Raw genomic sequence first — 576,716 nt, 5'->3', positions numbered from 1 at the left:
TATTTATATTGGTATTTATGTTTATGTTTTGTTCGCCGGCGGTCGTCCGTGAGGGGCCGCCGGCTGTTATTATTTATATTAAAAGTTGTTTAATGTTTTCCGGTTCCCGACTCCTTCCTTCCATTTTATTGAGATGTGTTACAATGTGTTTATATGTATTTTTATAGGAGTCCTCAAATAAACACATATCTATAATAAAATGCACGGGAAATGATCCAAAAACAGACACATAAGCGTTATGTCATGCTGCAGAGATGCATATATTGTAAATAAAAAAATAATAAAACACCTAAGCACTTAGGAGCCCGATAAGCTGGCTTGTCGGTTGTGAACTTTAAGTTCATAAAAGCCCTCCCTTCTTTTCCAATACATACAAAGACACCATGTCTAAATTGAAGTAGGCATGGTCCATTCTACTATATCACGAATGCGCATGGGCGCCGCTGCAAATGGCCCTGGAGCTCAGGAGGACTCCCGCAAGGGTTAGGTTTCCTTTATGGGTTTTTAATTGTGTTTGTGGATGATCAGCCTGATCAACAATCTATCCAGAGAGAGGTTTTAATAGCAAATTAACATGTTTTTAACATGTAAAAGCTATTTATTTACGTGACGGCATCATCACTGTTACTTAGTTACACAGGCAAATGTTTCATGCAAGACGAATCGCGGAAGACCGTTTAAATACAGGTTGATGGTTTAATCCACGATTTGTTGATCTGTGTTTTAAAGTAAGTAGTGCAACACAATTCTAGTTAAAATAAAACTAGGTACAACAAACTTTAGATGCGTGCGTGTTTGTGCGTGTGTGTATAAAGAACATTTTAATATTTATGAAATTGGACTTCTGCGAAAAGTTGTTTAAGATGTAGCGCTCAATTGACACAGGAAAGATGCCAAATTGTTGATCTAAACTTCTTGCGTTATCAAATTAGTGCGTGTTTAGAGTGTAGATTTAATACGGGACGGTCACAAGAAAGTTGAGTTAAAATTTAGGATACAACACGTCATGATGCATCGTTATATTGAATCAAAATGAACGATTCACGATTGACGATTCACACCTCTATGGGACACGTGGAGAGTTTTGCACAGAACAGTTCCAAAATGCCAACCCTGTTGTTAATGATGGCTATTGTTAATAAATCTTTGACAGACAGGGTCCTTACAGAAATGGACATATTCTAATGCCCAAAACTCATTTGCATATCATTACAAGCACTAAATCAGCTTTATTAACCGTGTTATTTGTCACATACAGTACAGTATGCAAAGAGGTCAGAAATACCAACAGAGGTCATTTATTTAATGTGTACTGTAAATATCTTAAAGGAGCAGTATCCTGTAGAGAATCAGTTTATTAAAATACAATCAATTAAAATGTGTGTTGTGCAATAATCCTTGACTAACAGTAGCCAGGTTTCAATTCAAAATTGTGAATTAAGTTTATGTGCAAAATTCGAATATCGCATAAAACATTTGGTAGAAAGCAACGTTTTGCATTTCCATCCAATTAGTCACCCGTCATCAGCAAATAAACAGGCACTAAATATCAGTAGGAGAAGCCACTGAATATAATAATTTTCGCTTTTGTAAGCGGTCTTCGGGTGAAACAATGAAACGTTATAAAACTGTGGATTGTTTGGCCTTTAAAACATTTTCACTTACCAAACACTGTCCTTTATAAACATTGCCGGATAGTCAAGGACACACCACAACCCAATTATCTCTCTACATGTCCTAGATCAGATTTGACAGATATTAATATTTTTAGGTGGGGTTTTGTGACACTGCAGGGGTACACGCTCTTCCTTCAACCTTCAAATTAGGGGTTGCTATGCCAACCTACTGACACGTGGGGAAATAAATCACTGTCAGTGTGTTTTAAGGTGACAAAACACACCTGCCACAAAGTCAGCACTAAATGACCAAAGGCATTGTCGATCCCTACATGACCCGGATGTCACGGACCGGCCAATTCACAATTGTTTTTTTCTAAATGGACCTCAGCATTAACCTCAAGAGAGGGATAAAACCATTGATCTGAAGATCTTCTAATCCCATTATGCACTTGTTATGTCGTAGACAATCCTGTCTAAGAGCTGGATGGGTACTGTAAGTAGACTTAATCCATGAAAAGGTGTTTTTATCCTGAAGTGCACTTTGACGTGGACACAGCGTCATGACCACTCATTCTCAAAACCAATGAATGAACTGTAGCTGTGCCCATGCAGATAGGTGTCAACACACACACACATACCACAATAATGGAAATAGCAAAAAAATGTTAAGACCAAGTAAAAATTTTATACTTAATTTTATATGAATCGTCCAACTTGACGAAATGTGATTAATGGTATAACACATACGAACAACACAAAGTTATACATTTTGAGAAATGTCATAGGGAGCCAATGTTATATGTTTATCGACAATTTAGAAAAAAATATTTTGTGTTTTGGAAAAAAAGTAACACAGAACATGATGGTAAATTAAGGAAATGATGCATTAATTTCATTTGAACATAATCATGAATAGTTGGCTGAATGGTTGCAGGAACGTGTAACAGAATTTTTTTTTCAGATGTACTTTAAAGAGCATAAATAATGTTAGGGATGTATCCAACCTTTCTGTGGTTGATAAATATTAGTAAAGATGTTTTACAACGTGATCCAGTGGTTATGCAGATTGAAAATGAATCATCAGAGTCTCAATGTGTGTAGTAATCCACAGTCTTTACCATTACACAATATACTGATTTATTTGGCCAATAGCTTTAGCTGGATCTTTTTTATTCCAGCTAAGATAGCACAGGTGCCCGTAAGATTTCTGCTAAAGATCTAGAAATCTGGAAAACATCTGCTGTGTAAAAACATCAGATAAACATTTGAAGAACTCTGAAAGCACACACACATTGATTTGATATGTGCACCTGAAATATGTCTCCAAGACGTTTTCCGTCAGATCTCATACAGACAACATAAAAAAATGTATGATTTGGAATTGATGTAAAACAGCTTTTTCTATGACGTTTACCAGACGTTTTTACACAGAAGATGTTATCCAGATCTCCGGATCTTTAACAGCCATTTTACAGATTATATCTTACAAGCATCTTCTAGATGTCTACATGACAACCGACGTCTCAGAGACGTATTGCAGATGAGCAAACAATTAAAAATATGTCTTGCACATGTCAGGGAGTAGTTGCTTTAGACTATACTGACATCTTTCAGTGTTGATGCATGAGGTTCCTAAAGGTGTTGTTTCTTTTTTGTTGTTCAGTGTTTTTCTTCATCTCATGAACACTCATTCGTTGTGTGCCACGGGTTTTGTAGACGATTCAGCAGATTTTACAGTACCAAATATAAACAGTTATACAGCAGCTGGGCCCATGTTCATAGTCTTACATAGTGTCCCCAAAACCCACTGACCACTGATAAAAAAGATAACATACGGTGAGCTGCATCTAACGGGAAAACCCAACATTTCCCTTAGATGACCTCCAGTTGTCTAGTCAAGCTAAGTGTTTTTCATTTCCATTCATCTCAATAACAGTTGGTCACCTGGAGGATACAGCCTGGATGCTGCCATCTGTGCACTCCGGTCCGGAAACGTATTCCCGCATGAGGCGTAAACACCATGTGACTAATGGATCTGAAGTTTCGGACAAATGAGGTCCTGACACGGTCCAAAGCCCTTCATTAGTGACTGTCCTATCAGTTCATGAGCTAGTGACTCAAGAGAACTACACCGCAAAATGATGAATAAAATCTAAGAAACCAAGTTAAGTTCATTCATTTATATAGCAGATATTTAACTAAAGTGTATTTTTAACTAGATGTCTAGGTCAGATTCTTACCTTGCTCTTCCCTTCATAATGTGTACTTCACATTTACATTTCTGTTCATTTTAAGGTGTAACACTTGAGCAATCTCTTCCCAGATTATTTCCAGGCTCTCTATACTAACAGTAGGCAAAATGGATTGTAACCCAACCAAAAAGTATGGTTTAAGAGATATCAAATGTTACAGCTGTTCAGTCTTTCGACCCCTTTACTGAGTCATTTACACCAACTACGCTTCTCCTTTTTATTACAGTTCAATTAAAATCTCATTTCACTACACACCCTTGCAACGTGGGACATTTTAGAGGAAAGTGGCTGATTTCTTGGTCTCCATCATCTTCAATATGACACATCCATTCGCGCAAAAGTGAAATTCATTAACCAAATGGTTGTACCTCTCATAGACTTCATGTCATTCAGAATAAAAGCCTTTGTTTATTTGACCCTGTTTACAGCCAACCCAGCCAAATGTGAGGGACAAAAGCAGAGCAAATGCTTTATCTGACATCGGATGCCATGATTCATAAATGCAGAGGTTGCTTACTGATTCAATATTTCCATTTAAAGCCATATTAAAATTGAACAGCAGAGCTCTCATTGACCTTGAGACCACTTTGATATCACGTGGCTCTTACCTCATTCTGTAAATAAGCAGATGATCAGATGTAACGTTCAACGTTCGATCATTTCATTTAAATTTAGATCATAATTGGTATTCAGCAAACAGCTGACAACTTTATGCTGAATGTGAGAAGAATTCTAAAATCGATCTACATCCCGTGTATCCGGTTCAACGAGAGCGATGATGATATCCAATGTGTTCAAAGGTGAAATTGAGTGCCTCTCTGCCACCTCTAAAATAAAAAATCATCTACATTCTGTAAATCCAATCCAGTTTATATGTGAATCCAGTTGATCTCGCAACTCACCCAAACCCTAAAACCCCCATGTGCTATTAGAATGACTGATTAAACAGAACATGTTGCACATAAATGCTGTCACAATCCACTGTCTGCCCTCTTTCACCACCGGACTAGACCCCATAATCCTTTGCACCCGTCTCACCTGATCCCCATCATTTGGACATTATTAGTTAATCCCCATCAAATTCTATTCTTAGTTTGGTTCCTTGTCTGGTACGGTATAAATAAATGTTTATGTATGTGGTGATGTGCTTATGCCTGTATTTTTGTTCCCCTTGTATGATATTGAACTCTTTTGGATTATCTGCATTGAGTGTTCCCTAAACGTACCATTACAAACGCCTCTTCAATATTACATAATTACAATTGGGACTTCTGAGCTCATTTTAATGGTTGAGTTAGTGAGCTTTGAACATGGCCAAGAAGAAAACTGTTCCAGGGACATTTTGTCTATTAACATGTCACTTAACATACTCAACATATGATTTCAGATGTGGGAAGCAGGTTTTTTGGTTCAAATGTTGTAAAGACACTAAAATTGACTGATTATTCAGCATGGGGAGATCCGTTCCTCCAGATGCATGTTAGAAACGCTTCCACCACCTGGTTGCACTGTTTCCCTGTATATTTGACCACTTGAAAAGACATTAATACACTCACTAAATGTACATTCAATCTTTCCTTGGGTTAAATTCAACATTGATTTATGTTTCTTTATCAGATTCCAAATCGTTGATTACCTCATATAAAAAGTACATTTTCTTTCATGTTTTCTTTTTTCAAGTCAGACAGACCTAATCTGTTCTTTGATGATATGACCATAATAACTAATAACTAACCTTAAGCGTGTTTTATGTGTTTTATGCTTAATAACGCAAACCAGGAAAGCTAGCAAATATAGATTCACTAAAGAAACTATTCAGATAAACTAATAAATCATCAGTGACCTATCAGTCTAAAATCAGGCTTTAGAGGTCGCTCTGTGATCTTTTATGGTAGACAGATATTTGTAATTATCTGCTAAATCAACAGCTTGACCGTTGATTTCAGTGTTTACAGGAGCAGGTGACTGTCCTTTCTCACACTCAATTGTAAAAATATTAAAAATTAATTTATAACAGCACCAGGACGTTTAATTTCTACTCAATAGACTTACTAGCATAGAATTTTCTGCAGCACTTTTCAGTGTAAAGAATAAATAGGAGGGGCGAGAGGACACGCCCCTGCGGAATACCTGTGAAAACTATAGAAATGTCACCACCGACAAACAATTACTCTAAGCCTTTGGGTCCCATTAGTGAGAAAATCCAGTACTAACCTACAAATGTGAATCTATGCACAAATTGCCTACAAACCAAGTTCTCTTGCACTTAAAGGGTTAATCCACTCCTATAGTAAAGTGTAGTGTATATCCTGTCTCTCATGTCGTTAGGACTCTCATTGGCTTTTTAGTTTTTAATCCTAAACAGAACATTTACAACTGAATTTAAATGTTAAATTATATTTAAGATTTAATTATGTATCAAAGATGAAAAAATAAAATGAATGAAACTGAAAGTGCCTCTGGACCAGTATTTACATCGTGTTAAGTGGTCTATGCTTTTACACCAAGCCTAAAAGGTTCACCCAAAAATACGAAGTCATCATTATTCACTTTTATTATTGTCATTCAAAACCTGTATTTGACTCTTCTGTGGAACACAAAAGAAGATATTTTGATAAATGTTTTAGTGGTTTTGTGGCCATACATTGGTTGTCAAGGGAGGTCATTGTCGTTTTGTTACCAATGTTTTTAAAAAAATATTTTTTGAGTTTTGAAGAAGAACAACAAGTCATAAAGTGTTTAAAAATGACAAATACACAGTCAAAATCATTTGCATCAATATTTCACAAACTGCATGCTTAATTATGGTTATGCCCGACCTACTCCAGTTTTATCTTGGAAAGGTTTATATGGTGGAAAAGAGAAATGATACCAGCGGGGGTTTAGTCTGTTTCGGTTCCATTTTTATTGGCGAGTGTGACCACAGACATAAAGAGGGCAAGATTTGCACAAAACAGTCCCCTACCAAAACCAAGACATTTAAAGTGGACTACTTCCTTATCCAAGCTCTCTATCTCACCACCACCACCCTAAAGTCTGGACACAGATGTACCCTCTTTCACCTGGAACGCCCGTATGAATGACCTTTCACTCCCATCTCACATCTATCACACTGTCAGTCCATCTGTATCTACTGAGATCAGATCAAACATATGAGAAATCTACATTTCAGATTGCAGTTGCTGTTTGCTCTATAGATCAAAGGCCAGCGACTGTTGCTCTGCGGTTCGAGAATGCTTTAAAGACGGATCAGAGGCTTTAGGTGTTGGCAAGGCGTGGATTTTCTCTACTTAACTCGATCAGCAGGCTGGGGGAAGTTTTCCGAAGCTGATGTATAAAGTAAAAACCTTCTCGTTACAATAAAACTATCCACTTACTGCGTAAAAATATCCAATCGTGAAATGATAATTCATTATTACACCAGAGGACTAGCGTTTTCAGACTTCCCCGGGGTTGTAATTTCAAAATCACAAAACTCTGAGAAACTTTTCTTAATTGTTGCCGCGATAGGAGATGAAGCCGGAGATTAAAAAGCTTCCAGCCTCGACTACACATTCTTAGCAGATTGTCTGTGAAAAACAATAAAAATTCATTATTTGCGCTGCCTTAGGTGGGGGTGACGAATGTCCCGAATATCATAGTAATATTCCCAAAAGGGATACAACACACCTCAAAATGCAATTTCACCGTAAATACCACTGGAGAACTATGACTATGCGGTACTGCGAGTACATTATTCAGGAGAGTTGTTTGTGTCTCATTTGCATGCATTACATGTTTACTAAGCAAAGTATTTCAACCAATTGGGTGTCATGTGAAACTAGAAAATCATTTTACATACAGCAAGTGTTTGAACTGCAAGCCTTTTGAGTTTAGCTGTGAATATAACAGCATGTTTTTGTATCGCTCACAGCGGAACATGTAATACTGCTGTGCACCTGTTTCTCAAGACAGCCTGAAACATTTTGTTCGAGCCGTTTTAAACGAATGAATGAGCATCATTTGTTCAGAGTTAACAATGACTGATCGACTTCTCTAGCTTTCAAATCTACAAAGACCTAGTCGTGTGTCTGAGAGGAGGTGGAGAGGAAAGACAAGAGTGTTGAAAGCTATTCGCTCATACCTGTAGGATGAAAAGTCCAATGCACCATTCAGTAGAGCTTCATCATATATCACTGATGGTTATTATCCGGCGAAAAATCTGTTATATTGATATTTGCGGGATAAAAGTGCGGATGTGAAACAAACCAGTCAGCGCTGCACTAAAAGCACGAGCCAATTATCTCAATATTTCATAAATGGACACACAAAGGGAACTTTGTAAATGAGAGCCATTTCCTTTTCATATACTATGTGAAGTTTACTTAGCGGCTTATGTATTGGTCATCGCCTACTCTAGATATCACAAACATTCAACACAGATATCACACATCAGCTTTCTACATGTACTGTACTGTATATGCAGCAATATGCATTAAACTGATGCTGATATACGGACAGCTGAGTGGACAATGACCGAATGGATGACATCACAACACACATGGGCTCTGAATGGAAGGCTATGGAAAAGAGCCAAGGGCTACTTCATTTAAGCATTTGGCAGTCACTTTTATCCAAAGCTACTTACATTAAATTATACTATACATTTGTATCTAAATATGTGCCTGGGATCAAACCCATGACCATGGCGTTGCTAACGTCATGCTTTTTCCTCTGAGCTACAGGTAAGAGGAAAGATCGATTACTGGCAGCCGGACATCACTTGGTCATCTTGAAAGTGCCATGTAGTCCACTATTCACATTATAGCCTGTTACACTGAACCTTATTATGATAGCTTGTTAGTTGCTTGTTTTTTTAACATGTTCGAAATGTTGATAAAAAATGTTGTGAAAAGACTATTTTTCCATTTAACACTTATGTAAGTTTCACGAAAAGTCTTGACAAAAATCAAAGCAATGGATGTTGGCATTTTTACATATATCGCAGCCACCCCACTTGCCACTATTTTGAATCAAAGAAGATGTTGTTTTCCAATCATTAATGGAAAGGGAAACCCCTCATTCTTGGAAGTGGCCACGCATGAGGTTTTTCTGGGAGGTTGAATATTGATTATCGTACACCATGTGATCTGTAAATGCAAAATTGCTGATGTGACAATACGTTCTGAATTTGAATGAGTACCTACCTATCGAAACAGTCCTATAAAAACAGTACGTTTTATATAGTATGGGAGTAGTATGAATACCTTTCGGACATACTCCATCCGCCATGTTTTATTGTCATGTGACCCGTATGTTCATGGACCCATGACGTAATAACAACAACCTGTAAAATAGCGTTGATAAAAACATAATTTAGTTAAAAAGAAACTATCTCTATTTGAAAACGAACATCGGCCAATTTTACGTGTCGAATACATGCATGGGCAACCTATAACACACCAATGACACAGAAAACACGTATTCGCGCCATATGACCCCTTTAAAATTGATGTGTTTGAGCCTACTTTCAATTCATAGTTTATATTTTTGCGATTGAATGGGTGTTGGAAATACAGCCAATGACAGACATATTCCAGACCTGTTGTACATGTATGTCTGAGAAATATTTTGGCTGATAGCGGATCATGCTTTCAGACTGCATGTGATACACTAAACTCGGTACAACAAAATGTGCAACACATTTAACTGTGTTGAAATCCATTCTTTTTGCCATAAAATCTTCAGTGATAATCCCAAATGAGTCATTATATTGTGCCAGTGGATGAGAGAGACTCTGTTTCTATCTCATTGATTGAGTTCAGTGTCACTCAGTTCCTCCCATGTTTTGATGTGAACTTTCCTTCGGCTGTCACTGAACGGTTCAATAAGACCTGAGATGGTGTTTCGAGTGAGAAGGATTCATCATAAGTCATGCTGATTTATGGATTCTGCTCCACAAATGAAATGAGCGTGACTCTGGCCTCTGAAACTGATGTCTGTTAATGAGGGTCATCTCAGACGGGGCCGCACTGACTGACTGTCTGCTAGTGATCACACTGACTGTCTGACACCACACCTCTCACATACGAGGGGTGGTATTGCAAACACTCACACACAGAGATAAGAAAACATGAGCTGGACGCTTACATAGTGGTAGAAAGGCAAAACTATCACTCACTTTTTGATGAAATCTTACCTGCAGAGAGAATTAGGCTTCAGTCTGATGATGATTGAGGTCTTGTTGGTCTAAACAAGTAATAATTCCATCAAAGGTATAATGTACAAATTGAGTTTTATTCACACCTATTGTGTTATGAGCTTTACTGTAGCGCAGTGGTTAGAGCATGGTGCTAGCAACGCCAAGGTCATGGGAGTTCGATCCCAGGGATGCACATACTTAGAAATAAATGTATAGTGCAATGTAAGTCGCTTTAGATAAAAGCATCTGCCAAATGCATAATTGTAAATGTTATGTGTTTGACGTCTGGGAAACCGTTTCTACTTCTTGTTATTTAAAAGCGTTAAAATGTTCCCTTTGGGATGACACTTCTCTTCAAAAATTCATAGGAGATAGGGAAGGGTACATAGTGACCAAGTGTGTAGTACACAGTGTTAGTTGTTACTAGTTTTCTAAGTAATTAGTCACTGTTATTTAATAAGTAAAGTAAGGGATTATTCTTATTTTTTCTGTAATTTAATTACAGTTATACTGATGTAATTAAACTAAATACTTTGTGTAATAAATGTGTGTGCAACGGTGGACTTGACATCAAAATTTGAATTCTAACTTTAAAATCTGTGCTTTAATGTATAATTCTCACATTTGTATACTTTGGTCTGTTAATAATACTACTTTATGTAGTTTGATATTATTTATTCGAAAGAATTAAAAGAGCCGTTTCACGTGTTTCCTTGAATCACTGAACTAATCAAGGTTGATGAAGGATATATAATTAATTAGTAATAAGTAATTAAATACTTTTAGGAGAGAGTCATTTGTACAGTAATTTAATTACATTGTTGACTATGTAATTAGTAACTAATTATGCCATATTATGTGCATATTATGTCATTTGGGGCACAACTCTTTTTTTCATCAGAGAATGTAGAAACAAGTGGCCGCATTACCACCTCGGGGTATACATTAACTTTCAAATAATTGAACGTCCCGTGTCAATTATTCCGCTTATACCACGGATATCACACAGGCGTATTTGCGGTAATGTGACAGAAAAGCCGGTGATAATAAATTATCTATTCCTCGTATTGTTTCTACCAGCATCAGTAACAAAAAATCACGCAAACTTTTGAAAGAGAAGGTCTATCAAATTATATTTGTTATCAGGGCTGCGTTCAGCCCCAACTAAACATTTTTTAAACGGAAACAGTGTTGCGGTTGACGCAAGAGTAAAACTATGGCAGCTGAGAAGGCCATTCTTTGTGTTATATTTGAAGAATTTTCTTAGACTAATGAAATCTGTTGAAAATTATTTTCTAGAATGTTATTGTATGCTGTATTCTACTTTAGAAGAGGGTCTCAGCATATTTTGGCAATGTAGTGTAAAATGTCTTTAAAATCTGAGAATCCTTTTTTTTCTGCTATAAAAATGACTTTCCGAAGGGCAAATGGAGCTTGAATATTGTATCGTGCCAACAATAGGAATGAATATGAACGCATCAAGCAGCAGAATAGCAAAATCATCAGATAGTATGGCAAACATTTGTTGACATGTTTTCTTCATGAGTGATTTTCCCCCCATGCCTGTGTGCAAACATAAGTATATCACTCAATAAAATTATATTTTCCTAGTAAGCTCTTGACTACAGTGTCTGACAGCAGACAGACAGTTACAATGTCATTATGATTATATTAGGCACATTATTTTGCAATGTTGAAGTTGCCTACATCACAGCAAAAAGTAAAAAAAACAAAAAACTTGTCAATATCAATCTGCAGCTAAGCTCATATTTGGTCTCTTTTGAGGCGTTTTGAGTAAAACATGTGATGAGACCTGTTTTCTGGTTTCTGCATGTGTCATGGAACTGACAGGAAACAGAAACCAAGTGCAGACAGCTCTCAACAAAGACATTTTTTTACATGGACAAAACATTACTCAAAATCCCTCGATAGGGAAACCAAGAACAATATACGGTGACAAACTTAACCTTGACTAAAAACGACAGACCAGGGGCAAAAGGACAAGACGGGGATGAAGACAAACAAACCAGCACAAGACAGCAAACACAAATGTGACCCTGGATCACAGAACCTAAAAGTCTTAAGTAGCACCAGATCATTTTTAGCAAAAGACAAAAATACATTTTATGGGTTTAAAAATTAAATTTCTTTTATGCCAAAAATCATTATGATATTAAGTAAAGATCATGATCCATGAAGATATTTTGTAAATGTCCTACCTTAAATATATCAAAACTTTATTTTTGTGAGTGGATGGCCTAATACATTGCTTGTGATTAACAACTTCAAAGGTCAAAGGCAATTTTCTCAATATTTAGATTTTTGCACTCTCAGATTCCTGAGTGTTGAACACTTGTATCTCAGCCAGATATTGTCCTATTCTTACAACTCATATATCAGTAGAAAGCTTATTTATTCCAATTTCAGATCCTAAAAAAACCCCATAAGATTGTTGTCCAGGGTCACAAACAGGAGAGGAATAAAAGGGGCAACAGTTGAGGGGCATGAACTGATGATTAGGTAATAAATAAGGAAACAAGGGGCGGGGCTAAGACACAAGACAGGAGAGCACAATGCACAATCAATGGCCATGTGCTCTCCAAAACAAACACAAGAAATTATGCTGTCATGATTCTGTCGGTCAGAACAAGAGATGCAGTTTGCTATGAAGGCGGGATCATGACAGAATGTGAAGTTCAGCATAAAGCACATTGCAATCAAGAATTGTTTCTACTCACTGAAAATCATAGAAATGAAATAAAACTTGTATTATTTATTACATAGATTTCTTATGTATAATGACCATTTTCATTTGTGGGTTGATATTGACAAAAAGGTTTTGAATGTTCTTCCTAACAAGCTTCTTTCTAACATTATGTAAAAAACATATTTTTTACTTTTGTTCTAGCTGGACTTGATGACATCTACCTTTATGTAAACAAGCACACATTATTAAGAATGTTTAGTTGTCACAAAGGATTATCTTACACTCATAGAGTGTGACTACAGTAGCTGTCAGGAGACAGGTCACGTGAGTTCTTCTGTCATCACAACCCATTGGTAATTTCTTAAAGTTTTCTCAGTCTTTTCCACTCAGTTGGCATGCCCACATACTGTCACCAGTGTCACCAGTGCTGTGCAGCTCCTAAGAGTGTCAGTTTATAGCTCCAAAGAAATCTTAACCAGCTGATCAATCCCTGTGTCTGAAAGCGCTCACACCTTCGATTACATTCTGAATAGCATGTGAGTGAATGGGGAAGTGAATAAAAATGAGCGATTTCAGACACTGATGTATGACGGCGGAGATTTTCATCATAATCATCATAACACTTGTGTTGTTTTGTGGATTGCATCATGACACAGTGAAATGGAGAGAAACTTCTCGGTTTACTTGGCTGTAACCCTGTTCCCTGAAAAAGCGGGAACGAGATGCTGCGTTTCAAACGCTATGGGAGAACAGTCTTTGTTCGACGGGTTGTGAAGCACGTGTGTCAAACACGCCAAAAATTATTTTGGCTTTAAATAACCTCGGCAGGTGACGTGGCTAATTACACCCACACCTGCCGGTTTTAAATACGCGTGAATGCGGACGCGTCATCAGGTTCCAACTTTGTCTGAAAGGACGTCCGGGCACGCCTACAGTGCGGCATTGAGGCGCAGCATCTCGTTCCCGCTTTTTCAGGGAACAGGGTTACAGCCAAGTAACCCGAGAAGTTCCCTATCAAAAGCTACACTCGATGCTGCGTTTCAAACGCTATGGGAACGAGAATACCAACGCCGCCGCACTGGAAGTGTCTGGACCCCCCAAGGTTGTGTGACGTGTGTGCACAATCCGAGAGGAGGACTCAGGCACGACTCTGGGATGTAGACTCCAGGACACGTGAGCCGGGAGTGGCATGGACATCCAGACTATAAAATCTAACAAATGTGTGCGGAGAGGACCAGCCCGCCGCATCACACACTCGCTGCAAGGGGACTCCTCTTGCTAAGGCAATAGAAGAAGAAAGCCCCCTTGTGGAATGAGCTCTGACTCCTAGAGGTGAAGCTTGACCGCGCGCCTCATAGGCCAGAGCAATAGCATCCCTCACCCAATGTGACATTGTTTGCTTGGTAGCAGCCGCCCCTTTGTTGCGGCCCCCATAGCATATAAAAAGTTGCTCTGATTTACGCCACTGGCTTGTGCGGTGGACGTAAGTCTGAAGAGCACGTACTGGACACAGTAGGTGTAATCTTTCCTGCTCCGACGTCGTGAACGGAGGAGGGCAAAAGGCCTCAAGAATAACCGGATGCACGGTGGAGAACGGAACTTTAGGAAGATAACTCGGGTGAGGATGCAGAATAGCTTTGACCATCCCAGGGGCAAAATTTAAACAGGACGGCGAGGTCGAGAGCGCCTGCAAACCTGACAGGCGCTGATTCCATAGGTTCGAAGGGGGCGCTAACTAGACCCTCGAGCACTGTCGCTAAGTCCCATGGAGGGACTGTCCTTCTAGAAGGAGGCATCAGTCGCCTCGCTCCTCGAATAAAGCGGACAAGTAAAGGGTGCTTTCCCACAGTAACCCCTTCAATCAGGGTGTGGCAGGCCGAAATGGCGGCCACGTAAACCCTGAGAGTACCAGGGCTTATCCCTGAGGACAGTTTCTCTTGCAGAAATTCCAACACTGAAACTATCTGACAGTGAATTGGGTCTGCATGGTGCGCAAGGCACCATCTCTCAAAAACGCTCCATCTAAGGGCGTAGCACCTTCTAGTGGAGGGAGCCCTAGCACTTAGAATAGTCTCCACTACATCAGGCGGGAGCCCAGTGCCTCTCAGCTGGTGCCCTTCAGGGGCCAGACATGGAGGTTCCAGAGCTCGGGACGAGGATGAAACACTGTCCCCTGTGCCTGAGATAAAAGATCTCTCCTGACTGGGATCGCCCAAGGAGAGCCGTCTAGGAGGGATACTAGGTCCGAGAACCAGATTCTGGTTGGCCAATGGGGAGCTATCAATAAGAGGCGAGACCCCTGTTGACGGACCTTCGCCAGGACTCCTGGGAGCAGAGCTGTCGGAGGAAATGCATAAAGACGCAGTCTGGGCCACGTATGGGCCATCGCGTCCAGACCCAGGGGAGCTGGATGAGTCAGAGAGAAGTAGAGGGGACATTGTGCTGTCTCCTGTGTAGCAAAGAGGTCCACTTCTGCTTCGTAAAATCTTTCCCAGATTTGTTTGACTACTTCGGGGTGGAGTTTCCATTCCCCGTTTGTCAGAGCTTGTCTGGACAGCAAGTCTGCTCCCACATTCATATGCCCCGGGATGTGAATTGCTCTGAGGGACAGAAATTTGCCCTCTGCCCAGGGCAGAATCTGCTGGTCCAATTTGTTCAGGTGGTGTGACCGCAGTCCGCCCTGGTGATTTATGTACGAGACTACTGAAGTGTTGTCCACCCGCACTAGGACATGGTAGCCTCGCAACTGCCGGAGGAAGTATTTCAGGGCCTGAAATACAGCCATCATTTCGAGGCAATTGATGTGCCAATCGAGAAGATGACCTCTCCAGATCCCTTGGGCTGGACGGCCATTTAAGACCGCACCCCAACCCGTGAGGGATGCGTCTGTCGTTAGCATCTTGCGACGACAACACGGACCGAGAGTGGGACCTAAAGTCAGAAACCGAGGTCTGAACCACATAGAAAGGGTGCGAAGCCCCTGGCGCGTCACCCTTATATGCCTCTGGGGGTTGGCCCTTGGATGAAACCCCCTGGCTCTGAGCCACAACTGAAACGGTCTCATATGCAGGAGCCCCAGAGGTATCACTGTGGAAGCCGCCGCCATGAGACCTAGAACTCTCTGAAAGTACTGATTTGTCACTTTCTGGCCTAACCTGATGCTCCTCAGGGTGTTTTGTACGGACTCGACACGTGCCTGCATTTCGATCGAGACCCAGATGACCCCGAGATACGTTGTATTTTGCGTAGGGGACAGAACGCTCTTTTTGACGTTGAGTCTCAACCCTAGAGCTTTGAGATGAGCTAGGATGACATCCCGATGTCGAAGCGCAAGCTCTCGAGACTGTGCTAAAATCAGCCAGTCGTCTATGTAATTCAAAATGCGGATGCCCTGGAGTCGCAGAGGAGCCAGAGCTGCATCCATGCATTTTGTGTACGTGCGGGGTGACAAGGCTAGGCCGAATGGAAGAACCCGATACTGGTAAGCTTCGCCCCCGAAAGCGAACCTCAGGAATCTTCTGTTTTGTGGCAAGATCTCTATGTGAAAGTATGCGTCTTTGAGATCGATCGTCACGAACCAGTCGTGACATTGAATTTGAGACACAATCATCTTGATTGTCAACATTTTGAACTTGAGTGTCTTCAAGTAGCGGTTCAGTCCGCGAAGATCTAGAATTGGACGCAACCCCCCATCCTTCTTGGGGACTAGGAAATACCGGCTGTAATAGCCTGACTCTCTGTCTAATAGGGGAACATGTTCTATGGCCCCTTTGTCCAGCAGAGCTTGTAATTCTTGTGTCAACAGATGCACTCGCTCCGGTTGCACGGAAGTGGAGACCACGCCGTTGAAACGCGGAGGGCGACGTGCAAATTGAATTCTGTAGCCTTTGGTTACAGTCCTTTCTACCCATGGAGAGATACCTGGCAGTAGTTTCCACGCTGCCAGATTCTCTGAAAGGGGTATCAATGTCAACACTTCGTCCTGTTGGGGGGATGTCAGACATCCGGTGCCCTGCAGTATGGCAGGAGAAAACCGAGTATCTAGCATTTTTGAGCCCGCTAATCCCCGAAAGGTTTGTGGCTGCGGGGATTGCAAAGCGGCCCTGTGAGGGTACCGAAGAGGAGCCTCTAGTTTCTCTTTGAATTGTGGGCACCCCTCCCCGGGGGGGCACACCCCCACAGTCCCGGCCACACATGTCTCAGGGTTTCTTCTTCTTGGAAGAAATAAAACGCCTCAGGTCCGGACCTCCCGATGCGGCCTGAGGGGCACGGTGGGCCGCCCCCCTGCCTCTGCGAGGGGGGGCGCGACTCGCCACACTTTCCCTGAGGACCTCACGTCTCAGGTAGACCGGACCCACCCGAGACTGTGTGCCTGGCCGGGACTGGGGAACTGATCCGGAGTGGGTGGCCGACACTCCAGATGCTTGTGCACGCCGGGGTAGGTATTTGACGAATGCCTCCTCATGTCGTCTCGCCTCCCGGAACCTGCTGACAACGGTATTAACCGAATCCCCAAAGAGTCCAGAAGGCGAGATCGTGGCATCAAGGAGGAAGGCTCTGTCCCTGTCCTTGATGCCCGTGAGGTTCAACCACAGGTGCCTCTCCGCAGTAACCAAAGCAGCCATGGAACGGCCGATGGCACGGGCCGTCTGCTTGGTTGCACGGAGAGACAAATCTGTGGCGCAGCGTAGGTCTGAAAACGCTGCTTCGTCAATAACCCCGCCGGTGCTGACATCATCCAGCAAGTCAGCCTGGTACGCCTGCAGAACCGCCATGGTGTGCAGAGCAGCACCAGCCTGACCTGCTGCCTGAAAAGCCTTTCCCACCAGCGCAGATGTGACTCTGCAAGGCTTGGTGGGAAGAGAGGGCTTTTTCAAGGATGACGATGTCGTAGGGGAGAGATAGCCAGCCAGCGTCTCTTCCACCCTTGGCATCGCCATGTATCCCCGTGTCTTTGCACCAACGATGGTCGAATAAATCGACGTCGATGGCACAAAAACACGGGAGGAGTGAGCGAGATAGCTCGCTGTGGAGATCCTCAAAGAAAGGGAGAGCCCTACTCTGGGGCTCCTCCCTCCGGCCACCTGACAGATATCTGTCGTCCAGCTTTGAACCCTTGGGGGCCTCTTGTTCCTGCGGCCAGTCGAGGTGGAGCCTGTCGACTGCCTTGGTTACCGCCCCGATTAGATCCTCAATCGCTTTAGAATCGCGAGAGGAACGATCGGAGGCGGTGCTATCTAACCCCGCAGAAACAAGGGAAGCCTCGTCCTCCGCCGGCTCAGAAGAAGTGCCGAGGCACGCTCCAGAAGCGGACGCGAGGACGTCGCGGTTTGGCGAATGCACGGGAGAAGCGGACGGATCCGTCTCTCGTGCCTCAGCAAGCTCAAACCGCGTGCCCCAGGATGAGGAAGAGGTGGCTCGGTCTCGCTTAAAAAACGCGAGCCGAGCACGCAGAACTCTGAATTCAAAAACATCACAGAGTTCACTCTCCCTCAAGTCCCTGGGCGGCATGGTCAGCCCCCAAGCATTCAAAGCAAAACTCATGCTTATCGAAATCGGAGAGGATCCTCTCACAGGGAGGAACACATCTCCGATCCGAGTCAGTCATGGTTTGTTTTATATTTCTTTATTTTTAAACTAGGCTAAGAAACTCAGAGAGTGCTTGGTCACTAGTCTAAGAATGTAGGAAATATCTTGTTAATTTATTTGTTTGCGTTCGTTCACAACAAAGAAGGAGACTTCTCCCTCACACACACGCACACACAAAGCGGTCCTTGAAGACAAAAGAACCTGATGACGCGTCCGCATTCACGCGTATTTATAACCGGCAGGTGCGGGTGTAATTAGCCACGTCACCTGCCGAGGTTATTTAAAGCCAAAATAATTTTTGGCGTGTTTGACACACGTGCTTCACAACCGGTCGAACAAAGACTGTTCTCCCATAGCGTTTGAAACGCAGCATCGAGTGTAGCTTTTGATAGGGAACAGATAAAACAGTCTCTTTAATAAAGAGGTCAAACAACTGCTCGTCATATTTATTTCCATGTCAGCAAGATGGCTAGATTGTAAAACAACGCTTCTGCAATTGTTTCTGGATGCGTTCACACTACTGCACATGGTCTCTTGATAAAGTCAATTTTTGCGACAAGAAATAAAATGAGTTTGATCCAAACACGAATACAGCAACACACCTATATGACGGACTAGCATCCAATGCCACAGTTTGATAAAGCAATCTTTACAACATTTATCTGCCTCCTCATTCATTCAGCTTTAGATGTTCTCAGGGGGATTTAACATTAATAGAAGGGGAAACAGGAGGCGGCTGTAACGTGTTGGTCGTAAACTTGTTTTTTTCCGTGACTGGTGTGCTTTAGTCGTAATGCCGTAATAGCATTAGAAGGTAAGGCTGACAGGCGAATGGGAATGGAAGGAATTCTGCCAAGCGTCAGGGAAACTCGGGACACCCGACATGGGATGATGGCGGCGAGGTTACCATGACAACCAAAGCTTCGACACGCACACCACATGCATTTTAGAAAAGGGTTTGAGCCTAGGCTTTAAGGCATCATGACTGTTTGATGGTAACAGGTGCACTAAAGCGACTTTTTAAAACCAGTCTTAGGGCTGGATGATAAATAATATTCAACCTGATCCCACTTGAATTCGTAACTATTTTACAAGGTGTCTCATTTGTAGGAATTCGTATGTAGTGAATCGTACAGAAACATACAATTACAGAATCTGAAGCCCCATCCCTAAACCTAACGTCACTGGCGCAAAAACATTCCATTCCATTCCATTTTCTACCGCTTATCCGAACTACCTCGGGTCACGGGGAGCCTGCGCCTATCTCAGGAGTCATCGGGCATCAAGGCAGGATACACCCTGGATGGAGTGCCAACCCATCGCAGGGCACACACACTCACTCATTCACTCACGCACTCACACCCTACGGACAATTTTTTCCAGAGATGCCAATCGACCTACCATGCATGTCTTTGGACCAGGGGAGGAAACCGGAGTACCCGGAGGAAACCCCCGAGGCACGGGGAGAACATGCAAACTCCACACACACAAGTCGGAAGCGGGAATCGAACCCCCAATCCTGGAGGTGTGAGGCGAACGTGCTAACCACTAAGCCACCGTGCCCCCCGCGCAAAAACATATCATACAAAAATGTACGAGTGAGATGGTTTGAATTCATACAAATTATTATCAAATAGTTACGAGAACAACGATTCCTCAACCACTTATCGATGTATGGGTAACATAGAGACGACTTTAAATCTAATCGGACATGTTTGCAGGTTCACATAAGAAATGTCTAGTACATGAACGAATACTACGAATGCATGACTTGTCAGAAATTTAGCTTTTTCTACACTGTCAAAAAGTCTATAGAAATTACAGTATAACTGGCAGCAGTTTACCAGTAACTTATGGTGGATGTACATTTATATTATTTACTGGCAACAGTTTGTAACGATAAATGATAATGATAAATGATCATTAAACATTAACAACTCTTTATTCTTACAGAAAAAATATAAAAAACAGCCTCATGCAAAGCATTCTGGGAACCAAAATTAGAATAACACCTGAAAATGATCAAAAAACAGCCTCATGCAAAGCATTCTGGGAACAAGAAATCCAAGTTTACATTTAGTCATTTAAGCGTCGATTTCTGGTTCCCAGAATACTTTGCATGAGGCTGTTATTTGATCATTTTTTCTGTAAAGATAAAGATTTGTTAATGTTTAAGATTAATTAATCTTTTAACAAACGGTTGCCAATAAATTAGATCAATATAAATCTACAGTAACTTACTGGCAACTAGCTGCATAACTACAACAAAAACAATTAAGGTATAACTATAATGTGTTTTAGCAATATGCAGAATGCTCCTGATGGATGATAGGCAGCAGTGTGTGTTTTATTAGTGTGTGTGTGTGTTGTCTGTTTATGTTTGAGTGTGAAGAGCCTTATGTTAGTGATTAGCTCCAGTATGCTTGACAGATGTTTTGTGAGTACTACACCGATCCCAGCAGACATACCAACAGCTTTCTTTCTCTCCTCCATTAACACACAGCACCATGTCCTGAAAGTGCAGTATACCTGGTCTAAACACACCACAAAATAAAAGGTAATTCCAACATAAGTAATTTAAAGTTGTACCTGTAGTCAGAATATCTGTGCGCCCACATAGAGAATATAGAGACTTTTGATAAAGTTTCTGTGTCTCAGATACTTTACTAAACTCACAAATGTCTCTATCCGAGTTTCAGAAGAGATCTCATGTTTTCAATAATCAAATCTCCTGGACTATACAAGAGCAAGATCTGAGCAATAACAGTTATGTTATTAAGTACTGTTATAACAGAAAAAAATGCTGACGTGGTGACGCATTATGGTAATTACAGCTTAGTGATTAAAAACAGGGTGATTATTTAAAAACAATACATGTCCTAAAAGAAAATAATTTTAAAAGAAACATGTTACATTTCTATTTTACGGTGATAGTAGACCTAGACAAATGTTTGTTAAAGGCATAAGTGAAAAGAAAAATCACAAATAAGATTCATTTTTGCCACATCGATACGATTAAATGGAGAGCAAATGGAAATGTCTCCAGTCCCCTGGCGTCTGAGAAGAAAATTCACAAACTGAGTTAAGATTTGTCAGGTCTGTATTTTAAAGTCAATATTATTAAAGATCTCTAAATAAAGTCACACATTTCTCAACAAATGTACCCAAATCCAGATTATTTTACCTCTAAAGTCATTTATTTTACACATCCACATCTCTCACATATGTTTCTGTTGTTATGTCTTCTCAACTATTTCATGAGAAACATCGGAGACTAATTTGATACTTTAAAGGGGTCATTTGACACTGCTAAAACGAATATTATGGTTTGTTTTTAGATGTAATGAAATGTGTATAATGTTTGTATCTCCTCTGTGCTCCACCTCTCTAAAACATGCAGATTTATAACAAAGCTCATGGCTCTGAAAAGCGAGGTGTGCTATGATTGGCCAGTTAACCAGTGTGTAGTGATTGGTGGAATACTGCAAGCGTGTGACAGAGATGTAACACCTCTTACCATATTTGGAACATCAGGTTCAAGAGCATTTGTACTGACAGGTACACCCATTTGGGCGGTCTTAGTCAAGTCATACCACGAACTGATGTAGATTTGTGGGGGTGTGGTTACACGAGGTGTTTCAGGCAGGTCTGGGTGACCATTCACTTTTAGATAGAATGCATCTTTTGTTCCAATAGTTTCATTTTTGCAATTTTACGTGACTAATACATGCATGGGCAACTTATAACACACCAAAGACACAGAAAAACATGTATTCGCGCCAAATAAAAAAATATAAGAGAATTCCATCAGACCTCCTCCATGATAGAGAAACCTCAGAGCAGGTCCTCTGGGCAGGTACTGGTCAGCTTCTCTGAATCTTAGTAGCTTTGTGGCACTTCTGCAAGGCATGCTGTTAGCTGTGGCCTTATGACATGATGACCAGTGATATAATAGATTATTCAGTGTGTTTATTTAGTGTGTGGGTGGCCTTTATCAGTGGACAGCTCTTTGTATGACAAACTGCCTGTGAGTGTATATATTGCTGTCAATTACTGAGTCATGTTAAAAACCTCTTGGACACCAAATCCATACAGCTACAGTGACCTGGCTTTTATGCTTTCACATGAACATGTAGTCTGTGGACCACTTCATGTGAAAAGACACTGTCATCCTTTCAATCTGCATGGATCTCATTCTCTCTGTGTAGCTGGTTGGTGGCGTTTAGCCCTCTAACTCTGTCCCCAGAAGGAGAGATGAATCATCGGCCACCTCACTCTCAGTCAGCCTTGCTACAAAATCAGCCACAAAAGCTGACAAATTATCCACTGACACCTACAGCCAGCCGGCCGATTACTCACTCTGCCTACATTTATTTATTAAAGAGAAGAGATGCCAGGGCAACTGTTGTGATTAGAGCTGAAGAACATCACACAATATAACAAAACAATATCATCAATATGTATCTTAATATTATATTATATTACATTATGACCAAAAACAGAAAATTTGACCTTCCGCACCACCTTTCAAACATATTATGAGATATGTAATAAAAATGCTGTGCATTTTGTGCAGTTGGGCCTCCAGTGTGAACCGGATCTCAGATCTGAAAAGAATAAAAAAAGACTTGGTATAAGAAGCATATACAACTATTGTATATTGCAAAGCAATTCAATGTATGCCTGTAAAATTTCTGTCGTTATATTGTGATATTAGAATAAAACCCATGCCTTAATGCTATACATAACAGTTTGCCTTTTTTGCCAAATGAAAGTTGTTTTCTTCATTTACCACACATATCCTATTTTGATGAATGAATTGAACCTGAGGTGGTATTTAAAAGAAAACTTTGAAGAAAATATTCTCCAGCTCCCGTTACTACAGTCCACTATACTGTATGTATAAGATTTATTTGATTGTTTTGGAATAGCTCGAAAGTTTGTTAAGATGTTGGTTTGTATTTCAAAAAGATGTTTGTTTGAATACACTGTTAAAGAACCCTGTCAGAATGTTATATTTTGTGACAGCTGTAGACGGCAGTAAAGTACTGTAAAATAAATGAAATTGTGCAAAATGACTTTTTCATATTAAATGACAGGTTTTTCTTGAAAATTCACAGTTTTTCCCCCATTTAAAAAATAATAATAAATAATCTGTAAAATTCTAAAAGTACAGCTTTTTACAGTGTACATTTTCCTAAAACACTTAAAAATCTGTCTTGTAGGCTGTTTACTGCCACCCGTTCATCATACGGGACACCTAAGTTTGCGGCAATATTGTGCATGTAATTTCTAATCGAATCATGACAAATTGTCATCACAACACATTGTCTCAGTTCCCCTGTTATCAGTTAGATCCAGTGCACTAGATCTCCCAGCATTCCCTACTGCTCATCACCTGCATCAGATTTGTAATCAGCAAACCTGACAGCCATCACCTCCACGATATATACTGTATAGCCTGCTCTGTTAGTTATCTTGTCTGTGATGTGTTCATGTAAAGCAGTGTTATTGGTTCTCCCGTGCTTCTGGTTCTCCCGTGCTTCTGGTTCTCCCATGCGTCTGGTTCTCCCGTGCGTCTGGTTCTCCCGTGCTTCTGGTTCTCCCGTGCGTCTGGTTCTCCCGTGCTTCTGGTTCTCCCGTGCTTCTGGTTCTCCCGTGCTTCTGGTTCTCCCATGCGTCTGGTTCTCCCGTGCTTCTGGTTCTCCCGTGCGTCTGGTTCTCCCGTGCTTCTGGTTCTCCCGTGCTTCTGGTTCTCCCGTGCTTCTGGTTTTCCCGTGCTTCTGGTTCTCCCGTGCTTCTGGTTCTCCCGTGCTTCTGGTTCTCCTGTGCTTCTGGTTCTCCCGTGCTTGTATTACATGTTGGATTATTAAAAGTCTCTGTTGGATAACTCCTTGTTCTCCGGTGCATTCTTTGCACGTACGTTCTGTGACACACATGTCCACATGTGTACATTCATAATTCATTTGCTATCATAATGTCATGTTGCTTTAGTCATTCATAGGGAAACCTAATGATGCTTCTACACGTGTCAACATCCCACAAAAACACAGCTGTCTGAGTGATTGTCCAGTTATAATGTAACAGTCTGGTTTTCAGAACACTTCTGAATATAAGAGGATTCAAACAGAGAACTCCAGCAGTGATGTGGCTGGTCTGAAATGAAATGACCACATACTGCCTGTAAGGCATGTTACCAGATGAATATATCATGAACGAGAACAAGCTGTTCATAAATATTATTGAAACTGAACCAGGTTTGACCTCAGTTTAGTGCACATCAATGAATTATTCAGTCTGAAAAAGAACTGGTGGGCAACAAATTCAAGAACTTTAGAAAAAATGTCAGCTACTGAATATTTATTTAGAAAAATTCAAGAGTATTACATTGAAATGTATGACTGAAGAGGAATTGAATGTTGTTAACAGGTAAATAGTGCGAGTGTCTAACTTTGCAAACTTTTTTTCTTGAAAATCCATAATAAATGATGTTCTCCTGGCTGACAATGATATTAAAAAGAAATCAAATCGAGATTTTTGCTCTAGCTTGTGCTTCTCAGGCATTTCTCCTGAGAAACAGACGGTCTGCAGAAGATATCTAAACAATGTGTACATTTGATGTCTAAACTTACATCACAAAGACATTGCAGGAGCCATTTAAATGCGCTGAGCAATAACATTTTATTGCTATGTAATGCACTTTTGAAACATCATTAGGGTAAAATTATGAAGTTTCATTTTTCTCAATCATATTGCTTCAAGGATGGAATATAAATGACTCCCATTTGAATACAAGTCACAACAAAAACAAAAACAAAATTCACCCAGGGTTTGCTTCAACTGCTTGATTCTCTTTGCCACAAAGCTCATTCTAATAAATGTAATCATTTATTTTAACAAAATGTGTGTCAACTTTTGCCGAAAGTTGCCCACAGGGCAATTCTGTGAAAATGTCAACCTTACCACGAAAAATGTAGTTTTTACCAGCGGTTTTTACTATGGTAACAGCATAGAATTTAACTTTTGGTGGTTCAAATACCCATGTGAGAGATCTCTTCAAATTTGCAAAGCATTTATTTTATTTTTAGTGCATGAGTCAGGTTTCATAGTCAGGTTAGTGCCATTTTCAGTATTGTCACATCCATAACGCTTCATATTCCTCATAAATGGACACATGAAAATGAATATAAAGTAACTATTTGATGTTCTATAAAGAGGCATCCCTTCTCCATTCATTGGGTATTATTGCTTCAGGCTTGTGCGTTTTATTTTACAGAAATCCTACAAAGTTTATTGTTTCCCAAAAACTGCATCTTTTTTTTGTAACATCCATACCCGTATGTTTATTTTCCTTTTTTTAAATAGATATTTTTTCATAGACTGACAGTTTTTGATGTTTAGACTCTCACACCGATGACAGAAGAAGCAGCCATGACATGTGTTTTTTACAAAAGACTTTTAGCCAAATTGCCTAAAAGTTGAAAAAAGGCTGAATAAATAATGGCATAGATTTCCTTTTTGAGTGAACTATTCCCTTTAAAACATTTGCATACATATTTAATGAATGAGAAACTCACACACCAATGCACCAGACTCATATGGACTCACTCATCCATCAAGATCTTCGTCCACTAATGGTTGGTTTCAAACCCTCAGCGTTCACAAAGAAAATAATGTAACATATCGATTTCAGAGAGGAAATACAGTACTGAAAGAGAATGAGTGGAAGTGAACATTCATTACTAATGGGTGCCTTTCAATAATTCATCTATAGGATGTATTTTTGCGTGTCATGGCGAATGTGCGGTCTTACCTAAATGCGGAGGTAAAACTGGCTTCATGACTTCACTTCTGTGCGGATGGATGTGGGAGGATCTTTTCATTACACGCTCTCTTGGCGTTTCTCTGAAAAAGGTCAAACTCTTCGTCTTCAAACAGGCACCTGGGGAGTGCGATTTTCAGCTGGTGCACCACAAAATGAGATTTTTCTCCCACTTAGTTTTATTAATATTAAAAGAGAGCGCTCTGAAACAAAGCAAATCCATGAAAATGCAGACAAATTGCAGATAAATGGGGGAGTGTAGCAGCTAACCTGTGAAAGTGTTTTCCGAGATTGCAAACTGTTAAACAAGTTGGTTCAATTTGCAATGTAATAAAAGAATACGACCCATTTGTCTAAGTATACACAATTATCTTATTCCAATAAAACCTTGCTCATAAAAAATTACCCTGACATTTGAAAGCCAAGCAAGTGAGGATTTGGGTATATGTTTCGATGTAAGGAAATGATCCACCCTTTAAAAAAGTTTGTAAATGAGTTAGTGATGTGCACCATGACGAGTGTTCTTAGTTTAAAACCGGTATATGAATCTTTCTTCTGTAAAACACAAAAAGAAGATATTTTGAGAAATGTCTCAGTGGTTTTCTAGGCATACAATAGAAGTCAATGGGGTCTAGTGTTGTTTGCTTAACGTTCTTCAAAATTCTTCTTTTTTGTTCTGCAGAAGAAATAAAGTCATACAGGTTTGGAATGAAGATGATTAAATAATTGTTTTGCTCATTTGCATAAACCCAAACTCTCTTCTGAAATACAAAACCCATTTAAATTGAATAACTTTGGGTAGTTTTATTGCTGCAAATTCACTGTCCGTTTGAATGTCCCGTGTTTAAAAACGCCTGAACCCACAGCAATGTTACTATAGTGAAGCATGTGTAAGCAGCAGCAGTCTTCAGTGATGTACTGTAAGGGTGTGAGCACTAATGAGTGCTGCATTTCAACAAGCCTTTGGGATCTTTTGGAGATTTATTTTGGTGTTATCTTCCATTCTGCTACAATCCTTAATGCAACTTTAATGATGTTTTATGGTTAGTATGGGGCTGGGTAGAAACAGTCCAAAATTTCCAATTTTACAGGAAGCCATTAATCTTAAACATGGAACAGCTGATTTCACACCTTTGGTAAATCAACTCCAAAAGTTGCAGCATCGTTTGCTGTGGCATTTATGTTTTTTGTAGTACAGTGTACCACGCTAGTTAAAATACAGGAATCATTAGGCCGTTTACACAAGATCGTTTTGAACTAAAACCAGAAAACTTTGTATGTGTTTTGGCTGTTCATTTGCATGAAAATGGCTTTTCGTGTAACTGAAAACGCAAACTTTTGCAGACGGGTCTCAAAGTGCAAGTTTTTGCAAATGCCGCCGTTTTCCAAAAACGATGACGTCATTCGTATTACGCGTTCAGTCTGTAGGCATCCGTGAGTATTCCCCGAACGATAATGGCGAAATTCGTGGATGTGCGAAAGCATGTTGGGTTTCCTTACAGCGCAACAGAGCCATCCACTGGCCTGGCATGCATAATACATCGTATTGATTAGTTTTCCTGGATCCATGCGAATGCAGATCATTTTGATAACGCTGTCGTGTGTACGTGAAACTTTTCAAATATGCAAAGGAAAATTTCTCCATTTTCTGTCGTGTAAAGGTACTCTAAGTTTCGTTTGCCATTTGATACCATCATTGAATCATATACTGTGGGGGTAAGAGTTCAGATAATTCACTGGCTTTTACGTCCAAATCCTCAGACTCAACGGTTTCCTCCCATATGGGAATGAGCTTAGATATGATACGCTGAAGCTCAATATTGTTCTGATGTTTCTTAAATCCCTGCCTTTCACGGTCCTTATTATTTCGTGAGAACAGCTTTTTAAATGAAAGACCACAATTATTGAAAACTTTGACGTGGTCCCAAAGAGACATTTCAATCAGCACAGTGTTTATTTTGGAGAGAATCTGAAAAGTGATTCTCCACTGTGTGTTTCTCAGGGGAGATCTTGTGCTTTTCTGTCTGTATATGGAGGTGCTTGGCATTTTCAACTCAGTGCTTATTAAAGCTGGGAAGAGTAATGATATTTACTGCTTCAAAACAAGCTTTAATATATCACATCTGTGTGTGCTCTTACAGGCAGGAAAGGTCCTCCATTTTTATGCAAGTTAACAAACGGTCAGAGGTCGCTAGCACATGCCAAACGGAGTGATAGTTGTTTTATCTTCAGGATTGGTTAGTCTCTTCGTTTGCTCTGTATCAATGTGTTTGTAAGCTTTGATTAATAAAGGATTAAGAGATGACAAGAGATGTGAGAGTATGACCTGTGAAACTAGGTTTCAGTATCATCCGTATGAAGATCTTAACTGACAGTGACATCTCATGTTTCCTGTTAAAAGAACAGACTTAGAAATTCTAAACATCAGTAAAAAAGTACTGTTAAAGTTATTTAATGATGTTTCAACAGTATTTTTATAGGACCTTAGTGAGTGCAATGCCATAGTCTAACACACGATGCAAGACACAATAAATTTATTCATTTTGTCATTCTGTCCTAATGATGTTCTATTGCAGAACAATAACTCCGGCATTCTCTGAAATCATCTCTCAATGGGAATTTAGTTGAGGTACTAAAGCGTAAGTTTTATATTTTATGTCTTTTTTACAGCTGCGATCCGTAACACTTGCCTCTCTTTTACCTGTTTGAAATGTAAAGTAGCTAGTTATTTTAATGTATTTACTTATCTTTAAATGAGTCAAATAAATATTTGTGCTCTTTTTAACTCTTTCCCCGCCAGCCTTTATTTTTTGAGTTTCAGCCAGCACCAGCGCTTTTTTTTAAACATGTTCACATTTTCATCCAATGAAAGAACGGAGTCTCTGCTTTTAAACAAAATAATCGATATTCTTCTAACTTCATTTGTTCTTTTTTTATCACACCTTAGATGTGAGAAGGTTTCTTCAAAAATGCGTCACTTTAATTAAACAGCTTAGATAATTAAATTTTTTTGTCAAAGACTCCGCCCAGATTACACTCAGAACAATCATTAAAAATCAATAAGACATATACGTTCTAGGTTCCGAGATTCTGCACTTTTTCCAAAAGGTGTGTAACAGCAGCACCTGCTGTTCAACAGTATAAACACAGATTGCCGTAATAACTCGTCTTTGGCAGGGAATGGATGATTTTTAAATGATGAGTTTACTCGTCAATGGCGGGGAAAGAGTTAAGCAAATGTTAAACCAAAGTGACCTAGTGATGTTAGTTCTGAGCAGTTGTTGTCAGGAGTTTTCAATGTCATGACTGGATATTTTCCCTCTTTTCATCACTTCATCCTCTAAAGAGTTTTAGGGTTTTAGGTTGTGTGAGCTTTGAACGTCATGCATACACTTAACCAGAAAAACTTCAGCAAGTTGAAGTCGTCATCTAAATGGTGAAACTGAGATTCATTGTTGTTAACTTTTGACTAAGGAATGCACACTGGTCTGCTGCTGTTGGAACATTTCCACTCCCCTAAATATGATGTGGCACAAAACGAAATGTGATTGGTTGCTTTACCTGTCAGTCACATGACCTCTTGGGAGGTCAGTATTTAAATATTAAAGCAGACATACGTCGCGAATATCTGTTTTTCTCTGTCTTCTGTTGCCCCTGCATGTGTTAGACACATAAAATTGCAAAAATGAAAGTGTGGGAACAAAAGATGGATTCTATCTAAAAGCTAAAGCTAACCCAGACCTGCCTGAAACACCTCGTCTAACCACACCTCCACAAATCTACATCAGTTCATGGTATGAAAACACGGCCCAAATGTATACTCAAGTAAGGTGGTGTACCTGTCAGTACAATTGCTCTGGAACCTGATGTTCCAAAAATGGTACATTTCCGTCACACGCTTGCAGTATTCAACCAATCACTACACACTGGTTAACTGGCCAATCATAGCACACCTCGCTTTTCAGAGCCATGAGCTTTGTTAATAATCTCTGCGTTTCAGAGAGGCGAAGCAAAGACGAGATACAAACATGCACAGTTTTATGGAAATTACAGCGTTTTTGAACCCTAGATCGTGTTTACACACTACATTACATCTAAAACAAACCATAATATTCGTTATAGCAGTGTCACATGACCCCTTAAAATGTTTTGTTAACTGCATGTTTGACATCCAGTCATACAACAGTTCAACCAACTTAAATACTACCAACAGAACCACCACAACTTCACTGTATTTCATGTCTAATTTGAATAATCAACTTAGACAAATATCAATTTGAGACCATAATACTGTATAAACAATCATGTGTAGACATGATTCATTTCTCGAAACTACGAACAATTGTTGTTGCTATAAGAGCTGCCATTGATTTTTTTCACTTCAATATTGCAAAACACTTATAAAATCTATATTGTTTTCCATTCCACATGGTGGTATATTGCATCTGTGTGAGGGAGCTTGTTGCTTTCACCAGGTTAGAACATCAATACATTTGAAGAAACATCTTTTAGCCACGTAATGGTTAGCATTTAAGCATTTGTAGATTCATATATTTGTTTGCAGTGAACATCATAGTTTATGAGTTATTTTCATGGTGTTTATTTTCATGAGTTGAAAGGAAAGTTCAATCTTGGCCACCAGTGTTTTGTATGCTGGTCCCCACTAGGCTGTTAACCTACATTTTCCCCCTTTAGGTCATCCTGCAGCTTAACCAAAAAAGGAATTGGCTCATCATTACTAACCATCATGGTGTTTGTTTGGTAAACAACAAACAGTACATCACTTCTAGCCTTAAGTCAAAAACTCGACAAAACCAAAATGATACCACCTAGAACTGAACACCTAGACCTGAACAGAAACCGGAATATAAATTAACAGGGTTAGATGACGTAGCTAAACCAGACACAGGCAGGGACGGATTATGACTTTCAAAGGTCCCGGGGTCAGCTACCTCCAAGGGCGCCTCTCCCACAGCTTTTCCGTTCTTTCCCTGAGCTGCATCACAGTAATAGAAAGTGAAAGTTAAGTTGATAATGAATAATAAAACCATACTTGCTCTAGCTCTGCGTCAAATGCCTGCGCTACGCTAAAATAATCTCTACAGGATTTATAGAAGTCTAATATAAGATACACAGCGGAAAATCAAGAATGGACCAAATTAAGGCGTATGAAACACATTTCTTTCATTTACTTTCAAACATTAACCTATATAATGCATCACATTAATAAAAACATATTTTTCACCATAAAATGCCCTTGTGACACCTGTTTGTAAACATCTTTTACATTTTACATGAAAACATTTTTTAATAAGTTATATGTAATTTAATAAATTAAAGTAAACATAAAAACATATGTTGCCATGATTTGTTAATCATTCCATAGTGGCCTTGTATAGGCTATGGGACCCATATATTAAATAAAGATAAACATTTGTTTTCATTGTTGTTGGGTGCTCTGTACCAAATTGAATGGCGCAATCTTGAAGCTCAGGGCTCCCTCAGGTTTATGGTAGTCAAGGGCCCCTGGGCACCGGCCCCATTGGCCCGCTCATCCATCCCTGGACACAGGTGATACTAATCAGGCACTATAAACAAAACAAATAGACAGCGCTTTGAACATTGTGGTGTCCTTTATTTTAGTTATTTTCTGGTTTCGTTCTGTAGTCACACGCATCTGGACTCTATTTTTATCCCCTGCCGTCAGTAATCTCTACCTCGTTCTTAACACTAATGCCAGATGGAGGTTGCAGGGCTAGTCATTGCTTACACTAAACTCCAGTAATTCAGAGTTGATAAAAAATATGTGTCACAAAAACATTGCAAAACAAGCCAAAATGTAATTACAACTCCAGTGCTACAGCAACACTCATTAAGTTTAGTAAGTTTTATAATATTTTGCTTCCACACATGCCTATCCTGGAGGAGTAATCGGGGAGATTATTATTCGTATTTATTTAGTTATTAAAGTCTCTTGCATATTCATCCCTAATTACTTTTGACAGTAGGCTGTGTTATTTTATATTATATTATAAAGGTTACCAGACGCTGCTGGCCAATGGAGGTTACACAAGCTAAAGGTCACAGAAAGCATGTGACTCTTAACTCTGGATTAGAAATCTGCCCCAAAGGTGACATGAGGATAAAGTCTGGCATGACATTAGACAGGATGAGATTACAGAATATGTTGCCTTTGACACTCTAGGGATTATTCAATACAGCTAAAGCAGGAGTACAGTCACGTGGTGATGTCAACCGTGATCATTCACCTCTTTGTGTCAACGATAGACTGTTATTGATATTAGATATTACCATCCACTCATTCATGTTGATAATGTGTCCTTGTTGGCGTGAAACAGAACTGAGATGACGTGTAGATGAAGAGTGTTAAGACTTGACCTGATGCAATACAAAAAAATAAGTGATGTGTGGTTTGTTGGACTGAGGGAGCGAGGGGGGTACACAGGCTCTTTCCAGATCTGATGTAAATCTAAGATTAACAAAAGATTGAAGTCATTTTCTTCCACTGCCCAGGAACAAAAACAACTGTGGCTGAATGGTAAATCCATTCCAAAAAGAAAGTTTTTATATATTCACGGTAGGAAATTTGGAAAATATCTTCATGGAACATGATGTTTACTTAACATCCTAATGATTTTTGGCATAAAAGAAAAATCAATCATTTTGACCCATACAATGTTTTTTTGGCTATCACTACAAATGTTCTCGTGCTACTGAAAGGTCCAATGTGTAATTGTTTGGAGGATCTTTTGACAGAAATGTAATAGGATATACATAACTGTCTTCAGAGGTGAATAAAGAGCTAACATAATGAAGCGTTATGTTTTTATTGCCTTAGAATGAGCTATTTCTATCCACTTACACCGTGGGTCCCCTTACATTTGCCATGTTCTGTCAGCCGTCGTAGTGTTTCGAACGGGAGGGATGGAGTGAGCGTTTGGTTGGCAACCTTTGCCGTTAGATTTTCCTGACTGGACCTTTAAGACTGGTTTTGTGATCCAGGGTCAGAAATAGAATATCTACACTCAACATTAAGCCCTACAGTAAATTCAGACCGGTCAAACATGATCTGCTGGGAAATCAGTATGTTGGTTTCCAAATTACTCTCAAGCACCACAAAGCTTTTTTATGTGATCTTGTGCTACTACATCTGTGAAAGAAGGTTGTTTTGGTTTCAGTGTTTAGGATGTGTTTTAAATGTGTTAATGTAATTGCTTGTTTAATTACCAACTGTTTATTGTATAATGTTTGCTCATGTCTCAAGCTTGTGTTATGCATCACACAAATGTTTTCGTATACAGCAGTTCCAACTTTGCCAAGGGGTAGAGGACAAGCTGTACAGTCACGTAGGGTCATCAAAGACACTGGAAATACATTGAGACTATAAGCCGAGATCCAGGCCATACCCAGGATAAAGCAATGTTTATGTTATCTGGAGAGTTCTCAAGATCAAGAATCAAGCTCAGAAGGCCATTTTCCAGAGGGATGTCTACACAAAGCAAGATTTCACAAACTGGTGGACCGGACAAGGTTAAAGAAATCCAATGATGCGAGTACTAAAAATGATCTTCTCTGTGTACCTCACTTGAAACAACCTAAAGGTCCAATTTTTTAGAGGATCTATTTACAGAAATGCAATATAATATGCGTAACTATGTCTTCAGAGGTGAAAAAAGACCGCCCTGTTCAAAAAAACAGTATATGCTGGTTATGTAGGTTTTGAAGCATGATAGCTGGTTTGTGCTGGTTTAAGATGGTCATTTGCTAGTTAAAGCTGGTCCTAAAATGGTCCTGAGCCGGTTAAGGACCATCTTAAACCAGCAAATGACCACCTTAGACCAGCACAAACCAGCTATCATGCTTCAAAACCTACATAACCAGCATATGCTGTTTTTTTCAACAGGGCTTCAACAGAGCGTTATGTTTTTATTATCTTCGAATTTCTAGCTATATACAAAACGGGCCGCCTTACATGTAATTGTTCATGTTGTTTAGCCCTAGACATACAAACAGCTTTAAAGACAACGTTGACGATTACACAATGGTCCTTTGAGACAGAAGAGTAGAGAAAACATGATCATGCCTGATAGTGCTAATATATGCATGGAAATGTCCGAGGATTGGTCAGCACCGAAAGAGTGTTTTGTGGATATACTGGAAATGGAGTCATGTGACTTCAACGGTACCCTCTGAAATAGTTTTAAGAATATTTACAGTTAGCAGTATTTAGATATTTATCTTTAAAGCTGACACGATACCGGCAATAAGCAATGTAATATAATTTTGCAAAATGTTGCCATAGTCACATTTGTTTTCACCAGAATGGTTGCATAAGCGTAAAACTGTTGTACTTTGACAGCTGTACCTCATTTTACTTGATTTGTCTTTATGTTCCTTATCACTAACATAAACATATGTGAGCTATGACATTTCATGTTTTAAAAAATACGGTTTGAACAATTTTTTCTTTTTTTTGTTGCTCATGCTCAAATTCTTCACCGATGAAAAGTGGAGCAGAGTCCTGCAGTACATCACGTTTTGTTCAGGATGTGAATCAGGGGAACAGCCTTGAAAATGAAATCTGTAAAACATTTCAGAGATAAATAAGGACGAGGGTTCAAAACATCTAAATGTTTGGACAGCTCAGTTAGCGCCGTTTGTTCAATTTTCACGGAATCGCATCAGACCACCTTGACACGGTTTATAAAACATCATGATTCTTTAAGAATCCACACAGGCAAACAATCACTCTGAAGGAGCTACAGGTACACTGTATACCATTCAGACATATCAGGAACACTATATGGGGCTGTGGAGGAGGGAGACACAAAAGAAGTCATAACTCAAAATGAATCCTGTGGAGCGGTAGCTGCTGGTGGAGAAACACACATACAGATCACTTCTCAATGGCAAAATCACAGCTATTTTTATCTATTGCAGTGTTGCTCCTGAAATCTGCTTCTCGTTTTAGAACAGTTTTGGGATGAAATGTTGTAACATTTTGAGTTCATACAGAGATGTTAAAAAAAATCACTTATTATATATTACACTCTTAAAAATAAAGGTGCTTAAAAGGTTGTTTGCAGCGATGCCATAGAGAAAACGTTTTTGTTTACACAAAGAACCTTTCAGTCAAAGGTTCCTTAAAGAACCAAATCTTTCTTACATTTTTATAATCTGAAGAACCTTTTTCATCTTCAGATGAGGTCAACAAGTAAATCTACAAAACAAAAGTCAGTTTTTGAAAGAACATCTAGGAAAAAACGTCTGGATCATGGAAGAGGAAAAACTTGAATTAAAATCGGTTCATCTTTTTCACGACGGAGACAGCTCCGGCAGCAGCTGAAAGATGATACCATGACCATGGTTGCTCTCTTTCTTTTGAACTGGTGCTTTGAGAACATTTTTATGGATTTAGTTTGTAATTCGTTACGTGGATTAACGATATACATTCATGTATTTGGAAGAGGCGTGTCTTTGAATGGCAAATAGCATAGAGGGTGGGATTATAATTTCAGTGCTAGCAGGCTAAAGTTAGCATCTTTCCAAATCAACCACCCCACCTTTGGAGAGTTGTATTGTGGGATATGATATTTCACAAGTGACATTAGTAATGTTCACAGGATCGGGGCTGCGATAAAAATGATTTTTAAATATGTTATCTCATTCGGGGAAAGAAGCAAAACGTGTTGACATCTTAATCCTGTGTCACCCATCGTAATGCTTCGAAAGGGAAGGGGGGAGAGGTAAATGAGTTTTAAAAATTGATTTTTCACAGCCTTCAGTCCTATAAACATTGATCTTTGCACCATTACAATCACTGGTATCAGACAAATCACGGCTTCAATGGGACCCGATGGGCCATGTGTCAGTGGAATCCTATGAATAAATCTATGTAGATTAAAAGCAAATCACATTAATTGAATAACCTGCACTTTTGTGCTATGAGACACTTTATAGCTGCAATCCATAACTTATTTTTATGTGTCTTGAGGTCAAACGACACAAAACTGACATATTCCAACATTTTCCATTTCAGCAAAATTGTCCGCAGCTCAAGGTATAAATCATTGAAAGTTTGGAATGACCAATCTTAGTATACAGACGATATACGTGTGCATATGAAATGCATATATTGTGTACTGTTTGTACATTAGGTAGCATTTTCGGTGCAATCTTGCAAACATTGTTGTGAAACGACATTTGTAGATTGCCGTAAAGCATTGTGATGTGGGTAAAGATGGTTTTGGTCAGTTTAGAAGTACTAAACTAATAGTGCTCTAACCTTCAAAAACCTCATTCTCGCAGTCTGTATGCTTGCAGCAGCATCAAGATCTGGAAGTCTACTTCAATGACAAACAGATTTACTTTAAAACACGTAGTGAAATAAAGATTTAAGATGTGGATGACTGAAAACTGGGAGGGAATTGATCTCATAAAGCGATCAATGATGCCACACACAGCAGCAGATAAACAGTGAGACTCCTTAAATGACACAGTTTAAGGCCTGATCTTAAATGTTCACTTATATAAAACGAACTAAAGAATTCATTTGGTGTGTTACTGCTTGACGATGAAACTTATTTGATTTTGAAAGTCAATGTAGTTTTGATATGTATCATATCTCACCCAGCTATGCCACTTCCGCTGTCATGTTCAGTACATTCATATACAGGATTGAAATTGTGTTACTCTCAGACATATACAGATTATATAAACATATATATATATATATATATATATATATATATATAAATATATACTGTATGTATAAAAAAATATATTAAAAAAACATAGGTAATGGCAGATAGAGTGCAAACCAATGAAATATAACACAGTCCAGATGTGAGGTAGTGCAAAGAGCTCTCCATTCTGTTTAAAGTGACAAAGAGAACAGGCTTTGTTAAACCTCTCAGAAGAGGTAAAAGAGGTCATGCAAGTAGGCAAATAAAAAACCGTCAAGTCTGAAAATGTTAAAAAACACTGTGTTTGTGGTTGGCATATAAACAAGAATATCCAAAACTTTATGCAATCCAGTAGCTCCACAGCTGAGGTCATAGGGCTTGGCTCTCTGGGAACACATAAACAGACCCTATAAGTTTGCTTGGAGGCACTGTATAAGTCAAGTCTCAAAAAGTGTCTGCCAAATGAATGCATTTATATTCAAAAACACTTAACAGTGGACAAACTCTATTTGAAGCCATTGTTAAATGCTGATACACCTGTGCCTGCGTATTTATTAATGAAGTAAGTTGTCAAGTTTCTTGGCAGCAGTAAACCGCCTGCAGGTACAGTAGAGCTAATGAACTGCACTGCTTGGCAGATGAATTGTTTATTCCAATTATTAGTAGTAATAAATGTAGCCCGTCTATCCAGGGTGTACCTTGCCTGTGGCCCAAAATGCTGGGATAGGCTCCAGTCCCCCGCAGTCCTCCAGAGAACATATCCGGAAAATAGATGAATGGATACATTTAGCTAAATAAATAAAAATGTGGTGTCCTTTATCATATGATTGTTGCCATGCTTCAAATTGTGTCTTAGAATAGCACTTCATGTCTTATTGTTTTAAGATACATATATTAAAAAACGAATTGTTCAGCTGTATAGAATATTACCTAACCAAACACATGTTACCATGTTGCACTATTGTCACCGGCTTGGTTCTTCTCTGATCTGAATGCGGACGGCACTGCTGTGCTCTTATATCTCCCAAGCAGGGATTTAGCCCTGAACTTCTCCACAGCCAGAGATACTGTGGTGAATACAAGAGATGATTGATCTCTGAAGTGACAGTGAGAAGTGTTCACTAGCCAAAGAAAAGGCCAAGGGAGAGATTTGGGTAAATCCAGGTAACGGTCTGCGTCTGCATTTTACTCTTCGTAGATGCTTGCAGAGGTGGATTTCTTAACACACTGAGTTAAACAGACTTTTTTGGACTCGATTTGATTTTGTTGTTGTTTGTCGAGCATTGACAATCCTCCAAGGTCAATTGGAACAAAGCAAGCACAGGGGTGAGCGACACAGAATGTTCATGATGAATTAATTCAGCTTTCCTTCCCTTATTCCTTTATTCTGGAATAAAGCCTACGAAGGTTGCTTAAGCTTTAGTAGAATGCTACCTGACCCAAACCCAACTGGATCTGATTAGTACGCAGAACATGCTGTAACCTCACGCTCCAATCTCATTGGCCAGCATTACGAAGAACCACATTGGATTTTTTTTATCTGACTGCCATGTTTGGGTCCCACAGGGCATGATTCACTGCAGTATTGGTTATTCCAATAGAAGAGTTTTCTTTGTAAACTTTAATCAAAATGTAGTAACCACCTCTGAAACTTCTTCTTGTTACTCCTCCCCTCCAAGCACCTTGCTCTATTCTGGTATGTGGAGCACTCGTCGCTTGGGATCTAATTTACTCCCAGTGGATCCAATCTTGACCTCCATTTTTTCTAGTTTAATATCCTCTTTCACCCAGAAATATGTAACATTGCCCAAGTAAGACGAGTTGCAAGTTGGAATTCACCCTGACTGTGACCCGTCCAAATTAGGAAGATTTGCAGTGTGACTTTATATCCTTCCTTTCCCAAACGAGGGAAAAACAACAAATGAATACTTGATCTTTCTTCACCTGACTTGAGAAACTGGTGCAGATGGCTTGAGTTTTGATATCTGTGAACGTTCTGTGAAGTTCTTCAATGGTACTTTCATTGAGTTCTAATGTAATCCTTGGCCAGCTCAGCGTTAACGGATACACCCCGCTCACATCAATCCACATATTAGGGCTTAAGTAGCTGTGACATAATTCATCTTTCATAGTCCTGTACTGGAACATCTTTATCTGCTGTAATTAAACTCTATAATTAATAAGGCATTTCATTCCAACAAACAGCATTAATCAGGAACAATAGCTTTTGAAGAGAGTATGCCAGCTGAATGCTAATATAAGCATTTTCCATTCTAGTCATTCCTGCAGTTTTTTCATTTGCTCATTCTTTTTATCTTCAACCTGGAGTTACACCGAAGAAACCCCAATGAGTGCATTGATGTACATTTTTTCCGAACTTGTGACCTTTGTGCTGACACAAACACTGTAGGCGCGCCCCAAATGGTATACGTAAGCACTATTCTACGCCATTTTGTGGAATAAAATAAAATTGACAATTCTCAAAAAGAAGTGCACTTTAAGTACCTGGATGATGCACTCATTCAACCGAAAATATTTAGTGTGGAACTTTGGACACTTCATGCACTCAACGATTGTGATTTCGCTTACATAGCAGAAAGGAAGGTGGGGCTATCAGATGTTGCTCGAGCAAAACCCTCCTGCGGAATGACAACCCTTCAATCTGATGGAGACTAAAGTCACACTCGACAAAACAAATCAAAATGACATTAAATACAATGTAGGCTACACATAGATTTTATTGACACGCATTGTGTTGTGCCACTTAAGTAATTTGCCCTTGTCTGGGAAACCGTATGTGCTTCCGGTTAGTATTAAACCGCCAAGTATTCCATTTGGGACGATATTGCCCTTCTTACATTCATATACTAGTTGGAAGAGTGCATAGCATAGTATAAGTTCACAGTGTTTAGTATGTCATTGGGGACACAGCCCGATATTTGTTCACACGGCGACCAATTCAAAACTTTCATTGACTATACACACAAAAACATCTGGTCTGATAAACTGGAAATGACGGAAATGTGACAACAAATTTCATCTCAACTTTGGCCAAACAGAAATGAGGGTTGAATTGTAATAATCTGATAAAAAAAACATTTGCTTTCTCTCTTAACAAAGCGGTTGCCTGCCATTTTAAGTAGACCAGTTCAGTAGTATGAGTCAGGCATTTAATGTCAAGACTATACTCATCTGTTTCTATTGGCTGACCTCGGGTCACCCCGAGCCGTGTCTTTCACGCTTCATTAAGGCAGTTAATTGCACGTCGATTACAGAAGCGACACCCTCACGCTCTGTCCGTTTCGCTAAGCGATCATACGCTACTTGTGAAGTGTCTCTTCTGCAGTCAATTTGCACTTAAATAGATCACTGCCACCAATCGCTTAGTGACAATCAGAAAACAAATGACTTCATCTGAATGTGCTACGATAGGGCTTTCCCTGATAGTGCACACACGTCAATAATACATTTTAATGGATGTTACAACCATATCCCCCAGGTTGGTTAACTAATTGGTCTACCAGTCTGACCCAGTAGACTGGTGTCCAAGATCTCAGAAAACCACCACAACAAACCAGTTTAACCAGCTAGCAGGAGGTTTTTACCACTGCACTATGAATCTACATTTCCCATCAAAAGACAAATAAAATACAGGCAAACAATTTATTACATACCCAATGCGCAATCCTTTGCTCTTTCTTTCGTTGCAAAAGCACAGAAGGTGTAAAAAATGATTGATTTCCAACCAAAATAAGCACATCACATCATTTTGAGACTTCCAAAGTCATAGGTATAAACTTCCCAGCAGAACTGGAAAGCAGTAATAGTATCTACAAAACACGCTGTACCGCAACTTTTCAGTAGCCTGAAAATATCCCGCCTCTATTCAGATGATGCCCAGGCGCAGACTACACCTCATGGACTTTTCAATCGCCAACTGCTATTAAGTCCATGGAATTTGAAAGATTGAAAAACACAGAGAAGAATGAGGGCAGGAGGGAATGTGTGTGTGTGTGTGTGTGTGTGTTTTCCTCATTAGTCTTTTCTCCACCAGGAGAAGCGTCACTATTCTTGTTGATGCAGCGTTGCCCTGCAGCACGCTGGCGGAGATGCACATTGTGATGTTCCTTTCTGCTGCTGTACAGGGAGTGTGACAGTGTGTCAATGTTAATGCATTCTTCCTCTACAGCTACACTATAATGAGGTCCACGTGTGTGACACTTCTCAGCTATTTTTGAAATGCGGTATAGCGTCTCAGGTCAGCTTCCACACAGGTAAAAGCGCAACAAACTTTCACCTCCAAGTTTCGCCCCTTTCTGTGCTGCCGATGGTTTGTTCATTTTATTAAAGAAATTGAAAGTTCATACCCAAAATTCTGACCGAATGAAACAAAGTTTTATTATAGGTGACAAACAATAAAATGCAGATAAATGCAAACCCGTTGCTTAGCAACTGTAAACGGCCCACTTGGTGAAAATAGCTGTATGACTGGAAATTTACTCTTTGACCTGTTGTCAATTAGCATTGAAAACATCAACTCAATTCTCAGCTTGTAGACAAGAAAAGTGGGTTCATAGTAATGCACTTTTCTTGTTTCTTTTCTAGTCGAGGGATTAATTTTACTGCTGTTTTACGGTACTTGTATTGTTAAAAACACCATCATTATAAAACTGTCCCATTCATTTATGCACTTCTCGTGTCTCCAAAGGGAACTGTGACCTTTCCTCACATGAATAAACACTAGTATACTATAGTATTTAACATAGTACACTGGAAGAACTGCAAGATCTTGGTGTTTTCAAACCACATTGCAACCATATTACTACATAATACTACAATTTACTGAAGTTTACTGTAAATACTAGATAGTATACTACAGCGTTTTTAAGCTGGGCCCAATAAACCAAAATCATATGGTTTTGGGCTGCAGTTACTGGAACAGAACTACTTACTAACATTGTTTGTTATGTGTACGTATTGTTATGTTTTAATCTTTAATGTTATATTTAAAATCATATTTAATTGTTATTTTCATTCAGATTAAATTATATATTAAACCTGTATTGTCATATATAATCTTTCAACTCTTTTCTATCCTTCAAAGCTCACTGCACCAATAAAATTTATATTGTGAAAGTTTAAGTAAATTCATCTGATTTGCAATAATTGTTCAACATCAAATGTTCAAATTAGTTATTGAATGTCAATAATGATAATTGAGTATTAAAGAGGACCTTTTATTCACAATTCATTTTTATTTTGTGTGAACAACCATATTGGTAAAATTTTACTCATTCCCATGAATCAATCTCTTCTAGTGAGCGGTTTCAAAATCTCCCCTATGATGACATCATCGTATGAAGATGCTCCGCCCACAAACAGTGACGATCTGAGCTATTAGCATTGACACAGCCCTGCATTGAAGCACATAGTCCACCATTTCTCAATCCTCGGTGTAACAGCTGGAGTTTTACCATGTATGCGCCAAAGAGGCAGTACTGATGTTGTGTTTTAGGATGTGCCAATGAACATAAACGCCCAAACGTGACCATTTTGCTGCAGAGGGGGAGACAGCAGCTCATTTGCATCTAAAATTGAAATTATGCTTTTTCTCACAATCCAAAACGGACATTTAGAGCAGGACAGGCTATAATAAATGATCTGTGGTGTACTTTGAGCTGAAACTTCATAGTCTTTTAAAAAGGGGTATAATAGGTCCCTTTAAGCCCTACAAACTTCCAAGTGCACTCCTGTATGTACTGTATGTCCTCACAATTATAAAATGTCATAACTTGCATTTAGCACAAAACGTGTGTTTCGTACCTGGGACATCTGGGAACAGGTGAGATTGCTGCTATGTGTCTTAAAGCTCAGGAGAAAATTAAGAGTCGGTGGGTTAATCAAGCAGGTTTCTCTTCTTACCCCAGTGAGTCAGTATCGATTACTAACACATCTACCCCGGATCTAATGATCCGCTCAGGAATAAAAGATGTGAGGCAGAGGAGAGCCCCAGGTGAGAAACTCTTGACAGGAAACTCTGCTTTGTGTTTCTTAATGACTCTATCAGTCTGGCCTTCTACGCTGTACCGTGAGCACTTTAAGAGTACGTTAACACGATAAGAAACGTAAAAGTTTTTCCGTCGGGTTTTTGAAAAGTTTCAAGTACACACGACAGTATAGTTGGGGGGTTACACAAGGTACCATGTCTGTTGCATTCGCCGTGTGTGCATTTGCTTTTAGAATATGTCCGTCAGAGCGGCCAAAGCTTCCGTTCCGGTCCCATACGATGACGGCCCAGAGGGAATACGCCCGGTACGCCAGATGGCCAGTCCGCTCCTGTTAGTGACAATCGTTGCTTTACCTCATAATAATTCACATTACAGACCAAACTGTGGCATTGGAGGTAGAACTCTTCAAAATGAGTTTTTTAATGAAGCATTTAGATGTCTGGGGTATTTGGGTAGCACCTAGCTAAATGTATAAAAATCACAGTCCGAACACTGCAGTGGGTAATTTCTGCATCATTTACCATTTTGGCAGACAGTTTTATTGGAAGCAACTCTGAATGCACATAGTTTCTGGATATCAAACCCACTTTGCACTACCAGCAGACCGAAAGGAACTGTATCTATCTTTTATTTGCTCATTGACAATTTGTAAGGCATTTAGCTTTGTAAAGCTGCCTGGAACAAAATGAAAATAAAATATGAATTGTGAAAAGTGTTATATATTAAATAATAAATAACACTGAATTGATTTCAACAAACAGTTATAGATTTAACTTTTCCCTGTTCAGATAAATAAGAGATTGCCTGAAAGAAAATAAGTGCCCTGAGGTGTTGCCAGAATGCCTGAAAGTGGTTTTGATGGCAGCACCCGTTTACTATAAAAACAAAGGTAAACTTCACGAGTTCAGATGCCTATTCAGTCAAAAGAACATAATAATAGTAGACGAATTTGGACTTGACAAAAATCATATAAATCCCACCATTCAAATTTTCTATGAGGAAGTTTTCTACGTCTTCCTCCATTTTCAGCAGCCCAGGAGATGAGAGGATCTATGACGTACTTCAACTTTTTAACCAGACAGAATCATCTCCACTTGCTGTGATATCGACCGCTTCCTGTAATAAGATCTTTACCTCTTCTGGACCCTTATCAGAAGAAGACGTTTGTTGCTATTTTCTGCCCAACTAGGTCATAGGTCAGACAAGTCATTGCATTTCTTTATTTTTGCTCAAAGATCAAACGCGGATGGAATACAGTCAAATCTACAGACATAATGTCTGATAGTTAAGGAGATTCCAGGAAATGTTGTGTTGATGATGCTGGGAATGTGGAGATGTTGTTGGCATGTTTCATGTAGATAGCTATTGCATCAAAGCTTAGAGAGTCATAAATCTACTCTCATAGCAATGAGCGATGACTTGTATTTTCCCCTCTTTTATGCATATTAAAAATCATACAGCCAGAGCCCATAAGCCTCTTGGCATTTGCCCATCGCTCATGGATTATGGTACAAACTGTTAGCCGTTAGCAGATGGATTACTTTTGAATATGAGAGAATAGTCCTCTGACTGCAGAAACATGCCAGTTGTTTTCTGAATCACTCGTTTACCATGTATTGCTGAGTCAAAGAAAACATTTTCTCTGATGGTTCATGTAAACGCTTTTGCGTTGACTGGAAAAATTGTGAAATTGTTTTGATGTTCGTAAAGACTCATGATGGTAGACACAGTTTACTTCTCTCACTGCAGTGGTCTTAAAATGAATAGCGCATCACATTTCTTGTGCATTCCCTTGAAACATTGATTACTTTAATTACACAAAACATGTTGCTCTAGAGACACGGAGGGGATTCACAGAGAAAAATACAGCATCCACTGAAAGCATCCCGTATTTGCACACACTGTTTGTGTTGTTTAAGCATTCGCTTATTAAAAAAATATGCAAATTAAGTAGCAGAACAAAATGGCCACAATTCTTGCATAGTAGTAATTTGCATGCCGCAGTTAACAATTTTGCAGGCTGATTATGGGGACTTTCAACTTAAGTTTTCACAATAAAGCAGTTACATGCATAACAACAACAACAATAATTGTAATTATAATAACAATAACAATAACAATGTTATTTTTTAATAAATATTATTAATGTACAAAATATATATGTAAACACAACATTTATTGAAATTACTATTATAGTTTTATATTTTAAATAAACATTAATTTAAATCACATTTACACAATGCCTCCGATATTTCCATTGGTCATACAAATATTCGGGTTTGATTTTCTGCGTATGTGCAAAATCTTAAGTGTACATTATTGTTTCCATATTCGTTCAAAGTAATGTTCATTTTTTTGCGTGAAAACCCCTTTAATGAGAATCAAATGACTAAACCCACCATTAAATACAAGCTTTAATGATGACAGAATTTGAACAAATGAAGTTCTTCTGAGAGTTACAAAGGCCTGTGTTTTCAGCCCTCTGTAGATTAATCTGACCGGATTTAGCTTTCCTGCAGTCATTTATCAACCTGGAAAGAGTCCCTTTTCCCAGGGCGATAAATTCAACAACGTTCCACATTCTAAACATTGTCTTTATCCCGATTACTGTTTGGTTTCACTCAATCGGTTCATCTTTCTCAGCCTGCATTGAGTATCATGGAAATGAATGTCATTTGTCTTAAACAATCACATCCACTCAGCCAACATCGCCCCTGATGCAGCCATCTTTTTTTCTTTAGCTGTCCTGTGGGACACGGTCATGCTGACTGTATATTTTTGAAGGTAGTTTTGAGTCCCAGGAGGTCATCTACAGCACACTAATGTAGGACAAACTGCGTGGCAAGCAGTCGGATTAATTGTATGAAGGAACTTTGAATGTTAAATGCTGCATTTGTGTATGTCTTTAATGATGAAAACACAGGACTGAAAGAAAATACCCTCGGTAATAAAGAACAGAGACAAGAGGAATTGTGATGTGTGCATTATCCAGACTGTAAATAAATTTCTGCTATTATTCTGGGCATGATGAACTATTGAAAAAATCTGCGTGTGCCCTTGCCCGATCTGAATGTGGAGCAGGATCGTTGGCATATGGCCCAGAGCATGGGAAAGTGGTGTAAAATCTGTGTAGAAGCCTCCCTGTGGTGTTAGCGTATGCCTCACCTAAATATATTTGCATCACCATGAAGCAGGCCTGGGCTGATAAATACATATACCTGTAAAACGATGACTGCCACAACACTGGGAATTCACTGAGATTGAATTGTGACCGCTTATACTGTTGTTTATTTGCACACTGTCTGTATTGTTTTAGCACCCGATACACTAAAGGAATTATGAAGAAATGCAATTTGCACTGTACAATTCCCCATCTCGCAAGTGGCTGAGAGTGATTTTGAGGTTTTGGACAGTGTAGCAGATTATCGCTCTGGCATACGTGCTGATGTACACTGACACTTTACAGCATCAGTGGTCTTTAAAAAAATATACATATATATTTCTCAAAAAAGAAAACAACTATATATATATAAGAAACAAATAATACATTATAAGTTCATTCGACCCTTTAAAAGATAAATGATTTGTTTAATAGTTTAAGCATAAATTAGTTTTTGTTACTATTCAACCATATTTGTGTACCATTACCATATTTTTATACTGAGCAATGTTCCCTCCACAAATACACATTAAAATATATTGTGTTAATGTGTGCATTCACCCATACACATATTGAATATCATTTTATTGTTAAAGAAATTAATCAAACAAAAAAAAGTTTAATAAAATTCAATACGGTGCTTGATTTCGTTAATGCCTAAAATACGTATTTTAAATGTATTTAGTAGCTAGTTTGTTGGTAATTACTGAATATGCAAAGTAAAGTTCTTGCAAAAGTGATGCAACTGCTTAGTAAGTTTGCCTCTCGGTGTCAAACCTCAGTAACCAAAGCAACAATAAACTGATTTATATAATAAAAACCAAAGCAAAACCAACAGAAACAGAGTGCTAGTGAGTTTAACAAATCACAATAACCAGCAAATGGATGTTGAGTTGAATCATTGGTCTATTTAATGTTGCATTTCATAGCATTTTTCAACTCATAGTATGTAAGATTTGTGGTCCAAATATATAAACCTGCAGGATTAGATCTTTCATATGTAATCAAAATAGCACATTTTGTCAATCATTTTCTTAAATGTCATTTGGGGTGTGCCTCTGTAAAAGAGCAAAACGAAAGCATGTGCGTGTGCGAAAGCAAATGGTTTAAATTACACCATTAGAAAGTCTTAAAGTAGAAAATGTAATTGCATATACAAATGACTAAGGCAGGTGTTAATATTGTTTGTCAAATGGGTTTAATCATGGTTAAGAGATACTGTCTCATTTAATCAAGTTTTACAGCAGATATCCATTCAATTGTTTTTTTATGCATTTTACAATTTTCCTTATTACTGTATGAACCTGAAAAAGTACAATTTTGTCCTCTCAGCTTCCGTAACATGCCTCTGGGATGTATAAAGTCAATTTATTCGGTATCATCACCAGCAGAGTTATTATATCCTTCAAAGATCTACGTGACCAGCCCTGTACAGTATATATAGTGCCACATGAACAGAGATCTCAGATCTGCACTGCTCCAGCATCACTCATCCTCACATCTCCAGCCAATAGAAAGCTTCCTGATCTCATAAGAAGCTGACCTACATCTGCAGGATCTTTCATGGGAACCTGAGCTACAGTGTATGCATCACATGACTGGGAAATTCCAGGAGTGGAAGCTGAGAATACTTAACTCTTTCTAAGCTCTTTCTTAATCATAGGAAGGCTGCGACAAGTTAAGAGTTTGGGCGAAGGGCTTCGAAAGGCATACGGTGAATTATTTACAACCCAATGATAAGATTGGACCAATAGTTGCCGATTGCATGTAATTGGTTTAGCCTTGTCAGGGCCAAGGGTCATGGTACTCATCCCTCGCCGAGCGTTGCGATAATCTGAGAAAGGATTATAAAATAATGCATTCAGTGCTGCAAAGACTGTCTGCTGTATATAAACAGCATTGTGTATCACTTTGTATAAAAGCATTTGTCATGTTAGTGCTCTCGTGTGAAGATCGCCTACTTGCTCTTGGAACAGAGCTCAAACGCGAGACAAGCACCACAGTTCACCCCTGGAAAGCAAAGGTCTGAGCGTGTCAGCGGTATATGAGAGGTAATGGGATTTCTATCGAGTGTCTACTTTGCCTTGTTAAACTGAAGAGTTGCTCCCTGTTGGGACTTCTCCTGGGGGAACTTGGTCCTCTGTATACTCTGCGAGCCTGGAGTGGAGCATCTAGTGCTGCCATGATGGCATGCATCAGAAACAAATTTCCCCTGTTGGAGTGAAATCAATTATTCATCGAGTTTGCATGGAGCATGGGTAATGAGATCAGCACTGGAGGACGCTCGAGAGGAAAGGAAAGAGTTTTATAGATTGTGTCGATTCTGTGTTGTCTCGTGTACCAAGACTGATTCCTGACTCAGTGAGAAGCACTTGATCAATTAAGCACGTTTACTAATATTTATATGGAAGTAAATGAGCTTAAAATGATTGACATGAGATGAACATATTCTAATAGAAGCATAATTTTGGAAAACTTTTAAATGATTCGATGTGATATTAAAGCTATGACTAGGGTCGATCCACTGGATTTGAACAATGAAATGACTTGAATGACGTTCAACTTTGGGTTTGGGTCACAGTTCAGAATAAACTGTTGTAAAGGACCACCCAAAGGCCCAACGACGGAATCCAATGATATGGTTTAAGGGATCTTGTGTTCTGCTTCTGCTCAGCGATTTCTACATGAAGTTATTCAAGAACTGTTACAATTTAGTTCAATTTAAATGACTCTGTGGTAAAGACCGATCTGACTCCAATTTCAATATAATATAAAATAACTTGTATGTCATTTCAAATGTATCTGTTGATAGGCGTTAATTTATCTATAAATCTTCATATTTTAATAATTAATATTAGAGTTATTCTTTCGATTGGGACCTGCAGTCGCTCAGAGTCTCACGCCGGCCGGGCTCATGGATCTCACGGACACAAAACGGTCAGTTCCGATCTCTAGTCAGAGGTTGCCGGGTAAACTAATATCATTAAGTTTGGCCGCGATATGCTTGCTCAGAAACATAACAATAGTTATTTTAGTCACGATCATGCAACTTGCTAGGCCAGATGATAGGTGGAAATCATGTGAGCTTTAGCAATGCTCCTTTAAAAAATCTAGTATAAACTAGCCCTACCTATCCTGACACATCGATTTTGCGGTAACAGAACAGGTTCCTTTCAATCTACTTGTAATAACAGACTTTGAAGAATTGAGATAATATCAACAATAACAATTTATTAAACCAGGCAGGCACAACATTAATTAAAATCATAAAATGTGTATACAAAGAAATTCCTAATGTACTAAGCAAAGATTATTAACTTAGTATAAGAATAAAATAAAACCACAAAGTTTATCATACCTGGTAAAATTGAGACACACATTTGCAGTGTGGGAAGTTCTGTTTACAGATGCTTCCAAATCAAGACACACAGCTGCAATGTGGGAAGTTCTGGTTACAGAAGCCTTCCCGAGTCTTTTGCCAATTCACCTTATATACCCAGATGTAACAAAGCCAATGGTCAGCGAGAAACTTGATTTGTTTGTTTTCTCGTCACTGAAGAGAACATCAAATGAGATCTCAATCTACATGTAAACAGACTTCTCTGAGAAAGTCACACCTCTTTGAGGAGTGCAGGTGATGGATTAGAGTTAAGCAGTTTTAATATACTATCTGTTAGACTTTAAAAAACTAGACCTTTTTACCCATCGCACCATGACCTTTAAAACAATACAAACATGAATCATCAAAACTTCATACTATTACAATAAATGATAGACACAGAATAAAGCGTAAGCATTTTCCTAGTGATCAGGCCCTGATGAGATGAAGGGGAGAGGTGTGATAAGAAGAGGGGGTTCAATTCTTGGGCATCAACAACCCCTTAGGGGAGGGCAGGATATCATTCCTCAGAATCTAGCAACAAATGGGGTTTGATTCTCTTGTATCCTAGCATCAAAAACAACCTTAATTCTTAGAACATTTCCAGCTGCCTTACAGTTCCTCCCCTGACCCCTTGGGGCAATCTCAGAGCAGTCCCAAAGGGGACATTTTAAGGCATTTTTTGGTCATTGTGTATCAATTATTACCGCAGAAGTCTCTGTAGAGCCGGCACTGTGCAGAGCGGGTGGATCTTTGGTGTTCTTTGACCAGCTTTGTTTCCACCTAGGTCTGATACTCTGCAATATAATTTGTTGTACCAAGTCCATCGTTTCAGTCAGAGCCCATGTGCTCTGTTTGTAGAAGGTGTCTTCCCACCAAAGAAAAACATCTGTGTGTAGTAGTATCCTCCCCAGGATATTTATCTGACCCATTTATCCTAAGTTACCTCTTGGTAGAAGGTATGGCTTGCAGGACAGCTCCATAGGTGAAGGAATTCATCTCACTAATAACACACCATTGTGTATGAGACACCTGAACGACATCGGCATAAGCATACAACAATTGAACACTGATGAGCTTAGTAACATTGGGAGAAGATGGGTTACAACAACAAATGAGATAACTAGATCTTTCATGGTACCTGGTGCGAGTGGTAAATAAGGTCTCAATTTCATCCATAGCCATTTCTAATATCACATAAGGTGATCCCATTTGATTACCTGATTCTTCACTACTAAAGTGGAATTTAGAAACTCTGAGTATTTTAAAGGGAGAGTGTCAAAAGTAAATTTAACTGGCATATTCTCCAGTGTTATACATCATTTCATCATACAATACTAGTGTATAATATACCTTTCAAATATATTGCATATAAAATACAAATGTACAGAATGCATATAAATGTATTTACATGTGAATATAAAATCCAGATAATGTTACGCATAATATGGTATGGTTATATAACCTATTTTAATAATCATAATAGTTATTCAGAATACTCAAATACAAGTTAACTTTGCAGATCTATCATTACAAAGAAGTAGGTAAGAACATATTCTGAATCTCTAATTTAGCTATTGTCAACAAATTCTGTGCGGTTGATGTGTACAGTACGCTACGTCATGTTCAATGTTAAAACTCTGAGTGGGAATTGCGAGGCCGATTGCAGAAGCGCCAGCACTTCAGATCTAACCACTCTTAAAAACTTTCATTAGACATATGTTAAAAACCAGTGTGCTATCTGGTTTTGAACAATGCCAATGATTTAAATTGAAAATTGCACAAAATTTCAATTTCACATCTCTTCATCAGAAATTAAACATTTAACTATACATAAAACTGTAACCATGCAGATATCATATGTACATTGCAATGTTCCACATAAATCAACAGAATTTTAACAACAGGTTTTATCTTATATATAAATACACATCATGGGTTTGTCCTATGTGTGAGATGCTATATAGTTGTGTGTATGCATGACAGGCTCTATATCCTTATGTATCACAATTGAAATCTTGACCAGTCATTAGAGATGATTGGTAGTGTTTTGAGCCTGGATAACTTTTAAGGTTATGCCAGATATTCATTTTATGAGATTATAGTGGTGAAAGTGTGTGCACAATGATATATGTTCATGTCTTGGAGATGGGTTTAAACAACAATCTGTGTTGCACAATTTGGATCCGGTGCTACACCGGGAGACCGTGTAACTACTTTTGTGATGTAGCTGTGAAGTGTGAATGACCCCTAAAAATATAATATCACCCATCTCCTCCATTTCAGTTTCTAAATCACCTCTCTGGTATCTGGACTCTATAACGAGTCATAGTGATCAACCTGAGGAGAAAGACTTTAGGATAACAGAGATAAACATTTCATTTAGCTTTTGGGCAGTTTGCATCAAGACATTTGGTGTCATCTTCTATTTCCACTGATAGTCACAAACACACAACTCTCAAAGACCGCATTCTAACAGGTTTAATGACATCCGGGTGTGAATTCTTTCTGTTAAACAGATTTGCACATAATGCAAATTTAGTGTTATAGGCCATATTCTTTTGTTCTAGGTCATATTTGACTAACTACTGTTGTCTCATTGTACTCTGAGTGTGTAGCTCCTTAAGCAATTAAACATTCACAGTCTGCTGTGTTGTGAGTAATATAAACCCAGTTATGCTGGGGAAATTTCTGAATTAATTGATGACTTGATGTCATAATTCTAATCCTAATCCTACATGTAAAATTGAATAGATTTAAATAAATTTGCTCTCAATTCAGTCAAATCTGTGGTTTAATCAATCCACATGTTGTTGTGTTGTCTGCTTAGTAATTCACATTTTATGGCACTACTCACACCTGACCATTTGAGATCTTTGAGGCCTGTAAGGACTAGGGAATGTATGTGTGATATTTAACAGATGGTTCACTATCACTTGTGCCATGGTATAATGCTAAACTATACCCCCCTTTTTGGCACTGGGTAGTGGACCAATGAAATATAAATAGAAGAATTTTACGAGTCTTTACGTGGGTTTGACCCATTAAAGTTAGAAATGCATGTGATGCTTCACTTTTCACCATATGAGGCCTGTCTGGCCGTTATAATATAATCTATATCATAATGTGATTATAATATTTATTACACTATATTAAAAATAATATAAATTAAAATAATAATTTCATTGCTGGTCTCAAGGTCTTCCAAAAGGATATTTATAAATTAGCAAAACTGAAAACACATTCCTGTGATTTTAATGCTGCATTATGTCTATTTTGTTTTAAACAACAGCACTCCGGTGCTGTAAAGATGCGAAAAAAACTACAAATACATACATGACTGGGAGCAGGGCTTAAATCTGCTCAATTTGAGGTTTTTGCAATAGTAAGGAATTAAACACAGATATCTCATGTTTTTTTTTTTTTGGCTGAGTGTTCTAATGTTAATCTATTTACATATGAAAAGAAATGAATTTGGCAGATTGGTGCAGAGCACAGATGTTCTTTTAGGATTTAAAAGCCTAAATTTTCTGTCAATGTTAACACATCCAAAAGTGCAAAAATACTTTTTGTAGCTCTCACTGAATTACTGTAAACAGGAATTCTACATTCCTACATTGATTTCAGGACTTTACTATCGGCTCTTTTTATTGCTTTCAACAATCTCTAGACAACTGGACCAATTTGCCTCTTTGACAATTACCACAGTCTCATAAAGAAAGGACAGAGCCTAGAACTCAAAGACAGTACTTACTACACTATACTGTATGTCAAGATTTAACCTGGCTTTCAATAGGAGCTTTAACTGATTCACAGGAAAAATAATATTTTATTAATTACAATTTGGCTAAACTTCTCACTTGAAACAAGTATAGATAGTACATGTTTTCTGCGTGGGGGTTAAACCCTTTGCTCTCAGTGTTTTGTCTCCCTCAGTGAGATAAGGCCAAACACACTCTATTGAACCATGTAACAATAGTTTTATCATTAACTTTGTATTCATCAGTTTTAGTTTTGCCCTCTTTAGTCAAATTTCAGCAATTGGGAATTCTGCATTTATTTTTAAGAGTTGTAATAACACTGCCTGGTTTCATTCTACTTCTAGGTCTATCTTATTCCATGAATCCATTTGTTAATCCTGAGTTTTCTCTTTAAGATATCCACAGGCACTCTGCATGTACTTTAAATACCTTTTTCCCTACTTGCTGAATATCCAAACTTCTGTTCTACTTCACGTGTGTTGGTCATTTTAACTCCAACAGGGCCAACTTAAACCATTCATACACTTCCCTTTTTCCATCATTCTCCTTTTGATTACAATGCAGATCTTACTTAAACAATCATTATTAATACTGATGCTTTCAGCATTTAATTATCACAATTGCTTTATCTGTGTTTTTGATACATCTTTTCTCATATGCACTCATTGTCTTGCAATTTACATACTTTTCCAAAAGGACTTTTTCAATTTTTACATCTTGTTCAGAAGAGGCTTGTTTGCCTTAAGGGTTGCAAATTTCTGGCAACAACATAAACAATTGTAACATGAAGTTGAATTATGGATTTCATTTTAACCTTTGTTAAGAACCAGAATAAAATTTGGATGAAATTACTCCATTTCAAAAAGACTCTTTGTTGTATTGACAAACAAAGGATCTCTGATTTGCAGAGGTAGTATTTATCTCTCATCTACACTGCTGCTATCATCTTCCTGATAATGTGGTTTTCTGTAATTATCAAGCCATACCGGATTTCTACGATTTCCGGTTTAATAGTGGGTATTCCGACCCATTCTATAAATGTGTCTACATTGGGTGCGTCTTAGCTTTCCCTCAACATTTCTAAAAGGCAAAGAAAATTTACTCACCACAACAACTGAAGAGAGAGGGAAGAATGAAGTCCAAACTTCTTATTCAGTGCAATTCAGAATATTGCACCATTAAGACATAACTAGCATGTACAAAATCATCACGTCGGGCTCACCAACTGTAAAGGACCACCCAAAGGCCCAACGACGGAATCCAATGGTATGGTTTAAGGGATCTCGTGTTCTGCTTCTGCTCAGCGATTTCTACATGAAGTTATTCAAGAACTGTTACAATTTAGTTCAATTTAAATGACTCTGTGGTAAAGACCGATCTGACTCCAATTTCAATATAATATAAAATAACTTGTATGTCATTTCAAATGTATCTGTTGATAGGCGTTAATTTATCTATAAATCTTCATATTTTAATAATTAATATTAGAGTTATTCTTTCGATTGGGACCTGCAGTCGCTCAGAGTCTCACGCCGGCCGGGCTCATGGATCTCACGGACACAAAACGGTCAGTTCCGATCTCTAGTCAGAGGTTGCCGGGTAAACTAATATCATTAAGTTTGGCCGCGATATGCTTGCTCAGAAACATAACAATAGTTATTTTAGTCACGATCATGCAACTTGCTAGGCCAGATGATAGGTGGAAATCATGTGAGCTTTAGCAATGCTCCTTTAAAAAATCTAGTATAAACTAGCCCTACCTATCCTGACACATCGATTTTGCGGTAACAGAACAGGTTCCTTTCAATCTACTTGTAATAACAGACTTTGAAGAATTGAGATAATATCAACAATAACAATTTATTAAACCAGGCAGGCACAACATTAATTAAAATCATAAAATGTGTATACAAAGAAATTCCTAATGTACTAAGCAAAGATTATTAACTTAGTATAAGAATAAAATAAAACCACAAAGTTTATCATACCTGGTAAAATTGAGACACACATTTGCAGTGTGGGAAGTTCTGTTTACAGATGCTTCCAAATCAAGACACACAGCTGCAATGTGGGAAGTTCTGGTTACAGAAGCCTTCCCGAGTCTTTTGCCAATTCACCTTATATACCCAGATGTAACAAAGCCAATGGTCAGCGAGAAACTTGATTTGTTTGTTTTCTCGTCACTGAAGAGAACATCAAATGAGATCTCAATCTACATGTAAACAGACTTCTCTGAGAAAGTCACACCTCTTTGAGGAGTGCAGGTGATGGATTAGAGTTAAGCAGTTTTAATATACTATCTGTTAGACTTTAAAAAACTAGACCTTTTTACCCATCGCACCATGACCTTTAAAACAATACAAACATGAATCATCAAAACTTCATACTATGACAATAAATGATAGACACAGAATAAAGCGTAAGCATTTTCCTAGTGATCAGGCCCTGATGAGATGAAGGGGAGAGGTGTGATAAGAAGAGGGGGTTCAATTCTTGGGCATCAACAACCCCTTAGGGGAGGGCAGGATATCATTCCTCAGAATCTAGCAACAAATGGGGTTTGATTCTCTTGTATCCTAGCATCAAAAACAACCTTAATTCTTAGAACATTTCCAGCTGCCTTACACTGTCATCTTAGTTGACTTTAAAATGAACTGTTTGTTTGAGAGGGTTCTTTTAAAAAAGCCAATGCATTTAACACGCATTGATGTAATTGCTCTGTGTTTCAAATCCAGATTCATATTTACAGTACATTTGTGATATTTTTTGTTCAACATCCACATACAGTTGAAAGAAAAAGTATGTGAACCCTTTGGCTTTACTTGGATTTCTTCATAAATTGGTCACAAAATGTGTTCTGATCTTCATCTAAGTCACAACAATAGAGAAACACAGTCTGCTTAAACTAATACCGCACAAACATTATACGTTTTCATGTTTTTATTGAACACAACATGTAAACATTCATAGTGCAGGGTGGAAAAAGTATGTGAACCTTTGGGTTTAATAACTGGTTGACCCTCCTTTGGCAGCAATAACCTCAACCAAACGTTTCCTATAGTTGCAGAACAGACCTGCACAACGGTCAGGAGAAATTTTGGACCATTCCTCTTTACAAAAGTGTTTCAGTTCAGCAATATTCTTGGGATGTCTGGTGTGAATCGCTCTCTTGAGGTCAAGCCACAGCATCTCAATCGGGTTGAGGTCAGGACTCTGACTGGGCCACTCCAGAAGGCGTATTTTCTTCTGTTGAAGCCATTCTGTTGTTGATTTACTTCTATGCTTTGGGTCGTTGTCCTGCTGCATCATCCGTCCTCTGTTAAGCTTCAGTTGGCGGACAGATGGTCTTAAGTTTTCCTGCAAAATGTCTTGATAAACTTTGGAATTAATTTTTCCATCGATGACAGTAATCCGTCCAGGGCCTGTGGCAGCAAAGCAGCCCCAAACCATGATGCCCCCTCCACCTTATTTCACAGTTGGGATGAGGTTTTCATGTTGGTGTGCTGTGCCTTTTGTTCTCCTCACATAGCGTTGTGTGTTCTTTCCAAACAACTCAATTTTGGATTCATCGGTCCACAGAATGTTTTGCCAGTAGTGCTCTGGAACATCCAGGTGCTCTTTTGCAAACTTCAAACGTGCTGCAATGTTTTTTTGGACAGTAGTGGCTTCCTCCGTGGTGTCCTCCCATGAAGTCCATTCTTGTTTAATGTTTTCCTTATTGTAGATTTGTCAACAAAAATGTTAGCATGTGCCAGAGATTTCTGTAAGTGTTTAGCTGACACTCTAGGATTCTTCTTCACCTCATTGAACATTCTGCGCTGTGCTCTTGCAGTCATCTTTACAGGACGACCACGCCTAGGGAGTGTAGCAACAGTGCTGAACTTTCTCCATTTGTAGACAATCTGGCAATCAAGGCTTTTAGATATACTTTTGTAGCCCTTTCCAGCTTTATGTAAATCAACAATTCTTGATCGTAGGTCTTCTGAGAGCTCTTTTGTGCGAGGCATGGTTCACATCAGACAACGCTTCTTCAGAACAGCAAACTCAAAACTGGTGTGTGTTTTTTATTGGACAGGCCAGCTTTAATCAACACATCCAATCTCATCACATTGATTGGACCCCAGGTTGGCTGACTCCTGGCTCCAATTAGCTCTTGGAGAAGTCATTAGCCTAGGGTTTCACATACTTTTTCCACCCTGCACTATGAATGTTTACATGTTGTGTTCAATAAAAACATGAAAACGTATAATGTTTGTGCGGTATTAGTTTAAGCAGACTGTGTTTCTCTATTGTTGTGACTTAGATGAAGATCAGAACACATTTTATGACCAATTTATGAAGAAATCCAAGTAAGCTCAAAGGGTTCACATACTTTTTCTTTCAACTGTATGGTGACAGAACCATCATCAATGCTATGGAGGACACATACAGTCGGGCCAAAATTGGTTGTTCATTGGTTAATTCTTAAATCATTTAATTGAAATGTTAATAAAACTATAAAACTAGCACTATATGCTAATCATATTCCGCTTGTCATCTTCACTTTAGACTTCATGAGGGAAAACCCCAGTAAACCCCTGAACATGTGATGTGCTTCAGTCAACAACAAACGCTCTTTCATCTCATGAACAAACACCATCATTCAAAGAACAGTGTCAGGAAGCCAGAATCTGATTTCTAACAGTGCACCCCGGTTTTATTGATAAAGAGCCATTTCATCTGAACTGATTCACAGGCATTCCATGGAATAACCTTTCTAATATTCCTCTGGGAAATCCACAGCGTCCGTTCACTGTAAAAAATCCAACATGCAAAATGTTCTCCCCACAAAGATAAATAAGTAACTTGAACATAGAATTTTTAGATAAAGGAGACAAATGATTGTTTTGCTTATACTGAACAAAATGAGCCTAAATATGTTTTAAAAAAAAATTGGTTGACTGGACTTTTTGCCTAAAATGCCCAACTAACAAAACAGTTCATTCTGAACAAGCAATATTGCAAGAGTTTGGAAGTCCCTAAGATGCATTGCAGCATGCTCAATTCTGTGTTTCTTATTTGTTTTTCTTTTAAAGATTAGTGTTTTAGTTCTCGCTGGCTTAATTTATGCTTTAATATCATTGTTGCTGTTTGTTATATGTTGAGTTTACAGTTCTTTTAATGAATGAGTGTTTTTGATTGGTACCATGGTTGAGATTTGTGTGTTCAATGTTGAGGTGTAAGTGCATGACACAATAGAAAATAGGTATATAAACACTCAACACAAACTCTTTATACTATTATTCGATCAAAGTTTCGGTCTGTTTGAGGCAGAACACATTTACAATTGTAGTAAAAGAAAAATACATTTGTTTATTTTTATCTTTATCAGCTGTAGAAAGGTTCAATAAAAGGAAGGAAGGATGCGGGAACAGGCAGACATTTAAATAAAGTTTTAATCAAAATAATAAACTACAAAGACAGCCGGCAGCCCCTCACGGCGACTGCCGGTGACTAAAACAAACTATAACAAAAACACTAAAGTAAAATGTCAAACAGAACATACATACAAACGTAAAACATGTTCGGGCCCGGTCCTCTCTCATCGACGGTCCGGTCACTCGTTCTCTTATGCTCCCAAACTCCTCCATGACACGAGACCGGTGCGCACACAGCTGACACTCATAAACACTCACTCACCGGCCTCGAATCACGGTCTCGCCCAACCTACTCCATAGCAATTTCATTTTTTCCTAATTAACATTTTTCATCCACACAACAGAAATATATAAATTGCCTGAACAACAGTAATTGGTGTGACAATAAGATGTTTATTAGAAAGAAAAGGTAGTCAGCATTACATAAACAAACACATTTAAGTTGGCTAAACGAAGAATCATTACTATGAAGAATTCAATAATATACGTTGAGTCAACACAAATGTCTTACTTCATTAGGTTGCCTCATTTTTTACGTTGGCAAATTTTTACAGTGTAGGGTGTTCTTACTTCTGATTTGATTCATCAATGAGCAGCTTCATCAACAAGCAGATTTGGCTTTATAATGTGCAGAGTATAGCCAAATTGTTGGGTCTTTATAAAAATCTGGAATTATATTTTGTTAATTTGCTACGATCATAAAGATGCAAATTAGCTGTTGAGTGGACAAAGAACCACTCCCCTGATCAACATTCATTGGCCGATCCAAACTCAGGTGAGAATGTGCCCTCTCATTAAGTTAAATATCATCTGTGCTCTAAAACCTTGCACTTCCCTCTCTGAAAAACATCTAGTAGGACCTTTCCATGGGTGGGGGGGTCCTTGGAGATGGACTTGCTCTCCAAAGCTCCTTCTCCATCTGCCCCCACCTGGACTCACGAGGCCTCCAGGCCTGAAAGCCTCTACTTCAGCAGGACAAGCTTTCTGAACATCATCGGAACTTTCTTCCCACACCGATCTGGACGGTTACTTTGCACACAGACAAAATACAAGATATTCTGGTCTGTTTTCATTTTATCTGGTTTTCGGTTAAGCCCGTTTTGAAATAGTGATGCGCGTTCATTTTGAACAAATCTTTAACCTGAATTGGGAACAACGAGTTATCTCAGGGAATGATTTGTTCATTCCGCAACATCCTAAGTGTTACACAACGGATACAGAATTGATTAGTTCACCTCTGGAGTCGTTGGGTCCGAGTGGTTCGTTCATCATGTGACAGCCCCATATGCTAAACCAATGCAGTACGTACCGGTTACAGAAGAGTTTAATAATAGAGATTGTCTGTGTAACCTACACCTTCTAAAATAGCAATGCTCTGGACATTATACGTTGTCTTTTGTTTGTTTTCTTGCCAGCAAATGGGATAAAAATTCAAGAGTTAATAGACAAATAAATAAAAATTAAAGTACTAAGCACTAATCTGGCATAACCACAACAAGCTGGGCTTTCCAAATAAATCAAATCTAAATAAACAAGCTTGAATCACACAGTTGTTATATGTTGTCATATTTTGGGCTGGCTTTAAGACATGTTTGCATTTAGAAACACAAACTCCCGGACTGTTGGTAGACAAAGCCTTGCTTTTTCAATCTTGGGTCCAAGCTAGTGGCATCAGAAAGCTTCTCAAAGTGCTTCAGTCTGCCAAACCCAATCAGGGTGTTCACAAATTTTTCTACAGGTTCAAACCTGGAGGGATATCTTTGATACTGGGCATCACTTCTCTGGAGGCCTCTTGTCATCATAATTCATTTTGAGGCAGTGAAAACCCTACAAAGATTAACAAATGTTTATATACAATTAATTATAACCATGTCAAAATCAATATAGATGCACCCCTTTAAAATGTGCTTTAAATGTTGAACTACTTACTTTTCTGCACTCACTTCATTGGTGACCTCTTCAAATGGTTTTATAATATCCTCAAATTCTCTGGCAATGTCCACTTCCTCGGGTAACAGGGTTTGCCAGTAATGCATTAGTTAGTGCCAGCATGGAGCTTATCAGATCCTTGATTTCACTGAATCTTTTCAACATGTAAAATGTTGAATTCCACCTTGTGGCCACATCCTGTTTTAAACACAACTGTTCCCATCTGTTTTCAGTGGCCTTAATCTTGCCTGAAGCATCTGTGCTTCTGTTGAAGTATTCAACCATTGCCTTTACTTTTTGCAGTATTTCTTCGCAATAAGTGCAGCTCTGACAATAAGGTTTAGCATATGGGGAAAACAAGGTATGTGGTCCCAGTGGAGGGCTGAAACAATGTTGCTGGCACTATCTGTGACACAAGCTACAACATTGTCACCACACCCCATTTATCTGTAACCTTGGAAAGCTCGCTTGCCAGGTGAGCAGCAGTGTGTCTTTCGGTCAGGACAAAGCAGTCTAGGAGATAGGAGGTCACCTGGAAATCCTCTATAATATAACACTTCTCAGCCAAGTTATTCGGGAAGTCATGTAGGTCCCGCAGTCTGTTGTAAGACATGCACCAGAGGCACTCCTGATTTTGTCCGTTATGTCTGCTCTTAACTTGTCATACAGCCTAGGCATTACAGTTTTAGATAGTGTTTGTCTGGGAGACAGACTGTACGATGGGTCCAGAAGATGTGAATAATCCTTAAAGCCCTTGTCTACTATTATTGAAAATGTCTGAAAGTCACGAGCAATCATTTTGACTAGAGCCTCATCCAGTTTGCTTTGCCTTGATGGATCCATTGGTCTTGTCACAAAGCTGATCGTTGAGGTTTGCTTGGTCTCCTTGGTCTGCTTCATGGCTGGTGGTGGGTGCTGGTGGCGTGTCAAATGCTGCAGATATGGTCTGTGTACCTGCCAAAGCAGACTGATTATCTGAAGAGGTGCTTGTGATGGAGCTTATGCAGAGCCACCATCTTCACTCTCTGTTGTAATTTATGCTAACAGCACAGTTGGATATGAAGATTTAAGTTGTCTCCTCAAATTCGAAGTGCTTCCTGCTTTGGTAGAAAATATTTGCTTCAGTGGCTGAAGTTGCCACAAAATGAGTCCAAATATCTGTTATTTTTCTAGTGCTCTTTCACTGTTCCCTTAGTGACAGCCAATGAAGGTTGCACAGCATCTGAACCCTTGGCTAAACGCATGCTTGACCCCAGCCTTATACATTTGTAGATGGGCAATACCATTTGAACTCTTCTGTTTTATTTAAATTTGGGTTACAACTGTTAACAGATGTTTATGTTTTTGCATTACCATAATAATTTAAACTGATAATAATTTATTTGTTTATTTAGTTAATTGCTTTTATGTCATGACTCTTCTTCATTCAAGAACAGGAGATATACGTACGAGTCGACATTGTTATTTCTTCTGCTTATCTACTACAAAATGTGTATACATTTAAATTAGTTTAACAACAGTGAAAATCCCAACAAATGCATGGACTCATCTTCACTTGACTTACAGTATAAAAAATATAGATATCCCACATGTTTGCACTCTTTCCTTTCAATGACTGAAATATCATCTGTCCTCTTCGTTATGGCTTCTGACCCTGAAAGGTCATCTGTGTGGTGGGTCTATATGAATCAGTCTCAATGTCAGCAAAGATCTTCAATTTGCCTCCCCCACTTGAGTGACCCACTTTGAAATGCTGTTGTTTACTTACACAGGTCATGCATTTTTCATGGGTCACCATTGGGAGAGAAGCCGGGGATAGGGCGGTCATTAGGAATTCCAATCAGGTGGTGTGGAGGCCGAGAAAGTAGAGTCTTGTATGGAAATGTACATCCCATCACAGTGTGACCGGCCTTTGCCCATCCGCATGGGCTTCTGGCTCATGCGAAAATGGGCATCTGCGTTAATGCTTTTCTGGGTCGGTTTTATTTATATGCAAGATGGAACGTCCATAGACTTTCATCCTGAAATTGGCTTGCATGGAGTTGGATAAACTTTTGCACCATGTGCTTTAACAAACAGCTGTTGATCTGGCAAGCAGGCATGGAGGTGATTTGGGATTCAAGCCAGGTAGCTGCATGACTGTGTGTCGGGACTTGCGGTTTGGCTCAAAGATTGTGGCGTATGCAAATGAATGTGTGCTGTATATCTGAAAACTGTATACCTTCTGTTCAGCACACCAGCATCCAGACATATTACCATCAGCAAGAATATGAAAGAGAGAGAGACTGTAAGATGTAAGGGAAAGTGTATGCTCTTTTTCAAAACCTGTTAAGATGCCTTACTGCCAGTCACCTAAATAGAGAGGATTCGAAATCTCACTGATTCGGGACTTTAAAAACAACATGAATTAAATGAACCAGAACTAAACCTAAAACATTTACATTTACATTTAGTCATTTAGCAGACGCTTTTATCCAAAGCGATTTACAAGTGGGGTAGGTAATGGACGCAATTGGGACAGCACAAGTACAACAAAAGCATAAGTGCAATCAAAAAGAAGACTGGTCTCATATAGCCTAACACAGTATACAGAATCATTCATACCTTTTTTTTTTTTATAATGGGTAGAGAAGAAAAGAGCAGAGAAGAAAATAGAGTCAGAACAGATCAGTAAGATGTTGGCGGAAGAGATGTGTTTTCAGGTGTTTCTTAAAGATGGCTACAGAATCTGTAGATCTTGTAGCAGTGGGCAGATCATTCCACATAGGTGGAACAGATCCGGAGAAGGTGCGCGAGAGAGATTTTTTACCTTTATGGGATGGCACCACACATGGCACCACACCATAAAATCCAAATATAAACATTTTATAAAGGAAACCTTTGGTTGAAAGAAACAGTTAATGTAAATCAGATCCAGATAATCCGGAAATGTGTTTTCTGCTAAAGCCCATACAATATCACTAAACAGCAGTAGAGCTCCGCATGTCTGTCTTAATGGATACATGCGTTACTGTTAAAAATCTGTAAATTGTATGGAACGAACTCTGGTCGTACTGTCTAACAGTGAAAAACATGTAAATCCAGAAAAACTAGTCAAGGGAAAGTCAAGTGTGACCGCGGATTTATACATAAATACATTTATTGATTCTCTTATTTGGGTTTACACTCCATTATCAAACATCCAACATTTTACTTGTGAATTTCACTTAAACATACCTTTTATTTGCATGTTTTGGTATTATTAAAAAGTGTTCTGGTATATTGTAATTTTAAGTTTGAAAAGTGATAATATTTGAAATAATACTTACAGTTTCTAACAATCCAGCAATCAGTCCATTGTTTCTCTTATAATGTATGTAAAGCTGCTTTGCAACAATGATTGAACAAAATCTCATCAGTAACGAGAGAGTTTTGCCTTGAAAGAAATTGATTTATTGTTGGTATAATTTCTCTCATCTTGACTGCCATCTTGTTATTTTTCTATCCCGTTTGGGATGTTTCTCTGCAAAGTCAAAGTTTAAAGTGATTAATTACAATATTGTTGGGTTATGAATATAAAAGTTTGTAGCAAATGTAAAAAGGAAACTCCCGTTATTGACATCACAAAGTTTATGTATTTTGATTTTGTTGTGGGAATCTCAGCAGTAAGAAACTGAATGCTTTTGCTCTTGTGAAAAAAAAACGTTGACATTTTATGACCATTGACCAGGATTACTGTGTGAAAACAGCTTATAACTGTTTAAAACTGTCTAGGTCGCTGTCGGAAACAGATCCTGTAAAGGTACAATGTTTGTTCCTAGGCATCAAAAACTGTACCTTTAAAGGGCTACACAATAGATCCTTTGGGTACAATTACATGTCCCAAAAAAGGTGTAACATTTTATGTTTTGTACCGGTAACCCTCCCCGGTGACAGCTATGGTACCTGTGCTAAGTACGGTCTCGTACTTTTTCTAGTCTACAGCGTCTCTCAAATAATGTTCAAGACCTAAGCGAACAGCATACTTTTTCAGGTTGGACATGCCATTTTCCACCCGTGGATCAGTTCACTGCATTGATTTCAGCACATGTGGGTGGTGTTTTATTGGGAGATGCAAATGGCTGTACTGATTTGGTCTGAGGTCAGCTCAAGCTGAAGAGATATCACTTTTACACAATATACTTGGAAGACCTCTGGGGGTGTGTGCGTGTGCGGTGTTTTGGGTTTATATTACAGTATAATGTGAAGGAAAGCCAATATGTCCGATACAGAGTCATGTAACAGCTGTAGTATTTATAGCAGTAAAGCTATAAATGGAAAAATGTATTAATATGTGTTCTGGAATACAGCCTGACACATTGTGGAAATAAAAGGAAGTGTCCTTTTTTCTCTATCTCTGGGTCTCTAGGATCATCTTTTACATGTATAGGGTCGGGACAAAGGTCTTGCTGGTTGGCACTACCCAGCAGTAATAACCAGCATGAATTTCCAGCATAAATGTAGATCCAGACTGGATTATGGCTGAAGGTGACCAACAATACATGGTCAAGTGATTCACCAGCAACAAATCCTGGTTCGTTTCCCGAACAACAACATAACTCGCTTGGTTGACCACCATAGTACGATGGATCATTGGGGAAATCAACAATGTACATACGACTGTTTCCCGAAACCATAGTTACTCTGTCGGAGATCAATCGTTTGAACCAATTTGGTTCAGCATTCTAGTTGATGACGCCATACAGGTGGAGGAGTAATGACGTCTACTAGTAAATAAGTTCAGATCGAACTAATGTCAAATTCTTGCTGTAAATAACATTTATTGCATTAAACAGCAACTTTAATTATCCCATTTTGTTATCTGTTGTTTTATTTCACTATATTTCATTCATTCATACGTTTCCTCCTACGTCACTCTGCACAGGGATTCCCCAGGGTCCTAGTGCACATACTTTCAAACTCAGAATTATGGATATAAATTCACTGTATGTTGCTTGCTCAATTTGCTCAAAGGCATGATGCATGTAAGTCTTCATGCAGGCGTGCAGATGGCACTGGGTGGGACATGACCCCCTCTTGTGATAATAAAAAGGAATATTGCTTCTAACCTAAGCTGTAGTTCCAATGGTTTCTGGAAACACTTTAATCGTTAAACTGTGCTGGAACGACGGAACTTTTGACCATCGTTGGCAAACGATTCTTTTGGGAAACACACCCCTGGATGTTTCTCTGATGAAGCTTGTTCTAACATGAGTTAACAGAACAGGATTTTAATATAATATTTTATTTTTACACAAAATAGTCCTATGGGTTGTTACCCATATTGGCATGTGTGGGTTACATTTGTGTTATTTTTTCATTATTTCTTGTGTTTATATTTGTTAAGCATGCATATGGGTTGCAAGTGGGTGCGAGTATGTTTTCATTAACAGTCAACAACTTATATTTCTATAGACAATGCCCTGGTCTTTTTTTGCATACATACTGTTCACTAGGAAGAAATCACTATTCAATGCAATGGTGTAAGCGTGACACCTTAGCAAAGAGTTAAATATTTATAAATCGCCTTAAGAAATAAGAACTGTGCATGTAACACCTACTAGGAGCAAAAAAATTGAACTTCTGCTTACATAAGCGATATTGACTCAACGTGTCTCTTACATATTTAATGTGTGGGTTTCCATTAAAAACTGCAAGCAAGCAGCAAGCAGTTTCATATTATCAAAGGGGCATCAAATTCAGATACTTTGAAAGATGGGTGTTTTCATAAAGTTACAGATTCCTGAACTTCAAACAAGCGCGGCACATCAAATATAAATTGAAGTGTAATGTCATAGTTTAGGATTACAGATCATATGATGCTCATTGCACACAAACCCCATGTACATTTCACATGCTCCAATCAGATTGCTCAACAGCAGTGAAACAGGTGAGATTCGGGGAAAGTGTTGCTGCTGGTTTGCTTGATTGTGAGGAGAACTGGAACCTATCTTGGAAGCATATTTTGGGTGGTGGCAGGGCTTGGTGAGTTTTTTTAATATAATGGTCAATTTATGTAAGTGCATGTTATTATTAAGACGTGTTCAGTTTGTTTTTGGCACTGGGGGCCAAGTGCCACCTTTTTCCCCAACCGATATTTTACTAACCTTGTAAAACTGAATTTGATAGACCAACCTGATGTCAATGGAAAACAACTATTGTACAAGGTGGTTTACTGTAACAGTAATGTACCTCTACAGAAAATATATGTAGGTGAAGGGGAACAATATGTAAATTTGGGTTATAAGGGGTAAGAGTAGGGACATTTTTAAAACTGTTTATGAGGGAACTGCATGCCATATAAACTTCCAAATCAAGACACTCTCAATACTTGATTATAGATAATAATCTTAAAGTAAAAAAAAGTCACTGCTTAGTTTTAAAACACTTACAACATAAATATTTGTTGAATGTCCTGACTTCTTTATTCCCCAAACATTGCATATTGTTCCCCTTAACCTACAGGTATGTAGCTACTGTAGATTTACATTACTGTTACAATTAGTTAGGCTGTAAAATCTGGTTAATTATGCGGTACATTGCGGAACGTAATCTAAAGCGTTACCGTAAATGTAAATTCATAATGAATGGCATTCTTATATTATCTGAAACGATGCAAGTATGAAGCCCCACCCCTAAACCTAACCATCCCTGCTGATGTACTTCATACAAATTTGCCACCTCATAAAATAGTTAAAAATAAGATTGTGTTGGACAGCCAGTAATCATTATACATTTTCACTGTACATTAATGTAAAAAGTCTACTTGTTTGAAAGTGTGAACAGATGAAGACAGAAAGCACGCCTTGATTGAATTTACACATGTGGATGTGCCATTTCTGATCACAGGGATTTTTGTGCAGTCACAAAAGACTGCAGTGCCATATTTTAATGAGCCTATTTGTATTTTGGTTATTTAAAGAAATGCCTGCCTTAAACACCAGACAAAAACACAATCACTGTATTCATATGTTTGCCTTCTGTCAAATTGGAACGAGTAAATTGTGAATTGGAGGAGACGTGCTGGGTTTTATGCAAAGCTGCTGGTAAGCCAACATTGTCTCTGAATTAGTGTAATTGTACTCCGAGCACTTTCTGCAAAGCATTCTTCTGATCGTGAGAAAAGAATCATTAAAAGGCATTCTCACACTCGCTCTTTTTGATATAACAACTTTTATTACAAAAATTAGACCTTTTTTCATCTTTCAGTGCTGCCATGCTTTTAGCATATAACAATACAGTATAAAATCTCAACCCAAAATGAGCTAATAAAAGCAGATTTTCATTGATGCTGTTGCAGCATTTCGATGGTCATGCTGTTTTCTGTACACATAACATTCCTTGAACAATACAAACACCTGCCGAACACGCCATGACTTGAAAATAACAATAACTCATCTCACCGGCCAGCTGAATTGTTACGAGGTGTAATCAACATAACGTTCAAATCGGTAGTTACACAAGGAAAGAAATAGATAAATAGAAGCACACAGCAGAAAATGACAAATGTGTCGAATTTTGATCTTTTTCAACAGCCCAAGGCACCCAGGCTTGAAATATGTTGGCAATTATTACGTTTTTTTTTACAAACGCGCACACACACTCACAAACGCACACACGCCAACCAACGAAAATGCTTCAAGCAGGAGGTGAAACGACAGAATCAAACCACAAGAAAAAGCAAAAGAAGAACAAAAACAGAAGAACATCATTTTGTACTCGTCTTTGCTCGTTTTACATTCTACATCCGTAGTTCACAGTGAGTTTCCCAGGCAGTGGGTAGATCTATCTAATAATCCTGATGGGGAAGAAGAAACTTAAGTGGTTTCGGACATCGAATATATGGCTTCCTGCGTGAAGGGAGGGAGAAGGGTCAAATGATCCAGGTTCGCCGAGATGTATGTGCCGTATCACGTTAAGTCGTTTTCCGGTAAGGCGTTGATTGCCCGAAAAAGGACCGGAGGAGAGCAAAAACATGCCGTCTTCGAACTAAGACGCCGAAAAATAAGCAACTCAAGCTTTTGCCTTCAAGATCCAAAAATGAAGAGAGAAAAACAGAGAAATGTTAAGAGACGAGAATTGTTGAAACACCTAGAAAATCCCCCACGATACCGATGTCCATGATTGTACTTGTTTTACAATGTTCTCTGAAAGTGAATGATTGGACAACAAAGACCTGGTAACTCGTATCTCTCACTGGCTTCGAGATTTCTGTGCTTTTTTTCAGTTCAGCTGGCGACAGGCCTCGAATGTCCATTTCGATGTCCCTCCATAGATCTCAATGTTGGTTTCCAACCAGGAGAAGACGTTCCCCACTTGTGCTTTGCTGCTGCAGGTGGCCAAGTTATAAATCTCTCCCACGGAAAGCTTTCGATCCCAAATGTTGAAATTCGCCATGTCGCCGACAAACGCTTGAGTGGCATCGAAGCCTCCGCCAAGAGTGTCCTGCGGGGATCATAGATTCATTTCAGATGCTGATCAAATAAATGCATTTTGACTTCAAAGCCGGTTAACCTTTGAAGCTAATTTCACCATAAATAATCCATGTTTGCTTTTCATCCCTACAGTCTTAAATTGTTTCATCTAAAATCTGGTCTGTCGGTTTTGCAATTGTTTATATTGGAGGGTTTCACGTGATTTAATTATTATCAGCTTCGTTTCAAAACCTGGTGAGATACAGTTAGCACGTTACTAGTCAATAGTCGAACAAGCAGACAAATGTGTTGTGGGAATAAACTAGAAATGCAAGGGATAGCTTTACAGTATAATGCTGTCATCTTTTTACACTGGGACCCCACAATGAATTCTGGGATTGCTCCGTCAATGAAGGATGTGTGCAATGATGCCATTAAATTTACATGTAGGATATTTTAGCCACAGCACTTTGCATCAGTTTCTATTTTCTGCCTGCATAGCTTTTGAAAGAGAGCCATGTTCTTGGTTTGACATGAAATCAGCTTCATGTTAATGTCACATTTTGTCACTGTTTGATGAGTGGAGTGTGGACAGAAGCTCTGTACCTGTTCTTGTCCCAGAATAAGGACCCCCTGTGGTTTGATTGGATGATACGGAGCCAGACTGTCCCCGTTTCCCCGCATTACACCATCCTGGTAAGCTTCCCACACTCCATCTCGGGTGGTCCAAGTGACACAGATGTGATGCCATTTACCATCATTGATGAGGAAAGGCAGCTTGGCAACCTACAAATAAATGGAAAATGTAAAAAAGATGAAATATTTGAAGCAACTGTCCTTAACAGCAAATGAATTGCTATTTTATAATAATGAATACAAATATTTCCTTATAATCATCTTGGTAAATATCTAACTTATCTATCTATGTGCCTTGAAATGACACATTACAATGTTCTATTGTCAAATAAAATTGTCTCAAAAATCACTAGTATTTATTTTGTTCAAAAGCACCTTATCATTGATGAGCAGTTCCATTGGGTTGTTTCCCCACTCGATGAGCACCAGCTCATTGGCCTGACCAGGCACTGCATAAGAGAAAGGCGTCCCCACTCCTGGAGAGGCGTTGGATTTGATCCACAAGCACAATGTGAAGGCGTACATCTCCGGCAGGCTCTTCTTCACTTTAGCATACATGTAGTTGGTCCTCAGTGGGAACGTCAGCTGAAATTTGTCCAGAGGTCTATTTTCCTGTTTACCTGTCATTACAAAAAGCATTTTAATCATTAAACCAAATTTCAAATTAGATTACGGTTTTCAATTGCTGCTTATACATTTATTCGTTCTTGTAAACGAGTGATCTTAAAAAATGACTTAAAATGTAAAACATATCCATATGGTCACTCAGTTCATATTACTAAATGATCTTTATTCCATCCTTTGTTTCTCTGAAAAGACCACCAGTGATGTCATTGCACCCACTGTTCGATGCGTGATGCATTCTGGACAAATAATCGTGTTATTTGTCATCCTTCAGTCCTCCTCGTGACATTTCAAACCCGTGTGGCTCTCTTTCTTGCGTAGCACACAAAAGATGATACGGAGGAGACCAGCGCATACAATGAAAGAGCAGCATCAATCCTAATAATCCATGTAATTTATGTGCAAAATCCCAACTCTTCTAAAACCAAACAAAGGCTGTATATCGAACCAATTTCATTTGTGGGTCATCCGTATTTCATTTTACGAAATGAAACGTACATCTTATTTAGCTAATAAGCACATTCAAACAAGATGTGCCGAATACTTTCGCCACCACAAAGTGCTTTGAAAGCTGCTGTTATAGCTTCTATATCTGCCACATAGCATAAATCATATGAAACTGTTTTATTGGAGCCGTAAAGATGTTGAAGTGACTTGCCCTATGGCACACCATTCAGTCTAATGTTTAAATGATATGTGATTTTAAAAAGTTCTTATTATGATTCAACATTTATTTATATTTCTCACATGTATTCATTTGGCAGAAGCTTTTATCATTTGTAATTCTCCATCAAATTTAACTTCAAGGGAAAAATTTCCCTTCAACCCTTAAATTCAACATATAAAAATGTTGTTGGGATCGATTAAAATGTCTAATTTTGACGTCACAACCTTTTTCTAGTGTTTTAAATAACTGCATGCCAGCTTTAAAGTTAAGATGCTGCAAAGGGTTTTGCGTCACGGGTACATTTAACGACTGGCAAAAACGTGATTCGCATGAATAAAAACGCAAAAAACGCATGAGCTTGCAAAAACTCCCCGGTTCCGACTTCCATATCCGTAAATCACGCCGTAAAAGTGGTTTGGTGGAATTGGATATGCAAAGCAATGCAGCTCTTTAAACCCCCTCCCACTTTTCTTCTGCGACACGCCAAAAAAACTACAAAGGCTCTTTTTCCACGCTTTCTTGTTCAAGACATGTGTTCTCGTAGACGGAAAATTAAGGAATACCCGTATGCGCACAACCTTTATCTGAAAGCTGGGGCAGAAATGTGCAAGGTTACCTTTCTCTAGATCTGTGATTCTCTGCTGCAGTGAGGTGAGAGTCGAGTCGACGCGCCCGCGCTGCTCGCTCTCGTTGCGCAACCCGGGCTTTCCCTCATCCAGTCCGTTCACTCGGGACAGGACCTGCTTCTCCAGGTCGTCAATTTTGTTCTGCAGAAGATCCTTTAGACTGTTTGCCTGGACTGAGTTGTTATTCCGACTGAATTGCTATAAAAACAAGGGTGAATAAGAAAATGGTCTTGCGTTAAAACGTTGATTTAGGAACGGTACAGAATGACTTTAATGCCATACTACAGCCACACTGTGATACTATGGTGTGAAGGAGTACATTATAGTTGTATTGTGTCCTGTAAACGTAAATCGTGAAGACGTAAATATCGTTAAAAATGAAATAAACAGACTGTACAACATAATATTTGTGTGCACTACTGTGGTTATGGATTCATACAGTAGGCTACTGTACGTTATTGAAAGTCCAAAAAGAAAATTGACAATAACAATTGTTTTTTTAACCTATTGAAAATAAATTAAGTAATTTAGAAAGTCTGCGCTAAAAGTGAATAAGAATGGTCACTTTTACAGTATTTTTGTGCAATGGAGTGAAAGATTTACATTATAGCGTGAATCTGTTCATCTTGTCTCTGAACTTTCGTCCTTAAGAGCTTAAGTAAATATATATTTTTAAATAGACGTACTCGTTTTAAATAAAAAATAGCACTGTCGTATTTAAGTTGAGTGTTAAAACAGAATACATTTCAGAGGACCTATTTGGCAAATAAACCCATCTTTCCACGACGTGTCCTCAACAAATCACTTTTTCCAGCAGAACATACCTCCAGGTTCTCCAGCCTCTGCTTGAGGGACTGTAAAGTCTGCGAAAGTTGAGCCAGTGTGTCGGTCGGACCCCTCGACACATCTCCCATCGTGTTCTTAGTGCCCGTTTCTTTCCGCCGTCCCCCGACCCTGGCGTCTCCGGGCTCGGACGCACTCTGACTCTCGCATCGCGTCAACTTTGAAGTCAGTTCCCTGATCGTTTCCTTTTGGTTCATGATCGTTTCTTTCTGTTGCAACACCGTCTCTCTCAGCTGCATGACCGTGCTCTTCAGATCCTCGCCGGGTACGCTGTTCTGCAGTGTGGCGGCGCATATGTCCATATCCTTGGGCACGGACGTGCAAATGAACTGTGTCTGTCCAAAGTCCTGGCTCATTCCGTTCGCCAAGAGACAGGAAAGTATCAAAAGTTTCCAGTGCATTCGTCTTGCTCCGGCCTCCATGCTGTGTGTTTCGTGCTGTAGAAGTATAACGGGAGTATTTCAGCACCTCTCTCTCTCTGGACAGCTCCTGCTTGTTGTAATCCGCTTGTGGTGCGCTCGTGGCTTTATATAGCGAGCGCGCTCTGCGGTGCTGAGATCATTAACTCCCGCCCCTGGATACTACGGTAGAAAAAAAATAATCGTTTCGGTAAATGAAACTGGTCATGCCCCCTAGTTTGCCCCTTAGAATTTCAGTTTTCCAAAGCTTAATGTGTCGTGTCACTGGCAGATCTTCAGCTTCGCGTAGGATAGATATTAGGAAAAGAGAGAGAGACTTTCAAATGATATGAGGATTCTCATGTCACTTCAAAACCATACTGTAGCTTTCATTGAAGAACATCCTGTCCACTCTTTTCTGTATAATAATATACAGTCTAGATGAACGACTACTATGCTTATCAGAACAAGCATTTTCTTTTTAGATTTTCTTAAAATAAGCATTTTTATAAATCAATTTGACAATTTTTTTAACACAGTGTAACTCTTAGCAAATACCATGATCCTATTCAACAATATATCTGTCTGTAAAATGTTATTGTATTGATTTTTTAACCTAGCTGTTATAAATAATTGAGGGCAGATTTTATTTCTGCGCCTGTCGTTTCCTGTCAGCTATGTCCACTTCACTAAACGGGTGTCTGAAAACAATCACGAAGGGAACAACTTCATTAGTGATGAAAGCATCATTGCAGTATCAGAATAATTATAGACCCTGTGCTCCCCTGAGACACACCCACATTGTCACTGACTGTAACATCAATTCCAGTGATTGTGTTATTGAGTCGTTGGAGGATGTGTTACTGCGGATTACACATCCCATTGGTGCTGCACTCACGGTTCTGTCAATGACCAGCCTTGTGAAATATTGTGTGGGTCTGTCTTTAAGTGTTGCAATGCGAGCTTAAAGTGCATTACGCTGACCATATGTGATGCACCAATGAGCCGTAATCATTACAGTTCTACATTTGACCCCAAATATTCTGCTTTGTGATAGCAACTTCAATAATATAGCTGTAAACGTTTTTGCTGTAGTTATACAGCTAGTTGCCAGTAACTTACTGTAGATTTATATTTATTTAATTTATTGGCAACCGTTTGTTAAAAGATAAATGAATATAAAACATTAACAAGTCTTTATCTTTACAGAACAAATGATTAACTAATTGCATCATGCAAAGCATTGTGGGAACCAGAAACCGAACATTTACATTGTTACATTTAGTCATTTAGCAGACAATTTCTACATACAATTTTTACAGTGTAGTAAAGTATAATATCACATACAAGCTGCACAACCATCACTTCCTGGAGCATTAGCTGAAACATTTATAATGCATAGTGTTACCCACACAAAGGCAAAACCCAAGGGGAACTCACATGACTTGAAATATAACAACATTATAAAACACTGTAAATGTATTTCAGCAAGATACAGGTCAGAGTGAAGTTGAATATCGGGCGTGAACTGTCTGTGGCATTTTTAATAACTGTATGGTGGATAAAGAGTAAAATATTACTACAGCTTAGTTTGTAGCCAGCATTTGCTTATCTCAGTTATAAAAGAAGCTGTGCATGTGAATCAGGGAACGGCAAGCATCAGATTAAACATGAAACAGCAGGTTTTGCGCTTATACGGCAAGCTCTTATTGACCGTCATTCTCCCAGCATGCCTAGTTAAGGGCTTTTCTAGAACATGTTAAACAGGAGATTTAATTGACTTGTTGAAATTAAGATAGACCGGAGCTGTGGGTGATGAGCTTTGTATTACACATGCCCACTTGGCCAATAGTACAGTACTTAAACAGATATTGTTTTGTGTATCCTCCCTAATGAAATAAAGCTTTCGAAAGCATCCAGGATGTATTAGATATTGTTTAAATGATGTAACTATCTCCATGTTGTGTAATAGCTGTGTTGAGAAGGGCATTGTGGATGATCCCTCACCATCGGTCTAACGATTATTTTCTTGCACATTGTGACAGTTGACAGTTACACTTTCTTTTTGAAAAACCAATGCCAATTTATGTTTATTTGCAATTTTTTAAGGTCCTTTCACAGATTTGTCCTTCAATATTCATGTAGTGCTAATGCTCAAGGAGATCTTCAAATATGCTCCCTGGTACAGCCCAGCAATGACATGACCAGAAGTTAACAAAGTACAAAGTGAATTCATAAATCTGCTTCCTACCCAGAACACAGCTCATGAAACTAACACCATCCACCCATTCATTCTTTCTCCAAACCTGCTTGCCCTCAGCACTTCTGTTGGAGGGCCGAGGCCCAACTTTTACCATTCATTGTCACATTTTGACTCTACCAAGTCTACATTTTGGCAATGCCACAATGCTGGCTAATGCAACAGATCCCAATAATGGGCCTGTCCTGGGTCCTTCGCCAGCTTGTGGATCTAGAGAAACAATAACATGTTTAGTCAAAAGTTCACACCCCACTCTAATGTGTTAAGTTATGCCCTCACGCCTCTGGTATGTGTGCAAGATTTCATCTTTTTTTTTTAACATGCCAAGTGCCACAGCAACATCCTACGCACACATGCGTTCAACAGAGAGCTACAGAGCCACTAACTCAGGCCTAAAGTCTCACTATGCGATGTCAAATCCCATGTTATGTGAAGCATACCAAGTGCCCAAACAACTTGAACAACAAAAAAACTATTATTAATATTTGATACGTTGTCATGGCAACACTTTTTTTGATGTCAGGAATCCCTTCACGGTTTAACATCAGCAGTGTCTTTAGTAGCATCATTCTATCCAAATGTGAAGTGATTGGGATATGATATAAGAGCATGCCCATAATAACTACGACCAGACATCACACAATGCACAGAGAGGATATGTGAAACTTCCTGTTTGCATTTTTTTTCTTGTAATATATTTCTTAGCTCTGGCAACAGTGTTTAGTGTATCATAACTCTGTTTTCAATCTATCAACTTTGGTCGGTTGAAATAATGTGCACCAAATATGATGAATCATCATCAGGGAGAGGTTTCGGAACTTCATGTGGCTCTAATCAACGCACGCTCTCTGGTAAATAAGATAATATTTTTTTGTTACGGTTATACGCCCTGGATATTTGGTTCATCACTGAATCTTGGATTAAATCTGGAGACCTAAATCCATTTACTGGTGCTGGAAAAGACACATACCTCTGTCGCTGTCTGTAAACCGGGACTTGGAGGAGTTTTGAAGTTCAGTGGTTTCAACTTTCTTTGGGAAATCCATTCGTCTTTGGTGTCCTATATCAACCACCGAACGCAAACAAAGACTTCCTAAATGAATTTGTCATTTCTGAATCTGAATTTATGAGTGAAATTGTCACTAGTTACAATAGAATTTTAATAATGGGGGGCTTTAACATTCACGTGTACTGTGACTCTAAACCGCTTTAAAAAGATTTTCTCAACAATGGGTCAGTGGAGCTTCTCATGCACAGGGACATACTTTGGACCTGATTTTATCTAGTGGACTGTAAATATCGGACATTATAATTGTGAATGCTGGCATCTCTGAGCATCTGCTCATACTTTTCTCTGTAACATTTGACAAAAATACTTCTAGTGAACCATTATGACCATTTAGGACTTGTATATTCACGGATAGCTCAATTGAAGAATTTTCTTCTAGTTATGAACAATTAGGTCCCGCTCAGGCTCCTAATGGTTCCACCTGTTACTTAGATGCTGATGAAGACCTACGTTTTTTCCATAACAATTGTTTCAATATCCTAATATCAATCCCACCACTAAAAGTGAAACAACACAAACATAACTTGGCATAATGACACCACTAGAAAGGCTCAACGAAAATGAAAGATAGATAGAATACAGTTCTCATATGAAATCTTACGGGACTCTCTATCTGCCTTTCAATGGGCTGCTGACGCTGCAATGGGCTCTGAGCTAATCTTACAAAATTGCCATAAACCAAATCAATTTTTTTCTACAATTGAGTCTTCATCTAAATGTTAATATTTTTCCAGGGGCATCTGTTAGTCTCTGTGAAAATGTTGCAAACTATATTAATGACAAGATTTCTCAAATTATGTCTACTATGGAAGTGTCATCATATAATTTGATTGATGTTCAGTACTCTGCTTCCAATTGGTCTGTCTTCGAGCCTGTAAACTTAAACACTATGTTCGTCACTATGTTTGCCTGAAACTCACAATATGTCCCCATGTTATTCCATCACTTTTCCTTGGGCAAGTTCTAGATACCGTTGGCCCTGATTTATTGTCTGTTGTAAACAAATGTCTCCAAACTGGTTCAGTTCCTCATGATCTCAAACTGGCCACAGTTTATTGCTTTGGTTTTGTAAGACCTTAGTTCTGCCTTTGATCTGGTCAACCATGATATTCTTCTATCACTTCTTCAAGCATGTATTGGTCTAAGGGACTTAGTATTACAGTGGTTCAGGTGATATCTTTCTGATTGTAGGTTTGTTGTCAATATCGGGCAACACTCTTCGTCTGATGTACTCTTAAGGTTTGGTGTACCTCAGGGCTCCATTCTTGTTCTGGAACTGTTCTCCCTTTATTTGATTCCCTTAGGATTTATTTTTAACAAAAATGGGGTCTCTTTTGATCTTTTTGCCGATTACACCCAAATCTATATCCCTCTAATCATGATAATAAGCATGCCTTTAAGCCTATATTGGACTGTCTGGGAGAACTACACCTTTGGCTTGGAGGGAATTTATGCCTCAATGACAATACAATTTTTATTTTAAGTTTATTGTGTTTGGCCCGAATGAAAATGTGTATACGATTTCTAAACTACATCTCTGACACAGTACCGCACCACTTATGTCAGGAACTTGGGTGTTTGGTTTGATTATAACCTTAAATTTGATAAGAAGATAAGTACTTTCTTTAAGTCCTGTATTTATCACATTCGTCTTCTTTCAAAAGTACAGTCTTTTCTATCTTTAAAGAAGCTTGAAATAGCCACGCATGCATTTGTATCATCTCAATTAGACTACTGCAATTCTTTGTATGAAGGTGTTCCTCAAACTTGTATTTCTCGTTTGCAGATCAAAACGCAACGGCTCAGCTTTTAACTGGACAACTCAAATACGAGAGTAGCACACCGGTTTTGATCTCACTTCACTGGCTGCCAGATAAATATAGAATTGATTTTAAAATTGTAATGTTTGTCTTCAAGAGTCTTCACAATCAGCCCTCACAGTATTTCACAGATCTGTTGCAGCCTTACACCTTGTCAAGGTCCCTCAGATCTACAAATTCTGGTGTGATGCGAGTTCCAAGGACAAGACTACAAAAAGATGTGAACATGCTTTTCTGTCGCTGGCCCCAAACTATGGTATAGCCTCCTGCTATATTTTAGAAGTGTCCTATTTTCAATTCCACTCTAAAGACTTTTTTTTCCCTGGCATTTAATATTCCCTGATTTACTGTTTGAGGATTTTACTTTTGAGGAAACCTTCGCCTATGTACAGCATGTGTTTTATTAAGTATTATCGTGTTTTTATAAATTGAAATGTTTGTGTTGCGTGCTTTAAAACTTTGATCAGCTTTCTGTGAAGCACTTGGTTCACCCTCGGATGTTACAATAAAATACAATATTATATCTTGAAGAACATTTAAAATGTTGTCTTCATGTTGGGCAGGGTTAGGAGGTGTACATTTGAAAGGGCTTATAATTATACAAATAATAGGAAATTCTAAATAAAAACAAAACTAAATCACATTAATCATAATGATATTGATTTATCATTAATATATCGTCATTTTTATTATTATCATTATTATTATTATTAGTCAAATATTATTTTTTATCTTCCTGGGGCATGATTGGATGTTAGCAATTTCCTCACAATACATATCAAGATGCAATACGTTTCACTATAATAACTGAATTGCGTTAGAAAGTGTAACTCTATATGAAGGACACAGCGTGTCTGTGAAATAAAATAAAATCTGTTCTCTGATTGTATCAGGTTTAATATCTCCCCTGTCTCCCTGAAAAGGCTTTGGGAGTTTCTCTGGTTTCGAAACGGACCAATCACAGCTGTTTTGATCTGCGTAGGCACTATGCGTAGGCACATTTTTAAAGAGCTGCACGTCAGGATATGGATGCTCAGACCTGCACAGAAGTGATTTTGCTGTTCCAAGCACACATGATCTCATCATGCACAGTGTCAATGAAGTGGATGGTTAACAGTGTAAATGTGACCTGTGAGAATAGATGTGTCAGGTTCATTTGTCCCACATTACAAAGTAAAATCCTTTCTGTGGGGTGCAGCACTAAATGAAAGACAGCCCTTTTTATCAGTGCTATTAGATACCAGTTTGCAGAGCGCGCTGTAGTGTACCAGTGCTAATGTGGCCTGGTGTGATCAGACCCATTCAGAAACCCCAGACACTGTCTTACTGGAAAAGCAAATGTAATGTACAATTCACTGCACCCAAGACGAGTTATCCAAACTCCCTCTCTCATTAAGGTGTGCGGCAGAGAAACTGTTCTCTCACGCACACACGTACTGTAAACACTCCAGAGTTTCGTTACAAAACAGACTTACACCTGTTGTGTTCTGACACTAAATAATGCATCCCCTTTAACAGCAGAAACACAGCGAGTAATGACAGAGATCTATGAGTGTAATTTCACATGGTGAGTCTCACCTTCCCTCACATTAGGAAAAGAGCCACGGCAGTATCTTTTAAAGTTGTGTTATGGCACTTTGTCTAACAGCAGTTTTTCAGCTAAAGGCTTCAACAGCTCTGACGGTTATGAGAGGTTAGAGCCCGGCCGCTGCTAATAAATGGCAGATGTGTAATTCTTGGCTGGCACAGCGGATGGTTGTGAGGTCCTTATAAGTTCGATTTTACTCTAGGTCTACTGGCCATGTTTATTATTTATCGCTTTGTGTTGAGTCCCACTACAGCCATGAAGGAACACTTCACCCAGGAAAAATAATTATGCTTTTGTTTATTATTGTTTACTTTTCTAAACAATGACGGTTAATAAAATAAAGGGAAGCATCGGCTTCTTTGAAAATAGTCAAATGTTGTCAATAAACATCCTCGGTTGTCTTTCCTGTCATAAACATGCATGATGTGCCATATTGAATCTTAACAGTTGCTTAAAGGTCCAGTGTGTGAAATTTAGTGGCATCTAGCGGTGAGGTTGTGAATTGCAACCAATGGCTCATTCCACCACTCGTTCAACACCCTTTGGTGGCTGATACAGAACTAAGGCCATGAACACACTTGACATCTTTTTTGACAAGAAACAGTTGACAAAGCGCGTTTGGTTACAAATAGCAGCCGAATGCCATGACTTCAGAGGCTGCGTCTGTGCAAAAAGGCAGCCCAGAGAAACAGATAGGCAGCGTAAATTTGAATTATAAACAGAGAGCGTATTTGCAATAACTTATCATACATTTAAAAACTATAATACTAATTTCTCTCTGGAAATACTCAAAAGTTATTGAAAGTGAAAGTTCAACTAACATTTAAACAAAACTATGCTCCAACTGGCATTTGACCAATCACCTCCCTCGCATGCTGTTAGGGAAACGACACACTATTCGCTTGTTATTGGTTAGCTGTGAAAAGGAGCTTGAAGGAGGGCGTTTTTCAGAAAAGTTAAACTTTTCACAACTTAAAAGATGTTCAAAACATGGTTTACTACATAGGATTATAATGTAAAACACACGCTAGTAGCTTCAAAAAAGAAGTCAAGTCTGAACACAGCCTAAGATGTCATCACGTTTTTACTACCTTGCCGAAGCACATTTACGAAACACATGTTTGTTCGAATTAGGGCTACTTTAGAAACAGTGGCGTATGTAGATAGAAATAGCTCATTCCATGGTATTAAAAACAGTACGTTTTGTCTTTATACCTCTGAATACAGAGTTAAGTGTATTATATTTTATTGCATTTCTATCGATAGATCCTCCAAAAAATGACACATAGCACCATTAAGAAGTTAAATTTTTGGCACATTTCATCAGAAAACTTGCACTATATTGCATGGTTCTATTTCAACTGTTTTGGTGTTTTTTATGGTCGTTTTATAACGTTGAAAGACATGGTTTCTATGAATTGTTATTGCATATATTTTGCAATATTTTGAAGAGTCTTAAGTGCATTTTCCTTGTATGTTCCACTGGAAACATTCATATGTTTACCATTAAATCCCACTCATGACCCGCCTCTTGAATTTCCCCTTCTGAAATATTTTTGGCTAATCTGATGATGCCTTTCAGCCTCTGATACGAGTGTAACGCTCTCAGCACTATTTAACACAAATTTAATACCATATTTACCTTCATTTCACTGAATTGCATAACGCTATGCAGAGAACGAGCGTAAATAATGCGAAACCAATCTGCAGTCTGTCTGAGCCTGGTTAATTCTCTACATGGCTAATGACACCGGGTGGATTAAGTTATCTGCTCTCTTCCGGCTAGGCTGTGTCTCTCCAAGCAGTCGTGGTTAGCAATATAATTTATGAAAGTTGATCCTTTCATTCCCAGTTTTCACAAAGCACTCATACAACCATAAACCATCAAATAACCTCCGTGTGCTACATTATAATGTGCGGTTATTTGTTCATGTTAGTGCCTTCTTGGGAAATAAGTACTTCCGATGTTTTAAATGGGCTTATTTTTTGCACTAAATGGTTTCTGCCTCTGTGGTAACATGCAGGATTTTAAATACTCTATGTGAGAATTTACACCCAAAGAAAAAAAAATAGACAAAACAACACGATTCTATTATATCAGCTGTCTGCAAATTTATGACATTGGGTGTGAACATTTTTGTTCAAACCTTTTGTTCATTTCCCCCCAGAAATAGTCTTTTCACCTGATATGTCATAGCTGAAAGCATTTGCGATGACAGTTTTTCATACCAAAAATGTTAATATCAATGATATTTTCAACTCCCCACCTACACCATTAACGCCATGCATTTCTTGCTCTTTCAGAACATAATGAAGCCATAGAAAACATCCCTGCGCTGTCACATCGTCCCCTACACTCACAGTAATGAATTTTATTACTGCATCATGGAGAAAAAAGCCAATTAAAGCTGCGCTCATGGGCCCGTGTGCCGAGATCATCCCGCAGGATAGATGTGCTCAGTCAGAGGTCGCCACGCTGACTGGAGACTCTCAACATAGGAGAGTTTCAAATACCAGCTCACTATATCTACCCCACAATGAGGAATATCCCCGAGTACAGCTAATTAAGAGCAGACTTAATCGCTCACGGTCACACGGCATCAGCGCGCTCCACTTCTTCATTACATTTCCCTTTACGCTTTACGGAGAAATGTGTTTTTAGCTTTCCACTGAATGTTTTAGCATAGGTTCAAATTGGATTATTTTCTTCTAAGTCCTCCTAAATAGATATCATATATCATCAGAGTGGAGTTAAACTCATTCGGTTCTTCCATTATTTTGTTTTTCTTCTCTCTCAGATGCACTTTGTCTGCAGCTATACTGATGGGGGAGAACTCTTCACTGCATTTCAATTAGTAACACACGCCTCATAAATAGTCTTATACGACTGTGCAGTAAGCACAGTTGTAGAAATGCAGTTGGAATTAAACATCTCTGATTTTAGCTGTTAGAGCGCCGTTAAGCAGTCTTTTCCATTTTAATCTCACAATTTAGTCAGATCTTTGACTTCGGGCACTAAGTCAACAAGAACCACTTTGTTTTACACCGGAAGAGACCTTCTGTCTGACATGTCAGACAGTCAAATTGTTAATTTTATTTGAACAGTTCCCAGTTGATTCCTGGCAAAACCTGATTTGCTTTTACTCAGGACATTGTGGAAAGCCAATCAATCAATCAAAATAAAGCTTCCCAGATTGATAAAGCTTCCCAGCTGGACTCGACCGTGGTCCTTACCACTTTCCTAGGACTTAAAAAGGAATCGAGTGTTACTTAATACTGAAATGTTGCACAGTTTTGCCTTTTTGCTGAGTGTTTTACCACCCACGGGGGCACACTCCCACCTGCTCACATGAAGTTCAAGTGGTAAAGTTACGACACGTCCATATACCCCAAAACCAAGATGGAGGACAAAGCGAGTGTTAAGGAACAGCACATATACAAAATCCTTTTATTCAGTTGTAAACCCAAAAGATGGCTGTCAACACATTAAAGACAAAACAGGGATAAACAAAAGGTTGTGATAAGAGTAATGGCACCACATGGGTTTTTGGTAGAAATCAAATCATATCCTTGTTTAAAGGGATAGTTCACCCAAAAATGAAAATTCTCTCCTCATTTACTCACCTTCAAGTTGTTCCAAATCTGTAGAAATGTCTTTAATCTGATGAACACAAAAGAAGATCATTTGAAGAATTTATTGGAAAGCAAACAGTTCTGGGCCACTTTTAACTGCCATTGTCACTTTTCCTACAATGGTAGTCAATGGGGTCCAAGAACTGTTTGGTTATCAATATTCTTCTAAATAGCTTTCTCTCGTTTAAAAGAACAAAGAAATGTATACAGGTTTGTAACAACTAGAGAGTGAGTCATTCATGACAGACTTTTCATTTTTGGGTGAACTATCCCTATAACCGTTTGCTTTTAGACAGGTTATTTTTACCTTAATGTGTTTTTAACAACACTTTCAAAAGGAAAAGTGAAACTCATCATACTAAAATACTAAAATACTCATCATACTCATACTGTGTTGGCAGTATGTAATACAGAATACTCTCGCAACTTCCGCTCTGATACAGATGGGGACCAACTTAAAAAACAAGACAATTCATCTCTGGTAATTATGTTTGCTCTTAATGACTGCTGTAATGGTATTTACATACGGTATGAGCTCGATGACTTGAATTATGACATCTGTTAAAAGTTTAATATTCCCAGAATCACAGCTCTTGAAATATGACGTTCTTTAAAAGGCGTGGACAACCTGCTCCTGAACAATGACTGCATGCATGTCTTTATCCTGACAGATCACTTATGAAGCAACGTTTATATGAAATATTAATCGAATAATCACATCGTAGTATATTGTGTGGTTTTAATGTTTTATTCATAGTGTAGTACAAAATGCAGTGTTATACTTATGCAAATGCTCATGAGTCAAGTAATGAGTTTTAAAATTGCATCACTCCGGTAAATAAATAGTTTATGTGTCTTCGAAAATGTAATTCTAAATGATGAAATGCCAATTACTTTGGCTCGACTAAGCTCATTGCACAACTTTTTTTAACTTTTAATTATTCAAGAACTCCTGCAATCCTTTTTTAACTGCACTCCAATGCGGTCTGTAAAACTGAATATCACCACATCACTTGACAATAATAACATCTGATCAGTTTCTAAAGATATCTCCATTGCATCTCCATTTTTGCATTATTATGAAGCCAAGATACCATTCCATACAACAACTGTGTTGCAGTAGAAAGAGAGGACCGTAAACATCTCCCTCTGCTCATGTCTATCATCATATCTTGCTGTGGGGCTTAACTTATTATGTGCATAAAAGATGTGACTGCAGCGTTTCACGCAGCCATGCAATACTGAATGCAAAACCCCTGACTTATCCACTCTCTCACTATTCACAACACTGTGAACGTGATATTTCTCACATATTTTCCTATATTAGAAACGTGTGAGTGAAAATGAGAGTTTACACACACCTCCAGACAATATTGTGCCCTTTGTATGATGTTACACACGTGCAATGTCACGAATGAAGAAGGGACTGCTTTAAATCTAATTTGACTGTTGAATCTGAGACACCTTCCCCAAAATTTTGATTTTCATCTATCATCCACGCAGCACCCTAGCAACCGCCTGGCAACAACCGAGTGATAACAGATGCCTACGTCGCTTCACGATTCAAATCTCCCTTTACTGTGTAACCTTCAGACGTCAAACTCTTCAACTATTGCAACTTTCAGATAAAGGTTTGTCAAACCAATATTCACAGTTTGTCCTGACAGACAAACTTCTCTTCACACAAGAAATACTGTAGATAATATTAAAATGAAAACACTGTTCATTTTAAATGATTAAATACTGTGCTGTCAACGTTGACAAGCAGTTTTAATACATTTTGTTGGTTAGATATTTGCAAAACATAGTCACAAACATAAAGGGTGACCAATATTAAAGATTTACGGCAAAAATAAAAATCACGAAATAAGGAGATACAAGGTTTCAATAGGACAGCAGAGATTTAGTAAGCTGTAGAAATCATACTAGATATAATATTGTTTTAGAAACTTAAAATGCAGTAAATATTAAAATACACCACAGTATTTACAACTGTTAATATCAAATAATGCTATAGTATAGTAGTTGTTTTTGACCCATAGTTGGGTGTTACATGGACAATTGTTGGGTTATAAATAAACTCATCAATATTTTAGTCAACCGTAATGCTATAGGATACAACTGGACATCATTTCAAAAACTTTTCTGGAGATTTTCTGGCTTCATTGCATGTTGGCATATCGATTGTGTTGATGATTGAAGTGTTAATCACTTGTTTGTTCCATGTGACATGTTTATGTAACGTTTGATTCATGTGCAAACGGTTGTTCAGGATCAGCCTGCTGTCCGTAATGAAGGCGTTTAGTGCATGAGACTCGGGTGCTCCCTTCAGGCATAGTTATACAGAGTGGGGACTGTTAGGGTGGTGGAAGTATGCTGAAATAACTGTGAGGTAAGCACTTCTGTACCCTCTATAATCACAGACATGAGTCAGGAGAGCAATCCAGGTGTCCGTGTAGTCGGGGCGGTTCTCAATAACGCAAAATAAGCAACATAAAAAAAGCATTTCTCGGCCTGTGAAGAACTCCTTCCTCCACCTGTCATGTGGCTCCACTACAGCTCATTTACTCAATTGTTAAGACTAAATCAATTAGGCAGAAAAAATATTTACATGAAAGTTCTGATGATGGGATTCTCGCATAAATTTGGATTTGAGAAACGTTTGAATGTTTAGACATACTACTTGTTAGTTTTGACATGTGTTGTGTTCCTAAATGCGCTGTAAAACCTTGCTGTAGTTTTGCAGCAGGTTTACCAGTAACTTACTGTAGATTTAATTACTGGCTTCATTTTATACCGGACATCCGGGGGCGGAGACCGGCATGCAAATTTCATTCGACAAATTTCATTGGCCTTTTCTATAGTAGTCAGATTTGATTGGTTCTCAAGGGTGAACCCCATTTGTTGTTCTCGACACAACGTCGAGAGACCGACAGAAAGCAAACTGAGGTAACCAAGAAGTTTCCTATTAGTACTGATTTCAATTACTTTGATCAAAATTAAAACACTTTTACTTTTGAGATAATGAGCAAGAAGAGACTAGCATTAGCACAGCAACACTGTAAAAATATATCTATATATTCTTCCTATACGTTTTTGTCTTGTTTTCTAGTAAAAAAATACTTAAAACTTTTTATATTATGATACATTTACATTACAAGAAAAGTGACCTAAGATATTTAGTCTTGTTTTATGAGGGATACTAGGTATGTTTATGCTTAAAACCTACATAAATAAAATCTACTGCAAGTTACTGGCAAACCTGCTGCGAAATTACAGAAAACTATTACAGTGTGGTATTTGGGGCATGTGGCATTAAATGGAGAGTGTGGTCATTGCAAATGGATTCAATAAAATGTACTTTTGTCCTTACAGGAGTAGTGTATTGTGTGTCTTATCATGCTTCAAAGGGATCTAAATAACATGACACACTATTCATTTCAAGTCTTTACCTCTGCATTAGAATTACTTTTGAAAGAATAACTGTAGTTCACCTAAAATTATACTTATTAGTAGTATTTTTTGAATTTTTTGAACTACAAGCCGGGAGTCCAACTCAGGTCGCCAACAACACACTTTTTTGAATGTTGGATATATTTAATTACCCTCATGCTATCCTATGACATTGTTTCTTCAGCCGGAAACAATTTTAACAATGTTGAAAGGTGTCCTGGCTCTTCCCAGCATGGCAATGGCATTGGAGAGTGCCCCAGTACCCATGCCACCATTCAGAGTTTAACTTGACCTATCTTGGCTAATACCCTCAAAATAAATGTGTGAACTATTCTTATAATGAAGCTTTAAATAATGAGTAAATAATGACCACATTATTTATGGTAGAATGTCATATGCAAGTCTCCCAGCTGTCATTACAGCAGATAGCGGGCTAAAGGTACATGCAGTATGGATAAAATTCTGTCTGTGTGACAAGACAAGAAACATTTTGACTTGGGTAAATGTGAACTTGATGAACTTGTGCTCTTTGAATAAACTTTCAACTCTGTAAAGAAACTTTCGCAGCAATGATCTGAATTGAAACCAAGCAGAGGAACAAGCTCGGAATGTGATCTCACTGCCCCCAAAACTGTCAAAACAAACTCAAGTGTCTCATTAATTGCAAGAAGACATTTTTTATTACATAGCGGATATTCAAATATTTTTTACATGGTCAAAAAAGGTTTTCTTCGCCATGTTAATTCAACTTTTGTGTTCTTTACCTTTTTAAGGTTAAAAAACTGTGTCAAAATAAGCAAATCAATGGGGGGAATTTTGAGTCAATGTCTTGTCTGTCTAGTTGGTGAAAATAAAACAAAACTGCCCATTTTATCTTACCTTTTTATCAGTTGGAATATCATAAAAACACTTAACTCTAAAGAAATTAATTACATTATATAAATAAATAAATTGAATATAATCATCAGTAGACCGTAAAATCAATGTATGTACCAACAGAGAGAGAGAGAAAAGCGACCCCTGTCCTGTGTCCAGTATGTTCCATCTACTTTGAAGGATTTCCCTGTTTAATGATTTTGGTAAAGTGTACAACTGAAAACTAACACATTTTTGGTTAACATTCCATGACAGGTGAGCCTAACTGACAGGGCCTTGGGTGCTCTTTAATGTGGGCGTAACACAGTCCCTTATAGGAAAGTTCTAAGAAAAATTGTTACGAAATTAATATGTTAGAAAACAAAACCTGTACAATCGCGTGGGGAGTGTATCGAGCACAGAAATACTACGTAATACTCCCAACACGTTTTTTGACAAGTTGTCCATGTTAAGCATGAGAAGACAGCACGTTTAACAGTGTAAAGAAGTCAGAATGCATGACACATCGTCGCAGCATCCCTTTAATATCGTCATCTTGAGATGATCAAGAAGGTTTATGTTACCTCACAAGGATCAACAACTCACTGAACCATTCAGAAAAGAGGATTGGACCAGGACTTAGAATCAAGGTCTTTGGTCAAAATGACTGTTTGTTGAGTTACACATCAGAAGAAAGTGAATAAGTCACTCAACGCGAGACCAACTATGATGTGGCACTGTGAAACAGACCCACACTTGGCAAGCCGTTACTCGTTCACAACCCCTCAAGGCCATTTTCTCCAACACAATACAGTCTGGCCTTGGATGCGGTACCTACACAACGCTCACCATTCTTCTGTCTGAATGTGAGATACTGAGTCACACAATCCCACTTACTCACGCTCAACACACGCTGCCAAGACACGTTATTGACCCTGTCAGGCGCTTTTAAACACGTTTCCAAAAGTCAGTCGTGGATGAGGCTTGTAAAACCATTTGTTTTCTCTGCTGTCTTACTAGAGGGCTGATGGAGTTTTGGATGGATGGGTGGTTTTGTGGTATTAATCATTTGATAAGTGGCTGCAGTGATGTTTTTTTTTTGCTTAGCTGGGAAAGCCATGTAAGGATGATAATAAATGAAGTAATAAGGATGAAAAGAAATGGGTGAACATCTGCTGCCCACAGCTACAGCGGGGTTTCCTGATTATATATGGATTTCCTGGGTTCTCTGGTTGCACTTTCGCTCAGAATCCAAGTGACTACTATATGCTAAGGTATTATTATACAAACACAATATTTACAGAACATTTATGCATTTGGCAGGGGCTTTTATCTAAAGATACTATCCGTATTTCTGCATTGTTGGGCTCTGTGTTGCGTCCTTGCATAATATATAAAAAGTATGATTGTTAAAACGTGAATAAACCACATCTGACAACCAAACTGTGACAGACTAATCTATTTACTTATGTGCATTCCTGGCTCATGATGGTGCCTGTCCAAGGACAAGATTAACAGAAATGTCCAAATGAATTTGTTTTAGTATTATATATGCGCAAGAGTTTCCTTGTCTGCATAGTTGTAGAGTGGTCGTTTATTCACTCTTGGACAAAGTTAGAGTTATCGCTTGTTTGCATTGGATCTAATGCGCTAAATAAATATTTATACACTGTTATGTAAAGGATGTACCTGTGGGACTCATTTTCATGATCTCGCGTAGGACTCCTAAAATGATCTCGCCACAGGCTGGCTCTACAAACATGAATATTGTATTATTCTGTATAATTACAACACGTGTGGTATTACAACCATTATTCAATGCACTGATACTGCGGACCGGGGAGCTTTATGATTTTATGATGGAAATAAATTCTTTATTGACCCTGTTTACTCTCCCAAAACTTCTTGGTACACACACTCTCAAAGATGATGGTTCTTTCAACCCACGTGTACAATATGGACGGGTCGTTGGTTTAAATGACCTTTTTTGACCATAAGTAGGATCAACCCAGTCAACCGTTGGGTTTCAGCCAACCATACTGTAGGTTTAGAGTGCATGTCATGTCGTCTCCCCTCAAGGCTTTCTTATCCAGCTGACTTCATGAATACTTCCTTACTCCCCTCAAGACTCCATTATGGTAAATAACACTATAAGTCAAACTACGCATTTTTTTACTTCTCAGTGGGATGTTGTTCTCTGAAATGCCATTTAATGCAGAACAGTGGGTTTCGTGTTGACTTTGTAAGAGCCTGATCTTTGATGTGACAGCAGTTAATGTTTCGACGGTGACCATGTGTATTCTCTCTATTCTGCTCTTTTTTTCTCTTCCTTCTTGACTGCTAACTGAGGTGCCATCTTCTGTATTACAGCAATGCCTCTCTTTCTTTCTCTCTGCAGGACTCACCACCTCTCAAAGCTGAGAAAAAGCCCCACTCACGCTCCCATCAATAATTTAACCGAATCCCCACCCAACCAACACCAATCTATAAATAGATTATTTTCTCTGCTTAATATTTAATACCTATTTCTCTGTCTTTCTCCCCGTGTCTCTTTCTGTTGGGGTGAGATTTACTAAGCAGTCAATTAGAGTTAACGCAAATAAAGTTACACACACACACTCTCTTTCTATGAAGCGCAGTGTGACATTTCTGTCTGTACGGCGCATGGTGTATGTTGACCCAATGGAGTAATTGGACGAAACCTGTCGAGAATATGTAAAGGTCGTACTATATTTTACCTGAAAAAAAATGCCATTTGCTTAATTTCAAGGAGAAAATACTTAATGTTTTATTACCATAAAAAATAAAAATAAAAACTCATAATTGCCCTAAAACAACATTCCTGGAAATAAACTGAGGTGAAATATAACCTGGCTGGTTGTAAAGACTTTGCAGCTGAACCAGGTGGTTGTTGTTTTTTCAACATTTTGGGTATTTATGTTCTGTCTACCCAAGAGCCGTTGTTATGGTAACAGCGGTCACAGGTAATGTATTATGCACCGTACATACCATTGAAATTCAATGACAATGCATTTTTGAGATAAATGCTGTTTATTCTCAAGTCATCATGGGAAAAAGCGTTCTTTATGGAGGCGATATTACAAACGGGCTGGCACGCAAAGAATTGTGGGAGATATTTCATTAGCTTTTCTTCTGTTTTTGCAACATCTCATTTGGCCTTTGGTAAATAAGAAAATGCATCTATAGCACAGGGGAATGGTCTCTAATTATTCTCACCGTAAGCAAGATATACCGGGCTCCTTCTCCTGCGTCACACAGACCATTATCTGCCGCTCAGTCCAATCTTTACTCCTGGGGCATTAAGAGATATTTTGAATGTTTTGGCGATGAGAATATATTCAGCGTGCCCCCGTCTCCCTCTAACAAACACACAGATGCTCAGATAATCCAATGAATGGCTGCACATGCTTTTATCTTTATATAACATCTCTACGGTGTGCATGCTGGTGAACTGAGCTGGAAAACTCGGGTAGCTGTTGCACGTACCACAGTACTGTCCTCATTTGTCTTTACATATCTTATGAAACAGTAAGCCTATTTCCGTTGGCTCTTCTACTGTACAGAATCTAATCTAATATACTACATAACGTTCAGATGCCTTGTGCTCTGGACTGAAGCTTGTCACTCTTTCAAGTGTAAGAAGTATCAAATACTTTATGGACCAGTGGTCTGGTACAGTAATGTAGAGTAACAAAATGTTTTAAAAGGTTTTATAAATCTTTTTACTCAATTTACTCATCCTCATGTCATTCCAAACCTGACTTTCTTTATTCTGAGGAACACAATAGAAGATATTTTAAAAATGTTGGTAACCAAACAACATTGAACCCCATTGATTTCCGTTGTGGACACAAAAGACATTTCTCAAAATACTATTTTTTTGCGTTCCACCGAAGAAAAGGTCATATGCAGGTTTAGAACAACATGAGGGTTATTAATTGATGTCAGAATTTTTATTTACAGGTGAACTATTCTTGAAATAGGGCTTCAGATCTTTTTTATTTTATTTTAACACCAAAGCAAACCAAAAGTACAATAAAAGTGGTCCATTTACCATATATTACTCTACACATTATTTATACTGTGGTATATTGGTTGTAAAACATGTGATGTACTGTACTGTGTACATTTGTCAAAAATGTACAGTTTGTACAATGTGTTTTGCCTTTAATTTTGAATTGTGTGTAGTATCTTGGTTCACTTCCTGTTGAAGTCTTTTCAACTTTTGTTGTAGTTTTGTCACTGTTGCCCCGCCCTTATTCTGTCCAGGTGTTCATTGTGCCCATGTTTAGTTTGTATAAAAATACCATAAGTCTTTTTATACTTATAAGTGGGTTATAAGTAGTTTACATTTGTTGTTTGTATATGTATTGGACCTGATTTGAAAGCAGTTGATTTGCACATAGATCCTGCCCCTTTCCACACACACACATTCACACAGGTTTTATTGACATTGACTTATTGATTTATTTTTTATCATTGGCTTTAGTGTCACTGGAAATATCAATTTCAGATTTCCAAGTCATAAAGAATTACGTTTAAGTGAAAAGAAAAACAACAACCTGCAACAGATGGTTTGGCCCTAAAAGAGGTCTGAAATAAACGTCACTCTTAATAAAAGAGTTGTGTAAGAAATGCAAGCGGTCACATTGTGTCCAAACAGAATGAAGCTGTATATTGCACTAATCTAATTTAACCACCAACAATTCCTCTTTTTCCTTGTCTTTTTCGTGGTGTTATGGAGGAGGCTCTACATTCATTTATGTGTTCTTTGTTGCAGAATCAATTTCAAATTGCACAAGAACTGCAGAGTAAACAAAACATTTTATGTGCGACCATGAGTCTGATTTATAGAGCTGATTGTAGCTTCTGAATGACTATAATTGTGAACTGTGGTGAAAACTTAGTGAAAAAGACAAGCTAATAAAACACATTTGGGGTTTTTTTCGCAGAGAGACTAATTCTATTACTCATGAAAGTAAATTTGTTATATTTATATTTTATTATTACATAATATATATCATTTTATATAATATGTATTAATATACAGTATCTGTATAATATTTATGTTTATTTGGTAGACATTTCAATACAAAGAAACATGTGAACTTTTGTTTGATACAGCTATCCCCATTCCTGCGGTACTGAAACCAAAAGTTCATCTTGATTTCTTTTCTCAGGCTCTCTGTAGTTTGACAGTATGATGAAGCATCTGGCTTGCCTCAGATCATCGTTGCCCAGGTCGTTCTGTCACTGGCCCCTGTCCAAGCGAGTGGCCAAATGATGTGATAATGTAAAACTGTTGGCAGCAGCGAATGAGGTTCACCTGATTCTTATTGTGCCTTGTCATTGCCAGAGTCGGATCACGATTCCCTGGAAATCGTGCAATGTATGTCCTGTACTGTATGCTCGGGGGACCGAGGGTCCAAGTGATCTCGCACAGCATCTACCAAGCGCTTCAAAGGTTAATTCAGTTTGGACTGCATGTGCCTTGTGGTCTGGTATTTAACTTTGTTTATGTTGATCCTTGACTTAAGGCCTGTCCAGACCTGCTTGATAATAATAATAATGAAGTTATTTGCGTTCATACCCAAACGATTTCTACTGCCAATGAGCCGCGTGAACGCGTTAATTCACTCCACCACATAGATGGTGCTTTATGAAAAACAGAAATACTCCGGTAAACTAGGTGGCGCTGCGCAACTTTATGCTTCTGACACTCGCTTGTCATGTGCTCGGCAGTGCTTTGTGCTTGAGCGCCACCAAGTCATGTTTTACTGTAACTTTAGCAGCTCCAGGCAAGTGAACAAATCGCCAATCTCATTGGTCGGCCAGTTTTTGAACGCGGCTCGTCAAACCAAAAAAATGAGCCAGAGGCGTTTTAAGCGTCGGTGTGCACAGTCACATATGCGCTCTTTGTTTAGTTACGATGCATTAAAGGTCGACAATAAATGGGCATGATCCTCAGGGACGCCAATACTTTCATAATTCTAACATCGGCATGTCTTGTATGGCATGAGCTCTTCCGTTAAATTTCCTAACACCTTTCCTTGTTTTATCTGTTGTCTTATTTAACATTCACAGAAGAGCATTTGTTTGCCAGAAGTGTCGACATTTGCAATGACCTTTAGCAAGAAGAAAGACTTCCAAACATTTAATGAAATTCCCCATCGCTCCGTATTATTGAATTCCTTGAAAAGGCAGACCAACACCAGTTGACAGCTTAACTCATCCTACTGATGAAGAGGCAGAGACGGCTGGACAACATTGACCTCAGAGGTGGAGGAAACATTGAAGATTGATTTCAGCCAACCATGTTAATAGTCTTAATGAGCGAACAGGAGCACTGATCACTGAATATTGATCTCCAGAGAACGAAGATGTCATGGACGCCAGCAGTTAATGTTTCACTTATCTAGAAGACCTTGTGAATTGGATAATGATTGTAAAGTGCCAATAAATGCAGACCTCTCACTGAGTTTACACTAACACATCAAGAATGATACATGCTTTAAAACCATAAACTTAATGTTAACAACTTATAATGAATAACATTTACCAATTTAAAGCTGCAATCCATCATTTTTTGGGATGGAGTAGTTTTAAAAAAAATAACAAATTCAGCAAGTACATACCTGCTTTTTAACTGTTTTTAAGAGTTTTTAACTGTGAGAGACTACAAACATGAGGAGAAAATAATCCTAGATTTAATCATTTTGCTCCTATAATGTGTGGTGCGCCATAATGTGACAAAGACACACCAACAGATTTTCAAATAGAGTCTTGACTGTGAACACAGGAAATCTCACAAATTCTCTTGAGATTTCAGAATACTTTTGTTATTATTTCACTATAGGCTATGTTTATAGTAGATAAGATAATCTTTAGAGGCGTTTAAGATCATCGGGACTTTACCTACACCGTAAACCTTTGCTGTAGTTTGGCAGCAGGTTTGTCAGTAGCTTACTGTATAATTACTTTCCTATTAATACTGTTTTCAATTTGAATTAAACTTGAATTCACCACAATTGAAACACTTTACATTTTGAGATTCAAAGTAAGCAAGAAGAGACTGACATTAGCACAGCGACACAGCAAATAACGGCATTCTTCCTAAGCATTTTTGTCTTGTTTTTTAGTAAACATATTTGAAATCTTAAATTACGATACATTTACATAACAAGACGATATTTATTCTTGTTTCGTGAAAATAAATATTTAAAAAATAGGTAAGTGTATGTTTAAAACAAAATTGTAAATTAAAACTACAGCAAAGTTTTACAGTGTAGGATTGTTGGAAGGGGAGAAATCGGCCCGATTATCTTGTGGTGAGGCCCCAGCATTACACTACCTTGATACACACTGATTTATGATTTCAGCTTCTGTATATTTTGCATGAAATTTCAGTTTGACGTATAGTAAAAGAGTAAGTAACGTATGATTTTAACTGTCCTACTTTGGTTTATGGAGTGTCCAAATACAATATCTGGGTAATTTATAACGGCTTAGAACTCTTCTCAGCCAATCAGAATCAAGGACCAGAACTGACCATTTTATAAACACTATTATGTCGCAATAAAAGGCAGTTATTCTTACCATACTTCTTGACTGACTCGCCAAAGATTTGTTCCTCAATTCATCCTTCTAATCCGTTAGCCTAGTGTCATGTGATTGGTCAAACGTGTTCAGCATGTATTGCAAATGGAACGCCTATCATCATTACTAGGGTTAAGGCTTACAGGTGGTTATATACAGTGTATAGAAAGAGATAGTGGGGATTTTACCTTACCAGTTTGAGCCCGAGTCTCACGAAGAAACATCCGAAGATGAAAGTAGATACTAGATAGACGATAGAAGAATGAACACTTAAATTAGCCGAGTTCATAGCTAGATAACAAACTGTAATTCCCCAGAAATAATGGTACATGTTAACCTCAGCGTTAAATGCGTTAGCTAAACACAGACATAAGGTACACAAATATTTTCTTGTTAAAATGATTCAGAGCGACTTCCTTTTTAACAAGCCAATAAATTTGTTATTCCTTCACCTTCGGATTTAAAACTTGGCAGACTGCTTACTTTCATACACAGCAACATAACAGACTGCATGAAATGTAATTTTTATGACATGATGTAACCTACTCTTTAAATACATAAAATAATCTACAATTCTATTCTTATACAGAGATGGTGATAGATGGGCAGAGTATAGGACTGCAGATGTAACTATTATGCATTACTTTACTATTTATTAAACATTGCTGACATTCATATTAGTATAAATATTATTACTATTTTAAAGCAGTAAGCCACTTCGGAGCTGATGGCCTTTTGGAGAGTGCTTCAACTAAACTATTCTGGTAATCCGAGTTCTGGCTTGATGTCCTTTGGCCATCCCATTCTCCTCTCTCTACCCGGTACTTTCCTGTTCTTTTCATAAAAACTTTCGATGTAACAAAAGGCACAGAAACGGCCAAAATCATTACTTTAATAAACAGTATGCCACTCAATGATATGTGTAACAATGATTTTACCATGGCTACAAGGAAGTTACTCAGTTCAAGCAAGCTGGGCCAGTTGTTTTTTCTCACTTTTTGCTAACAATGCCATTTCTCGGTGGAATCATATGTGATCGTGTTATGTTGTTTGGTAAGATTATTTGTAATAAAGTTTCCAAATCCCCCCTAGTTTTCCATCACATGATTAGATTTTCAATTCTCAAATACTGTCTAAATTATTTGCTCCAGTTTTGCTTTGGAGACGTGCTGTAAATGTTGGATAGGGCATTTGCAATAAACTCTAATCTTGTTGTTTCATAGCTGATGTTTGCTTCAGAGGCCCCAGAACCAGATTGCTTGATTCTGCCCGCAGGTATCTTCAGCTCTGCCTTTGTCAATTGATCACAGAAAGTGCTGCCCAGGTTTCAAAGCAACTGAGTATTGCACATTTCTGCAAAGTCAAAGCGAGTTGCCCGCTCATGACTGAAGGTTATATGCACCATGATGCTGAGCTGGCAGAGGCTGATGCTGTGAACGATACAGGAGAGATGGCGAGGATAGCAGCACACAGTTCTGCCACAACATTGATGAATGAATCCATTCTTGCGGTCTACTATATACATTGGTAGCTTTGTTTCTGAGGAAGCATCCTAACGTAAGTGATTGATACGGTCTACACCTAAGGAGTAGATATGAATTTGTGTCCAAAATGAGATAATTCCGTTTTTCTGTAGTCATTCTCAAAGTCAATATAATTGAAAAACATTATCTTTACAGTACATTTCCAACCTCTCCTGGGAGAAATGTGTCATGGATGGGCATGACAGGTATAACTCAGCCGACAATAATAAATAGAGAGACAAAGTTCATTTAGAGATTTTGTAAAGTATTGTTTTTCATGACTTGTAATAATAGCCTGTCTAAAACATGGAAGAAGTGTCTGTGACAGTGTCTATAGGTTTCTGAGGTGCATTTTTTAGCCCAAAGGGGACGAAGCCGGCCGTCGCCATCTTTGCAGCGCATCACAGTGGGTCACTCCTGGATAACCAAAAAATGAGCAACGAGGCGGGACGTGGGTGCAGCTGAGGTACCGGGTTTCTGAAACCATGCCCACCTAGCTTACTTTGATTAAGTTCAGGCCAAGGAGCAATCATGCAGAACTTAAATGCTTAATACAATTTAAACAGATGAGTCATACGAAAACCCTCCCCACAGAACATTTGCAATATAGACCAAAACCACTTATTGTGCTGGGCTTTAAGCATATTCTTTCTGCTTTAAAGCTGGGATGTTTAACATGGGGGTCTTAGGTGTTGACTTGGAGCAGGCTTTTTATAAATTGCAGTTTAAGTCACTTCCATGCTGGGTTCAAGACCGAGACCGTAAAGGTTGTCATTCAAATTTAACAGAGGTAGTGTTTCAATGATGTTTATTGTAAAATCTATACTTTTAACTGTGGGAGCCCTTTTTGAGCCTACACATGAAAACGCATGTTGGAAATAAAATGGCGGTAACTCATAAATTCTTTGGAAAACATACTTACGGGTGGTCTCGTTTGAATAAAGAAAAGTAGCTGATTATTACAAAAACAATCAAAAAATAAAAAGATATGTTGTATGGTTTCTTGTAAAATTAAATAAAAAAAGTTTATGTTTTTCTTTGATTAAAAAATACATTAAAAAAATATGGGCCGCAAAAGGATAACAATAAATCTGAGCACACGCTTCATAAAAAAGAATCTATTACTCTCCCTACATAAATTATAAAAAAAAAACACCCAAAAAATCTGTATTCTAGAGTCTTAGACCTTTCCAATGATATATAGTTTGTCATCATTCGATTAAATTACATGCACAATATTGACGCAAAATTAGGTGTCCAATATACGGAACGGGTGACAGTTAACAGAAGGTCCCATCCCCCAAATGACAATAAAAGACAGAATCTCTAATTATGCACATTAATTGTGTAGCACACCAAGTTTGACTTCTGGGGGATTTGAATCTTATGACATGTAGTGTTCATGAACAATGCCTGACATCCCTGAACTGAATGTAATTACGGCACATATTAATGCAAATTAGCGCTACACTTCATTAACCGTCAACATGAGAATAGACAACTTTTTCTTGTTAAAATAAAAACAATGGTCCTTGAATGTCTAAGTCTAAGCACGATCTCATTGCAAGATCCCATTGCTTAACCTGTGTCCCTGAGTCAGAAATGTAACAGGACTACAAGCACTATACATTTCTTAATGCACACACTGTCGACAGACTCTAATTGCGTTTACAAATGATTGTGAACTTTCACATTGGCACTCGGAGCAAGCGGGGTGGAAAATGAGCATAATACTCCGGACGTGACCTCTAATCTGTTTAATTGGATTGTTGCGACAAACATCTAAATGTTCCTCCACTCATTGTATCTATTTCTGTATTGTATTCCCTTTAATTGGATGGTGGCTTACAAGCAGCCTTGTTTTAGCAGTGAACTGTGTTTCACAGACGGATTTAGATTCACAGGTGTATGGGGGTGCCAGACAATGCATGTCTCTGTCTTTTGAGGTCTGGTTTTGCTTTTAGGTGTTCAGAAAGTGTCCAGGCTTGTGTTATTAACTGCGCTTTCTGAATATTGTACAGCAATCTGCTGTTTTATATTGGAAATTATTGTTGAGTTTGAATGCAGCAGAATCTGGTGAGTAGGAGAAGAAATCTAAGCCACAGATCAAGGCCAGCAGAAGAACAATACTGTGTCAATCAAAAGTTAATGCTACTTTGTTCAAAGCAACATTCCAACATGGCTATGAAGTGACTGTTTCTTTGAAATCCTTCAAAAGAATTTTGATTGAAAGTTGGAGAGAAACAGGACTTAACAATGGCGCAGGATGGATTTCACATCTCTCATCTCAAGTGTTCATTGACAGATCTGATTTCAACTCATTGACTATTTATCTTACAGATACACACAGTAGGCTACATATACCGTATTGTGTAACATATATTCATTTAATATACTGGATTCACAATACAACAGTATCAAGATATTTTGAACAACATTTAAAAAAAAAAGCAGTCAAATGTAAACAAATGAAATTGACTTTTATTTCAAAAATCTTAAAACTTTTTAATAACAGTTTGATTGTACAGGCAACTTCTTATAGAACAGGTTTTTTTTGTCATGTCTGCATTTTTATTACTTTTATTTTACATTAATATTCAATCAACTATCACAGATATGCATCATTTGAAAACAAACACTTGACATTTATGTTCGTAACTTGGTTCAGATGTTGGCAGCTCCACCAATAGGATTAAACAAGCATCATACTGTATTGTAACAAAAATCAGCATAGCTTTACAATACAAATCATATTCCTTATATCACAATATATTATACGATATGTAAAAAATAAAATGGCAACACATTATCGTTGTCTTTTTCATCAGGCTGATGCGGGTATTTAACCTATAAGCCTGTATACTGTATATGTGGGACTTCTGTAGAGCGGCCATATTAAATGTTATCTTTCCACATGGTGACAGAAATAGATTATTTAATTAATTCATATAAAAATAAACAACTGCATAAATAAATCTTATTAACCGACCAAAGTATACAAATGTGAGAGGGATACATTAAAGCACACATTTTAAAGTTTTGATGTCATTTCCACTATTAAATATATTACGTATATTAAGTATTTAGTTCAATTACAGCAGAAGTAACTACAAAAATATAAGAGTAATCCCTTACTTTACATTTCAAGGGGAAAATAATTAAATTACATTAACTAATTACTTAGTAACTATTTAAACCCAGCATTGGGTTTTTTATGAGCATCTTACACTTGTATTCAACTGCACTACTACAACAGTCATTTCTTGGTCTCTTTATCTGTAAAAGAAACAAGATTTCTCCGTCTTCCCTGAGCTTCACACAGTATGTGTGGTGAACTAAACTCTAGTCGGTCCCCTCACACCCACCCGCCACTATCTGCTGCTTTCCTCTGAGGCTGCCAAACTGAATTTCTCAAACTATCTCGAGAGAAACAACATTTTCCTGTAGAAGACCTGGGCTTTGGGGAATTATCTCTTTTCTGTCAGCGTGGCTCTTTTTGGAAGGAATAAAGTCCAACTCCCTCCTGGCTCAACCTTTATTCTTGTATTTCACTGGTGTCAACTCCGCACAGCTGTACACACTGATGTTTATTCAGGCTATGTGAAGAGAAGAGAGGGTTTTGGTATTTTAAGTATGACGTTTGTCAAGAGCCATCACTGGTTAAAGGTGCAGTGAGCAATTTCTGTGTAACACGGTTTATTTTAAAACAAAAGCTCTTGGATGATGTGTGGTACAATGATTTTATCATGGGTAGGGAATGTTATTGTACATTAAAGGCGGTAACAAAGGGTATAGTAAAGGCGGTAACAAAGGGTAACATGGATATGAGGTCATTGACTGGCAAATGCACAGCCCCGTGTCACTGTTTAGAATGACAATTTTCACACAAATTTACAAGTAGTTTGTGATCTTGAGATCCTGTGAGGACTCATTATATAGGAAATATATAAAACTGGCCTCGTGGTTTTTGGATATTTTACTGCAAAATTGTTACAAACTGCACCTTTAAGAAGCCTTGCGATAAAATATGTTATTTTGTGAATGAATTAAATTAAATTCTTAAAGAAACATCTTTCTATGTGTTCTATGTTTACTTTTGCGTTTTGTTGTATGCTTAAATTTTGCACAGCACTTTGGCCAACAGCTGTTATTTTTAAATGTGCTCTTTAAATAAATATGACTGACTGACTGACTAAATTATTTCTCATATATAAATCATAATAGTCTAACAAAATTTAAAAATAAAACTTAAAAGTCTAAATGTCTAAATGGTATTGCGATCCGAAGATCAATTGTGGAAAATCAAATACATTTATATTCTGGATGAGATTGTTCAGAAGGTGCTCAAGTTTTTTTACTCTGTCATGTTAAGATATGAAAACATTAATTTAACAAACTACAATTCTTTTTCGGGCAGGCCTACTTTTATATATTAAACTGCAAAGTTAAATCCATGTCAGTTAAACAGCCTTTTTCAGAACAACCATATCTTTAAACTAGGGATGTAACAATATAGGGATGAACAAAGGTAAAATTATTATATTATTATTTGAACATTTTCGACATTAGCCCCGGAAGACCTATTGTTTCATACATTCACTTGACCACGATAATATTGAGACAGTTTTGCCTTTCCATTTATTTTTACTTTGTTTAATCTGTATCCAGGTGGATATATATAAAGGCAGCACTGAACTCTGAACTGTACTTAGATTTGTGTCTACTCACTCATTCATAAATGCGTTACTCTGATATCCACTTATGAATAAATGTAGCCCATCACAATCACATTTTCTATGACCTTTTGGATTAAACCCAACGGCATTTTCATCCTGTGAGTAACATGTGATGCCTAACCCACGTGCGAGAGCCTGCGTGTGTGTCCGTGTGTGTTATCAGCATTTCAATCTAAACCAGTATGTGGGCGCAGGTTGAGGGTGTCTCCTTCGGCTAAACATATGAAACTACCCACTTCTTCTGTGCACTGCAGTCGACCTGAACAATTGGAAAGCAGAGCGCTCAGCTGCAAGGAAAAAGAAATGCGCAGCTCTAGACACAAAAAATAGCGTGTGTCTCTTGACAATGAAACGCTTGCTTCTTTTTCTTAGCTGGTTCAAATCCCCTTTGAATGAAATGCAGAGCCCATCTTTTTACCGGCACAGATGTGACATGTTCCTACTGAGAAAAGGAATCAGGTTTGATCTATTGGCTGGAGATTGCGTGGAACAGGTAGAAGATACCACAGAACTGGATGATTTTATGGTATTGTATATGAATTAGAATTTGATTGCATTCGTGTGCATATTGATTTTTACAGTTGACGTGTGTGGGTCTCAGTTCTGTCTCCAGCTGTTATCTCACGTGACCGTCTGCAGGAATAATCAATAACCCCCAGTGATATTTCACACTAAGATGAGGGCTTAAACAAATATGGCAGCTATTAAACTGGCTGCCTATTGCTATCCAACCTTTACACTTCAATGTGCTGCCTATGGGAAAACTGGAGGAGAAAACAGATACAGTATCCGTGTTTTGTGCAGCTCCACACCTGAGGCATTCTCCTCTCTTTACTGAACTTTATTTACCTTCAGAAGTTCAAATTCCTAATGGGCTGCTCGTACTTGCAACTATAAGGTTAATGAAATTGTATTTTTTTAAACACTCATATTTCAAGATATAATATATTGGCATTCAGGAGGTTAATGATAAACAATATAAAAATATTTTTTATTTTTTAGAGCTTGTCTGTACGAAAGTCATAATGCCTGATGCTCAGATGTTGTAGTTTGCCGTCAGACAAAAATAAGTATCATCAGCTTTTAGACAACACAACGAAATGAAGCAACCAAACAATGAAATTAAGCCACAAAACAAAACAAAATTAAAAGAATTAAAGAAATAAAGAAAACAATCAAATGACAAGCCTCACAACACAAGCCTCAAACAACATAATTTAAAACAAAGCCACAAAAGCAACAAAACACAATTCAATTAAGATAGAAAATTGAAACAGTGCATGTCTAAACCAGACGCATCACCATGCTATGTGCCACATAAGAATCCACTATCATTTTTACTTTTGTCCACACTGGATGCGGCGCGAAGCGTCACGATAAACTCATTGAGAACAAGCCACTGTTGTGTCGAGTCGCGCAGGCGCTTCCGATGAAGACATGGTGTCCAAGCTGCCAAGCAATTGAATTTGGTAAAGAAAAATAAGTAAATGATACAATTAATGGCTGGAATACACAACAAGACTTTTAAAATCTTATCAGATTTTTTTAAACTGTAGACATCATACACTTGCAGACTTTTTTCAGATAGAAACACACTAACCGATCAAATCTGCAGACTGGCACAGACTTTCTGAAACAATTTAAGACTGAAAATAGGGGCAAAATCTGACCAAAAGTAGTGTACAGTATTTAAGCCTTAAAATGCAAAACAACTCAATTAGGAAAATACAATGAAATTAAGCCACAACTTCACAAAGTTAAGTAAACACAATGAAATAAAGCAACAACACATCATAGTAAGAGAAACACAATGAAATTAAACAAAAACACATCAGAGTTATAGAAACACAATGGAATTAAGCAATAACACAACACACCAAAGTTAAGGAAACACAATTAAATTAAACCACAACATAACAAAGTTAAGGAAACAGTATCAAATTGAGCAACAACACAACACAGTTTAGGAAACACAATGACATCAAACCACCCCTGTTGAAAATACAGCATATACCTGGGTTAAGTATGTTTTGATGCTGATTTGTGCCGGTTTAAACTGGTCATGTGCTGGTTCTTCACCAGCTTAAACCAGCTCTGGACCAGCATAAACCAGCACAAACCGGTAAACCAGCATCAAAACATATCTAACCCAGCATATGCTGTTTTTTCAACATGACAAAGTTAAGGAAACACAATGAAATCAAACCACAACAAAGTTAAAAAAACAGAACAAAATGAAAAAGTTGTGCGCTTAACTTATGAGTTAAGACATTTCCACAGATGACTGTGTAAAACCTTGTAAATTAATTTCTCTGTTGGTAATTGTATGCTAATGCCAAAACAAATGTTCATTTTGCACAGCCTCATTTATCCTCTACACAAAATGTGCCAGGAAATGTCTTTTTTGACAATCTGCTAATGGTCGCTTGCTGATTTGTTTATACACATGTCATCTTCCCACTTCCCAGCATCAGGCAATCGAATGCTTTTAAGGCCGGAAGTCTGGGAAAATCTGACTTTGGAAAGAACGCAGCATCCGAGCTAAGAGAGAGTGAGTGAGTCACGGCGTCTTCTGGAAAATTGATGAATGGGTATTATCACTGGGCGGTGACGAGACGTCATTACGGCTGTGAAGGACCTCTGAGAGCTTTTGGCCCGAGCTCAAAGTGTCTGTGCTGAACTGAAGTGGGCCGATCAGAAGTGGTTACGTCCTGCGACAGATGGAAACAGTCACGGCGAGCCAGCGCAGCTCAATAAGACATTACAACACATCAGTCCATCATTTGCGCTCGAAGGCGCAGCAGCCCTGTCACCTGATGTGACTTGTACCGAGATGTGCTTCTCTCCGACCGCCGTGACATATGGCTCTTCCATTATCCTTCCACCGGTGGTCATGCAAATGGGCCAATGATTATGTATTTCCACTTTCTTTCTTACCGGTCCATACTTTTCATTAAATTCACGTTCTCCTTTAAATCATCAGGTATCATTTGCATATGCAGTATTTCTACCTTATCCGGAGCTCGGAAGACAATGATATATTTTTCAGCCAGGCACAGAGGGTGAGCTGGAGTCAGCAGTTTTTAATGAAGCAATTAAAGAAACTCTCGGCTTTCCTCGGGCCCTCGGCGGACCCATCAGCGCTAATTGCCAAAAGGAGCTTGCTCTAGTAGTGACGTTATTATGACGTAGCGAGCGGAGGCAGAAATCCTGAACAAAATGGAGGACAAAGATGCGAATTCGCGTTTGTTGTGAACTCGAAATGTTCAAGCGTCCAACCATGCGCGAAAAGCTCGATTTATATATGGGAATGCTCTATTAGGTCATCCAGATTGGAACATCTTTGGTGTGACAACAATAATTCACTCCAGACGACAGTTTCTTTCAAATGAATGAATCCTAGTGCAACTGAAGCTTATTTAATGCACCCGCTCAACTAAAATTACGAGAAGCATTTTGTGAAAACATGACATTTGTGGTGGGATTTAGATTATTAAGCATATTTGGAAATGACAAAGAACTGAATCATTCAGGCCTTCTACACTGATGTATCTGATGCATTTAGTCATGAAATAAGAGACCTTTCCACTCAACGAAACACAAGTAGTCACAGGAGACACATGGAAATGGAAATCTGTCTCAACTGAACCATTCTGATCGGATCAGACAAGATAGATGTTGTTCCTAATAGTCAACAGAGCTGTGGATGCAATGAAATGTACAGCGAAAATGACACAAGGTGTTTTACACAATGTGTAAAAAAGGTTCTAAAGAAGATATTCCTTACGTTCTTAATCCTAGTTATCACCTACCCGGACCATATTTATGCATCATATCTTCATTCCCGATGCAAAACCTCATCTCAAGTGTAGGCGGCGAAATCATGTCACCTTTTAACATACCTCAGTTAAGTCATGCTTACGATATCATGGAGACTGATCTTGCCAGAAGAAACTCGGATGGACGTGACACAATAACTGGGACTTCAATCAGGTTTGGTAGTGTATGTGCAGGTCTGTGAAATCGAGAACACATCCTGGTACTTTTATGCATTCGCTGTTTTCTTGAGTATTGGAACGTGACTTTGACCCTTGTTGATGACGTAGAGCGAGGACGCAAGGTTGCTGAGAAACGAGAATGGAGAAACAGCCTAATTCTGAAACAAACTGATTTCAGAAGTACAATTCCTATACATGAACATTGTGTGGTAGTTTAGTACTCATTAAAGTTACATCTTGAGGGACACTGCCAGTCAAACATTTTGACAATCTTGACTGATCTTTTTCTGATGAACTTATCTTTATTTGTTTACTTTTTGTTTCATTTCAGACGATTTGATTTGATAGTGAGGGAAACAAGACAATTTGTCTCCTAAAATGAGAAAAACCCAAATCTAAGATGTGCAATAGGGTTAAAATGTAGTATTTATAACTCAATGTGTATGGTGCAGGGTACCTGAATAGATGTGTAGGGTAGTTTATACCATAATATAATATATCAAATAGCATAAGAGAGATTACTAATTTTTCTTCAATATATGCAAATGTCTTTGTTCTGATGAACACAAAGAAAGATATCTGGAAGAATGCTTATAACCAGACAGATCTTGCCCCCCATTGACTCCCATAGTACGAAATATTACATTATATTTTTTTCTTGTTCTGTTGAACACAAAAGAAAACATTTTGAAGAATGTAGGACAGCAAACATATTTTTTCTTCAATGGGAGTCAATGGGGGGCAAGATATGTTTGGTTTCAACCATTCTTGCAAATATCTTTCTCTGTGTTGATCAGAACAAAGACACTTCTACAGAATTAGAAGTAAATGATGATAGAATTTTCCTTTTTGAGTGAACGATCACTTTAAGAGCTGGCACTTTCTGTTCTGGGGACAAAAAAGTAAAGTACTTTTTAATGAGCAAATAATGCAAAAGCATCCATTAAAGGTTGTGATGACACATAATTAATCACTTTGTGGTAGGAATAATATGTAGCTGGTTACTTTAAAGACTAAGCATCCCCAGTGTATGTGCGTGCGTGTGGCACTTTTAGTTGCTGTCAAACACACAACTCAATCAACACACTGCTGATAAAATATTTCTTTCTTTATTCGAGACTTTTTCTCCTCCGTTGGTGAGACACTTTATAAATCAAGACAGGAGTTAAGAGTAAGGGCTGTAAGAACAGAGTGACATTCAGACACTCACGGGAGAGTTAGGACTGAAAAGAGACTTTATCTGCAGGGCCATGAGCGATTAGAGAGAGAGAGAGAGAGAGAGAGAGAATGTGCTGGCTCTACAAAATGCCACTGCGCAACCGTCCGTCTTTCTGCAATAAGGTTGCACCGATAGGTGATGTAGAGCATTGGGGTTTTATGAGGAGTGGTGGCAGAAATGTCCGACTTTAGCAGCAGAACTCATATTGAGATGATATTGTGATTATTAAATCATGAATGGAAAAGACAGAGAGTTTTGCTCACGAGAAAATTACTGTACAAGGATTTAAATATATATATACAGTGTATATAAGCGTGTCCTCAAAGTAAAAACAATTCAAAGGTTGTTTTTGCATGTAGCTTATACGGTTCACGTTTTCAATTTAAGCGCAAGATTTTTATGAAAACGACCCCGTGTCATTTTGTGCAGATAAAGACTTATTTATTTTTGCATTTGTAAAAGTATAAATGGTTTAATAGATGTTAATGGACCAAAGATATTTTAAGGGGCAGATTTGAATATCGGGAAGCCGGAAAACAGCAGTTGATGATTGCTTTCAGATCTGTTCCTCATATAAATCGATCATTTGACCTCGGTGCACTTCGAAGATTTGTAGCCTACTTTTAAAACATTTGAACTGTTTGGATCTGTATCATTTGTTTTTTGCTATTTAATGAATACATGCATTACGTTACTTGCTCAAAGAAACAAGGAATGTAGAGGGGAGAGGCACTAATTTAGTAAATGCTTGTGTTTGCCGTATTTGAGGAAGGGACAAATGATATCATGCGTATATGTCGTATGGGTCGGAGGGTATGTTGATATATATGCCTGTTGGTGTTTATCAAACGCAGTGATCAACGGTGATCAATTGATGGAGAAGAGCATCACATCTGCACACATGGAGGGAAAATAAAATCAATAAATTGCATCCACCATAAGCTACTGTACATCACTGTCATGCAAGCTAACAAATGGCCTTGTACAAATTGTGATTAGTGTACGAATGTGTGGGTGTGTTTTTACATCTTAACATTATTTTAGCAATATTTTGAGCAGGGTATCAATTTTGAATGTTACAATTCAGATCAGCCAATCCTCCATATGACCGTAGGTGCAATTCCACGCAAATGTCAAAATAAGAGATACAAATGTGAGGTTTCTCTCTTTTTTCCTTTTATCGTGATTGTCCATGGTAAGAGAATTGTAACATCCATGGTTCATATTCCTCATAAATATGAAAAATAAAATAAACATGTAGGGGTTTAGTAAAACATATATATGATTTTATATACTGATAATAACAACATTTTCTGAGAAATTATTATAATTTAATGGCGTTTAATATGCTGACTAAAAATGTTTACTCAAGTAACTGGGCAATATGTTCATTTGGTTGCAAAATATGATAACTCCGTTTTTAAAGAACTGATCAGATGAGCACTTTCAACAAGTTGATATGATTTTTAAGGGTCTTTATGAAATGTCTGGAACATATTTAGCTTAAAAACACTCAATGGCTGTGTAAACAAAACCCTTTGTGGTGCATGTCTCTTTAAATCATAATGAGTTACAATTAACGCATCCCACATCCCTTCCGTCCGGCGTGTCGACACAACACACGTGTAGTACTGCCATGGCAAGGATTAAGCTAAAAGATGTTTCCTGAACTCCACTGCAGTTAGTTTTGTTTTAAACTTCTCAAACCGTTCGTGTGGAGACTAAATAATCTGTCGGAGCGAACAGTGCATATTAATGCTCACGTTATGTGTGTGTGTTTGCCTGCAGATCTCAGGAATGACTTGGATTTTAGTCCAAACTAACAGCAGTGTTCGCCCTTATTCATTAGCAAAACAAACAGCTTGCCGCTGCTAAACATATTAATGCATTAAAATGTAATAACATTCATACAGCTAAACTCCAAGTGCCAATTTGCCAAATCACATTAATATAGAGTAAGTTTAACACTGCTTTGATGTTCTATTTAGCCCGTGACTGACTTTCTTCGCTATCGTATGCTAACGTTATCCTCCTATATATACGGTACATGTACGTCAATTCAGACTGTTGATAAATATTACTCAAATCAGCCGTTTTTTCTCGTTCAGTCTGTCTTGATCCCTCTTTAGGAACAACTTTGAAGCTAATCCTGCTTGTACTGTCCGAGGTTGATAAAGCACTCCGGCTTGAAGTGATGTGTGAACAAGCAGGTTTTTACATATGGCTTCTATGGGATTTCCACTAAAAATAAAATAAATCCACTCCTGTCTCTTCCAAGGTTAGGACTCTGTGTCGCGACGACATTGCATGTTGTCCACGAACTTAAACCATGGCGTCACGTACACTAGTGAAACAACAATCGCGGCAGCACCGTTGCTGGAATTGTGTAGATCAAGGGGCGGTAATATTATAATAAGATCCTGCTTTAACATCACAACAGGACGAAATCTGAACGGCATGATTTCTCACATGCTTGCAGGGAAAGGCTCATCAAAACAAACTTACTGGGATCTTGTTTTTCACATTTTCTGGGTCACTAGATACACCTGGGTCCCGATTATAGCATTTAACCAAAGAAAAATATGGATTTTCATCCGATGACTCCTCTAAGAAAAATTCAAAAATTTGTTTTTTATTATGTTATCATGTTTTAATTGTGTTTTATTGTGTCATGTAGCTTGTTTTTTGAGTTATTATAGTTTAAATCAAAAAAGAGCAACTGCAGTTTGATTAATATTAATTAAACACAAATTAAAAAACATTATGAATATGTTTAAAAACGAAGTTATCTCATTTTGGAACCAAACTCTTCATATATTGATACATATGTTTAATACTGTAACACTATACTCACCCAAGGTGGACAAGTCCTCATCGACCACATTCTCTGTGTCATTCTCTGTGACTGTGTATGTCTGGTTTTGCTTCTTCTGAGTGTCCATGCGTAGGTTGTACTAAAGTGTTTTTATAACTATTGGAGTAAAATCCTCTGGCTCACAGCAGCAGGGCTTCTTTGAGCGGTTTTAAATATAAAAGAAGTCTTTGCAGATAAATTGTTAAGAGTTACTGCAGCACTGGTGGGTATAAAGACGCTGCTGTTCAGGAGCATGGCAGGCGCAGCGGGATGTTTATAATGGAGAAAGCAGTTAAATTTGTTTCCCTCTGTTGTATTCACTAAACGTTAGCCAGCCGTGTGTTAACACATGTGTGTTTGTGTATGGTCAAATGCATTAATCCTTGTGCAAGGTAGGCAAGGTACTGCAGTGTTGGGGTTGTCTACTGTATATTTACCTGGTCCTGTTCTCAGAGACATTAAAAGAGAGGTCAGCGCTGGTCAGATCATCCAGTGACAGGCATTATAGCATGATGGAGTGAAGCTGGTCCAGAACGTATCGAACGATTTGAGCTCAGACGCTTATTTTCAGCCACTCAGCCATTTCTGAGGACTAAATTGATGTTTTTGGAGCACGGTCATTCAACGGCTGTTCTCAGACCACGGTTATATCAGCAAGGTTCATATCTGGAAAAGTTATGCGGTGGTTTGTGAATGTCAGAAAGTCTTCATGGGCAAAGGTTGAATAAGCAGGGACTTTATCGACATGAAACGCTCACACAAAACAGAACTGACTAACAGCACACATGCCTCAGTGCACTTTGTGTGTGTGTTATTTATCTGATGACACACTGTATATTGTGGGCCCTTGCTTGTTCCATAAAGAGAGAAAATATTGTGGTAATTGGCACAAGATGTCAGTAAGAGGTATAGTGTTTGTTGTGATGTTTCTGAAGGGAATAGCTCACACCATTTCAAAATGTACTATTCTCGTTTTTTCACACGTTTTTTTCATTTCAATAGCAAAAAATATTGCAACTTTTAATGATGACCACATTATATAGACTAAACATCACTATAATTACTTTATTTTATGAAACCTTGCAAGATATATGGATTAACTGTTTTATAAGAGCAATAAGCCCTGCGAAGCAGTGGGTTACAGTGCATTCTCTAACATCTACAGGGACTTTAAGCATTCCACTTTGCGTCTTGCCACAATAAAAATTCGTGAATCAAAATGCATTTTCTCGATGAGTAAAACGTCCCAAAAAAACAGTCTTGTTTTCAGAACCAAAGTATGAGATTTCAGTGAATTTGTACTTGAAACAAGCCAAAAAATCTGCCAATGGGGTAAGAAAAATAATCTTGAATTGAGTGACTAAGAAAAAGGTAAACCTTAATTCAAGATTATTTTTACTAAAAACAAGACTTATTTTCTTAGGTCAGTTTACTCATCAAAAAAATGCATCTTGATTTAAGAATGTTTAGACATTTTCACTGGAAAACAAGAAAAAACGTCTAAGTAAGAAAGTCATTTTTTGCAGTGTACACAGTCAATAATGTGATCATACATTATAAAGTACATATAGTTTGTCATATAGTATGGAGAACAGTAAAAATACTATCATACATTTTCAATTCTTAAAGTATATCCATTTCTGTCAATTTAACAAAATGCTATTTCTAAATAATCCAAAGCAAATATAGTAATATTTAATGATGTGAATTAAACGCTGGATCCAGAAGAAACTGCAGCACATTCTCCTGACTTCAAAATGCTTCACCAGCCCTCAGACATCACGCCTTCACCAGCCGGCATTGTTCGCCTCTCATTAGAGTATTGAGCATTGCTCAAGTTTTGACGCCATCCTCTCTTGCTCTGCACACTGCTGTCAATCCCACAATACCCCACACGGGCCTGTTGCTCAGCTCCTGTAAAGAATGGATTTGAAACGGCTGTTCAGTTCTTCTCACTCTGTGCTGGTGGACACGTATGCAGTAAATCTGTGTGTCATGTTTTGGCTGTTCTTGTCCACAAATGTTCTGAAAATAGCATACCTGACCTAAAAATGCCAAAGGTGTCTGAGAGATAGGGGGAGCAACCGTGGTGGGATTAGAGGTGGGAGTTTGGGAAGATGGTTTGAGTCAAGGGTGGGTAGGCACTACAATGTGTGTGCGTGCGTGCGTGCATGTGTATGTTTTGTATATTGCTCTCTTGTGTGTGTCTCTCTGCTGGCATCTCAACACACTCAAGCAGCAGATGGTCTGAACTAGAATCACGACGGCATCAGACCCCTCGACTTGTGTGGATCACACACGCATTCATGCACAATAGCAAACATACACACAAAGCACACACATTTTTAGCAGGTAAGTATGCAGTTTCACTGTTGACTCTACATGTGTAAGCACGTCTGGGGTGTTCATTTGTTAAAACAGAACATCTAGTTCTTAAATATAATCCAGTGCCTAGATATTGATCAGATCCTCCTTCAATCTAACAAGTTTCTATGAGAACATATAGGCCGTTTCATCGGACGTGCACATTCGCCTGACCCCCAGTTAACTTCTGGTTTGTGTTTGGCTAGTGTATAGTAATAAAACTATGTAGGCTATATTTTATTTCATTTAGGTTAATATTAATTTGTATTATTATTTTACTGTATAATAATTGTACTATATAAACGAGTAGTTGAAATGTATTGTACGCTCATTTCATTAAATAAACAATTTGTTGAATGGGTCCTGAAGGTTTTACGCATTTAAAGAAACCGTATAGTAGACTGACATCTAGTGGTGGTTCTTGGTATCGCAGTCAAAATTCAAAATATTGGAGAGACAATTTTAGGCAAGTAGCGGCTTCTCGGTTATCAGAAATAATCTACAGACACTCTATTGTTTGTGAATGTGTACCGGAATTTAAGTTGTTGTCATAAAAGTGTGCATGTGCATTAACAGTTGTTTATGTTTTTAAGATGGAAACAGTCTGTAAGTCATGTATAACCGTCTATGACAGAAATTGTGTCAGGTGTGATCATGATTACATAAACACAGTTAAAATAGTTAAAAAAAGAGTTAAAAATATACCAAAATAAAAGAATGATGCTTTTCGTATTGCACACTTCATCTTTCCATGATTTTACTATAACTCATGTAATGTTTCAGAAATGTGTGTTGATTATAGGGAATATATTTTTGCTTTCCAGAGACCACCAGACAGTGTTTTGGTGAGCTGAGCTTTAACCCAGTATGTGGCTCTAAGAGTTTGGGCTATTGGGCATTTATCTCTGAGCTCAAGGGCTTTGTGTACATACAGTATTTAACCTTTGAGAACAGGACAGAGAGAGAGACATCTGAGCTAAAGCTGTTCTGTACTCCCAAACCGATTAACTCTTGAGTAATTAACAAGACCCACAAGACATGTGACTCATGTGGACTAACTACCTCTTATATCCACATCGGATGACAAACTGCATATCTAAACAAACACACAAAGGCCTACATGTACAAACTCAACACTCATTAGTACTTGTTTATTTAGCGGCAAAATTATCATTTTTAGATAAACTTAACTTGGGTCAAACCTTTACTAAACCCCACTTTTAAAACGTAAATGACCAAACGTACTTCATTAATACTTTAATTGTAATTGTACAACAGTTAGTTGAAAAAAAATTAAGAAAAGTTCAGTTTTTATGAATGAGTGTTGTTGATAAATAAATGTTTAAATGTGTCATTGGCATAAGAGAGATTTATCTTCAGTTTTATGAATATTAATAATATAAAATAATGTATTATTAAGAGTTTGTTTTCAAAAATTTTGCTATGGTACACAATAGCACACACGTATGGTATTCGTCAGATACTAATATTTTTGTATTTATGCACAATTATTATTTTTGTTTTATTCTGTAAACTACTAGTTTACATTAGTTTTTAAACACAACACTTCTATTTTTAAGATGTACTTAAGATAGGCCTGTTTTTGCTATTGGGTGGCATTGTCACTCCTGCTGTTCTCATTCCTACATTAATCAGGACATGAAATAAACTGTAAGTAAGCAGTTACATGCAAATGTCAAATTTTAGATGAAAAGGTTTTCACCATACTGATAGGTCAGAAGTGAACATTTGGTTGATTGGCCATGTGAAGTCTATGTGCCTTTAAAGTGACATATTTTTAAAGCATAATTTTCTATAGTAAGGGAAAAAAACATAGTTAACTAATTTTACAGTAGCCAGTAAAATACAGTAAAATAAAAGTTTTGTCTTGTAAAATGATTTCTTGTGTAATTGATCTGTTTTAACCGAATTTTTAAAGTATGTTAAAAATCTGAAATTATTAACAGTAAAATCTGTAAAATTCTGTAAAATTACAATAGTCACATCTATAATGGTCATCATAAATAGACACAAGAAAATCCAATTCAACTTTTTTGTGGTGTATAAAGAGTCATCCCTTTTCCATTTGTTGGGTATTATTGCTTCTGGTTTGTGCATTTTAATTCACAGAAATCTTTTATACATGTATGTCTCTTTTGTCACACCTTTAATACGTACATGTTTTTTCCCTTTTTCATATATAAAACTGCATATATTTCTGATGTCTGGACTCTTTTCTCATGTTTTAGTAAAATATCAACAGATATAATTGTTATACTGTAAATATATTCTCTAAAAGTTTTCAAGTTTTGACTGAAATGTGCGTTTGATCAATTAGCTTTATTTCAAATGCCTACACAGTGAAAATAAAAAGTAAATGTTTGCTTGGCAAGGATGTAAATAAATCAGTTGATATCGAAGGCGTTTCTTTTTTTAACTTAGAACAGCTTAACGAAACATGGCGACAGAAGGCTGGTTCCTCCAAATTCATGGGTGGGATTGGCATTCTTGCGTGGGTGTGTGTTTGCTTGCGAACAACCGCATTTTCATGAGTCATACACAGGTCACGGCATTACGTTTGTCAAGGACAGACCACACAATCTCATATATTGCTGTTTATCTGAAAACAGACATCTAAATCTGTCTTAACTTCTATAAACAGCAGAAGGTGGGTGTGATGGGGATGTGAGTTGTTTTTACTATGGTTTAGTCACCTTGGCCTGGCCTGGCTGTCTAAAGCTGCTATAATCCTGTTGCTGGTGACAAACGTCCATGGAACAGATGAAGAAATCCAGGAGCAGCATGAAATTCAATCTGTTTTGGGTTTGTTGTAAGCACTTAAATCACTTAAAACATTTGCTGATATCTTTTAATTCTTTGGCCGGGACCGGATAGTGCACAGGGCCCTTAAGTCATTGTAAAGATTGCATTTTTATTTTGTGGTCGCTAGATTTCTCGCCTCGTCAGAATGGTCATATAACTTTATGATCACCAGAAAATGAATGTTCCACTGTGACTGTGGGAAACATTACAGCGATCAATCCACTTTAGCTCTTCAATAAGGTGTTTAAATGAAGAAATGAAATCATTTCCTCTCCTCTTATGAAGAGGCAAGACATCTTCCTCTCTCTCTCTGTGTGTGTTCTCTGCTGCATTCTGCTTGAACACTCTCATTAGTCCCGCATGAGGAGACGGGTGTGGTCGGAGAGGACATCCGCTGCGAGATGCAGCCAATCCAAAAGTCCTGGCGGGAGGCAGGAAGTGAGGTAATGGTGGAACAGTCCTGTGCCATGCAGGTGTCGGATTTATCTTCTCACACATACACACAAGTGTTGTGTACCGAGACGGAATTGAGAAAAATCAGTTTCTTCATTGCACAGAAAAAACAGCCATAAATTGTGTGCTAAAAAGTTTGTATAATTGCTTCACATCGATGCCATAAAAGAAACATGTTTGCTTCCACAAAAAGGTTTTTTAAAGAAAAATCTTTTGCTTACCTTTTTATAATCTGAAGAACTTTTTTACGCCACAAATAGGAAGCTGAACTCCCTCCCGTCCTTGCCCCCCCTCCCCTTTTTAAGCCCAAGCAACACTGAACTCTGACACTACGATCCCCCCCCCCTTTACAACTGTGACCCGCACCAGTCACTTTGTGCGTCACTGCAGCAATGATCTCTACCTCATCCAGCATTGTCTGAAATCTACCTCTTCTGACAGTCTGATAAAAAGACTGTTCTTTTTTACTTGCACTACTCTCATCAGCACAGTATTATTTTTATTCAACTGGTTTGCACTTTATCTGCCATGTGCCAATTGTCACTTTATCTCTCTTTATTTTTATTTTTTTATTGTTCTACATTGTCCTCATTTGTATATCCATATAGTTTATATGTACGTATCGTTAAATCGTATTTATCTTTATTTCAACGTCTACTGTCAGTGTTTAATGTTATTTGTATGCACCAAGGGTCTGAGAGTAACGCAATTTCGATTCTCTGTATGTATGTGGAAGAATTGACAATAAAGCACACTTGAACTTGAACTTGAAATAACCTTAAGTGAAACAGAAAGGTTCTTCGGATGCTAAAGGTTCTCTATGGTTATACGGAGAACCTTTTGAACCATTTTTATTTTTAAGAGCGTATGAACACACTTAAAGTTTCAGGACTCAAGACTGCACCAAAAGGAGTAAATTATATTGAAACTAAGCAGCAAAAATGATTCATTCTGGCCTTTTGACATCAATAGCACATAACCTGCAACATGTCACATAAAAAAAAACATTTGCAGACATTTCCAGAGCAAACAACTCCAGACACGATTGTATTCACACAGTATGAAATACAAGCAATTGTACTTCATACACTCACATGTATCTAAGATGCACTTTGGTTTGGGTCACAGTCCCTCAAAATGTGTATGTGGGCTCTGCTTGAAATGGACAATGTGAGTTTACAGTCAAAGGGAAGAAATGATGATAAATACTGTAGGTTGAACACTATTCAAAAACTCTGGTGCGTGTAAAAGATGGTTAGGATGATGTCTGCGCAGCACCTGCATCTCTGTAGTGCTTATCCTGCAGAACAATCCAAACATCACTTAATAGAAGCTGAGATGTTTTGTTTTATGAATATATCACCAGTTCAAAGCAATGCGAACTTTGCAATTGAAAGATGGAACAGTAAGCTTTTAATGTGGGGCAAAATGGTTTTATGTACAGTACTATGTTTTTAAAAAATCTCCTACTTTGCACCATCTGAGCAAATGCCTTTCAGATAAATGACACAGTAGCTCGCACGGGCTATTAAGACAGGCCAAAAATGGTCATGAAATCTGTTTACCTGTTTTGGCTAGAAGAAAACAGTCTAACATCTTAAGTAAAATGCTAAAGAAAATGTATGATATGACCCCTTTAAAGCACCGAGTGGGAGTGTGTTTTGCATAGATGTCTTTATTACGGGACGATTGTGAGTTATGACTCCTGCCTTTAATTCTCCATGAATCAAACCCCGATGTGTAGACACTGCAGTACTTTTCTCCTCTTGGATTTCAGTGAGATGTATGAAATGCTGCCCAGAATGTGTTCAGAAAGAGAGAGAGAGTATAGCTGCAGTATATTACTGCCAGGCCGGGTAAAAAATTAGTGTGAGTCGTGATTTACAGTCACCATTAATGTGCTCAGCAGCCTGTATTCACACATTATTACAACACTTTTAATTGAATGTGACTAGACACACACACTGCGTACACACACACACACACACAGGGTGAAAGAGAGGATTATGTAAGCCCTCTTTGCTTTTACACATCCTTCATTACAAAGGATAACATGAAAACATGCCCACTGTTCTGACCCTTGTGTGTTTGTATAATACTTCATGTGCAGCAGACCTGAGGCCATTGTTACAGTACGTTGCAACCCATCAGAACATTTCTTTTTTTTTCATTATTCACAGACTTATACAAATGTTTTATTTTAGTATAATAAACATTGTCAATATCAATAGTACAAATAACTCATGATAATAAATTTGTGCTCAAATTGAGGGGGGTATGGGTTATCCGGAACCCCCATAAGGCATTAGGGACGCTTAAAAGACATTTGTGCAGATAAGTTATTGCGAATAATGTTTTACAATAATGTACAAAATTGCTCTTGGTGAGGACCCCCCAAAAGGACATGATTCTATTCAAGCACTGAAGTCACACCAAGAATGAACTACAGTAAGTACAAATCACATGTTTATGTGTAGTCTGATCTTGTACACTGCGGTTTCACATTTTTATTGTGTTGGAAGAATGATTGGATAGCAATGTTATATCATTCATTGGATGGAAACAACGCTTCGAAAGTGATCCTAAGAACATAGTGATTGAGTACTGTTACTGATATAGTTTTGTTTGGACTCAACTATTGTCTAATATTAAAATTGTATCTTTATGGTTACAGTCATCATCTTTGATATGAACTGGTCTTTAAAAGCCATGAGATGTGTGGGGTTATAGCATTAGTATTTATGCTAATCTATACTGCAGCAAATAATGAAATCATCTTCGTTAAATATTTATAAGATTTTATCTTTCAATTCAATCCTACATCTTTTATAACACAACTAAGTGTCCCTAATCGCAAACTGTCCTGCAGCTACCACTTAAAGTGCCAAGAACCTAGAGATTTAATAGATAAGTTGAAATCTACAGATATTGAGACTCTCATAGAGAGAGGAAGAAAAATACTTGCCGTCGTGAACGTCTTTCTTTTGTGCCTCAGAATCACATTTTCGGTGAATATTTCACAAGGTGCTTTTTTCCCGGGCAGACGGAGAACGTTACTGAGCCTGTGCTGTATAACTCTTTTCACTTTCATTATGCCTAACGTCTCCTTTTGTGTTCCGGGGAATAAAGAAAGTCATAAGGGTTTGAAAGGAAGTGAGGACGGGGAAACACATTTTATTTTTCAATGAAACATTCTGTTTAGTATTGATGAGGGATTTCATTAATTTCACTTCCTTCAACACCAGCAGCATATTCATTTTCTACTGAAACAAGCAGGCTGTTCCTTTGACCTCTATAGGGATATCCCACAATCCCATTCACACAAAAGTCATTTCCTCTGTGTGTGCTCTCACAGGTCGCTTTCTCTTGAATCGCCCACCCATCTGTCCTCTGTCTGACCTCCGCCCGTGATCACACTATACACACATCTGCGCTACAAGAGTTATAATTCCCCGACAGGCTTTTTATCTGTGTAATGACAGTTACATCAGACATGTAGTTCATTTGTTCATCAGCACCTCCGTTAAACACGACAAATTAGCATACGAGGGAAACACAGATGAAAACATAGCGTTGATTTGGACTTCAAACCAAACTTTGAATAAATGTATTTTAAAGGAACATTATTGGCAAAATACTGCACAGCCTAGAAGATATTTGGACAGTTTTGTTGGCTTGCGACCGTATTGATTTTAGCAGAAAGTAATTTCAAAGTATCCCTTAGTCTCTGAAGAAAAATAAATAAATAGAGAAAAACATGACTCAGTAATACATTTTTGATGAAAAAACACAGGAATACATTTACAATATCCCCTGCAAAAACACTGACTTGATGCTGGTCTAGCGGGTCAATGAATGGCCTGCTGGTTGAGCAAACATTTACACTTAGTAATTTAGTAGAAAAGAAAGAGTAGAAAAGAAATAGAAGTTGGTACTATTCGATCAGGTTGACGGAAGAGATGTGTTTTCAGACGATTCTTAAAGATGGCCACATTAGGTCTTGTACCAGCGAGCAGATCATTGCACAGATGTGGAACAGATCCAGAGAAGGTACGTGAGAGTGATTTTTTCCATTTTTGGGATGGCACTACAAGACGTCATTCGTTTGCAGAACGTAAGGATCTGGCGGGTATATGAGTCTGTATTAAGCATTAGTTATAGTCGTGCGTAGGACCTACGGCGTAGATTACGTGTCGGTTTTCATTTTCACTTCTGCGTCGTTTTCCACGTCGACAGGCAATGACCACTTGGCGTCAGTGTCCACACGCATGTTACTTGTGTAACCAAGACAAGAGCCGAAGAAGAAGCAGCTGGTTTGAGAAGCATTAGCAGTGACAGCGGCAAGCAAACAGTCACTGTTGTTGTAGTTTGAGATGTCATATACGGAAGAACAAAATAATTTACTTAGATAATTCTTTCAGAAATGAGTAAACGTGATGCTATCCCTGAGTATTTTGACCTGAGGGAGAGGTTCAAACAGACCAATCTGAGTGCTTGTGGTTCGTTGAGTTGACGCGTTGTTACATTTTTGGAGAGGTGCGCGTCAGGCTACGGCATAGAGTACGCGGCTCTGCGTAAGCTACGCAATAGGTTACAGCATAGGTCCTACGCACGACTATAACTTGCGCTTTATGGGTGAGGATATGGGGTGCCGAACCAGTGGTGGTCTTGTAGGCCAAGAGCAGAGCTTTGAATTTGATACGGGCAACTATTGCAAGCCAATGTAACTTAATGAAGAGAGGAAATATTGCTGCTTTTTTATCGGTGACTGGCAATGGTGAGAAAAAAAACATATTTTACAAAGAATGGGTTTTGTATAAATTCATTCAATGTGAAAAAAATGTATGATTACAAGAAAAATATTCATGAATGAAGCCCTACACCTAACCTGAGTGGGGTTATAGCAGTACTTGTAATGAATGGCAAGCGAGTAAATGGCAGTAAAGATTTAATTGAACAAACAAGCCAAAGTACAAAGTAATGAAAGAACAAAAAAACAAGGAACTAAAATAATCCAAAGCAAACACAGGGAACAAGACTACACGTTTTACAACTCACACCAGAAAAAGAACGCACTGGGGTTTAATGCTGCCTTCACTTGCTCTTGGAAATATCGATAATTCCCACTTTAAGCCTGAAAATAATTTATGGAACGGTGCTCTTTTATTGTTAGCAGATACTTGTCATGTTTTAATGCTACTAAATCATTAGTAACAATAACGTTTTTATGCTATACTAAATACTTGTAATGTTACTATATCAAACGTTACTTCATGGTTGAAGTGGGAATTATCGAATTTCGTATAGCATGTGAAGGCAGCATATATACACTGAGAACTAAAAAGATAACAAGAACCAGTGAACAAAATAAATACAAAAGACTACCAAAGAAAAAGGAAATTCAATATAGACTTAAAATCCAAACTAACAGGGGAAACTCAAACTAAATTGTGGCAGCCCAGATAGCAAATGTACATCTGTGAGATGTCTGCTAAAGATCTGGAGATCTGGAAATCATCTGCTGTGTAAAAACATCTAAACATTTTAGAGAGTGCTGTTGTTCATCCCTTCTAAATCATACACATCTGACAGACATCTTCTAGAGGTCCATATGACATCTGACAGCAGACGTCTCAGAGATGTAGGGTAGGTGAGAAAACAGCATCTGCCAGATGTCTTGCTGATGAAAATGCAGATGTACGTGTGCTAGTACGAAAGAATACAAATGAGTTTGTATAAATTCATATTAATTAGCGCATCATAAAAATACTTTGGATTTGCAGTGAGATTGCATTTTACCAGGGTCTCAACTTAACAACACACATCTTTATGTGATTTTACAGTGATCAAATCAATAACTAACCTTGCTGGTGCATGGTTTTATCCAATATTGTTCATGTTCTTAATTTAAGTCTACATAATAAACCAAAATCAAAACAGATCTACATGAAAACATTTAGTTTTTACTACTGTAAACTGCAATAAATTACCATTTTATCACACTTATTTAATGTATACAACAATGTTCTGTAGTATTAACCAGAGCCGTTGAGATAGAGAGTCGCGTCAACTCATCGACATCGATGGAATACGCATGCGTATTTTTCAAAAAACACCGCTTAAAGGTTCTGTGTGTAAGTTTCAGAGGCCACTATTGCCGAATTGGAAATTGCAACCTAAAGCTCCGCCACCCCCCTCTCCCTCCCATTGGAGAAGCTACGGTTGCCGTCAAAGGACAAAAGGGTTCCGTAAATGTTAGCGGCCATTATCGGTGGTGTTGATAATTGCAATCTACGTCTCACAGGCGAACAATAAACTGAAGTTACGACTTTTGTCTCGACTTCGCCTTGCTGCATCGTATTTTCTCTTTTTTGACGAAACAGATTGACGCTCTCTCTTGTGGTCCGCCATTAGCGCAAATTTCACTTCTAACCCCAACAAAAGAACCGTTTCTATTTCTAATAAAAAACATGCTGAGTGAATTTTGTTATTGTTCTTCCTCTTCTTCTGCTAATCTGCATCCTTCGTTTTACGAAACGCGCTCAGTTTGTCCGTTTAGTGCTACTATAGAAACATGCCTGTGCAATTTGATATATTAAATGTAACGGTGTGCCCGCGGTGTATATACATAAAATGGCTCATTGTAAGATAATATAAACATTTCGCTTCATTTTGTAAGGTATTTATTCACCCCTCACAACATAATTTTGTATTATGTATTACATTTTGGTGAATAAATCCTTCAAATTCCTACACACTGTACCTTTAAATTTTCTTGACAAATAAAATGATGTATAGTTGAATTTGTATATATTTAGAATGATGGATATAGAATGAACTGCGTGTTGCTTGCTTGCTTTGTTCAAAAGCATGATGCATATTAGGCCCGATTCATATTTCTCCTTTAAAACCGCTCGGGAAACGTGAGCTGCACTGCGTTCTCCGTTTTTACAAAGCGTCTGGAGTTTGCGCTCTCCTGGCGTCGGTCGTCGCTAAGCAACTATAGGCCACAATAGGCGTTGAGACGAGGAGGTAAAAACAAAGGATATATGGATTATATGGACTTGAAAATACGTTGCAATAACCCTGTCACTACATTTAGTTTTGCTGTGATCATCTGTGTCTAAATTTTCATTGAGCTTGTCTATATAGGCTCGTTGGTTCTTGCCAATGACCTGCGGTGCGCTAGCGCCTTTCTGAAAAGTTGCAAGGCAGCCGCAGGTCTACATTTAAAATAACAAATATGCAACCGGAAAAGACTCGAAATGTGAATCATTAAGTCTGGATATTATAATAATGAAGGAACTATGTTTCTAAGCGCAGCTCTAGACATGAAGTTCCAACCACGTAACTTTTGTGATGCTGCTTGTGATTGATCGTTGGAACTATGCTGAAACGACGGAAATTGCGATCATGGTTGCATTAACAATGCTTTTGGGAAACGCACCCCAGAGTTATAGAGGTAAACTTTGAACACATTTAAAGAACATTTCATGAATACAAAATTTAAGTGTAGGCAAATATTGTAGTGTAGGCCTACTGTAATATTTACTAAGTACATTTTTTAAAAGTTTTCTATAGAAAATACTAAAGTACATTAGAACATTTTTCATGGGATCTAATTCAAATGTGTGACATACTGTATTTCATCAATGCGGCAATGTTTGAAAAAGTTAAACATTCGGCTTGTTTTTAAATGTGAATAAAATGGCCTTGACCTTTGAGTGAGGTGAAACTCATAAACTGAAGCTTATCCATTTATATAAGTAGTTCATTAAATCATTTAGACAGCTTTAAAGTTCAATTTTTGAATTTGTTTTAGTTTCAGTACTAAATAGTTTTTCATGGAGCATTAAGTGATAGCTCACCCCAAAATACAAATTCTGTCATCACGTGTTCCCCCTTTTCAAATTTCAAAGCTATACGGCTTCCTTTCTTCTGCAGAGCACATATGAAGATATTTTGAAGAATATTGAGAACTGAACAACCTCGGTACACATTGACTTGCACTGGTTTTGTGTCCATAAAATAGAAGTGAATGGCATTCTTCAAAATATCTTCTTCTGTGTTTTTCAAAATAAAGGTTTGAAATGACAAGTATGTAATGAATTTCCTTTGGGGGTGAACTATCTTCTTAATTATTCAATTACCTATTAGCTGACATCACAGATTTCACCTATACTTTTCAAACACACACTTTGCCCCATTAAATTAACCCCTAATGAACCACCTCCTATATCTTTTTTATCCAAAATATATAAAATTATGGAAGTGTAACAGTTCATGTTGATTTTGTTTTCAGCTGAAGCTAGCCAAAGATATTCCTTTAGGTCTATTTGACTGATTTCTTGTATAAACTTCTCTCCCTCTGGGCCATTATCAGACTCGCAGTGACGTGACCACTGGATTCTTTCATCTATATTACAGCAGAGATTTGATATAAAAATATTCAGAGATTGAGGTTTTATTTAATACCTCAAATCCACCTAGCAGGAAGTCTGTGTCATCCTCCTGTGGTCAGATAAATGAGAGGTCAGTGCCCTTTGCTTATGTTAAACGTCGAGAGGACAAGAACAGACTTCCCTCATACTAAACCTGATGATTATTTTATTTCGACACACACATCACGTTCAGGGTTCGGCCGTAAAGAGCCCTGAGCCCTGTGATGCAGCTGATTTCAGACAAACAACTACAGAGAGCTATGAATGAGTCTATTCAGTGGGGTGGATAAAGGTACACTTACATCATTATGCAGCTCATCCCCGGTCTTATACCGGGGAGCAGTTAAAATGTCATGCATTAAGAGTTATGAAAAGGTGTGCATTGGACAAAAAGGGAACGTTAAAAGTGCATGCGTCACTAGCTCCATTGAAATATGACGGACAAAAGGAAGACATTTTCTTCAATGCAAAGTTTTCCATCTCAGGGGTGGATTCGGATTAAAACCTATTTATTGATTTTTGTTGTCTTGTTGTGGTACGAAAGTCACATCTGTCTTTTTTTGTTCATCTGCATTTAAGGTTTTATTAAAGACTTAATCCTAAACATGATGAAAATCCCAAAAAAGCAAAAAATATGGTTCTTTATTAAAAATAAAATTAAAGAGGGAATTTGTATTGGTATGCTCACAAATTTAGTGATGCAATTTCCATCAAAACCATCAATGTTGCCCAACATAAAGATTTAACAGTAATGTACTCTGTAACACGTTGAAAAAACAAAATTGTATGGATTTTTTATTTATTTATATCATTTATATTTATATCAAAAGTGTGCAAAAAATATAATACAAAACTTAGCTATAACTTAAGTGTTCACATTGGAATATATTAGCCTGACAGACATTTTATTATTAAACAAAAATGTAACTTCCATCAATTCCAGCGCAGGATTTTATCCGGTTGTTTACTCAATGCAAAACTGAGACATATTTAACAATATTTATTTGTTCAGGAAAATGTTGGGTAACACTTTCCTTGAAGCATGTATTAATAATGCATTATAAAGAGTTATTAAGGGGTTTAATGCATGAAAATTCTTCATCATGTGTGTTGTAACGAATTACATGTAGCTGTAAAGAAGTATAACCAATTTAAAACAATGAATTGCTAAGTGTTATTATGCATTAACTGTAATAACAAATATTTATAAGACATTACAATACATTAAAAGGTGCATTACTATGCTTTAAAGTTACTTTTACAATGCATTATACATACATGTTTCAAGGAAAGTGTTACGAATGTTGATTAAGATTAATTCTTCTGTGATTCATCATTGGACATATTTAGGAGACATATTTAGGAGACATATTTAACAGACGGGAGTGCTGGTAGTTGAGGAAAAACCCTAGAGTATCAGCATGAGATGTACTCTAGTCACGTCAGTAAAGAGCATAAACAGGTGTGACTGTCGTCACAATACGTTGACAACGCAATACTGCGGATGTGCTATTAAAATCTCTGGCTGATGATCAAAGCGAAGTTCCCGTGCCCCTGTGGCGTGACCTCTCAGTTAGGACAGGTCATTGGCGGAGAGCAGCGTGTGAATCACAGAAGCTGCTTCAGCTCTCTCTCAGGGGACGGACAGTAGCAGAACTTTGCCATCTCAGCACGGACTGAGCCATCCTAACCTCAGATGATACGCCAGCTTCCAAAAACAAAGCAGAAACAAGCAACTAAATACCTATGTAGCCAAAACACCACAGAGTAACGGGACGGGATGTGTTGTACCTATAAGTCAAAGCTGTACTGTCCTCAGTATTGTGCTGTTTTGAAAAGGTATTATTTAACAAAACCTTAACATTTTAAATGAAATGAATGTCAAACTCTAGAAATTCACTTTAGCAGTTGTGTTATGATGAGATACCCAACTCGCCTGATATACAAACTCTAGAAAAAACTCAGATAACCCATGCATCATATGTGGGAGTGAGATCAAACGGGTGTGTGGATCTATGTCTGTGTCTGTGTGTGTCAGTTTAAAGATACCCAGAGAAGTTCATTCACCTGCAGTAGCTGAATGCTCCGTCAGTCCCACCGACATGGGTTATTGGGTTCAGCGTGGGCCAGCGTATCACTCCTGTCAGTCTGTACAGCACCATTTTTTATGTTAATGCGCATTATAATTAACTGTTGTGTCAGGAACATACTGAAGTCTATGGAAAAGAATGTTATATTCAGTGATAATGTAATTTCTGCACAGCACTTTGGCCAACCTTGGGTTGTTTAAATGTGGTCTTTAAAAAGTGAATGAATTATATTATCAATAATAATTGATTTATAGTAATATGTTATAGTAGTATAATAGTTTCAACAATTCTGTATAAGGGTAATTCCAGCATTTTGAGTTATGGATGTGATATATAACAATAATTCTAAGAGAACCACCTGTTTATATTTTATAAACCTGAAACGTCTAAACAAAAATATCCATTTGCACAAGTTTTCTATTTAAAAAAGTGAAATAAACATTTGTTAGGGATGTGACAAGAAAGGACACATGTTTGAGAGACTGCATTTGTAGAATTTTTGTGAATTTAAATGTACAAACCACAAGCAACAAAACCCAACAAATGAAAAAGGGATGGCACTTCATAGAACATAAAATATTTACTTTATTTTTATTTTCCATTCATGAGGAATGTGGACCGGATGTGACAATCCTGAAAATGACACATACCTGGAAAATCATGCACTGAAAATAAAAGATGCTTTCAAATGTTTGCGACCTCACATTGGTTTTTGAACAACCAAATGTGGACATCTGTGTTATCACTAGATTCATGGACATTTGCATGGAATTATGCATACAAATTTGTCTAAAATATCAACATTCACATATGAGTATATACAATATTCATGAATATCGATAGTCTTTATAAGAGTTGCAATCTTATGTGAGTAAAACATACTTTTGTAATATGCGTCACTATTGCTTTGTTAGAGATCTCTTGATGTGCCCTGAGCACTATTCGCAGGAGATTAGTATTACCTGGGGACCTCTAGTCATTTGTAATAATTGCAGAGGTTGTCTGTGATCTTAAGCCTGTGCAAATCGGGATCTCTGTGTTGGGCTAATAGTTCATTTTTCAAGGTTTTATCCACCATTTGCACATAAAGAAAGTTGTTTAACATTTCTGCACATTCCACCATATTTTAATGACATAAAGGAAGTCCTTCTTCTGTTCACTTATATTTCTGCATATTCCAGCATTTTTGTTAAATCCTTCTTTCGAATAGATGTAAATAAAAGACAGCAATAAAGTAATTAAAATGAAAGTCTCTCCTGACTGTATTCCAAATTATTAAAATTTACGTCTTTAACAGTAAAGCGCAGAGAGGAGTAAAAATGAGTTTACCAAAACAGAAAATACTGTTGCATGCCACATTTAGGCTGTTAGTCCAGTCTCGTTTCTTCGACAATATAGCCAGCCACAAGCTTCTTCAGTTCAGCGGGAAGCTGACTGCTTCAGACATACTTTAGACTTTAGTTTAATGTTGTTTTCCTTTGCAATTTAATGTCTAATTTTAGTCTTTTCTGTTAATAATAAAGTTTTGTTTTAAGCCTGATACATGGTTTGCGTGCATCCCTTGAGCCATGGGTCATAACAACAGAGAGATTCGATAAGATAAATGGTAAATGGTCCGTTCCATATGTTTAGTTCACTGTACCAGTTTAAAATTAAGATTTATTATAATAACCGTTTATTCGCTGGCGAATCTCTGTTAACCGTTTACAGGAAAGAAAAGTACGCATGAGCAGAGGGCCAAGGCACAAACGTCACGGTTCGCTACTGACCTCACCAGACTTACATTACAACAAGATACAGAAACCACTGAGCAACATCGTACACACAAATCTACTTGACTGACATCCAATGTTTGCTTATAAATGTGAGCGGAGTGACTGCTGTCAGTAGCCCATCACATTGACAGTCACTGCTTCTGGAAACATCTGTCACAGCTGTCACCTTCACCTTATTTACAGCTGTGTCTCTGGCTTCAGTCTCTGCGCGAAGAGGTTTCTGCTGGTGTCCTCATTAGGCTTTCACACTCAAGCATGGCTACGTCAGTCCACCAGCCCAACCAGTTCTAACCAGTATAAACCAGTCCGAACCAGCCAGTGAAACCCATGTCATTTTTCACATCAACTTCAAAAGAGGAACGATTATATTTTGCTTTAACAACACTTCAGTAATGAGATGTTTTGAAATGAGACTGTGCAATGTGTTTAATCATCATAAGAATGATGTCACAACTGTAAATTATGAGGTATTTTCACTAGGGTACAGCTGTCAGTGCTGGAGTACAGTATCTGAGCATCTGTGGGTCACTGATGGTGCAGTCAGCGCTGGTGAAGAATTGGAATGAGGGATTATGAAGAACCCTTAGTGCTCTTTCATCCATTCACTCCCCCGGGACACGTGCATTTGAAAGACCTGAGCAAACAGAATTAGACAGAAAGTCTCTCCCTGCCTCTCTTAACCCCGAATCCCATCCAGCTTTACAAGAGTAGGATGTGCGGATTAGGACAAGACAGAGAGAGGTCTGGAAAATCAAGGGATGGTTTGCACACAAATATAACCTTTGAATGGGTCCGGTACCTGCAGTTTTCAGCTCGGTCTGTGGCTGGAGAGGGTCAGACATCCTGCTGATGAGGGGCTGGGGGAAATTTCAAAGTTGGAATTGGATGTCATTTAAAAACAGATATCTCGTAAGGTGTTTCTTTGAAGTCTGCTTCATGATGTTTTGAATTCGAGCACAATTATATGTCAATGTAAAACTATTTGAATAGGTGTTAAATTCATATTTGTATGCTTTTTTAGGTCTAAAGGTGGAGAGTTAAGGCCAGTGCATATTGACTCATGCAGAAATTTCCGCACGTTAAAATATAAATACGACCTCACGTTGTGTCAATCACATTCAGTGATGGGTAAGTTACTCTGAAAAAGTAAAAAATTTCTTGTTACTCATTACATATTCAATAGGTAGATTACTGTACAAAGGACTCTCTCCAAAAAGTATTTAATAACTTATTACTAATTACTTTCTATATCCTACATCAACCTTGATTAGAATTGATTCAAGGAGCGATGTGAAACGGCTCTTTTAATTCATTCAAATAAATCATATAAAACTACATAAAGTGGTATTATTAACTGACCAAAGTAGTGGGAATTATACTTTAAAGCACGGAATTTAAAGTTAGACTTTGAATTTTGATATCAGTTCCACTATTGCACATACATCTTACACTAAGTATTTAGTTTAATTACATCAGAAGTAACTGTAATTAAACTACAGAAAAAATAGTAAGTAAATTACTTTACTTGTTCCATGGAAAAGTAATCAAATTACAGTAACTTATTACTTAGTAACTAGTTTCTTCCACATTGCCTCCGATATTTTCGTCCATCATAAAAAATTCGGACAATTCATTTTGATTTGTCAGTTCAGAGACATTGAATAAACAAGCGCTAAAATACGAAAACCGCATACCAAAATTTCAAACTGTATGTGCAAAGACCTTTAGGGGTGGAGCTTTATTCTTGTATTTTTTATTATTTGTGAAGTTTTACTGACACACACTGAAAAACAATTTGTTCATTTCTACCATCGTCCCCAAAAGAAAATAATATAAATATAATTGCTATTAAATATGCATTTATATTTTTCTTTTTCAATAAATGAAATTTCTATTTTAAAGGCATTTTCAAAATTCTTCATTTAAATCAGATGTTTCAAGATATAACCAATATATTGTCTAAAACATATGAATTCATATTGAATGCACACTTACACCAACTGTATTCAAATACGTGTCAACAGTTTGCCACCTCAATCTAAATCAGGAATTTAATATGAAAGTTATTCTTAATTCAACACACGGCTGATATCATGAAAACATGTTTGAAAATAAATAAATGAGTGCGGCATTACGCAGTGATGCCCGACAAGACATCAGGGTCTTAAAGTCCTAGTTTATAACGCACAATGCTGAGTGTGTGTGTGGAATGTCCTCTGCTCAAGAATGGTTGTATCAGCGTGTAAGCCTGTGATGTAACATCGTACGTATTAGAAAACAAAGTGTTATGCCAAAGCTTCAAATATTCCAACAGGACTCATGCACGCGCGCGTGTGTGTGTGTAATGCAGTTTGAGTGGTGGCCTCAGCATATTCACAATACTCTCCAATCAGCTTTCACACACACACACTCCCACAAACACACAGCTTCAGGGCAAACAGAGCGTGGCATGCAGGCATTAGATTAAGACCTGAGATTTGTGCCCTTCAAATCCTTCACTGTCAAAACATGAGTAGGAAAGATCAGACGAGAGCGGTTACATAACACACCGAACATACAGCAGACACCAGCTCTGTTCCACAAGCTACCGTGCTGTCAACCGTCCAAACGGGCAGCCAACAATCTGTGTGTTATAGTGTGAGGTAAAGCCTAAAATACACAGCACATGAAAATATTGATTTGATCTGTTTTCTATTGTCACCAAATGTATTTCACCAAAATGTATTCTGGGATTGTTTTCTGTTTGTGAATGTATTGTAACGTGTCTAAAATAAGGTTTCTCAGAAGGGAGCATAATGTTGCTGCCTATATGAAACAGCTGTGATGCATATGATTCCAAACAGAAAAAGCAAAAGAGACAAATATAGAAAGTCTGTTTATTTTCTTCTGTTTATACACAATATAAACGTACTGCATGTTGTGCACCCCATTTACAAAAAAATCATAATTTAAATTATAGTGTAAAAATAAAGGCAGGGATCTTTATTACCTTAATCTGTTACCGTTATTAAGTATAAAACACCTTCAGAAAAACAGCTTGAATACAGCTACTCCCCCTACAGGTGTGTATGTGAAACTGCATCAATCACTTCACATTGGCTGTTTGGGATGGCAAAGCATTCTAGCCACATCAAGTTACAATAATTACTACATAAATCTGGATTAAAATTATGATTTTATTTTCAAGATTTTTTAGTCTTGAAAAGGTCATGAGAGAACAATGTAGCGTAATATTGTTTGAAACTTTTACCCTTTCATAGTGTTTCACATCTCAAACAAAATGAATGAGCATCTTTGTTGCACAGTATTCAACTTGTACACTAGTACTACAAAAATGTCATTGTTTATTCTTTCTGACTACGCATGACAGACTTCAACCACGTAATGTTATATTGTTTCAATATCAGGACAAAAACAGTAATAGGAAGTCTAATGGACGACCTTGACTATGAGACTGTTTTCCAAGACACTAAATACTTTTGAGTAGAACAATTCCAGCAGAATGTAAAACAGCCTCAATCCCAACCGTACATTTGCATCTCATTACAAACCTTTTATTGTGCTTCACTCCGAGAACAACCCATATTGGACAACAACTTTACAGACTGTTAAGGTAATATACATCAACTTATTTTGATGAAACATGGAATTGTTTAGCCAGCATGCCTATTATACAATGACTTTAGGAGATCTAGAACAAATAATGGCCATGTTCCAAACGCAAGTGAGCATCCCTATTCCCTACTCCCTTCGAAGGGCTGAGCCCTTGAAGTTAACTCTGTGAAGGATGTAGAGCATTACTGTCTCTCATGTGGGTGGGTTTGGATCTCCCTTCACAAAGGGAATGACTGGCCAAATGTTAGCTTGACAATGCCGCACCTGCACTCTGAACACAGCACCCGTTTGTTTAATTTTTAATACTTCTTATTAAATATTGTGTAATTATGTCTTATTTCACTTCACTCCGCTCGGTTTTATATGATAAAGGAAACCTATAAACAAGTAGCTATTTTTAAACATATTTAACATACTTTCCTATAAACTAAATTATCTTTTTACTATATTCTAACTATGTGAAATAATATGTATCACGGACAATTTATTTTATAAATCAAATACAAACTAAATGACTGCACTTACATTTGTAGGTAACTTCCAAATTCATCATATTTGCTTCAAAATGCGTTGCCAGAACTCAAATTGTAATCAAAATGTAATCAAAGATCACATGATCACAAACAAAATTCTCTTCCTTTAAGGGACCATGTCATGTGCGCTTTGCTAACAGACGTCTGAAAGGGCCTTCAAGGGCGTATAAATGCCGTTTGTGAATTGCCCAATGTGTTAAAGTCCCCGTGAACCCAATAGGGGCTGGCTGCAGCCGATGGTGCGGGTGGGTGCTCACTCAAAAACGGCAATATGTCACCTCGACTCGAAGCCCGAGTGGATATACGTCACCTTTTAAAGTCAATAAATACTTATAATGTTTTAATGCTACAAAATTATTGTTTAAATGTTATCAAATACCTTTAATCCTTTAAATTACTAAATCCAGACATTGCTTACAGGTTTGTATTTAGAAAGTAAACATTATAATAGTAAGCAGTAAATGAAATATCAAATGGATTTATTTTTATAAAAATGAAAAACGTGAACACAAATAACTTAGGAATTTTATATTTAAAGCAAAATAACATGCAAAACAACCACAGTAAAATGTTGAATAATTTCCACAAATTAAGATTAAGAAAGTAAATTAAAACCACAAACTATATTGACAAAACACATCAACTTCAAAGTAACAGAAAATAACGATCAACGAACGTCCTTCTTCTTCGTTTTTAATGGCAGGTCGCAATTAAACATGTTTAGGTGTATATCGCCACCTACAGTACCTGGGTATCAGGGTTTTCAGTATTTCGGTAGATTACATTAAAAAAATCTAATTTTCTAAACCTGTATGTTAAAGAAATTCACGCAATATCAGTTTAACAGCGGCAAGACATCAATATTGATCGTCAAAAATATATAAATCCATCGTGTTAATTCATCCGTTTTATGCGTAATTTCACGGAACCCATATGCGTTGTGCTTGCATTGCACGTCAAGGCAGCGTCAGTCTGCAAGTAGTGTAGGGATACTGAGATAAAATGACTTCAGAGAGCTCAGCGACGTCATTTTGCCCCTTCTTTATTATAGAAGAGGAGTTGACGTATTTCCTGTTTGAAAGTGGAGCTCCACTCGCCCCATCAGCTGCAGCTAGACCCCATCTATGAACTGGAAGTTGCGATCGCTTTTACTTGTGTATTTTGACGCATTTCCGAGTGAAATTACATTTCTAATATGATTTTTGGCCTACTCATCCGTCCCAGATCGACAACCCATGAGCACCACCCCACTCACAAAGGCCTATGGTGGTATGCCTTTATACAGTATGTCATCAATGGCAATCTGAAAAATTTATTGCAAGCAAGATTTCAATAGCCGATGACAGCTGGGGGGACTTGCTGGTTTTGTTAATCACTGTCTAAACCAGTCAGTTAAGAGTTAAGAGATTTAGCCTAAGATCCCTAAACCACAGTTTTATGACCATTTATGCAGTTTTATCAAGCACCCATTGCACTTATAGATTGCGAGCAGTTTCTCTTGACTGACTTTCATAAGGCTGGCCAGGAGTTCTCATCTCTTATCAATAAATGATAGTTGTGAATCTAAAATGGTGGAGTTATACTTCATTGCAGAAAGCTGATTGGTTGAGAGAGAACCGTGACTTACAACGGAATGAAAACACAAAAGGCATCAGATTTAATGTTCAACGTGTTTTGCTAACATTTGATGGCCCAATGGTCTGTACAAATAATTTTGGTCTTCACTTTGAACAATGCATGACTTGTCAAAAGAGTCCATTGAAAATACAGGTCAACTGATTTTTTGTTGTGTCCTTCATTATTCCAGAGTTTAGAGAATGGATGTTGATTTCCACATCAGAAATATGTGTGTTTTTACTTCTGTCACGTGTGTGTTTCAGTCACATTTCCACCTGTGTCAGTAATCCTGATCCCTCACATTCACTACAGTTCAGACTGTCTGTGCTCAATCCAGCCAATCACCTGCTGAAACCCACTGGCCCACAAATCTCTCCATCAGTCACTTGTTTTATTGCGTTTAGTCCACATAAAGGTGATCTGATAATGTAAAAGGAATAGGAATGCTCGAGTACCTTTAATATTGGGATTTGTATATATTACACTGTACCTTTCACAAGTTTGTAGCCTCACGTGAAGTAGCCTTCTCACTCTTAATTTATACTCCTTTTTCACATTTTATAATAATAATACACTTTTCAAAAATGAAATAACACAAATGGAACTATGGCAATTATATTATGACTAAATCTAAATAAATCATGTCGTATTTTAATATGTTTAGTGTAGTCAAAATTTGACATTTTGTCTTTTTATCAACCTGAGATGCATTATTATTGCCTAAAAAGATTTTATCATATAGATATATAAAAAAATGTATAAATCAATATGTGGCACAAGCACATTTTGTACACATTTTGTACTCTAATTTCGAACATTCAGACAAATGATTTGAAAAACAAAAAGGTTTGCAAAACATTTCAAGTGACCCAAAGCTTTTAAATGGTGTTTAATGGTGACAAATTAAAGCGAATAAAGTTCACCCCAAAATAAAAAAATCATCATTTATTCACCCACAAATTATTACAAAACTGTATGGCTTACTTACTTCTGCAGAACACAAAAGATATTAAAGAATATAATATTGACCCCCCAGTTGAATTCCACTGTATGGACACAAAACCAAAAACATTTTTCAAAACATCTTCTGTCGTGTTTGCAGAAGAAAGAGTCAGGGATTTGAACAATTTTTATTTTGGAGTTTATTTTGAAATATTATTTATATATATTTTTTATTTTTTTCAACTTAAACTGTCTTTGTGATGCTTGGGTCACCACATGTCACCAGAACAGCATCCAGTGACCCCTCATGCCCTACGGATGGGGGCTTTGTCACACTGGAAGAAGCTTCTCCAAAGTTTCACATGGGTGATCACTCACAACAACTTTCCAGTGACTTTCTTTTAAAGTGACAAGTGGACCCAAACTGTGCTGCTAAAAAGCCTCTCACAGTGTAACATAACTTAGCATTTTACTTTCATTTGTAACCCGACAGCTCAGTGGCCACCAATATCTAATCATGAACCTGAAAGGTCAGTTAGTGAGGATGACTTTAATGAGTGTTTCTGATTGGATTTTTTATCACAAAGTACATTCATGGGAGCAAAGCTGAGAAATGAAGCTGACCAAGTTAACTCAACTTCAAACATGGTCTGATGTGATATTTGCCAGCACAACTGGCACCTGTTACATTGCAAAGTCAATACAATAAACAAACAATAAATTACTTAATATGTTCAATGTTTAAGTTATTAAGATAAATATGTAATGCCCAAGGGCCTGTGTTCTTGTTTTGAATAGATAAGCAGAGCATCTGGACTGTGTGGGGACGCCCTGTTAAAGGTTTTTCTCTCTTTTAAGTCTGTATATATTTACCTTGAATTTAAACTTCATTTTGACAGTCGGCCCACAAGTCGATCTGTCTCCCGGCCCTCATGACCAGTCCATCCCTTTTCAAGTTTATCCTCGGCCCCTCTGAGAGAGTAAATATATCACTCACTGTCAGACGGCTTAAGAATTCAGTGAACACGTCTCCTGTTTAACCGAAGTTCACAACACAGCAAAGCTCCCCTCCAAAAAAGCCCCAAAATCAATGTTTAAGTAACTGAAGTAGCTTTGAGATTTGGTCTTTTAAGAGAGCCAGCAGCTGACTTCTGATTCTCATTCATACACAACAGCCTTGTCTTATTCATTATGCCCACATAAACACACCCAGCTGACCAGCTGAAACTCTATCACATCTGTTGTGTGCTGATTCATAATGATATTAACATTTCATATATTCATATTCGGTTGTGCTATTCGTCTTCCACAATTACATTTATTGGAAAGGCTTTTAGTTGAATCCAGGCTTCAGATGCTTTGATCAGAAGTCACGTAAATCCGTTTGGCTTGATAATTAATCTGTTGAATGTCTAGCCTGGTATTAAGAACAATTAGGCTACAACATTTTTTATACTGGAATTTAGAACGATTTGTATTTAGAGCAATTTTGTTATAATTTGTTTATGTTAGTGAAGGATCTTGTGTTGGTAGACACCTGATCCATATTCCGTTCACGTGGGTAAAGGATTTTGCGGACCTAGAAACCTCCCAATTCTGCTTCTGCACCATAAACTCGGCCACCCATATTTCCCCAGAAATACATATTTATAACATATTTCTCATTTCTGTTGGAGAGACCCAAACCTCTGTTGAGATGCAATCTGGACTTGGTTAAAAGTTTACATTATTTAGCATCTTTTTTTGGCATATTGTCTGCTGAACGTTGACAAACTGGACCGGAGACGAAGGCCAGTACCTGGAGATAGCCCGCTGGCAGCAGATGGTAAACAGTGGACCCACACCTACATCAAATACCCTACGCAATTACAGGAACACAATCATTTCTGGCTGTGCAACCTTCAATGTATGCATTTTTTATGTATCAGAGAGCAATTCTGTATTTAAGGGTTTGAAGCCCACAACAGCATCATGCACTTTAAATGTGTGCCTTACATTTTTTTTATATTTGCATGCTTGTGTATGCTTCTGAACTCACTGACCCTTTTTCATGTAGATAATGTTGAATTATTTGAGTTTGTTACATGTGTATAGCCGCTGGATGAATTCTGCCAAAGTTGTGACTATACATGTATTGAAAGGTGGCAGCTGTGCTGCAGGCTACTGAAGTGAGTTTCTCTTCTTGCTCATGTGTTTGTCTACTGATGTACATGCTGAGAATATCAAGTATTGTTCTGGAATACATTCAGGGAATATAAATAAATGCTTTCACATGTGAGAGAGTACATCATACAAGTTTTCATTAACTCTTTAAACATTAACACATAAAGTTTTGGCTCTGACAAGCCCCATTGAAATCAAAATGAACGTTCTTTTCCTTTAATTAAAAATAAGCTTTAAGGAAAATGATCAACTGATATGCTCCCAAGGTCCTGACAAAATTCCCATGTAGAAGATAAAACCATTGACTACTGACAGTCTGCTCAAACAAATCTAGAAATTCCATGACATCACGCTACACTCCAGCCTCTTGTCAAAGTTCTTGTCCAATCGAATCCGCTTTAGAATCCAAAGAGTCCCTCCCCCTTCACTAGCAGAGCTGCTAAAGCGGCGCCTCATATCAGCCACTTGTTCGCACATTTATAATGTCCTACATGGTAAATGACACAATGTACAAGATGGGAGATGATGACGCTGTTAAAAACAGCTTTGCCAAACGGACTGTGCCATTAACAAAACGCTATTGGTTATTTTAAAAGGAGGCGGGGCCACACGATGTCTTTCGCGCTCTCTTTTTCATTAAAAATCAAATGATGATGCGCGTTCCAAGGCATTGCTGTGGGACTTTGAGTAAGTGAATTAAAATAATCATTCTTAGGCAAAAAAAGTTCCATTATTTTTCTTTCCATACTTCTTTTATTCTCTTCTTCCTACTATTTACATTATAAAAACTGTATTAAACAGTAGCTATATCATATAGGTTTTACTCATTCATTTTAAACAATGGGAAATAATAAATACAAATTAATACAAATAGATTAATTTAATGATTGAGTCGTTGTCTTATCTTTGTTTTTTCATGCTTCATTTTCCCTCATTATATTAAAATTCAAAGAGTCTACGATGTGTGACACAGAGTAGAGTCCAACTCGTGTCATTTCTTAATCTTGTTCGTCTCATCGTCATCTTCATTAAGATCCCCCGTCAATAATAGGGATAAAAGTCCTAAATAAACAAAGTGAAGATTGAAGATATTAGTTGTTTGTTGTTGTTGATTATTTATTCAGATTAAACGGCTCGTAAAATGTGTGAGTCTCCCATAATGCAGAAAAGGTCAGATAAAGAGTTAAAGGAAAAAAAGTTATTTAATAAAAAGATGAGGTGATTATTGCAATTAGCATCACATTTCAATCTAAAACCATTTAGGACACTCACACACACGCACACATATTAGCAGGCACATTAAATGCATATTAAACATTTTGTATAACTCTACAAAGGACAATAATAAATAATGCAACCAGCTTTCATTGAGCGCATGTGTCTAAAACAGATCTTTGCCAAAGGCAGCACGAGCTAGTCTTTACAAATCTAATATTGCGAAAAGGTGCCTTTATCTACAGAGATGTTCGCTCCTCACATAACCTCGCAAAACTTTCTCTAAAGTTTTCAGCAGAAGCCGCACACAGAGGCGGAGCTATATTTTGACAGCGAGGCAATCCCTTACATTTCCCTCGGAGGGTTGTAGAGGTGACTGCACACAGAATTGGGCTTGTTTGTTTATTTTGTTTTGACTTGGGGGTTTGAGATGATTGGAGAAGGAGAAGCAGAGATGAATAAAAGATTATGTGTCTGGCTGCACAAGAGAATGCTGGGAAACGGCAGAGTTATCAAAGACAGAGAATTTCCAAAATTCTTTCGAAAGTGCTGCCGGTTGAGCAAAATAACTCACGCCGAGATCTAACAAAATGCAGGGAACAAACGGATGCATATCAGATGTTTATCCAAGTATCAAAGCAAGCTAAATGACTTATGAAAATTTTAGAAGGCGATGAAAAGAAGACTGTCAAAACCATAAAGATTTAACTTGACAGCCGTAACGTTTACGCTAAGCAATGTTTTGTTGTTGTTGGTGCACAGGCCGTACTACTTTACACATCCGTTTGCAAATTGTTATATTTAAAAAACGTCCTTGGGGCTGGACTAAATTGCTAACTGCTCCAAAAGAGAAAGTAAATAGAAAGATGTCTGGTGCTCCTTTAGTGGATATTAAGCATCCAGGAAAGGGTCTCTGGAAATTATATTCTGTAACAGTCAATTTCATTTCATCTGAGCACACTGTGCTGGATTTCTATATTTTACTGACCGTTTGACAAGCCTCTGCTTTATGGCTCCAACTACGCAGTTTAGTTCATCCTGTGGTCATGTTTAATGCAAATCCACCAGCGCCTCGAGAGAATGTATGAAAGGTTGTTGTGCAGTCATCCACTGATGTAGGGTGGGTGTCTGTGGTATTATTGCAAGTAAACAACAATTTAAAGCGTTTTTTGGGTTTTGAATGTACAATTCATCTTTTTCTTCGTTATAAAGCTCCATCATTTCTTCAGTTCATTAATTATGCATTAAGTGTTCTGGCTGATTCTCTCACATATGGCTTCGTTAGATTTGGACTATAGCTTATTTGGACTTATATTACCATTTACGGTCTCTTTTATTGTATGGAAGAGTCCAGACTATTTTACTTCTACATTTGGTGTTCAACAGGAATAAAGTTAAAGTGGCCCTGCAACGATGTGTCCTGCATTCTGACCTCTTAACACTGTTAAACGTGCTGTCTTCTTATGCTGAACATGGTCAACTTGTCAAAAAACGAGTTGGTCATATTACGTAGTATTTCTGTGCTCAATACACTCCCCCGATGATCTTACAGGTTTCGGAAAGTTTTTTTTGAAACATAAAACTGTTTTGTAACAACTTTTCTTAGTCCCTTATTGGGCAATTCTCCCGGAAAAAGCACGCGGAAGAGCCACATGGCAGCAAGGAGAGCAGGAGAAGGAGCATGTGCAGACGTCACTTTCCCTTGTAAGCAGGAGAAAGAGAGAGAGAGAGAGCATACGTTCACAAAGTTCAGGTGTTTGTTTTTTCACTGCATTTGGGTGATGAATGTTATATAAACGGTGGATATAACGCTGGATTTGGAGATGGTTTGAAACTGATATATGGAGCTGTCCCAGCACTGAAAGATGCCGGAAAAGAACCACATGCGGTGAGTGAAACTGATGTCTGTGATTTGTTGACAATGCGCTTTAGTTCGGCCTCCCCCTCCCCCCTGCACAAGCTGTTTGCTTTCGGAAATAATTGTAGAGCTGTCTATCTTTTATAAATGTGATCAAACTAAATACACTTTAAAGATATGACGTATGCAATACTACACTATAGGTACTCAAGATTCATATGAGATTAGCAGAAACCCTGTGTGTTACGCCCGCTTTAAGGGTTTTCGTCCAAGGTTAGTAAATAAAAACGGAAGCCATTTCGTTTGGGGGCTTTTTAATAACACTATTTTATTCATTTTAAAAAGCACATTTTTGCATTTTGCAGATGCTTTTATCAAAAGCAACTCACATTGCAGTCAAGGTAAACTTTTTTATTAGTTTGTGTGTTCCCTGGGGGCCGAATCACCAACCCTTGTGTTCCTTTTGCTCATTTTCACTTCTGCTAGCATTTGCAATTCCAGTTTTCTATGTTTAAGATGTTCTCCTCTGAAAGGGGTGCATCTATCATGACAAAAAATCAAGATAGTTACATAAAAGTTAATAGTTATATAATAGTTTTGTTGGAACACTTGTTAAATTTACACTTTAACCGAAAGCTGCATCTTCTTTTCAGGGCCTCAGCAGCACCCACAGTCGATCGCTATGAAGGACATTTTACTGGTATCTCCACACCCACACTCTTTACAGGACTGAGCATGTATGCCAGCAGTCGGCTCCCACACCCGATGCATCTCTTGGGCTGTGAGGGTGCTGAAGCCTGATGCTGCCCACCTTCCTCAGCATCCCGGACCCTTAACCTCCAGCCAACCACAAGCAGTGAATCACTAAAGACTCCCAATAAATACAAACCTCCACACTTCATTATTTATAGCGCCATTGATCAATGTTACAATTAATTGAACCGTGACTCGAAAGAGAAATCAACCATATAAACTAACTGAGAGATTTTTTAACTGCACATTTGGGTCCGTAAAGTGATCTTTTTACTTTTACATTTTATCACCAATTTCCTAGATTTTTTTAATGGATTCTTGAAAATAATTCCAGGCAGACAATAGTTGTGTATGGGAACACAGGCTTGATAAGAAACATTGAAATTACAAATAAATTCAGGTAGTTTTCTAAATGACATATGATATTGTTTTCTTAATGACATATAGATTTCACACAGGACATTCGACATTTCAAGTAATAATTTGTATGAAATTTGGACCATTGTAGATTATGTTGGGGTTTCACAGAGGTGCAACAAGATGAAATGGGAAAAGCAGATGTATTGATGATATTCAGCAACAAATGAGAAGAATCATTGTTTAAAACCACACAAACAGTACAGAACATATCAAAAACAGAAGCAGAAATTTACCGTAAATCAGAAAGCACAAAAATACACACAAACAAAGACAGCAAGAATATGAGGGCTATAAATGCACAAATAACTGATCAAAAAATGAAACAGCTGGATTCAATTGAAGATCAAGGACCCAGAAAAAATCTTTGAAAATAAATGCCAAATAAAATCAGAAAGCTCCAGATACGAACACAAGACAACAAAAATGATCGACTGCATCCTCAGCAAAGCAATACACACAATACTCACTTGAGTACAAACCAGATATCATGTAAGGAAGGGCTATTCAATTAGTTTGTCATAGGGGGCAGTTCATGAAAAGGATCCCAATGAGGGGACGAGAGATAGTACTTGCAATATGAGGGATGACACAACAACGATAAGAAATCTGTTTTAATTTTTTCCCAAATTTTTTTATATATATTTAATACATTTTCGCAAGCATACTACCTTATTCACTGATAAACTATATTAAAAAACCTACGTTGATACGCTGAACTATACATGTAAAAATAAAAAAAGAAATAAAATATTATTTTACTTAAATGCAAGTCATATTTTTTATAATAAGTTTTAATTTTTTATAATGTCACATTTACGTAAGATTAATTATGTAAATAATATACTCATGCAGTGAAAATCAAGAGGAATGCTGTGGTAAAATGTGGATTGTATTAACTTGTTAAAGTTAACCAGACTTTTGTTTTATCGGGTCCCCGCAAAGGTTGTTTGACAGTTGCTTTTCTCATATGAAAGAGAAACAGTTTATGTGCACGCGTTCTTTGAAAGCTCCACGAGCACATGCATAACAATTGCAGATTACATTCAGTATTTAAAGACCATCTGAATATTTCAAAAATTATTCATGCACAGAATAATTTAAGAAATAATACATCTGCCAGATTCTGTGCCATTCCGCGTTATACAGCAAAATCAGTTTTATGCCTGGATTATGCGATTCAATAATAGGGCCCTAAATAATACGTATGTTGTATTTTTGCCCCCAACGTTTTCCTACATTTAAATGCTGATGTTTTATTTTAAACTGCACAACAACAATATCGGTGCATTGTAAGGCCCGATTTACATTTTGTATGAGCGGAAATCGCGAGCCGGGCGACTTTCTGTCTTCAAATGACCCGCTGTGCGCATTCACCAATCCAAAAAGTTGAACTTTTTCCATCTCGATCCCGCAAAAAATATGCGTGACTTGACCGGCCCCTATCTGGCGTTCATCTACATTTAAAATAACAAATATTCATGCGGAAACGACGTGAAATGTGAAAAAGGTCTAACCCCTCATTTACACTGCATGCGTGTGCGGCACTTTACGGCTCAGGCAAGGTTTTGTTCTGTCCTTAATGTGATGCCAATATACACCAGTGAAAGTGAAAGATTAGTCAGATATGGTGACCCATACCCGAAATGTGACCTCTGCTTTAAACCCATCCAGAGTAGTGAACATACACACAGCAAGTCGTGACTCCTGCTCAGTGCTGCATGGAGCCGATGCGCGTCACTTCATAACTGTAGGGTCCGTTCCCGTACAACCGTTTCTGATGTGAAGCCAAAGCAATTTAAAAGCATTAACAGAGCAATGCCTTAAAAAAAGCAACAGAAAGATTCCGACCAAATGTGACCATACACCCTATTTCCATATTATTGATAACAATGCTAATGATAGTATAGATGAAGCTTTTAGTCTCTATGATGCTTTACAAAGACTCCCAAAGCTTTGTCATGGGCCTGCAAAAGGACATGATCCAAGCCGCTCTCTCATTTGTTCAATTAGCAGTTTGGTTTTGAGCCTGTCCTCCCCCACTGAGGTCTGCGGTGTGTTTTACCACATTCCTAGTCTCCTGTTACACAGAAATCAGCCTCACTTATCACTTAAAAAGAGAAAAGCTTTCATTTTCGTTCGGTAACAAAACCACCCATTGCTCTCTTTCATGTCCTCTTTGGTCTTTCTCGCCTGAAAGTCTGTGATTTTTGTTATTCAAAAAACATTCCCTAATACTAAATCTCCCTGGACATTCTCTACGGACTGTCAAATATCTCATAGTTAATACACCCCACAACCACCATTCTTCACATTTTCAAAGCACGCTTGGGAGAAGAGTTACATGCTGTGTCGAGTGGAGCTTACTGTAAGGAGATGCGGATGGAGATTTACCCGGTCCGCTGGAGGCGGTCTATGTGAAAGCCATGACCGCTCAGTTAATGAGTATGGAGTCTGACCTTACTGTACATACCAGACAGCTCATTCCATCTCAACTGTAACATTTTGAATCTGTAATCTAATATGAACACTGCTTTTATGTGAAGAGAAAATCTTGGAATATACCACATATGTCATAAAAATGTATCTTGATAGCAGAGACATATGTGTATTCCATCACTGTAAACCTGCCTGTCAATGATCCTGTCACAGTTTACACTCATACATACACATTCTGCTTTTTATTTCCACTATTCCTCATTCATTATTTATCATTTCATTTCACCATGCAATGCAGACTACCATATTGAAAAGACAGAAAGCAGCTGTGAGCCGTTGAAGATCTGCCGATCGAGGGTTTCTAGAAGATCTATTAATGCTTTTATATCAGCAAGTCTAACTTACCTCTTTTGAATATTTTCCTTTTTTTCCATTTTATAACACTCAACAAAGTAAAAAAAGTCTTTCAGTAAAGTTTTCACTCAGTAAATGAAAATAAAGTGTTATATATTTATTAGCCTTCATTTCTATAAGCAATTAACTCTCTTTAATCTCGGCGAATTGGGTTTTTCAGTCTGGAAAGCAGAATTTGTGCCTAATGCAAATAAACAAAAGCAAAGTAATCACATTGCATGTTAATGATGCTGCGTCATCAGATATCATCCATTCTTTAGAGACAAGAGACAGGGCACTATTCGAAGGCTTATTGGTTCATATGAAAGTGAGCTCCTGAAGGCTGTGAGTAAATTTACTGTAGATAATGTGTGCATTAATGTTTCCACAATATTTACCTGAAGATACTGAGGTCATATTAAAATAAATCGCACATTTTATGTAATTGTGCTTTTCACAATTCGTTACTGAAATGTAATCATATCATAGTAATATACATACAAAAATACCATTTCAAATAGATTTTCAGGTTTTCTGAGTTTACTGTTTATAGGTATTTGTTTGGGTAAAAAGTTTCATTCTGTGATCTTCTAACAATATTTCTCCCAAATTTCAAATAAAATATTGTTTTTATTTAAGCAAATGAAAACTAGAGAATTAGGTGAAAATAGCAGAAAAGATGCTCTGTTTCCACTTTAGACCTCAAACACTGCAAAGTAAGGTCATATTCATCTCTAAACAACACACCAGTAGTATTTCTACATGTATTTACACTGTGAAAAAAGAAAAGTTGACTTAACTTAAAATTTCAATGCAACTCGCTGCACCGCTTTTTTTGGGATTACACATCTTTTGACAAAGTAGTTTACCTAACTCAATTAACTAAGTAATAACACATGACACTCAACTGAAAAAAAAATAGTTGAACCAACTAAGAGCACTATGGACTTGTTTGACCCAATTGAAGAGATTACGTTTATATATAACTTGAATATTTTATTGTTAATTTATTAATTACACTATATAATAATATAATATAAACACTTTACTTAAGCGAGACCAAAACTTGTCCAAGTAACTGGTCAAACAGTTTGTATGTAAGCTAACATAAGAATGATATTACTTCGTCATTCACTTCAGGCCTCAACACTGAGCGCATGAACCTCATCATGGTAACAATGATCAAACATAAACAACATAAAGGAAAAAAGGAACTCTAAAAACTTCAGGTCATTTACAATTACAAAAATATATACTGTATATAGCCAGTAAACACTAAAACAGCAATTCTTTAAATAAGTTAAACATGCAAACTGAAAATACCACAAAGTTTATCAAACACAAGTATTATTTTTTGAGATTACACAATTCGGCGCGTTGGTCAAACTTCTACTAAAAAATCTTGGTTTAGGTTACTACTTTTGTTGGGAGAACAATTTGAAATTGTATTTTTTACAGTGATAGGAAAAATTCAAAAAATATTCTCATGAAATCCTCTGGATTGTATCACAGTTTTAATGTGTCTTGTCATGCTGTCAGTGACTTTATGTCACTCCTGAGATTTGATTTAGTTGAAATTCAACAGACACTGGACTGGAATGACCACAATACATCTAGAAATGCTGATCAAATGAACATTTGGAATGTTCTCTTCATTTTTTCCATGGCTGTATAAAGATACATGCTATAATTGTCCCTTTAAAGTGACCTGCTCGGCCTAAATCAAAATTTGACGCTTACATTTGAATCATAACAAAAACCTTTCTTTCTGCATGTTTTTATGAGAGCCTTGTCTAAAATATTTCACATGAATTTCATGTACCTGTCTGTTGGCAAAATCAAAAGAGAATGATGGATGAATAAACTCTGATCCCGCGTGTGATATTTAATAATGAAGAAATGAGGTCAGCCAGAGGAAAAATTCTGTCCAGCCCCAGATCGTCTGTCAGTGACATCACATCAGTGATGTTCTCAGCTGTGAGAGAGAAGCCTGCAGGTATCACTGGCCACCATTCATAGAGCAACATCTGTACTTGCAATTTAGAAATTAATCCCTGGCCTGTCAAATACATCTGTGCTTTAACCTGATGCCTGCATGACAGGACGGCAGGGGAGACACAGATGACATAGAAAGGTTTGCTCTCTCACATGCCTGTGATTAAATTCTGTCACACACACCTCCACCTCACCTGACCCACTGAGAATCACAGCTGTCTATATCACCACCACAGCCTGCAAATGTAATTAAAATTCATACTGAATAAATGAGAAAACAGTATCAAAGCATGATCTATGTTGTACATTCACAATGACATGACATTAACACGTGAATCATTTTGTATAGTGTGACTGCCAGTAGTCAGCTTATAATGTACCTTATCTACACTGTTAACTTAGCTGTAGTTTTGCAGCAGGTTTGGCAGTAACTTACCGTAGATTTGATAACTACTTAATATTTTCCTATTAGTACTGTTTTTTAATTTGAGTTGAACTTGACTGTAATCAAAATTAAAACACTTTGACTTTTGAGATTCAAAATGAGCAAGAAGAGACATGATGTTAATTCTGGCAATAACTGCAAAAAAAATTAAAACGTCTTAAACTGACGACACATTAACATATGAAGAAAAGTGACCTAAGATTTTAAGTCTTGTTTTACGAAAGAAAATATAAGAACAAGGTAAGTTTTTGTTTAAAATAAAATTGTAAATGAAATCAACAGTAAGTTACTGTCAAACCTGCTCCAAAACTACAGCAAAGTTTTACAGTGTGCAGCTGTCTTCCACGGTTTGTTTCTTACAAGTTAGCGGCTAGAGAACCTTTGGCGCACTTTAACCCAAAGCAAATTACATTGCATTATACTACACATTTGATTCTAAGTATGTGCAATCCCTGGGATCAAACCCATGACTCTAACCACTGAGCCACAGTAAAGCTTTGTACCAGATGGATCAGGTCTTTAGGTTTAACTGCAACATTAAACCACAGAGGAGTTTGCTGTGGTGAACAAATGCATGTGGCAGCCCATATGATCCGGTAAGAGATGACCTCATTGTGGAGGAGGAGAAACACAAACGGCTCTATGATCCTTAGCAATCTTTCTAATATGATTCAATAAACAAAGGACGTAGTGTGGGATGTCGTAGATTTGGGTGTCAGTGCAGATGGTGAGTGATGATTCGTCTTTCATCAAAAGAAAGCACTAAAAGTTGAAACACATCATTGCTCATCATTGTGGTTGTAGTCGTATTACTTTATTTTGTGTTTCACAGTGAAGTAAATCTTCATTATGCTCTTTGTGCACATGCGGCATGAAACAGTTGCAGGGTAGTAATCTTGCAGAAAGGGAATCTGATAAGTAATGATTTTTACCACTAAATATCGACAGCAATACGTGCAAACCCGTAAAACACGGGAGTCTTGAAGCACAATAGATTTCAGCAAAATGTTCCAATAGCATGATGCTGAGGCAACAACACAACACTCTTATTCAGAAGCTCTTAACTCCCATCACTGGGACACACAGCACTGCACGTGTTCTACTGTACATCTCCCGCACCTGATTCACTCGAACGTAAAGCTCTCTGATGATTTAAATCGGGTGTGTTATATATGAGAGTAATAGAAAATGAGCAGCGCTGTGGTTCTACACGACAGCTCTTAAATGCTGCCTCCCTATTTGATTACTTACAGTATATGCACTGAAAGTATCCAGTGTTTTTTATGGAAAAGTATACACATTTTAATTCTTAACAATATGAAGGCACTGGGACATACTGACGCAAATGGAAGTGACGGCTGTTGCCTGGACGTCATTGTGATGGTTAAGTCACGAACACTAAAATACAGCTTTTCTTTGCATTAAAGTATTTACTCATTCATTATTTCGTAAGTTATGTCTACTGTGTTCTTTCCTTTCATATATTCAATGAAGGGTCTTTTATTTAATTTTATCAAAACAGAGAAGCATCACTATACTTTCCCCTTTCACAGGGCGTTGTAATATCAGCCGTTTGAATGTCCATGGATCTACACTTCCAATTTTCAGCAACAATCGACCATCCAGGTACATTGAGAAAACTCATTTTAGCATACCAAGATTTGGGACGTATTAATTCTGTTTTCGAATACCATTTAGGGTGAATATGCAAATTGGCACACCCCGATAGTTTAGCAATGTTTTTCAGAATTGAATTTAAAGAAATTTAGAATCAACTTGTATCTTACTTTGTCCTTCTTACAAAGGGTCAACCCAATGCATTGTCACGAAATCAGTCAATAAATCACTTACTGAGTGGCATAACGTGCCAGTATTTCATTTTTTAATGAATGCAGCTCAGAAGGTGCCAATGTAGGTGTTTGGGATTCTTTGTAGTAATTGTTTGTCTTTACAATAGGGTCTGATCCATGAGCCAACGTTAACATGGATTTCAGTAATCTAATTATTTGCCTTTCTAAACGAATATTACGATTAAGGTGTTCACATGAGTTGCATTAAGAATATACCTTTCATGTTCCCGTTTTACAGGTTACACTACATAGTTGGATTAATGGCATACGTCATTACGTCCCTAAGCGATGCCGTTCGACGTTCCCTCCATAATTTCACATTTCTACAATTAGTTCGTCTTCGCCATGGTACCACATACAGTTTTTGGTGTTTCATTTATTTTCTTGAATCTTTTTTGTTTACTGCCGTGCGTGTGTATAACCTGTCGCAAAGTGCGGCGAAAGTTCCTACGATAATAGTGCGATCAAGTCCGATTGCACTTTCATAATGCGACTAAAATACTTCACCCATCTTCATTTGATTTGTGTTTACTACGATTATGAGTTTAGACGGATTAAGCTAATCAAAAAACTCTGCTAACATGGTCCATTCGTAATCAGAGTATTGTCTTAATCGTGTAAATATCGGATTATTGTTGTCAATGAGCCTTTTTATAGGATTTGTTATTCATCGTTTATGTCAATTAATGGAAATTTGAGTCAATTCATTGTGCACTAGTTGACATTAACCACGTTTGAATGTTAAAAAGTGTTTAGAATAAATTGAAATTAACATTGACTAAGATTAATAAATGTTGTTGTATTGTTCATATTAACAAAATATTTAACTCACTAACTGAATCTGATTGTTACAGAACAGTTTTTTTTATAAATATGAAAAAATCCTAGAAAAGTTTTTTGTTTCCTGGTTAGTCACACCACCTACCCAGACGCCTAAGGAAAGAAGTTTATTCCTGGCCAACAGTCACTTCTCCTCCACCACACAGATTTATTTTTTTTTTCTCACTCATCTTATCCTAAAGCTTGTAGGTACTGCAATTGTTCAATTCTAGACTTTCTGAATAAAGTGCGTAGCTGTAACTGAGTACTTTGCCTTGTAGTCATAGAGGACGCAGTGATGAATAACTGTTGGCGTTCACATTGTGAGAAATACTGCAATATTGCTGAGAAACTACACGATTTTCATCCGATGAGCGTGGCATGAGTATGATTAAAGATGTCTGTGAAAACTGTGACGCTTGTCACTTTAATAAATGATGCTCACCAGCGGTGCTGGACGACATTTTTTATGAAGTTGAAAGAGAAAGTAACGTTGAATAAACGCAGTGCAAAGTATTTGTGGATAAGCAATTCTTCTATTGTGAAGCACATGTTTACTTTCAGCTGAGGTGTCAATTAGGAAATGATTGTATTGATTGTATAGACTAAATAGACATATTTTTCATTTATGCATTTGGAATACACATTAATCATAAAGGACTGTGTATTCCAGCTGTACATTATAATCAGTATTTGTGTTCCCTGCGGACCCGTGACCTTTGCACTGCTAAACACAATGCACCACAAACTGAAAAGTACTGTTGGATGTTAAAGTAAATATCAAACAGCTTTCAAAAGCTCGGGTTATTAGAGAAAACTGTCTGCACCTCCAAATGCTGCATAGGAAAAGATGGAACAGAGATTTAACCTACAAACATCTTGTGGTGTCCAAACAGATCCGGCTCCCACCGATGAGTTCCTGAATGTGTCGTCTGCTCCTGTGAGTACAATCTGTAGCTGAGACAGACTCTTCAAATATTTAGCAGTCCATTTGGGCTTTTTCAAAATGCCTTTTGCTCTATGTATTTCACCCGGCAATTTTCTGAGACTAATGGGTTGTATTTTTTTATCTTCCTTTGAACATCACATTCAAAAGCTAGAACTGGTCCTTGAAGTGCTGAATAAAAAGCATTCAAGTTGCCTTATGTTGTTTTTAGTAACTACCCACGTATGTCAGTGCCACAGCGGAAACGCTTACTCTAACTAACTATTTGAAACATAAAAAATGTTAGGTGGGACCGAGAGGATGAATTATTTATGATTAACAAAAAAGCATAATCAAATTATATCCAAAATGTTTATTAAATAAACATGCAAAATATGAGTACGTCATTACTAACAAAGCTGCGGCAGCATTAAATTTCATGTTTGCTAATTAAAAATGTATAATGTTTGGCAATAAGTGAAATGTTTTTTGGCTATTGCTCACCTTCTGCCCATGAGAATAACAAACATAAGAGGCCGTATACAAGAGACCGTTTTTAACTAAAAATGGAAAACTTTTGGGGACTTAAAACGCTCTCATAGTGCAAGTTTTTGAAAATGCCACTGTTTCATTTCCATGTAAACTGCAAGCCGGAACTTTCTGAAAACGATGACGTTCCGCACATGCATATTACGCACTCAGTCCCGCGAGTATAACCAAAACAAAATGGCATCTTTCCTTTACTATGAGCTCTCGCTATGTATTAACATTTCCCCATCATAATGTGGATTTGCTGCACAAATAAGACCAGCGGAGACACAATATTTACATTCGCCAGACTTTAAACACATATATACGTCGACATACGGTATTAAAAGGCACTTTTGACTTATAACTGCGCATGTGTATGTTCCAACGCACGTCCTGTTTCTTCACACATAAACATCACCATCCACTGGCCTGGATTGCAGAGTACAGCATTCTTATCCGTTTTCCTCGATCCGTGTATATGCAGACCATTTTGATAACGCTGTCATGTGTACGTTAATGTTTCATAAATAATGGATAATAAATTTGAGGTATCTCAACGCATGTTACAGTATGATAATGCAAAAAGTATAAAAAAATATTAGCATGAATGCTGACGTTTAACCTTAAACCAGTTATTGTAGTTAGCAACAGTTATATATTTAATGCAATCTCCATCGATCAAACTCATTCATTAAGAACCTCAGTCTTGTACTTTACAATGTGAACAGTTGTATTGCTTTGACTAGCACAGTGGGCTACACAGTATTACTGTAAGCTTTCAAAACTCATCCGGTCATCTTTGGGGAAATGTTTTTTTCTTGCTTTGTGATTGGTTTGACAAGGGTTGCACATTCTGTCAGACAGGCCATCAAAGCCAACAATACTCAGTTGACTTCTTATGAATAAAGCTCATGTTGAAGCTGCAGTCTCCTGCTCCAAAGCCTCCGGCTCTCACAACCTAATTACTGTTTTCAGTTGTTTTCTCTTCCATTTCCTACACTCGAGAGCCGTATTGTTTCATTTGATCTCTCCGGAAATGAGTGTCACACTCCCTCACAATTATGCAATTGTAGGACAAAGATATAGAACAATGCAGATTTTCATGAATTTATTTAATCAGAGGCACGATGAAAAAAGAAAGACTGGGAGCGTGCAAGAGGTTTCAGAAATGATAGTGAGGTAATGGAAAATTGTATTCCCCTTTGGGATCTGGATGTTAAATCCACCATAATCCATTTTTAATAGTGTGCTTAATTCACAAGTTCATCAGATCATATTTTATAAGGTTTTTTATTAGTAGTACTTTTAAAATTACCAAACACCTAGCAAAGCCATAACAACTAGAACAGAAGATCAATGCCAAAACAACTGCCTGGAACACCCACAAAATGCCAAGCAACAAACTGGCCATCAATACCCTAACGATTAACACCATAGCAAACAACTTGACATCAATGCCCTAAAAAAAAACTGGCCATCAATGACACAACAATAAACACAATAGTGTAAGAACCTACCATGGGATCACTACTTAACTACGGGCCAACAGGGGGTGATCCTCTCCGGATTCAATCTCAACGTCGCTCTAATCAAGCTTGATGTGCTACACCTGAGTTTTAACCCTATTTAAAGAAACTCACGATTATGAATCATTGTTCAGTCTTGAGCCGATGCCATCTGTTTATTGCTGAAGGTAATATTGTGGCAGTCTATTTGGTTTTTGGATTGTAGTTAACCTTTTTGGAATACTGTTTCCTTCGTTGTTACCTCCGTTTTTGAGTTTAACACTACCTGTTGCAGGAATACTCTTGACTCCTTGTTTTTGCTGCCTTGGCTCTTGGATTCGTTAAAGCCTACTACTAACTAGCTCAGTTGGTAAAACCGGTGGCTATACAAGTGGGAGAACTGGGTTCGATACCTACCTGGAGCAGTCTACTTACACATAGCAACCAACTGTACACCAATGCCCTAACAATAAACACCTTAGCAACCAACTGGACATCAATGCCCTAACAATAAACACCGTAGCAACCAACTGGACATCAATGCCCTAACAATAAATACCATAGCAACCAACTCGACATCAATGCCCTAACAATAAATACCATAGCAACCAACTCGACATCAATGCCCTAACAATAAACACCATAGCAACCAACTGGACATCAATGCCCTAACAATAAATACCATAGCAACCAACTCGACATCAATGCCCTAACAATAAATACCATAGCAACCAACTCGACATCAATGCCCTAACAATAAATACCGTAGCAACTAACTGGACATCAATGCCCTAACAATAAACACCGTAGCAACCAACTGGACATCAATGCCCTAACAATAAATACCATAGCAACCAACTCGACATCAATGCCCTAACAATAAATACCATAGCAACCAACTCGACATCAATGCCCTAACAATAAACACCATAGCAACCAACTGGACATCAATGCCCTAACAATAAATACCATAGCAACCAACTCGACATCAATGCCCTAACAATAAACACCATAGCAACCAACTGGACACCAATGCCCTAACAATAAACACCGTAGCAACCAACTGGACATCAATGCCCTAACAATAAATACCATAGCAACCAACTGGACATCAATCCCCTAACAATAAACACCATAGCAACCAACTGGACATCAATGCCCTAACAATAAATACCGTACACCACTATCACCCATTTGCTTTAAGTATCCACCTAGCAACACTCTAGGAATCAGTCAGAAGGGCCAAGCAACCACTTTCAACAACCTTGCAACCGCCTAGAAAGAAAAACTTAGTGAGAGGATTTTGTGAAAATGAAAAGGAAGTGATTTTCACACATCTCTGCAATATTAATGGCGCGAGTGTTATGAAACGGTTAGACTAACGTGGCTATTAAAGTTGTGAACATGTTTGACTTGCATAATAGCGTATAATCAAACAAACCCGCTGCAGGAGCCTCTGAACACCAATGGGAATCTTATGAAGCACAATGGCTTGATAACAGTTCATTCAATGTGATGTGCTATTATGAATAATGTATCTTAATTATTCGTAGCCCTCCTTGTGCTGCCTCCCAGGTGATAACACACACTCATGCATGCATTCTTATTTATAGAGCCATTAAAGCAGGCATGCCAGACTTACATTTGCATGCATCAGTATTCAAGGAGCTCTATAAATATGACGTCTTTTGTCAGCAAACGTATCTGCGTCCAATTTAGGTAGCGTGTGCTGGAATGAAGCTGCGATTTTATCAATCAAGCAGTTTTGTGTTGCTTTATCAATTAGACTAATGTCAGCACAGTGACATATTAGAACATGCTTTTGCGTGTGAGTAAGAGACTGGAATCAGCTGGTTCTTCACAGCTTTAGAGACCGTCCTGTCCTCAGCTGTCTGCTCTGTCACCTTGAATTTACATTATTGAAACGCTATATCACTTAGAGTGCAGGGCTGACAGCTGTGTCAGGAGATAATATTTATTTTACTGAACTGTCTCTCTTTCTCTTTCAGCTATATTTCACGTGTATACATCCTCATATCTCCCCATAAAAAAATGACAATATCTTATATATCTATTCGATTAGATGGAGATCTATCTTTCTGTCTGTCCGTCCGTCCATTAATCCATCCATGTCAACCAAATAGCAGCACCCTAGCAACCACCCGGAACACCCTGGATACCAGCCGTAACACTCAAGCAGCGCTCTAATAACTCCTTACACCTCAAATCTCTATCCTACTGCTCAAGTATTCAAATTACACAAGGCTTATAACCTTTACACTTCAAATCTCTGTTCAAACCGCCAATGTTTTCAATCTACAAAGGACTTTTATAACCTTCAAACTTTGAAACTTTCAGACTGTCTATATGAACTTCCTTACTTCAGCTTCATCAGTTTTGTTCACTTACGCATGTTCACTTTTTCTTCATGGTGTTTCCAGCACTATGCCCCCTTCCTGTATCTTCTTAACAGACCACATCCTTGATCTAATTGTAGATCAGCAAATTCTTTTGAACATGTTTTCTATTGATCGCTGCAGTAATTAGACACTGAATCCTCTGTCTGGTTTAAGCTGTGTTATCAGCAACATGATGCTTAGTGCGGTCAAGAACATGTGGGGGTCATAAAAGCAATGAGAAGATATATTTACCTGAAGACTATGGAGGCTATTTCTAGGGCCATTAGGACCTGCACGTGTTCAGCTACTCTGGAAACTTGATACACCGAATCATGGATTCCATCAATTGTACAGCAGCAATTGTAGAATGTCAGTGAGTGTTCTTGATGATCACACATCTGTCTGTCAGTTGCTTTGCATATGACAAGTTCGACATCCCAAACCAGAATTAACACATACAATGGGGATCCAAAATCAAGTCTAGAGGTTCATGTCATGTAAAATCGATCCGTTTAAAGTGATTTCTTTGGTATATATCTGAGTGATGAGTGTAGCAAGAGGTCAAAGTGAGACTGTCCTCTAAAACCAGAAGTGATAGGAAAAATGAAGAAGCCTTTAAATAAAAATAAGCATACAATACTCACGTTCCTTGTCAACTTATTTATAACCTAAATGTAATTTTATGTAGTTACTCGAGGTGTGGGAGATAAAACGGACCACCAACCTTTGGTTGAAATGGGTCACTTTGCATATTTCGTGGCTTCCATTAAAGCACACAGAAAAAAATGTTCTCATTATAGCTCACTTAAAGGAGTAGTTACTTTCAAAATAAAAGTTCATGATAAATTACTCACCCCTATGTCATCCAAGATGTTTTTTTTTCTTTCTTATAATACGTACATTTGTTGAAAACTTGCACGTTCAACTTGTAAACACTGACTCGGTACTTCCGCCTACGTCAAGCGCGACCTTTTCAACGTAATTACGTATTTTGTGAAGTTATGAACGCGCATCACAGAACAGAGCAAGGCGAGCATTTCTGTTTATAAAGCAAATACATTTTTATTTTCTTTTAAAAATGTCTGATCGTTTTGCTAGATAAGACCTTTATTCATCGTCTGGTATCGTTTGATGCTGCACTGAAATTGAAATATTGACTTTTAACTGTTTGGAGTCCATTGAAGTCCACTATATGGAGGCAAAGCCTGGAATGTTTTCATCAAAAACCTTCATTTCTTTTTGACTAAAGAAACATATAGATAAACATCTTGGATGACATGGGGGTTAGTAAATGATCATGAAAATTTATTTTGAAAGTGAACTACTCCTTTAAGCTCATTAAAACAAAAGGGCTAACCAGAGACAATAAAATGTAGATTTTTTATGTAATATCATATTAAGGGAATATTAATAATATAGCTTGTAATAGTAAATTGTATGAATAAATAATTTTTAATTCGGATCCCAATGTACGTGTTGAATTCATTTATTCAGACAGTCTCCAGCATCCAGTGAGCTCGTGGTCAGTGGAAGTAAAACTGGAAAGCAATTAGAGCAGATTAGTGTGCTGCCGCTCTCGGGAGCGAAACCCAATTATTGGACGTGTTCTTCGTCCTTGCTGCTAAATTCTCCTTGATACATCCCTCACTTCAGGCTTACAGTCTGAGCAAGGAAAATCCCTGGGGAATCACCCCTTAAAATTGACATTTTGCAAGACAGTTAAATTAATCAAATTACATCTAACTGAAAAGAGGTGCAATTATATCATCGCCTATATCATTTTACTGGGATTAAAGGAACAGTTCACCCAAAAATAAAAAGTATGTCATTCTGAAAATCATTCACTCACCTTTATATGTTGTTCAATTCTGTATGACTTTCTATATCTGATCTCACACTTCGAGTTTGATTTTACACTAGCGTGAATGAAATGGACTGGGGTGGCAATCCCATGAATAACGTCTTTATTTCCTGTCTGTTGCCTGAAAAATAAAATTCAGCACACTTGGGTTATGGTGCATGAGTCTTACATACTTTTTTGATAATTCTTGTAAGGTGCTTTTTGGAGCCTGACAGAATAATCACCATCCACAGTCATAGCAGAACAGACATTCAATCTAACATTTGATTTTGTGTTGAGAGGTAGAAATAAGCACACAGGATCGGACCGACATGGGAGTTTGCACTATCTGCCTGGCCGGGGGGGCTGCTTTAGAATTCATACTTGTATTAAATGTGTCTCATGTACAGCTGCTTTGTAACAATGAAATTGTAAAAAGCGCTATATAAAGTTGAGTTGAGTTGAGTGAGGAAATGATACAAAAAATTGACTGATGTATACATAGTATTAATTTCCCTTTCTGTCGGTCTCTCGACGTTGTGTCGAGAACGACAGATGGGGTTCGCCCTTGAGAACCAATCAACTCTGACTACTATAGAAAAGGCCAATGAAATTTGGCGAATGCAATTTGCATGCCGGGCTCCGCCCCCGGAAATCCGGTATAAAAGGAGGCCGGCGTGCAGCATTCACTTACCTTTTGTTCTTCAGAGCCATCGCTCATGAGTACAACTCAGGATTCAATCCTCTACAACTACACGCTGGTGCTACGACGTGTTACAGCGGATCGTCCCTTCCTGCAGCGACCTTCCCCTGGGCGTCTCGGCGGTTCCGGAGGTGTTAGAGATTTTTTCTAAAAGTCCTTTTCAGGACTGACTGAGCATTCTCCAGCGCGGCATGTCCCGCTGTTCTCTTGGGTGCGGCACCCTCATCGAGGAGGGGGATGGACACGATCGCTGCATTAGGTGTCTGGGCGTCCAGCACACTGAAGCAGCGTTCGTTGACACATCTGCCTGCACTGCGGGCAGATTGTCATTCAGAAGTTGCGGTCACGGGTGGCTGTCTTCCTACGGGAACCAGCCACCATTTCGTCTGCTACCCGGGCTGTGACATCTGTGGCTACGGCCCTGATGACCACCCACGTTAGCAGCGTTAGTGATACGGGGAACTCTGCGAACGTAAACCCGCCAGCCAAGTGCTCACGGGCCGATCGCACCCCGATTCGCTCTTCTGAACGTTCCCCAACCGGCGGTGGCATACCGTCCTGATCCTCACGCACACACTCGGAAACGATGTGTGACGTAGATGAGATGTCGCTCGCAGCATCGGAGGGAGACTGGCATCCGACTCTGCCGAATCCAAACTCCACCCCCAGCGGTCGAGTTCAGGAGGAAGCAGAAGTGATGTCATCCGTGCTAACCCGGGGATACGTGGTTCCCGAGGTCGGTGCGCGGTGCAAACCGCGCCCACCCCGGGTGCCATGTTTTTCCCGGAGGTGCATGAGGAGCTGTGTAAAACTTGGAACGCTCCACTCACGGACCGTTCCAGTGAAACCAGCTCCGGCTCCCTTACTTCCCTCGATGGTGAGGCAGCCAAGGACTGCGTCGAGATCCCCCGGGTGGAACGTCCGCCTGCGGTGCACCTGTGCCGCGGACGGCTACCACCTGGGGGGGGATCGACCACTCCTACCGTCCAAAGCACGTAAGACTTCGGCATCACTGGTGTCGAAAGCTTGCGATGTTGCGGGCCAGGCTGCCTCCTCTCTCTATGCCTTGGCCATCCTGCAGGTCCGCCAGGCCAGGGCGTTGAGAGGGCTCCACGAGGGTAAGGCCGACCCGGGTAGAATGCAGGATCTCCGTGCCACCGCTGACAGCGCTCTACGGGCGACTAAGGCGGCGGCACGGGCCCTGGGTCGGACGATGTCCACGGTAGTGGTCCAGGAGAGACACCCCCGGCTATACCTTGTGCAGAAGAGTGACAGCAAGGAAGTCCGCTTTCTTGATGCACTCATCTCGCAGGGTGGGTTGTTGGTAACACCGTCGAGGACTGCGCTCAGCAGTTTTTTGACGGCGAAGCAGACAGTGGCAATTAACCACATTTTTTTCACGCCGCGACTCGGCCGCCTACAGGCCTCCGAGATCTCACGTGACGTCTGCTTCCCTGCAACCCAGGACCCTTTCGACATCGGCTCCGGTTCCTGTGCCCCCACAGGCGGCACCCCGGAAGCAGAGGTCGAGGGGGAAACCTCCACCCCGTCAGCAACCTCCTCGCAAGAAAGGACACTGACGGGAAGACCCCAGGGAGAACAACATCGGGCCCGAACCTTCACAGCCACGGCTCTGATCGGTCGGTACGGGACGACTCCTGCCTCGTCACCAAAGCCGGGCCCTTGTTAGGGCTTGGCGCCCACTTACTCACTGAGTTTTCTGTTCTCCCCGGGTTTACTTGCAGCCGATCGCACACTCCACTGGACTGTGCTCGGCGAACCGACCTCACACCCTGGCGAGGCGTGAGGTCGTACACATACGACAGCCGTCACCACTCTCAAACCGACAGTGCGTGCCGTTGTCCCGCCAGGCAGGTAAGCAGGTGGAGCAAAAACCTTCCCTCCGGGGACTCCCCGCGACATGGTTAGCTCCGCCAGCCGACGAACCACCCCCCGTGGGAATGATGAAGCAGACCGTCCCCTTGGTCACCCTGTCACAGTCCCTGGGAGCTCGAGAGCTGCCCACACTGTCTCGCTGGCTAATGAGGGCGGTCCGTCTTGGTTACTCGATCCAGTTCGCCAGAGACTCACCCAAGTTTCGGGGCATCATCTCTCCCTCTGTCAGAGGCAGGGACGCCTCCGTACTTCGGGTAGAGGTCACCACCCTTCTGGCAAAACAGGCATCGAGTTCGTCCCTCAAAACCAAGATGTTCAGTGGGTCACCACCCGCACTTCATCGTTCCCAAGAAAGACGGCGGGTTGCCCCCAAAGGCTGCGTACCCTGAACAGAGCACCTTCACAAGCTGCCATTCAGGGTGCTCACACAGAGGCGCGTCCTGACATCTATGAGGTGTCAGGATTGGTTCGTGGCAATCGACCTGAAGGACGCTTACTTTCATGTCTCGATCCTCCTCGACACCGGCCGTTCCCACGGTTCGCGTGCGAGAGGCGGGCATATCAGTACAGAGTCCTCCCTTTCGGTCTGTCCCTGACCGCCCTTTCTCCCTGAGAGGAGGAAGGCGAGCGGGTACTAAACTATCTCAGCGACTGGCCTATCTTGGCACACTCGCGAGATCTGTTATGTACACAAAGGGACCTGGTGCTCCGGCACCTAGGTCGATTGGGACTCCAGGTCAACCAAGAGAGGGGCAAGCTCTCCCCAGTGCAGAGCATCCTCTTTCTCGGTATGGAACTCAGCTCTGTCACCATGTCGGCACACCTGTCCGCAGTTGTGCCCAACCAGTGTTGAACTGTCTGAAATGAACATTTTAGGCAGACAGCGGTCCCCCTGAAACAATTCAGAGGCTCCTGGGACACATGGCGTCCTCGCGGGTTAATACCCCTCGAGTTGATGCACATGACACCGCTCCAACACTGGTTTCAGAGTCGAGTTCCGAGGAGAGCGTGGCACACCGGCAGCAGGCGCATGGTGATGCCGCCCTGCTGCCGACGCACCATAACCCCTAGTCTTTATGACTTTTTCGACGGACTCAGGTCCCTTTGAGCAGGTTATGAGGCAGGTCGTGGTGACGACTGAAGTCTCCCTGCAGGGGTGCGGTGTAGTGTGCAACGGGCACGCAGGTGGGGTGTTGGACGAACCCCCGCCTGCGCTGGCATATCAATTGCCAAGAGTTGTGGGCTATGCTACTTGCACTGAGCAGGCTACGGCCTCTCGTGCGAGACATGCACGTGCTGTTCCGAGGACAGCACTATAGCTGTAGCGAATACAGATCGTCAGGGTGGCGTTCGCACACAGCAGCTAAACACAACTTGCTCGACGCCTCCTCCGGTGGAGTCAACAGGTGACTCGTTCCCTGCAGGCCACACACCCCGGGCAAACTGAACTAGACAGCCGACGTGCTTTCTCGCCAGTTTATGCCTCGTGGAGAGTGGCGACTCCACCCCCGTGCAGTCCAGCTCATTTGGAGGCTGTTCGGGTAGGCCCAGGTAAAACCTGTTCACCTCCCGTAACACCACCATTTGCCCGCTTGATAGTCCCTGCCCTCGGCACGGATATCCTTGCGCACAGCTGGCCGCGGGATGGGCGGAAGCACACCTTCCCCCCCCCAGGAGCCTTCTTGTACAGACTCTGTGCAAGGTCAGGGAGCAGGAGTACCAAGTGTTATTGGTTACACCACACCGGTCTAACCGCACTTGGCCTCAGAGCCGATGCTCTGGACAGCGACTCCCCCTGAACCATTCCCCTGACAGAGGACCTGCTCTCTCAGGGGAAGGACACGTTCTGGCATCCCAGATCAGACCTCTGGAACACCCATGTCTGGTCTCTAGACGGGACGAGAAGATCCTAAGATGGCTACTCCCCCTATACGGCTGAGACCATCACCCAGGCTAGGGCCCCATCTACTAGGCGGTTACACGCCTCTAGACGGTGCCTCTTCTCGTCCTGGTGTCTTTCTCAACGAGAAAGACCCACTGAGGTGCTTGATCAGGATTGTGTTCCCCTCCTCACGAGACTGGAGAATAACATCTCCCTTCCACACTGAAAGTGTATGTAGTCGCTATTGCCACTCATCACGACTCAGTCGGTGGAAAGTTTCTAGGGCAACACGACCTGGTCACCAGGTTCCTAAGCAGCGAGAGGGCGGAATCCGCCTCATCTCCGCTCCATACCCTCTTGGGACCCTAAGTGGTCCTGGGGAGCCTCAGGGCCCCCCAAAGAGCCCCTCGGAGGTTCCGATCTTCCTCATAGAGTAAGACGGCCCTCCTGACGGCGCTCACTTCCTTCAAGAGGGTAGGGGACCACCGAGCATCCTCCGTGTCCCTGGATTGCCTTAAACTCGGCCCTGGAAACTCTCACGTTATCTTGAGACCCAGGCCCGGATGCGTGCCCAAGAAGTTCCCATTACTCCCTCCGGGGCCAAGTGGTGAACTTGCAGGCGCTCCCCATAGGGGAGGAAGACCCAACCCGATTAGTGTTGTGTCCAGTACGTACTGGACCGCACGCAGAGCTCTGAAGCTCTGACCAGCTCCGTGTCTGTTGGAGGACAGCAGAAGGGGAAGGCTGTCTCCAAACAGAGGCTGGCGCACTGGGTCGTGGACACCGTTACGACGGCATTCCGATCTCAGAATCTCCCATGCCCATTGGCAGTGAGGGCTCACTCCACACGGAGTTTAGCCACCTCCTGGACACTGGCAGAAGCCCCTCTCTAGCAGACATCTGTAGAGCTGCGGGTTGGGCTATGCCCAAACACCTTCGCAAGGGTTAACAACCTTCGCGTAAACCTGGTGTCAGCCCACGTCCTGCGTGGCGACATGTAGGACTGGCATCCGGGGGGGCGTATGCCTGCGAAAGCACCTTTCCACCCTCTAACAGGTTGGGTCAGTGTGCTATTTACCTTTTCTTCTTACCCGAACACATCGCTAAGAAACTGGTACCTCACCAGCCTCCCTTCTTACCCAGACACTGGTTAAGAATAGGCATTCCATCCATCACCAAACAAGCACCCCCTGGGGGCTGGCTGGGCAGAGCAGCCTTCCCCCTTAGGCCGGGATACCATGTGAGCTATCACAGATAGCTCTAACCGGACCTAGTGCTACCGGACGTCTGTAACACCCCCTCCGTGGGCTGTTCCGTCTGATGTATCCTCATGAGAATGGTTCCCACTCCTGGTAACCCATGAGCTTCCCCAGGTGGGCCTCCACCTCGCGGTTAACTACTCAGTCCGCACGTTCCATGCGTTCTCCTCCAAGGACGAGACCATACCTATATCCACCATATTCCTCCCCACGGGTAGGAGGTGGCCTCTGTAGCGCTTCTCTGATTAAGAGTCGCGCTTACCCGGTGTAAACTGATCTGGACGGCCTCTCGCCTATAGAGAGCTAAGGCCCCGTCCGTGAAAGTTACCGGTCAGGGCTGTACCCATCTTTCTCCAAGAAAGCTCTGGAACCCCCCGACCACCACACTGGAAGGTTACAGTCTCACGAAAGCTTCGAGATGACACGCCCAGGCTTGTTACCGTCGCTTCGCTAGAGATTGTGACGCGATACACCGTTGTGGCGTTTTCCATAGGCAACCCCATCTGTCGTTCTCGACACAACGTCGAGAGACCGACAGAAAGGGAACGTCTTGGTTACGTATGTAACCTCAGTTCCCTGATGGAGGGAACGAGACGTTGTGTCCCTTATGCCACGAACACGTATCGTATTCTGCTGCAGTTTGAGAGGTCTCAGGCTCTTCAGAACAAAGGTAAGTGAATGCTGCACGCCGGCCTCCTTTTATACCGGATTTCCGGGGGCGGAGCCCGGCATGCAAATTGCATTCGCCAAATTTCATTGGCCTTTTCTATAGTAGTCAGAGTTGATTGGTTCTCAAGGGCGAACCCCATCTGTCGTTCTCGACACAACGTCTCGTTCCCTCCATCAGGGAACTGAGGTTACATACGTAACCAAGACGATTTCATTGTAAACTATTATGCTTCTGATTCATGATAGGCGTACATTGATTGTGAGTGACGTACATCTTCTGTAGGCCGTTCTTTGATGTGTGTGCTGTGACTTTCACTTTACACAGCAGCAGCATTGTGGGAAAATATTCTTTCTTTCATCTCTTTCCTTACATTTCTTCCGGAGTGGACTTGCCCACTTGGATATGTGGACACATGCATGAATATGTGATCAGATTGTGTATTTATGTCTCCCTTATAGCTGCATTCTCCTTCTTTTTCATCTCCACAGTGCTGCAGGTAATAAAGCAGCTCTCTGATAGGCCGGCACTGCGGTGGTCACATCATCATCATCAGTGAGCTCAGGCTGTTATGAGCCACTGCACCATAACGCCTGCGTGTTTTATAAGAGCTCTTGTACTGCACGCAGCCCCACGAGACCAGCCTCCGTGAATACACCAATGGCTCAATGACATGACGTCCTTTTCCATTTTTTATACAAAAATAAATTCGACAAACGACGACTGGAATACACATGTTTTGTGAATTTTTATGTTTTCATGGTGGTGTGACTATTCTGATTTTTACGATTTCTGAAACAAAAGTTTTACAGTTTAATTGGAAAGATTTGTTTTCATTTTAGCCATGGAAATATGAACAATTTGAACAATATGCAGTTTCTATTTCAATGTTATATACTGTCTTTATTTTATTTTTCATATCTTTATTCATGTAGTGTATATTATTCATATTATATACTGTGTGACATCGTGTTTACAACGAAACAATAATGGGTTCTAATGCGTTTCTAATGTCTTTTATCGTGTCGTGTCGCACCTGTCACGTCCAGTGTAGTTGTAATGTTTACACCACTTGACATTTTTAAGTAATTAAAACAAACATGGAAAAATGTGCTAAATACATTTATAGGAGATGTTTGTCAACATCTGTCATCTCAGACATACATTTTAGGCATTAACCCAAACACACAATTTTGTGTGCACATTGCACACTATTCCCACTCATAGTAATGGCTTTGAGCAGCTGAATTAATTATTTGTAACACATGCTGTTGATGAGGTGTATGTATATTTAGATAAAGTGTGGATCATGATGTGTGTTTCAGTAGCGAACTGTGAGATTTGACCCGGCCCGGATCCCCCATCAACCCCCCAACACACACTTAGTAAAGTACAGTAAGGAATTTTACCTTACTTCAATTGATCATTCATCTGATCAAATGTCACTGTTAAGCAGAATAACAGCAAATATGAACAATATGTTAAATTTAAGACTGACCACAGTTAAAATCACTCGTCTCAGATAAAGCTAAGCAACATAAATAACTGTGCACATCAGCAACCAGAATAAATTAGGGCACGGTGGCCTATATTATAAATTTACAATTTGATGATCAATTTACTCAACTACAAAGTCTTCCTCCTGTTGTTTGGATAGAATGTTTATCATCTTTTCTTTTTTTTCCCGACACTTGATAACAAAGTTCATCAACATGCTGTTGTGAACGACATTTTTCGCAATTCTTTTTTCAAAGTTTAATGGCGGTTTGCAAACCAACTTGTGGTACTTCTTCCGCCTTACGAGACTGCTGGTACACGAACCCCAAGATGGCTGAAAGTTAGCAAAAAACAAAGCACGCCCAGTTAGAAAGATGATGCTATTGGTCAGTCTTACTGTCACTCAAAATGAATCTCTCTGATTGCTTTACACAACAGTACTGTGAGCAGTAGCTTCATTGAAGGCCCCCGACGTTGGCATGCGTTCGACTTCTTCAGACATCGTATGACATCACAGAACTGCTCCGTGATCTAAAATTACTCTGACGTTGATAGCGTCCGCATCAATCCAGGAAGTCAAATATACATATCTAATAGAAAAAATCGTCTGACTTTTATTAAAAAATATTTTAAAGCTTTAAAATATTTTTTTACAATAGTTTATGTCATCGCAGAGACCTAGTGAGCCCTGAGGGTTCGCTACTGATGTGTTCATGTTAAACTTTAACGCGTGGAGCTGTGTAGATGCCGTCGTGCGTACTTCCAGACGTCATTTCATTCCCTAGTTAATATTTCAATGGCTGAGCACTAATGACAGGAGTCAACTACAGCATACAGTGTATAGCAGCACAAGAACAGCCATTAAAACATAGTGATTTATAAATCATAAGCTTCTGTCCAGATCTACTGTACAGAGAGTTTCTCTGTTCTTCAGACGCAAAAGTCTTTCCTTCTGATCTTATTAGTGGGGAATGTGTGTTGAGCCCTTTTTCAGGAAATATTTAAGGGAAAAAAAATATGTATATGTATACTTCATATCATGTTCTTTTGATATATTCATTTATATCTAAATAGTTTATTATTAAAATATTTTGTGATTTCTTGTTTTACATCAGTGGTAAATCCCACGGACCCAAACAGCATCTTAATAATGTGGCACATGAGGACACAGGTACTTAAAATCTCTTTTAGTTAAGTTGGTAATGTATGCATTTGAGTCACGTAACACAATAACACAGGGATAAAATGAATAGAGCTGTGCAGAGATTATAACATTTACCTGTTGCTCAAATAGATTGTCCACATTCAAAAAAGTTCTGATGCATTTTCAGTTTTAAAATATTCAATGCATGCATAATGGTTGATCAAAGTTTACATAGACATTTTCTAATTATTGGGGGTTTTGGCTGGTAATTCTCTGTAAAGCTTCTTGTTTTTGTCAGAATTGCTTGTTTGTGCTGATGGCTGTGAATCGTGATTTTAAAGTGAGATCAGATTGTGGGTGTACGGGTCGTGTAAACCATTGCTATGAACAGGGTACAAATATTGCATTTGCTGTGCTCTTACACTCTTGAGGGTGAAATCCACATTTATTTCAATAATTGAATTTGTTGTATATAATATACATGTTGAATATTTTAGTACATAGAGCAATTGTTGTTAAGTTCCCACTTTTGTCAATTTTTATTTTATTTTGTAATGCAAACATACTATATTAAAACACAATTTTACAGTAAAAGACTGCAAATTGTAACTATACAAGAATCTTTTTTATTTTTACGATATATTCTTGGTGCCCCTGCTAACAGGAGTTTTTAGTTTTTTGCTAGATTGTTTTTGCCTATTTTTGAAATACGATCAAAAACCATCAAATTACAGACAAAAAACGTGTAATTTTATCGAATATTTCTGGATACCCAGCTGCCAGAAAATGTCTTTTTTACAGGATTTTCTTATTTATTCTTTCTTATTTTTAATTATATAAAAAATAAATATTTAATATTGATTTTACTTTTAAGGTCCCTTTACCTTGGCAATTGTTTGTACTAGAATAATTATAAGTAATTGTAAATACACTTTAAAAAACTGAATTTAATGTAAAAAAATGTAATTTTATGTAAAAAACTGTAAAACAACTTGCTTGTGCCCTATTGCTCTGTTTCACTAACATTACTATCTGGATAGAGCCAAAAATTTGTTATAGTTCTCATAAAACCTCTTAACTAGGGCTACTTCAATTATGCAAGATGGGGCCATTTTTTAAATGGCTGCTGATGAGGCGCAGTGAATGAAAGACTTTGGATATCACTGCTCTAAACTTACATCTGAATAATAAACTTCATGAAACTCCATTAGTGTTTGGATAAAAATCATCAAATATTGACAAGTGGAAATCTCACCGGCACACTTGAACCTTTTCACAAATGTATCACTTTGGCACATGGTGTTAAGAGCAGGCCCCTGAGATATAAATTGATATCAAGGATATTGATGACATTATACCACTCTCACAACTGGAAACCAACCATCTGTCTGGACTCTTTGTGCAGTGCGGTTCAGAAATCACAAACATAGGGGTTTGATCCTAGGGAACAAAAAGCGTCTGCCAAATGCATGACTGTAAATCTGATGTAAATCTGATTAGATGTAAGTGTGAGCTCCTGAAACGCTCTCTAGCTGTCATAAAAATGCAACAGGTCCGTGTTGTGTGGCGTCCTTGCTACAAATCAAATTACAGTTTTGTTTATACAGTACATAGTGTGAAGTCACTTGATAGTCTGCTTTTATATTTGTGTATTTGGCAAAAAGGTTCTGTGACATGGCCTGTTGGGGGGCTGATTTAGGAAATGCTTCTATTGGTCGTATTTGAGGGAAGCAACGAACTTCAGAAATAAAAACCTGACATAACAGACGAAACATTACCTCTCTTTTTTCATGTATTAATAGACAAACTGGGTGATGTTGAGACTGGATCTCTGTGTGGAGCACCAGGTGTTGTAATAAGTCATAAAAAGTCATTAAAGTCATTTTTGGGGTGTAAATATGAACATGCCCAAGACTGTAAGAAATGTGGAAATAAACAGAACCACATATGTTGTTAATTTACCAATCACATGTTAAATCAGATTGTAATCAATCAAAGAAGAGCCTGAATTCTTCCATTCTGAGGGTTTACCAGACAGACTGTACCAGACAGCATTATGAGTATTTTATGAGCTGTGGATACAATCTCAGCCAGAACCTTTTTATCATAACAATAAAGCCACATGTTTCACTCATCTTTGCTGATAATCTCCATAGTCAATATCTTTCCCCCAGGAAGGAAGATTTAAAGGCAAATCAAATGCATTCTGAAAATCCCAGTGACGTATCATCCTGACGCATTTGCATGATTATGAGGCAGACAGAGGCTGTAAAGTGACATTGGTGTGTTTAGGACGAGCTGGCAGCAATATGGGCCGTGTATCTCGACACAGAACATGGAGTAACCCGTAAGGGTTTTTAAATGATCTGATCTAAATCTGTGAGTCACGTATTTGTGGGAGCAAACATCTTAGATGGATACCCGCAGGCTTGTGATCCTAAAGAAAATAGTAAAACATGCATGCACACACACGTGTGTTTTTATGCACCTACTCTCATTTTTGTTTGACAGCAGTGTCATGGAGTTCATGAATGATTAAAACATATTTGTGAATGTAGCATTCTAGCTTTTCTACCCTTCTTTTGGATAAATAGTTGGGAATCAATGACTAATTTTCATAAAATTATACCTAAATCGTTAAACAATCCCTGGTGACAATTCTTTCATATCTCTATTATTTCACACAAATGAGAGCAAATGGAAACGTTTTGCTTGAGTTTTTTGTGTCTCCAATATTTCTCCTGAAAAAAAGAACCAGAAATATAAAGTTTCGTAAGAGATCTCAACAATATCATATTTGAAATCTAAACTCAGATGTGCCAATTCAACATTATTGAAGATTGCAACTCTCATTTAAAAAGCTCTCATTTAATTTTAAAACTTGATTGAAAACATAACTGAAAAATCGCCTGATAGAGCAACATCTGAGAAATAATATTTTCTCAGGGCGGCTCATGTCCGGAGAGTCAATCACTTGGCGGAGATCCACTGGAAATGCCCGTTCTTTCTCACCCATCTCCTCTCCGTCTGGCTGTAGGATCAGGGTACCGCCCAGCATGTACTGCATGGAATGATGGGATTGGGATTAACCTGCTTTCGACTCCCAGCTCGTGTTCATCTTCATTCAGACAGCAGGTTTAATCCCGATCTCGCCGCTCTCCACCACTTGTCCCGTAATCCCATCGACCACCGCAAATGTCTCGTGAGCTGTGAGAAAGTCTACGTGATTTCCATTCACCTCCTGGTCTGCAACCGTTCCCACAGTACCATCATCATCATCATCAATAGATCATCAGTCGATCTGTTTCCAGGAAGAGCAGCGTACCGCCGACAGTAAACAGAACATCAGCACTTTACACAAAGTGCTGGTCCATCAGGGCTCAGCCGTGCTAAAAGTTTCATGAGCGGTGAACTTTTGCTATAATGCAAAAACAAAACGACGTTCAGAGCATTGCAGCATTCTGTTACATTACAGCGTTATGTGAGTATGCGACAGCACCTATAAATCTGGTAGTGCTGCAGTATCTGTTTTCTACTTTCCCCAGCCATGCAAAGAGATTTGGTGTTTCGCAGGCCGTGCTGTACAGTAGTGAGGTGCCATGAAACTGTAGATTCAGCTGTATACTACACATATTTTAGCATTATTAAGATACAGCCAAACTATTTCTTTAGAAAGAATGCTACTGTTTTAAAGAAGTACATTAAAGGCAAAATGTGTGATTTTCTCAGATTGTCATACAGTGAAATAAAACACAACTACTGTATGATTTGTTACGGTAGACAGTGACGGGCGTCCTTCTTCACACAGTGATGTATGTAACACTAGTTTAAACTGCAAATAAACACTGTTCTGTGTGTGTTCAAAATAAACTTTTCATTGGCAACAGTATTTGGCACATTTTCGTTAGAGGCAAACAATGATTTGTTTTGCGTATAATAACACAGAAAATTTAAAATTATGTTTGGTGTTAATTGAAATTCTCCTGAACAAAAGATGCGTATTTTAGATTACTATGTGAAGGCCACATTCAACATTTCTGTTGAACAAAAAAACTGTCGTCAACAAAAACTGTCAACAACAAAAGTTGGCAAAGATGAGAATCAATGACTGATCTCAAAACTCTTCACGCATCATGTCGCCCCGACTCTCTTATTTCCTCAATTCTTTATTATTTTATAACAGTCCAATAAAAATCTTTATTATTTATCATTTTTAATGGTGCAATACAAACAGATAAGTTCAGACAATTGAATCTTGGACGAATCGGATAGAAAAATATAGATATTTCTGCACACGTTGGCAAAGTTTCAGAAGAAACTTCTAAGGAGAAACATTTGCAAAGCACAACATTTACGAAGATTTTACCCCCGAAAAATGGTTACCATTACATCTCATTGCTGTCGCAGAGAAACATTTGAAACAAAGAGATTCGACGTACCTACTCTCCTTTTCCACCCCATCTCCTATCTTCACTGTCTCCATCATTAAATATATCTCCAGGAAAAAACAATAATACCATGTTAAGATGTTAATAAAAGTTTTAAAGGTAGCCTTCGTGAAAGTGTGGCACCATAAGCACTCAGAATGGAGGCAGAAGGTTGAAGCCTTGTTGAGGGAGAACCTGAATTCAGCAGAGGACATGGACCTGTATAAAATGTCACAGCCTTCATTTGTAAGCAGTATGTCTGCACGTAAGTGGCTCTCCTGTGAGCAGCAGGGCTGATTACAGCTGGTGAGAACAGCTTCATGAAGTGCTGTTGAGTAGAGAAGAGTCGAGAGCTCTCCTACACTCAGAGGTCAGCTTAACCTAGCACATACACGCTCTTCATTGTGTCTGTTTCTCACCCTCCATTGATAAGCCCGAGCTTCCACGGCTCTTAATGCCCACTTCAGTGGAGAAACCTCTCACCCACAGAAGGTTCGTATCCATTACCTGCGTCACACCAATTTCCCAAATCAGTCTATTTGTCAGAGCTTTCTGAAGGTCAGAACTGACGCAATTGCTGATTAATACAAGGTCATATTTCTGAAGTGAGCAGAAACGGTTCAAGTTGATGCGTGTCAACGTTAGCCTTCAAAATAAAGCTAAAAAAATAATTGTTTTTTCAAACAGGTTGCACCACAACTGTGCCAAAACTTCTGGTACGCCTTTGGTTGGGCTAACAGTTCCTTCCCGAAACTCGTGACATTGGATAATGTTGCAGTGTCAATTTACCACCTGTATTGTTATTATATATCAAGTTGGGACTGTAGAACATAGTTTGTTACAATGTGGTAAGTTTTATTTACATCTCTTGAGCATTATTATCAAACACAAATGTCTCCTTTCATTGATAAATTGAAATAACAACAACAAAATTCATCATATGTATGATGTTAACACAACATCATACATGGGCTTTAAAATATAATTTTGTTTGTTAGTGTGTGCTGTTTGCATACCCTTCCAAAATAGTTTGGTTAAATCTATGTAACAGACCTCATAAATAAAAAAATTCAGCTATACTAAAACTCCTAGAGAGATTCTGGTTTTTGCTTTTGGTCAAGAGAGAATGGAATGGTAAAATATGATATACTGTAGTGAGTGACAGCAGTGATCTAACCTTATCTTTTAGCAGAGGGAAGTCATTCAATAAATCCACTTAATAAAATAATGTTGTAATGAAACTCCAGCTATAAAACCGGTTTAACAAACATAATTGTGTTATATGTCAATTTTGAGCCAGAGTGTTAAAAATGCCTGTGTGAATCCTTAGGGACATTCTGTCATGATCCCACCTTCCTAGCAGCTGTATCTCTTGTTCTGGCTGACGGGATCATGACAGCACCGTTCCTTGGGTTTGTTTTGAAAGCACATGGCCTATGATTGTGCATTGTGCTCTCCTGTTATCCGCCTAAGCCACGCCCCCTCGATTCCTTATTCATTATCCTGTCATTAGTTTACGCCCTTAATCCGTAACCCTCGTCACCTCCCTTTAGTTTCTTCCCGTTTTAGAGCCGGTGTGTTTTCTCTCTTGGAATGGACCGTTTTGTTATAATTCTGCCACGTTTTGTCTGCGCTGTAAGTAATTTAGTTAAAAGTTGAGTTTTGTTTTTTATCCTATTATGTTTTTGTCCTGTTTTTCCCCCTCGAGGGAGATTTCTGTTCATGTTTTGTTAATAAAGGTTTTTGTTTAAAGAGCTGTCTGCTATAGGGGTCATTCTATAATTAGGGGTACATTTCAAGTCCATTGGTTGTATTTGTAATTTTTACTGAATATTCACTTCAAGCAATGATCACTTTTATATTTGGGAACATTCCTCTTTATTTCATGCATAAAAGTCAACCAGTTCCGAGAGTTAATTAGGAGAAAATGAATATGCTGTACTGGAAATAACAGTTTTTGTGCTGTCCAATTTGCTAAAAGTCAAGTTTTGCCTTTCAAATTGACAATACAATACATGTTTTTGTATATTATTTTCATCATTATTTGTTAAAAATAATCATTAAAACAAGGCAAATGTATTTTAAAAACTAATTCACTTGTTTATATCTATTAAATTATTAACTTTGTGTGTGTCCGTGAAATCTTTGTCAACTGTGTTACCCATTGACAAAACCCCTATAAATCATCAATGGTTTGTTCCAAAGTTACATGTCCAACATCATGTGATGTCACGACCTTCAGTGGCAGGAATTTTAAATACAGTGTGGTAAATTTCTACTCCTCCTGTTCAATTTTTAATCATTATTATTGTCTACACATAGAGTAGATGAATTGCTCATCAACTGTGTTATCAACATGGTCTTGTGTACTTACTTTAGATATTATATTTACAAAAATGTAGATAAAATATATAAAAACACTTAGTTGATCAAGGTAATGTGGGGACATGTTCAAGGTCTGCAGTTAGCACAAGGCCCTAAAATTGAAGAAATGTCAACTGTGTTACTTGTCAACTGTGTTACCCATCAAGTGTAACACAGTTGACAGGGATTAACACGGTTGACAATGTTGGCTGGGTTTCTTGTCATAGTTTATGCCTATATTGAGTATTGTTGATTAAAACATACATTAACTATTGTTATAACACAGGAATGACATGGTAAAATATGAAAAAGGTTTTATTTTAAAGAAAGGTTTCTCTTTTTCTCCTAATGCATCCTGTCAACCGTGTTACTTTATCTGTCAATTGTGTTACGTGTGATTTTTTTTTAATTGAAGGCTAAAATTTTATAAAAATGATAAAAAGGACATCTCTTGAGTGAACAGTATTACATAAATGCTGTGTAATGGAGATGTATGTTGAAAAAATATCCATTGATGATAGTATACCAAAGAATATCCGTTATTCAGTTTAAAATTCATATTTTTTAAATCAGTTACACATACAACCTCAAACCCCCTGGTGAATAGACTCAATAACTTTCAAACAAATGTTTTATCATATGTGAAGTACTTCATTTATTTCTTCTATGACACCACTTTTGTCTGTAACACAGTTGACAAAACAATTAATCAAATATTTATTTTCATTTAAATATTTAAAAAGTAATTTGAGCTTAAGCTTTGCAACTAATGAATTTAGAACAATATGGTGGTATATTATGGAAACAACTAGATTATTTTGTAGAAAAGCACACTGATTTCTTCACTTTTTTGTTGACCTGAAATGTACCCCTAATTATAGAATGACCCCTAGGCCCTTTTAACATGATGGCATGCATCTTCTATTCGGCCGCAAAGCAGTGTAGAGTTACTTCTGCTTGTGCCTCAGAATGGACTTTACCAAATCTCTGGCACAGTTTCCACAAATACGTCTAGATGATGTACAACATCTTGCAGACAAATGTTCGCTTACGACAAGATCAAAGCTAGATAAAGCATACAAATTCTTCGTTGAACAGTACCTGTTTGATTATGAAGCTAAGTGTTTTCTTTTCTTTTTGTGTTAGCCAAGGTGCTAGAATCAGTACTTGAATAAAAAATGTTTACACTGTTGTTAAATTCCACCGCAATGGCAAAACGGAAGTTCTTCTTTTATACTCTCCTTGTTTGTTGCAAGACGAATGTTATGATACACTGCTTTGCGAAAAGGCGGAAGTTAAGTTTACGTCATCGGAAAAGGGCGTATCGTAGTACTCGCAATTCATGAAACTACCAGACTTATTGTATAAACTTTCAAGTAAACTAGAAAAAATTGTTAACACACCATTAGATGTGTTCATCTTATAGTAGGTCGTAGGTTGTATTTAATAACATTAGTAAGTGCATTAAGTTTCATGAAATAACAACGAGGAGTATGTTTTGTCAGCATTCCTTAATGTTAGTTAATGTCAGTGTTCATGTTAGTTCACGGTGAATTAACTAATGTTAACAACTTTTGATTAAAAAAATGAATTAATAAATGCAAAAATTAACATGAACTAAGATTTTAAAATGATGAAAAAGTATTGCTAATGCAATAACCATTTTAAACAAAGACAACCCTAATTGAAAGTGTTTACGGAAAATGATTTTGTTGTAAGATACTGAATCCGTGTAAATTTACCATAAAATGTTCTTCCCTTTCCTCTTCATAAATTCACTTGCATCACTAAAAATAGGTTTCAAGATACCAGTGCAGTGAAATGCCTTGCCTGGAAAGTGACAAGGCATCGATTGAGGTCAGCATATTACATCACACCACACCACAGGACATGTCATCTTCCAAAAAGTGCTTCATGTCTACTCATTTGTCTCTAAATCTCTTGTCAAGTATTTCAGCACCAGCCCACAGATCAAAGCGTCTTTAAGATCACAAGACAAATTCAGTCAAGCGTGTCCCAACTTCTGTTTATATGTCCTTTAAGTCCCTGAGAAATGATCAAATGACAGTTAATGCTTTTATTATTCAACAAAAAAAGTGACTATGGCATCTCCAGTAACAGCTCAGCCGTAGGCATGATTTCTGAAACAACAGACCCTGGTGTGGCCTCACGCCCGGCTTTAGAGGTTCTGTATGGGTTCTGTAGGGGTTCTGCAGACTTTGAAGTAAGACTCGGCGTGACAGTGCCACCCGCACACTCTGTAGACACATGAATTGGCGGATTCATCAGCTGTGAATTCATGAATAAATAACACCACTGGAGGGCTTAACAAATGAGGGCTGATCACACAAGCTTCTTGTCAGCCCAGCGATAGGGTGGGTGAGGAAGAAGAGATGTGGAGAAAGACAGACCACGCCAAAGACGACTCTTTAACAGAAGTTGGAAGAGGACATTGTGATTGAAAAGTTTAATGAGTGGCAAATTTGACATAAAAATGGTATCTGTTGAATAATTGAACGATTAAATTGAATTTTTTAGTTTTGTTTTCGAAAACTGTTGTTGTAATTGAAGTCTTGTGCTGGTTGGCGGTAAAATTTCTGAAGTGTGTAATAATAAGTGAAAACTAATGATCCATTAGCTGTTATATGTATGAGTAAACATCATCCATCACAACCCCAGAAGTCATTGTGCTAATCATGTGTTCATCAATGAGCCGTCGACACATGATGAGTGAACAAAGGTCATTAGCTTTTTAATGTAAAAAAATACTTTCATATAAAATGTAGAGTCTGAGTATGTCTCTTCAGTTCACTGGGGTCGTTCTTTCTCTCCACTCTCTTCTTGAGTTTTGCTTTTCTTTTTGTTCGGGTTCTGTCCGTGCCACCTCTAGAAGGGTAGATGGGCAAGACATGCAAGTATCAAACTAAGTCTTATTATTGGATGCATAGAGCATCATTAATCCTTTTAACAAAAGTGCTTTACAAGAAGAAACTGATGTTTTGATCCGGCTTTTGATCTTCTGAAAATCAAATACTGCCATAAATCCTGTGTTCCTGTCTCTGCTTCAACTTCAACCTTTCTAATGCTAAACTGTTTCTGTGTGTATGTTTCTAGTCTAGGTAATAAAGTCCTGTTTTATTTCACACTCATAATCCTGAGATCCTAAACATGCAGATTCTCGCTACCTGCTCGAAAAGTGATTTCCCCAAATCATGAACTTTGATCCAGATAAGTATAATTGATCATAATACATTAAATTCAGCCCATATTTGATTTACTTACAAAGGGCGGAGGAGAATATATTACTTATAACTGTGATCAAAGCTCATAATAATTCTTACATATTTCATGAAGAGTAAATAATTTAAGAACTCTTTAGTTTTTCTACAGTAAGCTACACATTTTATTCATATATGCATTTCCTAGGATGTGAACCAATGACTGGCAGGAACAAACAAGTATCTTTTGCTTTTTAACCCCTCCAACCAACTGCCTCCATTCAGAAAGTACTATGACATTGACCTTTCAGCATCCATTTAATTTCAGATCGATATACATTTAGTACATTAGATTATACAAGTAAATGGCATGTGGAATTTTACTGTATCTTTAAATCCTTGATACACTATTTAAAAAAGAGATTCTGGCTTTGGCAAATCTCTGGGGTGGCACACCTTGACTGAAATCCTTATATCACCCCGATGTAATGACGCCATACACCTTCAGACACTAGGGGCATTGACTTGAAATACTGAGCGAGGCCGCCTTCCATTGGAGATGCTCTTTGTTGTTTTTCTGCTCCTCTAGGCAGTTTCCTTCCTACTTTTGCTCAGTTCCTGCTTCTTGTTGTTCTATTATCAAAGACAGAGGCGCTCAGCATTTGCTTTATATATTATCACAACAGGAAGCAAATATCATAAAGAGACATCAGCAAACTGAGGCTGATTGCTACAGACACGCTGCATCACGCTGGGACTAAACACTTGATGCTGGAATTGTGGGTAACAGAAACACCCACAGGTAAATTTAATAATATTGGGTGAGACATGTCCAGGTTACAAAATCAAAAGGAAAAATAAGAAATGATATTTTGATTGATGGAAATAACGCTTGTTGGGAGCATATTCTGCATTATTTGCACATTTTCTCATTAATGGAATTTAACATTACAAAAAAATCAGTTGTTTACTTATATGAAGGTTTTCCTTGTTCAATAAAAATAAACGTGTCCCAAAGTTTACGTTTTTTGTTGTAAACACACGTGATAGGCCTAAACCTACTCAAAGAAAACATGGCAAGTTAGTATTTTTCTAGTCTTGCTTCTTGAACTTATCACCACTTTCTTTGGCCAAGGCCCGCTTAAGAAGCCATATGACTGACAGTAAAGCAACCAATCACGTTTCGTTTTGTGCCACGTCATGTTTAGAGATGTTGCAATGTCCCTCAGTAAAAGACCGGTGTAAATTCACAAGCGTGACAAAAGTTAACGGCAACCATATGATTATAAGTTTGTGCCCTGATCCTTACTTTTAGGAATTAAGCGTTAAGTCGATCGTGATGACTTCTTATAGCAACCATTGTAAACACGACAGTTTACTTCTTAGATCAGACGGCTTTGTGTTGTTTCCAAGCGGACCGTTAAAGAACAGAACACGCACGTCTCCCGGAAATCCTGTGAAATTCAACCAAACAGATGATGACTTCAAACATGCTGAAGTGTTTCCAGAAAAGTGTGTCTTATGCATTAGACATTTAGCCAACAATCGGCGGTCTGAGGCTGAGACTAGTATTTTTATAACATTTAAAAAATGTTTCGTTTTAGATTGGCTGAAGGCATCAAAAGAGCATGCACAGTCCCAAGCTCATATCAGCAGCGACAACCCTGTCAGTTTATCTGTAAGATAAATAATTTTGGTTTTGTATCGGTCCGCCATTTGATCTCCAACGTGAAATGCGGGTCCACTGAGAATCATCAGGCTACAACCCGCCTCCTACACAAGCATACTTGTTCAACGCTGCTCAGTTCCCCACTCACCCTATCAGCTTGTTTATTCTGCCGTCTCGCTTTTTATTTGTGCGGCATTGAACAATGTCTGCCGCCATCCCGTTTAGCCCTCGATCTGATGTTATTGATGTTTTTACTTCTGGTAGCGCTCCCACCATCTGATTTGGCTGCTGCATTATGCATGAGAAAGAGAGAGAGCCAGAGAAAGAAACAGCATGAAGCAGCCCGCAGCTGCAGCCGAGAGGTCATTGCGTCGTTCATAAGGCTGTTTTCTAGCGTGCTGCAATGCTGGGCTGGGGGTCAATAACTCAAGCCTGTGGCCCAGCACTGCATTAGGACCATAGCGTATTACCTCCCTATTACTCCCCCACTTGCAATTACCATTAATGACATTGTGCTGCTGAAGAGCGATCATTCAATCCTACTGCAGTCTGCTGCATCGAGCAATGGAAACTGGTTCAGGTTCTGCATCTTACTGGAAACAGACTGGAGCTAACAATACATCTGATGCTCGAAGACTGGAGTGTCCTCTTTGTCTGTATTGGCCAAATGTTACCTGTGCCTGTTCCTATTTGGCAAACAAAAAAAATCTGTTTAAAATCCGTGCGAAACATGAAAATGTATTTTAATATATTGTTTACTTTATCTTTATTGGTCACACTTTATTTTAAGCTCCAATTCTCTGTATTAAAAACAATGAACTATGACTTTTGCACCAGTAAACTACTAATTTGTTGCTTGTTTATAGCTAGTAAGGTAGTTATTAGGTTTATGTTTTAGGTAGGATTAGGGATGTATTATATGGTCATGTTGAATATGTGCTTTATAAGTACTAATAAATATCTAATAAGCAACTAGTTAAAAGTGATAATTGGTCCCTAGACTAAAGTGTTACCCCCTTATTAATAATTTGTGCACTTTTTATGATATAAGATACTCATCAAAACTATGGATTGACACAACCTGATTTGTTGTAACCATATGAATCCATAATAAATCAGAAATATATTACATTTAATGTAGTTATCCTTTACTCAGAATTTGTGAAAGAGAAATGTAATTTCATAAGCTTCTTGAGGTCTCCTCCTGAGAAGATTTTAAAACAATATTGATGGGTTCTGTTTTCTTTTCATTGTGCATGTTTTTTAAAACCATTTTTGAAGAAACAATAAACATTTAAACATTTTAGTTTTGTATTCAATATGAATGTGAGAATGTAGGAATATTTTGTCCTTAAAAATGACATTAGATTAAAACGTTTGTAGGATTTTGAGAAACATTCTAACATAAGGGATTCTGGACTTGTGAATACAGCAGTATACAGTATGATTAAAATAAATATATTTTCCAAATTAAAAATATCTAGAACTTATTACAAAATGTACTTTAGTATAGAAAAATGCCCCCCTACATTACTTCTACAGGGGTTACAGATTGCACACTATATGGTGAATTTCCCTAAAGTGGGACACTGCATAATGTGGGACACTTAAGGTGTAATGTTTGCAGCTCCCCCCTAAATAAATGAATGGCAGTCAAACTATTGGTAAGTCAAAGCTGTGGTGTCTTGTGGTCAAAATCACATGACCTCTCAGATATTTGAGGACGGAGCACTCAACAAACAAAAAGCACATGGTGTGAAGACCACCCAAAAGTCAGTGACATACCAAACTTGATATTAAGGAATATAAATTATTTTTAAACAATGCAGTCCTGGTACTTTTTGGTCTAATAATCTTAGGAAATGTTTGTCCATCAAAATGTAGTATAACTTTGTATGTATAAACTTTATATTTTATTTTTGTATCAAATTTCCTAGTGTCCCACTTTAGAACATGTGGTTTCAAAAAGTGGGACAGTAAGATTATCCTTATGTAGGACAGTACTTCAGTCAGTCAAAAATGTGTGGTATGGCATGGTTTGTGGGTTAATATATTTTTTGCAATATTAGAATGCTATTACTGGAGATGTTTAAAGGAGTAGTTCACAATCAAAATGAAAATTCTGTCATTATTTACTCACTGTCTTGTCTTTTCCAACCTGTACAACTTTCTTTCTTCTGCAGAACACAAAAGTAGATATTTTGAAGAATGTTGTTAACAACCCTATGCATGCTATGCATGTTGTTGTTGTAGCCTATGTGTTTGTTAAGTAAAGTGAAAAAATTAAGAGATCAGTAAAGAAATTGTGAATGGTCATTTTCTGTGCAACTTATTTCTAAAATAACAACATAGGCCTATCATAATAGTTGCATAATGTCTTTATAATAAATGCATCATATTATTTGTCAGATGATGTTTCATTTTACACGTTTCAACAATCCATAACAAAGAGCGTTCTACTATTAAATCAAGGAGAGATTGGCCTTTTACCACATTAGGAAACTTCTCATTTTCTGAGATGATTGGAGCACTAATATGTCTATAATTTATTTCATGAATGTGTTGTCTGAAATGTCTTTTTTTATTTGATTAGGACACATCCTGGGTATTTTAAAATGGTATTGGTTGTGTATGTTATGTTTTTGTTACACATCTCAAGATTTCACAAAATCTGAAATTTGCAAAAATGTCCCACTTTAGGATAATCTAAAGGACATTTTAAATAGGACAAGGTTACGCAAGGAAAAGGTCTGTGGTGACATACTACACACATTCAGTATACAGTAGGGTGCAGTATGCAGTACTGTTTCACTCAAAACAGTTGACTGAATTATATTTTGTGCATCTCATGTTTGTGTCACAGTAACAAAACCCAAACTCTTCGGTCCTGCTTTCAAGAAGTCATGAATCCCAAATAAAATTTCTCCAGTAGTTTTAACATAAAATCTGAATGTGAGTATAAACACCGCGCAGTGCACACCGGAGACAATCCGGCGTTCTGTGGGAGGCTTTATATAACGAATGCACTCATTCAAGATATGTCCGTCACTGGGGAGTTTGTTATTGCTTTTAACCCTTTTAAGGTAAGAGAGGAAACCAGACTTATGTAACCGCTGAACATTAGCATGGGACAGTCCCACAGGACAAGAGACGTGCAACCGAGCGAAAGTGGGAATCTCCTCTGATCCTCTCACGCCTCAACAGTCTTCACTCCATCGCAGATTTCTATTTGGTTTCTCTGCACAAGCCTTGAAACTGTAAGTCGATATACAGTAGGTGAATATATTAGTGAATTTGACTTTGTACTAAGTAGTTTTATAGATAATTGTTCTATTACAATAAATAAATAAAAGCAGACCATGAGATTTATGCGCTCTTGTCGTCTGAAGTCTACTGCTTTAGTCTTTAGTTCTTTTACTCACGGGACATCAGAAGACTTGGAACATGAACAGTTATAAAAGAGTGATTAAGTGATGTTTCTTTACGAGGCCGTGTTAGATTTACAGAAGTTTACGTTATTATACAATGGGTCCCTTTTGAAACACCAATAGGACCCTTAATCACCAGAACACAGTGTCCACTGTGATAAGATACTCTGCAATTGGATAAAAGTAATTGATTGTTAAGTCCCGCCCCCTGAGATTCTGTCCCAAACTCCGACAAACTCACAAAGTTTGCTAATGTCTTAAGATGAGAGCAAACAGTTTGAAAGCCTTTTTTCACACATTTTGCACACACTCTCATTGGGGAGCATTCTAGTGGGACTTACACATATCATGGAGGGATATTTTACAATAAATATGTTAGATAACAAGACTCATTTGGAAGCAAGGGTTTACAGATCACAAGATTTTCATCATCGCAAATGACAACACTGTTCATGTAGCGCAGGGTAAGATTCAATGAATTTACATTTAACCAGTTTAATATGGACACTGACATGTAGACCTTCGTTTATGTGTTTTTAAACTGCAATGAACATGCAATGTTCAGGTTTGTATGTTAGTATGAACTTTTCTGTTTGTAGCCAGTGATATCTTGCTGAAGCACATGATGACATAACGTTTTGCTTGAGCACATGAAAATTGAAAGATAATGAGAGTATGAAAACTGTTTTCTTGGCTCATCTGCATTTGAGTGGGGGGCTCAGCGATAGGTCAATTGGGACTTCACAATCGAAAGCTGCTGATGGTAAGAAATGAGAAAATATGTATATGAATACAGATGCTTCTGAAATTGATAAAGCAGCAAATGCCATGATGCTGTTTTGAAGAAGAAACAGAACAGAAAAAAACATTATAATGTTTAAGCGATTTTAAATATTTTAGCTGCACATATCAACAGGTCTGGGATTAGAAACTAAAGTGAATAAAGTTGTCCGAAGCTTAAAGGGATAGTTCATCCAAATCTGTGTAAATGTTTCTGTTCTGTTGAACACAATGAAAGATATTTGGAAGAATGTCAGTAACCAAACAGATCATCAACCATTTACTGCCATGGTATGGAAAATAAATACTATGGGAGTCAATGGGAGAGGAGTTATGTCTAGTTAATGACATACTATCTTAGCTGATGTTGAGGGGTCTGCTGGGGAGGTTGTTGTCTTTGCTGTAGTGGAAAAAATAGTTTAGTCATATTAAAAATATAATTCTGTTCTAACCCACTTCTGCATTTTTTTAATGATAATGATAATAAAAGCAGCTTTAATAAGTATAATTCGGAGAATGAGAAAATCAGAATAAGGCCGTGTTCAGACTTGATTTCTTTTTGATTGCTGTGTGTAGAAGTAACATTAAAAGTTCAGAGCAGGCTACACACACACAACACCCATGCATGCTCTCTTCACAGCGTTCTTGTGAAATACTACTACTTATAATAGTAATAAATACCATTAGTAAACAAGCACACCGCTCCCATGAAAACAACACTTACCCGGCTGCTGCGAATAGTATGTAGGCTATCCTGGAAATGCGCTAATCTACTGACGGTGTCTGAACGTGAGGTCATTTATTTCGGGTTAAATTATTATTCATTTATTTTATTAATAGTTTGATTGAGCAGGCATTCACAAAATGATTAATTACAACAACAAAAAATGTGCCTTGGCAAAAGGGCACTTTCGGTATTAAGGGCCAAAGAGGCAGAAGATCAAGCACCCTCCGCCCCTGCAAGTGCGTGTCTCAGACAAACCCTGCAGCTGTGCCTCTAGAAACACCATTGCCCACAAAGTCAAATATGTGTCCAACATGTAACAACTGAAGCCACGAATTTCTTCATAGTGGGAAATGAGACCATCAAATTGAATAAAAAGAACAGGTCATCCAAAATTCTGCTTTTCAAATATTCTTTGCAATTGTCTTTAACTTCAAGTTTGCTGGTTTGCTTCTTCCCCACAATCTTGTGCATTTTAGCATGGCACACATATACAGTAGTTCATCCAAACATGAAAATTCTGTCATTCCTGTCATTTTTATTCAGCTTCTTGACAATCCATAGATCTGTAGGCTATTATTTTTCCTTTTGAAATACAAAAGAATAAATCAGACAGAGAAGCTCATCTCCATATGACATTGAGTGAAAGTCATTGGAAAAAACGGTGAGGTGTGGTCCTGTTTTGTTTTCTATAACATGGGGACATCTGTCTCTACATTGGACGAGCCTTTAGTGCCATAAGGATGAAGAAAAGGCTGAGTGCATTCCATATTAATAGACATTCTAAGAACTGTTGGGTTATTTTCAACGCTTGTATGGATAAAAAATGGACAAGCCCAAGCCTTGGTTTGTTAAAAAACCCATGCCGGGTTGTTTCAGCTCAACCATGAAACAATCCAGAATAGGTCAACTGGCAACCTTTGACTCAAACGTGTTTAAGACAACCATGGTTTTAGATTGTATTTGTCCTTACTGAAAACAAAAGAAAAAATAAACACATCGTGAAAATTGAGACCAATTGTGTACATTTTATACTGGTAAAGATTTCAAAAGAATCATAAGAAGAGAGATGACGCAGAGAGAAGACATCCACATGAAAAACATGAAGCACGCTCTTGTCTCACTACACGCTACATTTTCCCTTTGTCTTTCAAACCACGAGTCAATGCTCCCAACACAATAAACAACATTTATGCTATCGTATAAAATAAAACTAAATGTTTTCCTGTCTCCCAGAGGTCTCTCATACACATTCATCGAGCTGTAACTCTAAAGACAGTAAAGATAGAGAAAGCCCAAGACGGCTGCCCACACCAGCCCATTAAAGGGTGAAGGTGGATCTCGTGTGTATGCGGAGGTCTTTTCCACATCTCTGAAGGCTGTATCTCCATGACAACGCAAAGCATCCTTAACCTTAAGCCGAGAAGCAAGCGAGACCTGGGAATGGTCGTCCGGTATCCAAACACTTTCACTAAACAGTAAAGCCCTGTTGTGTTCAAGAAACATGTTCAGTGTGGCTTGACCAGACTGACGGCTCAACCTCATTTGACCTGGGTCAATTTTTTATAAGACAAAATTCTGATAGTATATATACTGATCAAATTAATACATTCTTGGTATCAAATATTTTATAATTTCATAATAATTTGAGAAAGGAATAAAAGTGTGGTACTCTCAGTTCTGTTGAACATATTTTATCACTTTTAACCCCGAAACAAAACAGAAATGCAGTTTCATCAGAGCCTGCATGTGATGACCCACATTTACATATCCACAGCTATTCATATTTAGCAACTAGGCCAAGTCAGATTAATGATGGCATGAATTTTGCCAGCACACGGAGGTTAGCCAGTCATGAACAGAGCTCATTTACATGTATAAGTCTTAAAGGGGTACTCTGACCCAAAATTTTACCATAAATTACTCAAGTAGTTTAACCCCAGAAAGGAATTAAAGTTGTTTTGGAAGTTTTGGAAGCTTTCTGACCCCTCCATAGATTACAACAGGACCAAACACATGAGCCAAATGACAGTGTATCCGGTGTCAGCATCTATGTCAGATCGGATGGACACTTCTCTATTACATGATGTATGATGAAATTTCAAAAGAAAATCAAATAAATATATCGGAAAACTTCAATTCTGTTTTTAATGTAAGTTCCAATAAATGAATTTCACGTGACTAAATTATGTTATATCAATGCTCACGTGTAGGTTGTTGTCAGCATACGGGTCACATGACCATAAAAAATGGCGGACACAGTATGTCCTAAACGTATTCATACTACTCTCACTCATACTATATAGAACGTGCTGTTTTAAAAGCCGATAAGTAGGTACTTACTCAAATTCAATACATACTGTCACCGTATGTGATTACGGACTACATCAGATACGCGATGCGACGTGACAAGAGCTTTCAAAACTACCTTAATTTGGAGCTCCTACAGATGTGAAACTACTTGACAGTGAGGAATTAATGGAAGAATTTTCAAAAAAGGTACATTTTTGAGGACATAATATCAACATTGCAATGAAACAATGAATTACAGCTGTTTGATACAAACATTGTTAACATTGTTTTTGGTCTAAATTACAATCACCAGTATGTTGGGTTTTAAAAGAGGAGAGAAGAGAGATCCCCCTCATATGATTGTAAACCACTTTGTGTTTACAGCATGAACAATAAAGCGCTATATAAATATCTCTTTCATTCATTCATGTTTTTGGTCTAAATACAATCACCAATGTTGGGTTTTAAAGGGAAAGTCCACCCAAACATGCAGTCCATAAGATAGAAGAGTCATATAGATGTCACATTTATGTCTGTTTCCCTGTTTAGTTTTCTCCGTTTTTACCCTTGGACTATATTTTGCCAAGATCCCTTCCCTGTACCACGTTTGTTGCACCCGAACCTGATGATCATTCCCTGGACACTGTTTATACCCTGTGTTTTGTCATGTTCTTTGTAGAGTATTTTGAGTATGTAGAGAACGGAGGAATTTATTCTGTTTAAAAAAACAGGGAAACGATCAAAGTGGCTGTCGGATGAAGTGATCGAGATTGCATTTCCAGAGAAAGGCCAGGCAGGATAAGGAGGAATACTGGAATAGCCAATGTGCGGAACTAGAAGAGGCGAACTGACACGGTCACACTCAAGCTCTCTTAACCCATGTCAAGCAGGCTAGGGCAAAAATTCTGCATGAAGAAGAGCAAATCAAACGGAGATGGCACGATTACACAGAGGAGCTATATGCTGGCAATATGCCAGTCCAGTTTGCCGATCAATCAAATCACATGGAACAGGATCCGGGCATCCTGGAAGATGAAGTGAAATGGGCTCTAAATCAACTACCAAAAATGAAGGCCCCGGGCACGGATATTTATCTGCGGAACTACTCAAACCAGTACCAGTCAAAATCCTTACCAAACTGTGTCAGAAGATCTGGACCACAAAATCATGGCCCAAAGACTGGATGAGATCAGTTTTCGTTAAGATCCCCCAAAAAGGCGTCATGCGGGAATGTTCCAACTATCCAACCATCACCCTCATCTCCCATACCAGCAAAATCCTGCAAAAGATCATACAGAACCGCATTGCGGCAATCGTGGCACGAGGGATAAAATTGCAAACCTACTTTGGATCATGGAGAAGACTAGGGAATACCAGAAGGACATCTTCATGTGTTTCATCGACTATACCAAGGCTTTCGATTGCGTAGACCATATCAAACTCTGGGTTTGTTTGAAACAAATGGTCGTATCAGAACACATTGAACAGCTAATACGAACACTGTCCTCCAATCAAGAAGCAACGGTCAGGACGTCTTGTGGTAACACGGAATGGTTCAGAATCGGGAGAGGCGTCAGGCAGGGGTGTATCTTATCGCCGGCACTCATCAACCTGTACGCCGAAATGAACATGCGCCTATGCAACCTTGACGAGTCCGAGGGCAAAATTATCAAACAACAATTGTCCTTTTTCGGCCACGTCATGCAAGCAAACTCGCTGGAAACTTTGATGATGTTAGGCAAAGTCAGTGGGAAGAGAAGATGAGGACGACAAAGAATACGCTGGCTGGACACAATCACGGCGGCCACCAGTAGCACGATTGCAGAACTCAAAAAAGCCGTCGAGAACAGAAATACGTGGAGAGAAAGAATCCATAAAGTGACCGAAAGTCGGCTTCGACTAACCGGTTGAGCATCATCATCATTGTAGAGTGTTAACGTCAATATTGTTCATCTGAAAAAAAAAAGTATGAATGAATGGTTCCGTATACTGTGTTAGGTTATATGAGACTAGTCTTCTTTTTGATTGCACTTATGCTTTTGTTGTACTTATGCTGTCCCAATTGCTTCCATTATCTACCCCACTTGTAAGTCGCTTTGGATAAAAGCGTCTGCTAATGACTAAATGTGTAAATGTAAATCTGCGTGTGTCTCATTTCCGTTCTGGATTATACCTGCCTTTTGTGGATTCCTGTTTTTCCCCGTTTTGTTTTACCCTGACTCTTTATTAGAGTCTGTTCACTGGAACTGTGAGGTGTGCTCTCCTTTTTTGACCCAGAGTGAGACCGTGGAGGTTTGGATTTACATAAATAAATGATGACAGAGAGACTTTCCCTTAAAATCAACCTTATAACAGATTAAAGAAATGTTTTTTCTTCAGCAAGATGTTTTGTTTTATGTTAACAGTGATGTAATTATTGCTGCCATTGTCATGTCAACCAAACATCCCTTGCTGTTCACTCATTTACATAGACCTCCCCTTTGCATTTCTCCCTAAAAAATATTCTTCTGTTCCAGCTTTCATCTTTCGGTCGGAGAGATCAGCGTCTGTGCCAAAAACAAAGAGCAGAAAAACACAGCAAAACATTGCAGCAGCACAAATCATCAAGCTGCTTCGGCTACATGCTGCTCAATGCCCAGAACACTAAGTTACTAGATTAAAAATTCAGTGAAAATGCCTTAACCTTAATACTGAGGCTATATTCATACATCAATGTGACAGATCAGAAAGAGAGAGAGAGAGACATACTCGGCACATTGCCTGTGGAGAACTGTTTTCATCAGAGACAGGCCTGGTGTGCTTGTCACTGGCTGGTTTGTGATGGTCTCATGGGACAAGTCGCAAGCCATAAGAACTGGGTTACCGGCCGTCCAGAGGAAGCTGAACCAGCGCTGAACCAATGAGGAAAAAGTGTGTTTGAAGGTGAGTACTTCGAGTTCTACACCAGCTAACAATGTGTTCCTCTGTCAATCTACAGAGATACAGGAGAGTATGTTCATCAATATGGATAAAGATTGATTTGTCAATACTGGTGCGAGAAAAACTGGACATAAAATGTGAATTTGAAATATTTGATTAGCTCATTTTTTAGTCTAGTGGCAGGATCATAACAGAACCTCATGTTTTGTGTGCAGAGTAGCATATTATAGTCTCGACATAACATGTGCTCTCTCCGGTCTCATCATTGGCCCCGCCCCTCTCGTTTCATAGTTTAGCTTCCGCCTGTGTCTCCTTACCCACATCGGCCCATTGTTATCATCTCTTGTTAGTTCCCCTTTATAATGCCCTTGTGTCTGCTGCCCTGGGGCCTGTTTCAGAAAGCAGGTTTAGTGAAAACTCTGAGTATATCAACCCTGAAATGAGGGAAACTCTGGGTTTTCTGTTTCAGAATGTGAGGTATGTCAAACAAGAGAAAGCGGGGTGAGTCAAGCTCGTTTCTAAAAGAGAGGTAACTTATGCTCAGAGTCAGTTACCATAGTAACTTACTCTGTGAACCTTACCTGGTCGGGAGCAGGATTTCTTTGGTAAACCCAGAGTTTCTCTCGATCTCCTCCCCTTTTTAGTGCGCAAGAGGTGTACCTCATTCATTCATTTATGAATACAGTCATTAATGGCACACATTTTGATCACACAGAGACCATCTCAGTGACTAAAATGTCATATGTGCTTTTATAGAGGATCCTGTATGTAAATAGGCTGAATTAATTCATATGGATGTTCTATGCTTTCAGGAGAGCAATTTAAGAACCGAGCGGAATTTTGTCATTTCCCTGTGCATTTTTTTTAAAACTGTACCATTTTTCTTTACAGTGAATTAGACATATCAAAATATGTCACACAAACAAGTGTCCCATTTCCCATTCATTTACACATTAAAGTAACACATTAGTAATAGGAAATCAACTGTATGCAGAGCAGAAACTGTGCCTCGCTCTAAAGCACTTTCTGCAGCTATGTTGCTTTTTTTTGATGCCGTTGCCATGGTGCCTCGTAATTTCGGATGATCATGGCTTGTCATGGTTCTGATGCAAGCACTTTACTCAAGGTAAGTCTACACAGAGTTGATAGAACTGACTCAAAAACGCTGTTCTGAAACCAAAAACTTGAAGTTTGGCATCTCGCTTTTAAACAAATCAGAGTTCACATTTTAACTCTGTGTTGGTTTAACCTCCTCATTGAAACAGGCCCCTGGAAATGTCCAGGAATTGTTTTGTATTGCTTGTATTCAAGCTTGTGTCTTTGTGAGACTGCTTTGTTGTATCTAAACCCATGTTGGATTTTGTGCCCGTTTTTTTATGTTGTTTTATTATTTGGTCATGTTATTAGTATGTTTAGTATTACATGTTATCATGTTAATAGTTATTAGTCTCTATGTTTTCTTGTTTTACCCCATTGTCGGAAGTCTTTTGTTTCACGTTTTAGTTACATTCCTGTTTCGCCCCATTGTGGGTTTTTGTTTTTCATTATTAAAAGTCTATTCATTGTTTGCATTGCTGCCTGCGTTTGGGTTCTTCTACTGCCAATCCTGAGAAAACGAGGCTGGGTTTGTTTCTCACTTAAAAACATTGGCGTAAATTTGCAGAAGGTTTGCCGGTAACTTATTGATTTAATTTACAATATCGTTTTCAAACATATCTAGTCCTTACATTTTCTTCCATAAAACAAGACTAAACATCTTTTCTATCTAGAAAACAAGACAAAATGCTCAAGAAAAAGCTTTGTATTGCATTGTTGCTGTGCTAATGCCAGTAATGAGACTAGTCTCTTCTTGCTCATTTTAAAATGATTAAAGTAAATCTAAACTCAAATTTAAAACTGCAGTAATAGTAAAGTACTACTTAGTACTGGCTCCGCTCCCCATTGGGAGCAGGGGGGCTATGCCCACCTTATCAGAAGCTTTGCCCTCCCTACACCCGCATCTGTTGAGAGAGAGGGATCCATGAACCGCCGTTGCTGTGATGAAACTGTTGCCCATTGCAGTGAATCAATTTGACGCGTCTCTGCGTCAGAGTCCTGCACAGGACATGTTTGATTAACCCGTACCCGCATTAAATAAAAGAACACCCGACCCAACGTCGGGCAGCAGCACTAATTCAATTCCATACCTGACCCTACCCATTTCACAAAAATGCTGCGACCCGAACTGCACCCGCATTAGCCCTACGTCTACATGATGTAGACAAAACCATTCATTTTCTCACGCAACAAGTAAAAAATATTAGGAATTCCTGTGTAATTCTTTTTTAAACATGTAGTAACTCAACTTTGCAGAGTTTCAGGAGAGGCAACCAGACTGAATCCACAAAAAAACATTATTGTTAAAATATTTGATCAGTGATCTATGAAATGTGTATTGATCCATGCAAAATTTGTTAATAATAGCCAATATTGTTCATGTGATATTAGCATGTTTCCCTTACCTTGATCATGTAAAACTATACCAAAGCTGCTAGCTGCCATCAAGGCTAAATAAAGCTTAATGCAGAAAAGCAGGAGCTTGATGAGCTAAATCGTTTATTTCCATTGTGATAATAATGAGTCATAGCTGTCCCTCAGTTGCACGCAATTGGCTACAATGTTCAACGCTGCAATTAGAAATCAGCTCTTCAGACAGAGTTTAAACACATATTATTTCCCAAGTCGCACCCTGCCGCAAATGACACATAAATTATTCCGCCCATTACATCAAATATTAGCAGTTTACTGGCGGGTGATGGTTCTGACACCGTTCCGCAAAATAACACTTCATGAGAGGAAAACATTTTTTTTGTAATTTTTGCTCATTAAAAAGCAATAACATGGACTGGACATGGATGAGTTTGACAGAATTCTCTAAAAGGAGCAGAAAGTTTATGCTGTGAATATTATAGTGATATGAACAGCTCTTTTTATGTTTTCATCAAGTTACTAAAGTTACTAAATTGTTACAAGCAAAATAAATTTACATTTAAAAAAAATTAAATATGTAAATAAGAATGTCAAAATAAAATGTTTGACAATAGTAATACAAGAAGTAGGAATAATTCAAAAAGCGAAATAGTTATTGTGTAAATCGTTCGTTTATAGTAAATAGTAAACATCTTTCATCTCATTTCTGGAGTCGGGCCTAACTTAGTAATTAAATCAACAGTAAGTTATTGGCAAACCTACAGCAAAGTTTTACACTGAAGCTTATTGACCCATAACTGGGTTAAAAATAACCCAACAATGCTGGTTAACACCTGGTGCTCTGTTCCTGAAGCCAAATATGACTCATTGAATGTCATTCAAATGTAAAGTGGAAAGAGGTATAAATAAAATTAAACTAAATTGATTGTATACTTTATTATTGTCATAGAGAGAGTGAGAGAGAGAGAGAGAGAGAGAGAGAGAGAGCATTTCATTAAACTCGTGAGGACTCCCTTGTTTCATTCACTAGACGCATCATCTTGAACTCTTTGGCTTCCATTCACAGCCAGTTGAGACTTTAGAAACGGGGAGCTAAGATAAAGGCTTGTGATCAAAGGAGCCTGCTGAAACAACAGAGGAAGTGAAAGAGGTGTCTGCAGAGGGGTAAAGATGTAGAATAATTGGGTATTTATTTCCACCTCATCTGCTCTATATCTTTTCTCTCTCTATGAGTCTGAAATACAGGATGAGTTGAAAGAGAGACGGCTGGTCTTATTTCATCAGAAAGAGAGAATAAGACCACATTACTAGCTCAATCCCACAATCCTCTGCCCCTGCACATCAGGGGGGAATTCACATTTCTCTGACTCACTTTCTATGAGAGAAATGTGAATGCTCAGAGCTTGCTGCTCATAGCTCAGGAGATAGGTTCATACTTATTTATTATTGAACAGAAAGTTCACCCCAAAATGAAAACGATCATTATTTTTTTATTCCCCCTCGTGTTGTTCCAAACTCATGCTGAACACACAAGCATAATTTCAGAAAGTTGTCTCTTCCATTGAAACTCTGAAGTTATGTTAAAAAACGATATGTACGTGAAATTATGTGCATTGCATTGAATTATCTTATTCAATAATCTTCAGATACATTTTCAGCTCTTCATTGGAACATTTTAACTATAAACAAGAGAATTTGTGTAACGTTCTCAGTGGGACATTGCTCTGCGACTTCATATTGGCATTTTCACTCATTAAATGCACAAAGCGGTAGTTCAACCAACTAAAAATTCTGTCATAATTTACCTCCCCTCGAGTTGTTCCAAACCTGTATTCATTTCTTTGTTCTGATGAACACAGTGAAAGATATTTGGAAGAATGCTTATAACCAAACAGATATTGGACCCCATTGACTCCCATAGTAGAAACAATTACTTCATAATTTTTTGTTGTTGTTCTGTTTAACAAAAAAGAAGATATTTTGAAGAATGTAGGACATTAACAGTTCTGGGGCACTTCTGACTGTTGTTTATTTTCCTTCTGTGGTAGTCAATGGTGGCCAAGTTGGTTACAAGCATTTGTCCAAATATCTTTCTCTGCGTTTAACATAACAAAGAAATGTATACAGATTTGGAAGAACTAAAAATTGGATTTTTAACGTACGTCTGCGGTCGGGAGGAGCAGAGTCTGCTAATGCCCGTGTCTACAGCGACCACTTCGTCTGAGGTATGTTAGCTAGCCAACTTGTTTTGGTAACACTTTATAATAAGTGCACGCTATGAATCATTAGTTAAGCATCAGTACATAGTTAATTAATCATTTATGAAGCATTGGCCCCACATTAATAGACATTAGTAAGCAGTTTATAAATACAGCTATAAATGCTTTGTTCTTGATTGATAAGCATGTATATAATATGCTTAATAATCAAATTTTCATACTTTATTAAGAATGAATTCATCATTTTCTAAATTAAGGATTACATAACTTACAAACCAGTTAGTTAGGAGTTGTCAGTGGTTCATGAGATCATTTAGAAAGTGTAAGTAAATGATTAATAAACTCTTTGAATGCACATTTATACATCTTATTATTCTGACATATAGTAACAGTAACTTAATTTGTTAATAAATGCTTTTTTAACACACATTCCTGCTGTAATTCATGATTAATTAAGGTAGTTATAAAACATTTACTAGTTGTTAGAGAACTATTTTTGTGAGCTCATCTAAAGTGAGGACTATGTATGTCTTGTAAAGCGTTTACAAATAAGAGTTAAAGGCTCCGTTATCTTCTAAACAGAAATAGGAAAAACACAACACAGAGGGATACAAAACATAGAAATATTTATGTCAAGATGCAAAAGAAATTAAACTGTACAACTGTACATATTAATGAATATAAAACGATTTAATATAAAATAAAAAATAAGCCTCTGCAAAATTAAAATTGTACAACCGAACATATAAATTAACATCAAATGAATTGATTTAAATGAAAAATAAACTTCTGAGAAAAAAATTCCTGCACACCTCCAGAGAAAATATAACTGTGAAGTGATATGCAACTCTCATTTGTAAATGCTTTACAAGGCATACATAGTCCTCACTTTAGATGAGCTCACAAAAAATAGTTCTCTAACAACTAGTAAATGTTTTATAACTACCTTAATTAATCATGAATAACAGCAGGAATGTGTGTTAAAAAAGCATTTATTATCAAATTAAGTAAATGTTACTATATGTCAGAATAATAAGATGTATAAATGTGCATTCAAAGAGTTTATTCATCATTTACTTACACTTTCTAAATGATCTCATGAACCACTGACAACTCCTAACTAACTGGTTTGTAAGTAATGTAATCCTTAGTTTAGAAATGATGAATTCATCCTTAATAAAGTATGAAAATTTGATTATTAAGCATATTATATACATGCTTATAAATCAAGAACAAAGCATTTATAACTGTATTTATAAACTGCTTACTAATGTCTATTAATGTGGGGCCAATGCTTCATAAATGATTAATTAACTATGTACTGATGCTTAACTAATGATTCATAGTGTGCAGTTATTATAAAGTGTTACCCTTGTTTTTTGTGTCTGTGTTTATATAGCATTAGGTTGTCGTTAAATGCTCATTTACTTAGTAATGATTATTGATTATGATGTATTGACCAGAAAACTTGCATGTTTGTAAAAACGTTGTAAAAAAAGATTACTTCACATAATTCATATTAACTAAAATCAACTTGTGTAATTGGACCAGAAAGGTTGCATGTTTGTTAAAAGGTTGTTAAAAAGATAACGTAACAACAATTCATATAATTCATATTCATGAATTAAGTAATTATGCTCCCCACTGATATGTTGCAGGCTATGTAGATTCCGGATGCCAGACTGAGCTAACAATGGATGACATTGAGAAGATGGAGGATGTTCAGAGACAAAACACAACAGAGCTAGGAGATCTTCGAGCCAAAGCAATGGACACACAGTTCAACAAGGAGTCCTTTAAAAAATCGAAGACAAGGTTCTACACGGGGCTCCCCAACTTCTTAGTTTTAATTCAGATTATTGAGCTGTGCAAACCCTACATCAGCTGTGGTCCTACGTCTGTGCTGTCTAAATTTGAACAGTTCATTTTAGTTTTGATGAAGCTGAGACTAAATCTCCCGCTGAAAGATTTAGCTTTCAGGTTCAAGATCTCTCTGCCAACTGCTTCTAGAGTTTGGCATAAAGTAATAGACATACTTCATGAAAGGTTGGAATTTCAAATTGAGTGGTTCAATATTGTTGATAGTGTGGGATTTTACTGTGCTTCACTACAGATATCTGCACTAGTGACTAGTGGATAAAAGTATTACACTTGTGTCATACTAGTGACTAGGGCTAGTGACTGGTCCAATTGTACTGGCTATATGTATTATATGTAATGAAATGGATTCTAATTGCACACCATGTTCTTATTATAACAATTGTTGAAAAATCTTATCTTGTAAATAAACCACCATTTATAATTCTGTCTTCTCAATGGCATTCAATGTTTTCATTTATATTACACAACAGCCAGAACTCACAAAGACCACACTAATAACAATAGTCAAAATGTAATCTTGTCTCATACAACAGTATTGATATAAAAGCAATATCACACAGCCCACTTTCAAGAGAGCCTGGATCCTTTCATTACACATGTGGGTTTGTAACTTGCTGTTATGTCAATACTGTTGTATGAGACAAGAAAGTTGTACGCCTCCAGACTTTTATATGCCTTCTTTTGCTATCTGGTGTAGTACGATGTCTGAAGGACCAGATAGTTGGTGATGTCAACAGCCTCCACTGTCGGCAAATCTTCAAGTTCGACCGAAAACGCACTCATCTTCATGAGGAACGGGTCACGTCCAACATATCTGTTTACTAACTCCTTGTATCTATTTCTCGTTCTTAACTGGTTCTAAATTCATACAATACGGACTCCACGCAACGGTTTCCTCCATAGACGTATTCTCCATGTTTACATCCTGCCCTCCATCTGAAATCGCCCCGCCTTCACGCGTCATCATAATCACGAGACTGAAACCCAGCTGTTCAATTTACTCAATTCAAAAATGTGGACATGGGAGCATCAGATAAGAAATGTTTAAATTGATAGTTCACCCAAAAATGAAAATTCCGTCACCATTCACTCATGCCATATCATACCTGTATAAATTACTTGGAAATTTGTAAGAATGTAAGCAATTTACAGTTCTGCGACATTATTGACCGCCATAGTAGGAAACATTAAATGGTAGTCAAAGGTGCCCCAGAACAGTTTGTGTTCCTCATTCTTCAAAATATCTCACTCGGTGTTCAACAGAACAAAAATATGCAATATTTTTTTCCAACTCTGGTAGCCGATGATGTCACATAAATGAAAATTGCTAACATTCTTACAAATATCTTTGTTTAACAGAACAAAGACATTTATACAGGTTTGAAACAATCTGAGGATGAGTAAATGATAACAGTATTTTCATTTTTGAGTGAACTATCCCTTGATTTTGTACTTTGGTATCTTTGTAAATACGAACAAAGTCAAAGCCAATGTACAAAACTCTTTGAGTTTCTCCAAAAAGCAAATGTGAGATTATTGTCTTCATTTGTTCTTAAATTAATCTAATTTCCGTCTAGGAAAAGCAACTCGGATATTAAATGAGATCTCATTTGTGACTTTTCTTTCCAATGTTTCTTACATTCTCATAGTTCTAGCCCAACCTTCTTACCTGTTCCCTGAAGACACCGGTCCACAGTTTCTGCCAATTGAGACATTTCCAATGAAATATTTCTGCCGTCTCCAATTGCGGTGACTGAAATGAGGCTCCAAGGCTGAATAAACAGGTTGGCATGGTAACAAGTCTGATCATCCGATTAAATTTCTAATATCTAAATAATTCTTTAGAGTCACAGGCATGAATTGTATTATGCCACAGTCATTTACGGTCAGTCTTCTGTTGTGATCATATGGACGATGAGAGAGCAGTCTGACACTGTGTTCAAACTTTTATGAAAAGTTTTCCGCATTATGTAACACAAACCAAAATGTCTCAGTTATTGCAATTTTATGTTTGCAACTTGTTTCAGTCTCACAAACTGACAGTGAAAGCGAGACACATGACTCAGGACACAAGCATGCAAACAGAATTAAGATGTAGCCTGACTGGAGAAATATTGTAGGTAGGATGTTCCTCACAAACCGAAGAAAATGATGCCACTTAATTGAGAAAAAAAGAGGATCAAATTCACAATGATCTTTTTGAGAACTGATAGATGCCGTTTTACCAAGAGACAGAGACTCATTACTTTTATTGCATTTCTACTGAGCAATGTATTAAACAATCTACAGAAGCTGCAGAAATATGAACAACTTTGAATTTCATTCAATAAATGTATCCTCAATACAGTTCATCAGCCCGGTTGTTATGGCGACAGCCAGAGTCAAAGTGACAATGTTTGAAAGTCTGTGTTATTTTTTTTAATTCTCTATCTGATTTTCTATTAGCTTTCCCTGTCCTTCTCCCTCTCCCTCTCCAGCCCATCAGATAATGCCATTCAAAGCCACTAGACACTCAGACTTATCTCAGATTGAACAGATCTAACAAAGGCATGCATGAAAGGACATCCGCTCTTCTATTTCCCCTCTCAGCCTTCACACACTCCATCTCAAAGCCGTTGAGTATTTGCCAACGCCTGCCTTTTTCACCAAAACCAATGACATGCTTTTTCCATCCGAACAGCGTTAGTGTTTGATTGACAGGTTTCCCATGGCTCAGGCCTGTGGACTTTCCGTCTTATTTTCTGCTAATTTGGGAGCAAGAATTCTTGATGTTCCCATGAAATGCTCAAAAATGAGTTGAATACTTTATTTTTTGACAAAGGCCAACACATTTTTGTAGAACTTGACTGAGGAATCTGTGAAAATAAATGTCTGGATTATTTCAACGATGGTTTTAAGCTTTACAGCAATTGACCCGACAAAGAAATTATTTATTAAAGGGGTCATTTAGTGCTAATACGTGTTTTTCTGTGTCTTTGGTGTGTTATAAGTTGCACATGCATCTATTAGACACGTAAAATTGCAAAAATGTAAGTGTGGGAACAAAAGAAGCATTCTATCTAAAAGTGAATGGTCACCCAGACCTGCCTGAAACACCTTGTGTAACCACACCCCCACAAATCTACATCAGTTGGTGGTATGACTTGACTAAGACCACCCAATTGTAAACACAAGTAAGGTGGGTGTACCTGTCAGTACAATTGCTCTGGGACCTGATGATCCAAATATGGTAAGAGGTGTTACTTTTCCATCACACGCTTGCAGTATTCCACCAATCACTACGCACTGATTAACTGGCCAATCATAGCACACCTCGCTTTTCAGAGCCATGAGCTTTGTTAAAAATCTGCGTGTTTCCCACGAGGCGGAGCTAAGAGCCTTTATGTGTATACAAATTGCATTACATCTAAAACAAATCATAATATTTGATTAAGCCGTGTCATATCACCCCTTTAAGTGAGACAGTTTACACAAATTGTTACTGTAGCACCTCTAGTGGCAAAGTGTGCAGCGTGTTATCGTTTTATGACTAATGGAATCCAGAGATGTGAAATTATAGTTGCAATCTGAATTTTTGTACTTTTTATATATATTGTTTTTAAATAAACAAAGAGCAGTTTTTGAGCAAGTGTATAATATACTGTATATATTATTTTTTTAACTGTTCTCTTGCCTTACCCAGAATCACAATGGTAATTTTGTAACAATGATAAAAATTGTTTACTTTAACAAAGTTAAAGGTATTATTTTGCAGGAAATGTACGTTTTTGCTTAAATCAAATTAAGTTGCAAATTTAAAACGTATTATTCCTTGTTTTTGGACAAATACAAAGTTGATTTGTGTGTTTTTATTTGCTGGATATCTTTAAACATTTAAGAAGAGTTCTATTAGATTGCAACCTTTGATGACATACAGAATAGGATTAATGTCATTTCTGTTTAAGGGAGACAATCGGTTTGCTTCAGAATGTTAAAATGCCTTTATATGAGATTTAAAGTTTCTCTTTAACTTTTAACAGCAAATTTTATCCTATTTTTTTTTTAAAGTGAACTATAGCAAATATAACTTTGTTATTTATAAACTTTGTTATCTTAGTGCTTTTAAATTGTGCATAGTGGTTTCTTGGCTAATCTGAGCACAGTTTACTGAGATGACTATTGATACACAGGTGTGAATACTGGGCTTAGATTTGTTATTGTTTTTCATTTATTTTCTATCTGGAAACCAAATAACTATTTCCCACATGCCACATGAGGTAACTCTGATTGATTTGTCTCTGTGGAGAAGTACGTCAAAGCAATAATACAAAAAACACAATTAGTGGTGCAGTGAGACACTGAAGATTAATACGATGTGTGCTGAGTATCAGCTCTCTGTGGGTTAATCCATTAGTCAGACGTCTGACTTCTCACGTCAGTGTTCTTTCTTCAATCCTCCAATAACCACCTGAGGAAGCATACGGAAATAAAAGGGTGATAAAAATGTTGTCGTTCTTTGTTTCAGGTGTTCAATAATGGGTTTCTAAACACTGAGCTCTTATGCTCCACTGAGTGTCTTAGTGTCACACTGTGACGAATGTAGAAATAGAGTTTTTCTTTTGAAGTGTTTTGGAGCTCTGAGTAAAGGACCTGAACTAAAATGTCTTGTTTTTCTCTATAGAGACATTGAAAATAATTTAAATAATTTAAAACTTTGAGTTCTTAACACGTATAAGCCTAATTCGAAAGGTTTTTGCTGCCAAATAATTTGATTAAAACATTTGTTTAAGTTTTGATGCCAAAACGTGGTATTTTAAATAATGTTAAGTTATGATAACTTAATATCTTTATTAATGACAACATTGGGGTTTACAGTGTACCTGCGGTCCTACAGCGACATAGCAGCAACCATAATTGATGTTATGGAATTTCAAATACAAATCTCAGGTTCAGAAACATTAAATCATTGTTTAAAATATAAACATTGTATAGGCCATTATTTTCTGTAAAACTGCCTTAAGACTCTTCACAAATCAAGTAACTTAATAACATTTTATTTCACATTAACATTATACTTTTTCATCCGTGAGTGTGAGCGTGTGTTGTGTAATATCATACTGCACACAGAACACAAAATTATCTCATGATGATTTTGTCGTCTCATGCTGTTAGTTCAACAGAAGATATATTTTCCAGTTTTCATCCTCTTTTAACACACTGACAGTTTTCTTGCTGTTGTACGAGTCAGCAGTGTCATGATCTATACAAATGATGAACTGCAGTTTCTTCTGGCATAAACAATAGTGTAATATTGTTATAATTGTTAAGAATGTAGTATTTTTATTTAACCGTATAGACATTTGTCTGTGTTATAAGTAAGGGATAATGTACAGGCAGCCGGTTGTTATCGCAGAAATAAGCCCCAACAGTTGTTTCCCACTGGAGGGGCTTATTTCGCGGTAACAGCCGGCTGCTTGTACATCATCCCACTTATTACACGGCAACTTTTCACATGAGAAAATAACTGGACATGGAATGTGAATTATAAATATTTTATTAGCTATTTTTTACTATTTTTAGACCTTCCGCAATAAAAAGCCTTTTTAGAATCAAGGAATCCTACGAGCCGTGTCATAAATTATTTGGTTTTATTTAAATTTAGTTGAAAAGTCATAACTCTTTCCCAGCCTACAAAAAAAAACATTTAAAGCAAGCTGTGGCTTTTTATTTGATATTGTCTATCTATCTATTCATCTTTTCAGAAGAAAACTTTCTTGGGTCCATCAAAGTTCAAGGAGATGGATACAGGTTAGTAGAGGTTGACTGACTTGTCTGAGCTAGGAGAATCTTTGAGGAGACGCTGTTGGGAATGGAAATAGGAAACACTGGAGCAGGGATCACAGGTAAGTTCTTCTAGCCAACAATAAAGTACTTTACCTGGAGACCAGACCAAGTGTAGTGGTGCAGTGACTTCTGGGACTACAAGCGGGTTTAGAACGCGCAGAAGGCTGCATTCAATGCATCCTTGATATCGAGAACACATCCGGGTACTATCATGTGTTCTCTGTTCTTGTGTTCTTGAGTATTGGAACCGGACTTTGACGGTTTTTGATGGGGGAGAGCGAAAATACGAGGACACAAGACCGCTGAAAAACACATAGTGAGAAACGGCTGTAGACGTGACAAATCTCAGAGATGACGTATTTTTGTATGCAAACCCTGTAAGTAAGTTAGAATTTTAAGACTTCTGGTAGAATTTTTAAACCTTTCACCCGTTTCAGCTTCCATTTAATTTTTCGAGTAGGAGCCTTGTCGACCAATTATGTTCCTTGCATGTTGTTATGGAAACGACAGGTCTCTGTCATTGGTTGGCTGGGAAAATGAGATTGACGTGGGCGTTAGAGTGTCAAAAGACACTCTTAGCTGCAGAAAAAGACGCCGGAGCTGGCGTTTAAAAAAGCGCTCAGGACATTTTGAAAACAGGGTTCACTCAATAGGATAATAATGTAAAACAGACGCCATCAGCTTCGAAAAAGAAGTCAAAGCTGAACACAGCCTTATTGTGTCTATAAAATGGCGGTTGCTAACATTTTGCTAAAAGTGACTACTTCCTTTGGCGAGTACGTTAGACGTCATTGTCCATATAAAGCTCACAAATAATGCAACATGGGCACAAATGTCAAAAATCTTTTTTGGGGATTAATTACTTACAAGACAACACGATTTTAATAAAGTTTGAGAAAGTTGTTGGAGGCTTGGTTTTGGGGAAGTTGATATTAAGCATCTGTAGTGTAGTCTGTTTACAAAATCATGTTAGGTGTATAAGTCTAGTGTTGTTCAAATATTGTGTTAATCTGTAAATTTAATCTTGACAGACAAAACGTGTATGCACCATGAACATATGTTAATCACAGATCTTATTTTTGCGATCTTGAAAAAGTCTATGGGAAGAATGCATTGACTTTCGGTCGAGGGAACCACGGCGGCACTTACTTCAGGTTTAGCCTAAAAGAATGCCTCAGCTCTGTGCCACTCCATTGTGTTCACCAAAACAAAAAAATAAAAGATTGATAAAGTATATTTGAATTGGTTCCAAGAGTGATACATTGGCATAAATCTACCAGACATATTATCTTCAAACAGGAAACAAATGTTGTTAAAACATTGAGGTGACAAAGGTGACCGTTTTATAGAGAACTTTTATGGCCCTTTTTGGTCTAGTGTTTACTTCTTCTAGATCCACCAATAAATGGACAGCCAAAAAACTGAAATCACAGTGGAAAGGGGGAAATGATGATTTTCCAATACACTGGGCTAATTTTAGAAAGAGTAATGCTTCTAAAAGTTGTTTGGGTTTATTGTGCTGCCAATTGAATTAAAAGGCTACAAGAAGACTGCAGTGGAAACTTATTCATATGGATACGAGAAATTCAGCAACAAGAGACAACTGTGGAATTAGATCTCTAATCGAACAGAGTTCAAGAATAACTCATAACTTGCTGATGCCTCAACAAAAGTTTTTAAGTGTTTCGGTAAAAGACAGCTTCTTAGTTCTTTCTAGCCGTTCAATGTAGTAACCTAAAGTATCAGTTTCCTAACTTTATCATCCAAATCTGGGCTCCCTGATTCCTAGAAGTTCCTTAAAGTGGCCCTACAACGATGTGTCATGCATTCTGACTTCTTTACAATGTTAAACATGCTGTCTTCTCATGCTTCACATGGTCAACTTGTCAAAAACCTTATAACATAGAACATATAAAACTGTTTTGTAACAATTTTTCTTAGTCCCTTATTGGACAATTCTCCGGGAAAAGCATGCTGCACGGCCACAGGAGAGCAGGAGAAGGAGCATGAGCAGAAGTCACTTTCACTTGTGTGCAGGAGAGAGAGCATATGTTCGCGAAGTTCAGGTGTTTGTTTGTTTGATATAACGCTGGATTTGGAGATGGTTTGAAACTGATATATGGAGCCGTCCCAGTGCTTAAAGATGCCGGACATGAACCACATGCGGTGAGTGAATGTCTGTGTTTTGTTGACAATGGGTGCGAACGTGCTTTGGTTCAAGCGGACCCCTAACCCCCCGCACGCACCGTATGTTTTCAGAAACCATCGTACAGCCGTATCTATCTTTTATAAATGTGATCAAACTATATACCCTTCGAAGATACGAAGTATGCAATACTACTCTTTAGGTACTCGGGATTAATATGAGATTGTCAGAATTCGTGTGTGTTAGGGCCGCTTTAAAAATGTCATTTCAAATTGATTAACACAGTGTGGCAGTATTATTATAAATTATTCATCTGTCTATATCATAATTTTTTTTTTAATTCATTTGCACTTGTAATTTTTATTAAAAAACGTTACCCCCCTCGAAATGACATCTCTTCACTTCTGATCACGAGGAATGGCGTGAGGGTGGGTCTGCAATGATCGACAGATTACAAACTGAATTTCAAATCTTGACGCATCTGATGCACAACTTTTACTGATCCAATCAGTACTTAATGAACGAAATCTAGTCCAACCCTGCATTTTCGTTTCAGAAATGTTTTCACGATATAGAAGAACGACACTTCCTTTCATGCCGAATTTAAAGCTGACCAATCAGATTTTGGCTTGACGTTTTGATACAGCTTTGTGCATTATGACATGCAACATGCTCAGTATCTTCCTTTTCAAACCGTCTCCTCAACGCTTCTTCTGTATGCTGTTATGCAACAGCCACTTTTTATTCACTTCATCCTTTACTTTTTACGTTGTTGAATATCTTGTCACTTCAGAATGCGTCAAATTACATAACTTAAATGAGTCGTGAACAGCCCGTCACTTGTCTTTAAATATGTATAAACACTGCCCCACTGCATTACGTCAAAGTAACAATTTTAACATTTTGTCCATGCATGAACAATTACCTTAACCAACACAATATCCTTTCGGATACATTCTGTCCGCTTCCTGTAACATTCCTTTAAATGATTTCAGCAATCTTAAATGAAATTCAGACCGACTCTTTTTAGTCTTTGTCTTGTATTAAAGCTTGAAATATGTCAAAAATGATGTTGGCCTACCTGACATTCTCCATTATTATTTCATCAAATATTTGTCTCCACTTTGCAAGCGGAAGACATCTGCAAAGTTTATTCCTTAGGCATTTGATAGTTGAAAACCACTGCCGGTGTCAGAACATATCTATCTGAAGGGTTTTGGCCTTTGAGCCGTGGAGGGGCATGTGATCAGTTACATAAACTAAACTCTTAACTTTTATGTAAATAAGGTTTTAACAAAACCATGCAAAGTGTTTTCTGTTCCTCGTACTACTCTAAAAAACGTTGGGTTATATATTTACCTATGCTGGGTTGTTTTAACCCATTGTTGGGTCAAATATAACCATATTCTGGTTAATTTAACCCAACCAAGGGTTTGTCCATTTTTGACCCAACGATGGGTTCAAAAAATTCCAAAAAAACTAGATTGTATACATACACAAAACACTACGTGCATATAATACAATGAGTGATTCACTGACACATAACCATGAATGTGTGTTATGGTGTGATTTACTCTTATAATATATAATAAACATAGGAGGGCTTGATCTTTTATCTCTTTATTGTAAGACAATGGTTCATAGTATTAATTATTTAATATGAAATTCAAAATAAAACTATTTTTCCCCATGAACATACAGTGTTTTTATTCAATATATATATTGTCATGATCCCTGTCCGTGTTTTCCTGATCATTGAGGGTTTTTAGTTTGTATAACTCAGTTTCTGTTTCCTGTCTATTGTTGTAGTTCTTTTGTTACTTTTTTTACTAGAATACTATTTACATTTATTAGAATACTGCACATGAATCCACTTCCTACCTGGTTACACACACACACACACACACACCCGTACACACACATAATTTAGGGGATGTCACACCAAATCTTACCATGTGCACATGTCATGGGCTTCATGGGGGCTTCAGTAACATGACATTGAATGAGGTTCTTAAACTAATTAACATTGTCTAGGGAACATGTTTCCCCAAAGAAGGATATGTTTTTCAGTGATATGTATCAAATTCTTATTCTCTTAGGAATAGATATAAAAATGTTTGCCTTTTACTTAAATACTAAATAATATCTGTAGTATTTATAAAAAAATATATGCTTTTAACACTTAAACACTTTTTAATTATTGAACCATGCATGACAGTCACACCTTATGATATTTGGCTAGGAAAATCTAATAACAAAGCAGTTTTATAACAGTAAAACTCTAGAGTCTAATGTAATAAATACATGTTTAACCATTTAGTATTTTTAAAGATTCATTTTTAATCTTGTATGTCAACAACCCATATATAAGTTAACCATTCCACTGTTGTTGCGTGAAGTTCAATGTAAACCACAGTGCCTTTGAGTATATTGCCTTAAAAAGTTTAATTGATATTTTTCAGATTGATGTCGGATTTTGTTTTGCAAAATAATGTTGGATTATGCAACAGACATGACACAACCTTCAACATCTAGAAAGCAGATGTTTTATAAATGAATAATTGAGTGTGTATGGTTTTTCGGCACAGTGTAGAAATGAATCTCGCAGGTTGCCGTAAGATATCAATGACGTTCATGAGATTCAGCTCAATTCAGCCAAATGACATCTTATTAATGACAGTGACAGAGCGACTGTCGTTAATGTGGTTTAATTGTAATTCCCTGGCCGTGGTAAATTGTACAGTCATACAGGCTTGTAAGGTAAGAGAGAGACAGCCGATGGGCAGGGCTGTTTTATTGTGGCTGATGCTTGTATTGATTTGTGAGTGGGTTTCCTTGGCTTCCCTGGGCTGATTTTTAATGAAGATGTGAAAAGAGGAGAGAGTGTTTTCGAGTTGGGCGTGATTAGTGTTGGAGTTTGGGGGTCCCTAGGCAGTATTCAGTGTACTTTACACAGCCGACCTCTGGATCCACCCGCAGATGAAAGAGCAGGACTGACTTTGACGATTTACAGATCTACAGCCGGGACTCGAAGGGAGTGTAATTGTTTCTACTTTCTATACAGCTCCACAGTTCCGGCCGACAGCACTTCAAAATGATCATTTATTCAACCTCATGTCATACCAAACCTGTGTGACTTTTCTTCTTCTGCAGAACACAAAAGAAGATATTTTGAAGAATGTTGGTAACCTCCATAGACTGCCACTGTCATGGTTCTGCCCCATCTTGTCTTGCTTTTCTTGATCTAGTGGCAGAATCATGACAGAACCTCTTGTTTCATGTGGAGAGAGGCATTTTGGCCCTTTTAGCATTCCATAATCTCTCCGGTCCCCGCCCTCTCGTTTCCTCATTAGTATTGTTAATGATTTCCTGCCCCGCACCTGTTCCCCTCTAGATTTGGTTCCCTTTATAATGCCCCTATGTTTTCTGTCCTGTGCTGGTTCATTTTGAATTGTTTGGTCCTTGTCACTCACATGTCTTGTTTCGTATTGCTGTAGTTAGTCAAGTCTAGTCTAGTCTAGTCTAGTCTAGTCTAGTCTAGTTAATTGTAATTATGTCAAGTGTTACCTTTAGTCTTGTATATTGTAGTAAGTCCATGTTCTTGTTTATCTGTCATGGTTATATCTCTGTTATGTTACCCCCTAGTGGGTTTTGTTTTATTTTATTGTTAAAGTCTTATGTTAAAACCCCTTAGACCTGGCTCCTCTATCATTGTCTCACCCCATTCCTGACAGCCACTCTATCAACACAAAACTACTGAGACATTTCTCAAAATATCTTCTTTTGTGTTTTTATTATTACTTTAGCCACAGCAAGGCAGATTCAGTTGTGGACACAGTCTGTGTTTCATCAAAATTGCAAATGTTCTTTGCCGAAAAGATCTGGCTCCAATAAATGCATCCTGAACAAAAGCCAGATCAGATCTGCAATGTGTGGCCACAGGTTGATGCAATACTGCTACAACATGTTTTACTGCTGTCTGTGAGATCTGCAGCACAAACCCCTTCAAGTTGTTTCAGTGAAATGTTTGAGTCTGTCAGTTCAAAGACACAAAGACTGGTGCGTGGCCTACAAAGAGGCATTTGTTGTGGCAGATAAAGGTAGAAACCTCTGCATTTTGCATTTCAGTAAAAAAGCACTTGTGTAGCTTAAAATGATTCTGATAGTGGGGTAGGTTATAACATCTTGTAACTTTTGGTAAGGACTTCTCTCTTTAAAATAGAAGCAGATGGAGAGGGAATGAATGCTGCAACTCTCCAATGGTTTTTTTATATTCCATCTGTTTGTACTGTGGTCTCACCTGTAAGAGAAAGAAAGCCAATCTTGTGTTTCACTCCATGGGGCACTATCGTACATTTGAGCGCAATGCATTGCGAGGCGCAGCGCAAGTGTTTTGGCTAGTTTCAGCCCGACCCAGTTCTCATTTTCCTGTCTTTGAGGAACTAAAAATAAATTGCGCCATTGACAAACTCAAACTTTGTTTAAAGTCAACAGTGCAATATTATTATGTTTTGTTAATTAAAGAGCGCGTTAGTAGAAAATGTGCCTCAGGGTGGGTTCACAATGCACTTTCACTTTACTAATTACACAGAAAGAAGGCCAGGAGCACACAAACATGCCAAATATGAAAATTATATGTACTACAATGCAAAAGATTATTATTGTATACATAAAGATAAAAATCATGCTTGTCCTGTAGATGGTCTGCTCGCACACTTCACACCTCACGCACGAGTAGACTCGTTTCCTTTCTGGAGAAGTGTCCAGACTTAGCTCTTGCAAATTCCGCCGTATAAATCCGCGATCACACTGAATTTTTCTCTACGTTGACTTCCATTCATACGCATGCGAATTCGACAGAGCGGTGTCATGTGGTATTGAGTCCCCCTCGAATTCGGTCCCATTTAAGACCCTGAGGGATTCTATTGGCTGAAAGAATGTCTATTTGGGTACACTTTTAGTGGCTGATTGCAATTCTTACAAAATTACATTACGATACATATCACTAAAACTTTGATAAAATGACCATTAACGTCTTCTACATTAAGTGCTTGCTATGCTAGTGTGCATATGAGGCTGTAGGTAGGGAAATTAAAACAAATATCGTTCTAACTGTTTTAGTTAGCTTACGTATTCACTAGCATAGCATAGAACTATGTGGTTAGCTAGCGCTTGCAAAAAAGTTTGCCCTAGCACTTACCGAACTTTCACAAAAATGTCAATTTTTGTACCAGTCGAGGTCCAATAGAGGACCGAATTCCAGGGGGGACTCGATACCTCATGAGACCAGAAATGCAAGCCATGGCGCGAGCGCAGCTGGCTCTCAAAGGGAATGAGAGATGAGACACTGACTGTTTTACTGCACGGTACGCCCCAAAAACACCCATTACTCATTAAGAGAATGACCGCGTCGACCATTTTCCAGTCGTTAAACTAGCAAGTACTGAGTGCAACTGCGCCATGCGCTTAAAACCATGCGCTTAGATCGTTAAAATAGGGCCGAATTAGTCCATGCTGAGATCTTTCAGCAATTGATCACCCATGTACATGATGCATTTAGGTGTTCGTGCTCTAGAGAAGTCTTTTGGAGACATTTGAGGAATTCTTTAACAGAATTCATTCTTAATCCTGCATACATACCTTGCAAAGTTTCATTTCAAAGTTTTCATTTAGTTGTGATTTGATATATTCTGTTAATATTAAATATTGTATTCCATACAAAGCTGTGCATCAGTGTCTATCCAAATGCAAAGCTCAAGAAAATGAAAGTGTCTGCATGGCGCTGTCGTTATATTTAGGTTATTGCTTCCTGAAGCTAAAAATGTGGATGTGTTTAAGGTAAGAACCCCTCAAAGATGCTCTAGAGGGTTTTTGACTATGAATTACCGCTTGTGAAGATTGTGTACAGTGTCTGTCAAGGTAAACTTCTGTGATGTTGTGAGATGATGGGGAAATGGGGAAATCTGCACGAGGGTCAGCGATTCTTGGCAAGTCGTAGATGTGGCATAACTAAATTGGTCTTGAGACCTTGACAGCATTATCAATATCCCTTGTCGAAGAATAGACATACATTAACATATACAGTAGAAAGAAAAAGTATGTGAACCCTTTGGGCTTACTTGGATTTCTTCATAAATTGGTCATGAAATGTGTTCTGATCTTCATCTAAGTCACAACAATAGAGAAACACAGTCTGCTTAAACTAATACCGCACAAACATTATACGTTTTCATGTTTTTATTGAACACAACATGTAAACATTCATAGTGCAGGGTGGAAAAAGAATGTGAACCTTTGGGTTTAATAACTGGTTGACCCTCCTTTGGCAGCAATAACCTCAACCAAACGTTTCCTATAGTTGCAGATCAGACCTGCACAACGGTCAGGAGAAATTTTGGACCATTCCTCTTTACAAAAGTGTTTCAGTTCAGCAATATTCTTGGGATGTCTGGTGTGAATCGCTCTCTTGAGGTCATGCCACAGCATCTCAATCGGGTTGAGGTCAGGACTCTGACTGGGCCACTCCAGAAGGCGTATTTTCTTCTGTTGAAGCCATTCTGTTGTTGATTTACTTCTATGCTTTGGGTCGTTGTCCTGCTGCATCATCCATCCTCTGTTAAGCTTCAGTTGGCGGACAGATGGTCTTAAGTTTTCCTGCAAAATGTCTTGATAAACTTTGGAATTCATTTTTCCATCGATGACAGTAATCCGTCCAGGGCCTGAGGCAGCAAAGCAGCCCCAAACCATGATGCCCCCGCCACCATATTTCACAGTCGGGATGAGGTTTTGATGTTGGTGTGCTGTGCTGTGCCTTTTGTTCTCCACACATAGCGTTGTGTGTTCTTTCCAAACAACTCAATTTTGGTTTCATCTGTCCACAGAATGTTTTGCCAGTAGTGCTGTGGAACATCCAGGTGCTCTTTTGCAAACTTCAAACGTGCTGCAATGTTTTTTTTGGACAGCAGTGGCTTCCTCCGTGGTGTCCTCCCATGAAGTCCATTCTTGTTTAATGTTTTCCTTATTGTAGATTTGTCAACAAAAATGTTAGCATGTGCCAGAGATTTCTGTAAGTGTTTAGCTGACACTCTAGGATTCTTCTTCACCTCATTGAGCATTCTGCGCTGTGCTCTTGCAGTCATCTTTACAGGACGACCACGCCTAGGGAGTGTAGCAACACTGCTGAACTTTCTCCATTTGTAGACAATCTGTCTTACCGTGGACACATGGACATCAAAGCTTTTAGATATACTTTTGTAGCCCTTTCCAGCTTTATGTAAGTCAACAATTCTTGATCGTAGGTCTTCTGAGAGCTCTTTTGTGCGAGGCATGGTTCACATCTGACAACGCTTCTTCAGAACAGCAAACTCAAAACTGGTGTGTGTTTTTTATTGGACAGGCCAGCTTTAATCAACACATCCAATCTCATCACATTGATTGGACCCCAGGTTGGCTGACTCCTGGCTCCAATTAGCTCTTGGAGAAGTCATTAGCCTAGGGTTTCACATTCTTTTTCCACCCTGCACTATGAATGTTTACATGTTGTGTTCAATAAAAACATGAAAACGAAAAAAATGTTTGTGCGGTATTAGTTTAAGCAAACTGTGTTTCTCTATTGTTGTGACTTAGATGAACATCAGAACACATTTTATTACCAATTTATGAAGAAATCCAAGTAAGCCCAAAGGGTTCACATACTTTTTCTTTCAACTGTATGTATATTAACATTTTAAGGAGCAGTATTTAATTTCTGCATGACTGGCAGAATTATTCAACATAGTTAATACAAAAGTTTTAAAACATATTTTTCAGTAGCCGATCGTCATTGGTTGGACAAGTAGGTCACCCCAACCCAAATTTAATATTAATTATAGACGTTTCATGCGAGACGCATGCGCACCTGACCCCCAGTTAACTTCTGGTCTGTGTTTGGCTAGTGTCTAATAATATAACTATTTACATTTTAAATAATTTATGTTAATAATAATTTCTATTCATATTTTATTTTTTTATTTTTTTTGTATTTTATATTTAATGGGTCCTGTAGTTTGTTCGCGTTTAAACGAACCGTATGGTACACTGATATCTAGCGGTTGAGCTTGGTATCGCAGTCTATATTCAAAATATTGGAGAGACAATTTTAGCCAAATAACGGTTCTTCTCGGTTTCTTTTGATTGTTGTCAGAAATAATCTACAGACACTCTATTGTTTGTGAATGTGTACGGGAAGTTCAGTTGGGGTCACAAAAGTGCGCTTGCGCAGTATCATTTGTTTATGTTGTTAAGATAAAACCGTATATAGTAAAGTGAAAGATGAAAATGAAAAAGGAAGACACGTTTACTATTCTGCTTCCCAAGAAACAGATTTTAAGAGAAACAATTGTGACTCATCCGGCTGCTCAAATCCAGACTCGACACACTGTGTCAGTTCTCCCCAGCAACCACCACATTTAAAGAAGAGGCCATCTGAAAGCTCTCATGTCATGTATTATTGACTCGGGACACAAGATAGACGCAGCGAGAGAAATGGAGGTGCAGGTTGTTGTTTGTGTTACTGGGAGCGAGAACAAACAGTGCAGGCAGGAGCCGGACGACAGATGAGATGGACGTCAGACCTGAGGACAAGGGCATGCCGCTTTGGACGCAACGTCCTTATTTCACACTGCAGCTCTAGAGGAGCACCGGCTTTGATCATGGACAGTAACAGCACTCTTCTGACACGCTGATGGGCCCAAAATATTCCCTTTCCATGACAAGATTTTACAAATACAGTTGGCAAAACGTACAGATTTTCTTATAATAAACTCTTAATTAAATGACCCACACATCTGGTTGTTAGCAGCTGTGTCGGATGTAAAATCAAAAAAAGGTTTCACATTGCAGCTTGTAAAGAAAACCGACTGGACTGGATAGGATGAATATTGCAATGTTTTGTGGTTGGAACACTTTTCAGTATATTGCAACATGAACATATTTTGCGAGGATTTTCCCATCAGGGGTGGACTGGCGGACGTTTTATAAAGTCGGACTCGTATGCTTGTAATGCAATGCAAATGTTACATACAACTACCCCACCCCCACCCCCCAGCTGTGACAGAAATGGCAAAAGAATTGGTGAATAATCCTGGGCCGATTTTGCTTCCCAGTCCGCCCCTGAACATCATACAAAGTGCTCTTTCTTCATAAAGCAAACTCTGTGACATTCACTGTTTAGTGAGTAGTGAATGAGTCAGCGGTTTTGGACGGTGTATATGCATGAATGCCTGAAACGCCTCCGTCACTTGTGTTGTCTGATATTTCAGAGTGTGGGCAGGCTGGTGGTTTTATAGCTTTACAGCTGTTTCCATGGTAATAGTGACTTCAGTGATTGGTTGATACATTTTAGGGATTATGGGTAGTGTAGTTTTGGACTTTGGGTATAAAATACCATTTCAAGTTAAAATCACATTGATTTTTGGCTTCCACAGAAGTATTTTCTTTTGTTTTACTTGATTAAAGACTGCATTGCTAAAAAAAATCTGTCTGTAAAGAAAAACACTATTGTTCGTTTGGCATATAGCCTATAGGTGCCATGATAAAGCAGGCAGTTGTCACTACAGAGAATGATAAGAGAGTACATGCTGAATGTCTGGTGAACTTTAAATGGTAAAGAAATTCATTCTGTACATTTTGCCGGTTTCAATTCCCTCTTCAGATTGAGTCTCCTTAAACTGCCTGTTACTATTCAAGTAAAAAACACACATGTTATTATATGTAGTGGTCTTAGACCAGGCATTAAAACAGCTACCATAGGAGACCCGATTTTGAGAGGCGTAACGATTTCTCATGACACTGGCTGCCATGATTTTACTTTATTTAAGTGAAGGAAAACGTTGTTTGCAGAGGCGTGTTTACCCTTTTGGTGGACCTACGGAAAGGCATGACCTTAGGCATACTTATTTTTTTCTTTAATTGCACAACAATAACACTGAGTGTATGAAATGAGTGAGATATATAAAACATGGATTCATTTTACTTTGAACCACATAACATGCACACAAAATTGTTTACAGTTTGGTATAAGAATAAACACAAATCAAATATTTGATTTTGTATCGCTTCTTGACTTAGTATCTGTGCCAGGTGTTGCACCACTACCCGAAAAATGTGCTGCAAATTTTGATCATTTAAAATGTACTATAGTTTGAGGCATCATTAATCATTTAAAGCAGTGGTTCTCAAATGGGGGTACGTGTACCCCCAGGGTTACTTTGGGGTACTGCAGGGGTACGTGACTGCAGGGGTACGTGAAAGAAACTGACATTTAGGATTACATAATGAAAATCAATAAATTATGGTAATAGTATTTTTATATGAAATTAGGACTACACAAAGATGCACAAAACATAAATGAATAAATGTAGATGTAATAACTGTTTGACTCTCATCTCACTGAATGTTAAGGGAAAATGTTGTTGTCTGGTCAAGGGGTACTTAGCTTGAAAAAATCATAAAAAGGGGTACTTAAGCCATAAAAGTCTGAGAACCACTGATTTAAACTAATCAGCATGAACACAAAATAACTACTGTTAATATTATATTATTAAAGAACCATCAAGACTTCAGTGCTTGCTTTCTAGCCTACAGGGAACTCACATGGAAAATGTAAAACATTTTGAGCCATATTTAAGTATACCAAACATCTTTTCCTCCAAAAAATATAACACTGGGTGCTGTGATCTAACTAACGAAAGACTGACTTAAACTAGACAAAAACAACAATTTCATTAGTCCTATAAATGTCATTTAAGCTAAACACAAATCTGCAAGTTATTGATGTGCTTTAGAAACAGGATTGTAAACAGATTGTCATTCAATGCTAGATGGTATTTGATCTGATCCTATAAGCAACCTGTCTGTTTCCAGTGAAACACATTGGTCTCAAATCAACTTTTTGTAAGTCATGACTTATTTGTCAATGAAACATACCATGAAATTTGCTTTTAACGCTATATGGAGCCAGCATCTTATTGTCATATGTGACTCTGGACAACAAAACCAGTTTTATGGGTCAATTTTTCGAAATTGAGATTTTTACATAATCTGAAAGTTGAATAAATAAGCTTTCTGCTGATATATAGTTGTAAGAATAAGACAATATCTGGCTGAGATACAACAGTTTAAAACTCTGGAAGCTGAGAGTGCAAAATGCTAAATATTGAGAAAATTGCCTGTGAAGTTGTTAATCAGGGACACTGTGGCAGACAATCCACTCACAAACATAAAGTTTTGATACATTTAATGTTGGAAATTTACAAAATATCTTCATGGAAAATGATCTTTGCTTAATATCCTAATGTTTTTTGGCATAAAAGAAATATAGATAATTTTGACCCATACAATGTATTTTTGTCTTTTACTAAAAATGCTCCCTTGCATCTGGTTTTGTGATCACATATCGTTGTTGCAGATGCATCTAATAACCGATAAATATAATTCACAACATCAGACAGCAGTAATTGTAAGTTGTTTTAAACATTATATATTGACAATTCAATATGTTGACAGCCTAAACTTTTCTTCAGCATGACTTCCTTTATCTGAAGGACTCCACATAAAACATGTTGTTCCTGTAAATGTTAGCAATATGTAATGAATGGATTCTCCCTGAGCGTAACCCAGTCCCTAGCTTTAGAAGTCATTTTTGACCAATCAACATTTTAGCGGACATATGTCATTTCTCCATGTGCACATATTCATTCAGACCCATCTTGTGTGTTTGTGAGCGTAAACTCATTTTGAATAATTAAGTGTTCTGTTGTTAAGCATTAAAAATACATCCAGATAATAGTACAATTAACAGTAAAAATAGCAAAGTACAGCTTTTACGGAGACCTTAAATCTGGTTGGATCTGATGAATGTACAGAATGAGAACAGTTGTTTCTTTTATCCTACAGTTTTTGAATCATTATCAAAGGGTTTCTGTCTAAATCACGATCAGCTTAATTTTTCCAATTTAATTGGATTTACCACTTTAATATGATGTGACTGAAAATAGTGTGAGATGTGTGCCAGATGAAAAAGAATCGTGGGTCACGTACACCTGACACAGATATCTATAAAAGCATGTCCTTAATTGATTCACCCATGATTCCACAGTCACGTGTGAGGACGTTTAGACCCCAGGATGACCTACATTTTACTGGTTATCCGAGTTTGAGTGGCCGACATTTGCATAGACAGATCTGCCTAAAAAAAACAGAGACGTGTCAGGATTGACGCATGTCGGCGTCTTTATTTTCGCTTTGTCGGAAAACAAAATGTGCCCGTCGCTCTCATTCCATTTAGGCAAATCTCCCATCTCATGTCTGCCACTGTCTGGGAAAAACATTGTCAATTCAATTTGTCGCAAGCATGCCCCAGAGGAAAGCGGCAGCTCTGTTTTGTAAGCATTGTACTGGTCGCGTTGTAAACTCACAAATTTGTGAACAAATGCGCCAACAAATCCACAAATTACTAGTTGCTCTTGCTAAGTGAGAAAACAGCTGAAATAATAAAGCACGACGTAATGGTAAATCCGAGCGTGATGGCTGAGTTATTGGCTGCTGTTTAGTCTTATTTAACTTGCTGTATAATGTTTGTGTTGAAACTTTCATTCTCAGTCAAGTTTGTTTTCCCACATGCAGCTTGGCGCTCTTTGCCGGTATGACAGGCGCTATTAAGACCCTGAGTGATTTTTATGACTCGGCTCTGTGCTTGAGGAGGCCCGGCGCAGGCACTGCAGCTTCAGGGAAAGCCATTAATCAGGGCCCTCATACACGACCCCTCCATCACGACACATCCGCCAGGACCTCAAGTAAATCAAGCCCGCACGCTGCTACGGGAGTAGTTACAATACTAAATTTCTGTTCTGTCAGTGAAATCTGTAAAATCGTTATTTCCCTGCTGCTGATAGCGAAAGATCTCCAGATAATTAGAAACAGGAAGGCGGTGTAAAACAAAGGCTCTGAACTGAAACCTGGTGAGCTGACGCCTACCTAGACAGCATTATAGATGTGCTCCTGGATATAGCCGTCTTTCAAAGGTACATTCTTTTAGCATCATTGCATGTATCTTTGATGAGAAAAAAAGTGAAATAATGAGAAAAATTTCGTAAAGATGTGAGATTGGGGGTCTCTGCATTATGCATTATGCGGTTGCGACGCCCCTGTCTGCATAACTTAAATATGAATACATACATGTGTTGTGAGAGATTATCAAGTAGACTATTTGTTAGGTCTTTTAGGTGTCGGGTAAATAGTTTCACTAGAGACACACAACATTTCAAGTCATTTAAAGATCCTTTTAGTGCATTTACAGTAGTTAGTCCAATCCTTGCATAACGTCTTGCCTGGAGACTGTGATGAATGGTTGTGAATGGATGGAAGGATGGATGATGGACAGAAGGATGTGAATGGATGGATGGACGGATGGACAGATGTGAGTGGATGGATGGATGTGAATGGATGGATGGATGGATGTGATTAGATGGAGGGATTTGAATGGATGGAGGTATGGATGGAAGGATGTGAATGAATGGATGGATGTGAATTGTTGGATGGACGGATGTGAGTGGATGGATGGACAGATGGAATCTGAATTGATGGATGGATGGATGGAATCTGAATTGATGGATGGACGGATGGATGTCATAGGATGGATGGACAGATGAATGTGAATGGATGGATGGACGGATGTGAGTGGATGGATGGACGGATGGAATCTGAATTGATGGATGGACGGATGTGAAAGGATGGATGGATGGACGGAGGGCTGTGAATGGATAGATGGAGGGATGGATGTGAATGGATGGATGGATGTGAATGGATAAATTATGGATGGATGGATGGATGGCTGTGAATGGATAGATGGAGGGATGGATGGAAGCATCTGAATGGATGGATGGACAGATGGAATCTGAATGGATGGAAGGATGGATGTGAATGGATGGATGGAGGGATTGATGGATGGATGAATGGATGTGAATGAATGGATGGATGGACGGATGGATGGATGGATGTGAATGGATGGATGGAGGGATTGATGGATGGATGAATGGATGTGAATGAATGGATGGATGGACGGATGGATGTGAATGGTTGGATGGACGGATGTGAATGGGTGATGGAGGGATGGATGTGAATGGATGATGGAGGTATGGATGTGAATGGGTGATGGAGGTATGGATGTGAATAAATGGATGGATGGACGGATGGATGTGAATGGATTGATGGACGGATGGAAGTGAATGGATGGATGGAGGGATTGATGGATGGATGAATGGATGTGAATGAATGGATGGATGGACGGATGGATGGATGGATGTGAATGGATGGATGGAGGGATTGATGGATGAATGGATGTGAATGAATGGATGGATGGACGGATGGATGTGAATGGTTGGATGGACGGACAGATGGATGTGAATGGATGGATGGACGGATGTGAATGGGTGATGGAGGGATGGATGTGAATGGATGATGGAGGTATGGATGTGAATAAATGGATGGATGGACGGATGGATGTGAATGGATTGATGGACGGATGGAAGTGAATGGATGGATGGAGGGATTGACGGATGGATGGATGTGAATGGATGGATGGACGGATGTGAATGGGTGATGGAGGGATGGATGTGAATGGATGATGGAGGTATGGATGTGAATGGGTGATGGAGGTATGGATGTGAATAAATGGATGGATGGACGGATGGATGTGAATGGATTGATGGACGGATGGAAGTGAATGGATGGATGGAGGGATTGACGGATGGACGGATGGATGTGAATGGTTGGATGGACGGACAGATGGATGTGAATGGATGGATGGACGGATGTGAATGGGTGATGGAGGGATGGATGTGAATGGATGATGGAGTTATGGATGTGAATGGGTGATGGAGGTATGGATGTGAATAAATGGATGGATGGACGGATGGATGTGAATGGATTGATGGACGGATGGATGTGAATGGATGGATGGATGTGAATAAATGGATGGATGGACGGATGGATGTGAATGGATTGATGGAAGGATTGATGTGAATGGATGGATGGATGTGAATAAATGGATGGACGGACGGATGGATGTGAATGGATGGATTGACGGACAGATGGATGTGAATGGATGGATGGATGGACGGATTTGAATGGATGGATGGATGGACAGATGGAATCTGAATGGATGGACGGATGGATGTGAATGGATGGATGGAGGGATTGATGGATGAATGGATGTGAATGAATGGATGGATGGACGGATGGATGTGAATGGTTGGATGGACAGATGTGAATGGGTGATGGAGGGATGGATGTGAATGGGTGATGGAGGTATGGATGTGAATGGATGATGGAGGTATGGATGTGAATGGATGGATGGATGTGAATAAATGGATGGATGGACGGATGGATGCGAATGGATGGACGGACGGATGGATGTGAATGGATGGATTGACGGACAGATAGATGTGAATGGATGGATGGACGGATGTGAATGGATAGATGGATGGACGGATGGAAGGATGTGAATAAATGGATGGATGGACAGATGGATGGATGTGAATGGATTGATGGATGGATGGATATGAATGGATGTAAGGATGGATGGACAGATGTGAATGGATGGAGGGATGGATGGATGTGAATTGATGGAAGGATGGATGGACGGATGTGAATGGAGGGATGTATGGATGGATAGATGGATGTGAATGGATGGATCCCTTTAATCCAGTATGTTAGTCAATGTTAGTGTTGTGACGTTGCATAACATCTGGCTTGCACAGAAGAACAGACGACGATAGACAGACAGACAGATTAATAAAATAGATAGAGTAATGTGGCCAAGTGCTGACAGACTAAGCGTCTTTCTTCCCACAGATGAAAGGCATTGTGTTGCATAACCAGCACGATTACACCTATGGGCTGAAAACACTTCAATGCGCTGCAGTGCTCTGAACACAGCACTGAAACAGAATGCAAACTAAAGTTTAACAAGCTTCAGGAAGACAATTGAGAATTCATTTTGGCTCCAGTGAAGCTGGAACAGTCAGTCCTGCTTCCTCATTGTGTCGTGACTCTAATGCGGCCGTCTGGTCTTGGCATCTCTCCTCACGGGCAGCAGGACATCCTGTGTTCGACATGGTGTGCTAAACATGATTCACCACCAAAACTCAACCTGTTTTCCGCTGTTGTGCAACTCAAAGAGATAGATGCCCAATTACATTCAAACACAGACCGGGAGTCATTTATCACTTTTAATTCAAGAGTTCCCTCAGGCGGGTGGCTAAAGGAACTGGCACGAATAACAGGCTCTCAATCGAAGCATCGCACACGCAGGTGCAGTGATAATAAATCTTCTTGTCCGCAGCATCGCTGCTTGTTTTGACAGGTTATTCAAGAGTTGGGGGGGTTTTCGCTCATTTCAGGTCTTTGATAATAAAAAGATGAGGCATCATTCAGATGTCAAATCTACATTAAACTCTGCCTCTGTGAGGACCGTACACTATGTGCTAGCAGCCAGTACTCTCTCTCTGTAAAGCTTGAGCGACACCTAGTGCTCAGGGTAACATACTGCACAGTACAATAGAGAAGCAGAGAGAGTGAAGAGAGACGTCTCCTGTGTTAATCTCAGAGGTTGTGTTGTCCTTTGAATGAGTTTAGTCATGAGTTCTCAATGCACCCAACATGGCTTGATGTAGACGGCACATTGTGAAATATCAAAGTCACTTGACAGAGGGGGAATTGCTTTTTTTGTGGTCTTTGGTCTAGAAACACACGGATGAGAGTGCTGTGTTTAGCTGCGGATTTAGTTTTAGAGTCACTTTTGACTTTCTTAGTGAGTCTCGTTTCTTACACTAAAAGGGAAACTGCTAAGATGTATTGATACAATGACAGTGTCAACGCCTGAGTTTTATGTATTTGCAAAAGATGGTAAAAAAAGACAAAATTATCACATTTATTTCTCCTAGACATCAGTGAGATGAAATGGAGAGTGAAGCTTTGCTTAGGAGTCCGAAATCTCCCAAATGTCTCAGAAGTTTCAGAAGAGATCTCAACAACGTCTCTAAATGAGCCCAGATTTGTCACGAAAATCTCAATACGACCTCAAACATTTCTCATCAAACTTTCCCAAATCCAGATGATTTGACTGGTACAATCTACATTCTACACCTCCAGACTCTGTATCCGTCTCGTGTTTCAGTTTTTCTCTGTGTTTATGTTCTGTTTTTATGTCTCTTTCAGTCTCTTTTTTATGCTATTTAAAGAAACACGATTGCGGATATCCAATGAAAGAACGTATGAACAACAACATTCACCTCTGGGACGGCACCTGTCTAAAAACTCCCAATGGCACTAAAAGTGAATGCTGCATCTTTGGTGACACCAACCTGTCCTTTGCGATGCATTTTCGTGATCCGTTCTGTATCAATATGTTGCTTTGAAACGCAGCACTATTACATGAGACCTTTGAGACGTGCCATGAGCAGAATGGTAATGTTTCCAAGGGCCTGGAGGAGCGGAGCATTCAATTACACACATCCTGAGGAAGGAACACGTTTCCTGATCAACATTCAACAAAGAAAGGCGTTTCCATGTGATAAGTGCAAGCCTTCCTCAATCCTCTACATCTAACACCGTCCGCATGCATGTCTCCACGTTCACGAACACTCACCTGTAAGGATGAGCTTGTGTTATCTCTGTCTCACACTTCTCCTCGCCACCCTGGCAGCACGGTGTAAGGATACTTGCCGTCGTAAGATTTAGAGGTTATTTTTATTCCAGCTTCGGCCTTTTCTCACCTCATTCTCCCCTTTCGCTCTAACCCGCAGGGCAAGCGGTCAACACGCAGGCAGGTAAGTCTTTAATTCACTTTCAGCCTAAATGCAATGGTGACAGTTTCAGGACAGTATATTCTGTCTGTGATAAAGTGGTTATTTTTACCTCTCTCAGAGAAACCTGACCTCTTGATTCATATTTCTGAGAAAAGGGAACGTTGAAATGTTTTTGGACAGATCTGTGTTTTTGTGGATGTATTTTTAGTCTCATTCTGATGCATTGATCCTTCAGAGATGCTTGTTACGTGCTGTTTGGCTCTTCGCAGGAAGTCTGAATTTCACGCAACTTCACAATGTTTAGTTTGAGATTAATTGGATGCCCAAACAAAATCAGTCATGCAGATTCTGTCCCACAAACACTTGACTTGTCTGACCGGTGTTTGGTTTTGTCTTAATGTTTACTGAAGTGTATAATGGAGAACTCTGCTTGTGTAGATCTGTTGAGGCAGAAATCACCGCTTTGCTTTCTTTGGGGAGTAATGTTTTTTGTTAGTTGATGGTATTTCCTTCCTTCCCGTTCTTTATTTATGGAACGAACTGACTTCCACACTCTCAGCGCGGCCTTCCTTAAGAAGGAAAGACAGAAAGAGATGGTTTCTTTTGAAGTGCCGACTTTGTTCCGTGACATACAAAACTGCCTACCAACAAATAATCGTCCAGTCAAAGGTTCTTTAATGAACCTTTTAATAATCTGAAGAACCTTTTCGCCGCAGAGAACCTTTGAAAGGTTCTTCGGCTGTTAAAGGTTCCTTCTGGAAGTCAATAGGGTTCAGTGTTGTTTGATTTCCAATGTTCTTTAAAATATCTTCTTTTGTCTTCTACATTGACCTTAAGCCATTTTCTAAAGGTTTGTTTGAGTGTTTACAGTATGTTGATGTTTTCTTCGGGGTTTTTGTCCAGCGTTTACCTTTGATCAGGTGACGTTGACTTTACTTCCTGGTAAAGAAGTGACGAGTGGCACAAATGTGACCTTACGTTGCGAGGCCAAAGTCAGTCAAAGCCTCCCCACGCCCCTGACATACAGATTCAGCTTCCTTCAGGACGATCAGGTGGTGTACTCCCAAAACATCAGCTATGCGGTGGTGGAGAAAACTTTATCACCGGTCCGGGTGTCCAACTCCGGTCACTACCACTGCACTGTTCGCATCGACAACAAGTTCAAGAAAAGCGACAGTCACACACTTAAAGTCACAGGTCTGTAAACTGTCAAATAATGAAATCTATCTCATACCGTAAAAGCATAAAGATAAGTCTAATAGTATCAAACCCATGCAGGCCTTCAAACACCGATGTTGAAAGTGAAGTCTGATATCATATCTGAGGGGGAAGATGTTAGTGCCACATGCAGCGCTCTAGAGGAGAATGGAAGCCTGAGTTTCTACTTTTATGAGAGTAACAAGGAGATAAAACGGGTGCCGTCGTCCAGTAACTCTGTGACTACCATGCTTTCTATACGGAATCTCAAAGAAACTTACCTGCAGTGTGCCTACACGGTTTTACAGCATTCAGATGCAGGCTGGTCTAACAAAAGCAACACCTGGAAGATCATTGTAAAAGGTATAAACAAATACAAGACCGTAATAAAAGAAATTAATTAAGACATGTGCTGAAAGCCTGCTTTTCTTTTTAACAGACCTAGACGAGATCACCCCAAGAATAAATGTCACACCTATTAGGAATGTGGTTGAAGGTGACCGGGTGAAGATCCAATGTGAGGTGAAGGCCCTTTCAGATCTGGATGTGTTCCTCACCAAAGGCAACACTGTACTTCATAAGTCTTATACAAGCTTCACACACAGCTTAACAGTAAGAGCTGAGGATGCAGGCGACTACGTGTGTAAAGCAGAGAAAGGCAGTGTGCAAAAGATGGCAACCTCTCAGCTAAACGTAACAGGTAAATAACTTCAAAAGGATCTAAGGATTTTATACACTGTAAAAAAAATTGCAAGAAATGATTGGCATGAGCACAGCAACAATGCAAAAAACGACATTCTTCCTAAGCACTCTTGTCTTGTTTTTTATTCAAAATATTCTAAACTTCCTTCATCACGAATCATTTACATAACAAGAAAAGTGACCTAAGATAAAAAGTCTTGTTTCATGAGAGAAAATGTAGTAGGCTTTTCAGAATATTAATGATTACTGATTTGTAAGTCATGAACCAAACCGACCATCTCAGTGAGTGTGTTTACATGCACAATCTTACTCCAATTCTGCTTAATAAGGTGGTTAGAAGTAAGCTCATGTTAACGCGTAAAACGGTTTTCTTTTATCGTGGAAAGCTCATAAACGGCGTGAGCAAAACCCGATTGGCAGAGGTCGTTTTTTGCCCATTAGTCCGATTTCGCACAGCATGTAAACGCCTTTACCAGTTTTCTCTCAGTTTTCTTTATGTATGCATGTCTGACAGCACAATGGTAAAAGTCCTAAACGGAAGCAACGAAAATGAAGCAAGAAAAATAATTTGAATGGCAAAAGTCCAAGTCTTCTTATGTGTCCATAATATTTAGAGAATAAATTTGCTATACCATGCTTTTTTGTGGCTGACTCAATATACTGAATGACATAACAACATTACGTAATTTCACACAGAATACTTCATATGCAGTCACTGCTGAGCTCTTCTCAGTCTGTTTCCATGGTAACTGAAGAAGATATTATAGTATAATTTTTGAATAAGTAATAATTCTGAATTATGAATATGCATACATGTCAATAATTGAATATCGGCTTTCTTGATTTTGCCAAGTGAGTGATGTTCTTGGGTCAACATCACTGAACATCATTTCAATCAACCATTCAGATTTGAGGGATAGGTTACAGTTCGTGTGAAGTTTAAGATTAAATCCAGGATCCTTTCCATCTGGTTGTAGGAATTAGTTATGGGGGTTTGGGGTGGTTATGTGCTTTCTCTACAAAAATGTTGTTGCAGGGTCAAAAAGCACGTTGCCTCAAGAACATCTCTTTTTTGCTAAATCAGTAAGAGATTGCATGTCTATGTTAAACATTATTGCCTGGTTTCACAGACAAGGTTTAAGGCTAATCCCAGACTAAAATGAATGTTTGAGCAGTCTTAACTGAAAATAACTCGCCTTAAAAATCTTAAAATGTCAGCGCCATTGTTTTGTATCAAGATGCACACCAGCAATGTTTTTTACTAGGGCACTTAAATATCCTTTTTTAACTATGGGTTAGTCTGGATTTAAGGTAAGCCCTGTCTGTGAAACCGGGCATATGCATCACAATGAAATTAATATTATGGTAACCTGTCTTTTGTGCTCTTTGGCATTTGTATTTAATTTTGTCAAAGTTTGATCTCTATAAAATAATTCACAGTTGGCCTACATAACATTATGCAATTGATATGTAAAATATAAAAACCACTTGACTTTCTTCACCTTTTAGAGCTGTTCTCAAAGCCCATGTTAAGACTGAACGGCCATCAGGTGTTTGAGGGGGATCGCTTCCATCTGAACTGCATCAGTGATGTAAATGTCACACTGAAGATCAACAAAGCAGACATCAGGTTCATTTTGCTCAAAGAAGGTCGGCAAATTTCTAATTCAGCCAGCTACAGTGAAATAGCAAGTTCGGCGACCAATGGGAATTACTCCTGCAAAGCCACGGCTAAGGGAATTGAGAAGACCAGCTTACCACTCGTTTTCAAAGCTAAAGGTGAGATTTATGTTTATTATCCACACCGTTGCTTGTTATAACACATTTAAAACGTGTTATGAGTTTTATAACATGTAATAACATTGTTATAACAAAAGAAGATTAAAGATAGCTACATAACACAATGCAGTGAATATACATATTACAATGCCAAAGTAGACAACAATCCAATACAACAATATTCAAAAATGTGAGCAAAAGTTGGATTTAAGAAAAGCAATCAATTTTACTTTTTGAAATCCAAATTCCTGTATTCCCACTCGTTGTAAACTGTCCAGCTTCATCATAAGGCCACAGGGCACCTACCCTCTCCGCCAGAGCTTTATTTGCATATGTGTATTCATCCAAATTCAGCATTTATTTGTTTATGCTTCTCAATTCTACTGTCTTTCCAGTTCCTGTATCCTCGCCAGTCATTAACACGGTGGGTAATGTGATTGTGGGCCGGCCGTTCACGGTTTCGTGTAAGGCAGAGAACGGAACTCTGCCCATAACCTACACATTACTGAAGGACAGGAGTCCAGTGGCTGAGCGAACGGTGATGGAGGCGGCTGGCATGGCCGTCTTTGACAAAATCACACTCAGTTATCCACTGGAGATCAAAAAATTCACGTGCCGCGCATTAAACCAAGAGGCATCACCCAGCAAGACCAGCAGCCCCCTCACAGCAGCAGTTATTGGTAAGAAGGTCGATTTCTCTCCACAAATCTTTGTTTTACCTGTTTGTCTCCAAAGTTAAGCTTAAATAAATGCTATTTGTGAGTTATTCCGATGTTTCTGTTTTTAGAAACTGACAGCCTTTAAACACTGATTGACTTTCATGTCCGGCACCAACTTACAGTCTATTCCTGCTCTGCATATCAAAGTCTGCATGCTTAAATAAGCACTGCTGTTTAAGCCATCCAGATGTTCGATAATGACAGCCGGCATATGTTATAATATATGACTGGATGAGGCATGCTCAGTGTGTTGTGTACGGTCCAATATAAAGAGAAATGGATGAAGAAGCAATGCATGAAGTGTTTCTGCAACACAGTCTCACGGAAAATCATCAAATAGTCAAAAATTGAATCTATTGATTCGTGTTCAAAAAATTAAGTACGCAATCAGATAATATCAGTTGAGGCAACCAGTTACCAAGCAATGCTTCATTTTGTTCAGTCTGGGGTGTAAAAAGACAATGAAAGAAAAAACACTGGAAGAAAACATTGTCAGGTCAAAGTGTCTGGTCCCACATTTGTATACGCTTTACTGTATGAAGAATTTTTGGGTACAATGTACCCAAAGACTGGGACTGGGCTTTTATCAGGTCTTCAAATGTCTTGTCACTGTCTTTGTGTTTCTGTATTAGAACCAGTCTCCAGTCCAGTCATTATGCCAATCAGCCTCACCGTCACCGAGGGCTCTGACCTCTACCTCCTATGTAAAGTACAACAGGGAACTCAACCCATCACCTTCAGTTGGTATCACAACAGCATTCTGATCCCTTCATCCACCCAGGAGGTCACACTCTTACACGGCACACATATAGTCAAGGCCATCGAACGAGAGCAGAGAGGCCGATATTACTGCGAGGCCACCAATCACGCTTCTGAAACCAAAAAGAGTCCTCCAGTCACCATCACAGGTGTGTTTTTTTAACACCACACATTTGATTGAGCCAATCTCTGCACTGAAACATCTTGTGTGTTCTTTACAGTCAGTCTAGCCGTGTGGAAGAAAGCTCTTATTGGAGTGCTTTGTATCTTACTTTTGGTGGCTATCATCGTAGTTCTGATTGTCCTTCTGAGGAAAATGTCAAACCCACGCAGAAAAAAGCAAGCGACTGAATTATCAGTGTAAGACTCTCTTTCCTTGTTGCTTATTTCTCATCAACATATTATCGTTGAGCGTTTCATCTAACTTATCTTTCTGTGTGGATACTTTGGCTTTATCAGAAAACCAAGACCTAAATCAGGTGACCCCATGAGAATGAGTCTAACCCTTGATATTGAAGACAACACTGCCCTCAATGGTAACACATCTCAACTCACAATTTCATTCTGTAGCCAAGACATACGATTTTTTTAGAATTGTTCACCCATCATTATAAAATCATCCTCAAATCTTTCCAAAGCCAATGAACCGCCCCTTAAAGAACGGCATGATGTGTACATCATTTTGTGTACAGCCCGTTGGCATATTACTGGCATATCTGTCAGGATTTTCTCTGAGCATTTCAAGATTTATGGCGATCTTTGTACAATTGGTCTTTATTGTTTAAAGAGAATGCATCACAGATATGCACATATTTATTCGGACCACCTTCGGACTGCTTACGTTGGGTTAGATTAGGCTGGGTTATTGTAATATACAGTATTTCATCACTTTAAATTAGGGATGTCAAACAATTAATCCCATTCAGAATAAAAGTTTGTGTTTACTTAATGTGTGTCCATGTATTGTACATATTAATATAATTACAAAAACATACACATAAATGTGTAAATATTTAATACAATTTTCAGTAACACTTTCCTTGAAGCATTATGCATTATAAAGAATTATTAAAGGGTAAAATGCATTATAATTCTTCATAATGTGTGTTGTAATGCATTAAATGTAGTTGTAAAGAATTATAACCAATTTACAATGTGAATTGTAACAATGAATTGTTAAGTGTTATACTGTATTAACTGTATTAACTGTAACACTAATGACAATTGTTTATAGGACATTACAATGCATTAAACTACTTTTGTAATGCATTATACATACATTCTTCAATGAAAGTGTTACCAAATATTGCGATGTATTATTTATATTAAACAATAACTTAAATGACATATAAACGTTCATTTATTTTAATATTTGATATTTTTCTTAAATATTTGCGTGTATGTGTTTATAAACCCAACATTAATATGCACAATACACGGACATATATTTTGTAAATACAAACTTTTATTCTGGATTTTAATCGCAATTAATCGTTTGACAGCCCTACTTTAAATCCAATCTTTACACTGAATGTAAGACAGTTGGTCTTGTTTTGTTTTTGTTTGTGGCTTACAGGAACTCCATGTGTGATGGGTAGAAACGTCTGGAGCGAGAATGTATCCTGTTCAGGTATGTGCTGCGCTTTTAAGAAGGAATACATCTGGAGGGTGTGTGCTCATCTGATGATCTGCTTTTGCTGTTATACTAGAATCTGATGGTCAAGGTGAAGAAGAGTCTGAGCTGCTTCATCCAAAAGAAGTGGATCCTAACATAGGTCAGGTGCAAGAGTCTCAATTCTCTTCAAATATTTAAAAGTCGATTGTAGTCATTGTATTTTTTTGTGAGTTTAGCATTGTTGTTTGTAAAAACAGGACTGCGTTGTTGGGGAAATTACTTTTAAACTGGGGTTTGTTCAGCTAAAACCTTTTCATAAATAAATAAAGTGCAGTAAGCCTGCTGGGCAGAGCCAGATTTATTATCCTATGACTGATTCATTTTATATTTTACAATCTACTGTCCTATCCAATAAAGGGATAACAAGACAAAACATATTACTTAAAAAAAAAAGAATGGTAAAGTTAGCTAGTCTGGTGTAGATAAAAGAAATGACCTTGCTACACTTTAAACTAATCCTAAAAGGAAAGTACCTTACTACATTGGGTGTGAAATGAATCATTTCGTTTAAATGAAGCACCCGAATGAACCAATTCACTAAAATGAATCATGACTTTCCAGTGACTCAATGCTTATGAAAGTTAAGTTCTGTAACTGCAGTCTCTGTTTTTAGTCATTTACTCACCCTCAGATTATTCCAAACCTGTCTAAATGTCTTTGTTCTGTTGAACATAAAGGAAGATATTTGGAAGAATGTCAGTAAGCAAACAGATCTCATCCCCCATTAACTGCTAGAAAGTGTTTAATTAGACATGCGCTCCTGGACTGCCCTTCACTTCCTCTGTCTTTGTTTATTGGTCTGGCTAGTGTCTAATAATATAACTATTTATATTTGATCTAATTTATGTAAACATTAATTATGTATAATAATTGTATTAATAAGCAATTATTTTTATTTTATTGTGTGTCAATTTTATTAAATAAACAATTTGTTGAAAGGGTCAAGTAGTCTGGCTCATAATGATATGTGATTGTCCATATATTTTATTAGAAGTTCCTGTGACGAACGATATAGAACCTGAACACAATACCCAGTCTACAGACGTCCAGGTGTCTGTAGCAGGTGAGCTCATATTACTCTACAAGCGTGACCATATCAGGCAATAAGAGTGACCGATAGTGTAAACATGTGGAGCGACATGAGACCCCAGGTGTCTATTTCCTGTTCTGGTGGGAAAGAGCTTCCTGTTTTCACAATGGGGCCTGGAGCCTCATGTTCCTCTGCCCAACTGACACAAAGTCGCCTATTGTTTCCTCAGCACAAGTAAACACTCGGCAGCCTTTTCCTTAGTTGATTAATAGCAAGACTTTTTGCTAATCCTTGTGGTATGTGAGTGAAACAATACTGAAAAACAGAGGTCAAACTTTAATGGGATTTGGTCTGGCCCCGTAATGCCAAACAATGGCTGCATCTGCAGGAAAGCAGATTACTTACACACTTGACTTAGCTTGGCACTAACGCCATACAACACAGGCGTGGCGTTACACTTCCTGGGCATTTGATTGGAGCTGGATCAGAAAGTTCGGTTCTTATTGCTAAAATGATGAATGCAATAAACTATGATAATATATCTGGCCAACCAGAGTATATACGTTTATATTGTAAACTTCGAGTTTACAGTTATTAACAACAGAATGTAAAACTTTGCTTATTCTGCTTGCGTTTAGGCTGTGAAATTAATTTATATTATAGAAATTCATTTTTCCTCACTGGGTTTATCCTCCATGTTTTTGTAGGGGTCTTGGAGCAGCCTGAGGCCGTAAGTGATCCACAACACAGACACACAAGTCCACATGTAGGTATGTACGAATTAAGAGTTTGTTTCCGAAATGAGATAATCTTTGAAACATTTTAAAAGCATAGTTATGTTTTTTATTATGTTATCATGTTTTTATTGTCTCATTATGGCTTAAATCAAAATAAACCAACTCCAGTTTTATTGATATTATTTTAATGCACAATACAAAAACCTGAACATTCTTCAAAGATGTAAAAACAGAGTTGTTATCTCATTTTGGAAATAAACTCTTCATAGAGTTTCATCACAGGGAGGCCATCTGGTGGAAGAAGCAGGTACTACAGGAATAAAATACTGTTTCAGTAGCAGATATCTCTTGAAGTCTCTGTTAAGAAAATGTGCCATCATATTTACCCCCAGATGAACTTAAAATAAAAGAAGTACATCTGTGTTCTGCATAAAAAAATTATATTATCTCTTTAATGGTCCCATTACATTGCTTTTCAGGTTTTATTGTAGGAAATGATTTGTGACCCTGGACAACAAAACCACTCTTATGGGTCCATTTTTAGAAATTGTGATTTTACATGATCTTAAATTTGAATAAATAAGTTTTATATTGATGTATGATTTGTTAGAATAGGATATCTGGCTGAGATGCAACTGTTTAACACTCAGGAATCTGAGAGTGGCAAAAAAATATAAATATTGAGAAAATTGCCTTTGAAGTTGTTAATCAGAGGCGCTGCAGCAGGCCATCCACTCACGAAAATAAAGTTTTGATATATTTATGGTTGGAAATTTGCAAAATATCTTTATGGAACATGATCTTTACTTAATATCCTAATGATTTTTGGCATAAAAGAAAAATAAATCATTTTGCCCCATACAATTGTCTTTCACTAAAGAAGTTTCCGTGCTACTTAAGATCCAGTGTCACATTTGGTCTACATTAAATGTATTTAAAACAACGTCAAACCGAGAACATATTTTTGCATGGTGGTAAATTAGGACGGTGACATTTTCTTAATAGGTTTTATAAGACCTCAGTACATGACAACAAAAAAGCATCACAATATATCGCCCACACTGACATTTCTACATTAGTTTAGGGAGTCAGGTAATTGTATCCATCATCTGCATGAATATCAGCTATAAATCAGTGTGTAAGGGTGTGAGTGCAGGTTGGTTTTTTAAATCTCTCTCTCTCTCTCTCTCTCTCTCTCTCTCTCTCCTCTCTCTCTCAGCAGGCAGCTCTTGAGTATGCACAGCTCAACAACAGTGAACAAGAGCCTGCGTGAACACCGTCCCTATGTGCTTCTCTACTGAAACCGGCTTCTCCACAACCTGATGCTGAACATCACAGACAGTCTATTGACATTAAATAGTTCACAATTTTTGGGTGTTTAATTGTTGTTATTTCTTGGCTTGGATGTTTGTTACATGAGTGAAGTGTGATGTTTGTAAACCAGTGATTAAAATCTGAACAATTGAATCAAACAAGTCAGTTTTCATTTCTGTTTTGTTTTGGGGAGATTCAAGAACTTGAGGAGAGTGTCGTTTCTATCGCAGAACATAAGAGCCACTGATCCGCAGGAAAAGCAAAATCTCAAATATTACGCTTTATATAGACTAAACACACAAACGTCGGTCAATGTTGTATCATAAGCACTTCTAATACTATACATAAACAGTTAAAATGACCTGATCCTTACACCTTGTCTTTTCTTCATGATGTAAAAATTCATATTTTTATAGTTCTAATCAAATCACGTTGATCGTCTGAGCCATTTACAAAAGGTCCAAACCAATTGCAAAAAAAATATAGTTTGAGAAATGTGGTTGTGTGGTTATACAATGGAAGTCAATAGAGGTTTGGCTGCCAACATTCTTCAAAATATCCTTTTTGTGATCTCCAAAAGAACGAAAGTCATACAGGTTTGGAATGACATGAGGGTGAATAAATGATGAGAGAATATTTATTTTTGTTTGAACTATGCCTAGAAGTGACTATGGAAGTTTGTTTACACTTTATTTATTTACAGAAGGTTTGATGTGATATGGAGTGTGGTGTGAAATAGCATCACGTGTAGTGACTTTGGATGGTATCAGGCTTCTTAAAGGCTCGAGTGTGCAGGTCAGGAGCTTATCAGTGTGACTGCCCATCAATCATATGATTTCAGGAGCTGTCACCAGCAACAGCCACCCACTGCGACTGTCAGAGAGGAATCATTTCACTCATTGCACATTGCCAAGAAATATGTTCTTTATTTATTTATTTCAACTTTATTTATTAGCTAAAAAATAGATGGAACAGTGGAAAGACTTTGTTTTATTCAACAACAACAAACTTGTTTAAATTTGCAATAAGACCTATCATAAATAAATGTAATGGGCTATTGATTGTACAACGTATTGTTGACACTTACATTTAACAACTAAGTATTTTCTAAAATGTATTTTACCTTGGACGATTTTAAAATCTCCTGAAAAGTGTGTCAAAAAGTATTAGTTTGTAATGAATATAACATTTTATTATAGTACTTCAAATTTGAGTTATTTTAAGAATTATGATTAATGTTATTATATTCAACATACAGATAATGTAATACATGATTATATTAACCCTGTGCTGTGATGAGCGGGCGTAAACTTTGCCCTTCTCACCACTCTAAGTTCTGCGCTTATTTTAGGGAGGGGGAACATAATGTTCTGCCTTTTAGTACCATAAAGTATCATTCAGTCGCCCGTCTCTCCATCCCAACACGAGCCCTGACTCGGTGTAGAGAAGAATCCCAGTCCTGCCATTAGCTTCTATGCTAAAATTGGCACGCTGACCCCTGTGAAATGTATTCTGGGAATATGTTGACTTCCACTTTGCCTTATGGGGCCAGTGAAGTGAGTTACATTTTGAATATCTTATGCTTGGGACGAGGAGCTCCTCTTTCGTGGATACACCCTTTAAAAGTTCAGCTATAGCCGCAGTCTCTTCGAGTGACACGTGTTGAACGGGGAGATAAAGGGAAATAAAAACTCAAGGGGAAAAGAGAAAGTATCGCACAAAATCAACAACAGTGTGACTATTAGGAACGTTAACTTAAGATATTCATGTTAGTTTGTTTACTTTATGTTATTTGCGTATACAACCGCAACTATTGTTCGTGAACACAATGAATATAAAATCGACGACCTCAATTTTCCATATTATTATGCTTAAGTACCTATAGAGAGTATTACAAACTTTTTATACTATCTTCCAAGAGTATTTAGTTTGATTTAGTTTACATAACGGAATTTCATTTTCGGAAAAAACTTCCAGACACCTATATGGGTATTCGGGGAGTGTATCGAGCACAGAAATACTACATCATACGTCCAACTCGTTTTTGACAAGTTGACCACGTTAAGAAGACAGCACGTTTAACATTGTAAAGAAGTCAGAATGCATGAAACACTGTTGAACCACCCCTTTAAGTATTACTTTATTCCAAGTTTTACAATAAGAGGAAACTCATGAAAACTCATAACACATGGGGGAATTAACTGGGTGTTAAAAAAAACTATTTTGTGCAATTTTATATTCCAGCTATATCGAAATTCTAGTGAATCTCATCGTTTTACATAATCTAATCTTGTTTCACCAGTAGAGAAATGAACCTGTAGTTCAATTCATACTTATTTTTATACTAAAAACTAACTTACTAATACTTAAAAAAAGTAACTAATACAAACTTTAACTTGAAGTTATAAAATGATAAAGATAAAGAGATGTGTGTCTAGACTTTTGACAGGATGATTTACTCTAGTTAGCGTGAACTTTAAATGTCAAGGAGAGCAACTTATGCAACAGTGTAAAAGTGTGCTACATGTTTATACAAGATTTGTGACGCTACTTACAGACGTGTGATTCTTATTCTTATATTCTGTGTATTCTTTTAATATGTGTAATATGACTGTTCTAATCACTGCTGTGGTTGTTTAATGTTCTTACATAATGTTGTAGAGCAGTGTTACCTCTGGCTCTAACACACAAAGTGACTTACAGTGCATATATAACTATTATTTTTCTTCTAATTGTGTGTGTTTCCTTGGAAATAAACCCACAACCTTTATGTTTTACCAACTGTGCGACAGCAGCATTTATTTTCAGCCTGGCATTGCTAGTACACTCTTAAAATGGATGTGTTAACACTCATCCAATTTACACATTTTGTGTTGAAAGTTGTTTTAAAAGTAACACAAGTTGTGTTAAAGTAACAAAACGTGGTGTCCAAATAACACATAACACAGAAATGTGCAACACAAAATGTGTTGTTTTTAGTTTTAGAGTGTACCACCAGCTCAACCAGATGATGTATAGGAGTGTACTGTGTGCAATTCAACAACCACAGTACTGGTATAAAGCTAAATCCCCAGTTTTAAAAAAGGTCATATTAACTCTCACAGTGTAAATATAGTCTACACTTTGAGAGTGTGTATTATAAATAAACTGTCAGTGTTAATTTAACCTTTTTTGAAGGAGTCATATGGCAAGGGCAAAAACGAATATTATGGTTTGTTTTAGATGTAATGTAATGTGTATACACGATTTAAGGTTAAATAACGCTGTATTTTCCACATACCGTGCATGTTTGTATCTCCTCTTTGCTCCGCCTCTCTGAAACACACAGATTTTTTAACAAAGCTCATGGCTCTGAAAAGCGAGGTGTGCTATGATTGGCCAGTTAACCAGTGTGTAGTGATTGGTGGAATACTGCAAGCGTGTGACAGAGATGTTACGCCTCTTACCATATTTAGAACATCAGGTTTAAGAGCAATTGTACTAACAGGTACACCACCTTACTTGTGTATACATTTGGGTGGTCTTAGTCAAATCATACCACAAAAATGACATGAGGTGTTTCAGTCAGGTCTGGGTGAGCATTTGCTTTTAGATAGAATGCTTCTTTTGTTCTGACACTAATTTTTTTGCAATTTTACGTGTCTAATACATTCATGGGCAACTTATAACACACCAAAGACACAGAAAAACACGTGTTTGCGCTATTTGACCCCTTTAACACTGGCGATTTTGCTGTGTAAGATAACTTAGGTTTGTGTTAGTTTATATGGTAAATTTGTAACACTGAGGCATGTGCGGCACATCGTTTACTTGAGAAGTGCACATATGATATGATAAGAGAAACTGAGATCTATTAGAAGGGGTGTCCATGAAACAGGCAGAGAAAGGTAGTGGTCAATGAGTTCTGGGCTTTACAGATGTCACTTCCCCAAGCATCTGTGCAAAAGATTCCCCGCATTATGTAATCATGACACCGAAGTTGAAAGACTGAAGATAACATTCGGTAACAGACAACCTCTGTACGCGATTATAGTTACAGTCTTGTAGCTATTTTAAAATAATGTGTATGCTAATGTTTGTTGTCTGGACTTATGTAAGTGGATGCAGTGACCATGCATTTTAGATGAAGAAGAATGCCAAAACTTTGTATACGAAGTGTGACATCATCAGTTTCCGTCTGATCGTCCTGTCATCAAAACCTGGTGCATCTCTATCTCTCACTTTATCTTCTGCACATTGCCTTCAACTTTCCTCGAAACGCTGCCGGTGGGCTGACCTGATGAAGGGACGGGAATAAGGTGCCTGGAATAGTCCATCATCCCTCTGCCAATGATATGTCTGTTATGCAATGATCTCATGCAGGCGGTGTGCTTCTCACTAACCTTCACACAGCCTGAAGATCAAATTCATTCTCGTCTGAATGGATGTAATGAAAAGTTTTAGAAGGAGCAAGAACACAGTATCTTTGTTTTTGTGCATAGTAGTCAATGCATATTTAATCAGTTTTTACTATAGCATTTGCAAAACTGTGTACCTTAAATGGGTCATATGGAAGTAAATATTTTCACATTTTCACCGGCCCTGCCATGAAAAACATAAAATAGTTTAATTTATGTAAAATAGTTAAATAGTTAAATTAATAAAAATAACACTGCCGTGCATTATAATTTTGAAATTATATACAGGATATAGTCATAAAGTAAAGACGCATTGTTTTGATTTTTCCAAGGATTTTAAACATCTGAAAATGGTTTTAGGGTAAAAGATTTATAAATAATTTCCTGAAAAACATGTGTGTATTTTTAAATCTTCAGAAGGACATTAGTGAATGAAAAAATAAGATGTATAAATGAAACAATAACAATTTACACCAAAACCATTTTCAGAGGTTTACACCCACCTGACTTTAAATGAATGGCGTTGACTTTGTGGGCAGCACTGAATGTTTCTATCTGTTGTAACAGTTGTGTATGAGTCTCTTTATTCTCCTCAATGTAAAAAGAGGAATCTCATCATCATACAGTAACTGCTGCACATTTGTCAAATGTCCAGAAATGCTGAAAGCAAAGATTGTGGAGGACCTGGGTGATTGTTTTGAAGATCAGTGGGCAGTCTAATGACTCATGACAAACAAGAAACCCTTAAACAACTAGGACTCAACATAAAAACTGTCACTGATTGTTTAGGTATCATCATACATTATTAAGAATCAGGGGCGTCTAAACTTTTGAACTGGGCTACTATAAGAAATTCTGTTATTATTCTTTAAAGTTAACTTTATGTTAACATTTCTTTAGTGAAATAACTTGCTCAGGGCAGGACTAAATTAAAAATAAATAGGTGTTTACCGTTAAGGGGGCGATGACAATGAAAACATAAGCACTTTTAAACAACTTTCTGCAGAAATTGTTAGATCTAATAGACGAAATATGAAACCGGAGATGACCGAAAAACATACTGAAAGCAGCGGCTTTAATTTCTGCATTGTACAGCCGCCGCATCGAACACTGTAAGTGTGTATTAGAAGTCTGGAATAGTGAGAAAACATTGTGCTTTGTAAGGTTTGTTTTGTCTTTAAACCAACCTTTTAGGTCTTTAGCCAGAAAATGGCTTTCGGCTAGCGCAAAGACTAGCCGGTTTCGTGGCTGCTCGAACGCCTTCAACGACATGAGCGTCTACACAAAAACAATCAGATCGAATGCGTTTACGACATTGGAAGTGGTAGAAAGTTAACAAGCTCCAAATATTTCACAACCCGTTTACACCTGTTTTAGCGTCGTCCACTTGTTATCCAATTGGCCAAAACATATTTCAGGTGTATGCTACAGAGGCCCTGAGAGGACAGGTGCACTTCAGGGGCCAATAAGATTTCAACTGGGGGCAGTGCCCCTCTGCCCCCCCCCAGATCCGCCACTGTTACTGTAGTATATTTTGTTTTAATTAATCTGGCAATGGGCTCTTATAACCAGAATAAGGACACCAGCTCTAAACCAGTAATTGAATATTTAAGTTATTTACTGTAAAAATGTATAGTATACTGCTACCTTAATGTCTGTGTTGGGTACAGAACATCTCTGCGTCTGGTTTAAATGACCCTTTGATCTCAGTTATGAAATGTAAGGCGTTTACACTTTTACACGCTACAACACAGCACAAGTAGAACCTCACACCAGTGTGTTTTTCCTGTGGCTTAAGTTGCCTTACCTCGTCCCATGTCCTGTCCTTTTAATTACCCTTTTCCTTGCTAAGCTCTCATTGGCTGCGTATAGGTAAGAAGCACACCCCCATTGTGTAAGCAACACAGTGACCGTCCGGCGCACACAATATTTTTTTAGCAACGGGAACCCTATCCCCACACAAACGATCATAGCATTAAAGCTCTCTCTGGCCAGCCTAGGAAGTCAGATGCACACACTTGCGCCTGCAACGCTCAGAAACAGCTGCACGGCTCTTCTCAGAACCCTTGGGCTAATCACAAGCTAGCATTCCTCGCGCCTGCTCAATGTCATTTTCCCCGGACAACAGCTCACATTGGAAAGCCTTACTTGTGAAAAAATGTTGTTGGTCAAGCAGGGAGGTCAATAGTAAGAAATAGTGGAACTGAGATTGACAGGGCTTGATCATTCCACACGTCATGTGACCTCTTTTGCTTTATAGTCCAGATTCATGATCTGTCATCTGACCTAAACTGTGTTTCAACTGCCTCTGGAGAACGTCTGGTAGTTCCAAGATCGCATTTGTCTCTACTGCTTTACATGTTTGCAGAGTGAAATATTTTTTGTACGTGACCTGCGCTGTCAAAGTACTTGTCTATGAAGCATGTCTTCACATGATGCTCTTAATGTTATATAGACTCAAAACATCAAAGGAATAGATCACCGGTTTATCATTTATCTACTCTTTTAAAGAAGGTATTATTTTTAAAGGGTTATAAGATTTGTTTTTAAATCTTCAACTTTATGTTGCGTGTAATGCTGTTGTTAGAGCGTAAAAAAGTTGCAAAGTTGACAGTCAAAGTTCACAGCAAAGGAAGATATTTTCTTTTTTTTAAGGATTACAACCGAGAGCTTGTATACACCGCTCTACTTCCTGGAGTAGTGACATCACAAACCCTTGAATTTACATAAACCCTGCCCCCAGGAACATGCAACACAGAGGACAAGGCCTTATTGAGCTGCTTTTGAGAGACAAAGAGCTGCTGGAGTAGTTTTGTTGTCATGGTTGAGCTGTGCGCTTTTACTTTTATCGCAGTCTAAGATTCCTGCTGTTATCTTTGGTGATAAGATAAAGCTACCCCTGTCATATCACAACAATACAATGCAGTGTTAAGCGACAAAGATAACTCTAAAGTTTATGACCCGGACTATATGTGCCTTAAAGTTATTCAGAAATTTTCAAATGTTATCAAAGCTTTTAAAAAGTTTGCACCAGATGTGTTAACATTTGTGTCATCTTTTATACCTGCGCATTTGGCAAACACGTTTAGCATTAGCGACTTCATTCAAGGTACGCAATTTCTCGGTAAGCGTGTTTTCCCTGGGAGTCAATCTCATGATCTTTGCATTGCTAATTCAATCCTCGATCCTTTAACCGATGTTCTATTTTTGACATGAAAGGAAACCAAATGGAAAACATGTGCTTGACTGAAGCGTGGATGCAGTCTAGAGAATGGCAGCCAGTCTCGTGCAGCCAGAGGCAGCTGTAGATGAGGCTTGTTTTGCTGAGTGCAACGCGTTTAAACCTGGAACCAAAACCAGGCCACCAGTAACCAGTGCCAGAACTTTAAGATCTATCCCCTCTCCAGACTGTTAAACACTTTATCAACTTACATTCAACACACCACTGAAGTAAACAACTTTTCCTTAATGTGAAATAAATGTTTACTTTCAATTTGTATAGCAAGTTTATTTATTTAGTTAAACTAAGTTTCCTTTATTAATCATGAATACATTATGAATTCATTTTTAATTGCTATTATTATTATTATTTAGTTTGTTGGCTAATTTGCAGCCAATTTCTCAACATTTGATCGCACTGCTTGAGTAAGTAGATTTGATTTGTAATGATATGACAAATGAAAATCTCATCTAACAACAGCATGTTATAAATACTGCTTCTGGCTGGCATCAAAGTGTTTAGCTGTTCTCTCTAGATGGTGGATTACTGAACCCTGATATAGATATACATTTGTGCCTGGCCTGTCTGGTTCTGTTTCAAAGGGTCACAGACTGATCCCCCTCTTGAATGCTTCTTCGCTAAATACATACTATGTTACCCTGATACCTTTTAGGCAGCTGCCCTTCACTTGGCCAAAAAGAAGGTATCTCAGTCCAATCATGCTGGATGTTTTTGAGTATATAGTGCATCTATGATGCTTTGAAATGCTGCATAGATGGCCAGCGTAATACATTTTTGAATAGAAGAAATGTACCAAGAGGAACCTTAGATGATTTGGTTACAGTTATGTTTTTTACATGTAAAACAATAAATTTGATAAGAAGTTGAAAGATTTACACGTCTTTTCATTTTTATATTGCTTGCTTTGCATGTATCAGCATTGTGTAAATATCTAGTACTTTACAGCAAAACACTTAGCATTTTAGTCATGTATATTTAGTGATAAACTGGACAAATATACTGGACTAAAACTTATGTTTAAATATTCCTGTTTTTTATATAAATTGCCCATGTTCATCCTGCAATTTACAACAGATTACACAAATTTAATTGTATGATATATTATGTTATTATGCGAGATCTTTACTGTATTTAGGTATGTTTTCTTGTTTCGTTTAAGAAGAGCATTTCTAAAGCTCTTCTCTGTGAGACCCTTAAAAAATAAAAACAAATCCAAAATATGAGAAAGAAATGCCTGCAGTCTAAGCTATGCTGAAATACTGAGATGGGGTCAGTCGGTCAGCTCATGGTCAGCTGTAGTACATCAAATACTGCAAAACCTGACAGCCAGATCATCAGGCCTTCTACGGTAAAGCACTGAGATCTGACATCACAAATCTAATGAAGTGACAGCAGGACTGAAACTGCAGCCAGAGGCCAATACCTTCCAGAAGAGCTTCAGATTTTGAGTGAGCACAGGAGGTAAACTGTCAGAATTATGGGCATGACCTTTGAGGATGCACAATAGTTTTACTACTGTGAAAAATATCATTAATAATAATAATATTTTTTTAGAAAGAAAGATCTTTGTGAGCAAGATAAAAGGCACCCAGTCCATGTCATTAATGCACCTCCTTGAGTCATCAGTGTGCGCTCTCGTTAAGGAAACTACCTTTCTGGTCCTTCTGGTTCACTGACATTCCCCAGGGATGCTAAATTTATCACATGTGCAATGCAAGATATCTGACATTGTGGTAACTGGTGTATTTAACATGTATTGTGCCTCTGTAAGTTCCACTCTATAACAGCTTCTATCAGTTCTTGTACCAGGGGCCGGATTCACAAAAACATTCTTAAGAAGAAAATTATCCTTAACTGCCATGTTTTCTCTTAAATTCTAATGTTATTTATTCCCGCAAAAAACTTCTTAAGACTGTTCTTACAATTTTTCTCAAGATGGATCTTAGAAAAAAATCAAGAAGAATCCAAATTCTCGAAACAAAAGATGTCGTTAATATCATCTTAATATTAAGACAGCCTCACGGTTGTCATAAATCTGACTCGGTTGTCACTAATCTAAATGTAATCTCAAAGGTAACATGATTAATATGTGTATTTACATTTACATTTAGGCATTTGGCAGACGCTTTTATCCAAAGCGACTTACATTGCTTTATCCTATACATAGGTATTTGCAATCCCCTGGGATCGAACCCACAACCTTGCGTTTTTAACGCAATGCTCTTACCACTAAGCTACAGGAAAGCGGTTGTTACACATGTGTCCTGTATTGTATTGAGCCAGAATCATAATTTTGATGCTTACATCCCTTTAAGGAATATTTATTTTGATATAATAGTAAGGTCTAGCTCACTTTAGCTTTCATTATTATAGTGCTTTTTACATTATTCTGGGACAAAGTGACTCGAAACGAAGAGGGTCACAAGTGTTATGTCATAGTAACATACAAAAAGTTATTATAATAAGTATATTTTTTAACGCTTGCTAACATGGGCTATTAGCTAACAAGCGATCATAAATGTCGTTTAACATATCATATGCTAATAAATATAGGCTACATAAGAATGCGATGTGCTTGTTTCACATACGTTTATTGTATAGTTAAACATATACAGTGACCACGTGAGCAAGCGAGTTAAATCATATTATTTTATTCTTACGACAAAAATTAAGATGGTCTTAAGAAAATACTTGAAAATGTTTTAAGAAATGTTTGAGAATTGCACTTACGAACATTCTTACGAACTTCCTAAACATTTTTTTACGAAAGTTCTTATATTTTGTTTTAAGAATATTTTCGTGAATCCGGCCCCTGATTTGTGCTTGTGTGAGTCTCATAGAGGGGCGTGTATGAAGAACCGGACTTCGCATCTCCCACTCCGCGTTGATGTAGTGAGCGATCACAGTTACATAGCATTCTTTCGCTGCCCCTGATGTCCATCCGTCAGTGGTGATCGCAACAAACAATTTTGATTCTTTCCTGTTCATAAAGTTCTTGCACGATCTTCATGCTGAAGTGGGTGCGTGAGGGTATTACGAAGCGTGGCTCAAGCACTTTCAACATATTTTAACTTTCAAACCACTTCCCCTACAATCACAAGTATGCATCAAGTCCACTCAATGAGTGTCACGCTTCCCTTCAAAACGTGTCAGTTGCCACAGTAAAAATGATTGTAAACAATATTTCAAATGGACTTGTTGAAATCAAATTCTTAAATCCATTTTGTCCCATAATCAACACAGAAACAGCACCACAGCCAAGAAATCAAAACGTGTCAAACATTCTGGTAATGTGAATAAGGAGACCCAAGCCTAGCGCAGTACACTTTGCCTTGCTGTGAAGTGTAGCATTTCCTTGCTCTTTCTTATGAAGCGTGTCTCACGTAGGCTACACTTCTGGGGTGTGGTAATGGCTTCTTGCACTATGTTTAGCCTACTTAATGTTTGTTGGTGACCCTTTCACGTGGGGGTTGCATCATATTGGCATGTATCCAAGGGTGATGCAATGCTTTAAGAAACAATCCCTTCCAGTCAATCAAATCTATTCTCTCCCCAGCTTTGGGCCAAGCAATGTTGCACTGCCATAAAAGAGAGTGTGCAATATGAAAGCTGGAGTAAAGTCAACAGCCCTGAATGGGAAAATTCAATTATCTGCACCTTAAAATATATCAACGTCTGGATGGAGATGCTTCTTCCTCTCACACTCTACAGCCACCGCTGGTCCCTTTGCATGGAAGTCACCATGTTGTTTCTACATTAGCCCTAAACTGTTCTAAAGAGTGTTTTTTCCTAAATAAATTTTCCTAAATAAATTTCCTAAATAAATATCTCCTAAAAGAAGAGAAATCGTGATGAGATCTTATTTCTATGTCAGCCACCGTAGTGCTTTAAAAGGGAGCGGTGGAGAGAGCTGTTGGTTGCAATTCGAAACCTCATCACTAGATGCTGCCAAATTTCATACACTGGACCTTTAAAGTGATTAACCAAACCACGACGGTTCCATTGAATTCTATTGAACACAAAACAACTGAGACATTTCTCACTAGATCTTCTTTTGTGTTTCCACAGTAGGTTTTGAACAACATGAGGGTACATAAATGTTGACAGAATTTCCATTTTGGGGTAAATGATCCCTTTATCTAGAATTTGAACTGGAACGATTCAGAAGAAATGAATGTGCAATTCAAAGTATTTTGTCCAACACGTTTTGTCTTGACTGCATGTATCTTCTAAATGGGAATTTTTTCAGCGCATAAAAGCATAACCGTTTATTGACGCCTAACGTTAACTTATTTTTAATAACAGGAAACACACATTCATTCTGATTTCACTGGCGCTTTAAATCAGGATATTTCATTTTATAAATGAAATCATATACAATATAATATACTTATAAATATGAAAATTGTAAATTCCTATTAAATGATTTAATCATATTTATACAGGTAAACAATAAACAAAGATTACTAACAGTATTTACTACTGTTTCGGGAATTATTTTATATACCATATGTAGGATATTGTTTATTGGTAGTTGGGTAGTTAATAGTTAAAAATGTTCTTCTTTGCTTTCAAATGTGAAAAACAGTCGTGTTTGCATCCAGATTTAAACTGAGGACCTCAAATTCACAAGAGTGAATTCTAAATGACGTACAACTCTGCCAGTAAAGTCATGCTTAATCCCTGTGAGTTTTGGATATGAAGGTGTGGACATAAACATGTCCCATTGTGATATGATTGTGCCTTGGTCGTTTCCTATTGAGGTGAAAGCACTGTTGCTAAAGCGAGCCGTTGAGAAGTCAGCCAATGGATTATGTCTTGCTATTTCTCTTGGCCGGCGAACACCTTCTGTGAAATGCTGGAGTCTGAAACCGAGGCCTTTAAAATCCGGATGGAAGCAGCTCAGGCGCTCCTGAAGGTTTCAGCGCTTCTGAGAGGACAGCTGCAGTGCTGCGGGTGTGACCAAAGGATCATAGAACGATGAAAAGATTCATACCATCAACCAGCCATGTGTTAGCAGTCACGTACATCAGTCTGACCTCTTAAACCCCTAACAAGGTCAAGAAATCTCTCATTGTAAGAACATTATGAGGCTTCCAGCTAACCTGAATAATAGACCATTTGGTTTCCAAAGTGTTACCGGCCCTGTTCTGTTGCTGATGAACTGAGTAGAGTTTACCTCAAAAATCAATAAATGACTCAGCTTAATGTAGTTCCAAATTTAAATGACTTATTTCATTCCACAAAGCACTTAAGGAGACGTTTTGCAGAATGTTCACACTGTTCTTTTTGATAAAATGACATTATGCGTTGACACAAAAAAACGCTAGTAAGATAAAAGCCCATGTGAATTATGAACATAGTGAAGATCTGAGAACTCAAGTGACTTCCACAGAGCTATTCTATGGCTTCAGAAGTTTAACCCTTTTAACTTGATAACCATTCAATGCTGTATGCTCGCAGAATTCTTCATTTATGTGGTTTAGGGGAAAAGTAAGTCATAAAGGGCTTAGAACCACACAAGGCCAATGACCATCTTAATAAAAATGAATAATAATGAAGTATGTTAATTCAAATGATCGCAATAAGGAATTCCTCAAAATACCAGGAAAGCTTGTTGACGCTTAATATATCCCATAAGGCCACACACATAGAACAAAAACTGAAATTAGCTCCATTCCTGCTATATTTTGTGAGTGAGTGAGTGAGTGTGCCTCATATGGCATATTGGACCGAGGAGGTGTTAAATTTAGCAGATGTTATTTACAGCCATATGAGCCAACACCTGACAGCATCACTGCACTGCGTACACAGCCAATGTTTAGATGTTTGTCCCGCCAGTATGCATCAAAACATAACAAAATGTACAGCTAAACAAGTCATTATAAACAAAAAGCAGATGCATCCAGTGTTCCTGTGCAGAAACACAGAGTAAAGAAAACTTGCATTCAACAACTGGAATGAAAATGTGTGTGTGTCAATGAAATCAATTGAATATACTGCATATTTATACAGGAAATGCACACAAAACACATTGCTAGAGCTTCTACAGTAGTAAGTAAATATCTTTATTAGATACCAATTTTTAAGTTTTTGGACAGAATGTACATATTTTTGAAATGCGGTAATGATGTCAAATTACAGAAACAGATTGTAAATTTACATTTAGTCTGAGAATAATAACAAATACATGATTAAATAAACACAAGTTTTAATTGAATTTATTTTAAAACACTCTCCATCAAATATTTGTTTATATTTGAGTGTTTTTATATTGCAGTTCTTTGGTTAGATCTGTTAAAAAACAGTTATATCCCTGAAAGGACCATTGTGTGCTTTTAGTGGTATCTAGTGGCGAGGTTGCGAATTGAAACCAATGGCTCACTCCATTCCTCACTTTCAAAGCTCTAAGGTGAAGAGAGAGTACTAAATGTTGTAACGTTTGCGCTTCTTTCTTGAATGAGATAACGTACGAAACGCATCCTATAGAGCAGTTTGTCTTATTAGGGCTACTGTAGATACAACATGGCGTGATAAAAACATAACGCTTTATTATGTAAGGTCTTTATACATCTCTGAAAAAAATGTTTATATATATATATATTATATTGCGTTTCTGTCAAAAAACTCCTCAAAAAATACACACAGCTGGTTGTCGGAAGAGAAGCAGGAAGTTGTATCAAAGACTGAACTGAATTAATCCATTTTAACAGGGTAAGAGGCCCAAAATAAATCCTTGTAACATAAAAGTTGCTATTGCACACTTTGTTTATTGTCCCATCTCAAGAATCGGTGCACAATGTTCTCTAAGCTGTGTGACTGTTTAAAACCCACTGATCAACATCCACTTTACAACACATTGAAATGTCATAGATCACATGTCTCTTTAGGTTTTTAGATTCAAACCCTGTCCTAAAATGTTCATATTCTCAGCTGCTGCCCATGTGTTGGCCATCACGCCATCGAGATGATCTCATTGCCGTGATAAACACATCGATTTTTGAAAGGGATCTTTGCTGCTGGTCAACATACATTTGGGCCATCAGAGATCTGTATTGGGGGGCGGAGTCTAGGGTTGGGAGGGGTTACAATGCAGCCACTCGCTGTGGTCGCAGTCACTTGATACACGGGGTGACATCCTCAAAATAACCTTACAAAGGATATATAGAGATCCGCTTCAACCTTCACTATCAGAAGAGTACACTGAGCGAACACCGTGCAATAACGTTGATGAAACAAGTCTTGACTGGACGAATAAATTAACAAAACGTGCAAAGAGAAATATAACGTCCCCCAAAAAGGAAGAGATTTCTCTGGAAAGGTGAAAATTGTTCTGGACCGAAAGAGGAGGAAGTTGTTGTGACCGTTCTAAAACTGCTGTCGGCAGCAAAAAAAGAGCCCCCAAAAAGGATTTTACAGTTTTGTGGAGATTGACTCAAGTCATTGATTTGGTTGTCATCCTCTCGTTCCCGGAGCCACGAGGAGGAAGAGTCGCGGCATCTGCAGGAATGAAGTACAGCTACCAGTACCCGGTGTCACAGTACACACGTTCAAACACGTCCACTCAATACACACCTTCACAGTACTCCACCAGCTCGTACAGTTCCACCAAGTACAGCCCTACTGTACTTCACACTGCATCGTACTACAGCCCACCAGCCTACACTCCAGCGTACAAACCCACCTCCACCTACACCCCACTCTACAGCAAAGTGCCTCGCCAGAGCAGCTCACTCCGCACAAGCGCACCGTGCACCCCCGTTGCGACTCTCAAACCCGCCAAGGCCGTGCGCTTCACCAACGATATCGTATTTCAGGATTTAATCCGCCATGGTGAGCTGGAGCAGATCGGTCGATTTATGAGGGCGAGGAAAGTGCGTCTGGACACCATCTTCCATTCGGGTAAGTGAATCTCACCATGCCTACTTCAAGTGAAAGAGGAAGTTTATTCAGTTGTTTTGCCTTGTTTTCTTTAATTTTGTCACGCATGTGAAATGTGAAAGTATTTAATTTTAAGGTTAAAATTAATGAAGTAAAGAATTTGTAGGTGGACTTTGCAATGAGCGTTATCATTGAGATGTTATCTTTGCTCGGGAGGTCAGCATGGTAGTTTGCCCCTACTGGCAGATGCAATAACTACAGATTATGGCTTTGTGGACAGTGACTCTAATCATGTATTATCATTTTTGCATAGTTACAAGCAAAAGTAAAATATTTTATTATATAAAGGTATCTCCGTTTTAAAAAAATGACAAAAATCATATTTTTTATTCTGCATTCGAATTAATATCAATCAAACTGCAGTTGGTTTGTTTTGATTTAAGCCAGAATAACTCAAAAACACAACTAACTAACACAATAAAACACAAAAAAATAAGATGACATAATAAAAAACATCAATTTTTTTAACTAAACTCTTCATATGTTTCACTATTGCAAATTTGTGTAATGCTCTTAGAAATGTGAATGGGCCCTGTCCTTTACTCACATGTTTGCAAACTGGGGTCCTTGGGGGGACCCCAAGATGGATCCAGGGGGGCCAAGAATTTTGTGGCACTTAATGAAATGTAGAAATTTATCATAGATTTTACGCAGCCAAACGTCAGAAAATTAAGACCACCAGCCAAAAGAATTGATGTTCTGATTATGTATAACTGAATATGTTTTAGGTTTAATTAAAATTCTAAGTTTTTTTGGGGGGGGGGGTAATGTTCTTCTCTGCCAACCACGGCTTCAAAGTGACATTGAAATAAAAGTGACATTTTTTTTTTCTTTAATATGTTCATCTTGAGGATATTTATAAACGAGTAGGCTCCAGAATATTGACCAAATTCAAATTCACGTATTAAATGCATTAGTAAAACTAATGGATAAGGTACAAGACCACCTTGGTCTGAGTGAAGAGTGAGTGTAAACTTGACCAAACAATTTAAGATGGGCAGACACGATGTTAGGAAACAAACTCTCTGAATAATAATATTTTTTTTGCTGTTCTGTCTGATACAGAAGTGACAAACTGTCTTTAAAACGCACAGTATATGGTGCTGATGTTGTTTGGTATTTGCCGTTTTTCTTAGGAATGGCAGCTCTCCATGAAGCCGTGCTCACAGGAGACATGGAGTGCGTAAAGCTTTTGATAAAGTATGGAGCTGACATTCATCAGAGGGATGAGAATGGCTGGACACCACTACACATGTCATGCAGCGATGGTTTCCCTGAGATTGCAAAGTGAGTGCCACTTTAAATACTCACATCTAACAAAACACAACAGGCTCAACAAAATAATGACTGTCAGAAAACAAAGAAGTATTGCAATTAAAACATGCATGTTTCAAAACCTATTGACCTACTTTGATGTCTATGATTATTATTAACATTAAATGTCCTGAGATGAGACTTGACTTGATTTTGAAAATAGAGTTTGATGTTACTAATCCAACAATGTTATACTCTAATATGAAGTACAGAAACCATTGCTCTGCCGAATAAACTGAGCAGTTTGAACAATTGTATCTGTTACTTTGAGACATTGACATTTTTATCATCTATATCCTTTAATCTATTTCTTTAACTTGAGTAGTTTTAATAATTTGGCTCCTCAAAAGACATTCTGGGATTGCGTTTTCAGCAAAGGAAGATATCTTATAACGTAGCAAAATTATTACCTTTTAAAATGTCTTTCCATCCGGCCTATGGTTAAAGCTGGCTATGTAGGCAAGTTCTTACATTTTAGTGTTCCTCAGAGTCAGACTTGCACATTGTTTTGTTAAGTGAAAATTGTTCTTTCTTCTTTAGGTACCTTCTGTCTCTGGGTGCCAGCGTGGAAGCAGAAAATGAAAATGGGGAGAAACCAGCAGACCTTATTGATCCAGACTGCAAAGAACTGGTCAAACTGTTTGAAACTGGCTGTGTGTGAGGACTATGAGAACACCAGAACTTGGAAAACAAAGCTAGCATTCATCTCATTTGACATTTCATCTTTTTCAAATCATTATATGATTTTGTTTCTTTGAAGGTTGTCCTGAAAAAAAGGATTTAAATTTTGTTTTAGAGCTTTTTCGACACATGGATTTCTGGCTACAATGAGAAGCAAACCATCCACCCAGTTTGCTTTTAATCTCAATGTGTAACACAGTTTGCAAACTTTTTTACTTCTAAGTGAAACTTAGAAAAATAGGGGGATTTAAATAGAGGAATTTAAGGACGAATACGTAGGATGTGACTTGATTTTATCCTTTTGGATTTTTTGATTGTAAAAAGTAGGTGTCATATACCAGAAGCCAGCCAGTGTCTTGGTGGAGATGGATTAGAAAAGAAAGTTGTTTCAGACGCAGAGACGTTTTGATGAAAGACTTCGAAGTCAAAGATTCAATGACTGTACATACTGAAGGTACAATAAGGCCAGGAACGTGCATTGAAAAATAGCTACCATGGCATGTGCGTGTGCCTTTTAACCTCATGCAGTAACACCATACATATACGTAGTATGTACACATCACTGCATTGGAAACACATATCCATCCAAGCTAGTTGTGTCATTTCACATGTGTCCATTTACATGATGATTTTATTGCTGTGTTATGTTCCCCTGACATGCTGACGATCGTGAATATCTTCACAGTTCTGTGTAAAATATAAAAGAGATGCTTGATGAGACACTGACACTATATGTAACATGGACACAGTTTGGCACAGCTCTGTGCTTTCTGTCTGCTGGGCAGCAGGAGTGCGCATTGGAAAGATGATCTGCCATCAGACTAGCATATGATGAAAGTGTACTGTTTAAACTGAGGGGACTTTGAATGTCTCTTGTTAAAGTCTTATCTTATTTTTTACAATATTTTCATAAGTAAAGATCCTTTTCTACACATACGTTGCTTTGCATTGTCTCTTTGCTTTAAATATTACAAAAATAAAGGTAACATGGATGACATGATCCAGGGAGCATGTGGTTCAGTACTCACGGTTACCCCACAGGAAGAAGGTCCATGGTTCAAATATCTGCTTTCTGTGGACAGTTGGCATGTTCTCCTGGTGTTTCTCTGGACTCCCAACAGTTCAAATACATTCAGATCAAACTGGAGATGTTAAACTGCCCCTATGTGTTTCCCTGCCGTCCAAAGTTCAGTAACGTGACCTATAGGAGGTTTGAGGGTCAAGAAATGGGCAGCTTACATTGAGACCGATTCCTTTCAGAGCTCCACTTCAGTGACATTTACATCTATTCTGTGGGGTATCCCTCAACCTCATATACTACCACTAGAATTATATATAAATTAATATTATATTGAACTTTATTGTATGATATTATATCATATTAACAAAAAAATAACGTTCACCTGGAACCCAAGTTACTTCTAGAACTACATAATCTTCCAATAAAGGTGCAAAAGGATTTGTAAATTATTGCAATTCAGTTTATTTACTGTATATAACACTCTATCACAAAACTTGAACTAACTTTAGATATCAGTTAACTTAAAGATATCAGTTAGTGTAGCTAACTTTCACCAAAATTAGTTGCGTCATCCATAACAAATTTAGGTAAGAAAATTACATAAAGATTGCTAAGAAAAAGATGATTCATATATCCAGTGTTTACATGAGTTACCTTTGATGACGTGTTTACTGCACGTGAACTGATGTGATTTCACTTTCTGGGGGATGGACACAAAATTGTGGTACAGACATCAAATTCTAAAAAAAAATCTCTGATACTTGTCTCCTCAACTCTTTGTGCATTTTTATTGCACAACCACTTTTCGTTATTTAAGATAAACGTGAGAAATCCCTCACTTTTAACCCGACGCACAACAGCAGATTCAGCGGGGCGCTCTACTAAGTGCATGACGTCACATGAAAATTATAGATGTGGAGATTAGATAATAAATGAGGTGATAAAAGTATACTTTATGTGAACACTGGTGTAAAAACACGGCTAAAAAGGTTCAACAGAAAATTACTATTCTGACCAACGCCTTTAATTATCGCTTTCAACAACGGCTGAAATTGCCTTCACTACCTGGACTATAATTTTAACAAATGTAAAATAAATTCATAATGCTGAAAACACTTTTCATAAACTCAATTAAAGCGTCGGCTAAGATTAAATAGTTTTACATCGGTTAACGCATGCGCACTTCTCTCGGCTTCTTCAGCTGACCCGGAAATAATTGGTCGGCATTAGCAACGTTTCGGCCGAGACAGGCCTGAATACTGAGATAACAGGGGAAAGAAAAACAAGCGGACAGGTTTGATATTGTTAATAAATGTCTTCCCCATTATGTGCCGGTTGTTGGCTATCTTTCGTAACGCAATTGTTGTATATATGTTCGGTTTGTTTGTGAAGTTGTCGTAGCAAAACATTCACTATGAAATCACAATGCTAACAGACTAGCTGCCAGTAACATAAACAATAACAATCACAAACACTGATTTAACTCGTGTCCTGCCTCTGTCGTATTATAAATACAGATACAGTAGAATAACTTTGTAGTATTATCTAATGGTTCTGATCAGTAATGTTCACTTCACATGTTAATATTACTGCTGCATTTACGTTACGTTAATTCATTTATTGCATTGACGTGTTGCGGATCGTTTCCACCGCTCTTAAACGTTGTATACTGTCTTTTTTATCTTAACTATCAACTTCGATGTTTTTCTGAAATTGTGTTTGTCGTTTTAGGAAACACGCCGAAGAAAGGTTCTCCCTTTAAGCCTCATATTAATATTGTGAGGCAAGTGAAATAAACAGAATGACCAGGTAAGTGTTTCAATGCAATCTTATCCTACCACGTATATTTGGTGCATCTGATCTTAATCTAACAATCTTGTTAAATGATTTATTATGCCTTTTCAGCTCCTCGACTCCTAGAATGCACACATACAAGAGGACGTCAAGCCCCCGGTCACCAACAAATACAGGAGAGATTTTCACACCAGCACATGAAGAAAATGTGCGCTTCATCCATGACAGTAAGGCCACTGTTTATTTAACCAACCTTTATTTCCAAGTTGGGATGTGTAAATTGTAGACAACATTATCCCACTTTGTCACACATAACCCGATTTATGGGTCTATACTTGTAAATACTTTGATGTCTTCTCTGAATTGCATGTATTTCAAATTAATTTAAATTTGATGAATACCAATACAAAAGATTTATGTTTACAGTGATCTTGTTAATTGATGTATTGAGATGCAAGATTAATTATTACAACTAGATGGCTCTTTTGCCCGGTTTCACAGACAAGGCTTATTTCTAATCCCAGACTAAATTGAATGTTTGGGATGTCTTAACTGAAAATAAATTGCCCTGACATGTCTTTAAGTATATCGGTGACATTGCATGTTGATGCACATCAGAAATGTTATTATCTAAGGGATTTTTTTAAAGCAACATCAGTATTCTAATTTTACTAAGGCATAGTCCTGAATTAAGCTAAACCTTGTCTGTGAAATCCCTATGTTTTTTAAAATAAAACTGTTTTGACGTAATAAGTGTTTTTGTTATGCTGTTTCTCTCTAGCTTGGCTTTGTGTTTTGAGGGACATTAAATCGCCACAAAATAGTGAACGTAATGATCGTGGACCACAGGAGTATGTGGAGAAAACCCCAAATCCCAACCTGCATTGTAAGTGAATCATGTAAATAAACAAATACAATATATTCAATGTCTTAAGTTTTTCTGCAGGTTTTCACAGAATTTGAAGTGTCCATCAATCACAAATTCTACACATCTCCCACTACTTGCATGTGTGTTTATAAACACCGGTAATAACAAAGTAGTCTATTTTCCAATTAATACACTAAACCAGTGGTTCTCAACTCAAGATCCATTTTCCTGCAGAATTTTGCCCCAACTCTGATATAAAACACCTGAATAGGCTAATCAGTGACTTCAGGAATAGAAGATAGATATGCAGAGTGACGCATCTATTCCTAAATACGCTGATTAGTTTGTTCAGGTGTTTTATATCAGAGATCGGGCTCAACTCGGCAGGGAAAATGGATCTCGCAGGCCAGAGGTGATAACCACTGCACTATACTATACAGTGAAGTACTTCCAGTTCCCTTTAACACATTCTGTACTATGTTTATGTCCATTCCATTTCTGTAGTTCATTTCAGCTTGATCTGGTTAATAGAGTTGGTTATGATGCAGCTTGTTCAGCCCCATAAAATTGAGTTTACATGCAGGCTTACTTGCATGTACACCAATGATCTGTGCGTGACATGTTGTAACATAATTCCTTTTCAATTCTTTCAGCTTTCATACCAGTTGACCTGAGTGACCTTAAGAAGCGGAACACACAAGACTCAAAGAAGTCTTAGACCATTTCCCCTTTCTTCTTGATCCAGCAGTTTTTTTGTCCTCCCCATGTCATTTGGGACCTTTTTTACTCAAAACCAATCTTATGTCGGCCAACAAAAAGCCACAAGTCGGGATATTTGGCCACCTTAGTCCAGAAAGAATCTCTCTTCTCTGCCTCATGGACCAGTGGTCTGGACTTACAAACTGATATGTATTTATGAGTTACATTTTTAGAAGCCTTTTAAGTGGCCATTCCATGTTCATCCAGGATCTTTGTTCCTAAATCCATGCATCAATTTTTTTTGGGACAAATGAGGAAGAAACCAAGGGCCTGGTGTAAATTTTTGCTTTAGATTATTTCCTGTTCATGTTCTTTTATTTTGTATGTTGATGAGACTGGCAAAAAACAGTTTACTGCTTATGCTATTTGACAGACGCAACACAAACTTTCTCAGAATGGGATACAGTCATTCATAACCCGAATGGGGAGTGCTGAAAGGCCAACTGTTCTGTTAGTTTGATAGATTGAAGCATTGTCTGATAGCACAGGCAAGTTTGGTTCGCCAAATATTTTTAGTAGATATACCTCCATTTTTAACTATGAATTGATAACTTGGAGAACTTAAAGTTAACTTTTCCACATCTTTCGTTCCTAGCCTTTAAAATAAAGTTAAAATAAAGATTACTTTAATGTTTCCTCTGCTTGATTGTAATATTTTTGTATAACATGGCATCTCTTCAAATCTATCCTGAACGTAACACATTTTATGGCTTATTTCATCTCTGAGGCCGTCTTAATGGTAGTGTACAATTTGAATTTGATGAAAATTGCAGATAAATGCATGTAAAATGTACAGTCCCCCTGTAACATTTGCTATAATATTGGTTGAACAAATGTTAATGACTCTTCTTGCACTCATGGGTGTATACAAATCTTTGTATGGTAAAATGTGTCCTAGAAGGAGAATGTCTATAAAGGTATAAAAAAGTGATGAGTTTTCTCTAATCTTTTTGTTTTTTTTAAATCAATAGCGGGGTGCATTCTAGTGATCAACCCTGTTCTCTTCACACGTATTGTCATTGATTTAACAGTTTGGAGCAATAAAATGCTTTACGTCCCTAAAAATTTGGATAATTTGGAAATGTGCCCTTTGAATGCATCATTTATACTGGAATGCACTGCATGTGTCAACTGGAAAAACACCAGTGCTCTCAAGCTTTTAGTTCTCTGCAGTCTACATACCTTTTGTTGTTCAGCTATGTTGTGTCATACATAAAAAGTTACATTAACCTTAAAAAATATTCAGAGGGAAATGTTTTACTAGGACTTAGGTTTTAGTTTCCCTCTGCCATACTTCCTGCATGTAAGTTATTAATGTGGTATATGGTCATCCTGTGTCATCATAGTATAATCAGTTTTGAAAAGATGCTAAGTTACTTCCGTAAAGAAACGTGCTAAACTTTATAACAGGCCCACACTGACAGATTGGGTGAATAAGTGATTTCCAAGCTCCATCTCATTTTAACTGTGTCCTCCAAGTGAAACATTTATTCTCGTTATAAGGGATTTGTTGAAATTATAAGATGTATGTGAACGAATCATTTCTAAAATGAGGTGGTTCTTGTTTTCTCATGTCCCTAAAAGCATGTATGCAACTGTTATGTTGTCGATATCAGTCTCTATTTTTTCTTCTTCATAGAGGACATTCATCTTAAAAAACATAAGGCAAAAAATGTGCTTTAAATTGTCCACTGACTTATGTACTTCCAACCTGTCAATTCACACAATTTATCCATTTGAAAAATAATGAAAACTTAAAAGTTGTGACATGCATGACACACATTATCAAACCCATGTTTGTTCAATACAGAGATGAAGGGTTACATTAAAGAAGCACTGATTACCAAAACTGAGTCTTAATACTGATTAACAGCCAGAGAAGAATCTAATTATCTAATTACAGTGCTTACATTATAATTAATATATACTGCCACAGAAACAAGAAGTATTACGAACTACCATTATTAACTTAGCTTTGGAGAAAAAAAATGACATTTCCATAAATGCAACTGATTTTGTTTTTAGTTTGTAAACTTTGACGTGCTTTTCTGACAAAGGGCGCCCCAAACAGGAAGCGATCATCAAGCTGGTTACGTAAATCGGCGCTCCCCCTATAAATATTGCACAAGCGCAAACGACGTTAGTTCCTCTCTGGTGAACGAGTTGAAGCGCAGGGGCAGCGAATTACTGTACGAGTACTGTTTTTGTTTTTAAGCTAACGGTAGTATTTAGCGTTAACAAGGGCCAGACGATGTCAGACAAGATGGATATGTCCTTAGACGATATTATCAAGCAAACCCGGCAGCAGCGTGGCGGGAGAGGAGGCCGCGGTGGCCGTGGTGGCCGAGGAGGCACAGGCGGCGGCCGTGGAGCCGGTCGGCTAGGAAACACAGGCGGAGGCTTTGGAGGCCGCGGCGGAGGATCCGGCCCCACGAGGAACCGCCAGAACCTGAGCCGCGGCAGAAGTAGACCCACACCGTACAGCAGGGTAGGAGAACGCGGAGAAAATCACGGGCACATCCAAATGCCCGGGTGAACCCCGTTTTTATCTTTCTAGGCCGCCTAGCAAACATGGCGGCTAGCGCGCTGTACATGCCCCTGGAGTTTCTCTGGGAATGTAGTGTGGAGAAGCTCTTAGATGTATATTGTGCATAATATGTTATCTCCCTAAGCCTGTTTATCTAACCATTGTGAGAAAAAAGCATCGTCGAAGTCTACTATTGTACATCGATTGGAGCCGCTTTTCTTCTGTCCTACGACCGTCGGCGCCATTTTGAGGACGAGGAATCCCTTTCATTCACTCGACGTTGCTTCATCTTTGGTTTCAACAATCCAGCGCCCGTCTACACTGTTCTTCACATGATCCACGATGGGATTTGAGGATCCAGTCGGTTTTGATCCATTTACAGCCCAACCGAGAAGTTCTTCCTTCGGTGGAAATCTCTTTGTTTGGCAGGGGTTTCATGGTCATTGAAACCATAGTGGTGTAGAGTTAAAAGTCAACTCCATGGACATTTGGCCATCTTGGTCGCCCGATTCATTAGGTCCACAACTAAATTTGATTATTTGAGATTAGATGTAATGTTTGTGTGTTCATATAAAGCCGCGTCACAATGGCGTGGGTTCAAAATGGACGTTCGGTGGCTTCCATCACTGCTTCAGTATGGACACTGATTTGTTTAAGCCATCGTTTATGATCATCTATGGACTTTGCTGTGATTTTACCCACTGGATACCAGTGAAACATCCTTATCCACCCAGTGGAAGCCTGCTGGGAATCATTTGGCGTTCAAGAGACTCTTGAGAATTGCTGATAGGTAGACAGGTTGCTACCAGGAGGGTGGGCAGTTTATCAGGGGTATAAAAGTGATGCAACAATGAATTCATATTTGTTGTTTAAACACGTTTGTTGCTGATATGCATAGCATGAATACAAAACTAAGTTTGCTGAGCTTTTATCCACACACAAAATCTAGTGTGGTGTATTCTTTAAAGCTAAAACCATATGACCAACTCCGTTCAGGGGATGGCTTTGTACAATTTGTTTTGTGTCCTGCATTGGTTTACTTGTTTGTAGTGATGGGGTGGGCAGGGATTGCTGGAAATCACAGCGAGCGCACTGGGTGCCCCTGACCTTGTTGAAGTGGAGCCCCCCTGCTTACCCCAACACCCCAGCCGAGTGGACTGTCAGTGACAGACTGGGGACCCGAAGTCAGCAGGTGCATTCTCTCTCATCTGTTGCAGCCCAAGCAGCTCCCAGACAAGTGGCAGCATGACCTGTTTGACAATGGCTTCAGCACGAATGCCGGAGGAGGCGGCGGTGGTGGCGGCGGCGGTGGTGTGGAAACCGGAGGAAAACTTCTTGTGTCCAATCTTGACTTTGGTGTCTCTGATGCCGACATCCAGGTACTTTTTAGTTGTGCAGGCACACTCTAGGATGTGGAAGACTGAATTTATTTTGGCTTAACAATGCTTTGTTCTACCACAGGAGCTCTTCGCAGAATTTGGCACTTTGAAGAAAGCGGCAGTACATTATGATCGGTCAGGACGCAGCCTGGGCACTGCAGATGTTCACTTTGAGAGGAAAGCAGATGCCCTGAAAGCTATGAAGCAGTATAACGGTGTTCCTCTTGATGGTATGTATAGGCAAAGTTTTCCTGTTTTTCCCTTGATGTGCAATTGGTTGGATTTTAATGCTCTCTTAATTTCTTTCAGGACGTCCAATGAACATCCAGCTTGTTACATCACAGATTGATGCACAGAGACGGCCTCCCATGCAGGGGTAAGGAGTAATGAACGGTGTACTTCTGTAATGTTGCTTGTGTTTATATGTGGGGTAAATATTTCCTATTGTCCTTCCAATAGTCTGAATCGTGGAGGCAGTGGCGGCATGAACCGAAACAGAATTGGAAACTTTGCCACACAGAAGGGACGTGGGGGCCGTGGTGGTGGAGCCAGAGGCCGGGGACGAGGGGGCCGAGGTGGCAGTGGCAATGACAACAAACAGCTCTCTGCTGAAGAGCTGGATGCCCAACTAGATGCCTACAATGCTAGGGTGTGTACTCGTTGTTAGTAGGCATAGTGGTTCCCCGTTTACAGATTTACTTTTAATAGAATTGTTTGCCGAGTGAATAGGTGGAAAGTAGTATTGTGACTCCTACTAATGTCTCTTTTGTTTTTCAACAGATGGATACCACCTAAATGCCAACAGATAAAGATGCGCTTCCCACTGTTCTGACATGGGATAGTGACTGTCATTGTTATAGCTTTCAACTTGCCGGATGTTTTACACGTCTTCAAAAGTGATTTAAACTTGTGTACCAATATTTTTTCTCCTTTTAAAATGCTTGTTTTTTACCTACTTTTATTTTATTTGTGTTTTGGTTTCTTTTTGAGAAAAACCTGGTTGGACTGTAGGATTTTAGGATGGGGTTGTTTCAACCATCCTCCTGTAGATCATTGTAATAAAACCTGCAGTATTTAGTAACCACATGATGCCTCTGCTTTTTTAATAGACGTGATGTGTTCTTTAATCAATTGTCACTTACAGAACCTTTTGGAAAGTGTTTTGTAACTACCTATTGGGCCTTGAGGTGGAGTTTGGTTCTTTTCTATTCACATTACAGCCACTAGATGTCTACAGCTCAGCGTTTTGCCTTTAATGTATGACTGGCTTTGACTAACCTTAATTCGTAAAATGGATGGTTTAATATACACAACTCATGTAATATACTGTGGTCAACAGGTAACACTACTGTTGCTGAAATATAGACTGCAGCTTTCTGTTTGGTATTAGCCAACTAGACTTTATTTATATAGCGCTTTTTACAATTTTCATTGTTACAAAGCAGCTGAACATGAGATGCATTGAATACAAGAAACACGACTAAAGGCAAATACCTGTAAAAGCTGAAAAAGACAGACAAACAAATGCTCCACACACAATAGGCATACATACTTTCACACATTGACATAGATGCACACACGCACAGTGAACGCACACACATTTGAGATGAAGGAGAGCGAACCACATGTCAAATATTAAGCGGACTATAAATTTGTATATGCAATATTGTGTCTTATGCCAACACATTACATTTTAAGGCAAGATTTACAGTATAGAAGTTGATTGCCATGACTGTTGTATGGAAAAGCAGAAATTTTGCTAAATTGGGGCAGGAAATTTCATTGGCAACCCACTTTTGGCTGGGGAACCATTTTTATTTGAGGGCATCACATTGGGTGTTTGTAGCTACTAAACGGACCACAATAGATTTCAACAAAAAGTCTGTGGTGCAAGTAATTACAATGGGAATATGCTTATCTAATAAATTTGCTGCATCTCAGAAACCCTCATGACTGAATAGGGTACAAGAGACTAAGTCCATCCAAAAGATTAAAGCAAGTCATTCACAATGAACTGAAACGGTACGTTTATTAAAAAAGCGAAACGATTACAACAAAATAACGTCACTTAATCATTTCTTCAGCAATACAACTTTTGTATTAGAAATCCTATTTTAACTTTAAAACAAAAAACATGTTTAGATGCAACTTCATTTGTTTATGAAATGCACTAGTTGTTAAAAGCGTGATAATTGCTCTATAATCATAACGACACTTAGTAACGTTACGTCAGACAGATTTATGTTGAAATAAGACAGAGCGCATCTTTACCGTACAACTATTGAATACAAAGACACAAGTGTGCGCATCCTTTTGTTGTTTTACAACAGCCTTTTTTGTCCAGATTTGAAAGACATTTAATTTAGTAGTTTATAGTAATTTAAAGTAGGTCGTATATTTTAATGTTTGTCTTTTCCCCAACTGAAACCCTTTTATCGTTGAGGACACGTCAAGATTGTATTAGCAACACAAATTTAATGAAGAATATGATAACACACAATTGCATTGCATTTTTAGTGAAGCATTCGCTCTACTCCTGCGCATGCGTAGATGGCATTGTCTGTCGTGACGTGATCGGCGGTAATCGCGGAAGTGTGTCGCTCTCTGGTACGTCGCCGCTCCCTCATCGCGCCATTGAGAAGTCAGGGAAGCTCATTCCAACCTATAGACTCGCCGTAACCGCAAGTCCACGGTAAGTTTACACAACAGAAGTGTTATAAAGATAGCACATTTTACACGGTGAAAATTCCTGTGGCTTTGTTTTTGTCGGTTTATCCTGTGTAGTTTTACATCTTTCGTACGTCGGCAGCTATGGCAGGTTGACACAAGACAGCAAGTTGATGCATGCATTTCCTGCCTGCTGCACTAACTACGTCTACAGGGTTTTATGAACGTAATCAATGATAAATATAATATGTTTCGAATTGTATGACTTAAACTGAAGGTTATATGTCCTTAGGTCCGATTTATACCACATTCTGGCCACATCAGTCGTTTCTGAATTGATTATCAGGCGTTGTATGATCGCCTGTGGCTGAACATCAGAGTTAACGTCAGTTTCTAAATGCTGTTTTCACGCTTTTTCTATCCACTAGATTTAGTTGAGGATCAGCATCTGTGTGTGTTCTGGAAAAGTCCATGTTTTTACATAATGTTTTCTGACGGTTTTGTTCGTTGGGAAAGTGGACATTTAGAGCTAGCATGTTTCTGTTTTGAAATAATGGTCCACAATGAACCCCCAACCAATTTTCCTCTAATAAATTTCTCACTGTCGAATGAAACACCGTTTTGTAACGGTTGGGCCAAGAAGTCTGAGACAATTTCCTAAACTTGTATCCTCTGCTGCAATCAGATAAACGTTCGCGACGCATAATCGATTATCTTTGTGTATATATTTGTGATCTGTAGATGATGCATATTTGATGGAAAGCTTTTATTATTTTTAAAATCCTGCTTGAAATGATAATTGATTAGCAACGTTAGCCTGCTAGCATGAGGAGGAACTTCCTGGATCAAAGCTGTATGTTCGGTCGGTAAATCGGAAGAAAAAATCTTTTTGCAAATGTGCTCATCAGTTTTTCTCTTTTCCTTCATTTCTCCGAGTAGTTTTGCGTTATGAAAGTGTCAACAGATTAAATGTTATGGAGTAAATATGTCATGCTGAGAGCGACATGAGGCGATCACCTATTGTTATGCATTTTCCTTCTATGTTTCGTTTTATTTTTTTATTAAATCCCGTTTAATTTAATCGCGCCTGGCACCGGACGAATCGACATTGATCCGGCCCTAAAGTGCTTTTTTACGCAGATTAATGCGATGTTTGCCTGATTGAGCGCAAATGTAACATTATAAATTATATAATAATTTGATGTGTTTCGGGTAAGGCCGGTTTTTAGGAAAAGCTCCCGGTTTGTTTTGCAAAACGATCGCATGGCTGAAAAGCTCCGACAAATCAAGGCTTCTTTCCTTCCTGTGATTGTGCGAGTGGCGCGATTTATTCTGGTTCCTTCTTTCAGCATCTGGTTTACAATTCCTACTATGGTACAGGATGTGAATTACGTGGAGTGACGTTCACTCATTAGGCTTAACTGATTGGCTGAAAGGTAAAAACGCTTGCTGTATAGACGAATGGTATTATGACGACGTGTTCGGTTTTGCATATTAATGACTGTGTTCGTACGTTCCTTGATTCATATTCATGAGCGACACCTTGGCCATAGTAAGATGGTAAAGTGGACTCAAGGGAGCTCGTCAGGGCGGTGTCTGCATACGTCTCACTGTTTAAACTTTGTCCTTAAGAATGTTGATAAACAGCCGTTGGGTTTGTTATAAAGTCAGGAGTAATTGACTGAAAGGTAACATCTAAAGAGGTGTGCAAGTTTTTTCTTGCCTTCTCTTACATTTAATTTAAGTTCTGGTAATTTTCGAAGTATATTGTGGTAAGGTTTATTAGAGCGCTATTGACGTAGCATACGTTACTAACGTAATACATATAAGAATAGGTTTTGGGGCAGTGTGATTACAGTCTGTACCGTTTTGATTGTGTACAAGTTTATGTGTGTACCTCATCTAGTGATGTCTAAAAAAATATGTAGAATATGTAGAAAGAAATGAAGCATTTGTAGGTGTTATAACCAATAAGACATTTAAATGTGATGGAGAAGTCACTCTGTCCTACATGACCACAAATTAATATTTCAGCAGAAATGAAAGAAGCATGTCTAGTATTTTATTATGTAAACATGCTTGTACTTACTATATGTGCCCTTCAGTAAAGTGGGTGCTTTTAAAATAGATTTGAAAAGGATTTGTTTTTTGTCAGAATTGGAGATGAGTAATAGAATTGAATTTCCCCTTGTAAAACCTTCTAGTTTGACACCGCAGCAGTGAGACAGACATCAAAGAGAATGAACCTATCAGAAGCCACATAAAGGTCACTTTTGTTGTGGCCATTACATTGAAGTTGGGTCACTGATGTGACCACCTTTGTAAGTGCTCCCAGTGACATTCATGGCCTTTATTGACCTCAGTCAAGGTAGTCACTGGCTGGATCTAGCTAAACGATCAAATTGCATATCGATAACAAAATTCTTTGTACTTTTATATTTTTGTGCTATATTTGAAATGGCTTTATTTTATCATTCTAACTACCAAAGTGGCATCGGAAGGTGCGATTCGCTGTTTGCTTTCACTTTCTACATCCGGCTCCATCTTGTGCCCTAAATCGTATTCAACAGCGGATAAGCGTGAATGGATGAACTCGACACATGCCCATATTGTGGACTAGGCTATCTACATTTGTCTTGGGAATGTGCTGTACAAGTAAACAGATGGGATGTGCGGACAACGGCGGACCCTCCTGATGACAAAAATTGCGTCATGCAGGGGAATCGCCATGCCGGCCCAACATCGTGATGGCTGTCAGTCATTGGCGATGAACCATGTCATCGTCTATCGGCCCCGGCCCTGATTCATATCTAACCTTACAATTCTTACTTGATTGCAAGGAATCTTATTGCTTTAACTAAACAAATAAAATGTACTTTAATTTACGTACCAGCATAAGAATACAGTAATAAACTGTTACGCTTACTTAACCATACTTGGCAAAAATCATTTTTCTTACATGAGAAATTCCAGGGTTAATGTTATGGCCTTGCATTGCTCGCATTATGATGCATTGTTTAGCTATACTTTATGCAGTAGAGATCTGGCACAGGAAGCTGATGAAACAGGAAGTGGGGAGAATACAAAGAAGCATCACGGCATGTACAACTATATGGTGTAGATTGTCTTGCTTCTTTAGTTTTCAATGTTAAAAGAAGTTTGGCTATGGTGAACTCCCAACACCACAGTGTTTGTCCTAGCATATTCGTGACAAGAGCCAAGGCTGGGCGGGTCTTCATGAAGTGGGGCTGATAAGATCTATTTCTGTCGCCTCTCTGCTCTTTTCTGTCTTTTCTCAAGCTTTCTACAGCATAAGGCCCTTTTTGCTTTTCTTGGACACAGCTGAGCTGACCTTTGATTAGAAAAAAAGATGCACCATTTTAGATCTAGGCTTTCTAGTTTCTACACCCCCCGTCTATCGTAGAGCTCATCTCTTGTCATGTTTCTCTGATCCAACACCAGTAATGACAATGCTGCTGACCCAACTGTGATGCACGGGATGTTGGGGATTGTAGAGTAAGTTTAAGGGCTCATGGCTGTTGCTAGGGAAGTCTGAATCTGAGGAACCCGACTTCATTGACCTGCTTTCAGTCACATGGTTTGCTCCACATTGCATAATTTATGTTTGTAAACAGTCGCTCAACCTATGCATTATAATGATCTGTTAAAGGGACTGTATACCCAAAAATAAAATGGTTTGTGGTGGTCAAATATCTCATGAATATCTTTCTCTGTGTTCATCAGAACAATGAAATTTATACAGATTTGGAACAACTTGTGTAAGTAAATTAGTTCTTTAACTTTAAGAAGACCCTGTTTAGGTATCTGTCCTCAAACCAGGTGTGAAAAGTTCTGACCAGCCAGTAGGCATCATTGACATGGCCCTTCGTGGATTTGTCGAACTTTAAAGTGATCGTTCACCCAATGATGATCTCATCCCCCATTTGCCATAGGAGGGAAAATAAATATTATGGAAGTCAAAAGGAGACAAGATCTGATTGTTTACTGACATTCTTCCAAATATATAAGAAATGTACACAGGTTTGAAACAATCTGAGGGTGAGTAAATTATTACAGAATTTTCATTTTTGGGTGAACTATCCCCTTAAAAGGCATACTATTGACATTCATTTCTGTCAAAGTGTTATTGGCCAGGCACAAATGAATTCACCCTCTGCTATAAAAGTGACGCACTTTGTTTTTTCCACAACTGATGTGTTCGTTTCCTTTTCTGGAAAAGGACATTAAAGGGATATTTCAGAGGCAAAGCAATATTCCATTGTTTCACTCACCCTTAAGGCATCCTATGTGTATATGTCTTTCTTCTTTCACACAAATACAGACAGAGTTATAATACCATTTATATTCAGTTTAGTGAATGGCCTATGAGATTGTGAAGCTTCAAAGAGTGCATCCATCGATCAAAGAACTGCTCGTGAATCGAGGCATTTGTTTAAGAGAAATATCTGAGGTTAGACGTTAATTGTAATAAAGTTGTAAATATTGATATTTGTCTTATACAAATGCATCGATTCGCTTCAGAATGCCTTTATCAACCCCATGGAGCAGGGTCGAGCAGTTCTTTGACCGATGGATGCACTTTTTGGAGCTTTAAAATAGTTTGATAAATTTGACAAAGGGTGCAGTTTTAGTGGTTTTTATATTGTAGAATAGTATAGCATTAGCTAGCAACATGCTAATGGAAAATCATTGCAATTGATTGTGTCAGTTCTGGAATGTGCTTTGCTTATGTCTTACTGCAGTTTTCTCTCTTTGATTTTCTCAAGGAATCAGCGATGGGAAAAGAATAGACTGTTTATAGCACAAGTATTACCTCGCTTCCAGGGAGAGTCGAGGCAGGACAGTAACAAAGTTCCTCTTGTTTACATTGGAATTCTCTAGGCCGTATTCATCGTACGTCACCTCAGACCTGTGTTTTCTAGAGTTTACTATGTTGTGAGGTTCACATAGTTGATGTGTTACCACCCACAGACATTGCCCATTACCATAGCGTGAACCCCTGGGGTGTAGTGGTATGTTTAAAGTGTTCCCTTACTGACTCATCCAGCTAATTACATTCGGTCTTCTTGGACTTTGGCAAAACAGAGTAAATGCTCAGTACTGCTGTGGTTACACATGACCTCACAATTGACCCGTCGAACGCAGATGAGCCAATGGCAGTTGAATATAAGTCTCACAGGGACCGGAACTCGGACAACTTTGGGTTTCGGCGGCATATAGAAAAGTTGTAAAATCTGAAGCTCTCAGCGGTTTTATAGTGTTTATGCCAAAAGATTTATAAAACGATGTGCCTGGGGTACTTGAAACACTAATTCCATCCTGGGAGGATTAGGAATGAAATTAATTTTATTACATTTCCTAAACCCACACAAAAAAAGCTAAATGTAGGTGCAGTCACCCGATTCAACTCCAATCCCAGTGAAGATTAAAAAAAAATTCTGATTGTCATACTTTCTCCAAGTATGGTTTTCATCTGCATAATGTCACTGTCATCTAGTCTGTATCGTATCTCTGGCTAAAGCTAGTAAAGTTAGTGAGTCCATGCAAACGTACAAACACCCCATGTTGGGCGCATTTATGTATGTATTGATTGATATACTTAATTATTTATACAATTAAGCATGTTTTCATTTATTTATTTGTTTATTATTTGTTTATTTATGCATTTAGGTAAGTATTTATATATTCATTTATGTATTTATACTTTACGTTTCTCATCCTCCATAATGATGTGGCCGCTTTGCATTTATTTTACAGCTAGTATCTCACATCCATAGCAGAAAGAAATGAGTGTTTTTTTTTTTTATGCTATTATCCTGTTAGCTTTTGCTATGAAGGAGAGTGTAGAGCTATAAGAACTAATCACACTGTGTTCTAAGTTGTTAACTTTCAAAAGTGATCAACTGTGAGACGCAAAGAGAGGGAGGTGTTGTTCAGACCAGAATTGTGGTCATGAGGCATGTGTTTTTCTCATCTTATAGACATTAGTCAGGGTAGATGTCACATTCAATTTGACAAGCATTAAAATGAAGCTTCACAGGTCAGTATGCTGTACTCTCCTAAGCTTTTAATTGGAATAAAGCCTCTGGTAAATTTATATTCTTGACCTCAAGACTGACTGAAACATTTCCAGGTCGTTCTGACTGTACATGTGTTTTGAAATATAATGTTTTCCATTTAGGTAATTTGCTCTTTACAAAAAGCCTGCACTTCCTTGCTTCACGTGTCTGGTGAGAATGCAAATGGCTGTCTTTCTCCACATATTCATGCACTGAATGCACTGTTTTTCAATACATCACAAATTGTTGAATAACTTTTGAAGGTGCAGTGTGGATATTTTTGTGGCATCTAGTGGTGAGGTTGTGAATTGCAACAAATAGACCACTCCTCCCCTAGATTTTGAAGCACTACGGTGGCTGACTCAGGACAATGTCATCACACTTTTGCTTCTTTGTTGGTAACTTAGTTACGAAACAAAATGGCATTCTAAAGTAATAAAAACAAAACCCTTCATTGTGTAAGGTCTTTATACTCCTCTGAACACATAGTTATGCATATTGCATTTCTGTCAATAGATCCTCTTTAATCTCAGACATTGCCCCTTTAAATATGTCACATTCAAAGTGTCACAGTCTTTGTTGTCCTCAGTTCACTTCATAATCTCAGGAGGATGCTGTTTGTCAAGGAAATCCTCTTTACCTGTCATAGTTTGGCATCCCAACACTCTTACCGACTCAGGCCTCCTTTAATTAGCCCTAATCCCGTCCTGATAATCTTATCAGAGTTATTGTTGCTCAGTAACGGCCCTAATCGCAGGCTTTGTAATCCCTTGACATGTTACCGTGTTAGTCTTTCTTAGGCGTCCTCCGTGATATCAGCACTAGATAATCCCCAATTAGAATGACTTGGCCCAAGACAAACAGAGTGGACTGGATAGTGGGCGGAGCCTATGTCAAGCTCAAGTCTTCTCCACGGTGAAGTGCATGGACTGGCAGTGACAGCTCACGCTCCCGGTTTCGAAACCTCAGTAAAATACTACAAGCACTCTGCCCACGTTTATGAAATGAATAACTTTGTTACAAGCGTGCTTAATGGCTGGGCCATCTCGCTCAGCTGTTTGAAATTACCCTGCACCACCTTCTGCGTATTAACGACATGGAGACGACTGCCAAGTAGCTAACAATGTTTGTACGTGTTTACTCTGTTGGCAGCCACTCCTGAGGGCCCATCCACTAAAGTGATGTAATCTGGGCATGAACGGTTTCAGATGAATTGGGCTTGCGGCAGGCTCTTGTTTTCATGTTTTCCTGATTCTTTAGCAGAAACATTGTAGTTTGTCAGACTTAATTAATTTAGCCAGCCAAAGAAGGGAAATGAGCCGCTGTTATTATGTATTTGTAGTTTCATACACCACTTCTCTCAGGCGTGTAGATTCTTGACTGATGCATGCCTTATAGAAAACTTCATAGTCCATTGCCGTTTAGGTTGAATGTGTTGCAAAGATACTTTATACTAGTTTTATTTGAAAGGTTTTCAAGTTCATTTTAGTTGAAGTTTTAGCAGTTCTATGTGCTTTTGTCTTTTTAGTATTTATTTGTTTTCTTATTGCTATTTAGATTTAATCTATTTTTCTGTTTAAGGTATAGATAATATATAATCATTTATTTTCAGGTTGTAAGTTTAGTGGCTCAACATATTTTAGTTTATTGCGAAGTAAACAATTCTATTTCTACTAATATTAATGCTTATATTGAAGAAATGTTTGAAATTAATCACAAGATTTTCTATAATTACTCTTGGTTAGTTTCACATAACATTCAGGTTTTTAAATATGCTTTTGTATTGAAATAATTTCACATTTTATTCCAAATGAATGTATAAACAAAATCATATTTCATGAATGAAAACCAGTATTACTGATACTGATGTCTCTATTAAATGTATTTATTTGTTCCTAATTTTAACATTTATTATAGCCAATTCAATTTTAATATTTATTAGGCTTTAAAATAACTTTTAGGTAAATTCTAAACGATCTTTACATAAGTCCACTGTCCTTATAATACCTTTTCTCTTCCAACCTATCATTATCAGTGTATTAGGATATACACAGAAGCTATTCTCAAACACTTTACATTCAGCGAGAGTTAGGAAGTATTTTGGGTAAGTTTATCGGTCTGATCAGAAGAACTTCTGTTTTGTCAGAATTTAATGGCAGGAAGTTGCTAACCATAGTAGAAAGTTGACTATACTGGAACATGCTTAAATGGTTTAGAATCATTTGAATAAATAAGCCTGTGATCATATTATGTAACAATAGGCAAAAGATGATGACAAAATTGATGCTGCGTTAATTGCATTACAATTTTTAAAGGGGTCATATGACACGGCTAAAATGAATATTATCGTTTGTTTAAGATGTAATGTGATGTGTATACATGTTTTAAGGTTAAAAAAGCGCTGTATTTTCCACATACCATGTTTGTTTCTGCTCTTTGCTCCGCCTCTCTGACACTGGCAGATTTTTTACAAAGCTCATGGCTCTGAAAAGTGAGGTGTGCTATGATTGGCCAGTAGGTTAGTGCGTAGCGATTGGTCGAATACTATAACGTTTCATGGAAATGTAACGCCTCTTACCTTATTCTGAACATCAGGTTCCACAGCAATTGTACTGACAGACAGGTGATAAAATGTCATCAGTACTTCCTTATATCAATTTGAGCCCGAATCTGATACGGAAAATGAAGATGATCAAGCCGATACATCAACTTTGCCAGCGCGACTTGAGCAGGATGTAAAGGATTGGTAAGGCCGGCCTTAATATTTTCCAGGTTCGTGAAGCAATCTTCGGTGAAATGCGCTGCACAAACGAAACTATTTGGATTGAACTTTTCTGGAACAGTGTTGTTAATAAAATGTAACCATTCATTTTTAGTGGGCGGTCTTCGTCAAGTTATACCACGAAATGATGTAGATTTGTGGGGGTGTGGTTAAACAAGTTGTTTTAGTTAGGTCTGGGTGAGCATTCGCTTTTTGATAGAATGCATCTTTTGTTCCCACACTTTCATTGTTGCAATTTTACGTGTCTAATACATGCATGGGCAACTTATAACACACCAAAGACACAGAAAACACATATTCCTGTCATATGACCCCTTAAACATCCTTATCCCCAAAAAATAATGGCATGTGTTAACACTTTAATGTTTACAGCACTCACTTTATTTGATTTTAATTAGCATAAATGTTCTATTAGTGTATGTTTGTAGACTTTGCAAAAACAAAAACCATTGTTTGTTTTTCTCACCTCTCTTTGAAACGCACCTGTTGGATCAGTGTATCAAAACACAGTGTTATGGGAGGGCAGAGGTCCGCAATGGAAAATGCAATGGGGCGTTCTCCAAGTTCCTGATTGGACCCGGTCCAACCAATGCACTGCCAAGACTAAGAAATGCAAAGTCCATTTTGAAGTTTTCTCAAGAATCATACAGTTTTATTGACAATTTTATGACTTTAGACCTTTTAACAATTATGATGAGCGAGGAACAGGAAACAATAGGGACGAAGGGGTGAATTTAAGCTGCTTTTCCCCGTACAGGTGCCGGTCCAGGTACATTCATCTAGTACCAGGCCAAGTCTAGTGAATCAGTAATGCGGTGTGCTCAAAGAGGGGAGATGTTTGGCTGTCTACAGACGAGTTACGCAAACAACATCTGTCTTTAATATACAACATACAAAGATTTGTGTAGTACAGCATGAGCTGAGAAGCTTTGTTCGTTCGCTGGGTCTGCATATGTGGTCCTCATGACATCTGTTTGTAATATAGGCTGGCAGATCTTAACACTTTGTTTGAAACGACTTGTTTGATTTATAGCAGAATGTTTATGCTGCTGGTGGCCAAGTAGATTTAATTTGTTTTTACTGTGTGGCAGCAGATCTGAAATAAGCAACTGGCACTTTCATGACCCACCACTGGTCCAAGTGATACTTCACACAAAAATGAAAATTCTGTCATCATTTACTCACCTTTGAGTTGTTCCTAATGTGTATAAATTACTGTGTTCTGATGAACACAAAGATATTTGGAAGAATGTTCATCAGAAAAAAAAATTATAAAGTATTTTTTCCCATTATGGGAGTCGATGGGTATTTATACAGATTTGGAACAAAGTGAAGGTCAGTAAATGATGACAGAATTTACTGATAAAGTATCACTTTAAATGAAATATCACAGACACAATCCCCATGCTTTAGATATATATATGAGCTATCATGTTCATTTTCACCTTTCTTCCTTCTCAACTTTATACAGACTGTAGAATTATACAAGATTCTCACAACTTTGTAAACCTTATTAGATTATTTATCAAGCTGAAGCTAGATTGATCTTTGATAGATGCATTAAAGCATTTTTAAGAGTGATTCACTTTTGTTTTCAAGGGTGATTTTGTGTTTGGCATGGCATAACCATGTAAGGTATTGAACGCTCGCCGGTGGGGCGTCTGAATAAGATGAACGTGCAGATGAAAGGAACAGGAAACTACAGAAGGTGATGTGCTGCTCAGATGTTGAGATTCAGACTTAAGTGTGCTAGGAGGAGCGAGAAGACAAGTGCCCTTTTTTCAAAGCCACTGCATTGCAGCAGAAGTGTTGCATTCTCACACATTCACTGAAAGGCCACATTGGATAAAGAAATGCACACATTCATTACTTCATTTAATTGACAAAAGTTTAACGTACCATTTATTTTCAGAATAAATTATTTGAGTTCGTTATTTTGAAATCCTTTTTTCTGTTGTCATGTGGAAACGAGCTGACTAGCGTTCAGATCATGCAACATTCCAGATTAGTTATGAGTTTTGGTAAATGTTCTGCTCTTGCACAATGGTGAAAACCACCAGCATTACCAAAACTCTCTCTTGGCATCTCGGTTGGAGGTGCAATGTACTTCATTTTTACATTGTGTCATTATTCAATCCCATGCACTGGAAGTAATTGTTATTTAAATCAACCTGAATTGTTCACATAGCTTTTGAATGGATTAAGTTAGTTAAACATGATTTATTCTCATTATTGACACATACTATAAGCAGTTTTAAAGTGCAGTGTGTGGTTGTATTGGAGGATCTATTGACAGAAATGTTATATAATATACATAACTATGTCTTCAGAGGTGTATAAAGATCTTAAGTAATGAAGCGTTATGTTTTTATGACCGCAGAATGAGCTGTTTCTATCTACACACACCGCGGGTCCCCTTATATGGAATTCACCATGTTGTTTCTATAGTAGCATTTCTTCGTAAATATCTCCTTCGACAAAGAAACGAAAACATGACGACATCTTTGTTCTGTGTCAGCCACTGTAGTGCTTTGAAAGAGAGTGGGGAGGGATGGAGTGCCGTTGCTTCACAACCTCAACACTAGATGTCTAAATTTCCTACACCGGACCTTTAACTAAACTAAACAGAGATGCGTCACCAAAGTTTAATTTTAAGTTTGTTATATAGCTATTAGGGCTGGGCGATTTATATCACGATTCAGGCTAATAATACATTTCTAAATCGATTCTGAAATCAAGTCGATGTTTTATAAACAGGTCTTCCGTGAACTACGGCGGTTTGGTCAGAAGGAAGTTCTGCTCGATCTAAAATCACTACGATGGAGTCGTTTATAACGTGTATTTGAAAAAGCAACACTCGTCTATCATCATTACTATAAATCAACTTTATTAGCATGAAAGTACCTGAAAAGGTTTAAAGAACAGCGATAGAATATGACCACAGGCATTTCCTGGAACTAATTGCTCTTCTTTGGTTTCCCATATTTGGAGTTTCTGTGCAAGAGCGTCCTCTGGCTTTCAGATATGACGGCATTTAACCGTTGAGAAACTGAGAGCATAAGAACCGTTCAATATATCGCCCAGCCCTCATAGCTATATATACATAATGAATCTATATAGCTAATTTTACCCTTCATGGCATATGTGAGAGTGGTGAATTTTTTTATAACTCGTACGTTTAAATTAAAGTTTAAAGTTCTGCATTATTATGGGCGTGGTTACTTGAGTGACAGGTGGTTTCAACAACTAGTCACCTCAGCTCCACCCACGTCCTGCCTTTTTGCCCATTTTCCATTATCCGGGAGTGCCGCTATGACGGCGATGACAGGCTCCGCCCACTTCAAAATTCCTCTTCACAAACCTACAGGGTGACGTTGTGGACACTACGTCCATGTCTTATGCAGTCTATGGGTATGATCAACAGTAAACACGCAAGAAGAGTTGATCATGTGACGAGTACAACCTAATATGTTATAAAGACTAAAGCAGTTGTTTAAAGGCATCTGCTAAACCTCTGTGTGTTTGTTCGTGTGTGTTTTCCTCCAGTTGTCAATCATGGCCGAGCAGGAGCCCACCCCAGAGCAGCTAGCAGCCATCGCCGCAGAGAATGAAGCCGCCGAGGGCGTCAACTACAAGGCACCGGCACAGAAGAGTCTTCAGGAAATCCAAGAGCTGGACAAAGACGATGAGAGCCTTCGCAAGTACAAGGAGGCTCTGCTGGGCTCTGTCAATGTAGTCGCAGGTGTGTGTCGCCCTGTTTCTAAATGTCCTAGCACAACAACAATCTCTTTCTTATTCTCCTGAACCTGCTCCTGCACTCTTCTGTCGACACACTTTGATATTCATTTGATTAGCGTGTCTTGGCTAGTGCTTCAGCTCTCTGAAACCTGCGTTCGTGCGTGTCAAGAGGTATGGCCAGCTGCTTAGCATAAATTACCCAGAAAGACATGATCCTAGAAAAACAATCCTGTCAGATTGAGGCTTTGTTGACCCCCATTTATGAAAGGAATAGTTCACCCAAAAACATTTGGTCTTCTTTTATTTACACTCATGTCAAAACCAGTCTATGACTCAAAAAGCAAACAAAGATATTTTGAGGAATGTCTCAGCGGTTTCCTGTCCATACGACGAAAGTCAATGGGGGTCAATGTTGTTTGCTTGCCAACATTCTTCAAAATATCTTCTTTTGTGTCCTGCAGATGAAAGAAAGTCGTATAGGAGATCTACAATATCATTTTGCGTTGTTGATTCTTCAGCCTATTATCCATGTAACAGCACAGGACATTAAGTGTTGGTCCTGTTTGTCAAAATAAGCACAATAACAGCTTGTCCAAACCGCACGGCACAAATAGAATCACAATGTTCCGGAACGGGCAGAGAATGTTGATCCAGGAATGTGTCCTACTTGTGTGAATCACGTAGACTAGAGCACCCGAGGCTGCTGTATTTGTGCATCATCTGCCGGCAGTCTCTGAAGAGCGCACTCCAAAAAGAGGTCACATCACTAGAGATCCCACTACTTCACCATTTTATCAGTCACCCGCCCTTATGCTAAAGTCCTGAACGTTCATCTGTTCACTTGTTTGTTTTCACTTTCGTAAATTGGTGTTAATGTTATCAAATGGGAAACAAAGTGTTTTCCTCTCTTTCTCTGAATCTTAAAAATCGCTAACATCACACTATATTCAAAGTCATTCATGCTATTTGTTCTCAGTTGTGTTGTGACAGATTGTGGTTGTAAACCGAATGGACACAACCTGATTTTCAGTGTAACTTTTGAGGTCGTGTTATATGGGTCACTTCAATGCTGCAGTTTCTTTCATTTTGGGGATTGAACTGTTTTCTCCAGTTTGATCATAAAAACTGAAACACTGTGGTTTCATTATATAAAAAGATTATATATAATAGATTAGTGTGAAAGGCAATAAAAGTGATACATTTTATTCTGATGCAAAAAAAGGGTAGTCAGTGAAGGTTGTTTGCTAGCTGTCATTTAGCCGATGTTTGTTGTCCAAAGTAACTAACACAGATTTTATTAAAGGGAGATGTGAAGCCGTTACATTAAAGGTGCCGTAGGTGCTGCTTACAGTGCTAATGTCTGCAAAGCACTGATGTATTACGTATTAATATTTCATTGCACCTTACTGGCTTTAGTTCCATGAAAAAAATTAATAAAAATGTCTAGCAGATTTACAAGAACCACCTTTGCAAGAGTAAGAAACGCAATCTTAAAAAACCTACTGTATGTAGGGCTGTGTAGGGCTGTCACTATTATGACATTTGGCTGACGATTAATAGTTTAATAGATGGTGCAATTCTGACGATTAATTGTCTGTTTTTGGGCTTTGACATTTAATTCTCATTCATTTTTTCTGTGGCTTTGAAATGACCCTATTGTTCTGAATACAAGACAAATGCCTTTGTAGGGCAGCATTGTTCTCTGGCTACTTTAGAAGTGTCTTCAAATCTGTTTATAAGAGCTCCAAGTTTTCCTTCTAGACTTTGAGTGATCACATATATCTACGAGCGAAACTTGGACGGGTTGAAAAGGCTTAAAATGAGAAACAATGTATTAAACAAACAAGGAGGGTGATGGTTCTGTCGTGGTGGGTGGGTTTATCTCTGCCGCGGGTTTTATTATAGCTTGGTGGACCATCACCATGGAGATGTTTGTGAGGTATCCAGCATGTTTTCTCAGACATGTTTGTTTGTTCTTTTTTCTTTTAGATCCCAAAGTTCCCAACGTCCAGGTGACACGGCTAACTCTTCTGTGTGAAACAGCCCCCTCCCCCCTGACCCTTGACCTGCAAGGTGAGTGATGTTGTTATATTTCCATCACGCTGGTGACATTCATCAAACACATTAAAAAGGCAATGTACTCTGGTATTTACTCTGTGATCATGTGACGGGTGCTGTAAAGAGAACCTGAACGATCTGTGGTTGTTTCTCAGTAATGCATTTGTAAATATTGGTCAGTGTTATTTATGTTAGCTAATGAGACATGTCATCAACCTGTGGGAAGACTTAAATTTACCTGCTCACATGACCAAACTGAGCCCAACAGTCGAGTTCAACACATTCAGAGCAAGAGATGGACAGAGAGAGAATGTGTGTGCGCCATCTGCTGGGTACATGCTTACAATGCACCCTGCTGCCATCGCCACACCAAACACTACACATGCACATCTTTGTCAATACAAAGTGAATCTACAGGATTTACGGGCCCAATGCATTTTGCTTATTTTATTCAATAACTTGTTAGTGTTTTTTTTCTTCTTTGCAAATGCTGTGCATTATGAAATTCATGATGATTTCATTACGCAGACATTGAAATGAAGCTTTCTTAAGGTGTTTTTGTGTATTTGTAATGTCCTCAGGAGATCTGGAGGCTTTTAAGAAGCAGTCTTTTGTGCTGAAGGAAGGAGTGGAGTACAGGATAAAGATCAACTTCAAGGTTAGCTTACGGCATATCTGAATCCTGACACCAAACAACTCTGAGTTTTTACACTATAATGTTCTGCCAGCTGGTTGTTAGAGTGATAGTTCTTCCAAAAATGAACATTTTGTCATCATAAACATAGGTTAGTAAGCATACATGGTAATAAAGGTCCTTCTGATTCTTATGTCATTTCATACCTGTATAAATTACTTTGTTCTGATGAACACAAAGAAAGATATTTGGAAGAATGTTAGTTTATTTCAGTTCCGGGACATCATTGACTTTCATAGCAGCAAGAATTAAATGTTAGTCGAAGGTGCCCAAGAAATATTTGTTTTCCTTAATTCTTCAAAATGTATTGTTATGTGTGCAACAGAACAAAAAAATACAATCTTTCTTTGCACATGTAGTCCGAAATGTTCGTATGCGTTTTTTTCGTATTTGGCGATTTCGTTTGTTCAGTGTCTCTGGATTGTCAAAACACCTTTTCAAAAACGAAAAAAGTAAGACCCAGCCCGAATTTTTTTACGACTGACGAAAATATCGGAGGGAGGTCGTATTTATTTTTGAATGTGCAAAATTTCGGAATCTATGTGCAATGGGCATAATCCCTTACTTTACTTGTTTTAAGCGAAAAGTCATTAAATGACAGTTATGATGTCATTACAACGATGTATTACATTCATCTGTTTACAGGTAAACAGGGATATTGTCTCAGGATTGAAGTATGTACAGCAGACCTTCAGGAAAGGAGTGAAGAGTAAGTCTCCAACTTTAATACTTTTAGAAGCCTTCAAAATTAGAAGGATATAAAAAAAAGGTCTACTCGTCGAAATATCACGCAAGGCAATGCTAACCTTCAACCACTTCACTCATGTTTCTTGTGTTCAGTTGACAAGTCTGACTACATGGTGGGCAGCTATGGGCCTCGACCGAACGAGTACGAGTTCCTGACACCTTTAGAGGAGGCGCCCAAAGGCATGCTGGCCCGCGGCACGTACAACATGAAATCTAAGTTCACCGACGACGACAAACACGACCACCTGTCCTGGGAATGGAACCTCAACATCAAGAAGGAGTGGAAAGATTGAGCCGTTTCCACAGCCTGACCATTTTCCTTCCTGTCATCCTCCCTTCCTCTCCAATCTTCTCTAGTCCTCCCCTACACCTTTACATCATCATCACCCCCATAATTTTGGATTAACTGCTTAACTGATTTAAAGGAAAAGGATCTTTCTCACTCCGTCCACTTTCCTGCAGTTTCCATATCTCCCTCTGTATTCCAGTTCCTTTCCCTTCCAATGAGTATTGAGGCTTTTCATGAAATATATATATGTGAAAACAAACAAAAACGTGCACAATCCATACTTTGTGTTTTGGTTTGTTTGTATATAAAAGTAAAAACGGAAGAAAAAAAATCTTGAAAATATCTCATGGATGCTTGTGACATGGTTATTAGTAATCTTCACTGTTCCTGTCCTCTTCCCGTGTCTCATCATCACTGTTTCTGACATTCCTTTGTTTTCTTATTAAAACCATGATCTGCCTTTATAAAGTGTAATGGGAGCAGGTGCCGCTTGGTGATATTTAGCCACCGCCAGCATTCCCTCATGTCCGCCTTCGCCCGGAGGGAACGTGTCCGATGCCTTTGAGATGAGATGAGCTGTTGTGCAGATAGACTGTCGTGGTGTATAACTGTAGAAATGTAAGCGATGTGATAGAGCAGGTCTTTACTTGTCTCTCAGTATGTATGCATGCATGTCCACACGTTGCGTTAGCTATGTTGGGTTGGCAGGACGTGATGTCCTGACCACTAGGGTAGCCGTACTAAAAATCCGCCTTACCCTGCTTTAATGTCGCAGGGTTTTTCCATTGAACCGTTTCATGTGGCCTTAAAATTTAATTCCGTAGCAAGACATTTTTTAAAGCAACTAGGTTGAAACCCAAATTCCTGCTCCCTCAAGGGTTCTGGCTGTCTCGTCTGCTGCCTTCTTCCATTGGCTTGATTCGAGACGGTCAGTAGAAGTCCAACCTTGTTGCCCCGCCCACATTATCGTACCTCCGACAGATCCACGCTTGCGCACAAACCTGCCGCTTTCCAAAGACGACTAGTGGTTCGCTCGTGGTGAATGTGAGCTGACAGCTCGCTCGAAGAAGTTTTTTTAAAAGCGGGAAAAGGGCTTTTCGCTCACGGACCTCGAGTATTGAAGGACTCAACTGAAACAAATGTCAAACTACACTGACTGTGCCTCCAGTAGTGACAACCACAGGCTGCTTGAGATGTGTAAAAGCTAAAGGAAGATAGAACTCTAAACAGGTGCTTGTGTAGGGCGACGGCTTAAGGGTCTCCGGTCTCAGTGTAGAGTAACCTCAACGTTCCAACGTGCTCAATGCCTCACTGTACTGTTTCATACACACTTTTCTTTAGCAACGTTGCCTGTCAGAGTAAGAGCCTGATTCGCCGGTCTAAAACGCTTCTTCTGTCTTCTTGTGTTTGCTTATTCTGTGTACTTATCTCTGATAGCTGGAGATTACTGTTCACCTGTCAACATTAAAAGTGTTCAGAACAGACGTCATGCTTCTTTTGTCTTCCATTTATTCACATGATGCCGTCCCATTGTTCTTTTAGTTTGCTACAGCGGACACGATGGCAAACCACACTCTGTGAAACTTTATTTTAATCTGTAAAATAAAGGTTTCTGTAGTGTCACACACACACACACACACATTGAAATATTTGTGTACACTTCCTGCGAGTGTTGTCCAATCACGCATCAGATTGTGAACGGGTGTGCCAGCTTCAGTTGAGAACCCGGGCCTGTACCACGAAGCCGTTTTAGGTGGCTAGACAGGTAAGTTTAGGATTAACTTGCACCAACCCTGGGTTTTGGGCACCATGAAAGTAGCTCAGCTTTAATCGGTGTTCATCTTCATGGTAACTGGCGCTGCACGGATAACCTTCTCCGGAGCAGGTTTTGATGTTGATTGGAGATCTCACACTGAAACTGAGCCAATCATCAGCGAGCAAGTTTATATATAAGTGATGCAACTAATTCAAAGTGTGTGCTGCAACGGCTAGTTCTTTCAAATGTGTTGTAAAAGATAAAAACTAATAAAAACAAAATATATATATTTTTTTTAAATAAATACTGTTACTAGTTAAAACCTTTCTTCTTCTGTCCCTTATATTTGTACTACAGTTTACATCGCGTATTTCTTTTTGTTGCATTATTTTCTGCACTAATTTACTTGTCTGTGATCAATTTGTTTCCTGTAGCTGGACATTTACCTTATAGACGCCAATTTAACCCTTTTTTGTAAAAGCAAGTTTACCGAGAGAGCATTTTAAAGGGTCCGATGACGCAAAACATGTGTTGTTATGAGTCTTTGATGTGTTATAAGTTGCACATGCATGTATTAGACACGTAAAATAGCAAAAAAGTGTGGGAACAAAAGAAGCATTCTATCTAAAAGCAAATGCTTACCCAGACCTGCCTGAAACGCCTTGTGTAACCACACCCCCATAAATCTACATCAGTTCGTGGTATGATTGAAGACCACTCAAATGTATACGCAGTATGGTGGTGTACCTGTCAGTACAATTGCTCTGAAACCTGATGTTCCAAATATGTTAAGAGGTGTTACATTTCCATCACACGCTTGCAGTATTCACCAATCACTACACACTGTTTAACTGGCCAATCATAGCACACCTCGCTTTCAGAGCCATGAGCTTTGTTAAAAATCTCTTCAGAGAGGCGGAGCAAAGAGGAGATACAAACATGCACGGTATGCGTTTTTAAATCTTAAATCGTGTAAACACATTACATTACATCTAAAACAAACGATAATATTAATTTTAGCCGTGTCACATGACCCATTTAAAATCCTCAATACGTTGTACGCTGTAATTCTTTGATTATTGCGTGTCGGTGCTTCGAGGAAGGTAAATCAGTATACAGTATACAGAACACTTAGTAAATATAATGTGATAAAGTTAAAATTAAATCTTCAAAGTTCAATACAACTTTCTCTGATCTATGACGGGACTCGTTCATGTGCACGTGGATTAATCTCAACTTCAGGATCAAAGCTCAAGTTGACAAAAAAGGCGATGAGCTGCTTCGTGGTACCAACAAAGCATGATTGCATTGGTTTGGTGTTCAGTTCCCTGGTCTTGTGGTCACAGAAAGTGGTTTAACATCTAGACACGACCCTAAAGCATTCATTCAATCATTCAATATCATTGAGGTAATAAATATATCAAACGCTCTCATAAAGCAAAGTGTGATTTAATATTGAATTCAAGTGGTTACACAACGCTATGGTTATTCATGATAGTGTCATACATGTGATAAGATTGTGAGAAAGCAAAAACGAGCATCACTTGCCTGACATACCTGTGGATGAATATGGTTACAGTAACCAAGAGTGAGTATACGATTTATCCTCAAAGGCCAAACCCCACAAACCAACATTAGACACATCTCCTGTTAACAGAAAGTGGCAGCATCATTCAGGAAAACACCTGATCAGCTATTTTACACAGTATGGTCATCTCCGCGAGGCTTTGAAAAACAAAGACATAAATAAGTAGGGAAAAAACTCGGTGGCACCACCATTAGGGGCAGAAAAGGGCTATTTTTCACTTTTTCTCCCTTTGCTGGACTTAATGTCACCCTTCGTCCTCTGCAAGCGGGAAAAGATCTCCTTGAAGAGCGCTTTGTACTCGGGAGTGTTCTGGCTGAGCCTCTTGTCCACAGCCTCCACCTGTCGGCTGATGCCCTCCAGGGCCTCCGGGGTTGAGGGCGTCTGGGGCGGAGTGGGCGGTTGCTGGGGCTCTGCCGCCCGGCATTCCTTCATTGATGGGTCCCTGGAGACGGGCCGAGAGGTCTGCACTTCAGCGTGGCACAGACTCTCCTCGTGACGCCGGCATTTCCCCAGCAGCTCTTCGTACTTCTCCAGGAGTGCGTGGTACTGCTCATCCACCTCCCGCAGGATGGACATGCCCCTCTTCCGCACGCCATTGGCGTGTAGCGCGTAGCTACCTTTCCGTCTGCCCGAGGCGTCCACTGCAGAAATGGCATCCAGAGCTGTATCACTGCAGCTCTTCCGGACAGGGTGCCGGATCCGCCGCGTCGCTGTTCTGCGTTCCGCCCATACCGGCATCCTCTGGCGTGTCTGTCTCGGGGGCGCTGTTGAGCAGGGTTTGCTCCAGCCCCTCGTCTCCGCTCAACAGGCAAACGCGGGATTTGCGTAGCTGCTGCATCTCCTGGAGCTCCGCCTCCAGCTCGTGCACGCGTCGCTGGCAGTTTTCCTCCCCTTGGAGGCGCTGTTCCAAACGTTCAAACTCCTGTATGACCGCAGAACATTCCCGCTCGGCGGCCTCACGCCGACCTCGCTCTGCTGCCACAGCTGCACGTAGAGATGACACCATCACTCGCAGGTGATCGTTTTCTTCGTCCGCTGTTTGACATTCTTCCTCTAGGTCACCACTGCCCGGGTAAGACACCATGAAACCGTCCTCATACCTGCAAACAACACCGAGCACAGATAACATAATGCAATGCATTAACACACAATGTTAGAAGCTAGAGATAAAAACTTTTTTATATCCATACATACAGTATATCTCAATTAAGCAAAACCTTGATTTCTTTTTTAGTTGGATATGTTAAAGCCCTGCAGCAAATCTTTACAAACCATGAATGGATAAATCATTTCGATTATATCAAAAAAGCACTTGGACTATTCAAATCCATACTTTGATGAAATCCATTCTCTTTATTGTTGGAAATGACTACATCCGTTAGTCCATCATGCAATATATTTTCCTCTGTGGTTTTATTAATAAATGTGAACAGACCTGGGCGCAGTGCAGAGTTCTTTCAGGCAGGGGAAAGAGTGAACAGTTTTTCTCCTCTCTTTCTTTTCTCTGCGAACTCGGAGCTCCTCCAGCGTGCGCAATTCCTCCACGCGAGCCGTGAGCGTGTCCACCTGCCCCTGCAGCATCTCCATAGTGGCCGTCAGTCTGTAAAACACATGTACATGTGATCAGACTGTCTGCCAACCATCATCGCCACAACGGCTTAAAGTCTTTACAGATTTAAATACCAAACAAAATTGTGAATATTCGATCCACCTCAATCAGAATACATGATGTCATTTCTATAACAACATTGAGCCGTTCTGCCATGATTCATGTTTCCATGGTAACGCTGTCTTTACTGATTAGTTAATCACTCTGCAACTAGCTGACAATGAACAATTTCGTTTTTCAGCATTTATCAATCCTTGTCAATGTTGGTTCATGAATCGTGTCAATACAGTTATTCATGTAAATTCATGCCGCATTAAGAAATGTTAACAGTGACAACGTTTGATTTTAATAATGTATTAGTAAATGCTGAAATTAACATGAATTAATATGATTAAATGTTGTAGAAGTATTGTTCATTGTTCGTTCATGTTAGCTGATGCATTAATTGTTAACACACCAGGCCGAGGATCGGCTACATACCGCTTCAGCCCCAGTGCACAGACTAGAAGCCCTTTGTATAGGTTAAGCTCATGATTATTATTGTCTAACGGCTCCTGGAAGGTCAAAGTACAACGTCGTAACTAAATGAATATACACGAGCTTAAGACATTCTTTATGTCGCATTTGTTATGAAGCTCTAATAATGTAGCTCACCTGTCAATCTTCTGTTGAGATCCTTTGCTCTCCAGCAGCAGTTTCTCATTGGTTATCTCCAGCTCGCGAGCCGTCACGTCCAACTGCTCATACACTTTAGCATGCTGCTCATTCATCTCACGCAACATCTCCATCTGCTTGGTCAAATACTGACATAGATACAGATATGTTAACCTGCTGTTTAGAAAAAGTGTGAGTATTACTGATCAATTGAATCGTTTGTGTCTCGTCACCTAAGAATGTTCTTTACTCTCCTCAAGTCTTGCCCATAATACTAAAACATTTTTGTGTGGAAAATACATTTGCAGAAATTATATTCTTTCTTCATTTTGTGTTAAAACATGCCTTGATTTTGTTTTTTTATTAAACATTTTGAATCAACTGAGCAAACAAAACATAAGCAAATATATAAATAGTAGTATATGCATTACAAATATATATATATATATATATATATATATATATATATATATATATATATATATATACAAACTCTTCACATATATTTATTTAAATATATCATATTTTTATTGTGTTTTATTTGTTATTATGGCTTATAATTATGATATTATGTAGTTTGATTGATATTAATTGGAGTGCACAATAAAAAAGATTTTGAATAAACTCTTAACATATATATTTATATATACACATACATATACAGTATATATATATATATAATATAATATATATATAAATATATAACATACACATTTATATAATACATATAAATATCAAACAAACTTGAGATAATTATCATGCATGTATGCAATATTATAAAAAGGCAAAAACTATTTTGATTAAAAAAAATTACTTTTACTGTCCATCTCCAATAGAAACACACTATAACGTAACTATTGTTTAATTGACATCAATAATATGTCCTTTTTTTTAAAGAGCTCAGATGAAGTCGCATGTGTTTTTCTACTTTTGTGATATAAAGAAGGGCCCGTGTTTGACGTTTCATGTGAAAAAGCTTGCAAGACTTGTGAAATGTGGCTTGCGTGAAAAATCTCAATTTTCATCCAGTAATCCTAAACCCATAAACCTCTTACGTTCATTTCTTTCTCTGCTTGATATTAAAACCACTGCAGGCAAAACCAGAAAATCATAACATTTGCAGTCGAAAGTATGGAAGCGTTGAGCAATACAGAGAACCAGAGCATGTGAACTACTGCGTATATCCAAACATATCCTAACACTGGCTCATTGTGTAGGGAGATGTCATTGTAATCCAGTCTATGTTTCATCAGATCTGGCACAGGCAACTGTAGACTCCCACATCTATATACATCACTGACTGTCCACATCGAGACCACCAGGGACAGAAAATCAAGACAAATCAGGCTTTGCTTAGACATGAAGGTCAGAGATCATGACAGGCCTGACCTGAAGACCTTTAAATTCAATGAAATTAAATGAAATGAAACAGCCAGTTCTAAACTTCTATAATCATGAGAGAATCTATTGACATGTTTGCAGTCGTGAGGATCTCCGGAGCTTTACCTCGATCTCGTGCACCTGCTCTTCATTGTTGATGTACATCTGCTGCAGTGAGTCCTCCAGCTCTTTATTTCTCTCCAGGAGGGTTTTACCCAGTTCAGCTGCCAGATGCAGATCTAAAGAAAAAGACTAGAGTCACACCAAACTCCACAAACAATAGAAGACCAGGAAGTGTGTCCGATGCAGATGGTTTGTGAACAAGGAAATACATTTCTCCGTTGATAACTACCATTGTGGCAACCTAAAAGTGTTCGGTACAATAAGCTCTTTAACACTTAGTAAGCTGTCTATCTCGGCAACATTTTAAGACAACACTTCAAGAGTCAGAGGCAAATGTGTCACTGGTGACAGGGCTCGGAAAAAACTCTCTCTGTCCATTCTGTACTGTAAAAACAAACATTAATGTGAAATTTATACTGTTAAAATTAACTGTAAAATAACTTTTTTTCACTGTAAAATTAGCTACATGATTTGCCAATTTTTTTGCTGTCTTTCTCTGTAACTTTACAAAAACATGAAAAACGGTAAATTGCAAGATTTTTTACATATACGTGAAAAATCTATAAATAAAATAACTAAATAATTCTGTAAAAAAAAAAGTTTAGTGTACGTAAAAATATCTAATATAATATAGTTGTGAATGCAACATTCCAGCCGTGTTAAAATACACAAAATAACATTGAAAGTTTACATGTCATGCACTGTACCTAATGTCCTAAAACAGATTTACCCCCAAAAAAGCAACGTTCTTCAAAAGAGTTTTTGTGTTCTGCAAAATAAAGAAAATCATATTGATCATGTATTATATTTCTGAAGCTGTGCTACAGTGAATATCTAAGCATGTCGGTAATAATGAGCAAATAAAATATTTCAAATTCACATTTTATGTCCACTTTTTATCATGTGACGAGTAGCCAAATTATACATACAGCTTATAAAAACAATTCTCCACATGAGAAAAACTGAACATAAAATGTGAATTTGAAATATTTTATTTGCTCATTTTTACCTGATGCAGACCTTCCGCAAGAAAAAGATGTTAACTTCCGGTTTTAAGGTAAGAAATGAGTTCAAATGTCACGAACAGGCAATGTGGTGAAAAAATTTGTAAATATAATGTCATGTATGTTATTCAAATATATATTCATATTTAATTTGTCAAACAAACATGTCAAAATGATTTGCTGCATCCGAGTTACTGTGTGTTATTAGTTTTGGGAGGTCGTTATATGGGGAATAACAAACCTGCAAATATCACAACTGGCCAATCAGAATCAAGCATTCCAACGAGCCGTGTAATAAAGACGAATAACACCCTAATGCTTTCATAAAGTGTGTCTGGAATTGTAGCCTTTGAGTGTGAAAACCTGAGAGCGAAAGAAACAGGGCTAGAGAAAATCCTGCCGTTTAATTCGGTTTACAGGGTGAGATTGTTGTTTTTTCCTCATCCATGCACTCCTATTCACATGAACAACACAAGACACAGCTGAGGACAGACATTAGAAGAAGAGAGAGACTTTCACTCAGATTTTAAAGATCTGAACTAATTCTGACAGGATGAGCAGAGTAGAGACTTCACATGTCATTTAAATGGCTGTCCAATAGATTTTTCTGTAAAAAAGGAAGAAACATGAATTTTGTTGGGCCATAACGTTTCCTAAACACATGATCATGAGTCCAGATTCTTGATCCCTTCTCATCCTGTGAGCCGTTGAGTGCGAGAGCATTAAAACACAAGCTTTAATAGCATCTTACAGTAAATGACTGTATGTCAGGGCTGTAACATTATTAGTGCGTCATCTCTTTCGGTGAATCAATTCGATCCGTCTGCTGTCGTCTCGTGACAGTGAATAAAGTTATCACGACGGAGTGTCTGACGTCGCAGGTTTGTTTCTCCTGCGAGTGTTTTCCATCAGCTCACAAACACCTGCTCCTGCTTTACATTCCCTGAAGACCCTAACAGGAAGTGACATCACAGGAGGTGATATTGATGATGATGTATCTGGCTCAGAGTGGTTGACCTCCATTAGACTGATGTGAGAGCAGAGATTCATCATTAGACAGATGGTGTGTGTGTGTGTGTGTGTGTCTGTGTGATAACCAAACACACAGCGGCACATGGATAAATCATACAAGAGCATTTTGGTGCCACATGTTTGTGTTTCTGTGTGAACTGATTCATGGGTGAGTTTACCGGAGAGAAACACACAACACAGAGATGAGGACACACATGTTGTAAAAGCATATTATTAAATGCTCAGAGCCGATTTATAAGCGTTTCATAATTATTGTTACTGCCTATGACCACCGATATCTTACATTTACTTGGATATTCTGTTTAAAAACAAATATTGGCAGATACTGAGATGATCAAATTATTGTGCGTCTCTAGATCCTCAAAACACAACATGATGATATTGCTCTCACAATAAATCTGAACATTTAAGAGCTTTGTAAGAAAAGCTAAACTAGATTTTCTGTACAGTAAGGGATATTTTTAGAAACAAGGTCAGCAGTGTTCTCTGGAGGACAGACAATTAAAACAAATATTTATATAATTAACTGTTCCAGTTTGGATGTGAATGCAAAGCTTAACGTTACCAGGCAAATATCCACACACGTACGCGTGAACACTGTGTGCTGCCCGCCTGACGTCTTCATGTGCGCTGCACGCTTCAGCGCTTGTGCTTTCATATAAACTCTAACATGACGTAATAAACCAAGAACAAGTTAAAACCCATTTGCTGCTCGGGCCGACTGAACATGTTTACAAAATCATTCAAAAGACTTTTTTCCATTTTGGAGGCATTTGGTTGCGAACTCTCTCTCTGCCTCCGACCACCAATTATTGTTGTTATTTTGATTGTGATTCATGGGCGAAAACTGAGAAAACATGAAATAAACTAAAATTAAGATTCATTTGACTGAGGATTAACTGCTCCATGGTTTCTAGGGTGTTATTGCTGGTTGTTAGGTGGTTGCAGTACTGCCTTGAGAACCAACAAGAAGAACTGGATCATCTATTTTCTCCCAATCTATTTAGTGCGTCTGTTGTTTCTATTTGCGCTTTACTACAGTGCAGACCCTTAAAAAAAATAACAGAATATACTGCAAGAGAGAGAGAGAGAGAGAGAGAGAGAGAGAGAGAGAGAGAAAGAAAGAGCTCATGAATACACACTAAAGCTGTTCATTGTGTGCATGAGTCAGGGCTGGTACAGTAATATACCGTTCAACAACAGAACTCTATAAACTGTATTCTGCTCTACTGTTTATTGTAACTGTAAATATAAGTCAAATATAACCTTGTATTATGTAAAGAAAATAATATCAATCCTTCAAATGAACACAATGCAGAGTTATTACGTTTATGCAGCGCATGCATTAAAGGGATAGTTCACCCAAAAATAAACTTTTTGTCATGGTTGACATGACGTTCTAGATGTTTTAAGACCTCCCAGCATATTCTGAGCTCAAATAATGATATTTTGATTACATTTAAGAGGTTTCTAGGACATAATGGTGAGTTTCTGTCAAGATCCAGAAAGGTACTAAAGACATCGTTCAATTGGTCCATCAGATCAAAGTGGTTCAATTGAATTTTTATGAGGCAAGCAGAGTACTTTAAGTGCATAAATTTAGATTTTTTGGCGAAATATAGCAGTCCACTATTTTGTAGTTGTACACATTTACACATTTGGCAGACCCTTTTATCCAAAGCGACTTACATGGCATTGAACTATACATTTGTTTTGGAGTTCATGCAATCCTCTGGGATCGAACCCATGACCTTGGTGTTATCAGTGCCAAACTCTAACCAATGAGCCACATGAAAGCCTTAGTGCTTTAATTCACTAAATCACTAAAAATGACCAGGGGTATAAAAAGAAACCCAAATCATGGTTTTTCTCACTGCTGAGTGAAGCCACAAACTGTTTCATGTTTCCTAATCCATCTCCTTTAACTGAATGGTCACCCATGCCGTGAAAACGCCTCTAACCAGGCTATGTTGACATTTGAATCTCTTCAGACCCGAGCGTGTGTTCAGACGACATTTCCGCTCAAGATGGATTTCTCTCTCGAACCGCACGGCAATGGAGACGTTCTGAAACGGATCGATATTGAGTTTCTGTGTCTAACTTCCATTAGGCCATTAGCACAAGTGCATGAATATAACGTTTGCTAATTTCATTGAGAATGAATTTGTCTCTTAAAGTTCTTCCTGTAGCTGTCTGATGCATTTCTCAATGTTGTCTTTCAGGCACACACTGTATATCTGCTGATGAACCAAAACAATGACATGAAGACGCCCGAGAAACCGGATTAGACCAATTGAAATAAAACAAATAGTTTTTAGAAAACAAATGAGCCAGAAACTGTGCAGTACCTTCAATTTACCACAGCAAAAGCAGTATTTTTATAAACAACAAAAGCAATTTCATAAACAAATAGTTACATTACATTTATCAAAATACCTGTTTTTATGCCAAGTAATAAACTTTAAAGGGGTGTAACAATACATTCTGATGCAAACTATGACTTTGTATGCTGTATATTTTTACTATTTGGCGTCCGTTTAATCCTATTGGTTGAGCTGTTTACACATGACCTTCATCAGCACAATGTATAATGTTTGAAAGGCGGAATGGATGATTTGGTAAAGTGCTAACTTTAGCCCGCTAGCACTGAGATCATGAGTTCCGTCCCAAATCACACACTTGTGCACTATTCTACCCCATTTTGTAATATAAATAGTGTAAGTAGTGCATTCACATGGAAATTCTTAAAAAAAAGTGCACTTGAAATACCCGGATAATGCGCTTTTTCAACCGAAAACATGATAGCAAATGACACAGTTCTGTTGACAAAAACTGTATTTTTCGTTTTGATCCAATAAGCCTCTGTCAGACATGACTACGAGCATAAGGAGATCGTTTGGACGGTGGTACTTAAATGGGCGATTCCTCCTTTTTTAACGTTTCTGTACCGAGAGGTCACGCTGTGACCTTTTGATCTTCTATTGGTCTCACACGCTCAGGTGACGTGAATTCGCAGGTCAGTTCACCCAACTTGAACTTTGCCACGCATCGATTTGCAAAATATCGTCTGACGGGCTTGCGTTTCCAGTCTCTCGAAAGTCAATGGAGGGAAAAATCAAGTGACCGCGGCTATGATACCTTCATCTTTGCGCGGGAGCTTTGGTCACTGTCATTTGCCGGAAAAACAAGCCTCAGGTTCACTAAGAGGAATAACTCTCCAGATGAAGTGCCTAAAATTCTTCAAATACTGAGAAATTACCCATTTGGATATTAGGTCATCTGTGTTTTCTCTCTCTTTGAAAGTTTGGCCAAACAAAGTGTCCCGATTCATAAATATCGGTGACAGGCTGTACAACAGCTCAGCGTTTTGTACTGCGATTCAATCCAGAGGGCAGAGAGAGGGCAATGACATCATCCTAAACCATCCGAGGACTCAAGCCCTTCTTATTTAACACGATGAGAATAAAAAGAACTGGATCAGAGCAACATACAAGAAGAAAATAATCAATCTTACAGCAAAACCGCTGTTAAAACAGAGTTTTATGACCATAACCCAAGACAATTTAACATAAAATAGCAAATGAGATGTAAATGACCACCTATTTTAAATAATATCTATTCAAATGCAGTTTAAATATGTGTCTGCATTATCAAGTCCTCTTTGTACATTAAAACTGCCACTTCTGCTCCGGCAACCATTAATAGACTAAATTTGGTAGATTTTTAGTTCTATCACGACTATGCAAAATATCATAATGCTTAAACCTTCCAGACACAGTCTATGAACAGCAGATTAAACCCGAGAGAGCAAATGTTGTGCATCCGTCACAGACCCAGTGTCCACATCAGAGGAAGACGTCATCCGTCTACATCACAGATGCTCACAGAAGTCCCACATCTCGCATCTTTAACCTTCAACCTGAGATTTGACGCCAAATATACATCGCAACGTGACTTTATGTATTATGATAAAGACAAGATTCATTTGATGAACTTTCTTGAGCTCAAACAATGGACACTCTCTTTGTCCGTGGATTGTCAATCGTATGTCTCACGCTTTTATTGTCAAACGGATGCGTTTTTCTGGTATCTTTCTCACCTTGCTCCAGGTCTCTCTGGTCGTACCACGGCTCTTCCTCCTCGGTCACAAACTCGTCCATCCTGCCGGCGCGGAGCATCAGTTACTCGGTTAACGGGCCGTCCGGAAGATCTATTAAAACCATGAAAATAAATCACTGAAGTCGCCGATGCGGCAAACGTCTCACTTTAACACGCTTTCGTGAAGTGTGCTCCTGTTTGCACACAAAAGCGGCGTCGCAAGCACTTTACTCACCTATTTTTGCGTCTTTTTTCGCTAAACAAATGTCCGTCTGTGCAGCATCCGCGACCTGCTCGAGGCAGAGAAGACACAACAATGACAGCGCGCGCTGCCAGCGGCAAACACTCACACCGTTTGCGTGAAATGTTTTCGGCGTGTCAGGAGAAAAAACTCCAACGAGATAAAAAATGTCACGTTTAGTCCTGTCACATTCAAGCCCTCCCACTGCCGTGCTAAGCGCAGATATCTCTGCTCGTATTCTGTGTTGAGTTCCCAAAAACATCCCGTTGGTTTCGTCCAGCGGTGGAGTTTGCGCATTCTACTATGGTGAAGATCTGCTGCTAAATATTCATTAGCTATGAGCCTTATTGGACAGCGACCAAGCACGTCAGCACGTTCTAATAATACTCATTATTATTATTTTATCGAAATTTTGCTTACATAGTTCATAGCGCAGAAAAATGATAATATATAACAGGTTGAAGGATTACCAAACAATGCAGACAATTAAATATAAATATATAATAGTATTCATTATTGGACACAGCAACGTCGTTCCGTGCGTAATTAATATTCATGAGACCAGCTGTATCTTTTTGGGAGATTATTTTCGAACTGTAACCACACATTTCATAGTCAAACTATGGGTTCCCGTAGCAAAACCATGTTCAATTTGTGGTTGCCAATTTTTTGCGAAAAAAATGACGCTTATAAAGGAATTACGAAGCCCTTTTTTGCACAGCTGACATCAGGATTCATATTTCTAAACAATATATCCAGACGTTAATCATCAAGCCACACCACCACCAGTTGGTTAATATTAATAATCGTTAATATCTATGAATCAAGTCATCTACTTCATATGACTGAAGTCATAATAGGAATCTAATTTCCTCCTCCACCGCAGAAATCACGCGGCGCTGCGCAGGCCAAACGGCGTATGACATCTAAGTACCGCGAGAGCAAATCGAAGCTGTGATTTCGAACCGCTCTCGCGATACTGTGATATCAAAACTGAACGGTCGCTACATGAATCCCAAAACGCCCAGAAAGAAGCCAGTTTGTCCGGATGGGGGCTGTAGTGTGAGAAGGAAAATTAGCTGTGTGCATTGAGCTCACTGTGTGCGTTCAGTGATGCGTTAAACACGTTTATTTCGAGCAGGTTTCTCGTGGGAAGGAATGCAATTACATGTTTTGGATGTTATTTCGGAGCGTTCTTATAATAGCAACTGATTTCATAAAGACAGACATGAGAGGTTGTTTGCAGCCAGAAACTAAAAATATAACAGAGATATTTACATGACAAATAAATACAATGCAGCAGAAATATCAGAGAAAAGTAACAAATCCCATGCTAGTGAACATAGCATGAAAAACACATCAACTTCTTCAGCGCTCCTCCAAAGAAGGAAGAGTCAAACACATTAAGAGGCTTAATAAATGTTGACAGAACGTTTATTTGTTGGTGAACTACTCTTTTAATGGTACTTAAACCGATGACATGCCTTTTTGTAGATCGACAATAGTGCATAGGCTACTATGAACTGACCTTCCACAATAAAGTTCAGTTTTTACAATAAAAGCAACAAAAAAATATTTATGAGTGAAGAATGACAGAAGCTTCATATGTGGAAAACTACTCTCTTAAATTATTCATTGTAAACAACTCATGTCCACTTTCTATCAGTGCACATTTGCACTTTTAATACACTTTTCATAACAGTTCACGCAACTCTTGCATTAGCAGGAATTAATGCTATATAACAGTCACTGTGGTCTGCAGCCCGTTCAAAAATATAAACAGCGTTCATCAGCAAGATGCGGTAAGTTCATGTGCAATAAGCCCTCATGATACACCTGAGATTCACACCAGCCTGTTGGCATAACAATGACACATCAGAGATATTTCTATCATCTGTTCTCGATTTTTAAGTGCTTCCAATCCCTCTCGCTCTCACAGCGCTCTATCCCGCTGAAGAAAGCATTAATGAGGTTTTTTGCTTCCGACTTCACTGTGGAGGAGAGAAAAGAAATGCATGAAATGGCAAACAGCTCCTGAGTAATTTATGATGTCAGATTATCACCTCAGAGTAGTCTCACCTTGGCCTGGTTTCGCTGATTTTTCTTCAGTGAGGAGATGAGAGAGGAATCGGGCAAAAGATTTAAACAAGTCCTGAGGGAAATGATGTGCAATTATAATTCATAATAGGATTCACTTTATAATAGGCTTTCACTGAAAAGTTGAGCTGCAGGCTAAAAAACATTCAACACACTGGGTTTTGTAGTCCAGGGTCACAAATAGTCTATACTAAATCTGCACGATTATATAGCTTGTTGCATTTTATTATTTCTGATAAGCATTATTCAGAACAGACCTGCAACCTATTTATGATTCACTGCCTAATATAAAAAAATCACCTTGTTTGCAAATTTTCCTTTCTTGTAGAAAGGGTCCAGGTATCTGACAACAATATCAGCAGCTTCCTTTAGTGTAACAGGCGGTTGTTTGATCTCAGCGACGTGTCCGTTTGTTGTCTTCAACAGTGACTCCTGCACCACAGGGTCAAAGGTCACCCTCTTCATTTCCTTTAGCCGGCGGCTGCGTTTAGCAGGAGGAGACTGGGATTTGTCTTTAGGTAACTGAGTCAAAGAAGATGCAAGATTAACATATTGAAAATCGGCTTTTTTGATGTTAAAGGAATCATTACAATGCAGTTTTACCATAAGGTCCATTTATAATAAACAAATTATTCTGATGTAGTTCTTAGAACTAGTTTCTTACTACATTCTTTGCACACTATGCAGAAAATTTGTTTGGTTTGATTTCACACAACATGACCCCTTTAATAAGAGTAACATGAATCTTTAATGTGAATGTTACTTGTTTTGGCTGCACTTGTTCGTCGTCCAATTTGTTTTCTCTGCATGGAAAAAAACAAAAACACAACAGAATACATTGTGAACAATCACAAACCACTTCAAACTATTTTGGGAGAGCATCTTTCTCCATCCTACCCCTTCATCTCATGATCTTTGGACACCTCAGGCTCCATCTCGTCTGGACTGGGTATCTGCTTTACAGGACTCTCGTTCACAGACGGGATCTCTACAATAGCAGCGCTCTCTGAAACATCTGCTGAATGGCTCTTCAGTGTTATGAAGAAAGTATCAGATGATAAAGTTGGCTGATAATGAGATGTTGCTACATCAGAGTTTGATGACACATTTCCTTTCATCTGACTGCTGTCTACTTGTTTTTTCGCAAAATACTGGGATATACAGCGAGTTTCTTTGGCCGCTTCTGCCAGTTTCTGCTGTTTCTTACTGAGTTTTTTACTTGGGCTGCTCAGGGAGGAAGTTGTGCTACTTTTGGCTTTGACTGGAGACGAAGTGCTGCTTTTCATCGTCGGTTTTCTTGCGGTCTCCTCCTCGCAGATGGAGTCTCCCGACATTCTGTCTGGTAGAGCGGTCTCTTCCTGAGTGGTCCTGAGAAGATCTCCAGCTGTTTGAAACAGGCTGGATGAGCCACGGAAACCTGCACCTACTCGCTTTCTCTTCAGCTACAAAATATAAAAATGACACAAATGAGACAAAAAAGGTCAGGTCTTATTGCTTACAGTTCTTCATATTTCTTTTCTCCAACAAGTAAACATTTCATCAAAATTCTAAACACAATATAATTGAAAATACTTATGTTATAGTCAAATGTATCTGCATGTATCTGTATTGACAGGCTGTGATGGACTCACAGAGTAAACCTGAGAGGCTGAAGTGAAGCCCTGTAGATCAGCTTCAGGTTGAGATGAAGAAGAGGAGGGTGCGGACTCTTGCTCCACTTCTGTCAGTCTCTCTTCAGAGGCATCTGAGGTCACACCTTTCTTCATCTCTGACACCTGCAGTGATGAATGTGAATGAATGTTGTCAATGATAAATGTCAGATTTACATATCAAGGATATAATGAACAATTCATGATGATGATGATGATGATGGGATGTAGCAGAAGATGAAGATGTCTGAACGACACTCACTCTTTTGAGAACAGCAGCTTTGTACAAGTTTGCTGATTTACAGGCTCTGAAGATCTCATGTTCAATTTCAACGGCTTGAGAAAGTGCATCAGAGCTACTGAAGAGATAAAAACATCAGAGGGAGATGAGTCACAACACATCCTGTCCATTTAACAATTCACTTACTAAGCAGTAAGAAGTGCTAATAATAAAAAATGTCGATATGTATCGTAGAGTTTACAGTATGAAATAAGTTTAATGCTAAAGTCTGCTGATTAAGATGCTAACACATGAATTGTGTCAGCATATATATAATGCATATATAATCTTGTTTTTTGTGTGCTTTTACTGCTTTAAGAAGCTCTCTCCTAGCGTTTACACTTCTTAATTTTTATGATAATTTACGTAAAAGTTTAGATTTATTTTTTATCCACAAATCTATTCAATTGATTTTTATTCACATTCAAGGGGGTTGAATGTTGTCAATTCTAAAACAAGTTATATTTACAACCAATTGATTTAAAAGGGACATTTCACCCAAAAAAATGATTTCTGTCATCATTTATCCACCCACATGTAATTCCATACCTGTATAAAAGACATTGTTCTGGTGAACACAGAGAAAGATATTTGGAAGAATGTCAGCCATTTTACTTCTGGGACATGGCTGACTACCATAGCTGGAAAAACTCAGAAGTACTCAAGTGACCCAGAACTCTTTTCCTAAATTCTTTGTAATATCTTCTTTTGTATAGATAGAAATGTATAAAAAAAAAATGTCCTACTATGGTGGTCAATGTCGGGCAAGAAACGGTTTGATTACAAGCATTCTTCCAAATATTTTTCTATGTGGTCATCAGAACAAAGACATTTATACAGATTTGGAACAACACGATGGCGATTAAATGTTATTTTTTATTCATGTTTTGGAAATATATCTGTTATGTGCGAAAGCAAAAATAGTAACTGGCTAATTCTACTGCATTTACAACAATGTCCATTAATGTGCATTGTCCCTGTTAAATAAACAATAAACTGAAATAACATAACATTAACATGTATATATTATATAATATTAACAGATATAATAACATGAATCTATTTGGGCAGCGGTTCTTAATCCTGGTCCTCACGACCACCCGCTCTGTATATTATGCATCCCTCTCTTGTTTAACACACCTTTATTAAAATCACCAGGATTAAGGCGAGGACCAGGATTAAGAACAGCTATATTTGGTTTAATGGTTTGGGTAAAATGATGGCTCGCTTAAAAAAAAGGGATCTCTAAATTTACCTGTCTGTGTTCTGTGCTGTCCTGCTGTGCAGACACTCCTGCAGTAGAGACAGACAGTGTTCTCTGCTCTGCAACACAATTGAACAAATCACTTTATGATCACAAATATAGTTGGAATATATCCATCACATGATGTCTGAGACTCCAGTGCATGTGTGCGCCCATAGGGGGAGTCTCTGCCCATCTCTATGGTCCAAACATGCTAAAAATGGAAATGCTGTGTGAATCAGAGTGCTGTGGCTCAACATTGCGCCCCCAGGTGGTATGTGACGCAAAAAGAAATTGAAATCACTAATAAATATTAGGGCTGTCAAACCAATAATCGCGATTAATCACATATTTTTACATAATATAGGTCTGTGTATTTATAAACACGTATACATACAAACATATATTTAAGAAAAATATAAAAATCTGTATATAATTTCACTTATTGAAAATTTTGCTAAAAGTGCATACATGTATGTGTATGTTTTTATAAATACAAAATTAATATGCAGAGTACACAGACATATATTATTAACTTTTATTCTGGATGTGATTAATTACGATTAATCGTTTGACAGCCCTTATAAATATATTTGTAAAACGAATATACATTTCATAAATGTTTCATAAATAGACAAGGTTAATATATACCTATATTTATATAATAATTTATATAATTTATTTCTTTATTATTTATCACTGGAAGATCGTAACTCACACAAAGAGCTTGAATAGGATACCTGCATGATATTATTCCCTCTTGTTTAACTTATATTAGTAACGAAAATAATACATTTACAGAACAATAACAGAAACAAAACACATAAAAGAATTAACTTTTGTATAATGCGGTATGCATGTGATTTGCAATAGGGTAAAGTATGGTGCTTGGAATGAGTCATTTTAGCAAGGGTGTTACTTAATCTGAAACGTTTAAGCACAACTTTTCTTGTATAGCTTTTTATTTTGCTTTAATATTTCTCTATCTGCAGATCACGACACTTATTGTTTGAAGTTAGTTATTTGGACTACAGGAAGACTTTTCAAATCAAAATGATCTGTCTGTGTTCATTCGATTCCACATATTGATTTTCCCAAAAGGATGATTCAAAATACTACATTATATCCTATGTGCACATGAAATGCTCCAGTATTATCCTCACATGCCGTTTGTTACCTTCACCGTGAGTCTGGGGATCTTCTGACTGCTGGCTTCCTTCAGCGGACAATCAGCATCTGACAAAGCATGTTTGTCACAATGAATAAAACTCAAAACAGATCACAAATACAACATTTAATGCCTGCAGCAACTCACCTGCTGGAACAAATATCTCTCTTACATCTGAACCCTGAAAATAACCCAACAAAAGAGAAGTCAACACATCACACAGGAGGGACATTAAAGAGACATCACAGTTGTGTTTTGAAGGTTTAGTTCACACAAATAGAAATTCTGTCATCATTTATTCACACTCATGTCGTTCAAAACAAAACAACAACAAAAAGTCTCTCTGGTTCTGTGTTCATACAAGGAAAGTCAATCGGGTCCAGTCTTGTTTATATATATATGGGTCAATGACAAATAAGAAAATGTCAGGTGGTGCGACCATATATTAATTTAAAATAATATACATTTAATGTATTTAGCACTGAGTATTTTTCCCCTCATATATAAGAAATTTAACATAAAATCATGCCAAAATATTTTATTAAGAATTTTATTGAGAAAATTAACATTTATTTCTCAGTTTTGTTCTCTGTTTGTATGTTCGGACGGTCGCACCACCTGACATTTTTGGTCTTTCAAACACCAAAACTCAAAAAAATCTATTGAATTTCAATAAAATGAAAAGGGTTTCTTATAAAGGACATATTGTAGATCCATTTGATATATGACATGTATTTATTCAAATTCTTTTTAGGAAAATAATGAATTTGGACACAAAAAATACATGTCACGTCATTGACCCATATATATATATATATTTTACTATTTTGTGTTGAATAGAAAATCAAGTAGGTGTGGAGAAGTTATTATAGTTTTGATTTGGGTTTTATTTAGTTTTATTAAGAGAGAGAGAGAGAGAGAGCTGAACCCAGAGAGAAACCCCTTCAACCAACTGATCTCACAACTAACTCTACAACCCCAAACATGCCCAAGTCAACCCCAAACCCCAGCCAGACTAAACAAAAAAATCTAAACACAAAAAGAGAAATATCTCAAACACTGGACAGAAGCAACAGCTCAGCAAAGTAAACTGGAATGCTATCTGTCACTAAAGGGAGAATATAAAGTGTCAGAATACCTCGCAAGCGTATCAGACCCTAAACTAAGAAAAGTGTTGAGCATGTACAGACTCAGTGATCACCAGCTCACGGTAGAGACGGGCAGACACAGACACACATGAACACCGAGAGAAGAGCGACTGTGTCCACACTGCACACACAATCAAGTGGAAACAGAGCTGCACTTTCTCCTCTCCTGTCCCAACTACACACACATCAGATAAACATTCTTCCCCCAGTTTACAAACTTACACAAAGACTTTGACCAGTTTCAACAAAAGGACAAGATCTCATACATACTGGGAGAAAAGTCAAGAAGCTCAAACCTGGCTGCACGACCAAAGAACAACCAGCACAACACAAAACAACACTGACAGGACAACACACACAAACTGACACTATCACCCTCATTGAGAACTTTAATTAAAACTCTTTTTCTGTTTATATTGAGATGTATATATATATATTTTTGCATATAGACTTTTAATTTTATTCTATCTTATTTTTTATCTTAATCTGTATTTCTGCATGTTTATATTTAATCTTGTGCTTTGGCAATGTAAATTTTATTTTATCATGCCAAAAAAGCTCCTTTGAATCTTGAATGTTGAGAGAGAGAGAGAGACAGAGAGAGAGAGAGAGGAATGTGCTGGCCTAGACTCCAAAAGTGAGGAGGATCAAAGTCTAGCTGTTGCATGTGCAATGTATTACTGTACTTTTGTGTTTGTAATTGAATGTGAACATTTAAAAGAACAAATTGCACTAAGACTTTAGGCTTTTTTAAAAAAAGCAGTTTGCAACGTTCTGGGAACGTTGTTTTTTGTTTCCCGGAAAAATATATGGTACAAAAAAAAGGTATTTGTGCCACAAAATACAGTGTCGCGATTCCATACGCCGTAAAAAATGCGCGAAAAGACGTCTATAGCGCCGTATTTAACAGTTTTGGTTGCACAGAGTCATTTATAGCGTTTTGCCTGTCGTATAATGAGTCCCTCCTGCTGGTTTCCACAGTATGTAAAAACGAAGTGTTCTCATCCAAAAACTGATGAACTGAGCAAGACCTGACCAATTTACTACTGATCATGTAAATAACATGAATTTTGTCCTTTCCATCAGTGAATACTGTCGGATGTTCAACATTTCTATCATTGAACACTAAACATAGGACCAATATTGAAAGTTTTAGTGGCTTACACAGTATGTTGTCTGCTGTACAGCACTCTTTCAACTTTTAAACTGAAGCGTCTTACTGAACATCTAAAGACGTGACAGTAGCTCCGTCTTCTTTTATTTGATTTGTCACTGCTCTGCTCTGTAACCAGTAAGTCCCACCGTATATCGGATGTACACTCAAAATCTGAGTGCATTGTGGGTAAAAAAAAATATGGAGCAGTATCAGACACATCTGAACGGAGAATTTAGTATACGCCCACAATCCCTTACTGATTTGGTCGTCTGTATCATCGCGTTTCATTTTGTACTGACAAGTAATCAATTGGCATCAACAACCAACTTTCGTATGCCCATACAACTGATTACATTAGAGTCTGCATGCCCTGCAAGGCAGATTTTTTCTAAAACGTATTTGGATACGCTAGTATAAACGAGGATCGTTTTCATTTTAAAACACAGTTTTTGTAAAACATTCGTTATTAGAAGAAATCTTATTCAAACAAATTTTTATTAGTGGATTGTCGGCATATCACACTTTGCATAGACTTCGCTCTCACACTACCGTTACCTTAGATAAAGGAATGCTATTATGAGCATGTTCAAATGTTTATTTGTCTAAGGGTGTAAGAGTAACATATATATGCAATCCTACGTTTGCCAGATCTGTTGAGCACATGCGCTGCATCCCTCTGCAATCTGTGCATCTAACAGCAGCCACATTGGCTTCATTGTGTGCGGGACACAGAGCTCAGTTTTCCGGCGGTGCAGATGGACAAACTTGAAAAAGCTAAATGTGACTTAATTAATCAAGATTCAGTCTCCACCTTAATAAAGCGTTTTATGTTAAGAAATGCTGAAGAGCCTGAGAGTGAACGGAAAGCGCATCACTTAAGCATCACAGGAAAAAGTTTGAGCGCTTTGCATTCATGTTCGTGTGTCAGGTTTTTTTTTCATTTAGTGTTTCGGCACATGAGTATGGCCTTAGTGTTGGGAAAACTTATCTTCGTGTTTCTCCATGCCCTTCTTTCTTTATAAAGAAGGGCACAATATGGCAACGACGCGGAAAACGAAGGAAAAACTGTGGTTAAGTTAATGGTCTATATTGTAGTAGTGTTTAGTTACTGCTTTATATTTTATTTATTCATAAATACAATGTATTGAATATATTTATGTAATTTTAGTCTTTCTAGTTTTATTTCGGTTTTAAAGTCGTCTGCTTGTCCACTGAAAAAAAAGTGTTTTCTTATAAATGTATAATTCAATTTGCTTAATTTACAATTAAGTTTATTTACAATTTATTTTATATTCTACATTTAAAATATGGCTGCCATTGAATTTTGTTTTTGAAGAAAACACTCACATTATAGGCTATTTTTCACATTATAGGCTACTTTTGCGGTTCTGAAAAAAAGTTTAAGCCATTTTATTTTTTCCACTCATATTATTAGAGTTTTGTTAACATGTTAGTTTTGGTTCCATTGCCAAAAATGTATATTTACTACATCTTTTTTTTCAATTTTTACTAGTTCACAAGAGAAATATTATATTGAGACGTATAATCATAACTTGTGGAGCTGTCACAGCGGGTTGCATTATGCGTGTGCTTGTGCGCTTAATTTATATTTTAAAGGCTAATCAGAATGGTTTTGTATAGTTCTGTAATTTAGAACAGGGGTTTTCAAACATATGCATGCCAAATGCCCCTGAAAATGATTAATCTTTTGCGAGGACCCCCTTTCTAAAATGCATATACATTTTTTTGTATAAAGAAGCGTTTAAACTGTTGTAAGTGTATATTATTATGACAAAGTGTTTATTATAAAATAATGTAGAAATTAAACTGCACTTAAATTTTCTTTCTTAAACTTTTCTAAGAACTCTTTAGAGCATTCTGACATTCTGAACTCTTTAGACCCCCTGGGGGGTCCCCGGACCCTAGTTTGAAAATGCCTGATGTAGAGCAATGTTACATGAAATATATTTTTCAAACATGAAGCTTAAACCATCATCTGATGTCCGCATTCCCCATTGATATTGAAATAATTAAATTAATATCATAAACGTGTCAATAGTTGACTAATTGCCTTAATAAACAACTACTAGTCGACCAAAGAAATCTCTAGTCGAGAGAGGCCCTATTGCTGGCCGAATATGCAGAAGACCCTTGAAAATAAAGATTCTGTGGCATTTTGATGAAGATCAACAGGTTTAAAACCTAGATCAAACAAGACTCATGAACAACTATCACAAATCATAAAAACAGTGGTAGACCGTCCGGATAATGTCATGTGGTATTAAGAATATTTAGAATCAAGGGGAGACTTGTTTTTGTAAAATCAGTTATTATTATGTAAAAAAAGCTTGTTCATGTACCCTCCAACTTTTTCTTAAATGTTAACATTTATGTGACTTCTATGTAAACTTATAAGCAGAACTGTATATAGGTGACTATATTATTTAATTAATAATTGTACATTTTTGATATCTATCAAAAGTATAACGTCTTAATAATTAAAGTCAATATTATAACAACACTGTAGTTTCTGTGAATAAATGACCAGTGTTGGAAGTTTCACATTTTTTAAATAACTTCACCTGATAAAGAAACAGTTATATTTTTTATTTATTTAATAGTTTAATTTAATTGTTTAATTTTTCTGTGGATGTGTAAAATGTAACAGGCAGATATGGGTTCACCTTTCTCAGGCTCATCTGCTTCTTAAAGAGACTTCCAAATTCTTTCTTTCTTTGATCTAAATCATCTTCAGCACTGCCGCTCCATTCCTCATCACATCTAACACACACAGAGAGAGAAAAAAGCGAGAGAAAGTCTGTAAATCACCACAGAATATCCACTCTGTCTCATACAGTTTCTTTAGTAACAGGTCAGCTGACCTCTCAAACCCATAACCCTTTCTCCCTCCGGCGTAGAGTTCCGGGTCAAAGCCGAAAGGACCCCTGGGCACAGTGCTCTGGGCCGGGCCGGTTCTGGTGCTGAGGGCTGATGCTCTTTCCAGCTGAGCGCGGACCAGTTTGGGGTTCTGACAGAAGTCGCACGCACCGGCGCAGTTGGGTTTCTGATCGCCAAAAAACTGGGAGATGGTGGCGTGTCTGCACCTGGAAATGAGAATAATGCAAAAAAAGGTTCACCAAAATCCTACTCAGTCCAAGCTTAGAATAAAGTGAAGATGCTAATATGTTTAAATGTATCATCGTTGTTGTTAAAGTGATGGTTCACCCAAAATGAAAATTCTGTCATCATTTACTCACCTCCAGATTGTTCCAAACGTGAATACATTTCTTTGTTATGATGATAACAAAGGAAGATATTTGGAAGAATGTTAACAAACAAATCAGGGGCACAATAGACCGTTTCATTGGATGCGCGCTTGCCTGACCCCCCCCAGTTAACTTCCGGTTTGTGATTGGCTAGCTTCTAATAATATAACTATTTACATTTAATTTAATTTATGTTCATATTAATTTATATGATTCTTTTTCTGTATAATAATTGTATTAAATAAAAATTTGTTGAATGGGTCCTGTAGTTCGTTCGAAAAAAAAAATTGTATGGTACACTGACATCTAGCGGTTGAGCTTGGTGTTGCAGTCTAAATTCAAAATTTGGAGAGACAAGTTTAGCCAACAAACGGTTCTTCTCGGTTTCTTTTGATTGTTGTCAGAAATAATCTACAGATACTCTATTGTTTGTGATGTGTACAGGAAGTTAAATTGGGAGTCACAAAAGTGCGCTTGTGCAGAAATGTTTGTTTATGTTGTTAAAATAAAACCGTCTACAGACTACCATAATAGGAAAAATTCTGTGGGAGTCAATGGTGGCTGAGAACTGTTTGGTTACTGACATTCTTCCAAATATCTTCCTGTGTGTTCAGTAAAACAAAGATATTTGAGGTTTGAGGATATCTCAGGGGGAGTAAATTACAGAATTCATTTTAGGGACACTTGAACAGGCCTTAAATCTCTATATGTCTATTCAAATTTTGAACAGTGCCTTAAATTTCAGTCTGGTACTCAAAGCTACTGCCTAGAGAGTTAAAGATGGAGTCATATTAACAGCTGTAGACCCGTCACGAAAATCTGACTCTGAACATCCCACACAACGGCCATCTGTGTTTCATGACAAACCTTCACACAAGTTCTGGACAAACAGGAAGGCGAGTAGAAAGTGTCAGAATATTCAAGGGAACTGTTGCTATAATGAAGAACAGAGGGCGTTTCAAGTCTGTGGATACAAACAATACCAGAGAAAAAAATCAAGCCCAGATATGTGCGATTTCTAACTGTACACACTTCTGTGTCTCAGGTTTCATCTGAGCGTCTGAAATAACCGCTACACTACAGAGAGAGAGAGAGAGAGAACACAACATTTTCCTATGATCTCACACACAAAGACTCTCTGTGCCAAAATTACTGCCCAAGAGCTTCACAAGAACACACAACATACACTCAACACACATGTAAAACTTGTTCACAAATGAAAGGAGGGAAACTCAGAGAGATAAGACTGTGTTAAACCTCATGTTCACACTTGAATATTTCCTGTATGACAGCTTTGCAAATGTTGAAGAAACTCATTTGCAAATGTTGGACAAACACGCTGTCAAAAACACGTTCAGATTATACTTTTGAAATAAGAATTGAAGGACTTTAGATTTAATTTATTGTCGACAATACGATTCACTAATAATGTTAAAAACATTTGTGGTCATTTTTAGAGCCAACACGTTCCTCCGACCTGAAACACAGCAACAGAAAAACAGGACTGCAAAACTTTTTCGACGAAGGAAAAAGAGAACCCGTTTCCATGGTGATGAGAGGGGAGGAGAAAAGACTGAGACGAATGGAGACAAAGGGAGGGTGAGGGGTGGAGAGAGGTAAACATAGATCGAGAGGATCAGTCTGACAGACGCTGACGTGCTGGAGAAGCTCCACAGCTCATTCCTAAAGACTTCTGACACAGGAAAACTGCAACCTCGTGCAAACCGTTAACTGAGAGAAACACAACACGACTACACAGCTGTAGACACTTTAACCACAACTGCAAGACGGGAAACACTCGCACTGTGCGGACGAAAGAAAGTGGACACATGAGGAGTGTTACAGGGGATCTGAAAACTACTTGAACTCAGGTGAACTCTGGGAAATATCTGTAGATGTGTGTGAATGTGTTTTACAGATTTTTTGTAACTTTTAATATTTGTTTGTGCTTGTAGCTGACAAACTGGCAAACTGGAAATGTAAACTTGAAAAGTGTGAATCGTACTGTATTAAAGGGATAATTCACCCAAAAATGAAAATTCTGTCATCATTTACTCACCTTCGAGTTGTTCCAAATCTGTATTTATTTCTTTGTTCTGATGAACACAGAGAAAGATATTTGGAAGAATGCTTATAACCAAACAGATCTTGCACCCCATAGTAGGAAAAAAACTGTAGTTTATCATTTTTTTTAATCTGTTGAACATGAAAGAAGACATTTTGAAGAATGTAGTACAGCAAACAGTTCTGGGACACGTTTGACCACCATTCTATTCTTTCCTACTATGGGAGTCAATATGGGGCAAAATCTGTTTATAACCATTCTTCGAAATATCTTTCTCTGTGTTCATCAGAACAACAAAATTTAGACAGATTTTAAACAACTCGAAGTAAATGATGACAGAATTTTCATGTTTGGGTGAACTATCCCTTTAAGTAACAAAACAACAGTGCCATTTGAAAGAAAGATATCAAGAAGCTCTGCTGTAAAGCCTGTGCTCAATCCACAGAAAAAATGGGTTCTTCAGCGGTTCTTTGAGGTGGTTAAGGTGCTATACTTCTCCCCTGCCATACAAAGGACCTGTTAAACCCCTGTTCATTTCCTTAAAGTTTCTTTTTTACAACCCAAAGAACCACCTCTTGCTGTTTTAGCATTTGTCAAAGGTTCTGTACACAGTAGTACGTTTAAAGATATGGTGCTCCCCTTAACAAAAAATGGTGCTTTGAAAGCTTCTTTGATGCTGTAGAAGAACCTTTTGGTTCCATTAAGAAACTTTAACACCTGTTTTACAAAATATTCTCTCTGGAGATAAAAGCTTCTTTAAATTATAAAAAGGTAAGAAATAGATGGTTCTGTAAAGAATCTTTGACAAAATGGTTCCATAAAAGACAAAATAGAACCTTTTAAACAGAGCCATTGAAAGAGAGAGAGTTATGCCAAGAGAAGTCCAAAACGCTGGAGCATCACTTGATTCATGGAGCTTTCAGCTAGTTCCAGGAGGTTATGTTTTCTCCTTAAATGCTTTATTTCTTTCAGTTTTTTATTCGTTTAATGGCTTTCGTCTTTAAATGGGTTAAAAGTTTACCTCAGTTGGTCTGTTTAGTCGCAGCTTCATGCGTAACAAGTAACTTCAGGGAACTATTGAGAGCCTTTGCATTTGCATTTTTAAGAGTGCAGCATTTAAAGTGGTCTCCCTGTGAACTACTTTTAGTGCTTTGTATTTAGGAGTTATATGTATTAAACATTCATGATATTTTGATTCTGATTTTGCTGAAGACATTGATACGACAAACAATTCACACCCTATTTATTACATTTCCTTAAATTAGCCATTAGTCTTATTTTACAACCCCAAAATGAAGAAAGTGTTTTCACAGATTTCACAGTCTGTGTCTTTAGGGTTCCCACAGTCCTTTAGCATATCTGAAGGTCCTGATCAAATATTCTAGAACTTGGTTTTACCACAAATGTGTATTTGTTATGAAAGTTATACAAAGATGATTTATTCACATACTCTAACACTTTATTTTCAATCATTTTAAGTCATTCTGGTTGAAAAACACTCCTCTATACAACAGAGTAAATCAATCATTTGTTTGTCGTAAAAAAAAAATTGTAAGTGTTTTTGTTTGCTTAGTGCTGATCTTCTCATACTTGTTTCTCCTGTGAGTTTATAATTGAAGATTTAATACATGCATTAGAAGTCACCTCAGACACATGAAGTTAGCTTTAAAAAGGCTCGAGCATCATTTATATACAGTTTCTTTGCACTCATTTGCGTATTCATGAGTACAGTAAATAGCCATAATATAGTTAATAGACATTTTTGTCCGAGATAAGATACCTCATCAAATGCTATCTGATGGCCAAAGATGCGCATTAAGTTATAAAATGATAAAGCAGTGTGATTCTTCCACATTATTACTGTTCTTGAAGTCTCCAAATACTCTCGTATCTTAACAACACCGTACGTTTGATAATGAAAACTATGTAAAATGTTGGAAAGTCCAACTTTCACTTATTTTTTTAAGTGTGGCTTCCAATCAAATTACAGATGAAATGAGTTTCAAATGTTTTTAAGGGATAGTTCACCCAAAAATGAAAAGGTTGTTATATAACATCGTATAGAATCATCTTGACTTCTTATGATTTCATAACAGAACAGACAGAAACTCCCAACTGTGCCGCTTGCTTCAACAAGACAAGAAAACCTCGAACCAGCTAATATCTGCTTTAAAACAGGATTTGAGAAGGTGAGGAAGGCTTCTTTCAGTAGCACGATTAATGTCTGTAGCACTGTGTTACACCCAAACTCTTTCCTCCTGTAGAAAACAGGCTCGCCCCTCCCTGAGGAACATCTTTAAATGATGAAAAACTAGCATGGTCCGGTTTTTAGCACCAGATATCATGATATTCATCAGCAACACAGGAGAAAGATCTGTTCACACATGAAACACAAAGCATCATGATATACAGTCACTTACTCAACTCAAAGTGCAACACATTATATTCATTCTAGTTCTTGTAAAAGCCGTACAGTAACCATAACAATTCATGAACAATCACCTTGTACAATGTGCCTTATTCATCGGTCAAAGATGAAAAAGGGTTTAAGCATAAAAACAACAATTGCAAAACTGCTTTAAAGTTTTCTGTTTTTAATAATTGCATTTTTGGTTTTCGGAGTAAAAAATGAATATTACATATTCGCCTGATTTACAGAGTCAGAATGAGCACTTCAGATGAAATAATGAAAACCCTCCACACCATCGGGAGCAAACTGCAGGGTCTTTCTCAAGACCACCCGCTCATCCAGGCAGCGTTTCTGATCATCATTCTCTTCTTCTGTGAGCACACCCTCTCATTCTAACACCACACTATCATTACACGCATGCACTGTGACCAGTGTAATTTTGGAGGAGGGTGTTTTTGAACAGGAGGCGGTGAGGTTATGACAGGCTCTGACTGTGATTAAAGGGCACACAGATCCACATTTAGCTTTCTATTTTAGTAAAGGTACGGTGCTAGAACAGAAAAGGCTGACTTTAACAAGGGAGTTCAAACCGATGAATTATGGGATTGACTTCTTCATAATGCATGCTCTAGATGCTGGCTTAAAGGGATCATTCACCCAAAAATAGAGGTTTTCACAGGTCCAAAAATGTGTACCCGACCCAAAGAGACCCGTCAATGTGCTACACAGGTCCGACCCCGACCCATCTTCCCCGTCCCCTGTTCCTCCCCCTTGGGCGGACGGACGCAGGCTCCGGCCTCTGGCAGGCGGTGGCTCACCCGGCACTTCCGCCCCCTGCTCCTCCCCCTCGGGGGACGGACACAGGCTCCGGCCTCTGGCGGACGGCGGCAACCCCCCCGCTCCCACTTGGACGAAAGCCACCCCACCTCGACCCAGGGGCGCGGCAGCAAAGGTCGCCGTTCCACCGAAGTTTTGACGGTGGCCGCACTGTGCACTTCCGTTTCTCCAGAGCCACCGCTTCGGGCAGCCACTGGCGGACGCCCTTCGTCCGCGCTGCCCGACCTCTCCGGCACCGCGAGGCCACTCGGCGGCGAGGACTCTCCGACAGCATGTCTCTCCTTCCTCCCGGGTTTCGGCACCACTGTAACAAATCTCCATAAAAGGAAGGAAGGAGGCGGGAACCGGCAAACATTTAAACATTTAATAAAGTAATATAACAGCCGGCGGCCCCTCACGGACGACCGCCGGCGAACAAAACATAATATAAATACAAACATAACACAAGTTCGGGCCCGGTCCTCTCTCTTCGACGGTCCGGTCGCTCGTTCCTTTTATGCTCCCATCTCCTACGTGATTCGAGCCCGGTGTGCGCACAGCTGGCGCTAATTCACAATTACTCACCGGACTCGAACCACGGTCTCGCCCCGCCTACTCTACTACATACCCCCATCACCCCTCACAGGCCGGGGGGTACCCCCGCGACTGTGCAAGCTCCCTCCCCCTCCCTCGGGGGGGGTGGGGTGGGGGGTATGCAGCGACGAGACGAGACAACGGAGACGGGAGCCCTCGGAGCGACCGGAAAGAGAGAGGGGAGAGAGGAAAAAAAAAAATCCGGTTCCCCGACATGCTGCCGCTCGTTCCTCAACCAGCCGGAGTACTCTCCTTCGCGGTGCCTTGCGGTGGCCCTGGGGCTTCGGTGGACGGCTCGACCGTCCGCCCCCTGGCGGCCGGCGGTGGCTCCTCCTTTATCCGGGAGTCGGGGCGGGTTCCCCGTCCCCTGTTCCTCCCCCTTGGGCGGACGGACGCAGGCTCCGGCCTCTGGCAGGCGGTGGCTCACCCGGCACTTCCGCCCCCTGCTCCTCCCCCTCGGGGGACGGACACAGGCTCCGGCCTCTGGCGGACGGCGGCAACCCCCCCGCTCCCACTTGGACGAAAGCCACCCCACCTCGACCCAGGGGCGCGGCAGCAAAGGTCGCCGTTCCACCGAAGTTTTGACGGTGGCCGCACTGTGCACTTCCGTTTCTCCAGAGCCACCGCTTCGGGCAGCCACTGGCGGACGCCCTTCGTCCGCGCTGCCCGACCTCTCCGGCACCGCGAGGCCACTCGGCGGCGAGGACTCTCCGACAGCATGTCTCTCCTTCCTCCCGGGTTTCGTTACCACTGTAACAAATCTCAATAAAAGGGAAGGAAGGAGGCGGGAACCGGCAGACATTAAAACATTTAATAAAGTAATATAACAGCCGGCGGCCCCTCACGGACGACCGCCGGCGAACAAAACATAATATAAATACAAACATAACATAAGTTCGGGCCCGGTCCTCTCTCTTCGACGGTCCGGTCGCTCGTTCCTTTTATGCTCCCATCTCCTACGTGATTCGAGGCCGGTGTGCGCACAGCTGGCGCTAATTCACAATTACTCACCGGACTCGAACCACGGTCTCGCCCCGCCTACTCTACTACACCATCTTATTATTTTAAAGTTGGACCCGGACCCATGCAGAACCGAGAAAACTCCTAAATTTACTACCCGAACCTGACGCGGGAACCAACCCGGCTGGACCCGACTCTACCTGGTCGGCACATACCTGGGTCCTTCCTGAAGACCTCTAACCAAAAATAAAAATTCAGCCATCATTTATTCACCCTCATGTCATTAAAAACCTGTATGCGACTCTTTCTTCTGTGGAACCCCAAATGAAGATATTTGGAGAAATGTCTCTTTAGATTTTGTGTTCATATAATGGAACTCAATGGGCACCAATGTGGTTGAATAATAAACATTCTTAAAAATATCTTCTTTTGTCTTGTGCAGAAGAAAGAAGCCACTCAGGTTTGGAATGACAGGAAAATGGCTAAATGAGGACTGAATTTTCATTTTTTGGTGAACTATCCCTTTAAAGTTGAATGAAACAAGTCATCGAATACAGCAAACTGTTAACTTAGTATAGATTGATCACATTTCATGACAGTGACTAACTCCATATTATTCTCATCCTGTAGTGACGTTCATAGCTCTGTTTGTTACCGGATGTGTTTACGGCCGCTGTGGCTGCTGTCAAAGCACCAGAAACAAAGTGAGTGCTGTCTGAGGAGATGAGACAATCGAGAACAGACAATACGGGCCAACATACAGATCCGGTTTGGATGGCACACAACTGCTTGTGACCACTGTGATATCACACATCACAGTGATAATTCTCAGGAAAGATGTTGTACACACTGCCAAACTACACAAATGATGATGCAAATCGGAAGAGCTTATCAAACATCTAATGGAGAAATATTTTTCTGAGTATGCTGTCCATTACATTATTATCATGGGTGGCACAAATGTACCATATATTAAACCTTTCCCAATGTGGGAATACAGAACACCGGAGTAAACCAAAATCATTTTGGTAAACCAAAATGACAACGGGGTTAAAGCTGCCCCCTGGTGCTTGCTATGAAAACTGCAGTCACAAGATAGATTTCAAGAAACATGGACATGCTCTCTGTACATCTCTAACCTACATCTGATATTCCAAATAATTGTAAAAGCATTGCCTTGACACCAGTATTGAACAATATTAAAGTGAGTTTATGTATGAGAGAGAACGACATATACAGAAACATAGAAACATGTGTGCAGAGGAAATGAGATAAAAGAGTAAATTACACAAAACATGCACTTTAGTTTTTTTCTATAGGCCATGTTCAAGGCAGAAATAACAAGTGCTACACGGTTCTCTTCATATCATCAACGGTGCTGTTTGGATAATACTGTATCAAAATAAGAAAAATCTTTTTCTATTTTTGATGCGAGGAAGGTGATTGGTCGAGAAGGATAAAAGTAAAAAAAGAAAAATGGCGGCCAAAACGCTGTTGGAGCAAAATTTTGTATAAGTGTAAATTTAATTTTAAGAAATGAGTATTGAAGTTTTTAGATATGTGATTGGTTAATGCCAAAATAGACTTCCGTTACGCTCCCTATGAAGCCGAGCTGCCTACGTACACAAATGCTGCCTCTGAACATTGTCGGCCGCTATTCGTAACCACAGCGCTGCAAGAATTTATTTTTTACAAAAAATTGCCATTGTCAACTTTTTCTTGTTAAAAAAAAGAAGTAAAATGTGAACACCGCCTTAAACGTATGGAAACTCATAATTTGTTAAAGATACATTTCTAATAAAACCTGTAAAACATATTTTGGACTCAAAAAAAGCTAAATTTTATTATTTTCAAAGGTAAATGTATTTGTTGCAGTTTCTGTTTGCATTTCAGGCTTACATATGATACATAATCATTAGTCTGTAGATCCAGAATTGAAAGTTTAGCTTGCGTGCGTGAACTCACCCTTCTTGTTCACAAAAAGCGACCATAGTATCAAAGTCCTGGATGGGTGCCTTGTCCTGTTCTTTCTCTGATCCTCGCTTCTCCTGCAAACAGTTTACATATATTATGACTTTTTTTATTTACCAATAATAAACTATTGCACACTAAGTATTTATGAAACTCCATGTTGCTTCACGATGAGATTTTCACTTTGGGATTCTTGAGGAAAATAAAATAATGTCTTAAAGGAGCAATTCTTTTCCTGTTTTAGAGGCTTTGATCATGTTTTTTGAGTGTTTAACAATGTATATTCATGTTTCTAATAAAAAAACACTTTATATTTCACATATTTCAAGTCTGTTGTTCACCGCAGTCCCTCTTTTAACAAAACGACTGGATTTCTTCCGGTCTTTATAAAGTCCTTCCTTCGGAAACACTCTGATTTGTAAAGCTGGCCAGGTCTGTCGTGAATGGCACCCTGCTTAGAGTGTGTGAACTGTGAAGATGTCCCATCCATACCATATCAGTGAGCTTCCACTTCTCAGGCTGTTGTGATTGGTCGGTCCCCCTCTCAGTGCATGTGTATTCATAAACTTTTAGCAATAAACAGTAATAATAGCGTCAACTTCACTTTATCATTTAAAACATGTGGATCGATCGAATGGTAACTGAGGTCTGCTAGTGCATGTGCAAATGTCCATCTTTGTTAGAGATCGCACATTTTTTTCCTAATACAGCGAGGAAAATGACAGTGGACCGAATGGCGTCAGACCGGTTATATTAATTAACACTAATAACAGAAGCGTTAGTTTTGCCTTTTATATTGGACGGGAGTTGGATAATTAAACAAGCAGATCGACCAGCAGACATTTGCAAGCAGGACTTCAAAGGATGTTTCATAGAAGTGTTTTAGACAGGGGTAAGCGCACACACACACACTATCAGTGTATTACACAGAACAGTTTTCACAGCCGATGTTAAAGTCATGAAGCTGTTATTTGACCGTTGGTTATTTGAGAATGTGTGTAACTTAACTCTTATTACCAGCTGTAGGACTGTGATCAAAGTGAAAGTAGTTAAGCGCGTAGCTCAGTCAAATGTTTACAATCGTGACATCATGTACCCGGGAATTAGAGGGCTGTAGTCTGATTCCAGCCGTTCTCTGTAGTCCTTGAAGTCAAGCGTGCACATTCACAGTGCGGTTTGCATTTTAGGAGATTGGGCCGTGTCTACTCTTAAATGGTGTGGGGCGCAGAGGTGCTCGCGTCCGCAATCACACAGTGATAAGAGTTGAAATGATGTTACTGGAGTAGTAAGTAAGTGTATTCCTGACGAATTTCAAAAGAAAGAATCCATATAGACGTGATTTCAAAAGCCGCAATGCGAAGCTCTGATGTGGAAACAATGAGGCTTAAATCGTAATGAGAGCATGGGTGAACAAGCTGTTCGATTTTGTTTAAAAACAGTTCCAAAGAAAAACACTGGGGAACTCCACCGTAAATCACAAAGACTTCACACAATTCAGCTTCATCTATAAGCATAACAATCCTACACAAGTTTGCTTTTGGTAGGCTACTTTTCTATTCCAGTGTGCTTCTTGTATGCTGAGAAGTTCACCGTACAGCAGTGATGTTAGGTTTTGTGTTTCTACTTGAATGATTACATTTCAAGACCATTTCCTTAAAGCAGTGGTTCTCAAACTGGGGGCGGTGGGTTAGGGTTAGGGGCCCCAAGATGTATTATATATGTATATATTTTACGAAAAATGAAAATCTATCTTAAATTTTATGCAATCGAACATTGGAACAAGAAGACCACCAACCAAGATAACTTATGTTACAGGACTGTATAACTGATCTTGTTTTTGGTTTAGTTAAATTTCTGTTTAAGATTATAAATCTTTATTTGGGGGGCGGCAAAGCGTAAGAAAGTGGGCCCAACAACGAAAATGTTTGAGAACCACTTCCTTAAATGGATCACTCAAAATATCATAATTTCTGTTCATTCACATATAATTTATTCTAACATTGTTTATTTACCCTTATGTTGTTGAAAACCTGCATATGACTCTTCTGTGAAACACAAAAGAAGATATTTTGAGATATGTCGCGATGGTTTTGAGTCCATACAATGGAAGTCAGTGGTGTTCAGTGTTGTTTAACACCATTCTTTAAAATATCTTTTATGTTCTGCACAAGTAATAGTCACAAAGATTGACATGAGAATGAGTGAATGATGACGGGATTTGATGAGAAAATCTTTCTTATACTCTATTAATAATATCAACAATGAATATCCTGGTAACATGTAAGATGGAGATAGTACCACATATGACTATAGGATGCAAAATATAGCCTGCTTATCCTTATCGGAAAATCCCAGAAAAATCTTGATATAATATTTTTTGCTCTTATCGCACTCTGCATACTAAACAGGCTTTTAACACTGAAAAACAATTCACTGTCAACTCTTTTCTAAGCCTCATTTTATGTCAAGTCATCTTTTGTGTAGGCTTTTAAATTATTTTTTAAGATGTTTACTGTACATTATAAAAAATACTTGCACTATTCCGTTACATATTCATGCAACCGGCTGTATTTTAACCGGCTGTATTTTAAACTTTGAGTCACATGGTACCGTAACTCTTGTATATGATCCCACTCTCTCTAACAGATGAATAAATGTTGATCAAAACCTGCTTGCGTGCGATCTCTTTCCGGATGAGGAAGTTGAGCTGGTCTCGGTCTTTGGGTGAGTAGTATATCCTGCAGGAGGACGGCAGTCCATCCCGACCTGCTCGTCCTGACTCCTGATAGTAACTCGCCAAAGACTTCGCCACATTCCAGTGAACTACAAACCTGAAAACAGAACTTGTTTAAGACATTTGCTAAAAGTTACAGGATTTCTGTTTTGTCAGTGATGTGATTCTTTCAGATTCACAAAAACAATCATTTGGATTCCTTCCCTGGTTTGTGTAGGTTACCATTACACCAGTAGGTGGCAAACAGTGAGTTTGTTTTAATATGAGCGAGTGAGTCATTCACTTTCTCAAGATTCAGTGTTTATGACCGAATTTATTAAAGCAGTATTTTACTCTTTCTTCTATCAAACATAAAAGAAGATTTTTTATTAATTTTGCTTCAGTAGTCATAGGGGGTCAGAGTTACCAGCAACATTCTTCAAAATATCTTCTTTTGTGATCTGCAGAAGAAAAAAGGCATCCAGGTTTGAAATGACGTGAGAGTGAGTAAATGATTTTTAGAAAAATGTGTGAACTACCCCTTTAACATTGTTTAGTTCTTTAAAGGGATACTCCAGCCAAAACATTTAAATTCTGTCATCATTTACTCACACTCAAGACATTTTCCAAAAATGTCTTTGTTCTGATGAACACTAAGGAAGATATTTGAAAGAATATTAGCGACTGACATTTCTGGGACATCATTGACTACCATAGTTGGAAAAATGACCTTTTCCTAAGATATGCGAGACATTTTGAAGAATTTTGAATTTAGTTCTAGGCCACCTTTGACTACTATTTAAATTTTTCCTACTATGGTAGTCAATAATGGCCCATAATGTATTCTTCCAAATATCTTTCTTTGTGTTCAACAGAACAAAGAAATGTATAATAGTTTGGAACAATTTAGGGGAGAGTAATTCATGACAGAATTTTCATTGTTTTGAGGAGTATCCCTTTAACAGAGAATAACAAATCTTTAAAGACTTTTACCGTCAATTGCCAAGTTACATAATGCAAAATAACACAATCTCTCCACTGTAATAGTAGTATCTTATAAAGCTAAAGAGGTCAAAAAAAAGAAAAAAACTCAGGTGAACAGTGGTACAGGTAGACTCACCTGACATTGGCCTTGTCCACTCCCATACCAAAACTTATGGTGGCAACAATAACAGGCACTTTATCAGCCATCCAGTCAGCCTGACTCCCTGTGCGATCGGTGGCCTTCAGGCCTACAGAGAGACCAAACACAATCCACAATGACCTTTCACATGTAAACGTAAAAAAGAAACTACTGGAAGCTTCAGAGAAAGAGAGAGAGAGAGAGAGAGAGAGAGAGAGACAGACAGGAATACCTGCATGGTAGGGTTTGGCACCTATTCCTAATTTAGTCAGTTTATACGCCACCTCCTCGCAGCTCTCTCGAGTTCGACAGTAAACAATCCCACATCCCTGCAAACCAAACATGGTCAATAATATTAGATAATCTTTTGAGGTTTCATGTTTGAGATTTCAATGTATAAAATATCTCATGTCCTTGTCCTTGTCCTTTGGACATTGGCAGAATGTCCAAAGAGGCTTTTTCACCAGAAGAACGTTTTCAAAGATTCAGAATTATTTTTAAGCCCCTCCCCTAATACCACAACTAAATCTTACATCACTGGCACGAATGCAAATCGTACTAAAACATGCAAATAAGAGTGTACAAATTCATACAAATTAGCCTTTTTTTTAAAATAGTTACAAATTACCATGAGATTGTGTTAGATATTACTGCGATACAATTGTACAATATGTATGTTTTCTGATTTTTTACATTTTACACCGCATTCCAAAGTGTTCTCTTAGGGTTTATTAATTCCATTTATATGTTAAAATACCGTTCTTTTTCAGTGACAGACATATTATTTTAATTAATTTACATTCAGAAGGTTCAATTAAACTAAGTAAATTATATAAAATGTTGTATGTACAACAATTTTTTTCCAAAATAAATCTGTTATTTGAAATTCAGTTTCATTTCTTACAATTTCTTTAAGATATTGTTATACTATCAGATCATGAGCCATCCCAGCTAACTATAATACGTGATAGTTACTTAACTGCAATGTAACCTAACAACTAAACTTTCTTTGCTAGTTACGCTATGACAACTGGAAAAGTGAAATGTCTGGATTTGTTGCCACAACGTAACTTTGTGACGTTGTCAGTAAGTAACTGCAAAGCTGTGACAACGTACCAATCAGGACGTAACAGCAGAACAACATGACGTCTAGTAAAAGATGACAGAAACACAAGCGCCTGACCTTTTCAGCTGTATTTCCACCCAATGCTTCTTTAGCAAACGCAAGCAAGTGGACATACGGCTCTGGCAACAGATCTCGGAAGATCACATCATATTTCAAGTTTTTACGGAAAACAGGCATGGAAAAGACAATTGGTGATTGAAGCTTCAGCGAGTGCCAGATGTCGTCCTGCACTCTCTTGGGCGCTGTGGCAGTTAACGCCACGCAAGGAACGCCCTGCAGACGAGAGCGGAGGTCACCCAGCTTCAGATAGTCCGGCCTGAAGTCATGACCCCACTGAGACACGCAGTGAGCTTCATCCACAGCGAGATACGACAGAAGACCTCGAGAACACAGCGAACCCAAGCAGGGCTGGAAGGACGGAGAGGCCACCATCTCTGGTGTGATGTAAAGCAGTTTGAGATGAGGACTGTCACTCTCCAGATCTGCCAGGATCTGACGACGCTCGGTTACTGGAAGTTTGGAGTTAATGGAACGCGCTGGAACATCCAGAGCTTTGAGGTGATCCACTTGATCCTACAGCAGAAACAAAGAGCATGAAGATTAAAACAGCTAAATTAAATCCATAAACATAAATATATCCGAAATATATTAATATATTTATTGCTATATATTTTAGAGTTATTACTGACTATAATGTTTATGTTATTTCAGGCTTTTCGTGTGGTGTACATGTTATTCATGTGTTGTCCTCAACCATGACACATAACTGGACCTTGTTAATATTTAGAGGCATAAGTGTCGTATCGTTTGTTTTGTAACCATATGTAAGCTTTGTTTGAACAATTTGTTTGCCAGATATAACACTATTGATGGCAATAACTGTCATTGATATTCACGTGTAATGAGACTGAAAACTGTAAAGTGTGGTAAGCTTAACAATAGAACCCCAAATCAGATGCAAGAACTACGTCAGAGAGGAAAATTATAAATACATTTGAATTGACTTGAATTGAAAAGTAGGGATGCACCGATAACGATACCAGTATTGGCCCGATACCAGGCTCATGTACTCGTACTGAAACACCGATACTAATGACCGATACCTCACGTGACATACATAGAGCCCTATGATGAGTGCAATGAACCTGAACGCATGGTGCCTGCGAAGCTTTCATAGCCAGTGTTTCACTGCACGAGGACACAAACACCATTTGCGGCGATCCATCATAATAAAAGTCCTTGAACAAGTTATAATACACTCAAATTTTACCACATATAATTCGACCACTGAGTATATTGTTTACTTTAGCAAACTGAAGTAAATGTGCTAGTAAAATTGTGCTACTTATCATACATTTGAAATTGCACCAGTAAGATACTGGTTTATTAACATAATTGTACATTATACAGGCATCAGTTACAGGTATCGGTACTCGTACTCCGTCTTAAAATATGGTATCGGTGCATCCCTATTGCAAAGCAGCTTTATAGAAAATACATCTTAACATTAGATAAAAAATAAATAAAAAATATTTTAGAAATTAGATAAAGAACTGAAAATTAAGAAAACATAATGTTAAAGGGATAGTTCACCCAAAAATGAAAATTCTGTCATTGTTTACTCAAAGGAGGATATTTGAAGGAATGTCCAAACAGATCTCATCCCCCATTTTCTGCCATAGTTGGGAAAATTAATACTATGGGAGTCAATGGTGGTGAGATCGATTGGGTTACTCACATTCTTACAAATATCTTCCTTTATGTTCATCAGAACAAAGACATTTATACAGGTTTTGAACCACATGAGGATGAGTTATTGATGACAGAATATTCATGATTGAGTAAACTAGTCCTATGAGAAGTATCAAAGGGTTATCGAATGGCAGGTGTCACTTACCTGGATGAGTGCAATAAGAGGAGAAATGACCAGAGTGATGCCTTTGGCCAGAAGTGCAGGGAGCTGATAGCACAGAGACTTCCCTGCTCCAGTTGGCATGCACACAAACACATCCCTGTCACCTGTGACCACAATAAACACGCTAACAACAAGCCTCTGTACATAAGTCAACTTGAAGAACCGCCTCCACGTTTCTCTCAACGTTACCAGCTGAATGATTTAGCCAACAGTTCAACTAGCACTCTGCTAATTTCTGAGATCTATCCCATAATAATCCACTGCAGCTGTGTTCTTCTCACCTTTAACCACTGCTTTGACAACATCCTCCTGCTGTTGAGATCGAAACTTGTCAAAGCCGAAGTGTTGTTTTAAAGCTCGATGAATGTCACTCATAATAACAACATTCACTCAACTTTCTTTCAGTTCACTGACGCACACGCATGACGTCAGGCGCTGAACCATGTGACGCACGTACACTGCGACCTTTATTATTTTGATCAGATTATCAATATTCCGTCCAAATAATGTATCCAGTCCAAAAATGCTGTTTTATTATGTATTTTTGAAATCACAATAAATTATTTTTTATGTTTAAAAGTAAAAAAAATTGCAGTTAGTTTGCTCCACTGTTTGGTACTGTGTGTGTATAAATATAAACTATATGGTAAGTAACACCATACATACATTTTATGATATACAAATATACTTTAATATACTTTTTGTCTTGGATGGTGAATTTTTTATTTTTTTACACTTATTTATTGAGGCTTCCAAACTCGAGACGACAAGACAACTAGATTTCCATACACAAAGCAAAATGCATATTTTACTTTTTTGTATATTTTTCACTTTTAATTTGAGAGTTGTCGAGTTGTTAAAACAATAAAAATGATGTACCTAATTGCATAACTTATTATTACATAATAGTTTTTCTTTTCTTTTAAATCTAAATTAATTCAATTCAAATGACAATTTCTAAAGTGATTACACTCTTTTTTTCAGAAATGCTACTGTTCAAATAAGACCTTACGATAATATTATGTAAACATGTTTTACCTGTGTTTCTACAGCAGCTAAAATATGACAACAAAAGTGAACACTATGAAGTGAATTTTAATCCATTCACTTATTCAGATTATTAACAAAAGAGCAGGTGTGGAGTGGGCAGGTAAACACACTGGATCCTGTTAAGGTGCAGTTCAAAAGCAGTTGTTGAAACAGATTTCACAATAATAGAACTATTAATCTGCCATGGATCACTCAGACGTGACCAACTAACATGGTTTATGTAGTGGTAATATAAGGTCTTGAGCAGTGGCTCTAAACCTTTTTACATTGAACATTAGGTGGCAATCCAACACAGTTCCAAAGCTGAGTAACACTTTTCTAAAAGGCTTCATTTGTTGACACTAGTTGACTTCTCATATAACAACTAACAATAAACAATACTTACACACTACAGCATAACTCAATACATTCAGTTCAACATTTATAAATGCATTTCTAAAAAAAGTTGTATATGTTAACTTTGGTTATGCACAATTGACTAATATGAACTAGAATTGAACAACTGTATTTATGTTCACTTACTGCTTTTAAAACAGTATTTTTTAACAAAGATAAATAAAGGCTGTGAAAAGTATTGTAAATTATAAAAATATTCTTCATTGATGTAGAAACTTGTTGTAAAGTGTTACCTAAAATGTTTTACTTCAACAACAAGATCCATAATTAAAGAATTCCAGATTATACACATATTGCCAAGTTGTGACATTCTGCACATATTTCAGTTTCCAAAATGATGTAAAGAAAGAGTTTGCAATGTAATTTTAGGTTAAGCTTACATGGTGCATTTTAAACAGCTTTTGAACACTAAATATTTTATCAGATACCAATATAATGTATGTGATTGAAAAAATAATACAAATATTCCTTGATTTATTGTAACATGTCTGGGCACTTTATAGTTGTATGAACTGATGTTGTTCTGAATATTAAATTAATATGCAAAACAGTTATGATACTTTCCCTTTGATGTTCATAGAATAATCAGTCCTTATTGGCATATTCCAAATGGCACCTTTTTTCTTTATTATAACATTTTAAAATTAAAAAATGCCACAAATAATACCAACAACTAGCTAGGTTAACTGATTATCTCAAAAATCCATAGATACTGCTGTTAACACTTTCTCTGACAAGCGGATGCATTGCTGCCTTCAAGTGGAGTATGAACTATTGTATTTCATGCACATGAACACTCAAATAAAGTTTTGTTCACCGGCGGGAAACTTGGAATTATAGGCAGTTTCAACAGACGCGCACACTAAGTTAAATTCTGTGTTTGGTTATAAATAACAATTTATTTTAGCCTGTACTTCATAGATAAATATTTTATTGTATATAAATTGTATTAAATAAATTGAAACTACTCAACAGTTATTGATTCTTTGCATAAGTCTACCGGAACTTAAGTTAGGGCCATATAACGTTTGTGTATGTTGTTACCACTGAAACAATTTGTAGATGATACATGAGTTGCCAAGAGGCATTTTAATATCTAAAACAATGCAAAGCAAACTGCTGTCAATTGGAATGAATTATTTCTCAAAGTTAAATCTACATCCATTTATTTCATCTTAATATTTGCAATCAGTGGGTAAACTTGTGAAAACAAAATATTTTTAGACACCATTGAAGTGAAAGTGAACTATTTGGCAGATATGGTGACGCATACCTGAAATGTGACCTCTGCATTTAACCCATTCAGGTTAGTGAACAATACACACAGCAAGTCGTGAACACATGTAAACCCGGAGCAGTGGGCAGCTATCACTGCAGCAGCCTGGAAGCAAGTAGGGGGAAGGTGCCTTGCACTTCAGTCGTTACCCGCCAGACCTGAGAATCGAACTGGCAACCTTCTGGTCACGAGTCCGACTTTCTAACCATTAGGCCAGGACTTGTACCCATGATCAGAGAAAGATTACTGATTGCCATGTCTTCTGTAAAAGAAAACATGTCTGGCACTCGGGCTGTGCAATTTGAAAAATGAATTGCAGATTTTTTTGCAAAGTCAAGCTTCAGCTCAATATTGTAAATAGGAGTGTCCCAAAATCACCATAAGCCAAATTTGGTAACAAGCTCCACTGTTCCAGCATAGTTCATTAATTCAATTGTTTCTTGAATGGTTACGTTTTATTTACAATACTGTTCCAGAACAGTCAAATCCGAATATTCAGTGTGTGAAGCGCATTTCACTGATGATTGCTTCATGGACTTGGGAGAGATCAAGGCCGGCTGTGCATGAAAGATTTGGATAAAAAGTGAGGCAATTCCAACAGTTAAAACTTTGCAAGGATGTGATCTGATGAGCCCTTTAAAATGTATTCAGCAAACTAAGTTTCACCTTAAGCCTTTTCCCATACAAAACCATTATAAGAAAACGACTGAACCTGGCTTAAAGAACTGAGAAAATGGTATAGGTTCATGCTTGATATCAGCGATGAAAATATTTTTTAATGATTAGATTCCCCTGCCCATTGTTTCCTGCATTGTGTTAAGCCACCTTAAGCTGTTTCCTTATAAGTGCTCGTTCTCGTGTTTAGTACAAGGAAGGTTTGAAAGAAATTTGGTTTTCCTTGATCGCTGTTGAGGCACGTTAAGCTACGTTAAGCGTTTTTCACATTAAGTGTTTTAGAATGTCTCCATTTTTGAGAAAAATGGAGGTCATACAGATGTTAAACTGCTTACTGGTGAGTAATTAATGACCGAATTTTCTTTTTTTTGAAGGAGTTATCCTTTAACAAAAACGTTTCCCAGCGACTCGTGGCCCTTTTGGCGTTCCATACAGACGCAGACGTCACATTCAGTGGGACGAGTGTGTGTGTGACTCCACTCATTCACTGGATCTACAGGCACATGCAAATCTCTGCCAAAGGGAAGCACAGTCTGGAGTTTAACGACACCAAATGACGAGAAAATACCTTGTTGAACACTTGTGTGCGAGTAACAACCCTCAAGAGTTTACATTAATAATACAGCGCGTTAAGCTTTTATATAAGTCGAGTAAAAGTGGACTTTAACTTGTTAAAGTGTCCGGACAGTAGCGACTGAACCAGCGACCGATCGTGGAGCCGCTTTTATGCTGCCAACAACCCCACAGCGAAAACGAGTGCCTGAAACTAACTTCAAGGTAAGAATGCAATGGATTTCACAATTATTTCTATAAATTTGTTGTGGTAAATTAAATGTGGATCATGACTTATGGTTTTAAGTTTGTTAGTGTTGTGAAAACAGGCTGAAGGTGGTTGTGTTGAAGAGGTAACGTTGAGTTATCGCGCTCGCGCTCGTGTTTTATGTAGTCGCGATACTTCATTTACATCTCTTCGGCAAATAAATAATTTCCACAGTATAACGTTACGTAGTTTGCGTCAAAAACGTTTATATTGTTATTCTTAATAGTCTTAATAAGATATACTTAAGAATTATTTGTATTGATTCATATCTGTAAACAGTGCTATACGGTTAAATGTGATGATGCTAAAAGCAAGTTCCCAAGGGTTTACTGGAGTAACGTTAACTATGATGTATAATACATTTATGTAAACAATGGTTGATAAAGTCATTTTAAGGACACCATTACTGAACTTGAACTATTTGCTAACCAGAATCTCCTCTAAACTGATCATATCAGTGCCTCTCTGGAGATGGATGTTGTATTATAGTCCTGTATGCATGTTTTGTTGTTATATAGAAGGGGTTTGGCCCTTATGATGTGGATGCTCCAAGGGTGCTGGAGGATAAAAGTACAATCACCCAATACACACACAGGCATTCATTCCTCTAACATCCAGAACAAGCTGTTTAAATAATGGATTGGTAGTAGGAAGTCATATTCGAGACATCTGTCAGCTGAGTTTAAGTGCTTCTGACCAGTGTTGGGTGTAATTAGTTACTAAGTAATTAGTTAATGTAATTAAATTACTTTCCCCTTGAAAAAGTAAAGTAAGGGATTACTCTTATTTTGTCTGTAATTTAATTTCAGATACTTCTGACGCAATTGAACGGAATACTTTGAAATATATTCAATAGTGGAAATTACATAAAAATTATACTTCTAACTTTAAAATGTATGCTTTAATGTATCCCTCTTACATTTGTATACTTTGGTCAGTTAATAGGAATAATTTATCCTGTTTTTTATTATTCATTTGAATGAAGTATAAAAGCCGTTTCACGTCTATCCTTGAATCGATTCTGAACAAAGTTGATGTAGGATATTGAAAGTAATTAGTAATAAGTATTTAAATCCTTTTACAGAGAGAAATGTGTACATTAATCTAATTGCACAATTGAATATGTAACTAGAAATTAATTACATTTTCAGAATAACTTACCCAACACTGTTTCTGACAATATCTGCGTTATTTGTACCAGCAAAGCTAATTATTAAAGTTGATAAAAATGTATATTTTCTTAGTTTTATGCTTTGACATCTTGTTTACCTGTTTAAAATTCCTATATATTTTTTTTCAAGTATTCGTTTATTTTTCTGCGTTTCAGGTCATACAGAATGTTGATATGTAAAAATGAACAAAATTTACTTTCCGTCGATAATCCAAATTTGGTTTGGCGGTACAACCATTGCCTGACATAATATTACTAACATCTTCACTCAATTCTGAAAATCTGTGATTTTGTTGTTGAAATAACAGGCATGCTGTATGGATTCAATGGCTGTTTAATTTACATCTTGGATGTAAACCATAAGATTGTAGGTTCAAACCATGTAAGAGTTGATGCGTGAACTATCATCATTGTGTCTTTTATCAGGTTGACTGAACATTTAGTGTAAGATACTTTGGATAAAAGCAAATGATTGTTTGACTAATGGACAGCGTGTCAGTGTAGTAGTGACATCAGTGGCTACATATTGGAGTTTAATATCCTAAAAAACATCCAGGGCCTAAATGAGTGGAAATGTTTTGCTTAATGGAGATAACCTCTTCCTTTTATCCCAAGCAACAGTGTAAGTGGAATGTGTGAAACGGTCAGCGATATTTTTGAGCCGTGTAACCATTAAAACCTTGACCTCCATAGTTTAGTGCCCCTGGATCACAAAACCAGTCATAAGTAGCATGGAAACTTTTTTTAGTTAAAGCCAAAAATACATTGTATGGGTCAAAATGATAGATTTTTCTTTTATGCAAAAATCATGAGGATAATAAGTAAAGATCATGTTACAGGAAGATATTTTGTAAATTTCCTACCATGAATGTACCAAATCTTCACATTTGGGAGTGGATGGCCTGCTACAGCGCCTCTGATTAACAAATTTAAAGGCAATTTTCTCAATATATTTAGATTTTTGCACCCTCAGTTTTAAACAACTGTATCTCGGCCAAATATTCTTTCAACCCATACATCAATAGAAAGCTTAATTACTCACGGAATAGGCCTATGTGTTTGCAAATTTACACCAAATTAATTTGACCTAAAGCACATCTTAACATGATAATAGAGTTCAATCAAAACGTTGGCCATCAAAACAGTACACCCTCTCACTCTCAGAAAATCTTGCACATTGTCAGTCGTTTGGCAACAAAGCGACCAAGTGTAAAAAGACCAACTATTGGCCCTGAGGGAGAAGATGTGATTACAGCTATTGAGACTGACAGCTTTTCTCACTCCTTCTGTCTCTTTGGGTGTGTAGAGAAAGCAAGATAGTATACAACAGGGGAATGATTATATGACAGCTGTGTGATGCTTTTTTAAAGCTTAAAGGGATCGTTCACTCAAAAATATACATTAAGTCATCATTCAATCCCCCTCAATTTTATATTTTTGGTGAAGTATCCCTTTCAATAAAAATGTTGTCATCATTTTATCACCCTCAAGTTGTTCCAAATCTGTATGAATGTCTTTGATCTGATGAACACAGAAAAACATTTAATGCTTATAACCAGACAGATTTTGCCCCCCAATGACTCCCATAGTATGAAGAAATACAATGGGAGTCAAAAGTGCTCCAGAACGGTTTGCTGTCCTACATTCTTAAAAATGTTTTCTTTTGTGTTCAACAGAACAATCAAAATGATAAAGTCATTTTTCCTACTATGGGAGTCAATGGGGGACCAAATCTGTTTGGTTAAAAGCATTCTTCCAAATATCTTGTGTTCTGACGTGTTCATCAGGACAAAGGCATTTATACAGGTTTGGAACAACTCGAAGGTGAGTATATGATGACATCATTTTCATTTTGGGGTGAACTATCCCTTTAAATAAAAATGTTGTCATCATTTAATCACCCTCAAGTGGTTCCAAATCTTTTTATATTTCTTTGTTCTGATAAACAACACAGAGCTTCACTTTCCCGTTCCTGGTGCTTTTTACTTGGTGTATGTAGTAACTACTGTTTTTCTTGCCAACTCCTTTTTCAGGTTCTGGTATGTCGGTCCAAAAGCTCCAGTCCTCCCAACCTACTAAACCACAGCATCGACAGGGCCTCTGCATTCCCAGAAACTGAGGTCCACGCGACTCAGAAAAGGCTCTGGAAACTTGAGAAAGAAAAACGGAAAGCGATTCGTACGACAAAATTGAATTTCCAGTTCTCCCTAGCTTTCACATCCACAGCTAGACAGAGAGCTGAATGATATGGCCTGTTGAGTTTCATGACATGATTGTTGGAGGGATACAGATATCTGGTTGCTTGTGGTTCCCTCAGACGTCTGGCTGACAATCACCCCCTGCTGAAGACATCTTTGCCAAAACAGAATTGTGGGATAGGTTTGTGCAGTGGTTGTGCTTCTGTATGGAGGTGTAAGGGAAGAGCAGGACTCTTGAGGGACACTGGTGGAGTTCCGGCTAGTAGGAGATCATGGGAAAAGAGCAGGATCTTCTGCACGCAGTCAAGCATGGAGATCTCGCCACAACGCAGAAGCTTCTGGCCAAGGTCAAAGCTAGCAAAAGCAGTAAGTGACCATTTGTTACATCTTATCCTATCACGTGAGTTTGTGTGCGGTGATGATAACAAGTCTATCCGTGAAGTTCCATGTTCCTCCATCGACACAAGCAATTACGCTACTGCTGAGGTGTTGACAGATGCACTTTGAACAGTCAGAATAGTCTTCCGATGCTTTTGTGGTAGTGTACTTGTACGGATGCCAAGACGAAAATGTTGTTGCTCAGAGGCTGCTCTTTCATAGCTCCATTTTATGGAGTTATTTGTTGTTTCCATTCAGTATCAACTTGGTCTCAGATGTTTGTAATGTAAAATTGCTTTGGAGGAATATGAGATTGTTCAAAAATATGAAGAGGATTGAGGTGTAAATTGAATGTAGATTTTATAGAAGAGAGTTATTCAGAGTGATATCTGCCGAAACCAATTCTGAAGATTAAATAAATATTTCTTAATGTATTGGTGCATCTCTGTTTAATAGATAAGATAATATGGATACATTTGAGGAAATTTGACGAGAAGTGTTTCCGTTCGTGTTAACATCTTCAACAATATTGACTTTGCAGACTTAACAAATCTTAGCTTTGTTTGTAATATTATTGAGATCTCTTCTGAACCCATTGCTCTCCATTTATTTTGATAAATCTCTTGGTGAAATAACTGAGATGTTATAAACTTGCATGTTGTTTTTCTTAAGGGTCGTTGATAAAAGGCTGGCTGAATATGAATTGTGGAAATCTGCTTGGCTTCCTACAGAATTGTTTGGAAGCACATTCCCACAATTCATTGTTAAAAGCAATTCAATTTTTTTCACAATATTTCGCATTTATTTACATTTCATTCTATAGGTTTCACCCACTGATAAGAGCTTTTCTTGGGGTAGGAAAGGGGTCAGAGTTCAGAAGCTGCTTATCAGTTAAAGAATGATAGATAGTGAGTGTTGTTTTGGTTATAGGCTTCGGAGAGCCTCATTCATGTCTCTTGTTCCCAGTCCCACCAATTAGCCCTTGCTGGAAGTTTATCTTTTCTCCAAATACGAGATCTACAAGAGCAGTGTGACTGGGCTTTAAAACACCTTGCCAACAGGGTTCTGATAACATCAACAGACTTAAGTGTTAGCGTTGTTCTTTGCCTTTATCTCTTTACTGCATTACATTAAGAGCAAGCTGCACCCTGTTAGCCTCACACTCATCTCCAGGATGACTGGCTCGTGTTTTCTGTGATGTGGTATGAGACTGTAAAGGGACCTCCCAAACTGCCAGACATTAAGAGATGGATGGGGTACCTTCTACATTTCACTGTGTTCTGCTAATTTATGAAGACATTAAAGCAATATGCCTTGCCACTCAAGAGCCTTTATTACAGTTTACTAGAGTTTTTGTACAATTACAACAGTACAACGTAGTCAAATACATTTCTATTTTGCTTTTACAATTTTGCATTTGTCTAAAACAGCTTTACAATACAGTAGTAACAAAAAAGTCATGAAATATAGAGAATTAATGCAAATCTCTAAACTTTATAAATGATAATGTCTAACCTCTGTTATCCGTCGGCCGTGAGTGCATGAGAGGATGACATTCTGCCAATGAAGCAGTCGTGTCGTAAGTTTTGGTGACGAACGCGGCAGCGCAGAAAAGTCTGCAAAACAAAAGTGTATTTAAATAAATATTATCACATAAGATTTATATTAACAAACTTTATCGAGCGACTGAATGAATGATGAAATTGTGCATTAACAGTGGGCATTTATGTTACCTTCTGTAGAATTAGTATTATGCTCAAATGTGACTGGTACATGTTTGCGTTATCAATTCAGACCTTTAAACCAATATTGAATTGGATAAATGAGTGCAGTCTTGGTGTTTTATTTCACCTCTTTATCGCACTACTCTTTTAATCTTCATTTCATAACATACTCCCACATACTGAAAGAACTTCACACCTGGAGCGACCTTTATGGACCCTAAATACACCTGTTTACCTTTCAGGGGAGTATTGAGCATGTCCGTGCTTGTAATTATGCGACACAGGGGAGTTCGTCCTTTGAAGCTTGTGTGCTCTTGCTGGGAAGGTTTTTGTAGTTTCTCGCGAAAAGCTGTATGCTATTGACCCACAACTTGCAAAGTGTAACAAACCCAAGAAACTATCCCTTGAATGTGATAATGTTTCTGCAGAAACAAGCACTCATATTTCCTTTAGGACATGCAGGTCTAGTTGTTTGAACACCTGGTTACCCAGACTTCTCTTTTGACCAGTGTGCTTTTGAGGAAATAACAGGTTCAGCTTGGACTGGAACTGCAGGATTCAATTTCTATGACCAGCAAGAGGTCAGTTTGATAACCCGGCAGCCCCTCGGCTATTCTTTACCCAAGTGTCTGTAAACATGCCCAGATAACACACACACACTTCATGACGGGACAGGGTTGCAGTTGTTTTCTGCCGTAAGCACCTCTTTTGTCTCTTCTTTCCAATCAAGGCCCGAGCCCTTGTGCGTGTGGCAAGCTGGCTGAGTTATTGCTCCATAATGTCATCTTTAGTGTGCTTAGGGTCATAAAGGCATTCATACAGTCATTAACACTCGGCGGGCTTTTGTGGCCCTTATCCTTCAGGCTGAAGAAGGTCTGGCCAGCTGACTAGCCTACCCAGCGTGTTTCCACCCCTCCGTCCCCGCTGCTTTGTGTAAGTCCCCGAGGGGCTGCGCCACAGCTTGTCAGATTACCCACGATCCTTTGTTCATACTCAGAGTCTCGCTACTTCATCACCTTGCGATCCATACACGTGCTCATCAAGGCCCTGCATTGGCATGATGGGCAACGCAACAACCAACACCCTCTGTCGCATCTATTGAAGATGAACGCATCCCATTTCTCTTGACATCTGCCATCGGAGATTTGCTTTCTCCTTGCTGGAGACGCTCGTAAATCATGATGACCCAGATGGTGCCCAAACAGATTAAAGGGTATTATAGGTGAAAGAGAGACCCCAGAGCATGCTTCAGTTTATAAACACTTCATATGTATCGTGTCCTGTTCTTATTGCGCTCTATTTAGTTATTTGTGTTTAGTGAAATGATTTGGAAAGTTCTCATTGTGAGTCAAGACAACATCGATGTACTGCTGCTACTGTCTCTGCTACTTTTGTATAGCTGGTTTTTGCTCCGTGACCTTTTCTTTCCGTCTTCACAATAACAGATGGAAGTACGAGGTTGGCAGGAATTATAGTAGTATTTGTTTGTCTGTACGATGTTGCTTCAATCCGTAGAGTATTCCTCTTTAAATCCCAATTTCCCAGATGTTTGATTCCAAAAATGGTGTTGTTTTTGATATTGGGATATTTACAGTTAAGGCACAACGATTTTGCCTCAGAGATGGGCGTCACAAATAGAAACTAATAACTTAATACTGGAGCGCTTTGTGTACAGGTTTATATCTTGGTTGCACGTGGATGTTTTCAAGATATCTGTGGAACGTGATGTTTTGATCATTTGGGCATTTACATTTTTTTAGCAAAGTCGTTCATTGTCCAATGTAAAATGGTGAATTACGTAAAACTTACAATTGAATTAAAATATCTATATATTGTTTTTTGAATGCGTGAAACATGTTTGTAAGAAAGATTACAATCACGCAACTGTATTTAATCCATAACCTAGAAGCCTCTTAACCACCACCATTTCTACATAACATAACTCCTTAACTAGACGCAGGGGTGTTCAAGTGCACAGTAGTTTTAAGAGTGTACTTTATTTCGTTTTTTATTTATTTATGTGTGCATTTACATTGCCTTCAATTTAATACAATTTAGTTAGTATATAATAAAGCATTATATGGTCTTTCGGATCTAGATAGTGAATTGGTGCAAGTGAATTGGTACCGCCATTGTTTGGTCACCAACATACTTCAAAATATCTTCTTTTGTGTTCTGCAGATGAAAAGAAGTCATACAGGTTTGAGATGACAGTAGGGTGAATAAATGATGATTCCTTTTTGGCTGAACTATCACATAAAACATGGAGTAGAGAGCTTCTTTTCTTGTTTCTTGCCCCAAACTCATTCATTGTGTCTGCTTGCAGTTATTTACTCCAGCTTGTAGTGAAATGTAGTTAAACAAAATGGTCTAGTCCACCTGACATCATATCAGAGAAAAAGCTTGATGAGTCAGTCATGACTGTTCTCAGATCTCCTCGGGTCCATCACGGGGTTTGTCATAATGAAGTTATTTATGGACCTCTGGCACTTTAAATCCAGACAGCAGAAGTTCCTCATCAACACTTGATCTGATTTAATATTTGTGTTTCCGTGTCTGTGTTCATTTAATTACAGTGAAGCTTTAGTGTGGTGTGATGGGGCACACATGATGGAAAGATCTCAAAGAGTCAGTGGTTATTTTATAGTTTGTAAGAGCAGCGTTCAACATCGAAATCACGGCTGATTTCATCTGATCCTCTGACAGAGCGACTGTAGTGGTTTTGCTTTCATTAGTTAGTGGTTTCACTGCATGTTTATCTCCAGCAGCACCTCTAATGGCAGCTGGGGAAGCTAATGAGATTTTTGCGAGGGGGGATATTGAAGACAATGTGTTAAAATCCTATTAGACAGACTGTGAAATTCGGTCTCTGTACGGCAGCTGCCTGTCGGGTCTGTCACTTACTTGCTAAATGTTTAATTATATCTCGAAAGGGAAACATCCATCAGTCTGTCTGTCTTCAAGCTTCATTTATCTGCTTGATTTTTTTTACTTAAACAACTAAATAAAAGTTGGATGGTGAACCTTTAATAATGTGATTGGTCTGTCAGGGTCCAGAAACAATTTTGTTGTGTAACATCTCAATAAGAATGGTAGAAAATGTCCTATTTGTGTTGATCATTTCACCCTCGACCTGTTTGTTTCCCTAGTGGCTGGTCTCGATCCTGTCATGTCCATCAGACGCACAGACGCAGTATTTAGCACGTAACTGATAAGATTCCTGATAAGAGCAATTCTTTCCTCCCTCTGAATGAGTATTCAGACATTATCTTCCTGACACAGATGATATGCGCTGTGGGCATTGCCTGAAGCCAGATTTGTGATTTAAAAAAAGCGTAAATTGGGTCACAAACATTTGAAACAACTATCCAAAAGAAACAACAGATTTAAAATATATTGACAAATATATTCAGGATTTATTTATATAGAATTAAAATAAATAAATGAATAAAAACTGAAACCAGAAGTTTTTCTGGTCCGGTGTTTACACATTGCCAAGTGATTAATGTACCACAATGGAATGTGTGTATATATATATATATATATATATATATATATAGGGGTGTAACAATACATTCAGCTCACAATTCGATACGCTTAACAATAACGGGTTCACTATTGTCACAATATTTTGAACAAAATTTACAAAATGATACTGAAATTCAAATACAGTTGTTTACTTGTTTTCAAAACAATACCAATTTTTTTTTTTTTTTTTTTATAGATATGTTGCTAATTACCACATAATTAAAATAATAAACAAAAAATTATATTTTAATTATATATTGATAATTATCACAAAAACACAAATAACATTTGGAAAGCCTAAAGAAAAAACACATCAATATACTCAGAGTGCAAAATAAACAAACAGAACATTAAAACAAAATAACAATAGAATAATACAGATGTCATGTTGTATAACTATCGCCTTAAAGACACATATCTCACATTTATTTATTACAATATGCAATATGCCATACAGGAATATATTATTCTTACCCCGTTTTTTTATATCTTCATGTGTTGTTTATTTCTGTGTGTGTTTTATCTGTTTGGTTGTAGATACATAAGCTTCTGTGAAATGTTCAAATGTGCTATAAATAAGAATAATTTACGCAGTAATATTGAACGAGACCCATTTTGTACCTCAAACCCGTAGTTTAGCTTGCATACAGAAACAGCCCTAGGTTTATTGGCTGTGTTTAGGAATGGAAAGTTGCTACGGCACACGGTTCTTACCAAGACCCCAGCTGAGCTCCATAACACTGCACTAAATTAATGCATAAGCCCCATCGCATACGGCCGGCTCTATGTGCAGCCACAGCAGGGGTCTTGGCCTCGTTTTTTCTTTCCGCACTGGAATGCTGGAGCAGAATTCTGTAGTACATTGAGAAAATGGGTCTTCATAGCTTCAAACACTATACAGAGTGACTTATGGGTCACAGCTGCCTTGAGCTGGACCTTCACAGATATTTTTCTGCCATTCTTCCTGCTCCGAGCATGCCAACTATTGTCCAGGCTGCGACATAACACTCCGAGCTTGAATGAGGGGGGGGAACTCGCAAGAATAGGAGAGATGATGTCAGCTAGAGGGAATGCAGTGCTCTCCGGGTCGTCTGATTTGAATGTATTCAACAGGTACGGCAAGAGCCGAGTGTCACCGCTGAGACAGAATAAACTTCACAAGTGTTTAAAATATATAGAGAGAAAAGCTTAAGGTATACACCTTTACTTGAACCACAAGACAACAGAATGTATAAGTACCCTTAGCCACTTGCTTTACTGTACTAAACTGCCTTACATGTCATCATATACAGTGTCGCCTCACGCTGGTCTCTTCTTCTGCCATCATCAGTGTCAGTCAAACAGGGGGCTTTTTGAATATTTCTTGTAGTTGTGAATCAGCTGCGTGAACTCATCACTTTCGAGTTGCTTTGGGCAGGCAAGCACTGGTTATTTGCATGCTACACTACACTCGACTGATGTATGATGTACGCCCAGTCTGCGCTATCATCTTTCCCTGCATTCTACCTGTAATACTCCTACAATAAAGCTTTGTCTCAAACCTTAGAGAACTGACATGTGGATCCTTGAGAAATCCCACAATGCATTACCACACGCTCAAGTATTTGCCTTGTTAGAAGGAAGCTTTAAGAAGTTGTTTTGTTGGTTTTCATTGAGTATTGAAATGTCAGTAGACAATAATATTGTTCACAAAGAGTGTTTAGAATTGCACTCAGAAACAGACTTGAAAAAAACATTGATGCCCAACTCCATGATTCTTGTAAACAAATACAGATATTATATACGGAGAACATTTTTATCTTAAAGTCCAGATGAAATAAAAAATTACAATTTCAATTTTGTAGTGTTTAACAAAATAGCTTATCGGTGTGGGTCATTCCCTTTTTAAAATTCACAAACTTCAGTTCAAAACCTTTCAAAATCTGAATTTTCACTTCCGCCTCCTCTAGCAGCTATCCATCTCACATGACGTCAGTAAGACGGCTTGGGCGGAGCATCCGTTAACTCCTCCCCTTCAACGGTCTGTCTGCTGCTAGTTTCATTTCAAGATGCAACACCTCCCCTGTTTTTGATATTCCGTTTCACTCTGAAAGTAAAAATGTAAAATCAGATGTAAAAACGATGGCAACCTCCGGTTCAAGGGGACTTTAAAGTGGTTGTTATTTAATGTATTATTCATCTTTCTTCTGCTCCAAACCTGGATGACTTTCTTCCTTCTGTGGATCACAAGTAGAAATGTTAGACCGGATATTAGACTTTACTTTAGATCAGTGTTGCTATGCTGTGACAACATTTTTTTAACTTTTCCCTTTTTGTTTATAATGAAGATAATTAAATATGAAGATGTGTAAATGTAACACAAAACAGTTTTCTTTGTTCGGCAAACTATTCTAGTAATCTGAATGTTCCCTCAGGTATACCATCTGAATGCCAGTGCTTTTTTCCTTTGATTCCCTCAATGTAATAATTGTAAAAATTCACTGAATGTAGTGGGAGTCCCAGGCCTGAGACAGATGTTTCCCTCTTGTTTTGTTCTGACACACAATAGGAAGCGTCAGGAGGAAATTAGCCCTTGTTTCAACCCTAGTTTTCCCTCGTGACCTCTGGCACAACCTTGCACCTGTCCTCCATATGTTAGATTGTGCCAATGCAAATTGCATTAATATTAGGAAGATCACATTTGAGTTGCTTTTTAATGAGTCAGGATATTCATTTTAAAATGTGTGCTTGCACGTTACATCTCTTTTTAAAGGTGTCGTTTCAATTAAAATGACAGTCTCTCATTTTCTCTGTCCTCTCAGTCAGCACTTTGCAGCGGTGATTTGGTTAAGTACTGGCTTCACAACCTGTTTGCATTTCACTCATCAAATTATAGTTTTGTATCTGATCTCGTGCACATGTGTAATTTAAAGTGTTCTCGGCTCATCATGGAGCAGATGAGAGGTTTTTCCTGTTTTCGAACAGCGAGATGAATTTATCGACTCAAGTCCTACTTTTTCATGAGATCTTATAGTGGGATCTTTTAATATGGTGGAACACAGCATCAACAGGACCACAGGAGTTGCAGATGTTTTTATCTCATCTTCGTATTATGTGGAATGAAACAGTGTCAAGAATACGTGGTATAGGGGGTATTCACATTTTGTGAAAACAAAGATAAGGGACAATATATAAAAATGATAAAGAAAAATCTGCATAATAAAATTGTTTGAATAACAGACTGGCATTGAATTTTAATGCCTTTGTATGTGCACATGTGCAAGATGATCCTCGATCATAAAGAATGTGAAACATGTTGGTCAGTTTTAAAATATAGTTTTATATATAGTTCACATTGATTTGATCAACTTAAAGCATTATAAAGCAAGTGTAATTTTCCTTTTATATGGTGCAGCCCTAATGTTTCGTGTGGGCCGCTCCTTCAGTGAGTTTACGGGTGCATAACTGTGAAAAATGAAAGACGTGTTGATGCTGTGTGTGTGAAAGCTATCTTGCTCCTCTCGGGGGCTCCGCTCTCCACAGCGGCCGGCCCCCAGTAATTTGGCACAGAGATGAAAGCATGTCTCACAGTCTGTCCTCCGTGACGCAGTTTAACCTCAGCGCCGTCACCGACGTGTCTGTTAGTTGTACCGCTGGACCTGTGACAACAAGACTCCGAAAGACATTCATAGGTCCTGGAGCTGAAAAAACTTTCACACACAGCTTGCATAGCCACCGACTTTCATTGCTGATTTATTAGCACAGGATTGGCTCCCTCTTTGTATCTGACTTTAAAGGGAAACCAGGGTTGGTTTCTTAAGGATATAAAACATGGAATGTGTTTGGTTTGGAAATGCAGGCTTTCCAGAGGCCACAGATTTTTTGGCAGTTTCTACCGGCCGTGAACTCTATAGAATCACAGAGCGCTTTGAAAAGTATCGCGACCTGTTGCTAATTCAGAAATGCACTTGTATTTAAGTTTTCTGTTTCCGGGCGCCTGTGATAAAATTGGATTCTGCAGCTGTGCACTTTTTGGAAAATGCAACTTAATATGCCGTCTGAGCCTGTTAGCAAATTAAATCATCTTAAATTACTTTGGCATTTGCTCCAAAGCGCTCTGTATTATTGAGATTCTGTGAAACAACAGCAAAAGCCCTGCAGACTTCATACTTGAAGGAACGCAGTAGTTCCTTCTACTTTTCCACTTAGTCTTAAAGGCCAAGTTTTGTCATTGTGTTCTGTTGTTGTAAAGTTCACTTGATTCGTTTTATCTTTGAGATTTTGCATAGACTGGCTTTGAACACAGAAATTATTGGCGCTGACTCATCTTGTTGTTTCCAAATCCGTTGGTTTGGAAACTAATCCTGTGCTCAACCTTTGGCCCTTTCTTCTGACCACTAAGAGCAACTTACAACCTTACATCAGTGGACCTTTTAAGGGACATAACAGAGCTGTACAGCTCTCCACGGGTTGTACTCTGTGCCTAATCCTTCAAGACTTGCGGCACACATGATAAAAGAGGACCTTTCTCTGGTCCTCAATAGTCTATTGAGTGGATTAACTTCTACATTAGGAGTCTTGTATTGTTTCCAGAATTTGAACCTCTTTGAGACTTTTCAAAGTTAAGGAGATACTGTAACCTGTCCTGTAGCCATTTCAGGTTCTTTTAAGTTTGTGTGTGTGGATGTTTGTTTAAAGGCAGTGTTTGAGTTGGCTTCAAGTGGGACCACACGCTTCTCTGGGCCCATCTGCAACCATGATTTATTTACACACCATGCTGCTTAACCCAGAACAGGCAAGGGCATCCCAAACCTCAGTTGAAGAACAGTACGAACTTGATACATATCAAACCTGAAACTTAACGCTAATCCTATGCAGAGCCTGCTTGATTCTGACCAGACCGGCTCTGTTGACATTCTCAAGGCTCCCACTTGACTGGGGCTCCTAAACTAATACAAAAGACAGGTTGTGAATTGTTGTGTGTTGTGAGGACAACAACACATCAGAAGGATGCTGAATAGTACAACACACCGCCATGCATTTTATAGATGTAATATTTTAAATCTTAAAAAAGTTTTTGATGTTTTGCTACAGTTGCATGAGATTACATTCATACACTTGAGAAGACACAATAAACGGGCTTTATCCGTCTCAGATGGTCTGTTATCAAGATTTCATCAGAGTTCTTGAGAACAAGCTGACATGAGTCTCTGCATTCCAGCTCAAAGAGAGGTTTAAGAGTGTTAAGGTCTGTCATCTCTTCTGAATGATGTTCGCTGGGAACTCATCCAGTTGTTTACCTTTATCTTTGTCCACAGGTCCTGTTTGCACCGTAATGCTTCACTTATCTTACAGGTGGCACTGCTGGGGTTAGTGTAACTAATAACAGGGCTCTGTTTAACAGATCTGTTTCCTCTCCACAGTTTTCCATCCTTTTGAATCCTATTTTTGGGGGATGAATGAAGTGATTGAATTTTTAGACTAGACTTATTTATTAGTGGTGAAATGGATCGAGCTCTACGGTTCAGAACGCATATGACCCGCGGATAAACAGTACATTTATTCAGCCTAGAGTGAAAGATAGTTTTAGTGCACACACTCTCTTTATATATGCCCATTCCTGCATATATCTTAACTTATACTGTTTTGTAAAACATGTGTGACCCGCGGATGAACTCTACGTTTATTCATCATAGAGTAAAATATGCACTTTCGCTCTCTCTCCAGTCTCTAGACAACCAGAATATTAAAGTGTTATATTGTCCAATAACTTGTTTGTCTGTGTCTTTGGTTTGCAAGTTGCTCATGCATGTATTAGACACGTAAGATTTCAAAAATGAAAGTGTGGGAACAAAAGATGATCCAGGCTTTCAAACACGGACCACTTCACAATTTTGACACCCCGCCCACTCATGATTCAGTAACTCTTTTAAAGAGCCACGAAACACTAAACAACATTGATTTAGATGTAAACAAAGTTGATTGTGTTGCACATCGTAGAAGTTATTACAGTAGTGAAAACAAGTTAATTTCTTGCTTTTTTGCACTATTTTTGCATTCCGGGTTTAAAATCCTCGTCTGGCCAATGTCAAAGGATGTGACGTGGTCGGTATCTCATTATTATTCATGAGACTGTGTTTTCTTGACCAATGAGAACACAGTTCTCCCAATTATTCATGACAGTGCATTGTGATCGAAGCGCCTTGGCGGAAACTTCACAGTTTTTACCGGCTCTTCTCACAGCCTTCACGCTCATTTTAAGTGCATTTTTCAAAAACGACCGTGAGGTAGTGTGTTGCTGAAAGGGGAGGTTTCATGACACTTTAAGCAGACAATAGAAAGTCGGTCGAGATACTTCATGATCGCCACCTCATAACAACTGTCACATTTACAACCGATCTCTAGAGATCCAGTTGTGAGCTGTTTACTTGAAGTAGACGTTTCTATCATATTTATTTGCTGTACACTCCTTCATTTTTTTGTTAAATAATCTGTTAAATTAATCTGTAATCTTCGGGGTACTTTCACACCTTTATTTTTTATAAAGTTCTTTAATCCTTTATATAGGCACCCCCGTTTTTGAGCATTTTATTGATTGCAAAAACAAGTTATAGTTATTATTATAATATAATCCGAAAAACTGTCTGATCCGTGACTCAAAATACGTAAAATGATCCGAAACCGCAAATTTTGTGATCCGTTGCACCACTTTTTTTATATTTGCTATTGAGTTATACTTGAACATGTATATACCATGTGAGAGATGCGCCTCAACATTCACGCTCACGAGACCACCGCTCTTACAAACTTGAAAAATAAACAGTGAAATATTTTCATTCTCTATCTCCAGTACAAGCAAAGTGTTTCTTGAGTAGGCTTACTAGGAAATCTCATCACCTCACCCTCAACATCGAGATCTTGGAAGCATTTTACTGGGCTGGACTGAACGGACACAACTGCTCTTAGGAACAATGTTCTTGGGAAGGAAGTGTAATAAGGGGCCTATCCCAAGTCCTTGAAAGCCCGGCTGCTCTCGATGGGGGCTGTGTCAACAGACCCCCCACCTAATCTCGCCAAGGGTCACACTTGCTTTTGCACCCTCCACCCTTGCTCTAACAATCCCAGTGTCTGTGTGAACCCTCCACCCCCCTCGCCTCCGGTTTGGGATGGCACAAACCGGAAAAGTGGCTCACAAAAGGAGGCGCATTCCTCCACGCAGAAAACAACGTGTAAACAAAGAAGACCACCAAACGACGTGGTAGGTGAACTGCAGTGGGTCTGTTTTTGCCTGTTGGAGCATAAGCATGCTGCGCCATCCTGTCTCAAGTACTACATATAGGTGAAAAAATCCATGAGCTGTTTGAAAAACCAAACGGATGAACACAATATTGAAGAATTTGGTGTCATTATGAAACTTGAGAGCTGGTCTATTATAGTTCATGAGTTTGAAAGGGATGGTGGAGTCGATGCTCTGCTTGCTTTCTGAGCTTTATGTCTACTTAAGAGTATAGGAAGAGCCAGACGGGATTGTGTTGAAAGAATAAAGATGTGTCCTCTATAGGACTCTTGAGGAAAGGTCTGCTTCCTATGATGTCATGCTTCCTATGATCTAATTGACCAAGTATTGTTTTTTCGTTATTTTGTTTTTCAGATTAAGTCAAATGGTTTCGCAGCTATGACATTTTGGGGAAGGCTTACCTCTTGTTGGAATGTGGCTACAGGAACATAAGTGATGATCATGGGCCACATTTCAATGCCCATTTAGTCTGTACGCAACATCTATTCTTCCTCTGTGCAAATAATACATTTTCTAGTTTAGCATATGCGTGCAATACAGTTTTGCACGGGATTTGGACAGCCGCTTGTTCGTGTGAGCTGTTATGGTCGGGATGCTTGTTTGTTTGTGTGAGTGTGCTATAAATCAATGGTGCACCACTATTTTAGTTGTTTTTGCGTTTACAACTTGTTTTCCTGGTGCACTAAAATCATATTTAGAGCCCTCTGATTTCTGCGATTTGGAAACAGGGTAGGAATAGCGCATGCGCGAGCTGACTTTTTAAATATGTCAGCAACTTGTTTTACGTGAATGCGAATGAGCTGCACAGTTTAACGCAATAATACACACGTGTGACTCTCGTGCATTTGTCTGCATCTTACTGAATGAGGATTGAGGACATGAACTCAATCTTCAGAGCTGCTCTAAGAGTTTATTTCATTAACATTTCACCGTTTGATTAAAGCTTTCGTCAACCATGTACACTTTGCGATACCCTGTCAAAATAAAAGTCTGGTTGACTTGAACATCCAGATTAAAAATGTTTTATAGATGTATAGATCATCGGAGTATACTTACTCTTTTTTTACTGCACTAATATTTACTATAGTGTGGCTCAAAAACACTATTGTACTTCCAAAAGGAGGATTTTTTACAGCAGTTAACCATAGTAAATAAAATAATAGTATACTAAAGTATGTGGACAAATATATAATTATTGTATATTATTGTAGCTACAAAAGAATGGAAAACAAGGAATTTAGAAAAATTAAAACAGAAAAAAGGATTTAAAAAAAAATAAGTGATATAGCCATTAATAGCCACTTATTTACCCAACTGTAACATAATTGTCCTTCATCAGTTACCTTCCTATTTATGTAATAAACTACACATAAATATTTTTTATGTGTATATAGAGTTTTTCCTAATAAAGCATGTCTTATACTTGTGCAAAACTGTTTGGCCTGTGCTACAAAACCTCTTTAGCATCAGTTCTACGTGCACTACGAGCCCTATTTATACATCACATCCAAGTCTCAAATCAGCAGATTCAATAAAACATTTCCTTATGACTTTATATGATGTTTTATTGCCATCCCTAGAAAAAAAGACCTTGGCAAACCTGACATTGTGTAGCCACTGTTGACAGGCATCTGGTCATGTCATGTGACATATGTCACACGTTCAGCTGTACTTTCTCGGTAAGGTATCTTTTCACACCCAGCCTTTTTCTGGCATTGGAACTGTCGTTTTCCCAGCTCTCTGATAAGGTGCAAAAACCCAGAGCTGTAGCTGTCACCAGTCTCATTTACAGTCGATAAGAGGGGAAGGGAAACTCTTTCTCCTTTTCTGAACACAGAGTCTCCCAGCAATGCAACTGTTCCCTTGTCAGTCAAGAGGGCTGGAAAGGAAATGTGAGCTTCCTGGAATCTGCCACCTCTGATCTGAACCCACAGATTCTGCTATGATCTGTCAGCTCTCGAACATTTGAGACATAACTGCGGCAGATGTCAACAGTCCACCCCTTCCCCTTGGCTGTTCTCTTTCCAATAATCAAGAGTTCTGGGTTAGCCATTACTGAAGAGGAAGGTGGTCAGTCAGTAAGTCATTGTTTCAAGTGTCATGACGACTCAAGTTTGTGGTGGAGCAGGAAGAAGCCAATGTATAGAAATCAAACATTTACAAGACTTGAGCTCAAGAGCCAGAGCTGCACTTGTGGACTGTACAAAGTGTAGTTATGCATGGTATCTCCGGAATCTCCAAAAGATAACCAATATTACGTTTCAGAACAGACAGTGGTGGACAATAGTGATGTCAAAATGTAATCAATCTTGTGTTCAGCTTCCTGATCATTGAGGCCTTTTGGAAGTGTTGAAGTGATGTATTCAACACGGCAAAGTTAATAGCTCATTTGAGATGGAGTGTGACATCACTCTCATGACCCATGTCTTTTTCTTGGGTGTCTATGTTTACAACTTGGCTCCAATGCATTGTCAGTTGGTAGTAGAAGGCGTTGGCTGCTCTATTATAGATTAAGATATAATTGTGTTCTCTTGATATAAACAGTGATTACCTCTGCTAAGTATGTTATGTTGAACAACAGACTCGGTGTAGAAGAGTCACTCCACAGAAACTGGTTCAAAAATTCACATTCATTTTTGCAGTTTATGGGCTACATTTTTGGAGTAAAAGTGCGGAGCAAAATCGGTCAAATGCATTCTTGTGGCAGTGAAACCCTTCTACATTATACCAACCATTTTTAGCATGAAAAGAAAATAGTCCAAGCCCTTACCAGTGGGGAAACCAAAGGGGAGGAGCTTGCTCATAAACTGCAGTAAAATAGCATGAGGAAAGCAGATGAATGTTTAGATGGCCAGTTTTAAGATTGCTTCTTGTACCCAAATGGACCTCCATCTTTTAGAAATAAAGAGACCAAGGTCCGTCCCCTATATGATGCATCTGAAGATTATGCTTGGCAATCAAAAAAATAAGACCAGAATGATAACGTAAATGATGGTCATTCTTGAAGATCTGCATTCTTCTGCTGATGCAGACAGCCATGAATATCCCACAACACATCTCAGACAAAACATCTTGCACGCAACAACAAACGTGTCTGTTCAACCTAGTTTCACGGTCAGTCACAAATCAGTTATTTTAGAAATACTACAAAAAGCATTAGCAGTCATAATCATACGGGAATTTGGCCTGTATTTATAAATTCCTGATGATTCTTATTCTGAATGAAGGGACTCTATTTAAGTCTGCATTGCTCAATAGCTTCCCAGTAGATATGGAATGTTACTTGGATGCAATTAGATCCTGTCAATGAACTGCTATTGTGAATTGAAGCTGTTGTAGAGCTTTACTTCAAAGAGTTTTTGTGTTTTGGTCAGTCATGGCTCTGACAGCTCTATAATAAGAACGGCGAGTAGGTCGTTTCCGTGACTCTTTACCATAGGTGTATCCAGTGTCTATGTTCCAGTCCCTATTCTACCTCAATGCCCCAACTATCCTGACCTTTCTGAACCTGGAATACAAACACCGATTCACCTTTAGAGGTTCCTCTGACCCCTTTGTGGTCGGCTTTGATTGCTCTGTCATCAAAGGTGAAGGTTTCCTGATATATGATGAACCAAATGAAATCTGAAGATCTCAGTGTTTGGGCCTTTAGATTGAGTAATGACAAACATGAAATGGAAGGTCTGAGGGAACTTGGAAGTGTAGGGCATAAACCAATTTTCCCCACTTTTAATGATATTTGGGAACTTTTTGGAATTCTTAACGTGGGTTTCCAGCTAACAGGCAGCGTTCGTAGAACGTCTTGGAAGTTATACCAAGCTTTTTTCCAAAGTTTTTGGAATAATGTTAAAAGTTATAATATGTAATTTTCTAAACGTTGTGAAAGCATTATGAAAAAATCATTCTTACATTGTTACTGGGCAACTTAAAAATATTCAGAAATAATGTCTTCATATATGAAAGGGATACTTAACTAGCAAATCAAAATTCCCCCATGTTTTACTCACCCTCAAGGCATCCTGACTGAATATGGTTTTATTCTTGAAGAATAATCCAGTTGGAGTTATAACATAACGTAACACTTTATTTTCAACAGGTAGAATGGCAGTGAATGGGTGTTGACTTCTTTTCTTTTTAAGACTTCTTTTTGCCTTTTTTGCCTTTATTTATAGTACAGTTAGAATGAGAGGAAAGGAAATTAAGTGGATGAGAGGGGGGATGGGATCGGGAAAGGACCACGGGCCGGGACTCGAACTGGGGTCGCCTGGAGCGCATCAGCACCATATGTCGGAGCACTAACCACAATGTTATCGGCTCAGACGAGTGTTGACTTTTTGAAGCTCCAAAAAGTGCATCCATTGATCAAAGATCGGCTCGCCATGGCTCCATGGTTTTAACAAAGTTCTTCTGAAGCGAGTCGATGCGTTTGTTTAAGATAAATATCCATATTGACAGCGCTTTTAACTGTGATGTCTAGCAATCCTTCATCTCTCGAATGTGCGTGAAACAGAGGCTTGTTTTCCGGCAAATGGCGGTGATGAAAGCTCTCGCCAGAGTAGACGCTATCCTATCGGACCAAAATGAAAAATGCAGCCTCTGTCACCAGAACTTACGACACGCCTTCATCATATTCAGTTAGGATGCATTGAGGGTGATTAAAACATGATGGCCATAATGGTATATCCATCTAAATTGTACTTGCTAGCATAAAAGATTACTGTTGCAAATTGGGGTAAGGTACGGAGGCAGATCTCAGCTCTGTATTTTTATGTTACTTAAAAGTTACGGATTGCAGTTGTAATATAAATCTAGATTTTTATGTATTTGCTTTAAAATTGATTTTATGTGGTTTTATATTTTAAAGACCAGGATGCACCATTTCAAACAAACAGCCATTGTTTTTCCGATTTTTATAAACAGTTGATTTGTATATCAGTAAACAAAGAAAGAATAAATGATATTTAATTATTTGCATTTATTTGCACTAACAGTGCCTTTTAATGTGTATAAATGTGGAAAAGATTATTTCTATAAAACAATGGGACAATGGCTATAGCTCACAGGTCCTGAGACACTGTCCATGTGCTGCAGTAACAAAACTAACTTCCTCAAGGGCTCAAACATCAAAGATTGAGATTTCTATAGAGTGCTCTCTCATTGTCCAGCCTCCTGCTAGTCTAACGCCTCTTGAGCTGACCAAAGAGGTCAAACAGAGGTTGGAGGTTAACGAAGGGCTTTTTGTTGTTCCGAGGAAGACACTGTGTTATTTAGTCCTGTACGTCCTGATAAGCTATCAGGAATCTTTATTGTTCTTTGGACTGTCTGGATCCCATCCTCCCTTTGAGACTCATGGCAGGTTTAACCTGTAGTAAATATCGGCCATTGGCATCAGCTATTAAACAGGACATACTTTTCTTTCTAAGCACCTTATACTGATTGAACACTGTTCCTGAATCCTTGTATGCTGATCGATTTTTGTCTCTCTCTGTCTCTCTCTCTCTCTCTCTCTAAAGTATGCAAACAAACGAAAAGAAACATAATAAAAAGAAAAAAATGAAGTAAGGTAAAATAAAATGAAAATAAAATAAAATGAAGTAAGGTAAAATAAAATAAATAAAATAATAATAAAATGAAGTAAAATAAAATAAAATTGTACACAAAAAGAGTGTGATGTATGTAGGGCAACTTAAAGTGGTATATAATATATGTAAATTTATAGTTTAAACAAAGATTTACAAAAGCAAAAACATACATTTAAGTAGTAGAGTAATGTAATATAAAGTAATGTAATGTAATGGATATATATGAAACATAAATCTCTCTCTTTCTCTCTCTCTGTGTCATAGAGTTACTGGGCTCCACCAAGAGGCTGAACATTAACTATCAGGATCCAGATGGGTGAGTCATTGTTATGTGTCTCTGCATGTGTTTATTTTTGCTTTGAGTAAAATTGTTTGTGCCAACAAGACGAGGAATTTCCCCAGTTTAGGGTTACTTTCCGATCTACCCAAACATTTGGGGGAGTTGTTGCCTGCCATTATTGTCCCTTGGCTTGATCGCTGGGGGTTTCCAGGGAACAGATTTTCTATGTTAAGACTCTTTGGAACAAAATGCTTTCTGGAGAGTGCTATGCAATTGAATTGAATTGTTGTGGTTGAATTAAGGAATTTAAGGTCTATTAAGTATAAAATAACTGAAGCAGAATGTCATTTAATTCTCTTGATTTTGGGTTGAAATGTGAGCTGGACATGTTGGACTTCTGCTGTTCACAGTCTCCAGGTACATCAGAGCAACAACAGCATCACAGCCTCATCCCGTCACATATGTGAATCACTGTCTGATCATGTACATACATGTTAACTTCCTGTGTGATGAATTGATCGTTTGATATCTTTTGAAATCTTGCTCACGGTGGAGGCATGGCTTCGCAGGTTGTTGAATCATGTGTCTGTTTGAGTCAGCACACTCATGGCAACATTTGGAGCTCCTCCATTCAGACTGTCCTCTCCATAGACCTCTAACCTTCCCTTCAACCTGATTCTGACAGACAAACCGCTGACTCTGTAATTACATCCCTGCCTTCTGGAGTCTGGAAATCTTCAAATCCATTATCTATTTTCCTCTGTAATATTTTGATTGTGGTGGTTTTATATTTTAAGAAGTTCTCCAAAAATGCAAATTCATCTGTTACTCACCATCATGTTGTTATAAACCCATTTATTTCTTCTTCAGTCAATGTATTGCAGACTGAGGTTAACTAGTTTTCAAAAAGATGCAAAATCACAATTGACATCTCATAAAAATGCCCCATTGTAGTCATACGGCACTGTAGCCTCGTGTTAGGCACAGATCCAAACATGAGCTGTTATGAGTTGATCTTCAGCCTTTACGGAGTCCATTTAAACACAGTGACCCAAACAAAACCAGATTACTTTAATTAATAGTTAAAAACAAATCATTCCATTTCACTTTGACTAATTCTTTGATTTATTGCAAACATCCATGTGTAGTTTTGTTCATTAATCAGAGATCTGTATTGCTCACATGAGCAGGTAGATGTAAAAATGGGGGGAATGTCAAAGGTTTTGATAAATTAACAAGTTTCTTCCTAACCTTACCACATATATACTCGCTGCTTTGCATGTTTATTTTCCATTGGGCCTTTGCATGAAGGACTAAATAAAAGGAATAAAAGCCTTGTCACTTTAAAACTTTGCTGTAGTTATGCAGCAGGTTGGCCAGTAACTTACTGTAGATTTAACTTACAATTTTGTTTTAAACATAAACTTGCATAGTTCTTATATTGTCTTCATTAAACAAGGCTAAATATCTAAGGTCACTTTTCTTGTTATGTAAATGTATCTTAATTTAAGAGGTTTTAAAAATGTATAAATATTTAAAACAAGACAAAAATTATTAGGAATAATGTCATTTTGTTGCTGCGCTAATTCCTATCTTCCAAGTGTTTTAATTTAGGTTAAAAAAAGACTGGGCTTGTTTATTGTTTTATACTGTTGTAAGAAGTCTACTTATGATGTTCGTGTGGTTTTTACATTAAAAAACATCAAAATCAAGAGGTAATAGGCTATTTTCTACCCGGGTTTTGAGGCCAGATCTGCAAACCCTCGGTTTTATTGTGCTTGCTGCATTGAAGACACTTGGAAGTAAACGCCTACTGCTATGATTGGATAGCAGTTTGCGTAGCAACCTTCTGTGAATTTGGTTAGAGACGTAATGTTAGGTTAGCCATTTCACACAGGTTTACACAGATTTATACTAGTGGTGGGCATAGATTAATTTTTTTAATCTAGATTAATTCCAAGATTAATCTAGATTAATCTAGATTAAAATGGCTCATTAGAATTCTGCCAAAGGCATTCAGAATATGTGTGCTACCCAAATAATGACTAAAAGTAAGTCTTTGAGAACGGGTTTCTCAAGCCAGGTGGCGCATTAGACCAGGGGCTCATCTCCTGTTTCCAAAATGCATCACAAACTGCTTGAGAAAGCTGTTCTACTATGATTATTGGTGATGAAAATTAAATTATGTTCAATAAGATGAACTTGTGTTTAATTCCGCATTAGCTTAGGGATGATTTCCGTTTAGGTGGTACTTGAGACTGGAAGAGCTCCTACAGTACATTTACATTTAGTCATTTAGCAGACGCTTTTATCCAAAGCGACTTACAAAGAGTGAGGGAGCAACAAGCGATATGTCATACAGGAGCCATAATACATTAGATCTCAATACAAAGTTACAGGTTTCAACTAAAGCTAGACCACTACCTGTTGAGAGAAAGTGTTTTTTTTAAACCAATTCCGCATTGCACAAGGTGCAAACAACCTTAGTCTTGTCGATGTTTCTATTGGGAAGCTTCTTAAAAATTAATATTCCCTGAAGCAAACCCGGCGGCTTCATAGCTGCATCCATGTTAGCACGTCACGTTTGATGCGGTAATTTCACAGTAACGTTATGTTGTGTTCAGACCAAACGCGAATGGTGTGTCAAGCGCGAGTGATTTATATGTTAATGCAAAGAGCCAATAGACCTACTTGCTGCGCGAATCGCGCGTATGAAGTCCTGGTTATGAGATGATGAGGCGGCTTCTGCTTCCGCGAATGACGCGAGTTGAAAAATCTCGTTCTCGCCCCGTACAGTGCAGTTAAGCTGGTATACATCCGCGCTAAAATATCAAGGTGAAAGTCATCATAGCTTGCGTAGTATAGACCCAGCTGCCAACCCAACTTTGAGAATAGATTAACGGCGACATTTTTTTTAACGCGCGATAATAGTCTCACTGCGTTAACGGCGTTAACGCCGTTAACGGCCCACCACTAATTTATACATTACCTCCCCATTTTACTCACATAAGATTGCTGCGGCATTCCTATCGGATCCAATATTGACGGGACAGCACTGCTTTTTAATTTTAGTCTCTCCGCGAATCCATCGTCGACCTCTGCCTTGTTCACAAAGGAATCTTTGCTAATTTTTTACCCACGTGAGCTAGAACCTCTTCAAAAATAAACTTCAACCACTCATTACTAATGTTGGAATCCGAAGGAAGGTTTTGCAGCGACTGTGTTCTTCTACAACCAGGCACTGACTCCACAATAATTAGCTATCTTTAACGGCATGTTTGTTTGTTGCTTGCTCGCTCTATCTGGTTCCACGCAGCTTTTGTTACTTCAGTACTGTCATGCGCGAACCAGTGGGCGGGGCTAGAGAAGTATTCCTTAATTTTTTTGTGTGGAGGTGGTGTTCAACCTATCAATGACGTCATAGATAAGTGCATTCCGGGATCTGGCGTTCGCTGGGCCTGGTATCAATAACAGTTGTAATTTCAGGAACAAGGGCGTTTTCAGTTCTGATACTTACAGGATGTTTGCTTGAATACGATTCCCTCTTATATAACCAAAGCACGGGTTAAAATATATGTCTTAATTTATCGCTTCTGTAACTCAAATTGAAAAATACTACTAATAGGAAAGTAATTCAATCTATAGCAAGTTACTGGCAAATCTGCTGCAAAACTACAGCAAAGTTTAACAGTGAACTTTCACTGAAACTCAATAGAAAAGAGTGAAATACTAGTTAACCAGTCAAATATTTTGTGTTGCAGAGAGAAGGAACCCATCAGGATGTCAGAATTTTTTTTTTAAGTGAACTGTTCCTTTAATTTTTTTTTTCATAATTTCCTGTCCGTTCACTTGCTGTTTTTTTCCAAATGGCTTAAAACAATGTGGCCCTCATCTACTTTATCTTTGCTGAAAATATTGTGTTTTCCTAAGATAGTAAACTATATCTTGTTAACTTAAAAGTCTTTGTTGTAGAAAGTCTGTATCCTCTCAACGAGACATGTTACCTGTGTCTCAGGCTAATGTGATAAAAGTATTGCTGCCCTCACAGTCCATTAAAACATGTTATGTCAACAGTATGCTTGAGATAAGCATGGACGGGCCTCTCACAGGGCTGTAAAACGCTACATTGACCTCATATATTATAGCTGAGTCTTCTGCGACATTTAAGTGCTTGTTTTTGAGTCGCCTCCCACCTCTCTGTCTTGTAAAAGGGAAGGGGGACGGGCCGGTCCAGGGGTCAGAGATGGGCATTCGTGGATAAGCACCATAACAAATTAGATAGGAGTGTTCACAAAGGACCAAATAGCCATTATTGGGGCCGGTTGGGAAAGCCAAGGGGAAAACTAGGATGGATGGATGGAGATTTATGGGGGCGTTGATTTGAGGTCTTGTGTGTTCCTGGTGTAAATAAACCTCTGGAAATATTCAGGACTGTCTTGAGTTAGACCCCCTGATGGTTTTAAATGAAGTTCTCGGGGGCAAACACTCTTCCAAACAACACGCATCGGTCACGTTGTTTTAATTTGTTTTCTTAAGTTGTCATGGTATCTAACGGGTTCGGTTACATAACATCCTTTAGCCAGTGGAAATTTCTCCGACTGAAGAGGAAAACAGGATAAGGAAAGAGATGTAGGCAGACTCTATCAGAGCGTCTGTAATATAATCATGCAGAGACCTGTGTCATGTGTTAAAGTACATTAGACTCACCTGTGTGTGGGCCGAGGCTTGAGGGTGTCTGGATGATTCTTGCGCAATCTGTTAAGACTGTGTCTCGGATATATTTTACTCAAAGTTAAAGGACTTGAGAAATATTTTTAACGTATTATTATATTTGATATTATAATATATTTTTATATTCTATAATATATTTCAAATAAAATATAATGAAAAGAAAAGCATTTGAATTAATAATATGTATTTTTGAAATGTTTTCCCCTAAAGGTGCACTAAGCGATTTCTTGAATAAGCATCCCAAACAAACACAACAACCCTACACAACAACTCAAAAGAGACACACCCCTGCCTTCATTGCTCCGCCTTCAAAATGACCTACACTCTCCTCCCCCCATGAGTGTACACGCCCCTTATTGCGGATTGACTATGTTAGGCCAATGAACGTTATTGGTCGAGTAGGCTCAAGCTCGGAAAATTAAATGGCGACCGAAACTCCCGTTGGAGCATATTTTGGGATAAATGTAAGTTTAGTTCTTTTAACTTCTGATTGCATTTCTAGCGAGAAATTAGTATTATAGTTTTTAAATATGTTATTTGTTATTGCAAAGACGCTCTCTGTTTATAATAAAATAGACTTCCGTTACGCTGCCTATGTTTCTCTGGGCTGCAATTTTTTGCAACAATGCTGCCAGCTTTTTTTTTACTAAAAATGCGCATTTGATAACTTTTAAAAAAGAGATCAAGTGTCAACACGGCCTGGGAAGTTTTTCAGATCGGTCTGATCCACATTTTTTAACAAACTCATAACAGACATCTAGCAATTATTCACGAAATGTGTTCTGTTGATTTCAGTTTTCGACAGCATTTCTTGCTCTTCCACCTTTAAAGAAAATGAATTGTATATTTACAGTTAATTTCTGAAAGAATAAAAACTCGTCTATCATATCAAGACAGAGGTGATTAATCCATGGCACATTCATGAATCTGTATATATATATATTATTAATATAACTAACATTAAATGTTTTAATAGTAATGTTGTCATTGTCTCTGAGGTGACTGATTTAAATCCCTTGAAAAAATCTGACTGAAGATATTCTAAAAAGGACTTCGGTGTTTTGCTCTGTTCCCCAAATCTGTCAAATATATGTTTAAAATATAAATGGGCCTGTTTTTATTTTGGGTTTGTAGTTTTCATAATCATACAAATCCAGTGTTGCTGAACTGTTACAGGCCTATGTTCCTCCGTTTAATCCTAATGATAACCTCAGTTTGAATCACCTTGGACTTTTGATCGTGAACGTGCTTGATACTTTTGCATGCCCGGGTCTGTAAGAAAAAGAGGAGAATGAGGTTGAGGGGGATCAGCTCAACAAATAATAGCAGTGTAACGGAGAAGGTTTCGCCTGCATGTGAGACAAATTTGTATTTGCGCCACATTTGACTTTCTGGGGAACTGTTGGGATGTGTATGGGGGGTGTTTCCATAGCAAACCTCCTGGAATGTGTGTCAATGAATGCCCTGGCCGGTGTGAGAGGGACTCTTTGGAGCCCTGTCCTTTGTCCACCCGGGGCCGTGATGCCAGGACACATCAAATCCATCCTGACATCCAGAGAAATTAAGCTGAATGCGGACAGGGCTTGTAACACAAGGTCCTCGCTGTGCTGTGGGAACTTTTTACGAATTGTGCGTTTATGGGGAAATCAACGAGTGCTCAATATGGCGGGTACCGTCACACGACTGTCTGACCTGTTGTTGATATTTCCCGGGGTGTCAAACTGTGTTTTTGTTGGTCATGAAAGAAAAACGCAGACTACTTGTGTTGCTTCTGAATAGTATTATTCCAGTACATTCAACAAATCACAGTCTATGTTTAAAACATTTATATTAAGTATAAAAATTAGTATTAAGTAATTTACCCCATTCACTTTTAATTGCAACTAAATAATTGTTCCGAAGAACAGCTTTAGGGAATGCCTGCATAAACATATTCACTTAAGTGGTTCATTTTATAGTAAAAAAAACAGCATTTCAGATGTAGATCACCCAAAATGAGGCTTTATTATGTTACTATTATGTTGCTGCTTTCCTGTAGCTCAGTGGTAAGAGCATTGTGTTAACAACGCAAGGTTGTGGGTCCACATACCTAAGTATAAATGTACAGGTTAATAAAATGTAAGTCGCTTTCGATAAAAGCGTCTGGCAAATGCATAAATGTAAATGTACTATATACACACCAACTAGTTGTTCCAACCTAATATTTATAGTTTGTATCTGAAACTCAGATCTCTGTTCATACAACAAAATGTGGAAGTATATTTCATGAATCAAAGGTCTGAATCTGTGGGCACATATTTCACGTGGGCCAGCTCAATACACGCCCAGTGCCTGAACCGTGTTTACAACGCCTCCGGGCAGCTATTTACGTCCAGTGTTCTGTAAGTTACTCTGGAAAGTAATGAATTACTAGATACTAATATTCATATTCAATAGTGTAATTAGATTACTGTACAAATGACTCTCTCCAAATAGTATTTAATTACTTATTACTAATTAATTTCTGTATCCTACATCAACCTTGATTAGAATTGATTCAAGGATAGACATAAAATGGCTCTTTTAATTTATTCAAATAATTACTGAACAACTTCACAAATTATTCTTATTAACTGACCAAAGTATACAAATGTCAGAAGGATATATTAAAGCATTCACTGTAATTCGTTAGAAAAGTAAAGTAAGGGATTACTCTTATTTTTTCTGTACAGTTAATATTTACGTCATAACAAGTCCTTAGTCCTATCTACTTGAATGGGGGAAGGCAGACATTTAAACAGCGTATTTCCTATCGGTAATTCCTTTTGACCTGAATCATAACTTTGTTTTGCAAAGCTTAAATTTCTGTGAACATCACCTTTTTTTCGAGGTCACCTCCTCTACTGCGCCGAGCACAGGCTGGCAAGCGCCCCACGAAAGCCCCGCCTGAAAGGTGGGACTTCCTTCGCTATAGCGGCCATATTGAGCGTTGCAGTCCCTGCCATTCGTTGTAACGGCAGTGACGCATCTTGTTAATATTAATATCTTTGCTGAACCCCAACGTCTTCGGCTCTGTTCCTCTGCACAAACACAAATGTCTCAGTTCTCGGGAATATGTCGTCCTCAGATTCTTCGGAGGTTATGCCTATTGTGGCACGGTGCCTCCGGCAGACTTTATGTCATGCCTTAACCTGCCCTCTTGTTGTAATGCCATGGAATGTTCTCTGCTGTGGTTGTGTACAGCTGTATTGCTTGTAATAAATTCCAAATTAATACAATGTTTCATTTATCACTGAATGACCAAGCTCGGTGGAATTCACATGACTTCCACACAAAGTCTCATTGAAGGAATATGTGCAGGGACAGTCAGTGGCTTGCACTGATTTGGAAAATGTCTGTCTGTCCACAGACTTTCCTCCTGTGGATTTGCATGTCATCTTTAGCTTTGTTTAGGAAGCTGTAATGACCAAATTTATTTGTAATGGCTTGCCAGCGAACAGAAAGTAAACCCAGAATGCTTTGCATTTGCAAAGCACGTTCTGGATTTTGAGCGTTTCTGTTCAGCATGATAAATTGTGCGTCCGGTGTGATTCAACACGACATGAGAGTTTGACACCAGTTTGGGATGTTGACTTCAGCTCTTCAAAAGAGCCGGCAGCAAAGGGTTTGTCCTCAGTCCCTGTGTGCTCATGGAAATATTCAACCTTAATCTTTATATATATATCCAGTCTGATCTATTTCAGATTTACTTCAAAATGTTTTCTCTTCTTATAGATACAATAGCTTTGAAGTCATCGATTCAGGAAATGAACTTGCTTTTTAAACTAGACAGCATAAGAGTTTTTGTAATATTTATTTGTTTATTGTGCTGTAGGAAGGGTCTTCTGAGATAGTTCTGCTTTTCTTTAAGGCGAGTACACATTGTAGGCCATTTCAATAACTATTTTGAACCATGCTTCTTTTTTGGTTCTTTACCCAAATTCAAAAATAACATCATCTAATGTCTTTCGTGAATAAATAAATAAATTGAAAACATTATAATTAAATTAAAAAAAAAGTAGGCCTTCAAACGATCAATCGCGATTAATCACAACCAAAATAGGTGTTTGTGTTTACATAATATATGTCTGTGTACTGTGCATATTAATTTTGTATTTATAAACACATACACGTTTTTATATTTAGGAAAAATTTTGATGTATTTATTTATATCTACAAAATACTTGAAATTATATATAAACGTTTATTTTTTCTCAAATATTTTCATGTATGTGTTTATAAATACAAAACTAGAATGCAATGCACAATACATAGACATTTATTATGGAAACACAATTTTTTATTCTGCATGCCCTAGTGAAAAGATTTTTGCGTGTACCCTCTAAATATTGTGTTAGCTTGGCAACATGCTAATCGACAAAAGGTAACTCTTCGTAGAATCAATACTGTCGTAATTTTTTTTCCTTTGTTCTTGCTCTTCTGTCTGCTTAAAGGTACAGTTCACTCAAAAATTAAAATTCTGTCGCCATTTACTCACCCTCATGTCATCCCAAACCTTTATGACTTTTAAAGAAGATATTTTGAAGAATGTCAATTATAAAATTTACTTCCTTTGTATGAAATCAAAACCACGGAGACATTTCTCAAAATGTCTTCTTTTGTGTTTCACAGAAGAAAGAGTCACACACAGGTTTTACACAGTACAAAGGTGTATAAATAAAGACCGAATTCCCAGACAGAAATTTCCCTTTAAAAGAAATAGCCATTGCTTTAGAAATGCCTATAGAGCTATGAACAGATATTAACAGAGCTAAAATTCAGTAATATTTTACACACCCTCTCTGTCTTTGCTCATTCTTCATGGGACCACTTGTGTTTCGTGTGATATATTTGCAGTCGAGACCTTCAAAAAGAGAAGAAGCTGCAAGCTGATTTACATGGCTTGAGGAAAACAGCCCTTGCTTTGATTTCGGCATGTCCTAACAAAAGATAGCCAACCCAGACAAGAGGGATTTCCATTTCTCTTTACGCTTGTGAGCATTTGAGGTCGTCTGTGCCCGGAGGACACTGGTTGTATTGCCTGAGCTTGTTCTTGATTCTTCTTCAATATATCTCGCCACTCTCTCTGTTCCTTGTAAAAGTTAAATTCTCAAAATATTCGACTACACTTGTACCACATCTTTAGCAATAGGGTGAACTTTACAAGCCATTGGTTGTTGGCAATCTCAGATGTGCTGGAGTTTTTTAGTTTTCCATTCTCTTTATGACCCCGATGGGAGTTGATAAAAGAGCAATAATATGCTCTGGTGTTAAAATAAACAGATACAGACGTCTGTTAAGTGCTTCTTTTTATTTCGCCTCAGGATGCATCACAACAGTTGTTTGTGTTTATTTTTCCATCACTTGAACTATGTTCTCTTTGTTTTGTCCTCAGCTTTTCAGCGCTGCATCATGCCGCTCTCACAGGCACCATGGAGTTGCTCTCGCTGCTGTTGGAGGCTCAAGCCGTCGTAGACATCAAGGACAGTAATGGTCAGTTATCTCCTCATTGCCATTCATTAAAACTGTAGAGTAACTCACAATGACATGCGTTTCAAACAGATCTTGGTCCATTGGTTGTTGTTGTGTTTGACAGGTATGCGGCCACTGCATTACGCAGCTTGGCAGGGCAAAGCCGACTCGGTGCTGATGCTGCTGCGATCGGGGGCGGCCGTCAACGGGGCATCTCACGATGGCCAGATTCCATTGCACCTGGCTGCTCAATATGGACACTATGAGGTGGTGCGTATCCAACAGATCCGTGCTGTGAACTAGAGCTGCAGCGAATTGTCGACATTATCGATAAAAAATTGTCAACAAATAATTTTGTTGTCGAGTAGTCGTTTTATTTCACATGATGTATTTAAAGGAACCGCAATAACGTGGTTTGACCTGTGGGGAGCTGTAGCGCCACCACCCTTCAAGAGGCAACGCAATAGAAGAGCATGCCGTTTGTCAATGCAAGCTGAACTAGCAGAGCAGTCTGTGACGATTGCTGCATCTTATGCCATATAAACGCTACATTTGTACCTGCATAAGAGGATTAAACGTCCCGGCTGAATAAAGCATAGAACCCTGCACAAAATTTCATGGATTATGGTAATAGAATGGTCTAATGTTTATTGGTACATAATGAATTATATTGGTGGGAATAATGCCCATAAACACACTACAAAAAGGAGTTTTGTAAAGGTTTTAATGAAAGAAGTTTATTGATTATAATAGTATTTCAACGGAAACCATTCGAATTTCTTTGATGGGTTCCATTGGATTTCTATTGTTTCTTTCCAGCTGGGGTAGCCTGTTTTTATCTTAAATAAATCATGTAATTGGTCAGTCATTAGAATCATTAGTTATTATTAGAACATCATTATTTTAAAATCTACAGTACATGGGATTGTATTCAAATAAGTTGTATAATTTTAACGTTTAATGGTATGGTGTTGTACTGACTTCGTTCCCTGTATAGTTTTTGTGACAATATGACACTGCCCTGCCTTATTTAAAACACAGGAGCAGTAGTTTGACTATTGATGGAAGACTGAAACCTGAAAAACATTTCTCCATTCAGCTGTGTCGAAGCTGTCTCGAAGTTCACTCATCTATTTTCAGAAGCTGAAATAATGTCCTTGTTTTATTTATTGGTTAAAATAGGTCAAATTCAATATTTTTATGAATTGCAAAAACTGAATAATCGATCAAAACCTACAGATCTCTGAAAATAATTGATAATTAGTAAAATAGTTGCGCTAATATTTGTTAGATTAATCGATTTTCAAAATAATCGTTTCTTGCAGCCCTACTGTGAACAAAGATGCTTATAAACACAGCAGAGTAAGATCTAATGCTAGTGCAAATATACCATTAATTGTCCATGCCTGAGGACATTTTGCCATTTTGCACGTTTAGTCCAGAAACATATTAAAGAGGAGTAATTTTTATATACAGTATACAACATTGTTCAAAGCAGGTTTCGTATAAGAGAAGAATCGAGCTTCAGATGGAAACGCTAAATTTCAAATTTAAAACCCTTAATTTGCAAAAGACGTTTTTACCCTTGCTTTAGGCGTTTTTTCATTTTTGTAAAAAAGGGTTAATGTAAATAATGGGAGATGGAAACAAATTTGCTGAATAATTTCCTCCAAAAAGTCACGTAACTGCACTTTGAGATGGCTTAATCTGACTAACCAGAGTACTGATCTTGTTACACAGGTTTGAAAATGATGTTTATGGTCATTCTTAAATGCCTGAGCAAAGTCATCAAGTATTTCTGAAATTGCCTCTTAGGACTCTTACGACTGTGTTTCCCAAACACCAGCCATTAACAAAAGCACCACATTTATTGTGTTTTGTTATCGTCAGCTTGCGCAAGTATTATTATATATGAAAATGATTATATTCAGTGCATTCTTTTACTTTTCTAACTGATATTTACTTGCAGTTTATTGGGAAGTGACAGTTGAGTAGTTGTATGGAATCGGTGCTTTTTTGCGAATGTTTTATGTGATATTGCAATTTTGCACAAATTATATATTCGAAACTTTGGAAGGAAACCCGGATATTGTCTTGCTCCTCTGGTCTGTGCTGGTCCACAAATTCCACAAATCTGACCGGTTCACTGGAAAAAAAATCCTGTATGCTGGGAAACATGTCAGTGGATTTAGCACCTGTGAAATCTGACATCGTCCAGCTGAAATCTCAATAATTTGGATATCGTCATTAGATCATCACACAGAAACTATTGTTGAGGGATCAGGAATACTCTAAATGTTTCTCTCTCTCTCTGTCTATCAGTCGGAGATGTTGTTACAGCACCAGTCGAACCCGTGTGTGCTGAATAAAGCGAAGAAGACTCCTCTGGATCTGGCCTGCGAGTTTGGCCGAGTTAAGGTTGGTGATTTAGTTTCTACAGGGATCATGGGAGTACATTACTCCCAGTGTGTCTACATTTGTTCTCCATGATGCCATTTGTTACATCACGGACACCATGGTTACATATAAAAACATGTTTGTTATCACAGACATTGATAGTGTTAATAACATGAATAAAATCTACGACCAGGTAACATTACAACCCAAAATCTAAAGAATTTTTTTATGATATTGTATTATACACTGCCTGTCCAAAAAAAGTCACCACCAGGCATTGCTATGATCTGGGGTTGCTGCAGTTGGTCAGGTCTAGGTGCAGCAACGTTTTGTGCCCAATGAATGAGGTCCGCTGACTACCTGAATATACTGAATGACAAGGTTATTCCATCAATGAATTTTTACTTCCCTGATGGCACGGGCATATTCAAAGATGACAATGCCACGATCGATCGACTTAAATTGTGAAAGAGGGGATTAGGGAGCATGAGACATCATTTTCACACATTGATTGGCCACCACAGAGTACAGACCTTTACCCCTTTGAGAATTTTTGGGACGTGCTGGAGAAGACTTTGCGCAGCACTCAGACTCTCCCATCATCAATACAAGATCTTGGTGAAGAAATGAATCCAACTCTGGTCGGGAATAAATGTCGTGACATTACAGAAACTTATTGAAACAAGGCCGCGGCGAATGCGTGCCTTTATCAAAGGTAAAATCCAACGAAATATTAAAGCGTGTGACTTTTTTTGGATGTGCAGTGTATCATATATAATGTATTTCATTTCATTTAAAGAGATAATTTTAATTCTGTCATCATTTACTCACCTTCGAGTTCTTCAAATCTGTATAAAATTCTTTGTTCTGATGAACACAGAGAAATATATTTGGAAGAATGGTTGTAACCAAACAGATTTTGCCCCCCATTGACTCCCATAGTAGAAAAAATTACTTTATCTTTTTTTTGTTCTTTTGAACACAAAAGACATTTTGAAGAATGTAGGACAGCAAACAGTTCTGGGCCACTTTTGTCTACCATTGTATTCTTTCCTACTATGGTAGTCAACCTGTTTGGTTATGAGCATTCTTCCAAATATCTTTCTCTGTGTTCATCAGAGCAAAGAAATGTATACAGAACTCGAAGGTGAGTTTTTGTGTTAAGTATCTCTTTAAAAAAGAAAGTATGTAAGGACTATTAAAGATTTTGACACAATTTTTATTACAATCCTCAAGATACACTTTAAACTTTGAAAGTTGAAAAATCTCTTCCTCGTGCTACTGTAGAGATCAGGGACTTCATTTATAAAATGTGCGTAAGCACAGATTTGATTCTACAATCCATGGCAGCGTTCATATTTACAAAAACGGTCTTTGACGTGGAACATTGTATAGCGCAATTTCAGGGACTAAGCAGATGTACGCACTTTTGCTTGTCCGAGTATATATAATATAAGAAATATAAGTCATTCTTGCTGCTCGTAAAGGATTTGAAGCTTGACAGGTGCTCCCTAATATACAGTATCTCACAGAAGTGGGTACACCCCTCACATTTGAGTAAATATTTTATATCTTTTCATGTGACAACACTGAAGAAATTACAAATAAAAGTGTGTCTTGCCTACAGTCGTACGTTTGTTCTATGAATCACACAAACTGATTTTGTGAAATGATCGTAAAATCAAATTTACGACGGTTTCTACACAACATTTTATAAATGAGGCCCCAGACGTCCATGTTTGATGTCAACCTTTAATTGACTCTTTTGGGTGCAGTGTGTTTACAATGTACAATAGCAGAGACATCTGAGCTTTATCATTCAAACTGTAATGTTTGAGCTAGTTGTTCTGTACAGCCTTTGAGATTGAATGAGTTTCTATTGAGGGTCAATCTGATGCATAATGTCTCTTAAAATAAAACACAACTACACTCACATGAGCTGCCCTTACAAATTTGTGAGACTGACCCATACACACCAGAGATGATACTGATGAAATGTGTTTTTCCTTTTATTCTCACGTTATCACTGTACTTATTTCTGAATGTGTCATTCCTGTCTCCTGTGAACGAGCTCAGATTGCAGTATCTGTTTTTTGGGGGTGTTCTCGCACACACATGCCCACTGGTGTGTATTTTTAGAGGCTTTTGGAGGTGTTATTTTAATGCCAGTGTGTGTTTGTGTGTGTGTTATTTAATCAGCTGCTGTATTGAGGCATCAGGGTGCGGCTGTAACAACTGCATAACGTCTCACACTCACCCTACAAGTCTACTGGCACTCGGTACAGCCCCAAAATCCCAGAAATTTGTCGCTTTTAAGGGTGTGTCTGCAAAATGAACAGAACATGTGTTTGCTTTCAAGAACACGTTTGAAAACGATGAATGTGTGCAACAACATTTGCAACGGATGTAGAGATAGTTTCCAAACATTTTGTGCCTTAACAGTAAATCAAGTAAAGAAAAAATATTTTTCTAAGCACATGAAGGACGGTTTACACAGAGAACTGACCTCACTGTTCATCAAGTCTGTCTGGAATTACACAAACAGACAAAAAACTGAGACAGCCTAAATCCATGATAATTGTGGCATCATCTTTGAGAAGATGAGTCAGCGACTGGAGGGGTTATCAATGTCTGGAAATCTTAAAGAACACACTTAAGCAAAAAATATTTAATTAAACATCTTAAAGGCCCTTTAAAGGGAAACTTCACCCAAAAAGGAAAATTCTGTTCCAAATTTGTATTAATGTCTTTGTTCTGATGCACACAGAACAGATATTTGGAAGAATGCTTATAACAGACAGATTTTGCCCCCCATTGACTCCCATAGTAGGAAACAATGCTACCCAATGGTAGTCAAAAGTGCCCCAGAACGGTTTGCTGTACAGATCAAAATAGTAAATGTTCCTACAGTGGGAGTCAATGGGGTCCAAGAACTATCTGGTTATAAGCATTCTTACATATATCTTTCTCTGTGTTCATCAGAACAAAGACATTTATACAGATTTGGAACAACTGGAAGGTGAGTAAATCATGATAGAATGTTCATTTTTTGGTGAAGTATCCCTTTAAAACCATTTTCCTGATTAAGAAAGAGTGATCATTTGTATGAATTGGAAATGTTTTCAACCTCTTCACATTCTTTAAACTTGCTCCACTCAGCTGTCAATCCCACAATCCTGTGCAGAATGAGAAAAGATCCGGCTCTAGTCACACTGCGTCGCAGTACACACACACGCTTCTTCTGTTTGATTCCCTATGGTCATCTCTGTATCTCTCTCTCTCTCAGTTTGAAAATGTGTGGAGTTTGTGGCCCAGATGTTTTGGGGTGTTAGTGGTCTTTGGAGCACATTTACAAGATCTCATCCACACCTGTATGGCCCCCGAGAGGATAAAAGTCAACTTTCCAGTTGACCTGTGTGTGTGCGTGTTCCCCATTTCACCATATTTTGTGCTTCCTGACTTTTTCATTTGTCTTCTCTCACATATTCTTTCTCTCTTTATGTAGAATCATGTTTTCCAGGGGCCACAGATATGAGTTTGACTCTTGTGTGAATGTACATCAGTATGAACAGACATGTTCAATAAAAGAAACAATGTCACACATTTACATTGTAGACTAAAGTAAAGATGAGATAAAATGGCTTCTGTGTCCTGTAGGTGGCGCAGCTGTTGTTGAACAGTAATATGGTCGCATCCCTTCTGGAGGGGGATCACAAAGACGCGTCAGACTCGAACTGTAACACTCCTCTACACCTCGCTGCACGCAACGGACACAAAGACATCATCCGGTGAGCTCTTGTGTGTGTGTAGGTCATCTGTAACCATCAATCTCAGCTGTGTCATCTCTCTAAACTGCATGTGACTCTGTGGAGGTCAGCTTGACTATCTGCTGTGCTTTTAATGCATCACGCTGTTGATTCTTAGGCGGGTGAAGGTTAATACAGCCGTTAATATAGAGATGTGCTAAAAACACTGGTTATGACACATTACATTAATTATTTTGCAGACACTTTTTATTGCTATACTTTTATCAGCATGTGTGTTCCCTGGGATGACGTGCGGCATCACTGACATCAAAACTGCATCTTTATTCCTCATATATTAATAATACATGTTTTGTTGCATGCTGTATATGAGATTTGGGTCGTTCAGTGAATATTGAAGACTTTACCAAACAAATGTCTGACCTTCAAATCATCTTTGACCCAAATATTGTTGACTAAGTGTCTTGAGATAAAACACACCCACCATTGCAAGACACAGAAACCCATGTCCTCAGCTCACGGTCAGACTGCACCAGACAGCCAGTGTCACTGAGTCGCCTATTATTATGTAGCAAATTATTATGAAGCCGCAATAATTGTGTAGTGGAAATCTAATATTTGATATAAATCATTATTGATAACTGCATTAAAGGAATGAGAGTATATTTAAAAGAACCTCATCATTCAGAATAGTAGTAGTTAAATTATATCCTCCACATGTATGTTTGTTTTTAAGGCTGTCACATTACAGCAGATTCCCTTCTCACGCCTGGCATCCCCTGTACAGCACTGAAATTTCACCCCACTTTCCCACAGATGGCCGTCTCTTTTTCTTCCTGATGTGTGTGTGTGAATTCCACACGTCCGTGTGTTGGGCCCTTCAGCGTGTCCAAATGATACAGTGTGCTTAAGGAGGATGTCATCTCCTGTCGGCTACTGGAAACATTCTCTTCATTCTATTTTCCTCTCTGTCTGTCAGGCTTCTTCTGAAAGCAGGTATTGACATCAACAGAAGCACTAAAGCTGGCACAGCGCTCCATGAGGCTGCCCTCTATGGGAAGACGGAGGTAGTGCGGCTTCTCCTTGATGTAAGTTCACCTACTTTTGAAACATCTATACGTTTGTTATTAAAAGCGTACAATTGAAATAGGAAATCATTGCCAGACTGTGTGATCAGTAGATGCATTGAAGAGTTTGATGTGAGTTGTGTGTGTTCTGACACTGGCAGGCTGGGATAGATGTGACCGTCCGTAACACTTACAATCAAACAGCTCTGGATATTGTCAACCAGTTTACCGCATGCCACGCCAGCAAAGATATCAAACAGCTCTTACGAGGTGAGACGTGACCTGACGTGTGTTTAACACAGACTGTGTTTAACCTTCATACACTGTGTGTGGATACAGTGCTAAGTTTTCTCTTTGATATGTGAAGGTTTACAGAGAGCTGTCATTTAGCGGCATGTTTAAACTCGGGATTATGTTCAGTATCTGCTCCTTTACTCTTGGATCAAAGAAACCTAATGCAACATCTTTGTTATGTGTGTGTAGAGGCTACAGGAGTTCTTCAGGTCCGAGCTCTGAAAGACTTCTGGAACCTTCACGACCCTACGGCCCTGACCATACGAGCTGGAGACGTCATCACGGTAAATCCATCAACCTTCTTTTATTAAAACTCTTTCATGCAAATTCACAATAAATACTCCATACCAAACTCATGTTTCTTTTGATACCGAATTTACTTTCTACCTGTGTTTATCTTTGTGTTTAGGTGGATCTTTGTGTTTATTGCTTTGTTACGTACACTGTGCTAAAGATAAACCCGCATGTTTATTTGTGAACTGAGACTGATCCGTCTTTCACGGAGCATTGTTGCACAGGAAGTGGTGGGCAGGAAATAAGTACAGTGTAGGACTCATTTACTGAAGGAAAACAAGGGGTCTGGTATGAGCCCAACGTTTCTGCTGATGCACTGCGTCAACACGTGTTGTGGTGCCTGTAGCTATTGTGTGTTTGTGCGAGTGTTTGCGTAGGGTGGGCCGCCGGGGACTTTCAAAAGCTTTTAAATCGCGCATTGTTATTGAACTCCCGACCTGCATTTCTGTTTTGACTGGTTGTCAAGGATATGAAAATGTGTTGGATTGAAAATCTAGTGGGTGTGTTTACAGGCAGTATGGATGAGGTCACAGTGATGTCAGCAGAGATCCTCAACTCTTTCAGTTTGTCATAGTTTCACTTATTTATTGTCTTGAAGCGAACCAACAAATTTCGGGATGAAACATCAACATAACACAGTAGTGGAAGACAAAATGAACAAAACTGTGTGCTTGCACATTCTGTTACTACACATTCAAAACAATGTGAATGAAATAAAAAAATATATATAATGCTTTGAATTTATGTAGTAATTGATAAGGATAAAATACCATATATTTAAAGGTTATTTATTTTCATTAAGGTACTAGAAAACCCACAATTCCTGACAAGGGCTCAACCAATCAGAAGGCACACAGCAAAAAATAATTGTCTTACTTGGTTTTGTCTTGTCTTGTCTTCCAACACTGTTTTAAACAATAAAATATGTATTTACTTAAGAATCAGAATGATAAAAGATTTAAATGTCGTTTTCAGAGAAAGTTTTGTAATGTTTTGCTTTGAAATAAGATTTTTTTTATTGTCCCAAGCAAAAACATCACCAAATTTTATTTGATTTCTCTGAAAGCAAGACATAAAATGATAGCAAGACATAAAATCTTGAATCATTTTGCTTTTAATGTTAATATATCTTGTTAAATAATTGGAAAACAATTATGTTGGAAAACATCTCACCATCCATTGCCATGATGTACACTAATACAACTTTATATGCATATTTTTTATCTTGCTTTCGTTTTAAGGATAAAACAGTCTTGGAAAACCAGATAAAACAGGGCAAGACAATGATTTATGCAGTGTAACTTCTGATTGGTTGATCTCTCATCAGGAATTGTGGGTAGTGTAGTAGTCAGCAGTGAAATGTAGTTGTTTAAAATGTAGGCATGCTATCTTTAGGAGCCGACAGTACTCTGGATGTAATTGTTTGGTTCGATCAACAGGTCATAGAACAGCACCTGGATGGACGCTGGAAGGGTCACATCCACGACACCCAGAGAGGAACAGATCGAGTCGGTTACTTCCCACCATCCATTGTGGAGGTCATCAGTCGGCGCTCAGGTGCGATCATACAGTGTGCGCTGTACCCTGTAACTGGTCAATGTGACCTTTTTCTTGCTTTTTTTAATCAGTAACATACTGACAGATTTAACTCACCCCAGACACTCGTGTCTTTCCTCCATCCTCCTGGCACTTCCCACGTAAATAATATTCATCTCTAACCTCCATCCGCTTACATTAACCCTCTGCTCCTGTCATGTCTATGTTGTCCTGTAGGGGGCACCCTGTTACGACACGTCTCTCTGCCCTCCCAAAGACAGCAGCTCTCCAGATGTGCTCTTGGCCCCAGCTTGAGTGTGAGCGGGGGCGGTGCGCATCAAACCGACGACTCCTACACTCTATACACCCCTAACCCTCACATGGCCAACGGTCTGAGCACTAACACAGGTACATATCCTAAGTGTCATTCACACGCGAGAGTTTGGTGCGGCGTTCGGCTTGTTTTGTTGATGCTAGTCAGTTTCCAGGGCTCAGTTGAGTGCTATAGTTTAAGGCAGTGTTTACACTTGTATCTAGGTTCTCTTGGTTAATTTGGTCCAGATTAAAAAAGAGATGAAACATGGAGTCATGGTTTGCTTAGCCTTCACACTGGCTTTAAACAGGGTCGAAGACGTTAAGATGTCCCCATCAAAAGAAATGTACAAAAGTGATTTTATTTTCATAGAAAGCACTTTAAGTGTTTATATAAAATGTCTATTTTATGTTTTCAAATAAATTTTTAGAAAATAAAATGTCAAAATTTGGTTGAATTTATGTTACATTGTCAATCAGTGTAACACAATATTTATGTAAGCATTCAAACAACATGCTAATTCTGACTTGTACATATCAAAATATATAAAATAATAAGGGAGCATATTACATTTTATTGTGCTTTAAATGAGTAAACAATTCTTATGACAGATGGGCAAAATGTAGGATATTAGCAATTTGTAAAAATGTAAAATTACAACTAATTAGCATTTGGGGTGAAATTAATATAAATACAAATTTGTGATAAATATGCCTGACAAAATTGTTAAACTGAAGGACATTTTATTGGGCGTTTTCTGTAAATAAGGGGAAAATGTATGATATTTCGATTTTGCTAAAAAAATAAAAACGTTTCCTGTTTAATTTAATAGCATTTTTTCCAAGAACAATTTAAGAAATTATACACTTATTGTTTTTATACTTCAACCTTTTTTCATCTTTGACACAACACCGAACCTAAAGAGACAGGACCTAAAGGCAGTAGGACAACCTCAGTGTTCAGCTTTTATGATGTTTTTTTTTTTTTACTGAAGTATAAAAGCATTCAAGACATTATGCTGTCCTAAATGCATTCATTGTGTGTGTGTGTGTGTGTGTGTGTACACGAGGTGCTATCCCATGTATGGTTGAGGTCAACAGTTAATTTTGGACCTTGGGTATATGTGCTCATGATGAGGTTTTTATGGAACACTATCTTGGCATGTACTGTAAACACTCTACATTGGCACACACTGACCTGAAGTCCCCCCATCCCCCCCTCAATACCGAGGCCAGTGGCCCAAAAAGTGTTTGTGTCTGCTAGGTGGGTCTCCAAGAAGCCTCTCCCAGCACATAACCCCCAGCATGGAAGACGTCTGGGTTTTGAGGAACGCTCGTGCTGGTAAGATTCACCCTTCTGCCCCCTCTCCACTGACACGCTCTTTAGTGGCGCCCCCTACTGGCTGTCCCCCTCCCTGCTGCAGACAGAGCCTCTGATTTCCCTCTGGAAGACGTCATCCAGACTCAGTTGGTGTGTCCCTTCCAACTGAGCATTTCAGTATCCCCGCCATTCCTGTAGCAGAAATTAGGTTGTGGGTCATCCGTGAACCCCATCACCCAATCACGTGCCTGTGACTTTATTCTGCTACCCCACCCCATCCTGCCTGCTGCTTTGGTAGAAACCCAGCTCCCCTGGCACAGTGGGCACAGCGTCCTCGTGGCTGTGGGCGGCAAACTGGCATGACAGTGCAGATGGCTGCTGTTATCCTAGTTCATATCACAGTCACTCACCGCTCTCACATTATGTCACTCTCTGCTCTCATATTATGTCACTCTCTATTAGCTGGAGACAGGAACAGCGTGGGCAGTACCGGCAGTGTGGGCAGCACCCGCAGCGCAGGCAGCGGACAGAGCACAGAGAGCAACAGCGCCCCCAATGGACCACACCAACACAACACTCCTCCTGACACCAGCAAGATAACCACGGTTTGTGCCGTCACATTCATGAATTGTTAATAGTGTACATTGGAATCAGCTCTTGGGAAAATATATTCTTATTTTAATGCAGACGGCACCTTCTGTTGTTGATGCATCACAACCAGACCACAACAAACACGTGGACACAGCCGCAGGTAATGTGAAATATTATACACACTCAACACAAGCCACAGGCACACACGTAAACACGAGACCTGACGTAAGAATGTGTGTTTTATAAATGTGTTTTGAAGGTGTTCCTCGCAGGTCTGTGCCGGCCACACAGAGACCGGGTGAGCAGGGTGTCTCACAACAGTTTGTGCGTCCTCATCAGCTGCTGGAGGGCAAGGTTAGAACCCACACCCTTACACACTATACCATGAACTAACAATAAAAAATGATAATAAGATATATAAATCTCGGTTTTACATTTGTTGTCAGGATGCGGAGGCGATCTATCAGTGGCTGAGTGAGTTTCAACTGGAGCAATACACTTCTAACTTCCTTAATGCGGGCTATGATGTGCCCACTATCAGCAGAATGACCCCAGAGGTACGAGCAGAAGTTTAGAACGCAAGGTGATGTTCATTCAAGTTAATATGGATGTTGGATTATTCACGCATCTCATTTTTAGGATCTCACAGCTATCGGGGTGACTAAACCAGGCCACCGTAAAAAGATTTCCCTGGAAATCGGAAACCTCAGCATTCCAGATTGGCTGCCAGAGTACATTCCAGTAAGTCACAGGGCATTTTCCAAAAGGAAATGAGTATACCTTTGCCCCACTCACCTCGAAGGGCTGAGTCCTTGTAGTGAACCCTTTGAGGGGTGTAGGCTTTACTGTCTCTCGTGTATGTGTTTGGAACTCTTTTCACAAAGGGAATGACTAGCCAAATGTAACCTTGACAGAGCCGAATCCAGCGCTCGTTTGTTGAAAATAAACAACGTTTTTAATACACCTTGTTTTTTTATTCCACTTGGTATTAATAAAGGGAATATATGATAAAGTAGCTATTACCTATTATACCTATTAAGTACCTAGTAGCTATTTTGAAACATATTAAACATACTTTCCTAAACACCAAATTCTCTTTTAACCGTCTAAACCCCACTCCATATTTGCTTCAAAATACGTCGTGACTACTTGTAATCCAAGATCACGTGATCACAAACGGAACTGGCTTCCTTCAAGTGACCATGCCATCTGATGTTTCACTTTCAAATGGCGTCCCCTTTGCGAAGTGCCCTTAAATGCCGTTTGGAAAATGCCCACAGTGTGTTATAGTTTGTGTTCCTACTTGTGCGTCTACAGATTCACTGATGATTAATCTGTTCTTCTTTCCTAGCAGGATCTTGGGGAGTGGTTAAGTGCTATAGGTCTACCTCAGTATCACAAGAAACTCACAGAGAACGGCTACGACTCGATAAACATCGTCCGAGATCTCACGTGGGAGGACCTGCAGGAGATTGGCATCACCCAACTAGGTGAGCTACTGTAACTCATCCCTGGAGCGTGTGTGTTGCTTTGCCTTTGTAACATGTATGTGTAGTAAGAAATTTGTGTGTGTGTTTGTCAGGCCATCAGAAGAAAATGATGCTGGCCGTAAAGAAGTTGTGTGATATACATAAAGCTCTTCTGCAGGCCGAGTTGGGGCAGGGCACACTGCGACGCAAAACCCCCGCAGCCCTGGACCTGCTCGCCATCGAGCCGCCACCTGAGAGTGGCGACCTCCCCTCGCCGCACACGCCAAAAATGCTCACTTTCCAAGACAGCGAGCTGAGCACTGAACTACAGAGCGCCATGGCCACCCACTACGGGGGCTGTCAGGAGGGTCTGGCTATCAAGAATGCAGTAGGTATGTCCTTCAGCGATGAGAGCATTGACGCTCGCTCCAGAGGCTCCGGACGTTCCCAGGAGACCCCCAACACTCCCTCCTCCACTTCTTGGGCCGCCACTCCTTACAGCCGCTCCCGCGAGAGCTTAACAAGCACGGACAGCAGTCCTGCTAAAGAGCGGAACATTCCAGAGGGCCGCGACCAGGTTCCGCGCCCTCAGCAGCTGCTGCTCGGCGTGTCCACGGGCTTAAAATACCCTGCGGTTCCTGCCAAACCCAAACTGGGCTCTTCTCCCTCTCTGCAGAGTTCTCCGGCTCAGAAAGCCCTCAATTATCCACGCGTGCATTGGAACAGTGCCACGCTTGACCGTCAAGTCAAGAACCGAACGCAGAGTCTGACTCGCTACGCTTTGTCGGACGGAGAACCGGACGATGATGATGATGACGAGGCGATTCATCTAGCTAGTGTCGCCATGCCTTCGTATGCCACGCTGAGCAGGAAGCCCACCCGCGGCCAGCTGGCGCGTCTTCAGTCTGCCCCTGAGCAGTCCGTCAGCCGGAGTCAGTCATTCGCAATTAGGGCTCGACGGAAAGGTCCTCCACCCCCGCCACCTAAACGACTCAGCTCTGTCAGCAGCAGCAACGCTAGTGGAGAAACCGTTTCGGACGTGCCAGCGCCATCTGTTGGAAGAATTGAGAATAGTAGCGTCAAGACCATCGCAGCTGCATTAGAAATGGCTTTACCTGCCTCCACCCCAGAGCTCTCTCAAGAGAACACTACCGCTTCCTCCATCTCCTCCGAAGGGACCAGAAGACGAGCTCTTAGTCAGAGCGAGTCCAACCAAGCGTTCCAACCAAACAGAGAGACCGACAAAGAAACAAAGTTGGAATCGGAAGAAGACGATGGGAAGAAGGATAAAGGCTTGGAGAGCTCATCCTCACCTCAGAACAGCTCCAGCGAGTGTATCCCGTTTGCAGAGGAAGGAATCCTCACTATCAAGCAAAGACCTAAAATTGGCGGACCCCTTAAGACCGAGAACATCTCACAATCTCCCGAAAGCCCTAAAGCGAAAACTCCAGAAGTTCCAGAGTTTAACCTGAAAGAGTCGGACACGGTGAAGAGACGTCAGAAGCCGAAGGAGCAGCCCAACTCAGCATCCGTCAGCAGTGCAGACAGCTCACCGGTCTCGGAGCAGATACAGACTCAAGACACAGTGAAACTCAGAATCAGTGAAACAGAAATGAGTCTGCCCTGTCTGGGGCCTTCACTCAAACAAGTGAAAGCACCTCCACCTCTTGCCCCCAAACCTCCTAGTCCCCTGAATTCATTCCGGCACACTTCAGTGAAACCTCAGCCTGCCGCTAAAGGTAAAGCCTGTTTATGATCATTCTGCTGCTGCTTACACAAATCAGTTTAGACTTTCTAACTGCCTACAGCAGTGGTTCCCAACCCTGGTTCTCCGCCCCCCCCCTGCCGGAATGTTTTAGATGTCTCCCCATATAGAACACCTGATTCTAGCATCAGAACTGCTCTGACCGTTGGGTATTATGTTAATTAATCTCCCTATTGAACACACTAACCTGGTCATGATTTGAATCAGTTGTTCTATATAGGGATACATTAGCTGCGTCTGAATTCACTCATTCACTATTCCCTATATTGCGAATGCTCAATAGTCCACAATATGGGGAAGAAGTGAATGAAATCATATAAATGTATTAACTAGCAGTGATGAACAATGAATGAGCAATACATTTGTTCAAGTATTTATTAATCTTTTTGGTAACACATTATTTTACAGTGCCCTTGTTACACGTTACATGTATTTCCTATAGTGTTTACCATAAATGATTCATAATAACATGTGATTAACCCTGAACCAAATTATTACTCAGTACTTACATGTATTATTACACTGTAACATAGGGACTGTAAAATAAAGTGTAACCATCTTTTTGTTCAACTATTCATTCATTGTAAGCTCTGGTCCATTAATACTGAAAAATAGAACTTTGATTTAAATAGTAAATGTGTAAGTTAAATATACCTCATTGTCTAGTCTTGTTCAATTTACCTTTGAATTAAATAAAAAATTAGGGCCTTAATGTAATGGCAGTTTAAAAGTTTTAAAGCCTTAAAGTTTCTTGCGGTATCGAAAATGGTATTCAATATCAATATTTTTAAGGTATCGTATTGAAGTTAGAAATTCCAGTATCGAGACTTAAAATGAGTGAACGATTTTGGACACTGACGTAATATATCCTGCGTCTGACAGCACTGCCGCAGACTTTCTTGATAGAGTGCTTTATAAAATGGTAAAGTTCATTTTTACCTTATTTGTCAAGTTGTTGTATTAGTTTTAAATATAGAGAACAAAGCAACTATTTGTCACGTTTATAAACTATTACATTTATTTCGTTGAAAAAATTATGCTAATGCTTTAGTATAGGGATCAATTCTCACTATTAAAAAGTTGCTAATTAGCATTCATATTATTCGAATATTGGCTTTTTATTAGCACGTATAAAGCACATATTCTGCGTGACAATACTCTACATCCCTAATTTTACCCAGTACCTTAACCTAACAACTACCATACTAACTATTAATAAGCACTGAATTAGGAGTTTATTGAGGCAAAAGTCGTGGTTAATGGTTTGTTAATAGCGAGAATTGGACCTTAAAATAAAGTGTGACCACAATGATTTCATATATTTAAATTTGAGCACCACTGTCTATAACGTTTATTTAATCTGTTTATATATAGAAATAAACTGTCAACAAGAACAAACACAATTGTGTAAATGTGCATTCCTGGCATTAAGGTTCACTCTCCATCAGCTGATTGTAATCAGACGGTTGATTTGCGCTGTTTCATGGGAATAAAGAGTGAACATTGGATGTACGCTCAAATTCAGAATGCATTGTGGGTAAAAAGGACACCCAATATAGTTCACTATATAGGAGATACGGGGGGGAATTCAGACACAGCTATTGAAAACATTCTGGGAGGGGGCCCTTAGGACAGGGGTTGGGAACCACTTGCCTACAGTTGTGTTTATATTGAAATATTTGTGGTAGTTTGCATCTTTTTAGGGTTGAAGTGTACAGCGTTTATTCTCTGATTCTGGTTTTGTCCACAGCAGTCGGCTCCAGTGTGACTGTGAATGTTGTGCAGAGCGTCGCATTTGCAGAACCTCAGTCTCCTGTCCCATATCCTCCACCGGCAGAGAGCACAGGTCAGTGTGTGAGATCTGTGGAGGCGTCTCAGAGCTCTACGCTGGTCCAGCAGAGACTGGACAAGACCAGCTCAACACTGGAGGAAGCTCTGAGGGCCGTGGAGAGAAAACTCACTCTGGAGCACAACACTGACGGGTGAGAAAAACTTTACAGAGCATCCTAACCAACCAAAATTCTCACTTGTAGACCATTTTGCAAGCTGTAAAATATGGTTCCAGGTGCACTTTCTGATTTTTGATGAAATATAACCAACAGAACATTCAAGAATCAAACAAAAATATTAAACAAGTATCTTTGTCCCCTTGAACCGGAAGTCGCGATCATTTTTTATTCTGTATTTTGACGCATTTCCGAATGAAAAGTAATTTCTAATGAGAAAAATAGTGGCCGTGCTTTTCATCTTTCTCTGCGATTTGATTGGATGTATAAAAACAGCTGTTGCATTTTAAAATGGCACGGTTAAAGGGGAGGAGTTAACGGATGCTCCTCCTAAGCCGTCTAACATACTTCATTTAAGATGGATAGTCATTACAGGAAGGAAGTGCATTTTCGACATCAACTAAAGATTATGAGGGCACACACATTTTTAAAAGAGAATGACCCACATTGATAAACTATTTACAATAAACGCTGCAATAATTCATGAAAAAATAGGCATTGTCATTTTTTATTTCACCTGCACTTTAAGATTGTTTGTGTGTAAAATGAAAAACTGAATCAGGAAGTTGAATCATTGTTGTTTACATCTATTCCTTGAAAGACAAATGAGTTGCCAGACAATCACAGTTAATAATGTCATCACATTAGTTCTGCGTATACTGTTCCTTTAAAAGTCTGATTCATCTCTCCGGAGTAAAAGTCAGTCTAATTAATTCCGGTCTTGTGTTGTCTCTCGGCAGTGTTTCTCATGTTGTGAAGTCTGCAGGGAACATTCTGGATGACATTGGGAACATGTTTGATGATCTGGCCGATCAGTTGGACGCTATGCTGGATTAAAGGATCTGTGCGTTATTTCTGGATCCAAAAAGGTTCTTCTGCCTTTTATTACAAAGTGCTGAACTCATGAGCCTTAAGACTGGACACCTCCACCGGCCTTCATTTATAAGGACCAACAGCTGTTTCATTTCAGTCTAGATTTACTTGTTAATCTACTTCTCCACTCTACTATTTCAATGTATATTGAGTCGTTTATATATATATATATATTTGTTTATGTCCTGTCATTGTTTGTCTTTCTGGGTCTAAACTGTGGACTTGACTGAGCACAGATTTGGCCAGTGGACCCAGATGAAGATATGCACATAGGAGAATCATTCCTAAAGCCATTTAAAAACACTTCTGTTCAAAACAGAAAGATTAAAACACATTTCAGCTCTTAAAACAGGAGCATTCTCCGTTTTGGCTGAATTTTTTAACAGCCTTCAGGTGCTAATACATTTATATGAGATGGATATTGTCCCCAATGAAATTTCAGATTTGCAGGTGGTAAAACATGACTGACATTTATTTTTGTATCAAAGTTTTCTTAAGGGAACACATTTCTGAATGACACCTAAAGCATCAATGTACAGCAAGCAATTCAGGTTAAAGTTAATGATAAACGCTATTAGTTTTGGACCTTTAAACTTATATTTGTCTGAATAGTATTTAAACTTTATCAAATGATGTATATTGTACACTAAAAAGTATATTTGATTGGGAAGCAAATCGGTTTGTTGTACCAAAGTATATGTATATTTTTATTCAAATGTTGGCTAATGTTAACAGAATGATCTTGCAGCTAAAGTCATGAAAATGAATCCGGAGACATTTTCCCGTTGCACATGGTTTTTCATGTTGAATTCCCACACTGTTTGCCAAACTCGTTTCAACTTTCTTATTTTATTCCAAACTGTTTAATAACCGTCATCTCGTTCTTTTTTATCTGAGGTCAACATAACATTTAACCAGTTTTAGGACAAGCTTATCTTACCAATATATATTTGTGACTTTATTAGTTAATGATAATATGTGTTCTGAATTACTGTTTTAATTACATGGAAATAATAATAATAATTCAGTACCGAAGCCATCTGTCAGGAACAGTATAGATCCAGTTTCTTACTGCATTAGTGAGGTCACACTGCACATCGTTGTCTTAATAGATGATGTAAGAACCATCAGAATTGGTTTCTGTGTTGTATTTGCATTTCATCGACTTTCCTTAGTTCAACTTCATTTCAATTTCTATTAAATGAATTTAGCTATTTGTTCGCTGTTTTTTTATTGTGCATCCATGACATTTAAGTACTTGCAAAAGGGTCAAAATTCCTACTCTTTTCTATTTAGTTTACATTTTCATGCTTTGGAGCTGGTAAAATATAGATTTAAATCAATTGAAGAGCGACAGGTACGTAGCTACATGACAAACGGTTACATGCACATTACATTGGGTGCCAGGTTTGTGTGAGCTATACATTTATTGTTACAAAGAAATTACATTTACATGTGCACACATACAAAATTAATACACCGGTGATACAAAAGTGCAGTATTACGCAATAGCATGTACTACAGATATAAAATACAATTGAATGGCAGGCGTCTGAAAATACCTCAGTGCCTGGAACGGAGGCCGTGTGAAGATGCTTATCCTGTAATGATCTGTCATTCATATTGTTCATGCAATCAACGGTTGACAGTGAAAGTTGAGTTTAAGATGCATTTCTATGGACACTGTAAATTTGGTCCTTCATTAAATAAAAGCTAAATGTTTAACAGAACTTCTAGTCAAACTCCTATTGAACAGCATTGTTGGGTTATAAGTCATTTGCACCTCAGCAGGGCCTCATGCATCAAACCCTGTACACACACTCACAGAATATTACATACAAAGTGGATTAGAAATAGAATGGCATACTAACACTCTCACATATTGTTCTCTAATGTGCTAACAGTATGTCAACTATAAGGTATACCTGAAAATATCTACTATATGACAATCACACTGCATGGAATATTATATCCCATAATGCAATGTGCTCGCCTTGACCTTTCACTTCCAGTGTACATCGAGCATGATTTTTAACAGCACTCCCCTCTATGATTCAATTTCATTTACAGTTAATAAAAACAACAACATCAGACAGTATACATTGTATACTGCGCAGTATTTAGTGAGCAGGGGATTAGTACTTCATTCCCATCACAACCATTGATTGTAAAACATCACAGATGTCCCATTTCTAGTTTACTAAAAGTGTTAGTAAGTGACATATATCATTCTGGATACAATATAAATCTGTGTGTAGGCTATGTTCACACTGTACATACAACCAGTCGACTGACCTGAACCTCATAACATCTCTTTCAGAAGTTAAAAAACAGAAGTGGATGTCAGGAGCTGTTGGAGGTTTATAAGTTACTGAAGAGTTCATTTTTCTTGCTCCAGTCCATAGGTGGCGCTCTCTTGCTGGAGCGCTTCTGACGAGCGCGTTCCTTCACCTGCTGTAAGGACAGATTCAGCTCTGGAATGGCAGCTACCATAGACCCCTCCACGGTCTAGGAGAAACAATAATATAACTATTTACATGATATTTCATACATGTCGATATTAATTGATTTTATTACTGTACGGTATAATAATTGTATTAAAAACTTTTGAGAATTTAAAGAAACCGCTTGTTACATTGCCGTACCAAACTCAACCGCTAGATGTCAGTCTATAGTCCAAATATTGGAGAGACAAGTTCAGCCAAGTGACGGTTCTTCTATGCCCCAATGACTCCCATAGTATTTATTTTCCCCACTATGGCATTAAATAGGTGACGAGATCTGTTTGGTTCCTGACATTATTTCAAATATCTTCCTTTGTGCTCAGCAGAACACAGACATTTATACAAGTTAAGAACATCCTGAGGCAGAGTAAACGATTTAAGGGCACTGCACGTTGGCGTTTCTATGACTTCCTGTAGCGTGCACGCGCTCTCAAGAGGGCAAGGCTGCAAGTGGGCGTAGTTTAGCTTTGAGTTTACCTCAGGGGGCGGAGTCTCAGTGGGTGGAGTCGTCAGGGAGGCGTTGGAGGATGCGTTTGATGGGGACGGACTGACAGATGACTTCGAGTCCTTCAGCTCCACGTGTTTGGCCACGTTCCCATTAATCTGAGGAGCGCACAAAGACTTTAGTTACAGCAAACTAACGCACATTACATGTGTTTTAATGTTAACCGACACAGTGGGATAGTTGAATGTATTTGCTCTGAAACGGTGTTTTGTGTTTAATCAGGTGAACAATCTTTTCAAACAAACACTGTAAACAAAATCTTTATTTTAAAAATAAAATATAAAAACGCCAATCATCAATGTCTGCTTGCTTGCAGTTTTTTACTGAACCATTTGAGTGTATTGATAATTAATAATTCATTTTATTAATAAACGTAATTCTTTGGAAATCGTGGTGGTGTAGTAGTTCATCGTGTCCAGCAGGGGTCACACGTGAGCCTGTAAGGGTTTTTGTCTGTCAGTCGCTCAGGTTCATGTGAGCCCTCGGGCTGCTGGAGGCAAAGCATCATTAACTTTAAGAGTGGGCAGCATTAGTGAGGCATTGACATCACTTCTCTTCTGACAGGTGACGGTACCCACTGATTCCCTCCTGCTGCCAGCTAACATCTAACACATCATCCACTGACACACACTCTTCATCCACTTACCACTGTGTGTGTGTGTGTGTGTGTGTGTGTGTGTGTGTGTGTGTCTGCACCAGCATGACATCTCTGACATCAACTTGAATGACTGTGGGCTCATCCAAAATGATATTTGTCCCTGTGACAGTGGGTTTACTGGCTGTTTCTCCTCGGGTTTATTTGTGACAAACAGTGCAGGTCGTTGTGTCACTCGCAGCATCATCTACAGATGACTCAGTCTCCAGTCAAACAGCGCTTGTCACAAAAACAAGATTTTTATAGTTTGCTTGTGTGCAGCGGCCAAACTAGATTCTGGAGGAGATACATTTTGTTCACTGAAAGCCATAAAATGTTTTCTTTTGTGTAATATTGTGCGTGTCTTCAATTCACTGAGGCTCAGACTTTGCTTTTTTAATAAACTAAAGCTACTTTGGTGTTATAAAAATGAGAGCATCAGAGTATTTTTGTGTTAAGTGAGTGTTAGATTTGAACATGGCTGTGAGTAACTGGTTTGTACCGTACAGGACGCTGATGTATGTTTTACTACCTCCGTGTGGACATTCCATAGGTGTAATGAGTTGCATACTGTACAAACTGTTCATTTTATCCCCTAAACCTAAAGATCGTAGAAAACGTTTTAGATTTAAAAAAATTATCGTTCTGTACAATCTATAAGATTTTGTGCCCGTGGGCACCTCAATTTTCAGTGACACATGTCCCCATGTGCAGTTGGTGTGCATTCAGGTTTAGGTCCCCACTAACATATAAAACCAAGTCCACACACCACCAGTAGCTGCATAGAAACAGTGAACTGAATTATTAACAGGGACTTAATTGAGATGTTGTTTGACTACTTTAGTGTGATGCTGTAGGAACAACAGTATTTTCCTCTTTAGGTTGAACACCGGGTTAAGAAGGTTTAAGAAGGCCATTTCAAAAGACCCTGCTCATCCTGGACATCATCTGTTCTCCCCCTTACCTTGTGTGAGAAGGTACCGACTGATAAAAGCCAAAACCAACAGACTGAAAAACAATTTCTTCCCCCAGGCAGATGTTAAATGCTAAAAAACACGATCACTCACACTCCCAACCAAACTAAACTGTGCAATAAAAACTCCTATAAGAGTGCAATAACCCTCCAGTACTATATGACTATAACTGCACAGTCACTGCACTACCTCAAAGGATTTATATTTTGACCTTTGTCTATATACAGTATAGAGGTATTTGGCAGTTCATTTAACTGTATATATTTTATTTCTTATAACTTTACGATTGTGTTTTTATAATATTGTTCTCCTGTCATTCAGAAGAGCTGCTAAACTGTATTTCATAGGGTGCGTTTATATTTGCCATTAACATGAGACCTGTATCTGGATGTTGTCCACATACACATTGAAAAGACAAGTGTAAACGCGCTTCTGATCGGAATGTCATCCGAGGAAGCACTGTGATCGGCTCTCAGTGAAATGTAAACGCAATCCAGCCAGTTTATCTACATTTACCGGCACAACTTCACGGAAAACCCCACCCGCTATCATTATTCTCTCGTCTGTCTGAAGCCTGTCAGACTGTGGAGCAGATGACACATACAGCGGAAAGTTTACTTTTGCTGACGCACTGTCATTCCTTTTCCCACAAAATTGATCGAGGATACTTTATTACAGTGTATCATTATTTGAAACCTACAGAGGATGTATGTCAAATCACATGAGATGTTTTACTTGACCACTTCAGCTTTATCATCACATCCCTGAACGGGTTTTACTCACACGGTGCCACTGGTGTTTTTAAATGGATAATTTTTCATGTCCCAGACACAAATAGCAACACTATACCAGCTTGTTTCCAACATAGGCTACTTGTTTGTGTGTGTATTTACTGTATTGCCAACGGCTTAATATACTTTTCGGCTGTCTCGAGGGCTGCTGCCGTGTCTCGTACCGTCCCCAGAAGACAGAACAGCTGTAGGAGCTCTGAATACACCGTATATATCATTCACACACAGAAACAAGATCAGTAAACACTCTTTTTAGGGCGCAGACCAAAGAAACGACGTGCTGTCACTTTCAGCCGAACCAACCCAAATAGACGAAACGATGTTAGTGGTCGCTTTTGATCATAGTAACTTCGGCCTACTTGTGTTTTATTTTATTTTATTGTGCGTGAGTGAGTGAAACCCGCCACAGCTCAAGTACAAAAGCTTGTGTAACGTTATACTCTGCTTATACTTTCACATATAAGATCTTTAATCGTTGTAACCGTGGACTATTTCCCAACACAAAAGAAGATGTTTTGAAGGATGTTGGACAGCAAACGGTTCTGGGGCACTTTCGCCCCCTGTTGTAATTTATACATATTTGGGACAACTAGAGAGTGAGTTATTCATTTTTGTGTGAACTATCCCTTTAAAGTAGAGCAGGTTTCCATAAACCAAATATCACAAGTGACCAGAATTAAAAGGAAAAACAACAAGAAAAAAACTAAAGAAACAGAGAGCTGGAGAGAAATATTCACAAAGAAGTTTGTGTTTTGTTGTGTTTTCACGCTCACCTTATCATCCATGTTGCCGTTGAGCAGAGGTTCAGGTAATGCTCCTGCAGACACAGAAGTAAACAGCACCGATCAAACATGTATCTGCATCCTTCACACACATCAAGCTTCTCATCTGAAGAGCACAGACTTCTGAACGTCCTCCTTAAGTTACAGTGAACAGATGTCTACTCTGTTACACACTACAGGTATGTGCTTCATTTATTATTTAACCCTGCAGAGATCCATGGAGACCTGGATACCCTCACAATTCCTTAGGGAACCAAATCTATAGGCCTTCATAGTGGACTACACATCAACAAATGAACGGACGCAAAACAGCAAGATATCGACAAGACATGATACACGGTCCCAAATCCTTCCATCAGCCAGTTCTTCTGTGTCTGTATACTGCAGCAGAGATTCAGATAACAGTACCAGAAGATTCTCCAGCAACATTCACACCCTGTCATGTCTCTCATGAACTTTTTATCTGAACATTATAATGAGTGACAGACAGCTACACAGTGACGTGTGTTGTGCTACGATCATTCTGAGGGGCCATTGATCTCACACACACAGTATGGCAGAAGTGTAATCGAGTGTTCCCACCAAACGCGATTTGCGCGAATAAATCGCGCTATTCGTGTGTCTGCTAATGAATACATACATAAAACATGTGCATACACATAAACAGTACTTGTCATTAGAACACAAAATGAATCAGGTCAATTTTTACTAGTTTACCCAGATGATATTTTGAAAAACTATTATATCAAAATGTTTCCCGCACTGATGACAGGAAACACTTGGTCGGTTAATAAAACGTGTAAACAATGTGTGTGCAGTCACTCATTGCTAATCGTTTTACAGGCTTCCATAACTTCAGCTGGCACTCTGATCATCAGAGAGATGGTTGGCCTAAGGTGACAAAACAAGATGGTCAACAAATGACATTTTGACTCTTCTGACAGGAAATCCAACCCCAGAGACCCAAATCACACGTGGCGTGGGTTTGACTGTATTTCATCTGAAATAAGAGTTTTGTACCTGTGATGTGTTCAGCGGTGGGAGTCACTCCACACTTCTTAAAGTAAGCATCTGTGTCTGGATCTACGACCACCAGAGATGTTTCATCTCCACCGGATCTGATGATAGCCACCACCTGCGAATGCTGTGTGTCCTGTACAGGAACCCCGTTCACCTGTAGACACACAAACTGCATCAAAGCACACAACCAGACACTAACACAATATTTCTTCGAGGTAAGGTTCTCAGTTGTGATATTTCACTTTAAATTGTTTAAGGGAAGAAAAAATGAAACAAATGTGTTCAAATGTAAATTGTAGAGGTGAAATAATCTGGATTTTTGTCAACTTTAGATCTTCACTTATATCCATTCGGCTCTGGTTGAGACATTGTTGTCATTTCTTTCTCAGGAGAAACATCTGAAACATGGAAGAGACTTCACTTTGCTCTCCATTTAATCGCATTGATGTCAAGGAGAAATAACTGAGACGTAAAATAGACCTCATCTGTGATTTTTCTTGCTTATTGGGAGTTTCCCATCAATATATTGAGCAACATTTATATGCGGTGATGTGACATAGTGTTGTATTATTACATGTTACGTACATTTCAATTTAAAATCCCAGTTTTATTATGAAAAATACCATCTAAAAATATAGACTGAAATCTATTTAGCAGTAATGGAGGTATACTTGTGTGAAATTTCTCATTAGACTTGAATGTATTTTTAGCAGACACATGTTCATTGTTTCAGCACTGAGTGTTTATCAAAGCCAGGATTTATTTTTCAATATTATCTGTCTTATTTCCTGATGTCCAGTGAAAGGATATCCTGTGTGATGTGTTCTCATTCACACACACACATACACGAGAATGCCGAGGAATGTCAAGGGCGAATCTAACAGGATCCAACTAATGGCCCTTTTCCAAAAGAAATCACACTATTTAAAAACGTACTAAACTTAAATGCAAATATTGTACAGAGACTATATGTAAGGCTGCTGCTGGCACAATGATGAAATTTGACTAACGATTAATTGTCTATTAAATAACTACGATAATGGCGAATAACTGAATGTTTAAAGGCTTTGACAATTCGAAAAAGTACAAATCTGATACAACCTAAAATGATGAAGAAATGTCATTTGAACGTAAAGGTGAGTGCAGTTTAAGGACGATGGATGTAAAAAGCTGCAGATCACCCTTGTTTTCGAAGGATTTACAATCATTGCGGTTTCTGAAATACTTGCGATTGTGTCAAATAATTGCGTTTGGGTTAAATGATTGCGATTGGTTAAAATAGTTGCGTGTATCCGTGATTTGAGAGCAGATTTTTCTTGAGCAGATTTGAGGACTGAGGGTGTGACTGTGAGTTTAGTTCCAGAGAGGAAAGGGACAATGTGCTCTCAGCAGAAGAAACAATAGCTGCCTGTCTGACACAAAGAGTCCGGCTCACAGCAGGAGAACTGGAGGCCCCTCTGGGACAACACATATCCCTCCATCACTGCTTCCTTCCCTCATCGCTGGCCTTTCTGTCGCTCTCGCTCCGGATGGAGGGGCCGCCACAACTTGCAGCCTTGAACTTATCTGAGAGAGCCCCAAAAATCCTTGTGTCCAAACATACTCAAAATCTTTTATCATTTATTGTTTTTCATATTTAGAACAACAAAACCCTCTTCAAGAGGTTCATCCTGGGATGTGCGTAACTGACACACAAACGTGTAAGAGCTACATGGCCGTATGCTCGATGTAGAGATGAAAAATGTATCCATATAGATCGCAAGCAGTTTTATTTCTTCCAGTAAGGATCTTGTGTCTCTGTAATGTTCAGGACTTATGTTTCTGTTCCATATCTGTCCCATGAGTCTCTGTTCCTGTTCAACAGGACGAGATAAAACGTGACTCAATGTACAAATCGTCCCCTTCCAGGAACTACGGTTCCATCTCGTTGTGTGATGGAAAAGTACAAGTCCATCATGTTTGTTTTTACACAAAAGAAGATGTTATAGGGTTCATGTTTTAGACACAACTCAATCAAATGAAAGACTTGTGTCTTATCTTGACCTCAGTGACTATGTGTGCGATACATGAATTTACATAAAGATTAAAGAAGTCTACGTCGATAGATGAGTAGTGGCCGGTTCACTAAGACGCTTTGCAACTTCTTTGAAAGGCAAAGGATCCCTAAATACTGATTTCAATGAGATGTGGTGTTTGTGTGGTATGTGTACCTGTATTATTCTGTCCTTGGCCTTCAGACCGGACTTCTCTGCCGGCGAGTCGTCATCTATAGCTCTGATGTACTGGCCGGGTCTGGATTTTTCACTGTGCAGGTTGAAGCCGAAGCCATTTGGGCCTTTCCAAATGACACAGAGCCGCGGCCTGAGCTGAAGCTTCAAGTCCTGCAGGAGAGACACAACACAACATCAACACAATGAAACACAAGAGCTCGCCGCTCAAAGACAGGAAGTCTGGGGCCTGAACGCCTGTGCCCTTCATCATTAGTATTTTATACAGTATAGAGTTATACAGTCCTGACAGACAGACAGGGAATCATGGGAAGAGTCTGCTGGTGGCTGGAGGTCCAGACACAAGTGATGGAAGTGGATGGCGCACAGGATGAGGTCACTTGATCATGACCCCGCCCCTCACTGTTCACGGGCAACACGCGGCACAGTGCATTGTCATCCAGGAAACAACACCCATCCGCTACGTTTAGACAGCACATGTGGGGTCTTTTAATAGATCATTAGAAGGTGAATTGAACTCTAATGTGTGCCAAGCTCGATTATATATAGCCAGAGGAAACAACGTGAAACATACAGAGTGTTCAGTGAAGCAGGAACTTTTCCTTCACACACCTTCGATTATAAATGAACCCAATTTCAATTAACTGCTGAATGCAACAGATCTTAATCAAGATGATAAAAACCCTGTGTGCTGTAGGTGGTAATCAGAACTACACATGCTTTCAAAAGCTTATAATGGATTGTCATCGGTTTGAAATATTTTGTAAAGATCATTTGTAAGTATTTTAATGCTCTACGCCAGCGGTTCTCAATCCTGGTCCTCGCGCCCCCTCCGCTCTGCATATTTTGTATGCTTCTCCTACCGCTTCAGAGGTTTGTTCAATACGCCCGCAAGAGACCTGCGAAGTAAACATCAGTAGATATTCTGCCATAATTCTAGTTCGAAATGGGCATAACGTTGCGCAAATCTCAAGATTACGGTTAATTAACCCTTCAATCTTCCGTAGTAGGTTTTGTCTGTGTGAAAACGCTGCAGGCAGGAGTGTTGCGCAAATTTGTGTTCTTAAATTAACGTCAGCTGATTTCCTGTGTGCAGGGATTAGAGAGCAATGAACACAGTTCAGGGAACACGTCAATCGGAACGCGGTTCATTTATTGAGCTCTCTTCTAATGAGCTAGAGATTTAAATCAGGTGTGTTAAACAAGAGAGATACAAAAAACATCCAGAGCGGGGGGCGCGAGAACCAGGGTTGAGAACCGCTGCAATGACTGTGAAGAGAAGGATAAAACTAAACTGAAAACAATACAAGAAATGCAAATGATAGGGTGTTCTGGTTGCTAGGATGTAGTTGGTGGTTGCTATGGTGACCTGGGACAATTCATTGGACAATTGTTTGTAATTATATACAAATGAACTATACATTGCGAAAGGGAACAAAACATGTCTACGTTTCGTTTCATATCAAATTAAATGTGTAATTTAGTTTTTTTAATGAGCCTTATATTAGCAAACTGGCTTAGTTTTATTTCTAAATATTGTTTTATATTTTATTTATTTTATTAATATATACTCCTATATTTTATTTGAATTCTAATAAAAGTAAATTCACATGCTTGATACTCATTTTCACTATTTGAGGGTTTATATTGATCTTTTTTACTACAACCACAGTTAAACAACTATTAACAATGTATAAAACAAATAGTATAATTAAAATAAAATGTACAGAAACTAGACTTTAAATGTGGTTTGGGGTTAAATGTCCAGTTTTGGTTTTCTGTAGGATCTTTTGACAGAAATGTAATATAATATGAATAACTATGTCTTCAGAGGTGTATAAAGATCTTACATAAAGAAGCGTTATGTTTTTATAACTGTAGAATGAGCTGTTTCTATCTACATACACCACGGGTCCACTTGCATGGAAGGTTTCATGTGTTTTAGCCCAAATTATTTTTGGGAATCATAGGGTATAATTATTGGCATATTCACTTTCTTCACCCACAGTGGATCAAACCAATCAAAACCACACTGGAATGAAAATGGGATTATTCTAGTTCTCTAAAACAATGTTGTGTGTTGAATATAATTTGTGCTGCATGTATGACTACAGTCAAACTCCACCCGATTGTTCAGTTTCTCCAGCATTTTCTCTTCATCCGACTGGAGCACAGGAAGAGCAGGACTTCCTGCTGACCACACCTGCTTCCCACTATCCGAAACAATGCGGAACAGTGCCCACACCCACCCAAAATCACAGCTAAACGCATGCAGCCCGTCACAATGCCGTCACTTCGGCTTACTGCTAGAGGTGGCGCTCGCTGAACATCATGTAGACAAATGGTAGTGTCACAGAAAAGGTGGAACTTGATTATAAATGGCCCTGCTTATAGGGATAGTTCACCCAAAGCTATAAATTCTGTCCTCATTTACTCACCGTCTTGTCATTTCAAACCTGTATGAGTTTCTTTCTTCTGCAGAAGACAAAAGAAGATATTTTGAAGAACGTTGGTAACCAAACAATGTGGCACCCAATCGCTTGTATTGCAGGTTACTAAACAAATGCAAGTGAATCGGTCCCAGTTAACAACAGAAAAATATTAAACCTTTCCTTTGGCTCAGTGGTCAGAGCATGGTGAAAGGTCATGGGTTCGATCCCAGGGATTGCACAGAATTAAAAACAAATGTATAGTACAATGCAACGTAAGTCGCTTTGGATAAAAGAGTCTGCCAAATGCGTAAATGTAAAAAGGTGTTACAGATGAAAATCAGATGAGCTGGTCATTATTAGAAATATTCAGAAACACTATCTGCTTCGCCTCGATAGTCCATGTGCTGGATTTCAGTACGAGATAAGCCACAGTGCCCATCACGGATGTAAACAAGGATGTGTTGTGTCAAGGATTCTCAGAGAGGGTAAGGAATCTGAAGAATGTGCTGCCATCACAAAAGCCTGTCCATCTCATGAGAACCAACCATTGACATGAAAACTGGAGGAACTTGGGTTTGGCTTCGACTGAACATCCTGTGTACACAACCCCGGCCTTGACCTAAGATCAGTCCTGCCAACCCAACACAACCACGGCAGCACCAAGATGTCCTGAAACCCCCGTGTTTTAAAACTCAGTCAGCCAGAATGACGCATTAGTATATCTTTATTCCTGTCCAAATGGTGGACATTTCATATTTTACAATGTCTTGAATCCAACCGCTGTCCTCAATTCCCAGAAGATACAGTACTGAGATCTGAATCAGGCTGTTTAAGGAATACAGCATCACTGCAAAGGCCTGATGGACGAGAAAGAGACTGAATGAGCCTTTGTCTCTATTTACTTCTGATCATATTTCAGCTTTCTATGTTTACCAGTAATAATCAAAATGAACACAAAGTGCGGCCTTGGGTTCACTAAAAAAACACTCAAGTTTTTTTAGCCAAATATAAAATCTTATGATTAGTGGTTTCTTCATAAATGAGTTGTAATAACAGCATAGCAGACACAAGGAATAATGAAGCTAGTGCTGTCAAGACAGACTTTCGATTTGCATATTCAAATCAGCGTAGCCAGCTTTGAGTAGTCAAACATTTAGCAAAGGAGTGCAAGTATTTATCTTGCTTGTTACACTGCGATAAATCCATTATTGGTATAGGATACATTAAATAAATAAAATATTTCCGTCATAGTTCTGTCCTACCATTCGTAACCATGTACTGGTGAATTAAAGCATATGTTTATTTTACACATGTAACAATCTCCATATTCCAAATGTGATGTGAGCAATAACTAAAAGAAATCTGTAAATATATTTGATCTGTGTATTTTGCTGCATTAGAAAGATTATAGACCATAATAAACTATCTTGTGAAGAAAGACTAGAATTCTAGATAATGACCAACCAGACAATTTTGGTAGGACTTGGATACAAAAATCTTCATTAAAGGTGGGGTGCCACAGTGTTTCATGCATTCTGACTTCTTTACAATGTTAAACAAGCTGGCTTCTCATGCTTAACATGGTCAACTTGTCAATAAAACTATTATATAGGTACTCAAGATTAATATGAGATAAGCAGAAACTGCTTGTGTTACGTCCGCTTTAACATTTTCTAGATTATTCTAGAACATGACCTACATTCTCCTTGACAGCATCTGTTTAAATAAATCAACAGATTATGATATAATAATCTTACCACAGCCCATCAACCTCCAGCTCCACACATTGACATTACATGTGGCCATGTAGAGTAAACAACACTAATGCAGTGACGTATGTAACTGACTCATGGACCACAGCAATTCTCATCCAACATAAACAAACATACACAGCATCATTCAAGTAGAAAACATGTATATGTACATTGTTTGTGAACCATTTTAATTTTTAAAACTACAATAACATTGTGAATAAACAAGGGAGTCATTTGTACACCCATTTTTACATAACCGTCACATGTGCTGCTTAAAGCAGCCCTGCAATGATGTGTCATGCATTCTGACCTCTTTACGATGCTAAACATGTCAAAAAATGAGTTGGGTGTATTACATAGTATTTCTGTGCTTGATACAATCCCCCAGCGATCGTACAGGTTTCAGAAAGTTTTTTTCGAACATATAAAACTCTTTCGAAACAACTTCTCTTAGTCCCTTATTGGACAATTCTCCCAGAAAAGCATGCGGCACGGCCACAGGACCATCTTTCACTTGTAAGCAGGAGAGAGAGAGAGAGCATACGTTTGCAAAGTTCAGGTGTTTGTTTGTTCACTGCATTTGGGTGATGAATGTTATATAAACTGTGGATATAATGCTGGATTTGGAGATGGTTTGAAACTGATATATGGAGCCGTCCCAGCGCTAAAATATGCCGGACATGAACCGCATGCGGTGAGTGAAACTGATGTCTGTGTTTTGTAGACAATGTGTGCGAACGTGCTTTGGTTCAGCCGACCCCTGCACACGCCATAATATGATTTCAGAAACAATCGTACAGCTGTATCTATCTTTTATAAATGTGATCAAACTAAATACTCTTCAAAGATACGAAGTATACAATACTACTCTATAGGTACTCAAGATTAATATGAGATTAGCAGAAACCCTGTTTGATATGCCCGCTGTAACATTTGCAAAATGTTATGTACATGAAATGTACGAAAGAACGGACAACCGGAAACAACTATGTCACTAAAGTGTGTTTTACATATTACATAAGTAAGAATAACTTTCAGATTCATCACAGATATTAAAGATGGAAAGGTTTATTCGTTTCACCCTCTGTAAGGTCCAAAGTACACCCATATCAAACTTAATGGCCTGCAAATGATTAATCCCACTGTCAAACAATCCCCGCCTTGTATTGACTCGCTCTAGACTCGATGACCACAGATGACGCAAAACAAAAACAAACAGCATGTGTTCATCAGTCATTCAATGTTGCTCACTATACATGTCGAGTATTTTAGGTATATCAGCAAATATCAGTAAGAGCACACATAGAAATAATTCTTAATTTTTGTAATCAGGCCTCGTGCAACTAGTAAAACTCTCAAAATCCTGATTCTAAAGCCCATTTCAAATGTGTGATGGTAAAGCTATCACTCGGTGATCAGGGGATTCCATTATTCCCCTTATCAGTGCAGTCAAACATCTGGCTATTTAAGACTCATGTCTTTGACACAGCCATTCATTAGATCCCTCTATCAATCTTTTTTCTAACCTTCACATCCTCTGTAGGATTAAGCCTTACCACATGGCTAAATATTTGAAGGTATCCTTAAGTGAAGAGGTATTTCACATCGGTTAAGCAATGGGGAACCTCTAATGTCAGTACTTGGTCCTCTCTTCTTCTCTATTGCCCGGTTTCACAGACAAGGCCTAAGCCAAGTATAAGACTAAAATGCAATTATGAGCTGTCGTAACTAGGGATGTGACGATTCACCGTGAGCGGGTTGAAAATCGATTATAATGTATGACGATTCAAATCGGTTGAGGTGTTAACTGAATCACAATACATTTTTTTGAACAGCAGGGGCCGCCATGACTGCAAACCTTAATGTAGACATGCTGATGTTTCTTAAATGCAAAAAAATCCTAGAAAAGCACCAACTGTGTTAGTTTGTTTATATTAAAGAGATTATTTCTATTATTAACTTGTTTTAAAATTGCAGTTTAGTTTTGTTATTTGAAATAAAACCATAGCATATATGGCTGTAAATGTGTTCACAATCCTACTGTACAATCACACCGACCTTGTGTATTTCAGTTTTGGTCAGCTCATTAAGCAGGGCGGGGATGCAAGTCTATTTTAAGTTGATGGAGATTGTCATTTCCAGTTGAGCGTTTCTGGGGGAAAGGGTTTCGCTCATTGTCAGAAGAAGTTTGTGAACTCTGTGAATAATGGAAAGGAAACTGAATGCATCAGTGCTGTAGCTGCGTTAGAAACCCCAAGAGGCAAATCTCCCCTTCACCTGCCCTTTCTCTTACAAGCCACCCTAAACAACTGACCTGCGCATGTGACCGGCCCAGAGTCACAAAAGAATAGCCAGAGTTCCATCGCAAACCCCACCCTGACAGACAGGGAACACAAAACCACCCTGAATACCTTCAGATGGACATACACCCACCCACCACCATCCAAACAGTCGGTGTTTACATGTTAGCAATCATCTGTTTTAGGCCACACCCAACAAAGCCTGTCATTTGTTTAATAAAGATACATAGAAACATTATCTCTAAACTATTGGTTGGTTTTCACAATGACAACAGTGTATTGGTAAAGAAATAAACGATCTAGGACAGAGTGTAAGAGAAAGTTTAGGCTAAACTAATGTTTTGACCCAAAAAAGTGCTCAAACATTGTCCATTTTATGCGTTTTTTGCGCTGAGTTTCATTACTTGGACCATATAAAAATTCGATCCCACCCCTCTCACCTGCCCTTAAATGAATCCCAACTGTACCAGAATGAATACTACAGTATTTCTTTATATATTAAAATACACTATATGATTTATTTCTATTGTGGTTTATAAACGGCACTCAAATTAGAGAGAAGCAGTTACAAGAAAAGCATTTTATTATAAGAACTGCGACTGGGAATATGTAAACCTATAAATGACACATCATCAACAGTGGTTTGTAAATGCAAGCAAATTAGCTCAGATTGTGTTCATTATATGTCATTAACACACCGTATCCACGGTTTTCCACAGTTCAGGAAACTGCTTTCACACGATTTAAACAAACTAAAATCCAAAATGTCAAATGGACTCAGGGTCACACCGAGCAACAATCAAGGAGGAACATACTTTATACAAACACTTTAAACAGAGATCTTACAGCAAAGCTCTTCACACGCAAAACAGCTGCTTCGACCCAACCACAAAGAACTTCTTCAAACAAATGAAATGAAAATGACATCATTACAAGAACAAAAGCAGAAATATTTCCTTCGCCGAGATTGTAAAGTCAGACGTAATTTACAAAGGCAGGTTCAGCATCATTTGTGTTTGTTGTTGACGGTGAACCGAGAGGGAGAAACGCTGTTCCTAGATCAGTGCAAACAGACAGGATGAGGAACAATCAGAGGAAACCACTCTCAGCTTTCTGGAGTCTCCGTACTTGCACAGGCACCAGAACCACATTCCCACAGACTACACATACAAGCAGTTCTGTTTACATAAATGATATTCGTGTAAATTGATTTAAATAATGAAATAGATTTACAAAAAGGGTCCTTACATATATTGTTGTTATTCATATAATGGAATGATGTCGTTTATTTATCACTGACCTGTAGCTCAAATCAAGTTAGTCAGTGTAAATGAGGCTGAATATTGTTCTGTTGCTAGTGATTTACATGTTACACAGTGTAAGAAATTTAGTTAAGTAAAAATAGTTTATTTTTATATATTAATTAATTGGCATTAATGTAATTAAACGTATTTTTCTGTGTTCATTTCGTGTAAAAAAATATGCCTCGGTTATTTTTCCCCACATTCTTATTGTGTTTTAGGTCTTACACAAGGGTGTAACTTTGGTTTGAGAAGTGGGGGAGGACACATATTCCAAATATCTATGTTTTGCGTTGTTTTTGATCGTTTAAATTGATTGAACCATGAACCCAAAAGGTGTTTTTATTGTGTGGCAAAAGTTAATAAAATGCGAAAATGCGAGGATTGACTTGGCTTGTTAACCTGAATCTGCGGTTGGAAGAAAACGAACCGGATGACTTTCTTAAATGCTTAACAAGGTTTAATGTGCCTAAACAACGACCAGGGAAGCCCATGTTTCTGTCAAGCCTTATCATAAACACTAACTGCTGTTAAAACATTGAGTCCTTATTAAACCAAAAAAATTATGAATCACACGTTATGTGTTTCTTCCCCATAGAAGTCCATAAAAAGGGAACCGCTTAACAACCAACCGAAACAACGACCACGTGAAAACACATTTCTTTTAAATTGAAATCAAAACCATGTTATTGAAAACAATCTTTCAGTGATCTATTTTAGGAGTGTGCACACGACACGTGCATATGGTCTTACATTACATATCTTTAGTTTACTTTGTGAGACAAAAAAGATTAAAAAAATAACACAAACAGTTTATCTAATACTTTGTGTAGTGGATAGAGTAAATGCCATTGCCAAGGGTGATGCCCCTGAGTCACAGTGAATTTAACCCGACACAAAACCACTTCCATGTCAGGAAAGAGAAAGCTTATGTCAGCTAAGTCATATGTGCTCGGTTGAAAAACAGCCCAGAGAAGGGAGTTTCAAAAGGAAAACTGTGAGAAGAGTGTCATGTGGTGGACATGAAAACATTTTCATTATCATAATCTCCATTCAAAAGTTACAACTACTGAAAAATCACAGCTTTTGCTCATTTATAAATGACATAAGACATGAGGGATCGCATTAGACTAATTGTTGACATGAATATTAAAAGAAATCAATTCTATCAAGACAACAAGGCCTAAAGGCATTCTAGGTAAATGGTTATCCTGATGACATGAGAATAAAAGGGGGTCAAAGCTGTAAACAAGCTTGAGTCACCATGGGGAGCCCAAGTGTTCTGGAGTCTGGCCTTTTTCCTCTTGAGTAATGTGCAAATAATTATTGTGGCTGCAGTGCACACGCACACAAAAGACACTGCGGTTACGACCATCTGAACGACACAAGAAAGAAGTTCATGAGAAAAATACAACAGGCTCTTTCTGGGACAGCCGGACTTCATCTGAACTGTGAACAAATTATAGTGCTTTAAGTCACAACACAGAGAGGACCTGTTCATCTGGAGAACGCATTCAATCACATTGATCTAAATGATGTTCCTCAGAAGAGCTGGCACTCTGTGTAATTGCTGGTGGCGTGAAATTGTGTGTTAAAGATGTTTACGCAAGGTCAAGGCTGAATAGAGTTGTTTGTCTTTCTCTGTGAGAACACTGCAGGTGCGTCCCAATATGCCGAACAAGTTATACATGTTGTTTCGTCGTATGGATGTGGTGAGATAGACTTTGTTGCACAATGTTTCTCCATAATGTTACACAGTGAATGAATAAATTGTTGTTTTTTTGTGTCTTTTTTTCATACTATGCCTTAAAGGAGTAGTTCACTTTCAAAATAAATGTTCATGTTAATTTCAAGATGTCATCCAAGTTGTTTACGTGTTTGTTTCTCGAAAAGACATGAAGGTTTTTGATGAAAACATTACAGGATTTCTCCCTATAGTGGACTTTCTCCCTATAGTGGACTTTCTCTATAGTGGACTTTCTCTATAGTGGACTTTCTCTATAGTGGACTTTCTCTATAGTGGACTTTCTCTATAGTGGACTTTCTCCCTATAGTGGACTTTCTCTATAGTGGACTTTCTCTATAGTGGACTTTCTCTATAGTGGACTTTCTCTATAGTGGACTTTCTCTATAGTGGACTTTCTCCCTATAGTGGACTTTCTCTATAGTGGACTTTCTCTATAGTGGACTTTCTCTATAGTGGACTTTCTCTATAGTGGACTTTCTCTATAGTGGACTTTCTCTATAGTGGACTTCGATGGAATCCAAACGGTTGAAGGTCAAAATGTTTCAGTGCAGCTTCAAAGATACCAGATGATGAATAAAGGTCATATCTAGTGAAACGATTGATCAATTAAAAAAAATGTAAATGCTTTAAAAACACAAATGCTCGCCTTGCTCGGTTCGGCGATGCGCGTTCATGACTTCACAAAATATCTAATACAATAAACATCTATTGTTTTTTTGATCTATCGTTTCATACAGTCATGTGACCACGATAATATGGAGATTTTTTTCTATTGCGATATCGATAATATTGTGACATCCCTTATTCATACACCGTGTGACGGCATGTACAGTATGTAGTTTAAGCGCAAATGTATCATCATAACACATGCAACCTTCATGTAGCGTCTCTTCCTGAGCAGTTAAATGATAAAAGCACTAGTTATGTGAACTGCCAAGTGCACTCCAGTGTGTGGGTATGTGTGTTTCACAGTTGTCATAGCACTGCCATTTAACTGCTGTTTCATTGACTACAATTGAAACCTGAGGAATATAATCACATTTTAACTTGATGTAATAGATGAACATTCCATGCATTTATTAGACGGCTCATTTGAATGCTTGATTCTGATTGGCCAGTCGCGACATTCCAAGGGTTGTTCTTTTCAAATAACAATCGATCGAAAGTAATAACACCCTGTAACCCGGATGTTGCAAATCATTTTAAGAGGAGCAGTTTAATATTACACAAAAATCAATTATAAATACATATTTTAAAAACATATATGACATTATATTTACAAAAGATTAAACTAATTTGCCTGTTCTTGACGTTTGAACGTCGCTTCTCACTTTAAAACCCAAACTAAACGTCTTTTCCTCGAGGAAGGTCTACATTCGGTAAAAAATGAGCTAATCAAATATTTCAAATTCACATTTTATGTCCAGTTTTTCTCTCACGTGGCAAGTAGCCGTGTAATAAGCGGGATAATGTACAAGCAGGAGGGCTGTTATCGCGATCACACTGTCGGGGCTTATTTCTGCGATAACAACCAGCTGCCTGTACATTATCCCTCACATAGAGGGATGGTATTAGATGCTAAAACCGTGGTACTCTGTGATTAGCCCATATCGTTTTCATTTGCCATGTATTTACATTGTACTTCAAAAGTAAGTCAATGAACTTCATGGTACTTTACCATTGTTTTTTTTTGTGTGTTTTTGCTCAGCAGCTACCCCCCAGTGACTCCCATACTATGGGAGTCAATGGGGGGCAAGATATGTTTGGTTTCAACCATTCTTCCAAATATCTTCAGATATGAGAACAAAGACATTTAAACAGATTTGGAAGAACTCGAAGGTGAGTAAATGCTGACAGAATTTTCATTTTGGGGTGAACTATCCGTTTAAGTGTTTTTCTAGTGTTACACAATTCTCATTTGAACTTTTCTAGTGTGAAAGATCATCATCTTCATTCACTGTGGTAAAGTTAGTTATAGTTTAGTTGAATTATTAGAGTATTTTGTAGTTAAACACAAATCCACCATAGTCTCACTATGGGACAGATAGTTTAAGCATGGTTTAAACATATAATAATCAATCTAACAACATTTAGCTGAGGGTGTTTAGTTTGACAGCATCTCACCGTTTCCGAGCTCACGGATGATCTGAGTTTCACCTCTGCAGGGATGTTGTGGACGGGAATGATCTCCACGTTCCTCTCGGGTATCGGCGGGGGTGTCGGAGAGTCTCTCGGTTCGCCGTTTCCCATCATCTCCTCGTCAATCTCGGGCTCATCATACTCAGGCACCGGAACACCTTCCGTGACAAACTCCTTCACACACTTCAAGCCGTATTTATTCAGCAGCTGATCCGTGTCCATATCCACCACTATGAGCTCCAGGTTACCGGCGGTCGCGCGTATTCGTGCCACGACCTGCTGGTGGTTGTCGGTCTCCACGCGCTCTCCGTTGACGAACACGAGCCTGTCGCCCGCGCGCAGACCGGACAGCTCGGAGGGGGAATCGGGCTCGACCAGACGGATAAACTGGCCGACTTTGCCCTTTTCCCCGTGCAGGTGGAATCCGTAGCCGTTCTCTCCCTTTTCCAGGACACACAGTCTGGGTCGCAGAGTCTGACCGAACATCGCGCGCGTCTGATTGAAAGCGACAGAAATCTAATCGACGAGTAAACTTTCACTTCTTCGGTCCCTCACTGAGATTCTCACGGATGACGCATGTTAAGAAGCACAGCTTCAGTGACAGAAGTGATGGTGTGCTTGTTTCAGTGTGAGGGGAAAGTTGAGTTCTAGTGTTTGTTCGGTCAGTTTCACATCAACATCCAGGATGATCATAGAGGAGTGACTCCTCCTCCTCCTCCTCCTCTTCCTCCTCTCAGTTCAAGTTCAGTAGCCGCGCGCTACGACACCCCGATCATTCAATCTTGTCCGCTTGCGCACTTTCGCTTTTTTATATGTGTGTGTGCAATTTCCACTTCTGCTATTTACGGCACATTTAGGAGCTCAATGAAGTACTGTAGTTGTTTAAGGAATACACTTTCGAAAATGTAAATAATCACCCTCATGTCTTTCCACACCCATAAAAACTTTGTTTATCTTATAAATAAAGCAAATAAAGACATTTGGGATGAAATCCGAGAGGTTCTGTCATCTACCACAACACAGCTGTGTTTTGAGGAAACACTTTTTGTGAGCAGAAATCGCCTTTTTTATTGACACTCATATAGTATCAAAACATAGACATAAACACATGACTCTCCTGGTCCTCCATAATAAACAAACACTAGGGGGAGTTCACAAAGTTTTAAAGTTTTCAGTACCTTTTGTTTCAAAGAAAATCGAATTGAATCCATTTTCTTCTAGAAAAGGTACATCTGTGTATATACAATTTTACTTACAAATAGATCAAATTGATTATATAAATACAATTGCAAGTGTATGTTTCCTTTCCAAAATCTCTATCAACATCCCTAATAATAAAATCATGAACATTGTTCGAAAAAGGTTTCACAAATGGGCAGCACCCGTATAAATGATCCACAGTTTCTAAGCAATTATCACAAAACGACTTTATTCAACAACGTCTTCTTCGTGTCAGTCTGTCACGTGTTCAGAAGAGCAACACGACGCATGCGTGTGATGCTGACTCAGGGGCCGCGTTCTACATCAGCACCACGCACGCTTTTGGATGAGATCAGAGAAAGTTTGAGCGTTACATCCACCTCAGTATTAAATAAACTGAGGGAAATATTACATATGTGAGTGTGTGCAGGAGGAATAAGACTTAAAGAACTTAAATTCTGTCACAAGAATTACTCACTGAGGGGTTGGCAAGTCAAAGTAAGGATAAAAAGGATAATTGAAGAAATTAATTGATGAAAAATGCAACTACAATTGCCTACTTTTAAAAAATATAGTTATACTATTATATATAATTACATAATAGTTATATCATGATTGAACTTAGCCTACTTTTTACACTCCTTGCGTAATAAACTGCAATTTTATTTGCCGGCTGGGTGTACACCATTGCGTCATGTGAAGAGAAATGTTAACATTTAAGCTTGATGGTGAGAGAAAAATGGCATAATAAGAGAATATAAAGAGGAGCACTTCTCCTTTGCCAAAACAATCCTTTCACCTCACAGGTGTGGCGTATAAGATGCTGATTAGACAGCATGATTATTGCACAGGTGTGCCTTAGGCTGGCCACAGTAAAAGGTCACTCTAAAATGTGCAGTTTTATCACACAGCACAATGCCACAGATGTTGGAAGTTTTAAGTGAGCGTGCTATTGGCATGCTGACTGCAGCAATGTCCACCAGAGCTGTTGCCTGTGAATTGAATGTTCATTTCTCTACCATAAGCTGTCTCCAAAGGCATTTCAGAGAATTTGACAGTACAGCGTGTTCCAGTTCCTGCCGATATCCAGCAACTTCGTACAGCCATTGAAGAGGAGTGGATCGTCATTACACAATTAACAACCCTATGTGAAGATGTGTTGCACTGCGTGAGCCAAATGGTGTTCACACCAGATACTGACTGGTTCTCTGACCCCCAATACAGTAAAACTGCACATTTTAGAGTGGCCTTTTATTAGGGCCAGCCTCAGGCACACCTGTGCAATAATCATGCTGTCTAATCAGCATCTTATACGCCACACCTGTGAGGTGGATGGATTGTCTCAGCAAAGGAGAAGTACTCACGAACACAGATTTGTGAACAATATTTAAGAGAAATATGCCTTTTGTGTACATAGAAATGGTCTTAGATCTTTGAGTTCAGCTCATGAAAAATGGGGGCAAAAGTGTTGCGTTTATAATTTTGATCAGTGTATATTCAAATTTCAGTCCAGTGTCTGTTTCAAAAACACATGAAAATCTTATATTCATTTTTGAACTGATCCTAAAATAGGCCTACATGTAAAACATTTGCCTTGTGTTATTTAAACATGAATATGAACTTTTCTTTGCAGTGTTCAAGATCTGCTATTGCATCTTTTTTGTTAAGTTGACCCGTTTCAACTTTCTACAAATAACTTTATATACACATGTAACTATAAATACTAAATATAGGGGGAAAAAATATTTTGTGGACTCCTAATTTTTTCTGCTGCTGTATATATATTTGTGAATTCTGTCTTCCAAACTAAATCCAAATATTATTATTTTATAACATCTCATGGGTAAACAAGTAAACATAGATAGCATAATCACACAGGGTCCATGGTTAAATTTTGAGACAGTATTTTAGGGTTGTTCTTTCGTTTTATATGTTGAAATTTATGAGCTTCATTTGATTATTTACGGTTTCTTTTTGCCCAAACAATGTTTTAATGTCTATATAATCTACACTGTAAAACTTTGCTGTAGTTTTGCCAGTAACTTGGATTTAATTTACAATTTTGTTTTAAACATAAACTTACCTAGTTCTTATATTTTCTTTCACAAAACAAGACTTTTCTTTGTTTTGTAAATGTATCACAATTTAACTTTTCTTTAAACTAAAAAACACGACAAAATGCTCAGGAAGAATTTTTTGCATTGTTGCTTTTCTAATGCCAGTCTTTCGACCACTTCCTTCTAGGCCATTTTGAATCTCAAAAGACAAAGTATTTTAATTTTGGTTAAAGTAAAGATTAACTCAAATTGAAAACAGTACTAATAGGAAAATAATGAAATCTAAGGCAAGTTACTGGCAAAAATGCTGCAAAACTACAACAAAGTTTTACTTTGTATGTTGCTTTTATACATTTTTATTTGTGAACACTTAACATTTGTTATGAGTTAAGTGTTTTATTATTAACCATTTATACCTGATGCTTAAAAGTCAATGAAATAGTTTATACACTTATTCTGCATATATACAAACAAATATAAGGTGCATTATAAGTCATAGGTGTCATGATGTCACAAAACAAACACAATCAATAGCAGTTTAAAGGGCGAAATCCCACCAAGATCAAATCACATTTACATTTATTCATTCAGTAAATTTTTTTATGGAAATAACGTACAAGGAGTAAAGTACAGATGGCATTTCATCATTCAAATACAATTCCAACTCATTTAACCTCATGTCCACTGAAAGTTATTTACTCCGCTTACAACTACAGGGCAAATATAGATCTGAAAAGTAAGGCAACAATTAAATTGTAAAGCTCATTTTTTATTTGTAATTCGCAGTGTGTAATACTGCCACCCTGTGGCTTTTAATGTTGAAAAATTGAAACCAAAATGCTCTCTATTACAAAAAGCTGTATTATGTCATGACAATGGATCTCCCCATGGCACTTTGTTATGTCGAACGTAAAGCATTTGGATGAATCAACACAATCAAAACATTATTTTACATTTATGTTTTCATGTATGTAGCAGATTCATGTACTTCATGATGGCATGAAGTATGACTCTGTAACATGCTCGTACATATGCAAAGCCCAAAACAAACCAATATAGAGTTAAATTCAGGCCTGAGTTGGTCGGGCTGTGCTATGATTGTTTTCAAGTCAATATATACTGATTGTAAACATACATTTAACCATACGCGAACATTTCGACACTCTAAAAAACACTCTACAGACACAAGTTCACTGCCCAGAAAGAGCACATTTGCGTGGCATATAACTGATTTAGTAATAACATTTATACTTTATGCAGATAAGAGACCAAAATCATCAGAGAAGCCTGTTCATCACATTACACAAACAGACACCTGGATAAATACACATCGCCTCCATAAACTCTTATCACCGTCATGTACCTTCAGAAGTATTTGGCTGTATATTCCTTAAAAGCAAACAGGGATTTAGGGGAGTGGATACACCGAAACAATGCAAATTCACACACATCGTTCTATACAAATATCCCTCTGCGGATACCAATGTGAAGATGCTGAAGGACGTCACATGAGGCCGCTGCAGCAGCTGGACTTCTGCTTCTGTGACTCGATGTAATCGTGGATCTTGAACTTGGGTTCGTGGGGCTGCTGGGCACCTCTTTGCTTTAGTTCTCTGTGTGGATAAAATCGCACATGTATTTATGATCGCAACTAGAAAACGAATGAGCCTACACTCTATTTTCACTCTTGAAATAGTTAGGTAACCCCAGGTTAACAGAATGATGGGTTATATGTTTATCATTGCTTATAATTGACCAGGGGTTAGAGATAACCCTGGGTATTTATAACCTGATGTTTCACACTGAACATCAGTTAACTCTCGGTAAACATTCTTATTTGTGCTATCAACTGTCATGATTGGATAAATACTGCAGCGTCAAAATGACTGAATAAAAATAGTGCGTGGTCCCTTTAAATAACCGAATACCTGTTTAGAAACGTTTAGAATGAAGATAACCCGGGGTTAAGTGCAGTGTGAAAAGCCCTTGTTTTGACTATATGATAAATTATGAACCATAAATATAAAAATAGTGGGCGTGGCTTTCATCTTTCTCTGCTATTTGATTGGATGTATGAAAACAGCCGTTGCATTTTGAAATGGAACTGGCAGCAGACTGACAGTTTAAGGGGAGGAGTTAATAGATGATCCGCCCAAGCTGTCTAACATACATCATCTAAAATGGATAGTCACTATAGGACAGAAGTGCATTTTCAGATTCGATTTTTAATAAGAGAATGACCCACATTGATAATCGCTTTTATAATAATTTACAAGAAACGCTGCAATGTTTCATGAAGAAATAGGCACTGTGATTTTTATTTCACTGGGACTTTAATTTAAAAAATTGTTTTAAACATAAACTTACATAGTTCATTTCTTTTCTTTCATTAAACAAGACTAAATATCTTTCTATAAAGATCTAAACATTTTAACTAGAAACCAAGACAAAAATGATCAGAAAGAATGTCATTTTTTGCAGTGCAATGCCATTGATGAGACCAGTCTCTTCTTTCTCATTTTGAATCTCAAAAGTCAAAGTGTTTTCACTCAGGTAAAGTTTAAAATTGGAAATACTACTAATAGGAAAGTAATTAAATCTACAGTAAGTTACTGGCAAAACTGCGGCAAAACTACAGAAACAGTATGATCTTTTAAAGTGTGATACATGTGAGTGGATATAAATCAAAATCCAAGATTTATCTGCTAAATGTGTTTTAGGGTTAGAGTAATGTAAATCTTTCAAATGAAGTTTGGTTGAGGTGATCTTGACTACAACACTACTTACCTGTAGTAATACAGTAATACTAAAGTTTCTTACCTTGCTATGGCTTGGAAAGCTAGTTCCACATTGACACCAGTCTTGGCACTCGTCTCCATGAAAGGAACTCCATATTGCTTCAGACAAAAATAAGATCAGTGTAGGTAAATGCTATGACATGCACTGATGGAAAATAGTATTGAGTATATACCTTAGCCAACTTCTGCCCTTCCTCGTGTGTGATGACCCTCTCAGCAGCCATGTCTGACTGTTGAAATACAAAATATAAACCACATTCACACCTGCTACAAAACCTAGACAATCCAATTAAAAGGATACCGCACAAAAATGAAAATTCTGTCATCCTTTACTCACCTTCCAATTGTTCCAAATCTGTATTAATGTTCTGTATTAATGTTGTTCTGATGAACAAAGAGAAAGTTATTCGGAAAAATGCGCATAACCAGACAGATTTTGCGCCCCATTGACTACCATAGTAGGAAAAATACAATGTTTGTCAAAAGTGCCCCAGAACTGTTTGCTGTCCTACATTCATCCGAATGTCTTCTTTTGTGTTCAACAGAACAAACAAAATGATAAAGTATTTTTCTCCTACAATGAGAATCAATTGTATTCTTCCAAATATCTTTCTGTGTTCATCAGAACAATTACATTTATACAAATTTGGAACAATTCGAAGGTGAGTGAATGATGACAGAATTTTCATTTTTGGATGAACTATCCCTTTAATTTGTGCATGCTGTATTTGCGTGCTTTATGGGTTTAATCTTTCCAGTAGGTGGCACTATGTTATCCAGTGCAAAACCCAGACATAGCATAACTGCACATAGACAGCTGGAAAAAGAAAACCAAAGGTGTACGATTATGATTATCTTCCTAAAATGCATTACTTGTGTGAGTGTGTTTGCACGCGCATGCATTTATACATTATTTGTAACTCGAAAGGGGGGCTGTCCATGCATTTCTTTTCTCTCCTTTCAGGAAGTCCCACTTACCTTGTTGCCAAGCAACATGATGACCACATCCTTCTGTGCATACTCATAGATTTCAGTCAGCCAGGCCTGCATAGCGACACACAAGTAAAAAATACTCACACACACTTCAGTGGAATGGAAAGACACACTCTTACAGTACACTGTGACTAGCTAACATCAGATGTTGGTCCTCCCTATGCAGGAGTGCAGTATTTCTCATTATATACATTCCATTATAAATGACTAGCTGCATACATTAAATTCACATTATTAGGTTTGGAAACCATATTAGGAACTTTTAACATCAAAATTAAAATACATTATACTTTTTACATTACAATTCAGCCAATAAGTTGAGGTTATTTTATGACTATCTGCGACATAAATATTGATGTAACTTAATGCTTATCACAAAATTGTGATTTGAGATGAAAATATTTTTATAATTATTTTATTCCATAAAACGTTTAGAGCACTGGTAATATAACCCGGAAGAGTGGTCTGATATAACTTCAGCAGTTAATGAGAAACATCAGACGCTGTTTTGCATGACTGACCAATGAGAACCGAGTTGCCGTGTAATAATGAAACGTTAGCTCTGAAATAGATTGTGTCTTACTCTGATGTTGTCAAAAGAGGACTTTCTTGTGATGTCATACAGCAGCAGCAGAGCTGTGATGGAAATAACAGCAGGTTCAAATCATGACTCAGACTTTACAGTTATAACACACAAACTATAATATAAAATGTTATTTTATATTATATTCGAAATATAAATATTAACAATATTAAATGACATATTAACAGTCACACAATAGGACACATGTGCGTTTGTCAACTTCCCATGTGCTCATTATACACTCATGCATACTGTCATCATACAGTGTTTCTTGCTGTTTATAACATTTGATACACATACCAAATTCGGTAACGTGTTTTTCTGTGTCTTTGGTGTGTTATAAGTTGCCCATGCATGTATTAGTCACGTAAAATAAAAAAAAATGAAAGATGCATTATAACTAAAAGTGAATGCTCACCCAGACCTGCCTGTAACGACTCGTGTAACCACACCCCCACAAATTTTCATCAGTTCGTGGTATGATTTGACTAACTGAACATTCGCACCAGACACGGTAAATCACCCTATTCGTGCGTAGTTGGACGCTTGACCATTTTGAGTTTACTTCATTCGCGCGTGAAATTCACTCCACAACAGACATGAATTTGCATCATCGGAGGGGCTCCTGCCAGGCTGCTCCAGTCTCGTTGCGAAATGGCTGACGTGGATTTTGTTGAGACTTACCAGATCGTCCTCACTCACTTTCTTCCAAGCAAAATCCTTTTTATTACTTTTTCAATTAAAGTAAGAACATGTATCGTACAGCTCTGGGTATCCACGTACAGCAACAATGATTTTTTCCTCCATTGTTTTTTCGGATTATTGCCTCCGCTCGCCAAGTCATTATAACCTCACTACAAGAGCAAGCTCCTGATTGGAATAATCGTGAAAGTTCATATTTTTCTTTGCATTAACTCAACATGTAAATCACTTTCGCTTAACGCTTCATTCCCGTCTGGTGGGATGCAGCATAAAACCGCACAAATGTAAACACAAGTAAGGTGGTGTACCTGTCGGTACAATTGATTTGGAACCTGATGTTCCAAATATGGTAAGAGGCGTTACATTTCTGTCACGCGCTTGCAGTATTTGACCAATCACTACACACTGGTTAACTGTCCAATCAGAGCACACCTCGCTTTTTAGAGCCATGAGCTTTGTTAAGAAATCTGTGTGTTTCAGAGAGGCGGAGCAAAGAGGAGATACAAACATGCATGGTATGTGGAAAATACAGCATTTTTCAACCTTAAATCGTGTATTAACATTACATCTAAAACAAACCATAATATTTGTTTTAGCCGTGTCATATGACCCCTTTAACTATGCTTCAGTTCTTTCGATAACAATGTCAACTTGGTTACCGTTTGCTCAACAAACACTGGTTTGATAAGGCAGTTCACAGAAAAAAATATCAAGACTGTATTTGTATCAGTACTGCATGTCAAAACCGACAAATACTGATATGTCTGTGTCAATATATTTACCCTGAGCGTCTCTGTAGTATGCATGAGTAACACTGCGGAATCTCTCCTGACCCGCCGTGTCCCACATCTGCAAATATAAGTCAGAGTGATAGTGATGCATGTCTTGTCAAACTTTCGTAAGGATTGGCACAAAACAGATATTAAATTGCAAGACATGTTCTCTAAAACGTGCTTACGTACTTGGAGTTTGACCTTCGTGTTATCCACAGTGACCACTTTATTCTACAGACAACATGAAGAAACAGCAGCCATTACACACACTGAAACCACAGTACACCATTAATCTTCACCACATGTTCATGACCAACACAAACAGCGCTTAAGTGTTTGTTATAAAAGGAAACAAAATAACCAAACAATTTATCTACTACTAAAGTGAGATCTCTAAATGTGCTATTTGAGTTTGCGTCAGCCTCTCAGCTTAGACTTAATTATATAGTGAAGATGAAATAACAGAGCAGCTCTCGGCTTAATTTCCTGTTGACGTCAACCGTTACTTCCTTTGTGAACAAAATGTTTTAAAATCCACCTTCTGCACTGAGAGAAGACGAGACGACTTAGACGATTTCATACGGCGAATGGCAGCGCAGTTATGAAAGAAAACGTCAATCGCACAAATGATGTGAAATCTCGTATGATGAGTAATTATCACCAGCATCCTTCCACGGACATTCCCATACAGCCACACATGACAGACCTGATCGAGTACAAGTTAGAAAATAACAGCACATTTCATTTGTGTGTCATGGTTCAAATCCATTCTTATATCCCAACTATACAGTTTTCAAGATGGTTAAAAGGGGTCAATTGCTTTCTTACCTTCCAGTTGTCTGTAAATCCTTTATCTCCACTATCATCCCACATGACCTACTGTACTGTAGCATACTATAGTTTTTCTATAGTAAACTGTAGTAAATCATTATATACTGTAGTATAAAGAATACAATAATTACAACACAGCTGTATTCTCTATTATTAACTATAGTAAATTGTGCGACTGTAGAAAATACTGTAGTACACACTATATAGCACTAAAATGTGATCGAATTTCTGTTGTTTGTCGTTGTTCGACGGACATGCTTAAATTATGTTTATGTCACTAAATAGTTCCTTTTACCAGTGTGAATGCAATCGAAGTAAAAGCCAGAGGAAAAACCTAGTTCACAAACGACAGCCCTATTTACTTGTTTCGGGACTTTGTTCCTGAGCTTATCCGGTCTGAAAGTGCCTGGTGTTCACCATTAATACTGTATAGGTTGAAGATTTTTTTTAATACTTTCATTGTGATATTGGTCTATTTGAGGAGCTCAACGCCACACGCATTGTAAGGAAAAGATAACTCCCGAGATTCTGAAGGAATTCAAACATGGTAAGTAAATGATTTCAATTGAATGAATTTCCATTTGTGAGTAAACTAATCCTATATGGGATGTGTAACGTCTGCAGGATGTTTGTCAAACTATTCTTCTGGTTGACAATTGACTAATGGCAGTCGGCCGCATTACCTGCTTTATACACCTCCAGGAAGTTCCACTGTGAAAAAACTGAAATCTGAGCACAGATAAAAACATTAACCGCTTCAATAAGCACACCGTCTTTTCCTCATTGTGCTTCTGTTCAGTTTTATCACTCTGGCTTCCAAAGAAAACCTCCATTTCTTTTCTTTGACAGAACTGCTTTTAAGCACACTCAGATTTCTTATTGTTTCTCTCTAAGGGCAAAACTGACAAACACACACTGTTGTCCCTAGCTGGAGGAAAGATAATGAATTCCACCAACAAAAACACACAGATGATTGAGACTGGGAATTGTTTTCCAGAATTGATTCAAGTTTATGGCAGTCTGCTTTGTTAAACGTCGTTGTTTTTCTGCCAACGCTGATGGATGACATTACAGAAAAACTGTCAATCTGCAGTCACTGAATGACTTGAGATCTTGTGATTCATGTGATGAGAGAGAACTCCTTGGTTCTGTCAAATAATGAATGGAAAATGGATAACACAATCTTTTCATTTCAATGTCTTCGTTTGTTGGACGCAAAAGCCAACATGCCGTCATAGTCCAATCTGTAATCATCCAACTCTTATGAGCCACTTCTTCTTAAGGTCAAAACCATTCTCGAACTGATTTTTAAGAGGGTTTATATGTATAAAGTAGGTTGACCAAGTTCAAATATACAAACCCACTGTCAAATCTATATAGAAATAAAGAATTTCCTTAAATGTCAGCCCTGATGATGATGTCTTTTTGTTGAAAAAAACTCTGAAGCAAATTAGCAATTTAGCACTTCCATTTATGTTATGTTGTATGACAAAACACTATATTTATCAACCTCATCAAGGTTGTTCTTTTATACCAATACTAAAATTATTTCTGTTAACGGAACGCTCCACTTTTTTTGGAAATATGCTCATTTTGATCTGCCGATCTCGGAGTCTGGCGATAACACTTTTAGCATAACTTAGCATAGATCACTGAATCCAAGTAGACCAGTAGCATCGCGTTCAAAAACAACCAAATAGTTGATATTTTCCCATTTAAAACTTGACTCTTCTGTACTTATATCGTGTGGAAGGACGGGCGGAAAATGAAAAGTTGCGATTTTCTAAGCCGATATGATTAGGAACTACACTCCCATTCCGGCATACTAATCAAGGAAGTTGGCTGCTGTAACATTGGCCCCAGCAGTCACATTGTGATGTTGTGATCTTCTATTTGTCTCACGCATTCAAGTGATGTGAATTAGCAGGTTAGATTAGCGTTTTTGGTATGATGCATTCGCATGAATAGAACTCAATGGAACGAAAAATCTAGCTTGACCGTGGCTTTAGCCTACAGAAATATGTTATCTCTCGACACTATATACATCTTAAAGTTACTCAATCAGGAAAACCCTTGGACGGTGATTTCCCATTAAATCAGTCATTTGTGAAGAACACACATCTTTAAAAGGGCTCTGTTCATCCAGCAGAAATCCTCCATAGCCATCAATTAGTTGTAATAGCTTTCCATTTCTCTGGCATCAGACCTGCTCGGCTCTGCTCTGCCTCCCACATATCCTCATGCTGAGCAAGTGCTACAAGGAAGAGCCAGAAATAGATTCAGCCTATAGTGCTGCCACTGTGCCATTCAAAAAATACCAGCGGCGTAACGCTTTGCTGTTTGCCTGAAGTGCTGAAGATAAGATGCTTCATTTCAAACTAATTTAAGACATCGTTGGCAGCCGATCATAGCATGCGAGGGTTTAAGGGGGTCTTTAAGTCGCTGAAGACACCTTCGATATTTGAAAGTTGGAAATGGGTTGGAAACCTTCACACCACATGCAAAGATTTCATAACTGATAGTTTTCAAGTTCTTTTAAATAAAAATCTACGGCTCATCACAAACGCCAAAAAATCTATTTGTGGAGTAGCTCTGACAAACTTCACAGTACCACAATTAAAATTTCCTGAAGTTACATTGGGAAAAAAAGTATCTGCTAAATAAATGTAAATGTAAACAAAGCAATTTGTAAATATTTTTGAGGTGTCTAATAAGTATAAGTTCCTTTAGTACTGCTTTTGTTCTCTTTACTTTTAAAATTTTTAGTAACAAAATGTTTTTGAATAAATAAGGGACATTAAAGGAATTCTTGCTAGTTCATATTAATTCCTTTATTATTGGCTTTGTTGCTTTTGATCTAAATTTCAATTTTGTTTTGATTTGTTCTGTTTATACATTTTTTCCATACGAATTAGCCACCTTATTAAACAGTTATGAATTCCCAAGAAATAAGGTTGGTTCAGACATGCACCTGTTACACCAACTGATGGCCGTCTCCTGCATTACTTTAAGTGGAAAATGTAAAACTATTTGCAAAGATGAATAACGCAAACCTATTTTTTAGGCTTTCCTGTAGCTATTAAAGTTATGGGTTCAATTCCAATAAACTGATAAAGTTTACATGCATGCAATATGAATTAAAGAATGAAAGCATCTTCTGTGAAACTTTAAAGCAAAACTGCTCATCAAGAGATTTCATTCCTCTCATACTGTAAATGCAAATTCAACAAAACAAGTTTTCTTTCATTTGCTAACCAGAGGTAGCAGCTGCAGCTCGAGACTCAGTGTGCCACGGGGCGACGTGTTTATCATTTAAGGCCCCGTTCCCCGGGATCGCATTTTTCAACCTTTAGTAAGTGTGTAATATTGCTGTTAGAGCATAAATAATACCTGCAAAATGATAAAGCTCAAGTTCAGTGCCAAGCGAAATAATGTCTTTTTCAGAATCCAATTTTCAAGGACTACAGAGAACGGCTGGAATCAGACTACAGCCCTATACTTCCCGGGTACATGATGTCACTATTCCGAGTACTTTTAATAACCTCCGCCCAAAGGAATACGCCCCAAAATGGGCGGGGCCTTCCTAGGATAAGAGAATTCCTAGGATTTAAATAAACATTTTAATGAACAAGAGTGTTTTGTGGTTATTCACCGGATGAATGAATGAATGAATAAAAATAATGCTATATGATACATACACCAGTTAACATGGCGGTTAGCGGCTAATGCTAATACACATTTAACTCACACATACAAAATATACTGCATAATAAAAACACTGGTTCAGTGTACTAGATATCAATGGCGAGCAGACCGTGATATTTATATGTATGCGAATGTAAGTATAATTATGAGTCAGTGTGTATAGTTCATGTAAGGTCACAGTCCTCTATGTGATAATTCTTAGCAGGGAACCAACCACCACGGACCTGGTCAGCTTTACCAATCAGAGCGTTATGGAAGGAGGGACTTTATAAAGTAGAACGGAAGAAATCCAGTCGTTTTGTTTAAAGAGGGACAGCGGTGAACAATAGACTTGAAATATGTGAAATATAAAGTGTGTTTTTTTTATTAGAAACATGAACGTCAATTGTTATACACCCAAAAAACATAATCAAAGCCTCAAAAACAGCAAAGACTGGCTCCTTTACACCAGACTGAAACGTGAATGAGCATCAGATCGCTTGGTTACATCAGACATTTGAAGTGGCACAAAGACTTCACAGTCATCTGTCAGAGAGACTGCTGGACCACACCAACACCACTTCAGAAAACCAAACAGATTCACTCAGTCACACTGTAATGAAACAAAGAATGTAGTGAAACCTCATAATATTTTCCCTATGTTATAAAATTATTTAAAATTTTACATTTGTTCCCTCTGGGGTCTATTAATGTAAGTCAAGTTAATATTAGCGAGGTTTTAGGATGTCTGTTTTTGACGCTCACAAGTAAAAAAATATTGTTTGCTGCTGGGCCTTGAAGGAGTCTATGTAAATGGCCTCTTAACATGGAAATGAGCAACAGCACGTACTTACAGACGTGTGCTTGCTGTCAATGTCTTTCAGTCTTCCACTGTCGCATCCTTCAACAAGGTTAAACTACATCATGAAAGATTTACACAACAGTTGGCTCTGAATAACTGTTCAAATCAGACTGAAATGTTCGGTGACCTTGTTCGAAATAAACTCCAGCTGCTCGTTATTAATATTGGAATCCTTCAGAATGCTTATTGTTATGTAAACTGAAATAAAAATAATTCTCTTTATTTTTTTCTACAGGGTTCTCAATATTTTTGAGTCCAATGCCCCCCAATTGTATTCAACTATATGGTCCCATCCCACTCACAAGAACGGTTTTTAGAATTATTTCAGAGATTGACATACTGGAAAAACATGGCCAAATAATAAGAAATATCTAGGTGGACTTGAGGATGTTTTGTTATTGTCTGTTTTGTAGTGTATCAAATATGTTTTAAAGGAGTCATATGGCGTGAATACGTGTTTCCCTGTGTCTTTGGTGTGTTGTAAGTTGCCAATGCATGTATTAGACACGTAAAATAGAAAAAATGAAAGTGTGGGAACAAAAGATGCATTCTATCTAAAAGCGAATGGTCACCCAGTCCTTCCTGAAATGCCTTGTGTAACCACACCCCCACAAATCTACATCAGTTGGTGGTATGATTTGACTAAGACCACCCAATTGTAAACACAAGTAAGGTGGTGTACCTGTCAGTACAATTGCTCTGAAACCTGATGTTGCAAATATGGTAAGAGGTGTTACTTTTCCATCACACGCTTGCAGTATTTCACGTTAACGTGTTGATGCATGCAATTACTTTTTTCAGATTAACGCGTTAAAAATATTTTATGCAAATAACGCAGCATTCATTTATTTGGTCGTCCTTTACGTAGCTTTACATTATATAATCACACTCTTATTCACATTAAGGCTTTTAAAACTTCAGCGCAAAACGTAACGCCAGTTACAAAAACACACAAGATTTTTCGAAGCACAGACTTCAAAGTGTAAAATAAAATCTTAAATAAATGCAAAGAGTTGTAAAAATGTGTGAGGCGTCAGATCTGCGTAGAGCAGAAGCTCTTAAAGGAGCTGCGTTCTTAAACCTGCTGCTGTGACTCCTGTCACTAGTGTTCATCAAAGAAGTTTTGTAGCTTTAATTCTGTATTTAATTTAGAATTTAGCAATAAATACTGTAAAGTGTTTGAAAACTTCATTCAATTTCTGTATCTTTCCTACCGGTTTGACATGAGAGCTCTTAAATATACAGTCGAATTGCTATAAATAATGTTAAAATAAACAAATAATACATTTTATAGAGACATCGGTTCCAGTCCTAATATCAGAATGTTGGCTTTCGTTCATTAAATGATGCTGTTCAAGAAATCGGTTGTTTCTAAATTAATTTAAAATAAAATGTGGAATTATTAGAATATAAAAGTATATTTAAAAACATTAATGTTATGTACAATTTTTTTCATCAATTGACAGCACTAATTACATTATCTCAGAATTGATCACATTTTCTTCAATATTGTGGAGCCCTATAATAAACGTAGCTTTGTGCGCAAAGCTTTTAGCTTCTTGTTGGCTCTTAGGATAAAAGCATCTGCCAAATGCTTTTTTGAAGAAATTGTCCTCCCAAAATAATCCGAAATTAATGACTTTCTTAAAATTGAGCATAAACAACAGTCTGTAAGAGCTTATTTTTTAGAGATACTGCAACCAAGCACATCTGAGGGATCATTTCAGATATGGTGACATGTTAATCACCTTTATTTGACTATATATTTACTTGGATGTGCTCATTCCGGTTTTGATTTTGCGAAATCTCAACAACAAAAATCCTCACATACAAATAGTTTTATATCCAAAACTATTTATTAGCCACTGCAGTCATTTGATTTACTTTAAAATGACTGTTGGTGCTGACATTTTCAGTCTCATATAGGATAACATGAAAGCATAATATGAATTTATTGAACTCATAAATGTCAGGAAGGATTATTTATTGCTCTTGATCTAAACTAAGGTGAGTAGTTGAATATGAATGTATTGGCTTTATCAAAGCGCTTGCTCACCCTAAAGTCTATCCCCACTGTTGCAATGAAGTTGCCTCCCAGAAAGGCCCCATCTTTAAACCGCACCAGGACGCAGGTCTTCCCCACCGCAGAGTCTCCCAGCAGCATCACCTACGTCAAGGTCAGAGAAACATTTTAGTATGCACATCCTGGTTTTTGTTTAATCTATAACACTTCGTCAACACAATGTCAAAGTCAACATGAAAGAGCATTTCCTGCCTATTAAGATTATGCAAAGATGTTTCCTTAATGAAAACATTCCACATTAAGGATGGGACTTCTATCACGAATTTCACCAAGAATTGGAATGGTAAAAAGTAGTCAGTTTTGATTTTATGTTGACTTTTAAGACAACCAGTTGCTTAAGGGCGAAACTGTAAATGGAAGAAAACTCGAATTGTGTAACATGTCCAGATTTCCTCAGTTGTGTTTAGTGTTGCATAACAGTCTTTGACAAATGTAGCGGATGTGCTGTTGCCCAATTCTTTTTATTTTGTGAAGCACTGTTCATCTCTATGCATGCGTCTTACTAAGGAAGGCACAGAGGAGCCAAGTGTGCTTCTCTCATTTCTCTCTTATTTGACTGAAACATTTGTTTCTCAAGGGATCATTCTGGATTCCCAGAGCTTTGATATAACCGTATTAATCCAGAGTACGGCAATATGTCTACTCCAGCCCTCCCTGAGTCAATATTTATCCACTAGTGAGGAAAAATCTATCTACTTTTCATATTAGTCAAATAGTACTACACAGTCTTTCAACATGATGAGGAAATACATTCATTCAAAACAACTGGTGGGTCACAGGACTGATCTGATGGAGAAAAACAAAGCTAATGCAAACAACAAAACGCAACCAAGCGTAAAATCCAACAACTGACAGAAACAGATTCTGCATTCAGTTATCAAGAGAAACTTGCTTGCATGAGCTGTTTTCCAGCTAAACTCTTGTGTTTTGTCGACATAACTATAAATGTTTGTTCTCTTTCCAACGCTGTGGTTTATATTTATTTACCAAATAGAGCATTTACCTATTCAGCGTGCATTTAATGGTGTTGGGTCTATGCAGCTCAATGTCACTTTATTTACACCTGTTTGATGTTTTCATGGCATTTTTTTACTTTTATATGACAACGTTGGCACATTGTTGAGTTAAAACCAGTTGAGAACCACTGCAATATTTCATGCATGCTTAGAAATCGTTTGATTATTTCTCTACTTTAGCCTTTTTGTGGGCATTTCACGGAAAAGGTTAGAGTTGCGTGCCTTTACATTTCTTCAAAAGTGAATTCTCACGCGCACGACACAAGTGCCAACTAATACACAGACAACAATGAAAACAAGCACATCAATAACAACAACGATAAAAGATAATGCACACCTTGAAGGCAATATCGAAATACTCATTGACCGAGGCGCATCGCTCCAGCATGTTTCTCGACGTCCCGTTTTTAAACCCATTCTCCGTGAAAATTGTTGCTTTTTTGATGGACATCGCGGAAATAAATAACGACTCTCGCTTTCGATATTCTTCTCAAGACCGTGTCACAAATCACATAGTGCATTTAAAAGTTCATCAGATGTTGCCGGAGGAAGAGGAGAAGATCATGAAGAAAAAGACAAGAGCATCTATCCGCAAAGCGTCCTCATCCTCAATAACGCGCTCAGACGAGAATTATGGTCTTATCATCCGGTCGCGCGGAGAAACATTTCGCTTCACATGAACACATGAAGCGACAAAGCAGCAGGCAGTCAGGCAAACCACAGGTGGCAGATCAGAACGAACGTTGTGATTGAGAGGAGGAGACCTACAAATGACGCTCATGAGCGCGACGCGATTCCGCTGAACGCGCCCATCAGCAGAGGTGTTCGCACCGCACGCGCAGAGCTTCGTTCATTCAATTATGAGCCGCCGAGTGTGTCAGTTAGGTGGGAAACACTAAACATCTTTGTCCGGTTTCACAGGGAAGGTTTAAGGCTGGTCCCAAACTAAAATGAATGTTTGAGCTGTTTTAACTGAAAATAACCTGACATATCTTAAAACATGTCGGTGCCATTGTTTTCTCTCAAGACGCACAACAGTAATGTTTCTCTCTAAGACATGAGTATAAAAGGGACTTAAATATCCTTATTGAACGAAGGCATCGTCCTGGTTTAAAGTCCCAGTGAAATTAAAAATGACAATTCCTATTTTTTCGTGAAATACTGTAGCGTTTATAGTAAATAGGTAATAGGGTTCATTTTCTTTTTTTAAATCGTGTATCCTCATAATCTTAATTTTAAATTTTTGAAAATGCACTTCCGACCTGAAATGACTATCCATCTCAAATGACATAAATTAGAGGTTTGGCGGGTGTCAGGAAATTTCATCCTACCCGTCAGATTATCCTACCAGGCATGCGCACACCGTTGTTACGTCATTTCTTTGCGCCAAAAATCATTCCACCTGTTTATTTTATACTGCTACGGGAATATGACCGTGTATTTTCGTTGTTAAATCATTCTACATATTATTTAATATCTGTAGTACAATTATGATTGGGTGTTGTGCTGAAAATTAATCTGACATGTTTCTTTTATGCTGGTAGAATAATCTGACAGGGTATTTTCACTGTGAATTTATTTGATGTGTTTATTTAAAATGCTAAGACTACCTGACGGGGTATTTTGCTGTCTAAAATCATCCTAACTTCTTATTTTGTCGATGTAGTTAAGATTATATCCACTAATTTCTCTCATTTGAAATTTACTTTCACTCGGAAATGTGTCAGAATACGGAAGTAAAAACTTTCGCAATTTCCGGTTCACGGGGACTTTAAGCTTAACCTTGTCTGTGAAACTGGGCCATAAAGTTGTAATTCTCCAGAGGGCACTCGACGGCTCATGAACATCTCAGGATGTTTTTCTCTTTCTTTTGGAGGCGTTTTCTGAAGAATAAAAAACATCAAATATTTGTTTGATTATCGGTAAAGCACATAAAATCTGCAAAAGCAGTCTCCATAAAAACAGTTCAACAATTTCCTAGTAACCAAACGACTGACCAGCGTTGAGAAAAGTACTGACCTCATGACATAGGCCTATTGCTTGAAAAACTATATTTGATATGGGTAGCGATACAGAATATAACTTTTAAACCAATGTGCAATAGAAAAATCGGTTATTTATAATTCGGACGTGTCATAAACGACCAGTTAAGGTCATGGCCCGTTAGTCGAGCCCACATTGTCATCAGCTTCATCTTATTCTTCCGTTTAGCTGTTTATTCTGATACATTATCAGGAATCACATCACTTGTGTGCATTAAAGATGGGGCGTGCAAACGTACCGAGATTTTACTTCAGTAACCTAATTTCTGCTATGAAATTTGTAGTAAACTATACTAGCTTAACCCCAATTTACCTTCGTCTCAAACTACAGGAACCGTTCAATACAAATTAGAAGTAATAGAGAGAGAAGAAGATTAATACATATTTCAGAAGTGCAGTAATGTTATTTATTAGAAGGCTATGATATGGGCTCTTTTAAAAAGTTTTATGCTAAGGATGACCATATAAAGAGAGTGTACACGACATGAAAATGACACAAAATTACTTCGAGTGTGTTAAGTGCGCCCTCTATCGACCAACATTGGCTCCAAAATTATTCTCATTCTAAACCTGGAACCAAACACTATTAATAACTACTTTGTAGCTTTCCAAAAAAATAAAACTTCAGAATCAAGTACAAATTAAGTATATTTTAAATGTAAAAAAAAACAGATTTACTGACGTCACTACCTGATGTAAAATTATAATTAACATTTATCTGGAGTACTTTTTATACACAATGCACATTTATTCATAATAAGCCTGTGTTCAAATAAAAATGTGTTTTAATGTCACTTTTGAAAGGAATTTTATGATTTTTTAATAAAATCACTCTTTCAATGCAAGATACTTAAAGTGTCCCTACAGCACACTTAAATGTATTATTAGTTGTACTTCAGCACTATTTCTGCACAATTAAAGTATATTAAGTACAAAATTACTTGGTCCAATTTAGCAGACTTTAAGTGTACCAATTTAGTGTACCACAAACACAATCAAGGTGTATTTTCATTAAGTACATAAGATGTAAATGGATTTGCAGAATACTAAGCATGAAATAAATGTATTTCAAATACATTTTTGTATATTTATTTTTCACTAGGGTGCATTTCATGTATATAAAAAAAACTCTAAAACCAAGTCTTGACCATTAAAATAGCCCATTCAGGGGTCTCAACTAAAGTGTCCTCACTTTACTACACTAGTCCTTACTGCACTGGTCTAAACCTCAAATTGGTTCTTATAAAGACACGCACACATACACAAAAAACAACAAAAACTTATGATCCACGTAAGGCCAGACAGATCTCACTGTAGTTATAATCAGAGCCTGTGGTACAATCATCATTATTGTATTATTATAAGGCCCATCGGCTATCTGCAGGCACTTATGACAGCAGATAACATGACCTGCAACAGATACACACAACCAACAGCACAACCACTGATGCTCCTGTGAGTCAATCGATCATCTGACAGAGACAGACTCCCTTTAAGAAAAATGTACATGTACTGATAAATTGTGACAAAATCAGACATAAGTGAAATCTGAAAGACGATAGATCATGTAATACAATAAAGAACAAATGTAAAATCACGTAATTATATGAAAGGTTTTGTACCATATGACCCGTCTAATTAAGTGAGAATTTTTGTTGTATTTTTAATATAAAATAAATGCTTCATAAAGTATATTTAGCAATTTCATTTGAGCAATTCAATCTGATGGAAACCTATGACTGACAAGTTATAGTATAAAAGAAACAGTACATCTGAAAGTTAACCGAAATGTCAAATCTTGCAGATGTTTATATTTAAACGGATGTATTTTTCTCTATTAGAGATATTTATGAATAATACATGTTTAAATATATTTTTATTTATTATGGAATTATAATTCCAACATAACTATTGCCCAGTCTTACCCATTAGCTTTTAATAGTAACTTTCTTTTTATGATATGCGAATACAATAAAACATAGAGACAAAGAGAAAGTCTGCCAGCGTCATAATGAAAATTACTTATGATGCACTACAGAATAAAAGGAAGATTTATGGTCCTGTCTGTTATATTAAGACAAGAGAAGAGAGCATCATTGATCTGTTTACATCCGGATGGAGCTTCTGCCGTGAGACTCACCGTAAAGCCAATGCCGACTGTAGCAGTGAAGGATCCTCAGATGAATTTCCAAAACTTACCTAACAGAGACATCTTCCCCACTCCAACTAGTTTGATCATATAAGAGAGATCATAAAATATGAGTCACATTAGACTCCAAAAGCTGTTTGTGGAGAAATATTCAAATATGGGGCACCAAGTTGCATTTGTTTTAAAGAGAAATAACGCAAACATTTTTTAAGTCAACCACAGAGTCCACATAAACGTAGGCTATATGAAACATAGGTGTATTTAGATATGGTTAAGACCATATTAAGACCAATTTGTGGCCACTGTGTCTTGTTTTTGTTTTGCCTTTTTTTCGTCATATCAAAAGGATGTGCATTTCTATAACTAGATGCTTTCAAAATCCATTTGTTCTGTTTGAAAATACGATGCGACGAACCCGAAATAATAACTGAGCGTAATAAAGTGCACATTTCTCCATCGCTGCATCTTAAGATGCTCATAGCATGATGGTTGTCCAGCTGAACTGTGATGAATAAATCACATTGAGCTGTGAGGCTGCAGAGACCATCACAGTTGTAAAAACAGATTAGTCACTATGGCACCCGCTATTTGTTTCAAGTGTTTCGGGGGCAGAAAGCAGCTCTCCATCCACTCTCACATCTCTGACACAGAGATCAATCAAATGGATGTAACTAATTGTGTTTGCCAGGGCAACCAGCACTAAAACCGTTTTGAAGACGTTTTTTACGTTTTATAAACGTTTTTTTTACGTTTTATAAACGTTTTTTTACGTTTTATAAACGTTTTTAATACGTTTTAAAAACGGTTTTAACTTCTCATAAATTCTTAGCAACCGGAAGATGCTTAATCGTATAATCACACACATGCTGCGTACCAATTCGCCTACTTATAATATGTCCTTAAAGCATGTACTGATTTTGTTATGGAAAACTATATACATTTCAGTATGGTGGCGTGGCTATCGGACGCAGCTCGACCAAAACTCTCCTGCAAGAGTGAAAACGCTTCAATCTGATGATGACTAAAGTATTGCTGGGCAAAACAGATAAAAACTACATCAAATGTACTATGCACTAATTGATTTTTATTCATACGCATATTGGCATTTGTCCTCGTCTGGGAAACCGATATACTTCCGGTTAGTATAAAACGGTTTAGTATTCCATTTTGGACGATACTAACGTTACCCTTCTAAAATTCATACACTACATGGTTGAGGGCATAGACCATAGTTTAAGTGCATGTGTAGTATGTCATTTGGGACACAACTACAGTGTATAGTATGTCATTTGAGACAGCTTGGGACATACTTACGCGAAACGGAAGTGGCCGTTCCCTAAACGACACTGTGATCTTAAATGACACGAACATCAAAATACAGCTCTTCCCTGCATTAAAGTATTTATTATTTTGTATGTATGGTAACTGCACGCTTAAATGTATTAATTTAGCGTAGCATCTTTCATTTAATTTGATTAACACAGTGTAGCGTCACTAAAACTCCGCCCTCTCGCGGTGAGTTGTGGGTAATATCAGCCGTTAAGTGAACATGGTTACACACTCTGAATTTTCACCGGAAACATACTCATTTCAGCATACTATGATATGGGACATACTAATTCTATTCTCATATACTATTTAGGATGAATATAATGCGTATTGGGGTGCAGCAACACTCTTTAGTACTGGAGCATGTTCATGCTGGAAACGGTTTGCAACGGTGTTCAACAGGGTTTGAGATGTTTTCTCTTGTTTGGTGGGAGTGTCACGAACATCAGCCCAATCAGCAGTAACATGCATATAACCCACGACGTGGTATTAAAGAGACAGCTCGCACAATGGGTCCAAGTAAAAACATTTAAATGTGTCTGCTGCAGCTCTGTATACGCAACAATTGAAGATATTAGAAGAGATGCATTTTGCAGTACTTGACATGTATTTATACTGATTTCATCAGGCTCTGAAAAATTCTTCAAAAAGAACCCAAAGAATGGCCTTCTCAGCTGCCATAGTTCATCTCTTGCGTCATCACAACAGGATGTTCAATCGCACCACCGTTTTGGTTCAAAAAACGTTTTGTTGCCCTGGTAACCTCTCAGAACAACACCATGGGGACATGGTACAAACACACAGAACAAACCATCTCGAACACCCTCGCAACCATCCAAATCCCTCTAGACTATAAAGTTTCAGTACGGTCAGCTCTTCACATCCACTGTTACAAACACACCGCCTCCTATCTACGTCTCACACTTACGGCCCTTTCTAAGCATCCCACAGGGCAGCGTGACATCTCCGTGGGGAGGGAGAGAAGGACGTGGGCGTCATCCAGTCCTGGTTGCCATGGTAATCACATCCTCCTTGAGTCTGGCCAGAGGCTGCAAAAGCAGTTCGATCACAAAAGCAGTTGGATCACATCTATCACCTGTAGGGCAGATGTGAGGTTGTGTTCTGGTTTAGTGTCTCACAATGTTTCTGTCTGTTTTAATGAGATCCAGGAGCTGTCTCGTACCTGCAGAGACTACAAGCATCAGGTTTCTCGGTGACCTGTCCGGGGGTTGCTTTGTAAAATTAGCTGTTGGTGACTTGAATATCTGGTTTTGAGAAGATACACGAATGTACGGAAAAGCAAAACAGTGTATTCGTAAGTGCAGAAGACACAACATCCTGCGTTCATTTCCTTCAGAGGAATGATTTACACAAGGCTCATAGGCTTTCAAACACCATTACTATTTCATACCGGTCTCATCTATGTTTGATATCGCTTAAATCCCTCATCATTCATTCAGGCAAGAAAGGGTGGAAGAAAGCGCACAATGGATGAAACCACACAAGGCAGGTGACGGGGCAGAGAATGCCATTACCATAGTAACACATGCATTTCTGCAGCTGAACCAATAAAAGCTCCCCTTCAGTAGGAGTACAGTATACCGCACTCCTTTTCATTCTGACAGTGATAGAACTGAAACAGTTCTTTTAATTGGAGTATTTCTTTGGTATTATTGTTCTAGCTGATGCGACGAGATAGTGCAAAGCATTATTTTTTACAAGTATCACAACACATTTTAAGGGAAAGCTAAGCATAAGTAAAGGATTTAGTCTTATGAAGATGTCAACAATGATGGAAAATGATATCGATGTCAACAATGATGGAAAATTACTAACCAGCACAAAAGTTAGGTGCACCCAAATTTTCGACCGCATCGCATTTAACATTTAACTGGTTTTACCAGTTCAGTTTTTTTAAATGTCCATATAGGCAAAATTGACTTGTAAATGATTAACAAACATTATCTGGTCAACATAAAGTTCTTTATTTGAAGCACAAATCTACAGGAAAGGTAACTTACTGAAAAAGTGTTGGTTCTTAAATGCGTATGTTACTATACACTATAGATTTCGGACGGATCAGACCTTAACTTGACATTATTCACAAAAAAGTTGTCAATCATTCTTTTCATCTTCTCTCATCATCCGCGGCTACATCCAGTCTGTTTAACTGACGGCCCTAGACTACTCACCTCTCTCTGTCTGACTGCAGCACACGCATTTTCAAACCTACAAACCAGAGGTTGAGCTAGATTTTTTTACCCTAACCCTAATCTGTCATAATCTATTATTAGCTGTCACTATGGTGCAAGGTGACGTTAGGTGGTAATTAGTAGGTTCGTGACATCATCACGCTGTACTTGCGTCTCGGAACTGGTTGTATTTTAATACAGCTAAATGCCCAATAAAGCCGTTGTTGTTTATATTCATTTGTATATTTAATCTTTTAATGTTTAAATATGTGATTAGATCTGGGAAAACCCAATACATGGTGCAAATTGATATATTACAGTTTTTGATATCATATTCAAGCCTTTCCAAATCAGTTTTTATTTTGCTCATATCTTGTGTATGTAACAAAGGTTATATCTGGGGTCGACTGAAGCGCTATGATGTTCAGGAACGGAATTTGGAGAAAAACGTGTTCAGTGATGAATATAAATGCACAAGACTCCAGTTTCACAAGTTAAAGTCACTTTACAGTGGTAAGAGACTTACTTTAATAACAATTTAATAAAAAAAAACATTTCCTAGTGTTGAAATCTATACAAATACTATATAAAACCGTTTTAATAAAACATAAGTAAGGAAAATAGTGCAACGAGAGCTCTGCCATTATCACTATGAAACTAACAAACATTACGGACAACAACTAATAAGCAGTGAAGCAAGTTTTAAGTTGTTTATCATGTGCATAGTGTCTGGACTTTTGATCATAACTTGTATGTTTTGACCTCTGGTACAAACACGTACAGTCATATCTGGCCACGGCCATTCAGAGGGGAGTCCGCCCTTCACTATCTCTGATTGGTTTAGACCATGATATGATAATGTGTGTCTGTTGTTAAATCACAGGGAGACTTTTTTCTGCCTCGAACGGCTCTGATTATTTTTAGTCGCACCGTAGAGGAATAAGGTCCAAATTAGTCGCACTCTAGAGCCCTGAATTATATTGAAAACATAGTAAAAATACTGAATATCAGAAATAAGACACGACACTGTATCTGATTTCACATATTTATTGTGCCATCTGTCGCTGCCCATAAGCCCTAAAAAACAAGCCTCTGGTTCAGTGACCCACACCCATGTGACCTGGTGAGACTGAGAACGGAGAACAAGGCATGAAACAGAAGTTGAAGCAGCTTTCTCAAAGTATCACTTTACAGTCTGACAATATGACTTTAAATAGAAAAATATCATTCATTCATTCATTTTTTTACACCCTCGTTTCATTTTTTTCTTTCCTACCACGAAAGCTTCGCTGAAGCATCTATATGAGAAGAAAAAGGACACTTTTAACCAAAAACAAGGTACTTATGAGCATTAAATCAACCTGAAACAGCCCTGACCAATTATGGGCTACTTTAAATCTACTATAACATAAACAGAACTTGTCACACTAGACGATACATTTTCTTTTAAGACGTTGTCTGTAAAGTGTTTTTAAATGAAGGCATGAAATAAAAAAGCACATACAACACAGAAACAACCATAAAATGTAAGTGGTTAAAAAGTGACATCCAGCTATGACACAATGACATAGAGATGGACATTATAATCCAAATCATGTCTTTTTTCGTTTTCTTTAAGAAACAGTTCACCGAAAAAAGTAAAATTCTGTCCCAACTTACTTCACTTATGAATAAAAAAACACGAAAGCACCGTTTAAGCAGTCCACATGACTTCATGTTCTGAAGCTATACACATTAACTAAGAGGAACAGTTTGATATATCATTTAAAAAAGCAATTATTCATTTTCAAATCTCTTAAATCATATCCACTCTCGCGTATACTCAAAACATAAACGTAAATATGTTTCACGCAGTTTTGATGTCATTGGCAAATAAGAATAGCAGATAATTATGTTTTTGATCACTTGACCTTGATCTGTTTCTCAAACAAAGCTCATTCCGGTTTAAAAGGCTTAGAGTAAGAAAGGTTCATGAAACTTGTACGCTTTATTCTATCTATTCACCAACATCGGTAATATAAAGTAAAGAGCAGCGTGAACATCCTTCAAAAACATTCTTCGTACCACCGAAGAAAAGTCACATGTGACATGAGGTCGAGTAAATGACAGAGTTTCTCTTGTGTGGTGAACTATCCCTCAACACAGATCTCAGAACAGCAGCTAGTGGACTGATGGCATTAGTAACACCAGATAGAGCAAAAAACTGCTCAGAGCTGAAAACAAAACTTGACGGAAGACCAGGGTTTAGTGTGGAATACTATAATAGGCAATGATGACGTATGGATGATAAATAGATCTGACTGATATTCAGCAGGGTGAGTTCAGGCAGTCTTAAATAATAAAATCCTTGTCCTCTAACATCGGCATCACTGCTTACAGTCACCGCATGACTAAGAGTTGAAAAAAGTGTTGGACGGCCTCGGTTGTAATTAGTTAACTTCTGTATCCATTCCATGCAATTTTGTATCTCTGAGCAGCATTTGATGTCGCAAGTGATCCGTCAGTTGGCTGAAATCCATGATTCCACAATCCGCCATTCTCTTCTTAAATGCAGCCAATAAGAAGTGAGCTTGCCTTACAGTAAAGTGCACTTCATCTGCTTCTGAAGTTTTGATATCAATGCTTCAAAATAAGCACAGCGATACAGCCGGAGAACTGTATCAGCACCTGACCTCAAACCGTTTCAGCTAAGACGTTAGGCCAGTGTTTCACGGAGAAAAAATGTGCACTGTTATCGTAACAAAGAACAAACGTGTAAAATTGTTGAGCTTCGGGTCTTTACAAACCCTCTCCTTAACCTCTGTGCTAATAAGACTCTTTGTAACAACACATGTTGTTGACATCTGAACATTGATTTATAAAAACAAGACTCGTACAACGTCTGGGTGTCTTCTTGTGCAAAATTTCTGAACCCTCATCAGAAGGTGCCTTGACTAGTAAAGCGGTGGTCCCGAAGACCTCCACCGGTAAACATCTCGCAGACTGTCCTTCACCCATCTTCCCGGGTGTTCAAGGTCTGGGGGCTACCTAATACGCCCGCTGCTTTTGACCGCTCCCAGTTCAGATTTGGGGTCGGGGGACAGCGAGCTCCAGGAGGTCTTGGTGCAGAGTCCTATTGTGGGACAGGACGAGGTTTTCTCGGAGCATACGTCTCCGCTGACCCAGAAGGCTCCCACAGAGCTGTCCACCCAGGCCTCCAGTGGCTTCCCAACCAGGCTGGCTTTCTTCTGAGCCTCCTGCAGGGCGGGCTCGCTGGGGGGTAGCTTCAAGATGCGAGAGAGCTGCTGAAAGCTTTGCTCCAGGTACACGTTACCCGGAGGACCCGCGTGAACCCAGCCGTGGTCTTCTGAAAAGAAAATAGCATGTGAATATTTATTCGCCAAAAAATTTAGATTGGAATCCAAGTCCACTCGACGCCTCACCTGCGCGGAGGGGCTCACGTCCCTTGAAGGCCAATGGCATGACCAGAAACCGAGCCTCCGCTACACGTTCCCACTGACGCAGCACACGTACGGTCCACACTCCAGGCCTGAGGGGGCGCTGAAGAGGCGGCTTGTACTGCGTGAACTCTGCTTCTACATCTATGCTGATGTCATAGGAGGCCGCCACTATGTGTGCTGGGTCGATCCACACTATGGTGGCTGTAAGGTTGGGTCCACGAGCCCACTTCTGTACTGCCACCGGCTCATCCAGAGGTCCCATCACGCTGCCAAAGTTACGGAAGATTCGCTCCTTTGGGTCCCACTCGGTTCCCACCTAAACAACAACCAACAACTATGAACTTTGATCTCACTTTCCTATTATCTTATTCTACCTTATCTCGGTTTCTCACCTCGAGCTGTTTGAGTCGCTCAAACTCATGAAGGTTGTGTTCCAGCTGCAGTGTTGCCTGGGGAACAGCCCACACCTCCAGAGTCTCCCGTGACATGCTCGCCACATTCTGCACCTCCTGCCTAACCAGGTAACCTTGGAAACGCTCGTCATAAAAATACAAGTGCACTGATATGGGGTAGCCAATGGGCTCAAACCTGAGGGGGCAAAAAAATATTGAAGAGTTCTTATGAAAAAGAAAACGCGTGGAAAAGAAGGACAGAGAAACAGATTAGGAGACAGATAAATAGACAGCAGAAAAATGACAGATGGAGAGATGGGTAGTGACCTGCAGGTGTCAGTAGTGCTTTGAGTGCTCTCTTGTCTACGGAGGCCCAGTCTAAAGAAGGAGGAGTACGCGGTGAGGGCCACATCATTGAGTGATGAAACCCCATCGGCCTGTTCAAACAGACTCTCCCAGTACGCCTTCAGTGCCAAAGTGCCCGGTGGGAACTGCCCATAAAGATGTGAGTCCAAGATCTCAATGGCCTCCTGATTCACAGTGGATTCAAACTTGCGGGCAAAGAATGTGGGCCGTGTCAGCTGCTGTAGAGTGAGATGACAGGGATCAGTCTCTATAAACACTAACAGGTGGTTAACAGCACAGACAACATTTTATATCACATTCATAAAATGTCACGTCCATAACGCTGCAATTGCCCACATGTAGAAAATAGGATTGTTTAATGTTGTTCATTTATGTGTTTCCGCCTTCTATTGGTCCCACATCCACTAATCGCACATCTTCACGTGATAAAACACGAGTTAGTCAAAACGGAAGCTGTGCCTGTCGGCTGGAAATTAGCGCTCACCTGTATTCTGATGAGGTCGGCAGGTTTAAAGTCATTGGGTGAACAGCCGCACCAGTCCACTATGTGCTTATACTGACACTTACAGCCCAGCTTCCTGTTCCAGTTGGTCACACGCAGGTTGTTGTCCACCAAAGTCTCACACATATGGCTGTTTCCCAGTACGGAGTGAAAGAAAGACTGAGAAACAGAAAGAATATACCCTCAGACCTACTGCTGTGCCAACAAAACAAACATGGGACAGATAGTGACACAGAAATCATTTTTGTTTTAAATAACCTTATAGAATGAAGCTTTAAAACCTTATATTGTTTATGCAAACTGCTCTTGCTCTGTATCAGAATACATCAAATGATTTGATTTGACAACAACAAGTAAATGTCCGCTGTCAGCAGAAGAACATCAGAAGTGTTTTTGAGGATGTGATTTGAGGATCAGGCAGTACCTCAGCGGGCAGAAGGGCATAGGTGTAAAACTGCTTGAGTCCCGTCACCAGCTCGTCCTGAGAGTTCACCACATACTCCACAAATTTCCGTGTGAGGGCAAACCAGTCTGAGCCTCCGGACACCTCCAGCCCCTCGGGGATGGTGCGCTCGCCCAGACGCCACATGTGGTTGTCACATTCGTGGAATAGTCTGTCCAAACCCTGCTTCTTAATAAACCTACATGAGAGAAGATACCAAAGTCACTATAAAAATAAATCATTACAGGTCCAAAAATGCGATTTATACAGACATTATTGTTGAGCATTAGATGGAAAAAGTAAAATAAAGTTGAATTTCAAAAGCAAATCGTTTGCAAAACACTTCAACTGTGATGTCTTTAACAGAATAATGATGAAATGAATGTTTCAGGTGAAGAAGCCACTTCAAATGTGTACTGTTGTTGGGTTTCTATACAGGGTTGAGAAACACTGCAGAGTGGAGACATGCAGCAAGTCATGTTGTAAAAATGGGAAATTACATCATAGAAAACATTGTTGCAGACCTTTATCGTGTGTCTTGTTTGAAAACGACAATAAATTATTTTTGTGTATTTTAGTTACACTGGACATACCTAAAGTTTTAGTAAAAGATTAGATTATTATTTTTGTCCAATCTGTTATTAACGTTCTTAACATGTAAGGTTTCTTTTACAGTGAAAACATTCAAAGGCTTACCTTGCGTTTTCTCTGCCATGCGACTTAAGGAAGTTCTTGTTGCGGTTTTGGGAGAGAAATGCTACAAGCTCATCGTTGGTCCTGTTTTACAACGATAGAGCAGAAGGAAAACGAAAGATAAAAAAAGGGATTATGTCATAAATATGAACACGTCTTCTGGCAGGAATTAAGTGCTGCTGACAGGATTTGGTTGACATTAACGTCTGCGTGTGCATCGGGCCCTATACAGCGCTTTGCCTGTTTTAGCTTGCTTTAAAAGAAGGAAAAGCTCAGACAGCTGCAGGGATAAACTTGTAAAGCTCTGATGCGTTACGGAAATCCACCCAGACCAGACTGCAGAGAAATAGGAATGCTTTCTTGCTCTCAGTTATAAAGTCTTATCTAGTTTAATATGAGGATATCTAAGAGAGATTAACCAATGTATCGGTTGCAGAAATTAATCTTTTTTATTTATCAATTTATAACCATTGGCACATCAGTAATAGCAGGAAAAGCCTGATATAACAAACTGATAGTTTATTAACGTAAAATATCTGTACAAAATATATACGTGTCGTGACATACGAGCCTAACAACCTCAATGGATTTGCATAATTTAATGCCAAGAGCTCAAATTAGCGAGCAAGTGCCAAATTTTAAGAAACGTTTTTGTCCATCATCAAACATCATTACATGAGAAATTGTCGATGTTGTGATTTGTACCCATGTTTCACTTATCTCTTGCACCATATTATGAATTAATCTGCATAACTAAACAAATAATAAATAACTGCTGACAAAACAACAAACATAGTAACGTTCAAAATATGAAATTTTGTTGTGCAAAAATATACAAGATATTGCTCTGCTGACCTGGTGGGGAAGTCAGTGCCACTGAGATTGATGAAGAAATCCCATTTCCAGTCCAACATGGACAGAAGATCTTGCATGCTGCGCAAATACGCCTTCAGCAGACTGGCCCCGCCCCAGATGGTGACCATGCGCCAGGGCGTGGCTCTTACATTGGGGTAGAGCTCAGCCATGCGCAACACCTCACGATGCATGTAGTTTGACCGCTGCGGGTGAAAATATAATATAACTTTATTAACTTCAAATATTCACCTTGATGCACAAAGCAGTTTATCCAAAAGGACGTTTATGCCATTACGCATTGCATGACTTATTTAGCTGCCTGTGGCTTTTTAAAAAGTATTATCGCTATATTAGAAACAACAGTTATAATGGCCATTAGGGAGGGAATTTGTTCCGGACCCGCAAAAAGCCACTCACATACAGCAACGAAACGTGCACAAACCAGTGTTGCAGTGACTTCTTTTATCAGGTAAAGTGCGTAGATAAACCATAGCATTTAGCCCCGGCGGTAAAATTTTGCCCCTGCGGTAGGAAAAGCTGACAGGATAGGACATTTTGAACACCAGTACAGTCAGCGACCGTCAGAAAACATCAGCACTTTTAACTGACCAAACAAAACAGCGTTTCCAAAATTCAGTCAAGGTTACTGACTGGGCATATGAACATGAACGTTCACGCTAAAGCCTACATCGCATGATAATGTTATAACGTGTATTTTCCATTATTATCAATTATCGTCGATTATCTGTTTGTTGTAATCGACATCATGCTATTTTTGAGACATGGGATATATACGATAACATCGTCACATCGCCCAGCTCTAATGGCCGTGCCAGTCAATCTTCAAAAACACATTCAATTTCAAAAACACAATTTAACTTTACCGCAGCAATACATTTTAAGTCTGAAAAATGTATTGAGTTATGAGATTTGGAATACAGTGTTTGAGATATATGAATGACATGGTTCTTTTATACCTATTTGGAGCTCGACAAGGTCACCATGAACTGTGATTGTGTAAAAACCGCAACATTGATATGAGGGTGAGTACATCATGACAGAACTGTAATATAGTCGCTCTGATTCTGAAGCTCCTCTAGCTGTCATAACACTTTCCTCGGCTGCTGGGACAGGAATTTAGTTTCGCTCGGAGGAGTTTCCTTTTAGAATGCTAGAACAGGAACGTGAAATAACTAAAAAATGAAACTAAATCATGTCAGGGTGTGAGAAAGCCACTCTTCCAGTAACACAGGCTCGGTTGACCCACAACGTTTCATTCTCACATTGACTGTCCCAACTGCCAATACGATTCTCTTGAACACTTTAAAATGTATACCATTAGTTACATTTTGGGATTTTTCTGCTTTTATTTGGCAGGACAGTAGAGTATATACAGGAAGTGACAATGCAAAGCGGGAAACAGGATGAGGACCAGAGGTCCATTTGATGCTGGTTCAACTTGTTCAATGACTCTGTTTGTGGTAAGTGCGATACGATGACACACAAAAAAAGCTGGCGGGCATTAACTTACCTTGTCTACATGGATGTAGTAAAAGTGGTTTTTGTGATAGATGGCTTTGAGTAGACGTTTCAGCTGTCGAACCGCTCGGCCATGAACCACTAGCACAAAAACGACCCTGACCGGGTTCTCCACCTTTGAGAGATCTGTGTCTGTGAAATCCACATGTTGGACAGCACTGGAGATTACTAAAGACAAAACAGACATATGGCATTGTAGTTATAAAGCAGGTCAGCATTCAAAAGACTTGATAAAGAAACAAACATTACACTTTACCATGTTGTGGACAAAACTGAGGCAAAAACTGTGGCATCAGCTGTCCCGCTTGGTGCTGGCATACAATGTTGGCGATCTCTTGTCTGCACTGTCGAGAAACCGCACGGTGGAGGGCAGACAGGGCGTCTTTGCCAGAGATCTCACATTTGGGTACAAAGTCACTACTTGGAACTTGAGGAGCCCCCTCAACGCTGCCCGCTTCTCCTGGCGCCACCAGGTGGATTTTGGCCATTTCTCCCGCCCGTGTCTCACTGAAGTTACGGCTGCTAGAGGGATCGTAATGGGCCACTTTTTCAACTCCTTCGTCTGGCCTGTTGACACTCTTGTCTTTCAAAGAGGACTTGTTTTTTAGTCTAGACCCCCTCCTGATGATGCTGGTCACGGCAGGCCGATGCAAGCTCGCCGTCCTTGGCCCGCGGTTCGCCCCGGACAAGGCGTTTTGCCTGTCGAAGACTGCGGGGTCCATCTTCTGGTCCTGTCCATTGTGGTCAGGCAACTTGGAGCGCCTGTGTTTCCGCTGAGAGACAAACCAAACAAAACAAAATAAGTCAGACGCTTCATACCAAATTCCTCCAAAGCATCATGATTTAACAACTCGATGACGCTGTGGGGAGCCCAAAGGCTTGTGTTTGCTTTGTTTCCCATTTTTGTTGTTTGCTCAGGTCCTGTCGGAGCTTTTTTTAGCAGAGTCACCTAGTTTAGTGGCGGGACTATGGAGGAGGCAGCCACTTGTAATGAAAAATGGGAATCGCAGAGGGAGGTTTAAGAGAGAAACAAATATGGAAACAAATGTACAGCCATAATCTTAAAGCACAAATGGCCTCCACAGGGGTTTAACAGAGAGCATAACAAAACCTGTCCTTAAAACTGACAGATTTCATTTTCTAGTCCTTAAAAATAGATATGTGTGTATTACACCAGTCAAAACAAGAGACAAACACACATTTACAATATATGTGTAATTAGAGATGCAGAGCGAGGCGCATGTATAAGGCATTAGACAATAACGGCTCACCACAGTCTTATTTGTTTTGCCATAGTTTCAAAACAAACTGAACGTTTTTTAACACTTTTCATAATAACATAACGATGACGTTGTTTGAGGCTTTGTTTCTGGATCTGATTCAGCAATGCATGCATCTGTCACTTAATCAGACCTCCACGTCACGTGCTCACACACACACATGCACACACAGTGGTTAGTTTTTTTTTTTAGCATCATTTTGGATAAACCATAACTGTACGTAAATGTAAACTTTCTAAGTCTTTTCCATTCAGTGAGCGAGAGAAGCATCCCATTTATTATAACCAAACAGCAGTTTGTTAATTGTAACTGAATGAATGAATGAATCAATGAATGAATGAATCAATGATTACAAAACAGCGTTTACAAGCACCTGTCATTGTTACTGACTAGACACAAGATTATAAACATGTGTCTGTAATTATTATTTTATGTCTGACATCAAAAACATTAAATATGTAAAGGACTTCAACTTTATTGGGTATTCAGTTGAGTAAGTTCAGAGAGTAAACGCATGTACATAGCGATGATGTCACAATCACAAACATGGTAAATAGCACGTAACATCACCTTGCACCACAGTGACGGATATAAATAGATTATGAAAGATTTTTTACGAGCCTGTCCAAGAAAAAGTCTACCGCAAACTCTGCATATGCTAGCGTGTTTTCATTTCTTTTTGTTGCTCTACAGCACAACTTTCTGCGTTTGCATTGAAGCAGTAAAGAAGAATAGATTTTCCATTTGCAGCGTTAAGCAAAGTTAGCGGGCATAACAAGGTCTTTTTTTAAGAAAATGGTTTTGGATCTGTACATGGATTCAAGTACTCGCCAAATATTTTTGTGGTATCGGTGCCATTTCCCATACTAGTATAGTATATGTATTGAAACAACCCTATTTGTAATGCGGTAAAAACAGTAAAAGTACAAAACTGAAATAACATATATGACACAGATCACATGCTGGCAGCTCAACCAATAGAATTAAAGAGATGTCTATTGCAAAAAAAACACTCACCATACTTCTACAAAATTTTAATCCCATGATATAACATTAACAGTTTAACACAGATCACATGACTTCATCCAGGATACTTCTGAGCTGCACACATCTTAACGCAATGTAAAGTGAGAGGGTGTGTCAATTAATAACAATGTGAAAATAAGATCAAAACAGGCAAGGGCAGCATTCACTAATAGCCCCAATACAGTCTGAGTGCCAGAATTCAATTTCAGTTTGGAACTTGGCATCCACCCCAGTAGTGAGGCTGCTTGAAGCCAAATAAAGAGACTTCTATTAAAGGAGAGTTCCGGAGTCCAGTCATTGATGGATTGTACATATTTTTGCTAATGATGCCCTCTCAGTCTCAAAAGTAAAATATGCTTGACACCAGCTTTGTTCAAGGGTCAGATCGGTAAATGTTTTGAAAGCGGTAGAGGCGGTTAAATGACCGTTTCACACCACTGCAGTGAACACTGGGGTGACTCGCTAATAACCAATGGATCTGATCAAAAACCTAACATGTTTCCTTTCTGACGCTAAGACAGGATCCTAAAATAGAGTGATCGATTACAGATGAATAAGTCGAAAAAGAAGAAGCTTCAAGGAACACTCCACTTTTTTCGCCTGCTGGGGCCATGTTATGGCAGCAAACTTCCTTGATTATTATGCCGGAATGGGAGTTTAGTTCCTAATCATATCGGCCTAGAAAATCGCAACTTTTCATTTTCTGCCCGTCTTACCACACGATATAAGTACAGAAGAATCAAGTTTTAAATGGGAAAAATATTTAAACTAATTGGATTCAATGATCTATGCTAAGCTATGCTAAAAGTTCTATTGCCAGACCAGGAGATCGGGTGAATAAATTCAAAAACGGTACAACTCAACTTACTAACTCTGGGGGAGTTGGAAAAATAGCCTTTTTCCCAAAAAAGTGGTTTGTTTCTTTAAAAATATGCATCTTGTTCGGTGGTAGGACAAAAACAGCTCAAGCCAACCCTGACAGTGGCCATTGTGGTTCTGGAAATATGTAACTAGCAAAGGGAGAAATAATACAAGTATTTCCACCACTTCCTGCTGCCACACAACAGTCTTTGCCAGGCCTAAAAACAAATGGATTGTGTAAACAAGAGGCCCACTGAACAACAAGCAGCCCGAGACCAGAATCAGATGATGCAGCACCGGTGGCTGTTATAAAATCAAATATGCTCCCTAGCATTTTATGTAGGGATGCAAGATAAATTATCGGCCGCATCGGCATGTATCGGCTTGTCATGATTCTGTCCCATCTTGTGATGTTTTTCTTGATCTAGAGGCAGGATCATGACAGAACCTCATGTTTTATGTGGAGAGAGACAGTTTTGACACTTATGGTTTGCCATACTCTCTATCCAGTCTTGTCATTGTTCCTGCCCTCTTGTTTCATTATTAGTGCTCGTTATGATTTCATGCCCCACACCTGCCCTCTCCTGATTTAGTTACCTTTATATATGCCCTTGTGTTTTCTGTCCTGTGCTGGTACATTGTTGGTGTCATTGTGGTGAGTTCCTGTGCTTTAGATAGTCTGGTTTATTGTGGTTAAATGACATGTGTTGTAATTATTCTAGTTAAGTTAGTCCTTGTTGCCATGTTTTGTTATGTTACCCCTTGTGGGTGTTTGTTTTGTATTTATATTTTATCAAATGTCTTGTAAACCCCTTAATACCCGCTGTCTGCTTTTCCTCACCACCCATGTTCATGACATCGGCTATAATATATCAGCCTAAATTTTATTATTATATATTATAGCCGATAAATCATAAATATTTCCTTTGGATAAACTACTTCATCTGCACGCTGCTCACACTTAAAATACAGTACAGTGCCGTCTTTCTGTCGTGATCATTCACTTGCTGCTTTTGTTGATGTAGTTGCAGTATGTACAGGGTTTAGGAATATGTAAATTATATGATCAAAAGCATATTGTTCAGACTGATTGCTGAATGCTTTTCTGTCTTGAGACCTGTTAGACATGTGGCTATTAAGAAAATGTATCTGGGTTGCTCTTGAAGAACATTTCAAATTAGTTTATAAAAAATGATACCAGAAAGGAATCGTTAACAAGCATAAAGTAGACATGATTTTTAAAGGGGGAAAAAAGAGAACCAATGGTTATTTTGTTTTCCGCATAATGATTTCAAATAAAAGTTGTCCAGTTTTTGCCTTTTTTTTTCAGTCAGGGAATTTTATATTAATATTGAGATCTTATGTATCGCCCAATATATCGGTTATCGGCTTCCGATGTTAAAGAATTATCGGTTAACGGCCAAAATTTAAATATCGGTGAAACCCTAATTTTAAGCAAATACCCTTGAAGGCTTTTCATAGAGGACAATATGATGATGGCAAATGATGGCAAAAGAATCTATTCCTGAGAATTAAAAACCCTATAATGCATTGCAACACACAGTATAATTATAGAATATTAATATAACAGTGTTTTTGAAACTGTGGGGCTTGATGATGTTACAATAATTAACGTATTTGTGACGTCATCACATAGTCTGCCAAATTGTAAAGCCAAAAGTGAATGAATAAAGTTATTGGCTTGGAAAAAGGGAGTCGACTCTGAATTATGCAGATGAGTGGTGCTATAATCCGATTCCCGAAACGCCACAGATTTACATCACAACATATAGTCCCTGCCTACGTTTTGCTAGGACTCCCCGCGAAAACTTCACTCTTCTCCCCCAAATACTGTAGCTCATGAGTCTCATTCGCAGTAGACCAATCACAGCAGACTAGACCATCTGACCAATCAGATCAGATTAGGCTAGCGGAAAGGTGGGGAATAGACTGATGAAGAAAGGTAAGAAAAACGGCCTATTATAAAAAAAACATAGTCATTGTATGTACATAAACTTGTTTTTGGACACTACATAAACCAAAATAGGATGTTAAATAGGACACAATTTTTGTTGCCGCAAAACATCTTTAATCCATTTAACTACAGTACACACGGAGCACTGCGTTTCCCCACAGACCGTTATTACCAACGCACAGTCCGCTAAACTCTATACATGTTACAGGGCTCTCAAGTCTCACGCATTCACCGTGAGACACATGCACTTTAGTCTGTTCACACGTATTTCTCAAGCTGATAAATAAGTGATAGCTTATTGAAATGGTGAACTGCTGTTTTACTTAGTTTTAGTCTATTTAGTATTTTGCGAGTAAAACTTGATGTCCGGCTGCATTGAGTCCATAAAAGTAAATTCATACTAGTGGATGCCGAATCCTGTTATTTACACCTGCCATCTGCCCCGTGTGAGTGTCTGAGTGAATGAACTGCACAGTTTAATGTGCTACACACGTGATGCTCATGAATTTGTCTGCGCTTTAAGAGGAAATGAACTGTATCTGTAGAGTTGCTCTGAGAGTATATTTCACCAACATTTTAATGTTTGAGTGAAGAAACAGACATAATAAAAAATAAGCATCTTCCTACAACTTGCCAAAATAAAAGCTCGCTTAATAGTAAAAAAAAAAACTAAAAGAGATACACTAAACGCATCATGCATAAGCTGAAGATATTTTCTTGCCTTTGAAATTATCTTTTCTATTTTTATTAATGTTTCTTATTTATACATTTGTATTATGTTGCGTTTTGAATGTTATATGGCAATGTTATGTATTAAATGGGTTAACTTTTCTCAGATATTAATGTATGAAATTTCAGCAATAAATATTTAAATAAAAAGAATACAAATTAGTGGTTCATTTTAAGAGACCCGTCTTATTTTCAATGGTATATTTAGTATTGCTCTTTACTAAAGAAAAATGACTTATTATCCGAATTCCCCGATTTATCGATGGAAAAATCAGTAGAAAACTTGATTACTAAAATAATCGATAGCTGCAGCCTTAGTATTGCATAAGGTTTACCAGCAGAGAAGGCAACATAAACTACAGCTGTCTGCATAGTACAGTACCTTCCACCAGTAACACAGTTAAAGGATAAAAATAAAAATGAGAAAGACCTCCTGACAGTTGAGATGCTTGAGGAGTTGTTGTCAATTTGTTGGGTGTAGCACGGGTCACGCTGACGTCACATGACCTGAATCAGTTCGTGCCTTCAGTCTCCGAGACAATACGCAGCAAAATCAATGGCCTCTTTCATCACACCGAGACCGAGACAGGTCAAAGCGGTATGCGCTGTGCTGAGATTGTGGAGTATTTCGCACATCTCTTGTATAGTGCAGAAACTCCACGAGTAGCTCAACGTTTAACTAGTTGGGCAGAAAAATAGACCTCGATGTAGGCACCTGTTCTTCCCACCAATAATAATCCCGGAGTCTCATCCAAAAAGGGGCGAAATAAATACAGCTTAATTCATTCCATTACTCAAAGAGAGCTCAACAACCGTCAATTCTGTAGCATTCTTATTCTTTGATGGATGACAAATGTCCCTCCAGTTTCTAATTTGGCGATTCTAAGGACAACCACTGCCACGAGGAGACCCTCAGGACACCCTGACAGGCACACATGCTGGGCTGTACACTAGCTACTGAAACGAAATACTTATTTTTAAATCAATCTATGCAGCGTATCCGAATGATTGGGACACATTTTACGGCATATAATCTGCAGTGTGGTGCCCAACAGCATGTCCATCTACAGGGATGAGTGAAAGAGATGCATGGAGGAGTGCCACGTTCCCATGAGGACCAATTAGGACAGGAAATGCAAGAAAGCATTCAAGCAAACATGTGCAACATGCCAGAGCGGGTTTCTCGGGAGCTCTTCAGGATTGCGGATATGGTAACATATTATGAATTGTAAAGTATTTTTCTCTGGTGATAGAAAATTTACCAAAACGGTGACTAATGTGTTGACTTGAATGTCTTTTTATTGGCCTGTGAGTATTCTAATAGTATTTTAACATTTAAAATGCAGAAAGATTTATTTAAAAATGCAATTTATTTAGTACCTTGTAACTGCATTATTTAAAGCAGCTATCCACGATAATTTTGGGGTAGTTGAAATAATCAAAAATCATTTGTTGAGTAAATACATAGACAGATCAGTGTTCAAATGATTGTCTTATCTTACCCTGATTCACAATGGTAAGCTTATAATAATGATTTATAATTTGCCCTATCGGGTCGCATCTTGCACGGAAATTTCATTTGGGAGAGTACCTCTTCGCGTCATTACATCATGTCCGTATACATAAAGAAGGAACCGGCTAGTTTATCACGTCTGTGTGGATGTCTTTGTTTCATGTAGTCAGAACAGAAAACAGCAGATTTTGTATGTGTTCAGACGACATGTTTCACATATATTAAGGGGTATTTTCCATGTTAATTCAAGTTTTTCTCTACATCAAGCGTGATGCGATTTCAAACACTACAATTGATTCTATATTAGTGATGTTTTTAAACCTTTCGCGTTGTATCTGGTATACACAGTCACATGTTACTGTCACTTAAAGGTGTGAGTGACTACACTCAAATAAGTGAGCCTAAAATATGCTTTTAATGTTATAGCCTCATGAAAACATTTGCGGCCTTTTCATCAACATACACAATAAAGCTATGAAGGCAATTACATTATTTACACTTATTATATAAATTCAAATTGTGCTTGTTAATCCAATGATGAGCAAAATTATTTATTGAATAGTTCTAGTATTGTATGCAATGTTTAAGTCATCAGAACATATTTTTTCCATAAATAAATATAATTTATTCAATTAATTTTTTTATTTTGTTGTTTTTACAATGCGTTTTCTTTCCAAGCAGCTTTACATGATAAAAGACAAAAAAAACACAGAAAGAGACACAATACAGTGCGGTGCAATAAATAAAGCAATGGTGGTTTACAAAATGTTCACAGAATTCTGCTGGGTGCTCTCTTCGTTCTTTTGTTATTATTAATATAAGTGTTATGATTAAGATTTCTCAGTCAGAATTAAAATATTTCAAATGTTTCAGAGCCTGTGTTCTTAATTTTTATATAAAGTTTTTACACTATATATATATATCGGTTCAAAATATCGGTTAGTGGTCTAATTTACATGGAAATAATCGGTATTGGTATCGGCCCTAAAAACGCATATCGGTTGACCTCTATATGAAATGTTATATTGACGCCTAAATATAAAATTATGACATTCTTCTTTGTTAATTTACTTTGAATTAAAAAATAATAAATAAGAAAAAGAAGTCTGTCTACTTTGTTTTTCCCACAGCCTTAACAGCAGCACACCATTCATATGATTCACTGTCATCATCTCATTTGTACTTATTTGTACATTTTGACATTGCATTTACTGACTTACACTGTTAACTGTAGGAAAGGTTCTGCTTGAGACTGTTCCTTCATTCATAGAGGAGGCAGCGAATCATTCACTGCAGGATGACAGTGAAATTCTGCAAGCTCCCGTTAAATGCTGAGACTGAGAGCAGGAATCCAGACATGACAGCACATTCCTGATACCCGTTGTAACTCGTAACCCTTTTCCAAATGCATTCACATTAATATATAGCCTTTAAAGGAGTAGTTTACTTCACAATAAGTACCCCTTGACTTTCCATAGTAGGAATTAAAAAACACCATGGAAATTCATTGTGGACTTATTTTGAAGTGAACTACTCATTTGAGCAGTGGGCAGTTATTAATATACCTATTACTTATTCAGTTAGGATTTTAATCCAAACAGTCCTCCAAATAGTTCATTCTGGAGTAACCTGAGGTTAATTGATGAAGGGCCCCATAATAATAGTTTATGAATGAACCCCGGTAGGGTTTACATCAACCTAGATTACATCATTAGTAACTAATAATGCAGTTTTATAGTGACAGTTGAGCATATTCTGTCTAATGCAGAATAACATGTTGTTACTTTCTAAGCATCAATATAAAGCCCTCAAGGGCTATAAATACAGAATGTTCAATATGTGAACATCACAGGGCCAGGTTTATAAAATAATAAATGGACTCAGTTAAAGACAATGGCTCAAAACTTAGCCCAGCTGCACATCTAGACACCAGCTGTGAGATTCATAAGCATGTTCAAGTGGACAACATACATTTTAACACATTTATTAAAGTGATACTTCACCCGAAAATGAAAATTCTGTCATCATTTACTCACCTTCGAGTTGTTCCATATCTGTATACGTTTCTTTGTTCTGATGAACACAGAAAAAGATATGGAAGAATGCATAACCAAACAGATCTTGCCCTCATTGACTCCCATAGTAGGGGAAAACTATTTATCATTTTATTTGTTCTGTTGTACACAAAAAAAGACATGTGGAAGAATGTAGGAGAGCAAACAGTTCTGGGGCACTATTCACTACCATTGTATCTGTCTGGTTATACGCATTCTTCCAAATATCTTTCTCTGTGTTCATCAGAACAAAGACATTTATGCAGATTTAAAACAACTCGTAGGTGAGTAAACGATGACAGAATGTTCATTTTAGGATTGTTGAGCTGCCTACCAGGAGGACAGCTGTTTGCCAGCTCAGCAGGTTGTGTCTACGCTGCTGTCTGTGTAGGGGATGCACTAGGTTGTGATCTATGCTTCCGAAATTGCTAAAACTACGATGTTAAAAACATCTGTCTCGAATGCAGCGGACTAACTTAGGTTTGGAAACAGAAAAGTCCAAATAGCTGTATAGGCAACTCACTGCGTACCTCTACAAATACTGAAAATGCTGTGTATACGTAGACAGATCGGTAAGTTTTGACATTACGGTTGACGTACAGCAGAGCGAAGTCAGTCAAGTCATTTAAAAGCCAACGCCGGGCAAAACAAATCACCCTGAATGATTATCTCCACAGCATTTAAATATAAGAAACACAAACTGGGTTTTTAAAATAAAATCATTTCCGATGACATTTAATTCTATACCTTTAAAACAGCGTATTGCTAAATGAACAGTCTACCTAACGAGACTGACTGAGGGCTTTAGCTTAGCTTAGCATGCTACCGTAAACCCTCAGATCGAACGGCGAATCACACTTGCCCTGAGTAAACAGCGCTTACCTCCGCCTCCCCTTCTTCCAGACTCCGCAGACTCCATACAACCAGCCCTTGGATCAGCAATATCGTTAAACCAGCCGCGATTACGAGTTTATACCGTCTGAGGAGCTTCTGTACACGGGCGCTCGCGACCATCTTTCCTTATCCCAGCGAATTGCGTTTAGTTGCGAGTCGAGTCAACCGAGAGTGATACACCAATGAGACTCGACTCACTGAATCATACCGTGAACCTGTTAACATCCGTTGAAATAGACTTGTGATTCTGATTCAAAGGAATCGGGGCATCTGAGTCCACTTTCAGAGATGAAAGGTGACTGCGTGATTACGTGAAAACATCAACAAATGACAAATAGAAGGTAAAACACACAACTACCGAATAAAATGATTTTAAAAGGCAAAATATATTAATTCATAGCATTGCTACACTTGTTACAGTTTGTGATATCCCAATCATTAGATATCCTTACCAACAGGTAGTTTTCTTTTCTGCTTTTCAAAGAAAATAATCATACGATTTTGGAAGATTTAATAGGCTACGTTAACTCAACTGTACATTGCAAATGTTCGTCTGTATTTCATTATAAATGATCTTATAACTAAGTACTAATAAATAATATGTTTTGTTGTGTATTATATATTTGTCATGAAAAGATGATTAAATATTTTTTAAACCTACCTGACGTGTTATTTTAATAATATTAGTTAATCAATAATTTTCATAATTTATGGGGTTTACTTTAAATTCACGCGGTAATGCTGTACCGTCAACGCGTCAAACTGTTTTTTAATAACATCCTGATCCATCGAAAAACATTTTTATAAACTAAATAAGTTTTAGGAGATTTCGTCAACGCGCAATTTTGCGGCTGTTGAATGACGGACAGTTGCGGGATGCTGCAGATAGGCGGCGCACTTTAAAAGCGCAAAGTTCTCTCCGTCTCCAAGACAACAAGTACATGTGACAGGAATGTTTATCTGAGGGAAAGCCTATAGTAGGACGTTTGACACTGCAGAATTTGGTCGATCAAAAACACATTCCTTGTTTTCTCTCTCTCTATGCATTCCTGACAGGATCTAAACAAATTCACAACATTGTTCGTCCAGGCTACTAATACGCTGCCTCCTCCTAGTACGATGAAGGCAAACCTCATGAATATTAATTAGTCCGTGTAATCGTTGCCTGGCAACCTTACCGGAGCGTCCACCCTCGAACCTCATTACTAGGCATGAGCAAACGCTTCATCATAGTAGGATTTGCTGTCCATTCAAGGATGGCAACAATGATCCGCTGCGTCGTGAAGAGTTGGATGTGAGTCGTGACTGATGTTCAGTACTTAACAGTTCAGGGACTCGAGATGCTACTTGATTCTGAAATGAAGCTGAAGAAACACCGCTCGTCTCGTGACTTATTATGAGAAACTTTGCGTCGCTTTTACGGAAAGTTGTTTTGATCAGAGATGTCCACTACTGTGTTTCCAACACTGCCCTCCACGAGCTATCTAGAGGATCAGAGGACAGTCTACGTGGGCGCATGTAAGCAACCATTCGTGATTTCTTTAATAAGAACTGAGTTAGCTGATGATGACGTTGTCGCATTTTTTCTTTGATTAAGATACACTTTTTGCTTAAAATAATCGTTCAATATCTGATTGTAAAATCGTTCTTATGGTGCTATTCATAAATGTCATGTATTAATGTAGATTTAATGCTCTTCAGATTGAAAAATCTTAAAGAATTATATTTGACCAATATTGCTATTATTTTGATATTAGTTAAATTTATTACATAATCAGAAGTTATAAACATGTTTTGAAAACAAAATGTGAATTCTGCAGGCATACATTGTATCCAAAAATTGATGGAGAGCAATAGAGAGGCAGTTAATGGAGAGTATACATGGGAAATAATTCATAGCAGAATTAACACATGTCTGTTTTTTTAGTCTGTTGTGTGGCGTTCTTTGTCTTGATTGTGGCGTTGCTGTGTATCGTGTACCGAAAGATTCCTGTCTGCTGCAAAAAGAGGGTTTATCGGGAATCTCATACAGACATGGTAAGACCTGCTAAGGTGTCTCTCACAATACTTTTGAGAATGAAATCTCACTTACATTTACATTTAGTTATTAAGCAGACGCTTTTATCCAAAGCGACTTACAAAGAGTTTAGGGAGCAATATGTCATTCAGGAACAATAATGCAATTGGTGCCAAAACAAACTTACAGCTAGACATCTACCTGTTGAGAGAAAGAGAGAGGGTTAGTAGAGACATAAAAATAGACAAAAAATTAATTTAATTTCATTGGAGTCCATGAGAAACCATTCCGATATTTATTTGTGATTTCTCTTTACAGTTAAACATATCGCATTTTATGACATTTATCAAATTTAAATGAAGCGTATAACACCGCCAGTAAATGCTAGTGAAGTTACGGCAACAATAAACAATGTGGTAAAAGTGTTTTGTTTATTTTTTTGCATATGTAGAAGTTCTCCCACAATGTTTTCGCTACACTGCGCAAAAATAGATTACATATTATCTTTCCTGTAAGGGTCTGCACCCTGATTCATCATGTATTCAACCAAACAATATGACTCAGCTCACGACGCTGTTGACTTCACATGGAACATTATGCAAAGCAAGCAGGAAGGGAAGCAACGTAAGCAAGAATAAACAAAAACTAGTTTTATTTTAAGAAAATCATCAAAAATAAATTTAGATCATGTTTAGATTGTCAAAATTATCAGACATCTGTGAATCTTTACCGTCGACCACAAGCACAAAGTGTCCAGATTCATGCAGGTCAGATCTTTTAGGATGGAATCATCTAAACAAACAGTTAATTGTAAATGATGACTACGGAGCAAAACATCATCAGCCTGACTATGATAAAGCAGATTGACAAAAATAAAACAGTCAGATACTAAGCTGCTATCCGCAGCTCTCTCACCCCGCTTACATTTATTGATGCATACACTAGATGGGTAACACCTGGGTAACATCTAACGTTCATGCTCAGCACTTCCTTTTCCTGCTCTGTTTCTGTCGTGACCGTTCCATGTGAAGGAACTTTAACCTTATCTTAGTAAACACAGGGAAGCCGCCTCCCCATGTCTATCTTCACCACACCACGACTTTACCGAAATGTTTCTGCATTTCCTCTGTGATCTGTTTCCTCTCATCGTAGAGGAGTTTGTTCAACGTTCACAACTTGTGCAATTGAATAAAAGTCCTTTTATTTCAGTTTAGTCAGAGACAACTTTAACCATTCATTCTGGGTTGACGTCCATGAAACATGTCAGCAGTGCGGGGCTTTTAAAACAAAGTTGCATTCAACCTACATGACACAGTTCAACCTGTGGCCTGAGTTCGGGGCCAACTGTTTTATTATTTTGGCGATGGCATTTGGTGATGCTAGTGGCATAGAGAAACCATTCACTGTTATGTGGATGTGATCATGACTTGGTTTAAATATGGCTTATTATTGAAAAAAGATGTGTTTGTGTGTACACTGTATATGACAAAATGTGGCTTTAATAACTTAATTGAGTAATACAAACACATATCTTCTCCATTGACTACTGACTGATTGTTAATAAATTTATTGAAATATCAAGAATTGACCCATATTGACATAAACTACAACAAATTTGGTATTTTGCCCAAGTTATTAATTAGACTCTTTTGAAACCCATATATTTTCCTTCCGAGCTATTTGCTCTATCACTGATCATTAGTGTTTTGGTGCGGGTAGGTGGGGGGTGAGACTCAGAGCAGACAAAGGTTGTAGTTTAGGTCAGGCACTGCAAAAGGCACACTGCTGAAGAGGTCCTCCCCCGACTTCAGGCCTGATTTTACACGCTTTTGCTTTTTCACACATTTCAAACAATAGAACGTCTCTCTTTTTTGGCAGTCTCAGAGACTGTTGAAAGTGAAAACCAGCGAGGGAAGGTGACCCTTGATCTCACTTTTACTTAAACGTGTCTCTCCGAGTCCCGGGTGGGAGGGGTGATGGGAAAGGTCAACATACGTCACAGTGAGGGATGTCAGGATCTCTGCCTTGTGGAGTGTTTATGGACTGATAAAAGTGAACAGTCTTAATCCCATTGGCTTGTGACGTCACATTCTAGGAAACGGAAATAAAAGACTAAAGTGTGCTTATTTAGTTATTATTGAATCAACCAATATCAACTCCATAAGATATCATCAACTCAAAAAACGCTCTACAAGGACATAATAGTTGCTATAGGTTTTGGGAGTATTAAAAATAATTAATGTGGCTGAGTAAATATAACAAAAATATACAGTTAAATTAACTTAATGAAATCTTTTAAAAACATTTAACAGATTAAAAAAAAAAAAATTATTTAATGAAAAAAGTTATATTTTTAATATACTTAAATTTTTTGGTGAATTCTTTTAGAAATATTTGAGATACTCAGACTCAGAATTGTTTCACTTACATTTACACAGTTTAAGCAGTATATTTCATTAATTTTACAGGTTTAAAATGTACCAACATTTTTTTGTGCAATTGTTTAACAAAAAATAACCATCTTTTATTTTGCAAAAACGCTGTCCACTAAATCAGATTATTTGCTAAGTAACCTGCTACGTTGTAAACATGTTCAACCAGTTTATCCGATACTGGGTCTTTTTATTTTTTGTAATTTTAATTATTCTTTATGGTGAATCTGATTAAACAAGAAAAGTTGTAAAGATTTAAGTCCATTTTTAAACTCAAATGTTGAATTTTCATTACAATACCCCGATTAAGGATTTTACACATTAATAAAATGATTCAAATCAAATCACAAATCATTAATATTATTATTTTTTTGTTGGATTTCAGATTTTGACATAATGTGACTTGCACCTGGAATTGATAACCATAAAAAACATAGACTTTACTATATTTACATATACTTTGGGATTTAGGGATATCTGGGGCATTTTAGTCCCACTTAGTGGCACTTTCCCTCCAGTCCTGATTTATTTCTCTTGTTCTGCATGTATCGGGCCACCAGCGCACTAATGACTGAGTTGTCGTGCTGTCCGGGTGACATATGGGCCTGTAAAATGAAGCACGATCGTTAAGTAGTACCTGCCACAGAAACAAGGGTGCCAAACACAGGCGGCCCTTCAAAAGACCAGTGTGGGGTTTGTTACTCAGCACCCTGATGACGCAGTAAGACACTGTATTGTCCCCGGACACAAAGGCTTCTATTTAGGTTGGGGTAATCACAGAGTGTCCGGCTGGGCTGGAGGAATTCCTCAGGGTCCGCCTGCCTAATCTAGCCGTGGATGGGAGGGGAGGCAGAGGAGGAAGTTGCTTGGTGGTCCACTCTTAAGCAACATAATTTACGACCGTCCAGAGGTCTAATTCACTGCACGAGTAGAAAGAGGAGGAGAGACATGACGGAAACAAATGAAGAGGAGCAAAGTGCGGAAACGTAGAAACATTGTAGCTTGATGGATTCATTATCTGATGGGGAATCAATCAACCATCACACAGTGATGCCCAACACATCACACGTTCAGCCATGCAAACTATAAACAATCATTTGAAAAGTGTATTAACAGCGATGCACAGACATATCAGAATATCATAAGATTTGTGTTTGATTTAACAGGAAGCTCCTCCTCAGTACTACAACAGCAGACAGACTCTTGTTGCTGATATGGAGCAAACGCGTGACACGGGTCATGATAATGTCAGCGCACAGGTACGCATTTTCACGTCTCCTTCAAATTCTACATTTGATAAAAGAAATAATTCTAGCTTGTGTTTTGTTTTGTGTGTGGCGGTCAGACGGGGTCTTTGTTCCTCATTGGTGTGCCCAGCAGTTACTATCTTTCCTCGCTGGAGCCTCCTCTTCCTCGCCTGCCCTCCTACGAGAGCGTGCGCAAGAAAGACAGACAACGGCAGATCCACCTGATGATTGCCGACCGCTTTGGCCTGAGCGGAGCTATCGTGTCTGAGGTGACTTGTGATTTAATGGTTTTCTATGGTTTGACTGTCCTCTTAGTTTATTTTTGAAAAACAGAATTGTATCAGAATTCAAATGTACCCCAAAAATCTATTTGTGCAGGTTAAGATACATAAGGAATATATAGCCTGTAATGTTTTCAATAAGCCTGTTTAAACAGGCTCTTTGTGAACCCGTAATACACTTAAATCATGTTGATTTGTCAGCCATTCAACCGCTTACAAAAGCAACCATAAGCCTCCCTTTTATAACAATTTCATCTCTTAGTGGTGTGTGTCCCCACGTTAAGCTGCTGGTCTGCAGGTGCAGTCTTATGATTTTCAATAAGAGGATAACGCTCAATTTTCTGCTCAGTAATATGATCAGATTTGAAAACACAAACAGGTCCAGTATCATTCTCCTTCGTTGTTGCCATGACGCATCAAGCGGCGAGTATTTCTTTGCTGTTGATTTTGTGGCAGAAAAACGCATGAGTACACATGATAATGGAAATTAAGGCACAACAAACATCATTTAGCTCCCGATATGGAAAGGTAAACACTGGAGGAGAATGCGGCTCATTGTCTGTCTGCCTTTGCCTTATTCATCTAAGTTTCAGTGGGTGGATCGATGGTTCACAGGGGTGAGACCAACCCATTAACCCTATTATTGAGCTTAATTAGCTTGTTGCCCATTTAAGGGCCACTGTTAACATTCAAAACTCACTGTTGCAGAGAATATTCTAGGATCACTTGAATATTGCACAACAAGCGAGTGCCAAAAAAGTCAAAATATTACTGGGTTTAGACAAAATGTAGATTTGAAATGTATGTCACAATTTAGAAACACTTGCATGATATTGTGGTCGAATCAACAAATTGGGCCGTGTCTGAAAGAAAGATGCATGACTCATGAGGGAAAGTTGCTGTAGGGTAGAAGCTGATTATTAACTACAATTTGTTTAAATAAATGTTGAACACTATAGTATAAATTTGGAAAGCGCAAAGGTCTTTATCTTTGGGAAACATTAACCTTTACTGAATGACTGCTTACTGGACCAAGTCACAAAGGTCTTTAATATTCTGGTCTCTGAAATTGGGTTCTGGGGTCATATGACACGGCTAAAATAATATTATAGTTTGATTAGATGTTAGGCAATGTGTATACACAATTTAAATATTTTCCACAAACCGCGTATCTCTTCTTTGCCCCGCATCTCTGAAACGCATGGAAATTTAACAAAGCTCATGGCTCTGAAAAGTGAGGTGTGCTATGATTGGCCAGTTAACCAGTGTGTAGTGATTGGTGGAATACTGCAAGCGTGTGATGGAAATGTAACACCTCTTACCATATTTGGAACATCAGGTTTCAGAGCAATTGTACTGACAGGTACACAACCTTACTGCGTATACATTTGGGGGGTCTTTGTCAAATCATACCACGAACTGATGTAGATTTGTGGGGGTGTGGTTACACGAGGCGTTTCAGGCAGGTCTGGGTGAGCATTCACTTTTAGCTTAAAGCATAAATCACCATTTCATTATTCATCGGTAAAAAACAGATTCATGTCTGGACATCATAAGGTTAACGTTGGTTTAATGTTGGTCATATGTTGAAATCTGTGAAAGTAAATATGATCAAGCAAACACCACTACTATTAAAACAATGATCGAATATAATTCCTAGAACATCTTTCAAGGTTTGTACTTCTCAAAAATGTGTGGCATGAGTTGATCGTTAAAAAAAGTATTTCTCATGTGAAACTGTTCAATGGTCATTCATTTGGTTTAAGTCAAGCTTTATCTCTGCTTTAGCCACCTCCCACATACGAAGAGAGCATTGGTCAGTCCGTCCAGTCCATCGACATCCCCTCTGACATCCTGACTCCTGAAGAGCCTATCCACGCTCCACCACCAGCCACTGAACCCTGTACAGATTTGCCTGCATATGAAGCTCTACCTCACATCACAGACTCGCAAAACCCCAGCGACACTGTTCATTAACACAGGATTCATGGGAATTTAAAGAAAATGACTACAATTGGCTCTCAGTGTTAATGAACACAGTCATCATCGTTCTGACGTCCGATCGCAAAACAGTTTTGACAGACAAACATTGTAGCAAAAACGTGGACATCAAGTCGCTGTGTTTACAGATAACTGCACAAGTATGACGTGACTTGCTCATGCAATACCTTGCACTACACTACCAGATGAGACAGACCACTACTTGATAAAGGGAAGAGAAAAAAGGGAATCAATATAAAACCCACAAAATGAACTCATACTTTATGCATATTGTTCATCAATATACAAAAACTTGAAAAGACTGACACCACAAATCATGTGGCCTGTGATGTTATTGTCCAACACAGAGGTTCCACACTTAAAAAAAAGACATGATAACTGGATGGGTATTTTATAAAAACTGTGCGAGAGAACACACTGTGCAAACACATTCACAAAGAGCAAATTTGATCTATATTCCAGAGCTGAGCACAAAAGATTTATATTTGATAATACATTTTTTCATTAAAACTTTTAAAGATGTAGCATGCTTTTTGTATTATGGGAGCTTACGTAATATTATTTTCAGTGTAAAAACTCATAACATTTCAATTATGGAGCTTTTTTATCTTTACAATAAGATTAGGAACAGATTATAAAGTATGTAGGGTTCAATTTCATGTTATCTTTAAGTTATACAAGGCTGCATGTTCTTCTCATACCAAAGTAGCTTTTGATGTTCTGTTTGCACTAATAGGGAAAAACAAGCCATGTTTTGATATAACAGGGAAGATCTTTCTGTTCTCTCATCTTTACATGTTTTCCAAATTCGTTTCTATGTAGCTAGAACAAATTTTAGGCTCGAATCATTTTAACCAAACTGTGCTTTGGTTTTTCTATATATATGTGTGTGTGTGGGTGTGTGTGGGTGTGCGTGTGCGTGTGTGTGTGTGTGTGTGTGTGTATGTGTCTGGGTGTGAGTGTGTGTGTGTGTGTGTGTGTGTTGTTTTCCACACAACATGAATCATAAATTATGTTTGTCAAATCTTTCTTTTTCTAATGATACTTTATGCATGTGCTCAATGTTTCCTTGTAAATAAATATGTCAAACACTGAGACTGTTGAAATGCTTTCTTATTAAGTTACTACCTGTGCCTGTGGGGTTGAGTCACACCAAAGTTTGTTTCCAGTTAGTTTGGGATTATTTTCATTATTTTAAATACAGTACTCATAGCCAGAGAACTTAAAGGTTTGCATAAACAAACTAAATTCAAAAGACTTTCATCTTTATCGAGTTTGACTTCACATGTGTTCTCAATGTCCTCTGCGGACAGTTTTGCATCTTTCAAAAGCAGTTGTGAATAATGTCCTTTGACAACCAGGCCCTGTTGACACAAACCTTAGTTATAAATGTAAGGGAATTGTCAGTAAGGGTTTTCTTAACCTAAAGGGATAATGTGTTGTATTAAAGTTATTTATCGCAGTAATACGTATCTAATGATATGCGCATGATGGAATTCATTAAAAACTAAAATAATGTTTTTTGTCTGACCACAGGGAACGTTATTGTGAAATTGTGCCCACTAGTGGTCATTTTATGAACTGACACCTCTAACCATTTTAAACAGCAGGTTATCACTAATTCTAGTTAATGGAAGGAAAAAAAACTACTGAAAGTAGTTTGAAGTGTAGGTCTTCGGCTTATAGTGTGTTCTTCATTGTGTTGACAGATGTCTTAAAGACAACAGAGAAATGTCTTCTGTTCATTAAGCAGCACAGCTGGGGTCTGAATCTCAGAAGACACACAATACAGAATGAGTGACACGTGTCAGTCAGATGAGTACACGCTCAATGTGTCTTTTGACTAATCTGTTCACCTTCCTCTTCCCATTAGACATCAGGTCATTGGTCATGTAAATGAGTGCTTATAAGGAGGATTTGAACAGGAAATGCTTGCTTTGTTTTTTGGCAAGCGTTTGATTTTCTGTAATCTTTTTTTATTCATTTTTAGATGCAACAGCAAATTTGTCTGTAATCCTAAAGTTAACACAGATTTTTTATTTTTGTAGATACCATTCATTATTCCAACAGCTATAAAACGAATCTGATCCTATCAGATTATTTGCATATAAATTGTGCTAAATTATCTGACAAAATTGTTTAAATGAACTTTAAACTAAAATAATATTGCATAATTAATGTTTGCAAAATACTATTAACTTTGGGGAAGGGTTTTGCTGTGCGAGGGTGCTGGCTGGCCTCTTTTACTTCACTTTAAAACTTTTAAAAAACTTTTAAAAAGATTTCAAAACTAAAAAATATTTTTAGAAAAACCCTAATAGCTTGAGCAAAACGTTTTAAAAAAGTATTTTGCTTAATATTTTCTTTTCTAAATGTTTTATTTTGTTTTGCAATATTTAATTATTTATGTATGCTATATATGTATAGATTTACGTCATTTCTTACCCACCAGGCAAAAACATGTATTGTGAAGGTCATTTGTACATTTTCGTAGAAATACAAAATTATCTTATTGGTTAGCCAATTTCATAAGTAAATTTTATTAGAGTCAATGATATCCTTAATCAACTATTTTTATTTTAATAAACATTCTGGTATTTTTTCATAATGTATTTGTCATCTAGATATGTAATTAATTAAAGAAAAGAGAAAAGTCTCTCGCCACAACAAACATGGCCCCGCCTTCACTCCACATCGGCTTCCGGAAAAACCCGAATCCTGTTCGCTCGTGTTCGGCTCAGTGAATTCATTGTAAACAAGGTCAAGCGTTCACTGCAGTACTCACTCTTCACACTTACTTGACGAGTTTACCTCTTGAGAACAATCCATCACCACAGATACAGCACATAGACAGGTAGGATTATTGCGAAGAAAAATATGTTGCAATGCACGCTTGTTTATCTTTTAAGAGACCATTCTTGCAAACATGTTTCTTATATACGGCATGAAATAGGAAGCAAGACATTGTTTACATATGCTTGCAGATCATTATGCAAAATGTGTTTTATTGTTTTGACTCTAAAATGTCATTCAAGGGCATTGCCTCATCATTATACATGATGACAGATCTTGTGCAGTGCACCAAAGTCATGTGTCTGGACTGCTTTTACTGCCTCAGTTAAAAAATGTATTCCTTATGTAATAAATGCGTGATGATACATTTGTATACGGTGTTAAGAGCTGCAGCATGCATTATCATTTTAAACAGATGTGCACAAAATTATTGCATGTAAAAATGCTACAAAATGCCTTCAGAATTAAACAATAGTGTAATATTTTTGGTATGTGTAGTGATTGTTTGAGTTGATAGACTTAATTTGCTTCTTTGTTCGTGTCTTATCTTATCATTACATGTTACATGTTACATTACATGTTAAACTGTGTTAGAGCATCTGTTTGGATAATCCTCCACAAGACTGATCACATGCTGACCGTACCTGCGGATCAGAGCCGTGCGTGTGTCTCATGTCCACCTGCTATTTTCTACATTAAAAAAATAGACAAGTATGTTTTAAATGCCCAAAAATGCATGTTCTGTAAACATCAGAACAATTGTTTATCATACTATAGACCATGTGATTTTGTGTTGTATCAACACTTAAATCTTACAGGTATTGAGGTCAAGGGTAAGGCGTGACTTGTATTTTTGCTTAGTGTTAATAATTTATATGTTGTGAAAGTGTTGGGTTGACATTTATTTTCCAGCAAAAGAACGTGACAAGACCAATATTTTGGGATTGTTCTGTCAGACTTTCTAGTAACCACGAACCTTGAAAGGTCAAGACATTTTTAGGCCGAAATGATGCGTTTATCTTTTCTCTTCAAGGATTTGTTCGAGCACCAGGAAAGATGATGCAGTGTCTTCAGTTTCTAGTTGAACCAACTAAGAACATCACCTTCAAGTTTAAGGTACCCTCTTACTTCAACAAGCTTTTTTTGAAAAACAAAATGATAAATAGTGTTTGTAGGAATATAAACTTGTTGTTTCAACACGTTTGACGTCGTTTCTGGCATAACAGAGTTTTGTCCCTCTTTTGTTTCCTTAAGCACAAAGTAAGACGTCAGTAGCTGTGAGTCAGAGAGATTTTCTGCTTAAAGGGATACTTCACCCAAAATTCTGTCATCATTTACTCACCCTCCATCTTTATAAATGTCTTTGTTCTGATGAACACAGAGAAAGATATTTGGAAGAATGCTTATAACCAAACAGATCGTGCCCCCTTTTGACTCCCATAATAGGAACAAATACTGTATCTATTGTTTTTGTTCTGTTGTACACAAAAGAAGATATTTGAAGGATGTTTGACAGCAAACAGTTCTGGGCTACTTTTCACTACCATTGTATTTTTTCCTACTTTGGGAGTCAATGGCAGGCAAAATCTGTCTGGTTATGCACATTCCTTCAAATATCTTTCCCCTGTGTTCATCAAAACATTGGAATTTGGAGATTTGCAACACGAAGATGAGTAAATGATGACAGAATTTTTGGGTGAAGTATAACTTTAAATGGATGCAAGAAAGTAAAACACGCAAAAGTCGCTTTTCAATTAAAGCGTTCTTTTAGTTTGCACATTGCCTCCATGAACAACCTTAAAGGAACATTTTAGTAGAAAATAACATAATTTACTCATTTATACTCATTTTAAAATTCTTTCGTTAAACGCAGGAGGAGGTGTTAGATAGAATATCAATATGAAAAAAATTACCATTTTTATTGGCCAGGAGTTTCGTAAGAAGTCGAAGAATGAGAAACGAGAACCTCTGGATGAGAGCCAGCAGTTCATTGTGAATCTAGCCCAGGATCTGCGCAGAGTTTGTCAGGTACGGACACAGGTCTACCATTAAACATCACATATGATGATGAACATGCAGATATTCACGGAGACATGAACTCATGGATGTTGTACTGATGGTTGTAGAGGTCGGAGGTGTTGGATTATATCTCCAGATGTGAAGATGTTTGGCCCATCCTCACCTGTAGGGCGGTCATTCTGGAGTGTGCTTCTGTGTTAGAGAGCAAGGTACTGAATGTTAAATTTCCTCCCAACTATGTTAAAATGTCAATTCATTTTTCTGTAGAGTGATGCAAACAAACAATTATGTTGTATTTGATGAAAGAATGCGTGATTACGTCTTATCAAATTTATTCATCATTTAATAATGCTTTCAAGTTCTTCTGAGAAGAAACTTTAATATGATGTTTATTTAATAGATTATCATATATCGAAGAGAGTTGAACGTATAGTTACCAACTCGCATCATTCTTGACACAACATGAACATATTTGTACCAAGAGATTTGACTGTGGGCGGGGCAACTCATAATGTCGAAAGTGATTGACAGAATGTCCTGGCACACAATGCCAGTTTCAACTGGTTAGGACTAAAACCGTAACATGGGGGAATACTGGTTCACTTGATGCTACTTAAATACACCAAGGCTCCCCCTGGAGAAGGTGCTTCTCATTTGCAGTGCATTCTGGGATTGTACATTTTGAAATCAGACAACAAAATACAGAGCTAGAATCTCTTGCTGTATTGTTGTAACAGAAGAGACCAATGCAGACAGACGGATGGCCTGAGAGCAGTGACTGGAAAGATCTGGCTTTGACCAGTGAGCAGGACGTTGAGAGTGCCAAGAGGGTCATTCTCACCTGGACCAAAGACCTGAGAGCTCAACCTGAGGTACACAAACACTAATCTTACATCCACAGCCTTTTTATAATCTAAGGGCTCGTGGTTGTGTACTGTAGATGTATCGGTGTAGACATTCATGTGAACGCTCTCACTTTATAGCAAAGTGTGTGGCCTGGAGAGAAGGTGGTGGTGGCTTTGGATGATTTTCAGAATCACTGGAGAAGAGGACACTCGGCTACTCTTCAGTCGGCCATGGAGCTGGTGTTCTGGTCTCTCCTCAACAAAGAACTAAACAAGGTTCAGCAAAAATAAAATGAAGTCCCATGTAGATTCAGTGCATAAGCTGCTTTTTGTAACAACTAATGTATTTATTTGTCTTTCTTTCTTTGTTTGTTTAGGAGAACATTCCCCAAAAGTGGCTTATGTGGAAACAAAGGAGCCAAAATATAGGTCAGATCATCTCTTTGGTGTCTTAAATATCCTGAGAAATGTAATATAGTGAGTAATACGTGTCCAGAAGTATGGACATTTTATGCAGGGTATTCCAAATGCCAAATTCAAAGTACCTTAAAAATGTCTTTATTGTCATATTTTCATTTAAATTTTAATTTGTGCTTTTTTATTCAGGCGCCACCCCCTATATTCCTTACACAGGTGAGTTACCTGCTTCTGACAACTTTAAAGGGATAGTTTACACAAAAATACAAAATTCTGTCTTTTCGTTACTGCGCCCTCTTGTCGTTTACAAACTTCAGTGAATCACAAAAGAAGATATTTTGATAAACGAGATTTTGTGTTCATAAAATGGACGTCAATGGGGTCCGGTGTTGTTTGGTTACCCAAATTCTTCAAAAAATAACATTTTAAGGTAACTGGACAGTAATAAGACTCACATTGATCTATTTTCTTTTATTCAGTGTGGCAGTGGATCTGTGATGTCGGAGGTAAGGCATTTGCTGTCATTTTATTGTTGTCTAGTGTCTTGACAGACAGCCCCCTACCTAGGCAACATATGGCAATGGCACAAAACTCTAATAACAATAAAACACATGACATACAACTAACAGTTTATTTAATGAGATTCATTCTAATTATTCAATGAAATTGTGCTTTTCACTATTGCAATGCATTATGGGATTGCATGTGATGCGGACTTAGAATATGGCTAAAGATGGTATCTTAGAAGTCTGAGCAATAATTTTGGAACAGCTGGACCAAAAGCATGCCTGTCAAGTCCTAAGTAGGCTGTTTGCCTCACTCTAAAAATCGTCAAAAATGTGTAAACTGTTGGGTAAAATTTACCCAGACTATGGTTATATTTGACCCAACAATAGGTTAAAACAAACCAGCATTTTGGGTTGAAATAACCCATAGGTTAATTTATAACCCAACGGTTGGGTTTGTCCATTTTTGAGCCAATGTCGGGTTAAAATAACTCAATTTTTTTTTAGTTTTTCAAGTGTAGGTTTGGTGAATGTAGTTTTTTAAATTGACAGTTCTGTCATGTTTATTCATTCCATCATAGTGGGGGTGACTCTTGATCTGGACACGGCCAACCCTGACCTGATGATCTCTGAGGATGAGAAGCGCATGCGCTGCGGTTTCGAGCGCAAAGACGTGCCCAACTACCACCAGCGCTTCGATGGCTGGTGGTGCGCAGTTGGAACCGAAAGTTTCAGCTCTGGTCGCCATTACTGGGAGGTCGACGTTGGAGAAATGGACTGGCGTGTCGGTGTGGCCAAAGAGTCGGCCTTGCGTAAGGGCTTCAAGTCCCTTAACACCGATACCGGTTACCTGACCCTACGCTTGGAGCGCGGCACAGAGCTGAAGGCCCTGACCGTGCCTTTCACCTCCCTGCCTGCCACCACCCTTCCCCGCAAGGTCGGCATCCACTTGGACTTCGACGAGGGCCAGCTGTCCTTCTACGACGTGGAGAGACGCTCTCACATCTACACCTACAACGAGACATTCGATGATAAGCTCTTCCCACTCTTCGGTACGGTGGAAATCGTGAAAGACCTGGTGATCAAATCACCTGTTGACAGGAGCCACTGCGTGTGCCCCAGCATGTGCCTGTGGGTTTGAGACCTCTCAGGTCGAACCAGAGCCCAGTGCTTAATCTCTAGACCAGTGGTTCTCAACTGGTGGATTGTGATCTCAGGATGACACACGTTTTCTGATTGGGTTGCGTACAGCAGGTGACAAAAACGGTAGTAAACGCAAACAATAAAATACAGCTGACAAGATTATTGATGGATCTCATCAATAATCATTATCTAACAATCTCATGGATGGTCAGATAATCCACCATCCATCCAGAATTATGTTGATGTTGCTATGGTGATATTTAATCTATAAATCCATTTAAAACTATTATAATTTTATAATTATTATTTAAGTTGTTTCAGGCACTTTTGTTTCGTTTTGTACTCGTTCCAACCATTTTCAATGTAAAATCTGGGTCCTGAAGCAAACCCAGTTGAGAGCCACTTGTCCAGAAGTCTTATTAGCATTAGCAGTAGAATAACTGGGCCATGTTAGTTTGTCACTTCTAAGTGATTGATTCATAGCCGAACATAATTCCATCCAAGTATTGTATAATCTGTTTCGCTATTGCTTCTGTACTGCACCTGAATACAATGTAATGTGTTCACCTGCCCTGTTGGCACTTTCATATTCATCTGACAATCTTAAATCATGTCAAGAAAATGCACTTTATGTGAATAAAGAAAAGACTTCAAGTGTGTTGACTCGTTTTCTCATATAGACGGTTTCCTCTTAACAACATTTTGTGACCACAACTTAACTTCCGGTACACATTCACAAACAATAGAGTGCCTGTAGATTATTTCTGATAACGAAGAAGCCGAGAAGAACTGTTATATCTCTAAACTGTCATTCCAATAATTAGGATTTTTTTTATATAATAAAATGAACATACAATAAAATTCAATAAATTGTTTATTTAAAGGGGACCTGCAAAGATGTGTCATGCATTCTGACTTCTTTACAATGTTAAACGTGCTGTCTTCTCATGCTTCACATGGTCAACTTGTCAGAAAATGAGTTGGGTGTATTACGTAGTATTTCGGTGCTCGATACACTCCCTCATTGATCGTACAGGTTTCAGAACACATAAAACTGTTTCCCAACAATTTTCTTAGTCCCTTATTGGACAATTCTCCCGGAAAAGCACACGACATGGTCAAACGGAAGCATGGAGAGCAGGAGAAGGAGCATGCGCAGATGTCACTCTCACTTGTAAGCAGGAGAGAGAAAGAGAGCATACGTTCGCGAAGTTCATGTGTTTGTTTGTTCACTGCATTTGGGTGATGTATGTTATATAAACTGTGGATATACCGCTGGATTTGGAGATGGTTTGAAACTGATATATGGAGCCGTCCGAGCGCCAAAAGATGCCGGACATGAACCACATGCGGTGAGTGAATCTGATGTCTGTGATTTGTTGACAATGGTCGCGAACGTGCTTTGGTTCAGCCGAGTTCCTGCTAAAATTATTGGGTCTCATTCATGAAACAAGAGAAAGAACAATGTTTTGCCTGAGATTGAAATGTCAGGTATTTGAATTGGCAAAATGGCATTGAAATGATGTGCAAAAGTATTGCTGTCAAACGATTAATCACGATTAATCGCATCTTCATGTACGTTTTAATAAGTACAACATAAATACGTGCAGTATACAGACATATATTATAAACGCACCCTGTAATCTGGATGTGATTCATCGTTTGACAGCAATAGTAAAAGGTAATATATACTATATTTATTTATTATGTGTAAAATTGTATTATTATTATTATTCATATATTATAAAATGGAATTATTTCAAAAACTATGGATATAAAATGCTCTTGAGTCAATAAGCCTGCATATTTTCAAAAACCTGAAAACATAGTCGTGACCTTTCCTTGTCCCGATCCTCTCAGGATCCCCCCGTTACCCACCACAGCACAACGTACACAGTCATGTGAAGTGTTCCTCTCGAATAGACGACGGGTAGACGAGTGCCAAAGAAGAGAAAGAGTCTGGACAGAAAATTAAACATGGCTTTGAGAAAACTGATGTTTGCAATGCTTGTGTTTGTCAATAAGGTTTTATTTAGTCAGAATAAAGATTTACTATCGTGATCCTGTTCTTTCCATCCACGGCAGAGTTGAGTTCTGGAGCTTTTCTAAGTTTGATTGAGTAAAAGTACTTCGCCACTGAAAGACAGGCACCCTGAACTTAAAGTGTATTTTCATGTTGTTGTCTTTGTTTACGGTGTTTCTCAGGGAGCAGGCAAATAGTCTCTGAAGAGGGACAGAAGATTTTCTCATTAATATTTTCTCATCATCCATACTGTCTGAAATGTGACATGTAGAGTGTTAAACTCACATCCTCTCCGACGCTGTCAGTTTCACTCCAGCTCTCTTCAGACTCTAAAGCAGCCCTGAAAGAGAAAAACATTATTATTTACATTTGTAAAAGAACAAATCAAAGAAAGTAAAATCACTTTTTTGTCATTTTAAGCAATCCTAAGGGAATCAAACTCATGACCATGGCATTATTAGTCCTACATGGTTGAATTTCATTGAACAAATAAGGATAATATTTAGTTGCTGCTATGTATATCCCATTACAAGATCATTACAAATACTTATATTACATTAATTCTATCTAACATTGATTACTTCCATCAAGCTTCAAGACATTATTTCAATGTTACAATAATATCCTTCAAATGTCAGAGAACTTTTATGACTTACTGTAATTTCTTTTCTTATTATATCTGCTCTCTAATAAATCTGTAACCCTGAAACTAAAAATCAGGTTGAAAAAGATTTTCTTTTACAGAAAAGATATTGAGACAAGTATTTAAACCTATGTCATCATTTTCTAAGTCTCACGTCATTTCAATCCTGTATGACTTTCATCTGCAGAACACAAAAGAAGAATTTTCGAAAAAATAAACTGTAAAGGCCCCCATTTTTATTGGTTTCGTTTTCAAACAATGGAAGTGGAGAGGTGCCAGCTCTGTTCGGTTATCAACTTTCTTCAAAATATCTTCTTTTGTGTTCTGCAGAGGAAAGAAAGTCATAACGTTTTTGACAAGATTATATATTATTTTCTATATTTTTTAAATATATGCACGTATGTGTTACGGTCCCCTTAGTGTTTCATCCCAGTCACCTGCCCGTCACCCTCCCTGGGTAATCATCCCTCTTTAGTGTTTCCCTTTATTTAGCCCCAGTACTCTCTGTCCCTTGTCTGTTCATTGTTCCTTGTTCCTCCGGTGTATGTTTACCTCGCCTTACTTTGCCCTCATGTTCCGGATTCCTTGTTCCTTTTTGCGTTTGACTTATTATTTATTATTCTAAAGACCTTGTTTCCATTTGTCCCCCTTGAGAGAAGTTTTGGGTTTTAGTTCTTGTCTTGATTTGTCCGGTTTTCCCCAACGTGGGTTTTTGGTTCACTATTATTTTTTTGTGTTAAAACCCTTAAACTGCCTGCGCTTGGGTTCTGTCTGTACCACGACACTGGTCGCTGTTCTTCTTGTTTGGAAACAAAAAATTGGTCTATACTAACTGATATTGCTGCCCTTTTTGGCTGACTGTGCCCAGGGATGATGTTTTAATGATTTAACTATTTATTACTTTGTTAAAATAAAAAAACATATATTTTTCTATGATCCTTTATAAGTGGTGGAATATTTTCCCTTCCTTTTCGTTGGCCCATTGCGATGCACTATGTCACACTAGCCTAAAAAACTAAATCACATATGTGTCTATTAGATGTAAAACCTTTATTATTAAAGGTTATTATTATTATAATCTCAACACATCTCTCAAATATTGTGATGCAGTCATCCGATGAGATCAGAAGATTCCAGCAGAGAAAGAAATCACAAACAACTATAAAAGGCAGCACTCAAAACCGCAGTTTTGTCATTCGACAACACAGCGCTCGATTAATCCATGTGAAGTCAACACATGTCCTGTTTGAAAAGGAACCGGCAGATGAAATTGACTTCATAACAACACCTGAAGAGTCCACAACTGTGAAGTCAGTGATCAAATCCCCTAAATCCAGCTCATGCATGCCAATCACAAGCGTAAAATACGATCAGCTTCACAGTGGTTTGCATTGTACAAGAACAGGAAGGTTCACTAACGTGCACCTGAGATGACATGCATAGACTTGAATGACATGCGTTATAATGACATACAGGTTATAATACAGTCGTCTATTAAAACCTGTTCACAAATAAAACAGATCTACAGATAATAAGCCCGCTTCTGTCTCTTGATGCATAGCTGGTTTCTTTATGCCGATTACCTTTATATCTCAATATGTGCCAGCTTTAAACTCATTCTCCATCTACTATGTTTTTTTTGCTGAAAAATAAAATAAATATTACTAAATGAAAATAATTATTACATTTAAAAAAATACCACGTTGGAATAGTAACAGTAAGTCAGTGATGATCACATAAGGCCTGATTCACATTTCGCGTCTTTTCCGCAAAAATGGTGCTTACATATAAATTTACTACTTTGAAAAAGCCCTGTCTCAAGCTCAGTGTTTTATCAAATTGCTAAACTATCAAAATACTATTCAGAAACCACATCTTTACAATCTTTAACTTTAGTAAAGGATCGTTCCCTTCCACCCCCAATACTATCCCCAATACTAGGACAAAAAAATATGGAACAACATCATATCAAATCTGTCTGGCCCTTCTTTCTTTCTTTCCTTGCATCTCCCTCACAGTAACAACGCAGTCATTTGATCATTCATTGAAACTGAAAAGATGCTGTTTATCTTTAAAAGCAGGAGTACATTAAAACCTCAGCATTATCATTTGGTGACCCGATCGCCGACTTATCTATTTCAGTTCTGTTTCTAGGCTTTTATTATGTAGTAACCAACATCCTTAGGGGAAATGTAATACATTGTGTTCAGGAAATGTAGTGGAGTAAAAGTAAATGTCTGCAGGAATATAGCCTTAAGACTTAAGTAATTTAAAAAAAATAAGTATTTTTACATCCCTACATCACAACACTGGTTTCTGACATGCCGTGTCAAACCCTTAAGACATAATTTTTTATCATACACAAAATATGATAATTTCATAAACATTCAGTTCTGTGAATTCAGTACAATCACAATCTAATGTTCTGCCAACCGAAGCCCTCAATGAATCTCCATCATTTGCATCATACTGAGACACAGTAAACACATTTAGTTGATTCTGAAGAATAAAAAAATATTTTTTATTTTAATGACATCGTGATTTCTTTTTCTTTCATTGTGTTATCAGGATAAAAATAAGAAGCACTTCAGACTTGAGCTGATTTCTGTCTGTGTGTGAAATCAGTTTTTTTCTGTCTCTGATAGAGCCACATGACTTTATGAGTGTGCAGTAACTTCCAGAGCCATCCCTCCATCTTTAGGTCATGGTTGGCATAGTGAACCACAGGCGTGTATTCTGAGTCATAATAATGATCTGAGAAGTCTTCATAATTGTCTGTCATGAAGCCGTACGCCGACACCTGAAAGAGAAGAGACACAACAGGCGTCTTTAAACACTTGGACTGCTTCTAAAACGCTACACGTGAACTCAAGTGCATTTCAGTTTCTACATACAGGTCCAGTGGCTCTGTAAAGCCACATCCTGAACAGCAGTGTGTGACTAAAATGTTAATTTAAGCAGGGGTGTCCAATGTCGGTCCTGGAGGGCCACAGTCCTGCAGAGTTTAGATCCAACTTGGCTCAACACACCTGTTTGGAAGTTTCTAGTCTGCTTTGTGAGACCTTGATTAAAGGTATTTGTAAAGAGGTGTTGTCCTTAACAGCCGCCACAGGGTTGCGCGACAAGCAACGGTCATTTCTATTTTAGAAACGGTTTCTATTTTTGCGAAACGGTTCTGATTGGCTGTATCTTGTGACTGATTGTCGCGTCCCGCCCCTTTATCGCGTTCGGTACGGACAGGCAAATTGCATAATGCGGTGTCAGAATGAACTTTGCATGCTCATAGTTAAGTCTGACTGCTGCATTACAATGTTACCAATGATCCTGTTTTTAAATGTAAATATTTTTATTTTTAAAGGTGTTAAAAATTCAGAAGAAGATGTTTGCTTTCTTCACCTGGTCGCATGTGTGTAAAGCGGTCAGCAGCATAAGTGCACCTGTGCTTGGCATATAGAAACCCCTGTATATCACCATCTGTGGTGAGTTCAGAAACCTGACAATCAATGAAACATTTCATTACATTAAACACAAGAAGTACATTTGACAACAAGAATGACATCTGTGTAGATTAATGTGTGAAAATACAATACTCGCCTATTAGTCACATACTGAATAAAGTGTGGATGAATCATCCTGAACTGATGAATCCGAGGATTGAATCCGAAATATCTCGAGGGCCTAATATAAAGATCAATCACAGCAGTTAGTTTGAAGAGTGTGTTATAGGTACTGGTGAAGTTTGTCATTTCTGAGCTTCATGTTTTAAATATTAAACATTTTGTTTGCACCCACCTGTCACCTTCATCAATACCTGACGGTACAGGCACACCCTGGAGAGCAGCTGCCAGCATCACATAGTCACGAGTTTGTGCAGGGATAACAATGTATCGAATGCCCTGTGGATACAATGTGTAAGGGTGGGTTTACACAACAACGCCTACACCTAGCATTTAAAACGTTTTATGCATTTTGATGATTTTACTCGGCCACCTGACTGAGAAACCCCCTCCATGTGCAACTAAAGTTCATCTGCAGACCAGATTTCTGCCAAGTGAGTTTGTAATTCCTCAGTTGTGAGTTACCGGGTCATTTGGGATTGTCTTGAATCCGTCCCTGCGATAAGCTAAGAGAGAGTTCTTGAGAGAGTTTGTGGTGAAGCCATAGAAGGATGTCTTTGTACCGACGTCATCTTCAAAACCCTTGATTATTGCCCCGTTTACCCTAAAGACAAATGTTATTATCATCATGCCCTAAATATTAGTAAGAATTAATCATGGTCAAAACAGGGCAAAGCACCCTAGATATTTAAAATGTAGGTTTTCTGTTCATGTTAATTCAATTGAGAAAATAAAACCTGAAACAAACCTGAAAACATAGTCGTGACTGTCTATGACCTTCCCTTGTCCCGATCCTCTCAGGATCCCCCCGTTGCCCACCACAGCACAGCGCACACACTCATGTGAAGTGTTCCTCTCGAACAGACGACTGGTAGACGAGTGCCAAAGAAGAGAAAGAGTCTTGCCTATCACTGGATCACAAGAAAGAAACCTTAACATGGCTTTGAGAGCATTGATGGCTTATGGTTTGAGAGTATTAATGATCTACCTTTATCAGCTTCTCCCTTCCAGCCATATGGCAGGGATGCATTCTGGAGCTTTTGCCAAACTGTTGGAGTAAAAGAATCTCGCCACTGCATGAGAGGTACTAAGAAATTAAAACGTTTTCTCAGGCTGTTGTCCTTCTTTACGGTGTGTCTTAAGGAGCAGGCAGAGACCGTCTGAAAGACAGATTGTCTGACTGAGTCATGGTCATCTATAGATTTGTCATTAATCACATTACTCATTGCATTTACATGTCATTTTAATTTTCTTAAAAACCAAGATCTGTAATGGATGAAAGTTCAAGGATAGACACCAAATTGTTTTGTTCTGTCAAGTAAATCACATAAGAGCAAAAAACTGGTTCTGTAAATATTCTTAAAATGTTGATTGTATAAAATTATGAGTGAAACATGCAATTACTGTTCGGTTGGCACACAGTTTAAAGGATAAGACTTAACATTTATTAAGCTATATTTGAGTAAGAGGATTTGATTTCATTAAGATCTGAATTCACCTCAAACCTCACAAATAACTTAAAAACACTCTTAAATCTTTTAATGATGTGGTTGCATCATGTTACAATGCCAAACGTTATCATTCTGGGAATCTCACAAGACTAATTATGTTACTAAGCAGATTTCACACTTGTTTTACCAAACAGGAACAGAAAGGCTATAGACCACTTTGTAAAATGAAAACACTGATCCAAAAGCACTCCCAGGTTTTCATATTAATATAAATTAAATATAAAATATAAAAGTTTTTTTATAGAACAACCTAGCACAGATTGGAAGTTAATTTTGGGCAAGGAATGTGCATTGGATGAAACTGTCTATAATTAAATCTTAAGTAAGCAATAAGGTAAGAGAGGCTGTGTTTTATTGTGAATAAATCAAAGGTGAAGGACTTTGTTCGCTACGATGCGAAGCAGAGCAAAGTACATCGCTAGCCTCGAGTAGGCCTACCTAGTTGTCTCTGTAAAATGGATACAACACAATAAAAATAATAAAGCAAAAAAATATGAATCAATGCAACTTTTATTTAGTACAATCACTTAAAGCCTTCCTTACTCTGGAGAAAATCAATCAATCAATTGTAAACATGCAGCAGAATAGCTGCGTATTAGTTCAAAGGCTGCCTCCAAAGGTCGCATTTGTCGGCTACATAGGTTTATTGTTTCAGATTTTATTCCAGAAAGGCAACTGTTACACTTCAAGGTAAGAATGAAACTATAAGGATTACATCTTCACAGAAATAAATGCCAATTTTAACTGGAATAAACAACCTCATTGACATATGTGCTCGACAATTGCCAGGATTCAGCCTTTGAATATGCAAATTTCACAAGATGGCGAACAAGTGAGCTTTTGCCACGCCAGGTTTAGCGAACTAGTTTCCAGTCGCATAACAGCATAAAGTGGATTTGTATTAACAAGGTGCTCATCAATGTAAAGATGGTCTGTCATATCGCTGATTATATTCTTCTTTTTTTAATCTAAAATAAACCCATATTTGCCAATTAAAAATCCTTTACCCAAACAGTGTTACAACGTGTCAAAACCAAACACGAAGCGACACTGTGACACGGGATAAAATCGTATCTCCATTTGCATTCTTCAGCAGCAGCGTGAGAGGGTGTGTGGACGGAGAGAACCGGTTCTGATTGGCAGTGCATTGTTATTGATTTGTGATTCATAGTGGACATTATTGAGTGCACTCATTCAATCCCATGATGCATCATAATAACGAGTGTACAAGCCATGTACACTAACAGCTGCTAGCCATCATCTATCGTGATGCTCACGCTGAATGAATGCACCGTATGCACGCCCTGCTGCTTACGTATTTCCGCCCATATCTCAGTTTTACGCATGCTTCTGGTATAGCATTCTCAGCAGTCAGCATTGTCTAGCTCGGTATATGCAACTATTGAAGATATAAGAAGAGATGTATTTTGTAGTATTCAACACGTATTTATACCGATTTCATCAGGCATATAAAATTCTTCTAAAAGATGGCCATCTCAGCTGCCATAGTTCAACTCTTGCTTCATCACAACAGGGTGTTCAACTGGACCACCGTTTATGATTAAAAAACGTGTTGTCGGGGCTGAACGCAGCCCTGCTATACCTTTACTAAAAACCCATAGACTTAGGAGTGATGGATCCGGAAGTCCTACAATGACGACTCACTTCCAGGGTTTGCATACAAAAAACGTCTTCTCTGCGGCTCCCTATTGATCCACAGTTTTGTTTACGTTGCTATGGGTGGTTGCTTTGGGTGTATAGCAATCAGTGTTGGGAGTAATGCATTACAAAAGTACTGTATTACAGTAATGTAGTTACGCAGTAGTGTTTCATTACTAATACATTTCACTGAAATATTACTTTTACAAGGTACATGTTCAGTAACGCTTGCGAGACATTAACAAATCAAGATCACGCAAGTAAGTTCTATTTCCTGTTAATGCGTAGATGCGTCATTCATCTCCCTCTAGCTGGCATGAGCTAAAGGTCCAAGGCTATTGGCCTTCGCTGTAAACCCTATAGCGCCAGTGTTGCAAGTTACAGCTGTGGTATTAGACAATGCATCCGAATTATGCTTTTACCATTGTTTCATAATGCTCAATGTTTCTCGTCCATTTCCGTGCGTGGCCTCGAGCACACTTGGGATCTTTTTTAAAGGGACACTCCACCCAAAAAATTTAAATTCTGTAATGGATAACTGACCCTCTATTTGTTCCAAATCTGTATACATTTGAAAACAAAAGATATTTGGTAGAATGTTTGCAACTGAAAATTATTTGGTATCATTGACTATCATAGCAGAAAAAAATATAATGGTAGTCAATGGTGACTCAGATTTTACAAAAATATATACAATATCTTGGAAACCATTCAGATAAGCAAATACAGCAATAGAAATGTCTTTTGGCAGTTCTTAACTTTGATTTGACACCGGAAAATAATTGGGCTGGTTTTCATTCCCTTTGGGCGGGTTTCAGGAAGCTAGTTAGCAAGATCCCTGCGACCAGCAGCAAGGTTTATAATATATAATCTAGTTCAGTGATGGGATGGGACTATTTTGTATTTAAACACTTTTTTAAATAAAATCTTGTATGTTGTATTTTAATGTGTACTAAGTAATCTTAGTATTTTTGTATTTTCATCATCAACATCCTTATTAGATTGCATGGATGACTAGTGTTTCAAATACTTCCATTTGAAATACAAAATACTATTTTTTGTAATAGTATTTTGTATTTAAATGCATGTAATCTTAGTATTTTTTGTATATTTTTTATAGCCTAGTTAATTCAAGAAGTCATCAGTCTAATAAAGAGGTTGATCGGCAAAAAGTATTTTGTACTTTGAAAATACAAAGACATTTCTTTAGAATGTTAAGTTCTACTTCTGTAGTTATTTTGGTGACAGTAACTCAAAAGTAATACAGGAGTGATGTAACTTATTACAATTATGAGACAGTAATATTGTAAGGTAAGGGATAACTTTTAAATAACAGTAACAAGTAATCTGTAATGTATAATATTTGGAAGTACCTTGCACAACACTGATAGTGATACACAGAATTGTTAGGTGAAGCGGTCGTAGCATTGTTTAATCATGAAACGGTTTTATAAAGATATAGATTTGGTTGTAAATGTTCTGTTGCTTGTATCTTGTTCAAACATTTGTGTAGTGTTAAAAAACTGAAACAGGACGTTCTTCTGGACCAGTGTTGTTTACGCCATCAGAAGGGGTCTATACAGTATAGTAGGTCAAATGTAGAATTGAACCGGAAAGTAGAAAGAATTGTTATTTTGTATTGACACATTTCAGACTGTAGGCCATATAAACTTAGAAAGAGTGTGTTTGACTCACCTCCTCTTCACCTGAAATTGTTTCAACCCAACTCTGTTCAGCTTCTAAAGCAGACCTGAAAGAGCAAAAGAATCATCGGCTAGCAAAACTAAACCATTATTTATCATTAATGAAAGAGAATTGGATTACACTTTTTTCCATTCAATAATTATAAAGAAGTGTTTGTAACATTTGCAGATGAAACTTTAGATGGACCAATGTTCATTTGAATAGTTAAGGAGCTTATGTGTGTTTTTAGTAAAAAAAAGGAAAAAAGGAAGTTTAATTTTGAAACGTTACAACAAGCAAAAAGCACCCGTTTGGTGGAATGGACAAAAAATGTTGGGTGTTCACTATAAAATAGCTGGCAGATTTGGTGAAAGAATGTCATTTTTCCACAATCTTTGCCCAGCAAACTACACACCACCATATCTTAAATAGTTTTCATGTGAAGTCCTTCAAAAGAAATGTTCAGAATTGTCTGATAGTAGACTCAATATCTGGGAAGTAATGATGTCACCTGTCACATTTTATTACAGAACACACTAAGAACAAATAGACTTTAAAATAGACTTAAGCATTAGTTAGCCGTTTCATGTTCACTCAGTTGACTCACTAAATTTACCTAAAATTATTGTAAATGATAACATGTCAATATTTCTTGTTGTTGGATTATTTTAGCTGGTAGGAAGTGTATGTGAGCCCACCTCTGATATATCGTGTCCATGTCTTCTGGTGATGTCAATCTTGGGATATTCCAGTAAAGGAGAAAAAGGCAGACACATAGGAGAGGTAGTCTACAAAACCACAGCTTAAAGTTGCGAAAGCACAACAACCGATAAATCCACGTGAAGATGGCGCACAACCTGTTTGCAGAAGAACACGACCTCATTTTTAACATCTTTAACTTAACAATGAGTTTTAAAGTAGATGCTTTCAGATGAAGAGTCCGTTTTTGTTTTCACCTCACATTTTGCATACATCTAAACAAGTCACACAGGTTATGCAAACCAGGATCGCAAGCAGTCTAATTTTGGATCTGATGAGAACAGGAAGTTTCGCAATGGATTTTAGAATACATTTCACTATCCCTAATAACTGACATAATTTAGCATGATTTCAGTTTTCTGAATTCGCATACTAGAGCCAACACATGGCAAATGATGACAGATGAATACATTTAAATATTTTATACTGTATTCTGTCTTTTTCATCATTTTGTTATTTGTCACTCATCTCTGCGTTTTTCATTTTCTGTCATGCTCTGTCTTGAACACAATGACATGTGCAGTGTCAAACCTCTTCTCATATTTACTGTTATAATACATCTGTTTTATAATACATTTTTATAGCTTTATAGTTCTTTTGATCTGCTTTGTTGACACAACCCATAATATAAAGGGAACAGTCACTAAATCAAAAATAAAATGTGGTAAGAAGAGTCCTTTTGTTATATTGTGTTCACAAGCGAGATTAGTCTAAACCAGTTTCTAACAAAGAATATTTTTTTTACTTTTGGAACAAATGCACACAGGTTTGTCTTGACTTTCCAGAACAAGTCATGGGTTTAGCTTTTGCATCCAGCATGCATCACAGCATTCAAAATGAAGATGGTGGTCTATTGGGTTAAACCACTGAACTGGTAAATCAAAGGTTGCTGGTTTGATCCCAGCAGCCACCACCAGTGTGTCCTTGAGCAAGACACTTTACTCCATGTTGCTCCAGGGGTATTGTCCCTGTAATAAGTGCACTGTAAGTCGCTTTGGATAAAAGCGTCTGCCAAATTACTAAATGTAAATGCAAAATAGGCGCTTCCCGTTTGATATGAGGATACTGCTTGCTGGTTTGAATATGCAGCTGTTGTTTGTAATTAGCAATAGTTTGCTACATATTTTTTTCCGTCACATCAGTGATGCAGGATATACAGTAGTGGACACAGATTTCGTTTAGTTGAAATGTTGGGCTTTGACATTGTGACTGAAAATCTCTCAGATTAAAAATGGTTTCTTTCGTCTTAAAGCTGGAATACACTACAAGACTTTTAAAATCTGAACAGATTTTGGTAACACTTTTCTTGAAGCATGTATGTATAATACATTATAAAGAGTTCTTAAAGGCTAAAATGCATTATAATTCTTCATAATGTGTGTTGTACTGCATTATATGTAGTTGTAAAGAATTAAAATGTGGAGTGTAACAATCAATTGCTAAGTGTTATAATGCATTAACTGTGTTAAGAATTACTATGCTTTAAACTACTTTTATAATGCATTATACATACATGCTTCAAGGAAAGCGTTACCCAGATTTTTTAAAGATTAGACATCATACAATTGCAAACTTTTAGAACGTTTGCATAGAAAACAATACATGTTCAAATCTGCAGTCTGGCGCAGGCTTTCTACATCTACAACAACACCAGACTGAAAATATGGGCAAAAGTCTTGTAGTGTATTCCACACATTTGTCTGTTTTTGCAACTTTTCAGTTTAGTTTCTTATAGTGTGCGTTTGTGAAGACAAAAGAACAGAATCCCTACTGATTTTTTTTATTATGGGCCTCTTCTGTAAGTGGATTGAAACAAACAGAAAACAGCTACAGTGAAGAAACTAAGAAACAGTAATTTTTGTAAACATACCCTTTGGATTCTATACATAACAGTTTTGAATAATTATGAATCATTATATAAACAGCAAAATAAATGCTGACTATGTACATTTCTCATACACAACAACAGAGAAGTTAGACATGTGACCAGTCGAGGACCCGAACACAATTTTATGGTAAATAATCCTGAGTTACTATTTCACATTGTTCATACTTTGCCCTGGGTTAGATATTCTCACGGTGTACATTGGTGAGCAAGAGGATGACTTCTCATGATCTTATGAAAACTGATTTAAAAGCCAACACGATTGTAATGTCTCCATTAAAAAATGACCAAAATAACATAGTCAGCTTTGGGAAACAGTGAGGCGTCTTGGACTCCAAACGTCAAGGCAATTTAATCAGAATTTAAGAATGAGATCAACCCTGGGTGAAGCATGAAACCTGTAAGGACATGAGTTAGTTCTTCACTAGAGAGAGTAAAGCTTGAGTTGCTCCTCCACGTCTCCCTCCGTCATCTCTCCGAAGGTCTCCTGGTTATCTCGGAGGAGTCTGAAGATCGCGGCCAGCTGTTCATGTTGAACCCTAACAGAAACACAACAGCACAGAGTCAGACAAACACACTCTTATAAACTCACATTATACTCAATGAGGGCGTGCACTGTGTGTTAGAAGAAATAATACTGCAAACAGAAATCTATACAGTCTGGCTCTTTATTGATCTTTTATTTATGACAACAGTGACCTTCATGAAAAAATGCAAAAGACAGTTCAGGCATTCAGGGTCTTGATATAGAAAGAACTCTCATGCCACACGTCTCCTGTTTGTTTCATCCTGACATTAACTAATGGTTCACTCACAGTGACATACAAAGTCCCTTTCAAAGTTAAAATAATCCCTCTGTTCTTCTAGATCGAGCTTCTACAAGCCCACTTCACCCGATCACACAACCATGATGAAACACTTGAAGACAAACCTCCATTAGCAATTCACTTATACCACAACCAAAACACTTCCTATAAATAAATCCCTTTTATTAAGGAAAATCCTCTTAATCTATCATCTTGGCTTCAGGATCTGTACTCCAGCTTCTTTTTCTTTCCTTATTTCTTATATTGACATTATATGTAAATCACGTAATTTACTCACTGTAAATGTAAATGTTAATTTTAGAGAAAAAAACATTGTATTGCAGAAATTAGAATAACTATTGAGAATAATCATGATGGCAAAAAAAAGAAACTGTAACACTTTACAATAAGGATGCATTTGTTTATATTAATAATGCATTAGCTTACATGAACTAACAATAAACAAAACAGTTTTTCATCATGCATTACTCTAATGTCAATACTGTCCATGTTTGTTAAATGTGCATTAACTAACGTAACCATTTTAAAACTTTTAATCTGAAAAATGTATCACTAAATTCTGAAATTATCAAGAAACTGGACACTTCTGCATCATGATTAAACATGAATAAATACTGTAGATCTGATAAGTAATGCATTTATTAATGTTAAAAAATATAGCCTTACTGTAGTGTTACCAAAGAAATGTTTCTGACCAAAGGTTATACAAAAATAATTGTAAAATATATTTTTTCAATGGGACATTAATTTAATGGGGTAGAATGACCTGGTTATATTTTTGTGAGATTCAGTCAAATTACTTTCCATTTATGAACATAACAATCAACAAAATCCACAATCTTCATCTATTTCATCAAGTACTTATGACTCCACAATCAACACATTTCTCTCTGTCTATGATGTCACATCTTTGTTTGTCCACAAGGGGGCGTGCCGGATATTTTGAAGTACATGATGGTCACAATATCTGTAGCATACATTACATCCAGATAACACTGGTGCTCAAAACAGAAACAATGAGTTTGATTTCATACAATCAACTCACCAGACAAAGAAAATGAAAAACAAAAACAACAGCAAACTGGTGGTATACCAATACTTCCTCCATATTATATATATTTGTAAGGGACATTAAATATTTAAGTTAACTTAAAGTAAATCTCAGATGAAAAACTTGGTTTCAATAGAATTCTCTGGTGGCCCTAAGAAATTTGACAAAACACAAACCAAACAGGTTTAAATTATTGATTTAGACTCTTTGGCAATTTTCTCGACAAAGTCGACTATTCACAGGCAGATCTACAACATGTACAAAAAGACTGATGAGCGATGCTTATTTTCCATAAAAACACATTTTGGAGACAGTCAATAAAAGTCAGCACTCTGCAAAGGTCCTGAAGCTTCGGTTTATGGGGGGCGACTCTTCCCAAACATTCTGGTTTGAGCTTTACTCAGCAACTCTGAAATAAAAACAGAAGAACTTTATAAGTACATCAATGCAGCCGGTCATAAGCATTTCACATGGATACAGTGACATCTCTACATTATTGGCTTTCACTTCAACAGCATTCTGTTTGTATCTTGGAATCTACTTCTCTTATCGAGGCGGCCCGTCAGACATCATGCACATCATGTAAAGAAGGCAAAGAACATTCAGGGATGACCTGAGGAGCCCGATTGCATTTCCCTCTGAGCTAATCAAAACTTCATCTAATAATAAAATGGGGTTTTCTGTCATAACACGTTGGAGTAACTATATGTTGAATTATACATTTATGTTTAAAATTATAAATATATTTAACAAACAGTATACTGACATACAGGATCTCACAGAAGTGAGTACACCATTCACAAATATTTTCTTATATCTTTTCATGTGACAACACTAGGAAAAAGAGACTAAGAAATGACACTTTACTATAATGTAAAGTAGTGAGTGTACAGCGTGTAAATAACTCAACACACAGCCATTAATGTCTAAACCGCTGGCAACAAAAGTGAGTGAGTACACCCCTAAATGATAATGTCCAAATTGGGCCCAAAGTGTTAATATTTTGCGTGGCACCATTATTTCCTAGCACTGCTTTATCACTCATGAAGTTCACCAGAGCTTCACAGGCTGCCACTGGAGTCTTCTTCCTCTCCTCCATGACGACATCAAGGAGCTGGTGGATGTTAAGAGACCTTGCGCACCTCCATCTTCCATTTGAGGATGCCCCACAGATGCTCAATAGGGTTTAGGTCTGTAGAAACGCTTGGTGCATGACCTATACGCTCAACATCTTTATGGGGCGTGATGTTGGAATACTGCCCTGCGGCCCAGTCTCCGAAGGGGATCATGCTGTGCTTCAGTATGTCACAGTACATGTTGGCTTTCACGGTTCCCTCAATGAACTCTAGCTCCCCAAACCATGAACCTCCCACCACCATGCTGGACTGTAGGCAAGACAAACTTGTATTTGTACTTTTCACCTGGTTGCCGCCACACACGCATGACACCATCTGAACCAAATAAGTTTATCTTGGTCTCATCAGACCAAAGGACATGGTTCCATTGATCCATTTTGTCTTCAGCAAACTGTTTGCAGGCTTTCCTGTGCATCATCTTCAGAAGAAGCCTCCTTCTGGGACAACAGCCACGCAGAGCAATTTGATGCAGTGTGTGGCGTATGGTCTGAACATTGACAGACTGCCCCCTCCCTCCTTCAACCTCTGCAGCAATGTTGGCAGCACTCATACGTCTATTTCCCGAAGACAACCTCTGGATATGATGCGGAGCATGTGCACTCAACTTCTTCGGTCAACCAAAGCGAGGCCTGTTCTGAGAGGAACCTGTCCTTCTATACCGCTGTATTGTCTTTGTCACCGTGGTGCAGCTCAGTTTCAGAGTCTTGGCAATCTTCTTATAGACCATCTTTACGTCACCAGTGTGAGAGAGTGAGAGTGACAACACCAAATTTAACACACCTGTTCAACATTCACACCTGAGACCTTGTAACACTAATGAATCACATGACACCGGGGAGGAAAATGGCTGATTGGGCCCAATTTGGACATTTTCATTAAGGGTTGTACTCATTCACTTTTGAGGTTTAGACATTAATGGCTGTGTGTTGAGTTATTTTGAGGGGACAGCAAATGTACACTGTTATACACGCTGTACACTCACTACTTTACAGTGTAGCAAAGTGTCATTTCTTCAGTCTTGTCGCATGAAAATATATAAGAAAATATTTTTCAATATTTTACACTTCTGTGAGATACTGTATTTAATTATACATTTACATTGAATATCAGAAATATATTTACCAAACAGTACGGATATAATTTATGGCAAGAAAAGACCGAGTCAAAATGATAAAACCAGACTGAAATCCAAATTGAAATGTTGACAGTCTTTCATATACATTCACCAGCATGTGCCAGTTGTTACTGAGTAGCATATGCCATTAAATTAAAGTACAATTATTTGGCAGTTGCCAATGACACTTAAATAAAAGATGGCTCTTAATGTTACAATATGAACATTATTGAGATAAGTTGACATAATTATGTTTACAATGGCCACAGAGTGTACAGCTAAACTGAATATCAGGACTAAACTATTGAAGACATAAAAAGATTTTCCTCCTTGCTATTGGCTAATATTCAACAACAGTTAAATGTATTCATTAAGCAGATGCTTTCATCCAAAGCAACTTACAAATGCGAGCATTTAACAATATACATATGAATGACACTCACTCACATATTTTGTGATTTATGTTCTGCTTTTATCCATGCACGTTAAGATGATCAATGTCAATTAATGTGCACATTTTCAGTACATTTTACGGCATAAAAATGAATAGAGACATTTGTGTGTGTTTGCCATGATGACGGGTTTGGCAAATAATTGATTTTGCCCGATCAGATATAAAGAGAGAGACGTCACTGTAGAGGGCGCCAGAGTACCAAACTCGACATGGAAACATACTGGCATTCATTTACATGCACACATGCAAAGTGCTCCTCAAACTATAACATATTCAATTAAAACCCAATGGTAAAAGTGTATCATGTGACAGAAGCTAGCTCATTCAGGCAGACCTGACATGCCCTCACATATAAACAAACATTTTACTGTAAGAAAAAAAATTACACGTACAAGAAAATAAAATATGACAAAATCTTATGCCAAATTCTATCCGAACGTTAAGCCTGACGTCACGAACCACCATATATGGAAGGTTCTTCACTTCATATACTGTTTCCGGGTCCAATCGCTAAATTACGTCCTATAGGCAAACAACAAAAAATGCTAATATGCGCGTACGTCGAACTATAAAACTATCGGGAAACCGCGATCCTGACCTTTATCTTCATAACGAAAACCCACATGCCCAATCAGCTATTTATCAATTATTGATGTCGGAGATTCCGTGAGACTGCAGTGCATACTTTGAGGTAATAACTCCCCCCGGGGCTTGCCGTAGTTGGCGGATGGGCAAGTGCACCTGAAACTATGCTGCGTCCCAATTCGCCTACTTATGTTGTGTTCAGACCAAACGCGAATGGCGCGTTAAGCGCGAGTGATTTACATGTGAAGTCAATGCAAAGACGAGGTAGACCTACTTGCGGTGCGAATGGCACGAATGACGCGATTCGCGCGAATAGAGCGTTCGCGTGTTTCGCGCGAGTTGAAAAAATTGAACTTTTGCCCGCCGCGTTAACCAATCAGGAGCTTGCTCTAGCATCTGGCTATAACGGCGTAGCCCGAAATTTTATGTTCTTAAAACATTAAAATCATCTTAAAATAAAGAAGGACTTCTCTGTATTACATGTAGGCTAATGTCTATATTAAATGCGATCATGTTCATGTGTTTGTGTGGACTGTGTGTGGAAGCTGAATAGCAGCTCGCTTATATACTGCATTACAGGCTGACATGGACGCGACGGTCACTTGCACTTAAATAACTCTTTAAAAACTTTCGGTCCTACTGACGAGAATAATTTCATAGTTCGAATCTGTTAACTGTCTGCATTTTTTTAATCTCACAATAACAACGAAACGTTTTGTGCTGTAAAATAATTTGTGCGTTTGGTCTGAACACAGTTATACTATGCACCAAAAGTATTTACTGTTTTTGTTATGCAAAAGTATACACATTTTATTGTGTAGCAAAACAATATGCACACACGGGGATTGTGTCCGAAAATGCCCCCTATACCCTCCTTCACTATTCCTTACGTTAGTTCACTAATATAGTCCGCTTGAAGGATTTGGTGAAACGAGTGAGTAAATTCGGACACTGCACTGGAAGCGCTGCGGGCGCCATCTTCTGCCTCACAATTGATGGCTAGCAGCTAGCCGTGAGTGTACATAGGTTGTACACTCGTTATTATGATGCATCATAGGATTGAATGAGTGCACTCAATGTTCACTATGATTTGAATGAAAAATGGATGTCCCCTCAAATAGTGCACTATATTAGGGTATAGGGGGCTATTTTGGACACAACCCAGAACATACTGAAAGGAAACGGAAGTGGCCATTGTTGCCTAGACAAGATTGTGGCTATCACACTTCCACTGTCACACACATTAAAATACAGTTCTTCTTTCCGTTTAAGTATTTATTCATTCATTGCTTCATATGTAATGTTCACTCTGTGCTTATATTTATCAATTTAGTGACGCATCAGTTATTGAATTTTAATACTGCAGTGGAGCGTCGCTTAACTCCACCTACTCGCGATGAGTTGTGGGTAATATTATCCATGTGCATCATTCTGCACTTCAAATTTCTGTCGGAAGTAGTAGAGCATCCGGGAAACTTTGGAATACTCTTTTCAACATAATACGATTTGGGACATACCAATTCTATTTTCAAATACTATTTAGGACTGATAGAATGGAAACTGGAGTGCTGTTGGATTACATGTGCCCCTACAAATAAACCAGAAGAGTTAAGGACCAGACCCAAGGGATCAGAGTCTTATTTCATTAAATGCAAGTTTCAAGCAAACCTACACAAACGTTCGGTTACACATGTTTCGCTTAAATATGCAATATGAGTAAACAGTGCTCATAAAAAGTTGTTTAACCTGTAACGTTTGCCCCGCTTGAAATGAACAGATGCTTGGACCCTTAAACGATATTCATTATGGAATATGATAAAAGGGTCCGTTCCAAAAACCTTGTGAGCTGCTTTATGTCTGTTAACTTGGTTTCGGAACAGAGTAGGTTATTGAATTGGACACAATTGAGTTTCATGAGAGGTGTATTCATTAGTGATAGATGAATAGAACCGAAATCATGTCACTCACCATCATCAGCTCTGGTGTTGTGATGTAACTGGTAAAAGCCCAGCGGTGTGTGTTAGTCATGCAGGAGTTAAACTGATCTAAACATCAGAGCCAACACCAGGAGAACCGGAACCATTCAGGAGAAAAAAAATGTACCATTTATTTACATGCAATTGTACTCTATGTACCTGGCAAATGCCATTGAGGCAAAACCCCTAAAAAAAGAGTAACACCATTTACCAGTGTTCATTGTGAGATGTTGCCCATGCAGTGAGAAACATGAATGATGTTGTGCAGGGAAACATACACGTAAAGACACAGGCTGCGTCTGAAATGGCATACTGTGACAGTACGTACTGAATTTGAGTAAGTACCTACATATCGTCTGTTAAAACAGTGCGTTCTATATAGAATGAGTAGGAGTAGTATGAATTTTCGTACATACTGGGTATGCCATGTTTTATGGTCATGTGACCCGTATCCTCATTGACCTGTGGCGTATTAACAACTACCTAAATGTGTGCATTGATAAAAACAATAAAGTCATGAGGAATTCATTTATTGGCACTTAAATTAAAACGGACGCCGTGGCATCCTGGGATAGAGAAGTGTGCATACGATCCACACTCACGGAACTCTGCGGATAGTAGACCATCCGGGTATTTCTCACCTGCTGTTTTTTGCATACTGAGGTTTCAAACATACTGCTCTTGACTCATTTTCGCCTACTATATAGTATGGAAAGCTTAATCTTATAAGGCATAAAAAATCATTTCATGATGATCTCAAACAGCTTACTGCACCTCAAATGTGATTTCTACACATTTCTCTTAAGATCGCTTTTTTAGTTAAAAATGAGTTTAAATGCATAAGAAGATATCATATATATATATGTATACACGTAGTAGTTCTCCAATGTATGTACTCTCAAGTACAGTTATTTGTCATTTTTCTGTAATTTAAAGTGTCAAAATATCATATGGTGCGCCCAAAAACTGTATGAAATTCAAAATAAAATATGATTTATGTGGCTAAAATATGCATCACTGATACATAGGGATGGGAACCGAGAACCGGTTCTTCTTTAGAACCGGTGCCCAGTGAATCGATTCCTTGGAACCGTTAGCGTACCTGCTTAACGATTCCGCTTATCGGTTTCCGCTCGTTGCAAATGTGTCATCATCATGACGTCACACACGCGCTGCGTTGTTTTGGTTACGCAGCAAACATGTCATCGAGGCAGAAGCGATCTAAAGCGTGTTTATATTTAACTAGAAAAGACGCCAATGCGGTCATTTGCAACAACTGTAAAAGTTTAATTTCGACAAAGGGAGGAACAACCTCCAATATGCAGAAACATTTGGCCACACAGCACGCAATTCATTTGCAGGACTGTCGTGTGTTTGATACACTACTACTTAGCGACAGAGCAACAACAAGTGAGTCAAGCAGCAGCGGAGCTAATGAGAGGTCATCTGCTATTATTGCCGAAGGTAACTTCTCTATTAGTTAATGTGAGCGCCATTTCATCTCGTATCCTTCCTGAGAGGGCAAACATGACCATTTTCTGCACAAAATTTTTTAATTTGCCTAAGTTGATAGTTGTGGTCTTTACAGAAGACTTCTTTTTATTTTGTATGTCAGTTGAGTTGAATTTTGTTTCAGGTAGAATATTCCCAAAGGCACAAACTCTTCCTTGACTGTTTAGTCTGTTTTTAGTTTAGGGCACTTAAATGGCAGTTTTATTTTTTTGTCTGGACCAATGATGAATGTGAAAAATTCTATAGGTCCCTGGACTTTACTTTGTAGCCTACTTTTAGGTTTGTTCTGAGGTTGCTACACATAATTTGTGTATACTCTGAGTATGTGCTGTGTTCTTATCAGATATCAAAGCGAGTTAATACAAACAAACAAATTTGTACTTATTCCCAATGAGAATCGATAAGGAATCGGATCGATAAGCAATATAGATAATGGAATCGGAATCGTTAAATTCTTATCAATTCCCATCCCTACTGATACAGTATGCTTAAATAAAGGTATTTCAAAATACATACAGACGTGATCAAATTTGTTGGTACCCTTAAAGCTCTAAATAATGCTTCATTCCTCCTGAAGAGTGATGAAATTAAAAGCTACTGTATCATGTATACTTGCATGCCTTTGGTATGTCATAGAAAAAGTAAGAAGCTGGAAAGAGATGAATTATTGCTTATTCTACAAAGATATTCTAAAATGGCCTGGACACATTTGTTAGAAAACCATAGAAATGATAATACATCATTGGATTGTAGTGATATTTCAAACTAATTAGTTTCTTTAATTAGTATCACACCTGTATCCAATCTTGAAATCAGTCCTTCAGCCTATTTAAGTGGAGAAAAGTAGTCACTGTGCTGTTTGGTATCATTGTGTGCACCACATTGAACATGGACCAGAGAAAACAGAGGATAGAGTTATTGGAGGAGCTCAGAAAGAAAATAATAGACCAATGTAATGGCTACAAGACCATCTCCAAGCAGCTCGATGTTCCTGTGACAACAGTTGCAAATATTATTAAGAAGGTTGAGGTCCATGGAATTGTAGCCAACCTCCCAGGGTGCCGCCGCAAGAGGAAAATCAACCCCAGATTGAACAGAAGGATATTGCGAATGTTAGAAAAAGAACCAAGGATATCTGCCAAGGAGATAGAAGCTGAACTCCAATCGATGGATGGTTCGCTTTTCGAGCAAAAGTGGGAAAAATATAAAAAAACAGACTGGAATTTGCAAAAAAATCATATTGACAAGCCACAATCCTTCTGGGAGAATGTCCTTTGGACAGATGAGTCAAAACTGCAGCTTTTTGGCAAGTCACATCAGCTCTATGTTCACAGACGAAAAAAGAAGTGAACACAGTACCTACAGTGAAACATGGAGGAGGCTATGGTTATGGTTATGTTTGGGGCTGCCCTGATGCATCTGGCATACTTGAATCTGTGCAGGGCACAATGAAATCTAAAGACTATCAAGGCCTTCTGGAGCGAAACGTACTGCCCAGTGTCAGAAAGCTCGGTCTCAGTCGCAGGTCATGGGTTCTCCAACAGGATAATGAGCCAAAACACACAGCTAAAACCACACAAGAATGGTTAAGAACTAAACATTGGACTATTCTGAAGTGGCCTTCTATGAGTCCTGATCTGAATCCTATTGATCATCTATGGAAAGAGCTGAAACTTGCAGTCTGGAGAAGACACCGTCACACCTGAGACAGCTGGAGCAGTTTGCTCAGGAAGAGTGAGCCAAACTACCTGTGAACAGCTCCAGAAGTCTCATTGAGAGCTACAGAAAACGTTTGCTTGCAGTGATCGCCTCTAAAGGTTGTGCAACAAAATATTAGGTTAGGGGTCCCATCATTTTCGTCCATGACATTTTCATTTGTTTCATTATTTACAGTATTATGTTGAATAAAGTCTGATTTCTATTAAATATGGAATAAACAATGGCGGACGCAAATAACTTTTGTCAGTTTCAAGTTATTTCTGAAAACAACTGCATTTTTAATGTAGGGGTTCCAACAAATTTGAACATGTCTGTATTTATCAGTTTTATGCAATTTACAGGAAAAATGTGTTTGCTGAAAAAGAAAATTCTGTCATGAATTTCTAACTCAACCAAACAATTCTTGGACCCCATTGACTCTCATAGTAGGAAATATTACAGTGATGGTCAAAAGTGCCCCAGAACTGTTCCCTGTCCTATCTTCTTCCAAATATCTTCTTTTGCATTCAACAGAACAAAGAAATGTATAAAGTAATTTTTTCCTACTATGGGCTCCAAGATCTGTTTGGTTATAAGCATTTCTCCAAATATCTTCTTTGTGCACATCAGAAAAAAGAAAGTTATACAGATTTGGAACAACTTGACAGTGAGTAAAAGTGGACAGGATTTCCATTTTTGGGTGAAGTATCACTTTAACTACATTTAAAAAGGCAACTCTGAAATGACAAAAACATATGAGATCATTACTTGCAAAACTCAAAAGAAAATGTAAAACTTAGTTTCTAAACACTATAAAAACGGAGGAAAAAATGCACAATGTTAAGCATGCTAATTAAATGAATACATTTTACGATAAAAATGTAATGTGGTGCCCCAGTCATTTAAGGTTGATTTAAATTCATCTAGATGTAAAAACACTATTATTATAACACTGCATTGGATTTCTTGTGTTAATTGTGATTAAGTATAGATGGCTTATAACTCTCTACCCTGTGTCTCCATATGCACTCATTGACCTGAACCCTTGGAATTTCACTGGTTTTTCTTCAGTCTGTGAGTAAAGGTTATGAATCCCTCAAGCGATATGTGCCCTCTCTGACTGCTTTCTGATGAATGCAGAACACATGTAGCCAATCTCGCTTGTGCTGTCAGCTCTTCTTCTGAGTATAGGAGACTACAGACCCCTGCATAAAGCAATGGTCTAAGAAAGCAATTAAACAACTGGGTCAAAAGGTCAATGTAATGTTCGACCCAAAAATGATGATTCTTTATTTTAGGTATTACTAACACACCCTCCTGTCACTCATAACTAGCAAGGTCATGGATGAAGGAGTATAACATTCATCATCTATGCTACAGCCTACAGGCTTGACCTGTACGGTGAATTGTAGAGACGGCACTGCAAACTGCTCTAATGTTTCCTGACAAATAGAAGAAGTGGCTTCTTTTATCTTTCCTTTTTTGTCTCGAAAGGTGAGGTCACTTTGAACATATATACAACTTGTTCTTTTTCCATCAAAGCATTATTTGTGGTGTATTGAGAAAGTCATGCATGTTTAAAACAACAGCGATTATGACAGAATGGTAATGTCTGGGTGAAACCAGGTGATATGAGTGAGAGGGAAGATATCAGTGTTACACCCTGTGTGTCAGCATATGGATGGGGGGAGGGGTCAATGGGGTCAAGCTGTAGTAAAATATTATACCTTACCATTGGTCTGAAACTGTTGTTTAAAGAGAAGTAAAGTCACTTGTGAACTCTATCCTGCAAAGACAACATGTACACACCATTTCTATAGAGTTCACTGCCCAAGGTCTCTTGCTGACGAGTAAATTGAATGATGTCACTCTAACTGAGATCACCTATTGCTCAGAGCATGTGTGCGGAGCTGAGTGGTGAGAATTTTTGCTCCCCGCTCACGTGGTTGTTGGCCACCCCGCTTCACCGCTCAAAGTCGCAGCAGACCGCTCCGCACAATACCGCCCCCCTCTCACCTACAATTTCATCCCCCTCTGGTGTAATCGATCCACGTTCGCTCCACACTTCGCTAAAGATAGTCGCCTAGTACAGTGTGGCTGCTCTTATCTATTAACATAGGTGCGGAAAGGAAAATCAACATGCAGCAAACCCGCCGTGCGATGCATCCGCCACTCAGCTTATATCCTATAAAGAACTCACAGCAACATCAGTCAAAATAGAACATATATTTTAAACAAACACAACAGCAAATTTTGGGTGGATTTGTCCATGCCCTAGACTCGTGGTGTGAGCAGTATCAGAGTGGAACTGGAGCGAGACAGAGAGCCGCTCCGGCCTTTGGAAAAAAACCTGCTACGCGCTCCGACTGTATTTTGCAGGTTCCGCTCCCGGCTCGCTCCCCGCTCCGCTCACATGCTCTGCTGTTGCTCAATTTACATGTTTTATTAGCCAGACCAACCCACCACACTGAAAGGAGTGCCAGAACCTGTGGGTGACAACACGCCTCCTCTATCCCAAGCCCTTCACGTAGACTAATGTTGTATGTGGACTCAAAAATAAAATTTAAAGAGTATGAAATCTTCCTGTCGCAGATGTAGCAAATAGACATGGCCCAAACTACAAAACACAGCTCCAGTGTCTGTAACGATCAGGCCTCATTTCCTGAAAAGTTCTTAGTTAAGTTTATCTTTAACTCATACGTTCGGAAGGTTAGTCTTGAGCGCTCTTAGCTATACCCTAACACTGTTAAGTCTTCACCCCGCTAGCAGGGGCAGATCATCCAATGAGTAATATGGGCCCAGGTAAGGGGAAGAAAATTTCACATAACAGCTTTCACGCCATATTTGTTCTACGGTGCGCTTCTCTGGCCCTGGTATAATCAAAGGTAGGGTATCTCATGGCACATCTTTTAAATAGAAAGTAGGGAAAACAAATCCTTTTTCATGTTTTTAATTTTTCTTGTCACGAAGGAATACATTTCATTGCAAGATCAAAATACCTTATTGTAGGGCTGCACAATTATGGGATACTTGTTTATATTATTCCCCTTGATATTGTTAGTGTGAATAAAAATGTTGATTATATTTTAATAATCACGGTCAAAAACTACATGCTTTGCAGTGTCCAAGCACAATAAACTTGAACTATACAAGAGTCTAATTGTTAGTTACTAGAATAAACTTTATTAATGCACCCCAACAGCAAGTGGCTTTGCGTGATCTCCTTATGACCCAAAGTTTGAGAACCTTTAAAATAAATGATCATTCTGCCAGTTAGTGTTGCGGGGTTGATGCATTTGGGCATGAGATTGCAGGTTCACACACTCAATTTACAATTAAATAATATCCATGGTTGGATTAAGTTTGCAATTTGGTGTAATTTTAATTTATAAAGTTTCAATTTATAAAGTGTTTATCTTATAAATACACTGCTACCTCACATAACGCAGTGAAGCAGTCCCTGTATAGAGTGAATAATTGATTGTCGAACGATCGATTTCCATCAATTCAGCACCCCCGTCATGGAGAGCACCTGGTAACGTGGAACGTAATAAAGTAACCTCCTATGGTATAGCTCGGGAACACGCCTAGAAAAGATACAACTGTAGTTAAGGTGTACCTTTAGAGTCTTAGTAGTGCGCTAAGAGACAACGTTATCGGGAAGCACCGCCCAGAGCATTTTCTCATGCAACTTAAACCAAGTGCCTTCAGCAATATGATCCCTCTGTGTATTTGTGATTATTATGCAGAAGTGTAAGCTCTAAAAATCCCCCTTAGGGTAATTGGATATTTTTAAAAGAATATATCAGGTCATTGACACCTGACCTAGTACTGCACTGTACTGTACTGTACTGTACATCTATAGGCTACTGTAGACCTATTTTCGAACGATGACAGTATACGTCACTGAAGTATTTAGTAACAAAATATTCAGACTTAGTCAAACAGCATTGTAAAGTATATAAGCTCAACCTTCTTGTGTTATTGGGAGATATAGTTTCTTTATTGTGAGTGGAATAGAGAGATTAAGTAAAGACAGAAATACTGACCTTTGTTCCTCCTCCATCTCTTCTTTGGACATTCTCCCCTCAAACTTGGTCGTCCTCTTCTTAACAGGCACGACTGCGGGAGTCTCGCTCTCATCTTCCTGTGAGGCAGCTGCAACATCTAACAGACAAAAGATCAGATTTTGGCATTTAAATTGTACAGTAAAAATCTTTTTTTTTTTAATTGGACAACGAGTCACAAGTTACACGAGAACCAATGAGATTTGAGGGGGTATTGTTATAGACATTTATAAACCCACTAGAGTCATGTTGTCACGGTTGTGTGTGAGGCAGAACCCAAATGCAGGCAGGTGGAGGTAACAAGGAGACTTTTATTTAAATAAAACAAAACAAAACCCACGATGGGGCAAAACAGAGACTAGTACTCACAAACCGAAAACTTTCCACGAGGGGAACAAAACAAAACAAGATAACTAATAAACAATAAGTCCAAAACACGAAATCCACAGACAGAACTCACAGGCAGGAAACTGGAACTAGGTAATCCGAATAATTTAAGGAAGGATAACGCGGGGCAAGACTAGAAAGACAATATAATGAACCGACGAGGTGTGAGGGGAAACAAAGGTACTAAATAGGGACATGATAACGAGGGGAGATTGTGCAGGGACGGAGAAGGGCAGGTGACAAGACTTAACACCAATGGGAAATCTGGCGGGAAGAAGAAGGAACAGGTGAGGGGGATAAAACACTAATTGGAAACTAACGGAGAAACAACGGGGCGGAGCTAAACGAAAAACAGGAGGACATGCGGCGAATTATCAAAACATACCGCCACGTGTCTCCACATAAAACAAAACATACACACAAGACATGATACTGTAACAACCCTGTTCCCAAGGCACAAAATCTAAGAACAGCAAAAGGACAGGATCGTCACACATGTGGATTACTTTATCGTTTAATGTGCTTTTTAAAGCTTCACCATTTTGAGCCCCAAATAAGAAGATAACATTATGTCATTTTAATGTAAAAAGATATGTTTGTGTTCTCTTAAATAAAAGGATGCCGTTTACATCCATGATGACATGAGGGTGAGTAGGCCTAAATTTTAAGAGAGGGTAAAAAAATACACATCTAGGCCTGTATTCTTAAAGCTTCTAAGAATACTCTATGAAAGCTCTTAATTTAGCTTAAAAACTTCTACGTAGGAGTCTTAGCTTAAAATGTTTCAAGACCAATCTGAGAGAAACTCTGAGCAAGGAAAAGACTAAAACTTTTATCTTAGTGAGGAGTCTTTCTCCACTGTCTTGGAGATGTTAGCGTGTCTCTAATAGGATCGGTCACAAACATGAAAGCTGCATGATCTAATGTGTCTTATTAACTCACTTTCATTCAATTCAATGTCATTTTATTTTTTAGCACTTTAACAATTTGAAGTGCATCAAAGCACCTATACAAGAAAACCAAAACCAAGATAAACAAAAGTTGAACACACAAAACACTTTAAAAATCAGATAAGCCTTAAAGTAACATGAAATGTATCATGCATGGCAACGGAGTGCTTACTTTTCGTTTTTCGTCTATTTTCTCAGCTGCTTAAGAAATTCTTTAAGTCTCTTAAAAGTTCTCCTCGCTACTGCTTAAATTTTGGACCTTAAGAACTCTTTAAAGGGTATGCTTTACTTTTTTCTTTACTAGGACCTTTTCTCTAATTTTAAGGGGGAACACTGGTACAGTATATAGATTTGTTTCAGGTGTTCTCATCACAAGTAGACGATAAGCAGTGGTAAATGTGGCTGTAAACAGGGTCCGAAACATTCTGATATTCAACAACATTCAGAGATGGTTAAAGATTCATGTGACCAGATTGCATTTGCTTATATTATATGCTCGGCCAAAATGAGCTGCACTTGATTTGGATTCAAGCAGCCGGATCAATATGTGCTCATTTTGATGGTTGATCAAATCTTAACTAGTGCTGTAGAATGTTCATAACCCAGATATTCATCCCGCTAAATCTAATCCACTTGAAGGTGTGTCTCAGGTATAGTCTTTATACAATATGAATGCAGGATTGAACCTTTTATAACCTACATATTTATGGCACCAGAATTCACGTATAAGGGTCTGTTCAAAATCAGAGTGCTTTTGAACCCAGCGACCCATTGGTGACGTAGTTTTGTTTAACAGTCAAATGTAATTTACTTCTTCACGAAGATAAAGTGTGTTGCGGATCTAAAAGGATAATTTACAGTTCATGGCCATTACCGAGAGTAATATTAAATATGACAAATCAGAAATTCACAAATTCTTGGACACCACGCTCTTGAATTTGGGTTATCACTCAACACACTCACTGTTTGTAAACCGCAGCGGATTATGCAACCTAGAGGCCAATGTACTGCAGTGAGAACAATGAACATTTCTGAGCAGGATGAGTTTACAGGCACAGAGCACAAAGCTCCAGTGTTTATCTCTGAAAGCACTCAAAGCCCTGATCTGAATATACTCGCTCGTGTGTAATGAATCCTAGGGACAAAATTAAGAAAACGAATCTAAGATTGGAGATTAGAGCCAGAAGTCAAACAAACTACTTTAAAGCAGGACAAGAGGGGTTTCAGTGGGTTAGCGTAATATGTCTCTCATTCTTGTTGGATTTTCATTAGGATAAACATACAAGGCCTATAGTGTACATTGAGTCTACGGATGCATCATTTAATGGTCTGAGGTCATTTTAAGACTGAATTGAACTTGATGAGATTAGATCAGTTTGGGATGGGGATACACCTAGTTTGTTACACGGCTCGTTGGAATGCTTGATTCTGATTGGTCAGTCGCAACATTAGCATGTTCGTTATTCCCAGATAAAAACCTCTCAAAACTAATAACACAAGGTAACCGGGATGCAGCAAATCATTTTGACAGGTTTTTTGACAAATTAAATATAAATATGTATTTTAATGACATACTGTAAATGACATTACATTTTTACATAGCTCTCCTGTAGCACAGTGGTTAGAGCGTGGCGCTAGCAACAACAAGGTTGTTGGTTCCATCGCAGGAGATTGCACATATTCAGAAATAAATGTATAGTATAATGCAATGTAAGTCGCTTTGTATAAAAGCATCTGCCAAATACGTAAATGTAATGTAAATGTATATTTACAAACGATTAAACCAAATTGCCTGTTTGTGACATTTGAACGTTGTTTCTCACCTTAAAACCCGAAAGTCAATTGCTTTTCCTTGCAGAAGGTCTGCATTCTGTAAAAATGAGCTAATGAAATATTTCAAATTCACATTTCATTTCCAGTTTTTTTCTCATGTGGCAGGTAGCCGTGTAATAAACGGGATAACGTACAAGCCACCGGCTGTTATCACGAAATAAGCCCGTTCAGTGTGATACAATACCCTCAGCTTCATGTCAGGTCCTGAAAACACGGTCTATGCTTATTTCTACGATAACAACCGTCTGCCTTTACAATATCCCTTACTTAACAATGAAATACAAAAGAAATGTCTAAAATGTATAAACCATCATTATTATTATGTTTTTGATGCCACTTGTGGTGCAACAAGATAATAACGTTCGTTTCTAAATAAGTTTTGATTACAAATGATTGTAATAATCTATAAACAAATGATCTATAAACACTGATTGTGCAGCCATACCATTAAGCTCTAGGATCTCTGGAACGGTCTCTGCTACTGGAGAGGCCTCTGGGGCAGATGCAGATTCCTGTTCAGGGGCAGATTCCTGTTCAGGGGTAGATTCAGGTTCAGGTTCAAGGGCAGGCTTAGATTCCAGTTCAGGGGTAGATTCAGGTTCAGGTTCAAGGGCAGGCGTAGATTCCGGTTCAGGAACTGGCACAGATGCAGATTTTGGTTCAGGGTCGGGTGCAGATTCAGGGGCATGAACAGATTTTGGTTCGTGGGCAGATTCAGGGAAGGCCACCGATTCTGGTTCAGGGACTGGCACAGATTCAGGGACAGGCACAGTTTCTGGTTCACGGACGGGTGCAGTTTCTGGTTCAGGCACAGGTTCAGGCTCAGATTCAGGTTCTAGTGATGGCACAGATTCTAGTTTAGGGACAGGCACAGATTCGAGGAGGGGAACAGGTTCTAACTCAGGGAGGGGGACAGATTCAAGGACGGGCACGGATTCTGGCTCAGGGAGGGGGACAGATTCAAGGACGGGCACGGATTCTGGCTCAGGGACTTCCACCTCTTCGATTGTTTCAGCCAATGGGGTTATTGTCTCTGGTTTAAGGATTGGTAATTCTTGCTCAGGCGCTGGCTCAGGTGCCAGAGGGGTGGGCTCATTTACTGGTGTGGGTTCAACAACCTCAGGGACAAGGTCTGGCTTTAGGGCTGCCTGTAAAAAAAGGAAAAAATATTTATTGAGTTAAGGCAAACACTTATTAAAGATCGTCAGCGTTAATGTTTTATCATGAGCCATAGTACTATGACCAGATTCGTATGAATTAGGATCTAAGTAAAAAAACACATTTGTTTTAGAATGTCAGTCTGAATTTATTCTGCATGATATGTAATTATTACCTAAATGACCAAAGCCAATGCAATCCGATTTAATACTGACCAGCAACATAACACCCGTGCAACACTCACCACCACAATGCACCAGTGTTCTGGGATTGTGTTTATGGGCACCAAGAGCCCACCTCAAATCTCTTCTGATCCTTGCATGGGTTCTGTATGAGAATTTTTTTGTATGCCATGAGTGCCTTCTATGAGATGATTTTTCTAAACATCTCATACATGTCAAAGGGAGACTAACAGCACATTCTCAGCAGGCCTTCATTCGCCATGCAGCACATGGAGAGTTCTGCCTGCATGACAGCTGTCATCTACAGTCCGTCTCCAGTCAATGACACAAACATCCTCCAACTAACTCTAACCCACTACACGGCCTCTGACAGCCCTCAACACAACTACACTTCCATACACTCTCAAAAGCACCTGTTTCTGCCTTTAACCAACCACTCCATGACTTCTTGACCACACTGTGGCAACAGGCATACATAGATGGACTGGTGTAGAATGAGTTTCACTCTCAAAAAGGTAAAACCGAATCGGAATGATTTATGACATTCAGTTTAAAAAAAGTAAATCTCATATTGCTGTTATTGAGATTATGTGGGATTTGAAGCAGGGTGAATCATCCATATATATATACACATTACGTATAACTGTGGTGAAGAAGGTGGGACGAGAGCCGTGAGGCGGGCCGGTGGCGTGAGTGATAGTTGGAATCAGCTGTGCGCACACCGGTCCCGCATGTCTCACGGAAGAAATCGGGAGCATAAGAGGACGAGCAATGGGACTGCTGACGAGAGAGGACCGGGCCCGGACATATGTTTTAAGTTTGCAGGTGGCTGCCGGCATTTTACTTCCGTGTTATTTTATTTCTGATTAAACTTTATTTAAATGTTCGCCGGTTCCCGCCTCCTTCCTTCCCAACTTTGAACTGTATTCCAATAACATATGAAGAGTTTGATTCCAAAATGAGATCAAATGCGTCAAAAATCATGTCTTTTATTATTTATGTTTTCATGTTTTTCTTGTGTTAGTTAGCTGTGTTTTTTTAGTTAGTATGGATAAAATCAAAGCAAACAAACAAACAGCGCTTTGATTGATATTAATTGGAAAGCACAATAAAAAAAACTCTTCCTATACATATTACATATTACTCTAATAAATATAATTTCTGGCATTGATTTAATAGATCACTAGATGCAACATAAAACAGCTGTCAGCACACTTCATAACTTCAAGAATGCTGACATATGCTGCCTCCAGCAGATGGTGCATTCCATCTTACACCCTCACACACACTTTCTGCTGATGTGTGTAGACATAAATTCATGAATCACACTGAGAAACTTTTAGAATATTCTATTCCATTCTTCATCAAAAAATCTCATAATGTATTCAGTCTAGGTGAGTATTTTGCAACAACTCATCTTAAAAGTTATAAATGTAATACACAAGGAATATTCTCATTCAAATTACACACATTTAATTTCATCTACTTTGTTCTGAGACATAAACATGTGAAATGTGGTGAGGGAATTAAAGCAGCTTGAGACGGATCCTCACCAGGGTAAACTCTGCCAACAGTCCATTAGTCTCTGATGCTCTTAGAAACCTTGAATTACCTAAGAGGATGTCAGGCGCATGGCGCAGGATGCCATTTTAGGCTTAGCTGTCATCTAAGATCCTCTCTTCAAGTGGATGAGTGGGTCATGGTGAGAATATGTGTAAAGCTCAGTATGAGCAACTGAACACAAGTGAAAGTCAAACTGATCCAGAGATGACTATGTGTAACGTTTTTCTTTTGACATGTGCCGGGAGTCACATATAATCATTTCCAATATGATGTGTTTCAGTAAGTAACTGAGACTAATACATACCTAGAACTGCATACTTTGCATGAGAATGACAAAGATACTGAATAGTTTGAAATGTAGGGCAGTGGGCTAAATAGAATATAAGCCGTCATCGTTTCACTGGTTTCTGGACACCGTTTAGATTCAATGAATCCTCCACAAACCCTTCAGCTCTCAAAACAGTCATTGTCTCATACAAGAGGCCTGTAGTCTCTATGGACAGTCAGTGTCTGCCTACTAGAATGACGTGCAGAACGGTATCATTGTTTAGTTACGAGACATCGCCAATTGTGACTAAAGGGTAAGGCAGAGACAGTAGCCCTGTACACTGCCTACATAGACAGCAGATTAGTAAAACAACATTCTAACTAAAGGAACCACAACAAGTAATTAGTTTACCCAAAAATTCTCGCCCTCAGATTGTTCTGAACCGGTATACATTTCCGTTTGCTTCAGTTCTGTTAAACACAAAGGAAGATATTTTGGAAGAATGTCAGTCACCGAGCAGATCTCTTCCCCCATTTCCTGCCATAGTATGGGAAAAAAATACTATGGGTGTCAATGGAATGCTCTGTTACTGATGTTCTTTCAAATATCTTCCTTTTTGGAACAATCTGAGGGAGAACTATCTCTTTAAGAATATGGTCTGCACACATAAAGCACATGTAATCATGTTGCTAGGCTAATAAGGGAATCAAAATAAGTTTTGTAGCATTTGTCATAATCGCCAAAAATATCTCAGCTGGGAAATATATACAGACTTAAGAGTATGTTTACACACAACAACAACATTGCATGAAGATATTACCATCTCTATGCTCAGATATATACTATAAATTTGTGGGATATGTGCACGCACCTAAAGTAAACCTAACATGGCACTAACAAGTTTGCACAAAACTCTGAAAAAGCAAGGAAGTTAATGACGGCTTACTAAAATTCCAAACATGCGAAGTCAGAGGAGAGCTTGACCAATCAGCATCCAGACGGACAGATTTCATGGCAAACTGATGTTTGGAGACTGGCGTGGAGACAGAAACAAAGAGCTGAGGAATGTTTTAGTTGCTCATGGTCTGAACACTTTCACATACTGTGTGTGTTGATGACAGTTTACTTTCCAACAACATCAAGTGTCGCATTTCTATTGACTGCACCTCAGAGAAAAGAAGAGAGCCTCACATTTTCTCCTTGAGGTTTTCTCATCGAGTACACATTGCCATGTAAGGAAGATGAAGCACTTCTAAATTGGTGGAGGGTAAAAGAAGGAGAGCCAAAACAGAAACTGGGCAGAAACAGCCCAAAATCTGAAGAATTAACATTAGTCAATTGGAGACTTCTGTAGCTCTGGATTTTGATTCAATGCGTTTAAACAAAAGAGATAATCAAAACATGAACATTTAGTTCATTTTTAGGAACAGTTCAACCCGATTATTCATCATTTTTGAACTCACGTTGAATATAAACTCTCTGGAGTCAGTTAAACGTTTTAATGTAAAAAAAAAAAAAAAAAAAACCCTGTAAGTTTACACATTTTTAATTGGATCAAAAAGCGTAAAATTAAAAAAAGTCAATGCATGTTTCAATAGTTAAGTCACTATGGAATATCCCAAACATGTAACACAAGAAATTAAAACTAATGTATATTTTAGCATTTCTGTAAAATATAGTGATATATATATATATAGCTCTTTTTATGTTTTCATCAAATTTACTTTAACAAAAGTTACTAAATTGTAAAATGTAAATTAAATGTAAATGTAAAAAAATATGTCTATACATAAGAATGTAAAACTAAAAATGTTATGCAATATTAATACTAGACTAAGAATAATTCAAAAAGCTAAATTGTTATTTTGTAAATAGTTTGTTTATTTAGTTTGGTGAAAAAACAAACAAATATATATATATATTGCTCCCCTTCCGTACAGCTGGAAAATCACTTGGGCCACCTTTCGTCTCATATCTGGAGACGGGCCTGATTTGTTCCCTAGGCGTTAATCAACAGGAGTGATTAATCTCGTCCCTGGAGATCCACATCACCTTCACCATCTTGAACCAAACACAGCTGAAGCAGCAAAACAAGAGCTGTTCTTCATTTGTGTAATAATTAGTTTGCTAGGTGAGAATTAGTCAAGTGTTAAACACAACATGTTGAAAACCAAATTATTCTACTGGAAGTGTAAATGAGTACATGTTTTATTGGGCTAGGATTGTCAAACCCTTCTCAACAACTCACTTGCCAAAATAAAGGTCATGCGAATGTGAGACGGGTGTGATGTGGTGGTGGGTGTGTCTTGATAAATTGGCATCTCATCTCTTCTGATCTTATGATCTCTTTAGTCATCACCTCTTAATGCACTACTGGATAAGGAAATGAAGAGATTATTAGTGGATCGCTAACATCTGCCCCTACTAAAGTCTAGTATGGAGGGCACTTATCTAACACACCTAATCCATCTCATTAGCTTAATGATCTGCAATGGGTTCAAATGACTATAAAAGATTTTCTCGGATTTTCTGAAAACAGACGAGAGTCAAGATATTATACTTGAAAAACAGGGTTCAATGGATGTAGTTTCTTCTAAGAAAAATGGTTAAAGGTTTGATTTGGAAGTAAACTTCCTGTAAATATTTTGCATTTGTTCATCAATCCAAATCAAATCATTGAGCATTTTTAAATATTTATTTTTGAAGATCTGTTGCTTGGTGGACAAAACTGCAGATTGTTGCATCAAATATCTTTGATTCTGTCAAAAAATCTGTTTTTGAGTTTATTTGCAAATTTTTTTTATTGTGTTGTTGTTTTTGTTATTATTTCTTAATTAAAAAAGTGATACATGCACAATAAAGTACACAGGAAAGAAACTGATTTTTTTTATTCCGTTTTTTGAACTCTTCATTTATTGATTTCATGTTGTTCAAAACCTGTATATGACTTTGATATGATTTTTGGGGTGAACATGAAAACTAGTTTACCCCTTTCTACATGATCCAGAATAGGTTGCATGCAGTGGGTTGGCTTATTCCACTGGTTAAATGTTTTTTTTTACGAAATGTCTAGTAAATCTTATTCAGTCCTTCTCAGTCCCAGGACTGTTTACTCAGTTGTAAAGAAGCCAGAAAAAGTATGGTGACATAAAGTGATGTAACAGATATCAGAGGGACTCCCGCTGTGAATGGGCTCAGGACGGACAGGGCTGATGTAAGGGCTGTTAAAGCCCTTATAAAGTTTCTCATGTAGTGTGGAAGTAGACACATCAATAGTAAAAAGCAGGGCAGAAGCTAGGCTATGTGAAATAAGACATAGATCAAATGCTGTAATACCAATTCTAATACGGTAGATATCTGTAGATCATTAAGCAGGACTTCTATAAGACAGCAAGGCAAAAACATGGAGTATTGTGAAAGTAAAAAGTGGGGCATATCATAAACAAGTCAAGGAATGAAAGTTTAGCTGTTTACAGCTGTTGTGAAGCAATCCAACTTGTTCAATTTATATCAGTTATTTGTGGAACTATTTGATTTAAAACGGAATCTGAATCATTGTAGGTTTTTACAAACAGAACTACAGAACGCCTGCCCACAGAAAAAAGCTGCTAGTGTCCAAGAACTACACACAAACACACTCTTAAAAAAGGTGCTTCAAAAGGTTCTTCGATGTCATAAAGAACCTTTTGGTTCCATAAAGAACATGTAACATCTGAATACATTCAGATAATAAAAAAATGGAAAGAGATGTAATCTGAAGAATCTTAAAGAACCTTTAACATTCTTCAGTTTATAAAAAAGTTTTAAGCACCTTCATTTTTAAGATTGTAGAGCTGGCAGGACCTCGTCCAGCAGCCAGGGGAGAACATTTGTGTGTCTCAAAGCAGAGGTGAGTGGAACCAGATAAAACAGGAGACTGAAAATGACACCAAGACTTCAATTTACATGATAACCTTTTTTAATGTAAGTTGAGCATGGTGCCTGGAACGCCTAAGGTTAGAGTTTGATTCCCAGGGAGCACAAAAGATGAAAAAAGACATGCTATTGAATGGACTCTAGATAACTTTGGGTAAAAGCACCTGCCAAACATATACGTGTCAATGTGCTGTAATCCAACCTTGACCTAGATTAAAGATCAACATATTTCCCATCCTCGGATGCCTTTAAAAGGGATAGTTCACCCAAAAACAAACATTCTGTCATCATTATTAATACTCGCGTGGTTCATAACCAGTTTACGACTCTTTCTTAAGTGGAACACAAAAAAAACTATTTTGAAAATGTCTCATTGGTTTTGTGCCCATACATTGGAAGTCAGTAAAGTCCAATGTTGTGTGGTTATCATAGTTGTTTATAATCTTTTGTGTACTGAAGAAAAAAGTCTGCAATGTTTGAAATGACATGAGGGTCATAAACAATGTAAGAATTTTCATTTATGGTTGAACTATTCCTTTAAGCAACTGGCAACTTCTTGGCTCCATGCCTTACTCATCAATTTACCAATAAAGTTATCAAGTGCTGCTCTCAGACAACCAAGCTATATATTATTATTACCTCAAGAACCAAATACATCAAATCATTTACCTGAGCAGGTGTCTGCTGCACAGGGATGATTTCAGGTTCCACTGGAGGAGAGGCTTCATCCACAACACCAATCTTCTCAATACCAGGGAGGACTGGAACAGGTTCCTCATTTCTCAGCTCAGTGTCTACCGCTGTCTCTTTGAACAGAGAAGATAAAGCTCAGAAAACAGAAAAGGCAACAGTATACACTGCACGGCTGCATCAATAGGCATCAATAGAAGAGTGAGGTTATCTTAGTTTATACTGTGAGGAAAGAAACAGGCCAGGAGCGAACATTTTGGTCTGTTTCTCTGACCAACCTACAGCATGGCTTCAGAAAACCTGACATTATTTGATCACTATAGAACTCATTTTGCTATGAGTTCTCAACCCATTTCAATTGCATACCTTGAAGCATTTAGCATACAGCGTCTCATCTAATATGCGGATATTAACAACAACAATATGGCATGACTTGAACAGGAAAAGGGTTGTTGAATTCTGGAATAGAGCTTTGTGGTTGGAAAAAAGAGGGATTCATTGTTTCATTCATGTCATCAGCTGATAAAGAAAATCATGTGAGACTGCACCAGTGCCTTACATTTTTATCAACAAGATTATAAATGGCATGAACAAAATTATCTTTGTAGTAATGTGCACTATTCTGCACATTTGCACATTTCTATTTCCTGCATTTTTACGCAGAAAGACTTTTCCATCACTGTTTTCTCATGTGTGTTCAACAGCGTCACACACACCTGTGCTCAAGACTCCTTCAGCTCTCAACAGCAACATGTTACAATATACACTTTTAAATATAGTGGATATAAGTTTGAAGCCATAGATAGACGGACCCTGGTGCAGGTCATGTCGAGAGCTCTGGTTACAGCTGTGGTGAGCACATTCTAAGGCGAGATAGAAAGAGTGCTCGCACAGAAGGTCAAAAAGCCGGCTGATGTTTAAACAAGGCTGAGAAGAAGAAAACACATACTGTTGACCCTGACATGGATCTGCTGAGGGTTTGAAAAATATTCGGTGAACTGTATACTCTTTATACCAGACATGGGGTTTATAAATGTGTATATTTCATTGTTTAGATCAGATTAAATCTGTGCTCTGTGATTTTCTGTTATTCAAATTAACTTTTAAATAGTTAAAAAGTCTGGGAGCATGACAATTTAGTGAACAGCCTTTAGGGTGAATTCCACAAAACACGCAAAGCACATGTCAAGTCATATTTTACCTGAAAAACCTTTAGGAATGTGACAATCTTTTAAAGATAATTATGTGCATTATCATTATTCTTTTTACATGAAAAAAACAATTGCTGAACAGTTATTATTGAATACTTGTCTATCATGCAGTTAGTAATGTAATCTACTTTGACTGAATAAAAAAAGCACAAGACATATATGGACAAGGTTATTTTAATTTTATTTTACAGTAAATGGAAATATAACGAATGCTGCCTTCACGTGCTTTTGGCAATTGGATAGTTCCCACTTCAACCCAGAAATAATTTATGGATCGGTTCTATTTCAATGTCAACACATACTTGTGATGTTTTACTGGTAACGTTAGTAACATAAATGTTTTAATGTTACTCAATACTTTTAATGGTACTAAATCCAGTCGTGATCTGTGGTGAGAAATATCCCACTACCGAGGAGTTTTGAACACAGCATATCAAACAAGCACAACATCAACACATGCTACATATGCAAAAATGAGAACTGGAGAGGATGCTGTAAATTATACAAAAGAAAACACGACAATGACGAAGACTATAATATCATATAGATCATATTATCCATCTTATATATATTTCGACTGAAAAACTCATATAAATGTCAGTTTATCTTACAGACGCACATAAACGTCACACCACGAAATCCGATGTGAACGGTGCCGCCATGTTGGGAAGGGCACAACCGCCCGATAGACAAGAGTTTCTCAACCAAGGGGCTTTGAGATGACTTCAAATAAGAAAAAAAAGCATAAAAATAAGCTAAAACAACCAAATACAAGATATTTCTTACTGTGGTATTTTCTATTCTATCATCGTAAGTTACTTAGTTCTGTCTCTATTTACTGTCAGATTAATGCAATTGCGAATGCTTGTGAAGCTTTCATAAAAAAAACGAACATTTGTGTCAAATTGTCTGTGTCTTTCCCGGTCCAACATGGCAGCGCCGTTGAAATATCGCAGCAACGGGCAAGTCGCTCAAAGCTGTGTCTTGTCTATCCTGAGCCTCTCCTCCCTCCATCTGTCTTGACAATCAGCTGTGAACCCCTGATAAAACTGGCCAGCGTTCAAGGTCTGGCACATGCTAAACCAATTACACACTTTAAAGACGTACATGCGTACTGCAAATAAAGCCCCGTATTGTGTAAACAAACACGAATATAATAGTAATATAATAGTCACGCAGTTTTAAAGACGCAACGCTGCTGACGTCACACTCTGTGCAGTTATCTGTATCCAGACCGACGATTTAAAGTTTCATTCTGTATGAAGTGCGCCTGACAGAACGCGCTTTACCTGGACAGGTGTTTGCTGAACAGTTTCAGTCTTCACCGGAGCAGGAGGTATTTTCTCCTCAATCTTCACCGGAGCAGGAGGTATTTTCTCTTCAGTCTTCACTGGAGCAGGAGGTATCTCCTCTCTGGACTCAGTAACCTCTCGGTCGGGTCTCTCCTCGTGTCGCTCTTTCTTTGGCGAAGATTTCCTCCCCAGAAGCGCCGACGCAACTATAATGGCAATAATTGTGAAGAAAAGTGCGGATAAAATCACTGGCGCGTCTATAGTCATGACTGAGCCTGTTGTTGTTAATATAAATGAGAAGTTTTTGAAAGTAGTTTTTCTGTTGTTTGTCTCTTGTGGTGTATCAGAGCAGACGCTTCAGCTCGTCTCTCTGAGCTCATCTGATAGAGCTGCATGTGCTACAGACGCTTTCTCATGGCTGTGTCTCAACCGTGTTCGCTCCCTTAATAGACATCACTACTGCATCATGAGCTGCCTACCTACACTACATAAATGGGGATTATCGAGGACGCCAACGGTGCAGAAAAGAACTCCAAAACATTATATATGCATGTATTGTAAAATAATGAATGTGGCTTTGAAATATCACAAAAATAAACAGTTATAATAACTTGTAACTAAAGATTTTTTCAGTGGGACATCCAACAGTTCATTTCGATTAAATTCACAAATCTAAGTTTATTTAATAGAAAAACCGTAGCCTATTTCATTGACAAATTATATTTTTAGTAAGCTACACTTAATATTTCTGGTGAATTCTAAAAGTAAAATATTTGAGTTACTCATAAGTTTTTACTTTTACACTTAATATTTTTATTTCATTGATTTCACAGCTTTAAAAGGCCTAATCAGTTTTTTTAAGAGTGATGCTTGTACCTTGTTCTAACGCCTAAAAAGGAAACGTGTTGTGGCAAACTCCATTTAAGTCTCCAAAACTTGATGTCTATTATAAATGCACAGAAAATATATGGTCATTTCAACAAAAACATAAATAGGCATCGTGCAGGTATAAATCAATACATATTAAAAGCATCTATTGATGCTCAATATAAAGATTCGAACTAGGTTATAAATGCTGGACATGGCTGCTCATCAAAAAATGCTGTCTAGGGAACAAGGTAGGTTTTGTGACGGCTCTCAATAAATGTAGCATCATTCACTGCAGCACAGCCGGCCTTTTAAAAGAGTACTGACAGAAAATAAATCTAAAGTTACTATACTTTATAATTTAACTTATACCACAAATGTTTATTTTTTTAAATATATAAATGTGTATCTATTTAATACTCCTGTTTTAAGATTTTATGTAAACCAGTTAATTTTCAGTGGTTTCGGGTATATTTAGGCCCATCAAACACAAATTAACTTTAACCCTCGGATGCATTGATTTAGGATTTTCAGAACAAGAATACAGTAATAACACTGCCTCTTTTTCCTCCGTTTCTGTAATGAACACACCAAGACAGGGTTTAAAAATAAGTTGAAACATTCAACAACAAACTAAATACATATAAAGTTTTATTAAACAGTTATTCATTCGTTTTTGATCTCAGCAACATCAATGCTTCACATTTCGTCCCCACACTTGAATCCCAGTGGGCCAGAGGTGTCAACAGAGCTAATACAAAACATGAAGAAGTGAAATAAAACCAGCCCACAGAAAAACACACTGCTTGTCTTCAGAGCTACAACACTTTCAAACTGTCATTTAAGGGAACCGTCCGTACTTTACACCTTAACACCCTAGCTGTGGGGAAAAGCCAAAAACTGAAACATGACAGCTCAATGCAACTTCAAGGACCATCATCAGGTAAAAATAGGCACTTCATAAAGACATCTTGTATTTTATACAGGGGTTCAGCATACACACACTAAGCACTGTCACAAACATTCTGTCAAAAAAAGAAGAATTTAAGATTTTCAACCTTTATAAACGACTAGCATTAGAGTGCATAAGAAGCATTACTGCCCCCTAGTGTTTAACTAGTGCCACATGGTCACATCCGAAAGAGCATCAAGGTGAATTCCTAACACTGCCAGATTTATTTAAGATCGATTTAATAACTAATTTACTAATAAACTTTGTGTAGTGGTTTATAGTCAACGTCCAAACAATAATTTTAGTTGAAATCTATAAACTCTGAGCATTCACAGCAGTTTTCCTTTCAGGTTCTTGCTAACTGATTTCTGTTCAGACTAGCAACAATCACATAAGAAAAGGGTGCACAAATAAAAGCAGCCATTTAACGTTTGAATTACTATGGGCTTGTTTTCCCGCTAATAAGGCAGGGAAACCCATGTTTAAGAGCAGCTCAAGAATCAGTTATAAAATAATCTGTTTTCAAAGAAGATTAAATACAGCATACCCATCGTGCCAAACCCAAGAAGGGTCGTGATGCAGAAAAATATTAAAAATGCCATCAGATTTAAACCCAGATTAACGCTCATGGCACGAGGACAGGAGGAGACATCATGCTTCCTGTCCGGACCCTGACATCAGCAAAGGCAACACGAGAAGAGTTTCTCTAACTTTCCCATACAGCGGTTGGCTCATCCATGCCACGCACCTCCAACGAGCATATATTTGGTTATTTTGTTCTTGTTTATCACTTAAAGCACACTAGGACAGATAACTGGGGGCTGAGTGTGAAATCGTGGACCCAGACTCTCTTATCTAATGGACAGATGTCTCCTGGGAGCACCAGAGGTGTTTCTTCATCCAGGAGATGATTGCAGCTGCAGCCCATTTGGTGTGGACGGAGAAAGCGGGACGTCACCGTGACGAGCTGCGCTCTTTGCTCACGCAGTCGTCCTGGCTTGTGATGTCACCGTTTCCCATCATGCTGCAGGTTTTCCTCTTCTTTCTGCGGTGGGTCATGGCATCGCCCTCGGAGCCCGAGTCGGCAGCCTTCAGGGAACAAATAAAGTCGCAGTCAACTTCTCATTCCCTTGATTATTTTAACACAAACTCAGCTTTCCCATCAATCTAGAATGTGTCAGATGTAATGGGATGTACCTCTGAATCAGAGTCGGAGGAGCTGGAGGAGGAAGAGGATGAGGAGTCACTGGAGCTGTCGGAGGCGATGCCTGTGGACTCCTGCAGATCTACTTTATCTGCCAAAGCAGCAATATCAGGCCTCTCCTGCTTCAAAGTCCTGAAAGACAGTAAAATTACCTAATAAAATATCTCCAGAACATTTTTCATTTAAAGCGTCATCATTTACTCACCCACTTGTCATTTCAAACCTGTACAACTTTCTTTCTTACTCAGAACACAAAAGAAGATATTTTGAAGAATGTTGTTAAGTGGCCTCCATTCACTTGCATTGGTTTTGTGTCCATATAAAAGAAGTGAATAGGGGCCAGTGCTGTTCGGTTACCAATTTTCTTCAAAATATCTTTTGTGATCTGTGGAAGAAAGAAAGTCGTAGAGGTTTGAAATGAAAAGAGGGTGAGTGAATGATGACAACATTTTCATTTTTGCTTGAACTTTCCCCTTTAAACGACTTTTCATTTCTACCTGTAAAACCTATTAATAGTTAACTTCCAGGATGCAGTCATGGTTATGAGTAATCTGTGCCAATAGACGGTCTCACCTGTACCACTTTCTGGAGAGTTTGGGGCGTCCTCGAACGGTCTTGTGCCACACGATGGGGAAGTTGGTGGTGCTTGCAAAATTCTGGGTGACAGCAATGGTGGTGTCCAGATTAAGCACAACATGCCACCAGCCACCTACAGAAGACACAAAATATATTTTCTTACTGTAACTCCATCTAAACTTTGAAAAAAATTACAAAAGCAGAATTTCCTTAAAATAGTCATGCATTATCAGAATCAGGATATTGAATATTTGAAACACAGAAAACAGTATGACTACAGGGCCTATTCACAAGAATTAGATAAACAAAAAATAGTTTACAACAAAATATTTGTTTTACCACAGGCCAGAATAAACCTGCTTCAATAATATATTTCAACTGAGGAAAAAGTAAAACATTTGACCAATATCCAGTAGTGTTTACAATACATATTATTGACAATCTTGTATATTACATGAAAAAGGTTTATTGTCCTAGTTGAAGGCTATTTTTCATTTTTTTCTTAGTGTAAAGAGATTTTTTATCACAAATAGCTTCACTTTTTATTTTGCCCGTGGTATAATACTTCTCAAGAGAAGCAGCCCATCATCAGGTTTTATGCCATTGCCAATCCTTCATTTACACTAGTATGAGCAGCTTTATTCCAAGCAGATGTTGTCTGTGTAACGCTACTTTCTATTTTAACTTAATAAACAACACAAAAAGCCAGTGGTTTCTTCCCGGTCTCAAAATATCATGTGGTTTGCGGAGTAGCAAGTATGCAGTAGGATTGTGTGGAAACTTGCCTTTCTCCTCCAGAACAGAAATTGTGTATATAACAAGTGATACATTCGATAACACACAAATACCTTAACTGATCATTTGAGGGCACAAAATGCCAGAAGTAGAAAATCTTGATAACATAAGATTTCGGTTATATTACTCAACTCTTGTCCACATTATGCATATGGTATTCCTTGTACATGTATGGTAAAGCATTCTGAAATCTTGGTTTAAAGGTGTCAAACATTATTTTCTTAAAAAACACTCGCATCAACACATTTCCTTGATATTCATTAAAAACAGGATATTGCATGTTAAAAATAATTAATTTAAAAACTTTTACTAACAGCTGAACACAACTTTTAACATTTATTACATAACAGGCCTTAAAAAATATTAAAAAAATTACAGTGACATTTAAAAACTCAATAAACAATATCATAGCATGTTTTGCTAAAAAAGACACGTCATGATGTCAAGCTTTTACGAATCACATAAGATCAGAGATTGATACATTATATTTTAATAGGAAGTTATACATATCACAATTCTTTAAATGTGGAAAACTAGCTGTATTGGTAATGAGAATCAAAAAGGTTGTGTATACAGCGTGACAAGAAAATATTCAGTTTTTAACTAGAGAAATATAAAGTCATCTGTTAACCTGTTTGAAAGGTACAGGCAGATGTATATCTTTAAATAAAATCAAATTAATGTAAATATCTTGGTGAAGGTGTAAACACAAGAGACTATTTATAATTGTTACGGAGGATGAGAATATCAGTCATGGACACTTCTCATTTCCACCATTTCTTCATTTTTAATATACATAGAAATATGACATAAATCATGGACGGAACATTTGTCTAGTAGAACATCCAGTATTATTTTCCATTATTTTTAATACTCTGTTTATATTAAAACATATAATGGACTCGGGATGCATACCGGTCATAATTTCAGCAAACAATAAAGTCCCCATGAACTGGAAGTTGTGATCAGTTTAACTGCCGTACTTTGACGCATTTCCAAGTGAAATTGAATTTGGAATGAGACAAATTTTGGGTGTGCCTTGCGTTTTTCGATGCGATTTGATTGGATGTATAAAAAAAGCTATTGCCTTTGAAAAGGAAGCTTAAGGGGAGGAGTTAACGGATGCTCCGCCCAAGCCCTCTAACAATGTTTAAAAGAAACCTCAATTTTGACGTTTTATTAATACTCTTGTCAAGGAGAGCAGCACAAACTACAGTACTTTTTTGTTTTAGGTTTTGTTGAAGAGTTTAGTTTTATATTTATAGACACAACACTAGCCAGCAGCGCTAGCTTACTGATACCTGTGTTAACATACACTCTCATAATGCAAAAATAAAGGCCAAATAGTCAACAATGTCAGCAGACTTAATTACAACAATAAACATTCTCGTGTTATTTCAGGCATACTCATCTCCAGAAAAAGTCATTTTACCTGTCCCACCTTCTGTGGATAATTAGAACAGCCTTTAGCCTTCACTTTCTAGAAATTCTAGAAATAGGCGTTCTAGAAATATGAAGTGTCATAAAAACCATGTAAATGTACAAAAATTATAATTAAATTGTTTGTGTTGCTAAACTATGTATTGCTTTAATTAATGTTTTGCAGATAAAACCTTGTAATGCTAAACCAAAATAGATTTTTCAGAATCAGAGGGTTCTATGTGCATTTGACCCGTTCCAAATGTATGACCGACCCATCTTTTCCAGAGCGTCATAAGATCAGTTAAAAAACTTACCCGGCACAAACACAGTCTCCCCAGGGTGCTGCAGAATCTCCAACGGTCTGAACTCGGCGGGCCAGTTGGGCTGCTGTGTGCGCGGATAGATCACGCTGAACCAGGTGATGGCTTCGTCCTGCTGGTTACCCCCATCCTCCCGTGTCACCTTAATGAGCTCACGGGGTGTATGGGTGGGGAAGAGACACCAGCGTTTGTGGCCCTGGACCAGAGCATTCCACGCACTCGTGCCCAGAGGGTCGATGTGGATGCCTGTTCCAGATCGGGCAGGGCCCATCACAAACCACCTGTGAGGACAGTGAAAAATACGGTTTTATTTATTGCCATTGTCCTCACAGGACATTTATTGCCAAATACACCCAAGTGAAGTAAATTCATAAAGTCTTCCCTTGTCTCCAAGACTGAAATGAAATGACGCATACCTGTATGGAGGACGTCGTTTCTCCCCCGCAAACTGAAAGAGATCATCCCTGAAAAAAACAGGCACCTGGTAGTCCTCCAGAAATTTGCCCCGTTTGGCGTGCTCGCCGTAACTGCTGTCGAATATGTACAGCGGGCTGTCATCACGCGTCGACTCCAAATACTCCATGTAATACTTCATTTTCATTTTGACAGAGTAGCCGTCGTTGTCCTCGCCGCATTTGAACTTCTGGTTGCGGTATTTGCGTTTGAGTCGCTCCAGAGTCCATTTTTCTCGTGCAGGCCACGACTCCTGACAGTTGAGCAGAACCACAGGCTTATACGGCTTCTCAAAGCGCTGGATGAACTCCTCTGGAGAGAGACGTTGGGCATCCACTCGTTCCACGTTATCCTGGATGAATACAGCAATCAAATCATATGATTCGGAGCAGAATGTGATGATTTTCTATCAACAAGAACTGCCATGTTGCTGAATGTGTCCGAATGTAACATCGATACAATGAAAATCTGAGGAATTTTTAGAGACAAGGCCCTAAAAATGACATTTGTTAACTCACCCACATGTCGATCCAAACTTAAAAGACTATCTTCAGAACACCAAAGAAGATAAAATGAAAAACATTGGTAACCAAACAACACTGATTCTTGGCTTCCATTGTACTCACAACCACAGAGACATTTCTCAAAATACCTTTTTTGGTGTTCCTCATAAGAAGAAGTCATATACAGGTTTTGAATGAAATGAAGATGAATAAATATAATATGAGCAAAATACCATCTTAAATAAGAGAAGATTGCTTTCAAAATGTGTTTGCCTTAACATTGGTTAAATGCATAAGAAGAAATAAACTAATTTTACTAAACTTTGTATAAAAAAATGTACAATTTGTTACAAGTAATAAATAAATGTACTGTTAAGGAAGAGTTTTAATGGCTTGAACAAATACAATGCAAGAAACCATTCATTATCTAAATAATAACCATGTCTCGATAAGCCCAACACTGGTCAATAAAGCTCATAAAAGTCAGTAACAGGTGGGCTGTAGTGTTTTTACTTGAGTCGTTAAAGAGATGTGTACGTGCAGCGAGTAGCGTGCGCACTGGCTCCCATCATTCACCACATGTGTCCTATACTGGCATCAGATCTGCTGGTGTCAGTAAACACAACCACAGACTCACCTTCACCGTCCTGTGCGACACATCAAAACTCTCGCAGTAATCGTGTTTCGTCCAGTCACTCGAGTCCTTCAGCTCGGGTCTGGCGCTCCGCTTCGCTTCTTTGATCCGTTTTTTACTTTTGTGGTTCATTTCTGTAGCGTTTCAACGAGTCGCGACTATACCGTTAATCCGGCGTGCTAATGCTAATCTCATGAAAGTGTATGGTGACTGTGGAGGCTAGTCAGTTCTTTGAGGCGTTATGGTCGCGCGTGCACTTCTTTTGTGGCCGACGCCACTTTCGGACAAACAAAAATAAGTTATTTATTTTATAGAAAGGGAGGCGGTGCGTATTGTGCACCCTTCAGTGAAGAACTGATGTTAGATAATCTGGCGCTAGCAAGACTCTTTCATGCCTTGTGGCGCAATCAAACAATATATATATTATTGTGCCGCCCCTTTGGTGAATCGAAGAAGATAATTGGTTAACTTTCCAGCTATGTAACAACTCTCTGAAAACTGATTGGCTGTTCAGTTTACGCCAGCACCCGTCAAATAAGAACAAATGAAACTGGGAGAAATACGATGACCGCCTAAATGCCCTTTTCTGATTGGATGAGGGGTTTTTATTCCAGGAAGTGTTTCGGAAAGGTGGAAAACATGATAAAAAATGTGATGGGATGCATAAGCGACCATGAACGAACCTCCTCCTCAAACCATAATAGAGAAAACATTTACATTTGAGGACGACGAAGACACTTTAATTGTGTCTATTCCCGAGGTACAATAAAGTTGTATTTTTTTGCCATTCAGGGTTGGTTTCCCGCCTTAGTTAAAGTAGACATTTAAGTAGTTTTTAAAAACACGGCTTGAAAAAAACATTTAACGTTTGATAAACGGTGTCATTTAATTTAGGTGCTCGATCCACAATATGGGATGCATGTCTGGCCCTGTGCGGTGGTGCTGTCACAGTATGTGTGGATAACACGGGAGAAGACACAACACAAGACTATTCTTGAGGTGATCCCTGATACTCATTTTTAACGAGTCGACTAGATAATGGTACAGTAAGTGACTTGTGTTTGGTGCTAATTCTCCATGTTCACGTCCTCTTAATGTTATTCTAGTTGAAATTCATTTCCTCCGTTTATGTGGTTCGGACATTTCACGAGATGAAATCTAACAAAACCCTGAAAAGTCACTTCCATTGGTTGTGCCGAACATTTCGTCAATGTCAGTAACAGTCTCAGTCTGTGTTACAGCTCGGTGCTGGGGTGAGTTTGCCCGGTATAGTGGCTGCAAAGTCCGGGGCTCATGTGATCCTGTCAGACAGTGCAGAACTTCCCATGTGCTTGAAGAACTGCAGACGGTCTTGTGACGTCAATAACCTTTCCAGCACACCTGTCATCGGGCTGACGTGGGGTCAAGTATCCCCAGAACTCGTCTCGCTGCCACCGGTGGACATTATCCTGGGATCAGATGTATTTTATGAGCCCGAAGGTGAGCTTCTTTTGTCAACTTGTTTTCTTAGATGTTTGGCATTCCTTAAAACAACTTTCCTCTTTTGGACAGATTTTGAAGATGTGCTCGTGACCATCTGCTTTCTTGTAAGGAAAAACCCCTGTGCTCAATTTTGGACAACTTACCAGGAGAGAAGGTGATGTGCAAACTTCAAAATTAGATATTGCATGCACAAATGTAAGGACACAAAGGTGATCAAATGATGATTTTTTCATTATCATGGGAATCCAGTATACACTATTTTATTCAGCAAGATTACTAGTGAGCGTTGTAAAGCCTTAAAACATATTGTTTGGTTTATCTTGTTTCAGTGCTGACTGGTCCATAGATGCTTTGTTACACAAGTGGAATCTGAAATGTATTCATGTTCCATTAGAAACATTCCATGCCAACAAAAATCATCTAGCTGGATCAACACTTCCTGGGGATCATACTGTCCAAATGATGATTATAACAGCAAAAGAGATGCTATAATATGATGATGATGTTGTTGTAGTGCTTGTATACAAAATGTAAACAATTTTTCATGCAATAAATTACAACCTGTACATTTAACTAGTTTGCAGATACTTCTATGTAAAGCACAAAAAATAAATCCTATGTATAATTAATCAATCACAAGTACCACGCCATCAATCTAAAATAGAATCCTCTCTAGTTATCAAAGAACTGAAAGAATCATTTATTCAAGGTTACATTTTTGGCATAAACTTCAGAAGAGTTTTATCTAAGCGCTTATGACAGAGATTAAAATCGGAAAACACTTGGACACAAAGACAAAAATAACATAATCAATTTATTGAAGATTCAGAAATGAAGTCAGGACAAACAACGGTATGATTTCCTGGTTTTATCAGCAAGTGATACTCCAATTTTCTAAATTGTGGATTGAGAATTAAAGAACCTTGATGGACAATATCATTTTTACCACCAAATATTTATTAGCAGATGCTGTTTGACCTCGGCCACACCTGCAACAGCTGCAATCTGGAGAAAACCGGAAACAGCCAAGCACTGCAACACCGGATCTTAACAGCTAACCAGCAATACTCAACAGCTAGACAACTGCGCCTAGTGCACAAAAAATACACAAGACACTGGGTTAGAATCCAAATGTCACACACACACACAGTTGAGTAATACTAAAATAAAATTCAAAAAGTGGTACACATTACATCAAAGCTGTAATATATGTATGAAATCGAAGAGAAAAAAAAAAAAAGATTAATTTCAAGCCATTTCAATTAAGCAGACTAATCATCTTAAACATTTTAAGATTAAAGCAGAAATTTAACTCAACAACAACAACAAAAAAGCAAAGCTAAATTAACTTAACAGTGCCTTGCGAAAGATTACACAAATGAGGTGCGTCTTACACCTTCAAAACCACTGGGTTTACCTTAAAGGCCAATAGAATTGTGATGTTCGTCCTACTCAATGAATTAAAAAGGACATACACATTTTAAACATCCTCACTGAACAAATAAAGACAATGCATTTACAGAACAAAAGGGCTGTATAACTATTAAACAGTTCCAATATGCCAATCAGTCATAATGACCTTAAGGCCCCAGTAGGCATTGTGTAGATTTGGAGATTTGCCATCCGATGTTTCTCAGGCTCCAACCAAGGTCAAGTATTTGGAATTGACACATGATGAGACAAACCTAAGAAAACACAAAACAATTGTCAAATGGGCAGAACATTTTCGGGGGGAAGGTGGGGTACACAATCTGTGGAGGGCACGATGACATGGATAGATACCCGTAAATATAAAGATCCATTTGAATAAATTAGCTGATCCACATTGGGCCATATTCATGTTAGATAAGCAAAACTAATTTGTGATGAATACAACAATTTATGTGCAGATAGGGGAAACGAATCCGCTCCACTCATGTTTCATGAATAAGGCCTGATGTATTTCCAATGGGATCCCAGTCAGTTTAGGAATAAGCCTTTTTTGGACTTGGTGGTGAAATATCTGACAGTTCTGGCAAGGGTTGGGCGCTATGATGCTACATACAAGTAGAAATGAGTCACCGATTTAATGCCGATTATACCACAGATGTATTACAAATCAGCTTGTTAATCTTAGAGTTACTTTTAAAGTTGTTTTTATATATATATATATATATATATATATATATATATATATATTTCCATCTATACATTATTTTTGTTTTTCATATTATGTAAAAGTGATTTGAACATTATTACTTCGTAACACTGTTACATTTTGTTAAATCTCAAAGAAAGCGTTAAAAAACAGGGGGGCATCCCCCAAATCATGACAAAGAACTGGTTAGGCAAAGTAATGCTGATCAATGCTACTAAATAAATGAAAAGGTTTTCATGAAATCTTAAGTATTTATATTATTATATTACTCTACATGTGCATTATCACGTGGTTCGTGAAATCCATTTTTAATATGCAGCAAACATATCTAGATTGCAAGATACGTGTAAATGTTACATTATTTCAGACATATCGCCCATCCCTAGCCGTTTAAGTGTTAAATGTTTTGGAAACGTTCTCCAAAAAACCTCACCTATACATTCGCTTTCAGGTCAAAGAAAGCAATTGTTTACGCTTGTAATTTTTCGAAGGTAGGATGCTGTCTGCCCATTGTCTCATAGACGTACCTCAGCACCACCAAAACACCCATCTGCTCCAAAGCAACCCCAACAGGAGCAGTTGGCTGGATCACACACACCTCTAACAGCCAAACCTTCACCTCACACCCCTGCCTTTATATTTCCATACCGGATACAGCAGCTTGGAGGAAACAATTCCACATTGAGTTGAACACCATTCATAGCATGTCAAAGCAGAACCATAAACCTGCTCGGTCGTGATATTTATATCAAAGCTATTAAACAACAAAATAATTGTGTTGTGAACAGCAGCTCACTTTCCAAAGTGAGCTACACAGATGCATCCAATGTGTGGAAAAGCTAGGATATGAAAAATTCATTTCTGACACAATAAACATCTTTACATAGAGTATAGTATGATCTTATGCATTACAGATTTTGAAGGTGTGGTGTTTTCTTACCACTGCAAGCTCTCAGGAAGATGTGGGTCCTTCCTCACCAGCAGACTTTGGCTGGCTCTTAGATCTGGACCTGGACTTGGACTCTCTGTTTGATGCAGGTGTGCGGCTTCTGGAACGAGACCTGGATTTGGACCTCGAACGGGACCTAGACCTGGATGGTGACTTGGACTTCCTCTTACGGGGAGTGTGCGACTTGGAGCGAGATCGGGAGCGGGAATAAGAGCGTGACCGCGATCTGCTGTAACGGGAGCGGCTGCGGGAACGAGAACGGCTCCTGCTTCTGGAACGGCTGCGTCTGCGCCTTTTTGGGCTGCAAATGAAAATATGATCTTTTCAGCCTGCTGTATCACATGCACTTTGGAAATATCACAAGTCAAACATGAACTATGTGTGTCGCATAGTATACTAAAATGATTGTCTTTATTTCCCAGAAAGTATCTAATGTTGTATTTAAACATTGCACTTGGGGATTGACCTGAGGTCCAATGAAGCTCTACATAATTTAAATACAAATGATAGAAAATATATAATTTATTTCAAATGTTTGTATATCATGTTCAGGTATACATTTTCTCAAGGATTACGCAACACTGGACTTTATTAAGCGGGCAGTCGCTGCGGTACGTTTCGGGCGCTTGGTATCCCGCGGTCGCTTTTGATTGGCTGAACAGTGGGTGTTTATTCAACAAAGCAGTAATTGCGCAACTTAACAAGCTTTTTAAATACCATAGTTTATAACAACGTGTTTGTAAAAACTTCAAAAGCTTGTCTTTACAATTGAGTTTCCGAGAGAAGATTTTAAAGATTGTAGCACTTTTGCGTGTTTTCCTAAGGATTTCAAAATAAAAGTTCTAAACCATAACCTAAAAAAAAAAAAAAAACTTTACGCATCCCAGCATAACAAGATCGGAAATAAAAAGTACATGTCAAAAAAAATCAAACATCGGGCGCAGCAATTGTTTAACAACAATCCATGGTAAAGTTAGATGTACCTTATCAATACGAATGGCATTTTCGTTTGTGCTTCGGTTAACTTAAATTGCGTCGAATGAATAGAACAAAAAGGTCGGGAAGATGAGTGGACATTCGTTTTGACTAAATAAAATCCATAAATTAGTAAAAATACCGACATTACCCTTTAATAAAACCTAGAACTTGAAACAGCTGTGTACGAACTCCTGCGTGTTCACGTGAGCGCATGCATTTTGCATAGATATGCAAGAACAGCCGCATTTAAAGTTTGTCTAACGTTACTGTAAAATACACCAATCTCGACGTTAATATTTCTAACTGCATAAACATTCCCGTTACCTTCGGCTGCGGCGCCCGTGTCCACTGTGTCTTCTCGCGGGTCCCCCGCCGCGACGCCCGCCATAGTAGGAGTCGGGAGGCCTACCGTAGCGGGCCATCTGGACGCGGAGCTCTCGCCCGTCTAAAATGGCTCCATCCATGGCGTCCATCGCATCTTCCGCGTCCCTCTTGTCGTGAAAACGCACGAAGGCGAATCCTCTGCTTTCTTTCGTGTATCGGTCTCGGGGGATGTAAACGTCCCCGACTCGTCCGTACTTTTCAAAGACGCGCCTCAGCGTCTCGGGGGACGTGCGATACGTTAAATTATCCACTTTCAACGAAGTCATGCCCTCAACGTCGGGCGGAGGCCTACCGTAACTCATCTGAACGATTATTCCCCAACAAACTTAGTTAATTATCGATCACAAGCGACGTGAATACGAAATCGATTCGTGTATTTTAGAGATTAAAGAAACACTGGTTGCCGTGAGACACCCACCGACCTCCTGCGCACACCAATATAACAATGAAGTCTCGCGCGCGCGCCCTTCACTTGCCCGCGCATTGACAAAATGGCGGTAACACTAACGTGATAATCACAACGGTGCTCAACATTATATCTAAACTACTTATTTGTGTTAATATAAACATTGAATATCGCTTTAACATTTACAAACCGCGGGTTGTCGCGTTTTTCATATTAAATATCAATTAATTAGGTGACGGTGTTGAGTAAAAACTCAATTTCCCACAAACACCTTCGCAGACGATTGTCGGGGTGTCACGGTCAGCTGATGGCAGTCACATGACTGACAGACAGACAGACGTAGCAGCTTGTTCGTGGAGTCGGAAAGTAATATATATGCAATTATCACCTTAACAATATGTTTTTGATAACATCGGAATCCTCTTGATCGCCATTTCTCTTAAATTATGAATGACCTGATTACCATCATCGCACTAAACTAGCTGGTAAGTTTATTGAACACAATTCATTTTACAGTCAGCCTTTCTTCACAAGCATGAGGAAATTAATTAACCAGTTGTGCATTATGTCTTCAGTAAGTTACATAATTAAATCAAATGAATAATGTTCATTTTTACTTAAACGAGCACGTCATTATTTTAACTGAACATTCCACGATTTCATTCACAAGCTACATATGCATAAAGATGTTTCAGTCACCTGACTTCTTTGTTTACTTTAGTCTTAGGTTATCATCGAGCTAAAAACGTCAAAATGAGTCCAGAAGGGAAAGCCCTGCTCAACATTGTAATCCTGGGCTTGGGATTCATGGTTATGTTCACTGCTTTTGGGACCTGCGGGAACATCGAAGTAGGTTTTGAGCTGCAAATGCATGACCTGATAAAAATCTTGTGATATGAGTGACTAGGTTTCTAAGAGGCTATATACAGATGCACATATGTATGACCCTGTTTTTCAGCAAACCGTGATAAAGAGCTTTAATAGCACTGAGTTTCATGGAAGTGGATACACAAGGTATGAACTGTTTTCATTGCTTGCATGTACCTTAAGAGTGCTACTGCTTAAGAAAAGAAAATGTGACTGCCCACTTCTCCCTGGAGTAGTTGTCTTATTTATTCTCTCCATGGGCATTTAAGTGTTTAGAACTTAACCTGCCGGATTTAGGAATAATCAAATACATTAATTAATTTGACTAATAACAGACTAATACGCAGTTTAACAATGGATTGTGTGGTCACTGCTGACTGTTTTTCAATCAGAGTCAGAATTCTATGGGGTTTTCATGAGCTATTTATTAAAAATGCAAATAAATTGGTAGAATAATGAATTAAATGTAAGTTAATAGAGTAAGCAAAAGAGTTGCGCTGTATGCACAACTGTATAAATATGAATGTATTATGTGGCAAATATTTATTTTCCTGTGTAAGTAATAGAGTAATCGATAGTAAAGATCTACAGAGGGAATCAAGCTGTTAAACTTTTTTTTTTAATGGCATCTACAAAGCATATGTCAATGCTTAACGTCACAGTCCATGATTTTTAATGTAGTTGTTAAATAAATGTTTTTACTTATAAAACATGAAACATTACTCTGTTTCTGATTTCAGTCATGTTTTCGTGCAACTTTACTGTGTTACTCTGTTTAATGATGGTCACTTTATAGATGAAGTCTGGTCATATGATCTTGTGCTGTGATCAAATGAATCGCACCCTTCCCTAACCTAACCTCAATGATCTAATTGACTGTGGCACTCTTAAAGACAAACTGTCTGTTTTCAAGAATACAGAAATTTGAGGAAGTAAAGTACTCATGTGACACAATCATAATAGGAAAGTCCTTAATTTCCAACGTACAGTAAAGATATACAAATGCCACTGATCCAGATAAAACGAGCTTCCTTTTAATATTGGCCAAGAATATTGGAGGGAAATTCAGAAGACATCTTTCACTGCTTGAGATAATGAAGAATTTAGCTATTTATTTGAACAGTTCTCGCAAAGCTTTTTAGTGAAATAGAATAGATATTTGAGTAAATGATGTGTATCACAAAGGCATCGTAATGTTTTTTTTTCCAATGCATCTCTTCAAAATCTCCAGCATGGCGATCATCTATGCGGTGTTCTCCGCCTCAAACCTTATCGCTCCCTCAGTGATAGCCGTCATTGGACCGCAGTTATCTTTGTTTTTCGGTGGTCTTGTTTACAGGTAAGTGTTTGACTGGCTTTATCATAATCTAGTAATGTCTTAAGTTAATTTTTAAAAACATGTCTGGTCCTTTGTGTCTTTTAGTGCATATATTGCCGTGTTCATTCATCCTTACACATGGTCATTCTACACGTTATCAGTTTTACTTGGAATTGCAGCTGCAGGTAATAGATAGATTTCTGTGCTGGTAAAAATATCCAGTCCTACCAAACAGTATCTGACTTTCTGTCCTTTATGTTTTTTTCTGGCAGTGCTATGGACAGCCCAGGGGAACCTTCTAACCATTAACTCTAAGGATTCCACAATAGGAAGAAACAGTGGAATATTTTGGGCATTGATGCAGTTTAGGTACTTCCTGTTATTTTTTATTTCCACCTAGAATGTTTGTGCAGAAAATGTGTCATTCATTTATTCTCTTTTGCAGCTTATTCTTCGGCAATCTGTACATATATCTTGCATGGCATGGAAAGACTCACATAACAGGTGAAATGTTATATTCTATATATATATACAGTATATATTATATTATTTTATCATATTAAATTAAAATTACATTAATTTAGGAAGAAATTCCAAATTGTTGGACAGAAACATAATTAACGTTTGTACGTTTGTAATAAAATTTGCTTCTGCTGCTTCTCGACGTCCAAATGAAGTGAAAATCTCTTTTGCCAGACAAGGATCGTCAAACTGTCTTCATCACACTCACGGTCATCAGCCTAGTTGGCAGCTTCCTCTTTTTCCTGATCCAGAAGCCAGACCCTGAACCTGCACCATCTGATGCCTCTGAGTCACTTCTGCCGACAGACATCTCAGACAGTAGCTCAGTGGTGTAAGGCTGTGTTTGTGTACTTCTGCTGCATATCAAGGTATTTATTTGGCCCGTAGTTTAATCTTGTCACTATGTGTCTTTTCTTTTAAGAGCATCTCAGGGTCTGGGCTCTCAAGCACTGGATGCATTCAGTAAGTTGCAGTGATTTATTTAATGTTGGAACATGGAAAAAATAAATAAAAAATTGTAAAATAGTTTACTTTGAGGCATGTTCTTTTATTTACTAAGAGCTCCTTACTTTTCCACAGAGAAATCCATACAACTAGCTATGACCAAAGAGATGCTGTTGCTGAGCATACCTTTTGCTTACTCCGGTAAGTTCAGTCCACGTAAGAAAAAATAGTAGTGACTCAGATATAACGTAGATTAGGGGAAAAAGAGGGCCCAGAACAGAAACCTGGGGCACTCCTGTAGTGAAAGGCAGAAATGAGTTACTGTCTTTGAGAATAATAAAAAAAAGGAGGAGCTGCAGCAGTGACACCTTTTGAGAATTGTTAAAGGTGTATCACAACAGATAAGACTGGGCTTAGAAATGCTTTTTGGATTCAAAGGGACCCAGTGTTAGCAGAAAGAAGGAAGCCCACATCTACTATAACCCTGATGAGAGCTACCTATGTTCTTTAAAATGTACAGAAGCCAAGATTTGAAAGGCTCATTAGTATTATTGTTACCATAGTTTTAATTCATATGTTAATTGGCCAGCTGTAATATATTTATACAGAATTGTTTCAAATTACTGACTGGGCTACATTGTTGAGAAAATGTGGTTGTCCAACTGTATGGTTTTCCAGGGCTCGAGCTGACCTTTTACAGTGGGGTATACGGGACATGTTTAGGGGCCATGTCTAAATTTGGAGGCGACGCTAAGGGTCTCATCGGCCTCTCAGGAATTTTGATTGGCGTTGGGGAAATAATAGGTAATTCAGTACACAAGCAGTGTGTTTACCCTCCATTTCAATGTGACAGATGTTATTATCATAATAAACTGTTCTCTGTTTGACCAGGAGGGGGAGTGTTCGGGATCCTGGATAAATGTAACCGCTTTGGCAGAAACCCAGTGGTGTTTCTCGGTATGATTACCCATTTTGTGGCATTCTACCTTATTTTCCTCAACATAGCCAGCGATGCTCCTGTTGCCCCAGAGGAAGGCACACAGATGCAAGCTTACATGCAGCCCAGGTACAGTATGGGGCACCAGTGACAGTACTGTAGTTCTCATATGAAAGACTGTTGAAAAGTGAGCCTGTATGACACAAATACCAAGCACGAACACAAATGTCCAGGTGTTTATTAGCTCTTTTCTCTGTATTCATTTGTTTTAACTGGTTGTGTGTTTTTGTAGCGTGCTTGTGGCTTTGATATGCAGTTTCTTGCTGGGCCTGGGTGACAGTTGCTTTAACACTCAGCTCATCAGCATTGTGGGTTTCTTGTTCCGTGAAGACAGCGCCCCTGCCTTTGCCGTCTTCAAATTTGTACAGGTTTGAACTTTTCTTTTTGTTAAACATTCTGCTGTTACTTTACAGTAATGTTTATTTTGAAACTGAGGGATGTTAACAATTATTATGAGTCTTATAGATTAGAATCCAGTTCCAATATGTGATCGATTTTCTCAAATCTTGAGAATCATCTTTATAGTTCTGCTCGGCTTCATAATGAGATATGTTTTGTCTCTGCAGTCTATCACAGCTGCCGTGGCCTTCTTCTACAGTAACTATCTTCTCCTGCAATGGCAGCTGCTCATCATGGTGCTCATGGGCTTCTGGGGTACGGTAACTTTCTTTGTGGTGGAGTGGACAGCTATGAGCACTCGGAAGAACTCTGATTATGCCAGTATCTGATTAGTTCAGAGACTGACAGAAATACTTTGGCAGTATCATCCTTACAGGCCATTTCTTCCTCTGGTTTATTCTTTAGCTTTCTAAACTGGGAAAACACCTTGTATTACCTGGATAAATTCTTTGTTAAACGAATCGGCGTCATAGATTAATATTCTTTAATTGCACATGAAAATAAGTTTACTCCTTTAAGGGCCTTTAATATTCAGATGCTGTTACACAACAACAGTTTATTTGGACAGTGCAATGCCAGTCACCATGTGCTGGAAGATTTAGAACAATTTTGATCGCACCGTCTTTCCAACAATATCATATATTTTTGTTGGACATTAAAAGTGTCAAAATTGATTCAGAGAATAGCCAAGAATGAAATGTTTCATAATTTACTCAGCTTTACATCAATCCAAATCCACGAGATTTGTGCTAGTGAAACCATCTAGGAGAATATTTGAAAAACATGTTTATGCAACTCGACTCTTCGTCACAACATGTCTGTCATGTTCTAAAACACAAAGACTAGTAAACACAAAAAAAAATGAAAAAAAGAGTAAATAATTTCAATGTCATATCATATGGATGAACAACCTTTTTTCTGAAACTTGCTGTGAAACTATTGAAAAGATCCAATAACGATTAGTTTATAAAGTTTGGTTAAAAATATTCTCATTTTGTCTTCCACTAAATATATAACAAGATTAAGGCAATTAAGTAATGACTTATTCACCTCTAGGTATATGTTTCATGAAGTAATTCAGTTGTTGTAGTGAAATCTAAGAGCAAATGCAATAAATCACTGAGCTGTGGAATATAATATACACGTACATATGCTGTGAAGTGCAGTATACAAAAATGTGAAATTTGTATTTTTTCACTAACTACAAAATCAGCATCAACGTGAGACACCTGACAGCATCCAGTAAATAGATATCATTGTTTCTTTGTTTTAACATTGTTGTCAGTTGACTTTTTTAAAGATATTATTTTTGGCCAAAGAATGAATGACTGTTTAGCAGTTTAGCAGTGTCTTTTGTTTTTCCATAACAATATCAAGTTGACAGTAAAGCAAAAGTAAATATATATCAGAAGGGATTTGGAAAATACATTTGTTATTAATCAATTGCAGTACATGTGCCGATGAAATTAGCATTTGCATGAAATTAGAGTAGCTACATGTGCTACAATGCATTGTTCTATAAATTTAACAGAATCTGTTCAGTTTTACATGTAATTGTTTCAGGGCAATCAACAGGATTTTGAGGGAAAATGTGATATGAATATCTGAATTTATACTTGAATGTATCTTACTGTAAAAATGGCAGTGGCACCTGGATTTCTTTTTTCTTTTTTAAATATATTTATACATGGGATGAAAAAACTTTGTCAGCCTTTGATTCTTATTTTTATGCTTTGCTAATGTTTATTATGCACATTACTGTGCTGCACAAATGGTTTTTCAAGTTAATAAAGGGACATCTTACTAATGTTTTCAATAAAAAAAATCTCCATCACATTAAGAAAGAAGTTAGACAAAGTAAAAACTTACTTCTGCTAATACAAAATATTTTCATTAAGTGTACGCTTCCAGAAAAAAAACTAATGTTGTCACTGTGATTGTACCCTTTTATGTGCCAGATGTGTTTACAGATACAAATTTGTTATACAATATATGCACTGTTTATGTCCTAGTTAGTTACTTATTTAGTGTTATAATTATGATTTGTTGTAATTTATGAGATTTTCCATACATGGGGCACCAAACCTGAAATAATAATACATCTAATCGGAAGAAAATAAAAAACGATTGACATGTTTAAAGAAAAGCAATTCAGTTGTAATTAATTAATATAATTTACTTGTTTTCATTGTTTTAATTTAATTCTCACGTGCACGACCAATGACGCAACTGAGTAAGTTGCTAAGCAACCAAAGACGCCGCCACTCACAACAGAGTCTAATTTAACTGACTTACAGCTAATGTGTCCAATTAGGATAGAGTCCTCAGCATCACAACCAATCAGTATCTCGGGTAGGCGGGGCGAAGGCAGATAGCGGAGCAATCTTGAAACAGTTTACCAAAAGCAAAGCTGCCGGTAACATGCGAATGAAACGATGAATAGACAAGAAACTTTTAGGCGACACAACTGAAAACTTCAGGATCCTTTTATAGACTTCTAAGAAACGAAGACGCAATTTAGTGTCATAATTCAGCGACTATGTTTGACAAAAGACTAAAATCGTATTTGGATTCTAGGTTGGAGATCGTATTTAAACAAACCCATCTGTGATTGTCGGTTTTCTTTTTCGACAGCAAAGCATGTAATGACACATCGTTTAAACTACATTCACTCGGGTTGAACCCTTTACAATGACCGACATAAGCTTGCACGAGCTGCTGGAGCTCTCTATAGGAACTGAAGATGTCGGAGCTGTCAATTTCGGCGCATTGCACGCGCTACTAAACGCCATCCTCGGGCACCTGAAGATTGAGGGGATCACGACTGCCTGGAGAGATGTGGACCACCGCAACGGCGGCGGCCCGTCTCAGAGTAAAGCCTTCGCCCTGGACAAATCGAGCCCAAATGCAGTGATGGAGGAGAAGGTTCGTCGGATGGAGGAGCAGATGTCTTTGCTGGAGTCTCTGCCCAGCGCCTCGCAGCTCCTCAGATCTGACAGTGCTGTCAATGACATGTGGAGCCTCATGCAGCTCCGCAGGAAGACGGAGAGCAACGAGGATGGAGTGTCCAAGGTAAGCCCACCCCTCTGCGTGCCACAAACTACAAACACAAAATAAATCATGTGTTTCAAGACTTTTACTAAAAAAATACGTTCTACCTATCACTTACAAAGGAGGTCTTTGGACATGATAACACCATGGTTGTTTTTAGTGTGGGGGTCATGTTAATGTATGTCTATGCCTTACTATGTTTTGTATGGTTTGACATCCAAAAGACGCGTTATAAGAGCACTATACGATAATAGGCTTTGAGTATAAGTTGGCTTTGAGATACACAGTAATAAAATCTTGACTAGTAGTAAATTCATGCAACTTCAAGTTATTTTGATGAGTTAAGGTAAAAATGTCATGACTTGACCATTTTTTATAGTGTGTTAGTGGTTTTGGGATTTGACATGAATTGGCCAAACACTTCATGGTGATATTTTTTTCATTCCATTTGCATTCCTCTTCCTCAAATACAAATTAAATTTATACAAATTCAAAATTGAAAAAGGCAACTCAAATGGCACCAATAGTCCTGTTCGCAACGGCATTCACCACGTCCCAAGTAAACACCCTGGGCAGGTCAGCGTCTGCTCTGCTGGGGGTCTGCGGGAAGGTTGAATGTCTCATCTGTGCCTCTCATCTGTAGATGACTGATGACAGAGAACCAAACAATGAGCGACAGACACTGAGCTCCATTCTCAAATAACACCATCTGTGTCTCTTGTTCCACACGCCAAACACTCCCAAAACCTTTAAATATCAGCAATATGATGTCTACAGCTCTTACATATCACATGCACAAAACAGTCAAGAGCCATCAATGTTCGAATTGTAACTTTGATTAAAGACAATCAATATCTTACACCTGACTCTATGGCAAAGGGTACGGCAGGCCATCCACTCACAAAAATAAAGTTTGGTAACACTTTCCTTGAAGCATGTACGTATAATGCATCACAAAGTTATTAAACGATAAAATAAATTATAATTTTCAAAATGTGTCTTGTAATGTATTATATTTAGTTGTAAAGAAGTATAACCAATTTAAAATGTGTAGTGTAACAATGAATTGCTAAGTGTTATAATGCATTAACTGTAATAACAATTATTTACAAGACATTGCAATGCATTAAAAGGTGCATTACAATGCTTTAAAACTACTTTTATAATGCATTATACATACAAGTGTTACCTTAAGTTTTTATAAATTTACTTAATACTTAAAAATATCTTAATGATTTTTGGCCAGAAGAAAAATCTGTAATGTTAACACCTATAATGTATTTTTGGCGATTCCTTAAAATGTTCTCGTTCTACCTAAAACTGGTTTTGTTGTCCAGGGTCACATGTAAGGTCAGAAAAAAAAATAATAACCCAAAAACAGATAATTTGTAGAAACCCATGATTTTGAAAGATTCTTTTAAGTATCCTTCTTTGCTAAGATTACAGCGTCCTGTAGCTCAGTGGAAAGAGCGGGGTGCTAGCAATGTCACGGTCATGGGTTTGAACCCAGGGCTTGCACATACTCAGAAACAAATGTATAGTATAATGTGATTAAAGTTGCTTTGGATAAAAGCCTCTGCCAAATGCATAAATTTAAAATGTATTCTTTTTAGCCTCTCTTTTATTTCTTAATGTCCAGTCCAGCTCATCCATTGGTAATACTGTTTTTCTGCTTTGCGTGTTTAATCAAAATGGCCAGAGATCAAACAGATGCATTCGCTCAGGTGTGTCTAAACTTTGGATGGCTGCTGTATTTTATAGTGACACATCAGTACACACACTGTTATACCCCTTTACCTGTCACGAGAAAGTCTCATATTGCCTGATGTGTAGTTTGCCCAGACATGCCTACGCCCTCAGCTCCGATCACCACCCCTACTTGTCTTTCTCCATTCTCTGACAAGCTGACAGTAATTCACCTCCCGCAGCGCAGGCGTTTGTTTCACGCACACTCCGGTGATGTGGGGTGCAGTCAGACAGCGCACGGCATGGGGAGGTCCTGATCATCTTAATCATTAATGCGTGGTTTGGACATGTTTGGAGTCATCCATGGTTATCCGCCGGCACACCCGGCTGACCCTGCAGCCCAGCTGTCGAATGAATCCAGGGAGGCCTAACAGGAATGAGACGCACGGGTGACTGCGTGAGCTCTGTACATGGAGTTTAGGAGCCGACCCAGGGGGCGCTAGCTTAACACATTGTGCAGGTTGTCCACGGCAATGCTGCCGTCAGATGTGTGTGGTTAGATCTGTTAGCAAAAGTGAGCTGAAGTTATGTGTAGGTATGTTGTTACAGAGCAGAACTAGTGAAAAGGTATACATTCATTGATGCACAATAATGTTTGTTAAATGCACACATGTACCTTTCTTAAAATGGCATTGTTATAAATGGAATGTATTACAATGGAATTTTAGTACCTAAAGGGGTAGGTTACACAAAAACAAAAATTCTGTCATCATTTATTCACCCTATAATGTCGTTCGAATTCTGAATGTGGATTTTTCTTCTGTAAACTAAAAAAATAAGATATTTTGAGAAATGTTTTGTATTCATACAATGGAAGTCAATGGGAAGCAATGTCGTTTGGTTTGCAACGTTCTTCAAAACATCTTCTTTTGTGTTCTGCAAATGAAAGAAAGTCACACAGGTCTGTAATGACTAGAGAGTGAATTAATGATGACAGCATTTTCATTTTTGGATGAAGTACACCATTACAAGTTATTCAGAAATTGGTTGTCGCCATCTTGGAAGGTCAGAGTCATAAAGTATTTGATGGCCGACTTTTGTCTCCAGTGCAATAGAAATGAAAGAATTGTTCCATTCATCCATCTATCCATTCTCCAAACAAGCTTGTCTGCGGGATCACCGGAGGGGTTATATACACTCTTAAAAATACAGGTGCTTAAAGGGTTTTTCATAGTGATGCAGTCAAAGGTTCTTTAAAAACCTTTCTTACTTTTTATAATCTGAATAAACTTTTTTCGCAACAAAGAACCTTTTGTTTAAAAGAGCGTTTCTTCAGATGTTAAAGGTTCTTTATGGGACCAAAAGGTTCTTCTTTGGCATCAAAGAACCTTTTGAAGCACCGTTCTTTAACATTAACACTTACATCAAGTCATTTAGCGAACCCTTTTTTTCCCAAGTGAATTACAAATGAGGTAAACGATAGAAGCATTGGAAACAACAAAGGGCAACAAAAGCATAAGTGCAGTAAATGTGGTCTCACATAGCCTATCACGGTATACAAAGATACGTTTCTTTTAAGGATAGAAAGATTAGAAAAGAAATAGAAGTCAGTACTAACCGGTCAGGTTGACGGAAGAGATGTGTTTTCAGACGATTCTTTAAAGATGGCCACATAGTCTGCAGGTCTTGTAGTAGCGGGCAGATCATTGCACAGTTGTGGAACAAATCCAGAGTAGGTACGTGAGAGTGATTTTTTACAAGTGATTTTACGAAGACGTTGTTCGTCTGCAGAGTGTAGGGAACTGCCGGGTATATAAGTATGTATTAGCGAGTGAAGATATGGGGGAGTCGAACCAGTGGTGATCCTGCAGGCCAAGACTAACTGGCCAATGTAACTTAATGAAGAGAGGAGTGATGTGTGCTCTCTTCGGTTCATTGTAGACCACTCTTGCCGTTGCATTCTGGATCATCTGTAGAGGTTTGTTGTGCATGCTGTAGTCCAGCCAGTAGCGCATGATTGCAATAGTCCAGACTGGACAGACCAAGAGCCTGGACTTGCGTAACATGCTCCGACAGGAAAGGTCTAATTTTCCAAATCTTGTAGTGTAGAGCATGAATCTCTACCGGGTGGTGCTGCCAAAATGATCTGTGAAGTATAGCTGATCTTCGATTACCACTCCCAGGTTTCTGGCCGTTCTGAAAGGTGTGATGATGGTGAGCCTAGTTTATTGGGTTTTAACAATGGATGTTCATGTTTCTAAAAAAAAAAGCTTAATATTTCACATATTTCAAGTCTGTTATTCACCGCTTTCCCTCTTCAAACTAAACAACTGGATTTCTTCTGGTCTTTATAAAGTCCATCCTTCCGAAATGCCCTGATTGGTTAAACTGGTTCCCTGCTTAGAGTGTGTGAACTGTGAAGATGTCCCACCCATACCATATCAGCAAGCTTCCTCTCAGGCTGTTGTGATTGGTCGGTGCCCCTCTCAGTGCATGTGTATTCATAAACTTTGGCTTTTAGCAATAAACAGTAATAATGGCGTCAACTTCACATTATCATTTAAAACATGTGGATCGATCGAATGGTAACTGAGGTCTGCTAGTGCATGTGCAAACGTCCATCTTTGTTAGAGATCGCACATTTTTTTCCTAATACAGCGAGGAAAATGACAGTGGACCGAATGGCGTCAGACCGGTTATATTAATTAACACTAATAACAGAAGCGTTAGTTTTGCCTTTTATATTGGAACCGAGTTGGATATTAAAACAAGCAGATCGACCAGCAGACATTTGCAAGCAGGACTTCAAAGGATGTTTTATACAAGTGTTTTAGACAGAGGTTTGCGCACACACACACTATCAGTGTATTACACAGAATATTAAAGTCATGGAAGCTGTTATTTGACCGTTGGTTATCTTAGAATGTGTGTAGCTTAACTCTTATTACCAGCTGTAGGACTGTGATCAAAGTAAAAGTAGTTAAGCGCGTAGCTCAGTCAAATGTTTATCTCTACAAATAACCGAACACTACTCCAGTGGCTCTTCCTCTTCTCCTAGGAAGGCCTCTCCCCTTTTCTGGCATATTCCTTTGGGAGGAGGTTATTAAAAGCACTCGGAATACTGACATCATGGACCCGGGAAGTAGAGGGCTGTAGTCCGATTCCAGCCGTTCTCTGTAGTCCTTGAAAAGTGAATTCTGTTAAAGACAATGTCTCGCTTGGCACTGAACTTTGAGCTTTATCATTTTGCAGGTATTACAGCAACATTACACACTAACTAATGGTTGAAAAATGCGATCACAGGGAATGGGGCCTTTAAGGGTTCTTTATGGAACAAAAAAAAAACTTCTATGGCATCGAAGAGCCTTTTGAAACACCATTTTTAAGAGTGTATGACGGACAGACCCTGGACAAACAGCCAGTCCATCGCAGGGCGGATGGTTAGTTATTATACTTAAAATATTTAAAGTGAAGTAATTTAGACAATATTTGTGTGCCTTGTGTGTTTTTGCTGCCTATGTAGACTTATGACGTTCTTTATCAGAAAAGCAGTTGCCTATAGATTTCTTAAGAAAGCCATAGCCACTGGAGAGAAATGTTAAGTGACAAACGTCAAGGGGGTCTTAACAAACGTTAATCATCCCATTCCATTCTCTCTAATCATTTACCTGTACTCTTCAGGGCTGCTTATGTGATAGCATGTGATTCAAACAGAACGTCCATTGAAGTGTCTCCGTAGCATAATTCTAAACATGTTTTTGTTTGTTGTGAAGTTAAGGTGCTCCCTATGAAGTTCCTTTGTTGTTTTGACCGTCGGTAACTCATAGCAACAGATGGTTGGGTAAATATGGGCACTGTGATTCGATACGCTGGCACAGTTACATAGTGACACAAGGATCATCCCCTTATTCGGCTGTGTGCTGATCAATGAAGCCACTTTCAACTTTTAGTGCGGCCCAATTGTGTAATTTACAGTAGATATTCCATAACAATCTATAATATTGTGTGCTTGTGTCACTAGCCAAGTAGCAGACTACTATGACTAATATGGTAGTCAATGATGTCACAGAACTGAAAACTTCTAACATTCTTCCAAATATCTTTCTCTGTGTTCATCAGAACAAAGACACTTATACAGGTTTAAAACAACATGAGTGAATAAATGATGACATGATTCATCAATGAAATGGTTCATTTTTGGGTGAACTATCACTTTAAGACACAGCAATGCATGATAATAGGAAGGTTCTCTTTTTGTAAGTGATGTTTATTCATTAACAACGAATGATGGATGTCGTTACCAGTTTGTTATAAAACAATATGATGTAATGTCTGTATTTAAACGTGTGTGTGTGTCCGGACACAGACCAGTTATTTGTTCGTTATTATATCAGATTCTCCGTACTTATGTTTCCCTTCAATCTGGCACAGAAACCCCTAGACAAATATGTTGCACTAACAAAATCTCATAAGGAAGCAAACAGTAATAAAAGTGAAGCAGCAGGTTAGACAATAACATCAGGGGTTATACACACACATCTGAAGTTGGACTGACAGCAGTGCACATCCTGCCTGTTCCAGTAGTGATTCCAAGGCCTGTGTTGTCATGGTAACCTCTGTTGGGGTTAAAGGTCAGAAAAAGCTCTGTATCCTCAGTTTATTAACTACACCATGGATGTGCTTAACTTATTAAGCAAAACTATTTTACGCTTTATCCCTCCCTATGGTTCAGGCAATATAGAGATTTCCTTTAAAAGTGTGATTTTCACAGTGAATGTTGCCCAGTAGGAGAGATATGAAAGCAAATCCAATAAATCTTCAAAGGGCAACAAAGTTATTTTAAATCCTGCTTTGTTCCTCAGTGTATGGCTTTAATACAAGAGCTGCTGACAGAAATCCAGATACTGAAAGAGTCCAGAGAGCATCTGACACAGAAGGTTACAGCGTTGCACGATCAGATCAGTCAGGTGAGAACATAAGAGTAGATATGAACAGAACACATGAAGCATTTTTACAAAATAATTTTTAGATGTTGTGTGACACGTTAACACATTTTATCACCTCCAGCTGAACATGAAGGAGTTGGCCGACCGTATCGCAGCTATGGAGCAGTACTGCCATCAAGTGGAAGATCTGGACAACACCACCGTGAGTTTACAATCGAAAATTTAGCAAACACTTATATACAAAGTGAAAAAAACAAGGGGATTGATCAAGGGGAAGTGCTCAAAAGAAAGAAAAAGTTCAACAGTTTTTTGATTGTTACTTAAGGAATAATTGACCCAAAACATCTGTCATTAACTCACAGTAAAGGGATAGATCATCCAAAAATTTAATTCAGCCTCATGTCATCTCATACCTGTATAATTTATTTGTTCTGATGAACAAGGAGAAAGATATTTGGAATAATGTTAGCAATGATCATTTCTGTGACATCATTGACTACCAAAGTAGAAAAAAAATGATGGCAGTCAAAGGTGCCCCAGAACTCTTTTTTTTTCCTAAATTCTTCAAAATATCTCACTTTGTGTTCAGTAGAACAAAAACATATACAATATCGTTTTCCTACTATGGCAGTGGATTATGTCACAGAACTGTAAATGACCAGCATTGTTACACATATCTTTCTTTAAATCTTTTCGTGTTTAAAAGAACAAAGAAATGTAAATAGGTTTGAAACAACCTGAGGGTGAGTAAATGATAACAGAATTTTCATTTTTGAGTGAACTATCCCTTTAATGACTTATTGACAATATGAACTGTATGAGCTTTTATAATGCAGAAGACATATTAGGTTAGCTATCTGAGCATCTTAAGGAACAGTTCCCCCCCTGGAATTTCATTTTTGCCATAATTTATTCACCCGTAGCCTTCCTAGATGGACCAGTTTTCCTGTCTTCTGGTGAACACATTTGGAGTAATAATAATCCAAATCCTGGCTGCTACTGCCTTTGTAATGCAACCCAATAGTGACCCAGTTACTCGCCTCAAAAAAGCTCATATATCCATCATAAAAGTAATACATAGGACTCCAGTGTTATATGTCCATGGTTAATACATGTCTCATGACACAAAATGATACATTTGTGAGCGAAAATGATTAATATTTTGAGCTAATTTAGTCACGTTTGGATGTTAACAGTCTCATCTAATTGGTTGCCACGCATCTTGTGACCACTAGAACCAATGAGATTCAAAATATGACATTCAGTATGCTTGCAGGCGGCCATTTTGAGTGAGAACAATGATAATGTCCCTGGGTCTGTATTCACTTGCAATACAAAGCCAGGAATAGCCGGGCGTTTGGATTATTATTATATGCCAAAAAAAGGAAGGCATGTACACCTATAGGACGGCATGAGTAAATTATGGCAAACACATAATTCAAGGGTGAACTGTTTGAAAACCTTTAAAACCTTTTTCTTCTGTTAAACACAAATGAAGATATTTTGAGATGCATATTTGTTTTGGGGGGGAATATCCCTTTAATAGTATTATTATTATTATAGTAAAATAGAAGACGTATTAAGGTTAATTTGACATTAGTGAGGCTGAAACTAAAATAAAATTGTTTGAGTTACTCACATGCTTTTATGATGCTTTTTTGTCAACTCAACAACTCAGCATTTACTTACTTACAATGTATTTAAAGGAACACTTCACCCTAAAATTAAAATTCTGTCATCATTAACTCACCTTCGAGTTGTTACAAATCTGTATAAATGTCAACAAATATAACAACCAGACAAATTTTGGGCCCCATTGACTCCCATAGTAGGAAAAAATACACAGTCATATAGATTTTGAACAACTCAAAAGGGGAGTATGATGAATGATGATGACACAATTTTCATTTTGGGGTTAAGTATCTCTTTTAAAGAGCTGCATTTATCTTGTTCAAAACTATCTGTTAGTCTTCTACGTAAGAAAGAAGTCACACGGGTTTGGAGTGACATGATAACAGAGTAAATAATAGCAGAATGTCCATTTTTCTAATTTGAGGACACAAATTTGTTTTCTGTTCCTCTTTATGTCTCAGAAAGAGCTGAAGGAGAAGCTCACTCAGTATCCTCTACCAGAGGAGCTGACGCAGTGTGTCACATGGGAAGTCATGCAGGCGGCACTCATCAGTGAGAGACAAAAGATCCACGAGGCATGTTTAGCTTTCTTCACACAACAGACAACGCCGTCTCTTACGAGCCGCACTGACATGTAAATCTAGGGATGAACGCTATATCCCCGTAAGAGGCAGCATGATAATAAAAATCAAATCTCATAACTGAGAAACAACTCTGTGCATCATACAATCAGTGATAATATAATGATTAAAAATTTGATGTTTTACCAAGATAACAGCTTTCTCTCATTCACAGGGTCTACAGAACACCATCACCATCTCTGCTGTGAAAAACACTGCACCCCTCCATTCTTCAGACCAGGACACCTCGTTCAAGGAGGACACTGCAGATAGTTCTCGGCGAGTTTCTCCACCCCAGCACACACGGTCTGACGGGTCTCTGTTCACGGGCCGCCGGCTGTCCCGCGTCAGCATCGGGGCTGAGCAGTACCCTGAGACGGTAGAGGCTCTGATGGAGGTGGGGAGACTGAAAGACAGACATGAGAGTCTGGAGGCCCGTGTGGAGCAGCTGGATGCAAACAAGGCTGATAAGAGCCAGCTTCAACATCTGAGTGATCTCCTCACTGCCATGGGTACGACACACATAGTCAAGAGTGATAGTTCACCCAAAAAAGAAAATTCTGTCATCATTTACTCACTGTATGGCTTTCTTTCTTCCGCAGAACACAAATTTGATATTTTGTAGAATGCCATCAACTGGCCACCATTCACTTGCATTGGTTTTGCGTCCAAGCAGTAGAAGTGAATGGTGTCCAATGTTGTTCGGTTACCAACTTTCTTCAAAATATCTTCTTTTGTGTTCTGCAGAAGAAAGAAAGTCACACAGGTTTAAAATGACAAGAGGGTGAGTAAACGATGACAGGATTTTCACTATATGTGAACTATCACTAAATTGTGTATGAAAATCGGGAAGATGACATTTTCTGTGATGTCTGTAGGGGAGAGGCAGATACCTGATCATGTGCCAGAGCAGCTGAATCATCTGAGGTCGCTCGTGGATAGTCTTTTGTCAGATACAGAGAAGGTATGAGAGTACCACACACACCCATCAGTGTCACCAAGAGAAAATGCATGCGACCTCTTCTTCCATTGCTCGACAAAACACGGATCAATGTCGCCGTGTGTTGTTATGGTTTGTTTGTTGTTAGTTAGTTTGGTATTCCACAGTATCTACACTTTTTGGGGATGGTCAAGCTTACTTATAGTAGCCATAGTAATATAATGTGTTATGGACATCCTCGCTTTCTTCCTAGTGTGTAGTGGTCCTCAGTCATAGTGTTTGTGAAGCAGTGTGTGACAGTGTAGATACTCCTGTAGGTGTCAGAGCTGAACACAGAGTCTGCAGGAGAGAGAACAGGTTCAGTCAGCTGCCAGGAGACACTCACATCTCAGATAAAGCAGATGACCCTTAACATATCTTATATCAGGTACACTTCTTCTTGAGGTAATAACAACAGTAAATATGTGTAATATGTATATTTTTAAACTAATAATGATCGTCCTCAATACTGTAATCATAACTGTCACACAGACAACATTCAGACCACAAAACCAATGGGTCAATTGAGATTTATACAACAAAGCTGAATACACCAGCTTTCCCTTGATGAATGGGTTGTTAGGATAGGACAATATCTGGCAGAGATACAACTAAAATCTGGAATGTGACGGGGCAAAAAAATCTAAATGTTGAGAAAATCGCTTTCAAAGTTATCCATTAGAGACACTATGGCAGGCCGCTGCTAAGAAGAAACAGGTTTGTTTAAGCACTTTCTATCGGCGTACCGCTGACATGACGTTGTGCAGAGTAGATGAACCTCGAAAGATGAAATGCTTAGCTTTATATAGACTTGAGTGGGTTATTTCATAAAGAGTAGGCAGATGTTTTAGATGTGTTTCCATTTTTGTTCACGATTTTGCCGCATCCACACACAAAAACAGTTTTGATATATTGATGTTAGGAAATATCTTCATGTAACATGATCTTTACTTAATATCCTAATGATTTTTGGCTATTGATACAAATATACCCATGCTACTTATGACTGGTTTTGGTCCAGGGTCTCATTTGAGTTTTCCCCATGATACAAATCACAATTTGAGCAACAGAGAAAGTCCATATATCCAAGTCCTTATTCCATATAATATAGCCTGTTTTGGGACGGTTTTCTAGACAGTGATTAGCTTAAGACAAGACCAGGCCTTACTTAAATAAGGATTTTTAAGAAAAACAAAGAACACACTTTCCAAAAAAATGTTTTCTTTCTTGAGACAAAACAATCACACTGATATATTTTAAGATATGTCGGTGTAAGTTGTTTTTCAATCAAGACACCTGTAACATTTAAAGGGGTCATATGGCACACAGCTAACGAATGTTATCGTTTGTTTTAGATGTAATGCAATGTGAAAACACAATTTAAGGTACTAAAATGCTGTATTTTCCTCTTTGCTCCGCCTCTCTGAAATGCATATATTTTTTACAAAGCTCATGGCTCTGAAAAGCGAGGTGTGCTATGATTGGACAGTTAACCAGTGTGTAGTAATTGGTCGAATATTACAAGCGTGTGACGGAAATGTAACGCCTCTTACCATATTTCGAACATCAGGTTCCAGAGCAATTGTACTAACAGGTCCACCCACCTTACTTGTTTATACATTTGGGCAGTCTAAGTCAAATCATATCACGAACTGATGTAGATTTATGGGGGTTAGGTAACACAAGGCGCTTCAGGCAGGTCTGGTTGACCATTCACTTTTAGATAGAATGCTTCTTTTATTGCCACACTTTAATTTTTGCAATTTACCGTGTCTAATACATGCATAGGCAACTTATAACACACCAAAGACACAGTGAAACAGGTATTTGCGGCATGTGACCCCTTTAAATTAGTCTGGGACCAGATTTAAGCCCATTAAAAAAGAATTTAGAAGAAAAATCAAACCGATGTGTTTTTGCTTAAAACCTGCCAACATCTGGCAACGGAACTGAAAATTGTTAATTGTAGGTATCTATTAATTTACATCTTTATAAAAGAAACTCTTCTTTATTTATTGTTTGATCTTTGCTCTTGATGGTCTCTATTCTTCACCGCCATTTCATAAAATGGGTCAAAACTAAAACTTTAAAAGAGATAAAAACAGAAAAAAACATAATAGAGATATGTTTTTACCTATGAACATTGTTTCTCACACACTCATAAACAGAAGTACAGTACAGCAGCTGGATGAGAAAGTGCAGAAGCTCACAAGAGAGATAGATGACAGACTGGAGGAGAAAAGTGATAAAGAAAGACAAATGCAAGAGCAGGTCAGAACATGCAAACATACACAAAGAGAGAGAGAGATTATTAAATATATACTCTACATACAGTATACACTGTATACCATGTGAGCCTGTGTCATTAACATTATTTTATGGTTCACCTGTAGTTGAACAGCCTTAGGTTGATGTTGGAGGATACGATGAAGTACTCCTCTTCTCCTGTCTCAAACAGTCAGCAGCTGGAAACAATGGGCTTCAGCAAAGACAATAGGGAAAGCTTGGGTTTGGGTCTAAGTCAGATTGCAGATAAGACTCAGGGTTTGGTTCAAGTACAGGGTCAGAGTTTGGGTCAGGTTCAACGGCAGACAGGACGGCAGGAACTGGACCAGGGTGGCGGTCAGTCGTACCAGCAGTATGAAAAGCAGAAGGGCATGACCACTCCTCTCATGAACCAGGAACATGGCAGGTCTCAGGTATACACCAGACTAACAGACTGATATGTTGTTCAGAGGAGGTCAGTGTCATATAGCTCAGATTGATTTTATTTATCAGCTTTCATTTCTGATTGGATAAGCAGCAGCTAAAGCATTGTACGATGACTGAATATATTCACCGTTTGACTAGAATGATTAATAATGTATTACAATAAGGTATTCAGTGCAGAGGAAACATCTGTTGGATAGAAAAAACACAACAATGACTACAACTGTATTCAAACTGCCAAAATACAGAAACCTCCCAAATATCTGTTTGAATTTCTCCTGTAAAGGTTTGGAACACCATATATGACCTAACCGAGATGTCCATTAAGTCTTTTAAGGGACAGTTCACCCAAAAATGTACATTCTGTCATCATTAAAACACCTTCGAGTTGTTCCAAATCTGTATAAATTTCTTTGTTATGATGAACAGAGAGAAAGAATGCTCGTAACCAGACAGATCTTTCCCCCAATTGATTCCCATAGTAGGAAAAAAACGTTATCATTTTCTTTGTTCTGTTAAACACAGAAGACATTTGAAGAATGTAGGACAGCAAACAGTTCCGGGGCACTTTTGACAACCATTGTATTTTTTCCTACTATGGGAGTCAATGGGGGGCAAGATCTGTTTGGTCATAAGCATTCTTACAAATAATTTTCTCTGTGTTCATCAGAACAATGACGTTTATACAGATTTGAAACAACTCGAAGGTGAGTAAAGGATGACAGAATTTCCATTTTTGGGTGAAGAATCCCTTCAAGCTATGAAAGATCAAGTAACGTGTGGACATGTGTGTATTTGTGCAGAACACAGAGCTGGTTAGTGATGTACAGTCAGCCATACTGCAGCTACAGGCCGAGTATGAGAAACTCCACAACACAACTAAACATCTGACGGAGGAACACAGCAACAAACAGATCCACATCGATGTAAGTGAACTCATCTGTAGTTGGTATATTCGTAGTTAAGCATTGTATAAATCCTTCAAGGTGGCAATTCCACAATACACTGCTGTAGGGTTAATAAAATATTGAGCCAAGATCCCACACGACACGTAAGAAATGTAGATATGAATATTAATACCATCTTTATTTTTTGTTTACATTTATGCATTTGGCAGACACTTCTATCCAACTTACAGTGCATTCAGTGTTTTTATCTCATTAGACTGTCTCTGGCCTCTACAGCGTCTCTACAAGACTCTAGAGGAGCTGAATGAAAAGAAAGCTGATAAGGAGCTGGTGGAGATGGAGATCGAAATTGTAAGTCGTTTCTTTTCAGTTCCGTTGTGCGGTTCTGTCGGAGTCGCATCAGTGGACGTTTCTCCTCTGACTCTCAGAAAGCAGACAAACGGGCTCTGGAGAGCAAGGTGAGCCGTATGCAGTTTGACAGCATGACAGAGCAGCTGAATAACATGCTGCAGGATGTGCTCAGTAAGATGAGCGGTCAGGAGAAAGACTGGCACAAGGTCATGGAGAAGATCTCCACTGAAATGGACTGCAAGGTGAGAGAGATGTAGACAGACAGAGGCAGCTGTTTACTGACACAATGATCTATCTGTGTCATTTAATAATGTCAGTGTGACTTTGTGTCTCTTTAACAACCATCTTTCATTAAGATTTTCTGAAATGCATTAAAACACTGTTACAATTAAGATCCTGTTAAGGCCGTGGCAGAATAATGGAAACGATGGATAGAAAATTGAAATAATTCGAAGTGAAATGTTGAGAATTTTGGGGGGGGATATGTCTTAAATGTCATGAAAAAATGTCACAGTGACAAAAATAACCCAACAGTCATAAAAAGTTGTGAAAATTATTTTCTTTAAGCAACGTGTTTTTTTCCTTTTAGTTAGGGTGATATCTCCCTTTGCAGTTAGAAATGTTTTCCTCTCTTTTATGTGTAGTTTTGTCTCTCTAAAAGTTTTAAAAGCATTTTTTTTATTTAAATTAGTTGTAGTGAGTTTTTAAAGTATAGTTTTCCAAAGTTAGGTAGGTAAATTATCACATCCATAACAGAATTATCACATCCATAACAGAATTGTCACATCCATAACAGTCCATATTCCTCATAAATGTGTTCTATGAAGAGCCACCACTACAAAGTATGACATGCTTCCTTTTTTGTCACATCCGTAACACATTCATTTTTCCTTCTTTTAAAACAGAAAACTTGAACGTAGGCTGATATTTTTCTGGTGTCTAGACTTTATCATTTGGGGTTTCAAGAAAAAAATGAACAAAAGATTTAACAAATTGGTAGAACATACATATTCTGACAATTTATATTTCAAATTTTGACTGAAAATGTCACATCCGTAACACACACATTCTGCCCTTTTTAAAACAGAAAAATTGTGCGTAGACTGACATTTTTCTGGTGTCTAGACCATATCATTAGGGGTTCAGTAAAGAAAATAAATCAATGATTTAATAAACTGGTAATAAATACATTTTCTGAGAATCTATATTTCAAGTTTCCATCAACATTTCTAATAACACAAACTCCCTGCAGTCCCCTCAATGAGTCTTCAGGGTTTCACACACTTTAAATAGTCTGTTTTCTAATGTGCTGTGTGTGTGGGTCTGTAGTTGAACCGGATTGAACTGGATCCTTTAAAGAAACAGCTGGACGATCGCTGGAAGAGCATCCACAGACAGCTGCAGACCCCTCCGGCCCCCGAGCAGGACGACGCCGCGGGAATCAGGAAGTGAGGGGCCGTTCAATCACAATTTACTGAACTGTATTGTGTACATGAATGTGTATTTACCGTATGCAGATTCTGTGCCAGCTTGTATTTATTTAGCAAACACACAGAATTACTTCAGTAGTCTCATGGACACGGTGGTGGTATTATAAAATCAAACCTCATAGTCTTTTGTGTTTTCCTCGCTTTGTCAGACAGTTGCTGGCTCGGTTTCACTGCATTTCCTGTGATCGTCCGGTGGATATGATGACACCAGGACAGTACGTAAATCATATTGAGGACAGCTGTAAATACCCTTGAGCTGTAAAATGCTGATAACTCACAATCTCTGAATTACTCCAGGCAACTGTGCCCTCTGCCCTATGCCCCAGGACTGCCGTCTCACAAGTCCAGCCGGCCATACACTGTTTATGAGCTGGAACAGGTGCGACAGCACTGCAGAAGGTAAGACGGATCAGAGTCTTAATGTTAGGAGATCCTTCAGCTTTGGCAGGGCTTGTCCAGACGGGGGAGTCACATCATCATTTGTAATGCAGTAAATGTGACATAAACCTAATCTATTCGTCTGAAATGCTGATCACATGATCAATGCCCATGTGTGTCTGTCTCAGTCTGGCATCACACAGTAACCAGGATAACTATAGGATGGCTTGTTTTAAGAGAAGCGTGAGACATGATCTGCGCAGTCCAGCTTTAAAGTACAGACAGATAGAGCAAGAGAGTGCATTTCCCACATTGAGGACAGCGGAGCACCCTGGCAGACGGACTCTTACAGAACTGTACCCCCGGATCCGGCCCATCCTGAGCCCGCTAAAGAGCAACAGCCAGATGCCGAAGAAGCTGTGAGTTAGACCATAGGTGACAGGATAGAGCAGCTTATAGGACCGAATGTTAGTGAATGTCAGTTCATTTAGAGTATTAAAACACATAAGATAAGGTGAGCATCATACGGTATTTAACACACTCTTGTGCAATACTGTGGTGTAACAAATCTCAGTACACAAGGGGTTACCAGCTAATCTTACTCATGTTTCACTTTGGGTGGTTAAACTATGTTAGACTTGACAGTAATTGGTCTGAAAAACAAAACTGGCCATTAAAGACTATTTATTTTATATCATAATCCTTATATAGCGCCTCTTGTGGCAGTCAGTAAGGTTGCAACAGACATAAATGAACCTTCAATGGAGTGGCTCAGAGATTAGGTTTTTTTGTAGGATAACCCGGAATCAGAGCTTCTGATAAAAAGAAAAGATTATCCATGTAAAATGTCGAAGGAACAGATTTTTTTGGTTTTTACTGATGTTTTATGTATTCAGGTTTTTTAAACAAACAGTTTTTTTTTTCTTACAATTTATTTGTGAAATACGGTCAAAAAAAATAAAATTACAAAACAAGACAACACATTTACAAGAAAAACTATTTAATACATATCTGTATGTCCTATAACTTTACAGATACATTCTGTTTCTCTTTCTTCTGATTCTTTTTTAACAGTGTAGATTACAGATGAATTGTAATCGGTTAGTGATTACATGACAAAATTTGTAGTCAGTAATGTAATCTCTTAGATTTCACATTTTTTTGTAACGTAAACTGAATACTTTTGGATTACATTGATTACTTTTGACTTAAATCTCATTTGATGTGACATATATTGAAGCAGGATCATTTTGTACTATTTTAGAAGGTACAACGAGAAAAAAAATCCATTCTTTATGACCAACAAGAGCCTAAACATCTTTTTAAACTACAGTACGGACAAAATACTAGCATTCATATAACTTGTTGATTTTGTTTACTGATAGTAACACTGGATAGTTTTCCTATGAGTTTCCTTACAAATGAAATGGTGTGTGACAAGATCTCCTGCCACAAGATCTCGCAAGATTCAAATGTGACAAGATTTCTCGTCAAGGACTCGAATGATTTCAGCATGATGGAGTTTGACGATGTAAATTAGTATTGAAGATGCCCTGGCACTTTTAAATCATATTAAAATTCATAAAAATAGACATAAAATGATATTAATTTAAGATCAATTTAACAGGGGTTTGCATACAAAAACACGTCATCTCCGCAGAACTCAACTGTGGGTCTTGTTAAGGAGAGGGTTATACTTGTACCTGATGTACAATAAAACTTACATTAAAAGAGGACAGCCCTGCTCCAACAAAACACTCGTAGCAACATCCTGGTAACCAGCAACCATCATAGTGGCGAGTTTTGCACGGACCAGTGAACATTTGACCCAATATGATGTGATGTTTCATGCAGTGACAGGATCCCAGAAATGGCCGATTACAGTTACCTGGCCCGCAGCTGTGGGGGCAGCCATACACTCACCTACCCCAACCGCAGATGCACTCGTCTCCAACACATCACACACCTGATCCAGACTGAGGAGGAGAGTCAGCACGTGTCCTCTGTACCTCACACACAGGTCTGTCATTTTCACAATGAGTATTTAAACATATTATATCATATTTGAGATATCATTATTCAATACCCATCAATTATCAATTTTTCTGCTGTATAGCCATGTTTATTTACTCTTTACACGTCATTGCATTTTTATATGTTGTCATGCCCAACACTTTAATATAGTAATAAAGCACTTGAGCAGATGCAGATACTTCCCTTAGTATTGTTCTTAGTATTTATTAGATAAGTTTTGATTACGAGTCTGTTCTTGTCGTTCAGGCAGAAGAAGTGGACATCATGGGTTTAGATGGACAGGTCTACAAGGGCCGTATGAACAGCAGAGCTGTGAGGGCCACAGAGTCCAGACTACCCAACATCTCTTCAAGAGAAGGCAAGATCTTATATCACATGTATTCTTCTGTGTTCAGTGGTGTAATACAAATAATAATACATGTATTTTGTATAGCGCCATTAAAAGTTGCTTTCTTAAAGTGCTTCACAGAAGACATCAGATCAGCTAAAACAAAACAATTCGTTAAAAAAAACATTTTCTAAAACAACACAACAGAAACAATAATCCTATCAACTAAAAGCAATCCTAGAATAAATGTTTTAAGAAAAGAGTTAATAGTCGCTAGCGAATTTGCCTCCCTGATGTCACCCTGGAGAGAGTTCCACAGCTGAGGAGCATGTGAGGAGAATGCTCTATCACCCATGGAGCGAAGCCGTGTCTTGGGAACCACTAAAAAACACACTGAGAAGAGCGCAAATTTCGACATGGTGTGTAAAGGAATAACAGATCAGACAGGTACTGAGGACCCAGGTTATGCAAAGGGAGTCACCACACCTGGACCCAGACAGAATTCTAGCAGCCCAGTTTTGTACATATTGTAGTTTCTTAATGTATTTTTTACATACTCAAGATACGACCATAACAATAGTCAACACGAGAAAATAAATTAAGAATTTATCAACCTCTCAGCAACTGAACAGGATAACATAGGACGTAAACAAGCTATATTTCTTTGATGGGGATCAAATAGGCTTTTTTTCAATTAGATGTTTCTTTTATAGACGCACCTAAGAGTTTCGCCAGAAATGGTAGATTCAATATTGGACGATAGTTAGATAAATATTCACGTTAGGGTTTTCCTTTTTAAAGCAGGACTGACATCAGCAATTTTAAAGGGGTCATATGGCACAAATACGTGTTTTCTGTGTCTTTGGTGTGTTATAAGTTGCCCATGCATGTATTAGACGCGTAAAATTGCAAAAATGTAAGTGTCAGAAAAAAAGATGCATTATATCTAAAAGTGAATGCTCACCCAGACCTGCCTGAAACGCCTCGTGTAACCACACCCCCACAAATCTACATCAGATCATGGTATGATTTGACAAAGCAACTAACCACGCAAATATAAATTTAAGTATGGTGGTGTGCCTGTCAGTACAATTGCTCTGAAACCTGATGTTCCAAATATGGTAAGAGGCATTACATTTCCATCACACGCTTGCTGTATTCCACCAATCACTACACACTGGTTAACTGGCCAATCAGAGCACACCTCGCTTTTCAGAGCCATGAGCTTTGTTAAAAAATCTCTGCGTTTCAGAGAGGCGGAGCAAAGAGGAGATACAAACAAACACAGTAGGTCAAAAATACAGTGTTTTTTACCTTAATTGGTGTATACACATTACATTACATATAAAACAAATATTTGTTTTAGCCGTGTTACATCACCCCTTTAAGTGCTGCAGGCACAACACCAGTTGACAAAGAGTCATTTATTATAGCAAGCACTGAGGGACATAAATAGTCAAAGCATGATTTAAAAAGACCACAGGTCATAGGGTCAAGCATGTAAGTGGAGACATTCATACGATAAACCTTCCTGCAGAGTGACACAGATTGTACTGAAGTACATTTAAAGAATGGGGTACAAGAGAAGGTTTGTGAATTATCTGTAGAAATAGCAAACCCAGAATATCTTCATACAGTGGTATGCAAAAGTTTACACACCCCTTGCAGAATCTGGAAAAAGCTGAAACTTTTGGAAAAATCAGAGGATGTTTGAAAATGAAGAATAATAACAGAATTTCTTAAAGTAGCCCAGTGCAAAAGTTTAGACGCCCTTGATTCTTAATAATGTATGATGATACCTAAACAATCAGTGACAGTTTTTATGTTGAGTCCTAGTTGTTTAAGGGTTTCTTGTTTGTCATGAGTCATTAGACTGCCCACTGATCTTCAAAACAATCACCCAGGTCCTCCACAATCTTTGCTTTCAGCATTTCTGGACATTTGACAAATGTGCAGCAGTTACTGTATGATGATGAGATTCCTCTTTTTACATTGAGGAGAATCAAGAGACTCATACACAACTGTTACAACAGATAGAAACATTCAGTGCTGCCCACAAAGTCAACGCCATTCATTTAAAGTCAGGTGGGTGTAAACCTCTGAAAATGGTTTCGGATTTTAGGGGATCAAAAACATCTGAATTGAAAAAAGCATGATCAATTGATTGCCATTTATGGAATGTAATAATATGTGTGGCCTCACGAGCAATATGAGCAAAATCAATGTCAAAGAAGATCACTGAATGGTCTGAAAGACCTAAATCCGGCCATTTCTTCGGGACACGACAAGAGGGCACCGGCACAGGTAATCTGGGGCATCACAGACAGGATTTGTTGGATAAAAGCCCAAATTTTGCACAAAGTATGTGGAGTCCGACATATGAGTATCCAGAAGATATTTCCTAATATCCAGAAGCGTAGGGCGATCATACACCAGGATAGATAAGCAGTTCATGGCCAATTGAGAGACATAAAAAGTGCGGAAAGCACTATGAGTGATAGACGGCACACCAAACATTCCGGCGCCATCTTTACAAAAGGTGTATAAAGAGCTTGCATAATGAAGCTATTTCTATCTATATACTGATTGCAATTCGCGATCTCACCGCTAGATGGCGCTTCATTTCACTTACTGGTACTTTTGGTCAATTTTTATCAAGTACCAAAATAAAATTTTCTATTTGTTAATACTAGAACAAGTATACTTGTAATTGGCCCACGTTTTAGTTTATAAAAGTGTGTTTTTATGTATACTTTATAGTGTAACAGTAAACCTTGAGTACTTCACTAGTTTACGGCTACGTCTTTCAAAGAGGTACCATAAAAGGTATCGTGCAAGTATGCTTTCTTATTTTTAGTAAAGAGTACAAACACTACTTAGCACACTTGAATCAACCTCCTTTTTTCTAAGCGAGGCCACGTCAGTTGTTTAAAAAATCATCATTATTATTATAAAAAACACTATTACAGTGGAGAGTTTGTTGTTCAATAAGACCGCTGAACTGTTTTGACACGATGAACAGTTGTTGTTTTTATAAAAGTTGTTCATTGAAAGTAGTGCAAGAGCTGCTGTTGTATCCATGACAACGTTCTGATTTTCCTCAAGTCTATAGGGGGCCTCATGCACCTCATCACACAATTACACAACACATCCGTGACATTTGACCCATCTTGCACTTTGTTGTCGTCTCACATTGAATGACTGGATGAACGTCTGGGTCTGGTGTGCGGAGGATCTGAAAGATATATTGAGCTGATGTCATTGAAAGCAAATGGTCAGTTTTGTAGAATTACATGCTCGCTTTTAGAGGCCAGACTATCCACGTAAAATGTTCCCACACATGTCTGTCTTTGTAAACAATTTGGTTTTATTTGGTATTAAGAGTACTGGGGTGTAAAGGGAGCCTGAGAATGGATTCAGATGGAGAAAGGGGTTCTAGTTTAACGCTCCTAAACTGGAAAGAACCGAACATTCCCATGTTACATAATAGCAGAGCTGCAACAAGAAACCATCTGGAAATGACAAACATATCGGACAGATCTTTTCCCTTCTCATAATGTGTATTCGAGGAAAGACAGCTGAAAGTCAAATGAAAGATATGGCTCGGTATTGGCAGATGAACTGTGTCGTGCTTGACAGAGCAACATTTTGGCAGCTGTTGTGTGTCATGAGTGTGTCCAGTGTTTAAGGTCAGAAGTTGTTTTTTCTGGTTCCTATAGCACAGCAGTGGCATTCTGGATGTTTATATCTCATTCCAAGTGAAAATGACATGAACTATATAAGAAGAGTTTATTTCCAAAATGAGATAACTGCAGTTTGGTTAACACAATAAAACACAGTAAAAACATGATAACATAATAAATAAGATATATTTTTTTTAAAAACAGAGTTCTCTTTTTGGTTATAAACTCTTCTATATATATATCAAAAGTATTATGTATTATAGTGCTGCTCTTTTTTTTCACAATTTGATGCACGATTAATGTACATATATTAATCCTATTTATTTATTTAAATCCTAAATGTTGCTGTCACATCTCTGTTTAACGTGATTCATATCAAAGATACTTTGATTGGTTCAAGTCTATTTACAAACCTTTCCAAATCCCTATGGAGGAACCAAATGGAAAACATTCTTTTGGAAGACTTTCCGTTGAAAAACTAGACGGTCAATGCCTTCATCCTTGACACACGGATTGTTTTTTTCTGTAACAGGCAACTGCAAAAGCAAAGACAAGGTCAGTCGCTCGCAGTCGCAGCGGTCCAGCGGAGTGGACACCGGCCGGGGAAGCCCAGTGAGGCCACAGAGTGCCAAGACTCACCACACCCGCTCAGGTGAGTTATGAGGAGCTACGTCTCTTAAACTACAGTCACTGCATTTAAAGAAAGAAAAAAACACTTCAAGACGGCCGCAAATGAACTCTGGATGTTTACAAATCCAGCTAGTTTAGCTACAAGGCTAACACCGTGTCTACACTGCGTCAAAAGACAATAGAACGCATTAGAACCCAATATAATTTTACATTTTGTCCACACTGGATGCTGACCTGTAGACACTTCTGATAACATTTAGCTGTTTCTCTTGACCTTTAAAGACACTATTTATGTCCACGTTGACTCACAATGACGCTTACACACTTTGTAGTTTTTCGAATGTAAAATAATGTCTGTATTTACGACACAAGTAACAGACAATTGTGCTTATCAACCACATGAGGAGACCCGTGTGCAAATGTTACATAGTGTTGCTTTAAATATAGCTTCTAGCTTAAATATACCGTTCACAAACCATTTTTGACCGTAAAACTATTACTTGCCAATGTTTTGCGATGCCTTATGTATACCAGTTTTACAACATGCACTCACCTGATGATGTTTATGATCTGTCACCTTTAACCTTTCACCTCTTTCCTTTACGTCACCCTTTCCCTCTTCACTCATAGCCTCTAGCAGCTTAGTCCGAGAGCGGCCCATGTCCTCCATGGATTGCCTTTCCCAGCCAATTGTGCTCCAGTCCTCGTTTCATGACACCCCCACCGAACTCCACAAAGATCTCAACCCATCAGAAGAGGAGCCATTGACATCACTGTAGAGCTCCTCCAATAGTCTTAATCAATTGTTTCAGTGAATGAACCATTTACAACGGCAGAGACACGTGAGCTTTCTCTGTAACATCTTTTGAGGAATTTCTATATAAGACTGAATAAATATTTATATGCATATCATATTAAATACAGTATTTAAGATACAGTACCTCAGTCAAAAGTACAGATACCTTGACTCAATCTATTTTTTTTATTTTCAGATTGTAAAGTCATCAAAACTATAAAATTGTATTCAACATTTTTAAAACACAAATCAAATGTCTTATAGTTTAAACATAACTTTTCAGATAAAATGATTTTTATAATCATAAGACTCGTTAATCATAAGAGTCTAAACATGTTCACATTTTCTTGCTCAATATCACTCTGAATGTGTTGGAATAACACTGGTGTTTACGTTCAGAACATTTTCTGTTCAAATCTTTTGCAGCTGTTGCAGAAACTGTATCCAGAGAACAGAATGAGTATTTGAAATTCTGGTTGAATCCATTTCCGTAAAATCACTATGAGGAGTTTAATCTGTTTGAGCACATGTATCTACCTCTCAGAATAAAATGGCACTCTTATCAGTTTGTCTACATTCTTCAAGCGTATTTTTTATAACAATGGGCTACGCGTGTTTTAGATGCAAAGGACAATGAACACTGTTCTTAAAGCTTTAGGAAACTAGGTTGAGATGTACGGTAAACAGTCTGACACACATTTTGCGGCTGGAGTTACATTTCCACCACAACACTGTTGATATTGCACTTATCACAATGACACATAATGCTAAATGGCAGGACCTATGGCGCGAAAAATGCTGGGTTGTTTCAAGTCGGGTAAAATATGGACAAAACAAAACACTGGGTTTAAATGAACCTAGGAAATGTCAATATTTGACCTAACCACAGGTTGAAAAAAAACATGATTCTTCAGTGGCTCTATATAGAAGCTCAGTTCTCCCAAAGAACCTCTGAAGCACCGATATATGGTTCTATATAACACTTAAAGTGGTTCCCTTATGATCACGAGCCAAGAACCACTTTTTGGTACTATATAGCAGGGGTTTTCAAACTGTGGGTCAGGACCCCCTAGTGGGTCGCACAGTGGAATGAGGTGTGTCGTGGAAAGTCACTTGGCTTTGAATGAAACACAAAAAAACAGATTGGGAATACCAAAGCTTGGATGTTTTACCATTAGATAGTTTGGTATTGCCGCTTAAATATAATTTCTTCTATTTAGGGAAAATAAAACTCTTCTAGTTGTAGAGGATGAATGTTTATTTTCTGCCCATATTTCCATTTAAAAATATTTTGGTGGGTCTCAAGGTAGATTATACCTGTCTAGGTGGGTCCTGGAATGAAAAAGTTTGGGAATTGCTGCTATAAAGCACTCATTTTTAAAGTGTACTAACGTGTTTTTTGAAAAAAATAAAATTTGCGTCCAAAAAATTCGCACATTAAAAAAAAATACGACCTCACGTTGTGTCACATTTACACACTGCCTCCGATATTTTCGTCCATCATAAAAAAAATTGGACTGGGTTCGATTTTCAGCATTTTTCGCATCTTTAGGACGTATTTTGAGAGGCATTATGACAATCCAGAGACAACATACAAACGAGTGTCAAATACAAAAAAAATGCATACGTAATCTCGGACTGTATGTGCAAAGACATGTAGTGTGTATATTTGATTTTGTAGAACGTGTGAAGTTAAACACGCATGTAACACACGCGGATCACACACACTTCCTCTGCCTGTTTATAGGCCTCATTTCCAAATAACTGTTCACCATGTCTTTGTACTTCACATGACACGCAATGTTCTTCACGCAGAACACCACATGCAAACGGATCTCAAAAGCACAACAATATTACACATGCTGATTTACTACATAGTATGGACGAGGGCTAAACATGGAACAACACAAGATTGAGTTTCTATGTGAACTCTTCCTTTAATTATGAGAATGTTTTGAGCGTTTGTTTGGATTATATCATAACCAGCTTGGGCTTGCACATCCAATATCATAAGGGTGTCCTACTTTCAGCCATGTAAAAGTCTGTTAACATACCAATACGCTTACAAAATCACTCTTTGTAACCTACGCTCTCAGGGTTTGTGTTAGTCAATGCACCCTAAAGTCAATAACGAAACCCCACTAGTCATTAAATCCTTTATTATGACCATAATAAAAACACAATGACCTCCAAAATGGTTTCAGATCAAAGCTTTTGTGTCAGACATATAAATACAAATCTCAACAAGGGAAAAGAACAGAAAGCACAGGAGGAAAATCCCATACAAAAAGTTTGCAAATGAGGTCAACCCTCCTGCCTCTCTGTATATGTTGTTTATCACAGGCAGTCTAAACAAACACGTCCCCCCAAGAACCCAAACGTCTGTGTCAATGACATCACATCGGCACTACGACTAAGGTGAGAATACAACTGTTCAAACAGTCGACGCGTCTGACTGTCAGCGCTTGAGAGAATGACATTTGAGAGCATAAATCCTGTTGCCATGAGACTTCAGCCCAAATCCTGCTATTCTTACAGAGCAACAGCTGAATAACACCGACGTCATTCAAGCCTCAAGGCACTGGGCCGGCAGCTCGAGACATTTGACATCGGACGTTGACCTGCCGTTGTGGGATTTGATAAAGAGCAGATTCTCGACTCTCAACGTAGAGTGCGACACCTAAATCCTCACTGAAAATGGTCTCCAGAGGATTTTTTAAGAAAAGGCCCTACACAGCAAACCAGATAAGAAGGAAGACCAAACAGTTATCCGCAATGTCGCTGTAGTAAAATTTCATAAAACTGAACGTACTTTTCACATTTCCAGTGCATTTCCGGGCCAAAACAAAAACAGGTGGTTTATAGTGTAGCTTTTAAGGATTAAATGCCATGTCAAAGACTGTAAATTGAAGATTCACATAATAATTCATTACGCATGCAATCTGTCAGATTCATTTTGCCATCTCATAATCATGTCTACAACAATCTTTTGGGACTGACGTATTTTTAGGATGCGACTGTACAGTAAAAAACATCTAATATAGCCTACTATACAATTTGTCGCACTGAAATCAAGGGAACGATTTATCTTAAAGGGATAGTTCACCCCATAATGAAAATTCGGTTATGAATTACTCAACCTCGAGTTGGAAAACGTGTATAAATGTCATTGTTTTGTTAAACACAAAGAGACATTTCTGAGGCACCTTTGACTACCACAGTAGGAAAAATGACAATGGTAGTCAATGGTGGCCTAGACCTGTTTATTTTTCAAAGATTTTCAAAATTTCTCAATTTGTGCTCGGCAGAACAAACCATTATGGAATAATTTTCTACTATGCTAGTCCATGATGTCCAAGAAATGTCACTTGCTAACAATCATCCAAATATCTTTCGTTGTGTTCAACCTAACGTAAAAATGTATACAGGTTTGGAGTAATTCATGACAGAATCTTCATATTTGTGTGAAATATTCTTTTAAGAATGTAAAATTACTATTAGACTCAATTCTGTGAAATCGAAGGTCTGCAAGCAAAACCTTTGTAACTTAAATATGGCGTCAAACCCTGACTAACATCCACACTACAGTTAAACTCTACGATGACAGCGGGGATTGTCTTTTATGAGTGAACCGAGAGAATGTGACATCATATCAAAATAAAACATCGTCTCAGAATACGACGTTCATATCGGCGTTCGGGTCTAGGGTCAGTCTCTTCACAGCGATCTTTAAGACACGATGCCATGAAGTGACACCAGATCGGACCTCTTCTAGAGACGTGCGAGTCAAGGCTGATCGGTTTCAGGCGTCGCGTTCAGCAGTGACCATGAGGTATTTGAGGCCTCTATGGCTCCAGCTCACACAGAAAGCCCATTCAGCCGCAGAGAGGTAGAATCAGGCCACGGCCGGAGCTGAGGTAGGTGAAGCTGAGCTAAGCTTTACTCTGTGGATCCAGCTCGACCATCAAACATTAGACCCTTTATATCTTTACAAGAGTGAACTAGTATTTTAGTCTGAGGAGAACAATAATCTTCGTTGGTCCGGTTTTCCAGTCAAATATCTAAACATTGTAATATAACAATATAACTTTTACAGGAGGCAAAATGGCATAAGACTACTTTGTAGAGAATTTATGTTATCCCGTTAGTTTGTTTAGAAATCGTAAATCTGACAAATGTTGTGATTTATGTCTCAAACTAAGAAATCTTGTACCCTGTAATCTTGTCCACAAGACTGTTTAAATATGATTTGAGTATGTTTGTATATTTATAAACTGGAAACCAGACCCTGTGCGCTGAAAAATACCCTCAAAAATTATCCCCAAAATTTAAACAAAAACTACACTATAAAGTATGAAGTTTAGATTTTAATGAAAGAAAATGTCAAATCTGCATTAAATTATTTACTGGATAAACAAACAAGATATACAGTGTTCTGATACCTGGAGTCCTTTAAATGAATTCTTCCCACAATTATTGCAAACTCTATATGGTAACTCTTTTTTTCCTCCATTTATAATTCAAAATCAACTTAGTGTCTGATTTACGCCTGAGGCCATATTCATCTTCAACAAATATATAATGTGATGTTTTGCGTTATCATATAGTGGCCTCGCGGTTCAGAATTCAATCAACAACATCCTGGTTTTGGTTCATGATCATCACGATATGTAACTCAATCTTATCGGTCAGCGGTTTTATTGCGAGTGCTGACACAAAGCTACAGAGTGGAGAGTCTGAGTACAGTGCTAAAGAACAAGATGAGATCCCTCCATCCACACGCAAATTCACACAACAGCTGCTCCGTGGCTGGAAAACAAGAAAAAAGTCCAAAGTTTCTCTGAAGCTCTGCCACCTCTTCAACATCCATCATTTTCTTTTTTTTATAGTGGTTCTTCCCAGGTTCGTACGGAAACGAAATCGACAAAAGATAAAAAGAACGAAACAAGAAGAGCGCCTTTCCATCTTTTTAGAAAACAGACTGAAAGAGTACCGTGTCTTTACCCCTTGGCCGTCCAAAGTCTTTTCATTCTCACCCACCCCGTTGAGCTGTGTATCGACACCCCAATTGACAGCTCCTGGATCGTCTCATCTCATCTCTGGCCGTGCAGGGCTGAAATGACAGGCGTCTGCTGCCCGTTGGCGGGCTGAGAGACGGGCGGCCACGTGGGCGGCTGGTGCATGTGATGGTGGTGGTGATGGAGCGTGTGGTGGCTCGTGGGAGAGGACGGGGGAAGCCAAACTGGCTGTTGGCTAGGGGGCGACGAGGCCCAGAACGAGCCGAATCCCTGCGACGAGGAGTGAGGAGGTGGAGAACACGCCATGGACATCTGGTTGGAGGTTCCGCCACCGCCGGTGCCCGAGCACTCAGACGTCCGCAGTTTGGAGAACATGGTGATGGCATCTGGGAAGTTGGGAGGGGTGGCTGGAGTGTTGCTTGGAGTGCACATCTAAACACAAACAAACACAGACCACATCAATTTATACATAACGGTACTTTACTTTCATAGTCAATTACTTAAATGATTTTTGTGGGGGTGAACTATCACTTTTGTTCACCCTTGTGTTATTCCAAACCAAAGATATTTTAAAGAATGTAGGTAACCAAACAACACTGGACCCCATTGACAGCCATTCTATGGACACAAACCATGAGACACTTCTCTAAATATCTTCTTTTGTGTTCCACTGAAAAAAAGAGTCAACCGCCCATACGATTGTAATACGGATCAGTGTAGTTGGTTCAAAGTTGGAATGTAGTTGGCTCAAAGCCTTTTTTGTCATTTTTCACCTTGTTAATAATTAACCAATGTTAGTAAACAAGGGTAATGAGTTCATGCTATAAAGACAAGTCACCACAGTCCCATGATTCCAATAAAACACGACTCTTGTTTCCTTCATGACACACAGGTGGCAGATAGAGTAAAGTAGGTCACATAATCGACAGCAAGTCCTGAAAACGTTTCCATTAATAACCACAACACACACACGCTCAGATCGGGTAACTGTTATAAGAGAAGGAAGCGGAGGTGTTTACAGAGTTTTATTTGGCCAAGAGACACTCCTCCAAGCATCTGACTGTTAAATAGACCCCTGGTCTCAATGTGTATATAACACAGAAAAGGTCAGATCACCTCCGTCAGCCAATGATTACATTAACTATGGTAGAAAAATGCATCATGCAGTATAGAAAATGCTGTCTTCATGTAAAAACACCACAAATCTGAAGTACGTCACTGCACATTGTTTATTCAGGTCGTACACAACACAACTGCGCAGGCGGGCACAGGGTGGAGTGTTTACTAGAACTCTTTTTTCAAGGGCCCAGCGTAAACGTGACCTATAGACAGGACCTCAAAGGACCCGTTTGAGACACGAGGGGCTTGCTAAGGCGTTCTGGGCTGCCTCTGGAGGGAGTGTAAGGAGTCTGTGGAACAATAACAGCCCAGTACAGGAAGGTGCAGTGCCAGGTTTAACAGGTTCCTCTGAAGTGGGCAGGTCATGACTTTGTGCCGTAGTGTTTTGCCTGCTCTGGATACATGTGTTACGCCCCAACCAAAACACAAACAAACATGTCACCATGCCTTCGAACGAATATACCCACTTCCCTAAACCAAAACACAGGAGCTTTATTTTATGGTGGTACTTAACTTTTTCTTGAATAAATAAGTGATATAATAATATAATACAGTGATCACAAATACGGATGTGTAAATTGACGTCGTATCTCTTCATATTATTTTTATATACAGGAAGATGAAAGACTAATATACAAATTTGTCTTCTCGTGTGACAGGAACATTTTGGTACATTGAATATAAATCTCTCTTATGCTATTTTATATGATAAATATAAATAAAATAATGTCATAATAACAGTTTGCTTTCTAAATGTTGCTGTCACACCATAGGACACATCTACCCATATGCATATATATTTACCATGTGCTCTAAGAACAGATTTAGCATTTTTAAGAGAAGAATAGTGATATTCAAATGTTATTGCTCAGAGGTTGTTCTTTTACAGGCAAAGAGATTATTTTGAGGCCGTTCTGGGTTGTGCTTTACATATCAGCTTGGTCAGCTATGTTTCTCCTACAACTGCATAGGAGACAAAATAACGAATAAAATAAAAAACAAATGTGACAATTGTTCAAAACCATGAAGAGTACGGAGGTGTAAATTGAATGTAGATTGTAGATGTAAAATAATCTGGATTTTTTGTTTGAGTTCATATTGAGATCTCTCATTAATGTCATCTAGGAGAAATAACTGAGACATTAAAGAGATCTGTTATTTCTCTTTCTCAGGGGCTGTTATCAATATTAAAACATAAGCATCCACAAATTATATAATCTAAGGAAGAGGAAGTGACTCATAAGCATCTCAATAATACTTGCAGCCCTCATAAAATGGGTCCCGTGTGTAAATGTCTCCTTTGTGTTGACTGCACGTGCTCCGGTGTGTAGTCTACAATGTGTGTGTAGCCCGCACACACAAGTAAATCCTATCCAATCAAAACCAGCTTTGGCCTTCGCTCCGCCTTTTTGTCCATATATGGGTTCCAGCTGCATGATGTAATGGCTGCGCTGAAAACAAAAACAAACACACATTTCCTGCCTGTGCCCTTCTGAAACACACGCACTCCCCAAACCACGAACGCTCACGTACACACTAGAGGAAGAGACAAAACACATTGAGAATGCCACGGAAGGAAGCAGAGAGCTCAGCGCTGCCCTTTTAATCTCAGTATGACTGCAAACTTGTGGCATGTCCACAAAGAGTCATGTTGAGAGAGAATGAAATGAATCGCACAACTGGCAGCAGACTGATGGAGAGTGGTTGCACGTCTGTTTTTAAAAAAATTACATTTCCAAAAATCCCACAATCAATCCCCTGAAGAACGGATGGATTAAGTTGTACTAGAGGAGGGCTGTGATTCGCTCTCATGGCTCTTTTGTATAACACAGCTTTAATTCAGTGATTTATCATGGCTGCGGACAGTCAGACAGGATGTGGACACATGAGTGGGAGTCACAGCTGGAATGTGTTCATGCTCTTTGATTTTTAAAATGGCTATATCGGCTCCTGTCCAAAACATAGTGTGCTGCCTTGCTGTCTACATAGGAAACTACGTTAGATACAGTAACCACTGCCAAGGTAGCAACTTTCACCCATAAATGAAAATTTGTTCATCATTTATTCTGCAGAACACAAAAGAAGATATTTTGAAGAATGTTGATAACCAAAACACTGGACCTCATTGACTTCTGTAATATAGACACAGAACCACAGAGACATCTCTCAAAATATCTTCTTTTGTGTTCCACAGAAGAAGAGTCATATACAGTCAGATTCCTTAAAGTGATGGTTCACACAAAAATGAACATTCTGTAATCATTTATTCACCCTCTGGTTGTTCTAAACCTGTATATATTTATTTGTTCTGCTGAACACAAAGGAAGATATTTGGAAGAATATCAGTTACCAAACAGATCTTGTCTGCCATTTACTGCCATAGAAGGGCAAACCAATACAATGGGAGTCAATGGACGATGAGATCTGTTGGGTTACTGACATTCTTCCAAATATCAGTCTTTGTGTTCAGCAGAACAAAGAAACTTGTGAGCGTTGAAAGAATTATAATTTTTGGGTGAACTAACATTTTAAGTACAGTATATAATATTATTCCTTTAAAGACGCTGCACGTTGAAGGTTCACCACATTTTGGACACTGGCCATTATGAAAACCAGACAATGGTTCACGCAAAGCCTCCTTTCCTGTCCACATAGACCTTTATTGGAAACTTTCCTGCGAAAATAACTTTTCCAGAAATCATCCCGAAAATGACCACAAATGTTTTAACATATCTGAGCGCCCGTGATTATGCATCTATGTTCAGTATTATCCTTCTCAGACCGCCATAATAAATGACTCGTGCATATGGAGGTCAGCAAATGATAAGAGGTTATTTTAATAAGTATTAAAGGTTCAGTAACAGACTGTGTGTGGAATTTTATGGGTCAGAGAGAGGATGGGAAGCAGTCAAGAAAAACAAGTACAGTAAAGAATCGTTCTTAGAAACCTTGGCTACCATAACTGGCTTTCTAGGAACAGAAAAGAAAGCACTGCAAATGTAAAAAATGTGTCATCATTAAAAATATCTGCAGTGTGCAGGAAATCCAGCCCTTCATTATTCTCTCAGTTACCATGTTGGCCATCTCATGACAATGACAGGATGTCCAACACACTATTGTTCTTTATTCGTTCTCTCTGTACTAAATGACCTTACCATCTGGTGATGACTGGGGATATTGGCCTCCTGGAAAAAAGAGCTCAGAGCCGTCTGTAAAGAGAGAGAGACATGAAATCGTGTTAAAATATGAATAAGCACAGGAAATGTCATTTACAAACTTTGCTCTGTAAAACAATTGTTCTCTTTCTCCCTCCACCTCTGTCTGTGACGGCCGGCGGGTCAGTGGGTGTAGGCTTCTGAGAACTACACTAAGTCATGTTAAAGGTCAAGTATCAACAACAATCGGGGGGAAAATAGTTCAACGTTTTGTTCAACAAAAATCAAACCAAAAGTGTGAGTTTGTTATTTGCTTGACTGATCAATAGCACATGACATGTTTAACACACCGATCAATTAGAATGGAAAAATTATTGTCTTTATAAATAGTATAGAATACTATAAATAGTATCTTTAAAAGTATTCTGGTAAAAATTCAAGGCACATCAAGAGCTGCAAGTTATAGACCACTTCGCAAAATGTAAACACTGGATAATCCAGTTTTAGATAGATGCAGATAGCAGAGCCAGAGATCACGCTGCTTTCATTTCACAGAAAAAATAAAAATACATTTTCACAATTTCTTTTCATTGTAAGCTTTTACAAACGTTATCGCATATTGCATATACCATCTTCTTCGCTATCTAACGGCTGATATTGACCAAAATCACTATGAAAGGAAGCAGTTTAGTGATATGACAAGGATTTCATAAATGACATTGTACAAAAATGCAAGGATGTATTTTCCTGTGCGCGAGTATTAATTATCTTTTTTTGTGTCAAGGAAACAAATCTTCTGTTTCGTGTCAGTATGTCCCAGTAAACTGCTATGAATTATAATGTACACTTTCTCATGACAAAAACAGTACATACTTTCACAGCTTACTTTTTTAGTATAGGATTCAATGAGGATTCACACACTCAGACACCAAAAGTCAACGTGCGGCTTTAAATCCGCCGTTTTAAAAGCGTTGCTCAATACATGAATGTCTGTTCTTCTCTCTTCTGGCACCACTTCCTCCTCATCCCCCCGCCTGACCCCTCCCCCGTCTTTTAGTTTAACAACAGACACGGCGAGTGCAGGAATGTATGTGGCTTGACGTGACACACATATCAAGATGAACTCGCCAATCCGCCATTGTTTCCTGCGCTACAGAAGCACAGCAGTCTTTGTCATCGAATCTTCTCCATCCCTCCCCCTGACGCTGTCATGTGTACACAGATTGTTCTCGTTCAAGTGCTCCACTATTGCTTATTTCCCACTGCGTAGTGCGCAGTACATCTGTATTGTATTAAGACTGGCGCTAACTGCTATTGTAACTTAGAAAGCATTCCTGAGCGAACAGACCTGGCATCCGCACTAACAGTGAGTTTGCCCTGAGGTAAATGGATAAACAGACTAAACAGAACCCATAAACAAGTGATGTGTTTTAAAGCTAGTGAGCTTAGCACACTTTATTTGCTGGTCAAACATCCAAGAATAATAACTACAAATATACAAACTATAATGATAATTATATTAGCGTCCACACCAAAGCTCATGTGCTGCAGGTTGACATTTGAAATGTGCGAGCCATTTAAATTCAAATGGGTTTTGATTGGCTGGCAATACGTTTATTGTTCATGTGGTTACGGTGCCCAAAACAATAATAAATATATAAAATATGAAATAATATCGTTCATCTGTATTTTATCATTGTGGCGTTTACCCTTATGCCTATTTTTTCATGGAACATTGCAGCTTTATAGTAAATAGTTTATCATTGTGGTTCAGTCGCTTTTTTTTAAATTGTGTGCCCTCATAAGCTTTAAATTTTATTTTATTTTAAAATACACTTCCTTCCTGTAATTTAATCCATTTTAAATGACCTAAATTAGATGGCTTGGGCGGAGCATCCGTTAACTCCTCCCCTTCAACTGTTAGCCGGCTGCCTGTTCAATTTCAAACTGCAAGGGCTGTTTTTATACATCCAATCAAATCGCAGAGAAAGACGAAAGCCACGCCCACTGTTTTCCTCCATCAAAAAGATCGTAACTTTCTGTTCAAGGGGATTTAAAACATTATCTTCATAGTTATATTCATCTTTATTGTCTTTGGCCAAGAATTTCAAGGCCTGTTCACACCAGAAACATTCAACATTGACTAGATTTTCATGCCGGCGGTCAAATGTGTGGCAAAACACTCCAATGATGCAAAAGTGCATTTAGTAGCCAAAACTGCGCTCCTCCGAATCTCAATATCTGTGAACAGAACAAACCCCTGAGCTTCAACACACACTGAACATTCGCAATAAAGCAGGTCATGTGCAGGAAGGGACATCAGAGACAAATGGCGACCATGCAGAAGCTACTAGAGCAAACAAAATACAATTTGCTGCACAGAACTTCACTGTAATGTGATGACACTTCTGATATCAAATATCACACTGAAGAGTTCATCATTTTTTAAATGGTTTGAATCTGGGATTATTCGGCTTTTCCGTGTTGGTAAACATGACCAGCAGTGCTTCCACATATTTCTTCTGTTGTGTTTCCTGTATAGCTCATCACAGACCACACCTGTGTTATATCTAAGCAGGTGGTGGTCAAAGCCTGGCAACACAGACAGCTCCTGGGCGTCGAGTGGTCATTTCAATAGGTGTGTAGTATCATCTGGCCATGACTGCTCTCCACTCCAGATGTTATCACAGAATGAGATCCAAAGGTGAAGAAGACCTACGTGACCTCTTCATCTATCACCAAAGCAATACATCATAACAAAGAGATCTAAAGGGGACACTTGTCTTAAACATGCATTTATACAATCAATCTTACCAAAAACTCGAGAGAGAGACCCCGATCAGCCACCTGTTCTAATTACGGTTCCTTCATCAGATCACTCATAAGGACGTACATTTGAGAAACCATACGGACACTGAGAATCCTTCAGGATAAATTTTGCTGAACTCTGAAAATGAAAGAGCTGTGGAACAGCCTTTCAATATGATAGGAGAATGTAAACAAGAGCTACGTCCACAGTGTGTGTGTGTGAGTGTGTGTGTGTGTGTGTGTGTGTGTGTGTGTATGAAGGTGCGGCTGACTTCCTTGCAAACTTTCACAATAAAGAAAACTGACAACAGAAAGTTACCCAACACTGACAACCAACCACAGTTGCATATATTAAGCAACAGCTATGACAACACCAGACACACACGAATTTTACTAACAAAAATAACACTTAATATAACATGAAATGTGTCATTCATGTGTGTTGACAAACAGAACAAAAAAAATTAGTTTCAGTCAGCTTTCAAAAAAGTCCCCCATCTGTCATTGACTAGATTCCTGCTGAAACAGGCACAGCAGTGTTTTAAAGGGGTCATATGGCGCAAACACGTGTTTTTCTGTGTCTTTGGTGTGTTATAAGTTGAACATGCATGTATTAGACACGTAAAATTGCAAGTGTCAGAACAAAAGAAGCATTCTATATAAAAGAAAATGCTCACCTGACTGAAACACCTCATGTCATTTTTGTGGTATGATTTGACTAAGACCACCCAAATGTATACTCAAGTAAGGTGATGTACCTGTTAGTACAATTGCTCCGAAACCTGAATTTCCAAATATGGTGAGAGGCATTACATTTCCATCACAAGCTCGCTGTATTCGACCAATCACTACACACTGGTTAACTGGCCAATCATAGCACACCTCACTTTCAGAGCTATGAGCTTTGTTACAAATCTCTGCGTTTCAGAGAGGCGGAGCAAAGAGGAGATATAAACATGGTATGTGGAAAATACAGCGTTTTTCAACCTTATATCGTTTATACACATTACATTACATCAAACAAATATAATATTAGTTTTAGCCGTGTCATATGACCCCTTTAATAACACGACAGAGCCACGGTGTTTACATCTTTTGGGAAATGCAGCCTACTAGTGGCTTGCTTATAGCTGTTTCTGCCTATCAAACTGGGATAGAAGAAACAAAAACATCAAAACGCAGAAGTTTTACCTTTCAAATCGGCTTGGACCTATTTCTTTGGCCGATGCAGATTATTACCATTATGCCATTATAATACACGTCACTGATATTTGAAGTCTTGTCAATGAAACAAATCACTGTTTTGATCTTGTTCTGAACTATCAAAGGTGAAAAACATGCATTGAGCTAGTTCTCAACAAACAATGTACTTTTCAGTGCCTTCCCACAGTTAATAAATAAACTGTTGCTTTGTTATATGTGCCTTTTTCATGCTACAGTCGATATACAGACGTCAAAACTTTTCTGTTAAAATTCTCGACTGAGGACGAAGACTGAAATTCTGGATTTAATTCATTTTGAGAGAATAACTGGGGAATGATTGTAGAAATGTCTATGTGGTGTAACCCCGAAAACTTCTCATTAAAAAATGGTGAAATTCTCACCAAAACACCATATAAGCTAGCTTAGCATTATCTTACATTAGTCCTATTTAATAGTAAATTAAAAAGTAAATGGAACATCATTGTTCTTAATATTATTATTATACATTTAGGGATTCATGTTAGTCATGTCAAACTCATAAAATGTTAAGGTGTTGAAACCATTGAAGGAGCAATTTTGATAATATTGTGCAAGAAGACATGTGACAGGAAGTTAAATCACTCAGAAACTATTTTTAAAGGGGAGATAATTTGATGGTCAGGTATGGTCAGGTATTGTTAGGTATAAATGTCAAATAGTATGACCCCACCCAGGAATTCATAATGAAATATTTAGCATTAATGCATATTTCTATACCAGACTACGCACATGCTGTAGGTCCTCTCATGGAGGGACGTAGGACACTGTTGCATAAGTCAGGAAATTATTGAATAAAGTTATGAATAATTATTGAGTTAAGTTTGTGCTTTTTATTGCGCATGACAAATATTCTTCCCGCTACTTAAAATTAAGGTTGAACCACTGTAGTCACATGGACTATTTTAGTGATGTCTTTATACTTACCTTGATGTGCTTTGACTGTATGTTGCATTGTTGTCTATGTGGCGAGTCAGAAATCTCTATGATCTCCTCAAACCTATCTTAATTTATGTTCTGAAGATGAACAAAGGTCTCTTGGTTGTGAAACAACTTGAAGATTTAATGAAAGAATTTTTATTTTAAAGGCCATTGCACATTGTTTCGGAAATCTGCGTCCGCAATTTCTGCACGTGAAAAATAAATACGACCTTACGTTACACGTCAATCACACTTACAGACGCCTCCGAAAATTTCAGACTGTATATGCGAAGACCATAACCCTGAACTAACCATTTAACTGCAGTTACACTACGATATATGATGATTTTTTATTATCAGATGTTTTTACAGCATTGAGAAAAATAAAACCACTTCAGCTTAACTTGTCGACCACCATGCTTGATTTTCAGTGTTAATGTATCAACAAACAATGGTCTTTGGCTGTAGACGCAACATAGTCAAGTTGTGTAACTGGTTAGAGTCATTGGAGTAACCAGTATTTTTCAGAAAAATATAATTATATACAGGAAAATGAATGTGTAACAAAAGAGAAACATCTAGTTTAGTGTATTCATATGGTTTTGAGCCATCTTTACATAATTTTTCCAAGATTATTTAGAATACAAAGGCGTTTTCTGCATATGTCCCAATATATGTTATTTTAAAGATAACCTAAATCAAATCTATTTTCGTGTGATATTTAAAAAAAAAATATGAGTATGTTTACATTCCATCTAAGTGGATAAAAGGTTGAATATTTCTCATTCTTTTGAAGGTACAACACCATTTGACATTTTCAGGTGCCTTCAGTCTTAACTTTTATAAACAAATTTGGTGCAAATGTTATTTGCAATTACACAAAATCAACATAAATACACATTTTAAAATATCAGATGCATGCTTTAAAAAAAACAGTTTTAAAGGTTTTTTGATTTTCTCATCTTGCCATCCCTGTTTTGTCCCTGACCCAAATATCAGTGGCAGATATACAGATGCATCTCTGTTTTAAAGATTAACTGAGCAGGTTTTGTGTAAAGCATATCCGTTAAAAATGATTCATGATTGGTCAGTTGTTGATGTTGACTTCATCACTTGGTCCATATAAACACATTAACTACATTATTATGGTCATATTTGAAATGTGAAAGCAAAATAATAGTAATAGACAGTTTATGATGTTTAAATATCCATGTATTTCTCTTGTGTTGAAATAGTCTGAATACTGTATTAACCTAAATATTTTAACATCCAACAATAAAGTCTTTGAAAATCTGTTTCACAAAAGCAATATACAGTACAGTAAACATTACATAGGATTTAGTAGATAAAAAGCTAGTTATCCATTCTTGACATAGCCTAGATTTCCGTGTACAGTAAACTTTACCCCACATACCGTGGTTGTAGAATAGATCGAATCAAACCACCAGTCACTGGCATTGTACACGCATAATAAACAGGTCTTACTTGTTTGAACATTAAACCAAAATGCATGTGTCCTGACCTGTAGTAGCAACCACTGGACAATTACAAAGAATCAACACAACCTACTATCAAATAACACAACAGCACACTCAAAAACCACACGATGAGTGGATGTGAATGATGAAAGTGTTCTCGCCAGGCTTTATTTTGATGTATTTTTACTACAAATAAAGAAAGAGCTCTTCTCTTTCTCTCTGTGTGTGTGTGTGTGTGTGTGTTGCAACACTCGTGATGAGACAGTACGACACTCTTTGAAGCATGTCCGTTTGTGGGAAACACTTCCTCCTTACGAAAAAGCACTCAAATGAACCTCACAACACATCGAATGCGACAAGCTGTAAAACTGCATTTCTCTAATCATAACGTGAGACATTAAATGTAATGGATATTCAATGGAATACTATATAGGCAGTATTCGATCCGTTACGTGGGATTCTTTGTTGACCATTATATTGCCATCTGTACAGTTACAATATGATATTTATCTCTTTGTCATCAGTGTACGGTCTCGACTCGCCTTCATGTTACTTGCTGATAGACAAACCATCACACATTTTTAGGGATTCAATGGGAATTGCACTGGTTTTAACAGAGTCTATAAGGGGCTCTGATGGTCTCTACTGGTAATGTGTCAGGTTCTATTGGTGGAATGTCAAATGGGAACCAACAGAACCAAATCCCACTGGACTGTTTTTACTGGTGAACAGCTGATTTGTAATGGAAACCATTAGAATGTGTTTGTCTTTTTATAAGGGTAACTCACACCATGGCAAACTAAACAGAATACGTCTTTAAGCCAGAAAATCTCATACCGTCTCCCTTCACAGCCTTTACTATTCTTGCCCTCTTGTATTTGACTACATGAGTAACTTAAAGCCATAAAATATCCTGGTTGTCATGGTCTTATCTCAGTGACCTGCTAGTGGCTTTAGTGTGAATTCAAACACAAAGCTGTTTCCTTAAAGACTCAGGCAACAACAACAGCCATTATATCAACATCTAGGCGGTGATCATCATTGTGAAATGCTTTACTCTTTGTTTTCTGACGTGATCGGAGATTATTGTTGACACGACCACAAAGCGACAGCAATGCTTTCATCAAGCAGACATACAGTGCAGTGCAGTCAGCTCCCTACATAGACAGCATTCATAGGTGTAATAAATGGGCACAGCACTAGATTTGGAGACACGTATAGCCTCGCAGCAGTGAAATGTGTTGATATTGATCATTGTTGATGGATGGTTACCTCGAACTGCCAGTGCGCCGCCTGCAGCAGCTGCTTCGCCTGATCCGCCGCGCAGCCCGCAGTCAAAACAAACTGGTTTATCATCACTTGATGTCTCAGCTCGTCCATGTTCACCGACATCGCCGCTAATCGCGATTCCCGTCGACGGAAATCTCCGTGCTTTGAACCGGTGCGATGCGTAAATGTCGTTAACGGCCGTTCCTGCGCGCTCTCGCCTGCCTCGCACTCTTTCCAGTAACAACAAATATTTTCATGTCATCGCCACCGACAACAAACCCGAACTCGGCCTCCGATTGGCCGCCGAGCCACAACAGAGAGTACACGCGGACGGCCCATTGGTCGCGCGACGTATTATCAAAGGCTCAAGTGACGTCATTTAAAGCAACCCGTCGCTCGTGATTGGAGGCTGTAGGTTAGCGTGAGCTCGCTCATTGGTCAGAAGAGCGAGAAGGCGTAGTGTAACGATTGGTTGGGTAAAAACTATTATTTACATTGCTTGATGTGGTACGCACATTGTAACATAATAATCATAACAATAATCATAATTAATTAATAAATCATAATTAATTAATAATCGTTCATTGTGCATAAATGATTTTTTGAATAATAATTAATAATACAAATGAAAAAGTTTAATGTCGACTCAATATTTATTGTTGATTTATTCATCTATTGGTTGATTTATTTTATTTATTATAATTCAATTGTGATAAAAAACAGATACTTTATCTCTTGTTTATTCCTCACCCAAGTTTACACTTTTAGAGATACCTCTGTATCTCTGAACCACTTCAAAGTGAGCCACTCTGCCTGAATCACCTGATAAAATGACTACCATTCATTAGTAATGGAATAGAAGAAATTGCTATTTGACTGATTCATGTTTATGTGCACATGTAAATATCCTATTCCCAGTTATGTGTAAGTGGGGGTTGTTTGAGATGGTGCTTTGAAATGAGCTTAAGAGTTTCAACCCACCCAAATGAGAGACTGAATTATTCAGACGGGGTGTCAGAGAAAGCCTGTTATGGAGAAGGCTATCTATAATGTAATGAACCTGGGCGTTTCTTCTGCATTCTGTGTGTATTCAGTGATCTGGATGTGAGAGGGGATACAATGACAATACCATCAGCACGATAGATATGGCAAGGCTGTGGATGCGATAGGCTTCCAATCAAATTTAAACTTTAAGAATGGATTGCTTTAAGAAGTGATGTAATGCATTACATCATAATATTAGAAATTAGTAAGAACGTATATTAAATGCGTGGTATATCCTGGACGGGAACATTTTGGGGAAGTTACCAATACCAGTTTAAATCGCACTGCTCAGGCAGGTGCCTATAAAAATAATACACTACCCTTATTTATTGTCCATGCAAAACTCACAGAGAGTGATTTATTATTGTAATTTATTCAGATAAATAATTCATCAAAGATTATTTCCTTTTTTCCCTTACTTTATGAGTGAAGAATATTTCTTTTGATATTAGTTGACTGATATTTGAAGGAAAATTTTGTAATGGGCTCTTACTGACCACTTTATAACCATAATTAGTGCTCATGTTCTGTATTAGATTATTAATAAATAACTCAACTTTTACAATTTAAAAACATTGAAGTTGTACACAAAGCATGGCTTCAGAAGACATGTGAGTCACATATGAACTACGATTCATGATTTTAGGTTAAGATCATGCACTGCCGTTGTACGCTTATACTTTTGTTTTCCCTATGGGTCTGGAACAACAGGAACAACTTTTCTTGTTATTTAAATATTTTGAGTAAAAAACAAGACAAAGATGCTTCGGTAGAATGTCATATTTTGCAGTGTTGCTGTGCTAATGCCAGTCTCTTCTTGCTCTAGTGAAAACACTAGTCATAGGGAAGTACTTTAATCTACAGTAAATTACTGGCAAACCTGCTGCAAAACTACAGCAAAGTTTTAAAGTGTAGGACTGTAATTTTAATTTTAACTCTCCATGTCAACACATTATTGTAATAATGCTGTTTACTTCTGAAGTTCAAATCTGATTTCAGTAATCGATTATTATTTTATAGTCATAACATAAAATAGTAATAACATTTTTTCTTGGTTAATTGTTTCCTTATCAGCCTCTGTTATGTCCTCCTTTTGGTACACAGCTAAATCGTCAGTGTTATAAAAAGGTCAGATAAACACCCACATTGTATTTATAATCCAATCTCAAAATGTGAATTATATAAATACTGTAAGAGTTTAGTTGGCATTTTAACACTGGTGATTTTGCTGTGTAGAGATCAATATTTTTAATCTGAAAGGTTTCATCTTGACCTGTTTTTGATCCTTGAGCCGGGCTTTGATCCCCACACGGTCCTGACTAATTTGTTTTTGCAGACGCTCTTCTCTGTGAATGATTGATCTGAGATGAATTGTGGGGACTTTGGACCATCTTCAGCACTACTGATCTGTTCACAAGGACCTTCAGAGCTGATGTGACTCACTCACTTCTTTTTCCACAACAACTCTAGGTTAAATGTTGGCACACTTAATGGATAAAATTCCCAGGAGTCATGAGAACTTTTTCATTATCCCGTAGGTACAGTCTGAAATTCATGAAGAGCATTTCTTTTAAAAACTCACACATTCATCAAGCAAACTTAAAAAGTCAGGATGCATTTATGAAGACCCCAAGATGTGTTTGAATCGCATCAGATTTAAAATATGAAACACAGTATTAAGATGTCTTGACATTATATTAATAGCAGCTACATCTTAGTTTTATCATGTAAAACCTCACAAACTTCATCTTGCCAGAAAAGTGTACTTGTGGAAGCATTCTTTGCAGTAAAGGCCATGACTCTAAAATACAGCAGATATTCAAATATTTGCCATTGTATGCCACTGTTTAAAATATTATATTCAAGGATTCACATAGGCCTACATCTGTAAATAAATGACAATGTTCAAGTTGAAATTACGATTTGCATTTAGTAATGAATTATAATGGGCAATAAATAGAACAATAAATAACTAAATACAACTACTCCGAAAGCTTCAAACATAGGCCTAAAATAAAAATGCAATGACGTGAAACCAATGGCTCTGTTGTGACCATCTGTATGCTTCCGCCCTCCAGTGGCTGAAAACGTAACTGAAAATTAAATGCACAAAATAAAGGCCAATTTTTTTAATAAAATATAAATAAATAAAAAAACTTCAAGCAACTGGGACATTATTTACGCATATGACTTGAATATTCTCAACATGAGACTGATTTAGACCAAAAAAAAACAATGAATAATAGTTGAAGAAAGAGTCTGGTTTAAATGGTATTAAACATGAAAGTCTTCCAAACTTTGTTAGTCATTTTAAAGCAGCCCATCTTCCTGTTTTCTGTGAACAGGAGGAAAGGGTCTTGAAACCCTATTGAACAATTGACTCCGACCAAAATCAAACATGGTAGTGTTAAAAAATAAGGAATGCATTTAAAGGTAATTTCACGGATGAGTGGCGCAAGAGGAAGCGGGGAAAGGACTTTAGAAACTATCTGTTCCTCCATGTCTCTTTACTCTCAATACAATGCCTGTTAATGAGACCGGGACAGTCTGCATCCCCCTTGTCAAGACCCTTGTGTTCAGGTGTCAGACTGCATTCTAAACAGTAAGTATTAAGTATATAAGCATTGTTTTCACCCAAATGCCACTTTGCAGCCTTTTAGTCACTGATGCATTTAAACAAATGAAACTGACAATTAAGTGGTAAACTTCAGATACAACCCTCTCTCAAGAGATATTTCACAGAATGAGTGTTAAAAACGTGAGCACGTCTCTTCAGATGGTGAAGTTTTTTTTAAAGAATTCCCTTTTTTTAGCACACACAGAGGGACTAAATGGAGAATAAAAAGAAACAAGAAGGCTTGGCCTCTTCAGGGCTCTATTAGTGTGGCTGAGTGCATTTGCTGCAAAAGAAACTCTACAAAAGCAGCCGTGGCATTAAAAACCCCAGCTTCTGTCTCTTGAGCTTTGGCCTTTTTTCAGCTGAGATGCTTCAGTTATACTTTACATTTGATCACTAGCAGCAGGTCACACTATCATAAAAAGAGATTTTAAAATTCTCATAGTTTGCATCATTAGAAAATGGCACTGCAGATGATGATCATAAAAATGTATTTTGTCTGTGAGCCAAACGAAAAATGTGATTCATCTTGTACATAATGTTGTTTTGTTTTTAGTTGTCTATAGTTGTATTCATATTTTACATGAGCTTTTATCTTTAAATTTTCAAAATAATAAAAAACATTTATTTTAAGTACATTCTTAGCAATTTTGTTACTTTGGTCATTATTGGCCAACTTATTTGTTTATTTTTAATGTTGCTATATATTAATTTGTTTTTATAATGATTTTAGAGCCTTAAACTTATTTCATGTTTTTTTCTGAGGAAAGGTATACATTTTTCGTTTTTAGGTCAACACTTGATTTGATTTCAATAAGCAGAAACGTTTCAAAGTAAAAAAATCTAGATCTTGTAACATCTTTAATAAATATTTCAGGAAAATAACTAGAGGGTTTATTATATTAAAAGTAGCCCATAGTAACCATGCGTTTTATTTTTTATATATATTTTTGTCTTTTTCATTCCTTTAGTTTTACAACAGATCAAGCACATTTATGGCACCTGTGGTTCCAAAAGCGGTTTATTTGTGTTGAGCTATTTCTGACAAACATTTTGTCAATTTTAGGAACACAATAATCATTATTGTTTGTTAACAATTAGTTTTAAATATTCTTCAAGCCTTAATTCTAGCTGGCACGAGTTCCAAACATTTACAGATGACCGCAACATTAGAATAGACAAGACTTTCCTTTTCTTTGACTTAACATGATTATTTTCGATAAAGAGTTTCATTCAGAGGAACTTAATGTGTTTTCTGGGCGCTCGCGTGTAATTGAAAGTTTCTTACGTTCTTTTCTCTTTGCCTATCAGTCTAGAAACTGACGTGCGTGACGAGCAAACCTGTAACCAGCGATTAAAAGCCCTGTCACCACAGCAACCAGCAGACCAATGGAAGAACGGGAAGCTGTTTACAGGGGGGCGTGCCGTTACTGGGGTGACCGGACAAACGTCCTGCAGCAGGTATTAAACTGCCCGGAGCTCCTGCTGCCCTGGAGACCTTGAACCGACACTCACATTCAGTCACATTGTCCTGGAGTTACATCGGATAAAGTTTCACTTCAGAACGAGCTTTTGTCTTAGCCTGCTGGATGTTATTTCCTATCATTGAAGAAGCCCACCAGTGAAGACAGGTGAGTTCATTTAAGGTTTTTTTTCCGACTGTGCACTGGGAAATGCTTATGAGCAGCTTGTTTATGTGATAATGACTCTATGCAATTCAGTCAATTTATTGATTTTTTCTAAAGCATTCTCTTATAGTCTCAAAGCAGCTTCACAGAGTTTAAATGCATGAATACATTTACGGATATTATTTTGAAACATGTTGAAATAATTAACAAAGCACATAATTTAAAGGCTGCGTTAGATACGTGCATAATACAATTATGCAAAAAAATGTGTTTGTCATTACTTATTGGCTCATATTTCTTTCAATTGATTTAAATAAATGGCAATAAATATCAGTGATGTAGTCAAGTTAAATAAATGTGCAAACAACAATCAGTTGTAATTTATTTTTTTGTTTGGAAAAACGCATGAATACTGGAGACGTGATTAATAAAACGAATATCGTAATGTTTCATGAATGATGTGACGCACCTGTCATGCTGTGGAATGTTGTGTTTGGGATCTGCTCTTTTGTCTGGTCCCAGACGCCAGTTATGGGATGTTGTAAAGAGCGACTTGTGATGTTTCAGGAAAGTTCTATGACCTCTATAATCTGGGGAATCCAAATAAACCCACATGCCTTATAAAAAACCCTCCTAACACATTTACATATTATTACAGCCAAAACAAAGCCTGACCAATAAAACTAAATCCAGTCGCATTTGTTGTGCTTTCATTAGGATTTCGCTGGGGAAGAGACCATGCTCTCCATGAGCTGTTCAGACCCCTGGCCGGAGGGCTCTGTGGGGTTGGAGGAGGAGGTGGTCACCGCCGCCGCTCAGGCAGAACTGCTGGACAGAAGCTCAACCGACTACAGCTACTGCAGCTCTGACAATTTGGACGACAGTCTGACCAGTCTGCAATGGCTCCAGGAGTTTTCCATTCTCAATGCGAGCGGTAGCCAGCAAGCGTCCTCATCCGGCCATCCCCATAGTCACTTCTTTGGGAGCCAAGCAGGCTCGGATGCACCTGCGTCCCCTTTAGCGGGAGATCCGGCGTCCATTGGGATGCCGTTGACCCCAGGGAAACCCACGGCTGCGTCTTTCTACAGGATTCAGTCCATGTCTGCTCTACCCAGCCTGGTTGCACATGGGCACTGTCCAGATGAAGTCGATTACAAGACGAATCCTCACATCAAGCCACCGTACTCATATGCCACTCTCATCTGTATGGCCATGCAGGCCAGTAAGAAAACCAAAATCACCCTCTCATGCATCTATAAATGGATCACAGACAACTTCTGCTACTTCCGCCACGCAGACCCTACTTGGCAGGTAAGCCAAACATTACTGTAAGCGTGACAAAAAAACATTATAAAAAACTAATTTAGACTAACTAACTGTATGCAGCTTTTAGAAAATGGTACCCACATCATTTGCATATCTGGCAAAGTGCAAAAGAGGGCTATTCTGCTATTGTTTGAGCTAAAGAAACCTTCTTAGCACCTGCTTAAGTAGATTGTGTATTGGAGAGAGAGAGCAATTGAAACTCTTCAGAAAGGGGATGTTAAGGCAAATATGTTTGTACTTGTAGAGAGGCTTTGGATCACTTCCACAAATAACATGAACATTATCAGCTTAGTCATGTGCACTCTTAAAAGTAAAGGTGCTTTAAAGTTTCTTCACAGCGATGCCATCGAAGAACCATTGTTGGGTCCACAAAGTACCATTCAGTCAAAGGTTCTTTAAAGAAGCATCTCTTTCTTACTTTTTACAATCTGAAGAACCTTTCTTCACCACAAAATACCTTTTGTGAAACAGATGTTAAAGGTTCTTAATGGAACCAAAAACCTTTTGAAGCACCTTTTTTAAGAGTGTGGGTAATGAAGGTTTCTTAGCAAGTGCAGAAACCCATCTGGGACATGATGTGTGGTGAATAGACGGTTGATTTAAAGAATGTTTATAATTTTTAACTGTACTTCAAAGTGAGACGACGAGGAAGAATGAGCTCATAAGTTGGATATTTACAAAAAAACGGGGGGAATTACTTCAACGATATATGTGTTGGTGAATTATTAATGAACCCCTCAGCCACATTCTCTGACATTCCCTCAGTTTTTGTGTTATTTTAACTCAAAAATATTTAACCAAGGTTAAGAGGTCAGTGCTTCATTTAAATGTAATAGCCTGGTGGTGCTTTGGTTGGTTTGGCAAATACCTTAATGCACCGTGAATTTCTTTAAAGACAACAAGAAATCAAACTTACGCATGTGAGGATTTTAGTCAATGTTTTTTGTTTTCAATTTGAAAGAAAGAACTAACCCGATTTATTTGTTACCATACTCATATATACTTCAATGTTGACTACATGAATTTGACATGAAGATACATGGATCGTTTTAAGGTCTAACATTTTGAAAGTCTCTTTTGTTAATTTTGATGAAACATCTTGCACTCAGGTGCTTTCAAGATTTTGTCCAATAAAATGCTCTCTAGAATGAAGAAGCCCCTCCCCCTACTATTATCTACCACTGACTAGCATAGCAAGACGCATATTTTGGTTCATAGATGTGCTTACCTGGAATGCGAAAACAATGTCCCACCGGTATTTGTGTGAATGTCCGGCAATTGTGGTATTTCATGTCTTGCATATGTACTACATTTACATTTACATTTAGTCATTCAGCAGACGCTTTTATCCAAAGCGACTTACAGGTGGGGTAAACAATAGAAGCAATTGGGACAACATAAGTACAAAAGCATAAGTGCATCAAAAAAAAGAAGACGTCTCATATAACCTAACACAGTTTATAGAGCTAAGTTAGAGATTTTTTTTTTTAAATAAGGTACACCGTTATAAATCCAAGTGTCATCACATGTCAGACAAAGTAGACCAACTTTTCTCATTCATCCTTGCAGAACTCCATCCGCCACAATCTGTCGCTGAACAAATGCTTCATTAAAGTCCCGAGGGAAAAGGATGAACCAGGAAAAGGCGGCTTCTGGAAAATCGACCCCCAATACGCAGAACGTCTCCTTAACGGAGCCTACAAGAAGCGTAGAATGCCCCCTGTGCAAATCAACCCAGCTCTTCAGAACCGACTCAGGATGACCGCCCAAACCATTCAAACTGCCGCCAACACAGGTATGTCTGGAAATCTTAGCGTGAATCCGGAATCCCATCAGCTCCTAAAAGAATTTGAGGAAGCCACAGGAGCCGATCAGAACTGGGACCCTCGACTGACTGAAGCCACCATGCTGGGTTGTTGGGCTCCAGGCAAGGGCAACAAAAGGAAGAAGCCTTACGCTCACAGGAGCGGCGGATGCAAAGTTCAACGGCGTTCAAGCTCTCCAATGCTGGATATGGACGAGCAGGAGGATTTAAGCTCCCTGAAGGGCAACTTCGACTGGGACGCCCTGCTGGACTCAGCCCTGAATGGAGAACTGAGCTTGAACGAAGGGTGGTCGATGAGTCCCATACCTCGAGACGATGAGCTGATGGTCAGGGGAACACATATCAGCCCCCTAGAGGCTCCCGCTGGTGTGGTCGAGAGCCACGTGCTGATGGAAACCCAACAGAGCAGCACAGCAGACTTTGACGAGGAAACGTTCATGTCCACAGCGTTTCTACAGAGCTCCTGGTCAGAGGAGAGTCTCCGTCCGGACTTTCTCTGCGGCTCGACGGTCAATATTGACCAGCTGTTTGACCTTGGAGATCCTCTCGCGGGTGATCTAAACATTAAGATCGAGTCTCTCCTTTGAAGAGCCCAATTGTGAGACATTGAGTGACATTACGTCCATTGGACCCAAACAGTTTAAAAAACAAAGTGGGTTGAGACTGTTTACTACCAATGATTTCATGCTGGATTCCATGAACCCCATTTGAAGATGTATTTTTAAAGGTGTGTCTATTTCGAATACTGTTTTTTTTGTGGTAATGTTTTTGTATTTGTATTTGACAAGTTATTTACCTTCGTTGATTTACAAGCTAATCAGGATTATTAAAAGTGTGTGTCGTATATTTGGAATTCATAGCTATTCTACAAGCTAGACAACATATGATTATTAGATAATTAAATCAAATAAAAAACACCCCTGACCATCATGACCATCAATGTCACAAATGAAAATCAACTTTTTTCGACCCTGACTTTTTAAAATGTACATATGTTAAGGCCATTGTACATTGAGTCCGAAATTTTTGCACATAAAAAAATAAATACGACCTCACGTTATATAAATCACATTTACACACTGCCTTTAACATTTTCGTCTGTCATGAAAAAATTCGGACTGGTTTCGATTCTCTGCAAGTTTCGCATCCGTAGCAAGCATTTAGAGGCGTTTGACAATTCAGAGACAACATACAAACGAGCGCCAAATACGAAAAAACGCATACGAAAATTTCGGACTGTATGTGCAAAGACCTTTAGTCAGCTTGACAAAATAGTTACGAATTGTCGTGACTTGTGACATTGTGTTTTTGGAACTCTGCTTTCTTAGAACTGAAATGACGTGGATATAGCACTGGAAATAATATAAAAAAAGATGTAGAAGTTTGTTGTTGTTTACAATCCAAATTTGCATAATGCATCACAAGTGAAAGAAATGTGTTTGCTTAGTTTGAAGACGTGAACAATTTTCAAAACATTGTGAAGAAAGTTTATACATAACACATCTTTGAACAAATTCTGCAAGACAAAACTGTAACTCATAGTGTAGATTCAGTGAAATCCATGTTGTTAAGAGAATTGTTGAAACCGAATTGTCTAGATTTATAGAGAACACATAAGCAGTTTTGTGTTGAGTGTCTGATCCGGTGAAACTGCACTATAATAATAATGAATGAGATTTAAAGGCTTCTATGTGTGTAAATTAATGGACATTGGGTTCAAGTGTTGTGCCAAACTTTCTGTTTTCCAGCTGAATTCTCACTCTTCTTATCACCATCTTCATGCAAATCTAATGATGTTACCGCTTCTTAACATTGTTATGAGTGTTACTGTAAGATCATACAAGTTATATTTTTCATGAAGACTTTTATCTTTTTTAGATTGTTAGTACAATGTAAATGTAGAAGGTATGTTTGATGAGTTCATCTCTTTTATATAAAGGCACTAATATACCCTTTTGTTTAGAAAATGTGACCCTGACCCAGTTTCAGTAAATCACACTTTTTAAGTTAATTAATTTTAAGTTTTATGTTCAAGTTAATGCAACTCGGTGTTATTCATGAACATCTTATCTTCATGATGTATGTGCCAAGCAGAAAAATGGCAAACATAAATATTATCATATAAAGAAATGTACCTATTCTTGTTACCAGTGCCTGTCTGTGTTGAATTTGTCATCGATCTCCAAGTTGTTCGAATTTGGTAATGTACCACATTATATTTATATACAGTAAATCAAATAACAAAACTTCTTCCAAAGAAACTAGTGTGTTACTTATTACATTTCTACCATGTTTGTTATGGTTTTGTACATTTTATTAATTTAACTTTTGCCTCAACTATTGCTAACGTGGTTTATTTTAATTGACAAAGATATAAGCCAACAATAGGTTGAAATAACTACAATCTTCCTTCACACAACTCCTGTTTACCTTTATTTCAGACATTGACTTCTTTTGATGAAAACATCATTTATTTTTTTTAGAAAATGACAGATCGTTTCGCTAGATAAGACCCTTATTCATCGTCTGGTGTCGATTAAAGCTATTTGAAGCTGCACTGAAACTGTCATTTTGACCTTCAACTCTTTGGAGTCCATTTTAGTCCACTATGTGGAGAAAAACCCTGGAATGTTTTCATCAAAAACCTTCATTTCTTTTCCACTGAAGAAACAAATACATAACATCTTGGATGACGTGACTAAATTATCATGAACATTTATTTTGAAAGTGAACTACTCCTTTAAGAAAGAAACAGTATATTTTGTGTTTCTCTCAGGTTGTATCTTGTGAAAAAGGGTTGGTGGGATACTGAACACTTTCTCCCAATCGAGTGAAGTCTTTTTCTCACTGTTGATTCTGCTCCATTTGTGGCCTTGCTTTTATTATGCAGTTGGAGGGACGTCAAATACAGCAGGACAGTGTGTGTGTGTGTGTGATTTACACAAGCATCACTATGCTTGTCTTATTTTGGGGGTGGCACTCTCTGTGTGTGGGGGCTCTAAGGGCTTTGTCTTTGCTCACTGAGATTCTCGTACCCCCCAGAGTTCCAGTCAGTTACGTCCTTACTCGGTCCATGTGGGGTCCGGTGTGGACGGCATCCCACGCCCTCATATATCACAGTGCTTTTACAGTCAGTCCTGACATTCATATTGTGAAGCTCTGGAGACATCGGCTTGTACACTGTAAAAAAATCCTGTAATTTTCTGGCAGCTGGGAGGGAAGAAATGAGCCGTAAATAACAGTATTTTCTATGAAATTACATGTTTTCCCTGTTTTCTTGTAAATTTGCTGTCTTTTTCTGTAATTTATATTATTTAAAAGAATACGGCAAATAATAATATTTTCGCTTCTGTTTCCAATATGGTCTCTTATAATTGTTGAAACTTTGTATAGTATTTATATATATATTAATTGCATTTTAATTGCTTTTTCTGGATGTATGCTTCATTGTTTTCCTAATATTTGGATGAAGTGTCTGCTAAATGTGAAAACTAAATGTGATGATTCAAAAACCAGCCAAGAACATGTCCAGTTCACAATAAAAATAGTGCAATCTGACATCAAATGAAGGTTATTTTAGCACCATTAAGACGTGCATTAATATTACAAATCTTATTCTTACTACATTTATGGCAATGCAAAATGTTATGGTTTTTATTTGAGAACAATGATGTACTGGCCACCTGTCCAAGGTGTTTCCTGCCTCAGACTAAAACAGTCGACATAAGCTCTGGCACTCTCCATGACCCAAGTAGCTATAAAAGGTGTCAAAATTGAATATTTGTTTTTTATATATTGTTTAAAACAGACATTAAACAATGAGATCTTAGAGCTATGCTTCTGTCTACTACTTTTTTGTCTGTCAGTGGTTTGAAATATTAAAGCTAAAAAAGTGCTTGATACATGACCAACCCAAGTTAAGAAAAATTAAACGATAGTAAACCCCAAAACTATTTCTAAACATTGACTCATACTCACGTCATTCTAAAATAGTTTCTTTTTTTTCTGCAGAACACAAAAGAAGATATTTTGAAGAATGTCAGTGACCAAACAACACTGAACCCCATTGACTTCCATTGTATGAACGGAAAAGTTTGAGACATTTCTCAAAATCTCCTCTTTTGTGTTCCACTAAAGAAAGAGTCACATACAGGTTTTAAACCAAATGATGGTGAATAAATGATGACTGATTTTAAGAATCCTTTATTTGACCTCATGCTGCTCAGAGCTCCAGCGTGAACCCAGAATAATTCCCTTTTGGGCAGGGAAATAATTTACTGTCAAATGATCTTTAGATCTTCTCTCACGAGGGGTCTGGGAAAACCAATCCATGCTGGAATTGTCTTTCCAGGTAAAGTGCACACGTGATTATAATGCGGTGGCTTGGTCAGATGAGAGGCCCTGAAACCAGATACAGGTATTATCCTGCAGTCCTGCTGATGGCTACAGGTAAGGAGAGCACACTGATGAAATGTTAGACCTGTCACTTTGTTTTTGTCTTTAACAACAATGTTCAAAACGAAACGTGTCACAGAAGCAAGAGCCACTAAAACAGAATCCAGAGAAATCAGCAACATTTAGGGGTCAAAACATAAAAGTCTTATTGTTTGGCATCAGGCTTGTTCACCATTCACTGAATTCAAAATGATTGATAAAATCCTGTTCAATTACATTTCATCTCATGTAAACAGAATCAAGCGTTTAAATTTGAATGAATGAAAGTAGACTTATACTTGTATATATATACAGACTATATAATAACATCTATTATTTTCAGATGTAATCAGACCAAAATGAATGATGTATTTATTTATGTTTTTACACAGAACTTTACCAATAAGTTACTTCCATTGTTTGACCGAACGGAGATTGAAATCAATTTCTCCAACAATGAATGCAATTCCTGTTCCAATTGGACATCTTCCACGTTCGTACTCATGAATTATAACTAGCCTTATTCAGTTCTGGATTTTACCCAATCCTGTTTGACGTCACACCAGAGAAGTGATACACAATTAAAGAAAACATCCCGAAAGAGTAAATATCAGTGAGCTTGTGTCTTTACAGGAACGGGAGGCGATTTATCACTGCTAGCCGGACGTCAGACTCTGGGATGAGGAGGGCGGGTCTACACATTCTTGTGAATATCAGCCACTGGGCAAGCTGTGTCTACGGATGAGCTTTGCGCCGTTTCCCGTACAACTCAATTGGCATTCTGCTACTGTGTGGCACAAGAGCCTGTGATGTCTCAGACAGCCCTCATGTGCTTAACCGATCCCCACCATCCAGAGAAAACAGACAGTGGGCGGAACGTCCCGTGAAGGGGGAGAGGAGCAGGGGAATACATCTTTTATATCACACGGCTCATGAAAGGCCAGTCTCCTGGGTAACTGCTGGTGCTATTGTCATGTGGACCGAGCACAAAATGGGCAAGGGTCCATAACAGTGTCTCCAGGCAGGGGTGGAGGGGTTTGATTAGGGAGGGTTGGCAGGGCCAGAGCGAGGGGGTCCGGCGGCCGGTGAGATTTATTAAGGCGATGGCGTATGTCTTTGTAAAAGTGCATTTACCTTCCAAAGTGAACCCCTAATAACCCCCGACAAGGGAATCGTGTTATTTCTCACTCTTCAGGGGTTTACTGTGTGTTGAAACAGGCTTCTTGATTTGAGCTGGATCCTGGTAATAAACTATTTAGAATGGAAAGAAACCCTTATGCTCACAAATCATTTGACATCCAAGCCCATTGCAGTCAACTGACCCCATCCGAGAGAAAGCTGTCTGATAGACAGGACACCTTACGTTTTGAGTGTGCCCAAAAAAGCATGTTTATTGACATCAGAGAGGTGATGAACTCCATATGGCGTAATCAATTTGAAACATCTGAGACTAATTGAAACACAACGGAGAACTCCATAAAATCAACAAAAGAGCAACCTCGAGGCAAAAGAACGATGTGATGGGAAAAGACAATTTTCCAACCAAAATCAACAAGTTTGAACATTGAATGGAACGACCCATGATTACCACATGAACACTGATATGAGAGACGCTGAGGTCAGGACGAGCAGTGGGCCATGACATGCTGGGTTGTAGATGGTGTGTGTGTTTGGTGTGTGTGTATGTGTTCTCAGAAAACTGTCTCTTTGTTAGCGAGACACCAGCGGCTGAGTAATCCGACATCCATCACGAGCTTAGAGAGCAATACACACAGTGAGCAAGCATAGGGAAAACAATACACGGTCAAACGGTGGGAGGCCTCTTTATTCATTACGCTGAGCTGTGATGCTCTTTTGTAGGTGAATGGTGGGGGTGGCGAGACTGGAGAAGGTCCCCATGACAAAACCATTTCCTGCTGTGGACTGGTCACTGGAACCAACTCTAATGCGACTTATCGTGATGATAATGATCAAATAAGAGGTCTCAAAGTGTGATAGTATGTTCTTCTGCTTGGGTGAGGTTTTAAAGAATCGATATCACTATGTTCTTAAAATGACATTTCATGCGGTGTGTAATGTTGCTGTGCGTGAATGTAAGCAGTCTGCCAAGTTGTAAAGCCGAAAGTGAATGAATAACAAAGTTATTGGCTTGGGAAAAAAGGAGTTGACTCTGAATCAATTTGAGTCGTCTGTCGTTCGAATTTCAGTTTCCGGGTCGGATTTACTTCAGTGCCATTTGTTTGATTTGCGACACTGCACATGGTAGACAAATCACAGGAGACGGACCATCTGACCAATTAGATCAGAGTAGGCTGACAAAACGGAGGGGATTAGACAGATGATTCCTTGAAAGAATCATTTGAGAGTCAGTCAAGAAGTAAGGTAATAATATCTGTGATCTAACATACGCATGCCAGCCATACATAACCGGAGATAATCCACACAAAAAATGAAAATTCTGTCATCATTTACTCAAATTGTTCTAAACCTGTAAACATTTCTTTGTTCGTCTTGCACCTTTGACTGCCATTTTCATTTTTCCTACTATGGTAGTCTATGATGTCCCAGAGATGTCAGTTGGGAACATTCTTCCAAATATCTTTCTTTGTGTGCAACAGAACAAAAAAAAAGTGCTTTTAAAACCCTCTGTCGGTGTGTAAAGTGTGTCCTCTGGTCATAGTGGTACAGCAAATCTACGTTTTGATAGAGAAACGTTAATAAGTATGTCGCGTACTGAAGCATTTTTGTGTTGGAAATATTTGTGCATGCCTACAGACGATGACGTCATCGTTATCAGAAAACAGCGTCTTCAGAGTTTACACTTAGACGATAACGCCGTCACTTTGAAAAACTTGCAATTTTAGACCTGTTTTCAAAAGTTTGCGTTAAGTTCCCCAAAAGACCGTTGTCGTGTAAATGAACAGCCAAAACGCATTAAAAGTTTTTAGTTAAAAATGGTTATGTGTAAATGGTATCTTAAACCCAAGGGAGCTGGTGGTTAACAGTGAATTTAGAACAGTGTGGAACGGATATTCAATATTAACCTGCCAAGGTTTTATAAAATAAGCAAATAATTGATGATAAGCAATATGATTTCAACAGATGAAATGATATTGATTAAAAAATATTCTTTCGCCACAGTGATTGCCAAGCAATACAGTGGCGCATTACTAATGTGATGAGATTACAGGTGTATGTTTGTGAGTAATTTACAACAGCTTTGAATGCAACCAGTGCTTAACCAAGCAGAATCAAGGTTTTATTGAAATATTCCACATAGTTAAAATTTGAATTTGGTAATTTTTTGCATATAAGCTTTGAATTTTGATAGTCTTTCTGTAAAATATATTTTTTAAAGTAAATCTCTAATCGATGCCCATTCACATCAAGAATGACAACAAAAAATAACTATTGCTACAACTATATTAAGCAGACATTTAAAATGTCAGCATTATTAGCAATATTCATCAGTTGGAAACAAAAATGCTATGAAAATGTGATATAATTGAAATCCAAGTAGAAATCCAGCTTGGTGTGATCTAGGAATTGCTAATCCTAGATGTCTGGTGGCCCTGAGCAAACTTGGGAGGGGCCCTTGTATAGTAAAAATTAGATAAACATAAGTGTAAACTATAAAAAAATAAACACATTAACATCTACAGATACTGAATTTATAATTCTGAACTGGAGAATTGTTTGGCAAGTAGGTTTTCATTTTGCTACATATTTGGCAAAAATAAGATTTAAAACACAAGGCTTGATTCCCTGCTTTGCAAGTTATAAAAATGGCATCTTGTTTACAATAGTGTTTTTGATTCGGTACTTAAGGGGGCCTTCTGGTGGTGCAGGGGCCCCACGCAACCTGCGTTCTCAGTGTATAGGAAGGATAACTCTGGCTGGATCTAATTCGCAAAATATGAATCAAATGTGATGAATATTAGATTTAATCTTGTCTTCGTTTCTAAATATATTTATATCTTCAATAAATATCCATAGATTGTCAATGCATATATTGCTGTATGTTGAAAAATATTAGCACCAGCTTCCAGTAAATGGAAATGTATTATGTAACTTATTGCATTGTATTTTGCAGTATATTCCCATATATTTTTTATACAATAATCTTTAGATCCTCCAAAATATTACCCACTGCACCTTTAACGCTTCACATTGTGTTGCTGCTAGTTTGATTGAGTTCAGTAACCATCTAAAAAATATGTTAACTCTTTCTCCACAACAAAGTTTCTGTTTGTGACGGTTTCAGACTAAAGATATGTAGTACAAAGACAATTTCGGTAATTTCAAATAAACAAAACTACATCTTTTATTTTATTATGTATTTCAGTCAAGGCTAAGTGAGTAAAGTAATCAAATTCTATGTTGTGTAACAAGGCACAGTGTGATGTATATTGCATGTCTTTACAGAGCCAAATGAGTCTGTTGGGTATTGTTTTCTGAGAATGTTTGTGGCCCGTGAGCCCGTGATATTCACAAAGGTGCCTAAAGCTTTCAGTTTCTTCAAGAGAAAATAATTTAGTCATTCTGCTTTGGAACAGCTTAACCTCACATAACATGACAACAATAGTCATCAGTCTGACATGACGTTCATTTGTATATTTAATTAAAATGACCACTTCTTAGCAACCAGGCCTCGAATGACACCAACAAGTACAGGTTTGGCAGCCCAAGGTTATCCTATCGCATAGGTGTGGAGGATGAAGGTACTGTTGTGGAGACGCGAAGACAATGTAGATGCTAAACGGAACCCGTTTGTCACATACAAAAGCAGGAAGAGTAGAGATCACCTGACACTCGATCTCACCAGAGCCTCCAGAGAGCCTTCAGACTCTCCCCGAGGTGCAGCAGAGAGAGAGAATTACAGCGTTGAGACGTTGAGAAGAAAAAAACAAACATAAACAAAGCCCGCGGTCGCCAGGGAAAGACTCCGCGCACCCTGCGCTTTGCTGGCGGACGCGGCGTGACCTTGAACTGGCAGGTCCGGACTTGCCTTTGAATGCTGGGTGGGAGAAGCATCAAGCCGATTGCAGGACTTGGCTTCACTCAATGAAAACCAAAAATGCCTACTTTAAGCAAACAAGAGCATAGTAAGCTCCTTTCACCCCACTCCGTTTATTTTACCCATTTGTTTATTTATTCCTCCCCCTCGCCGCTTCACGCGCACGGCCTCTCCAAGGCCTTTTTACGCAACTCTTGGAAGATACTCTTCTTTTTTCTTCATCCCTAAAAACTTTAATTTGATTTCTTTATATCTTTGTTTGTCTCCAGCAAAGACTTTATAATGATGCTGCTTTACATATCTTAGGGGCTGCCTTCAATATGTGAGCTATCAAAAACTTGACAAAAGGCCTCAAAGCTGGAACCAAAGCGGGACCCCCTCACAGATCGGCCCAGCCAGGCCTTTTTCTACCCCTAATCACACTCTCAGTTATCATCCCACTGCAATGGGACCGCCATTTGTGCCTGCGTCTCCCATTTAATGACTTGATTGGAACAGATGGACGATGAAGCCAAACAGAGACGTCTATAGTAATTTCCCACAATCCTGTCCCTTACTTAACATTTCTTCTGTTTGGTAAAGATGAAATGTGTCTTTTCTGCACTACTAGTGGCACTAAATGGAATTGCAGTGTTGTGTGTTACTAGTTACTAAGTAATAGTTACTGTATTTAATTACCTTTCCCTTGAAAAACTAAAGCAAGGGATTACTCAAATTTGTTCTGTAATTTAATTACAGTAACTTCTGATCTAATTCAACTAAAAACTTTGTGTAGTTTGTGTGTGCAAAAGTGGAATTTACATCAAACTAAGTCTAATTTTAAAATTTGTGCTTTAATGTATAATTTTTACATTTGTAATACTTTGGTTGGTTAATATTAATACTTTATGTAGCTATATATGATTTTTTTGAACGATTATGAGCCGTTTCATGTCTAACCCTGAATAACTTAACTAATCAAGGTTGATGTAGGATACAGAAAGTAATTAGTAATTAAATATTTTTTTGGAGAGAGTCATTTGTACAGTAATGTAATTACACTATTGAATATGTCATTAGATACTAGTAATTCATTACTCTTTCAAAGTAACTTGCCCAACACTGTGGAATTGCAATCTGAAATTGCACAAAATCCTTTGAAAGTGTACAGAATCTTAAGAACTGTATATAACATGAAAAGTTGAAAAGGTTTTGATATTCTTATTGATATTCTAATAAAATACTAAAAACTGTGGGGAGCTCCTTCAGACTGCTGTATATTGTCGTTTGACTTGTGCGGTCTTACCGCAAAACCTCAGATTATTGCTTAAATATATAACCATCTACAAAAAGGTGAATGAGCAACCCAACGAACCGTCAAACGCTCAGTGAAAGCATACGTGCATTAGCATGCCGACTGATCACATGACCAGCTGTGGTAGATCTGATCTGTGTTGCTTATTATCATGGTTAATGGATGAGCTGAAGGTCCATGAAATTTATGACGCTCATTAGCTCAGCATCACTCCCGCTCCCTCTTTCACAGCGAGGCGTGGGATGGACGCAGTGTTTGCGTGGGGTGATCTTTAGCCCCTGCCCTGGGATCGGACAAACACTTATTAACTGAGAGGAATGCAAACACGCCGAGACTTTAAAACTGAAACACTGGAGAAAGAGGAAGAATCTACCCCCCATCCAGTCCACACACACCTCAAACATAAGAAAATTAGCCATGCAGGGAATCTGCTAGAACTTTCTAGAAGCGTGGAATCTCCCCGAGGGTGTCAGCCGTAGAACGCGGTGACCTTGTGGAGCGTTTGTGTTGTGTAGATTTATCAGTTCATATCTTGAGTTTTTGGAAGTAGCTGAATTAAAAATTAATAAATGATGTAACGCCTCCGAGAACATGTGTTTTCTGGCGTGAAGATACTTTCTGGTTGTGCTTGAGAGACTGAGCGGCTAGACTGGACATGACTATTATAACACAATAGGACACGGCGAGGTGGTGGAAACTCTGTTAGGGGTGTGTGTGAAGGAGGGTGTTACATGTGTTACTGTGTTGGTGTGAGACATGAGAGTTGTGAATGAAGGTTCTGGGGTGCACTGAGGTCAAATGAACAGATTACTCTGCTGAAGGAAGCAAAACGGCCGAACGAGTCTGTGACGCTATGAAAGCAAATAGTTTGACATCAGCGTGGCATTGTTTGCTAATAGTTAAACGGTTTTAGCTTCTGCATTACAGACCTGTTTGCACAGGATTCTTACAAGGGATGGAAGAATCTTTGATTTGGGGATTAAGAAGTTTCCATGTTTAATGAGCTATGATGCTAATTTACATTTACATTTAGGCATTTGGCAGACGCTTCTATCCAAAGTGACTAACATTGCTTTATCAGATACATTTGCATAGGAATTTGCAATCCCCTGGGATCGAACCCACAACCTTGCGTTGTTAACGCAATGCTCTTACCACTGAGCTTGTTAAATAAACAAGCATTAAATCGATGGTGTAAAGTATTTGAGTAAATGTAATATGTTACTGTACTTGAGTATCTTTATATGCTACTTTGTAGTTGCACTGAATATTAAAGATATTAGCAATTTTTACATACTTGACAACATTTTTGAACAAGTATATTTACTCTTTACTCCACTATATTTGTAATCGCATTACATTTCGCATGGCACCTTACTTTTGCTACAGCAGTTCATTCTTTCTGCTGCAAAAGAAGAAACATTGCCATTTACAGGGCATCAAAGGCACTACATCTTGTGCATTTTTGCCCTTACTTATTGAAACTTGTCAACATGGCTTCTTTATGTGAAAGCAGGTTCAGGAGGATATATATGGGGTTTTGTTTGGGGAGAGGACGTGACTGCAGCTGGCGATAAGGCTTTGATATTTGTAATTTTTTACCTAACATTATTTTATTTATCTGTTTTACTGAGAAACCTTTTTAAAGTATATTGGTTTCCTTATGAGCGCTTGAGCTTAAGTGAGACTTGGGTGTTTGTGAAAGACGTAGGCTAAGGCGTCGACCTTGATTTGTTGCAATTTTGAGGTGTTTGATAGGATAACTCTCTTCACTAATCAACTGTTTCTTGTTTATCACTGACATGTCTCTTAAAGGGATAGTTCATCCAAAAATTTAAAATATGTCATTTACTCACCCTCGGGTTCTTTCAAACCTGTATACATTTCTTTGTTTCAATGAACACAGAGAAAGATATTTGGAAGAACGTCAGCCATTTTCAGTTCTGGCACATCATCCACTACCATAGAAAAAAAAAAAATTCTTCTGTTGAACACATAATGAGATATTTTAAAGAATTTAGGAAAACCATTTACCATTTCATTCTTTTACTACTATGGTAGTCAATGATGCCCCAGAACTGAAAAAGAGTAAGTATGACAAAGTAATTTATACAGGTATGAAATTACATGACAGAATTTTCATTTTTGGCTGAACCATCCCTTTAAGTGTTTAATACAAGTGCTGCTTTGAGCCTATATTCAGTGTGAGTTAATACTCAAGTACTGTCAAAAAACAGATACTCTTATGACTTTTACTCAAGTTGTTTTGGAATTTGTGACTTTTAACTTGAAATGGAGTAATTTTCACTGCAAGGTATCTATACTTTTACTCAAGTTGTTTTCGGATACGCTTTACACCTCTGGCATAATAAGACTCCAAACTTGCTTAAAACCTATTTACCCAAAAAAAACTTTTTTGTGTTTACTGTTTAAGTTAAGTCTCTTAATATGAACTCTTTGTCAGTCTGCCTATCATTTTTGGACGGTTTCAAAACAACAACATAAACAAACGTTAGCTACTTTGCATGCACGCTTTTGTGGCCTGAACTGAACTTCTGGTACACATCCGCAAAGAATAGAGTACCTGCAGATTATTTCTGATAAGGAGCAAGTAAATTACAAGTAAACTACATTAGCTAGCAAGTTGAAAGTATGTCTAGCCCGTGTTCATTTGGGTTACCAGTGGAAGAACTGTTACTTGGCTAAGCCTGACAAAGTTTCATGAGCCATTGTTTATTCAACAAAATATATAGGACCACAATAAAATTCATCAAATTGTTTATTTAATACAACTTTTATCCAATAAAATATTCATATAAATGAACCGGTTTATTATTAGCCACTAGCCAGACCAATCAAAAAACAAGGCCCGACAACTTCGAGCCAGTCGTGTGCATCTGACTAAACCCAACAGTCTGCACACATCCATCCAGAAACAGCTCTCTTATCCACACATATCCGACTGATTCAGTGTTTTAAAAAGCAGATTAACACCGTGAAGAAGTCAAATACTGTGAACAGCTTTCGCACCTCCTGAGACTGTGGAGTAAAGCATTCCTGAGTATGTGGAGAATCACAAACAAAGCTAGCGCGTCACTTTTGAATCAGCCGAGGGGTCGTTTGACGTAATCGGGCACAAATCTGTCACCCATTCAAACTATGGACTGTACAATTAACAATAGAAAAAATGCCTTGAAATTCATGCCACGACTATTTTAGGAAGTATTTATGAAAAAAAATTATATAAAGGTATTAAGATGCAGCAACAAGCCTATGATAATAGTTAAAATGTAACAATAGTTCATTATAATGAAGTGGGCTGTTGGATGTGATTTCATAGAAAATGGCAATTTGACGTCAATCGTCTTTAACTCACACGAAGAGAAGTGAATAAGCCTAAATAACCTGCAATTTGATGTTTTAAACAGACGGCGATATATAGACTCAACGGATAGGAACTACCATTAGTTCAGTGCATCCCAAATCGCACACTTATGCACTATTCTACACCATTTTGTAGTCTAGACCGTTTCATCTGACCCCCAGTTAACTTCCGGATTTTGTTTGTCTAGTGTCTTATAATATAACTATTTGATATATTTTTTAATTTATATCAATTTTTATTTATATTATTATTTTACTGTATAATAATTGTATTAAATAAACGATTTGTTGAATTTTGATGTATGTTCATTTGATTAAATAAACAGTTTGTTGAATGGGTCCTGCATATAAAGAAATCGTATGGTACACTGACATCTAGCGGTTGAGCTTGGTATCGGAGTCTAAATTTAAAATATTGGAGAGGCAAATTTAGCCAAGTAACGGTTGTTCGGTTTCTTTTGATTGCTATCAGAAATAATCTACAGACACTCGATTGTTTGTGATGTGTACCGGAAGTTAAGTTGGGGGTCACTGTATCCGCAGTAACGTTTGTTTACGTTGTTAAGATGAAAATGTCTATAAATAGTGTGAGTAGTACGTTCACATTTAAATTTCTCAAAAAAGAAGTGCACTTAAAGTACCGGGATGATGCACTTTTTCGACCGAAAAAAGGAAGTGTGGACACTTCACGCATTCAACGGTCACAGTTTTGCCAATGTAGCAGAAAGTGCAGTGCATAGTATGTCATTTGGGACACAGCTACAGTTTTGTTTAATGTAGTGACATCATTTCCACGAAAACAGGGCACCTATTTCTTCTAAA

At 38.3% G+C, this 576,716-nt stretch overlaps 24 protein-coding genes across 50 annotated transcripts; 13 read left to right on the top strand and 11 right to left on the bottom strand.

Moving 5' to 3' along the window:
- Window positions 1-67,702: 67,702 nt before the first annotated feature.
- Window positions 67,703-72,870, bottom strand: nptx1l (neuronal pentraxin 1 like). Its single transcript, XM_056753932.1, has 5 exons — window positions 72,340-72,870; window positions 71,506-71,713; window positions 69,974-70,218; window positions 69,569-69,748; window positions 67,703-68,993 (listed from the first exon to the last, which is right to left on the bottom strand). Exons 1-5 carry the CDS (start codon window positions 72,778-72,780, stop codon window positions 68,772-68,774), a joined length of 1,296 nt encoding a protein of 431 aa, XP_056609910.1. The 5' UTR covers window positions 72,781-72,870; the 3' UTR covers window positions 67,703-68,771.
- A 145,735-nt stretch (window positions 72,871-218,605) lies between these two features.
- Window positions 218,606-228,922, top strand: pecam1a (platelet and endothelial cell adhesion molecule 1a). 4 transcript variants are annotated; one of them, XM_056753680.1, is made up of 15 exons: window positions 218,606-218,737; window positions 218,832-218,855; window positions 219,738-220,031; window positions 220,113-220,394; window positions 220,471-220,731; window positions 222,243-222,512; window positions 222,908-223,192; window positions 223,864-224,139; window positions 224,212-224,350; window positions 224,450-224,526; window positions 225,567-225,620; window positions 225,700-225,765; window positions 226,657-226,728; window positions 227,403-227,425; window positions 228,652-228,922. In XM_056753680.1, the coding sequence occupies exons 1-15, from the start codon at window positions 218,683-218,685 to the stop codon at window positions 228,703-228,705; spliced, it is 2,232 nt and encodes a 743-aa protein (XP_056609658.1). In that variant the 5' UTR covers window positions 218,606-218,682; the 3' UTR covers window positions 228,706-228,922. The 4 variants fall into 4 exon arrangements, with proteins under 4 accessions (XP_056609658.1, XP_056609661.1, XP_056609659.1 ...); XM_056753683.1 differs by having other exon boundaries at window positions 227,403-227,465; window positions 228,655-228,922; XM_056753681.1 differs by having other exon boundaries at window positions 227,403-227,465.
- A 14,615-nt stretch (window positions 228,923-243,537) lies between these two features.
- Window positions 243,538-247,254, top strand: ppp1r27a (protein phosphatase 1, regulatory subunit 27a). Its single transcript, XM_056753350.1, has 3 exons — window positions 243,538-244,286; window positions 245,462-245,612; window positions 246,180-247,254. The coding sequence occupies exons 1-3, from the start codon at window positions 243,893-243,895 to the stop codon at window positions 246,298-246,300; spliced, it is 666 nt and encodes a 221-aa protein (XP_056609328.1). The 5' UTR covers window positions 243,538-243,892; the 3' UTR covers window positions 246,301-247,254.
- Window positions 247,255-248,543: 1,289 nt separating this feature from the next.
- On the top strand, window positions 248,544-251,693 carry mcrip1 (MAPK regulated corepressor interacting protein 1). The gene is made up of 5 exons (XM_056753542.1): window positions 248,544-248,635; window positions 249,073-249,150; window positions 249,247-249,362; window positions 249,917-250,021; window positions 250,657-251,693. The coding sequence occupies exons 2-5, from the start codon at window positions 249,143-249,145 to the stop codon at window positions 250,719-250,721; spliced, it is 294 nt and encodes a 97-aa protein (XP_056609520.1). The 5' UTR covers window positions 248,544-248,635; window positions 249,073-249,142; the 3' UTR covers window positions 250,722-251,693.
- A 1,205-nt stretch (window positions 251,694-252,898) lies between these two features.
- alyref (Aly/REF export factor) lies at window positions 252,899-255,754 on the top strand. The gene is made up of 6 exons (XM_056753541.1): window positions 252,899-253,250; window positions 254,507-254,668; window positions 254,751-254,898; window positions 254,978-255,044; window positions 255,128-255,317; window positions 255,449-255,754. Exons 1-6 carry the CDS (start codon window positions 253,014-253,016, stop codon window positions 255,461-255,463), a joined length of 819 nt encoding a protein of 272 aa, XP_056609519.1. The 5' UTR covers window positions 252,899-253,013; the 3' UTR covers window positions 255,464-255,754.
- Window positions 255,755-257,240: 1,486 nt separating this feature from the next.
- On the top strand, window positions 257,241-275,207 carry arhgdia (Rho GDP dissociation inhibitor (GDI) alpha). The gene is made up of 6 exons (XM_056753582.1): window positions 257,241-257,360; window positions 269,744-269,939; window positions 271,925-272,008; window positions 272,575-272,651; window positions 273,333-273,396; window positions 273,528-275,207. Exons 2-6 carry the CDS (start codon window positions 269,753-269,755, stop codon window positions 273,725-273,727), a joined length of 612 nt encoding a protein of 203 aa, XP_056609560.1. The 5' UTR covers window positions 257,241-257,360; window positions 269,744-269,752; the 3' UTR covers window positions 273,728-275,207.
- A 1,705-nt stretch (window positions 275,208-276,912) lies between these two features.
- Window positions 276,913-287,497, bottom strand: cdr2l (cerebellar degeneration-related protein 2-like). Its single transcript, XM_056753060.1, is given in 7 exon segments — window positions 276,913-277,758; window positions 277,760-278,167; window positions 278,503-278,667; window positions 279,331-279,479; window positions 280,837-280,949; window positions 286,969-287,079; window positions 287,203-287,497. Coding segments are annotated over 6 exon segments (1,398 nt in total). The 5' UTR covers window positions 287,048-287,079; window positions 287,203-287,497; the 3' UTR covers window positions 276,913-277,274.
- Window positions 287,498-288,624: 1,127 nt separating this feature from the next.
- On the bottom strand, window positions 288,625-315,324 carry recql5 (RecQ helicase-like 5). 2 transcript variants are annotated; one of them, XM_056753122.1, is made up of 19 exons: window positions 315,190-315,324; window positions 314,891-315,012; window positions 313,051-313,566; window positions 312,100-312,196; window positions 311,865-311,976; window positions 310,700-310,862; window positions 308,026-308,108; window positions 298,832-299,053; window positions 298,634-298,730; window positions 293,793-293,826; window positions 293,655-293,713; window positions 292,490-292,557; window positions 291,217-291,313; window positions 290,937-291,080; window positions 290,203-290,747; window positions 290,069-290,108; window positions 289,606-289,827; window positions 289,288-289,360; window positions 288,625-289,199 (listed from the first exon to the last, which is right to left on the bottom strand). In XM_056753122.1, exons 1-19 carry the CDS (start codon window positions 315,281-315,283, stop codon window positions 289,099-289,101), a joined length of 2,889 nt encoding a protein of 962 aa, XP_056609100.1. In that variant the 5' UTR covers window positions 315,284-315,324; the 3' UTR covers window positions 288,625-289,098. The 2 variants fall into 2 exon arrangements, with proteins under 2 accessions (XP_056609100.1, XP_056609102.1); XM_056753124.1 differs by having other exon boundaries at window positions 291,217-291,310; window positions 315,190-315,312.
- On the top strand, window positions 300,861-308,349 carry smim5 (small integral membrane protein 5). 3 transcript variants are annotated; one of them, XM_056753126.1, is made up of 5 exons: window positions 300,861-301,086; window positions 303,377-303,469; window positions 303,545-303,599; window positions 303,939-304,063; window positions 306,691-308,349. In XM_056753126.1, exons 4-5 carry the CDS (start codon window positions 303,946-303,948, stop codon window positions 306,777-306,779), a joined length of 207 nt encoding a protein of 68 aa, XP_056609104.1. In that variant the 5' UTR covers window positions 300,861-301,086; window positions 303,377-303,469; window positions 303,545-303,599; window positions 303,939-303,945; the 3' UTR covers window positions 306,780-308,349. The 3 variants fall into 3 exon arrangements, with proteins under 3 accessions (XP_056609104.1, XP_056609105.1, XP_056609103.1); XM_056753127.1 differs by lacking the exon at window positions 303,545-303,599 and having other exon boundaries at window positions 303,382-303,469; XM_056753125.1 differs by lacking the exon at window positions 303,545-303,599.
- A 3,456-nt stretch (window positions 315,325-318,780) lies between the features above and the next one.
- LOC130425563 (caskin-2) lies at window positions 318,781-370,388 on the top strand. 6 transcript variants are annotated; one of them, XM_056751806.1, is made up of 22 exons: window positions 318,781-319,082; window positions 322,330-322,860; window positions 341,247-341,298; window positions 351,407-351,504; window positions 351,608-351,753; window positions 353,806-353,901; window positions 357,538-357,668; window positions 358,624-358,732; window positions 358,873-358,981; window positions 359,195-359,289; window positions 360,739-360,856; window positions 361,073-361,243; window positions 362,412-362,489; window positions 362,931-363,073; window positions 363,156-363,219; window positions 363,319-363,413; window positions 363,506-363,616; window positions 363,699-363,800; window positions 364,414-364,549; window positions 364,642-366,267; window positions 368,044-368,275; window positions 369,040-370,388. In XM_056751806.1, the coding sequence occupies exons 2-22, from the start codon at window positions 322,767-322,769 to the stop codon at window positions 369,134-369,136; spliced, it is 3,903 nt and encodes a 1,300-aa protein (XP_056607784.1). In that variant the 5' UTR covers window positions 318,781-319,082; window positions 322,330-322,766; the 3' UTR covers window positions 369,137-370,388. The 6 variants fall into 6 exon arrangements, with proteins under 6 accessions (XP_056607784.1, XP_056607785.1, XP_056607783.1 ...); XM_056751807.1 differs by having other exon boundaries at window positions 364,411-364,549; window positions 368,047-368,275; XM_056751805.1 differs by having other exon boundaries at window positions 364,411-364,549.
- Window positions 370,389-370,568: 180 nt separating this feature from the next.
- Window positions 370,569-391,035, bottom strand: nherf1b (NHERF family PDZ scaffold protein 1b). Its single transcript, XM_056751811.1, has 6 exons — window positions 390,269-391,035; window positions 378,593-378,763; window positions 376,383-376,536; window positions 375,354-375,397; window positions 372,154-372,279; window positions 370,569-371,680 (listed from the first exon to the last, which is right to left on the bottom strand). The coding sequence occupies exons 1-6, from the start codon at window positions 390,767-390,769 to the stop codon at window positions 371,534-371,536; spliced, it is 1,143 nt and encodes a 380-aa protein (XP_056607789.1). The 5' UTR covers window positions 390,770-391,035; the 3' UTR covers window positions 370,569-371,533.
- Window positions 391,036-394,102: 3,067 nt separating this feature from the next.
- On the bottom strand, window positions 394,103-408,648 carry zgc:112183 (uncharacterized protein LOC550410 homolog). Its single transcript, XM_056753114.1, has 9 exons — window positions 408,203-408,648; window positions 406,823-406,933; window positions 399,579-399,620; window positions 399,399-399,465; window positions 397,915-397,967; window positions 397,317-397,382; window positions 396,512-396,568; window positions 396,361-396,437; window positions 394,103-395,153 (listed from the first exon to the last, which is right to left on the bottom strand). Exons 1-9 carry the CDS (start codon window positions 408,314-408,316, stop codon window positions 395,045-395,047), a joined length of 696 nt encoding a protein of 231 aa, XP_056609092.1. The 5' UTR covers window positions 408,317-408,648; the 3' UTR covers window positions 394,103-395,044.
- Window positions 408,649-416,608: 7,960 nt separating this feature from the next.
- On the bottom strand, window positions 416,609-434,360 carry xylt2 (xylosyltransferase II). 2 transcript variants are annotated; one of them, XM_056753604.1, is made up of 11 exons: window positions 434,127-434,360; window positions 424,063-424,579; window positions 423,799-423,974; window positions 422,268-422,470; window positions 421,416-421,496; window positions 420,702-420,918; window positions 420,260-420,436; window positions 419,737-419,993; window positions 419,410-419,605; window positions 419,000-419,333; window positions 416,609-418,920 (listed from the first exon to the last, which is right to left on the bottom strand). In XM_056753604.1, the coding sequence occupies exons 1-11, from the start codon at window positions 434,256-434,258 to the stop codon at window positions 418,601-418,603; spliced, it is 2,610 nt and encodes an 869-aa protein (XP_056609582.1). In that variant the 5' UTR covers window positions 434,259-434,360; the 3' UTR covers window positions 416,609-418,600. The 2 variants fall into 2 exon arrangements, with proteins under 2 accessions (XP_056609582.1, XP_056609581.1); XM_056753603.1 differs by having other exon boundaries at window positions 416,609-418,923; window positions 434,127-434,339.
- Window positions 434,361-434,815: 455 nt separating this feature from the next.
- Window positions 434,816-443,211, top strand: si:ch73-364h19.1 (uncharacterized). The gene is made up of 5 exons (XM_056751775.1): window positions 434,816-435,656; window positions 436,066-436,175; window positions 439,754-439,846; window positions 439,933-440,103; window positions 441,904-443,211. Exons 1-5 carry the CDS (start codon window positions 435,581-435,583, stop codon window positions 442,090-442,092), a joined length of 639 nt encoding a protein of 212 aa, XP_056607753.1. The 5' UTR covers window positions 434,816-435,580; the 3' UTR covers window positions 442,093-443,211.
- Window positions 443,212-444,860: 1,649 nt separating this feature from the next.
- Window positions 444,861-450,493, top strand: LOC130425506 (butyrophilin subfamily 3 member A3-like). Its single transcript, XM_056751695.1, has 10 exons — window positions 444,861-444,970; window positions 445,943-446,025; window positions 446,839-446,937; window positions 447,036-447,137; window positions 447,666-447,800; window positions 447,912-448,049; window positions 448,151-448,202; window positions 448,380-448,406; window positions 448,670-448,696; window positions 449,278-450,493. Exons 2-10 carry the CDS (start codon window positions 445,966-445,968, stop codon window positions 449,835-449,837), a joined length of 1,200 nt encoding a protein of 399 aa, XP_056607673.1. The 5' UTR covers window positions 444,861-444,970; window positions 445,943-445,965; the 3' UTR covers window positions 449,838-450,493.
- Window positions 450,494-454,915: 4,422 nt separating this feature from the next.
- Window positions 454,916-461,948, bottom strand: st6galnac2 (ST6 (alpha-N-acetyl-neuraminyl-2,3-beta-galactosyl-1,3)-N-acetylgalactosaminide alpha-2,6-sialyltransferase 2). Its single transcript, XM_056753517.1, has 9 exons — window positions 461,674-461,948; window positions 460,988-461,042; window positions 457,111-457,282; window positions 456,871-457,033; window positions 456,588-456,726; window positions 456,298-456,401; window positions 456,100-456,183; window positions 455,902-455,998; window positions 454,916-455,305 (listed from the first exon to the last, which is right to left on the bottom strand). Exons 1-9 carry the CDS (start codon window positions 461,865-461,867, stop codon window positions 455,093-455,095), a joined length of 1,221 nt encoding a protein of 406 aa, XP_056609495.1. The 5' UTR covers window positions 461,868-461,948; the 3' UTR covers window positions 454,916-455,092.
- Window positions 461,949-463,561: 1,613 nt separating this feature from the next.
- Window positions 463,562-491,887, bottom strand: si:ch73-366l1.5 (FILIA-N KH-like domain-containing protein). Of its 5 annotated transcripts, none has more exons than XM_056753710.1 (6): window positions 491,486-491,886; window positions 488,965-489,099; window positions 481,655-482,357; window positions 478,022-478,139; window positions 475,705-475,758; window positions 463,562-464,158 (listed from the first exon to the last, which is right to left on the bottom strand). In XM_056753710.1, exons 1-5 carry the CDS (start codon window positions 491,753-491,755, stop codon window positions 475,725-475,727), a joined length of 1,260 nt encoding a protein of 419 aa, XP_056609688.1. In that variant the 5' UTR covers window positions 491,756-491,886; the 3' UTR covers window positions 463,562-464,158; window positions 475,705-475,724. The 5 variants fall into 5 exon arrangements, with proteins under 5 accessions (XP_056609688.1, XP_056609686.1, XP_056609687.1 ...); XM_056753709.1 differs by lacking the exon at window positions 463,562-464,158 and adding an exon at window positions 464,270-465,906; XM_056753712.1 differs by lacking the exon at window positions 463,562-464,158 and adding an exon at window positions 474,210-474,709.
- Window positions 491,888-492,989: 1,102 nt separating this feature from the next.
- Window positions 492,990-499,357, bottom strand: jmjd6 (jumonji domain containing 6, arginine demethylase and lysine hydroxylase). The gene is made up of 6 exons (XM_056751955.1): window positions 499,218-499,357; window positions 498,041-498,429; window positions 497,619-497,905; window positions 495,085-495,220; window positions 494,505-494,643; window positions 492,990-494,396 (listed from the first exon to the last, which is right to left on the bottom strand). Exons 1-6 carry the CDS (start codon window positions 499,344-499,346, stop codon window positions 494,262-494,264), a joined length of 1,215 nt encoding a protein of 404 aa, XP_056607933.1. The 5' UTR covers window positions 499,347-499,357; the 3' UTR covers window positions 492,990-494,261.
- A 477-nt stretch (window positions 499,358-499,834) lies between these two features.
- mettl23 (methyltransferase 23, arginine) lies at window positions 499,835-501,269 on the top strand. The gene is made up of 5 exons (XM_056751956.1): window positions 499,835-499,974; window positions 500,109-500,213; window positions 500,456-500,693; window positions 500,766-500,850; window positions 501,026-501,269. The coding sequence occupies exons 1-5, from the start codon at window positions 499,888-499,890 to the stop codon at window positions 501,186-501,188; spliced, it is 678 nt and encodes a 225-aa protein (XP_056607934.1). The 5' UTR covers window positions 499,835-499,887; the 3' UTR covers window positions 501,189-501,269.
- Window positions 501,270-501,497: 228 nt separating this feature from the next.
- On the bottom strand, window positions 501,498-505,591 carry srsf2b (serine and arginine rich splicing factor 2b). Of its 7 annotated transcripts, none has more exons than XR_008907087.1 (4): window positions 505,085-505,591; window positions 503,361-504,083; window positions 502,276-502,381; window positions 501,498-501,785 (listed from the first exon to the last, which is right to left on the bottom strand). XR_008907087.1 is itself a non-coding variant. In XM_056751959.1 (3 exons), the coding sequence occupies exons 1-2, from the start codon at window positions 505,444-505,446 to the stop codon at window positions 503,786-503,788; spliced, it is 660 nt and encodes a 219-aa protein (XP_056607937.1). In that variant the 5' UTR covers window positions 505,447-505,591; the 3' UTR covers window positions 501,498-503,493; window positions 503,774-503,785. The 7 variants fall into 7 exon arrangements, 3 of the variants coding, with proteins under 3 accessions (XP_056607937.1, XP_056607936.1, XP_056607935.1); XR_008907086.1 differs by having other exon boundaries at window positions 503,774-504,083; XR_008907084.1 differs by having other exon boundaries at window positions 501,498-502,381; window positions 503,267-504,083.
- Window positions 505,592-505,782: 191 nt separating this feature from the next.
- mfsd11 (major facilitator superfamily domain containing 11) lies at window positions 505,783-512,247 on the top strand. Its single transcript, XM_056751954.1, has 14 exons — window positions 505,783-506,035; window positions 506,272-506,399; window positions 506,509-506,564; window positions 507,649-507,756; window positions 507,841-507,920; window positions 508,008-508,104; window positions 508,181-508,239; window positions 508,432-508,588; window positions 508,679-508,719; window positions 508,837-508,902; window positions 509,380-509,505; window positions 509,593-509,767; window positions 509,931-510,066; window positions 510,265-512,247. Exons 2-14 carry the CDS (start codon window positions 506,304-506,306, stop codon window positions 510,424-510,426), a joined length of 1,359 nt encoding a protein of 452 aa, XP_056607932.1. The 5' UTR covers window positions 505,783-506,035; window positions 506,272-506,303; the 3' UTR covers window positions 510,427-512,247.
- Window positions 512,248-512,462: 215 nt separating this feature from the next.
- Window positions 512,463-540,531, top strand: LOC130425891 (glutamine-rich protein 2). 5 transcript variants are annotated; one of them, XR_008907108.1, is made up of 21 exons: window positions 512,463-513,169; window positions 519,697-519,801; window positions 519,902-519,982; window positions 521,874-521,987; window positions 522,208-522,544; window positions 522,911-522,996; window positions 523,290-523,399; window positions 525,180-525,282; window positions 525,405-525,710; window positions 526,524-526,646; window positions 526,905-526,979; window positions 527,057-527,221; window positions 528,309-528,427; window positions 528,619-528,684; window positions 528,767-528,868; window positions 529,036-529,266; window positions 530,702-530,867; window positions 531,128-531,239; window positions 535,425-535,544; window positions 536,153-536,364; window positions 536,745-540,531. XR_008907108.1 is itself a non-coding variant. In XM_056752314.1 (20 exons), exons 1-20 carry the CDS (start codon window positions 512,789-512,791, stop codon window positions 536,299-536,301), a joined length of 2,997 nt encoding a protein of 998 aa, XP_056608292.1. In that variant the 5' UTR covers window positions 512,463-512,788; the 3' UTR covers window positions 536,302-540,531. The 5 variants fall into 5 exon arrangements, 4 of the variants coding, with proteins under 4 accessions (XP_056608292.1, XP_056608291.1, XP_056608293.1 ...); XM_056752314.1 differs by having other exon boundaries at window positions 529,090-529,266; window positions 536,153-540,531; XM_056752313.1 differs by having other exon boundaries at window positions 536,153-540,531.
- A 134-nt stretch (window positions 540,532-540,665) lies between these two features.
- On the bottom strand, window positions 540,666-553,612 carry ubald2 (UBA-like domain containing 2). The gene is made up of 3 exons (XM_056752318.1): window positions 553,329-553,612; window positions 545,611-545,664; window positions 540,666-541,768 (listed from the first exon to the last, which is right to left on the bottom strand). The coding sequence occupies exons 1-3, from the start codon at window positions 553,446-553,448 to the stop codon at window positions 541,412-541,414; spliced, it is 531 nt and encodes a 176-aa protein (XP_056608296.1). The 5' UTR covers window positions 553,449-553,612; the 3' UTR covers window positions 540,666-541,411.
- A 4,865-nt stretch (window positions 553,613-558,477) lies between these two features.
- On the top strand, window positions 558,478-564,015 carry foxj1a (forkhead box J1a). Its single transcript, XM_056753249.1, has 3 exons — window positions 558,478-558,617; window positions 559,332-559,925; window positions 561,510-564,015. The coding sequence occupies exons 2-3, from the start codon at window positions 559,353-559,355 to the stop codon at window positions 562,350-562,352; spliced, it is 1,416 nt and encodes a 471-aa protein (XP_056609227.1). The 5' UTR covers window positions 558,478-558,617; window positions 559,332-559,352; the 3' UTR covers window positions 562,353-564,015.
- Window positions 564,016-576,716: the final 12,701 nt, after the last annotated feature.

The sequence above is a fragment of the Triplophysa dalaica genome, chromosome 7, assembly GCF_015846415.1.
Source record: "Triplophysa dalaica isolate WHDGS20190420 chromosome 7, ASM1584641v1, whole genome shotgun sequence".
NCBI lineage: Eukaryota > Metazoa > Chordata > Actinopteri > Cypriniformes > Nemacheilidae > Triplophysa > Triplophysa dalaica.
Note: the sequence above shows the minus strand (reverse complement) of the source record. Positions and strands in the feature narration are given on the sequence as shown.

Coding starts and splice junctions, on each gene's coding strand:
- mettl23 (XM_056751956.1), top strand. CDS start 499,888: ATGAACGAACCTCCTCCTCAAACCATAATAGAGAAAACATTTACATTT. Junction 499,975..500,108: donor TAATTGTGTCTATTCCCGAG/GTACAATAAAGT, acceptor CATTTAATTTAG/GTGCTCGATCCACAATATGG. Junction 500,214..500,455: donor AACACAAGACTATTCTTGAG/GTGATCCCTGAT, acceptor TCTGTGTTACAG/CTCGGTGCTGGGGTGAGTTT.
- LOC130425506 (XM_056751695.1), top strand. CDS start 445,966: ATGATGCAGTGTCTTCAGTTTCTAGTTGAACCAACTAAGAACATCACC. Junction 448,050..448,150: donor TCAACAAAGAACTAAACAAG/GTTCAGCAAAAA, acceptor TTGTTTGTTTAG/GAGAACATTCCCCAAAAGTG. Junction 448,697..449,277: donor GTGGATCTGTGATGTCGGAG/GTAAGGCATTTG, acceptor ATTCCATCATAG/TGGGGGTGACTCTTGATCTG.
- zgc:112183 (XM_056753114.1), bottom strand. CDS start 408,316: ATGTCCATCAAAAAAGCAACAATTTTCACGGAGAATGGGTTTAAAAAC. Junction 396,569..397,316: donor TCATGTTGCTTGGCAACAAG/GTAAGTGGGACT, acceptor GTATTTCAACAG/TCAGACATGGCTGCTGAGAG. Junction 396,438..396,511: donor AAGGGCAGAAGTTGGCTAAG/GTATATACTCAA, acceptor TTTTGTCTGAAG/CAATATGGAGTTCCTTTCAT.
- xylt2 (XM_056753603.1), bottom strand. CDS start 434,258: ATGGTCGCGAGCGCCCGTGTACAGAAGCTCCTCAGACGGTATAAACTC. Junction 424,580..434,126: donor TGGAAGAAGGGGAGGCGGAG/GTAAGCGCTGTT, acceptor TTTGTCTCTCAG/CGGAAACACAGGCGCTCCAA. Junction 418,924..418,999: donor ACGTGAGCCCCTCCGCGCAG/GTGAGGCGTCGA, acceptor TTTTCTTTTCAG/AAGACCACGGCTGGGTTCAC.
- jmjd6 (XM_056751955.1), bottom strand. CDS start 499,346: ATGAACCACAAAAGTAAAAAACGGATCAAAGAAGCGAAGCGGAGCGCC. Junction 494,644..495,084: donor CTCTCCAGAAAGTGGTACAG/GTGAGACCGTCT, acceptor ACTGTCTTTCAG/GACTTTGAAGCAGGAGAGGC. Junction 494,397..494,504: donor CCTCCGACTCTGATTCAGAG/GTACATCCCATT, acceptor TGTTCCCTGAAG/GCTGCCGACTCGGGCTCCGA.
- foxj1a (XM_056753249.1), top strand. CDS start 559,353: ATGCTCTCCATGAGCTGTTCAGACCCCTGGCCGGAGGGCTCTGTGGGG. Junction 559,926..561,509: donor ACGCAGACCCTACTTGGCAG/GTAAGCCAAACA, acceptor TCATCCTTGCAG/AACTCCATCCGCCACAATCT.
- nptx1l (XM_056753932.1), bottom strand. CDS start 72,780: ATGGAGGCCGGAGCAAGACGAATGCACTGGAAACTTTTGATACTTTCC. Junction 70,219..71,505: donor AATCACAGATCTAGAGAAAG/GTAACCTTGCAC, acceptor TTGTAATGACAG/GTAAACAGGAAAATAGACCT. Junction 68,994..69,568: donor TTATTCTGGGACAAGAACAG/GTACAGAGCTTC, acceptor TGATCCCCGCAG/GACACTCTTGGCGGAGGCTT.
- mfsd11 (XM_056751954.1), top strand. CDS start 506,304: ATGAGTCCAGAAGGGAAAGCCCTGCTCAACATTGTAATCCTGGGCTTG. Junction 506,400..506,508: donor GGACCTGCGGGAACATCGAA/GTAGGTTTTGAG, acceptor CCTGTTTTTCAG/CAAACCGTGATAAAGAGCTT. Junction 508,589..508,678: donor TCAGACAGTAGCTCAGTGGT/GTAAGGCTGTGT, acceptor TTTTCTTTTAAG/AGCATCTCAGGGTCTGGGCT.
- si:ch73-364h19.1 (XM_056751775.1), top strand. CDS start 435,581: ATGTCCACTACTGTGTTTCCAACACTGCCCTCCACGAGCTATCTAGAG. Junction 435,657..436,065: donor GACAGTCTACGTGGGCGCAT/GTAAGCAACCAT, acceptor CTGTTTTTTTAG/TCTGTTGTGTGGCGTTCTTT. Junction 439,847..439,932: donor ATGATAATGTCAGCGCACAG/GTACGCATTTTC, acceptor TGTGGCGGTCAG/ACGGGGTCTTTGTTCCTCAT.
- ppp1r27a (XM_056753350.1), top strand. CDS start 243,893: ATGAAGTACAGCTACCAGTACCCGGTGTCACAGTACACACGTTCAAAC. Junction 244,287..245,461: donor GGACACCATCTTCCATTCGG/GTAAGTGAATCT, acceptor CGTTTTTCTTAG/GAATGGCAGCTCTCCATGAA. Junction 245,613..246,179: donor GGTTTCCCTGAGATTGCAAA/GTGAGTGCCACT, acceptor TTTCTTCTTTAG/GTACCTTCTGTCTCTGGGTG.
- mcrip1 (XM_056753542.1), top strand. Junction 249,363..249,916: donor TGTGCGCTTCATCCATGACA/GTAAGGCCACTG, acceptor GTTTCTCTCTAG/CTTGGCTTTGTGTTTTGAGG. Junction 250,022..250,656: donor CCCAAATCCCAACCTGCATT/GTAAGTGAATCA, acceptor CAATTCTTTCAG/CTTTCATACCAGTTGACCTG.
- recql5 (XM_056753122.1), bottom strand. CDS start 315,283: ATGAGTGACATTCATCGAGCTTTAAAACAACACTTCGGCTTTGACAAG. Junction 310,863..311,864: donor GTGGACAAGGCCAATGTCAG/GTGAGTCTACCT, acceptor TTCTGTTTTCAG/GTTTGTAGTTCACTGGAATG. Junction 290,109..290,202: donor AAAGATCATGAGATGAAGGG/GTAGGATGGAGA, acceptor TTTTCCATGCAG/AGAAAACAAATTGGACGACG.
- pecam1a (XM_056753680.1), top strand. CDS start 218,683: ATGAGCTTGTGTTATCTCTGTCTCACACTTCTCCTCGCCACCCTGGCA. Junction 220,732..222,242: donor CTCTCAGCTAAACGTAACAG/GTAAATAACTTC, acceptor TTCACCTTTTAG/AGCTGTTCTCAAAGCCCATG. Junction 225,621..225,699: donor CGAGAATGTATCCTGTTCAG/GTATGTGCTGCG, acceptor CTGTTATACTAG/AATCTGATGGTCAAGGTGAA.
- smim5 (XM_056753127.1), top strand. CDS start 303,946: ATGAGCACTTCAGATGAAATAATGAAAACCCTCCACACCATCGGGAGC. Junction 304,064..306,690: donor GATCATCATTCTCTTCTTCT/GTGAGCACACCC, acceptor CTCATCCTGTAG/TGACGTTCATAGCTCTGTTT.
- LOC130425891 (XM_056752313.1), top strand. CDS start 512,789: ATGACCGACATAAGCTTGCACGAGCTGCTGGAGCTCTCTATAGGAACT. Junction 526,647..526,904: donor ACAAACAGATCCACATCGAT/GTAAGTGAACTC, acceptor TGGCCTCTACAG/CGTCTCTACAAGACTCTAGA. Junction 529,267..530,701: donor AGCCAGATGCCGAAGAAGCT/GTGAGTTAGACC, acceptor TGTTTCATGCAG/TGACAGGATCCCAGAAATGG.
- ubald2 (XM_056752318.1), bottom strand. CDS start 553,448: ATGTCGGTGAACATGGACGAGCTGAGACATCAAGTGATGATAAACCAG. Junction 545,665..553,328: donor CGGCGCACTGGCAGTTCGAG/GTAACCATCCAT, acceptor CTCTCTTTACAG/ACGGCTCTGAGCTCTTTTTT. Junction 541,769..545,610: donor TCCCCAGTCATCACCAGATG/GTAAGGTCATTT, acceptor GTTTGTGTTTAG/ATGTGCACTCCAAGCAACAC.
- LOC130425563 (XM_056751805.1), top strand. CDS start 322,767: ATGGGAAAAGAGCAGGATCTTCTGCACGCAGTCAAGCATGGAGATCTC. Junction 351,505..351,607: donor AGACATCAAGGACAGTAATG/GTCAGTTATCTC, acceptor TGTGTTTGACAG/GTATGCGGCCACTGCATTAC. Junction 363,617..363,698: donor TCAGCAGAATGACCCCAGAG/GTACGAGCAGAA, acceptor TCTCATTTTTAG/GATCTCACAGCTATCGGGGT.
- st6galnac2 (XM_056753517.1), bottom strand. CDS start 461,867: ATGTTAAAAATGAGGTCGTGTTCTTCTGCAAACAGGTTGTGCGCCATC. Junction 457,034..457,110: donor GAAGGGAGAAGCTGATAAAG/GTAGATCATTAA, acceptor CTTGTGATCCAG/TGATAGGCAAGACTCTTTCT. Junction 456,184..456,297: donor GGTATTGATGAAGGTGACAG/GTGGGTGCAAAC, acceptor TCTTTATATTAG/GCCCTCGAGATATTTCGGAT.
- si:ch73-366l1.5 (XM_056753708.1), bottom strand. CDS start 491,755: ATGACTATAGACGCGCCAGTGATTTTATCCGCACTTTTCTTCACAATT. Junction 489,100..491,485: donor TTCAGCAAACACCTGTCCAG/GTAAAGCGCGTT, acceptor CTGTTCAAAGAG/ACAGCGGTAGACACTGAGCT. Junction 478,140..481,654: donor AGAGATCCTAGAGCTTAATG/GTATGGCTGCAC, acceptor TTTGTCTGTTAG/ATGTTGCAGCTGCCTCACAG.
- alyref (XM_056753541.1), top strand. CDS start 253,014: ATGTCAGACAAGATGGATATGTCCTTAGACGATATTATCAAGCAAACC. Junction 253,251..254,506: donor GACCCACACCGTACAGCAGG/GTAGGAGAACGC, acceptor CATCTGTTGCAG/CCCAAGCAGCTCCCAGACAA. Junction 255,045..255,127: donor AGACGGCCTCCCATGCAGGG/GTAAGGAGTAAT, acceptor TCCTTCCAATAG/TCTGAATCGTGGAGGCAGTG.
- nherf1b (XM_056751811.1), bottom strand. CDS start 390,769: ATGTTCGGTCAGACTCTGCGACCCAGACTGTGTGTCCTGGAAAAGGGA. Junction 375,398..376,382: donor CACCGCTGAACACATCACAG/GTACAAAACTCT, acceptor CTGTGTCTGCAG/GAGCATTACCTGAACCTCTG. Junction 371,681..372,153: donor CTGAGACTCCGCCCCCTGAG/GTAAACTCAAAG, acceptor TGTTTCTCCTAG/ACCGTGGAGGGGTCTATGGT.
- srsf2b (XM_056751957.1), bottom strand. CDS start 505,446: ATGAGTTACGGTAGGCCTCCGCCCGACGTTGAGGGCATGACTTCGTTG. Junction 504,084..505,084: donor CACGGGCGCCGCAGCCGAAG/GTAACGGGAATG, acceptor TTTCATTTGCAG/CCCAAAAAGGCGCAGACGCA.
- arhgdia (XM_056753582.1), top strand. CDS start 269,753: ATGGCCGAGCAGGAGCCCACCCCAGAGCAGCTAGCAGCCATCGCCGCA. Junction 272,009..272,574: donor CCTGACCCTTGACCTGCAAG/GTGAGTGATGTT, acceptor TAATGTCCTCAG/GAGATCTGGAGGCTTTTAAG. Junction 273,397..273,527: donor CTTCAGGAAAGGAGTGAAGA/GTAAGTCTCCAA, acceptor TCTTGTGTTCAG/TTGACAAGTCTGACTACATG.